The sequence below is a fragment of the Phlebotomus papatasi genome, chromosome 2 (genome assembly GCF_024763615.1).
Source record: "Phlebotomus papatasi isolate M1 chromosome 2, Ppap_2.1, whole genome shotgun sequence".
Lineage (NCBI taxonomy): Eukaryota > Metazoa > Arthropoda > Insecta > Diptera > Psychodidae > Phlebotomus > Phlebotomus papatasi.
This window is the reverse complement of record NC_077223.1, coordinates 17,358,169-17,819,542: the sequence shown is the minus strand read 5'-3', so window position 1 is coordinate 17,819,542 and position 461,374 is coordinate 17,358,169. Positions and strand designations below refer to the sequence as shown.

The following is a 461,374-nucleotide window of genomic DNA, read 5'->3' as shown; positions in this document are numbered from 1 at the left end:
ATGACAAGTACATTCCACAATACACACTTCTTTGCAAATTTTCTAGTTCGGAATTGTTTTTCGATTTTTGAATGAATTTATTCGTCAATAAACCGGTATAGGGGAAAGTGAGCTACCTTCGGACAACTCAAGCTGTGGACAATTCCATTTTTCTCTATGTTCCTTATGGATATCACCCATAGGTCTTCTCTGAAAATTTGAAGCATTGGACTAAGCTATTGCAATATAATATTATAATGGGCCAAATTCATTTATAACATATTGAAAAAAAGAAGATTTGTGTGAAACATAAATCGTTCGAAGGTAGCGCGCTTTCCCCTACACCCAAAAAGCTTTTAAAAGTTAATTTAAGGACAGCTCTATCTAGTGAGTTCAAGCATTTCACAAAGGTGGGATGCTTCGATATCTCTTTTTTACGTGAGGGAGTAATGTTTAAGAGTTGTTTATTTTTCATTTTAAAAAATTGTAAAATCAAATTTAGAATTTGAGTGCACTGGATTTTTTTGCCTAGTATTTATACAAATTTAATTTTTTTTAATTGAATAAAAAATATTATGTTGTGTATTTTTGTCAAAAGGTTTGATTTTGTAACTATTTCAGTTTTAATATTGGTGAATTGAAACAGTCATGAACAATATTCGCGAGATACTGTCAACTTGGAGGTTGTCAAATTTAGAGCAGGCGATTGAGCTTGTGGAAGGTACATAAAATATATTTCTATTAGAATTTAATTTACTAACGCGTGATATATATGTGTATATATACAGATTTTGTTAATTTAATAAAGTTCTTGTTCAATTTTGTTCCCGTAAATTTAAAAAAAAAATGAAAAAAAGTATTCTGAAATGAAATCTAATTGTCAGAAAAAAATACTATGTTAAGAATATTTCCATGTACACTACACAATTTTTGTTTCGTCAATATATTTTCTGGACTACCTGTACTTTCACTCACCTGAAATACCCCGTATGTTGTGTATAACATAGAAATACTTTTGTTTTACTAACATTTCTGTAATTAAAAAAAAAAACATTATTTGAAATATTAATTTTATAATAGAATTTACGCCATACATCATTGAAACAAAATGGGTCTCTCTGATTCTGAATCAATTTTTTAAATGTCTTTTAAAGTACATTTTGACCAAATTTGATATTTAACTATTAAAATACACTGCTTAAAACGTTAAATGGTTTTGAGGCCCAAAGTTTTTTTTCACTTGGTTAATTTTCTAACAGAGGACATGTTTTGGGAAAATGTTAAACGTAACACCAAAACATTTCCTTAACCCTTAAGAAATCAAGACTATCGATGACGGGTATAAACCTTTCTAAAAATCGTTTAACAGATTTTTTTTCATTATAACACAATATTCTGGAATGGTTGTTATAAAATATTTGTATCTGTAAAATAACACTTTTCAACTTTGTGATTTGACTGAATTTTATTTAAAATATATACACATAGGTCATGAATTAACAGTAGACGATCTGCGAGATATTGACGGTGCTGATTTGAATACTCTCCTTCAATACTTGCCGCTGAAGCAAAAAATTCAGTTCAAAAGGGAATTGAAAATTTGGCTTAATGAGGATAAGAACCAAAATGTTCAGCAAGACGACGTGCCTTCAGATTTTCAAGTAAGTGTACTGTGCTCCATTACTGTATATGAATGACATTTTTTATCTATAATTTTCAAGCAAGGTCATTTTTAAGATGAATGATGTAGATAATATTATTTTCATGCAATTGCTTAAAATAATTGGCGGGTATTTTCTTTAAATTAAAACTACTTGTTTGTAAGTAAAAACATTGGATTTAAATTATTTAATGCAGTGGACGAGGGGGTTAAATTATAGTAGCTCAACAGTTTGCAAATGCTGCCTCATAATTTACATCTCTTACATATACTAATAATAAATACATCAGCACTTTCTTTTTTAACATTTTTTCTTCATATCAAATCATAAAACAAATAAGTGAAAAAAATATTTGCGATTTATTTCTCTTGATAATGTTCACTGTTTTTAATTCAACATTCTCTAACTCTTCTAACCTAGTTTTGTAATAATTAAGCATATCATTTGTGGGTCCAAATACGTCATTAAAAAATCAAATAAAGGTTTTTTATTATTTTCTGTTATTTATATAGAATGCGCTTTGAATTAGTAAACGTCTCTTTAATAATATGACCAAAAATTCACTACATACAAAATAAACTATTTTTCTCAAGCAATTGCATTATATCAGTATTAAATGCTATTTTAATAGGAAAACCTTGAAAAAATTTTGATGACATCTGCAAAAGGGCGTAATCTGTTAAAAGTTGCGAAAGATTCCCCGCTTGACTCTACGCAACAAAAAGATCTTACGTGGAGCATTGTAACTTTTTTGGGTGATCGTGGCCATAAGCTGAGAACGTCGAATGGTCAATTTTATGCAGCAGAAATTGCCCGCGTTTTTCCTCACGAAAATCCAGTGAGTGTTAAATACTTACATACTTAATGTTCCTCACTAGAATATTTCGTATTCTAATGATTTTGCTCAAATCTCTTTATCAGAAATTTTATTATGAAATAATAAACGGTCGTCCAAAAGGCAAACTTTTCAATAGAGCCAAAAATAACAAGTTGAAGGATCCCAGCGAAGAAGAAATTGAACAAATTGCAAATGTGCAGGAGGTGATCATTCCAGTGATTGAGATTGAAGGTACTGTAAAATTTTAACTTTAAATTGAATTTAATTTAAAAACTTATGGTGCTGGCACACCTTTTCAATTGAGTGAATTTCAATCGATTGAAATTTTACATCTTAATCAGATATAGGTGTCTCTTTCTGTCAAATGAAATTTAAATTTGAAATTGGGATTTAAATTTCAATTTGAATTTTCATTTGACAGAAAGAGACACATATATCTTATTTTACTTTGAAAGAGTAAGAGGTAAAATTTCAATCGATTGCATTTCACTCACTCAGTTGAAAAGATGTGCCAACGCCATTAGAATATTTCTAATTTTAGAGAAAGGCACTCATGTCAATATACAATAAGAACTATGATTTTTAAATTCTTAATATTTACCGTTGAAACATTTTTACATCATAGTATTAAGGTTTTTGTAATCCTGGGAAAGATTCTAATGGTCTTGCAGATTGAAAATCAATGTGAATAATTTTTGTTTTGACTGAGTGATATTTTATTTCAAATTTTTTTCAATATCTTTCTCTATGAAATTATTTAATTTTTTTTTTAAAGAACAGGGGATTTGAAAAAAATCCTAAAATGTTTCTTACTTAAATGCTACTTTCTTAATGACCTTCTGATTGCGTTTATTTAGCAAGTTAGTCATAGTCTGACATTTTCCAACTATTTCTAGACGATATTAAAAGTAAAGAGTGTAAGCAGTGGTTGCGGCATCATCGCGAGCCCTGGTCGGAAATAATAGAAAACTGGCGGGTTACACACAGTCTGCGTCGCAGAGACCTAAAGTCGTGTAAAACCGCTGAGTTATTCTGTGAGTGGCCCCTCCTAAAGCATAGTCTTGCAAACCAGCTGGTAAGTTTGATTTCATTTTTCATATTTTTTGTAAGATATAGTTTCTCTTTATTATTATTTATTTTTATATCGGTGTTATTAAATGATTGTAATTGTCATTCTGAATATTTTCAGCTCGATATTGATTTCGATATTCTATTTCCTGGGAAGAAATATTTGCTGCTGGAGAACTGGGATCTGCGAGTGGAAAAGCTTCTTCCCATATTAGACAAGGAAATAAAGGATGTTATGTGTCGCACGTACCTGTAAAAAATCAAAGAGCATCCCACAAGGTAAAGACATCATTCGGGACTAAAAAAAAGCCGGATTCACTTCAGTGATATAAAAAGGAATTTCAGGTAAATACGTAAGAAATATCGATATAGGATATAATGGAAATATAGGGTATAATGTAAAGCATTCCATGTGCTTATATATAGTAGATCTAGTAGGCAAAACCTATAAAACTGATTAAATCTGTTGTCACTCAATGCGTAACTTTTGACCCCTAAGTCATTCGTAACTTTTGATTTTGACCAATTTAGTAATAAAATTATTAAAATTCAAGTTTTATTTAATCTACCCATTTTTGATTAAAAATTAAAATTTTCTAATATAAAGCGAATAACAGTGTTAATTATGTACAATTGTTGTTTCTGTAGTAGACTTTTCAGTCATCTAAATAATTTAGTTAATCACATAAAAATTGGTCATAAACAAGAAAGTAAGATTTACCAATGTAAGCAGGGACATTGTAGTCAAGTATTTACTATTCTCAAAAGATACAAAAAACATTTACAGTCAAATCATACCAGTGACATATCATATAATAATTCAACCGATAACCCAGTCCAGTATGACATTCCAATGCGTTCTGATTCTCCAATTTCATCGTTTTCTTCCCTTTCGCACAATCGTCCAGAAAATCTAATAAAATTTGATATTCAAGCTCTCAAAAAAGAATTAAATGACAATGTGACTAAGCTTATGCTTTCATTATACGACATTGATCATTTTAATCGCAAAGATGTACAAGTTGTAATAAAACTTTTAAAAGAGTATTGTTTTGAGCCTCTATGCTCTTCTCTGAAAACAATTACTTTTTGCGAGGATGATCAAAAAGAGTTTGAAAATATTGTTTCTTTTCTAGAACAACTTTTAGATTGCAAAACAGAATACAAATTTTTGAAAGAGATTAATAAGAAAGATATATTTTGCTACCCTTCATGTTACTCAGTTAACAACGAATTGGTTTTAAATACTACTGGAAATGGAGTCACTTCTTTGTCAGAGGAAGACACAAAGGGAGTTATCATGCCTATTAAGTTTCAGTTAAAAAAATATTTCGAAGCAAATGGAGTTTTTGATGCAACTCTTTCGAGATTGAGAGAATTAAACACCGGTGCATTCAACTCAAATTTCGTCTGTGGTGACATTTGGAAGCAAAAGGCATTTGATTTCGAAGATAAATTAGTCTTCCCATTATTCTTATATTTCGATGATGTTCAGGTGAACAACCCACTTGGACCACATAAATCTTCTCTGTGTGCAGTTTACTACTCAATCCCAATAATTCCTCAAGAAAATCTTTCCCACTTAAGTCACATTTTCATAGCAGCATTAATTAAGACCAATGATCTCAAAGAATTTGGAAATGATTCTTTTTTGTATCGCTTGATTGAAGTATTAGACGACATATACAACAATGGTATACAAATAAATGTCAATGGAAAGGAACTGAAAATACATTTTGTTCTTGGCCAAATACTTGGCGACAATTTGGCCCTTAATGCAATTCTTGGATTCAGCAAATCCTTTAATGCAACGTTTTACTGTCGCAATTGCTTATTGCCAAAGTCTTCCTGTCAAAAGAGTAATAGTGAGTGTTCTGATAGCATTCGTACAGAGACTAATTATAATATTAACGTTCAAGACCTATCTATGGGAATTGTCGAAAATTCAATTTTTAACACTTTGCCGTTCTACCACGTAACGCAAAATTTTGCGTTTGACATACTGCATGATTTTTATGAAGGCATATGTCATTATGATATGGCAGATATTATTTATTACTTCATCAATGACAAAAAATACTTCACGTTGCAACAACTAAATACAAATAAATTTCTTTTCAAATCGGACGGGAAAAGCCTTGGAGGTCCAATTTCATCAAAGCATATATCTGAGAAAAAGTTAGAATTAACTGCCTCTGAAATGAAAAATTTCGTTCATTTTTTCCCCTTTCTTGTTGCACATTATGTGCCAGAAAATGATCCGGTGTGGGGATTTTTCCTTACATTATTAAAAATGATCGACATCCTTCTCAAAACAGTTATCACAGATCGCGATTTATTGATACTAAAATCCCTTATCGCACAACATAATCAATTTTATCAAGATTTTTTTAAAACCCATCTGAAGCCGAAATATCATTTTCTAACGCATTACATTACAGCCATACAAAAAGTTGGTCCCCTGAGGCTTCTTTGGAACATGAGAAATGAAGCGAAGCACAAAGAAATTAAGTCGTATGCTAAGAATACTAATTCCCGACGTAATGTATGTTACTCAGTTGCTATGAAGTTTTCCCTCAAGTTTTCGAATTTCATTCACAAAAACAGTGATGTACTAATACCTGCATTGGAGTATACTACAAATGCAGATGCTTCTCAATTAAATGATAAACCCTATTGTGATTTAATAAAAAATCATCCTGATATTGACATTTCCGCAAGGATTTCCTCAATTCATGATTGCAAAATAAAAGGAATGAAGTATAAATTGAACGACGTGGTACAAGTTACATCTAACGACAATCTCTTAGAGATAAAAGATATAATCATAGTGACCGATACAATTTTTATTGTCACGGAGGACTTTGAAGTCGAAATGAACAATCATATACAAGCAATTCAATTGATCAGAACGACTGGGAATTTCACTATACACAATTACAACAAAATCGCTACACCACCCCTTTTGAGAATAAAATACAACGAAAAAGAATTTATTAGACTACAATACTTTTAGTAAGATAAAATAATAAATATATTAATATATAATAAATATAATGCATAATAATATAGTAATATATAATCTAATAATACATATAATAAATAAATAATATATAATAAAAAATAATTAATAATAATTATAAATAAATATCTATTGTATATTATGGTTATTCTGATAAAATTTAAAATATCTCATAAATCTATTTAATTATTCTTAAATTTACAATCATTTAATTCTAAAATAAGTATACTTAAGTTTAGTTTAAAATCACAATTTATTTTTTATAACTATACAAAAAAATACATCCAATATAAAGATCCGAAATACACCCGTTCTTATTATGCTCGCCAATTTATATATACAGAAATCATTTGAAACAGAAGCAGTATTTGGAGGAAACGCTTTACAATTGAATACCAGGTAAATACGTTCTACTTGATATTTTTTACTATTGAATGCTATTTGCTAATGAATAACAGAATACTTGAAATTCAATAAAACATAATTAATAACACTATAAGCTAAAATCAATACTACAATAGGATAAAAATAGTGCTAAAATGCAATAAAATCAATACCGAAATAGGATAAAAAACCAATAATAAAATAGGATAAAATCAATACCAATATGAATCAATACCAGAGTGGAATAGAATCAATACCAAAATGGGATAAAATCAATACCAGAGTGGGATAGAATCAATCCCAGAGTGGGATAGAATCAATATCAGACTGGGATAGAATCAATACCAGAATGGGATAGAATCAATCCCAGAGTGGGATAGAATCAATCCCAGAGTGGGATAGAATCAATCCCAGAATGGGATAGAATCAATACCAGAATGGGATAGAATCAATACCAGAATGGGATAGAATCAATACCAGAATGGGATAGAATAAATCCCAGAGTGGCATAGAATCAATACCAGAATGGGATAGAATCAATATCAGAGTGGGATACAATCAATCCCAGAATGGGATAGAATCAATTCCAGAATGGGATAGAATCAATCCCACAATGGGATAGAATCAATCCCAGAGTAGGATAGAATCAATCCCAGAATGGGATAGAATCAATCCCAGAGTGGAATAGAATCAATATCAGAGTGGGATACAATCAATCCCAGAATGGGATAGAATCAATTCCAGAATGGGATAGAATCAATCCCAGGGTGGGATAGAATCAATCCCAGAGTGGAATAGAATCAATACCAAAATGGGATAAAATCAATACCAGAGTGGGATAGAATCAATCCCAGAGTGGGATAGAATCAATATCAGACTGGGATAGAATCAATACCAGAATGGGATAGAATCAATCCCAGAGTGGGATAGAATCAATCCCAGAGTGGGATAGAATCAATCCCAGAATGGGATAGAATCAATCCCAGAATGGGATAGAATCAATCCCAGAATGGGATACAATCAATACCAGAAAGGGATAGAATCAATCCCAGAATGGGATAGAATCAATACCAGAATGGGATAGAATAAATCCCAGAGTGGCATAGAATCAATACCAGAATGGGATACAATCAATATCAGAGTGGGATACAATCAATCCCAGAATGGGATAGAATCAATCCCAGAGTGGGATAGAATCAATCCCAAAATGGGATAGAATCAATCCCAGAGTGGGATAGAATCAATCCCAAAATGGGATAGAATCAATCCCAGAATGGGATAGAATTAATCCCAGAATGGGATAGAATCAATCCCAGAATGGGATAGAATTAATCCCAGAGTGGGATAGAATCAATCCCAAAATGGGATAGAACCAATCCCAGAGTGGGATAGAATCAATCCCAAAATGGGATAGAATCAATCCCAGAGTGGGATAGAATCAATCCCAGAGTGGGATAGAATCAATCCCAGAGTGGGATAGAATCAATCCCAGAGTGGGATAGAATCAATCCCAGAATGGGATAGTATCAATCCCAAAATGGGATAGAATCAATCCCAGAATGGGATAGAATCAATCCCAGAGTGGGATAGAATCAATCCCAAAATGGGATAGAATCAATCCCAGAGTGGGATAGAATCAATCCCAGAATAGGATAGAATCAATCCCAGAGTGGGATAGAATCAATCCCAGAGTGGGATAGAATCAATCCCAGAATAGGATAGAATCAATCCCAGAGTGGGATAGAATCAATCCCAGAGTGGGATAGAATCAATCCCAGAATGGGATAGAATCAATCCCAGAATGGGATAGTATCAATCCCAAAATGGGGTAGAATCAATCCCAGAATGGGATAGAATCAATCCCAGAGTGGGATAGAATCAATCCAAGAGTGGGATAGAATCAATCCCAGAGTGGGATAGAATTAATCCCAGAGTGGGATAGAATCAATACCAGAGTGGGATAGAATCAATCCCAGAATGGGATAGAATAAATCCCAGAGTGGCATAGAATCAATCCCAGAATGGGATACAATCAATATCAGAGTGGGATACAATCAATATCAGAGTGGGATACAATCAATCCCAGAATGGGATAGAATCAATTCCAGAATGGGATAGAATCAAGCCCAGAATGGGATAGAATCAATCCCAGAGTGGGATAGAATCAATCCCAAAATGGGATAGAATCAATCCCAGAATGGGATAGAATCAATCCCAGAGTGGGACAGAATCAATCCAAGAGTGGGATAGAATCAATCCCAGAGTGGGATAGAATCAATCCCAGAATGGGATAGAATCAATACCAGAATGGGATAGAATAAATCCCAGAGTGGCATAGAATCAATACCAGAATGGGATACAATCAATATCAGAGTGGGATACAATCAATCCCAGAATGGGATAGAATCAATTCCAGAATGGGATAGAATCAATCCCAGAATGGGATAGAATCAATCCCAGAGTGGGATAGAATCAATCCCAGAATGGGATAGAATCAATCCCAGAATGGGATAGAATCAATCCCAGAATGGGATAGAATCAATCCCAGAGTGGGATAGAATCAATCCCAAAATGGGATAGAATCAATCCCAGAATGGGATAGAATCAATCCCAAAATGGGATAGAATCAATCCCAGAGTGGGATAGAATCAATCCCAGAATGGGATAGAATCAATCCCAGAATGGGATAGTATCAATCCCAAAATGGGATAGAATCAATCCCAGAATGGGATAGAATCAATCCCAGAGTGGGATAGAATCAATCCCAAAATGGGATAGAATCAATCCCAGAGTGGGATAGAATCAATCCCAGAATAGGATAGAATCAATCCCAGAGTGGGATAGAATCAATCCCAGAGTGGGATAGAATCAATCCCAGAATAGGATAGAATCAATCCCAGAGTGGGATAGAATCAATCCCAGAGTGGGATAGAATCAATCCCAGAGTGGGATAGAATCAATCCCAGAATGGGATAGAATCAATCCCAGAGTGGGATGGAATTAATCCCAGAGTGGGATAGAATCAATCCCTGAATGAGATAGAATCAATCCCAGAGTGGGATAGAATCAATCCCAAAATGGGATAGAATCAATCCCAGAATGGGATAGGATCAATCCCAGAGTGGGATAGAATCAATCCCAGAGTGGGATAGAATCAATACCAAAATGGGATAGAATCAATCCCAGAATGGGATAGAATCAATACCAGAATGGGATAGAATTAATACTGTTTCCTAATAAATAATGACTTTCAAAAATCAATGCTGCAATGGGATTAAATTAATCCCACGATTTCTAAAATTCAATCTCAAATTGAGATAGAAACAATACCATTTCCTCCTCAAAAAATTAATTTCATAAATTTAATACCAATATGTCCTAAAAGTAATCCCAATATTTCTTAACTTTGTTCTAGAAATTAAAATCAATCCCAATATGCACCTATTTTCAAGAAAATTTGGGATAATTTTGGTATTGAAATGGTGGGATTAAAATCAATACCATGGGTATTGAATCTGGATACTTGAAAAATTTTCTCTGTGAAGGAATAAAAAAAAAATCAATTTTTATTAAAGATATTACACTACAAACTTGAGACTTTTGCGCTTGCATGCAACTATGCCGAAATTTGGCACACTTACCCCATCGGTTTTATTTTATAATTACTGAAAAACTCCCTAAATATGTTTAATGCAAATCAACTAAGATTCCAATAACATTCCTTACCCACTAAAAAAAAAAAGAAATTCTTCGGACAAAACATCAGTATCAACATCAAAAGACAGAGTTTTGCGATTGCAACATGAAATATAATTAATTTATTTTTGCATCAAAATATTCCAATTTTTAAAGTTCAAGATAACCCTCCAGATAAAGTTCAAGATAGAGTAAGGGTAGGACATTAGCGAAAACAGCAAGATAGGCTTCTAAATCTGGTGTTGCCCTTGCTACAGGTCCAGGTTCTGGTCTTGCCTGAATTCCTTGGGTACAGAATGTGGACAAAATTGCCACAACAGCAAAGATAAGGAAGATATTTTTCATTGTAGGATAATTACTTTTTCACTTTACTTCAAAGTCTGATTCTTCATCAATTTTATCTTGGTTTTTATACAAAGGGCCCCAAGATCAATTGTGGATTAAAAAAAAACCCTGACCATTGTTGCTTTTCGTTTAGATATTTGTACAGCTTTTTCCTTTTAATATTGGGCCAAGGTGGGCTTTATTAAAAAAAAATATAAATTGTTTAATTTAATATTGAGCAAAACTATTGATGTCAAGAGTAATTTAATAATCAACATAATTACATTTCATAATATCATTTTACTTATTCCCGCTTTGAATAAAAACAAATATGATAACGTTTATGGCGCAAAGGCACAATATTTTGTTTGCATGAATATTTCTATACTTTTATTTTTAACTTTGAAACGAAAACTAAAAACTGTCCAAAGTTTTGTAAATTTCTTATAGAAACACTATAGTGTACGTCGTACATTTTAGATTTTATAAGTAATGAATTGTACAATTTTCACCCGTGTACAATATATCACTAATAACTGTAATATTAATAATAAAATATAATTTCTCATAGCCATATTAGGGTAATTTGGATATCGAAAAGCCATTACCAATTTGAGACTGAATAACTCTTGTCAAATTGGTGTGAGAAACATTCTTTTGATAAGCAAATTCAGGAATAAGAAATTTGAATATTTTATGTAGGGAAAGCTGTTCAAGCTTCGCACACACTTCGCCTTCGGACTCTTCACTGACTTATGGCAATATATTTTAATAGCTCGTATTACGTCACACATTTACCGAAAAAAGTTAAGCTATATTTATTAGAGGAAAATGGGAAAAAATGAAGTGTTCGAAGCCTGAGTATGTGTGAAGCCTGAAAGCCTTTCCCTATCCAAATATTTAATTATTTTAGTATACAAATACAAACTTGTACAATATATTAATTTGTATATATATTCATATTTATTATTGCTTTTTGTTCAAAAGAGTCAAAACCATAAAGGTGTCTACACATTGGGAGTAATTTTCGTCAAAAATTGTGTTTTTGACAGAAATTTGACGTTTCCCCCTACAACGCTGAAGGGAATTTCCTTCAAAAAAGCAATTTTTGACAAAAATTGCTCCCAATGTGTAGAGGCCATAAGGCTTCTACAGACTAGGAGAAATTTCTTTAAAAATGCCTTTTTTAAAGAAAATTTCCCATTATCCTTGTAGGCAGAAAAATTTCAATCGGACCTGAGAAAAATTTTCAATTGAGATTGAACAAGACTCAAATGAAACGCGTTGTAAAAAGGATTACAGACTCTTCAAAAATTATTCCTATATAGGGGAAAGCGAGCTACCTTCGGATGACTCAAGTCCGGATAACTCGATTATTTTTTCTATGATCTTAATGGATTTGACACATTTCTCTTTTCAGGAAATTTAAGACACTGGACTGACTATTAAAGTTATAATATTATAATACAGAAAATGAATTAAAAACATATTGAAAAAATAAGTTTTTGAAGCTTGAGTCGTCCAAAGGTAACGCACTTTCCCCTACCTCGGTATCTGAGAATTTACATTTAAGAAGGGCTTTTACTTCGAGAAGTTTGCATTTTAATTTTCATAAAACACTCTATACTAAGCACTCTGTAAGATTTCTTTTGTCAAAAAGCATTTTGACATAAATTTTGGGAGTAATTTTCATCAACAATTGCATTTTTAATATAATAGACTGCATCCATACGAAGAAAATTTTCAGAATTTCGTCAAAAAGACAATTTTTGATAATTTCTCGTAAACTGTAAAGGTCGCCTCCGAATAGGAGTATTGTAAGTGTAAAGGCCTCTATACATTGGGAACAGTTTTCATCAAAAAATGCTTTTTTGAAGAAAATCGTCTGCAATGTTGTATATGTGAAAATGTCAAAATTCTGATAAAATTGCAATTTTTGAAGAAAACTGCTCGCAATTTGTAAATGTTTTAATGAAACTTTTTAGGTAAACGCTATTTAAAGGTCGATTACGCAGGAGCGTATGAGTACAGTGCTTAGAATAAAATGCAATAGAGCCATCGACATATGAAAGTGATTTACTTCAAAATGCTCATTTTGACGAAAATTTCTCGTATGGCCGCTACAGACTAGGAAAATTTATGTACATATTAAAGCAAATTGTTTATGCTTGTATGGAAAAAGTGTCAAATATGGACAAAAATTTATCTAGTATATAGCGGAAAAGCTTCTAGTTCTTACTTTTTGCCTAGTTTTGATTAAAACACATAGCAAAACCTGTTAACTTTGTAATTACGCAAAATCGTGATTTATAGCCTCTGCACAATATGAGAAATTTATGCTTATATTTGACAGTGTTTCTTACACAAGCGTAGGGAATTTGCTTCATTATGGATATAAATTTCTCTAGTGTGTATAGGCCATTAGAAAGATTAGATAGTAATAAAGCAAAAAAAATAGTTTCGCAATATTTTTTCATATCGTCTTCAAGTTCTAAGATAATTATTAGGGAATACTGGGACAGATTAGCCAGCAAGTAAAGTGTTTCTTTGCCTATAATACGTCAGTTAAATCAGCATTTGTAATAATGTAAATCTTATTGTGTTTCTTCTGCGCTTAATCATTTTCTATATACTTTTTCGGGTTAACTTAAAGTTTATAGTGCCACTTTTTATTATTTTAATTCGAAAATGTCTTATTCAGGGCAAATTTTTAAGAAAACTAAATTTGAACTGAAAATTTCTCCTGAGAAGTTGTCGAATGGAAGTTACGACAAATGCGGATTAAAATGACGAAATTGTAAAAAAAAACATGTTTCAATCAGACTGATAAATATTTCAATGAATAGACAGGAAGTTAATTTTTCTGAATAAATAGTAGTTTGCTCATTACTCTTTCTATGGAAAACTATAATAGTCCACTATCTAATTCTACCCCTGACTAATTCTTCCCCAATCTCCCCTACACCAATTTGTGGAATAATAACTTTGAATTCTGGACAAACCAATTGCTAGTTCGAACTTTGTTAACATAGTAATTATGAAATTCTAGACTTACTTTGAAGATTATTAAATATATTTTTTTATTAAATCTTTAAGAGAAGTGTTTGAATTCTAAATTATGTTTTGTCTGAAATTCCGGGTTGGCAGCTCTTCTAAATGTTACTCCTTAAATTCTATTTATTTTATTAAAATTTATCTGTTCATTTTGAAATATTTTCATTAAAAATAGAGAATTTTTAATACGATTTCAGTGTGCATTATGGCGTCTACACACTAGAGAAATTTATGTTCATATTGAAGAGTTTTTCCTACTCAAGCATAGGGAATTTGCTGCAATATGGACATAAATTTCTCTAGTGTATAGAGGCCATTACATGCACAAAAGTTTTACTTCAAAATGCTCCATTTTGAAGAAAATTTCTCACAAAATCTGTGGAAAAATATATGTTTCAAATTCTGTCAAATTCCTTCATTTTGACAAAACTTTATTACAAATGTAGAGACCGTTAAGACTGATATCCACACCTACACATTTTGGGAGTAATTTTCGTCAAGACGTTTCCAACAGCTCAGCACGGAAGATTTCCTTCAAAAGAGCAATTTTTGACGAAAATTGTTCCAAAAGTGTAGACGCCTTTACAACATAAAAGAATATAATTTTTGTAGTTAAAAGATAAGGGACCTAGCTCTCTCTAATTCTATTCCCGGCATTTCCTCATTAATAACAAAGATATGGCACGTTATCAAACGCTTCGCCCAACTCTAAAGATTATCTCCCTGAATACCTTTGTTTCAAGAGTGAGTGATTCTGCATTGTCTGCAGCAATTGTTTCCAGGAGATTCTCCTCTGCTGCTTCATGTGTCGTCTCTTGCGGAGGCACAAAGTGCGTCCTTGTCACTTCCAGTGAATTCATCTGGCTGTGGGCGTCAATCTCCTCCAAATGTGAATCTCCCCACTTTTGCTGCGTCACTCCCAAATATCTCCCAGAATTTTAGAAAGGAGATATACCACATAAAACAACTCTCTAGTGTCTATCATAAGCACTACACTCAATATCAATTAACACTTAGACAATATTAAACCGTGTGACTTTTACAACTATGTTGCAATTGGGAAACACAATTGAGAACTGAAACATTGAGCAAAAGTGTGCGCAATGAAACGCGGGCACAAACAATAAGGCAAGATAAAAATGTTCCACCACAGTATTTGACTTTATCTTTGCTAAATTGAGAGATTTTATGTTCCCCACATCTTCTATATGTGACCAAAAAAATCACAAAACCACTGCGGACAAGTAAATAGAAGAAATGTGCTTTTGAGGAAGCAAAACAGCTGATTTTTGTAAATAAACCCCACTCCTCTGCATCCCAATATACGAGCTACTGAACTCTCCCAATAAATACTTTGTCTGCATATTTTCGGAAAATGAAAATAGGACATGCGCCACAGAATATTCTACTGAAAATCGTTACTTAGATTGGTTATATAATTTATTAAAAAATGCTCTTAAAATTTTAATCTAAGTGATACTTTAAGTTTAGAATTTTTAGTCTTTTTACATTCGATCTCGGCTTAGAACATTTATTTTTTCTTTAGTGTCTTAACTGTCCTAATAATATTCAACACGGAAACTATAATTAATTTCAATAATCCAGTGCTTTTACTGGTATTAATACACACACATTTTTTTCAATATTAAAAAAACTAAAATAGAGTTTTATTTTAAATCATAAATCTATAACCTCTTGATAAATCTATAAATTCTCATTGAAAATTCACAAATCAGAAAGAAGACACGGAAAACAAGCTCACGAATGGCACTGATAACATTAAACAATCTTAACGAGAATACGGAGCGGAGAATAAATCACAAAGCAAAATAGGAATAAACAATTGTTTAATATTTTATATCACTTTAAAATTTATTTCGGCAAATAGGGTACAATAAGCCCTTTTGGCCATGTAAGCACTTTTGGTCACCTAAAGTAAAATCACATTGTAAGGCAATTATGAGTTTATTTAGAACAGGAAAATGGGTCTTATTTCGTGACCTAATCTAACGAATCAGAAAACCATATTTGATTTTGTATCGACTTGATTAATTCTAAGTTATTGAAAGAAATTCCCGACAAGGTAAACAATCACTAAAAAAACATAGGATTCTTAAGAAACTTGTTAATGTTAAGAGAAATTGTTTTGCATTATTTCATTTTTTTTTTATGAAAATATTTGATGTTATTCAATGAAAGTCCATTTCTTAATTAACTAAATTTTATTGTGATATCATCCTTAATAAGGTTTTCTAACAAATTAAATGAAAATCGGATGTGGCTAAAAGAGGTTACTTTTTTCGGCTGTGTAAGTACTTTTGGCCATTCATTTTCCCATACATTTTACACGTGGCGCACCTCTCGGATTTCAGTAAAAACAATCATGACTTTTGACCGATTTTTACATAAAATAGAAAATGTGCAAAAAGTCGTTTAAAATACTCTAATAATCACATAAAATTGGTGTTGAATAAGAATAGGACTTGTGCTGTGTATTTGTGAAAGTTTTCGAAAGATATTTGTTCTGTTATTTTATTAAAATTCTATTGGAAACAAGTGGCCAAAAGTGCTTACACACAATGGCCAAAAGTACTGAAACATGCATAGTTGCATAAAATGCATTTTTCAGTAAAATATCTAAAAAATTTTGGGAATTCTCTTGGATTATTAGGAAGAAACGGATTTAAGGTATCTTTGTTCAAAATTTCATTTTATTTAAATAAAGATTATAAAAATTACAAGCACAAAAAACCTTAAAGTGGCCAAAAGTACTTACTCCACCCTAAATGCAATACTATTATCAACAATAATCCGATGATCGTCGGATGGGAAAGTTCAGTTCAGAATAAAAAACTTTTCTTTTTGGGAAGAAAAGTTTAACAACAATAATCCTGGCGATCGTCGGTTGTTGTTAATAAAATTTTAAGTCGGTTCCTTACCCAAAATACAATACTCATAGCCAATATTGAAAGAATAATACGGTACTGTTATTCGAATAAAAAATCTGTGCCACTTGTCATAAAAAGTAATTTTGGATCATAAAAAATAATGTCATGAAAAATAATGGGTTTCTCAAGCGATGCATTGGTGAAGTCATATTGTGTTTAAAATTCGACTTTATATCGTCGGTTAGATCAGAATCTGTGCTAAGTGCATATAGATTCTTGAACATTGGACTTCATCACTGAACCCTATTCACACAGTGAAGAACAATGAAAAACAGACACGTGAATAGAGTATAAGATCGACTTGAGATCAGTTTTCTAGGTCGCACAACTTGCTTTTTTTTTAAATTGCCAACTTGTCTGTTCCGTAGTCTTTCCGCTCAGTATCTTTGATAATGCATGATTATAAAAAAAATATTATATGTCATGGTTGACGAATCAAAACAAACAATTTTCTTTGTTCTTTTTTATTTTAGCTTAACGAATTCTGACTAAAAACATACATTATCTTAAAATGACTACAAATTTGCAATCAGTATCATTAATTGCTGCTGAAATGCCACCAAATCAGCGTGAGGAGATTAATCCTCATCACGTGTGGAATTGGCGTCTTGGAAAAAAGCGACCTGAATCTAAAAAGGTCAAGAAAAAGCCAAAAAAAGCAAAAATGTCATCAAAACACTTTATATGCCAACGCAAAGGTGTTAGTCTTGATGATGCAGAAATGCTTCATGATCTATGGTCACAATATGCTGAGGGTTTTTTGAAGCAACATAATATCAACGAGGACAACGTAAAGTCACGGTCAGATTTAAAGTGAGTCGACAAATTTAAAATGATTTGCAGAAAATTTAAATTCATGCGTATTTTCTAGGGATATTGTGCAAAAGATGGAGTTGATTGGTGCAAAAATTGAAATAAAAAAGGCGAAATGTTCTTCCATCGTGGGAACACGTGGCATAATAATTATGGACAGCAAGAATATGCTGACATTGGTGAATCTTGCCGGCAGAGTGATTCGTAAGATTTTTATAGCTGAAAAGTTTAGATAGTTGGGAATTAGATTTTAGAAAAAACTATTTTTCTTTTGTAGATTTGCCTAAAATTGACTGTGTCTTTGAGATGTCCATTGGAAATTTGACATTACTGGTTTTTGGAAAGTTCCTGACCATGAGAATTGCAGATAGATGTGTTAAGACATATAAAAATGTTCTAAGTCATGAATTATAGAACAATTTTTAATATAATTTTTATTTGATATCGCTCCTTGGAAATTAGAAAGGGCCTATACATTTTCAGCCATTTTTCAGGAAACAGCGTGAATGATATAACTTTGTAAATCATTATCTCAATTTAATGTCTATGCAAAGCAATTTATTTTCTATTTGATTAAATGTAAACATCGAAATATACATATTTTTCTTACAAAATATGTTTTTATGAGTTAACTCCTTGTCATTCTCAATGATGACCAAATTTTCCTGAAATTTGAATCACAAGTGATCAACTGCTAGAGTTGTGGACCCTACACCTCGCCCTAAACACTGGAGAAATTTATGTCCATATTGAAGAGTTTTTCCTACACAATCGTAGGGATTTTGCTTCAATATGGACATTAATTTGTCTAGTGCGCAGAGGCCATTAGTCTCTTGTTTCACAAAAATTTGAACGAAAATCTATTTTGTGCCTCTTAACTTCAAACAAAATTTCACAAGCAATCAAAAAAGAGTATAATTTTGATAAACTTCTAATGGATCTTGCACACCTTTTAGGTCGGGAAAAATTCATGCGATCGAAATTTCTATCTCTTTTTTTCTAAAACGTCTTGCATATTTGTATTCTGCTCTTTTGTAGTAAGATCCAAGTTTAATTTATTGTGAGAAATTAGGTACGTAAATTTCCGTCGTTCAATTTCACTAAAACCTACAGATTCACATGTGGCACCCCTAGCGCTGAATTTTCTTTTTACATGTTTGACAACACGTCCCATATGTATAAACAATACAGAACAAAGATGCTGTGAGCGTAGAAAAACGTGATTTCCTCATAAATTTGGTCCAAGAAGAGAAAGATATTTGTTGCAAAAGCACCAAAAACTACAGGAGAATGGATCTTGTCAAGGAAAAGTGGAGAAAAATAGATCTAGAACTCGAAACAACTGGTAAGTCTGAGAGACTTCTATTACTCCCTGAATTCGGATGCTCATGGGACTTTTATTTTGTAAGTGACGAAGCTGAGAAAGAATTGAAGAAATTGAAAAAATCGTATTACTATTGCAAAGGCTTTAAACTACCCAGTGGAATTGGTGGTTGCGGGAAATATAAGACTGCAAACTCACAATTCATGGAAAAATTGTCATTGCTCCAAGAAAACATGAAAGTTAGGAGATCAATTCATTAAAAAAATGTGAAAATTTTGTAAAAGTTCAAGTAAAATTTAATTTTTCAAGCAACTTGATGTTATCAACGAAAATTCGTCCAGCGATAGCGTTGATTTTCCAGACTTTCCCCACTCTTATCATCCGAGAAATTCTTCCGAGTTTATTGCCTGTACATTCATCAAACAATTCTACCTTGGAGCCAACGAATTCACACAATCAGATAACCTCGGAGGAGGACATTTTTGGTCCAAATACACCAGAAATTGATGATTTTTCAGCTCAGAATGACAACTCAGATCCTTCTCAAGCCAATAATTATGCTGAATTATCAATCAGGCGAGAAAGATCGCGATCACGTCCTTTAGAAAAGAGTCGTAGAGAACAATTATACGCTAACCTCAACAATTTCATACAAGGACCCGTTCAAGAAAACCATCGACTTCAAGCACTACATGTAAAATTCTCAATATTTCATTTAAATTATATATTCTATTTTGTATGCTTTTCCTTCTGAAACTTACCAAACTCATTTTTATTTCACTTAACTGAGATTATTAGAGGGTGCAAAAAGTATGTTTTTAACAGTCAGTGCGTATTCAGCGTCCTAATTTCATCTAGTGAAAAGTTGAATTTCACTAGATCTAAATTCTAAAAGGTGTGCCGGGGCCATAATAACGCAATTTAATGAATTAAATTTAATTAAAGAATTTATTTAATTTAGAAGCATCTGAATATCTATTAAATTCTTTTTCTACGTGTATTAAAATCCCAAAGAGAAAGTGACTCGGTCCCTTGTAATTTCGAAGGAGCGATAATGGTTCTTGTATTTGTCATAGGACATTTCCGCGGAAAAAAATCTCAGTATAATGCAGAAGCAATATTTAATGGGATTGTTTGAGTGAAAAATTCCGAAAATCACAGGGTGCTACAAATTTGCAAACAAAGTTTTTGGATTGTTTTTTAAGTGCACAAAAGGAGGATTTTTACCTCGAAAATGACCACGAAGGAACTACAGGACGAGGAGGCAGAGGCTCTTTTATCAATTTACGAAAGTGATCAAGCGTTTAAGCAAATAAATCCCACAACATATCAATACAAAGTAAGGTTAGAGACTCCATCAACTTTCCCAGGGTTTAATCTGGGCAATTTCTTTCAGTACGGTGAAGAGGATAACAATAAATCATTTCTGGTGGAGCTGGTGTGGACTCCAGAGTATCCCAATGAAGCTCCTCAAATCAACCTGGACACATTCTACAATAGGAATCTCGTGGTAAGCGTAAAGGAGAAAATTCAGGGAGTTCTTGAGGAGGAGGCACAGCAATGGCTGGGCTGTGGGATGACCTATACACTGTTTGAGTGTCTGAAGGAGCGTCTTGAGGAGCTGACGTCAGCTCAGCCAGAGCATACAAAGGTTGTGGCAGAAGTAACGGAGGAAGTGGAAAAATTGGAGGTGTCAGGAAAGGCGCCTAAGAAGGAGCATCTGACCAAGGCCCAGAAGAGGCGACAGTGGGAACGGACAGATCACAAGGGTGAGCGTCCACGTGGATGGAACTGGGTAGATATTATTCGACATCTGTCGCAGACTGGTGGGAAATCTCAGGATAATCCTCAGAGCTGAACATGCCTCAATCTCTAAGTTTAATTTTTGAGGTGTCTCCGCCACTTTCTAAAATACACAGAGTATATTTTACAATTATTTAAAATTTAAATAAAAAAGCCCGAGATTTTATCTCAGTTGTCAAAAAGTCCTTTGAATGTCTGCATGTGCTTTGTCTTTTGCTTCTTTCCAGGAGATTCATACTCTGCTTTCAGCTTCCTCCTGTTCCTCTTTGGCCATTTGCTCATCGATCGAGGGATTACTACTTGGTCGTCGGACAAAGGACACCAGATCCATCATTGAAAGCGCTGTAGCTTCCACACTCATCACAGGGTCCTCAAAGAGCATGAATAGGGCATGGCAGTAGGGTTGATGGAACAAATGGAAGACGAACTTAATGTCATTCACTGAGATTTCGCGATAGAAATCTCCGACAAGGGAACATGCTCCCTCGTATGCTCGAATACTGATCTTATACTCCTGTCCGGGTTCAATGAGGATGGGATCTCTTAAAAAGAGGTATAGAAACTCATGTTTGGTGTTATACAGACGCCGCATGCCACTCGAAATGCTCTTCTCCAGCAATCGGGAATGGTTTGAGATGAAGACCACAGTCATAGCGGCTTCCTCTTCCTTGACCACTGGCACAGCAAATCCGTGCGCAATGACTACCTTATTGCTCGTGAAAGTGATTGTTGTGCGATTGAGGCAGTCTCGTGTTTGGGGCATTTGTATTTCCCGGATATTTTGCAGAAATGGTACTTCGAAGATTCCCGACTTTGGACCTGATGGAGGGAGAAAGGAAGTTTGGGTAAGTCTTTTATTTTTATTTATTGACTATTTTTTGTAATACATTTTTTAACTACTTAAAAATTCGTTAACTCTCAAAAAAATATTTCTTTTCAAACTCATGGTAAGTTTTAGAAAAATATGCACTAAAGGTTTTTTTTTAATAATTTTATTATAAACATTTTAAGTTTAGTAAACAATTTTCCCTTTATGTCCTCCCTAGAAACTAAATTTATTCATTCAATTTTAAGACAAATAGGGCAAAGTGGTACAAGTTGGACAGGGTTTTTTTTCTCGATAAATTTAGTACTTCATTTTTATTTGTATATTTTTAATGCTTTCGTTTTACAATTTGGTTCCTTGTGCTTAAAAAAAAATTTAGTACTGTATTTATCAAGAAAAAAGCGAAAAAAGCCATGTCCAACTTGTACCGGCGAATTGTCCAACTTGTATCACTTTACGCTATTACAAAATTTTTATGGAAACTTAAGACACAAAAAGAGCAAATGGGAAGTAATGGGTCAGGCATAGAGGAAAGTGCTCTCCCTTCGAACGTTCATGCCTTCGAATAATGTAAATTTTGTTTTACTTATGAGACTTACACTAAATTATCACGGAATTATCAACAATTGATGATAAGCCAACTAAAATTTAGTAGAAATGTGTAAGTCTCTTAGGAAAACTAAAAGAAAATTCACATTATTCGAAGCCATGAACGTTCGAAGGCAGAGTACTTTCCCCTACCTTTTAAGCCAGTAAAATTTCATAAAGTCAAAATTCACGTCCCTTTCTTTCTTAAAAGAATTGCATATGTATATTCTGCTCTTTCGCAGTCTTTCTTCTTTTAAACATCACTCCAAATTAAATTTAGTTCAGCCAATTTTGAGTCCTTAATGGCTCCGGCACACCTTTTAGATCAGAAAAATTTCATGAAGTCGAATTTCGGATTCCTTCCTTTCTCACATGTTTTGCATATGTCTATCTCATTCTTTCGCGCTCTTCTTCTTTTAAACATCACTCTAAATTCAATTTAGCTCAATCGAATTTGGTATGCGAAAGAATGAGACAGTTATATGCAAAACACGTGAACAAGAGAGGGATTCGAATTTCGACTTTATGAAATTTTCCTGATCTATAAGGTGTGCCGGAGCCATTAAGGAACGCTAATTTTGATTTCATAGAATTTTATCGATCTAAAAGGTGTTCCGGATGCATAATTTTTCGCAAACCAAATTTGGAATTTTGCTGACCAAAAATTATTTTTCCAAAATTTTTTGGTCAGTAAAAAAATGTTTTTTTGTCAGTAAAATAATGACAGAATGGGACAGACTTTAGATAAATCTTTTGAGAAATACAGGGACGTGAATTTTGATTTCATGAAATTTTGCTGATTTAAAAGATGTACCGGAAACATAAAAACTTAAATTTGGTCTGGCTCTGGCATACTTTTTAGATCATAAAAATTTCATGAAATTAAAATTCACATCCCTTTCTTTCTCACACGTTTTGTATATGTCTATCTCATTCTTTCGCACTCCAAATTCGATTGAGCTAAATTGAATTTGGAGTGATGTTTAAAAGAAGAAGAGTGTGAAAGAATGAGCTATGTATATACAAAGCGTGTGAGAAAAAAAGGGATTTGAATTTCAACTTTATGAAATTTCCCTGATCTAAAAGGTGTACCTGAGCCATAATGAGCAAAAAGAAAAATTGGTCAGGTGTCAGATTAATCAATGTTTCTGGTACATCTTTCACATTAGGAAAATTTTATGAAATCCAAATTTAATAACTTTCTCTCTCAAATGCCGTATTACTTCTATCTATCCTTACGTTTTTGCACTCTTTGTTTTCTTCTTTAAGGGGGGAGTGTCAATTATAAGGCCAAAACTTAGCTCTTTTTCGCGATTTTGTTTTGAGGAGAAGGAAACGAGCAAGATTCTTGAAATTTTTGGTATAATGTTTATACATATTTAGAGTTCGACAAAAAATATTACAAAATGGTAGACTAATGCGTAGTCCAATGGAGCGCCTCGTCGCAGTACTCCCTTATTTGCGGGAAATCTGCAGCTCGTAATTTTTGTCTAAGAAACGAAATCTATAAAAATAATCAATTTTAATTAGTGTTTCATAGTCAAACTAAGAAAATCCGAAGAAAATTGTGAAATCGGAACTTTTTTTCAAGGTTTTATCATTGATTATATATTTAATAGATGCGCAGCCTTGTGGCGCCATCTAACCAGTAGTCCATTTTAGCCCGCGAAAATCGAGGCTGCGCATTTATTAAATATATAATCAATGGTTTTATAAAAGAGATGCATTTTTGGGTCAAAAATTTAACTTTCACATGCTGTAATAATCGAAAAATAGGCTTTCAACAATTCTTTTATTTCAACTAGAAGAGAACTCAATGGTGAAGAAAATAAGCCTTTATTCATTTTATTCGGTCCATAAGTTTTTTTATATAAAACTTATGGAAAATATAGACCGCTTTTGACTTTTTAATTGACATTCTTCCCTTACGGCATCAAAATAATTTAATTAAGAGAATTTCAGTTGAGATTTAATTAACTAAGAAGATAATCGAAGGAATACAAATTTAAAATGATGTCATTTTGAAACTTGTAGAGAGAATTATACTTTAGGAGAATTTTAGGAGAAGAAACGTTTTTGTAAAACAAAGAACAAAATTTGTAAAAGAGTTGGAAAGAAATTGGAGGAAAAAAAATAATTTTAATCCAATTTTAATAAATTTAAACATATTGAAAAATCAAAAATCACTAAAATCCTTTAGTACAACCTTAAATCTTTGGATAACCATTTATGAACTGTTCTTTGAGAGAATTCTTTGATTTATCTTGGCACTGATTTTTGATAATTTTGACAAACTTAGACTCATGAATCTGAATACCTTTTATTCGGGGAAATTGCGGTTTTAGATTAAAAATAATATACAAAAAGAAATTTTCATTAAAAATGCAACTTAAAAAATGCTCGAAAAAATGGCACAAATCCTATTTTAATCTCATTTAAATTATATGATATGTTTCGGATAGCTATTAAACTATTTCTTTAGTTATTCAAAAAGAGAATTATAGCATTTTTTTGGTTTAAGGAAAAGCAATCAAAATTAGCTTGATTTTTCCTTTCCAACCACTTTTAAAAGGAAATGTGCAAGTTCTTTCTAAATATTTTCTTAAAGAATTCTAGGAATTTTCTTCTACCTAAATTTGTCTAAACCATTTCTAAATTTCAATAAAGAAAAATATTTTTTTTAATGAGTTTTAAAAGTCAAATAAAACCTAGTCTTGATTAATCTTGTAGTTTTCGCAAGTTGAAAAGATTGTTAAAGACATCAAGATTTTTCTTGATGAAAAATCCCGGTAAATTATTCAAGAATTGAATGGAAAATACTCTTTAAAAAGTCCATTTTAAAAACCCCACTAAAAAAGTTAATATACCGCACCGATTTTGATTATTTTGGGATCAAATATGGAAAGCTTGAAAATTTTTTGTTTTAATTTTAAATTCGATTTTGTGGAACGTTTCTTTTAAAAAATTATACTATATACATAAGTCCATTTTAAATCTAAATTCAATAATTTGTGGCATTTTGAAAAGCTCATAAAACTCATCAAAAGACATTCCAAGCCACACAGAAAAAAATCTACTAGGGACTGACGAAATGTTCATCAGTCGTATAATCCACTAAAAAGTTCGTAAAAGTTTGTATTTTTTTCACAAACATTGTTCATAACATGATCATTTGACATAAAGCTCAATGTTGAATATATCATCGCTTAAATCAGCAAATATCGTAATTTCCTTATCATCTATATTAGAAATTCTCGTATAGTTGTGTATTTCCCTATTTTATACAGAAATTGGAGATATAAGAAGTGATGTGAAAGTCACCGCAATCGCTAATCCTACCGACGATATAGGGCAAGTGTGCCAAATTTCGGCATAGTTGCATGCAAGCGTCAAAGTCTCAAGATTGAAATGTAATATTTTAAATTCAAATTGATTTTTTTGATTCTTTCTTCTGAAAGAGTGTTGCTTGGAACCTTGTATGTAAAGTGTACCGTCTTTATTTACTCTAAAATCGTTCTTAATACATTTTAAAATGAATAAAAATATAGACATAGCTTTGGTGCCCTATTTCGGCCACCTTCATTCTCATAGTTCTTTGCCCTTCGGGAATTCTTTCAATATCTTTCACGCGTTTGTCGAAGCTATATTTTTTGTTATTCTTTTGCATTGTATAATCTCTAGAGTACGTAAAATATAAAAGTTCATGAAAATTCGAGGAACAAAAAAGGTGGCCGAAATTGCAAGCTGGCCGGAATTTAGCACACTTACCCTAGTTCAAATAGAAATAGAAATATAGAATCATAGGTCGCATAAAAGCAACGATGTAATTACTAGCTCTTTTCTGCAACTTACTTTGCGTAGAAATTCCGCTAAATTGTCCAGGATCAGGAAGCTTCCGTCTCTCCTCGATTGCTTTGCGACGCTTCTGTCTGGCATCTGCTTTAATCTTCTGAATTTCACTTTGAGACAAAAGTATCTCACTGCAGGCATTGACGCAGCTGAAGAATTGTCCTGGTGTCATGGCGGGAAAATTGAGTCGAGGGCAGCGATGGATGAGAAATTGATAAAGTGTATGGTATTCCCTTGGCATCTTGTGCAACTCGCATTCACTTCTGAACCACGCAATGACATTGTTGAACAAGTAAGAAGCTTCTAGGTTGCGCAAATGCGTCACCATTAAACGTCTCACCTCCTTGGAGCCTAATCCCTGAATGCTCAGCACAACGGGATTCCGCCACTGAATCGTGATTACGGAAGTGGAATCTGATGATCGTACATCGCGTCGTAATTCAATGGCTTCTGTTATGGTGACGCTATTGAGCATATTCAGCTGGATGTCATCGTTCAGGAGAAGGCGATTCGAACGGATGAAGTAGGCACATTTGTCCCTCAGAATCCTCAGTTTGTACCTTCGAGCACATTTCAGGCATCCCAGAACATTTTCAGGTGTAAGCATAGTATCAATGGGATGCCCATACATAAATTGAAGTACTTTGAGCCAGATTTCACCTGAAATGTCCGGAATGACAATTTCCGGATCAAAAGGATTCATGCTCTGCATCTGACTGTGGAGTACTGACGAGGAGACACCGACAATTAATTTGTGACCATGCATGATAACCCGTTGAGCTCCCACGACAAAACACATATCTGAGAGATTGGGATTGTTAACGAGATGCCTGTAGCGTCCAGGAATTTTTTCCTGAAATCCTATCCAGTGTTCATCGCGTGTATCTTCGATGCTAGGGATTTTTCGCCTGAAAGAGATTTTGATGAGTTCGATTTTTATTCCCAGGAATCCCTCAACTTATCCTACTTTGTGCCTCTTTTGAGTTTTGGCATTTTCTTGCTTTTGCACGAGACTAAACACAATTTTTTCTTGAGGATATCACAAAAACTTCACAACTGCCCTGACGATTGATGGACACTGCCAAAATTATAACGGAAATTCGAGTGATTGTCCCATCAATTAATGATTATCTCTAAAAGCAATTTAATTCAAAGTATTAACGAATTTATTTAATTATTTACTATGCTGATGGCTTCTTAAATTATTCAGATAAAAAATCCATAAATTTGCAGAGGTAATTGAAAAAATATGTTCTAGTCGTTCTAGTTATTAAATTTTTTTGTTTGTTGTATTGAAAATCTTTTTGTTGCATTTTCACTATGGAATAATTAGGAAGGCAAATCAATCACTTCCATCAGCAAATATCGTAACTTTATCTTTGGTAATCTTCTGATTTTTTGTGTATTTAAAATCAATTCTATATTTTCTTCTATCAAAATTTTCAGAGGATTTTTTTTACTGGAAAAGAGTTGATATTATATATTTTTCTATATATAAAAAAATCCAAAAAATTTTCTAACCTAGCGATCTCTACTTGAGATACCTTATCGCATTTCTTAGTTTTTCCACAAGTTTAGAGAAAATTCTATAAATTTTTGATTTTTAATTGAATTATTGCTTTTTAACCCTTTAACGACGATACAGTTTTCGCGGACCGAAAATCAGCAATAAAAATGAAACCGATAAACAAAATCAGTAAAAGGTCTTACATCTAACCTTAGAAAATCCAACAGAGTCTGATTCGGTGTATTTTTTTCCTCTATGAACGATAGGGACAAAAACAGCCCAAAAAATTAAGTAACTTTTCTGACAATACCAATGAATGATAATTTTCAATCTAATGAAAAATATTATGTTTGAATATTGTAGTTTATTTTCCCAAAAAGGTTTTGCTTAAAAAAAATTTTAATTATAAAAAATATTTAAAATTAATTTTCATTATGAGGATTTAAAAATTCCTCATTTTTGATCTTACAAATTTACTATATATAGCAAATAGCTGTACTAAATAGCAAAGAGACTTCCAAAAAATATCCTAGATTCCTTCAAACTTCTACTTTGCAATTACGTACAAACATAAAGAAAAAATAACTTTAGGTAGTCAGGAAAAATTATTTTCTTTATGGGACACCGGTGTTCCAATCGTCCTTAAAGGGTTAAGTGGAAGGAAAATTGTTTGAAATCGTCAAATTTTTTCTTGAAATGTTCTCAAAAGGATATTGTGATACTAATCTGACGAAAGTGATAAGTATCACTACCGACTCAACCGACAAGTTTTGATAATAAACGACAATGAAAATCTTAATATCTATAAGAGTAAAATGCACGAGATCTACAAGATGACGTAGTCGCCATCTTGATTTGACGTTTCTGTCCGCCATTTTGAATAACTGTCGGAACCTAAAACTTATCCGATTGGCTTGAAATTTTAGTATGTTGTATTGTAGCTGATCTCAAGACCTTTTCAGAACGTATCTATGTTCCAGTCTACGTCAAGTATTTACCTAGGATACAGTGCGATCTTTATTTTCTAATCTTGAATTTTAAAACCTAAACGAAATGCCTTAGCACCCAATACAATAAATAGTAAATAAGTATAAAATAGTAAATAATTATACAATTATTTACTCTTACATAATTTAAAACAATAAACGAAAATTGCATTTATTTATTTTTATTTTTTTCGTCTTTGCATGAACAGTTTTCCTGATACTCAAATAATATGCTGTTATAAACAAAAACATTACTTTTCTTTTTGTTTGTATATTTGATCTCATCGCTTAACGATAACGCTGTCTTTTTTTGTGAAAAGAAAATTCACATTATTCGAAAGCATGAACGTCCAAGGGAGAGTACTTTCCCCTACTGAACTTTTCCGAACCTCAGCATATGCTGCAACTACAAACCAATTTGACTATTTTTATCCAATAATGTCTTATGTAAGTTCAGAATTTAATCAACATCCTACAAAAAATTTGCATATTTAAAATTAAATTATACATTTAATTAAAATAATATGCAAAAATGTTATAAATGAATAATAAAGCTCTTAAGCAAAATAACTCATTAGTTATTTTTTTTATCATTCATGAAGTTTTATTATTATTAATAAACAAAAAAAATTAAAGTATAATGAATATTTTGCTTTTACATTATAATTTATATGTTTTCTGTTTGTAAGTATTTATTGCTAATTAGAATCCTAAAATATTCTGATTCTTTTGCACTTGAAAGTTATATAGTCACGTGTGACCCTTTTAAAAATGTTTACAATATGATAAGAAGTGATAATAATTTAATAAAGACTTTGGTGCGCAGTAATTTTAGCTCTGGGATTCTTTACTTACAATCCCAGCTTCTGTGATCGAAGGTGAAACCTTTTCTTGCTTGATTTACGGAAACGGTGCTATCACACTAGGATTTTTTAAATTTATAAATTCAAATTAATTTTCAGTTGAATTGTTCCAATGCGTTATTTTGCATTCATAATCAATTAAATTTATAGTTTTTCACTTATTTATTGATATAAACTAATACTTGGTCCGCTAAAATACGTTTAAATATGTTAAAATAGCATAAATATGGTTGCTCAAATTAATTTGAATTTAGCAAAAAATCCTCCAGTCATTCGTATGAAATTAATGTGCCAAGAAATCACCTGTGTATATGACTTCATACTTCATACAGATTTTCAACAAGACTGTATGAGAGTCGCTCCGGAAGCCCCTTTGCCTATAACCCTTCATTCTGGTTTTATTGGGGGTCCTTCTGCATAACAGATAAGTGACAAATTTTGAATACTATCAGACATTTTCCGGAGTCATTACAATCAAAAATATCGCTGCACTATTTAAAATTGAGCAAATTTCTTGCAAAATATGTTCTGGCTGTGATAATTTTAAAATAAATTCTAGAAATCTAATGGTGCTATCATACTAGGATTTTTCAGGTTTTTTAATTTTAAATTCAATTGAGCCAATTGAGCATTAAGATATCTAGGATTTACTTGAAAATTCTCAAAGCCAGGACAAATTTTGCAAGAAATTTGCGTAATTTTAAATAGTGCCGCGAGATTTTTGATTGTGATGGACTCCGGAAAACGTTTGATAGTACTTAAAATGTCTTATAAGTCACTTTTGTGTTACCGTCGTTGCGGGTGACTTTGCACGTTTTTTCGCTGTTTTTCAACTTTACTCTCTAAAAGTGGATAGTTAAAGTGAAAGGAGGGGGGTGAATGGGTAAAATTATTTGTATTCAGTTGCTAATGAATGGATTTTGTGCCACTAACATTAATTTTATAAAATTTTACTATGTTAAACAAAATCAAGAAAAAAGGCTTGCACTTGGGATAAGGTGCGGGTGACTTTGCACTTTTTAATAAATACTAAAAAAACAACAATTTCTGATAATAAACGACAATGAAGATCTTCATATCTAAGGGTAAGATGCACGAGATCTACAAGATGACGTGGTCGCCATCTTGATTTGACGTTTCTGTCCGCCATTTTGAATAACTGTCAAACCCTAAAACTGGTCCGATTGGGTTGAAATTTTAGTATGTTGTAGCTGATGTCAAGACCTTTTCAAAACATATTTATGTTCCAGTCTACGTCAAGTATTTACCTAGATACAGAGGCTCAAAGTTTAAAATTTTGTAATACTCACATTTTGGCGGTCTTTATTTTTTAATCTTCAATATTTGAAACCTAAACGAAATGCCTTAGTAACCATTAGATATGGTTGGGGCATTAATTTTATATATTTATTTACTCTAATATAATTAAAAAAAATAAACGAAAAGTGCATTTAATTAATTTTTTTTATTTTTCACCTTTGCGAAAACAGTTTTTAAGATTCTCAAATAATGCGCTGTTATAAACAAAAACATTACTTTTCTTTTTGTTTGTTTGTTAGATCTCATCGCCTAACGATCGCGCTGTCTTTTTTGTGATAGTTTTGATAAAAGAAGCTCCCTGTAGTTCTGTATTCATGAAAATGTCAAAATTTAGAACTTGGAGCCCCTATATCTAGGCAATCACTTGACCTAGGTCGGATTTTATATATGTTCTGAAAAGGCCTTGACATCAGCTACAACATACTAAAATTTCAGCTCAATCGGATAAGTTTTTTGTTTTGACAGTTATTCAAAATGGCGGACAGAAACGTCAAATGAAGATGGCGACCATACCATCTTGTAGATCTCGGTCATTTTATCTTAAGTTTGCACAAAATTGGATAATTTTTAGCCAAATACTTCTATAATAAAGCTTTAGAAAGACCAATATATGCAATTTTATAACATAAATCATGTGTTCTTAGGAAGATAGTAGGAAAAAAAATATATTTTAATAAAAATAATCAACAAAATCGAAGTGGATTATTCTAGCCAGATAAATTTAGATTGGATTTGGGCAATTTACTATTCTGAAATCGATTTTGGAATTGCACCTTCAGATAACTTTTTCACGGAGGCATTTTTTGACAAAATACCTATATTAGCATTTCATTGACTGTTACTGCAACTACAAGAATCCTTTTGGGGATCATTGTACCTTACTTGGTACATAACATATCCCTATATACTTTGACATGGTAGACCGGATCGGCGAAGACCATCAATAAGTGCTAGAATTTATGAAAGTCTTACGGACAGCAGAGTGCAAAGTCACCCCCCGAGTGCAAAGTCACCCGCAACGACGGTATGTAGAACGATCCCCAAAATCAGAAGAAAGAGTTGTAGGTAAATGGGGCTCCTGAAGCAACTCTCATATAGTCCTTTTGAAAATCTGTGTGAAGTCCACAGAGAAGATATAAACAAGAGCTTTTTTGGCACAATAATTTCTTTCGAATGGTTTTGGATGAACTTAGCAAATTAGGGGAAAGTGCCCATGCTTTGAACGATCCCAAGCTTTATAATGATTAATTTTTTCCTATGTTTCTGAATAAATGCGACTCCGCATTTTAAAAACGAGACAATTTCCCCTAGTTTTTAAAATATGGATGAGATAAGTCACATTTATTGAAAAACATACGAAAAATTTAGTCATTGTAAAGCTTGGGATCGTAAAAAGCATGTGCACTTTCCCCTACTCCCGATACTGAAGCTTCATTCCCGTACAACTTTATCACTAAATCACTGTACTTATCTTATTTTTTGGTCACAAATAATATTAAATTAGAGTAAATAAATACAATAATAATAATTTGGTTCAAAATACTACTTGTTTAACAGCAATAAAATAGAAATCAATAAGCAATTTTAACATTTTAATTTGCTAAATTCACATTAATTTGAGCAACCAAGTTTATCCTATTTCAACATATTTGAACAGGTTTTGATGGACCAAGCATTTGTTTATATTAATAAATATGTGAAGATCTATCAATTTAATTGGCCGTTAATGTAAAATAACGCATAGGAACAATTCATCTGAAAATTAAATTGAATTTACAAATTGAAAAAGTCCTAGTGTGATAGCACAGTAAGGGTTTTGACAGACCTGAGGATTAGCCGACAGATGGCTTAGCGTAATTATATTGGAACTAATGATTAACCCTTTAAAAGTTGTATTTTGCTCTAAAAACTTAGAAAAAAATGATTTTTTCTGACCTCAATTTTTGACCTTCTCGTCCTTAAAGGGTTAAAGTACATTTCTATCATTTTCCACTAAGTCATCTCTCGGCTTAAGTCGTAAGTGTGTCGAGGGCATAAGGGTTGTTAATTGACTTTTTTCCATTACTGACCTGTCTACCTATTTCTTCGTAATATCAGTGTTACTTATAAATGATCTTAAGAACTGTAGGCTGAGCGTGCCTTATCAATGATTATTCTATTTTAAGAATCTGTCTCGATTTTTTTGTAAAATTTTTTATAGCAGAATAACTCACTCTTTGATTGAGGATGTGGCTTAAGAAAACGACGAAAAGGTTTTTAATTAATAAAGACAAAGGTTTCATACTTTGAAAAAGTTAGTCCAAAAACATCATAAAAGCGGTTTTGAGATAGTCTTTTGGAAAATTATAGCTGTTATAGCAAACAATGATCCATTGACCTCTTTTTCTCTATAAATTTTATCAACGCTTTTCACTTTGATATTTGATTAGAAAAAGATCCACGTGTATGTCATACAATAACTTATTTATTTAATCCTTGTAGAAATATATCAAATACAGCTTAAAGTTTGCTTACTGACGTCTGTGACGGTTTTTATCGCTTGTAATCTTAAAAGCATTATCACACATTTATTATTCTCCCCCACAGTGACTAAACAAGATTGTCATCTAAGATGAATACCTAACGGAGAATTCGGTAGAGAATGGCGGGAATTGCGGCAAAATCTTGGAATTTCTCAAAATGAAATGTGATCTCTTCCTTCCTCACGGATTCCCGCACAATTTCATCCACGCAGCAAACATTGGCACAATTGAAGAAGGACAATTCGTAGGATGTCGATGGTTCCAAGGTGAGTGAATGTTTGAAGATAACATAGACTATTTCATAGTTTTCCCACAATTTTCTGCGTACATCTGGCTTGACATCGGGAAAATGGAAGCCATACTCTGGATCCCACATAGAACACTTGCCATAGATTGACTTTCCCTCCTTTACAACAATACCAAAGCCATATACATCGATTCTCCGTGAACTTGTCAGACGAATCCCATGACGATTGTGATCATCAAATACCCGATGAGCTGTAAAAGATTCATTTTAGAGAATTAGAGATCTAACTTCAGTTGAATTCCCCTGAATTGACAATTATTAAGTAGTAGGCTCTCCGACACAGCTTTTAGATTAGGAAAATTTTGTAAAGTCAAAATTCACATCCCTTTCTTTCTTAAAGATTCTGCATATGTCTATTCTACTCTGTCACACTCTTCTTCTTCTTCTTCTTCTTTTGAATATCACACCAAATTAAATTTAGTTCAGCCAATTTTGGGTCTTTATGTATGCAGCACACCTTTTAGATCGGTAAAATTTTATCAAATCAAAATTCGTGTCCCTTTCATTATCGAAAGATTTGCATAAGTCTATTCCACTCTATCGGTCTCGAAATTGGACTGCACGGACTGAACTATATTTAATTTGTAGTGATGTTTAAATGAAGAAGAAGAGCGTGAAAGACTAAGACAGACACATGTAAAACTTTTAAGAAGACTTAAGAAGAGGGTCCGAATTTCGACTTCATGAAATTTTCCCGATCTAAAAGGTGTGCGGGGGCCATTAAGGAACGCGAATTTTGATTTCATAGAATTTTATTGATCTAAAAGGTGTTCTGAATGCATTATGAACTATTTCAATTTTTCGTAAACAAAATTTGGTATTTTGCTGACCAAAAATTATTTTTCCAAAATTTTTTGGTCAGTAAAAAATTGATTTTTGTCAGTAAAATAACGTGAATTTGGTCAGAAAGATCAGGAATCGATTTTAATGGTATTTCTGAATGGTAAAAGGTCCTTAAATTTTCCTTAGTCATGAATATTTCACATTCATGCATTAAAAATTGATGTTTTTAAATTGCATTTTAGGGTAAGTGTGCCAAATTTCGGCATAGTTGCATGCAAGCGCCAAAGTCTCAAGTTTGAAATATAATAATTTTAATACAAATTGATTTTTTTGTTACTTTTTTATAAGGACTGTTGCTTGGAACTTTGTAAACAGTTTATCGTCTTTATTTTCTCTAAAATCATTCTTAAAACATTTTAAAATTAATAAAATGTAGACATAGCATATTGGGAAAAATCTTTTATTCCTCCCTTCTATTCCCTCCGTTCCTTCCTTCCTTCAGGTCCCACGTTCGGGGCAAGGACTATGTCCCACACTCCCCTGTGTTCTCCGGTGAGAACACTCCCACGGAGGTTGAGATGGGAATTTGGGAGAGGTGGATGTGGCAGAGGTTACTCCGGAAAGCTCAGCACTGGGCTTCGTGTTCTTGGGGGCTCCCGGTGGCTTCAGTGGCTTCAATGCTTGGTGGTGATGATGGTGTTGCTGCTGGGGATTGGGCTGGTGGATATGGGCGAGGTGATTGATGTTGCCTCCTCGGCGGTCAGTGGTGAAAGAGATCGATTGGCGCTCTTTTTCTTATCAGCTGCTACTGATTTTTCTACCTCCTCTCCTCGTCGCTAGCGCCCTCGTCGCCTCAGCAGGGCAACACACTCCACAGTTTTAAATTTAAATATGTTGCGCTCGCAACACACACCCCGGGGTCACCAAAAAAAAAGAGAAAAAAAAAAGATTTCGAACCCCCCAGGGGGCAATAAGCCACAATCTCAAAAAAAAAACAAAATATAACAAATCTCATTAATAACAATAACAATTAATAAGTAGTAGAGCAAAACAAAATGAGTAGTATTAGGCTGTCTACACACTATGAGCATTTTTTAAAAAAATTCTTTAAAAAATAACCCTAAAAAGGTTTTTAAAAAGAATCGGCTCTACACTAGTGAAAATTTTTGTAAAAAAATGGATTTTTTACAGAAATTTGCCTAGTATATAAGCAATTTTGTAAAAAAAACCGACCCATTTTTATTTTTTAAAAATTTTTTTAAAGAATTTTTTTAAAAAATGCTCATATGTGTAGACAGCTTTAGAGAGTAACAATTTCGAGAGAAAAAAGTAAAATTTAGAATTAATAGTTATAAGTCAAAAATGTTAAGGATTTCGCATCGATAGGCCGACCTAATTATTAGCGCCAGCGAAATAACTTAACTATAAGTTTAAAGTGTGTGTAAATACTTTCAAAAGAATAAGATATTATTACTAAGGACCACCCCATTTCGATCACCAAGGCGGATCATTAATATACATGATCTAATAGGGAATTACTCTACACGAATGGTCACGATTTTATCCCCCCAAATCTCCCGCCTCAGCACCATTATAATCCGATCAGGATTTCAGCTATTCCGCTGAAGAGCATTCCGCGTAAAAATGTAGAAGCGGGAAGGAGAGTCTCAGCCGAATTACAATGTTGGGGAAAGAGAAATCCTGAAGGGCAAAGAGAAAACCCCTTTTTCCACCGACACTGCCCTATTGCCTCGAATATTGAACATGATAAAATTTTACTCGAGAAACTACATCCCGATCAGAAAAATGTGGCTGCCTCTAACTGCAGAGAAATGGGAAACAAATCGCGACCGAATTCAGTGCATCCCAATCGAAAAAAAAGTAAAATAAAATAGATAATCGAATTAAGGTGTCCGAAATTATATGTGACGTCAAAACTGACGAAGGAGAAAAATAATTAAAGTATTGGCCAATAAAAATTGATTGGTTTTGTCGTCTTGACGAAATACCGAATCAAAATACTAGTGACAGCAAGAAGTGCTACTCACTTTAAATTCCCAAGGGACACTGCTAGCAATGTGTCTTAAAAGGGGATAACAGTTTGATGATTGAAATAGCCGAACATAGTTCGCTTCAGCATAAGGCTGGGCTATATCTGTATCAATCATCTCGATCAAAATGAACACCTAAAGGCGAACGACCATAATTTTAATTTAGGTCTATCCATAATGAACGATGGCCTACTTATGAATTTCTCCGTTCACAAGAAATAGAAATTAAATAAAATTAATAATATGGTCTCTCTACGTTACCCGCTCATACACCCGTACAAAAATCAAGTTACGTTAGATACAAAAGAAAGTTCCAGTGACGATGCCGATATTGTTGCCAAAAAAAATAATCCGTCCTGCTGGCAAAAATCCCTTAACCTGGCTTGATGTCCTTACGGTGGAATACTGCCTTGCGATGAGTGTTCAGGTCTTCCAACTCGTAAGTTTGTCCGTGAACGGACAACACCTTGCTCTTCACCCATGGACAAAATTTCGCCTGAATCTTTTTATTGGCATCAGACAACACAAAGGATCGCCTGTAGACCACGTCACCCACGGAAAATCTACCCGGCTTCTTACGTAAATCGTATCGCTTTTTAGACGACTCATGGCATTTCTTCGACCTATCCATGGCCTTCTGTCTGGCCAATTTTAACTCCTTTATCCTCTCTTCGATCGATGGAATCGTATTAGCATCGGAATGCGTATACTCATCCCCATGTGAAATCATATTTTGCCCAAAATTTAAATAATACGGAGAAAATTGTGTAGTGTCGTGTACCGAGGATCGCATAGCCATCCCTATTTCGGCTAAATATTTTGGCCAATTTGTGTGTTTAGACCCTATATACGACCTGATAGCAGTAACAATAGTCCTATTTGCTCTCTCAGTAGGATTGGCTTGTGGGGTATACCCTGAGGTAAACCATTGGGCAACACCGAGATTTCTCAAAAAGGACTGAAGTTGAGCGGATTTGAAACTACTACCATTATCGGTCAGAAGGACACGAGGGACTCCGAACTGTGGGAAGACATTTTGAGACAAAATTTTGATAACAGAGTTTGCAGTAGAATTTCTAAGAGGATATAAAAGGACATACTTGGTCAGCTTGTCGATCAAGACCAAGATAAAGCGATGGCCCATAGTACTAGGTACTAAAGGTCCGATAAAATCGGCTGATAGATGTTCCCAGGGACGTGATGCAACTACATGATTACCCATCGGAGGTGTTAAATCATAATTCGGGGCCTTAGATTTCTTACAAGTTTCGCATTTACGGATATAATTGCGCACGTCTGTGCGAAGGCAAGGCCAATAAAAATATTCCGTAATTCTGCGGAAGGTTTTAAAGAACCCGAAATGTGCCGAAGTGGGATCATCATGGTATTTCTGCAAAATGGCCTGACGTTCACCCTTAGGGACACAGCATCTCCACCTAAAACTATAAGTTCCTAAAGGAGTTTTATAGCGGATATACTTGTAAAGCCGGCCGTCTTCTAATTTATACTCCGGAAGGCTGCTCGGGGATTTCGAGACTTGGTCATATAGAGACGCATACCATTTATCTTCCCGGGTCGAAATGGTATTAACGTTCCGTGAAAGGAAATCAGCTATCACGTTACTTTTACCGGGACGGTGGACTATGTCAAAGTCAAATTGCTGAAATTCCAACAACCATCTACCTATACGACCACGGGCTTGCTTCTGGGATAAGATCCACTGGAGTGCAGAATGATCTGTCTCCAAAGTGAACTTGGTATGAAGCAAGAACTGCGAAAACCTTCGAAGACAAAATAGACAAGCCAAGGCTTCTTTTTCCGTAGTAGAGTACTTCTGCTCAGCCGCCGTGAACTTTCGCGAAATATAGCAAATAACTCCTTCCTCATTACCTACTCCCTGAACAAGGACTCCCCCCGCCCCAACATCACTAGCGTCAGCACGCACTATGAAGGGTTGAGAATAGTCGGGAAGTTTTAAAATAGGGGCAGATACAAGGAGCTGCTTCAATTCCGAAAAGCCACGGTCGGCCTCCGGAGACCATTCAATCCTTAAAGGATTACCTTTTAAAAGGTCGGTTAAAGGAGCCGAAATACTCGCAAAATTTGGGATGAAACGCCTGAACCATCCTGCCATACCGAGAAACTGACGTAATGCCTTGGGTGTTTTAGGGACAGGAATATTGCAGATGGCTTGGACTTTACCATCGTTTGTACTTAGACCCTGAGTGCTTAAAGTGTACCCCAGATAGTCTAACTCTGACATACAGAATTTAGACTTCTCCAGGTTGATGGAAAGATTGGCTTTTTTCAAACGACCAGCGACCTCATTTAAAATTTTCAAATGGGATTCAAAATCTTGAGTGAGAACAATGATATCGTCCAGAAAACAAAAGACATTGGGCTCTAAGTCGCATCCAATAACCATATCCATCAGTCTCGCCATCGTCATAGGACTATTTACTAAGCCAAAAGGCATTCTTCTGTAGCAGTACATCTTTCGTCCTGGGATAGCGAAACTAGTTTTGATCTGAGATTCTTCATCGAGCGGAATTTGCAAGAATGCGTCACTCAGATCAATGGATGATAGATATTTGGAGCTTTCTATACGATTAATAATGCTTTCAAGATTTGGAATAGCATAAGCATCTCTTATTGTTACTTTATTTAAACCTCGAGCATCAATGCAAATTCTAATTTTGCCCGATTTCTTCATTTGAATATTAGGAGGTGAGTTCCATGGAGAAAAAGAAACTTCCCGAAGTACCCCCATCCTAACCAGTCTCTGAATTTCAATATCCACTGCGGGAAGAAGATGATATGGGACAGGATAAGATGGTTTCCTTACGGGAGGGTTGTCACCAGTATCTATCGTGTGCTTTAAAATATCCGTGCAACCGAAAAAGTCCTCAGTAGTGATTAAAAAGTTTTTGATGGATTTTTCTAACTCCAGTCGTTCTGACTGGGAGAGCAGAATTTGATTATCCTGGGAATCAGGGACTGTTGAAAGTGCATTCAACAAAACTGGTTGTATGCCAAAGGCATGCCAAAAATCCATCCCCAAAGTAAAGGGTATGGAAATTTCAGGGACTAATAGGGTGGGAATCAATTCTGTTCTACCATTGAAAGTTATCATTAAATCGACTACTTTGGTGGATAAATAAGTTGAACCATCGGCTACACGCACAACGATATTCGAAGTTCTTGGGACTAATTTTAGAATTTTTACTAAGTTCATGCAACCACATCCTAATATACTCTGAGACGCTCCACTGTCCAATAAAGCCATAGCCTCCTCAATGTCAAAAATTTTAACTTTAATATAGGGACGATTTTCCCCGTTAGGGTATATAATAAAGGATTCTACCTCTGAGGGAGGGACAGAATCATCAGAAATTAAGGACTCATTGTCTGACTCAAATTGTATTAAATCTCCCACTGTATTTGAATTTACATTAATGGTATCAACAAAAGAAATGAGATCTTGGTCATTGGAATCATCCATAGAGAGGTTTTTTGGAGATTCCGCGACCTCAGACTCTCTGTCTACTACTGGGTCGCATTGGGTTCCCCCTGTTGAGGGTTACAAACTGGACAAAGTCCATAAATAGTGCCGATCTTACCACACTTGAAACAAAGGTATTTGGGTCTTGTTGGGCAACTTCTAACATTATGGGAATTGCTCTTACAATGTATACAAGAATTTTTTCTGAATTGTGAATTGGGGTTGGAATTGGAATTGAGATTGGAATTAGGATTGGAATTAGAAGATTGAGAAGTACCCTCAGCACCATTGGATGAGTTACTCCCCCCACCCTGTCTCTGAATTGAGGAAGAATTGGTGTTTCGCCCCCCATTCCGCCCATTATCACGTGAAGAGGAATTTCTCCCCCCACCCCTTCCAGATTGCCTGGAATTGCCCCAGGATGAGGAATTGTTCCCCCCACTTCGCCCCCTTTGATCAGAAGTCCTGGCCAGGGACTCTGAATTATTTGTGGATGATTCCTGAAAACTCCCTATCTCATTAAATCGCACATTTCTGGGACGATCGAGAAAAGCATAGGAGCGGTTCCTCTCAATAAGTTTTAATTTTTGGGATAGCTCCGCTAATATTGGGATTTCATATAGAAGAAGAGCATTAGACAGAGAGTAATGGAGATTTCTACGGATGAGACGAACTTTCTCGACTTCCGAAATTTCTTCATCCAGCTCCTCGAAGAGAGCTAACATGGATGCAAGAAAGACTTCTGCATTCTCCCCCACCCCCTGCTTTCGATCCTCAATTTTCTTCCTAATAGCGAAATCGCTCTCAAGATTGCAAAAAGCACTTAGAAATTTCTCGCGGAACTCCTCCCACGTACAACTTAAAAGATATTCCGAAAAGGAATCATACCACGTTTCAGCCCCATCGGAAAGTAAGAGTCTTATAGACCAAACCACCTCCTGCAGAGAAACGCCCTGGATCATGGCCATTCTCTCAACATCCCGCAAGAAGATTTTGGCCTTTTTCCCCTTGCGGTCACCAGAGAACCTAATTCCCCAGTCCTTTAACTGCAGGGGTTTTAATCTACGTGGAGCTGGTGTAGGAAACGGGTAGTGGCGTGACAAATTTTGGGGTTGAGAATCCCTAAATTCCCCAGAATGGACAGAACTGGATCTGCTGGAGGATCGAGATCTTCTACCAGCACATGAGAGTCTCAATTGCTCCATCGAATCCTGAATATTTTTCAGGATATTCTCAAGACCTTTTATTTGAGCATTCTGAACATTAAATTGCTCAACCGTAACAAATTGGGATTGGGGCCTATCTTGAGGCTGAGACACCGTGGATCCAATATTTGGGATGTCGAAAGTATCCCTACGGTCTTGCGAAAGGTTCAGATGTGGGTGCTTAAGAAATTCTGGGACAAAGGACTCACTGGAGGCAGAAAGTTTAGATGTGGGCTTCTCAAATGGTACCTTCTTCTTCTCCTGGACATAACAGTCCGAAAATAGGGACTTTTTTGGGCTTTTAAGACGTTTAGTCTTTTGGACAGGTGAAGCAGGACGAGGAATAGCACCCCCCACTTTTCCCGAGGCAGCATAATTCTTCAACTGTTCCCTGAACTGTTGCCTAAAATTTGCAAGTTCAGCAAGAGCAGGACCATAAAGGGCATTTTTGGGATCTCGAGGGTCTGATGTGAATTTTAATTTATTTTCGATGTGCTGAAACATTGTGAAAATCTCAACTTGCTTCGAAAAAAGGACCTCGATATTCCCTACTTGCTCTCTAAATTTTTTAATAACTTGTAAGGTGTCATCCCTAATTTTTTTAGCATCGCCTTCAACGGGAAATAAAGGGTTTCCGCCAGCAATAGCAACCTTTAAAAGATCGCGGGTTTCTTCTAATGAAGCTGGCCATTTAATTCCCCTGGCCTGTAATTCCCAATCCAGTTGTTCTTCTGAGAGAAATTTTGGATTGAAATCCTCCATTTCTAACAGAGAACTCCCCAAAAGAGGGTAAAAATAGCCGAAAAAAGAAAAAAAAAATCTCCCAAAAAGGGAAAAAAAGAAAGAAAAATATCCTAATACACTCCTATTCCAGAGAAAATGGATGAAAAATCCAGAAAACTACACCCAATGGAGATATAAATCACGAAAGAAAAAAAAATCTCCAACGGAAAATTACAAAGAATATTATACGGAATAAATTACACGACGACAAGTAACAAATTAACATTCTCTTCCACGCGCCAAATTTTTTATTACCCCACCGTTAGGTCAATCGCATTCACTCCTAATGAGTTGCAAAAATCACCAAAAATGCACTGATAAGAGGTCAATGAACTCTGGGGAACCGGCAAATTAACCATGGGATAAACTTGAAAATCTACTCACGATTTCCTTTTGCGTCGGGCGCCAAAATTATTGGGAAAAATCTTTTATTCCTCCCTTCTATTCCCTCCGTTCCTTCCTTCCTTCAGGTCCCACGTTCGGGGCAAGGACTATGTCCCACACTCCCCTGTGTTCTCCGGTGAGAACACTCCCACGGAGGTTGAGATGGGAATTTGGGAGAGGTGGATGTGGCAGAGGTTACTCCGGAAAGCTCAGCACTGGGCTTCGTGTTCTTGGGGGCTCCCGGTGGCTTCAGTGGCTTCAATGCTTGGTGGTGATGATGGTGTTGCTGCTGGGGATTGGGCTGGTGGATATGGGCGAGGTGATTGATGTTGCCTCCTCGGCGGTCAGTGGTGAAAGAGATCGATTGGCGCTCTTTTTCTTATCAGCTGCTACTGATTTTTCTACCTCCTCTCCTCGTCGCTAGCGCCCTCGTCGCCTCAGCAGGGCAACACACTCCACAGTTTTAAATTTAAATATGTTGCGCTCGCAACAAGCATTGGTGGCCTATTCCGGCCACCTTCATTCTCATAGTTCCTTGCCCTTCCGGAATTCTTTCAATGCCTTTTTCAGATCATCTTGCTCGTCAAAGCGATATTTTTTGTTATTTTTTTACATTGAATAATTTCTAGAGCAGAGGTGTGCAAAAACCCTTGAAACCGAATTCGTCAAAATAAGTTTGTTATAGTAGCGTTTTGATTATTGACGTACATGTTTCATTTGACGTTTATTCGGTTTCAACGGTTTTAGCACGCCTGTGTTCTAGATCAGAGGTGTGCAAGAAACCGTTGAAACCGAATTAACGTCAAATGAAACATGTACGTCAATGGTCAAAACGCTACTATAACAAACTTATTTTGACGTTAATTCGGTTTCAACGGTTTCTTGCACACCTCTGTTCTAGATCATGCAAAAACATAAACTTCATGGAAATTTGGGGAAAAATTAATGTGGCCGGAATTGCAAGCTGGCCGGAATTTGGTACACTTACCCTAATTGATCAGTTTTACGAAAATACGGCTTAGGATTTTTAGGGGATTTCTAGGGGTGCTTAGCCAAGGATTCTTATAAATTCGACTAAATGTATCGATCAATTTCTAAACTAAATTGTCTAAAAAAATACTTCAAGTTGAAAGAACTATGTTTTTTGTAAAAGTTTTAGCTCTTGTTCTCTGAAACCTGAAACGGTCTAGAATTAAAAATAAGAAAGTCATACTCACCTTTGGTGATACGTCGAATTGTAGCCACTTCCTGGACGCCATTGTCTGTGTAGAGAGATGTAAAGGTTGCCTCGAGCCGTGGATTAACATTGAAACGCACTTTGGCTGCTGGAACTGTGCTAAAAACCATTATCTTGGTCATTTCATCTGCCGACAGCAATTCCGGGTACATTTTGTTGCATTCAGCAAATTCCTGCGTAGTCATTGTGGGGAAGCGGATTTGGTAGATTATGTCACCCAGGACTGTTCGCATGTTCTGTGGTGTCATAGGAAGGTCGCAGCGACTGCATTCACGACGGGACCACATCATTACGGCATCAAAGAGGGACTTTTCATCACATTGCAGTGTTTCCAATTCCACAATCCACTTCACTGCTCCATGTGGAAGCTCTGGAAAGTCTATAGGGACACGTTTGTTGCTCAAAACTTCCCCAATGTTCTCTGCCAAGTGCTCCTGACACTTGTGAATGAGTCTCAAACAGTTTAAATCCCAGCTTTTTTTTAGGAACCTCAAACAATTGGTTGTCTTCATATGTCGCACCTGCAAAAGGAAAATATTGCTGATAAGGAAACGGTGTGATAGTTTAATGTATATAGGGTAAGTGTGCCAAATTTCGGCATAGTTGCATGTAAGCACCGAAGTCCTAAGTTTGAAATGCAATATTTTCAAATCATATTGATATTTTTTGTTACTTCCTTTTCGGGAGGGTTGCATGGAACATTGAAAACTAGTTTATCATCTTTGTTTTCTTTAAATCACTTTCTAAAATATTGAAAAATTTATAAAAATATGGACATTCCTTTGGGTAGTATTCCGGCCACTTTGAATGTAATTCCGGCCACCTTTTTTCTGGCCACCTTTTGTAACGCAACGGATAGAAAATTTCAAAACGTCAAACGGAACGACTTTAATATTTAGTTTAATACGTTTATATGACCCAGAAGCCCTGAAATCTTCCGTGTAATTTGTCTTGAAAACCTGAAGAGTAGCATCTCAAATTTACGCGCAGATTCCCGTAGCAATTTGTCCTTCCTGAACTCTTCCAAGACCTTTTCCACATCTTCTTTTTCATAGAAGCGATGGTTTTTTCTCTAAACATTGTAGAACTCATTAATTGAAAAAAAAAACAGAAGAAATTTAGGAAAGGAAAAGATGTTGCCGGAATAGGCAACACTACCTCACCGGAGAGACGCTCACAAAGTATATACTTTTTTACGCGAAATACAGGATCCAGCTGGAAAATTTCACCCGAAATTTAAAGATTGATTCATTATTAACATAAACAGAAACAATCTTTAATGAAAACTAATCAATTTTCATGAAAAACACCGAAGGAAAACCTCTTGCACTTCACCACAAATCGTAAGACTGTTAAGAAGATTTAACGGTCTTTGTGTTAATACATCCTCAAATGAATAAATATTTAAAAGCAAAATGAATTCATTGACTATTCGAAGATTACATACATTATTTTAAATAATTTATTTGCATGGCCGAAATTACACTCAAAGTGGCCGAAATTAGAAGCTGTCCGAAATTCGGCACACTTCCCCTACATACATTACTTTCGAGAATGCACATTTTTGGGATAATTATCTAAAAATCGTGCAGTTATATACATTTAAAATAACCAATATCCAATACAAAGTAATGATAGTTTGAGTAGGGTTCATAATGGTTTACGAAATATTTATATTCGTTTTGCAGCAAAACTGAAAGAAGAGTCGTTCTCTTATTACGGATTCACTGACATTAAATATCGCTTGTGCGGACTTTTGATAACTTGAGATTTTCGTGTTACCTACTTACGAATTCTGAATGTATTTTCCAATTTCAAATGCTAAAGGGACTCTGGGAAGCGTATTTATAAACCGATTAGAGCAAATTTGAATTCATTGGAAAGGTCTTGAAGTTCTGACCAACTAGAATCGGATTTACTCAAATATGGACTGGTTGTGAACCGATAATTAATTTTTATATTGCAAAGTGATCTAAATATGAATCGAGTTCAATCGTTTCAATTGATGCTAAAACTTATGAGCAGTTACGACACTTTTCTCATGAAATAAATTGCTAAACAGCTATATTTATCCAAGAATAAATAATTCAAAGCACGAGTTAGAAGTTCCAACGCAAATCTTATAACGCTATCTATTTATTTATTTATTTTTTTGTATTAATTGAAACAGTTTACAGTATTTCTAAATATCATTGTTTTGTGTTATCATGATTATTATAAAATTTCTTTTATTGCACAGGTTAATGTATGTCACATTATTATCTATATCGTCAATATCTATTAGCTCAGTATTATTCACGATAAGAAATATTTCACTGATAATGATATTTTTCAAAAATTAGGTTAAAAATCTTTAAACACGCAAAATAGGTATTTGTTGGATACGTTTTGAAGGTCAATTCGCCTACAATTTTACGCCTATCTTATTTAAATTTTTAGTTAATGTCTAATATTTTTAATCTTGAACTTTACTTGTCCTATGAAACATAATAATGTGCCCCTTATCGTTGTTTATTTCTAATCCAACTATATACCTTTATTACGATCATTTTATCTCTGTTTTGCTTATTATTTACGAAGTAAAAAGAGAATTAAATGTTCTCTACATTTTTTTTCACATTTCTCAGAACAATGATCGCAATTTAATTTATGTAAAAAACGGCTTTATTGCTTGAATTCAATAATAATTCACAAAGAAGCTTATGCTTCATATAAGTAAACGATCACTTTGCACTTTTATTCAATTTTAATTGACTGAAGCACTATTTGTTCAGATTATCTACTAGACACCAGGCACATTATTGTTATAATTATTGGGATTTAGAAGTTTTTAAATGAAATTAAACAAAGAGGCTCTGAACCCACCACAAAATTCACACAGGTACCCTCTAAGTGTCTCATTTCGTAGCGCATCGCCAGTTTTAGCACATCAAAGACCTTGTCCATTTCCAGGTGTACGTGACCTGTGTAGCAGTACTCGAGGAATTTTAAAAACACCCCTACGGATACGTCCTCAATTCGCAGCTCCATCCGATCTGGCCGCAGCCGATAGAGGACATTGTAGAAGTCGTGACTGTTAGCCGCAAGGATGAGCCTATGGCCTGGAATGCGAGTCTCATTGGAGCCCACCAGGAAGGTCATGTCGGCCATCAGTTCTTTGCCCAACAAGTGCCCAAAGCGCTCTTCCAGGGACTTTGTTGTCTTCTGCCAGTTTCCCAGGAAAGTCATTGTTCTCTCACTCGCTCTTCGCACAAATTGTCTGTGCGCGCGATCACATTGAACTGATGACTTGGACGGTTGAGGAGAGTCTCGGCAGCTAATAACACACACTGAGGGGCTGGCAAGTGGCAGATTTTAGGGGTAAGTCACGAGTATATTGAACTTTAAAAAATAGCTCTAGAAGATTTTTTAGTTTTATTAAAAATGGTCAACATAAATCAAAATTGGTGTGATGACAATTAAAGTGAAAATCATGAATTTTCATAGCAAAATCTTAGCAAAAACATGGTTTAAAAATTAAGCATAGTTTAAAGTCATTTCTTATTAATCTGGCGTGCTTAGAATCGAATGTCTTTCTGATCATTTAGAATTTTTACTGATAAAGGTAACTTTTTCACTTACCAAAAACCTAAAAAACAAGGTAAATCCAAAATATCAATTGAAAATAGGGAACTGACATCTAAAAGCTAAACTAAACTATCAACTAAGCATGTGCTATTTGACTTCAACCTTTTTACAGGTAATTGTCTCAAAGCACAAGTCACAAAAATAACTTTTACTGCAAAGATAAAATTTTTATTTATCTATTTAAAATTGCTTTAATCTCCTTTCACAGAAAAAGTTTTTCATAAAATTGTTTGTGAATTCCTTAGGAAGTTACGAAACGCTTTTGCATCATTATAAGACATTAAAAAATTCCTAAATGTTTTTACTTTTTTTCAAAAACATTGTTCGTAACCTCATTACCTCACGAGCATTTTTTGTTCTTTTACAACATTTGTTCGTAAATGTTCGTAAAATTTCTAAAAGAACAAAAAATGTTCGTCAATTGAACATTCCTAAATCATAATTTTACCAAAAATCTTCACCTATTATAAAATTAAAGGTATTAAGCCATACTGATAAATTATTAAGCCTCAAACAGACGAAATATCGTTGAATTAGTGTCTTTAAAATTGTCTATTTAGAAGAAGAATTAGAAATGTTAACTTATGAAAATGTGAGTTGTTCTATTCTTGTTTCTTCTTTTGATCTTTGGATATCCTGGATACCTGTAAAGTTTAGTTAGGAGATTCGCCCAGGGTTTGAGGGCTCAGAGTGTCCAAGTTTCAAGGTGGTTGTCTCTATCGATCGTTCTTTGTAAAGGGCATCACTTTATTTAATTAAAGTAATTAATGCGAGAAGTAGTAAGTAATGCGAGCTCTTTCAACAATGTAGATCTAGATCCTAGGTTTCTGATTTCAATTTTGCTTTTAGTCAATCTGTTCTTTTAATTATCTTAATTCCAAGAGCGATAACCTTACTTTTGTATAATATTAATAATAATTAGATAGATTCAATTGTTAATAGGTAAATAGATAATTCGATTTTATTACCAATCCCAGGTTAACCCAGGTTAACTGCAGAAACCCTGTTTTAATAGTTAAATAGTTCAGCAACCATGAGTTTCCTCAAAGGGAAAGAAAATGGAATTCAATTTCCTCTATAAAGATCATATGTGGTAATTGTAAAATTTGGACTTATTTTTGTAAATAGGGTAGAAAAGCCTAACTCAGAAACTGCTTCAAAAGAGAATACAGAAGTTTTTCTTAATAAACACAGTACTAAATCTTTATGTCATAATCTTATTAGATCAAGTAAAAAGTTTTGAAAATATTTCTTTAGTGAGTAATATTTCATGATATATAAATTGGATCGGGTCATACTAAATAGTGTTGAATTGGATCGGCAAAGGAGCACTTATTCTATTGCTCAAGAACTGAAGATTAGCTAGAAAACATTTTGGAACCATTTGCATAAGACTGGTTTTGCGAAAAAGCTAGATATTAAGTATGTGTGATACTCGAACTGAAATCTGCGATTCTTTGCTGAAACGCAACGAAATCGATCCATTTTTGAAACTAATGTGATAAAAATGTCGGTAAAAATCATGGTCCAAGCATGATAAGCCAGCTAGCCCAAACGATTCCATAATGATTGGAAGGGAATTATCCACTATAAACTGCTGACCAATGGCCAAACGCTCAATCCGGACCTCTATTGTCAACAACTCACCAGATTAAAGTATTCAATCGACCAGAAGCGCACAGAATTGGCCAATAGGAAGGGTATTGTATTCTATCAAAACAATGCCAGACCGCACACATTTTTAACGACGCTTCAGAAGGTCCGACACTTTGAATGAGGGGTTCTATCATACTCACTGTATAGTCCAAACATGGACCAAGCGATTATCACCTTTTCAACTACTAACTTACTTATCCGGTGCTACAACCAATTACTGGTCTTGGCCTGACTCAGGACAGGACCCGTCGCCACTCGAGCCTGTTACGCGCCACTGTTCTCCAATTCCGCACCCCTAATGAGCTGGCGTCCTGGTCCACGCCGTCGGTCCATCTGAGGCTGGATCGGCCTCGTCTCCTCGTACATTAAAAACTCAATTTCAATTGAATTCAATTCAATTCAATTCAATTTATTCAATCTTTAAGAACATACAGTTCAGAAAGAGTGTACTACATAGTCAGCCATTCAGGCTGTCTACAGTAATAAAGTATGGAAGAAAATATAGAGCAAATCATAAAATTAATTATATCTCGATTTGAGAAGACTCCTGATAGTATCTCTAGAAGTGACGGACAGAAATAGCTTGGTATTGCTCCATGTAAATTCTAGGACGTGGTCACGGAGATTATTGATCACTAATGGAGCCAGATAGAATAGCAACCTTGTAAATGCAAAAAAATTAATTAATTTGAAGCATTAGCCATCTGTAGGTAGCGTGCTTTCTCCTATGTACATTTTACGTTCAAAATTAAGCTTAAGAAGGCTCAAGACTCTTTACTTGACCAAATAGATCTATATCTGATTCTTTGTGCAGTAGATAAATCAGAAATCTATGAAATGCAATTTAATATATTTCTCCTAAATTTTTAATATTAATAAGTTTTAATAAAAATATTTCATTTAGAGCAGGTTCTGAATTAGGCTATTCCACTTCATTTATTTAGATCTTTTACTATCAGAAAATAAATAATATACAAAATCTTCTCATGCTACTTATTAAAATTATTCAATTACTAGAAAAATTTTATTATTTTTACATATTAATAAATTATTTATCTTACACTTAACGAAAAAAAATAATCCATCGGATCTATTACCCGGTTTTAATGAAGTTTAAAAGATCTAAAAAAACTGAAATTACTGAGATTTTAGTATATTTTTTTTTTAAATTCAATAATGTTGGACTTGACTTTAAAAATTTCAGAAAAAGAAAATCGGGTTTTCTTCTTATTGTGATTTTGATGAGAGTCTTTGAAGTGCTTTCTTAGAATTCTTAAACTATTTAGCGTTTATTTAAAATGCAAATAACAAACTCCCGCTATTGCTTAATTATTTTGTTGTTGCATGAACTGATTAGCACTTATTAAAGTGTCTTTTCCAGAAAGGTCAATGGATGTTGTCACAGAAATTGGGGAAATTATTAGCCCTTCGTGAAAAGGTGTATAATTGACGACGCAGATGAGAGAGAAAATAGACGAAAATTGCTATCTTATCTGGCTTTTTCCTCACTTGTTTCTATTAAAACACATAAAGTTTGAGTCATGTATGTGTCTCTTTCACAATTTCATCAATTTTTTTATATTGATTTTCTGTACGTCAAAATGTCTCAATTTTCACGTGAATTTTCACTGTTTATTTCGTCAATCTCCCTGCCACTTCTAAAGAATGGAAAATCACGCATCAATTACGAAAACTACATGACACACCTGTTGTTCTTATTTGCACGAGAGAGGACAGAAAAAAAAACACCAAAAAGTAATTTTACAACAAATTTATTGCAATATCTCTTCTTTTAAATATATATATATTACTTTTTTTCTTTCTTCATTTTATATAAGAGGTATTAAATTGTATTTTATTTCCCTTACACACTATTATTCGCTAATTAATAAAATTGAAAATAACCAGATAAAAAGAGGAAAATCCGTTAAAATTCACAAGTTCCTTTTTAAAAAAAAAATTAAAATTAAAATAACACAAAAAAAGTTATTCCACCTTCTGCTCTGTTGCACACCAAAACATAGATTGTTTTGTGTCTGATAAAAGTTTTCCTGCCTTTTTTTTTAAATAAAAGAAATAAAACATAAAAGTTTTGAGAATTCACTGAGAGAGATTAAAAGAGCAAGAATGAGAGAGATTGTTTGGGAAAAGAGAGAGAATAGAAAAGTTAGAATTTTACATGTACAACACAAGCTTACAATAGTTTGATTATATTCGTTTTCCCCGCGATCTCTTTGCTCAATTTTGCTTGTTTTTTTTCTTTTCTCTTTCTAATACCACATAAATAAACAACGTCATGTGATGTGAAGAGTGTGTGTGATTGAATTTTGTAGAATTATTAATTTTTTTTTACTCAGCTATTTGTCAGAGTTTCCGGATACTCCGATCAGCAGCGGCAGAATTCAGCTTTGACCTAGAAGAATCAGAAGAATTTCCATTTAGATTTTTTTTTTATCATTTTGACTTGGTAAATAAGAAATAGCTGAACAATTGGATTATCCTTGCATAATTCATATTTGTTAATACATGTTCGACAATTCCATTCCATACTATTCTATTCCAAAATAATTACAGTTTAGAATAAGATCGATTTACAGTAGGAGAATCTTGGTAAAAAAAAAGTAGAGTGAATTGACCACGTTTCGCCGTTTTAATGAAGACTGTAGTAACTTTTAGTTAAATAGAGCTTAAGATTTCTAAAAGGACGAGAAAAAAACCTACATACAGTTACATACAGTTTAAGAATTATTAAACGAAATTTGCATTATTTATGTATAAATATCGTTCGAGTTTGCCACAATCCGAATTTGCAATGAAGGAATCGCACCTTTATAAGCTGATCTAGGCTTATCACTGGTTTTTCAGTAAGAAAACAGAATTAGCCCTTTTGTGCCATTTTTGCCCACTTTCCTGCACCAAAACAGTTTATTCTCTCTACCAAATTTAATTTATCAAAGATGCACTTAAAAGATAATAAAGGCTGAACTTGCTTGATTAAAACATCTTAACTGGAGATTTCATATTTTATTCTCCTATTCCACTTAAAATGTGACGAGTTTTGGGCCAGATCAGAACCAGTACTAGATCATACACTGAGAGATATCCGAAAAAGTTAAAATAGCATTCCGGAAATGTTAATTTTACCCTGCATTATTGATCCGAAATCGGTGTAAATATTACCCTTTTTAGGTTATCAGGGGTTAAAGTTACCCTTTTCTATTTTAATTTTACCCTTAAAAAGGTGTAAAATTAACATTAAAAAATGTTGATATATTTTTACACCTAAAAAGTGTTAAAGTTACGGGGAAAAAAGTTAATCGCACCCCCTTTTTTTCTCAGTGTGGATCAATTGAGTAATTTAATAAGGATATAATTTCTTTTTTAAAGAAACATTGAGAAATCGAGTCACATTAAAAGTTGTCGGTCTAAAATCTTTGTATTTACTCATATTTTCTCCAGACTTAACTATCCTATTTTTAGACCATTAGAAAGTGGTAATTTCTTAGAATCCTCTTACTACTAACCCAAAAGACATTTAAAGCACTTGACTACCTCCATTAGCTCAAATAACGCGGAACTTTCATTAAATTTTCGTGTAGCTCACACTTTAATTAGATATGTTCAATCCCTTTTAATACTCAGATTTTAAGGACTTTCGTAAACTAAAAAACTGTAGGGGGGACTGGGGCAAAAAGTCACAAATCGAAAAATTCAAAATTCAATATCTTCCAAGGTAAAAAAGGTAGCGGCTCAAAATTTTTTTCTATAGATAGCTTCCATAAACCTTCTTCAATGTCGTAAGTTTCTTAGAATTCGAACAAGGAATTTAGAAAATAGAAAATATCGAAATTTTTAGCTCTATTTTTGAAATATTTTCCTTGCAGAAGATAACAATTATTACCTACTTATTTTCCAAAATTGATGCACTGGTGAATGTTTTCTAAATAATTTGGATTCTTTGAATACGAATCCGCTATCTATTTTAGAATTTCACGAAAGTTCTTTTCTCCAGAAATCCTTTTATTAAAAATGGCCACTTGGGGTAAAAAGTAACAAAAAGCGAAGCAAATTCTGATGTCTCACGGCAAAAAGAAACGTCATTATCATGTCTCGCCGCTTGTTGTTTGCATTGGTCAAACGATTTGCAGTCTTTTGTATTTTTTTTTCAAAATAGTTTGAAAAGCGCTTTTCTCGTTTTCTCACTTTTCTCGTAGAGAAAAAGGTGTTTTACAATGGTGTAGATGAATAAATTTTCTATGGAACACTGAGAGAAATCCGCAAAAGTTAAAATAACATTCCGGAAATGTTTATTTTACCCTATAGTATTGATCCGAAATCAGTGTAAATATTATGCTTTTTAGGTGTATTAGGGGTTAAAATTACCCTTTTTCATGTTAATTTTATCATTAAAAAGGTGTAAAATTAACATTAAAAAATGTTGATATATTTTTACACATAAAAAGTGTTAAAGTTATGAGGAAACAAAGTTAATCGTACCCCCGTTTTTTTCTCAGTAAAATATGTCCTCTGGGTATTTTTTCAAATTTACGGAAGCCCGTAATGAAGCGAATCAAAATGTGATAATACCCAATGTCTGGTACTATTTGCCCCAGCATTTTTGAGAATAGTCACAAAATTACCTTTTAGAAATTGGCTCGATAAACGTATTTCTTTACAAAATAGAGGAAAATTACTTTCACAAAGTTGTAGAGCGGTAAATTTCCTATAAAACTGCGCTAATTAGAAATTTTTGAAGCGCTCGAGCAGCTTGTAAAAAAATAAAATATCCGTTTTGTGACTTTTTGCCCCAGTCTCCCCTACAGAATATTCATAAGATCAACCAAGTTCTTAAATTTATTAAGGCATCTTAAGATGTGAGCCTTAACTCCCAGATACATCATAATGATTCTTTTCTTTGGGTATCTTCATTAGGCAGTTTTGTGATATACCAATAGATTCCACAATAATTACAAAATCTATTTTAAATCGATTAAGAATAGTATGGAATGGAGTTGCCGATAGAAATTTAGTTCTATCAACATTGAATTCTAAGCAGCGGAATCGCTTAGCAAATATATATTCGAAAGCAATATATTCTCAGTGGATGAAACATGATTTTCAGTAACAAGTTCTTGGATGAAATGTTGATCATTTTTATAGGAAACTAATTTTGTTATTGACACTGCTGATCTTTCAAATAATTCTTCTTATTTTTGTATTGTCATAAAATTTTGATAAGGCCGAAATTGTGTTCTCTTTGCCACTGAAATTATCCACGGAATAACTGGCAACTGGATGTTACTGTGAACTTGTTAGGAATGCACAAAAAGCTCTGATAAGCTTTCGCAGCTGATGAAGTAAAAGAGCTTGAAATCTTCCGTAAATTATGTATAGATTTTGAATTTTGATATTGTTATCAATTTAAGATTGAATAGTCAAATATATCTGCCGATTTAAACAAAATTTACGGAGTTTGAAACAAGGTTTTGTTTAATAGAAACTTGAGAACTATTCTCAGTTGCCCTTTGCATTAATATAACAATGAAGCACATGATTCATGTGAATATAAGATTATGCTTCTTATGGCCTCTACACACTAGAGAAACTTATGTCCATATTGAAGCAAATTCCCTACGCTTGTGTACACTAAGAAAAAACCTAAAAAGTTAAAACAATTCTATGGCAGAGTTGAATTAACTCTACGAATATCGATGTAATTGTTACTCTTTTTTGTTGTAAAATTTCATTTCGACTGAAGTATATGCTTAAGTGTTTTCGTTTTAAGAATATACTTCAGTCAAGAAGATTTTCGTGTGACAAAGTTCATATGGCACATCAACTAGAAATATGCCTAACAGTGTTTCATGAAGACATGTGCGAAAATGATAAAAATAAAAAAAAACACATAAAGTTACAAGATATATTCATTTTGGGATTTGAAAGAGTTATTTTAACTCCAAAAAAGATTTTTTTAACTCTTGGAACGAGTTATTTTAACTCTTAAAATGAGTTATTTTCAGTCTTAAAAATAGTTATTTACACTCTTTTGTCATGTAAATTTTAGGAAAAAAAAAGTTAAAACAACTCTTCCGAATATTACATCTAAATAGAAGTAAAATCAAATCTAAAATATAGTTAATCGAAAATCGCAACGAAAAAGAGTCAATTCAACATCGATTCGAGTAAGTTTTACTCGATTATTTTTCTGAATGTACACTGAGAGAAATCCGAAAAAGTTAAAATAACATTCCGGAAATGTTTATTATACCCTGCAGTATTGATCCGAAATCGGTGTAAATATTACCCTTTTTAGGTGTATTAGGGGTTAAAGTTACCCTTTTTCATGTTAATTTTACCCTTAAAAATGTGTAAAATTAACATTAAAAAATGTTGATATATTTTTACACCTAAAAAGTGTTGAAGTTATGAGGAAAAAATGTTAATCGAACCCTCATTTTTTTCTCAGTGTAGGAAAACCTCTTCAATATGGACATAAATTTCACTAGTGTGTAGAGGGCAATAGACTCATTATTAGCAGAGATTTGTATAAAGAAAAAAATTTAAGTATTTAAAGGTGTTAGAAAAATATTTTCTTTACAGTACTATAAAAGTCCTTAAAGGCTTAACGCGATTGTAGCGCCATTAGCACTTCTTACACGAACTTTTAATGGTCCAAAAAGTTCAAGATTAATCATTAAAATCGGTCAAGCAAAAATATAACGTATAGAATCCGACGAATTTTAGTTAAGGGCAATTGAGAATAGAAAAGTAAATGCTAGTGACTCTATAGAAACATTATAAGAAAATGCAGAACAAAAGTATTAGTAGCATAAACATAAAAATGTGAGAGAAAAATAAAAATAAATAGCCTAGATTGGTGAATTAGTGTACGAGAAGAATAAAACAGAGCAGATCTCACACTAAAAAACGCTTACATTATAAAGAATTTTTTAAATTAAATATTTTTTTTTTAGATGTGATTTTCTGTCAGTGTTGGTAGCGATGACCTTTGAAAGAAATAACAATAGACAGAGTGAGAAATAAATACCTCATACCAATGAGATTCATTTTTTTTTATCACAAAGCATAAAAATTGAAGATAAAAATGTCTTTCTCTAAACGAGTGGACACATTTTTGGAGCTGAAAGGGAATACGTTTATACGTACAGTTCCATGGAGAGCACCGTGGGATTGGTGCAGGCCTGAGGGGTTCTAACATGACACTGCTTATGACACTTTGTCTGGCAGTCGCGGCATTCGTAGCCCTGCTTTCCCGGGCGTCGTGGAATTGATCGGTTGCAGACATCACACAGAAGACCTCTACAAAAAAAACATATCACAAAAATTAGTTATTTACAGTAAGAAAATCCAAGACACCGATTTCCTCTCTTCACATTACTCACCCACTTAAATGCTTCGCCACAAAAGTGTGATCATTGTAAATGTGCAATTTCGTTCCTTTACGACGCCACCGTGGTCTCTGTGCTATCGAAAGTGGAACCAGGAAATGCCTGCAATACAATAAGTATCGCGCCTTAAAATAAAGCTTATCTTTATTTGGAACAATTTCAATGGTGAAAAAGTAAGAATGGATGAGTTTGACCATATTTTTAACCCTAAAGCTATCTTCAGATAAGAGGCTTATACAACCTTCAAGAATTTGAGAAAAGAGAGCTATTAGTTACTGCTCTAATCATTTATGTCCATCTGGTTAAGCCAGGTCTAAAACCCGTATAAAGCTTAACTACTTGCATCAACTTCTCTTATGGCTTATAAAGCAAGATTTTTGGGAAAAATTTGACTGATGATTAAATATTTCGAGGGTTATTTAGAATTTCACTACCTTCGGCAACTGGGCTATATCTCCAGCAAAACCTGTGTTAGTCCAGTTCCCAAGGTTTGGGTTTCCAAAAACAAGTAATTCCAGTGATTCTTGCAGATATATTAAGTGCATTGCAATAAATATGCATTACTAATTAATTTTTCTTTTTGAAAAATTATTAATTATTGAGAAATTACAACGGTTAAGCCCGTAAAGCTATAAGGATAAGCCTTATAGCCTAGACAGACTTACGGCTTTAGCCTAGAGACGACTGAATGGGAAACTGATGGGAATGTAAGTGACCTACGTGCATATGTACGGTCCCGAAATATACAACCAATGAAGGGATTTTCCATCGTTTTCACCTCGGAGGTTGGAATCAACGCGAAGACGGCGATGGCCGCATGGGGGGTGGGAAAAAAACAGAGATGACAATAAAATTCAATTCAATTCAATTCAAAATGTAGTTATCATCATCATCATATAAAACCGCTTATCCCTATTGGGATCGCGGGCCCATGTGATCCAATTTAGCAGACAAGCTTGTCGATCCTCCACCACTTCAGGAAGATATTTGGGTTCGATCTTAAAGCCCTCCAAGGCAAGATTAGCATATGTCTACAAAGCCAAAACTCTTGAGATTATTTTCAATGATTCTTCATTGAGAGAAATCCGAAAAAGTTAAAATAACATTCCGGAAATATTAATTTTACCCTGCATTATTGATCCGAAATCGGTGTAAATATTATGCTTTTTAGGTGCATTATGGGTTAAAGTTACCCTTTTTCATGTTAATTTTACACTTAAAAAGGTGTAAAATTAACATTAAAAAATATTGATATCTTTTTACACCTAAATAGTGTTTAAAGTTACGAGGAAGAAAAGTTAATCGCACCCCCTTTTTTCTTAGTGTTTGATTTGGGGTGACCATGTCTCCTATATAAGTAAAAGAATTAACTTTTCCTTTTACACCCTTTTAGAAAACATCAGTTCTTAACCCCTAAGAATATTCGAATCCTTGTTCGTGCCCTGCTCCTTCCACTTTTCTCCTATGGTGCTGACTTTTTTCTCTCATGCGATGCAGGCTCTATGCGTCGCCTTATTCTTACGTTCAATAATTGCATTCACTAATCTACGTCCCTATGATCATATTTCCCCTTACTATGTCCAAGTTATTGAGAGTACTTGCCACTCTTTCTACAGTCGCGAGCTGTTGATTTTATTTCACGCGTCTTGAGAAATCGTCAGCCCAAATATTTGGCAGAATTTCTTCTGCTAGGTTCATCCGTTAGGTTTTCGTGCTCGTTGTGCCTAGGTCAGGGAGCCACATTCTTTATAACTCTCTATTTGTGGAGGGAGTTATTCTTTGGAATGAACTTTCCAGAGAGAAGAAACGGTGGCTTATCCAAACCTCTCTGGCGTCTTAGTTTGCTTTTATATTCTTTTTTTTTTGCCTGAGTCGCAAAGCCCTTTTACAAATTATGTAGATGACATATACAACCTGTGAAGGAGTTTTCCACTGTTTTCATTCTTGAGGTTGGTCACCTACGCTAAGACGACGGTGGGCGCAAGTAAACGCTTACTAACTTTATGAGTGTACATGTTTATATTTAAGGTCTGTTTCAAGAACTCATGTTCAAAAGCAGTTGATTTTAATGATTTTAATAAATTGAAATTGAAATTGAAGATTCTGAATTTTATTCAGCCACATTGTCCTAGATCTGCCTTGAGATCGACGGCTCTTCACAATGGCAACTGGGAATGTAGTCTAATCATTATTTTGATTATAATTTCGTTAAACCATCTTTCGACTTAAGCCAGCGGTCTGTCCATCACATTAGATCTGAACTTCGCAAAATAAAGATTTTTAGCAAACTTGCTTTACTATTAAATTCTTAATTCTGCACGCATAAATATTAATTTCTTTTAAATATTAATTTTGGAAAGGCATTGATTCTGAAAAAAAATATCATTAAGCGACTACCAAAATCTTGTTAAAATTTTGTGAAAACGATATTATTTCCCTATATGACAAAAACTTTTGTCACATTGTTAATGGTAAAACATCCTTTTGACAAACTTTTAAGAAGATGCCATTAGACGTCGATTTGACAAAACTTTTCCATATTCTCTATGGAAAGTCATCTGTGTGACAAAAAGTTTTCTTGTTAATTCAATTGTAATTATGGTTACGGTTTCTTTTTAACGGTTAACTTTTTCTTGTTAATTTGTCAAGACTTTTTTCAGAGCATCTAACTTTTCAAAACATCCAAAGTTTATGAGATTTCCGCAATAAGTATTTTGAGACCACTTTTTTGGTAATTTTTTAATGTCAAAAAATTTTTATTTAGAAAAACTGGGCACAAAACTTTTAGGATATACTTTTTTCTTTTAGTTACAATTCTCTGAATTCCCTATAAAGGATAAAATTTGGAAATCCGGACAACATTAAACTCCGGACAAATCTGGGAAGACCAAACCTCGTACTAATCTACCAATAAATTCAGTAATTAATCAATTCCGGAGTATTTTGAAGAATATTTATTTATTTTACTTTCTATCGAGTTTTATGAGAATTGTTCAAAATCTAAATTATTTTGTCCGGAGTTCCAGGATGTCCGAAATTCCATATATTATCTTATGACAGTATTTTATACAAAATGCTTCTAATATACGTATTAATTAGAAGTACGTATTACTGAGGGCTTAGGAACATCGATTAGAGATCTTTTACATAAATTTCCTTTACCTTTACCCAATCCTATACTCAGGGGCTCATCAAGCCTAATAAAAACTGAAGCTATTTTTCACTCTTTCTTGTAAAAATTTCGCAGATATTGCACCGCGACTTAAACAAATTTGCTCGTAGTTCTAGTATTATTTTGGCGAACATTATGAAATATGTATTTTTAGATAGCTTTTAATGTTCGATTTCGAAATATATCAGACTGATAAGTTAATTCTCTTTAGGAAAAAACTTGCCAATAGTATTCAGTGCCTCTATGCAAAAACGTATGGAAAAATGAAATGTCGAGAGGACCCTGCCTATACTGCTAAATTTTTCAGACTAAGTATTTTTGAGGATCATTTCAAGTCTAAATGGGTCCTTAGGACACCTACGTTGACCTACCACGCCTCTCTATCCTCCACCGAAAATAAATATTTAATTATTAATAACGCTTTACGTTTTCAATGGATTTAATGAATTCAAAATTCAGCCAATCGAAAAAACGTGATTTAATTAAATATGAATAAAACTTTATAAGCATTTACCAAATTAATTTAACTGTAATTAATTGAATTAACTCACCGCTTCACGCCATTTTCGATGGTTTCCAAGACGAGTGTTGAGGCCTCGTGAACGTATGTTTTGGTACTGGTGCTCGAAATGCCACTAATTGCTGATGATTCTGAAAGAGACGATCGTCGTGACTGATCCAACGTCGGAACAATAAGTCTTTGCTGTGGTGCTAAACCTGCTGATGACAATGTGCTGTTGTTGTTGACAACGGATGCACCACGATCTGCTGATATTGATCGAATCTCCCCACGTGGATTTTCTGCGTCGATCGGGATCATGTCGCGATCAACGGATTTTGCACGACTCTTCGATCTGCCCAATCTTTGAAAGAAAAACAAAAACAGTCACCAAAAGTTCAATATTTAAAAGTTTCTGTAAAAAGATCATTGTAATTAGCTGAGATTTTCCTTTACCGTCTCTTAAGTGTTCCGAAGAAATCTCGCTTCTTCTTCGTCCTTCCACGATCATCTTCAAGTGGTAACAGAGGATCACTTGGAGTTGTTGGTGTTTGGATCCCATTGCCATCCCTCTGATTACCATTGAAGCCATTTGTGGCATTTGGCGATGAATGCGATATTGGCTCACCAGGCTGAAAAAAGCCAAAAGAAAACCCATTAGGACGTCAATTTGTCCAGGAAGAATGCGAAACTGTTAGTATCAGAAGATTGGCTTCGAAAACTGAGTGAAAATGGATGGCAAAACAATAAAAGTCAATTGAGGCAAAAGAAAGGCCACCAAGAAAATCAGCAAATAATTACCAAATCTTCTGGTGAATTGAGACCATTTGATTGTACTTCGGCTGTTGCGGCAGTTGCACAGGAATTTTCTAAATCACCATTCTCACTTACTGGAGTCACAATTTCCTCATCTACTTCATCCTTTGGCTCAGTCTGGGCCACAATCTCATCCACAGCCTGTACATCATCATTTAGGGCACTTTCATCCAATTCTATTTGGCCTTTATCGTTTAATCCCACCTTAAGAAAGTCATCTAGCGGTTAATGCAACACCTCAAAACACGCAATGCAATCACATTTTAATCACAGAGTGTATTAGAGATAAAACACATGGGACTGGCAATAAATTAAAGAAAATAATATGCGGTATTCTATAAATATGCTGATAATACTAACAAAATATATGCTAAAAAATAAAGCATAATTTTCGCAGCTGAAAACTGGGAAAATAATTTGTAAAGTTTAATCTTATTTTTGCCTGAAGAAATTGTTTTATATTATTATTTTTTTGGGCCACTGGAAGACAAAATAATAGAAATATCTTCTACATTTATTAAAGTATCTTAAAATGATTGACTTTTTGGAGAAGATTTTTAAACTCTTAACTTTCAAATAAATACACAAATTTAATTTTTTACTCAACATGATGATTTTTTTTTAATTAAAAAATAAAAGTATTAAGTGGGCAACAACTTGCTGATTAAGACAGCAACATTTTAAACTTTGAATTCTATCTTTTCAATTCATTATTAAACTTTAGGTATTATTATTTAGATAGTAATTAGTGAAAACATTTTAAAATATTATTGCGGATTCAAATTTATTAAGAAAACATAGAAAAAAACTGTCATTACGAAGCTTGGGATCGTACGAAGCATGGACACTTTCCCCATAAGATATTCATGACAATAAACAATAAAACGTGAATACAAACAATAAAACGCTATGGAGCACGACAAACTGCACAAAATAACAAACAGGTGATAAAAATGTAATAAATTGCATTTTTATATCATTTTCCGTTTTTCAATTATTATGTTATTAAGGTAAAGTGCTCTCGAGGAGTCGACCGGTTCCTCGACTTGACCGGGGGTCAATATTTGAATGTTTTAATGGTGAATTTCTATAAAATTGTCACTGATTCGTATTTGTTTATGATGGAATAATTGACCTATTAATGTTAGATCATACGCCAAATATTAGTGCAAATATAAATAAATTGAATAAATAACTCTACCGGTCGAATTGGGGAACCGGTCGAATTGAGGACACTTTACCTTATGATAATTCCAGAATGATCAAACATGAGATAAAACCCAAGTTCGAGATAAGAAACAATGAATATTTTGGTACTTTTGAAGTCAAAAAAGAATTATAATAAATATTTTTAGTCGATAAAAAATGTAATAGGGGAATGTAAGCATGGTTCGTACACAGTGAAGATTCACTTGACGAAGCAAATTTTCTTTAGCCATAAGATGGAAAATTATTAACCTCGTGAGATGAGATGAGAAATGGTAAACGAGCTCTTCGCAAGCAAAGAGAAAATTTGCATCGTTTGAAGGTTTACTCTGTGCGAACTTTGCCAACTTTCCCCTAAAGAATTCGAATGGATTACAAAAGTATTTCATCATGGTTCGTAAATTAAACAAAATCAATTAAATATGATTTGAAAGATGGTTTATATTTTATTTAGATTACACAGCCAATGAAGAAGCATTTCTGCCGTTTGGCTTCGGAGGCTGGTTAACAACGCTAAGACGGCGGCAGACGCATGGTAAGGGGGGAAATGTAGAGCTTGAATAAATTTATTATTATTATTATTTCTCCTATTTGCCCTTTCCTTAGAACATTATACGAGAATTTATGTGATTTCGTGAAGAAATCAGAGCGTTAAGAGTAGAATCACATTGACAGTAAAATGCTCACCGTATTTCGTTAATTTACGCATTTACATAGGAATTCTTACGCAAAGTCTCCGTTACCGTATTACCTTATCTCATACTCGGTGGCACTAAGTGAAAATTATATAAGAAAATTGAAGAAATAAAACGACTTACAAAGTGCTCGTAAATCATATAGGGGGAAGTGGAGCACCTTTGAAAGTGGGGAACCTTTGAAATTGGGATTTTTCACCTATTTTGAAATAAAATTCAGCCTTACCCTGATATAATTTAGCTACACAAATAGATTGAGAAGCTAAATTACATTATGATATGGCTCAGTTACACTTAAATATAGGAGAAAAATCCCAATTTCAAAGGTGTCCCACTTTCAAAGGTGTCTCACGTCCCCCTAACCCACTAAAAAGTTCGTATTTTTTCACAAACATTGTTCGTAACATGATCACTTAACAAACATTTTTTTTATTCCTTTACAAACAATTATTCGTACATTTTTATTTGTCTGACAAAACTTTACGAACAACTGACAAAGTTTTTCGAACATTTAGGAACAAATGTTTGTTAAAGAAAAAAATGCTCGTCAAGTGATAATGTCACGAACAATGTTTGTGAAAAATGTACAAACTTACAAACTTTTCAGTAGCTTGAAATATTTACGAGCATTTCGTAAGTCTCCAGTATAAATTCACAAACATTTTACAAACAATTCTACGAAATATTTTTTCTCTGTCGCTTTTGTATTAAAAGCTTTATATGCAAATAATATGGCTTTTACTCTACTTTATAAAATTCTTGCTTTTAAAATTCCCATTCTTAACTTTATTTAAATTAAGCAAAATGAAATCACTTCTAAAAAAACGGAAGGAGGAGTTACTGTTTCAAATAAACTGTACAATTATTCCGCGCATGGTTTTTTCGCTCATTTGTTTATCATAAACTCGTTTTATTACTTTTATACTATCTTATATATAATTATTTTCTTTTATTATTCACAACAGGTTATAGTCAAGCTTAACATTATGAATATCTTGAGAAACCTCTATTAAAACATGTAAATTTGTGAAAAAGAAAAAATAGAATAATAATAATAATTGTAGGGTTAATAAGGTGGCAGTAATAAAAGCAAGTTATCTCCTTTTCTTGGTCTAAAATAGATATGCTTTTCCCACAATTTCTTTCACAAAGACACTAAAATATAATAATTTTAATTTTTATGTCAATTTTCTTTGGAAATGTTACGTGATTAGTCCCTGATTAATACATTTCCATGTCCATGAAGAAAGATTAAACGTTATTAAAAATTGTGTTTATAAAGAAATTGAGGAATTTATTCTGAATTGCTTCCAGCGCTTGCAGAATTCCTCATTATACGCTTATGATACTTCTAATTTGCTGAATTAAAAAGTTAAAGTATTATCTGATTTTTTTTTATTTTCCCCAAAAAATAATACTCATACTTTTTATCTTGGAACAATTTCTTCAGAGCATAAAATACACAAACTTAAAGGACTCAAATGGATGAGTAATGGTAAAATTTTGTCGTATTTACCTTAAAGAGTGGCCGAATGGGTTGCCGCTATGAAGTGGGAAATTGCAAGAGAAACATACAAAGAAAATGAAAGTAATAATAAAAAAAGGAGAGCAAAAATTATTTAAAAAATATTATCATTCTCTGTGAGAAATCAATGTGGAAGGGCAGGAGAACAAAAAAACACTGAGGAAAATGAAAAGAAATTCTGCCCTGTTGGGAAATTCACTCACCCGCTGAACACTGTGGATGATGAGGGTGCTTTTGTTGGGATGACCATTATTGTGTAGTGCTCCACCTTCGAGGGCTTTGATGGCCGTATCCACGATGTCCCCATTATTCCCATTCTGGTTGCTGGTGTCTGATGAAGAGCAATTTTCGTGTGAATCGAAGATATTGGAGGGTGTTTTCTTTGACAAATTGTGTTTTTTTTTGGGGGTTGAAGTTGAGAAGTTGTGCAAGAGTAGAAGGAAGGTAGATATATAGCTGAGAAGATTTTTAATAATTACCATTGAATGATGGCGAGTGGGTGTCGATCTTAAGGGCATTCTTCAACTTGTACGGTCGGCGTCCTGCGGGAATTTCAGCTCCATCAATGAAAACAAACTGGAATGAGATAAAATTTGATAAGTCTAATGAATTTGCTCTTGGCGAGTCAAGACTTGACTAAACTTTAATTACTCTTGTACCTATGGTGTTTAACTCTTCCCAACCAATTTCATTTAACCTTTTTCAAAAGTTTAGGTGCTCAATAAAGGTATCTACATATACAATGGCAGTAATTTTTGTTAAAAAACGTTGAATTGCTTAGGGAAAATCACAAAAGAGTAATATCTAAGTTTGGATTACAAATATCTCGTATATCGCGTATATCCAATTTTTTTCTTAAAAAGTTATAAAATGAAAATATGATATACTTATCTTTTAAAGATCTAATGCAAAATATAGATAAAGAGAACTTGAAAATTCTGATAATTTAGGACTAACTTTGCAAGACTGATAAAATATTCTCTGCCGAAAAAAAAACACATTTAAAAAGTGTATTAAAGTCTAGGATGACTAACTAACGGATGGAGCATTTTAATTCACAAATGGTATATTTTTCCTAAATTCTTTATAATTTTTAAGCTTTAGATCCCACAAAAATAAATATAACACGAAATGGTAGCCGCATATACAGAGAATATATTTTTATTGAATTTAAAATTTTACAGGTGTTAGGGTAAATTAAGCTAATTCAAAACCTGCTTCAAATGGAAATTTTTCGCTACTCCAAATGGAAACGTCACTGTTTTCATGATAAATACAGTACTTAATTACTATATTTATATATTTTTTATACCTCAGTTTCATTATTTAGCTAATTTTGCTCCAAATAAAGCGAATATCCATTCATATTTACAAATTCTAATTTGTTTATTTCTCAGAAAAATTAAAAGTCTACCTTTTCTCCATAGAATTTTTCATCGATCGACCATGTTTTCCAATGAAAAACACAATGAGGTGACTGTTGTTTATTCGTTTTGCTTAATATTTATGTCATATTTCTGGCTAATTTTAGTTAAATTAAGTGCTAATCTTTATTGTTAACGGTACGTGAAGTTTTCAAATGAAATAATTACCAATTTCGTGAACAGAAAGGGTTTTTTCTGAAGTGTCTGCAAAAGCTTTAACAGGAGGAAACCCCGGAAATATGATTTTTTGGAGAGATTTTCTTATAGTTTTAGACCAGGAATAAGAACAAATCCTGCACTCAGGAGCAATTCAACAAGGTTTGGGAAGCCTTTCGTCGCGGTTTCACTTATACTGTTTGTCTCCAATTAGAAACTTTCCCTTGTCTCCATTTGGATTAATATGTTTCCAATAGAAGCATTTTACACTCGCGTATTTTTCTTGTATTTAAGAAGTTTTCAAATTATATCTAAAGAATTTTCACTAAACAGTAACATTCTAGAAGAGTCAAGGAGCAAATTTATGTAATTCTCTTCAGAAAAAAATATGAACTTAATGTGTTGAATCTTCTGTTAAAGTTAAAGCATCTGGAAATGGTTTTGAATTAGGACATTTATCCTATACAGATAGAAAATTTTTTTGAAAAATTTAAAAAATTGCGAATTTTATGAATTAGCGAATTGCAAATTTTACGTATTTTTCCTAAAGGTTTTAGGAACTATTATCCTCGTGGAATCATTATAAATTTTGTGCTAATAACATAACATTAGATACTCTTTCATTTGGTAAAAGTTTTATAATGATTGCATTTAGTTTTATACCAAAACTAAAAAAACCACTTAAGAAAAAATATACCGCATTTTTGTACGGAAAATGTATGAGAATGCTCTGCCCTGATTAAGGTTGATTTCAGTATTTACAAAAATTATCTTAAATTTGGAAATTCTTCCACTTTACATCCACAAAAATCAAAATATTTGTTAATTCTAAATAACTAAAAAAAAATCTGTTTTTTTTTTGAGTATCCAGAGGTCTAAATGATGTAAGAGTTAAATCTAAATTTAAGCAATATAATTTACTTCCAAATATTATTAAACATTTTAAACATTTGAGTCACAATTCTGTCGCTCACCGAAGCAGTGGTCTATTTTAATAAGAAAATGCATACATGATAGGCCCCTTATGCTCTAGCATCTCAATTGGTCATCGGAAACCCATAACAAAATTAGTTTTTCTCATTATTCCAGTCATTAAATTATTCCTTAAAGTAAAAACAAGTTAACATCACCATTATTCTTAAAAATAAAAAGATAATCATTGTAATTTTTGGTGGTAAAAAATCCTACTTGTAATTATCTTTTGTAATGGGCGTAATACGATTATCGTATACAGTAGACTCTCTCTCTCAATTGGGCATTTGGGGCAAAATGTCATCCGGTTTATCGATAGATTTAGGCGTCAAAGCCTTTGTAAATTCCACAAAAACCGCTCAATTATAAAGAATCACGATAAAATAGGAAGAACTACAGCGAATTTGAGAAAATTAGCTTCATAATTAAACGTGAAAATTGTCAACAAAATTTTTCGCCCGATTGAAAAAGAGCCGATTGAGTGAGAGTCTACTGTAGTAGTATTTCCAATTCATCTTTCAGTCGAAAAATGATTTTTACAATGATTATGGTTTAACAACTTTCGGTTAAACGTGAAATTCTTACTACAACCATAGTTAATAGTATTACTACACCAATCGTATTAATACCATTACACAAGATAATCATAGTATTTTTTTTTTAAATATTAACGATGAGAATCTCGATACGAACATACAACTAAATGATTAAGGGCAGAATCACATTGACCGTAAAATGCTCACCGTCACCGTCAAAGCCCTCACCGTATTTCATTGATTTACGCATTTTCATTGTAATTTTTACGCAAATTCTCAATTACCGTGTTACATTATCTCATACTCGGTGGCACTAGGTGAAAATAGTATAAGAAAATTGAATAAATAAAGCGAAAATGCGATAAACGGTGAGCAAAAAAACTGTACGAAAAACTGTAGCAAAAAAATCCTACAGTTCTTTTTTGCTCACCGTTTATCGCATTTTCGCTTTATTTCTTCAATTTTCTTAAATTATTTTCACCTAGTGCCACCGAGTATGAGACAAGGTAATATCGTAATGGAAAATTTGCGTAAGAATTGCAATGAAAATGCGTAAATCAACGAAATACGGTGAGGGCTTTGACGGTGACGGTGAGCATTTTACTGTCAATGTGATTCTGCCCTAACAATCCAAAAAAAACAGTTGATCATGAAAATTATGAAAAATTTGAGAAATAGTAGAAATCTCTTTTAAACTAAATGATACATAGATAGATACGGAACGTCCTGCATGTTTGAGACGCGAGCAGTTTGAGACGCAGTGGACTATTCCATACAATATAAATATTCTTTTTTTCAGAATATCTGTAACTTATTAAAACTGTTTTTCATTTGCCATTATTTTTTAGTACGTTTGAATTTTTAATCTCTTCAAATAGGTCCCTGAATTTTCTTTTTACTCTTCAAGATCTTCTCCCAATAAACCTTATAGAGCTCTCTAATGCTAAACCATCTGATAGTTTATTTTGTAAAATTTCTTGAAAATTATGGAGTAAATATTAACAGACATGGGGTAATTTGTGACAATTTGATTCGTGTTATTATGGGCGCTCGTATAGACTAAAAAAATACCTAGGTACCAGATAAGAAATGTATTCCCTTAGCTCAGAACTGGAAGATAATTCTTATCTGAATGAGAATTTTGTCTTTCAAAAAATTATTCAAAAGTTGCTTATTTGCAAGAAAAGTTACTATACTTATACTTTTGCACTCCTGATCGTAAGCTTTAGTTATATTGCATTTAAGGATGATTTTTAGACCATCGACAAGTGCCCTTATGGTCATTGAAGCATCCTTGAGTTCTAGAATTAAAGCAAAGCTTGCGAAAATCAGGAGGGCAAAGTCACCTTCCGAGTTCAAAGTTACCCGCATCTACGGTAATAGGAAGCGAGGGAAGCGATAAAAACTGAAATAGATTTAATTAACTCACCTCAACTGTTATTGCTCCACTGACAGCCTCAGATTCATAGGGACGCGGCTGAAGGGTAAGAATTTGCGACGAGGCCGGTCCCACAGACAATTCGTCAATTCCCACAAGACCCAATCCGAGAAACTTTGATTGTCCCTCTGCATTTGTTGTAGCTCGATCGTAGACTTCAAATAGGATTTCCGCAGATTGGGGTGACAAATCGCTAAAAAGTTTAAAAGCAATTTAATAAGTTTTTGCAATGAAAATCTCCGAAAGATTTACCAATATTGGAAAACTTACAAGAGAAAATGTTCATCCCAGAAGGGATTAGCACCCTGACGCACTCCCGTTTGATTCTTCTGCGGTGGTTCATCCATTTCTACCACACAGAAGGGATCCTTAGCCACAGATAGGCCATCACCTTTCAGAACTTTCACCAACAGACGCCTTCCCGTGGACACTACGCCATTTCCTGCACTCTGTTGGACCCGAGCATCATTGAGATGTTCCATATTTGTAGCCAGAGAGTCGTAGTGAATGGGATAGTTGAGGGGTAACTCAACAGGTTCGGGCTCTAGCGGTCGAGGGCATGTAGAGTAGATGGAGAAATCAACGGGATAGATCGTGGTGCGAATGGCATTGATGAGAATTTCCGTGACAACTTCCTGCAAGTGAGTCTCATCATCAGTGGCCCCTTTAATGGCCCCAATACTATTGAGACCGATGCGAATATCAGGATAGCCCTCAGTGCGCATCTCTCCATTCAATTTATAGTAATCCATCTTTGTGGTAAGACGTCCCCGGAAACGTGATACGGTCGCTTTGTAGTGGGACGTCTCCACTTTGCCTGACTTCTGTCGGAAGGCTTTCACCTGCAGCACAGGTGTGCATTCACAATCCATTGTAATTGTCTTCAAGAGAAAGAGAGAGATGGGAAGAAGCACAATAATAAGATGCTTTTCTGCATAAATCATTCAAGCATTAAACTATTATGAATGAAAATTGTTACGAAGAGATTTACATTGGTTACTTGAACTCTAAAAATTGATAGAATCTAACGGGTTCTTGCACTATATCATTTTTGTACAGTGTCCTGATTATTTATTTAAACTTGAATTTATTATGAGTTTTTTTTTAAACTCTGGAGGTCAATTCTGAACATCTTTTTGGTAAGATAAAAGATAATTTTCGTTAAAGATGTAAATGTATGTGTGAATATTCCGAAAGTGTAGCCGAGAAAATTCGATGGTAACCCGAACATAAAATTTGACGAACTCAACGATTTTCAAAAAAAAGTAAACAATGAACATTAACATTGCAAAAAATATAGATTTAATTATTTTCTGTTCCATTTTCTGCTACTGTGGAACCTGGGATAACCCATATTCACCTCTAAGGGCAGAATTCGGAGTCTCATATGCCAAATTCTCCCGTTTGCTGACACTTTCTCTCCTCTGTGAGAACACTCTGTTTCCCTTCCCCTTATACAGAGGGGAAGTGGCTCACGGTTTTCAAATTATAACCGTTAAATTCTAGGAGAGAAATTGGCTTCTATAATTTTTACTTGTTATTATTTCCGACAATTATATGGAATAAAATATGGATATTGTAGATATTGATATAAAATAGCATTTCTCGATCTGCCCATCCACTAAACGTGTTATTACTGAATGTGATATTTAATTAATTTAGTGGTTTATTAGATTTAGTTTTATAAAGTTTTATTAGATGATGAATAATGCGTTTAAAAATTCTTATAATGTTTTCCTAATTGTAACTACAATTAACAATTCATTTTTGAGCGGTGCCATAGAAAAAGATCTTTCTTTTTAAAATCTTGAAAATTCATTACAAAATAGACTTTGTAAAATAAAATTATATGAGCATGACATTGGAACAGCGCGGCACTTAAAAATATATTCCAAATATCGCGTGTAAAATAAGTAAATTATTTACCATAGTAATATTCGAGGAATACTTAATCGTCGTAAAGAACTCATTTTTCAATTGAAAGTTGAATTTTACAACGATTATCGTTTCAAATATGAACTTTTTAGTTTAATAAAAATCATCGTTTTACGTTTTATTTTTTCTAAGTTCAACACTGGAAATTGTTTATACTATGTATGGTTAGATTTATATACTTACTAAATTAAGTGTTATAATGCGTTTTTGAAGACAAATATAAACTTCAAAAAGTAGCATTTTAATAAGCTAATCATCGATTCATATCACTTCAAAAGTAGTTTAGCTTTTAAAATGTAGCTTTTTTTTTTTAAATATTTTGCACTTTACTGACAGTAAAGTTTAATTTAAATTTTCTTGCCAGTATTTGAAGGCAATTTTTTAAATATACAGCAATGATTAATGATATAAGTAAAATACGCTCATGGTAATTTTAATCCACATCATTTTTCATACTTAACTGTGAAACAAAAATGATTTAAAAAAGTATTTAAAATCTTTTAATAAATATACATATGACATTACAAAGATTTGTTTTTAAATAACTGAAACAAAATAAAGCAAATATAAAAACTTTATACTAAACCGAAGTCAAAGTTTTTTAGTTTCAAGGATTTAGAAGCAATCACTCTATTTTTAAATAAATATAGAAAAAAATGCAATGTTATGTTTTTTTTCGTAAGTAACTCATATTTAACAAAAAACATACTTTTCGTAACTTTATTTTTAAAATAAACAGTTTTTATTTGCAAAGAAAAAGTCTTCATACCTCCTCAAGAGTAAGTAAGATAGATTTTAAATTATCTTTTCCCGCTAATTTAAAATCAGTTTCTTTCGTTAAGAAATTTTGAGAGTGGCGCCACTGTCACTTCAAGGAAAATTTTGCGGGAAATAATATTGAATTTGGTAATTTCGGTAATTTTTGTAGTAGACCTCTAACACTCATCAATAAAATTTACGAAGATTCTGCTTTTCGTCATTTATAATGCGTCGCTATAAGAATGAATAATTAAAACAAAATTGCACGTATTTTTGTATTCAATTGAAAAGAAAATAACCTTACTGTCGTTTTTCGCGGGATTTCTTCGAGGATCATTTTTTTATCACAGACACAGAAAAAAGTACATTTCGTTTACTACGTGTGGTGCTGTTGCTATTCGCACACTTTCGCAACTTGAATTTTCACGCATACAGTCAAACAAATTCTGTGTACGTGTATAAAGATATATATTTTATCTTACCAAAAGATGTTCAGAATCGACCTACTGGTTTGAGTATTTTCTTACGATCCAATACATTTTAAATGGAAGAATAACCGCTGCCCGAATTAAAAAGTAGCCCGATCTTAAAAGAGCCGAATTAGCGAGAGTCTACTGTACTTCAGAATTAAACTGAAACAACCTCTTGTGGCAAATTTTGAAACTTAGGCTGTTTAGAAAAGTTACACATAATTTTAAAACCTTTCCAAAATTACAAAATCTCATCAAAACAGACAATTAGATCGACCACAATGCCAAATTTATTGAAAATAAAACTAGAAAAAATCATGTTTCAGAAACAGAGGCCCGTAAAACTTAAAAAAAAGCTTTAGTTATAGTTTAAATATAAAAAATATATATAAAAATATGTGTTTTACGACAAAATTTTCACATTTTGTGAATTAGTAGGCAGTTTGCTCTACGAGTTTTTCCTCATTTTTTTTCTGTAGATATTACTTACCACATCATTCTGACGATTTTCATCGGCAGCACAGAAGATGTTTGTCAACTGAGGTGGAGGACTTTCTGGAAGAACTCTAACAATTTCCACAGCGACTCCATGCTGAAAAATTACAGACAAAAAAATCTGAGGTAAGTCTCTCAGTAATAAGTTAGATAAGTACAGTGTTTACACATTAATTGCAAAAATTGCTACATTGGAAAACTCTTCTTGACGGACATTGCATTTTCTCACAATAATTCCAACTAATGAGGTGCTTGTTTCTCAAATTTTTTTTTTGTAAATTTTCTCTATGCACAATAGTTTTTTATTCGCACATTTTTTTATCACACATAAAACTTGCCTCTGGGCTGATGGTGTTGATATCATTCGACTGATTTGTCGAATTGTCTTGGAGATACATCTTTACACAAAACCCCAAAAAACACCCACGAGTTGATAGAGAGAAAAAGAAGAAATTCACATGAGAATATGAATGATATTTATAAAGATGATAAAGCGTCAAATCCAAATATTTCGTGCAGGTATTTTTCAATGCCTTCGGATGGTGATTTGCCGGGGAAGAAATTTCCTTGATTTCTTTTCTTGTTGTCTTTATTAGACTTGTCCTCCTAATGCAGGATTTAAAGCTAAAGCATTTGTGTTATAAGCAATAGTCGCAGATCAGAATTCTAGGGTGGCTAAACGGTTAGAGATTAACTGCTTGGGTTTTCAATGAAGCTTTCTCTTTATAAAAGAAAATGTCCTAGGGAATACGAGGCTTGATCCCTCATTCCCCTTCAAACCCATAATGCAAGGTTTTTCCTAAAGATATTTAAAAAAAAAAAAGAGATGGCAAAGCGTCCCAGCTTTGCGGAATGCTCGAACTCACTTTTGGTATTACTGATCTACTAGAGATCAAATTGATTCATAAATCACAAAAGCATTTGAAAATCAAAAAATCGGTACTTAACCGGTTCATTACCGATAGAGACCGATGCAGCCGGGTTTTAAATTTCAATACCTCTCCAAAAAATCCAAATTTAACCAAATCGGTTGAAAAATCAGCCTTCCAAAGTGCTTGACCTTTGACCTTCAATAATTCAAAATGGCGAATTTTCCGGTCATAGGTATGCTTGGGCGAAATGTTCGCTTGGACTGCCTCTAAAACATATCCGAAAATCATTGAAAAAGCTTGGGCCAATTTTGAGAAAACCGAAAAAACATGGTTTTGGAGTGGATAGAAGGGGGAGGGGTGGGGAGGGGAAAAAACGTCGAGAGATATTATTTTTTTATTGGGGGTCATCGAAAACTGGAAGTCGATATATCTTACCGTATAAGCTCCAGAACAGTAAAAAGTTGAAAAAACAGACGATTATATAACAGCTCTCTCTTTGAGTTCGAGCAGTAAAATGAGCTCATTAGATCTTATCAACATTTAGGTTTTGCATCGGAATGATCCCTATCAATCTAATAGACTTTCGAAAAAAACAAAGCCCATTCAAATTTGTTCGAAAATCCACTAGAAGTTTACCTTATTCGGTATAAGGTAAAGTACCCTTTATTCGACCGGTTCCTCTATTCGACCGGTAGATTTATTTATTCAATTTAATTATATTTGCTATAATATTTTGTGTATGATCTAACATTAATAGGTCAATTATTCTTTAAATAATACGAATCAGTGACAAATTCATAGAAATTGATGAAATTCACCATCAAATATTCAAAAATTGACCCACCGGTCGAATAGAGGAACCCCGTCGAGTAAGGGTACTTTACCTTATGTACTTTAAACATTTTTTCAATGTTATTGACAAGTCAAAATATTGTCACAGGTTGAATTGTCAATATTTTCAATAGTTTAATTTCAATAGTTTCAAATATTGTATCGTATTTGTATTGTATATTCGAGCATACAACGGTGTCAAAGTCCTCTCTGATCTTCGAAAATCAAAAAAAAAAAAAAATTCTAAAGACATTCCAAATCGGAAAGGAAATGATCAAAAAGTTATTGCTGAATGGATGATCTATTCTTCTGAAAAAAGGTTCAGCATCTTTGGAGGATATTTTTCTCAATTGATTTGGACAAAATTATTTTTTATGCCTCCCGGCATAAAAAAAGGAAGAAAGAGATGTGCGAATTTTGATTTAATGAATTTTTTCTGATATTCTGAGATATTCTGATATTCTGAGCCGTTACAAACAAATTGTTAGTCAGTCCCTTTTAAATCAGTAATGCTCAAGTTTGTTTCTTGTTTTTATATTCGGCATTACAGTGTATCCCATGGTTTAACCGACCGTTTTTATTTAATCCTTCGCATGCACTGAAAAGATTCCAGTGCCTTGTATCTATTTATTGCCAAAGTATCCTTCAAATAAGTCGATTTATCATTTGAAGGACATTTCCAAAATCAGGATCAAAAAGGTGTATTTGCAGCATTTAATGTTACACACAAAAAGTATTTTGTAAAATTGTTTGTAAATTTTTGTTAATTCTTGCTGGATTCTTACGATATCCTCGTAAAACATGTAATCCACTAAAGACTTTGTACTTTTTCACAAACATTGTTCGTAAATTGATCACTTGATATTTTTCTTCTTTTACAAAAATTTGTTCGTTAAAATGTTCGTAACAAATTTTGTCATTTGTTCGTTAAGTTTTGCCAGTTGGACGAAAATGTACCAACAAATGTTTGTAAAAGAAAAAAGTACCCATCAAGGGATCATGTTTCGAACAATGTTTGTAAAAAAAAAAGTACAAATTTTTACGGATCTTTTAGTTGGTTACATGATTGACGAGCATTTCACAAGTTCCTAGTACGATCAATTTACGAACAATTTTACAATATTTTCTGTGTACACAGAAAAAAATATTTTGTAAAAATTTTCGTAAATGTTTGTGAATTCCTATGGGGGAGTTACAAAATGCTCGTGAATCGTATAACCCACAAACATGTTCGTAAAAGTTTGTACTTTTTCACAAACATTTGTTCGTAAATGTTCGTAAACACACAAAAAATGTTTGTAAAATTTTGTCATTTGTTCGCAAATTTTTGTTTATCTTACGAATATTTTACGAAAATTTACGAACAAATGACAAAATTTTACGAACATTTTTTGTGTGTTTACGAACATTTACGAACAAATATTTGTAAAAGTACAAAAAATGTTCGTCAAATGAGCATTTTACGAACAATGTTTGTGAAAAAATACAAATTTTTACGAACTTGTTTGTGGGTTATATGATTCACAAGCATTTTGTTACTCCCCCGTAGGAATTCATAAACATTTACGAACATTTTTACAAAATATTTTTTTCTGTGTAGACGAATTGTGTAATTGAATTGAATGAATGCGTAAAATGCACCTGAAAGCATTAAAATTAACAATGTTGGCACTCAAAGAGGCTCCGTCGCCGTCTTAACAATACCACCCCCTACAAAATAGGGCTGAATTCCAACCTCAGGGACTTAATAAATTACGTAAGACTTTAAAGTGATTTATGAATCGGTCTTTGTGGTATGCTTTAACTTTTGACCGGAAAACTTTGTCAGATAAGGTAAGCCCTACTTTACATTCCTATTTCCTTTTTATTTAATTCAAAAACAATTAAAAAAATGTAGTATAAATTCTGATCTGCAACTGCGTGTAATTTAACTGGCAGGAACTGTTAGAATAAGTGCTTAAAAGGAAGTATTATCTTATATTCTTAACGCAAATTCTTTCCCATTTGATCTACATATTTAGGTACGAAAAACAATTATTTGTTGGACTTGTATTGGAAACTCTAAAAAAACAAAATTAATTATTTATTGGATAGAGACAGGCATTAGTGTGATACTTTGCTCAAGATTACTTCTAATTCCCCCTAATGACTAAATAATGCACCGTGTGGAGTGATTTTGCTGTGGTTAAATATTCTTTTAATAGCCGGGGAGATTTTCAGCAATATCATACAAAGTATCGTGTATTAATTAGTGCTGTGATTTTTTTAAGCATCACTGGAACAGTGTCTCGCAAAAAAAGCACATCTACATGCTCAGAATTTGCGTTTGTTCTTGAGAATTGACTTTCGACCTTTTGAATTTTATCTCTCTCTCATTCGAAAGTAAGATTTTTATATTTTATTGCTACTTTTGTCATCTTGCTCCGACTCCAATTTCCATTTTTAATCAATAATTTATGCCACTTTACACCAAGAGTTAACTATCTAAATACTCTTTTCTTTCAACTCATCGTGATATTTAAAAGTTTCTAGAGAGACTTTTGTTGCTTTGCATACAACTAAAAGAATAAAATGACACCATCGAAGGTGAAATGATGCACATGAAATGATGAAGTCATCGAGACTAAAGAAGTTTATATACAAAAAAAGAAAAGAAAAAAAATAAAACATGTTTTGCCCATGAGGAAATAATGACGAAGACGCTTTTAAAATAGTATTGCCTAATACAAAAATCATTCAATTGGAAAGTGAATTGTGACTCTATTCTAAAGAAAATGGATCTTAGAAAAAAAAACATTCATGACATTGTACTCAAAACAAAATATAGCTGACTTTACAGCTAATAAAATTTGGCAATTTTTGCCATTATTTCTTGCTCCTTTTATGGATTGTGTATCTTTTGAGAATGGATCAAAGTAGAATGTTTGATAAACGAGCCAATTACTCAAACTGCGCATTGATTTCTGCCTCATTTCATTGCCATTTTTTGCCATCATTAACTTTTCCACAGACATTCCCAATCGCAAAAGGTCAATTCTCATCGTGTGCCGAGGTTAAAAGCTCATTAAAAATAGAATAATTTCTCTGGCCTATTGATAGCAATATTATTGTATATTTTTCACATGCTCAAAGCAAAAATTCAAAGAAAAAAATATCTTAATTATAGGTTGACAGTGCTAAAAATCTTACCTCCTCGACGGATTTCTTCATAGATTCATTGAGAGTTTGCACCCAAGTGTGAAGGAGTTCGTTGACGATCACAAGATCGCTATATAGCCATCTGAACACTTGGCTTGTCCACGTTACAGAAATCTGCAAACCAGAGAAAAAGAAATGCTATTATTATGTCTATTGCTATTTTAATTATATTGCATTATAATTTTCACATCTATGGAGTGTAAGAAAATTAGACTTTATTGGAGTTTAATCTGACTATCATCATGCAGTTTTCTTCTATAGTAGCAATAATAAGTAATTATTTATTATTGAATGATGACTTCTCAGAAATATTACAAATTTTGTAATTATTCCGCGTTGATAAGTAGTTATTATTGCTTATAAAAGGTCGATAGAACACCTAAATATTGGGTATAAAATACTAGTTGATAGTTGCGTCAAAATATTGAAATTCGTTTAATGTATCTGATAAAATGCAAGTAATATGACGTGTTTTCTTTAAGGGGTTACTTGGGTAACGGACACTAAAAAACAAGCATATTCTCTTTTAAAGTTTTTACTGCTCGAACACAGCTTAACTGTTGTACTCTTATATGCTTAAGAGCTTAAATTATTTTTTTTTATTATGTTAAACAAAACTTAAAGAATATGTTGTTTTTAGTCTTCCTGGCACACGTAACCCCTTAAGTCATCTTTTCCTATAAAGAAAGGTGTTTAAATTTAATATCCCAAAATGGTACAGAAAGAGTGCCAAATAGGTCATGAGAGTTCTTATAGTGGCAAAAGGATGTTCCTTTCATACTGCATTTACATAAAACAAAACGAACATCAGGGGCCTCTCGACATTTCATTTTCCCGTACGTTTTTGCATAGAGGCACTGAAGACTATTAGCAAGTTTTTTCCTAAAGAGAATTGACTTATCAGTCTGATATATTTCGAAATCGTGCATTAAAAGGTATCTAAAAATACATATTAATTTATGCTTGCCGAAATAATACAAGAACTACGAGGAAATTTGTTTAAGTCGCGGTGCAACAACTACAAAATTTTTAAAGGAAAAGTGAAAAATAGCTTCACTTTTTATTAGGCTTGATGAGCCCCTGCGAACATACTAAATTTAAATAAAAGGATAATTTGTTCAAAGCACTTTCTCAATGTTTATTTTTTTATTAATTGAAACGAATGATGAATATTGTCATCCCTAGTAATAGCATTTTAGACGTAAGTTCACCGTCTAATATTCTTAATCTAAATCTAACAAGCAGTAGGAAAAAGTACCCATGCTTGATACCATGGGAAGCTTCGTAATGACTAAATTTTCTATGTTTCACAATACAAATGTGACTCATCGCAACCATATTTTAAAAACTATGGGAAAGTGGCCAGTTTTAATTTTAAAATATATTGCAGACTTACGTTTATTGAGAAACATAGGAAAAATTTAGTCATTACGAAGCTGCCAATGGTATCAAGCATGGGCACTTTCCCCTATTCTGACAGTCGTCAGGGTGTTACAATCTAAGTAAAGTCAGGATGACCCGTAAGAATATTTAACTTGTATAATTTGTCAGTAAAGGAATAGATAAAGGAAACTTAAACAAAGAAACTCTATTCGATGATCCATTAGTATAAGTCTATTTAGACCCTTCGATTACGGAAGATAAAGAATAATATCTACAATTATATATTATGTGAGTCATGTTAGGTAATAATTAATCTGAAATTTCCCGCCGACGACTCAAAAATAACTCGTCAAAGGAGCACTTTAGCTGATTTCGGCTTCTAGTGTAGTCAATTGGCAAACAAAATACTCACTCAGTGCAGTGAATTCACAAAGTGGTGGTTATTTTCGTGTGTTTTCTTAATTTTATTACAGTGGAAATTGTGAAGTAGAAAAGTTAATCGTAATCAAGAAAAAAAGACAGTCTCACCAGAGATTGTATGAACATTAAGTACGAAAATTACTTAATCACTGTTTTATGAAAATGAAATATAATATATATGATTAATGTCTGACTAAATTCCCATCAGTGTCCCACTAAGCCGTTTCTGGGCTTAAGCCGAGAGATAGATTAATCAGAAACTGATGGAAATGTAATCTCATCATTATTTTGATTATTATTACGTTAAGTCGTCTCTCGGCTTAATTCGTAAGTGTGTTTAGGGCATAAAAGATTAACTAAATTCTCTGTAGCATTGCTTGACCGTAATTTTATAGAAAAGACAGAAATATTAGGAGGTGAACGGGTTTTCCACTCACAGTTCACTTTGGCTATCCATCAGCTAATTATCGAGACTGATCGACGCCAATTAACCTTTTAAGGACGAGAGGATCAAAAATGTGAGCCGGAAAAAATATTTTTTCTGACTTTTTAGTGCAAGATACAACTTTAGACGGCCGTAGGAAAAATTTCATTTTTGGGTCACCAGTGACCCAATCGGCCTTAAAGGGTTAACCAATCAGCCATTCATGGTTCACTTATTAACCCTTTCAGAAGTAAAATAGCTATCTTATAGAACTAAGCCATTGACAAGACTTTTAATGCACCTTTAAAAAGCTCATCATGAGAATGTTATGATGAAATTCCTGTAGAAGCTCTTAACTCTTTCGCGTCCATAGGGTAATGTCATGACTCGGGGAAAAAAGTTTTTTTTGGGTATTTACATTAATTGAAATCTATCTGTTCGTGCACGACATCATAATAGAAGGATGTAAGATTCTTGGCTCATTTTCTCAAGACTCCAGTTAGATTTCAATTAATGTAAATAGCCAAAAAGAAACTGTTTTCCCCGGGTCATATATGACCCTATGGACGCGAAAGAGTTAAATCCCTTAAGGTGCGTCATTTTATTTTTAGTATTTTCAATGGTCGATTAAAATTGTTAAACGCAGATTATAAGGATTTTGGTTCTACAACGCTCTAAGTATACGTTTCCATAAGATTATAGAGAAAAAATGATCTTTGGGTTCTTTAAGCACTGCTAAATAGTGAAATATTGAAAGATAATTGTGCACGAATACCCTCCCCGTCAAAAAAATTGCAAATGTAAATTTTGAAATAAACGAAAATCGACAAATTAATTTAAGTATTAAAAAATCATAAAAAGGTAGAAAAATTATCCATAAAAGAGCATAAGGCAGTAGTGGGATAAAAATTATAAAGTGGAATTGACTATTTTATTGCGAGTACACGTACGACAATTTTGTGATAATACGACAAAGAAACACGTCAAATGCACCGTTCAAAACAATATTTTTGACGCGACTTTTTTCTTAAAGAAAAAGAGTATTATTTGAGTCTTTTTAATATACTGGTTAGGAGAGTAATTCTTTGAACCATATTATTAACAAATCTATAATAACGCACTCAATTTTTAGCAATTTTGTTGACTACACTCTGACGTCAAAAGGCCCAAAATTGTAAGAATCCAATTTAGAGTGCTTTTATGACGATTCTTTTTCCAGAAACGAGTCATAATTGAGTCAGAATTAAAGTTAGACACTTGATTAATATTAAACGCAAATTATCGTTAAATGTTTACAAAGATTTTGCAGAAAAAAATTATTTCGACTGAAGTAGCGCATTGAAAAATGTTAATATTTCTATCATTTGTTGTACCTACAATAAAGTGAGTAAGGGAAAACGCTTTTTCTTCAAACGACAAAAGCTTCAAACAATTCATTTTAATTAATTAATATTAATAGCTAGTCAAATGCCTCAAATTTTCTAAAAATAACCATGGATTACATCCATTAAGAACATAAAAAAATGAGTTGTCCGATGCTTGAATCGTCCGAAAGTAATGCGCTTTCCCCTAATTAAAAAGAACAAAACGAACTGTTCAAACTAGCTAAAATTCTTTCGATAAAATACTAGCGTAAAATTGTTTACGATTTATACTCTACTAATAAAGTATATACGTGAATATTAAGTAATTCACGGGTAAAAATGAATGAACTTCTTGAACCAAAAAGTAGAATAAAATTATTCCAGTTCGAGAAATTATTTTGTCAGCCATGGGTGTCTAAAATTAAGTCATGATGACTCATGGTCATTATAACAATTCTAAAGTGTTCCCCGGTTTATGCAAAATATCGGGAAATTAATCATTAATAACTCACCGTTTCTGGTCCGACGACGTTGCTGGGTGGCTGAACGACCCGACTCGATCGTCGCAATTCAGGGCCAGGACTCTTCCGGGAGAGTCTTTTTCGCATTGGAGGAGTTGGTGGGACATATCCAGACGCTCCACCTTTCGCTCCACCTCGTACGATTCCCCTACCCAGGGGTTTCGCCGAAGATTCCTGTGTCAAAAATATGGCCAAGAATGGCTCTCATGAAATGAACTTTGCCAAATTTGGGCCAAAATCACAAACTCACTCGAACATCGCGGCTTGAGAGGATCTCCTTGGGTTCAGATCGCCTTGTTTTATCCACAAGATCAGCCACTGGGGCACCAACAGATGCAGATGGGATGACCTTCTTGGTGGCATCTGTTGTCGTTGCGGATGCAGTGTCCGTTTTCACCTTCTTCACATATTTGTTGTATAAAAATTTGCACAGCCACAACACAAAGAGGGCAATAACTGCCCATGCAAATATTAACATAGCCAGTGTATCCATTGTCAGATCGCCAACACCTTCAAAGCTGCAGATATAATCATCGATCTGATCCGCAAGATCGGCCATTATTCACGCAAATCATTTTTATACACATTCACTGGATACTCCATTGATTCTCATCACAAATTGCACTCTTTGGCAGGAATCACTATTTTCGTTACACAAAAGTTTAGATGAGATAGAAGCGGAGATTCTAAGAAAGTAAAACACTTTTAGCAGGTCTTTCTTCAGATTTCACCATTTCAATATTTCCTAGTGCACAAAATTTCTATCATCGAAAGTATTTTGAAAATCAAACCAAAATGAATTTTCTATTATAAATATATTTTAACCCTTCAAAGCTGAATTAATCTGATGCAAAAAGACGGATAAGCAACATAAGTGCTCTGTTTTAGCTGAATATTGGCAATATTCGCAAAATATTCCCAAAATTTGTCGGGTATTTACATCACAATAAAATATTATTTGCCGTTTTATCATTATTTTCATTGCAAATCTACGAAATTACACTGAGAAAAATCCGAAAAAGTTAAATAACATTTCGGAAATGTTAATTATACCCTGCAGCATTGATCCTAAAACGGTGTAAATATTGATTTTACCCTTAAAAGGTGTAAAAATAACACTAAAAATGTTGATATATTTTTACACCCAAAAAGTGTTAAAGTTATGACGAAAAAAAGTTAATCGCAGCCTCTTTTTTTCTCAGTGTATGTAATTTTTGTGTACTGCTACACATTTACTTATGCAGAGTCTGTCTACAGATTTAATATTCAATTTCTGTGATTTTAAACGAAAAGGGTAATAATCGTCTACCAGAATATTAACGTAATTATGTATATATATTTTATGCAATATAAACACAATATACAAGATATACACAATTGTATGCATTTTCATCATAAATTGACATATTTGTATAATTTTTGTGTATTGCTACACATTTATGTAATATCTACACATTCAATCTTAAATTAATGTATTTTTTCCAAAATATGTGTAATAATTGTGTAAAAATATTACACAATTATGTACATTTATTTTCTACAATATATACACAATATAAAAAATTACACAATTGTATATATTTTGTACATAATTGTGTATATCGATTACGAAAGTTCCCCAGTTTCGCTAGGGATCTCCAAATTACTAAGGGTTGTTAACATTTCGATAAGTTTTCGAGTTTTCTTTAAGATATTCCGAATTTCCCGGAATTCCCGATAGTTCCGGAGGCTGTCCTTGATGATACGAGGCACGACGTACCCCTAATCACTTCTCTAATTCTTGAACATTTACCGGATTAGCAAAAGTTCGTGAGAGTTAGTTCTCAAAAATTCTCCAGACTCGCAATGACTCTCGAATATTTTTCGGGTTTATAAATGAATTGTTCGGCCTCCCTACGAGTTGGCTGGACTCGCAAGATGTTATCCGTATTCACTGCGAACGGTTATGACATTTATTCCAAATTACACATTTTAAGATTACACGTTTTTCTGAAACTTGTGTAAGTTTACAATAATAATCGTGATTAAAAATAAACCAATGATTATCCTTGTAATTTTATTTACTCTGTACCATATTTAAATTTAAATCTTATAATTGAAGTAAATATTAAAGAAATTTTCCTTCAATTTTCCATTTTGCCATTATTTCTAAGCTAATCCACAGGTCCTTATTTAGGACTTCATTTACAGGTCCTTACAAATTTATTCATTATTCAGCAGTCTATAAAATTTGTTATAATACTTCACTGAGAAAAAAAAGAGGGTGCGATTAACTTTTTTTCCTCATAACTTTAACACTTTTCGGGTGTAAAAATATATCAACATTTTCAATGTTAATTCTACACCTTTTGAGGGAAAAATCAACATGAAAAAAGTGTAACTTTAACCCGTAATATACCTAAAAAGGGTAATATTTACATCGATTTTCGATCAATATTGCAGGGTAAAATTAATATTTCCGGAATGTTATTTTAACTCTATCGGATTTCTCTCAGTGTTTTGAAGGGTTAAAACAATTATTTTTATTTATTTATTATTTTTTATTTAAAAAAAACCTTTAAATAAAATAGGAAAATTGTATAAGTGTAGCGTCTCCCATTGAAGAGTGCAATAGGGAAAATAAAGAAATTACAGCTGTTTTCCAGTTACATTTTCTTAATAACCTCTTAGTATTTCTGTTCTGAAACATTAAAATCCAATATTTCTAGCGCAATTAAAAATTGTCGTAATTGTTAGTTAACTCATGAAATCCCATGAATCACAGCCCATTTAATCTCATATCATTGATAGGAGAAGAATGTGTAAAATATCTAAGAATATATACTTTATGACTTGTGTCATTCTGTGAGACCAATAAAAATGTGTTTAATCAATTTGAGCGATACTATCGCTTTTAGAATATTGCTTGAGACCCTGATTAAATTGGATCCACAGATAGTGTTAATACCCATCTTAATCACATAATAATCGATTTTCCGGCTTCCCCAATTAATTACATCCAGCCATCACGTTATGAGACACTTCCCCATCGACTAGCATATCAAATAGTGATTTCACATTCAATTATTCTTATCACATCACCCACATTGTGCACGATAGCACAAGGAATGTTTATTGGTTAAAACAAAAAAAAATTGTGTCTATAAGAGATAGTGCAAGAAAATAAACGCAATTTTCCTCGATTTTCTATTACGGGCAATTTAATCCAATCCTCTATTTATTCACATTGACATAACTCGCGTGTTATTTTTGATATAGGTACTTAATTTGTCGTCTTTCCCACTAAGAAAAACATTCACCTTAAGCTTCTATCCACGATCCACCTCAATTTATTGTGACTTTTTTTCGCACATAAACTCTTCAACAGTGATAATTGTCGGTAATTCTTTCTTCGCCTGCAGTGCCCCAATTTCATTTTTTTTTTCACCCTAAAGACCATGCAAGTCTTTTCTTTTCAGCTCTATTTCTGTGACTTCTTCACACTTCAATGTCAATGAGGTGTGATAATTTAATACATGGTGAAGAGACAGGAAAAAGAAAAAAATCATAATAAACAAGGGGTATTCTCTGGTGTTTGCCAGTGAAAAAGGTGTTTACTATCTATTGGTCTTGATGAAAAAAAATAAGATCGAAAGCTCTGAGTACGATCAAGTGTTTTCCTTTTTCCTGGAAAATATTGGAGGATATATTTCCTATTCAGAAAATGACGTCAATTTTATTATTAACGATTTTATATGTTAGTCAGATATGGTACTAAACACCCTTCTTGACTGTTGACTAAGCTTTTTCCGTGTGAGCATAACATCCTTCCAGGAGGATGAGATCGATACTAAGACGGCAATGACCGCATGCAAACATGACAATAAATTTATAATTTACAATTTCATTAATCAGAATGAGAGAGATTTGTTTGTTTTATATTTTAAATATATCGCTTGATATTTTAATTTCATTAAATCCTGTCATTTTCATTTTATTATTACTTTTGAATTGAACATCTTCAGATAATGTTCTATTTAGTGAAATATCTGCGATTTTCTCTCCCGAAGTATTTGCTTAAATGTTAATCTCTTAAAATGATTAAATTGAAGAAACTTTTAAAGTATCTCTGCCTGAAACCTTTACTTTAGCTGTCCTTTTGGTCAATGATATTCAGTTGGAATTATCTCTTTGATATCGGCAAGTTCGCTTGCCATTGACATGGCCCGTTTTTGGGCAAGACATCCCTAATTTTTATGCCTCGACTAAGCTGAGTTTCTGATCAATTTGTGAGTTGTCTTCATACAGCTCCATATAGAAAAAAAACACTTCGCCGGGGGCTAGCTCGACACGATTAATAAATAATAATCTCTGCTGATCCTTATATTACCCATAACAGGCTCTATTTTTTCTTGGTTTTATTTTTTAAATTTAAATAATCCCTAGGCGAAGATTTCATTTGCATTGACCGGTTGCACATCATTTAAATGTTTTTGTTAAGGTCCGATGTCCGATGTTAAATTTATTGTAAGGATTTTAAAGGGATGAAAAGCTTGGCAGGAGCGCGATGAAGAAAATCAAGCTTGGTCGTTCGGCTTAATTAACGGTTTTCAGGGCCATATTCATTTTCCTTATTTGCGTCAAGGTTTATGAGTATTGAATAATGACCAAAAAAACGTAACCGTTCGTGAGTAGCTGAAAGTTAAGGAGCTACTTCTTCATGTTAAGAGGTCAGAATTTCGATGTTCAGAAAACCTATGTTAAATAATATTAAGGGAACTCTATCTTACGCCCTCGAAACACGACTTAAGCCGAGAGACGAGGTTCAAAGTAATGATTTGACAAAATTACCATCAGTTTCCCATTAATTAAATCTTTTCTCGGCTTAATCCAAGAGGCAGACTAGTCAGAAACTGATCATTATTTTGATTTCAGTTGCGTTAAGACGTCTCTTGGATTAAGTCGTAAGTGTGTCTTGGGCATTATACGGACTTCAAACCTAAGGTTTAGCTATATGGCTTAACTAATCTAATTTTTTATCAATCACGATTTTTTGGAAAAATATAACTTACGATTGGATTATTAAAGATAAATGACCTATTAGGATCTCAAAAAGCGTTAAAATAGCTCGCTATTGAATATGTTGCGACATTCGCGAACTGGGTTAAACTTATAGTCTGAAGACCGCTTTAGGGTGGACCTATATCAAGATGTCTGAATCAAATTCAGAATCTTCCCTGGGAAAGACTTAGAATCGAATACGAAAACCTTCCTGTAGAGGAATTCTGTACCAGCATGACAATGTCATATGACAAATTTAATTTTTTTATGTGATAAATTCGGAAGAACTAATTAAAAATCCGACTCATATCAGTTACTGAGAACTTCATAGACCTGCTTATAATGACCATTCGGTGCTCACTTTAATTATGTCTCACTCCAGAATTTAGCATGAAAATTTATCATATGACATTGTCATACAGTTACAGAATTCCTCTACTGGTCCAAGAAGATTTATTACCGTGGATTTCCGAAGGATCGACAACATGGATTACTAACCTAATGCCGGCTTCAGACAGGAGGTTTGGCCTAGCTCTCTAAGGTCTCAAACATCTAACAAGTAATTTTATTGATTTTTCAAAATCTAAAGAATCATTGCCCTTATAATCCAATTTTCTAAAAAAAATCGTGCATGATTAGGAATTAGAGGAGCTAAGGGCAGAATCACATTGACAGTAAAATGCTCACCGTCACCGTCAAATCCCTCACCGTATTTCGTTGATTTACGTATTTTCATTGTAATTTTTACGCAAATTCTCAATTAACGTGTTACATTATCTCATACTCGGTGGCAATAGGTGAAAATAATATAAGAAAATTGAAGAAATAAAACGAAAATGCGATAAACGGTGAGCAAAAAAAAACTGTCTGAAAAACTGTAGCAAAAAAATCCTACAGTTTTTTTTTGCTTACCGTTTATCGCATTTTCGCTTTATTTATTCAATTTTCTTATACTATTTTCACCTAGTGCCACCGAGTATGAGACAAGGTAATATCGTAATGGAAAATTTGCGTAAGAATTGCAATGAAAATGCGTAAATCAATGAAATACGGTGAGGGCTTTGACGGTGACGGTGAGCATTTTACTGTCAATGTGATTCTGCCCTAAATCAGATGGCTGTCTTAGGTCTGAAGCCGGTATAAGTGTTCTAAACTTTTGACCCCAGCCCGATGCGGATAAATGGCTAAAATTATTCAATTAAAGAATGCATAGAAGAGTCTTAAATGTTTATTGTTGATATATCGATAAGATCCGATTATGATTTTTAACGAGTCAGTTAGAAACAGTTGTGATTAGAAAAATTCAAAAAAGAATGCAGTATGAGAGAAACTGAGAATTTGAACAACTTGATTCATCCAAACAATTTAAGCAAATAATGTTCAACCAATATGAAGAACGGGAAGACTTTCAAGCTTTGTACATACTCTGGCTTAGAATACTTCATATTTTTCCCATATTCCTTTAATGAACCTGACCTATCCATGGTCACACATTTCATGAAAAATGGGTCAGATTCATTAAAGAAATATGGAAAAAAATATGAAGTGTTCGAAGCGTGAAAGGCTTCCCCTACATCCTGTGAAATTTAGACATGCTCACTTCAAATGAAGTTCAAGCACTTCGCGAAGTCACTTTATCATCCCTTTCAATGTACTTATAAGTACTAATGAATGTAGAATAGTTAATTCATAAACATAATACCATTGTAGGTTCAATACAATGTACAACATTGAAATCTACATCACAAGAAGGTGCACAATAATAAATTCTTCCTCTATCTCTTAATTGAATTTGAAATAGATCTTTGAGCGTTCAGAATGATTTGTAAGGGCTCCGAGTGAGTGTTGGAGACAGGACAATAAAATCATAAACTTGTTGCATGAATGCTGTCAATAATGAAAGTATTAATTGAAATCCTCTGGCAAGATGATAGGGAAAAAAGAAGCACTGAGGAATCTCATGTGTGTTGCACGAATGAATGGGCCAACTTGAAGAGATGAAGTGGCTAAAAATATCTTTGCAAAATCTATAGGCGGGAAAATGGGTGAAATTTACACAAATTGGTCGCTCAAGTGTTAAAAATAGCCAAAAAACCATCTGAAACACCAAATTTCCCCCATTTTCTCCTTCAGATTCGCCGTATGGTGTCTCCTATGGATGTCTCATTTTGCAATTTTCGCAGACAACATCAGAATTATCAACAGAATTGAAAATTTAAGATTGTGTGTGAGAGGAAAAATCTACATAGAGAATGAAAGTGCTTAGAATTTTTCAATCTCTCCTGGCAACTTGTTAAGAAGGGAAATTCTTCAAGCAATTTAAAATTTCTGTAGTTTTTAGTGTCGCACGAGTTGTATTGAGATTTTGGCAGACCAATATGACGCCTTTGATGGGGTTTCCTTGAGGTCAGTTGTGCATTTTCATATTTCATCTCTTAGTTTTTTTTCATTTTCAATTTAAAAAAAAAAGTCAAGAAAGAATAAGTTCTACTCTACGCTTTTTTTTGCACAATGATCAGTACTTTTCTGTGTCGGGAGATTTCCCGCAAAGATAGTATGTTGATTGGAAAATTGATGAGGAGATGGTGAAAATTAAGAAATCATGAATCTCATTGTGCACTCCTAAAATACTATTGTATTATTATGCAATAATTGTAATTTCTTTGTACAAAAGTTGCATAAATAACACTTCGCGTTAGCCATAAAGCAATGCAATATGTTTTTCACTAAAATTATATTTAGAATATACTTCCAAGTCTATCACATTTGATGTTGATTAATGACAAAATGCTAGATATGGAATAATTTCCCAAAATAATCAACTCTCTGATCTGAAATGCCAATGAGTGAATTTCCAAATAGAACATTTTCTCTATAGCAACAAAATTCTAATGTATCTCTCTGGCTCAGCATTATTCCATTGAGTAACTTTTAATGCGGGAATAGAGGGAAGTTAGAAGAATAAATAATATTTCCTTACGTAACTGCCTCATTTGTTATTTTGGGCCATAAATGAGCAAAAAACTGCTAGTTTGGACATTGAGATAGCATCAATGAACTTCCACTGAAATCATCGTTATACATAGTCATAACATTGAATGCTTCTTTTATTCCCTGTGGAGCTTCGTTTACTTTTTTTTGCTTCTCATGAAAAAAAATTTACTCTTCCATAAAGTGCTTTTACATCGGAATTACTCTTTATACAAAGAAAATTGTCTGGGACAATTGAAATGAAGTTGAAAAGAAAACGGGTCTTGAGTTAAAATAATTCCCTGGTCATTTGAACGTATGGAACGTATATAGAGGAAAAGACTTGTATTATGTTAGTCTTTTTTCTTCCCTCAATATCCAAATAGGAAAAACAAGAATCTCACACAACGAAACCTTTTTACCTAATTAAATAAAAGTCAATGTAATAGCAATTTACCCACACGCGAATTCATATAGAAGTTTGCCCTTTTGCTTTTATGTTTATATATTATCATCCTTTGTGCTTTCCGTTTTTGGTCACTATTAAGGATAAGGGGAAGTAAGGAAAAATCAATATTAAACACAACTTGCGAAGAAAAATTTTCCCACACTCTATGCAGTGTCAGGGAGAGAAAAAATCAGAATTTCGTAAATAACAATCAATAATCCAGACTGAATCTGATAGTTGATATTCACTTTTCAATAATGACCAGTGTACACTTGAGAAATTTACGTCTATATTTTTTCTTTATTGAAGAAATTTAACAATTAGGGGAGACCGGGGTAGAATTAGCCAGATGTATTAGCTAGTGGATTTTCTCGTTTCCCTTAAAATGTACATTGAGCAAAGCATTTTTTTAATAAAAATCAGAACACATCAATATATTCCTTGAAATATTTATATAAGTCCGGTAATTCTACAATTTCGAAGCATTTTTATGAAATTGGTATAAAATTGTAATTTTGATGTTATAGTTTTTGGCCCAGTATATTTGATTTTTTGAGGTTTTAGTCAAGATATTATAGTTTTAACTTATTTTTGGTTTAATAAAATTAATAAAATAATATTGTTCACTTGGATAATAATTATCTACTTTTTTATATAAGATGATAAACACTGAAACTGCCATCGGGGCAGATATAGACACTCTTCCGTGGCGGGCTAAAACTATCAATAATTTTTCACTAATACGTGGAAAATTGTTAGATGAAGGAGTAGGGGCAAGTGGAGCACCTTTGATATTGCGATTTTTCACCTATTTCTAAACAAAATTGAACCTTATCGTGATATAATTTAGCTTCTCAATCTGTTTGTCAAGCTAAAGTATACCACGATAAGGCTCAATTTTGTTTAGAAATAAGTGAAAAATTGTAATTTCAAAGGTACCCCACTTTCAAAGGTGCCCAACTTCCCCCTACTATTGATATTCCAGCAATAGGAGGAAGTAGGGCACCTTTGAAATTAAGATTTTCACCTATTTTTTTTAAATAAAATTGAGCTTTATCGTGATATAATTTAGCTGTACAAACAGATTGAGAAGCTACACTGATAAAAATGAAAGAGTCACCGATAATCCTTTGAAAGGGTCACTGTTTCGACACCTATTTAACTCAGACATAAACGAATAAAAAGAATGAAAAGTCATCTGTGGCGTTCGCTCAGATGAGAGAAATATGTTAGGAGTAATAAATTTACAATAGGGGAAATGCTTCTAATTTTGTCCAGTTTCTTATTTTGGACACTTTGAGGATAACATTGGACACTAAAAATAAATTGATTAAAATGATGGATTTTTATTCCAATATTTGATGAATAATGAATTCTATCTAAATATTTGTTCTTTTTGGAATATTTTAACACTAAATACGTTAAAATTTGAATATGATTTGAGTTGAAATTGCTTTGTTGAAAATTCAGTGTGAGCAATTGCTTACGAGAAATATGACAGAACTTCGTGGCTTACTTCAGTCTTATTTAGTTTTGGTGAAGTACTAACAAAGTTTGTTCGCTGTTTTTGAGTGATATTATTGAATATTCATTGAATATTGTGTTGATTCACGTTACTGATGATTTGTACATTTGACCTGAAGTGAGATTTGCCTCGTGAATTATATTTTTCGTGTGAAAAATGGGAAATTTTTTAAGACATTCACCAGTGAGGTGATGATTCTTATTTTGGACAGGTGTTTTTCTCACGAAATTTCGTGAAGTTTTAGCTTTTGTGATGACTAGGTTGGACAAATGCCTGGAGAAATGAAGGAGCATCATCTCTACGAAAGAGATGCAGTGAGAAATGCCTTGAAAGGCTCCCGGAAAGGGCAGGGAATGAGCGAATCCGCACGTACTTGGAGTACCGAAGTCAACTCACTTTAATGAATGATATGGAAAGTTTCTGGGCGTCTTGTGACATTCCACGTTTCCCTTACATGACCAGGAAGAGGACTTGGTAAGATTGGTTCATAAAATGGAGAACAATGGGCATCCTGTTGAGGCGGATTATCTGTCCAAATTTACAGACAAGTTGTAAAAATTAATAACCAAGTTGTCCAAAATAAGAGTCAAATTCACCTCTACATATCAATTCATTTTTAAACGTATTAAAACTAATTTTAGTAAAAATGAGATGATAAATAGCTTGCCAAGTTTCTAAACAATCCTTCTGAAAAGAGAGTAACAAGAAAAGTCAATTAGTATTGAAAATATGGCACTTCAAACTTAGGATATCGATGCTTATATGCAGACTGTCCAAAATTATAAGCACTTCCCCTAAAACATAATCTATCGTGATAAACGTGCATACAAAATTTCAAAAGATTCAACTAAACCTTTCAAAGGATCAAATATGATCCATTTTTGTTGAAAAGGGTCAATTTGACCCTTTTATTTTTTACCAGTGTAAATTACACTATGATATGGCTCAGTTCAAGTTTGTTTGCAAGTTCAGTTTGCATCAATTTAGCAAATACGAAAATTGTATAGAAAAGTCGGCTAAAGCCTTTTCCTTAAGGTTTTAGTGACATATTTAGTATCAGTGGGCTTCAGTGTATCAAGCGAAACAATATTGGGTATCCCCAGTTTAAAATTTCGTCTGGAAAACTGATGGCAATTAGTACCCCAAAAATAGCTATATCTACCCAGGCCGGGGCACGTGTAGCCAATGTGTCATATTTTTTTCATTATTCTCTCTAGAAAAAATCAAGGATTTGAGAGCTTTGAGCTACACGGTTTTATACAGCCAATGTCCCTAATATCTAGTGCTATGAAATATAAAAACATTAAACAAACCTTTTCATTTTTCACAAATTATGCGCGAAGAAAAAACTTTATTTTCTGGCTTTACCCCAGTCTCCCCTACTATGGGGGAAAGTATGGTACCTGCGGACGACTCAAGCTTCGGACAACTCACTTATGTTTTAAATACAAGGAGTCCCTGGATCATCTCCTCTATGCAGATGATTTGGTTCTTTTTGGATCTTCCGAAGAAGAGCTTCAGCGCACACTTGACCGATTTGTAAATGTTTGTGCCGAAACAGGTATGAAGGTGAACGTGGGTAAGTCGGAAGTAATGGTGATTTCCCGACAATCTGTGGAATGCACTCTACATGTTAGTGGAGACTCATTGACACAGGTGGAGAAGTTCAAGTATCTCGGGGTGTTATTCACGAGTGATGGTAGGATGGAGGCAGAACTCTCGTCGCGAATCGGTCAGGCTTCTGCAGTAATGAGGGAGCTTGGCAGAAGCGTGCTGAGGAAGGTCGAGCTTAGTCGATCGGCTAAATTATCGGTCTTTAAAGCTGTGTTCATTCCTATTCTCACCTATGGTCATGAGATTTAGGTAATGACCGAAAGGGTAAGATCGCGAGTACAAGCTGCCGAGATGAGGTACCTTCGAGCGGTTAAGGGAATCACTCGTAGAGATCGAGTGAGGAATGTGGCCGTTCGTGAGGAACTAAGAGTCGAGGAGCTGCTTCTTCGGGTTGAGAGATCACAACTTCGATGGTATGGACATGTTCAACGCATGAATGAAGAAAGATTCCCCAGAAAAGCTATGCAAGCCATTGTGAGGAGACCTCGGCCTCGAGGCAGACCTAGGACAAGGTGGCTGAATCAAATTCAGAATCTTGCCTTGGAACGCCTCGGGATCGAACCCGAACATCTTCCTGAAGTGGCGGAGGATCGACAAGCGTGGGCTGCTAATTTGGATGTCATGGGCCCGCGACCCCAATAGGGATAAGCGGTTGAAAATGAATGAATGAATGGAGTCCCTGGATTATGCATCAAATGAAATCACACAACGACAATTATGCAACTTTGCCTACCATTGGGAGATAGTGTCAAACCATTTTTGAAAATCCCCTGAATGTATGCATAAATTTTTCAGATGGTCAATTTGAAATGCATTTCTTATGATCAGTTGGCACATAAAATAACCCGAGAAATTGGTACTCAATATTTTGCAGAAATTACGGCTTTTTGTAACTTCAAGAAATCTCTTCCGAGTATGCAAATTCTCTGAATGCATAGTTTCATTTCGCACGGTTTTTTTCGGTTCCGAAAAAGTCATAATTCCAGAAACTCCTGTATGCCGGGACCTACTGTATGTTTATTAATGAATCTGACCCACAGCAATATGTGTTTTATTTTTTTGAATTTATTTATGTCTTATGAAACATATTTCCTAATTTTCGAAAATATGGAAAACGTAGAAAACAATTGAGTTCTCGAAGCATGAATCGTCCGAAGGCATCAGACTTCTTCACACATGCAAATCTACCCCAGTCTCCCTTACAAGAGTTTAAACGATTTGCAGATTTTTTTTCCACTTCTTCAATCTTTTTTTTCATTTTTACTGATTTCAAAAAATAAATCGATTAATAAATCAGCTCAACGTCTAAATTTCCGTAGAATACAATAAAATTTTGACAAAAATCAATAATCTATTTCTAACCGGTTAAAACTAGTTCAAATATATGGGAAACTGGGGCACCACCAAACACTGCGATTTTTTAATCGGATATTCGACTTCAGAGGATAAGACCTATAGGAATTTATAGGCACTATAGGGATGCTTGTCCACTGAAGGAATGGTCGAGATAGTCCAAGTAGTTTAGAAATAAAAATTACTGTTAGGTGGTGCCTCAGTTTCCCCTATTTGAGGATTCAAAAAACCTTTCAGATAAATCCAATCTTGCTTCAATTGCTTAAGAAATAAGCTCTCTAGAACAGTTTAACTTTTGACCTTGAGAAAGTACTAAGAGGAAGGATTAGAGGTCAAGTCAATTCAATTTTCCCTTAAGTAAGTTAAGAACTGATAAATTTATATTATTATAGTTTATCATAAATATGTTTAATATTATTATGTAGTTTTTTTCAGTGTACCAACAAAATAATGTTTTATTGAAATATGTAAGTAATTCATTATCACGAAATCATATATTGCCCTTTTCGTAGAACATGGGAAATAAAAAAATACCTGAGACAGGCCAAAACCATTGATCATAACCGAAAATCTTTTGATCAAAGGAATTGTTCGTGAGAACTTATGACCACAATTGCTTACAATTTAACCCAAAAATATTAAAGCAATGTTGAGTAGAGGGATAATTTAAGAATATTTCCAGAATTATCCACATTCATGTTTACACAAAAATAAACACAGCACTTTGGCAATGAGTCTTTCTAGACAGAATACAATGTGTAATGTGCCTTTGTGTAAAATTTATGCTATAAATACACAAAAAGAAGATGTTTGTGTTTTAAATAGAGAAGCACTTTGACCATTTGAATTTAAATTTGACAGGAAAATTTGAAGAAGATTCCTTTTTAACGAAGATTTAACGAAAATGATCATTCGTTCACTTTCAACGTTTTTGTATAAAACAACCACTGATATTTTTTGTGACACTGAAAACACTTTATGTTCTACGAATGTCGATTGTGTCAATTTTTATGAAGCACTAGCATCGAGTACTATTTGAGTTGAGATATAATGTGATTTAGATGATTGGACTGTATCGTTTTTGAACAAATTGCCATCAATATTGAATTAGGGTGACAAGTTTGTGTATTGATTCAGTGTGACATCTCTACTGGATTTTTTTCTTCTAGCACCCCTCATCCCCTTTTCTGTAGTCCTACATGACCCCTAACCCCAATCTCAGATCAATAACCTACAGCTCGACACACGCAAACACTTCCCTTTCCTTTTTGGATAATTTTTGTTCAACCCAGAAAAATTACCTAAACGTGGTATAAATATATCTGAGAACTGAGAAACACGAAAACCTCCGTATTTATCGCAAGTCACCGGTGAATTGTGTAAAAAATAATTTTTTTATGGTAATTATGTTGGGAAATGGTAGAAAAAAATAGTGAGAATACTTTCACTCTCTGTTAGCAAAATCGTGCTAAAGAGTGACAAAATTAATTCGCTGAGGCTTTCTTATCAATATTCTTAGTTTTTCAGACAATTTGTGCTTTATATAATTTAAAAAAAAAAGAAAAGAGAAAAAAAGAAAAAGGTCATATGAATTTTATAGGATTTTTTGTGGGGTTTCTGAGAAGGGAATTGTGTGAAAAAAACTAGCGAATACGAGACAGTAAAAAACGAATTAAAAATCTTCGTGAAGATTATTCAACGTAATATTTATTTTTAGATCTCTTCACGTTTTTTTTTCTTCAACAACTCTTCTAAACTTTTTTATGTATGTAAAATGTGCCAAATTAGTGGAATGAAGCAGCTGCTTATTCCCTAACTCTATAGAATTACCATGAGAAGTACACACAATTGATTTTTCCCTTTCCATTGGAATTGCAAATTGTAAAGAAAAAAAAGTATTAAGTAAATATTTATGTTTCGTGGCGCAAAAATAGTTTGCATTCCGCACAAAATATAAGATCGAAAAGATATTTTTGCACTTCAGTTAATCCACCTTTTCTCCCATTTTTGTCTGTCTTTGCTTAATTTTTCCTCGATTTTTCCTCTATTGCACTCTCTTGTTAATGGTTTCACCCCCGCAAACACATTAAATTGTGCACAAAAAAAATGTTTGAAAGCTGAGAAGAAAGACTTGCACCAATTACCCGAACGAATACAGAAGAGAATTATAAAGTTGGTAAGAGAAATGAGAGAAAGATTATTCCGAGTCGTAGCCGTATGTTAGCACAATGAAAATTCAATCGAAACTGCCACCGACGTCAGTTTCAGTTCGTTTCGTTCGACAAACTCTTTGGGGCTCTTGCGGCCATGGAGCGGGGATCACACGAAATGTCTTTTTGCACACACACATTCGCGCCCCAATTGCTCAAATATTGCTTTCTTGCGATTCTCCTCAATGAAAATTTCTATGTGTTGGGGATTTTGAGGATGAAAATGAGAGGAGAAATCGCAAAAATTACTTCCAGCAGATGGTTCAATTCGCTCAAGTGTGGAAAAATCGCGCGCGAAGGTTTCCCATCTCTGACTTTTTGGCGCCACACGACGCACGCGCCAAATTATAATTCAATACCACACAATCCACACACGCTTTCCACACGACACTGCCTTACCGTGGAACTGGTACACTTTAAAATTAAGATTTTACAAAAGACAATAGAACAGACAGGTTTTTGATCATAATTCATGCCAAATGATTACCCAACATCGAAAGTAAAACTTACATGTACATTTTTAAAGCTTACGTAGGTGACAAAAAAGTAGTTATAGAATGTTTAACGTCCATAAAAGTTAGTTTAACGTATGGCTTATAGAATGGTACTTTTTAAGGCTTACCTAGAGCCTTATTTGCCTTCTGGGATGCTTTACATGCATTTCTTACGGTTTACATGTTTTTATTACTAGTTTTATAGAATTTGCTTACAAATGCTTTACATGTGTATTTATGTAAGGCATCCTTAAAAGTCATAAAAATGCATCAACAGCTTTCCTATGCCTTACAAGTAAGGCTTACGTTAGTGACAAAAGTGTGGTTATACCGTGTTAAACCTCCATAAGCGATAGTGATTAGTAAGGCTTACTTGCACTAACATATAAAACTTATGTAAGGCATCTTTTCGCTGCTGGGTAATTTAATTCTGTCAACTTTCAATGTCAATTTCAAATTTTGGGCTGATCCCTGGAGTGGGCTATGTGGATGTCAAGAGACGTCCGGCCCCTACAAAAACTTTAAAGAAGAGAAGAAGAAGATCCCTGGAGTACATTGACACCAATCCTCATTTTTCGAGTTGATCTGTAAACCGATCCCTGTGTCTTAATGAACTTAATATTTTTGCTTGCAACTTTTCACTTATCTAAAACGTTTAATTTAATCAACAGTAGTGTTTAGTACCATACCATTTTCTTTTTATAAATTAACTTTGTATAAATTATTTTCTTTTTAAAAATTAACTTTATTTTGTGAGGTATACATATTATACAAAAATTCTGTCAAAAATATGCAGATCTTCTCTGACTGCACCGTTGTTATTCAAAAAACTTTTAATAAAAACGACATGTGGAGTAATGATTTTGAGTGAGGTAAATGGTCCAAAAAGCAAAATAAGGGAAGAGCACCAATGATCGTCTGTGTTCCTCTAACCTAAATATTGCGCTCCGTATTAGAACCTTAAAATTGGATTTTTTTGAAAATTATTCTATTCTAAAATTATTCTGGGGTAAGGGCTCATAATTTTGGACAGTCTTCTTATAAGCATCGATGTTCCAACTTTGAAGTGCGATATTTTCAATACTAATTTACTTTTTATGTTACTCTCTTTTCAGAAGGGTTGTTTAGAAACTTAGCAAGCTATTTATCGTCTTATTTTTACTAAAATTAGTTTTAATACGTTTAAAAATGAATTGATATGTAGAGGTGAATTTGACTCGATTTTTGGAGAATTTGGTTGTTAATTTGGACAACTTGCCTGTATATTTGGAGAGCCAATCCACCTCAATTGGATGCCTATTGTTCTCCATTTCAACAAGCTGTCTTACCAAGTGCTCTTCCTGTTCATGTAAGGGGACCGTAGAATGTCACAAGAATTCAGGCATTTATACAACCTAGATATTACAAAAGTTAAAACTGCACATTTCGAGAAAAAACACCTGTCCAAAATACAGTAGAGTCTCTCAAATCTGAATCTCTCAAATTCGAACGCCGTTTGGATTCAAAATGTCAATTGTGAGGTTATGTTAGAAAGTTCGTATTCTAGGTGAATGAAAATCATATTTATGTGCTTCTTCCTGAATGTTTACATACATTATGGTCGTGTAAAATGAAAAGGAAGTATGTTACCACCAAACCTTGCGAGAAAGTACGAGAATTTGATTCAAAGTACAATTTAATCTCACACAAATTTCGTTAGTTTTGAAAAAATCGTTCGAATTTGAGAGGTGAGAAATGTCAAAAATATCCCCCGAGTGTTCGAATTTAGGAGACTCTACTGTAAGAAATATCAGCTCACTGGTGAATCTCTTAAAAAATTTCCCATTTTTCACACGAAAAACGTAATTCACAAGGCAAATCTCACTTCGGGTCAAATGTACAAATCACCATTAATGTGAATCAACACAATATTCAATGAATATTCAATAATATCAGTCAAAAAAAGCGAAGAAACATTGTTAGTACTTCACCACAGCTAAATAAGACTAAAGTAAACACGAAGTTCTGTCATATTTCTCGTAAGCAATTGCTCACACTGAATTTTCAACAAAGCAATTTCAACTCAAACCATATTCAAAATTTAACGTATTTAGTGTTAAAATCTTCCAAAAAGAACAAATATTAAAATAGAACTCATTATTCATCAAATATTGGAATAAAAATCCATAATTTTAATCAATTTATTTTTAGTATCCAATTTTATCCTCAAAGTGTCCAAATTTAGAAAGTGTCCAAACTATGAGCCCTTACCATATAGGGAATTAGGATCATGTAAATAACTACGGTTGACTTATGGGTGGGTCCTCCACACATTACAAATCGCTATCTTTCACCGTTTAGCATCTAAATCTTCTTGGAAATACAACTCGAAAAATAAGACATTTTTTTGAGACTTGTTCTTCACCTTAACACTTTCCTCTTTTCTTCGGACTCTGAGTACCCTAAAGAAAATATGAATATTATAGGAAAAAGAAATTTGTGGATAATTACAAAAGGATGCCTAATTCTAGAATATTTTTTGCTAAATTTGTTTATGATCAAAAAATCGTGAAAATGTCTTGCTTCGTATTTTGCGGTTTTAGAATATTAAAGGTCGATTTATAGACTTTACGCTTAGTTCTATATCAGAATTTATTGAAGTATCACAAATGGTAAAAGGTATCTACATATTCACTATTGGAATTTATAGTCCTTCGGATATTAGAATCTATTTTCCTGCCTGTCTAATATATAATATCTAATATCCGCTTTGGTAAATTGACATACCCCTATACATATCATAGATTAGTAGAATGTGGCTGCACATAAAAGAGCTGTACTTCAATCTGAAAACTCTGGATAATTCTAAAACAAAAACTTTTCATGATGGTTCTACAGATATTTGAGCTTTTTGTAATACGTTTTCTGTCGATCTGTTGCATCATTGCAACATGGTATCAATTGGTTTATCCGGAATGCCAATTAAATCCTACTAACCGTATTTGTGGACCTTCAGGTCATTACATTTATTTCAATACCAAAGAAAAAGTCTTACCCGAATCTTATATCGTCAGTTGAATCAGCATTTGTCGTAACTTCATTTTTGCGATTTTGAGATACATACATATTTAGAATCGGCGTAATTTTGTTTATTAAACGCACTTCAGAAAAATAAACTTTTACAAGCCCAATAAAAATTATTTTAAACAAAAATTATCATAAGTGCCCTTAACACTTCGTAGAACCTTAACTAAAAGTGTCACGGAAGGACCAAGTGGCAGCCGCTGCCACTTATCGAATTTTACATAATATTTTGATATTTTTAATTACATTTAACATTCGCAGCTTTAGTCAGTTCTTTTCTGGTGTCTGAATCAGAAATTTCACCTCCTTGGGTACTGTATCTGAAGATTTTTAACCATTCGATGTTTTCATCTTTATCAGAATCATGGAGTAAGGGAAAGTGGTCTGTCTTTGAATGCGGCAGCCTTTGAATTTTTAATTTTTCTCTTATTTTTCAAAGGAAAAATTCTACTTTATGAACAATAGTTAATACTATTAACTATTTTCTATTAACTTCGCTTAACAAAATGGATTTTTAGCTTTGGGAAATAAGAGAAAAATTGAAGCATTCTGATTTTGACGCATTTAAAGGTATGTCACTTTTCCCTATATTTAATCTCAATAATTAGCAAAAACACTTTCAAACTGTTCTTTTAGGGCTTTTATACACTAACAATCAAGAAAATTACATCTGCAGAACGTCAAAGTCCCATATAAAATGCCAATGGCAGCAACTGCCACTTGGTCCTTCCGAGTGCAGTTTTTTGTTTTTGCAATATATTTACATTAATATTTAATTTTTATTAAAAATTTTATAACGAAAAAATAGCCAGATAAATTCTGCACGCATTCGATCGGGCCTCCAGACGAAATGATATATTCTTCACTATAAAAAATAACATTGAAAACTAAATTGGCAGCGGCTGCCACTAGGGTCCTTCCAAGTGTTAATTAATAAAAATGTATCAGAATTTGTCGTAAGTTCCATTTCTGGGGAAGTTACGACAAATTTTCATACAAAATTTCCTCTAATCAGCATTTGCCGTAGCTTCTTTTGCTCGTTTGCGTGGCTTGTAATTTTTGTCGCACAAAAATTTATGAAATAAAAGCTTTTATGGACAGGTATAAGAGTTTAATTGATTAATTTTGTCAAATAAAGGCGATTATTATCATTTAAAATAATTTTCTAAAGATTTACTTGTTTTATAAAGATTTTGTCAAGTTAAGTTACAGTTAAAAATAAAGCTGAACTGAAAATAGTCCTTAAAAGGAAGTTACGACAAATGCTGATTTAATTAACAATATAATAACTTTTTCTGTGTAATCTTGAAAAATTCTAATCTTAAAACTTTTAAACTAGTTTATTATGAGATTTATTTTTCGATCGTAAGATTTTTTTTAATGATTTTACTAAAAAGCTCTCTGGAACTTCTTCGAGAATTACTAACAAAGAAAATTACATAATCTGAGTATTGATTTATCCCAATTGATGTATCTTAAAGCATGAAATAAACTTCGAATAGAATTCAATTCAATTTGAAGTTCTTCATGTCTAAAGTTACATAAAGTTCCTGATAAGGGCTACACATAAATGATTAATTCTGTTTAGTTTTGTGTGAGTTGCTTCCTAAATTACTTCGATTATAGGGGAGGTGGGGGTATGTTAAAAAAGCTATTCTTTGCATAATTTTTGAAGAAACTGGTCTCATCCTGAATTTAATTTAGATTCACTTTTTTTTTTCAATGTAATCCCACGTACACTATTTATTTTTTAATATTTCCAGCGAACAATCTTTAAGATTGGTTGTCAATTACATATGGATATTAAAATTAGATATTGATGCAAGTACAAAAGATTTGTACCAATTCGCTGTCCTAGAACGGACATTTATGATGCATGCTTGTCTTTTTTATCACGTAAATTATTAGTTTTTGTGTGAATTTAATTAAAAAAGAAATGATCTTTGAGAGGATTTTCTTGATGCATTTTCTTTGAGACTTTGAGACTGGTATTTAGGGTAAAATGAAGTAATTTGGAACCATTTAAAATTTGGGACATTTGAGATTTTTTCACTGTTTTAGAGATTGAAAAAGAAGAAAATCTGTTCCTTTTCTTCTTAATCGTCTTTTTCTTCTATTTCGTGGTCTTTGTTTTCTCTTTTCTCATCCGAAACAATGAGAAAATATCAAATATCCCAAATTGTAAATGGTTCCAAATTACCCCATTTTACCCACCCTACACGAATTTTAATTATTCAAAATCATTCAAATGGTTGTTTTTGTATTATTTCATTCCAGAAATTTGGCATGAATCATTTTTCTGATTAGTTAATCAGAATTTAAATAATTTAGGGCTACATAAAACACAGAAATACAGCAAAAGCACTATAGAAATCAATAAAAATAAAAATTAGCTAAAAAAGATAAGTTTTTATAAAATTTTCCCATGTTGTCTAGTGACTAGGACACTTTACAATTTCCAGCTGTTACTCCTTGTTCGAGTAACATTACACTGGAAAGTATCTGTCCCAATAAAAGAACGGTGTTTTTACTTTAAATTGTCAAATTTATTCTCTCTATTCAATAGTAAGTTTAGTCATGTGTACACATATCCAAAAAGCAATAAATATTAATAATATGTTTTTTTTTTATTACTTCTTTTTCCATTTAGTGTGTTTAAATATCTCTATTTTTTCAATATTTCGTACGTTTCATTTTTCAATGTATTTTTTCTTTAATATATTTTTGTTTTCAATGCAAATTACACCACCTTGTCAGTTTCTTTTTTTTATATATGCTTTCATGTGAGTGAAATATTTAATAAGATATATCTTTGAAAAAAAAAATCATCGCATTTTTTAATAATAAAAATGTAAAAAAAATGAAGGCAAATTAACTCAAAAACATTGTGTGACAAATGGAAGATTTATGTTGATTTTACTGTGCAAAGTCTTATGTCTTTAACATTTTGTGTGTGAGTGTTATCTTTGCATAAAAAATGTCTATAAAAAAAAACTGAAATACAAAATTCAAAAATGTTCTCATTTAAACATTAAATACTGCAAAATTTCTTTCAATAATAATAAACTGTTGTATTTACAATGGAACTAATATTACATGTTATATTTCTTTTGCATTAAAAATAATTTTGATTAATGAATTCACTTCATTTTTTTTTTTAATTATTTTCTGCACATCGTATTTTTCCTTGTTTTTTTTACTAGTTATATTTTATTTATAGAAAATGCGCGAGACGAGGCCTTTTACATTATTTAGAGATAAGATTTAAATATATTAATTGTCAATTTTTTCAATCCTTTTTATCGGGATGTATTTTTTTTAAAGTGATAATTATTTTATCGGTAGACGGAAGTTAATTGCAAAAATTTTCTTTTCTGGGTGATTTTGTGACTTTTTTTCGGACTTTTGATAGATTTTCTTTTCTCTTTTTTTTTGTCATTTGCTTTTAATATTGCGAAACAGATGAACGATTAATGGTTTACACTACATATACATTTATAGGTTTTTTTTTAATCAAAAAATTCTTTCATAATTGTATAATAGTTTTTGTTTTGTATAAAAATTGTATTCATTTACTTGGGCTTTTTTCTCCATCAACTAATATTTTACACGTATTTTTTTATCTTTTACTTCTTTGTCTATATCAACTGGTTTTCTTTATTTCTTTTTTCTCATTTATCTTCCTTTTTCGTCATATTTTTTTTTCCATACTCCATAAGCAATTACAAATAATCGATATTTATTTATACATTTCGATCATAGGATTAGTTAGTAAATTTTATTTCTCACTTCTCTCTTTTTTTATCATTCTCTCTAGAGATTAAGTATGTAAAGGTAGATTTTTTATATAATAGCTTTTTTATTATTTATATAATTCATTATTATATATCAAATATTACGCACTTAATTTCATCCGTCGAAATATTTTTTTATGGCATATTCTTCATCTTCAGCGTTTTACTTTTCTTTAGTTTCTCCTTTTTCTTTAAATTTTTTTGACTAATAGAATCTGTCGTGAAATTATCTCATGCTAATTTCACTTTCTCACTAAAAACTTGTCATCTTATTTTCTTCCTCAAAATTTTATCAGTTGATATGCAATTAATATTTATACTCACCTCTATTACCATTTTTTTTGTTCTTTCAATCTTCTTTTCTCAACATATTTGTATAAAAATAATTTTACGCAATGCTTTCCTTTTCTTCCTCAAGTCAATATAAATTTATATCATTAAACTTTAAGCAGAGAATCAACTGAAATAGTTCTTATCATCATTTTTCTTCAATTCTTTTACTTTACAGCAATTTGGTGAAATACTCTTTTTTTATTTAATTCTCTCAAAAGAAATATATTTGAACTCTACAATTTCAATATTTGGAAGTATTTCTGACTTTGTTTCACTTCTAATTTTTTTATTTAAATCTCTTCTTTACAGGAAAATAGAATAAGGTTGTTTCACATAAAATGTTGCATATCCTCCAATAAGAAAATTTATTTCAAATGCTCTGTAGAGCAGAATTATATTAGGTAAAAACCATTACACAAATGTAACGAAAATGTGAAAAGATTACACAAACTTCCGATTTACAGGCAGCTCAAAACCTTTAAGTCATGGGAATTCATTAAATTTGAAATGATTATAAAATGGATCAAATACAACATTACTAAATCTGCCCATTCACAGCTGGAGTTTGATCCTCCAAAAAAGTCGTTGATGTTCGAAAATTTAAATTCAATTTCGAATTTTCAAATTAAATTTTCGCACAAAGTAGGGAAATTTATCAAATTATCACACTAAAAAGCTATTAAAATTATAATTCAGTGAATATAAGAGAAATTGTAATGAATTAAGCGATATCGACTTGATTTTCCCCACAATGAAGCAAAACCAGATACATTTTGACACTCAATGCGCTTCGAAATTCGAAAAGGAAATTCTTCGGTCACCATGAGGACGAAACGAGAAGTAAAAATGTCTTCTTTAACTTTCGAAACCGATCTTTGAGTTTTTGAAATGTCAGCAGTGAATGCAGCAAACCAATCTTGGGATTAATAAATTGATGGCGTTACTATACAGAGAAAAAAATATTTTGTAAAAATTTTCGTAAATGTTTGTGAACTCCTATGGGGGAATTACAAAATGCTCGTAACTCGTATAACCCACACACATGTTCGTAAAAGTTTGTACTTTTTTTTACAAATATTGTTCGTAACATGATCATTTGACGAACATTTTTTGTACTTTTACAAACATTTGTTCATAAATGTTCGTAAACACACAAAAAATGTTCGTAAAATTTTGTCATTTGTTCGTAAATGTTTGTTTTCCTGTCGAACATTTACGAACAAATGACAAAATTTCACGAACTTTTTTGTGTGTTTACGAACATTTACGAACAAATGTTTGTAAAAGTACAAAAAATGCTCGTCAAATGATCATGTTACGAACAAATGTTTGTGAAAAAAGTACAAACTTTTATGAACTTGTTTGTGGGTTATACGATTCACGAGCATTTCGTAAGTCCTCCATAGGATTTCACAAATATTTACGAACATTTTTACAAAATATTTTTTTCTGTGTAGACAAATCTATATGATTTTTAGAAAGCTTCTTTTACGATAGCTTTTTTTACGATTGATATGTGTCACAATCTAATTTAATTACCGGCGGTCCCGCGATTATGCATTTCTGGATTAAGCAACTGATCATAAGTTCAAACCGTTAACCGTTTCATTGCTGATAAAATAAAAATGACTGATTTGGAACACCCTAAATATAAGTATGCAAATATTTTTATTCCGTAAATTAGAAAAATATTTTTTATGAACTGTTACCGCCGAGAATTATCAAAAACAATTAACGCTAATAATTTATTCGAATAAATAGCGAAGCGAATAATTTATTCGAGAGAAAACTCCTGGGAGTATGCAACGTTTCTGGATGCATAAAGCTATTTTGCGTGTTTTTCTTCGATTCCGAAAATGTGCATAATCCCGGGACCCCTTGTATTTATTAGTTTATGGTTCAGAAAAATTTTAATAAAGTAACTTATAATATTTTGACTTATTAATCTGATATATTTCGTAATTGTATACACTGAGAAAAAAGGCTAAGATTAACTTTTTTTGTCATAACTTTAACACTTTTCGGGTGTAAAACTATATCAACATTTTTTAATGTTAGTTTTACACCTTTTTAAGGGTAAAATCAACATGAAAAAGGGTAACTTTAATCCGTAATATACCTAAAAAGGGTAATATTTACACCGAAATCGGGATCAATACTGCAGGGTAAAATTAACATTTTCGGAATGATATTTTGACTTTTTCGGATTTCTCTCAGTGTGGGAAAAATATTTTTTGAACTGGTTAGAATTGATAAAAATAAGATTTATTTTCAGGAGTCCGATCAACTCTTGAGCTAATTTTTTTATCAAAAAAACGAGAAATTGGGTTACTGGATAATATTACGGTGTAAATCTTTAACAAAACTTTTTCTCACATTTTAAACGAAAAATCATCCTTTTGACAAAACTTTTTGCGTTTCTGTATACACAGAAAAAAATATTTTGTAAAAATATTCGTAAATGTTTGTGAATTCCTATGGGGGACTTACAAAATGCTCGTAAATCGTATAACCCACAAACAAGTTCGCAAAAGTTTGTACTTTTTTCACAAACATTGTTCGTAAAATGATCATTTGACGAACATTTTTTGTACTTTTACAAACATTTGTTCGTAAATGTTCGTAAACACACAAAAAAATATTCTTAAAATTATATCATTTATTCGCAAATGTTTGTTTTCCTGTCGAACATTTTACGAACATTTACGAACGAACGAATTTTTTTCTGTGTAGAAGCGTTTTCAACAAACTTCTTTTGTCAAAATGACAGGTTTTTTTTTTCAGAGTAGTTGTTCCAAAAAGCAGAAGAGTGATGTCGATCGAAGAAATCGAGTATGAGCATTCATTTTGCAACATTTTTCTTCACCAACTTCATTGATGTTATCACACCAATTTTCTGTCTTTGTAAATAAAGTCCACGTTTGTACTGCACAGTTTTCATTTTAACGATATAATTCATGTGAGCAACACAATCCACTCTACGGAAGTTTGTGGTAGCACTAGCAGTCTTCAAAAAGCCATAAAATTCTTCCGCTTTTGCGTGACCTTATGTAATTTTCCATAGAATTTTCCAAAAATTCTGCTTTCTAATCAATTCTAAGTTATTATTTTGGAGAAAGATCAATTTTGTCCAGTAGAACTCTTTCTGTGAATTTTCTTATTACAGGACGAGACTTATTGTCATTTTAAGCGAAACAACCTAATAGAAAAAAACAGTTTTTTCGGAAGATATTTCCTTTTTTGGTTGTTGCAGTTTTCTTTCTGCTGGTTCAAAATTTTCACAGTGGAATGACTTGCAATGAGATTCCCCATAATAAAGAGGAGAAAAAATAGAGCAATTTTTTTTTCATCTAGCATTTTTCTTTTGTTACTTCTGAAACCGTCTAATTTCATCATCAGAATTCATCAAACTTTTTTGCGGCTTCCTAAAAAAACAAATACGCAAAATAAAATGCACAAAAGAATACTGAAAAGAAATTATTTTTTTTGGGAACGGATATTTACCTCAATCATTTTTCTTCTTCACTGACACTTTTTACTCGATATATGAAATCTGTTATTTATCCAAATAAAATTCTATATCGTGTTTTTTTAATTACTATTTCAATTCTACATATTATTTCCTAAATTGGTTAATTTTTTTTTCGAATGCTGTATGTCTTTGTCTTTACGTTTCTTTCATTTATACTTCATTTTTTAAATCATTGAATGCAAAAATTGTGAGATACTTTATGCTTTTTTTCTTCTTCATCTACACGTTCTATCCTAATTCATTTAGTCAGTTTTTTTTCTCATCTTGCAATTTTCACCAACTTCTTTATAAAATTGTTCTTATTTTTTTTTGTTTCATTTCACTTTCAATACCGATTCACATATTTTCACCATAGAATATTAAATTACATTCAATAGATAATACAGTAATAATGGAGAGGAATAGTTAATTATTGTGACATACCTTTTTTTTTGTTCAATATGTCCGAATTCAGCGCGTCAATAATCCATACTCTCCAAGTATTTCTTTTACCTTCGGTTGAATTCTGATTTAATTACTGCAATAAATAATAAAAATGAGAAATGTCAAACACAAAAATATTAATATAATCTTGCAAACAAACCAAACATTACCTTCTATAATCTCTTGTTTCGCCTTATTTATTTCAATTCTCATTTCGCGAAGAATTTCAGCCTTAATGTTATCGAGTTCCGCTGTGAGAGGAAGTGAGAGTCCGTCGCCATTTACTTGCTACAAATAATTAGATGAAAAATAAAGCAAGAAAATAGATTGAGGACAGTGTTAAATGTCATCACACTTTCATTTGTAAGGTTTAAAGTTAATTGCCATCTCACCTTTAGGATTGTCTCTTCAGAAGCGCTACCGAATCGCTTTCGTTGTGGTCGCGGTGATTCCGGTCCGCCACCCGATGCATTCCCACTCCCAATTCCACCTGATCCCGGTGATGAGGAATTTCCACCTCCGGCTGCATTTCCCAGTTTGTGCGGCAGCGTATTCGATTTCTCCCACGGTCTTCGCGACGAATTGAGATCGTCAGAGTCCGGCTGTGAAAGATCCAAATAGAGATTAAACATTCATTTCTGTCTTTGAATAGAGTATCAGGAGTATCATTTTGTTGGCAAATTGGGCGTGAAATGCTCAATTATTCGTGACACAGTGTCTTCTTTCTAGGACCCGTACCTCTAATAATTTAAAAGACGATTATGAATAATTAGCTATAGTTGATCGTATGATCTTCCTAAGTGAGGCATAAAGTTTTTGATAGTCAAACTACAGTAGACTCTCTCTCAATCGGGCATCTGAGGCAAAATGTCATCCAAATTATCGAGATAGATTTGGACGTTAAAGCCATTGTAAATTCCACAAAAAGCGCTCAATTATAAAGAATCACGATGAAATAGGAAGAACTACAGCAAATTTGAGCAAATTAGCTTCATAAAAGCGTGAAAATTGTCAACAAAATTTTTCGCCCGATTGAAAAAGAACCGATTGAGCGAGAGTCTACTGTACACAGTAAAAAATCGTGTAAAAAAAAATAACGTGTAATTTCCAAATTGCCACTAAAAAAATTGTAAATTTTGATTTTTACCACTATTAAAGTGGTAAATTTTGTGTAAAAAATAATTTGTGTAAAAATTTTCAGCGTGTAACTCAAACATGTAATTTTTACCACTATTCAAGTGGGGCAGTGTCACTTAACACTTGGAAGGACCCTAGTGGCAGCCGCTGCCAATTTAGTTTTCAATTTAATTTATATAGCGGGGCTCTACTGTATGCATTTTCGCTCCTATGATGCCACATAACATGTGGCGCACTTGGAGGAATTCTTCGCGAATCATCGCGGATCGCGGAATTTTTCGCGGATTCGAAATATTCGGCTTTAAAGCTTTTCAGATTTTTTGTGCATTTCTCTTACAATTTTCTACATTTTCAAGTGAAACTTGGCATATCTCAAGCCTAAAGAAAGCCTTAAATGTATGCCAAGTTTGAGGTCTCTATCTATCTATCTCGATTTGCGCGCATTTCGAAGTTGCCTGTAATAAATCTCTGCTACCATAAGCTTATCTGGACTTCAAGTTTGCCCCAATCTGAATCCGCAATGAAAGAATCACACCTACCATAAGGCCAATTAGGCTTATTTCTGGCTTTTTCTATTAGTGTAAATTTCAATCCAAATAGTTTTAAGAAAAACTCAACTTGTTACTTTTTGCCCCATACTCCCCCGCTTCTATTCACAAATTTTAGTATTTTATGTAAAGAGCGTAAAGCAAATCTAGAATTAAGTACCCCAACAATTAAGTAAAGTGTGGAATCGTTTGAATTTCCCCAACACTTGATATGATTTTGATAGTTTCAACTATTGTATACTTTTTGTTTGTCAGTTGTCATTTTTAGTGCACTTCATTAGTTTTATTTTGATACCACTCTCGTTAAAAAATATTGATTTTTGATTGAGATATCTCAAGAAGATGGAGAGAATCCGACAACAGATAGGGTAATTAAGCTAATTCAAAACCTGCTCCAAATGGAAATTTTTCTCTATTCCAAATGGAAACGTCATTGTTTTCATGATAAATACAGTACTTAATTATTATATTTATATATTTTTTATACCACAGTTTCATTATTTAGTTAATTTTGCTCGAAATAAAGCGAAAATCCATTCCTATTCACAATTTTTAATTTGTTAATTTCTCAGAAAAATTAAAAGTGTACCTTTTCACCATCGAATTTTTCATAGATCGACCATGTTTTCCAATGAAAAACACAATGAGGTGGCTGTTGTTTATTCGTTTTGTTTAACATTTATGTCATATTTCTGGGTATTTTTAGTTAAATTAAGTGCTAATCTTTATTGTTAACGGTACGTGAAGTTTTCAAATGAAATTATGACCTATTTCGTAAACGAAAAGGGTTTTTTCTGAAGTGTCTGCAAATGCTTCAATAGGAAACCCCAGAAATATTATTTTTTTTAAGAGATTTTTTTATTGTTTTAGATGGGAAAGGAGAAAAGACCAGGAATAAGAACAAATCCTGCACTCAAGAGCAACTCAACAAGGTTTTGGAAGCCTTTCGTCGCGATGCCACTTACACTGTTTGTCTCCAATTAGAAACTTTCCCTTGTCTCCATTTGGATTAATTTGTTTCCAATAGAAGAATTTTACGCTCGCGTATTTTTCTTGTAGGGGAAAGTACTCTAGGTTGGACCAGAAAAACGAAGTTCAAACATTAACATTTTCTTCTGGGAAAATTGACATTGTATGTTAATTTTCGATGCACCGACAAAGTCTCTAGTTCTTTAAGATTCCACGCCTACATCATTTAGGATTCAAAAGTTCTTAGTTTCTTCTTACAAGAATGTTAAAGATATTGTGTCGATTTGGTCCAACCCATGGTGCAGTTTTTACCTTCGAATGTGGCGGTACATGCCTGTGAATCTTGAATTTTCTCGGAAAATATTGCTGACGATACATTAAACGACCTATTATGAACTAGCTGGAGGTCTAATTCATTCACTGAAACTATCACTGCAGTGAAAAGCGCGAGTAAATAGAATCTTTTTAATTTTTTTGTCAATTACTGCTTTTCTCTTTCCAAAAATTGATAGAAACGCCATTTATCGATATGTCAACCCTAAAATACGACTTTAAAAAGAGAAGGGTGATGCTTCGAGAGTTAGAAGTTAATAAATTGAGGTTATGTAGATTCCGGAAATAAAAGAAAAATGTTGAAAATTGCGTCTCATTATGTGATATTTTACCAATGAAGTGTACTGTCTATTTGTTACTTGTGACAATTGAATATAAATGTAAAGTTTTAGAGCAAAATTTAGAATAAAAAGGCATACTTGTGCCTTCCCAAAAATCCTCTTGCACTTGTTGTCCTAGCGATTTCTGCCCACTAATTATCCGGAAGCATCCGGGTTTGGCTTCATTGTGTCTTTCAGTCTTCATCTTTGATGGCTTCGGTGAGTCCACGAACAGCAAATTTGGATCCGCAGTATGGCACAAGATTTTGCAGTCCAACAATTCCCGCCATGGATGAAAGTAAAACGATGTGACCATGACGTTTGGCGATCATGTCAGGGAGGAAGGCCTGCATCATCCAAAAGTGCGCCAAAATATTAATATCGAAGATTTTGCGGATTTCCGCATCGGTATGCTGCAGGAAAGGATGGCAGGGCATGATGCCGGCATTATTGACCAAGATCGTCACAGTTCCGACTTCCGCTTTAACCTTCTTGGCCACCTCAATGATCTCCTCACGCTTCGAGACGTCACACACAAATGCATGGGCTTTTCCTTTACGGGAGCAAATTTCTTTCACAGTTTCCTTATTTCCTTCCTCATTGATGTCCCAGCAGACAACTGTGGCTCCCAGTGCTGAATATTGGAGTGCCATTTCCCTGCCAATCCCATGATCAGTTCCTGTTATCAGGACAGTCTCCCCCACCACAGATTTTTCTTCCGGTGGCTTGAAGAGTAGGTAGATGCCCTCAAATACAAAATAGGTCCACTGCACAAAGATCATGATGAGGTCAAATATGAGCACAATTGCGGAATAGACTCGAGCACCGGCATTGTTGGGTTGTACTCCCACATGATTTTGCTCAGAATTTCTCTTTCATTTTTTCTCAGTCACTTTCATTAAATTTCAAAACAAAATATCTGAGAATACTTCAAAATTCTTTTACCACACATGAAGCAAAAGTAAACAAAACTGTGAGGTTATGTCGAGCAATCATATGACATCAAATGGCGGTAGAGTTGCCACATGAACATTCGAAGGCATGTAACTCTAAAATTCCAACCCTGCGTATGGGTGGCTTTCTAATTTTTCCACCATCCACACACATAGTTTCCTTCTTGAGGAAAACTATCTTAACAAATATCAACCCTAATTAACCCTTTATATACTACAATAGTAACTTTCTTCCAAAATAAATTTTAAATAGAAAAAAAAACAGATATTAAGTTGACCAGTAAAATTAAGTGTTGAGCCCATTTTTAATATTTCTTCAAAAAAACATAAAAACGAATCATTAGGCCCACAATTTTTGGAGGGGACTCGTGATTTATAATGATCTAACGAATATTTAATATAAATGTGCAAGTGTTTAAGAAAAGTCGAAGAAATTCACAGTATTCGAAGGCATGAACTTTCGAAGGGAGAGTACTTTCCCCTATTTAAGAAATTTTCAAATTATATCTAAAGAATTTTCACTAAACAGTAACATTCTAGAAGAGTCATGGAACAAATTTATATAATTCTCTTCAGAAAAAATATGAACTTAAAGTGTTGAATCTTCCTTCTGTCAAAGTTAAAGCGTCTGGAAATAGTTTTGAATTAGGACATTTACCCTAGTTGAAATTTACTTACAAAATCCAAATGCGACTTATGCGGAAATAGGAAAACTCACCGGAAAGTCGCGCTCAACAGTCCGAAAGGTAGTATTGCGATTCAAGGATACAAAGACGATTGACCGAAAGCAAGCTGGTGGTAGGAAACCTAGAATTCAAGACCGCGACATGGAGAAAAGGGTGCTGGGGTACTTTAAGAGGAACTCTTCTCTATCCCTTCGAGATGTGGCCAAAAAGACGGGTATTTCACACTACCTAGTTCATAAAATTGAGAAGAAAAATGATTTAGTGACTTATAAAGCCCAACCTGCACCTCATCGTATAGATAAGCAACGACAGTCCGCCAAAACAAGGTCCAGAAAGCTGAATGATCACCTTCTTAAAGGTTTCGAAAGATGTGTTTTAATGGACGACGAAACCATCGTGAAAGCCGACTTCCGCCAATTGCCTGGACAACAATACTATACGGCAAAGACTCGCACATGTGTACACAGCAAGTATCGATACAAGAATTACATCAAGTTTCCGAAAAAATACTTGGTTTGGATGGCAATTTGCTCGTGTGGTCTTCGAAGCCAAGAATTTTTCATGACCGGGATCATGAACAAAGAGATTTACATCGAAGAGTGTCTCAAGAAATGTCTTCTGCTGCTCTATCGAAGCCATGATGTTCCACCATTGTTTTGGCTAGATCTAGTATCAAGCCACTACCCTAAGGATACGATTGCATGGTTCAACGACAATAGAGTCATTTATGTGCAGAAAGAGTTTAATCCGCCCAACACACCGGAACTGCATCCTTTTGAAAAATATTGGGGAATTTTGAAGGAGGATCTCAGGAAAAAGGCTAAACCAGCCAAAAGTTTGCCTGATTTCAAGCAAAAATGGAAAAACGTCGTCAGAGCCCGTGGAGAAGAGCTTGTCAAGAACCTGATGAGGGGAATTAAGAAGAAGGTGCGGGAGTTTCCTAACCAGCCATTGGAATAAAGCAAAGAAATGGTTTAAAAGAATCACAATAAAATGATTTTTTCAAATCTGCATTAGGTTTTTTTTATGTACTGCGACTAAGATTTGAAAACCATTTTTCCATGGGAAAATTCCGGAAATTCATTCGATTCCACGCTTTAAATATTAAGAATAAGCTTGACTCACCTCTTTCCTTTCTGCCTGCGCTCGTCTTCGTGCCAGAGTCTTAGCCATCTCGTCCATCATTGATGCCATTCCCGTGGTGGTGCGTCCGATTGTTCCGTAATTGCCACTACTGCCGCTACTGGTGCTGCTGCCACTGTTCTCAGCTGGCGGTGGGGTGGTCTTTTGGTTCCGTCGCAGTCTCGCATTCTGCAGCTGAGCCGCCAGTGTGCTGAGATCCATGCCTCCAGCTGGTGCTCCTTCGCTCTTCCCCGCACCGCCCGCATGACCCGGCGGCGGTGGCGGTGGAGGAGGTCCTGGAGCCGGAGGAGCTGGAGCCGGTGGCTGTGGGACTCCACCACCAAATGATGGGGGCATTGGTGGGGCTTGCGGTGGCATTTGAGGTGGTATTGGCACTTGTCCTCCGCCCACGGGCGCTGCAGCTTGACCATTGCTCTGCCCATAGGCTCCCGGACCCAGAGACTGCTGCTGACCGTAGACATTGGTAGTGCTAGCGGATGTTGGCAGACCTGGTGGCGGTACTGGAACACCCTGGGATGACACATAGATTGGTCCATTTTGGCTATGCTGCTGCTGCATGTGATGTATCTGTGGCACCTGATTCCCGCTCGAGGACACATAGATGGGCTGCTGATTGAACTGTTGGCTCACACTCGATGACGCACCATACGAATTCTGCACCGGTTGCCCACCATAGCCCGCCAACTGCTGATAACCCGGACCACCTGGCGGCACCTGCTGCTGCTGCTGCTGTTGTTGCTGCTGCTGATGCACCACCGTCTGGTTGTAGCTCTGCGGCGCCAGCGCCATGGGAGGTGGTTGAGGGGCGGGTGGAGCGCTACAAGAAAAAAAATATCGTATTTCCAATCCATCCAGTTTGAGAGCTCAAAGCTAAACATCTTTACGGAGCTTCAGGCAAAAAAAAAAATAAAGGAAAATACATAACACACGTGCGGAAAAATAAACTAAATAAAAATGGAGAGCACAGTTGTTCATTAAAAGAAAGTATAACAGCAATTTTGCAATGTATATTCTCGGTAGAAAATCAATATTGAATTTCCTGAATATCCACCAAAAGGGAAATCATAATTAAAGGAATACAGGAAGTAAAAGTTTGCTTTCTTTCAATTTTACATTTAATTATGTGACCCAATAGTCCTAAAAATACATTTATATTCATGATTATTATTATGAAATTGTTTATCTTTGGGTTCTACTCACTAATACAATATTTAATCAAAAAGTTTTACTCGCTGTGTGTAAATCAACCCTTTCAAGACGATATCATTATATTTAATTCATAAGAAAATTATTTCATTTCGTATTTCTAATCAAATAAGTCAATTTAATTCAATTCAATCAAATATAATAATAATTAAATGCGTAATTCTAATATTGAGTAGATCAAAATTAAACAAAACCGACAAAGTTTCTATTCAAAACACAATCATTAATAACCTTTTCACAAATGAATGCAAAATTGTTTCTCTTTTCACGCCCTATATTCATTATTTTTCAATATTGTCCATCTCAAAAATGTTTTTACTTTGAAAAAAAAAAAAAACTGCAGAAATGTCACTGACAGTGACAATGTATTCCTCCGCAAGAGGGCACTGTTTTCCCCCACGAGTGGCGCTGGCAATTGTTATTAGTTATACAATTCTCAATCTGACTATTGAAAAGTTGAGTTACTTAATCTTTAAAGACGGGGCGCTATTCACTGAATCAGAAATCAGCAAATGGGAATCAGCAAAAAAAATTATACCAATAAACAAAATCAATAAAACGTTTAAAATCCTGGAAAACCCAAAGGCCGAAATAGGCTTGAGCTGATCCTCGAAAATATTTAGCCTATTAACTTGATATTTTTCCTGAAAAACTCACACATCTCAGAATTCATACCCTAGAAGCGCCTATGAAAAAATATAACGTTTAATTCCTAAAGCCACAGAATTGCTAAAATAAATTGGTTTTTTTTTTTCAGTGTATTAGGGTAAAATGAGGTAATTTGGAACCATTTACAATTTAGGACATTTGAGATTTTCTGACTGTTTTGGAGATTCAAGAGGAAGAAATCCGTTTCTTTTCTTCTTAGTCGTCTTTTTCTTCTATTTTGCGGTCTTTGTTTTCTCTTTGCTGATCGGAAACAGTGAGAAGATCTCAAGTGTCCCAAATTGTAAATGGTTCCAAATTACCTTATTATACCCTATATCCTAATTTTCTGTTTATTTTGAAAATCCTTAGACTAGGTTCAATCTTGTTACAATTTTTCCCCTTTTTTCAATTCAATTCATTTATTCAATCTTTAGGAATATAAAATTCAAAAAGAGTATACTTCACATGTTAAGCCTTTCGGGTTGTTCACATTGAACAAAAGTTACAAATGCACAAAAAACAGAGAAAGTTAAAATATGTATTACTGATATCTCGATTTGAGAAGACCCCTTACAAGATCTCCGGGTCTTAAGTTATCTACAATTCTTAAATTAAGTTTAGAAAAATCAAATCATGGAAAAAAATTAGTATTCGCAAAAAAATAAGAAAAAAAAGGAAATTGTCAACTTTCTTTGGTGGATATTTCGTCTTTAAACAAAAAATAGTGTTGGATCATGCCTGTAGGGGGATTCTGTAACACTATGACAATGTCATATGACAAATTTAAAAATTTTATTGTGGTAAAATCGGAAGAACTAGTTAGTTACTGAGAGCTTCACAGAGCTGCCTTAATTGGTCATTAAATGCTCACGGGGCTTTATTGTTGTCCCACTCCAGAATTTAGCGCTAAAATTTGTCATATGACATTGTCATTCTGTTACAGAATTCCCCTACTGATAACCGTTTTTCAAAAACCAAAGGTTTAAAAGGCTCTAGAGATCATATTTCTCAACCGAATGGTATCATATTTAGGCTCGTGGGAAAGATCTTAGATTTTTTGACAAATTTGAATCGCTTGCAACCGGTTATGAATCGGTAATGTTCCGGTTAATGGCCGATATGTAATTTTTGTCCGCAAATCTGTTTTATAGGATCTTTTGAAAGATTCATAAATCGGTTCAAAATGATAGAGAACGGGTAAACCGTAAATAGTGCAAAAGCACTTTCACGAGTTCAAGCACTTCGCAAAGCCTAGGATGCTTTGCAACCCCTTTTTATAGTTCAGTTACATGTAAATATATTTTGTGTGGTAGGGGCACTGGGCTAAGACAACCGCCCTGGACGCCAAAATTCCTTGCTATGCCACTGATTGTGATTTATATTTGAACAAACTCATCTGAAAGTTTTCTCTCGTTAAAAATTTAAAAGCTCTTCCTGACTAGTTTTTATATTGAAGACACAACTTACAAAAGTTCGACATTTTCATTTCAGATTAAAGGCTTATAGAAATTTTAGATATCTTTATCGGAAAATACAAATAAGCTTTTTACGAAAAGCTTAAATAAAAAAATAAGTGAAAAAAACCCAATGATATATTTTTGCCTAAAATATTCATGACTAAATTCTTCTTTTAACAAAATCCAGAGGTTAACTACCCTTATCCTCTCTGTTACTCCAAATAGCAATAAATCTTGAAATTCTTTTTTTTCTTGAAGAAGAAAAGTTTCCAAGTCGTAATCATCGAATTCACGAAACTATGTCTTCACGCAACTCCATATAAAAATAAAACTACAGTAACAGGGGGTTGGTGGATGGGAGTGTGGTGCCAAGAAAAATAGACAAAAGAAAAACAAACCACATCTATTACCATGAATCTAACCTGCTGGTACGGTGATGTCCCTGAGGTGTCGGTGGACTCTGTGGAATTTGTGTTGTGGGTGTCTGTGGTGAAGGCGCTACTCCTTGTTGCCCCACAATTTGCTGCTGTTGCTGTATTATGGCAGCATCTTCGCGTGTCATTGTCCTGTAGCCCATATCCTCCTCGTAAGCCGTACTACTATTAACCCCTGGCTGTGGAGGCGCCGTCGTGGGAATCACACGACCACTCAGCACCTGCATTGACAGATGAATCGAGATGATTATTGCTACATCTGGCTAAATTTCTGCTCCATGTGCACGTGGTATAGTACTTACCTCAAGGGCATGCATCATGGCCCTGGCAAATGCTTCAGCATCTTGTTGACTGGAAAAATTGAGACCGTAGACAAATTTGGAATCACGCCACTGATGAAATGTCGATGTGGCTTGATTGTATTTGAGCCCCTTGAGTATCGAACAATTGATCACCACCTCGTGATCCTGCAATTTGCGCCCAACCACACGAAATGTGTTGTTCTGCTGATGATGATATATCTGCACCTTGCTCAGTCCCGATGAACTTCCCGATGGTATCCATTTTTTGTTCATATCATCATACACCATCACCGAAGCTCTGGCCCCAATAATACTTTGTTCACTGCAATAACACATTTGAGAAAAGACAAAAATCATCATCAATTAATTGATCTTCTCTCAGCTACTAATGGAAGGATTTAGATAAATTAAAAAAAAGCCAAATAAAAGAAAAATAAATCAATAAAGACTGTATCGAAAATTAAAGTACTGTTGTTTTTACGTATATACGACAAACGGTTTGAGATATCTATCTTTTATTTTAGCCGACCCTTGCAAATGTCAAGATACTGTAAAAGCATCTGATACTAATTATTATTTTTTCATTCACAGAAAATGGGTGGCAAAGTGTCCTAGGCTTTGCGAAATGCTCGAAGTCATGCTTTAGATGCCATACCTCAAAAGTACTTTTGCATCATTTACCGTTTACAGGTACTCAACCGATTTGAATCAATTCATAAATCACTCAATAGATTCCATAAAATAATTTAAAGAGTAATAAAAATTATATTCAAACAAAAATTACTTATCGGTAAATAACCGGTTCATTATCGTTCCACAACCGATTTTAACCGACTTATAAATCACTCAAATATTTCCCACAATACACCTCAGGAGTAATTTAATTGAATTTCGTACAAAAATTATTTAACAGTTATTAACCGGTTCATTACCGATTCAAAACCGATTGGTACCTATTCAGTTTTGTCGGAAATTCCAAGACCTTTCCAACGACCCCAAACATGACCCCATTTGCTTGATAAATGCGCTCTCTAGTGTCTTTTTAATCCTTGACCTTGAAAAACCGTTATTAGGAATGATTCAACGCTATTTTCGTCTAAGGACGAAATTTCCGCCTGGGTAATCTCTAAAACATATCGTCGGCTCCGAAGAAGACTATTGTAAGTCTAAAATGTAAACTTTACAGGAGAGAGCTTTAAAGTTTGACAGCTATGATTTATTTTTATTAATTTCAATGCAATTAATATACTTTCAACTTTTGAAACTAGTGTATCATAGGGGAAAGTACTCTCCCTTCGAACGTTCATGCCTTCGAATAATGTGAATTTTCTTTTAGTTTTCCTAAGAGACTTACACATTGCTATTAAATATTAGTTGGCTTATCATCAGTTGTTGATAATTCCGTGATAATTTAGTGTAAATCTCTTACGAAAAACAAAAGAAATTCACATTATTCGAAGGCATGAACGTTCGAAGGGAGAGCACTTTCCCCTACTTACGCATTGAATATCTTCTGGTTAACGCTACTTTTAAGTTATTTACAGTAAAATTGTGGACAAAAAACTCGATAATTGGGCACGCCGATTTTCAGTTTTTTTTCTTGTAACTTTTCCAGGAATATCTTAATCAACATAAAATTTTGTGGGGATGTAGATCTAACGTTTCTGCATCCAATGACATCATCTTTTTATACTACTGTAAGTAGACTTACAACAGTCTTCTTTGGAGCCGACGATATCCAAAAATGAAAAAAATAACACGACGCGTTTTCGAGCAATCCCAAAGAAACATAGTTTTGTAGGGGAAGGGGAGGGGTGGGGGGGGAATGAGGGGCATGTTAACGATCCTTGGGTCGACTTATGGGGGGGTCCCCCTTAGGTCCCAAGTCGCTATCTCTAACCATTTTGCGTCTAGAGCTGGCGACAGTCGGACGAATAGACGGACAAACAGCGTGACGCCAAAAAAAACTCGAAACTTAAGATTACCAAAATTCTACCATAATACGACTCTTTGGGGGGTAAAAAGTCGAAATATATAAATATATATCTCTAAATCGAGGGATTATACTGCTCTCTCCGTGGAGTTCGAGCAGTAATAGAGATAAAATCGTGACCTGAAGTTTAGGTAAGTAATCGTACTAATACGATCGTTCAATTGTAACCTTGTATGAGTATAAAGTTAGGAGACAAATGGGGTACCACCAAACACTTTTGAAAGATAAGAGTTTGTCATGATGTTCCAGGACAATAGTGAATTTTACTGAACAACAAATTCGTTAATATTATTTTAACCTCCAAAACAGAACTGATGTAGAGCCAATTTGATTATTTATACTTTTATTTTCGTATAAAAATACAAATGACTACAATTACAAAAAATTGTGATTTTATGAAAATGGGGTGACAAAGCGTTCCATGCTTTGCGAAATGCTCGAATTCGTGACTTCAATGCTATACCTTAAAAGTACTTACGCATTTTTTATCGTTTACCGATTAACAACCGATTAGACAAAATTTATAAATTACTCAAAAGATCGCCCACAAATGGCTTAGGAGTATCACAGTTAATTTTCAGACAAAAATCAGTTGTCGGTTCGTAATCGGTTCAAAGCCGATTAAGACTGGTTTAGACTTGTCAGGAATTTCAATACCTATCCAACGAGCTTAAACATGAGAGAAATCCGAAAGAGTTAAAATATCATTCCGGAAATGTTAATTTTACCCTGCATTATTGATCCGAAATCGGTGTAAATATTATACTTTTTAGGTGTATTAGGGGTTAAAGTTACCCTTTTTCATGTTATTTTTACCCTTAAAAAGGTGTAAAATTAACATTAAAAAATGTTGATATATATTTACACCTAAAAAGTGTTACAGTTATGAGGAAAAAAAGTTAATCGCAACCCCGTTTTTTTTCTCAGTGTACAAAAGTTTCCATAATTTTCGATACAGCCTTTCACTCAGGGATTAACTAAACTCTTTCAAATTTTTTAGCTACTTTTCCAATTTTTTTTACAGCAAATTAAACTAACGAGTAAAAAGGGTGATACGTGAGAAAATTTACTCGAAGGCTTACATAATTACATGAATTGTACATGAAAAAAAAAACAAATGACAGCAACAATATTAACTCTTTTTTCTTTGTCGACGAAGAATCAACAACATTCTTGTCATAGTAGCAAATTGCAGCATTTTTTACCACTCTTCACCCTCACATACTCTTTCTCTCTGAATGAAAAGAACAAGACAATTGCAGAGAAAACAATTGAGATGTCTTTTGAGGCTTTTTTTTGTGTGTTCGTGAAAGATTGCTAATTACTCATTTATATATATATTTTTTATCAACTATATAGGCACAAAACAGCAACACTTCTTCCCACCACAAGCATACACACACGCGAGAAAGTGGGCAGATAAAATAGCATCACACAGGAAACAAAGAAAAATCCCAATTTGTCCAGAAACCCAATTTTTTTCCTACAAGAAAGACAAACACACACACACACACAGCACGACAAAGTAAATAAAAAAATAAATAAATAAAATTAAAACTACTCTGAAAGGAAAGGTTTGTAAAAATTGTTTGTCAAAGTTTGTCAAATTGAATTTCTTCCATATAAAATTTTGCAAAAAAGTTTGTTAAATTGGTAGCCAGCATAATCTCGGTGGACAGCAACTCAACAAAACTTTTTTATGGATTTAACATAATTTCACAAACTTTTGACAAACATCATTACAAACCTTTTCTTTAAAAGTAAAAGAAAAAAAAATCTTCAAACATTTGGTTGTTAGGGGAAAATGGCACAAAATACGCTTTTTTAGTGTGTGTAAATAGATCTCTGGCAAAGTGCTGTATAAGAGTCTTGATTTCTGAAGGGGATCTAAAAGTTCTTTGGTTTTTTTTTTTGAATTCTTGTTCTTTACCAACTCCAATATTCTTGCCATCGACGCTTCTCTTCCGCGTGATCATCGAATGTTGTCATGTCTGTTGATGCTTCCGCTTCAAGTGACATCGTCTTGTTCATCTTCTTCACTTCACTGGCCATACCATCCATCTGTTCCAGTTCTGGAATTGTGAAGTAATAATGTTCGGACATGAGACGTCCACTATAAGTTCGTGGCACTGACATCTTTTTCTTTTTCATCCCAACAACACAACAACAATAATAACAAAATATATCGTCTTTATTACACCACAATCATACGTCTCTTCCTCTTTAAACTATACACCATTTTCTCTTTTACCATGAAAAAAAAGCCTTTGCATGTGATGAAAATGATCGTAAAAATTAAGTTTAGAAAATGTATTTTTTCCATTATCAATTTTCACGCACAGTTTCCGTTCAATATCATTTCTTGGTTTAATTTTTTCCCTTTTAAATATTTTTATTTTATATTTCCAGCCACTTCTTGCACAAAAATAATATTTAGTTGATTAATCAGACAACTGAGAAAAAATATATATTTTAAGTCACACGCAGATACACTCTTTTTCTTTGCAGCCACAAACACTCAGAGAAATAATTACTGATCCACCTTGAATTTGTTTCGCACTTAAACTTGCTTTAATGTACCATGAAGTTATCATATTTCCTTCTAATGTACAAACGTATATCCTGAGTTACTTAATAAATTTACAATTTTTTCTCAATGCTAGTCATCAATACTAAAACAGCCTTCAGAGTAGAAGATTATCCCAGTTTCTGAATGTCTCAAAATCAATAACAACTAATTTTATTGGTTTAAAGAATAAAATTGATCATTGTCCTTAATCCAATACAAACTAACTATTTTTACAAAAAAAAAACTTGATTGATAAAAAATAAGAGAAGTTAAATCATAAGGCTGAGCCTTAAGTCTGAAGCCCCTATAAGACGGCGGTGAACTCTTGAGATTAAATGCTTTGTGCCCTTTGTGCCTATCTTCAGGTCATAGTCTAATTTTTTCATTAATTTTATAAATCAAACTTTAAATTAATTAAGGTAAAGTGCCCTCAAGTCGACCGGTTCCTAAATTCAACAGGTAGAGTTTTTTATTCAATTTATTTGTACAAATATTTGACGTATGATATAACATTAATAGGTCAATTATTCCATAAATAAATACGAATCAGTGACAATTTTATAGAAATTCACCATGAAACATTCAAAAATTGACCACCGGATGAGTCGAGGAACTTGTCGACTCGAGGGCACTTTACCTTAGTTTTAAAGTTTAAAATAGAGATAAAAAGAAGTTAAATTAACCAACGTATTCATACTAAATTGATCACTGTGGTTATTGTCTATTCATCTACAATTCATCGAATAAACTTAATTTTGAAAATGCTTAAGCTACTGTAAGTGCGGTGCGGGTGACTTTGGCCTCTCTTTAAGGACGGTTCTCACCGATCAGACATGGTAGATTAGATCGGTAAAGACCATCCTTAAGTTCTAGTACTATAAAAAAATTTGTCATTGATTTGTTAAAAGATTGTCAGAAGAATATTTTTCCATTTAGAATGCAACGTTTTTTTTTTTTGAAATTTCTAAATTACAACTTTTTAGCAAACTTTAAACTAAATCCAGTTACCGCATTATGAACCTTTTCTTTCCGAATACAAATAAATTATTTGTGAACTAAAAACGCTTCCTCCATTTACCTTAAAATTTGCAATTTTTGTGCATAGGGCAAGATCATCAGCTTTCGAAGATATCAGCCTTCGACTCAGGTTGACCTTCGAGAATAGGGAAATTGAGGCAGTATTCAACTATAGAGTCCTGCCTGACCCAATTAGGTACAGGAAGTCTGCTTTCTAAGAGCCCAAATAAATTGAGGTTAATCCTCTTGAATATTTAGCCTGAGGAATCTTACCAGTAAGGTTTATCCCAAACTCCCATAGGGCCCTAATGCCGAAAAGAGACACAAGCTGATCGTAGAAAACACTCAGCTCGTAAAATTTGACGGTAAAGGATCAGCCCAAACTAACATACACTGAGGATTTATGATTAAGGATTAGCGTTTTCAGCGTAAATTTCTATTAAATCTCCACACTTTGATTGCTGAAAGGTTTCTTAAGTGCAACATTAACGGATTTTTCGTACAGTAGGAGCACTCTGATCATCTCTTTACTCCAATCTTAATGCATTTTAAGATTTTGCGATATTGCGTACTATTACTCTTCATGTTTTTCCTCCCAATTGACATTTCGAAAAGCACCCAAAAACCCCCAAAGTGAAGCTTTTTATTTTCAGCACTGGCGCTGATGTTGCCTAATCCCCGTAATTTCACTAGACCTCATGAATTTAGAAGATCAGCCTGATCCTCCAAATTATGGGCTGATCTAGAAGATCAGACTGATCCTCCAAATTATGGGCTGATCCGTGAGTGTATCGACACCAATCCTCATTTTTCTGGTTGATCGCTAAGCCGATCCCTGTGTCTATTTTGCAAGAGACTCAGGCTGATCCTCGACAATTAGCCTGTAAAATTTGGCAGTGAAGATTAATCTCAAACTGTCATATACTAAGGGTTTTAGGATCATTGTTTAGAAAATCCATTGCCTAAATTTTCTTTACCTATTCTTTTACTGCCAAATTTTACAGGCTAAATATTCTAAAGGATCAGATTGAGTATATTTGAGCCCTAATAAGAAATACTGCTCAGTATTTAATTTTTTTACAATGAATAGAACATTAGAAAACTGATCATCTTTCCCTTATAACCAAGAGTACATTAAAATTTAATTTAAAAAAAAACATATTTTACTTCAAAACAATTTGCAATAAATATTTTGTGCCTACAGAAGTATCATTATATTTGTTAAACCTCGCAAGTAAATTGCTCATTATTCGAGGTAAATGACTGTTCTGTACAACTTTTTTTTTTAAATAACAATGCGGGTATATATTTCCCGTTGAACTTCACCAAAGATAAAACCATTGAACGATTTACATGTTTTAGTAAAAATTTAGCACGTGATTTTTTTGCAAATGAATAACTATGCAAAATCACAAAAAAAGAACAAACGCACTTAATACGGATGGAATGATAAATATTTCCCTGAGTGTCGAATAAGAAGAAAAAATGTAAAATGCACACAGTATTTTTATCGCTCCACAAGTTTTCTCAACATTTCCTCCTGCAACACAGAGTCCACACAGAAAATCATCATTTCACATTAAAAGCACAAACAAAATGTATTTTTTTGGAGAAAAAATTGGACGATTTTTAGTTGAATAATCCTTTTGCAATTTCTTGATTCTTCACATAAAACTCCTTAAATTCACTGAAAATCTTTATAGAAATGCCAGAGTTAATGCAAATGACATTTTAAGTGTTCTTTGTGTTGGTATCCACTCAATAAAGTTTCCCATATTTAAAAGAATGTCAAAGTCATCAAAATTCTCCTCGAAGCACTAAATGAAGTTCATTTTTCTTAATGCAACATGCAACACAATATCAATTCAAATTACACATTTTAATAAATATTATATCGGATATAATTCCAACAAAATTTATGAGATATTTTAACACTTCCTCGTTAACACAGAGATTATTTTAATCAACCAGTGAAATTTGATACTGCATTTTTAGTGTGGATTGTCTGATGGTAAAAGACGGGAACAACAACTTTCTCAGACTATAACACATTTTGAGACTTCCTGAAAAATTTCACTCTCAAAAACAAAAAAAGCAAAACCTTTTCACTGAATTATTTGGAGGAGATTCCATTTGGCCAATTAATAAACCTTTGAGTGACACACTCTAAAATAACTTCACTATTGACCGTTTTGTGTGTACGGAAGAAACTGTAGATGAGCAATATTGGATGAAACACTCAAGAGATTCACGGACAAGCACATTTTCATGCTTCAGGCACCGGCAATCACCACAGACTGTTCGTCAAATAGAAAATGGAAAAAAAGACTCGGGCCCTGATACGATTTTTGTGGTCTTTCTCTCACTTATTCTCGCCTCTTTGTCAGCGCTTTTAAGTCTGGCACGACATACAACAATTCTAAGGGGCATCCCATTGCCTAATATTTACGATTTTTTAGTGAATTCAAAATGTAATTCGTAAAATTTCTAGCCAGAGCATTAACCAGATTGTTACAGAAGACACCAACGTAATCCAGGACAATCAAATACGAAGAATTACGAGTAAAGAAGTGAAGAGAAAGCAGACTTTATGGTGCTATTCCAATGAACAATAAACAGGTTCTTGTCACGACTGTTTGGTGTTGTTAGACCACGGCGAGAACTAAGGAAAAGAGTCGAGACATGAACCAAAACACAAAGAAAATTAAATAAAGCAGAAGTATTTGGGAAAATGAACGCTATTCCAATGAAAAATGTTCATTTTTCATTGGAATAGCGTCAATAAGAAAGTCCGATTGTATGATAAATTAGTTTCGTTTTATCTACACAGAAAAAAAATATTTTGTAAAAATGTTCGTAAATGTTTGTGAATTCCTATGGGGGAGTTACAAAATGCTCATGAATCGTATAACCCACAAACAAGTTCGTAAAAGTTTGTACCTTTTTCACAAACATTGTTCGTAACAGGATCATTTGACAAGCATTTTTTGTACATTTACGAACAAATGACAAAATTTTACGAACATTTTTTGAGTGTTTACGAACATTCACGAACAAATGTTTGTAAAAGTACAAAAAATGCTCGTCAAGTGATCATGTCACGAACAATGTTTGTGAAAAAGTACAAAATTTTACGAACATGTTTGTGGGTTATACGATTCACGAACATTTCGTAACTCCCCTATAGGAATTCACAAACATTTACGAACATTTTTACAAAATATTTTTTTCTGTCTAGCTGAATAAGTATTTAAGTCGTTCTATAAAATCAACTCATATGGAATAGAATCAAATTTTACGATGTGCGAGCATATGATACAAATTGACGTCAATCAACTGTACTGCGTCTATCGTTGACTTCAGAACGAATCGATCTTCTCAGACAATCTGCAGGAAACCTGGTTTACAGAACGTACAGGCCGTATAGGCCGTAGAAAGTATATACGAATTCAGTACAATTTAAATGAGACATTAAGAACACTAGTAAGGTTTATGGAAACTGCTCTCTCGTGAAGTTCGACCAGTTAAAAATAATCGTCTGTTTTATATGATTTTGATTATAACATCAATGTGTAATATTTGTGTACTATTATGACCAGCGCACAATAACTTTTGTTTGTAAACATGTTTTCAAAATTTCCTATTAGAATGAGCGGGATGACTAGATCTAGATCTCATTCACTCTCATTGAAATGTCAAAAACATGTTTAATAAACAAAAGTTATTGTGCGTTGTGCATTACACATTTTTATATTGTCTACAGATTTTATTTAAAAATTATATAATTTTATTCAAAATGTGTAACAATTACGTGGTACAATATAATTGAGTTACCATGGGTTATCTAAGCATTCCAATGGTGTTTCAAAGTGTCTTCAAGATTTCTAGGATTTCTCGTTAATCCCTTAGACTGTCTCGGGTTATAGGGGTCATGCGAGCTTTTGAACATTTTTTTTTAAATCAAGAAATTTTCCTGAATTAATCAAAGCTTCCCGAGAGTAATTGCTAAAAGCTTTCCAGATTCCTGGCAGATCTTGAAAAAAATTCGGAGTTTTATAGAAATTTCCCAGGCATCCCAAAAATTTCATTCATTCCAATTTACACAATTTAACATTACACAAAAGTAATATTACTCATTTTTAGATTACACGTTTCTCTGAAGTAAATACTTGTGTAACTTTACAAGAATAACAATGGTAAAAAAACAAGCAAACAAATCCTTGTTATCAAAATTATCGATTATCCTCAGTGTTTCAGATACACCAAAGAAAAAAATAACACAAAAAAGTGCCCTTGAGTGTAATGCTTATACCTTTTCGTGATCATCTTTTTCACTTTTTCCATCTGCAACACTGCAAAAATCTTAAAATTCTAAAAAAGAATTTATTCCGAATTAGTCAATTTGGCCCTACATATAACACTTTTTCATTTACACGTTTTTTTTCTGTGTGTAGTTTAAAAAGAACCTAATGAAAAGCCCCCAACAACAAAGACTATCAAATTCAATTTTATATGGTGTTAAAAGAGGAAGATACAAGAACAGGAGCAGCAGTTGTTGTAGCCGGAAAGCCCCAAGTTGTTTCTTCACGATCTCGTCGACAAAAGAAAGAGAAAGATTGCCATGCGTGGGCTTTTGTGGTATAATTTGTGCATTTTAGCCACCAAACCACCCACTCACGCACAATCAGAGGTCATTGATTACTAGGCCTTTCCACCATAGAAAACCATATCAGTTAGACAATTTCAATCACAATCAATTTTACTTCCAATGTCAATTTTCACACATATAGCTACATCACTCAATAGATCAATTGAATATTCAATGAACAAATTGGCGAATTTGACCAATTGGTCTTCGTTGTCTTCCATATTAATTAATTTATTTTTTGTCTTCGTACCACTAATACAGGCTATTTTCGGGGAGTTAATGGTGATAAACTTCCTTAAATAGCCCAACACATTCCAACTCAATTTTCAAGCATTTAGGAGTCATGTGTTTCTCTTTGGAAATGTTTTTCTTTTCAACGGATAGCATCTCATCATCAAATTGCTTATGGACATTCTCTCTTCCGTCTCCTTTAAACATTTTTTTTACTAACAACCACTTAATCAACAGGGTGTTCAAAAAATAAACGTCTTTTACTATTTTAATTTATTGTATCATTTATGGCCTCTACACACTAGTAAAATTTATGTCCATATTGAAGAGTTTTTCATACAGAAGGGTAGGGAATCTGTTTCAATATGGACATAAATTTCTCTAGTGTGTAGAGGCCATGAGGGAAGTATTGCTTAAAACCTGTGGATACGATTGATTTTCTGTAAATTATAGTAAAAAAAAAGGAGATTCGATAGATAAATCGACAGAGAACTAGCTCTGTGTTAGAGCCCTTCGGTTAAATTCTCATATCAAGCCAAGTCCAGTGAAAAAAAAACTATGAATCATTTAAATTTGAAATTGCTTAGAAAACTAGAAATTCCTTTGATTTCTCAACGTAAAAATGAAAATATCTCACTATAAATGTGTTATCACACTTGCACATTAAAATTTTAATATGATTCACATTAATTGTTGCTGGTGAGAGTCCAAATGTGTAATTTGTGTATTTGAATCATTTTATATTCAAAATTTGATCTATTTGTTGATAAAAAGGTAGACTTGGCCCGCAAAATTTGATATAAATTGATTTATAGCAATTAATGCAAAAAATTAATGCGATTTTCTCTTTAATTTTTTAATGTGAAAAATATTTAGCCTTTAGGTAAATTTAAACTTATTTTCTGCAGGCCAAGTCCACTTCTTTATCAATAAATAGAAAAACCCCAAATATTAAGTGACTCAAAGACACAAATAACATATTTGGACGCTCACAAGCGACAATTAATGTGAATCACATTAAAATTTTAATGTGCAAGTGTGATAACGCCGTTAGGGTTTTATGAAACTTAAATTTAAAGGAAAAATATTGATTTGAAGTCAGTAGATTAGATATATATGATTGATTCTGCGTCACTGATAGACAGAAAAGAAGTAAATATTAAATTTGTATTTATTCTGAATCTTTGAACAACCCTCTTTGAGAGATACATCAAATAAAATCATGTATCATGTACTCCAAAAGATCTACTTCCAAGTGCAAGAGTGAAGTTATTAAATCAGTAAAAGCGGATGCAAGATGATGCAAGTTTATAGTATTACAGAATGTCTCACTTTATCTCACTACAGTGGGATTTCTTTCTCTTTTGTCCTCCCATTGACTATTTTCCACTGGTTTTAGAGAATCAATTTAAGATCACTAGAGCTGGGCGAAGGGCATTCAATTGCAATATTAGAAAGGAACACAAGTTATCAGGGCACTTTCTTTATATAACATCCATTGAGACACTTAAGAATCAGTTCTTTTTTTATTTATTTATTAATTCACCCCGAGATCACTTGAAATTTATGATCTTGATGGGTTATACTTCCATCTCTATTGGAAAGTGGACTATGTATTGAAAATGTTACTAAAAACTATTTTATATGTAGCAACAATATTGGAATGAATGATTTTAGTGTGGCAATATTGATGGTTTTAAATTGCAAAAGCATGTGTGAATGAATTTGCAAAGCCAATTAAATTCATCAATAAATCATAATTTAATTTGAATAATTTATCTGGAAACTGACTTTAATAACGTTCAAAACTAGTGAAAGTCAATTTTATCACTATAGAATTGTACGAAAACAAACAGATCGAAATAAATCGGTTTTTCTCATTCCTGTTTCTTTGTGCAATTTTTTTTTCAGTAATGAAAGAAAATGATATCCTCTGGCTCTCTTATGCCACATGTGTCCTCAGATTTGATGATGATTCTCTATGGAGGAGCATTGTACTGAAGAATAAAGAAAGGAATACGAAATCTATGTTTCTATTGAAAAATATAGGTCACTGACTCACTAAATTGTACACTTCATACAGAATGCTGTACAGAATCGTCAACAATGCGACTCTCTACTCATTGTATTCTTCCTCACCAGTGCGCCCATAGCAAACATAGTGTTGTATATGTACATGAGGAATTGTGATAAAAATGACAACCAAGTAGGATGAAGGATGGTAAAAAGAAAGATACTTCACAGCATGCTCAAATTCTTGAGAATCATGCTATACAAATTAGTCACATCGGCATAACATAGATTATTTGGAAACAGTTCAGTATTGTTCAAGAACCAAAGATCTTTAAAATTAATCCAAACTTGTCCCATTGCTTGATAAAAAATACTCTATAGAGAAATACAGCTTTTGACTAAATATCTTTCGAAGGATTGTTACAAGACTATTGGCATTCATTCGAACATTGGGCTAAAACATTTTGGTTAGTATTTTAGTAAATTTTATCAGTATAAGAATCCATCTTGTAGTTATCTTGTAATAAATAAAATTGTATTTCTTAAATAATTAAAAATAGTAAATATTTTGGCCAAATGTTTGGACCATCCCCGTGGCATGTGACCTGTGGAGTTGATATCATACAGATTTAGGGGAAACTGGGGCACCACCAAAGTTAAATGAAACTCTATTTATTATACAAAATTCCGTTAATATCCGAAAAGTTCAAACTGAATTTCGAATTTTCAAACTGACTGCAGGATTGGAAATTATTTATGAAATATCACAGAAAGTAGCTGTCAAAAAAAGTCACTCAGTGCATGATTATTAACAAATTTAACAATAGGACAGCAATATTATGAGCATCATTGCTTTGTTTTTCTTCGCAAAGTGAAGACTAAGGCATGTTGTCACTAGAGACGCTTAGAAACTCGCACAGGAAGTAGTTCAGTCACCACGCGGATAAAACGAGAAGTAAGCATGTCTTTTCTGTGGCTTTCGAAACTGAGTTTCGAATGTCTTTTCTCAATTGCTCAGAATCTTTCCATATACAGATGGAGTTTGAAAAATTTGATTATCGTTTTTAGAAGCCAAAAAACAGACGTTCTTAATTCTTGATAATCCCGCAAGAAGGCTGAGGTACTTCCTGTTCGAATTTCGAAGTGCTTAAATGTCACAATCTGTTGGTTTTCACCTTATTCTGAAGAATAACACAAAGCAACGATGCTTATTACTCCTGTCCCATTATTTTATCACTCCATAATCACTGCCAAATTTTTTTTTGAGCTTTTTAATATGATATTTTAAAAAAAACCATATTGTGCGAAAATTTAGTGTGAAAATTGTAAATTGAATTTGATTTCTTCGAACATCAACGATTTTTTATGCAAATAGAGTTCCATTTACCTTTTAGCCAAGACACTATTGGAGAATTTAACTCCACTTGTGTTTGCACCCAATATTGCCGCCTTGTTAAGAAGTAGGCAAAGTGTCTTGGATAAGAAGAAATGGTGTGTTGTATGAGATCTTTGATATTAATCATGGCTAAATTGCTGGTTAAACCCAGACAATCGTCGAATTAAGATAATAAATAATTAGCAATAAGTTTTATGTAGATTCGCGAAACTATGATAAAATAACACTCAAAAAGTTCTTTTTCGTTAATTCTTCCCCTGCATCTTTCCAGTTTTTAAATCTATTCTACCCAAAATAAAATTGTGCTTATAGTTGTGCCCCTGTTCCTTTGAATAAGCAATATATGTAATGGTCTCCTTATAGAGTTCGAGCAATAAAAGGGAGTGCAACAGAGATATATGAAAATAATAAATTGTCCTATTATATCGTGCTACAAGGATATAAAAATCGCATACAAATTCCGAAGTGTGTGTCGCTTCGAAACGGCACAATGACCGCGCAACTTAATCGATAATTACTCATTCACATCAACAACAAGAAGAAAAACCACTACGCGTATAAAACAATGTAATACAAAATCATATTTAAATTATTTCTCACATAGAAAGATGGGATGTGATGAAGATTTCTTACAAATCCACGCTATTAATCAAAGTAATTGTCATAATTGGTGTGTCTCAATCTCTCTTGTACACACCATCATTATTTTCTCGCAGAAGAGGTCACACAGTGAAACTTCAAATTAATTAATTGATGTCTCCGCATTAAAATTGACTGTATCGTCAAATCTTTAATTTGTTGCATAGCATGACAAGAGCATAAGGCAAGTCACTTAGCAATCAACAGAGACTCAATATATCGGTCATACACACCAAATTAAGTATGCCGAAAAGAAGCTAAAGAAAGTTATATTTATAGCAATAAAAAAAAGTCACTTTCATCGTATATTCAAGGTCGACAGAGTTTATTGACATGTTTTGATTACCTCACTGCAATTGTTTAATTCATAATATAAGGTAGACAATGAATTTATAATAAAGTATTTCCATGCACGTTTCAATAAAGTTACACAAGACTATTGCAAATTAAATTATATCTCACTGCCGCAGGGCTAATTTGTATGTAAGGGATAGTGGGGCAGTTCCGGGTGGTTAATCCTCCCTCAGCAAATTATTATGCAATATTACTGACAATTGTGGTTTGAAAAAGAAAGATTAGAATCAAGCTTAAAACACTTCTACAAAACTTGAATAAAATTTTTCTTTGTTTTTTTTTAATACCTATCAGTTCCACCTTCCCCTAAGTGACTCGTGCTGAATCTACCCTTATCGAATTTTCTGTAACATGTATTAACTCTTCTGCTACCATACTTTTAGAATGCGCGTAATACAATTTTGTAGAGAGTACACAATAATCCACAATAATGGAAAGGGGCCTCTTATCATAAAGGTATCATATTTGTCTTCTCTAAGTTTCTCGAATGTTAAAATGAATATTAAATATCAAGTTAAAATAGCAGAAACAAAGTATATCAAATGAAATAAATTGTGTACAATTTCATCATAGTAAACGTTCATGTGAATAAACAGAAAGTAGACTGACTACATCGAAACATTTAATATATTTTCCAGAGAAAACTAAAAATAATATTGTACAGAAGCATAATATGTATCTCCCAAGCAGACAAGTATGCTTTTTATTAGTCTTAAATCAATATTGCAAAATGCTGATATATATCAAAGTACTATGCCAATTCAAATTAACAGGCACTTGTATCATATGTTATAAAAATATGTTCAAAGATATATTTGGGAAATAAAATGTGATTATGAGTGTCGAACATGCTTGTGAAGAGTTCTGGTAGCTCATTATGTAGCTATGCAAACATTTTGGTGATTGTTAAAAATAAAAAATCTTACTGATTCGAAAAGAAATCTGCGTCACTTTGGAAAATGTTTAATAATAAAAAAAAACTTTCTTTCGCATGAAAAAAATGAATACAGTAGTCTTCAAAATAATAGGGACACCCTACTAGTGTTCTGATAAACGAGCGTAGACGTAGAAGTTCATTAATGTGCCATTCTCAAAAAGTGCCAAAAAGCAAATGCAATTTTTAAATTTTAACACTAAACCTACCAAGACCCCATCAAATTGACCGGTTTAAAATCAATACATATTTAAACGGTACAATGTCACTATCAAACTTTATGAATTTCTTAAAATATGCATGTAATATAATTTTCAGTGCTCAAATTCTAATTTTTTGCTCTTTTCCAAGACAAACTTTTTGAGTATCCTACCCTACCGCGGTTTGTCATTTGACCGAAAAACGACCAAAAACGGTCGGTAGGTTTAGTGTTAAAAACTGCTTGTAATCGCAACTGATGTGATGAATTTCCTTTATTTTTCGTTCTTCTATAATATTTCTTCATTTTATTAACTTGTTTAAAACACTCGAGAGTCTAGGGCAAACCTGATGATAAACTTGTATCTAAGCGAAAGATTTTTTACTGCAATCCAAAAGAAATCTTAATGTGATGTCCAGCTGAAGTGAATTAGAATCGTTCTTAACATCTCATAATGTCCATCAACCTTTGTCGTATCTGCATTTTGTCTACCTATCAGACGATGATACAGTTACGACTTTACGCCGAAAAACACACAAGAACCGAAAATTAAAAAAAAATCATATACGATAAAGGTAAGTATACGACTTACACTTACGACTAAAACCCCAAAATGAGGGGACAAAACTAACACTTCTTTAACTTACTGGGAGTTCCGGGGGCAACGATATCAAGATTAATGGTATAATGCAATTAGCGACACACAATCATAGGCTATACGTCTTAATGATTTGAATTTTTGAAATGGTAATATTGAAATATTAAGTATATTTTTTTCAAAAACCTTTATAATTTCGGCTATGTCGTTTATCGGGGTCTAAAATGGTGGGAAAGAGTGGGAATATGTGATACATAGTCACTTCCCCTCATTCTTTGTCCACTACCAAGCGGGCTAATTGCCTGGTAAGTTTCAGTACACTCAGGTGAGTGATAAAAGATCAGATAGCCAACCGCTAATAAGGGAGATCACGAACCTCGAAGGAACTTTACGGCAGCGACCTATTCAGGGAACTGACAGAGAATCACCAGAACTGGAGGAGGTTAGTGCGAGAAGTCCAGTTCGGTTTCTTAAAGGGACGTTACAGCCACCTAAGCAAGTATGAATGTCGTTAAACGCACAATTTCCTGTATTATAAAAGAAGAATTATCTAGTCCTTGACCTACCCAGTAGAGGGATTCTATAACAGTATGACAATGTCATATGATAAATTTTCTTCGTAAATTCAGGATCAAGACATCATTAAGAATCAGAGCTGTATTAAGCTCTCAGTAATTGATATGAATCTAATTTTCAAATATTTTTTTATCCGAATTTACGACATTAAATCTTAAATTTGTCATATGACATTATCATACTGTTATACGGCCTTCAGACCTAAGCCTCAGCCATATGGCTTAACGTTTTTAGTTTCTTAGCAGTAAAGAATTTTTGGAAAATTAGGAGTTAAGATTGGATTATTAATGGTAGGGTAGAGTCAATGCTTTTGGTCACCCTAAGGCTTTAATGATCTCGTAAAGTATGAAATTTTTGTCATATTAGAATGAATTGTTTTATAAAGATACTTTGTAATAATATCTATCTATATATGTAGGATTTGTCTCGAGGATTTTGGTGAATCTCAATAAACATATGAATTTTCCCTAATTGTGCTTGTTTCAGTACTTTTTGTCACTTGTTTTAAAACTAATTTTAAATAATTAAGAGACGTACTAACCCATTAGAATAGTAGAATAGAACATATTGTGAGTGTATAACTTATTCTTAAATTCCTTAAATTAGTTGTTTTATCTTGGGTGGCCAAAACGTGTTTACATGGCGAAAAGGGCTGACTCTACCCTCAATGATCTATGACATTCTAAAAAAACCAATAAAATCAATTGCTATTTTAGGATTTTGAGACAGAATTCCTCTAGAGGAACCCCAACTCTTAAGTTGCTTTGAGATTTCTTTTCGGTCACTTGACCAGAAATGTATTTTACTTTACTTATAATTTTATGAACTGCTAAATGTTTCCACAAAAAACATATTATTGTCTATTTAAAAGGAAATTATATTATCGTTAAATATTTTAATTCCTTTCATTAACCGAAAGTTTGTTTCAGGGTAAGCATCGAATCTAGAATCTCGCGTCACACAACCACTGCTTTGTCCACATAGCTTCTGAATTCCTTTTAGACTCAATGTATGTGATTTTTTAGGACAGTCCGGACAGTCTCTAATATTTTCGCGCTGACTGTACGGTAAAAAATATGACTCAATAGATACAACAAATAGTATTGGATAAACACAGACGTATTCAGAAAATCGACCTAATTTTGCCCATGCTGAAGTCATTGGGAAAACATGTTTTAAGATGAATGACGTCAGAATTACATTGTTTATATTATGAGAGTATAGAAAGACTGTAAAAAAAACATGAGGCAGAAGCATCGAGAAGAAAGTATTCAGCAATTTCCTTATAATTTTCATATATACTTTGTTATTACACATCATTCACAGAGTTTGGCATAGTAAGTAAATGGCATAATCAATCTAATCACTGTAATTTCCTAATTTTCCTCCACCGCCCACAAATCTATTTCCGTGTTAAATTTTCCAGTTCTCTATACTGAAGAGGAGTCGCTCTCATTTTGACAACATCGTTTACCACCACCATACAAACCATACATAACAGCAACTAACTCTGACTAAAGAGACAATGAATTGGTCTACTTTTCTATGCTATTTAACTTCTTTCAACCCCTTTGCCCTTTTCCTCGTCTGTCGTCTATCTGTGATGCCTAACATTTTCCAGAAGAAAAGTGACAGAAATGCATTTTGCGTGACAAAAGCACCACCATAGAGGAAAAGGCAGTTAATTTTTCCCTTCACCAATTTTCACTGAAACTTTCCATGATGTGTGGCATTGCATCTCAGACTTCTTTTATTCTTTATGTCTTCCATATAAAAGTAGGAAAAAAAAAACTTCTTGCGTTCACATGAAAAGGAATAAAAAGTAAGCTATTCTTTTTGCGCTTTCATTTAACCATCCATTGGGTAAAATTTTTGAATGTTTATTTTATGAACTTCTACACTTTATAATTTTTTTTGTTCTCCTTCAACTTCTACCATCAAATCACACAACACCCCGTGAGGTGATGCAAGAAAAAACCACATGAAAATTTGTTTAACTGAAAATCCTCAGTCGGAACATTTTCCAGATGCAAAATAGCTAGAAATCGTTTAACCGCAAAAATACCTTCGTCTAAACTTTCATTTTCCTCGTCTTTTATATATATATTTACATCAGAATCATGTGAGGAAAATAACAAAAAAATAACGGGCAAATACAATAATGCCCAATGTTTGTAAACATGTTTTCAAAATTTCCCATGAGAATGAGCGAGATGACTAGATCTAGATCTCACTCACTCTCATTGAAATGTCAAAAACGTGTTTATCAAACAAAAGTTATTGTGCGTTGGGCATTACTGGCAGTTCCGAAAACATGTTTACAAAACAAATGTTATTGTGCGTTGGGCATAAGACGTTAAAAAAATAATTTAATATGTTCATCATAATTAAACATTGCAAGATCGAAATGAATACGACATTTTCTTTAAAGAAAAAGTTAGCTAAATAAGTTTTGAAATTGTTCAATATTTTATTTTAATTTGCATTTCAAGTCAAAAGTCATCTTATTTCAATACAAAAGATCTTTTCAAAGTTTAATTTCGAAGTGTTAAGTCAAATACATGGCATTTGTTATGTTATAATAACCCAACATGAATAACAAGAAAGTCTTTGATCCACAAATTGCTATTATCGATTTTACATTATATTTGAATTTTAACTTGAATGACTTGAGTTAAATCATTCAAGTGGAAGGAATTATTAATTAAAGGAGAGTTTTTTTTTGCAAAATAATTTGATTTTACTCCGTCTTTTGTACCCTTCTCTACTCAATGTTTTTCTTCAATAAATAAAAAAAACACATTTTTTTGAGAGATTGAAAATACATAGAGAAAAAGTATTTCAATGAGTGGGGAAATAGCAGAACACTTGGCGCACTTTATTTTACAATTGGTGCAAAAAATCACTGCGATAGAAGCACGCAAGGTGTTATTTAGTTCCATAACTAAACACGTGAAATTTCATCAATTCCATCATTTTCAATTGAAATAAAGCCATAATGATGTGTGCAATGCAAATTATATTGAAAAGGCGAGCGTAGGTTTCCTTTTTATCAAATAATAGTAAAAATAATGTGGAATCTATAAATTTTCATTAAACAGTAATATCGTGATGACATGCGCATGGTTTTTGGCATCTCCTTCTAATAGTTTAATATCGCACTTTTGCAATGGAACCGACAAAATAATATTTTGAACTCACAATATACACTAATTCTATTCTAAATTTTCTACCTGATCACGTTATTTTATCGCAAATTATATTGAATGTTAGTATTTGTCTCCGGCACACTTTTTAGATCCGGAAAATTTCATGAAATCAAAATTCACATTCCCTTTCTTTCTCAAACGCTTTGAATATGTCTATCCCAATCTTTCGTATTCTTCTTCTTATTTTGAATATCACAAAATTTTAAATTCAATCAGAGTCTATTATTTATAATTCCTACGCGCATATACAAAACACGGTAAAAGTAAAAGGGTTAGGCCTTTTCGAGAAGTGTCGAGTATTTAACCTTTATTTCACTATCAGAACAAACGATTAAACGCAATGGAAAAATCATCTTTGGTTTCATTCAGATTGTAATAAATTTATAATCAAACATATTCTAAAGCGTGTAAAAAAAAATATTTCCCATTCATTTGACATGAAGTTAATCGTGGTAGACTTTAAATTTTTTTGGTGCTGTTTCAAGAGAATTTAATCGGCTTTCTTTTGGTGAATTTCGTGTTAAAAATATTGATTTTTGACTAAATAATTGCAAAAAGATGTAGAGCATTCTAAGATTAAAAGTTGACACTCATATTAGAATCCAAATGTGAGTTATGCTATAATCGCGAAATTACGGTGCCACTGCACCATCCGAAAGGTTATAATTCGATTCAAGGAACTCAATACACTCAGTCCTGGAATTATGTCCTTTGGGATTATGCACCTGACGGAATTATGCACATACAATAATGCAAATTTGTCTACCATTAGGAGTCAATTTATGAAATCATTTTTGAAATACGCCTGAATGTATACTATATTGCGACGCGGGAAATTTGAAAACATTTTGCTACTTTTTCAGAATAAAACTTTAATTTCTTTTATTAAGGTAATTTTTTTTTAAATACTCTAACCATTTATTGAAGAACTCTGCCCAAAAAGTACAGTTTGTTAATTCATTTTTTTTTAAACAGTTGATTCTTTTTGTTTGAACACTCCGCGCGAAATTCGTTCTACGGCCGATTTATTCAAAAGAAAGCCCCTGCGGGTATGCCAATTTTCTCGATGCGTAATGCCATTTCGCGCGTTTTTTCCCGGTCCTAAAAATGTGCATAATACCGGGATTGAGTGTACTCTGTTGTTCGTAAGACAGGAAGTGCTCGAAAGCCTGGGAGTCTCAGGACTAGAGGATGGAAAAGCAAGTGCTAGATCTGTTCGAAAAAAACAATCTTTTAGTGCGAGATGTTGGAAAATAAAATGGGAATACCTTGGAGCTTGATCCAGAAAATCAAGAAGGAGAATGATTTGATAACCTACAAAGTTGTTCCCCATCTGATCAACAAACAGCGTCAAAGTGCTAAAACAAGGTCAAGGAAGCTCAAAGATCACCTTCTCAGAAGACTACAAGACAGTATTGTCATGGATGACGAAATTAAGGGTGATTTCAATCAGCTTCCTGGTTAACAATTTTACTCAGAAAAGACGAGTACGGGTTTGGCTAGCAAGTTCCGGTGCAAGAATTTCCAAATTCCCGAAGAAGTACATGGTGTGTGGATGTCGATCTGATTTCGCGAACGTCGCAGCTCTAAATTTTTCAAAACAGGTAAAATGAACAAGGAAATCTACATTAAAGATTGTCTCCAGAAATGACTTCATCTGTTATCATGAAATTATCCGAAAGTCACCCTGGAATTCTTCAGCAAGAATAATATGCAATATGTGGGAAAGATGTTCAACCCGCCCCGGCCCCCGGGCCGGAAGTCTGCTCGATTAAGAAATACTGGGGAGCTTTGAAGAGCGATCTTAGAAAAAAGCCAGTTAATATTCGAATGTTACATCTTGATATTTTTCTCAAATTGACTTTGCCAGTTCTATTGCAAAGGCGCGATATGTGTTTATACAAATTGAATGAGCAATAAGAAAAAAACACCACTCATCTGAAACCTTTTAACCATTGCAAGAATTACCTAGTTTTATCTACGTCCAGTAATATTAGATAAACAATAAATTATTCTTCATTATTTTTCTATATATCCCTTTCTTGGTTCTTGATGCTTCTATTTAAATGCCACATGACGCCAGAGTCACGCTCTCCAGGGATTACACAAAAGTCAGAAAGGGACACAGACATTTGGATTATAGCGAACTGGCACAAGAACATTATGAATCACATACATAATTTATGGTATAGTGACCGTGAAAGTGCATTGTGAGGGTTGAAAAAATGCCTCTTTGACTCAATTTTCCTTCCCCACAATGTTGCCCTGCGTGCAGTTTTGTTCCAAAGGGATTTTGTTTGTGTGTGTTTGACCATTAAATTCTTCCCAGCAATTTATTCAATTCTCATTTGCACCCATTAAAGGTTTAACTCGGCGTGATATGTCTCTCTTTCAACTGCGAGAGAAAATCCACTTGTGTCATTAAAATTAGCACCATTGACCAAAGGGATACTTTGTGAAGAGATACAGAAACGAGTAAGACAATATTGACTCCACTAATTAAATTTCTCATATATTTTACTTTAGCCATCAAATATTTGTGCATTGGATAATAAAAACTGACATTGAGATATTTGGACGACGAAGAAGTATGCTGTTTACAAATTTCCTATTAAATGTTACAACTGAATACATTCTCACCTTTATTACTAATTTTCTTCATTACATACTAATTGAATATTGCGTGAGTAACTATGCGTTTTTATAATTTTCATTGTGACTTTAATTACTTTTGATTAATTAAATTCAAAGTTATAAATATATTTCGTATTTGCCATTTACAGCTTTAAATGTGACATTGTATACCAATGGATTTAAGATCTTAAACAATTCTAATTAGAGATGCAGTGGTCTGTAACTTTCAGTCAATAGCAGTCTCTATATCCACCTAAATTAATCATAAATTCAATTGAATGAATAGCTTAGGTGTGTATATGTATATATGGATGATATCTATTGGCTTAAACTTTGTTTTTGTTTAAATTAAATTTGTCTCCAATTCAACAGATATAATAGAAACTGTTTTAGGTCGGGTATGAGATGCTATATTAGAAAAATTATAAAATTATGGCAGTTGGAAACTAAAAATTTTTTACTCATCACTTTCTGTGATCTAAAATATAAAATCTGAAAGTCAAAGTTTCAGTTTGTCCTGGTTTTTTATTTGGTAAAATAAGCTAACTGGGGAGCGAGTAAAGAGGACAATCAGACAATTACAGAAATGTTAAAAACATTTTTATAAAGCAAATGTAATTGTGCACTGAGCACAGTTTCAAGAACATGTTCACAAAATAAGTTATGACCAGTGCACAATAACTTTTGTTTGTAAACATGTTTTCAAAATTTCCTATGAATGAGCGAGATAACTAGATCTAGATCTCACTCACTCACACTGAAATGTCAAAAACATGTTTACAAAAAAAATACTGTGCGTTGGGCATTATGCATAATGCCCAACGCACAATAACTTTTGTTTAGTAAACATATTTTTGACATTTAAATGAGAGTGAGTGAGATCTAGATCTAGTCATTTCGCATTTCTCTCATATGAATTTTGAAAACATATTTCCAAACGAAATTTATTGTGCGTTGCGCATAACGCATAATAACTTTTGTCTTGAAAACATGTTTTTGACTACATCTAGTTATTTCGCTCACTCTCATACGAAATTTTGAAACATGTTTACAAACAAAAGTTAATGTGGGCTGGGCATTAGGATATCATTATGATCGAGCTTAGTTAAATCTATAGCAGCTGTATAGTTTTAGGACTAATTGTAAATTAAAAGTTTCAGTCAATTATTTCTGAAAAAAGATATGGAAAATCGTTTGGTTACACATTTACGGTCAGAAAAAAATTAATATTTAAGAGAGTTAAGTCATTTACGGGTCCTACTCCGATTTATTACCAATTGTGACCGATGGAGTCGGATTGGAAATTTCAAGACCTTTCCAAAAAACCCAAATTTAACCAAATCGGTTGGAAAACATGCCCACTAAAGTAGTTAAATTTTGATTTTCAAATATCCAAGATGGCAATTTTTTAGGTCATAGGTATGTTTCGACGAAATGTACATCACGGCCACCTCTAAAACATATCCAAAAATAAAAGAAATCCTAGGAGCCGTTTTCGAAATAAACCAAAAAAAACTGGTTTTGGAGGAAAAAGAGAAAAACGTCTGGAGATAATGTTTTTTATTGGGGGTTACCGAAGATCGTAAACTGATACTTCTTACAGTTTACGCTCCAGGTTGATCAAAAGTTGTTAAAATAAATGCGGATTATATAACTGCTCACTCTCTGAGTTCGCAAAAAATAATTGTTTTCATTATAAATGATTTAGAAATATTGACCAAAAGATATTACTTATATATTTTTAAATTTACCTTTGAATGTGAAGTATGAACTAAGCCTTGAACAACACCCGTAAAATCATTTAAAGTCATTAAATTTTCACTTGAATTCTTAGAATAAAATTAGATTTTGCCCTATGCACTTTCTACTTTACCAATAATTACATTAAAAGCAATTTGTGCACACGGTACTCTTTCAAGGAACATTTCAGTTTGTTAGTCATGTAAATGAAAACCAAAAATAAATAACTAAGATATTCATGGAAAATTACTTTCTTGCAAACATAAGAAATCATAATAGGTTTTGAATTGCACAATTTAACACCTATCATTAATAACTCGATCAATTTTCCAAGTCATATTCTCTCATATTTATAAAAAAGGTGGAATCGATATGAATTGTATGAAAGAAATAGAGATTCCAAGAGGAAATTACAATGAGATTAATGTAAAAATGCTCTTCTTTATTCATTTCTCTTTTTTTCTGATATTATACCTCATGCCGTTCTTGTCCGTCAATCCTGTATATTCTTTTTCTCACCCACCGTGACATAAACCACGCGACTTGAAGGTTGAAGAATAAGAAATAAAGAACAAAAAAGAAAGGTTTAAAAAGGCTCACGCTTCATTCACCTTCTCCATCGATTTGCATTGATGGGAGGAAACCAGCTGAAGAGAAAGAAGTGCATTACAATGAAAAATCAAGGCACAAAAACTACCACTCTCTGAATTACCCAGACGTGTTTCTTGCATTTTAACATCATGAAGTATATACGGAAAGGAAAGAATAAAAGTCACAAGACCGGAATTTAAGCATCTGCCTCCTGCAAAGCTTTTTTTTCAGGTTCGTCTCTCAACAAATAAATAAAAAAAATTGAGTCCACCAATTTACCTCATTTTGCCAGGTGTTTTCACAACGCCACATATTCATGTTACCTACGGAGGCAACAACGTGATTTTTTTTGTATTGTAGGGGAGTTGTGGAGAACAAAATCATTATGAATTTCGTAAAGTTCTTTTCAGCGAAAAAAATGTCAATTAAATTGTCCATCGGATAAATTCAGAGGGAGATTTTCCAAAATAACACGTAGATATATTCTACGTCGTAAATTGGTGAAAAATGCGTTGGGTATAAAGTGAGCAGCATATTTATTTGAATAAAAACAAAATAATACACCAAGTCAAAACCGTAAATTAAAGCAGAATTATTCAGTTTTTTTTTCAATTTAGTACATTTTACAAATTCTACAAAAATGTGAGAATCGAAAATTTATTTGTCGTCCTTATTTTAAATATCAGAATTAGATATGTTATTAATTGAAAAATCTGCGAAAAGTGCAATTGTTTTAATAAATAAATAGAGTGGAGACATCACTTATGGACGTTATACACTTATGTATAGCGTGCAAAATCTTAAGTTCTCACCTTAAAAAAATCGAAAAATAATAAAATTATTACCTAATGATGCGATTAACGATTAAGAGATTTTCAAAAATCTGTTTTAGGTAAGAACTTAAGATTTTTGCACGCTATCCATAAGTGTATAACGTCCATAAGTGATGAATCCACCCTATAAGTTTTTTGGGTCCATCGCGTCTTAGCATTGTTGTAAGTTAATATTCAGAACACACGGATGAAGTAGCTGATCCATAGATCGCATAAGACAAGAGAATAAATAAGATTTTATTTAGAAGATTACAAAGGAGTACAAGTAGGGGAAAGCGCGCTACCTTCAGACGACTCAAGCTTCGGACAATGAAATTTTTAGTTTCTATGTTCTTAGTGGATTTGATTAACGGCTTTCTCTAGAAATTTGAGGCGTTGAACTAGATATTAAAATATAGTATTTTATAGTTGGTGAGATTCATTAAAAATATATTGAAAAAATTAAAGTTGTTCGAAGCTTGAGTCATCTGAACCCTGAACCTAAGATTTTCACTTAATTTTTACATTTCTAATTTTAACTTTCAAACAATTTTATGCTCCTCCCTCACTGTATGTTAAAAATCTCCCCCATTTTTTTTTCTTTACTTCCCGTTCTTCTTGAATTTACAGCCGACACACAATTTACCATTATACAAGAATGCATGCTGTTAAATTGGAATGACTCACTGAGTGAATATTCATTGAAGGGACTCCAGAAAGTGAAAATTGCATTCAAGGGGAAAATTCTTGCCATAAGACAATACCAAATCAAAAGAATTGTCTGGCGAAAAAATTCTTTGCAAATGGGATGAAATACAACATAAAAGACCTTGTGACACATTTATTTTTTAATTCAAACCATTTGTTACAAACAGTAGTTACTAATTGTTTATCATCTGACCATAAAGTTTGCCTTATCGATCGCAATATATTTCTTGCAAAATGCAATTAAGGTGTATACTTTAAATATGTGACACACAGGAGAGGAAATATAAGCTTTTAGTGAACTCACTTTTCCCAAGAGTGCAATTTATCATCATTTGTCAGAGTGACAAAAAAATCGATTAAGTCCATCATCAAACTAACCTTTCAGGTGATACCATTTTTATGGCAAAAAAAAACAGGGAGTGTTTGATAAAAAATTGGTCATTTGCAGAAGCTCTAGAAATAAAAGTTTTCAGACAATAAAAAAATAATAATTTCGGAGTCAGGACAGCAAGAGCGAAAATTTAACTAATTATTTAATTTTCACTAGACAGTATCTGTCGCCTTTTTGGATGTGTTTCATATGATATCGATTTTTCCTGGCAACACAACACATACCGGGAAATCCGCCCTCGTCAACAAACACCCTCGTATGCGACTTTCAACCAGCACTAACACATAACACCCCCACGGGCATAAACGAAGGGATTCAACTAACTATAATATCTTACAACAATTCCCACTGAATAGAATTTTCCTCCCCAATGAAGACAATCTTATGCCGTTTCTCTACGGAGATCATAAAACATTTTTTTGGGGAAAATAATTTCAATTTTCCCTCTGCATAAAATCATAATTTCTTCTTTCTTTGCTTCCTAAAAATCAAGCAAATTATATACATTTTATCGATTTACCCGATTTACCCATTGTAAATACAAAAACTACCCCTCACTTAGACTTTCCTTATTCTGATATCTTTTAATGTTCTCTGTGACAATACTGACAGGACAGAAAAATAACATATTTCCGTTTGCTATATCGTTTTGCTGTCTCTCTTTTATTGGTTTCTGTCCCTCATACCAAACTTAAGGTGTTGGATTTTATCGGTGTATATTGACGAAAACGAAAAAATAAATAAAAGACTCGTGATTGTCAGATCTTTCATCTTTTGATTGTTGTCATCCACGATAAAAACACTATAAGCTTGAAGCATTTAATTAAGTTTTCAAAAATGAATCCAACAGTGTATCACAAAACATTCAGCATTTTAAACATTTCATATTTTCATTCAAATGGGAAATGATAAATTCGTTACCAAGGTGATATCTTCCAGAAATCTCACATTTTGTGCTGTATTTGTAACTATTTGAGAAATCAAAAGAATCATCCATTTCAATATATTTCCAAATATATTTATTTTTGAAAAATCTTTCAAATAAGCTTGATAAATATTTGAAATGTTGCTATATATTCTTAGACATATTATTCTTCAGAAATTCCAAATAGGGTAAGTGTGCCAAATTCCGGCCAGCTTGCAATTCCGGCCATCTTTTTTGTTCCTCGAATTTCCATGAATTTTTAGTTTTTATATACTCTAGAGGTTATACAATGCAAAAGAATAACAAAAAAATTAACTTCGACAAACAAGATGACGTGAAAAAGACATTTGAAGAATTGCCGATGGGCTAAGAACTATGAGAATGAAGGTGGCCAAAATAGGGCACCACAGCAATGTCAAAATTTTTAATTATTTTAAAATGTATTAAGAATGATTTTAGAGTAAATAAAGATGATAAACTGTGTACAAGTTTCCAAGCAAGACTCCTTAAGAAGTAATAAAAATATTCAATTTGTATTAATAATATTGCATTTAAAACTTGAAACCTTGGCGCTTGCATGCAACTATGCCGAAATTTGGCACATTTACCCTAAGGAAGTTTAAATAATAAATTTAACAAATAAATAAATTTAGCAAATATTCATTTTCTGTTACTTGAGAAAAAATTGTAAAATCTATGTAGAATTAAAAACAGAAAAATTGTTTAAATTCTAAGAAAATATAATAAACTTTAATGATTTTTTGGTATTTATGAAAATCTGGACTCCAATATCCCCACCACCCTCTTGCTAACACAAGGTAAGTTGGTGTTAACAAGCACAATGCTATTTTTAAACGCATTGTCCATGCTCTAAAATCTAAAATAAGGGATTTGTCCACGTGCATAAAATAAGTCGTTAATAAGAACTTATTGAGTCCTTAATTAAGGATTTTTTGGGATGATAGAAGTGACATCTAGTGACAAAAAAATAGAAACTGAAACACAGAATGCGATCGACATGTAAGCTACTGATGGCATAGAGATGGAGAGACGAAAATTTATTAATAAACCTGTAGGGGAAAGTACTCTCCCTTCGAACGTTCATGCCTTCGAATAATGTGAATTTCTTTTACTTTTCCTAAGAGATTTCCACATGATTGTCACATAATTATCGATAATGAGCTAGCTAATATTTAATAGAAATGTTTAAGTCTGTTAGGAAAACTAAAAGAAAATTCACATTATTCGAAGGCATGAACGTTCGAAGGGAGAGTACCTTCCCCTATTGAGAATAAAAAATAAGAAAATATAACGAAGTCTATTCTAGGCTGATTCTGCAAGCTTGTGAAAATTATCATATAAATAAGATCTATAACTGCAAATTTCAATAATTGTCCAGTTAACCGGACCACTGAATATTTTGACTCCCAAATAAAAATTTTTCAATGCGTAAAATCGTTAAAATTTGGTATATTTCAGCTAGTATTGGATTCTGTACAATGCTGAGAATTGTCGTAATGGAAATTCTTATTAAAAGAAAGATCTCGAAAACAAACCACTAAAAATCAGAAACTGGTGTCAAATTCAAGTAAATTCATTCGAAATTTTCCGGTTATAGATTGACGGAAGAGGGGACGTCGTCTTGGCGATTTGAACTATATTTCTTAGATTTCAACGTTTTTTACTAACTTGACGTCAGGTGGAAACCGATAAAACAAAATTTTTTTACCCTGCTACAATATGATCTCAATAAAATATCCTGCAGTGCTGTGCAGATTTGGGCACTGAAAAAAATCGCGAAAAACAATGGATGTTCCAACAAGACAGAATAATCACAGAAATAGATGAGATTGTTAAGAATCTTACCTAATAGTGTAACAAACCAGATTGAGTTAAAAAACAACGTTTCATTGCACATTTTGAGAACAATAAGACCTTCTCGAACGCCGGATGCAAATCCGTTCGACCTCATGGAGCATTTTTTATCCAAGGTCAAAAGTAAAACAAATATTAAAGTGTAAATGAGGCTATTTACACCGCCGCATTAGATTGGGATTGAACTGTTCCAAAATCGGATTTCGAATAATTAAGTCTTAATCTAAGGTCGCAATCTAAACGATTTCATTGAGGTCATTTAGACTGTCGTATTAGATTTTGACTGAATTGTCCCAAAAACCGTTTTTGGGACAATTCAATCTCAATCCATTGCGGCGGTGTAAATGGCCTCAATGCCTTTGTCGTACATGGGATCACATTTGGAAGACTGAAGTTAGCGCTGCATATGAGGCATTCATTAATCGACGCGAGACTTTTGTATATATTCGTAATACGGGCTTCAGACCTAAGGTTTAGCCATGGCTTAACTTCTCTAATTCTTTATCAGTCCAATTTTTTTGGAAAATTTTGAATTGGAGTTGAATTATTTTAGGTAAATGGTCTATTAGATTTTGAAATCACCTAAAACCAATAAAATTGGTTGTTGTTTGGTATTTTCATGCGTTCGGGACCTGAGCTAAACCTCTCTAGTCTGAAAACCGCATAAGCTCTTTCTCATTTATATCAATAAATTTATTAATAAAAAGTTGCAGTTCAATTGGTTCACTTTGTAACTGAGAGATGCTGCAGAGATCCTGTTTATTCCTGTGACTTTGTCATATGACAAAACCTATTCGTTACAATTGATCTAATTTAACAATCACAAGGAGTTCGAGAAAGTCCTTACCCTGGTCATAATGCTTTCTGTTCATTTGACCATTGAGACTTGTGTCCCAAATTGCTTTTATGATACAGTATATCCAAAGCTTAGTCAACAGATTGCCTAATACAACAAAGTCTCACAATTAAATTCAAGATTGTTAGAATAATTAAAAATTCACGAAAGTATTTTAAAATCATCTTGCTTAATTCACCCCCGTACACTCCCCCAATTAACCCAAATATAATTCTTATTGAAAAAAGTGAGAACAGTGTTTTACTTGTAAAAAACGGCAGAATAAAAAAAAAACACCTTTTTCCAGGAAAGAATTTAGGTGATTAATTTCTTCAGCATTGATTTTTCTTGTATTCTATGAAACCATGTATCTTGTATTTTCCTCTGAATCATTGGGTATTCGTGAACGTGAAAGGCATTTGCATTATATTCTCTCTTGCTCTATCTCACATTTCAAATTGCTGTCTCTCGCGAGACTGCCCGGAAAAATTTACATTGCTTACAAATGAATAAATAGCTACTTCCGCCTGGTCATCTCTTCTTTGTGTTTTTACCAAAGACTTTTGCAATTTATGCGAAATTCAATTGGAAACATGACCAAAATGTCGAATGTTATCAGAAAGTATGACGAAGAGAGTATAAGTATTTTTATTGCTTCTTATTGATAAGATATAAATTTGCAATATCTGACCATGACTATTTCACTAGTAATATTGTTTGGGTTGCTTAACTTGCCAATCTTGTTCTTTTTCACAACTTCCAATTGCAAACTGTACTATGTCTATTACTTGGCTCGCAAAAAAAGAGACTCTTTCAATAGTGGGAGAAAAAAAATGCTAAATTTTTGCATCATACTGTAATTAATTAATCAACCTCAAATCAATGCGGTACATAATACTTGAGAGAATATGCAAAGCATAGAGAGACGGAAAAAAACAAGAGATTGCTGAAGAAAGTTTCACATTATAAAAAAATGTTACGTAAAAGAATTTTCTCCATCTTCTTCATTCCAAACCATATCTCTCGATGGCAAAGGAAAGAAAAGAAGAAAAAATGCTCATCACTCGCAATATCCAATGGAGTGTAGAGAGGTACATTTGCAGTTTTCTCTATTTTGCAATATGAAATCCTCAGTGGATTTTACTTGGTGATAAACTATATTTTAAGTCTATGGCTGTGATGAACGAGATAGAGAATGAACTTATATATTCATTGAATCTTGTGAAAAGTTTTCCGCTTTTGTTATTAGATTACACCTCGTCAAGACTTATATGCATTAGACCAGGGAAAGATCGAACCATGCATTCCTCCAGACTCTCTCCTGGGACTCTCCCTATAGGTTATCATCACAAAAAATATTCTATCAAAGACAACCAATAATAACCTTTCTTCAAAATATTGATTCTACCGGTCAACAGAACCTCCTTAATTGGTCATTATAAAAAGAGAAATAAAATCTCTATTTTCAAGAAAATCATCCCATATCAATAAGTATCAACGAGAAAATGCAATGGAAATTTTGCAACACTCATACCTTCAGATAATAATGAGCTATCATTTTCACAGAATTCACCATTAAAATTGATTATTAACCTTGTTCACAGATGGTTGACTAAGAGTGTAACGTCGCAATTTTGCACTAAGAAAACCTTCAGTTTTTTTTTCATGCGTGTTTGCACAATACCTAAATTTTGATAAACACTAAAATTAAAGGTGTTGTTATACAATTTCATATTAAAGAAGAATCAGAACTTGGCGTTAAAATGAAAACGAAAACATTGTTAAAGCATTTGAACATAAAATGTGTGATTGAACACGAAACAGCCCCTAATTTATTAGTAAAGTCTAAGTCCAAAATACCATTGGATAAATTTAAAATTATAGAGTAATTATACAATTGATTTTCTCTACTCACAAAAATAATAAAGTTTTCATGATTGTGTCTATACACGAATATATAATAATTTTTCTCAGAAATTTGTGAAGAATTTAATTTCTTCTTTTACAGGAAAACTACTTCAATTAATTGAGAAATTGAATCAATATCATTAGTTAAATCCACGAACGTAACAAGAAAAATTTTGTAGCTAAATTCTAAGTTGAATGTTATAGGGTCGGAGGAACGTCTGTTCGACAGGGAACCCCTATTGACAGTTTTGTCAAAATGTTGAAAATTATTTAATGTATCTAGTAAAATATAAGTAATATAACGTTTTTTCGGTAATATACCTTTTACTATAAACAGAAATGTTCAAATTTCATATCCCAAATGGTACAAAGTAGGGTGTCAATAGGTGCTGACACGAGTTCTTAAAGTGTCAATAGACGTTCCTTTCACCCTATATGGATAATTTCTCTCCTTTGTTTAGAAAAGTGAAAGGTGTCTCGGATTAAGAAGAATGGTTTGTTGTACGAGATATTTGGCATGGTGCATGTTTACATTTCTAGCCGTAACTAAAGCAAAACTGAATTTGAATTTGAGTATATAAGTGACAATTCATAAACTAACAGGGTTTTAAATAAACTAACTAAGTTGGCCTTCTTACAATCATGATTATTATAGTTATAGGGGACTTGTCTCAAATTTCGGACAGCCTGCATTATAAGCATATAAGTGTCATATTTCGATGCAAATTGAAACTTGTAGAGTAAGAAAGTATTTGCCTTTTTATTTTAATTCTTTAAAAAATTTATTAGAAAATGAATAAAAAATATAGATTTTACATTGTATGCAATATCGGACATAAAGTTAATAGAAGTTTCAATTGTACAATTTCTAGAAAATGAATAACTAAAAATTTGGAATTTTAAAAAACATAATACGTGCCTCATATTGCAAACTGTCAGAACTTCGGCACAGATCTTCTATTCAACGAAATTACTTATTTTTGAAAATTTAAGGGAAAAATAATAAAATAATAAACCTAGCTAAAAATAAAATATTAAACTTCCCAAAAAAAACTTCACGCAATGATATTAGATTGCAAGACTTAACTTTTAATGTCTCTTCCACACCACACAAATTTTTAAATAAAATCGACACATTTTTAAATAAAATTGAGCCTTATCATGATATAATTTAGCTGCACAGACTTAGAAGCTAAATTACATTATGATATGGCTGAGTTCCACTTTAAAATAGGAGAATAATCTCAATTTCAAAGGTACCCCACTTCCCATATCCATTAAAATATTTAACAGTCTAATTTAAGAAAGTTTAAGTCTAATTAAAATTGTGGCTTTTACGGACTCCAATAGCGTAAAAGAATCCAATAGTGTATAAATTGCTGATTTGAATTACTTTACAATATTGAAGCCGTATTCTAACTCAATTTTATGAACTTCCAAAGAAGCTACCTCGTTCTATGTTCAAATTCAAAACGATACACGCAAAATTATGGAAAATTCTTATACAGAAACGCCCAAGAATTTAATTTTAAATCCCATCCGATGAATGCCGATGCCCTAATTCTAAATTCTTGATTATTCAGTTTTAATTTAAATTTGCAAATCTCAAGTTCCTAAATTTTTAGCTTAAAAGAGGTAGGGATTCTAGATCTTGAGCATTTCATTCACTCACAGCTTCTAAACTCACTTTTAAAAAAATCCTGTAGGGAAAATTAAGCTAATTCAAAACCTGCTCCAAATGAAAATTTTTAGCTAGGTACTCCAAATGGAAACGTCATTGTTTTCATGACAAATACAGTACTTAATAATTATATTTATATATTTTCTAAAGCGAATATAAAGCGAATGTCCATTCATATTCACAAATTTTGATTTGTTAATTTCTCAGAAAAATTAAGTCTACCTTTTCACCATCGAATTTTTCATCGATCGACCATGTTTTCCAATGAAAAACCCAATGGGGTGACTGTTGTTTATTCGTTTTATTTAACATTCATGTCATATTTCTGGGTAATTTTAGTTAAATTAAGTGCTAATCTTTATTGTTAACTGTACGTGAAGTTTTCGAATGAAATAATTACCTATTTCGTGAACAAAAAGGGTTTTTCTGAAGTTTATGCAAATGTTTCAATAGGAAACCCCGGAAAAATGATGTTTTTGGAGAGATTTTCTTATTGTTTTAGATGGGAAATGAGAAAAGACCAGAAATAAGAACAAATCCTGCACTCAGGAGCAATTCAACAAGGTTTGGGAAGCCTTTCGTCGCGGTTTCACTTAGGCCGGCTTCAGACTGGAGGTTTAGCCCAGTTCCCGAACGTCTCAAAAATCTTAATAACGAGCAATTTTATTGATTTTTCAAAATCTAATGAAATATTTGCTTTTAATATTCAGTCCTCAACAACAATTTTCTAAAAAATCATGCTTGATGAGGAATTAGATAAGTTAATCCAGATGGCTAAGCCTTAGGTCTGAAGCCCGTATTACACTGTTTGTCTCCAATTAGAAACTTTCCCTTGTCTCCATTTGGATTAATATGTTTCCAATAGAAGTATTTTACGCTCGCGTATTTTTATTGTATTTAAGAAATTTTCAAATTATGTCCAAAGAATTTTCACTAAACAGTAACATTCTTAAAGATTCAAGGAGCAAATTTATGTAATTCTCTTCAGAAAAAAAATTGAATTTAATGTGTTGAATCTTCTGGCAAAGTTAAAGCGTCTGGAAATGGTTTTGAATTAGGACATTTACCCTATTCCCATTAGAAGAGACAAAAATTTCCCATTTGGAGCAGATTCCAAATTAAGCCACTCTACCCTAAGGGCCTCGACAGATCTGAGGATTAGCCGAGAGACGGCTTAGCGTACTTTTATTAGAAATAGGGTAAGTGTGCCAAATTTCGGCATAGTTGCATGCAAGCGCCAAGGTCTCAAGTTTTAAATGCAATATTATTAATACAAATTAAATATTTTTATAACTTCTTTTTAAGGAGTGTTGCTTGGCACCTTGTAGACAGTTTATCGTCTTTATTTACTCTAAAATCATTCTTAATACATTTTAAAATAAATAAAAATGTTGACATAGCTTTGGTGCCTTATTTCGGCCACCTTCATTCTCATACAGTAGAGTCTCCTAAATTCGAATGCTCGGGGGGTATTTCTGACATTTCTCACTTCCCAATTTCGAACGATTTTTTCAAAAATAACGAAATTTATGTGAGATTAAATTTTACTTTGAATCAAATTCCCGTACTTTCTCACAAAACTTAGTAGTAACATACTTCTTTTTCATTTTATACGATCATAATGTATGTAAACATTCAGGAAGAAGCACATAAGTATGATTTGCATTCATTCAGAATACGAACTTTTTAACATAACCTCACAATTGACATTTTGAATCCAAATGGCGTTCGAATTTGAGAGATTCAGATTTGAGAGACTTTACTGTAGTTCTTTGCCCATCGGGAATTCTTCAAATGTCTTTTTACATAATCTTGTTTGTGGAATCTGATTTTTTTTGTTATTCTTTTGCACTGTATAATCTCTAGAGTATGTAAAAACCAAAAATTCATGAAAATTCAGGGAACAAAAAATATGGCCGGAATTGCAAGCTGGCCGGAATTAGGCACACATACCCTAATCTTCAAATTACATTTCTATCATTTTCCACTAAGTCGTCTCTCGGCTTAAGCCGTAAGTGTGTCTAGGGCATAAGTTTAAATTTTTCAAATACAATATAACAATGACATTTCATTTGACAATAAATATCTGTCAATGTCAAATATGAATTCAAAACAATACATTTTGCAATGGACTCAAGGTGCATTGTTCTTCAGATTGAAATGCACCAAAATCTACTAAACAAATAGAAAATACCATAAATGTTTTCATTTCAAAGTAATGAAAGGGCCACTGGTGAATGCTAAAGCGCAGCAGCCTCCCTGACTATTGAGGGGGATGGTGGAAATGAGAACGAACACACCCTTCCAGCGTTTTACTTGTTTCTCCGGTCTCTGAGTGGATTGTCCCCATTTCTTTTCCTCAGCCGGGAGGGCTTTTTTCCTGAACTTTTTCCCCAGGGAAAAAAATGGACAAAATGTTGCCAGTTTTCGGAATAATACCCAAAGAGATAGAAGTTTGGATTTGTGTTGAGAATAGAAATGCTGTACATTAAATATTGAAGGGGATATATTCTATGAGGGATGGACCGATAGAGGGTGGGAATTTGATGGGCAAAGGGATGAGGGATATTTAGAAAATGCCACCATTTTGCGTGGAATTGACTTTTCTCCGTTTTGCAGAAGTTGCATCCACAGGAGGTGCATCAAAAACCTCACATTCACTCACGAGGAACAATGACTCCGGACACAAAATCTCGCAATCTCTCTCTCTGGAGTCCAAAAAGCCCAGAAGCACTCCACACTGAGAATGCTGCAAAATCTCATACATTCGCTTTTGTGTAATCCCCAAGGCATACAATACAAGTCCTCCGCCCTTCTGGGGCAACCAGATCAAGAGAAAATTGTGAAAATTTTCGCGAAAAGGAGCGCCAGTTTGGGCGCAGAGAGTGAAAGGAGAAAAAAAAACAACAAAAGAAATGCACAATGGGAGGCTACTTTTTCACACAACTCACCACATTGTTTGAGCTCCTTGTTTCACTGGAAAAATCCACCCAAAAAAGTAAACAGCTATTCCTTCTGGTTTCTGGCCAAATGTGCAATATCCAGATGAAAATAGTCTCCTCACCGAACAAAAGAGCACTTTTCTTTCTCCTTTTTTTTCCAGAGCACTGTGCTTCCAGAGAAGATTTCTTCGTACAAAAACTTAAACTTAAGGGTAATTCGGTGTTGGAGCCACACAACAGGGAAAAATTGGATGAGATATCGTGTAAAAATCACAATGTACAACTTAAAACTAAATAAAATCACATTAATTGATCAATTGGGGACCGAGCACAACACTTTTTATGCATTTATCGATGGAATTTTCGGCACAAAATTAATTTTTCATTTTATCCTCGCAGCTCTCGTTCATCAGACACACAGAACTCGCCAGACGCAAAACACACACTGACACACCGTAATGGCGGAATCGCCCATCTCCCTCTCCATCACGCACTTTTCCAGTGAGTGCGAGTGAAACAACTATAGATTGCATACCGGAAATTTCCGAAGCTGTAACGCTGTCAAAAGGGCTGCGACATCCTACTTACCGATGCCAGCGCCTCTAGTTGCAAATTTAAATTGTTAACGAATATTTTTCTATCCAAATCTTCGATTTCCTGGCACGGGTACCTACTTCAGCCAAAATCGCCAAAATAAACTAAATTGGAGCGAACCGCCTTTGCCAAAATTTCTCCACTTGCATTAAACTTAAGAAACGCATAATTTTCATGAAATAATTAAGGAATTAACACTAAATTGTTTTTAATCGTCTTAATCCGGATAATTTAAAATTAAGAAGGAGACAAGCCAAAAAATAATCATTTTTAATTTTTTAAAAATTATTTAAAACGCAAATAAAAATCACATAAAAACCTATATAATTATCATAAAGTAGTATTGCCGGTATTGCCAGATATTTCCAAGTAGAAATTTTCAATAAGTTCGCTGAAATTAGATCTTTATGGCTCCGGCACACCTTTTAGATCACGAAAATTTCATGAAGTCGAAATTTGAATTCCTATTCTTTCTCATGCTTATGTCTAACTTATTCTCTCGTACTCTTCTTATTCTTTTAAACATCACAAAAAATTCAATTTAGCTCAATCAAATTTAGTACTCGAAGGAATGAGATAGTCATAAATGCTAAAAATCTGAGAAAGAAAGGGAAATGAATTTCGACTTCATTTAATATTCCTGATCTAAAAGGTGCGCCGGAGTCATTAACTCTTTCCGGACCGCAGCATATGCTGCAAGCCAATTTCACCATTTTTTAATTAAAAATATCTAAGCTCAGGAATTAATTGAGGTTCTACAAAAAATATCTTACATTTGGACATACTTATAGTTTGTAATCATCCACAAAAATCGGATTTTTATAAATTCTGAATAATTAAAAAAAAACATTATTTTTCATAGAATATTCATATGCTTCTTTGGGTACTCAGAGTCCCAAAAGAGACGAAAGAGTTAACACTAAACCTATCGACCGTTTTTGGTCGTTTTTGGTCAAATGAGAAACTGCGGTAGGGGTAGAATCGGAAGGATACTCAACAAATTTGTCTTAGAAAAGTGCAAAAAATTAAAATTTAAACATTGAAAAACATATTACATGTTTATTTTAAGAAATTCATAAAGTTTTATAATAGTGACATTGTACCGTTCAGGTGTTAATTTTAAACCGGTCAATTTGACCGCGATCTTGGTAGGTTTCGTAGGTTTAGTTTTTTTTATTTGTCGTAATGATTTTCGTTCTAGGATCAAACGGTAGGTGATATCGAATTTCGGTCTTTGGTGACCTCTCCTTCGATCTCGATAGTACCTAACAGAGAATTGTTTCCTCTTTATTCCTTTACCATTCTCGCCATCCTCCTTCTCCTGCAAAACTATATTTTTAATTTATTCCCAAAAAAAGCAAATTAGACATCAAAATTTCCGAGATCGAAGTCCAATATTCCTGAGCTTCCCGTGGGCTTATTTATCATCCAATTTGGTTGAATTTGGATCTTTTGGAAAGGTCTTGAAATTTCCAACTCAATTCTAATCAATGGAAAATGATAATCTCCTTGAAAATGGTATCTTTGTTCGATTTTCTTTTATTTTATTGTTGTATGGGTAAATGGAACACCTTTAAATGTTGGGCAGCGCTTAAATTGGGTTTTTTTTCTCACATATTTCTTGGTACATACTTTTTATAACAATATTATTCCTAAATCTGTAACATATTTGTTCCAAAAATTTTCGGTGCCCGTGGACGGGGTAATTTTTGGAACGAAATTGTTACTCATATGGGGAAGCTTTTTGTTCCCATTGTCGGGAACAAATCCGTGTTAGTGATTTCGTTTAACAGTTAAGGCCTATATACTTCAGTCGAGATAGATTTCGGTGGCGAAATATTCATAAAGAACATCAAATAAGAATCAAGTTGAGAGTGTTTTATACAGATGCGATCATAACGAAATCATATGCGAGTGCTGACAGCAGGAGGAGAAGAGAATCTCGAATTAAAAAAGTTAAACCATGTAGCACGAAAATTGCCAGATTTGGCGTCCTCTTCGCTTCGGTGACTGAGTGTGAGAGGAGGAGGGATACGATTTTATACTAGACGAGCTATTGGAACAAATTCGTTACTAATATTGGGTATCTGTTTGTTCCTTCTAGAAGGTACAAATTTGTTCCAAAAATGTTGGGTGTCCGTGAACGAGCTACATTTTGGAACAAATTAATTACTAATATTGGGTATCTTTTTGAGTCTCGTAAAATGAACAAGATTATGCCAAAAATTATAATGTCCGTGGACGAGCTAATTTTCAGAACAAATATGTGCCAAAATTTTTTACCGTGTATGTTTTTTGATTTATTTAAAAAATGGTTAACAGATATTTCTCTTGTTTTCGAATATATTTTGGAAATTAGTACAAACGGTACAGGCGAACATTTCGAATAATGTTCGAATAAAAAACGACATTTTTAATTTAAAATATTTATAAGTCCTGTAAAATTATTTCACTGCCAATATGAATAAATATTAAGGTTACATCAAGTTCGTATGTCAAATAATTACAAATTTCCAATTTTTAAATAGATTTTTATGATAATTTGATAGTTCAAATAATTTTATTTTTTTTTGTTGAAAATTTGCTAATTTTGATTTTTAACGAAAAACGGTAACGGTAATGTTCGAAAATGTTTGTGAATTCCCACTAGAAATTTACGAAATGCTGGTAAAAACTGCTGCTCTTATTTCACAAAAATTATTCACAACATAGGGTAAGTGTGCCAAATTCCGGCCAGCTTGCAATTCCGGCCACCTTTTTTATTCTTCGAATTTCAATGAATTTTTCGGTTTTGCATTCTCTTGAGATTATACAATACAAAAGAATAACAAAAAATGTAGCTTCGACAAACGAGATGGCGTGAAAAAGGTATTGGAAGAATTCTTGAAGGGCAAGGAACTATGAGAATGAAGGTGGCCGAAATAGGAAACCAAAGCTATGTCTACATTTTTATTCATTTTAAAATGTATTAAGAATGATTTTAAAGTAAATAAAGACGATAAACTGTCTATAAGGTTCTAAGCAACACTGCTTAAGTAGAAGGAATGAAAAAAAATCAATTTCTATTAAAGATATTACATTTCAAACTTGAAACTTTGGTGCTTGCATGCAACTATGCCGAAATTTGGCACACTTACGCTATTCTCACTTGATGAGCTTTTTTTGTTTTTTTTTTATGTTCGTACATTTTTGTCTAATTGGCAAAACTTTACGAACAAACAACGAAATTTAAGAAACACTTCTGTGTGTTTACGAACATTTAGGAATAAATGTTTGTAAAAGTACAAAAAATGGTCGTCAAATGATAAAATTAAACAACAATGTTAGTGAAAAAGTACAAACTTTTTTGTGAGTTATAATACGATTTACGAACATTTCGTAATTTTCCAGTAGGATTTCACAAACAATTACGAAATATTTCTTTACGACTTACCAAATTCAGGTGCTCAAGTGATTTGAAGGACTTTTCGTTCATTGTGTCCATCGCCGTCTTAACAAATGCAATCTGATCTTACCTTTCCAGGTTTTCTAGGTTCTTTATACCTGTAGTACGCAATCTTAGTTTTAGTTTAGATATCTCAGCATCTGTTGTCCGTTTCACATTGCATTGTTCAACTGTAGAAATAAAAAGGAAATACTCGGAGAGTTGGTTCCCTAATCAGGTACCTACCTAATAATCTCCTCTAATAAAAGAATCCCTTTAACAATCACACTTTTATTACAATTATTATAACTTTATACAGACTGAGGAGGAGACTTCTGTTCTCTCTAGAACTTCTCATTGCGATAGGTATCAAAGAATTTTCTAACAATCTCCGGTAGATTTGGTGCTCTGCAGATGTACTTGTGCCCATAGTGACTGGACCCTTCGAATCGATGGAACTCCACCATTCCCCAGGCCTTCTTTCGCACATCCAGGGCTCGTCTGTACAGTTTGTAGCCCAGTTTAAAGGGCACTACGAGATCATCTTCAGCATGGAGAATGAGAACAGGTTGTGGGAACTCCCCAATGTGCACATCAGACTCAAAACGGAGGCTATTGCGGTACATAGGCTCTGAGATAGTGAAATCGAACCACGGCAGATGGCGATAGAACTTAGAGAAGGGATGTTCCCTAATCTCATCGCGGATATTATTGAAGGGGCTCTCGAGGACAACAGCCGGAGGAGCAGGAATGCCCATTTTATGCATCACCGAGACCATATGTGTCGATACTCCTGTGCCCAGGGAATGACCCCAGAGAAAGATAGGATTGGATGTCCTCTGACGGATAAACTTGAACACTGCCAGAGCATCTCTCACCACGCCCGCCTCTGTCGGTTGCACCCTCCCCGAATCTCCATATCCACGATAATCCAGCGCCACCACATGATACCCCATTCTCTGGAGCACCTTGAACAACTCCACACGATGCGGTGCTGCTCTGGAGGCCGTATTCCCATGCAAATAGAGCACTACACTTCCCGGCACTTTGGCCAACACATCCTCAAAGAAACCCTCGCGCTCTTCCTCCCCAAGGGGATCAACATAGCGCTCAGCCAGGGCATTGAGAGCATCCTCAACGGGCACTGGAAGAGCTTCAGATTCTGCATCCGTGACATTCTTCACTTCTTCTGCAGGAAGATTCAGTTGATGCGTAAATCGACGTGCCACGAAACCAGGCAAAAGATGCCATACGCCCAGATCGATGTCCACATTCTGCTCATCATCGCGGTGGGTCACGTAGAAATTCCGAACTCCAGCAAGGCCTGATTTTTCAGGACGACTGAAGTCAATATTAGGTGGGTAGGTTACTGCAAAAATAACATAAGATCTCATCAGGAATTATTGCAGGAAAATAGGATGGAGTAGCGTAATTTAGAACCTACTATGTTATTTTTTTTTTTATTAAAACTTAAATATGAATATATTTTGAATTATTTGAGGCGCGAAAAATTAGATTACTAAGATTATTTATTGAGGAAAAATTCTGTAATCCCATTTGGAGCAGTTTCTGATTTAGGCTGATCTACCCTACAGAGAAAAAAAACATTTCGTAAAATTGTTCGTAAATGTTTGTGAATTCCTACTGGGGACATAAGAAATGTTTCTAAATTTTATAACTCACTAAAATGTTCGTAAAAGTTTGTACGTTTTCACAAACATTGTACGTAGCATGATCACTTGACGAGCATTTTTTGTTCTCTTACAAACATTTGTTCGTACATTTTTGTTCGTCTGACAAAACTTTACGAACAAATAACAAAATTTTACGAATACATTTTTGGGTGTTTACAAACATTTACAAACAAATGTTCGCAAAAACAAAAAATGCTCGTCAAGTAAACGTGTTCCGAACAATGTTTGTGGAAAAGTACAAACATTTACGAACTAATTAGTGCATTAGACGATTTCTGGGCATTTCGTAAGTCCCCAGTGAGTGAAAATTTACAAACACTTACGAACAATTTTATAAAATATTTTTTGTTTCTGTGTACAGTCCTTTTCTTTTTACATAAAACGACCAAAAAAATTTCGCATCATTTACTTATATTATGAAAGTTTCTTATTGGTTCAATTCACGAAGAAAAAGGTAGTGTTCACAAGAAAGATTTCCCAATTTTCCTCATTGGGCAGTGTCTTCTTAAGTATACCGGTTCAAAAACGATTTGAACCGATTTACAAATCACTCAAAATATCACCCAAAATAACTTAGGAGTAATATAACTGAATTTCGGATAAAAATTAGTTATCGGTTATGAATGGATTCATTGCCGCTTCATAATTGATTGAAATCGGGTCAAACTTGTCAGGAATTCCATGACCTTTCCAATGAGCCTAAACATAACTCCATTCGGTTGAGAAAGACGTTCTCTAGAGCCTTTTAAACCTTTGACCTTGAAAAGCCATAATTGGGAACAAAATGTGCACCTGAGCAATCTCTAAAGCAGAGGTGTGCAATAACCGTTTGAAACCGAATAAACGTCAAAATAAGTATGTTCTGGTAACGTTTTGATCATTGACGTACATGTTTCATTTGACGTTTATTCGATTTCAACGGTTCTTGCACGCCTCTGCTCTAACGCATATCCAAAAATTAAAAAAAAAATCGCACAATGCGTTTTGGATCAATTCCAAAAAATTGTTTGGTTTTTCTTATGGGCGGCCCGCGGAGATTCCAAGTCTCTATCTCTAACCGTTTGGGCTCTATGCGTTTTAACGCCAGACAGACGGAGGAACAAAATGTGACATAGTTTCTCAGAAATCGTCTGAAACGTGGAGATGTATTGAGAAAAGTGATCCACGAGGAATAAATGTTGGAAATTTTTAAGAATGAAAAAAATCAAGAGATGAGACCGATGAGGCATACTACCTTCCCTACGGGGTCCGAACAGTAAAAGATTGATTGTAAACAAAATCAAAATTAGATACTATCTATGATCCAGCATATTGAAAGAACTCGCCGATTGCAGCCGCAGAAATACGGTCACCGCTTGGAATTAGAATTAAATAAAGTGACGCACTTTACAAAGAGCGATCAATAGTGACAATCACCTTAAACCGGAGGCATTATGAGTCCTCAAATCCTGGCCGAACCCCCCTAATCAGAAGGCAGGAAAAGAAATGATAACATTTTCACAAGAGATATCAGATCATAGTCTATAAAAACGTAAATAATTTCCATTTGTCCCAAATGGCTTATAGCTCAGTAAGAGCTAGCCATTTTTGACCTCTTACACTACTCCAAAAAGCAGTGCAATTTCAATAGAGAAGAATCTTCTGTTTTTGATTTTTATCGTTTGAGGCTAAATTTCGGCCAGTATTTCTTTACTAAATTTCGGACAGCTTGCAATTTCGCCCATTTCTTTTGTTCCTCAAATTTTCATGAATTTTTAGTTTTTGCATACTCTGGAGATTATGCAATGTAGAAAAAATAAAAAAATGTCACTTCGACGAACGAGATTTTGTGAAAAAGCCTCTGGAAGAATCCCGGAGTGGCAAGGAACCATGAAAATCAAGTTGGTCGAAATATTACTCAAAACTATGTCTATATTTTTATTCATTTTAAAATGTAATAAGAATGATTTTAGAGAAAACAAAGACGATACACAAGATTCCAAGTAACGCTCCTTAAAAAGAAATAACAAAAAACTCAATTTGTCTTAAAAAAAAATCTTACATTTCAAACTTAAGACTTTGGCGCTTGCATGCAACTATGACGGAATTTGGTATAGTTACCCTATTGGGATTTTGTGTAGTCGAAAAATTCGAATATGTTCTTACATGACTAGCATATGCAACCTGAGAAAGAGCTAATCTATCGATTTACTCCGGAGGTTGATTACCAATACTAAGACGGCGGTGGACGCTGAAAACTACACAGTCTCCTCTCATCGTAACGAATTGTACTTCGAAAAAATTTTTTGATTAATAAATTTATCTTTATGTTTTAGGTATTAGGTGAGATTCTTAACAATCTCACCTACTATAATCCTAACAAAATTTCATGTCGTCCGATCGACCTCAAATTTGGCCAAAATGTGTTTCGTCACTTCCTGATTCCGAATATATATGTGGCTAAGTTACGTTCCCGGCCGGCCGGCCGGCCGGCCGGCCGCTCTTTGGAGCTTAATAGCTCCTAAACTAAAAAAGATATCGACTTGCGGTTTTCGGCAAAGGTTATATATCGGGTGAAAATTGCAACTTGGTGCATAGACCCCCCACCCCCCACCCCTCCTTCCGCCATTTTGAAGACCCCCCTTTTTTTGTTTTCTCAATAGCTCCGTCCCTATGGCATCGAGCGGGCTCAAATTTTAGTATGTTATAGCTGGGCCTTAGAGCTTTCCATCAATACCAAACTTAAGGTCCCCCGACCCCCCTGACCCGAGCTATAAGGGTCCAAAAAAAAATTTCTTAAAATGGCCATAACTCCGGTTCTAATTGTCAGAATTTAAAAAGTGAGGGCTTTTTGGAAAGCTCTCGTGAAATGCCACTTCCCCTTCTAACATCGCAAGTTCATAAAACCACCGCTAAGGGCGCTTTTTTTTAAAAGAAAATTTTTAAATCTTAAAAGTTAAATAACTCAAAAATTCCATTGTGCATCGGGCTGAAAATTTAGTATGTTGTAGCCGTTGATTATACCTATCGAACAAAAAAAACCTTAAGTCGATCTAAAACCCCTGACCCGAGCTATAAGGGGTCAAAGTTCGAACATTGACCGGCCTCTATCTCCGGTTCTAATTAACATAGCGGCCTAAATTTTACCTTTTTGGTTTCATCTCGATGAGCACTTTTAGATGGAAGTTCAAAAAGTCACCACAGGTGGCGCTGTGATAGCGTCAAAATTCATCGAAATTCAAAGTCACTTTTCTCAAAAACGGCATTGTGCAAGTTAATGAAATTTTAGTATGTTGTAGTCCAGTCTAGGACTTTTCCAAAATGGTGCGTATGTGCGCTGTGGTTTCAATAGAACCGGAGATATGAGGGGTCAAAGTTCAGGAAATTCAAAAAATCATATCTCCGGTTCTATGTGACCGATTTTGATGAATGAGGGCTTAAACGAAAGATCTCACCAAATGCTATAACTTTCTAGAATATTTGAACTTCGTGGGACCAACACCAGGGGCGCCAAAGTCGAAAAACCAATTTCAATATCACATAACCTCAATTATCTCGACTGTCGCTGAACCGATTTTGATGATTACTTCAACATAATTGTAGAGCACATTTGTCTCTACATTTCGTCCATACATCATTTTCCGCTCAGACTACGCTATCACTCCGATTTTTCCGTTTAAGTGTGAAAAAATTGATTTTTCCAATAATAACGCTTTGAAATCACTCAGATGCCAATTTGACTGCCTCTACTCCACCGAGACACTTAAAATAGGGGTTTAAATGGAAAGTCCCGCAAAATACAACAATTCTTTGATTTAGTTGAAGTTCAATAAATGAACACTTGGGGCACTCTGGATGAAAAAACGAGTTAAGAAACAAAAAACCTCGCTTATCTTGGCTTCTGAGTAGTCGATGAGTTCAAGTTCTACGGCAAAATTATAGAGAACATTCTGGTCTACATTTCACCCATATAACACTTTTCTGTCAGTTCATCCAAATCCTTGACATTTTGGTTCAAATACAAAACTTGTATAATTTCACGAATTTGATTCAAGATAACTGAATGGCGTCTCCCTACTTCAGCATCAAATCGAATTTGCATGCACTCCGAGTTAGCTCACGTTAAGAATCTCACCTACATAAGCCGGTTAGGATTATCTGTCCCTTTAATATTCGTCTCTGAACTTTTCGCCTTTGATATTTTTGTGCTCATAGGTATAATTCGTCATCATAAATTTCATATTCGAACTGTTAATGTTTTTCAATTTTTTAAATTTGATATCTGACGGTTCGGCCGGGATTGTAAGCTCAAATATTTTTTAATCATCTTTTCTATTTTTAAACATGATTAGAAATTATTTAATTGAATTAAATAGTGTAAAAAAATTACTGAAAGCGATAAGTCTTTTTAAACATTGTGTAGAAGTTTGAAAAATTTATCGATTTCCTATTTAAGAACTATATGCCAAACGGTTAGGTCTCCGAAGAACCTCCCATAAATAGACAATAAACCATTACGCCCTTGAATCACTTCCATTCAAAGGTTTTCCAAATATTTAAAGAATTTGGAAGATTTAATGAATATACTGAAGAAACGAAAAAAACTGAGATTGTCAAAAGTTTTGATTGAAGAAAGTATTTAATAATAGCACGCATCGACACAACTTATAATAATAATATTAATAATAACAACACGCCCATTTGTAAGCCATAAAACTGAACCGGTTCCAATCGGTTTTGAATCGGTAATGAACCGATTCATAACCGATAAATAATTTTTATAGTAAATTTAAATAAATTTTCTGAGGTGTATTTTGGGAAATATTTTGAGTGATTTATAAATCTGTTCAAATCGGTTCTGAACCGGTAATGAACGGGTTATTTACCGATAAGTAATTTTTGTTCGAATATAATTTTTATTACTCTTTAATGTAGAATTTATTGAGTGATTTATGAATCGTATTTATTTACTTTATTTAATCGATTTATTTACTGAAGCACTAGTTTTTAACTAAAGGCGTCTACACATTGGGAGCAATTTTCGTAAAAAAATGCGTTTTTGACAGAAATTTGACGTTTCTACCTACAACACTGCAGGGAATTTCCTTCAAAAATGCAATTTTTGACAAAAATTGCTCCCAATGTGTAGAGGCCATAAGTTAGTCCATAAGAAAAAAATCACAAAATCAGTGATGCAAAGGGCATAACACTTTTTTAAACACTTAAAAACACTTTTTTTCATACACAATAAAAAGAAAGTAAACTTACTGAATGTCAGAAATAGAATTCCACGCTGAAGAGTAACGCAAAATCTGAAGATAAGCGGCAATATAATGAATAATACCACAAATCCTACCAGGCAAACTTTGAGTGTTACTAATGAAATGCTGAAAGAGACACAAAAAAGAAAAGACATTGATTTAAAATCCATTAACATAAACTGAAATTATATTTAACGACTTTTTAACTCTATCTCTAAATATCTTTTTCTCTCGAAATTTTCTAAATTTCATCTTTCTAACTGTCTTTTTTAAACAATATTCACTACAAAAAACAAATTGAGACGTGTTATTGAAGTCACACCAAAAGACAAATGATGTGTCCAGGAACATGATGATTTTTTTGGGGGTTATTCTTTCTTTTATTTTTACTTTAATCCAACCAATATCGGATAGTTCGTGCCACTTTTCAACAACTCACATCACAAAATAACTACGTGGGAAGTTAAGAACTTGTTACATGTAGGGAAATTAAAAGTATTCCAACCACCTGGAAATCTATAAATTATTGAGTACTTAAAGAAGAAGTGAAAAACACACAAAAAAGAACAGCAACTAGTGGGAAAATTTGATGAGAAACTAAAGGCAAAATTCACAATCAATCGATCTGGTTGTCATCCTTGGACGAAGAAGGGTAAACTTCTCACTGTTTATTCTCTTCCATGGAGTATATAATATTGATATTTTACGATGGACTTTTCTTGCTTATTTTCCCACCCTTTTTTTGGCGCCCCTTCGTGAAAATTAAGAACAAACTGGTAAAATCGGTAGAATGATTGTGATGGACTGGAGGGTGATCCAGCAACTGTTCTATAGTCGATATAATTCAAGTGAGATTTCGCGTAGTTCGGGAAGTTCTTTGTCATTGAACAAAAGAGCAAATGAAAAGGAATGAACTAAGCAGAAAAGAGAAGGAGATAAACAATTTATGTTGTGTATCAAAAGACCATTTGAAATGCTGTGATTCATTCACTAACTCTGATCAGGTTTCCTTTCTCATTCTTTCCTTCACATTCTTCCTCTCAACTTCTTGACATTGCCCTTATAGAGAACAGTCATCCCGCAAAACATTAAGGGAAATTATGTACATTTGATAGTCAGAGTGAATTAAATTCAATTAAAGCCCATAGATACATACAGAAGCACAAATACAATTAATATTTAATACATTTAACATTTCATATTACTTATCACACATCAATACTGCGTGATTATTGATTAAATAACTCGATTGAAAAATAGTGACACTGATATTACTGATGATCTGAATAAAAAAAAAAACCAACGACCTTTAGGGAAAGGCTTTCAGGCTTCGCACATACTCTAGATTCGAACACGTTATATTTTTTCTTAAATTCCTTTAGTGAATCTGAACCTAGTCTTAAGTCACACATTTCCTGATAAAAATTAGGTCAAATTCAAAGAATTTAGAAAAATACGAAATGTTCGAAGTCAGAGTGTGTGCGAAACCTGAAAAACTTCCCCTACTTTAATTACTTTTGACTATATTTTGGTTAATAAAATCCCATCTGAAAAGCTTCACATAAAATTATTAATTAGTCAATTAATTGAATGTATTGATTTATACAAGTAAATAAGGAGAAAAACGCCCTCCGAATGCGTCAGTGAGTGTGATCCTTTCAGTACAGGAAAACGCGAAATTATTTGCCGAAGAATTCAACGCTTCAACGCTTTGGCAAGAATTTGTATTTTCCTATCCCTAAAGGATTACCATTACATCCCCTGACACATTCACACAAGTAATCTTTAATCTTTATATCGACCACTCAGAATATAATACGACTAACTCGCGAATGGCCAACTTTACAGGAGAGTGATTTAAAGCTGAGATTTTACATGCTGATCATAGGATTTTTAAGTATCGGAACCGATATAACTTTGGGAATAATTAACTTTTCGGTATAATATTCACAGGGAAGGTAGAGGGTGTCACGGAGTACCCGAAAAGCGAAAAAAACGAATTTTGCAAAAAATCGAGTTAGTCGCATTATATTCTGAGTGGTCGATATAGAAGTTGCTCAGTTTTGCACTCTGGCTGCTGTCCAGTCAACTTTGTCGTGCATTATCGGCTATCGAATTCCGTAGGAGCCAGTACATTTCTCCTAGGTTATAAGCACATAATGCAATCGTATATTAGAGTATTGCAATAGTCCTCAGAGTGACCACATACCGCAGCAAGTGTCAAATTTAGAATAGAAATTTATATTTAGGAATGACAAAAATCTTTAATTTACAAGTTATATTAAAGAAAACCATTTCTCCAATTATATAGTCCAGCCATCTGGAATTATTTTCAGTCACAGAAGATCTCATAACTCTTTCGCGTCATTAGGGTCATATATGACCCGGGGAAAAAACATTTGTTTTTGACTATTTACATTAATTGAAATCTATCGGTTTGTGCACGACATCATAATAGAAAGACGTAAGATTCTTGGCTAATTTTCTCAAGACTCCAGATATTCAGGAAAAGAAAATATTTGAGATCAAAAATCACTAATTTCGAACTTTGTGAAATGACTTTCCTTTTTCAAAATTTTTCATATTAATTTATTTTTTTTCAGCCAAAAGTTCTTTAGAAACACAAAATAGAATATCCAAAGATTGTATATTGCATATTTTGATATAATAAACTACTCTCAATTTTCCAGAAAAGCGCGTAGAATTTTCCGGGTCATATATGACCCTATTGTCGGCAAGGGAAAAGTTTATGAAAGTGTTTTCATGCCAACAATGTAGTTGTGACAGTTGGGACATTGTTTTTCTTTGTGAAATCCAGAAGGAAAATATCTTGCTCCTGGACATTTCATCTTATATCTAATGAATTACAGTGCTGTCTCTCTATATGCACAGTTTGGGTACTTTTTTTTGACAGTTCTCTCTTTGAATATGCACAACTTTTTTTGAAATTCCCAACAGTTTTTTTCTATCTTTTAATAAATTATCATTTTTTTTATTGTTCTAGAATTTCCCATGTTATTTTAAATAAAATATGAGACAGAAAAAATGAAATTAAGAAAATTAAAAACAAACAAAAAAAAATTACCAAGAAAATAATTTTCTTTATTATTTTGTCAAAATGTAAACAAATTGATTTTGAATGCAACCGACACAAAAGCTGTGCATATAGAGAGACAGCACTGTATAACATATTTTGCAATATTTTAGAGTATTCTGCAAGCGTCCCATATTGTGCAATTGTATTGTATGTGAATAAATATGTAGATAAGTGTATTTTTGCCAAATACCACTCAAAATATTGTAATAGAGACTGTTCAAGGGATTACCAGGAAGATTCCTTGAACACCAAGAGTACAGTGTTCATCAAGACAATCCAGTTTGCCATGGTTTTGGCCAAATTAATAACTTCAAGCAAAAAAAAACTCTTAAAAAGCCCGTGATATAGATTTTGAAAATGGTATGTACGGTAGGTACACTTCCCTTGAGGACAATAGGGTCATATATGACCCGGAGTTTTTCCGAGTTTTCACGCAATGGAAAATTTTTTTCCTCTCTGAACTATTATATTTGATCATAAAGCATTAGGAAAAACTCAATTTTATATGAATTCATCTGCTGAATAAAAGTATGGCGCGAAAGAGTTAGAAATTCGGGCGACAAACATTCTGAAATGCAACGATTTTTTATTCATCTGCATACACATATTGAGTATACATACTTATATTTATTCTAATGTTCATGAAAATCCCTTAATAATGTAAAATTACACAAAAACTAAAGCAATCCATGGAAAATTTGAGCATATTTGCTTCATTTGATAATCATTATCAAACTTGAAAAATGTCAACAAACTTTTTTCAAATTTAACTGCTACCCGAATTAAAAAGTAGCTCGATCTCAAAGGAGCCGAATTAGCGAGATTCTACTGTAATTGACGTCGAATTCGAACCTAAGAAATACGTTATCTGCGTTATCTGCCATGAGTGCATAAAATGTGTCACTATAAAAGGCTCTTTTTCTCGCTTTTCACCAAAAAAAAAAAAATCAAAAATATCATATGTAGTGGCTGATAAACACACTAATTTGTAAATTTCATTGTCCTTAATGGCCTCTACACACTAGAGAAATTAATGTCCATATTGAAATGAATTCCCTACAGAGTAAAAAATAATTATCACGATTATCGTGTGTAATAGGAGAGCATCGAAATTTATAGTAAAATTACAACGATTATCGTAGTAAGCAAGTTGAATTTTCGTAGTTGAAAAGCAAGGTAAATCGAATTTTCCTCCAAAAATCCTATTGAAATTACACGAAATTACACAATTAAAAGAACAAGAAGATTGAATTCAACTGGTAGTCGTTGAAAGTTGAACTTTTTGCAGCGATAATCGGTTGAACAATTACTATGACAATCGTATTGATTCTATTACACGATAATCGTAGCAATAATCAATCAGTCAGTTTGAATTAAGTTTATGCCATTCTGTTGCTTTATTTATTAATATTATAGTAATGATTACTATTATTTATTGTATTTGGGTCATTACCGAGGGTTGAATTTTACTAATTCTGCAATTTAATACATTGCTTTTCAATTGAAACTTGATTTTTTCATTGATTGTTATTCGAAACTTCAACTACACAATTCTGTTCAAAATTTCAGGAACAAATACAGGGTTCATGGCCGGTGGTGGTTAGGGCCCTGGACTTTGTAAAGAATTCGCAAGAAAAAAGTGTGTTCGCATGTCAGACCTAGCCTATTTGACCAGAAAATTGTCACAATTGGAGACAACCTGTGAAGAAAACTACAAGCGCCCCCGGGAGGGAAAAGGAGCGCTTTCATTAACCCCTCGATAGATTCATAACAATTCATAACTGGGTACCTCGCACCGTTTTCAACAGTTAGATTTGTCACGCTAATACGATTTTTAGACTGGAGGCTTAGTCGGAGTTACCGAAGGTGTCAAATTCCAATTTTTAAAATTATTATGCCATTTTTCCAATAGATAAATCTTGGAATTTGAACAGGTCTGAACGAACCGGTTTTATATAAACCGATAATGAACCGGTTATAAACCGATAAGTAATTTTTGTCGGAAAATCAATTGATCTTACACGGTTACACCTAAACTATTTTAAGGGAACTTTTGAGTGATTCAAGCAGTTTAATTGGTTCAATTGATTGTAAACCGGTAAACGGTAAATGACCCAAAAGTTCTTTTTAGATATTGCAACTACGCTACGAGTTCGAGCATTTCGCAAAGCAAAGGACGCTCTGTCACCACTCTTTTCCTCATCATCTTCCTCGTAAGAAAGGGGTTGTAAGTCCGCCCAGGATGCTCAATTGCATGGATGGGAACTCCACTATCTGTTGCCGTAACAATAAGTGTTTTGTTATAAATTCTGCACGATGCATACAAATATAATTGAAGGGCAATTACATTTAATATAAAACTTCTCCAAAGAAATAAGGAATAAATATTACATAGATGGAACTTTTTTTGCTAGTCTTTAGTTGATCTATCTATCACAAAGTCGTCCCATAACATCATCATGTCCGTACAACAAAACATGGAAATATTCAACAAGATTAAGCCCAAAATTGGATTAGCAATCACGATGGCGACATTTTACGTTACAACTGAACCACTTTGGCAACGAGTGATCATTAAAGCTTCGTTCATCTCAACAGCATTATGTCCATTTTGTTCGATATTGCATATAGCAAAAACGTTTGAAGGACAATTTACCGGAAACCTAGCAATGGAACTTATGTTTTTCTTTGCATGTACACAAATTCTTTCTAAAAGTGTTTTAATGCGGTACCATCGAAAAAAATTATTGGAACTACTGAATAAGGTGCAATCACTACACGAAAATTTAGAGAATGAAAAATTAAATTCTATTGCAAAAAATAATCTAAAAACCTTCAGTAGCATTTGGGTAACTTGCTTCAAGTAGGTAGCACTAGTTATATCAATCTATCAATTCTACCTCTTTTTTAGATTCAGATTTAAAAGAGTATCTTCCTTCATTGACTGTCCTTTTTTATTTCAGGTTACTAAAAGCAATATTAAACACGATGGTGTTCACCTTTTCAATTACTAACGCTGTTAAAGGAAAATCTGGAATATTCGTTCCATTGCCATTGATTCCTACTGACTTTGCCTATTATACTCAAATAATGTTATTCGTGCAATTTATATTTAGTTCATTGGCAGTGATGCTAGCTTTCTATATAGACTTGTGTATAGCTTTCTTTGGTTTTGAAATTATGGCAGCGTCGGATATTCTCTACGATTACATTTCCACAGAAAAAGATCTAATTCAGAAAGATAAGGATTTCCTCAAAAACGTTACAATACGATTCTGTTTGGTCGTAAACGATATCAAAACTTTTAACGAAATTATCTCTATTTCGAACTTTGTTCAATTTGTTTCGAGTGCTTTTCTAATTTTTGCTATTTTCTTTTTCATTCGTTTATACCCAAGAGATCCAGTTGGATATATTCTGATTTTAGCTCTTCTCGTACAATTATTTCTACCTTGTGTATTCGGTGAGTTTATAAAAACCAAAATGGAAAAACTATCGACAATTTTTTACTTAACAAATTGGTATGATTTGAGTGTGAAAGATCAGAAATCCTTCCTAATTATCCAGGGGATATTTCAAAGAGTATATGGAATAAAGGCTGTAGGGATGTACGATGTTAATATCTACACATTCATTACGGTCGGTACCTCTTTCTTAAATACTCTGTAATTGTATTACACTATATTCTTTTATCATTGCAGATTGTAAAGATGGCTGCATCATGGTGTGCTTTTATGTTTACTTTAGAAACCACCATTGAAAAAGCTGTTTAAGATTTTTCTTACATTTTTCGCGCGCGCTATTATTGGTGAGTATTTGATAGGTTTACTATGGTTCAGTTGTAAAAAACATCCGTTTTGAATAAAATTGAAGCGAACCTCAGACGGGATCATGAACATGTATCTAGACTAAACGATGGCACTTCCGGGCAATCCACAACTAACCAGCTAACTGCATCAGTTAAATAAACTAGTGAAAAGCCCAGATCATCAGCTTATTGTAAGTGAGATTCTTAACGTGATTCAACTCGAAATAGATGCAAGATCAATGTAGAGCTCAAAAACGTTAATGTATAGTTATTTCGAGGCAAGTAAGTGAAATAAATGCAAATTATGTGTTTCAACCGTTTTAACCAAAATATCTATCAGGACCTGGGTACACTGATAAAAAAAATTATATATGGGTAAAATATAGATCAGAATGTCCTCTAATATTTTGCCACAGAACTCGATGTTATCGATTACTCAGCAGCTGTGATAATACACTGAGGGAAATCCGAAAAAGTTGAAATAACATTCCAGGAATGTTAATTTTACCCTGCAGTATTGATCCAAAATCGGTATAAATATTACCCTTTTTATGTGTTTTGGGGGTTAAAATTACACTTTTTCATGTTAATTTTACCCTTAAAAAGGTGTAAAATTAACATTAAAAATGTTGATATATTTTTACACCTAAGTGTAAAAATTATGAGGAAAAAAAGTTAATCACACCCTCTTTTTTTTCTCAGTGTAGCACGGATGTAACTTTGCTTCAAATATCTTTGTCCTCCAAGGTTGCTTTTGCTTCCGTGCTGTTCGTAAGTTTTTCTTTAATATTCACAAGTTATTTTAAACCACTCCAAAATAAATATATCAAGAATATGAGTGGTCGATCTTGTAGAGGACATCTGCAAGATTGACTATAACAAGTTTTCACTTCAAAAGTTCGAATATATATATATGGTTTTTTGTCTGTTAAAGTTGATCATTTCCTTAACTGATCGAAAATACCTCCGTCTACTCTATGTCATTCTACTTTGTATATTTTATTTAAAAAAATTGAAAAAACTAAAAATGTGAATTTTAGAAACAAAAAGTTTCAAAAAAATTTATATTATATTTTCTCATCTAGCGCCTAAACTAAAAGAGATAATGAAGAAAGGATGGCTTTTTCGACTTTATTGGATCATAATTATCCTAGAAAACATTGTTTTAGAACTTTTTTTTTGTATATTAAGGAAAATACTGTTAGAGGGTTAAGCGGGTGTCAAGATAAGTCAGGTTATGTGTTAATGGTTCTTCGACTGTGGTACCCCTAGCGTTAGTCCTGCGAAGTTAAAATGTTCTAGAAAGTTGTAGTATTTTGTAATATCTTTTATTTGCATTCTGACTTATGAAATTCAGTCAATTAAACCTCAGATACAATATTTTGAATTTTATGAAATTTGACGAACGGACAAACGGATAAATGGACAGTGTGACGTCATTTCTCAGAAATCGTCTGAAACGTGGAGATATGTTGAGAAAAATGGTCTCCGGGAGGGTGGAAGATGGAGATTTTGGGGGACGAAAATATCGAGGAATTATATATAATAATAATAAATCTGTTTAAACTCTACATTTCCAACCCTCTCATGCGTCTGCCGCCGTCTTTGCGTTGATGACTAACTTCCGAAGACAAACGGCAGAAATGATATTCTTCATTAGCTTTTGTAATCATTCAAACATTTGATGTTACAAATTTTCATTTTATGTTTATAAATGGCAAAAAACTAGCGCCAAGGCACAGGGGCCTAGACGTGTAGAGTGCGTTTTAAACATTTAGCGCATAGCTAAAAGGCTGTTCGCGCTCTCTGTGGAATTCGATTAGTAAAAAGTTGTAATATAAATAATAAAGGTCTTCAGTGGTTGAATTCATTCAGGGAAAAATCAATTATCGGTTCATAACCGATTCGATTTTTGACCAATCCTAAAAAACATAGTTTGGGAGGAGGGTTGGGGAAAAATTAAGGACATATAAATGCTGCGAAGACGACTTCTGAGGCTCCAAGTCGCTATGTCTAACCGTGCTATCACAATAGGATTTTTTCAATTTGTAAATTAAATTTAATTTTCAGATGGATTGTTCCTATGCGTTATTTTGCATTAAAAATCATTTGAAGTAATAGATTTTCGCTTATTTATTGATATAAACTAATACTTGGCCCACCAAAACATGTTTAAATATGCTAAAATAGCATGAATGTGGTTGCTCAAATTAATTTCAACTCAGCAAATTAAAATGTTAAAATTGCTCAACAATTCCAATTTTAGCCGACATAGGCACCCTCATTTTCGTTGTTTCTTTCTGCAAATGAGGTCCAACTATGTAAAGTAGTTCCTCAAATTCTTCAGTAGACATACGAAGAAAATTATTGAGTCCAAAAAAATCATCAGTTGCGATATCATCATACATTTTTTCAATGAATCCGTGGGCAGATCTCTCTTGGATCCATTTTCTGGCCCACAATCTCTTCGTTTTACCTTGAGACACATTTTTATTGAACATGTATACTACATAAAGTAGGAAAATTTCTTCCTCATCACTGGACTCACTCATTTTTCTAATAATGTAACAAAATCACAAATGACAAAATAAAACAACTGGTAATCTGCGCGGCTTTTTTGAATTTAGCAAATTTCTCGCAAAAATGTGTCCTGGCTATGAAAAATTTCAAGTGGTCTTCGCAATTTTAATGCTCAATTTGCTGAGTTCAATTTAAAATTAAATTGTGAAAAATCATAGTGTGATAGCACCGTAACCGTTTGGGCTCAGGGGTTGATAACAGATAAACAGCGTGCCGTCACACAAAATTTTCAGAATTACAACATTTTACCAAAATATGATCCCTTAGGACGTAAGAAGTTGAAATATTTAAGTCAAAATCGAGGAATCAAATTATTTGTACTCTACCTGAGGAGTTCAAACAGTAAAATTGAAAATTAATCTCTGTAGGTAATAGGGGAAAGTGGGGAACCTTTGAATTGGGAAACCTTTAAAATAGGAGTTTTCTTCTATTGAATTGAGCGATTAAAATTGCGCTTAAAAAAGCACTCTGCGTGATTTTGAGCGCAATAACCGTTTGGTGGTTGAGCTGTGCGTGATTTTAGGCGCATTAACCGTTTTATGATTGAGCTGTGCGTGACTTTAAGCGCATTAAACGTTTTATGATTGAGCTGTGCGTAATCTTAAGCGCATTACCCGTTTTGTGACTGATAATGTAATAATGTAATTTAGATTCACGATTGGTTTATGGAGCTTAATAGAGCTAGAAAGCTGTATTTTAAAGATACCCCTTCAAAGTTGCCCCACTTTCCCCTATCTAGAAAAAATTATTTACTAAATTATCCAGCAGTAAAACAATGTGACCGATATAATAGATAACTTTCATTCATTCCTTTGTCAACCAACAAATATCTCTCTTTATCAAACCCCATTGTAGATTACTCAAAAATTAGTAATTTTGTCTAGCGTCACAAATTGCCCGAATGACCTCAAAAATATTCAAGATAAAGATATTTACAGAGAAATGAGTGGTGCATTTAAAATATTTCAATAGCGTCTGTTTGTGTAAATAAATACAATATACATAAAATGGATTTGCAACATTTCCTTATCGCAATAGAAATGGAAAAAATACATTAAACATTTAAATAAATATGCTGATTGCGCAACATAAGTATGGTTTTTTTCTCATTATCTTTCCACAAACAAATAAATTCCGAAGAGTCGAAGAAGAAAAAAAATTACACGAGTGTACTTTGGAATGTGGAAAGAAAATTGCGTATGTAATGGACAATGTCAATAATTTTTATACTATAATAAAAAAAAGAAAAAGATTATCACCTGGAAAATGCACATGAAATGGACAGAACGACAAAGAAATTAGTAAGAAAACCTGATGGCATTTTCAGCACCTTCGTGTTTTCAAATTAATTAGCTTATTCTTTCTTTTTAAAATTAAATTTTGATTGGAAATCTACTTACAAACCGGCCAGCCAAGCAAAGACAAACAATCCGGGAAGCACCGTCGACGAAAAGAGATTATTAATGATTCGGTGAATTGTAAGACTGGTCATTTTTTCCAATTCTTTTTTTTTTGTCTCAACTAAACTCTTTAGCTATTGGAAAATCTTTCTTTTTTTTGTGTGTGTGGAATTGTCTATAGGAATCACTTATACTAAATCCTTAATTTTCTGTGTTCAGTGAATTCACCACACCAAGGAAGGATGTCTTTCACCTTCAGCCCAAGTTCACTTTTTTTCCCAGTTTCTCTGCTCTATTTTGAACAATTGGCAAATTTGTTTCATTCACCTCTTGATAAATTTCCGCTTTCGCAGTAGGAGCATAATTGGAAGACGCGCGCAAGTTCCTCAAATCTCACTCACTCTCTTCCGACGACAATTCCTCCACACTTTTTCCAACACAATCCTTCCTAGACACAATTATCACCCGTTAAAGCTCAAACCCAATGCACAGGAAGTGTCCAGAACTCACTGGCATTGCAATGATGACTGATCAAAGGCTAGGAAGGAAGATGTTTGTCTCTCACTCTCTCCCTCTCTCTCTCTGGAAAAGACCAAACAAACATTTTCTGATAAGAACTTCAGTCTATAAAAAATTGATTGCGTTGTAAAATTTTGGGCGGCGGACGGCTGATTTGCTAAAAGCCGAACAGCAAAGAAAAGCGGACCAATCAGTTCGGAAAGGCGGGCAACTAGATAGATATTTATTCATCGATCAATGCTTTAAAAGCGCAACAATTGACAGAAATGGTGTTTGCTTTTCATTCTATTGCGTCCACCGCCGTCTTACGGCGTTATCACACTTGCACATTAAAATTTTAATGTGATTCACATTAATTGTCGCTTGTGTGCGTCCAAATGTTATTTGTGTCTTTGAGTCACTTAATATTTGGGGTTTTTCAATTTATTGATAAAGAAGTGGACTTGGCCTGCAAAAATAAGTTTAAATTTACCTAAAGCATAAATATTTTTCACATTAAAAAATTAAAGAGAAAATCGCATTAATTTTTCGCATTAATGCTATAAATCAATTTATATCAAATTTTGCGGGCCAAGTCTACCTTTTTATCAACAAATAGATCAAATTTTGAATATAAAATGATTCAAACACACAAATTACACATTTGAACTCTCACCAGCGACAACTAATGCGAATCATAATAAAATTTTAATGTGCAAGTGTGATAACACAGTTAGACTTGGCGACCAACCTCCAGAGGCAAACGGAGAAAGTCCTCTTTTACAGGTTTGTATAGGCCATTGCAGAAAATTTGCTTTCTTATGTTTAAGTTTAAATCTTTCCTTACAAAAGCACATAAACAAGTTTTCAAAGAAAAAAACAAAACATATTATCCGTCGAGTTAGGGCAGAATCACATTGACAGTAAAATGCTCACCGTATTTCGTTAATTTACGCATTTTTATTACAATTCTTACGCAAATTCTCGATTACCGTATTACCTTATCTCATACTCGGTGGCACGAGGTGAAAATAATGTAAGAAAATTGATGAAATAAAACGAAAATGCGATAAATGGTGAGCAAAAACAAAACTAAGAGAAATTAATCGTACAGTTATTTTTGCTCACCGTTTATCCTATTTTCGTTTTATTTATTCAATTTTGTTATATTATTTTCACCTAGTGTCACCGAGTATAAGATAAGGTAATACGGTAATGGAAAATTTGCGTGAGAATTGCAATGAAAATGCGTAAATTAACGAAATACGGTGAGGCTGCGGCGAGCATTTTATTGTCAAGGTGATTCTGCTCTTATGCCCAACGCAGAATAAATTTTGTTTTTTATTAAAAAAAACAAACTTGATTTCTGGTATTTCTTTAAGGTGGACAAAGTCACCTGCACCTTATCCCAAGTACAAGCCTTTTTCTGTATTTTTTAACATTGTAAAATTTTATAAAATAAGTCCTATTGGCATAAAATCCATTCATAAACAACTGAACAAAAATGATTTTACCCATTCACAACCCTCCTTTAACTTTTAAGATTTTACATGGATTTTTGTATCTGATTATAAAGTGTTACAGTAATCTCACGGAGGAAGTCATTAAATGTGAAGTGTCACATACAAAAATCTCTAAAATAATGTTCTTTTTATCAAGACAAAATAAAACAATTTAATCGCATGCCGAACATAGGTTACCTAAATATCTCGGATCCGATTCGAATTGTGTCATTTTTATTGTTTTATTCATGTTTTACTTTTATTACGCGTTTTTGTGCAAACTACAAAAAACAAGATTTTAGAAGTGTTTCAGATTAAGGGAAAACCATGTGTTCTATGAGATAATTGATACTAAACCGAAGGGAAAATAAATAAATTGCGCATAGGGGAATGTAGACAGCCTTCGCACATTTTTTCATGCTTCATATTCAGGACTTTTTTCTGACTAAACTGTAAAATGGGCAGTGAATTGCACTACACCAAAAAGTTCTCTGATCTTTTAGGTTTCTCTGCATGCCTAGTTTATTATCACAGAATTGTTGGTTTTTCCTGGACAGAAAAATGAAAAAATATGACGATTTGTGCGATTCTTGCCCTCGGAGGCAGCGTTCACACGATGGGGTTTGGGTTCATCATTGCTTTTTTTCTCGAAATAAATTTTATCTACAATTAAAAAATATTTTCCGATTGTTATACTGTACCCCCGTGAACCCGCGGAAACTATCACTGCACTAAAAGAAGATCTTTAACTCATTCGCGTCATTAGGGTCATATATGACCCGGCGAAAAAAACAATTTTTTTTGACTATTTACATTAATTGAAATATATCGGTTTGTGCACGACATCATAATAGAAAGATGTAAGATTCTTGGCTAATTTTCTCAAGACTCCAGATATTCAGGAAAAGAAAATATTTGAGATCAAAAATCACTAATTTCGAACTTTGTGAAATGACTTTTCTTTTTCAAAATTTTTTATATTCATTTTTTTTTTTTCAACAAAAAGTTCTTTAGAAACACAAAATAGAATATCCAAAGATTGTATATTGCATATTTTGATATAATAAACTACTCTCAATTTTCCAGAAAAGCGTGTAGAATTTTCCGGGTCATATATGATCCTAGTGTCGGCAAGGGTAACAGTGTTTTCGTCCCAAACCTATAGCGAAATGTAGTTGGGACATTGTTTTTTTTTGTGAAATGCAGGTGGGACATCTTGCTCCTGGACATTTCATCTTATATCTGATGAATTATAACATATTTTGCAATATTTTAGAGTATTCTGCAAGCGTCTCATATTGGCAATTGTATTGTGTGTTAATAAATATGTGGATAAGTTTATTTTTGCCAAATACCATTCAAAATAGTGTGACAGAGACTGTTCAAGGGATTACCAGGAAGATTCCTTGAACACCAGGAGTACAGTGTTCATCAAAGCAATCCAGTTTGCCATGGTTTTGGCCAAATTAATAACTTCAAGCAAAAAAACTCTTAGAAAGTCCGTGATATCGTCAGATAAATCAGCATTTGTCGTAACTTCCTTTTGACAACTTTTCAGGAGAGGAAATTTTCAGTTCAATATTATTTTTCTTAAAAATGAGCCCCGAATGTGATACTTATGAGTAAAAATAATAAAAGTGGCACTAATAAACTGTAAGTTGACTCGAGAAAATATTTATAAAATTATTTAAAAGCTGCAATATTGAGAAATATCTTAGAAGAAACACAATAATATTTTATCGTAACTTCCATCGTTTATAAGGCCGTAACTTCTAATGTATGGAGATTTTGGAAGTTTCGACAATTTTCTAAAATGCATTATATCTATTTTAATTATTCTAGTGATAATAAGCGCCTTTATTTGACTAAATTAGTCAATAATACTGTTATCCCTGTCCCTAAGTTTTTATTTCATAAGTTTTATTAAATAAATTGTAATAAATTTTGTGCGCCACGTCGCTTGTTTTGTTTTGAATTAATGACAGATGGATAGAGATTTTTTCTCACTTTTTTCTCGCAAATATTGAATTAAAATGATTTCATGTTACACTATTCGCACTGTCTTTCGATATTTGGAAGAGTTTATAAACGTTCTATTGAGTAATATTGCAATTTTGCTGCAAATTACAAGCCACGCAAGTGAGCAAAAGAAGTTACGGCAAATGCTGATTATTGAAAATTTTGTATGGAAATTTGTCGTAACTTCCCCAAAAATGGAAGTTACGACAAATTCTGATAAATTTTTCTTAATTAAGGGCACTTACGATAATTTTTGTTTAAAATAATTTTTATTGGGCTTATAAAAGTTTCTTTTTCAAAAGTGCGTTTAATAAACAAAATTACGCTGATTCCAAATATGTATATATCTCAAAATCGCAAAAATGAAGTTACGATAAATGCTGATTTAACTGACGATATAGATTTTGAAAATGGTATGTGTATACTTCCCTTGAGGACAAGGGTCATATATAACTTGGAGTTTTTTCGAGTTTTCAAGCAATGGGAATTTTTTTTCCTCTCAGAACTATTATATTTGATCATAAAGCTTTAGGAAAAACTCAATTTTACATGAATTAACTTGCTGAATAAAAGTGTGACGCAAAAGAGTTAAGGGAAAATGGTGTGTTTTATGAGATAATTGATACTGAACCGAAGGCAAAATAAATAAATTGCGCATAATGGTGCTATTCCAATAAAAATGAACATGTTTGTTTTTAGCAGTTGACTGTTCCCAAGTGCAACTGCATTATCGACTTTTCTTTGTAATGGTTCCTCCTGTCTCGGCTGTTTTCCCCAGTCTTCATCGTGGTCTAAAACCACCAAACAATCGTCTGAGGAACCAACACAGAGAAAAGTCGATTATGCAGAAGCACTTGAGGACAGTTAAATGTTAAACATGTAAAATTTTCAATAGAAAAAAAAACAAATAAAATATAAATCGTTTTTAAATTACAACAACCGATATCTTTTGTAGTCTCTTAAAATAAAAGTTTTCTCAAAAAGACGGACAAAAGATAGCCGCGCGCCGGGTAATTATTTTCCACGCAGATGTCTGATTTGAGATTAGACCAGCAATATGCCCTCTTGATATTTTCAACAGTTTGCGTTATCAAAGAGCTTCTGGGGGAGGAGGAAGATGAGAAATTACGCAAAAACCTAATCGACACTTCATTCTGTCTTCTGTAACCTTGAACGTATTCAAATGAGACTTTTGCTGCGCTATTCGCAAACATTCCCATCTGAATCATTGATCACTTTGGCAAATTCTCATGCTCCCGGAAATGATCATATCAACACTTTAATAATGAAATAAAGGCATGAAATCTTAGCCATTGAGAAAATTTCTAAAATGATCAGTGATCTTGAGTAGGTCATTGCTGTGGGTTGGGTAAAATAGGAATTTCTTCGAATTTTCTTTGGGAGAAGTGCAATTTTTTGTTAGTATAAGATACTTAAGTAGTTAATTAATCAATTATTGATAATTTTTGTATTTACCTTTGAGTATTTTGAGGGAAAATGCAACAAAAACAAGCTGAAAATATTTTAGCAGCGTGCACGCGCACTAAAGTTTGACACAAAAATGCTCGAAGCGACCTCTGATGTTGAGTATTTGCGATAAAAGTGACAGAAGTATTCTAACCTCAAAAATTGTTTTGATTGCCGGGCGTCGTTTTCAAAGTGAAACAATCCTGATTTATCTTAAAAGCGCCCCAAAATGGATGAAGTAAGTGATGAAGAATTGTTCTACAATCCTTTTTCTAATATATTCACTTGCAGGTATTGCTGGATAAAATGGATCAGGCGTGCAGGACGTCAGAAGAATTTACAAAACTCTACTACGAAAGCCTGGACAAAAGACGTCATGTAAGTCCTTTCCGGATGTAAAATATACCACCTGATGGGGCCTAATTCTTCCTCTCCATTTGCAGCAAATGTTCCGCCTCTACCTGGACAATGGAGTCCTCGTCTGGAATGGCAATGGGGTGTCCGGAAAAGACGATATCCAGAAGTTTTATCAGGAATTGCCCGTATCTGATCACCAAATGAACACTTTGGACGCCCAGCCAGTTCTCGATGCTGCAGTATCGACACAGCTCACATTCCTCATCCAAGTCAGTGGGTCAGTAAAGTTCAGCAATGACGGTCTGGCACGTCCCTTCCAGCAGACCTTTATAATCACAGCCCAGGGAGACAAATGGAAGATCGTGAGCGATTGCTATCGCCTCCAAGATGCCATGTTCAAGGACAGGAAATAAATCTCTTTAACATTTATACTTATAACTTTATTCCGTCTTTTGTTTCTTGGCCTCTGGCCCATCTTCACTATCAAAAATGGGCTTGGGCTGTGTTCTTGCATAAGCTGGAGCTATCCAGTAGGGATTCTCTGCTGCTTCCTTGGCATACTTCAGAATAGCTTCTCGGGGATCTTGGTCGTCGTCCACGCGCTTACTCAGCCCCAAGTTCCGGATGACGTAGGAACTGAGAGTGCCTCCAGAAGAAGCAACACGGCCACCTTGGCCAGAAGTGATTGGCAGATCGGGCTTCCTCGACTTTACCGGATCTGCTCTATCCTTTTCCATCTTCTTCCGACTCGAGCGGCTCTTCTCTTGCCGGAACATCGGCAAGGCGTGAGGAGTAATTACCTGAGTTGTTCCTACGACTTCAACGTGCTTCTTCTTGCGATACGTCTTCACGACGCACAGTTTAGCCCCTCTGAGACTCCTCTTATCGTCATAGAAGCACTTTATTGTGCCATTGCCGCAGGCCACAAAGATCTAGCATTAAAAAAACCAAGAGATATTTTGATTGAAACATGAAGACCCAAAAATGCAGTTTGAGCTTAAAAAAAATAATAAAAATAGAAGGAATAATAATATTTAAATTCTGAAGTATATTTTCGAATTCTTATTATGCCCAACGCACAATAACTTTTGTTTAGTAAACATGTTTTTGACATTACAATGAGAGTGAGTGAAATCTAGATCTAGTCATCTCGCTCACTCTCACAAGAAATTTTGAAAACATATTTACTAACAAAAGTTATCGTGCGCTGGACATTAATCAAAGCTTAAAATGTTAAAATTATCAAATAGGAAAAATTTATGGTAGCTAACTATTTAATAAAGTATTTAATACATTTAAAAAAAAATGGAAAAATTTCACTGTTCCCAAAAATAATCAAAATTACTGTTCATGGAAACAGAAAAATTTTACTGTTCTCAAAAACAAGAATAGTTCTTTGTTCTCTGAACAAAATAATTTTATTATTCGAAGGAACATCAAAATTACTGCTCACATTAAAAGAGAAAATGTACTAATTCTCAAAAAAAAACAAAAAACAGTTTCCTATTCCACGAATAGATACAATTTACTGTGCATAGGAACAGAAAAATTTTTATAGTTTGCACAAATTGTAAAGTATTACTGTTCTTAGACACAAAAACAAATTTTTGTTCACCGAACAGGAAAATTTTACTGTTCTCAGAAACAAAAAAGATCTATTCTCAAGAATAGAACAATTTTACTGTTCATAGATTTTTTTGTTTCCAGAAACAAAACTACCTTTCCGTTCCCTGGCCACAAAAAAATTACTGTTCTTTAAAATAAAAAGATTTTCCTGTTCCTAAGAACAGAAAAAATAACTCCATACACAAAAAAAATCACTGTTCATAGGAACAGATTTCTTTGTTGTCCGAAACAAAAATACTTTTCTGTTCTCCGATCAGACTAAACTTACTGTCCGTAAAAACAAAAAAACAACGTCCAAACAAAAAAATACTATTCACAAAAGTAGCAAAATTTTACTGTTCCCAAAAACAATGTAGTTTTCTGTTCGCAAGAACAGAAATAAATTATTGTTCATAGGAACAGATATTTTCTGTGTCCAAAAACAAAAACACCTTTCTATTTCCCGATCACAAAAAAATTTACTATTCGCAAAAATAGTAAAATTCTACTGTTCTTAGATATAAAAACTGTTTTCATTTCTAAGATCACAAAACATTTACTCTTCACATTAACAGTACATTTCTACTGTTCGCAAAAATAGTGAAATTCCACTGTTCTTAGATATAAAAACAGTTTTCATTTCTCCGATCACAATACATTTACTTTTCACATTAACAGTAAATTTTTACTGTTCGCAAAAACAATGAGTTTTCTGTTCGCAAGAAAAGAAAAAGTTTATTGTTCACAGGAACAGAAAAATTAGTGCTCCTTAAGAACAGATATTTTCAGTTTCCAGAAACAAAAAAAAAACCTTTCTTTTCCCCGAACAGAAAAAATAACTGTTCACAAAAACAGTGAAATTTTAGTTCTTAGAGGCAAAACCAGTTTTCTGTTCGCAAGAACAGAAAAAGTCTACTGTTCACAGGAACAGAAAAATTACTGCTCCTTAGGAACAGATATTTTCAGTTTCCAGAAACAAAAAAGACCTTTCTCTTCCCCGAAAAGAAAAAAAAACTGTTCACAAAAACAATAAAATTTCACTGTTCTTAGAGGCAAAACCAGTTTTCTGTTCGCAAGAAAAGAAAAAGTTTATTGTTCATAGGAACAGAAAAATTAGTGCTCCTTAAGAACAGATATTTTCAGTTTCCAGAAACAAAAAAAAACACCTTTCTTTTCCCCGAACAGAAAAAATAACTGTTCACAAAAACAGTGAAATTTTAGTTCTTAGAGGCAAAACCAGTTTTCTGTTCGCAAGAACAGAAAAAATCTACTGTTCACAGGAACAGAAAAATTAGCGCTCATTAAGAATAGATATTTTTAGTTCCCAGAAACAAAAAATACCTTTCTTTTCACCGAACAGGAAAAATAACTGTTCACAAAAACAATAAAATTTCATTGTTCTTAGAGGCAAAACCAGTTTTCTGTTCGCAAGAACAGAAAAAGTCTACTGTTCACAGGAACAGAAAAATTACTGCCTCTTAATGAACAGATATTTTCAGTTTCCAGAAACAACAAAAAAAACACCTTTCTTTTCCCCGAACAGAAAAAACAACTGTTCACAAAAACAGTAAAATTTCACTGTTCTTAGAGGCAAAACCAGTTTTCTGTTCGCAAGAACAGAAAAAGTCTACTGTTCACAGGAATAGAAAAATTAGTGCTCTTTAAGAACAGATATTTTCAGTTTCCAAAAAAAAAACATCTTCTTTTCCCCGAACAGAAAAAATAACTGTTGACAAGAACAGTAAAATTTTACAGTTCTTAGAGGTAAAAACAGTTCCCTGTTCCCAAAAGAAAAAAAACTCCACAGAAGTAGAAAAATTTTGCTGTTCAAAAGAACAGAAAAAAATACTGTTCTTAGGAAAGGATTTTTTTGTTTTCAGAAACAAAAAAACACTTTTCTGTTCAAATCAGAAAACTTTACTGTTCTGAAAAACAGTAAAATTTTACTGTTCGTAAGAACAGTCAAAATACTATTTTGAGAACAGAAAATTGTTCTTATTGTTCTCATAATTTTAATGTCCGTAGAAACATTTTTTTCTGTTCTCAGAACAGACAAAATCTTTGTTCCTAGGACCAAGAACAGTTTTCTGTTCTCAGAACAGAAAAATTTTCTGTTCACCGAAATTTAATGATGAATAATGATTCTCACCTGATTGAGCTTCGGATGCCAGAGAACCTTAATGACGTGGGAATCTGTAACAGGGATCTCTTGCACTTTCTCGCTGGTCTTTGTGTCGAAGAATTGAATAGTGGCTGCTTCCTTGTCTCGTTCTAAAGATTCTCCTGTTACGAGGATGGCGTCATCGGGACTGAAGACGCAATCAGTTGTATCGTACCTCGCATAGAGATCTCCAAAGGAGAACACTGACTCACGAAGATTCCTCATGTCCCAGAGCTTCATTGTCCCATCGCAGGACCTGGAAGCCAGCTGAGTGCCCAGATGGGAGAAAGTGACGCAGGAGATTTCACTGCCTCGGGAATGAGCTTCCCGGACGCAATGCGTCGTGTTGACGAACATTTTCCTGGTATCCCACATCTGAATAGACCCGTCAGCACATCCGGCTGCAATGAGCGTGGCATCGCGATTGTATGTGCAGCTGTGTGGCAGGGTCTTGAGACCTCCCTGAGCTCGAGTTTTGATAACATTCTTCTGTTGCTTCCCACTGGCTGCCTCCCAGACGCGCAGAGTAGCATCCAGGGAACTGGTGAGGAATTCATCTCGTCTCCCAGGATGCCAACATCCAGCTGTGAGCTGAGCTGTGTGCCCCTTCGTCCTGGCCATATCCGTAATGTACTGATCTCCCTTGACACATTCCATCTTCTCAAATCCATCCCTGTCCAAGATCTTGGCTTGTGAATTCCCTGAGACGACTAAAATCCTATCTCCAGTCACTGAGTACTGAATTCCTCGGATGGGATAGTTCTCACAGGGCTGGAGCGTCCGGAAAGCCCTCATACTCGTATCCATTCCGGCAAAGTCCCAGAAGCATAAATCATAATTTACAGACCCGGAAGCCAGGCGGGCTCCTGAAGGATCTGCCGAGAGAGCAATTACTGCCCGGGATCCATGCTGCATTGCCACCTCGTGGCTGGCAGGAATACGCTTTACAAGGCTCTCGTCCTCGTCCTCTTCGTCTTCACTCTCCTCACTGTCACTTCCCTTTTTCTCTTCATGCTTACCCTTATCCACGGTGAAATCTGCTGGTGGCAGGGGTCCTATCACTTCATCATCATCCTCCTCCTCGTCTCCAGGGATCTCTGGAGCCTTTTCTGGGACTTTTGGTGCGGGAGCTGTATGCCTGGCTTTTGCAATCTGTTCGGCAATGTCAAAACTCTTTGCTTTCCTCCCAAATCCCGATATTCCCATCACCTCCTTCACATGTTGACTCTCCAGGTCATCTGTGATCTCCTCTATTGCCTCATTCAGCTTATTCACTGGAGCATTTTTGCCAAAAGTCCCAAATCCTGTCAAGCAGAACACCCCAAAATGTAAACAATCTTTGAGGTTAGAAACACTATTTTTGCATTTTTACCTTCATTCTGTGACCCTTCCACTGAATTTTCAATGCTACTAGATGCTTTGGTGAAACTGATCTTCCCAAATGTGATTTTCGGTCTGTTCATTACAAGTTTTTGCTTATTTTTTTTGCAAAAATTTTATGGGAATGAATTTCAAAACAAAACACTGAAACGGATAAAATGCCACTAGAGGCGCTGTGATCAGTATGCTGAAGTAATTGCCGCGCTTTAGCAGGAAATTGGGGGGAAAGGGGAAACTTATGAAACGAAAGTAATAAATTTTCTGGCAAAAATTAATTAAACCTTCTGATATTAACATATAATTTTTGGTCCGAGGGAGCTCTAAAAGGATTTTATTAAAGATTGCAACAATAGAAGTCTATTCATGAAATGTCCAAGTTGTGATGTTTCTTCATGTGAATCCGGAAGTCCCTCTTGATCCAGAAACTCCTCTGGCATATATTGCAATTCCATGGAGCATTTTCCTTTAAATGAATCCTGCGGATGTGAATCTGTAATCAAGGTAAAACAGGTATAAGGAATTTTAAGAGATGGGCAAAGGAGGAGCACTTCTTCACCTGAAGCTGGGATTTATCCTTGTACACCGTCTCACAGTTGTCGCATTTGTATCTTCGACTGCTGTGGCGATCGTTAATGTGCCTATTGAGGAATTTTTCAGAGGTGAAAGTCTTCCCGCATCCCTGAAAATGGCACTTGAATGCATGTTCAGTTCTCAGGTGGATTTTCAAGTGATCCTTTAAAGTAGTTTCACGAGAGACTTTCTTCCCACAAATCTGGCACATTGGACTAAGATCGTCAGAGATACCAAGATGCTTGAATAGGTGCCTTCGGACACCCTCCTTCCATGTGAATCCCTTACCACAGATGTCACAGGTGAAGGGAAAGCGTCCTGTGTGGATCACCATGTGCTTCTTCAGGCTGTCTCTGCTGGAGAAAAACCTCCCACATTCTGTGCACTGCAGATCACTCACAATCTTCGATATATTTGTATTGGTGTTGGAAAAAAAGACCCCTTGATTGTGATTCTTCCAATGAACCTGCAATTCTGCTTGAGAGAAGAATTCCTGGTTGCACCATTTGCAAGGATACTTCTCCTTTTTCCCATGGACATTCTTCTCATGGATCTGGAAGAGTTGGGAAGAGTGTAGATTCATGAAAGAAAAAGCTTCTGGTAAATTGCATTTGAAGTCTCACCTTGAGGTACCTCTCGAAACGATATGACTTCCCACAGATCTGGCATTTGAACGTCTTCGCTCCAGTGTCGAAGTGAATCTTCATGTGTCGGGAATAGGCAAAGGTCCACTTGAAAGTCTTCCCACACTGAGAGCACTCATGAGGCTTTCCATCTTTGTGGCAGACTTTGTGATTTTCAAGACGAGAATTATTGGCAAATCCTTTTCCGCAGATCTCACAGATGATCTTTTTGGTCTGATGCCTCTTGGATGGGGCTTTTTTCAGCTTCACCCGATTTTCTTCCTGTGAATCTGAAGAATGATTGTTTTCTGCAGTAGAAGAAAATTTTTCCGTTTGAATGCTCCTCAAGGATTCTTCTAATTCACGAATGGTCTCCTCGAGGGATGCTATTGGGGTGTCCAGGGAAGTCAGTGGTGATAGGGAAGCTTCGAGACTTTTGGTGGGATCTTCGAGATCCTCGAGACTTTTTTCAACAGCCTCTCGAATTGTATCTGAGATATCACTATTGTCCACAGAAGAACTATTCTGATGGTAATCGAAGAGAGTCATAAAGGATTGATGATCATACCCCGGAGAGTCTGCCATAGAATCATGACTAGATACAACAGAACTTGGGATATCAAACAAATTCTCATCAAATTCTATCTCTTCAACCTCATCCTGCGATCCATTCCCACTTTCCGCCAATTTAGGATTATCCGGATGAGCTTTGAAGTAAATCAGATCAATTTGCTGCTCATTGTCCTGCGAAAGAGACAAAGAGATCCCGATCGTATTTTTTTCCGGCATTGTGAATTTTCCACGATTTTTCCTCTACCAATCTACTCACTTCCAACTCCAAAAAATCCTCAGAAATATCAGAAATTTTCAGGACACTCCCCGTCTCCTCAAAGAGCCGTATAACCTCATTGACGATCTCATTAGTGGGAATCAGTGAATCATAAGCCGCTCCAAAGGCACTCAAAAAATTCCTCTTGACACAGTCGTAATCACCAAAACCCTGATAGAAGCACTTCACAATAAAAATTCTCTGCTTGAGATCAAAAATTCTGAGGGAATTCTTCATGATGATGTGGAATCTTGGAGAAATTTTGCAGGCAAAAGGACGCACTCAAAGGGCAAAATTATTACCGAGAACGAGAGAAATGTGATAAAAGTTCAAGGTCCATGAGTGTGTTGGTTGCAACTGATAACACTCAAAGTTGGAGGTCAATTTCAAATATTTGAATCCAACACCGTGTGTACCACAAAATCCCCACTCTCTCTCTCTCTGCTAAAAGCTTCCCGGGTGCTCCAGACTCTGGTGAATGCTTGAAAAAAACTGACCAGTTTTCACTCGATCGCCACTGGAGGATCCCTGCCTTGCTGGAGAGTGGTGATCATCTGTACTTTACAACTGATCGCATACCCAGAGTTGAAAGATCACGATAAAAAAATATTTTTAAGCCATTCAAGAATACATAAATGCAGGGAAAATGGACAATCACGATAGAAAAGAGGAGAATGATCGCAAAATGGTTGCACTGAAAAAAAATATCCGGAATTTGTTTTTGAAATGTTTCTGCGAAATTCCTAGAAATGAGTGTCTGACCAAAGATCGTGATTCTTATCTAAACAAAATTAATAATAAATTGAGTTTCAAGATCATCTTCCCAAAAGATCTTGTTGCATCTGCAGTTTCTCTGTGAAGAGTGTGTCAACTATAAGAGTGATAAAAGAATGTGATAAGCCTTAAATGACTTGTTGTGTATATGATCTCTATCGGATACATAAAATTCGTTGTCAATTTTTGACCGAAAAATCACTTAAAAATACAAACTTTGATGGATTTAAAAAGCTAGGATACTTACCTTTCAGCCCTTAGAACTGTTTAAAAATTTTTACAGAAAGATCTTAGTTTTTCAAATTCACCTCCTTTAAAACTCTGAAAAAAATTTAGCCCACGCCTCCTTACTGAATTAGACAACTAAAGTGATTTTTTTAATTTTTTATTCATTCATTTTATAAGAAAAATCTATAAAAACAAATAGGATCGAAGGAACCTCTTCGACAAGAAACCCCTATTGACAGTTTTGACAAACTTTTGAAATTTTTTTAAAGTATCTAATAAAAAGTAAATAATATGACGTTTTTTCCTTAATCTGCGTTTTCTGACAAGGATAGGTGTCCAAATTTCGTATTCCAAGTGGTAGAGAGTAGGGTGTCAATAAGTCCTGACACGACTTCTTAATGTGTCAATAGGCGTTCCTTTCACCCTACCACAAATCTAATTTTATTAAAGCAAAGAATATTATTGCTCATAAAAAATAGGCCATACACCTCTATAAAAGCCTCATACAAAAAATATAACCAGTGAAACATAATTGCAGGAATTTTAGTATTTATCAATCCCGTAATATGGAATGATACCATCAATATTATTGAACATCTAAGCTGTATAGGTAATTAACCTGGAAAATAATTTTAAGTCACGCTTTTTCAGGAATTGTAGCCAATTTAAAGTAAATTTAAGAATTATAAAATTTGAAATGAGCTCTATAATAAATATTTCAAATGATCCATCTCGAATATTTGAGCAGTAAGGTAAGATCGGAATGATTCACCAATGCGCAAATAAGCCACGCCCCTTTAATTCTTTAAGGACGATTGGAACACCGGTGTCCCATAAAGAAAATAATTTTTCCTGACTACCTAAAGTTATTTTTTTTTCTTATATTTGTACATAATTGTAAAGTAGAAGGTTGAAGGAATCTAGAATATTTTTTGCAAGTCTATAGCTCTAGCTATTTGCTATGTAGTAAATATTTAAGCTCAAAAATGGCGATTTTTTAAATTCTCAAATTCATAATTTATTTTATTTATTTTTTATACTTCTAATATTTTTTAAGCAAACCCCTTTTGGCAATAAAAAGTACAATACTCATACGTAATATTTTTCATTAAAGCGAAAAATATTATTCATTGGTATTGTCAAAAAAAAAATTACTTAAATTTTTGGGCTATTTTTGTCCCTATTGTTCATAGAAGCACAAAATACACCGAATCAGACTCTGTTGGACTTTCCAAGGTTAGATGTAAGACTTATCTTTGATTATGTTTCCCAGTTTAAGTTTTATTGTTGATTTTCAGTCCGTAAAAAGTGTCTCGTCGTTAAAGGGTTAAAAAAAATAACGACTGAAAATTGGGAATTAAAATAAAATTATTTTAGTCACTGATACCAACCTCTGAAAACATTAAGAAAATTTTCTGATGACATCAGTCGTGGAATGCAAGTGGTAGCCGCTAAATATCATTAGGGGAAAGTGGTCTGCCTTTGAATGCGGCAGCCTTTGAATATTGTAATTTTTTCATTTTTCTTTAAAGCATAAATTCTTTTCTATTAACTATTAGATAGCTATTCATAATCCTCACAAGTCATCAAAAAATGCAGACCCTAGCTCTTATTTTCTAGGTGCTAGGGCAAAAAACCGAATCTGAGCTCTAAACTGTAATTTTGATGTTCCACAATTCATGTGTTTTTTCATAATTAAAATAATTTTTCGAACAAATCTTCTATTGTGAGTCATAGATGGTTATTCTTGGATGGTATTTCTCCAAATACATTTTGATTCAGATGAGACAAATTTTGTGGGTGATAAAAGTTTTCAAATATTGCTCTGCGGCAGCCTTTGAATCTTAATGTTGTGTGCCTTTGAATCCTCTCTTTCCATACATTGAAACATCTGACAGCTTCCTGTCCGGGAGCAGAATAGAACTCCTACTTTGGTCTGACGAATTTCATACAATTACTTATAACATGCTATCTTGCTCCGGCTGGGATGTTTCAAACTGATAATTGTCAACTTCAATGGTGTTTTATTACAATTTTTCAAGTGAAAAACAGTGCTTCAGAAAAATGTAAAAAACGTTGTTGTATAATGACTTTTGACTACAGTATTGGTTTTATTGAGTGCATTAGGGTTCATTGCTAATCAATTATGGGCCGTTTAATGTTACAGCCCTAATATTCTCAGTGAAAAATTAAGATTCAAAGGCTGCCCAACCACATTCAAAGGCAGACCATGCAGGCTGCCTTTGAATATATCGACATCACATTTTCAAGTTCCTCACCAGGAAAAACTGAGGACTTGCGAGTCCTGAATGGGGTAAGCATAGAAGCTTAATGAACAAGAGAATTTTTTGGTGTAGTGAAAAGTAAAACTCATGTTGTAGTTTACTCTGAAAAAAATCTCAAATTTAGAACATCATTTTTCGTTCAAAGGCAGACCACTTTCCCCTAACTGAGCAGGAATAAATCGAATTGATTCGAATAATATTTAGAAATATCAGCCAGTGTCACAAGTTGATTAAAATTGTCACAAATTCACTCATTAAACAAACCTTATTGGAGGTACGCTTGAGTACTGTTCATTATTTTATCCCAAATACAAAAAATAAAAAAGTCCTCTCAATTCTGAGATAAAGAATGCTTAAAGTATTAAGTAATTAAGTACTCCTTCCGTATCAATAAAATCGAACGTTTGTGAATTTTTTGTGGATGAAGGAATAGTTTAAGGACTTTTTTGTTATTGACAAATATCTTACCCTCCATGTTTAGTGCTAATTTCCGTCACCGTAACATTCCGTCTTTATTGCAAAATGAAGTTTGTGGAAAGAAAAAATTGCTTTTCTCTTTACAAAATTCTAGTTATAGGCGTGGTCTATTTTTTAGTGGGCCGGGCTATCCACTTTCTCAATAGAAGGTGTCGTTTTTTTTGGGTACATTAATTTATTTCTCAAATGAAATATTACGGCTTATGGTATTGCAGTCTCACTTTCAAACCTGATCACAATATCAGTGACATTTTCCTAGTTAATCACACCTAAAATTCCAGATTGATTTAGCTGAAGAAAAGTGAATTATTTCCGCCACCATAAACCACTAAATTATTCATCAGTGATCTTATTCAGGGGCTATTTGTGAGGGGCAATTTTCATCTTTTCAACAATCCACTTGAAAATTGTGTGAATTGATTCACTTTACGAGGTCTGCATTGATCAATGAGCCGGCAAATGAAGACATTACGTTGTTTACAGAGGATCCAAAGGAAATTCCACACAGACAAAAAAAAAGAACACAGAAAAAATTTCTTGCAAAAGTATTTTTTATATTTTTCTGGTTTAGAAGAATAATTTACAAAAGTCTAGGGTTTTAGTAAATATAACTTGATCAGTAAATTCCTAATTTAGCCACATTAATCACAATTTTAAACAATAACTCTATTGCTCATTTTTACTTTTATTTATTTTTTTAATATTTCCACGAACAATCTTGTGGCTTGGGATTTCTTTATTTTGGACTAAATAAATTTTATCTCTTCTATCTACAATTTCTTTTTATCTTGCAACATTCAAAAAGCATGTTTTCAAAATTAATAAAAATATTTTCTCTCAACGAGTCACTTGTTTACTATAAAATACATTTTGTTAAAATATTATTGGACATTGTCTTTTCGGAGGCAATTATTAAAATTATTGATTTATCGACGAATATTTATAACAGAAGATGGGATTTTTTTTTTCATTGACTCACTTCAATCCTTTTTTGTGTTTGACACTGAATTGGTCTTCACCTCCAACAATTGAGGATAATTTTCCACGATATTCAACAGAATCGTATCGATGTAGTGCTTTAGTCGGACATTCTCTTCCTCTTTATCCTGATAAGCTGACTGAAGCTATAAAAAAAAATAGGAATCTCAGCTAAAATATCATAAAATATTTAGAGATTCGTTCAAGGTGGTTATCGATGGTGATAAAATGTGTGTTAGGGCGTGAATGAGTGGAGTTAAATGTGTATTAGAAGAAAAGAAGTCAGTGAAGTGAATCAGATGCGGCTCTGCTGTTGCGTGTCACCACACCTCAGAGTCTACTAAAAAATAGATTGCTCAACATTTCGAGGCAAAATGAAATGGCTAAGTGCTTGTACTTTTGGTCCTTCGACCCTTGGATTTCACTTATTTAAAGAGACATCTTCATTTTATGGACAATTTTCACTCCCAAAATTTTATTTTATACATTTTTATTGTTTATAAACTAATTTTGAATTTTATGGGACCTCTCGAAAACTTTTCAACACAATTAAAGTACATTTGATCATCACAAGTGGCTCTAACATCGCATTTACTACAGCTTTGCATTTGAGAATATAAAAAGCATATGAATCTGCTGCATTAAATCTGGAATATAATTCAAAAATCAAAAATCTACAAAGTGAATTAACCACTTTTTGCCTCCCTACATCACAATTTGTTACCATTTACAGAATAATCAACAGAATCAAGGGGTTACTCATTCCAATTTCTTCTTGACAAAAGCGTTAATTTCCCGGATTTTACGAAACCTTGCTTAGATTTCTCGTAAAATTTCTTGAATTTCTTAGGTTTCGTGAAATATTTCGAAGTTTATACAGTAGACTCTCGCTCAATCGGCTCTTTTTCAATCGGGCGAAGAATTTTGTTAGCAATTTTAACGTTGATTTTGAAGCAAATTTGCTAAAATTCACTGTAGTTCCTCTTATTTTATCATAATTCTTTATAATTGAACGCTTTTTGTCGAATTTACAATGACTTTGACGCCCAAATCTATCGATAATTTGGATGGCATTTTGCTCCATATGCCCGATTGAGAGAGAGTCTACTGTAGAGGTTTTTTTAATGCTATCTTGGGTTCTTGAAACTTTGTTAAACTTTTTTAACCATTTTATCTTTTTTTGGACTCAGTGAGCCCCCAAAAAATATGGATATTCTGGGAAAAACAATTTTCTGGACTATTTAGAATCGACAAAAATCCAATTTTTGCGAATGATTACAAACTATAAGCATGTCGAAATCTGGGATATTTTTGTAGGAGCTCGATTAATTTCTGAACTAAGATATTTTTGATAAAAAATCGTGAAATTGGGGTATGTGCAAATGCTGCAGTACCAGTCCCGAACGAGTTAAAGGAACTTCGGTTTGTTTTTTAGGTTTCTTGGTGATTTTTTGGTTCTTACTTTTAGAGTTTTTATGGGTTTCTTTGTTTTAGCAAAGATTGAGTTTTTAGAGTTTCGTGAAATTTCTTGAAGGTTTCTAGGACTAACTTTTGGACGGTTAAGGGGATCACTCGTCGAGATCGAGTAAGGAACGTAGCAGTTCGTGGGGAGGTAAAAGTCGAAGAGTTACTTCTTCGTATTTGGAGAACACAACTTTGATAGTATGATTACGTTCAGCGTCTGAATAGATAGATAGATAGGGGAATGTAGGCAGCCTTCGCACATTTTTCCATGCTTCATATTCAGGACTCTTTTCTGACTAAACGGTAAAATGGGCAGTGAATTGCACTACACCAAAAAGTTCTCTGATCTTTAAGGTTTCTATGCATGCCTAGTTCACTATCACAGAATTGTTGGTTTTTCCTGGACAGAAAAATGAAAAAAATATGACGATTTGTGCGATTCTTGCCCCCGGAGGCAGCGTTCACACGATGAGGTTTGGATTCGTCATTGCTTTTTTTCTCGAAATAAATTTTATCTACAATTAAAAATTATTTCCCGATTGTTATACTGTACCCCCGTGAACCCGCGGAAACTATCACTGCACTAAAAGAAGACCTTTAAAACACTTTTTTCACATTTTCTGGAGCTCTGTTTTTTTCTTCCAAATGAATATCGAAAAATAGACCATTGAACATGTTCACACGGTTCACACTGTCAATAACCGTCGTCTCATGGAGATGGGAAGGAGACCATAAGCCTGTCGAAGAGGAAATCACCACGAATGTCTCACTGTGGCTTATGAGGCTTTAGTGAGGTTATGATTTTCAAGCTGAAGTTGTCTGACGGATGTGCGAACGCTCACACATTCAGTGTTTGAAACCACACACAGTGTAGTACTTGCGAGTTTTCCGCCACCGTGAAAATAATTTCCCTCCGATGCAAAAAATTATTACGTAAATATCATCTCAAGTATACTCTTCATCCACTGTGTAAGTGATTTTTTTTAGAAATGAGTTTAACTATGAGAAATCAAATGAAATGTGCGTCATCAAAATTACCCATTTTGGGCCAATTTTCTATTTGTAATCCTAGCACCTAGGAAAGAAGGGCTTGGCTGCCTATTTTTACAATGAAGATAAGGTTCATAAATACTTAACTTATGGCTAAGAAATGTGGAACCAACTCTTGGGAAATAAAGAGAAAATTCGCATCGTTCGAAAGCTCACACGTGCGAAGCCTGTCTACATTCCCCTAGATAGATGGATAGATAAATTTATTCATCAACAATGCTTTCGAAGTACAGTTTCGTTTTACTGAGATCCCGTGTAGTTTTCAGCGTCCACCGCCGTCTTAGCGTGTTGGCGACCACCTTCCAGAGCAAAACGGTGAAAAAGCTCTTTCTCCCTAGTTTTTAGGGCTGCTTGTAAGCTTTCTTGTATTTATCAGGTCTCAGTAAACCTTTTTAAAGTAGCACGAAACTTCTGAACGCTTTTTGGGTGATGAATTTCTTAAGACTTTTCTTGCGTTTGGCTAACTTTAGTAAAACTTGGCTATATCTGGTTTCGTGAAATTTCTTGAAAGTTTTTGGGTTTCTAGTAGTCTTTCTTGAATTTCTCAGGTTTCACTAAACTTTTTCTTAAAGATGCCATAATTTTATGATGCAGTTTCTCAAATTTCCTGTAAATTTATTTGGTATTTATTAAAAGTTTTCTTAGGTTTCTTTGCAAAACTCGTCTTTTTTTAGGGTTTTGCATAATTCTTTGTGGTTTTTAGGGTTGCTTTTAAGCTCTTTCTTGGATTTTTGACGTTTCGTTAAACCTTTTCAAAGTTATTTGAATTTCATGAAATGCTTTTTGAGTTTTTTGATAAATAAGACTTTTCTTGGGTTTCTTAGCTTTAGCTAAACTTGGGTTTCGTGGAATTTCTTGAGGGTTTCTGGAGTTTCTTGCTAATTTTCTTGAATTGCTCAGGTTTCGTTATTTTTTTTAAAGTTATTAAGTTTTGCTACAGGTTTTTTGGGTTTATTGATGATTTACTTCGTTTTTTTTTTTTTTGTGGATCTAATTGGGTTTCTTTAAAAGTTCTTCTTGATTGATATTTTTTTTTTGATTTTTCAGCTTCTACAAAATGAATTTTCAAACCCTCTCTTGCATTTCTCGAGATTCGCGAAACCCTCAGTAAATTTAAAGATTTCCCGTGAAATTTCAAGAGTTAATTTTAATATTTCTTTACTAAAAATTTATTAAGCTTTGGTCATATATTTCCCCGTATGAGTAACCCCTTGAAAAAATTGCTATATTTTAATTTGATTGAATTTAAGCATATTTTTTATCATCATGACAAATTAATAAAAAAAATATTTTAGTGAAAGTTGGAGAAGAGGAATAAATCCACCTTAATATCCAAAAATACAAAGATGTACTTTCGTGAGAAAAGGCAATTCAAACACGCAAAAATTAATTAGAACAAAATGAAATTTGAATATTTAAAAGTTTATGAGTCACATGGAAGCGAAAGAAGCACAAATAGAGAAATAATTAGAAGAAAAAATAATGAAGAAGAGAATTATTCGCAGGAGGACAATAAAAGTGACCCCCTGCCGAAGCGACATGCAGGGTGATAGAGAGGCGTGGGAGTGTTACCTGCGTGAGTGACGTCAGCATAGCCGCATCTGTTGCGTCCTGCAAAGACAATCACTCGTGAGATAGAGTACTTTTTAGTTTTTCTTTCAGGGTCGTTTTTGTTTTTGAGGGATAAGTTTTTTGAAGTGTTTTATGGGAGCAGCTCCCTTTACCTGACTCTGGCTCATATCATGAAGCTCCTGCGCAAGACTATTCGATGTGCCATTGAGAAGGTTTCTGCCCTCTTCGACGCCTCGAGTCAGAACGAGAGCCTGAAGTTCCTCATTAGCTTCCTCAAGATCTGTTGAAGAAATTTTACAAATTTATTGAGTGTCAGCAAGATTAAACTTGGTGACTTCTAGGAATCGGCATGTTTTCCAATTAAAATTTTTAATTCAGAGTCATTCACTGATAACGCATTTTTTTTCTGTAATCCATGTTATCAGAAATCTCTCTGCTACTTTTAACCCTAATTCGCGGGGAAATCCCATTCTTACAGCCCGGTTTTATAGAACAATCCGTGTTTTCTTCTGATAAAGAATGAAGAGATTCCATTTTTGAACATTCCTAGCCCGAACTTTTAAGCTTACTTTTAGATTGTTATGACCAGCGCACAATAACTCTTGTTTGTAAACATGTTTTAAAAATTTTCCATGAGAATAAGCGAGATGACTAGATCTAGATCTCATTCACTCTCATTGAAATGTAAAAAACATGTTTACTAAACAAAAGTTATTGTGCGTTGGGCATTATATGAAATATTTTTTATCAACAAACCCTATTGCTCATACTACTGCATAATACCGGTTTAATCAAAAGCTTTTACAGAATTATAGTTTAATCTAAAGTTATTATAATACATTTTTAATATACTGAAAGTTGATATAAAAGCCGCTATTTACGCGTGAATTTCAGTTTCTCTTTGAAACCAGATAAATTGCATGAAATTTCCATCAAGAAACAGATGCTGCATATATTAAAAAAAAAATCTTAAATAATATAAAAAAAATAGCAAAATAAGAATCCTATTATATAAGAAATTATCAAAATTTCAAATAAATAAATACATTCTATTTGAAATGATTATTTGATATTCTTTACGGATTATTCATATTCACCCTGTATCTCTTAACTTGAGAGCTACATGAGCCAGTTCATTTTTAATCGTTAGAACGGTTAGAACTATGTTTAGCTTAAAGAATTTTAACAAAAGGGTTAGGAAACTGTAAACTTTTCAAGAACGATCAAGTAAGTAATGACTCATAGGAATAAAATTTCTCAAAAATTTTAAATTTTATACTAAGTATAAATTGCTTGCCTTGCTTGCCTTCTTTTGAACAACTTTGAAAAAAATTAAATAATTTTCTGCTATTTTTGGTCAGTTAAAAGGTAAATTAGAATTTCAGTAAACAAAATAAACATTTTCGTCAGTTATTGATCGCCAGCCTAAAATCTTAAAATTGCTTATAAACTAATATTTAACTAGAATATTTTTCTTAATCTTTATTTTAAAATATTGCAATAACATCATTTACACTTCCTTATTTCCGATTTATCATTAACTAATTTCAAATTAAATTTAAATGAGAAATTGAACTTTGAGTGGGCAAATTGAATTAATTATTTCTGACTCTGATACAACTTTTAAGCCAGGAAAATTTAATGAAATCAAAATTCACATCTCTTTCTTTCTCATACGGTTTAAAACTGTCAATTCCACTTTTTATGGCGCTGGCACACTTTTCAATTTAGTGAAATTCAATCGATTGAAATTTTACCTCTTACACTTTCAAACTGAGATCAGATACAGCTGTCTCTTTCTGTCAAATGAAATTTAAAATTGAAATTGATTATGAAATTGAAATTTCAATTTTCATTTGACAGAAAGAGACAAACATATCTTATTTTAGTTTGAAAGAGTAAGAGGTTAAACTTTCAATCGATTGAATTTCATTAAATTGGAAAGGTGTGCCAGCGCCATTAGAATTCAAAATTGAATAAATTAATTGAATTTATTCTGCTAGTTCAAAAGATAGAGTGAATTTTTCTTTCAAGGAATTTCTCCAAGTTGTGTTGGAGTTACTACTGACTAAATATTTTTTTTGCTGACCAAAATTGAATTTTGGCTGCACAAATCGAGTTATTTATGGTTCTGGTACACACCTTTTAAATAATGAAAATTTCATGAAATGAAATCAAAATTCATATTCCTGTTATTTCCCCAAGCTCTTGCATGTGTCTATGTAGTCACTTTAGGCTCAAAATTCAATTGAACTAAATTGAATTTATCGTGATGTCCAAAGAAAGAAGAAGGAGGAAAGTGCAAAAGAATGAGATATGCAAAACGTTTGAGACAGAAAGGGATGTAAATTTTGATTCCCTGAAATTTTACTGATCGAAAAGTTTTATCTGAAAAAAATTTTGCTAACCAAAATTGAATTTTGACTGACCAATTTGAATTATTTATGGATCAATCTCACATTTTAAATCAGAAACATTTAATGAAGTCGAAATTCAAATGCCTATTTTTCGCACATAATTTGCATATCTCATTCTTACGGGCTCTTCTTCCTCTTTTAAACATCATTTTAAACATGTGAAAAAAAGGGATGTAAATTTTGATTTCATAAAATTTCCATAATCTAAAAGTTGTGTTGGAGCCATTACTGGCTAAAATATTTTTTTTACTGACCAAACTTAAATTTTGCCTGTCCAAATGGAATTATTTATGGTTCTGACACATCTTTTAGATCAGGAAATTTACATCAAATCAAAATTCACACTTTTTCTCCAAACTTTTGCATGTGTTTATTTAACTCTTTCATACTCAAAATCGAATTGAACTAAATTGAATTTATCATGATTTCCAAAGGAAAAAGAGTCAATTAATTTTAATTTAATGAAATTTTACTGATCTAAAAGTTATGTCAAAGCCATAATTTTTTACATTTTAGTCTTTATATTTTTTTAATAATTTTTTTACTGCCCAAGATTGAATTTTAACTGACCAAATTGAATTATTTATGGCTGTGTCTGGCATAGCTTTCAGATCAGGTAAATTTCATGAAATCAAAATTCGCATCCTTTTCTTCACCAAAGTTTTGCATATGTCTATTTAACTCTTTCATACTCAAAATTGAATTGAATTAAATTGAATTTATCATGATGTCCAAATTTAAGTCAGTTCATTTTGATTTAATGAAATTTTACTGATCTAAAAATTACGTGAAAACCATAACTTTTAACATTATAATCTTTATATTTTTTTTAACCATTTTTACTCACCAAAATTGAATTTTAACTGACCAATTTGAATTATTTATGGCTCTGGCATAGCTTGAGAAAGCCAAAGGTGTGAATTTTGATTTTATGAAATTTTACCGATCAAAAAGTCAAATCGGAGCTCCTACTAACCAAAATGAATATCTTCATGACCAAAACTGAATTTTGATCTCTTAAATGAAATTATTTATGAATTTCAGATCAGGTAAATTTCATGAAATCAAAATTCGCATCCTTTTTCACACATTAAATTAATTGAACTTAATTGAATTTGTCGTGCTTCCAAAGGAAGAAGACGAGTGCGAAAGACTGGGATAGATTTATGTGCAAGAGGTTTGAGAAAGGTGTAAATTTTGATTTTATGAAATTTTCCCGATCTAAAAGTGAGATCGGTGCCCCCACTAACTAAAATGAATATTTTCATGACCAAAATTGAATTTTCAATACTAAATTATAGATTTGACTGAATGTGAATTGTATTTCTTCTGCTTTGAATTGATTTTATAAACCGATTCAAATTGGTTAGAGATTATAGCTCCAGCACACCTTTTCGTTCAAGAAAATTTCATGAAATCAAAATTCACGTTCTTTTCTTTCTTACACGTTTTGCATTATATCTATCTCATTTTTTCGCACTTCAAATTCGATCGAACGAAATTGAATTTGTTGTGATGTTTAAAAGAAGAAGAAGAGTGCGAAAGAATGAGATGAACATATGAAAAACGTGTGAGAAAGAAAGGGATTCCAATTTCGACTTCATGAAATTTTCCTGATCTAAAAGGTGTGCCAGAGCCATTAATACCCATCCAAAAAATTATTCATTTATCATTTCAAAGAAATTCAAAATAAATTCAGCATTACTGTAAAACCCTGTAAACAATTTACATAATCCCGATATTTGAGTTTTTCTTCTAGAAATGAATGTTAATGCCTTCGCACCTTTTAGATCAGAATAATTTCATAAAGTCGAAATTCGCATCCCTTTCTTTCTTGAAAGCTTTTCATATGTCTATCCTACTCTTTCGTACTCTTCTTCTTCTTCTTTTGAACATCACACCAAATTAAATTTAGTTCAGACAAATTTTAAGACCGAAAGAGTCGGAAAAAATTTATGCAAATCTTTTGAAAGAGAAGAGAATTTTGATTTCATGAAATTATATCGAGTTAAAAGGTGTGCCAGAGCCTTAAAATTAAAATAAGGTTACTCACTTTTGTTGATTTGGCGTAACTCATCGAGTTCCTGGTGTAGCTCCTCCAGTCTTATAGACTCTGGTGAGGTGGTGGGCATGGCTGGACCACGTTCGCTTCTCAATCGGTCCACTTCTCGACTCATCTCGAGCATCAGCTCCTCCGTGGCCACTTTTTCCGCCAGTAGTTTCTTCTCACGCGCCTGTACTTCCAGCAGATCCTGCTGCAGTGCAGTATAATTGTCGTTGGTAATCTCCAACTTCTCCTCTGTGGCATGCAGATCAGCTGCCTGTTTGTCGCACTGCAACCTCAGGCGCTGAACCTCTTCACGATGCGTGGCTGCTTCCTTCTCCACCGTGCGTACCTTCATCTGACAATTCTCCGATTGCAGTTGAGCCTCCCTCTCCATCCGTGCCAGCAATTCCCTGTTCCTCCGTTGTTCCTCTGCGATCCTCTCCTCAGCGCGCATCTCACATTCCCGCAACTGCTCTTCGAGCATGTGATAGCGCGCCTGGAGGACCGCATATTCCGTCTTGGTGCGCGTCGTGATGTCCTCCACGTTGTTCTGTGAATCCGCCAAGTTTGTCACCTGCCTCTGCAGTAATTCGAGCTGAAAGATTGACGCAGAAAAAAAAAGAGTCAAGATTAGGCATCTTGGCAAATTAACTCTTCCCACGGTTATTTCATTTGCGTGCCCTCAGAATTGGTGCGCTTCTTGAATTCCCATCAATTCACACTCAACATTTCAATTGTGAACTTCCTAGAATGCCAGTCTACGCAATCAGTTAAGAATTCTCAAGAATTATTCGGTAGTATACACTGTAAGTATTAGTATCCGAGAAGTCTGGTATTTTTTGGTAAATTTACCAAATTTATACTATTCTTAAGTTTTACGGTAATACGGTAATTACAGAAAAACTTACGAAAGCAGGGGCGCGAAGTTTACGACCTCTATACGGTACCCTATCAAGGGCGTACCCAGGATTTCAGTTAGGGGGGGGGGTACGGTACATAATTTTTATTTTGAAAAATAAAACATAAAAATAATATAAGATAAAAAGTATCTATATATACAAACTGGTCCTACTTTTCACGAGAGATTAGCCTATGCCCAATTTGTAGGTATTGGTTAAGGACCGATCATCAGTGTTCCTCGGACAGGTGTATTGTCTTCCATATTATTGGCCACAAATAAAATTAATTTTTAGATATTATTCGCTACTTTTTACTAAATAACTACAACAAGGATGCATTCCGTTAGTTCATATTTAGGGCAGAATCACATTGACAGTAAAATGCTCACCGTATTTCGTTGATTTACTCATTTTCATTACAATTCTTGCGCAAATTGTCAATTACCGCATTACCTTATCTCATAATCGGTGGCACTAGGTGAAAATAGTATAAGAAAATTGAATAAATAAAACGAAAATGCGATAAACGGTGGAAAAAACTGTAGAATTTTTTGCTACAGTTTTTCGTAAAGTTTTTTGTTCACCGTTTATCGCATTTTCGCTTTATTTCTTCAGTTTTCTCATATTATTTTCACCTAGTACCACCAAGTATGAGATAAAGTAATACGGTAATTGAGAATTTGCGTAAGAATTGCAATAAAAATGCGTAAATTAACGAAATACGGTTAGGCTTTGGCGGTGACGGTGAGCATTTTACTGTCAATGTGATTCTGCCCTTAATCTCTAGAACCAACTATCCGTGAAACATCTGAAATTGAATTCCTAATATACTATAATTGGTATAAAAAACATTAAATAGTGTTTTGGAGCTTATATTTTTTTAAACTTAATATAGAGCATTGGTCTTAACATTTCGTTTCGTGATACCCTTCAAGGCAAAAAGGACTATCAGTCTTTAGAGAATTAATGATATGCTTCTGGGAATTTTCCAGCTTTGATATTTTTATTTAACGTAAAATTACTTAAAGGGTTACGATTGTCAAGAAGACTAAAAAACAGAATATTTTTTCCAAATTTCTTTTCCAGTATAATAAAAAAATATTTAATTTAACTCCTTAAAAATAAAAAGAACAAGATTTAAACTATAGCCGTACTCACTATGGCGCTGTTATCTTGTAATATCGTTATCTCGTTATCTCGTTATGTTCTCGTAATGTATTTTATAAATGAAAAATTATAACAAGATAACAGATTACGGAGATTACGAGATAACAACGCCATAGTGAGTACGGCTTATATTTTCTGAATATTAATTTAAAAATTTTCAAAATTCAGCCATTGAGCTATGTTTTCTGATATTAAAAACATTAAATTTCCTGTTAGGGGATGAATTAAACTATAGTCTTTGAACGAAGGATTTCGTGTTTACTTAATCATAACTTATTCTATAAAATGAAACATGGTGTAAAATATTTCTAAAATCCTATTCGTTCAAGGATGCGACCCTAATAGGGATAAGCGGTTGTAAATGATAATGATGATGATGAAGGACTGGTTTAACTCATTAGCTAACACGAAATATTTGGTTTTTGGATTTCGGATGAACTTATTTCAAGAAATCTTGTCCATTGAAAAGAATTTTTTTTTCAAAAAGGTCTCCGAATTCCGAAAATCAGATCCCTACATCTGAATTTTTAAAAGAGAATTTCAGAAAATGTAATTTAAATATTGTTCTTTTATATGCCTAAGAGCTTGAATTAAATAAACTTTCTATTATGCTGTAAAAATATTAGAGAAAAATATGCTTTTTTTTAGTCAGTTTGACTTACGTAACCCCTTAAGGGGTTACATGGATCACGCAGCCTAATAACAGCATGTTTTCTTTCATTTTTGTTAACGTAATACAATTATTTAAATTAAAGCCCTTATGTATAAATACAACATTTGAACTGCATTTTTTTTTATTTAACCTTTACTCCTTGGAACTTAGCACCTATTTTTTCGAAACGTCTTTTTGAGAAAAACTTTTCGGAAGTCACGATAACTCAGTGTGAATTAATCTAACGTGAAAAAAAACAAATTATTTCCTATTAGACTATGAGTTAAACTAACTTGAACCATGGATTTTTTGTTGCTTTGATAACAATTTATTTTGCAAGACGAAACAAAAATACGACGAAAATCATATTTATGTATTAAATTTTCCCAAAAACCCAATTTAATCTTTCTTTCAATAGTCCTCAAGTTCAAGTACGGGTTTAACTCATCTGCTTATAAGATGTCTTAAGGCCTCTACACATTAGGAGTAATTTTCAAAAAAAAAAACAAATGCTTTTTAGAAGGAAATTTTCTGCACTTCTCTAGGTGGAAACGTCACAATTCTGTAAAAAGTGCAATTTTTGACGAAAACAGTTCCCAATATGTATAGGCTATTAAGAAGATTATTAAAAATAATCGGTAGAATCATTTTAAGAAACTTGCTTTCTTCTCATATAGTGAACCGTTAGTGCTAAAAAATACGATTTTTAGAAGACTCAAGGACGACTTTTCTAAAACATATTCTAACACTATATTTTTACTTTCTCTGTGGATTTTTAGGCTTTCGTTATAAATTCTTATAATATCCTTTAAATTTGTGAAAAAAATTAACTGACAACTTCCTTCTTTTCGAAAAATATATTACTGAATAAATTTATTAACTCAAATTACGTTAGAAAAAGAAAGCAAAAATAGTTACGAAATATTTGCCCATTTTTACACTTTTTTTTAATTTTTGAATGTAGTACAGCACGGACAAAAGCCTTGTCCTGCCCCCCCCTCAATGAGCTTTTAATAGTTTCTGAATTCTGATAAGTTCATTTTTGTATTGACCCTCTTACAAATGAGCAGTAAAACATCAAATTTGAAAAGTGACTAAATTTACAACTTTAAAAGCAATAGAATTTTCATGAAAGTTTTGATCTTTATGAATTGAAAAATTAGGCTCATTTTTGGAAAGATTTGGGTTTTTTTTTACTGGTCAAACTAAATTTTTTTGCTGAATAAATATATTTTTTTTACTTTTCGTTGTTTTTGAATTTTTTTGACGCTTCTAGGGGGGGGGGCTGATGCCCCTCCTGCCCCTAGCTGGTTACACCCATGTACCCTATTATAATTTTGTATAAAAGCAAGTAAATTAATTTCCTGAAAACGCTACAAATCTCTTAAAAATAAATCTTTCCCCAAATTTTAAACACTTACTAAAAATAACCAAAATGTCTATTAATCTCCCTGTTTGCCAAAAAATTCCTCACTCTGTGTAGAAAAATGACCAAAGTGACTAGTTTTGAAGATTTACGAACCCACTCAAAGATAATGGCTAAAAATAAGATGATGAAATATGAGAAAACAGCATTTTACGGCAATAAAATTTGGACACAATTGCCACGACATTCCTTAATTATTATCATGACGAAATTGGGAAATAATTTTTCAAGATCATAAACTGCAATTAATGATGCAGGATGAACTAAAATATTTTCACGGAAAACCTACTTGTTCGTTGAGGTTGTCACAAACTTCAGCTTTAATCCCATTCATCTTAGTCGTTCCATTTCGCAGGAACTTCTGATTGTCCGCAATGAGGCGTAAATTGCTGCTTTTGAGATTATTTTTGGCATTATTGATCTCCACAAGATCATTGATCAGTTTCTCCTGTTCCTGACTAGGTGATATGTCTTTTGTACCCTCGCGTTTTAGTATATTAAAATCCTCATCTTTGAGCGTATCCGGAGTTCCACGGCCACAATCATCGATGAAGAATCCAGAATGTGGTCCAGATTGTCTCATACGATCATCCTCATCACTGTCTGAGGGTGATTCTGTGGCATGGAGACTCAGAAAAGTCTCTTCATCGACAAGAATTGGCTTATTCTTATCGTAATTGTGATTTTGGCAACTCAAATCAAGATCCTCGAGACTGGAGCTTCTACCATTAATACCATTTATTGGACCAATAAATTCAAATTGTCCCTGCCAAAGATCATAATCCAAATCTAAACTCTCTGGCTGACTCCGGGATTCGGGTGTCGTCATGATTTTTCACACTTTCTCCCCTCAACACAATCACTCTTTAAGTTGGTTCCTCCAAATGATGTCTCATCATTTTTATCTCACTATTTTTTGATTAAAATCTTCTTCGTGCTACAATTTTATTTTGAGGTCTTTCACTAAAGACGTCTTTCAAAGAGAGAAAACAGATCACAATCACTACAATTTTGGAAGAACAAACATTTTGTTATATCACCCTGTTAAATCTATCAGAGTTTTAAAAAAGTACTTTTAATAAATCACAGACTGTATCGCATTCATGTTCAATCAATCGAGAAGATCATTTCTGTGTTTTGGTGAGTGTTTGTTTAACTATTTCCTTTGCAAAAAAAAAATGTCTGCCGGATAAATATCCCCCCTATTTGGTACTCTTTCTCTTTTTTGCTCATTGCCTCAATTTTCACGGTGGAATTTAATAAGTATGGTGTTTGAGCACCCAAAATCATTGTTGAATTGAAATCGAGAGTGATTTTCACAAGGGCAGATCAAAGTGAATTATTCACACAATTGAGAAAGTGCTAACAACATAATTTATATTTTTTTCTCACATTTTTCTTTTTATTTCAATTCCTCCTTGTAAATTTATGGTAAATCTTTCAACAAGCATTTTCAATTAGATGAACAAAGTAATAAAAAAGCTTTACAAAAAACCTTCTATGAAATGTTGTTTTTGTTTTTACTAGTTGAAATTTTTGAAAATAATTTCAGATTTCACTAAAATTTTTGTATATTTAAAAATTTGGTATTATCATTGAGGGTATCGCGGGTCTTGTCCTACTTTGAAGTTTGATAAACCATTCTTAAAAAAAATTAAAGCTTGCAGATCGGCGATTTTTAATGTTTTTGGTCTTTTTGTTCTCATTGGCCCTGTTCAGTAATAATATTTCGAAGAGACAAAGCCACTCCAAAGCTAAGCCAAACCAATTCGAAAATCGATCGCAAGGATCGCAAGTTCACGTATTCGCCGCTTTAGCTTTGATTTTTCTGCCATTTCGAAAATCAGTAATCTTGACACTTCAATCAACTGAAATGACACTGAATTTTTGTGTAGTTTTGTGGAATTTCGATTACAGTTTGAATTAAAATTTCATTAAAATTAATTTCTTTTCGTGAACTTGCTCACTTTTGTGTAATTCGTCGGTTTAAACTTTCGATCTTCCAACGGGTTTTTAGGTAAGTTTCTCTCTGATATACCTTATCGGTACAGAAAAAACCTCAACCGAAGAGAGATCTCAAATCGGGAAGGTTATCACTGGACGAGAGTATTTGTTCCGTTCAGTAATAATCTTTCGAAGACACAAAGTCCCTCCAAAGCCAAGCCAAACCAAACCTATTCGAAAATCTACCGGAAGACTAAAGTGCAAGTTCACGTACTCGCCACTTTAGCGCTGATTGTTCTGCCATTTAGAATTTTGGTATTCTTGACACTTCAATCATAAACAATGTACAGTAGACTCTCTCAAATTCGGGCATTTGAGACCGAAATGTCACCCGAATTAGAGAGAAATTCGGGCGACAAATTTTTTAAAATGCAACGATTTTTTATTCATCTGCATACATATATCGAGTTTACATACTCATATTTATGGTAAATTTCATGAAAACTCCTTAATAATGCAAAAATATAATACATCGGAACTAGGACCAAGCATTACAAATTTGAGCATATTTGCTTCATTTGATAATCATAATCAAAGTGGAAAAATGTCAACAAACTTTTTTTTTTAATTCAACTGCCGTCCGAATTAAAAAATAGTCCGATCTTAAAAGAGCCGAATTAGCGAGAGTCTATTGTAAAAATAGCGTGTGAACGTTAGCTGTAGAAAGTGATTTTCTGTGTAGTTTTGTGGAATTTCAGGATAACAGAACGTTTAAATCGCAACTTTATTAAAAACTAGGTCCTTTTCATGAACTGGCCCCACTTTTGTGTAACTCGTCGGTTTAAACGTTTGAACTTCCAACGTATTTTTAGATAATGTTCTCTCTAAAATACATTCGAATCGGTACAGAAAAACCTCGACCGGAGAGATATCTCAATTCAAGAAGGTTAAAACTGAACGATAGGAAAAGCTTCAGTAGACTGCGCAGTGATTGGTAAAAATGGTCAGTAAATAATAATTTTCAATTTTTAATTAATACATTTTAAGTGCATGAAAATAATGAGATATTGTTGGAAAGGGAAAATTAAGAAGTTATAATACAACTTGATATCTTATGATTTCTGATCAATTTTCCAATTTGTGGATAGGATGATGTTTCCACTTCTGAAATGTGGGACTTTATAAAATGTTTTAGAGTCATTGACACTTTAATTGTCATTGACTCAATATTTATGCTGTTAGATTGGTAAAAGTGACCAGTAAATCGTCAGTTAGACCAGCAACTATGCTAACTGCATTTGCTTCTTTGTCTGCATTTGTTGTAAGTGACAAATCGCTGCTTGGAGTTTTCAATGAATAGGCACAAAGGAAATGCAATTAGCACAGTTATTGACTAAACCGGCGAAATATCAATTTTGAGTGGTAATTAATGCACTGTTATTGCATAAAAATAGAGAATTTTTTTCGCAAAGGAAAAATTAAGAAGTTATGAAGTTTCTTATAATTTAATTATTTAAATATTTCAATTATTAATTATTTCAATAATTTCTGATCAATTTTACGTTTCGTATTACCTACAATGGAGTATTTAACTGACCAAAAAAATGTGTGTATCCATTTATTGAGAAATAGCAATGCTTTCTTGTACTCCCTTTACTAAATTCTATTCTATGTTCGTGGATAGTATATTGTTCCCACTTCTGAAATGTGGGACTTATAAAATGATTTGATTCGGCGCTAAAGCTATCGGTGTTCGCTGAACAGAAGTATTGTAAAATTAAATAAACATATTTTGCTATAAATTACAACTAGTTGAAAATATGGGAAACTGGGGCACCACCGAATATGGGGTAGCACCGAACACTGATTTTTATTTCTAAACTTGTTTTATTACGACCATTTCTTCAATGAACAAGCATCCCTATAGAACAGGTCAAAATGCTACCGCATGTTCGATGGTGCCTCAGTTTCCCCTATTTGTTTTGAACTATATTTTAATGCTGTTTTAATAAGTACCTATTTAAATCAATTGCAATAAATAATTATAGCGTCAAGTTTACGAGTTCATTAAAACTAGAAAATTTATAGCTCTTATGGTGATAGTTTTAATTTTACAAGACATACAAGTTACTCTACTTCAATTGCTTTGAGTTTACCATTCTCACAGCTAAAAGAAGGTGAAAATTGTGGGTAAAAAGTGAAGGAAAATTGCTTGCAATTTTCAAGATCAAGAAGTCGTGACTCTGCAAAGAGTGAGAGACTTTCTCACAACCTCTCAAGAAAGTTTACACAATTTCCATTTCTTCAAAAACGTAAATTTCAATAAAACATCTTTCAACAAACAAGATTCACTCTCATTCGGAAATGACTTTGCAAGAAAAAAAAACCCAACAAACTCTCAATTTCATTCTGTATTTTTGTGATCCATTTCCAAAGAGTCTGTCGCTCTTTTATTTCCACAAGCATCATCCATCTTACATCAGAGTTATGAAAACAAGTGGAGAAAATGTGCAAGAGACGCCAATGTGAAAAGGTAACATTTTTTTGTGGTTCATTTGTAACAGAAAAGTGTCTTGCAATTAATCGTATAGTGCTTTCCAACTTTAACCGCATTTAAAGGTACTTCAAAGAGATTGTAACAATCGGGCTACATTTGAGACAATATAAATGAATAAAGTTTCAATTAGTCATTTATCTCTTCCCTATTTTCCCTACGTTTTTGCGCGCAATTTCACCTCAACTCTGCGAATAAATGAGAAAACCACGGACTGTCGGTGAAAAGATCCCATCGTCATTCATCCAAAAAAGGAAGAAAAATGCCGTGAGTGCAAAGTGAAAGAAGTAGAGGTAAATTATGAGATTTTTGTTACTTTGAGACACTAGCTTCTCCACCTTCTTTTCTTTATATGTGAAGCTTGAAAAAAACATCTTATTCTCTTTCTCATAAACATTTTTATCAAAGATTAATGGTAAGAAAAATTTACACTTTTCACACGAGTACATCACACAAATCTTCTCACTTTTTTCAGCATTTTTCCTATGCCAACATTGTAAGATTGTAACATTGTAAATACATTGAAGATGATCTTTCTACGGGTTAATACTTATGATAGTTTCTCATTTAGAAAATAGCTGCAAAACTTGAATATTTTAGAAGTCCTTCAGGTGAATATTTCGTCCACGCAGGGTAAAATTTAACTTCCGGACACTTAAGTTAATAAGTCATCTTTTTATACACTTATGTGCTAAAACCGCCTTTCATAGGACAGTATCGCCTAATTTAGAACCAGCTCCAAATAGGGTGAATGCACCAAATTTCGGCCAGCTTGCAATTTCGGCCACTTTATCTGTTCCTAAGATTTTCATAAATTTTAAGTTTTTGCATACTCTTGAGATTATGCAATGCAAAAAAAACAAAAAATGTCACTTCGACGAATAAAATAATGTGAAAAAGACTTTGTAAAAATTCCTGAAGTGCAAGGCACTATGAGAATCAAGGTGGCCGAAAAATATTTCGGCCCAAAACTACGTCTATATTTTTAATCATTTTAAAATGTATTAAGAATGATTTTAAAGAAAACAAAGACTATAAACTATCTACAAAACTCCAAGCAACAGTCCTTGAAACAAAAAAAAATCAATTTGCATTAAAAATATCACATTTAAGTTAAAGTTTCAAATCAACTCAAAGGTTTCAGTGATATTTCACATTATCTTGACAGTTTTCAGAAGTATTACGGGCCTCCTAGATCCAGTTTCAACCATGAAGTATCACTCCACCCTTAAGACCACACTTAAGACCACCAAACTTAAGACTCTGACGCTTGCATGCGACTATGCCGAAATTTGGTATACAGTAGAGCCCCGCTATAGGCCATATTTGGTTCCAGATTTGACACTTAGGTCGCACTATAGTCCATGTCATTTTTTAAAATTATCAACGATTTTTAGTATCGAAATTGCTCGACGGCTTCCACGTTCTTTGCGACTGTGGTACTTGTTCTCGCTCTCTTCATTATGGATCACAATTATCACAACTACTCAATAAAGTTTGCAAAAAATATTAAAATAATTATGACAACATTGCATGTCGCGTACTAAAAACACTAGCGCCTGACAAGTTAGCCTTTTTATATGGAGCTATTTGAAGCCAATTCCTAAATTGATCTCGGACTCAGCTTACAGTGCTCCATGGAAAAAAATTATTAAAACAAAAATTTAGTATATTTATCCCTCCATACGGAAAGGTATCTTATAATACGGAAAAACTTCTCACTTTTTAAATATTTAGCATAACGATCACGAGTGCAGAAAAATTCCCATACGCATTTGTATGTGAAAGTAAGAAGTTGACTTCAACTTTGAAGGCCACTCGCCGGGGACTAGGTACAAACATAACCTCAGTGATTTGAAATCAATAAAAGTCGAGAAATTGTGGACTATAGAGCGATGGCCTATAGTGCGGCTTTACTGTACTACCCCTAAGTATTTTTTTTATCCAAATTTACTAACAACAAAATTTATTTAGAGCACAAAGGATCAAGTAACAAGATTGTGACGAAAAATTTAGTAAGGTGAAGTCATCACTTATAGACGTTATATTTGGATAGATCGCAAAAATCTTAAGTTCTTAATTAAAAAAGTTTTAGAAAAATTACAAAATTGGTCTGTTTTAATTTAAAATTTTTGCACGCTGCCCATAAGTGTATAACGTTCATAAGTGATGACTCCATCCTATTGTTGGTTTATAAATGTATTTTCTGTATTCTGTGAAAACTCCCATTTGGAGCAGATTCTGAATTAGGCTATTCTACCCTAGTCCAATTTTCAATGTGTTCGATTTGTAGCAAACAGCCCTGTACAAATAGCACAAAATAATCTACACTGAGAAAAAAAGAGGGTGCGATTATCATTTTTTCCTCATAAATTTAACACTTTTTAGATGTAAAAATATATCAACATTTTTTAATGTTAATTTTACACTTTTTTCAGGGTAAAATTAACATGAAAAGGGTAACTTTAACCCCGAATATACCTAAAAGGGTAATATTTACACCGATTTTGGATCAATACTGCAGGGTAAAATTAACATTTCCGGAATGTTATTTTAACTTTTTCAGATTTCTCTCAGTGAGTGTACAGATCATCGATAAATAAAATTTTAAAAATTTAAAAAGACGTCAGAGCACGAAAATAAGTGTTGAAAATAAATGAAAATTGTTGGGAGAAATTAAAACGAGAGGAAAATCCATTGAGAATCTTTCAATGAGCAAGAGATGTGCGGAAAGAAAAGAAAGTCATATTGAGGAAATTGTGTGTGATCGTGTTTTAGATCACGAGATAGTCATTTATTTCTCTCTATTCATTTTTTTTTTCAATAATAAATTTATTAGGACAATGCACCTGTTTAAGAATTCTTCATAGATGAGATGAAAAAAAATCACATGCAACTTTTTTTTGTAATTTACAACATTGCTGTTAACATGAAAACAGTGCAATCTGTAAGTAATCTTTCTTCTCAAAGCGAATGTGACTTCCGTGGTGAAAATTTTTCACAAGAGCAAAATGACCACAAGTTTTCTAATATTTATTGCATGACTCAGATATGAAGGTCAAGAGGACACACAGAGTTTTCCACGACAAAGGGAAAATAGCTATTTGGAATGAGATCAAACAATCTTCAATAAAGATCGATTGTTAAATCCTCAAAATGGAAAATTATTTCAAGGTTTCAAGCTCCACATTAATGGATATTTAACATAAAGCATTACAATAAAATGTTAACTTTAAGTAAAAAAAGCACAACAAAATGCAGATGTTAGAACTTTTTTTTGATGTTCAAGAGAATCAATTTGAGAGAAAATTGAATTGTGAATTATTAGAACGTGGAAGAATTTGAGGAAGCAGAACGAAGATAAAAACCATAAAACTTGCTTAATTTGTCTCTTTCTGTCTCTCAAATTAAAACTTTATGTTATAGCTTTGTTTTCTCAACTTCCACAGCATAAAGAAAATCTCAAGAGAAAAGAAGAAACAACCCCATGAGCATGACGGAGAATTTATCGCAAAATTAATCTATTCTTTTTGATGGTGCGAAGAAATGATAAACACACATCACTTGCAAATGATAAGACTTTTACAGATCCAGCCATGAAATACTACCGCAGTGTTTGTTTTAAAAGATAATTTCATAACAGAGCTCATGAAATGAATTATTACCAAACAGCAAAAAAAAGAAAATGCAATAATATTTTTTACTGTTATATCAAAGAACATTAAAATTTTAACGACTTCTTGTGTTTGATATTTAAACTCGTGCGAGAAAGTGTTTAATTAATACTTCGAGGACCACTGGGTCACCGATAGCCTATAGAAATTTTTTTTGACTATTGAAAATTATTTATTTCTCTAAATGGACAGAAATTTTCTGGGTCTACAAGTGATCCATTTATCCTCAAAGGATCAAAGAGTCGAATTTAGTAAAAAAAAATACATAAAATTGCAATTTTAATATAGGGAAAGACTTTCACGATTCGAACACACACTAGCTTCGAACACTTCAAATTTTTCCCATATTCCGCTAATGGCTTTAATGTGTTTGATCTGTTAGGAAATCTGTAAGGGCGGAGCCCTTAAGGCAATCACGTAGATGAGCACTTCGGCTGTCAGAGCTTTCTCCAGAACCGTCAGCGTTTCTCCTAACGATCTATTCCCTACGACCATCCAACATGAACTAACTTTCAATACTAATCCTCTCTAAGATACCCCTTCCGAAAGGGTAACTCACAAGCTGACACCAGGAATGCTCTTAGGAGAAATCGGCGCCGCTCCGAGCAACATCTATGATGTCAATTCAAATACCAACGGAAGATTTAACTGTTCTTTTTGCTAAAACAGCTTGTTGATAATTTACAAAAATTGTAATGTGTATTAATATAATAATAATAATAATAATAATAATTTATTGATTGATGCCCAGGTTACATAATATAACAAAATGGACTATACAATACAAACAGGACTATACAATTCCTTTTAAAACTTTATTTAGAATTTCAGAAAAAAAGAAAAATTACTCATGAGAATTACAGTGGCGTAATTCGAACAATAAATTTAGGGTCAAATGAACACCTTTTCGACAAGGAACCCCTATTGACACTTTTGTCAAAATTTTGAAATTTATTTAAAGTATCTAATAAAATATAAATAATATTACGTTTTACCCTTAGTCTACGTTTTCTGATAAGAATATGTGTTCAAGTTTCGTATTCCAAATGGTACAAAATTGGGTGTCAATAAGTCCTTGTACGACTTCTTAAAGTGTCAATAGGGGTTTCTTTCACCCTACTTAGCGTGGTTTCACTGACTGAGAGAAATCCAAAAAAGTTAAAATACCATTGTGGAAATGTTTATTTTACCCTGCAGTATTGATCCGAAATCGGTGTAAATATTATGCTTTTTAGGTGTATTAGGGGTTAAAGTTACCCTTTTTCTTGTTAATTTTACCCTTTAAAAAGGTGTAAAATTAACATTAAAAAATGTTGATATATTTTTACAACTAAAAAGTGTCGAAGTTATGAGGAAAAAAGTTAATCGCACCCCAGTTTTTTTCTCAGTGTTTAAAATAATTTTATCTTTCTTTTACTAAAGAAAAGTTTCCTCCATAAAATTATTTTACGTAAAAACACGTTAATTTTTTGCATCATGTGAATGAGGCTAAAGCATATTCAAAAATAGATCAAGAGTTGAAACACTGCAACACATTTTTTGTCAATGCTCTTTCTTTTCAGTTTATCAATAGTCTAAATGCACCAATATTTTCTGCATAGATCTGTATTTATGAGAAAAATCCTAATTTTTGCGGCGACACAAAAACATCACTGATTAAATAGCTTTGCTAAAAAAAATCGTACACAATGTCGAAAGATTAGACATTATCAGTTGAACTAGCTGATGGAAAACATTTGTATTTAAAAAAAAAGAACAAAACCACTAAAGAAAACACTGCGAGAAAATTTAATTAATTCACATTAGGTCAAGACTGATTAATTGATGAATCCCACTGTGAGAAGATCAGTCAATGTTGGAGGATCGCACTTGATTGGTTAAATTGACTACAATGAGTTGGTAAATTGGCAGAAAAACGGACCACTCCCAACTATTTTCTGTCCCCGATAGCACATCTTTTTTTTTGTCTATTTTCAATTGGCAAATACACTTTATTCCTTTGACAAATATTTTAAGTGATTTTTGTGTGAAAATTGAAGCCATGGATAAATTTAAAATTAAATATTCATTGAGCTTCTCTCCTTCCAAATTTACTGTGATTGTGAAATTTTTCTCTGGATTTATTGGAAAATCTCAAGAGGTCACATGTAAAATTATTCAAAGAATTTACATGAATAATTAGATGAATTTCTATCTCATTCACATTTAACTAAAAACACTCCCAAAAGTGAGATTTCTTCAGGTTGAAGAATGGACTTTCATGTCACAGAAATAATCACATTTCACTAATTCTTTAACTGCTTCACATTTGACCCAACAACTGGTAGAGAGAGATTTCAACCATATACAGAAAATCACCTCAATTGCTATTAAATTAGACAATTGATAAGTGAATGTATTTGAGATGGGAGCAAAATATGTGTAGGTAAAAAGAAGATATACTACACATTATAACTTTTAGTTGAGTGCACAAAATTCAATCCAAACAACGCGACGGTCGTGAAAAAACTGCTTTTCCCCCTTCAAACTCCAATTCAACTTGGCTTGAGATATATAAAATTGTAGCTGAAATATACTACCATACACACAATCACATTCAAATACTAAAATTAACGTTTCTCGGCACTCTCGCGAAGTCAGAGCCGATCAGAGAAAAACTGCCCGGAACGCAACTTGTTCATCGCCCAAGAAAATATATCGCTCTTCTCATATTATAGCGGCATATATCGATTTTCATTGATTTTGTGACTATGACCTGTTCCAAAACAAAATTTAATATTTAACCAACTTTGAGAAAAAATATTTTTCTAAGGAAACATTACCAAATTCTGGTCTGGTTGCGTGTAACTATTAATCTAAGTTTGAAGTATCATATTTTTAATACAAATTGATTTTTTAGTTACTTTTTCCAAGAATGTTATGTGAACCTTATAGAGTACTTTATCATTTTTCTTTTTTCTTAAAACATCCTTAATTTATTTAAATGAGAATGAAATAGACAAGTATTTGTAAACGATATGGCTTAAAGTGTTCCAAATTACAAAACTGTTCCGAATTTGGTACAGTTTTCCTAATTCATTTAGCTTTATGTCTGAGTAATAGCAATATTAACTTTCATTTTAATACCGATAGCTTGCAGATCTACTGCTCAAGTATTTTTTTTTTTGTCTATCTGATGCTGGGTTTACTAAGAAAGATCTTAGTTCAATACGAGTAAATCTGAAAGTTTGCTAATTTCAAGTCTTGTTCAAAGTCTTGCTTCACTTTCTCCTTACTTTAATGGTGAAGGGTTATAGCTTAAGTAAAATAAAGTTAAAAATTTTAGAATGATTTTCAATGATTTTTGATTTAATATGACTGAATCTCCTACGTATTTAAAAGGATTAACCTTTTCCTTTATACATTTAGAAAGCTCATTTCTTTTCTTTCAAGATTATCAGCTAGACCTTCGTGTTGCGTCATGCCCAGGTCGTAGAGCCACAATCTTCACAACTTACTCTCTTTTGTGATACTGCGTACTATTACTCTCCATGTTTTTCTCGTAAATTTCACTAGACCTTATGAATTTAGAAGTTCAGCCTGATCCCCTAAATTTTGGGCTTATTCCTGAGAGTATTGACATCAATCCTCATTTTTCGAGGTAATCCCTAAGGCTGGCTTCAGATCTGAGACTTAGCCATATGGCTTAACTGCTCTAATTTCCTATCAATCAAGATTTTTTGGAAAAATTCATTTTAGGATCGGATTATTAAAGATAAACAACCTATTATGTTCTCAAAAAGCAATAAAATTTCTCGCTATTTAGGATTTTGAGACCCTCGGGAACTAGGCTAAACCTCTAGTCTGAAGACAGCTTAAGCCGATCCCTGTGCCCAGTGGGGTGACATTAGCTCTAAAAAATGTAACCAGTTCTAGTGTAAATTTTTCCTGTTTTCGAACACATTTCACGAGATATGTCCAAAACTACGTAGGTGGCCTATTTGGGGTTTTCGGTTGCCTATTTAATATTAAGTAAGCTTTTATTTTGTATTTGATTTTTTTCCTATTTCATTCCACAATGACAGAAAACAGCTAATAAACTCCAACGTGTTTTCGGCATGCTAGAAACATATGGGAAACATAGGAAACGTCATGCACCTGCCTGTGCCTATTTTGGGTTTTAGGTTGCTTTTTCTTTTCTTTTGTCTTATTTGAAAAAAAAGGCTTTGACGCAAATGATTTCGATGGCTTATTTAATCATAAAAGAAGTATCTCCACATCGTTTGGGTCTGAAAGTCCTTTACTAACTGTGAGATAGCGGGGAACGTTAATATAGCATTCTGTGAAATGATTGTATAGTGTAAACTTTTGTTTTCAAGAACACCTGCTCGAAAGCATGTATTAATAATAATGGAGACCATTTTTAGCATGTTTTTAATAATTAAGAGAAGATGCAAGATATTTTTCTAGTATCTCAAGTAGTTTCACAATGAAAGTGTATAAGTTTAGGCCAAAAAAGGTATTGTAAATTTTGCATTCTAGCGATGTTTTTCTTACTTTTCTGCATGCCACTTAAAAAAATAAACAATATAAGTAATTGTAAGTACTTAAGTAAGAAAAAGACCTCAGTGTAAATTAAAATTCACAGTATTTTGCGCCTAAAATTATGTACGTTGGTAAATCATCAAAAAAAAGAACTAATAGAAAACAATATTCTAGCACTGCTACTTGCCAGCTGGGTGTACTCTTTAAGCATAACAATGAATATTGACATACGCCCCTATAATACTAAATGAGCGACATAAACATACTGTAAATATACTCTCAGTTACTCAGTATAAAATTTTCTGACTCAAAATTCTCTCTGATTCGACCAAATTTCAACGGAAAATTCATGTGTAGACGGGAAATTACTAATTTTTGAACATTCTTCATTAGATATTATGAAAAAGAAAATAAAAAGATCAATAAACTGTACAATGTTTCGTCTGAAAATGTTTTCTCAGAAGTAAATGAAATTTTCAGTCATTGCTAAAAACGAAAAACAAAAAGAAAAATATGGTGCAAAAATATGTCTCAGCCTCTCGTTGGTCTTTCACTTGGGAAATTTTCACATTTCACCCAATTAGGCCAGATCCAATCTCTCGATCTCTCTAATTAGATGCAAATGATGAGGGGGGAGAAATATTGAGATTTCATTGATGCAACATGATTTTAATTAATAAAATTGAATGGTACAAATGAGAGTTTTTTTTTTGCAAGCCGGTGGTTTACTTTTTCTGCAAAATTTTGCTTACAACCATGTTTTTAGGGTTTTATGGTTAGCATAGGTAACACACTTGCAATCGAGAGCCTGGTTTATTGTTGGGAAAATCAAAAAGTTTATTGTTGGGAAAAGTCATGTTTCAAATATTTTATCAGCTATTTTTTAAATGTCTTTTTTTGTAACTCCTCAAGAATTGATTTTTTTGTTTTGTTGATTTTGCCCTTTAACCGATTTCAGGGCATTAATATTTAAAATGTTGATCCATGAAGCATAATGCTTCATATTTATAATTAGATCAACAACAAGCCGCAAATTCGATTTAACCACCAGCGACGATCATTTAAACTTGGGACCTTCTAAAAAGTTGCAATGAACAAGTTTTACTTTTATTACATTTAAGATGAAATAGGTTAATAAGTATCATATGGGAAAAATATGAGCCACAATAAAGATTTACATTTTTCTACGCGTTTTGAAAGTATTTTAGCATATTCTACAATTAAAGTTTAGTTATAAATGTTATGTACTATATTAGTGTAGTAATTGACCTAATTAACTTAATATGGGCACTGCTTTTGGTAGTAAATTCAATTCAATTCAAATTGAATTGAAAAGCAGTGCATTTAAATTTAGGGAAAATTATGTAAAAGCAAAAAATTGGATGAACTATCTGGCCAAATTGTTTCGAAACCAGAATAATTCAAAAACCAAAGAATCTTGATACAATTAATTAATAAAAAATAACAAAACCTTTTAGACGAAATTTTGAAATAATATTATCGAATTTGACTTAGAATTGCAATAAAATGGATAATTATGATTAAAAAACGCATGGTTTTCAGAAGGATTTGACCAAAGGATAATTAAGTGGTTTATTTGAGTGAATCGTGAGTGACAAAGTTTCAAAATTGTAGGATTTCTTGCTCAAAGATCGCATGATCCTTTGTTTGAGTAAGCAGTAAGCGAACCACTGAATTATCCCTTAAATTAGTCTGTAAACGTAACGTAACGTGATTCAACCATTAAAGATAAACAATTAGCTAAACACTTAAATGCTTACACTTACAAGGATTTTATTGCCTTACACCACAATTCTGAGATAAGGGAAGTTTAAGAACTTAAATTTAAATATGTATTAAGTATCAAAAAGGATTTTCTATTCTAAATTAAAGACCAAAGTGTGTTACGTTCCAGTTTAAAAGCTAAAGAAATTTGATATTTTAAAATTAAAGATCTTCGAGAATACGAGTCAGTAAAAGACTAAAAATTGAAAAACATTCTTTTAAGAGGAAAATGAAAAAGGTTTCATAAGCTTGACATTTCCAGTTTGATTTAAAAGGGGATTTAAAATCAATTTTTAGTTTTTTTATTGAAAAAATTGCACATTTTACTGATCAAAATTGTTTTTTTTTACTGACCAATATTCTGACTTACTGACCAAAAATGTTTTCTCCTTTTGGATTACGATATAAAAAAATATTTTATAAAATTTTATAAAAAAATTAAAATACTTTATTGGGCAGATCCACGACCTAAACCTAAATATTAGACTACATTCCCATCGGTATCCCATAAAGCTGTCTCTCGGTTTAAGCCGTAAGTCTATCTATGGCATTACCTTTAACCTTTAAATCAGAGGTGTGCAAGAAACCGTTGAAACCGAATTAACATCAAATGAAACATGTATGTCAATGGTCAAAACGCTACTATAACAAACTTATTTTGACGTTAATTCGGTTTTAACGGTTTCTTGCACACCTCTGCTTTAAATGAATTGGATTTAGAAAATAAAATTATTAGATTTTTGACAATTTCATAAATTATTTTGAAACACATTACTTTATTAACACTTTTAGAAAATTATATTAAAAGGTTCATATAAAAAATCAAAGTTCTTAGGTTTTGGGCAGTTTCAGTGGTTTTTAGAACGGATCAGTAATAACGATGGGTACTTATTATTGAATAGCTAATCTTTTAAGATAATAAACTTGTTATTATTTAATTTATTATAATTAGAAAGAATTACAATCTTGTCGTCACCTATAATTTCAAAAACGTATAATCAAAAACAATTTTAAAAAATATTTTGTTGACCGAAAAACCTCAACGCAAAATTTTAAAATGTTATTTTGTCGGAAATTGGATCGCATAATAAATAGTCTGACATAATTTTGCTAAGTGATCCTCATTTTCAGTGGTGTCTATTCATGTGAATCCTCATAAGAAAATCTATTTTTATGTTGAGCCAGAAGAATCTTTCTCTTTCTTGTGAAAATGATGTCATCTGGTTAATTGCTTTCAATACAAGAATATAAATATTTTATTCATCTAAACTCCCATATATATCCTCCTCTTCACATGTGTAATTTTGTTTTTTTTTACCATCAACAAAGTATGATGCCTTGCAGATAGTTTTCAAGACAGAAAATTATCTCGAAGAGTTTATTTTAATTGTATAATTAATTCCATGTGTTTATGCTCAATGAAGGGGGGCGGCAACTTCCATCATTGAGACATGAAACTCTTTTCAAATTCACTTGATTTTGTTGTTGTTTCGTTTCTATATTACATTCTGTATGAAGCCATTCTTGCGCAGATTATAACTTGGACTAATGAGAAAAATTCTTAACTGTATGGATTTCTTTGGTTGAATCAATGTTTTCTACACTGCTAATTTATTATTGCTGTATCCTCCATAACAATGCATAAAATCATAGATAAATAAGTGTGATCATTATTCGACGATGATCACGCGAAAAGGTAGAAAACTGACCAAAGAGAGAGAAAGAGAGGAAAATGAATTTACAAAGGGAGTGAAATCATTTGAAAAATTATCCAAGAAATTTAACAGCATAAAAGTCGGCAAAATATGCTTCTGTGAAATTCAACCCCCTCCGGGGAGGAAATGAAAGAAAAAAGAACACCAGACCAAGCACGTTATGGTCTGATGAATTGAAAATTCCATCATCAATAAATATATACTTGTTTATTTGGAGAGAAAATAATCACGATCACAGACTTTGATCCATGATTTTTCCCCTTCAATCGTTTCGTGTCTAAAAATGCATTTTGCAATAATAAATTCTCCTATAGTCAAACTCACCCACAATTCACCAATGTGGGCTTCATTCAATTTTTGTTTTATATTTTCTTCCTTCTCACATTCAATTCTTCAACAGACATTATTTTAATATCAGCTACTTTGCAAATGCAACGCACTTCCACCACAATTCTTTTATAAAATATTATATTATTTATGCTCCAATTTTATATGCTTGAAAAATTAAAATGTCACATCCTCTCTCAGAAGAAAATAAGATACTTATCCAACCTACACAGACTCTTTAGAGAGAATGTTTCATAATTCACTTCCTGCGCCGTACGATTCGCATTGAGAAAATGTGTGATAAAAGCCAGATGGAGTTTCTTTTGTCCGAACATTATGCATTTTGAAAAGCGTCATTGCCCAAAATAATATCCAGAGCAATGAAATTCCATTGAAACGTAGACAAATATAACATTTTCTTATGAGTAATTTAACATCAAAAAACCCTTTCACTATTTTTCACATAATTTATCATCCCAAAATTATGCATTTTTTCACAAAACTACTTATTGTTGAGTGTGAAAATTATTATAAACACCGCAACAAAATGACTTGGTAAAGTTACATTAACAGGGAAATAAGAAAAAAAAAAGATTGTCAGGCATCTCATTTATTAACAATTGCAGTGCCCGCCTAAAAAGATGATACAGCATTTTTCAAAGACACAAATATTGAATAACTCTATATTAGAATATCATTACTTTTTTAAATATTACTCTTTCCAAAAAAATATGTATAAGTTCTGCTCTCTGCTCAAAAATAACTTTAGGCCACGCCCATGAGGTATATAAAATTATAAAATTTGAAATTAATAATAAATATTGAAATATTTATAAATAAGAGAGATATACTGTAGCAGTGAAAAAAAACAAGTCAAACATACAAATTATTCAAATATAAGAGATTTAGAGGTTCTTTGTATTTTACAATTTAGGCCACGCCCATCGGAAATGCTTTCACAAATCAGAAGATAATTGAAAAGACGGCTTAGTGGAAAAATTTTAACTCTTTCGTCTCTTTTGGGACTCTGAGTACCCAAAGAAGCATATGAATATTCTGTGAAAAACAATGTTTTTTAATTATTCAGAACTGATAAAAATCCTATTCTTGTGGATGATTACAAACTATAAGGATGTCCAAATGTAAGATATTTTTTATAAGACCTCAATTAATTCCAGAGCTTAGATATTTTTGATTAAAAAATGGTGAAAGTGGCTTGCAGCATAATGCTGCGGTCCGGAAAGAGTTAATAATAATTTGAATCATTATTTAGTTTAAAACAAACAATACTTTATTCAACCACAAACGCTTTAACCCTTTAAGGACGAAAGGGTCACAAATTGGGGCTTAGAAAAAATCACTTTGTGTAACTTAGAGAAAAACATAACTTTGGAAGGCCGTATGAATAAATTTTTTTTTGGGACACAGGATTTCCAATCATCCTTAGAAGGTTAAAAATATAAAATATTCTAAATGTGGGACTGTTTGTTTTTTAATGAATAATTTGGTGGAAAAGCTGGCTCAGAAGTTTAATTCCGAATTCAATAGTTTTGACATAGAACTCAAGAAACAAGCGAAATGAAAAATAATTTAATTTTAAATAGGTCCAATAGAAAATAATTGCACTGAGACGTTTATAGGCTATAGTCCTATAATCTGTACGTATTTGAAGTTTAACTACATGATTTAAGTCTACAGAGGCATAATTCTAAAAGAATTTCCGACTTGGAATAGTAGAATATGGGTCGTTTGATCCTTTAATTTCTTAAAGATCTTTGAGAACAATGCCAAAACTTGAAAGGCTATAATGGTGCTATTGCATTGAAAAATGAACTACTAAACATTTTTTAGCACTCTACTGTTCTCAAATTCTTCTGCATTATCGACTTTTCTTGGTGTTGGTTTCTGTCTCGACTGCTTCCTCAGTCCTCCTCGTTCAAAACCACCAAACAGGAACCAACACAAATAAAAGTCGATAATGCAGAAGCTTTTGAGAACAGTGAAGTGTTAAAAAATACTCAGGAGAACGATATCTCATTTTCATTGAAATAGCATCATAACCCATGTATGACGTTCTTCAATTCTGAAGTTTTGCTCAATAAGTCTTAAAATTTGATCAATTAAGTTTCGATCTGATGGAATGTAGCAGCCAGTGAACGAAAAAAAAACGTTTTAGCTGAGATTCTTTACAATCTCTTGGAATTTTTCTCTTTAATTTTTTAGTGCAGAATTAGAAAGAAAAATCAAGAGAAGTATATTTTTGTCCGTTCATTGTCTGTTAAAATTGCATAAGTGAGTTTTTTTCTGAAGAAAATTCGACTCAATACGAAACTTTAAGAAAAATTAATCCTTTACATAAACTCTTAAAATTCCGCGATCTTACTTTATTATGTTTAGAAATTAGAAACATCTGGGAAAGAGAATAAGACTACAATGTGAAACCGTTTATTGTCTTAAAAAATATTTGACCTGTAAAATTTTGTAGTTAAGATGTCACTCTCAGTATCACTATCAAACCTAATGAATTTCTTAAAATATGCAAGTATATAATATTTTTTCAGTGATTAGATTTTATTTTTTCCTCTTTTTTTTTGTTGAGTATCCTATCACCCATCTTACCCTATCGCGGTCTGTTATTTGAACGAGCGCGCTAGAAAAAACGACTAAAAAAGGTTGTAGGTAAGTTTAGTGTTAATATGACTTGTACTGTTGTGGCACAAATTTTAATGAGGCGTGACCTAAAGTTTATTTGCAAATATTAACATCCTGCAAAAAAACATATTTGGGGATTATTTTGCTGCAGCTTTCTATAACTGTTATTTTGTAGTTATTAATAAATTAACTCGTAAATAATATCTCAGATTTGGATTTTTTTGTTTTTTCCCCAATTTAATAAATATTAGAAAAGCTATCAACTATTTTTTTCTACTAAACGAAAGCTAATTAAATTATCTATACATTCGTGTTATCACTTTAGCATAATATTGAATAGAATTCCTACTATGAAGTTCGAAACTTAAAATTGGAGTAAAATGCCACTTTGGGATTTTAAGTGTTAAAAGGACTGTGAGAAGCGTAATTTTCTATCGATTAGGGCAAGTTTACATTCATTGGAAAGGTCTTGAAATTCCTATCACGTCTGAAACGATTCGAACCGGTTATTATGAACCGGCAATTAATCGTCCATAAACGGGTAATTAATTTTTAAAAGAAATGGAATTATATTACTCCTAAGCTATTGTTGCGAATTCTAAGTGATTTATAAATCAGTAAACTTATAAAATTACGATACTTTGAAAAATACTCGAACTCATTTTAAGTATTTACATTATTGAAGTCGCACTGTATAGTGTTCGATAAAAAAAATTGATTTGTTAATTTGAAGATTTCGCTTTTCAAATTATTCTAATTTAATAATAAAAATTTCTGGCTGATCATTCTATCTAGGAAGGCACTATGTTATGGTTTTATGCAAAATTTGCTCTCACTCACCTTGTGATTTAAATCTTGAACATCATCCAAACTAACATCACTGTACATGTCTTCCGTGGTATCACAGTTGGAACTCCTTCCTGACGAGTTGAAACTCGCTGAACGATACAAGTGGCTGCAAAAAGTAATGTTTTACTTTATATTTATTTTAATTTACAATAATATTATTATGTAAGACGTGTCAAGAGCTTTTGATGGAGGAAATGTTTCTCCAACGGTCTTTCTTTTTAGTTTAAAAAAAACAATCCATAAAGCAAGAATGAAACATGCGTGAAACATTGCAAGTGCTTTATCAACCATGAGACATTTCACTGAGCATATACGACTTAGCTGAGACACATTGAGCTCAGTGCTCAGTGTGTCTCATCTTAAATATCTTGTTAACATTTTGGCGCCAATTTTTCAGCCATGTGGCACATTTTTGACCTCAGAAAGGCATAAAAAGGGAAATTCTAGCAGAAATTGCACAATAGAGATGGTGTAAAAAGGTGTCTAACATCCGCTAGAAGCAAAATATGCTAATTTCCCCCACCTGGATTCATATACACGTTGACGAGAAATTCCTCCGGCTACCTGTTGTGTATTTATTTCAATGTTTCATTGCACAAACGGAAACACAATCCATTTTTCAGCCCATTATTTTTATGAAGTCTTTTGGAAAGTACAATGCGCATTGGAGAAGCCCTATATGCGTGAACTGTTGCTTCTTTTTTTTACTTTTTTCCCAACTATTTTTTTAATACATTTTTGAGGTCAACATGTGCGTATAGTTCTCAATAAGTCTGCCCTTTCGACATACCCCAAAGTGTTACATGAATCACTAATCAAACTCACCTAGCTAAGGCATTTGACCCCAATTGGCGTCGTCCAGAACTGTAAAGGAAAGAAGAAAGAAGAGAGTGAAGAATTTTACCATTATTGAAACATTAATAATTGCAATTTTGACCATAAAAATTCTCATTTTTATAATGAGGCATCATTAAGCAAAAGTCAGTCCATCACCAATAACATTTCCAAGCAATTTCTTCAAATGAAGAATGGATAGTTGTGGTTTAAGAGATCACACAGATGAAGTGTAATACCATTAAATGAAAGTGAATTTAAATTTTTCATAACACAGAGAAAGAAGAAAAAAACCATTCAGTGGTGATTAGTTAATTAATTTTCGAGTGAATATCATTTTGCCCTCTCTACTCAATTTGCCAAGTCGAAGAATGAATTTGAAACAGAGCAGTTTCAAGTTCACAGAGTCATTCATTTTTATGCCACGGCAGCTTTTACTTGGAAGCCCCACATTAAAGTACAAAGGCTCCCAATAGAGATGAAAGAATTGCAAAAGACCCCAAAAAAAGACGTAAAAAAAATATGATGAAATCAATTGAATATAAAAGAGTCTCTTTTCTTTTATGAAAAGATTTCAATATTTCAAGTGCCTATTGAATACTAGTATTTATTCTTGTAATTGTCCCCCTTGCGATAATTTGGGGTTTAAATTTATTTTTGAGTATCTTTTTATGGTTGTATGATGTCATGGAGATTGCTCATAAAATATGCAAAATTCTAAGAAAATTTGATGTTTCAATAGGAGTTGAAACATTTTAATAAATTAATAACTCTGGAAATAAATCATATTTAGGATTAAATAATGAATAATTGAAATTCATAAAACATTTCCAGGTTTAACATTGAACTCCTATAAAAAGAACTCATTTTATTTTGTAGAAAAAAAAATGAATTTATCATTTGAATCCAAAAAGGGACAATTCAGAATTATTCTATTTCGTGGATCATTGTGGCTTGTACTCATATTTCCATCATTTTAATATTTAAAAAAAATCTGAATTTTAAGTCTCCTTCCCATCTACTAAACCACGGACAATTTTAATTCAAAAGATAGATACAAACAGTCACAATTTCTCATAATGTGTAAAGGATTTCTTTCAATGGTGCTATTAAAATGAAATCATCGTATCTGCATTATCAACTTTCTTGTATTGGTTCCTATCACGACTATTTGGTCTTTTTAAAACACAATGAGGACTGGGGAAAATAGTCGAGATAGGAGCCAACACAAAGAAAAGTCGATTATTGGTGCTATTTCATTGAAGAAAAGAACAGTTTTTTAGCACTTTACTCTTCTCAAGAACTTTTACATAGGGGGAAGTGGGGTACCTTTGAAAGTGGGGCACCTTTGAAATTTAGATTTTTCACCTATTTTAAATAAAATAGAGCCATATTATAACGTAATTTAGCTTCTCAATCTGTTTGTGCAGCTAAATTATATCATGATAAGGCTCAATTTTATTTAGGTGAAAAATCCCAACTTCAAAGGTGCCCCACTTTCAAAGGTGCCCCATTTCCCCCTAATCAATTTTTTTCTTTATGTTGGTTCCTGTCACGACTGTTTGGTAGTTTTAGTACACGGCGAGGACTGAGGAAAACACTTGAGACAGAAACCAACACTAAGGAAAGCCGATAATACAGAAGCACTTGAGAATAGTAGAATGCTAAAAAACACATTCATTTTTCATTGGAATAGCACCATTATGCAGCAGCACATGAGAGCGGTCTTGTACTAGAAAAATGTTCAAGAGAAAGATTTCCCTTTTCATTTTTCATTAGAACATTACCATTATATAATCAATAATTAGAGCTTCTACCACTTCCAATGTAAGTGCTTTATGCGCATATACACGGTGTCTAAACATACAACCAATGAAAGGATTTTCCATCGTTTTCATCCCGGAGGTTGGAATCGACGATAAGACGGCGATGGCCACTCGGGAGTGGGGAAAGAACAGAGATGAAAATAAATCTAATCATTTTTTCAATGAAAGCAGTAATAGGTAAGTCGGTGGCAAATGCCACTAGAGATAAATAAATACAAATGCAATTTAGAAATTATTAATTTTTTAAAAATAAAACGTGATTGTCAGTTTTCGTTTATTACCGATCTAAAGGCAAAAAGCTAGTCCCCGGCGAGTCGCCTTCAAAGTTGAAGCCAATTTCTTACTTTCCCATACAAATGCGTATGGGAATTTTTCTGCACTCGTGCTCGTTATGCTAAATATTTAAAAAGTGAGAAGTTTTTTCGTATTATAAGATACCTTTCCGTATGGAGGGATAAATATACTAAATTTTTGTTTAAATAAATTTTTTCCTTGGAGCACTGTGAGCTGAGTCCGAGATCAATTTAGGAATTGGCTTCAAATAGCTCCATATAAAAAGGCCAACTTGCCAGGCGCTTGGCAAAAAGACTGCAGATATCGACTTTAAACTCTCGACGACCCCCTATATAAGTAACCCTTCCCAGCAAGCCTAACATAGAGGAGACTGTGGGAAAATTTGTCAAGATGTATATTTATTTTTATTTATGTGTGTAATTATTTTTATAAAATTAAATAAAAAACCAGGAAAAATTGTGAAAATAATGTGCAATTGGAAAACTCTTTATTTTTAAAAATGTATCGAAAGTTCAAAAAAAAAGTACAAAGTGTTCAAACGGCGAACATAAATATGGCGTAACAAGTACGTTAGTACAATATCTTTTGAAAATTGAAGTTCGAAGTAAACAGTTTGAATCAGAATTCTGAAATCGAATAGCTATATGATTTTATCTGTAGAACATAATAAGTTTCTAAATTGAATTTACGGTAAATTATAGTAAATTAAATAATTTTTATTGTACAAATTTAATCTCTGCTCATACCCTTAAATCCCTAAAATTTACTGGACGTAAAAGGATTTTGCGACAAAAATGGACAAAAACGTATGTTCTTATGTTTATGATTATTTTGACTAATATTCATTAATTGTTACTTTGAAACGAGCACATCTGTCATTAAACAAAAATCGAAAATTCGAACAAAAAGCATTAAGAGCACTCAAGCGGCGAATACTTTAAGTTTATCTACAGATTTACGAAAGATCTTCGAATAAGTTGATTTATTTTGCTAAGGTTTTGTCTGTCCGAAAATCCACTTCAAAGTTCTTTCTGAATAGAACTGTAGGTATCTTACTAGTTTTTTTGGAAAAGGATAGGGAAAGGGATAAAAATATCTGCATTATCCGTAAACATCAGTTTCATACTATTCCTTACAAAATTAAAGCCATTCGAAAGTCAACTTTCATAGCATGAATTCGAACATTCCGCAAAATCATAACCGCTTTGCACCGAATTTCAAATCACAATTGTTTGTTTCTATTTTAGCTTCAAGTCAAAAGCTAATAAATTTTAATCCCCTTGCCAAACAGTATCTTTTTTAACTCAGAATTTCGGCATAAAATTTCTTTTGCAAAATGAGATTTTTTTCCAGGTGCACATGAAAATAATCTAATCAGGCGACACTAATCTCAAACTGGGGTATTTACTTCTGAGCACTCGTCTCCTGCTCAGCATTTATTCAACTGATAAAAAATTACCCACAGTTCCAAGCAATTTATCTACAAACCAAAAATTTAGCAATCTTTTGCAATTGATCTCCACATTAGCACAATCGGATGACTCATCCAGAGTGATTTTTGTTGCGTTAAAGAAAAGAGAACAGACAAGGTGTGGGCGAAGAACGTGAAGTAAAAGAAATTCCATGGAGAAGAAATACCTCTATTTTACAGCTTAACGGTCACCGTTGTTGATGTTGTGTCGAAAATCACGGAGGAATTTCAATGGAAGTCAAATTAAAATTCCAAAGAGACAAATACAGGCATTGATAAGTTGCTTATGCCTGGAAAATCACTGAGGCTTAAGGTAAATTTTTCAAGTGTATTTAATACAAGACTTCGGATGGATTCATATCCGGAAAATCTTTTTACCAGACTTTCAACACGCGCATTGTCTTTTGGAAAAAAAATGAAGGAAGAAGTGTCGTTTATCCAGACAATTTAAACATTTCTAACCAGAAACTCAAACAATCGCACAATGTACAATTTGTGCTGATTCAATATGCCACAATTAAATTAATTGAACTACTTTTAACCTTGTGCTCCACTCAATAAATTCTTCATATAAGATTTTTTTTGTTGCTCGAATTCCACGGAGAGAGCAATTATCAGAATTCATTTTTCGAAATGTCTACCCTTACCCAAGTTTTATTTTGACATACTCATAACTTTGCGAAATTGTCGATTTCCGAAAAATTACATTCCACTCTTTGGTCGTTTTTCAATCTTGAAATATCACCAGAATAGACGGTTAGAGATAGCGTCTACGGTTCTCGAGATAACCCAATAAATTGATCCCAGTATCATTAGTACAATCATCGATTTGCCTCCACAAATTTAAAGCTATAAAATTTTGAATAAGTTTCATTTGTTCAGTTGAACATTTCTTCTATGATGGCAATGATCATCCCTGCCTTCTATCGGTTCTTTAAGGTCAAAAGTAAAAACAATATGGCAATATCATGTGACAAATATAAGAATTTGTAAGTGGTAAATTAGGAAACCTTAAACTACCAAAAAACATTTTTTTTGGTGTCAAAAAGATATCAAGGTATCAAGAAGTGTCAAGAATACCGAAATTCGAAATGATAGAACAATCAGCGCTAAAGCGGCGAATATGGGCACTTACACTTTAGGCTTCCGGTAGATTTTCGAATAGGTTTGACTTGGCTTTGGAGTGGCTTTTTCGAAAGGTTATTACTGAACGAAGCCATTAGGGATTACCCACAATTGAATGGCAAAATCCATTAGGACTATAGGGTAGTGGCCCTTCCACAGGATCTCATTTATGTATCTAAGATCTGAATCTAATAAACCAGTAGTAGTTCAATCTTATCATATATCTTGCCTTATTACTACTCGGATGCCACGAATTCTTAACCGGTTTCAACCCATTGCAAACTAATAAATACGGAATGAAAATGATTTTAAATCAAAAATGTAATAATTTAAATTCCACTTCATTATGAGCAGACTTAGATGTGATTTATGAACCTCTAGAAATGATCAAACTCTTTGGGACGATGATTTACCTGAATAAATGTTGAACTGATAAATCCAAACAATTAATCCGAAACCGATTTAGAGAGAATATCGTATAACTCATGAGTTCGAGCATTTTACAAAGTCTCCGTCACTTTGTCACCACTTTTTAATCTTTAGCAAACCAGTGCCAAATTTGAAATTTGAAAATTGAGAGTAATATTTATCAAAATATAAGGGAAAATATGTGAAATTTCACTTAAGAAAGTGAATCTCAACAAAAAAAAGTCTCAAACATATTAAATGCTGAAAGTAACAAGAAACTTTCCATGAGATGGTTTTGTGAGAAAAATTGCAGAATAACTTATCACTCATTTTTTGTTCGGAATTTTATTTGCTGGAATTTTTGCATGATTCATGTTCAATTGGCAAATTTAGCGCATTGGTGGATACCTATAGCGAATTGCAGTTTTTGTATTGCATAAAGTCACATTAATGTCCAATTTTCTCACCATCATCTACAAGTCCCCATATAGTGCAACATCCACAAGACTTGATTATAGGCTTCTTGCATCACTCAAGCACAATCCAACCTTTGCATACTTTACAACGATGAAAACAAACCGACAATCACTTCATGATAAATTAACACGTACCTTAAAGAAGTAATACAGAGGAGAAAACATGACAAGATACACACACCATATAAAATAGTTTTCATTTTATATTTTTTCCTCTACAACAGAAATAGTATTAGACCTTTTTTTTTAAAAAAAAAAAAGTGAGCGAATTTTTTTTCAAACAAAGCTCATTACTATTCGTTTTTTTTTGTGGCTTGAGATTATGATGCAATTTGCACAATGTCATCGAGTTTACTCCCTATCCACCGCTATAAATAACACATTTCTAATTAAATTAACTCTCTCTGTCGATGGAGTTGCCCTGAGAAATATTTCAAAGCATTTTCATAATGTTTTTTTTTATGAACGTTTATACGTCAAGGCGTTTGTCGTCTTAAGAAAGTTAATTTTCATTAAAATGCAAATGTTAATCATTTATATTTGACGAGGGAAAAACTTTACAGCTTCTATATTATGGGAAAATATTTATCAACGAATTATAGGAAGTCGCTAATGATGCTATAAATCATTTTAGAATTCTCAATTGATATCTTGGAGTGATAGGTTGAAACATCTTAGCAAACTTAAGGAACTCATCATTGGAAAAAAATGCTTTTCCAACTATTCCATTGCATCTTCTCAATGCGATGAGAAAACCGTGTGAGAAAATGGAAAAATACTACTAATTTGATAAAGTTTATTAATAGACTTCTAATCCGAAATCAAAGAATAATAGCAAAAAGTATAAGTAATTTGTTAAATACAATTAGGCAATTTGTGAAAAAGTAACTTCATTTACCCTTTCGGTAATTGGAATTCAAAAAGATAAATCAAAATGTATAAATTTCTCATTAAATGTAAAAAAAATAACAAAAAATTAAACCTTTTTATGTAAATCTCTAGAAGTTCCTTAATATCAAATAAAGATGGCGCAGAGTTCTGAATTTCGAATTTCGATACATGAGGAATTCTTGTATCAGGGGCCTCTCGGCATTTCATTTTTCCGTACGTTTTTCCATAGAGGTACTGAAGATTATTGGCAAATTTTTTCCTAAAGAGAATTGACTTATCAGTCTAATATATTTCGAAATCGTGCATTATAGGGGAATGTAGGCATGGTTCGTACAGAGTGAACCTTCAAACGATGCGAATTTTCTCTTTGTTTACAAAGAGCTGACCTACAATTTCTTATCTCGTTTCATGAGCTTAATAATGATCTATCTTATGGCTAAGAAATGACAAACTATCTCTTTGCAAACAAAGGGAAAATTTACGTTGTTTGAAGGTTCACTCTGTGCGAACCATGCCAACATTCCCCTACATATTTCATATTGCCCGCCGAAATAATACAAGAACTACGAGCAAATTTCTTAAGTCGCGGTGCAATATCTGCAAAATTTTTACATGAAAAGTGAAAAATAGGCCCCTGTTGTCTGTAATAAACGTACACGATTCGGAAATAAATTTGGAAATCATAAAAAAATAAAATTAGATTTGGACAGTTTAGAATTCTAAAGTCATAGCTGTATAATATTCTTTAAATTCTTGAGATGAGTATGTTTCGGTGATTAATTTAACACTAAAACGACTAAAACCTACCGACCGTTTTTGATGATTTTTCCTATAGCGCTCGGTCAAATGACCGACCACGGTATGTAGATTCGATACTCAACAATTTTTTCTTAGAAAAGACAAAAACTTAAAATTCAAATACTGAAAAATATATCACAGGCATTTTTTTTAAGAAATTCATAAAGTTTGATAGTGGACATTGTACCATTTAAATGTGTATTAATATTAAAAAGTTTATAAACCAGTCAATTTGACCGGTCTTGTCTTGGTAGGTTTAGTGTTAAAAGGATTCATCCTATTGCTAAAATTTCCCAAAAGCCAAGAATTCGAACCGTATAATTCGAATTCAAGTTGTTTCAGAAATCTAAAATCTGTTAGCTATCGCTTTCTTATCTGCGTGATGTGTAAGTTTAGAAAATGAAAATACAGTAAATCGTAATAAATAAAATTTCATCTGTAGTCAAAGTCTCCAAATCCAAAAGTCAAGATTTTGGCTATCACCGGTTTAATTCAAATCCGAATAAAATACTATAGAATTCAAGAAATCTGATGAGTTTCTAATTTGATCTGATGAAAAATCGGTTATTGTAAAAATGTTCGAAGAGTTCAGAATTGAATTAAAAATGTGGAAATCCGAAATTAACTTTTCGTAATTAAAATTTACTCTTTTTTTTATTTCGTTATTGATAAAAGCAATTTGTATAACCATTCAATTCTTAAGTTTACTCACTGTGTAAAAATATATCAACATTTTTTAATGTTAATTTTACACCTTTTTAAGGGTAAAATTAACATGATAAAGGGTAACTTTAACCCCTAATACACCTAAAAAGCATAATATTTACACCGATTTCGGATCAATACTGTAGGGTAAAATAAACATTTCCGGAACGTTATTTTAACTTTTTCGGATTTCCTTCAGTACTGTATATAAAATGACTTTACGAGAAAGACTTTATGATTTTTCAAATTTTGAAAGCAATTGTCAATTTCTTCGAAGAGTTTAGAATTAAGAATTCGAATTCAGTTGAGATTTTCGAAATCGTACACCAGACAATTTCGAACAAGAGAAAAGTTATACTGGAGATTTCAAATAAAACAGAATTAGGGGAAGGTTTTCAGGCTCTGCACGCATTCTGCCTTCAAACACTTAATATTTTCCCTATATTACTTTAATAAATCTGACATAGGGTAAAGTGATATAATTTGGAATTAGTGTTACAAGTTGGAAAATTCGCCGGTACAACTTGGACATGGCTTTTTTCTTGATAAATACAGTACAAAATTTGTTTTCAACAAATAAAAATTAAGTACTAAATGTATCAAGACAAAAAGCCCTGTCCAAATTGTACCATTGCATTGTCCAACTTGTACCACTTTACCCTATTTGTTTAGAAATGTGTAACTTAAGACGAGTTATTAAAATATATTGCCATTAGGTCAGATTCATAAAAGGAATATTGGAAAAATATGAAGGGGTCGAAACCAGAGTGTGTGCGAAGCCTGAAATCTCTCCCCTACTATATCTTATAGACACAATTAAATTTTCGCAGCAAATTTTAAAATTAAACAAAAAAAACTGTTTTTTTTTGTGCAATAATGAACATGTCTCTCAAATTATACAATTATTGTATAGCGTGTCCCTGTCTTTTTGTGTACTGTCAATCCCACTAAATTCATGGATTAACGACAATCAATTATCGTGTTGGTGAACTTTTTTTCCCCAACTAATCTAACAAAAAAAAAATGTTGAACAAAATCACCCACAAACACAAAAAGCAAACATGCATGAAATTAGCAAAAGAATAGATAAAAATAAAGTAGAATGCGATACAAACGTTTTATTCTTCTGATTGTAATATTTAATAAAGCTATAGTTGTCCATGATTTACTAGCTTTATAGACTCCTTTTGTAAAGCCTTTTTTGTTTATGTGAAAATGTATCAATTAATCCTTCTTGGACACGCAGAATTTTTTCTGCGTGAACCACTGATGAGAAAAATTATAATTGGAAATGCAGCCAGAGGAAAAAGATTATTAGCAAAGTCATGCAATTATTAGTCTCATTGCAATTTCAAAAACATCCACTTTTAAATGCATATCTTTCTTTTTTTTTAGTATGACACACAATATTTCTCAAGATGAGAATGTCTTTTAGCAAAAATTACTTTTTTTTTATTTTATTCCGGTGACAACACTATTGTGATGAATTATTTTGAGAATCGGAACATGGAAAATTGATGCAATTGGAATAAAGTTAAAGTCACAGAAAAATCCGCACAGCACAGTAAAAAAAAATGGAGGGAAAAATTTTTGTGTGATTTCAGCAAAATATTTAGTAATTCGCCATATTTATAATTCTCCTTAATTATTACCAAATGGTTAATTTTGCAAGTGGTAAAAAAAAAGAGAGGCACAATAGCAATCCAGGGAATTTGTTCAAATGCACGTTTTCACAAAAAAAAAAAGATACAATTTCCGGACACCTTCACTTAATCCAACATTAGATTTTAACACTATTTCGTGTGCCTTTTAACCAAAACACAACTTTTCAATAATTTTTCGATGCTCTTCTTCACTTTGTTGTTTTCGGTGTAAAAACATCAGAGAAGAAATTCACAATTTTCACTTGACTAGCTGCAGTAATTAGACTCAGAGGATTTTCACCATAAACACTGATTGTGATGGTAGTTTATTTTTTCGAGAAACTGTGGGATTTGTTTCAGTGAAAATTATTTGCTATTTTCCAACATACTGGGCTCTGTACAACTCCAGTATATCCGCATTTTGCCTTCTGCCACTAAAATTTTGTATCCGACGAAACACAACGCTTCCCAACAACTAACTTAGTAAAAGACCAATGAATAATTTTTGCCGCGAAACTCTCGCGGGATTTCTCATTCTCTCACACGAAAAATTCTCTCTCATACTCTCTCACAAACCAACACATAAATGCACAAAATACAGGTATTAAAAAGTGAGATAAAAAAAGAGACAGGTAAATTTACTGAAAACACCATCAAGCTATTAGATCGAAAGATGATCAACATTCACCTTCTTGTTCAGTTGGTCAATACAGTTGTGAGATGAAACTAATAATATCACCTTGTTTGTCTTTTCACATTAATTTTGCTGAATGAAATGGGTCAATTGCACAAAATACAAAACACTTTCGCTAGTTTAATGCTGCTTGAGGTGAAAAAAAAAACTGATGAATGAATAAAGAAGCGAAATGAATCTTTCTGTAGATGATTTTTCTTTAAGGGAATTGCATTTGAAAAAGTACGTTAGATTTGAATTTTGAAAATGACAATTGAACTGTTTGACAATTTATGAGAAATTTCAAATGAGAACGTTGCAAAATTACAGGCAGAACAACCCATATATACGGTTGAAAGGAAATGACAGATTTGCCAAAATTTTTTTTAACAAAATCGGCTCTGTATGGATCAATAGCATTGAATAAATGAGCAGTAAAAAGTTAAAATTGATCAGTAACAAAAAAATTTGAAACAGTGATATTATCGTCTAAATTTTCACAAAGGGAAAATAAAGGGCTTTTCACTCTATATGGAACAATTTTAAATGTTAAATATGTAAATTAGGCCCATTTTTGTAAAGATTTAAGTTTTTTACTGACCGTAATTAGATATTTTACTGCTCTTTTATAATTTTTTACTGCCCATTTAGAATTTTTTACTGATCGTTTGTTTTTTGCCTTTGAGTAATGGTCTCTTCTCTACACACTAGAACTAGATACTAGAGAAATCTATGTCCATATTGAAGAAAATTGCCTACGCTTGTGTGGGAAAAATGGTCAAATATGGATATAAATTTCTCAAGTGTAGAGACCATAAAGTCAAGCCTAAAAAACCATTAGGTTTTCGAAAAAGAAATAAGAGACAAAAATATTAATAAAAGATTTTGAAAAGTGTACTGACAGCCAGAGTTTCGTTATCTGAAAGTGTCTCGGCTAAGAGGTAAATAGCTTGCAGAAAATGTTGAAGTTCGAAAACTTCAAAACTGAAAACGTATCAAGGAAGTTACTTTGTAATTATGAAAGGATTTAATGAAATGTGATAAGCATATTATGAGGATGTCTAATAGGATGAAAAATGTCTTCTCTTTGACTTTCGAAACCGATCTTCGAATGTCGCTTCCCTTGGGAAAACATCGGTTGTGAGCGCTTGAAAGTCGATTTTTAATTTTTCCGTAAAAGTAATTTGAGATTTCTGCAACTTGTCTAAAATATTAAAAATTCGAAAGGAAAGGAATGGTTTAAGATCTTCGAAAATCATTTTATATAATCTTCTCTATCTGGCTTTGAGGTTCTAAAGCAAAAACGTATATTTACGGATTTTGGAATTTGTTTTTTTTTTTTTAATAAAATATCATTATCCCCAACGAACAATAATTTTTGTTTAGTAAACATGTTTTTGACATTTCAATGAGAGTGAGTGAAATCTAGATCTAGTCATCTCGCTCATTCTCATGGAAAATTTTGAAAACATGTTTACAAACAAAAGTTATTCTGCGCTGGTCATTAGAATAGTTAATAAGTATGCATTCACCCCATTCACCCTAATGTATTAAGAGTAACCGCCACAAAAACACTTAAAATAAACCTTCTTATAAATCCTAGTTTATTATTTTTTAAGTTTAAAAAAATCTCCAATGCTATAGATGCGGAAAATGAAAAAAAAAACTGAGAAGAAGAACTTAAATACTCAACATTGTCTGCAGATGAATAAACATTAATCACAAGTGGAATTCTGCGAGTTCTTTTCAGTGTTATTTTTTCTCCAACTCGGGAGAATTTTTCAACAATCTCTGAGTGGAATTTTCACGGAAATTCTCAGCACTCTTCTGACATTGTCTTACAAAAAAAAACTTTGAAATAAATTTACTTAGAGCACGTCCATCGACATAGAGAGTTGCGTGAAAACTAAAAGCACATTTTCCCTTTTGCCACCTCTAAAAAAGAAATATAACAAGAAGCACTCTTGTCTAAGAAAATTTAGTCGAAGGTGTGGTTAATAGTGTGAAAATGTGGAAATGGTGCAGTGAAACGCATTAAAATCACATATTAAACCGTTTTCGAAAGACTCTTCAAGGCAATTTCCTTACAAATTCATTCAATAAATCGTCTGGAAATCTTTGGTGTAAAAAAAAGAAAACACGGAATACTCTGGGCAGAGGCAATTGCAGAAAAAAATGTTGCAGTATTATAATCTTTTTTTTAAGAGACATTTTATAGCGAAAAAAAATTCCCAGCAGCGATATGAAGAAAAACAAAACGTTAAAAATGGCAATTTAGATAGGAGGCATATCATTAAAAAAAATATAGCAAATATTGTAGTGAAAGACCATTAATTAGGCACTCCAGTCAGTAAAACATGAGACAGCGGAAGTTTGGGTAAATATTCCAGTCATCGTATTGTTATTTTATGTCTAATACACCTTCCTTTTCTTTGCCAGATTCACCTTGATTTTGAGACTTTAATTGTCCGGGAAATGGATACTCAATACAAGACAGCAGTGACTTTGGAGAAAAAATTTCTTTAAAAAATCTACATTTCTCATCAAAGCCCAAATTAACATATTACATTTTATGATGAACCCAAAAAGAGTAAAAAACAAAAAAAGCAAAACAAACGGTGTGAAATTTTGATGTGAGCTTGAGAAGCAATTAAAATAATTTTGTGGAATTTCTTTTTCATGGTTAGATTCACTAAAGCACCAACAATTTGATAAATAATTGAGATATTCTCTCAAGAATCTACTTCTCAAGCTATGGAAGTTTTATTCAAGAGTGTCTCATTTGAGGAATTAATTGAGGCTTTTCTGTGATTGAAAGATGCGATAAAAGTGCAGTTAGAATTTAAAAAAGAAAAGAACTAAAATATAATTCTTACTGTCTCATTGATCCCCAGCGACGAATTGAATTGCTGGCTTCTTGATTGCTGGAATCAATAAATAAATTTATTAAATTCCAATTCAAACACTATTGAAATTCTCAATAACCTCCCATAAGTTGAATTTTGTTGAAAAGGGAAACCGATCCAACGAATTATTTGAAAAACATATTATGCTTAACATTATGCATACCTCTTAGGCGCTCTCCGTAGACTTGAACGAGCCCATGTATGTCGAGAGATGGCGTGTTCCTCTCCACTAAATTCAAAAAGACAAAATCATTTCATTTCTTTGCCATTGATTGCATTTCAATATATTACATTAAATTGAAGGACTTTTTCCACTCACCCAATCTGATTGGAAGACACGTGAGGTGTTAGCTCGAGATCAACTCCTCCACCATCGAGGATTTCATTCTCACCGTAGCACTCAAATGATTCACCGTCTCCTTCGGAAAGTGACGAACATTGGGACTTTGGAGCATCTAAAAAAAATGATAAGAAAATCATTGAAATTCATTTGCAATTTGCATTGGAAGTTCTGCAACAAATTCAAGAATTGTGCTTAATTTCCAACAAATTAAATAGACTGAAATAATTTGAAGTATTTTCAATGATTATTATGACTATTGGATTTATTTCACAAACTATTAATCTTTTAATTTCTTTTTTAAGATTATAGCAAAAATTTAAGAAAGCATAACGAACAAATGCTTCGTCATTTCTTTTGAAGCTAACACAAATTCTTAAAATATCAATATTATAAAAATATTTTAGCAAAATCAAAGATCCTTCCCAAATTGTATGTTTAGGTGTTTAGGCATTGTCTTTGGATCTAATTAATAATCTTAATTTGCATTCGGAAATATCCTTTAAGGGAAGGGGTAAAAAAATGTACCTGCAGAAAAAGCGATCGCAGCGCCATAAAGGATACAATAAAGAAAACTGAGTCTTTACGGGACTATTTAGATCCAAAGACAATGGTTTAGGGGAATCTGGAGCACAGTATGACTAAATGATTTTTTTAAAAGCTCTCAAAAGTCCTGACAAATTCCAATCAGTATGTTTTCATACGAAATTGATAGAACTACAACATCCATTAAAACAATTTTCCTTTAACTCCAAACACTCCAAAGGACATGTAGGGGAGACTGAGGCAAAACTTGTCAAAACGCATATTTCATTCTTTCACGAGCTCTAAGAAAACTTAAACGTTTTATAATGAGCATATTCTTATAGGAAATTTACAGCTCTACAACATTGCAGAAGACTATTTTTCTCTATCTCGAAAGAAATGTGATTTTCGAATCATTTTCTAAAAGTCGATTTTGTGGAGATTCTCAAAATTGCTGGGACAAATTTTGTCAATCTTCGGATAATTTGTGACGTTTTACTCTCGCAAACGTTAAAAAAATCAAATAGACATATTTTTATAGGAAATTTATTCCTCTACAACTTTGTGGAAGATAATTTTTCTCTATCTTAATGAGAAATGTGCTTAAATTGAGCTAATCAGTATTGATATTTTCTGTAAGTCAAATATTCCAAAAATAGGGCTCAAAATTTCATTATTTTTTTATTTTAGAGTGTCTACACATTGTAAGAAGTTTTCGTCAAAAAATTGCTCTTTTGAAGAAAATCGTCCGCACTGTTGTAGGTAGAAACGTCAAAATTCTGTCAAAAATGCGATTTTTGACGAAAATTGCTCCCAATGTGTAGAGCCCTTTACATACATAATCCTTCCTCGAATCCCTTGAAACTTTGTAAGTTTAAAAAGGTTCATGAAGGCTACCTATAATAAAAATTTCAAGCCTCAGTCTCTCTTTATTTTTTTTAGAAAATAGTGAATATTTAAATTTTCGTTTTGACAAATTTTGCCCCTCTCTCCCCTACTTTTCAAACCATTTTCTTAAAGTTAATTTTTTCAAAGGTCCTAAAAATGATAGATTAAACATTAACAGCAGAATTAAGGAAAGATGGGGTAAAATGATATATGATTTTTTCGCATAATTCTAAAGGAAATAAGGCTTCAAAGTAATCTAATTCAGTTCTAGAAAACAATTGTGAAACTTAAACAAAATAATTGTTTAGAAACATGCGAAAAAAAGGAAAAAAATCATAGATCAATGTAGCGCCACAGCTCAAAATAGCCCCATCTCCCCCTTCTAACAGGCATGGAGTAATTTGTGATATTCTTAATACGTTTTACTACAACTATCATAAATCCAACAAATTAGAAATTTTCAGTTAACAATTTCGATAGAATGTTAAATATTTCAAAATTCTTTTGAAGAGCATTTTTCGCTAACGAGAAATGAGCTTTCCCAGTCCTGTTTTTTGGTCAGAAAAATATTTCGCTGCCTGTTGATATCTCTAAACATTTTTTTATCTTCCCCTAAAAGCCCCTACAACCCCTCCAAAACCATGTTTTTTGGTTTTTCTCGTAAACGACACCTATGACTTCTTTCATTTTTGGATATGTTTTAGAGGTGGGCCAGGCGAACATTCCGTTCAAACATATCTATAACCTAAAAAATCGGCATATTGAATTTTTTAAGGAAAATTTTTTACTACTTTGAGGGTCTATTTTTCAACCGATTTGGTTAAATTTGATTTTTTTGGAAAGGTCTTGAAATTTCCAACCCAATTGCATTGGTCGCAATCAATAATCAAACCATTAAGTACCCGTAAATGACAAATATTTTTTAAATATTCTTTTTTTCTGTCCGTAAACTTGTTACCCATCTAGACGCGAAACGGTAAGAGATACAAACTTCCGCTCTTCGGAGGACCTCCCATAAGTCGACCCAAGGAACATTATTATGATTTTTATTTACCCCAAACCGCCCCTCCAAACCATGTTCTTTTTTGGTTTTTCTCGAAAACGGTTCGTATATTTCTTTTCATTTTTGGATATGTTTTGGAGATGGTCCAGGCGAACATTTCGGCCAAACATACCTATGACCTAAAAAAAAGGCCATCTTGAATTTTCGAAAGTCAAAATTTAACTGTTCTTGAAATTAATATAGTGAATCGATTAAATATCCATGTATGACTTAACAGTTAGATCAGTGTAGATCAGGTAGATCAGGTTGATCAGGTAGATCAGTAAGCACCAAAAGATCATGCGAAAAACTAATTCACGGACAGCTCTATCTCATGAATTCGGTCATTCCACAAAGCTTTGCCATCTCTTTTGTCATATCACATGAGTTCGAAAATGGAGTTCATTGATAAAATCTCTATTTTGCAAATACAGTTCATATTTGTCGAATTGTTTTATAAAATTCACTGTCATTTGAATTGCCAGAAATCTCATGACTTCTGACAATTCTAAAGACAAAATTAAAGAAAGGTAAAGCTAAGTGGGACACTTTCGTTCCGAAATAGAGATTTCGAATCAGAATCTTTCAGTAAAGAACAATTGTCTTCGACAAAGTTGTGTCTCATTAAAATTACCTATATCAATAAAAATTATATTACTTTGGTTTACAATTAAGTCAATTGGCTTAGTGCTTTCAGTTTAAAGATTTTTGTATAAAAGATTTTGAAAATTTCTTAATTTTTCGCTCAAATACTTATTTAGGCTTATTTAAGAAATATCTGGAGATTTGCAAAAAAAAAAATATCCTACAATTTTCTCTTTTTGTAATTTGGTACAACTTTAGCAAAAAAATAACTTTAGATAGAAAAAAAATCTCGATAGGAGACCAGTGAATCAATCGTCTTTTGGGGGTTAAATATCTTCAAAAACCAACATTTTAAGATGATTTTGAATTTTGAATATGGTAACATTCTATCAAATAACAATTTAGAATTTAGAAAAAAATCACCTTAATAACAATCGCTGACTAAATTATCTGCAAAATAGTTTAAGAATGAAAGGAATTTTTTAACAAGCTTTCTGAATTGTTTCATAATTTTAACAAAGCCTTTATGTTATTTTTATTACTGTGCTGCCCTTTGACCAATACTTTTGAAGTATTTCAAGTATTTATCGATAATTTCTTAGCTGACTGATAATTTTTTCTTATATAATATTAATCATTACAAATAAGTTTTTATGATTTAAGCAATTTTTACTTCAAAGCATAGAAAATTCTCTCTGAAATGTTTTATCCGACAACAATGTTATTCCTATAAAAAATATATTAATATTTTCCAATTTCTTGCCTATTTGAACGTACTAATTTCTCCCCGATTATTGCATGCCCAAATCAAAATTTTCATCGTAATTACTGTAAGCCCAAGTTTAGAGTCTATTGTTAGTCTTTCACGGACTCACAATGTGTTTATTTTATTTATTTATGTGGAATTTTAAAAATATTTTTGAGAATATATATTTTCATTCCTCTATCACTTTGGCTTTGCACGCACTTTACTGCCTTTCATAGAAAAACACGTACTTATCACAATTTTATGTATAAACTTGTGTGAGTAACTAATTTGCAAACTGAAACACTTGGTCACACAAGAACAACAACAACAAAAAAAAAACAAATCTAAGACTAACTGTTCTGAAATTCCTCTGGCAAATTCTATCCCAGTTTCTCAAATAAATCTATGCAGAATTCTTTAGAATTTTATGGAAATTACAACATTTTTGTTGTGAAAGCTAAAAAAAAAAGCAGGTTAAAAAATATCACCTGTGCTTGGGGAGCTCGATGATACGGGACTGGAGTCAACCTCATCTCCAGTGACTGAGATTAGAAACGTTGGTCTCGGATGCTTCGTTGATTTTACGACACTTGGCGATGGAGACATCATCACAGAGATTTTATCTGTAAAAGTACATAAAAGAGGTGAATAAACAAACATGGAAATAAACTGTGACAATTCTTTACGCCATTCAAATAAAAAAAAGAAGAATCTTCCAACTGCAATATGATCTTACAGTTAAAATGCAAGAAAATGTACAAAACTCCCACTAATATTAGCTTATTTATCACAATTTCCACGAGAATATTCACATTTTTGTCCACCTCTTCCACCCACCACAACACCGTAAAATTTGGACCACATATCAAGTGCAACAGGTAGTTCTTTAGACGAAACCAAATATACTGTAAGCTTTCTGCATTTTCCCCAACGCTTTCAGACACATCCTGAACACTTTCTTCCATGTGCGAAGGCTATTTTGGCGCTAAATGGCACTTATCTCTTCTCTTTCCACCCTTCAACCCAGAGAAAATCACCTTCCTCGGAGCACACATGAAAATCAACTGGTGCTTTTCACCATTAGACTTGTCTTTCTCCTTTTGCAAGTGGATAAAAAATAGCACTCGAAGAAATAACACTCAATATATCGCAATTTTGCCTATTGAAGTCAATGCGAAAGAAAAAATTCCTCGTGATCAAAAAGGGGGAAAAATCACATATATTTTTCATTAGTTATTAAATAGAGGAAAGCGGGGATCTCTCAGGTACTGGAATCTTTTTAATAAATATTTTGATAAATCTTATTCAAGATAAACTGTATCCAATTGTCTACCCTTATTTATTTAGTTTCACTTTCTTTAAAATGTTATTTATCTATCTTTCAGTGAGAAGTATATAGTAGAGGAAGGTGGGGCAATTCAATCAGCTTTACTACAGAAGTTTTACTACACTTTGTTAAGTAATTGCCAAAAGTTTTTAGTCAAAATTTTTGACATAATAATAGGGGAACTGTGCCAAATTTCGGCATCTTCTAATTTCGGCCACTTTGAGTTTAATTTCGGCCATGCAAATAAATTAATTAAAATTATGTATGTAATCTTCGAATAGTCAATGAATTCATTTTGCTTTTAAATATTTATTCATTTTAGGATGTATTAACACAAAGATCTTTAATTTTTATGACTCCGGCACACCTTTTAGATCAGGAAAATTTCATGAAGTCGAAATTCGGATCCCCTTCTTTCTCACGTGTTTTTGCATATGACTATCTCATTCTTTCGCATACTAAATTCAATTGAGCTAAATTGAATTTGGAATGATGTTTAAGAGAAGAAGAAGAGTGCGAGAGAATGAGATAGACATATGCAAAACATGTGAGAAAGAAGGGGATCCGAATTTCGACTTTATGAAATTTTCCTGGTCTAAAAGGTGTGCCGGAGCCAGGTATAATTTGAATTTAAATTGCGTTGTAAAAGCTCAGTGGGAAAAGAGTCTTACAAAAAATGTGACAGATCGATTGTGTTTCTAGCAGTCTTACGATTTGTGGTGAAGTGCAAAAGCTTTTCCTTCGGTGTTTTTCATGAAAATTGAATAGTTTTCATTAAAGATTGTTTCTGTTTATGTTAATAGTGAATCAATATTTAAATTTCGGGTGAAATTTCCCAGCTGGATCCTGTATTTCGCGTAAAAAAGTATATACTTTGTGAGCGTCTCTCCGGTGAGGTAGTGTTGCCTATTCCGGCAACATCTTTTGCTTTACTAAATTTCTTATTCATTTTGTGTTTTTTTTTTCAATTTTTGAGTTCTATAATGTCCAGAGAAAAAAACCATCGCTTCTATGAAAACGATGATGTGAAAAAGTCATTGGAAGAGTTCAGGAAATGCAAATTGCTACGGGAATCTGCGCGTAAATTTGAGATGCTACTCTTCAGGTCTTCAGGACAAATTACGCGGAAGATCTCAGGGCTTGTGGGTTATATAAACGTATAAACTAAATATTAAACTCGTTGCACAGTTGTAACGCATATCTTTTATTTTTTGTTTTTCTATAATATTTTTTCTCATTTTTATTCCCTTTTAAAGTCAAGATTTATCATTAACACACATTGCAAATTAAAGCAGATTTTATTAATTTAAGTTGTACTGTTTTATTGAACAGTGCTATGCACTTGCATAAGCTTAAGTATAAAGTTCAAATGTACAAAACCATAATTAAACTTTATCTTTATCATTTCTTCTTTTTTTTAACACGACGTCCTTTAAAACATCAGAACAATATCTACATATGGTGAATAGGCTTATTAATTAAAGTTACACTGTTTTACCATCTACCTTTCATCGAAATATAAGTATATAGAGTATAGAATATTCATCTGAACAGACGAGTGTACTGGAAAGAATAAAGGAAAAAAGGAAAAATGGTTTGCTGTTATGAAAAAATTACCAAGTTTTTGTTTTCTTTCACAGATCATCTGATCCAACTTAATCCGACTTAATCACAATATCTGATCCGACTTAACCCATTGAAACCAGCCCTACTCTAGTATGTTCACATTAAGAGAGCCTAGTGCTATAAGAACAATTTAGAAATTGATCAGTGATTTGATTACCCTGAACCTAAACACACTCAAAAACGTCTTTACTAAGCTACCACGAATGAATTACAAACAACATTTATGTCTTTCTTAAGCAATTAACGATTTTTTGCATCAAAATTTACCCAAAAAATAAAAGTTGTAAAAAATTACTATGCTGCCATTTAAAAGAAATTAAAGAATTTCCTGTTTAGATCGACAGTCTACAGCAGCCGTATTATCAAGCATTTTTGATGTGAAATAACATTAACGAACCAAAACGGACATTATTATAATTTATTCGCTTTAAAGTTGATCAGAAAAAATATATACCGTCGGTACAACAGAGAAACTTTATTTAATATGCACGGATTTTATTTACTTATTTATTTATTTACTTATACTTAATGTTTTATGTGTTTTATCAACTTTGCAATATGGTTTTAAATTTGAATTGTAATTGACCGTTTGAACAATATAGCCACGCATACCGTAGCTGTCTCACTTTTCCCTATATCGACACCATGCATGTCTAAACCATCCCCGCTCTTCCCTACATAGTTATGAATTGGGCCAAAAGTGGGGATTCATCGTAGTTTATTGTAACTTTTTTTTAACCATAATGTTGGCGATGAAAGTGAAAATAAAAAAAAAGCTTTCAAAAGCTCAGAGAATTACATAAATTGGGATAGATATTAAAATCAAGATAAGATACTTGAAGAATTTAGAAGATGCCACATCATGAAAAATTCTTACAATTTCTCAGAGAATAAACGATGAAGGTGAACAAAAAATATTAAGAAAATTTCTCACGGGACGAAAGTTTCGTGCAAGATGTTTGTATGCAAATTAGGCGGTTTCTCACACTGCTACAAGAATAGTGCGTCTTTTTTCTAAGGTCATTGGTATAAAAGATAATTGCATAATTTTCCATAAATAATAACCTGACATTCTCAATAGTATATTTATCAAGTAAGAAAAAGAAACAAACATAGGGATGGAATACCTTAAACAACATTGCAGAGGAAAGGAGAAAAGTTCAATCGACATTTTCATGTATATTTTCGTGGGAACTTCAATAATCTGTCCCCGCACCAATAAACTCCCTTTTAAAGGAATTGAGCAAGGTTAAGAGAGTTCATTTTGTTGACAAAGTCACGCTACTATCCTTCAAAACAACCCACGTGAAAAAAATTCCGAGACAGAAAGTGTTGGAGGGACTGAGGACACAAGAACTTAGAATCAACCACTCATAAAAAATACAGAAACATATTTCAGAAAAACAATAAAATATTAATTTCATTGACTCTTCAGCTGCTTTTTACATTTCTTCGTTATTGCTTTTATTTGGTAAAATGTCTATAAACATTTATGCTAGACAAATGAAGAAACACGACATTTCTTATCTTTTTGATGCTCCTCAAATGGAAATTTTCACTTCGTAAAGACAAATTGTGAACATCTTACACTCCTCCAATTCTAGTTTAAAGCATAAGGATAACATTTAATATAGGTATTAGGCGCCAATTTAACTTGCCTATCAATATCAACCGATTATGTTGATGTGACTATAATGGTGACGAAACGGATTAAACTTTTTAAAACATTTAAAGTTCGCCCAATTCGCTCGATCATCGCTAATGTAACTGTAGTAATATTTGACGAAAAGTAAACTGGGGCACCCGGGGCACCACTAAACACGGGGTAGCTCCGAACACTGCGACTTTTTAATTAGATACTAACTAGACTTTAAATGACGAGACTTGTATGATTTCATAGTTACTATAAAGATGCTTATCTATTGAAAAAATGATTGTCATAGCCCAAGTAGTTTAGAAATAAGAATCAGTGTTCAGTGATAACCCATGTTCGGTGGTACCCCAGTGTCCTCTTTATAGTATTATTACTATTATCAATTTAAATTTTATATTAGTATATGCATGTTATATTGAGCTAATGTCTTTTAAATAATTTATTTTAGAACTTAATGAACAGATAATATCTGTGGCACAATTTTTAGATCAGGAAAATTTCATCAAATCAAAATTCACATTCCTTTTGTTCTTAAACTTTTTACGTAAATATTATCCTACTCTTTCGCACTCAAAATAGGATTGAACTAAATTGAATTTGTAGTGATGCTCATAATAAGAAGAGGAATGCTGACAAAATTTAATTAGTCAAATTTAAATTATTATGCCTCCGCGGCACACATTTTAGATCAGGAAAATGTCATAAAGTCGAAATTGAAATCCTTTGCTTTCTCACAGATTTTGCATATGTTCATCTCATTCTTTCGCATTCTTCTTCTTCTTTTGAACATCACAACAAATTAAATTTAGCTCAATCGAATTTTTAGTACGAAAGAATGTGATAGGGATATACAAAACGTGTGAGAAAGAAAGGGATGTGAATTTTAATATCACGAAATTTTTCTGATCTAAAAGGTGTGATGCCTGACACATTACCGACCGAATTTAAATTTTTTACTGACCAAAATTAAATCTGAGTTGTAGCATTTGGTTTATGGATTATATTTATTTTGTGATTTTATCTTCAAAATTTTCTGGAAGAAAATTTAAAGAAAAACACAAAAGTAAAGATCTTAAACCGTTTTATTCTAGAGTAGGTTGGTCACTTTAGACGCCGGTGGGCGCAAAAGAATGCTTCCTGACCACATTTATTTGTTTATTATTTATAAGTATCTCTGTAATTAATTTTTTTTTGTGTATTAGACTTTCAAGAGTGCAAGCTCAAAAGCAATTTGTTGAATAAATTGAAATTGAAATAAATTAAAAATTGCATTTAATTACGATATAAGACATACAGCCTGAGAAGAAGTATTTCCGCCATTTGGCTTTGGAGGCTGGTCATCAACTCTAAGTCGGCGGCGGACGCATGATATTGAGGGTCTAATGTAAATATTGGTAAACTAAATTCAAAAAAGAATATATTTTATCATCTGTATAAAAACATAAACATACATAACATACCCGCAAAATTTTTAGAATGTATCCACCTTCAAATCATTAATGCCATAATTTTATAATAATTCAATAACTTGATAAAAATAATGAAAAAATACAAGAAACATTATTTTCGAAAATCTATATAAACTTTTCGCAAAAGAAAATTATACAACGAGGAATTTGTTAATGTAAAAATAACATAATACAAATCCAGAGGCTAAATTCAATGCAAAATTCAGAATTTTGTATTGAATTTAGCCTTGCGACTTGTTGATTAACGTAAATATGAACATCAACAGCTTTGAATAATTTCCACGAATGATTTTTCAATGTTAAAGATTAAAAACCAATTAAGGCAAGTTTAGAGTTATTTAAAAGGTCTTAGAATCCCCGACCTGTCCGACCCGATTTTAACCAATCATTTATGATTATCCTATAACAATAATACAGTGTACAAAATTGAATATTATTCAAACTTTTCATCATTAGTACCTATTTAATGCGAAACCGATTTTTGGGACATAATAGGACGGCATTCTGCAAAGTATTTTTCATCTGATCAAATCTTTTTCAGCTGGGTTTGGTCATAATAGAGTTCAGTAAACCTTTTAAAATCTTCTTCCCAAGCTATTAAATTCACAGCAATTAAACATCCGCTAAGAATACTCTATAAAAAAAATCAAAAAATCCCAAAATATGATATATAGTCACTAAACATTTTATGAGTGACTTTAAACTATCTTTTTGTGTATTGAGTAAGATTTTTGACTTTCCTTTTTTTCAGTTCTGCAACATAATTTCAATCTATGTTTACTTAATTGATGCAACATCGTTTTTACACAGTTAAGCTATGTTTTTGCAATTTATTGCTGCTAATTTACTTTTCCCCAGTATATGATTTTAACAGCGAAATTGCACTAGCACTTACATAAACTATCTAAGAAATGTTCAGTTGTTGAGTGGCCATCGAAGGGACCATGTGGTGGGGAATATTTAGATAAAAATGGAGGCTTTTTAGTGGTTTTGTGATAACAAAAGTGGGTGTTATTCGTGCACAGAACAAAATGATAATCAGCAGAATTCCGCCTTCTTTTTTTTCTTTAGGATCAAAGTAATTGATTTCTGTGGTGAAGAATTATAGAAGGAGAAACTTTTCTCTTCCAATTTGCCACATAAAAAGTTCTTGTGGTTTTTTTCGTTGAATCAAAGTAATTTTTCTTAATAAAGAATCAAGTTCATTGAAGCGCAATTCCCTTGAATATCTTTCTTATTTTCTATCAAACACTTCATCGTCTTTTCACCAGACACTGAAAATATTGCTCAGCATTCGCAAAGACAACCTTAAATATCTTTTCAAACAAAATTTTCTGAAGGAGGAAATTGAGAAACAAACAGAAAAGTATGAATATATAGACTTTTACAATGAGTCATCATATTCAATTGCGCAAATCTCTCGTGACATATTCGAAGAATCCACAGGTCAATCAGTAAAGCAATTGTCCAAATGATATTATTAAGACATTCATAGATTAACAAAACTTGTTTGAGAATTTTGAAAATTTTCTATGATGCAAAAATACGGCTTGACATTTTATTGCTCGGACTCATCAGAGACAGTTAGGGTAAGTGTGCCAAATTCCGGCCAGCTTGCAATTTCGGCCACCTTTTTTGTTCCTCGAATTTCCACGAACTTTTAGATTCTACGTACTCTAGAGATTATACAATGCAAAAGAATAACAAAAAATGTAGCTTCGACAAACGAGATAACGTGAAAAAGATATTGGAAGAATTTCCGAAGGGCAAGGAACTATGGGAATGAAGGTGGCCGAAATAGGGCACCAAAGCTATGTATGTATTTTTATTCATTTTAAAATGTATTAAGAATGATTTTACAGTAAATCAAGACGGTAAACTCTTTACAAGGTTCCAAGCAACACTTTTTCAGAAGAAAAAATAAAAAAAAATCAATTTGGATTTAAAATATTACATTTCAAACTTGAGATTTCGACGCTTGCATGCAACTATGCCGAAATTTGGCACACTTACCCTATTTATATAATACTTCATTTTTAACTAAACCTGATATATTTCGTTTAGAGATTTTACGATAATAATGCCATTGAATTATTCCTGTTAACCCTTTTAAAAGTATTTCAAGGTCAAACATTAAAAACGGTCTGGAGGAAGAGAATACTTTTCAAGGGCTAACTCAAATCGTCTCTTCAAGATGAAAGTGATCTAATCGCATTTTCTTAGTATTTGGAATCATAGCAAGATGCATCATGATGCGTCGTAACAAATGCTGATACAAAGGAAATACATTTAGAACAGTTTCATTCTGAAAAGACGAAATAGGGGACTGGGGCAAAAAGTCACAAATCGAAAATTTAAAAATTCAATATCTTCCAAGATAAATAAGATAGCGGCTTAAATTTTTTTCCATAAATAGCATCCATAGACCTTCTTCAATGTTGTATATTTCTAGAATCCGTACAAGGAATTTAGAAAATAAAAAATATCAAAATTTTTAGCCTTATTTTTGAAATATTCTCCTTGAAGAATATATCAATCATTATTTACTTATTATTCAAAATTTATGCACTGATGATTATTTCCTAAATGATTTGGATTCTTTGAATACGAAGCCGCTATCTATTTTAGAATTTTACAAAGATTCTTCTCTCAAGAAATCTTTTTATTAAGAACGATCACTTGGGGTAAAAAGTAACAAAAGGTATGGAACAAAAAGTAAAAAAAAAACCGAAACAATTTATGATATCTCACGGCAAAAAAAACGTCAATGCTTGTAGTTTGCATTGGTCAAACGATTTGCAGTCTTTTGTGTGTCTTTTTTTCCAAAATAGCTTGAAAAGCGTTTTTATAATTTATAATAAATTTCCTATGAAAATATGTTATCTAGGTTTTTTTTTTAATTTACGGAATCCCGTAACAAAACGAATCAAAATGTAATAATATCACATGCCTGATACTATTTGCCCCAGCATTTTTGAGAATGGTCACAAAATTGTAGAGCGGTAAATTTCCTATAAAACTGCGCTAATTAGAAATTTCTGGGGCGTTCGAGTAGTTTATAAAAAAAATAAAATATCCGTTTTGTTACTTTTTGCCCCAGTCTCTCCTATACAGTCAAATTCGTTCAAGGAGTTTAAGGAACAACATCTTAAAATGTGATTCTCGAATTCCCCGTGGTTTCTTCGTTATTTTCTTAAGTTCCTTGTCAATTTCTTTGATTCCCCGTGAATTCTATAGATTCCCTGTGTAATTCATACGTTTTCCGTGAGTTTCCTAAACATTTCTCGTGGATTTATCGAATTCAAATCGTTCTTAATAAGTTTACCGGGTTCGCAAGCATTCCTAGGCTGATCTATTTGCTTTCGTAATGATCGAACCCTTATCTAACCGATTTTGACAAGTCCAAAAGATAAATTAGAATTCGATTCAAACGATGAACCGCAGAAAGTTATTTATACGTAATTTGATCGTATTGTTTGTGGACAGTTTTGATAAAGTTTTAGTGTCATTTAGAAAACGGTTTTAATCAATTGAGATGTGAATCAATAAACATAAAGAATATAAAGAATTTTACGAAATTCAAAAAATTATTGCAGAATGAATTTTAGCGACAGCATCTAATTCCCGAATTCGAGCATTCAGCGACTTTACCACCCTTTTTCCTCATCCATTCTCTTCATTTTATTTCCCACTCTAAATAGTTTTGTACATACCACTCTCTTTTACAAAAGTAACCCAATTTTCCTGCGCAATTGTATAGAAAACTAAAGAAATAATGAAAAAAATCCATTTCTCCAATCACAATATCAATTTCCACGGCAAGAGAGAATAAAACAAGAGATTTAAAAAATATAATATCTGTGGACAATTTAATTTCACATCTCATTCTGAAATTATTTCCATTGTAACATTTTTCTTGATGCGATTTTCTTTCACATTTTTGCACTCAATTCCCTCGAAAACACGGAAGATTTTTAGCTTTCAATTTTCACGTATGGAAAAATATTCTTTTTGTTTATGAATAAGTACTGTATTTAAAATAGAAATGCATTTTGAATTTTTAGAGAAACATTTTTTTTATTATTCAATTTTTAATATTGCTCAAAACTTTAACAATATTTTGCAATATATCCACTAAAGTTTGATCCAAATTCTCAAATTTATTTAGTGTATTGCTATTTTTGACACAGGTCTGTATTTCTTTTGAAGTATGAAAAAATTAATTTCCTCAATTGTTCTCGCTTTAAAACAAATAAGAAAATAATAAAAAAAAACAATACAACCTGGAAATTTTCAAATTAATAATGTGGAAGTAAATAAAACTGACTGTATTATTGCAAAAACAAAGTTTGTGTTAAACTTTTTTGAATTCCTCATTGTTTACAATCACCCTCTTTTCCAAAACGATCAATATTTTCCCATCAAACATGTCACATTCTTTGTGTTATTTCATTCAGAAATATTACCCTCTATATTGATTGGTGTAGTTAGGAAAAAAAAGCTTCATGTAGAGAATTGGAGCACTACCCTGTTCCGTATATTAGGAAAACAATTCCACTGAAAGCTTTAAATTGCGAATTCATTGAACTTTCAGTGTGACAATCAATTGATTTTTTTCACTCAATTTCTTTTGTCTGGCTAGAGCTCGAGTGAAAGTGAAAAATGCGCGATTTCTTCATTTTCTCCTAATACAAATATATATCTTAAATCGGAAAACGTGCAGATTGGAGATATTGCTGAGAATTAGTTCATAAATAATTCTTAGAAAAAGACACGCGTCAGATTTGGTCTCATCCTAAGAATGTCCTCTCGAAAGCTCCTACAAGAAACTATTCTTATGAATAAATTAGTCAAGAGATGCGGACAATCGATAACGTTAGATGTTTTATTCATGGGGCGCCGGTCGCATTCATCGAATTGGGTTACCGCCCTCAAAAAGCTCGCTACTATTCTCAACTTGTTTTCCATTTCAAACGAGGATTTTTAATTCAGCCTATGTATACTTCTCATATTTCCCTGACCCAGGACAAGACATCTATTGTAGGGTGAAGCAATGTGGGAAGTATAATTGCGACTTTGATAATGAAGTTGATGAGATAAAACTCCTACGAAATATTAATTGAAGTTTCTATAAATATGAAGGCGTTTAATTAACCCTTTCAGGACACATTTCGTGTATTTTTTCACAAGAATGAACACCGACTCACACGATTTGAGTTACAAATTGAGGATTTAGGGATTAATATTTCAAATCGGATTTTTTACTAATAATAATGTTACAGGTAAATATGGAATTTTCTAAACACGTTTTCTGACTTACTTTACGTTGTTTTCACCGGTTCCGGCCAAAATTCCTAAAGCCGAAATCAGTCCTGGAAGAATGTGAAGAAAAAAACAAATGAAATCCAAGAGAGAAAGATTTCAAAGATAGTCATCTTTTCGGGGTTCTTCGGATTTTGGTTTTTCAGGATTTTAGCTATTCGGTTTTTTGGCATTTCGAGAATTTGGCTTTCCGGATTTTAGATTTTAATTATTTTAGCTTTCAGGATTTAGGGCTTCGGGATTTTGGCTTTTTTTGGGAAATTCGACTTCCAAATTTTTAATTTTTTTGACTTTCGGAATTTTAGCTTTTAGAGACTTTAGCGTTTCGAGATTTTGGCTGTTCGGAATTTCGGCCCATTTGGGATTTTGACTGTTTTCACACTTATGGTGTCTAAAAACTAGGCGAAATTTACGTCAAAAATGGCGTTTAAAAAAATGACGTTTCTGCCTACAATTGATAGGGAAAATTTCTTTAAAAAAAAAACAATTTAAAAAAATGATTCTAATGTGTAGAGACCTTTAAATAAAATACTTTTTTTTCAAAAACAAAACGTAAAAGAATTTGTAAAGTATTAAGAATTGAAAACTTTAGTAAAGAACATGTTCTCTTAGCACAAAGTGCTACTTTTAGTCTTAACAAAAATCGAAAGTCACTAAAGTAACTTATAATTTATCGGAACATAAATTTATTTTTTAAAAAAGGGAAAAACGGGATCGGGAATCTTCGCTTTTTCCATTTTGTTTTTTACACTTTTCTTTTTCTCATTTTGTCTTTGGAATCTTTGTCTTTGGTAATTTTTGTTTTTTGGAAACTTTGTTTTTGGAAATCTTGTCTTTCATAAATTTTTCACAATTTTCGTAAATTTTAACTGTAACACATTTTGCACAAGTATATTTTATAACTTTCCAAAAATTTCCATTTTCTCAGAAAATTTCCATTTGCCCCAAAGGAAGAAACTAAAAACATCCCAAAAATACAGAACATTTCTATTTGACCCGACAGACGATACTGATAACTTCCCAAAACACAGAAAATTTCCCTTTGTACCAAAGGACGAGTCTAAAAATTTACCGAAACACAGAAAATTTCCCTTTGCCTTGAAGGGCGAAAGTAAAAACTTCAAAAAACACCATTGTAATACCATTATTTTATTTAATAAAATATATAAAAGACAAGATTTCCAAAGAACAAAAAATACCGAAGACAAAGATTGCAAAGACAAACTGGGAAAAACAAAAGTGTAGAAAACAAAATGAAAAAAAAACAAAGATTCCGCAAACCGCGAAAAACATATCAGCTTTGGGAAATGCTCGAACTCGTTTGAAACCGAATAAACGTCAAAACAAAATTGTTCAGGTAGCGTTTTGACCATTGACGTACAAGTCATATTTGACGTTTGTTCGGTTTCTAACGGTTCTTGCACAACTTTGATTTACATATTTCACATATACATTCTCAATTTTTTAAAGTTTTTTTTTAAGTATTTACAACGACTTTGAACCGATTTATAAATCATTGAAGAGCTCGCCCAAAATCACTTAGAACTAACACAATCTTAGTTATGGATTCATAACCAATTGTAACCAGTTTATACTTGTCAAAAATTCGAATACATTTCCAATGAACTCAAATGTAATGCCATTTGTTTTGAAACACGTTCTCTAGTGCCTTTTTAAACTTTAATCTTGAAAAATTGTTATTAGGAATCGTCTAATTTGCGAAAATTTATTATAAGAAGTGTTATCCATGAAGAAGTGACAGTCTAGTTTATCATAAAAAACTTGTATTTGAACTCTAAAAAATTTTACCTTTTGGAAATTAATTACATAACTAAAATTTTCCATATATATCTATGCTTCAGTCTTCGTACGTCAACACAATTAAATTATGTCCAGTTTTTAGTATGTTTAAAAAAGTAGCAGAATGTGTTAAAGTTTGAGAATCTGTGGACTTTTCGGAAAATCCTTCACTAAATGGCATGAAGGAAATAAAGACGCTTTTTCAGCTTGTTGGAATAAAGCCCATCAAAAGAACAAGCGCCAGTTTTATATGGAATTTCCAGCGGAAGTTTAATTTTTGCCTCTTTCCCCAAAATATTTCCAGCACTTATAAAATGTAAACGAATTTGGGAACCCATAAGTATTCTTATAATATTATTCCATATAAGAAGTAACTCCCTTCAGGTCAAAAGACACATGATCTCTTTTGTACCTCAAAAGATAGATAGAATTTCTTTCTGTCCCATCCCACACAACGTGACACAAACATCTGCCGGATTTTCCTGTTTACACTCGAGTGACTAATAAATTTTTTTTTCTTACTCTTTGCTTCAGGATATTTTTCTTAGAAGATAGACTTAAATTTCAAGGAAGAAACCCCCAAATATCCTCGGTATGCACAATTAATTTATTTGTACCTTCAAGGTTTTCTTTGAGTCGCACTTTTCAATATCACTAACACGTGTATAAGAGTCAATAAGTTTGCGAATGCCGAAAAAACTTAGCTTATGTGTTAAGTAAACGCAAGAAAGAAAAACCAATTGTAATTATTATTAGTCGTAAGAAGAAATTATTTGCACATAAGGAAGAAGGAAAGAAATACCTCTTTTCTGTTATAAATTTTTCTTTTAATTACTTTACAAATAGCTATAAATAAACAGAAAAAATTCCAATCCAATTTTATGTGAATACCAAGATGAATAAATAATTTTTTTATAGTTATATTATTGGTAATTAAAACAAATATCTGCTTCTTATATTAGATTAATTTAAGAAGATTGATAGATAAGAACTATAAAGTAAAATATGGAAAAAATCTTCGTGAAAGAAAAATCTGTAATTGGAGTAATTTAAGAAATTTAACCCTCGGGTGGTCGGACAAAAAGGACAGCACAAAAGGTTAACTTAGAGCCTCTAGAACGTGTTGTTTAATCTATTATTAAACAAACATTTTTTGACACCTTCAAAGTTCACATCACATTTTGAGTCATTTTGAAAGGTCAAAAATTTTATTATTTTGTAAATGAATTTTCTTGCTTTTATGTTTTCTTATTTCGTATTTATAATTTTTCGAACTCTAATGCCCAGTGCACAATAACTTTTGATTTGATTCAAAATTTCCTATGAGAGTGAGCGAGATGACTAGATGTAGATCTCACTCACTCTCACTGAAATGTCAAAAACATGTTTACAAAACAAAGATTATTGTGCGTTGGACATAATGCTCAGCGAACAATAAGTTTTGTTTGTAAACATGTTCACAAAATTTTCTATGAGAGAGAGCGAAACAACTAGATCTGCATTTCATTCACTCTCATAGGAAATTTTGAAAACATGTTTACAAACAAAAGTTATTGTGCGTTGGTCAAAATGCCCAACGCACAATAGCTTTTGTTTTGCAAACATGTTTTTGAGGCTTACTATATGAGAGAGAACGAGATGACTAGATGTAGATTTCATTCACTCTCATTGAAATGGAAAAACATGTTTACAGGACAAATGTTATTGTGCGCTGAGCATAATAGTTTAGCTTGAATGAATCCCATTTTTCATTGTTTGTTAATTTTGAATTTAAAAATGATTTTCAATAATGGTGTATTTTACTTAAACGGTGATTCATATGAAGAACAATTTATAATTGGTTGACCAATAAATTCGCATATCAAAGAATACTTAAATCAAAAAATAATAAACGGAAAATCCGAAATATCTTGTCATTGAAATATTTTTAAACAGTCATCCCTAGTATTTTCTAACAAAAATTATATTTTGCAATTTTGTAGTAAAATAGACAATATCTAAAGAATTAGATATTTTCTTATAATTATACTGCCGTTGATATTTCGTCGGTTGCGGCTACCTCTGTCGTATCTGCATTTGTTTTGTATTTGCATTCGGAGCAACTACAATACCAGACGTCCCCTCTTGCGTAAAATGCTGACGCAAAAGAAATGCAGATACGACAGAGGTAGCCGCAACTGACGATTTCTAAAAATTACTAAACGAAATTTCTGTTTTTTTTTTGGAGAATATAATGTGAATAAAAACCGACTGTGTCATAGTTAATTCATTTTATCAACATGATTTTGAAAACGATGTAAATGCGATTTTTGTTTTTTAGATCAATCTAAAAAACAATGCAGTTTTCAAGGTTTGGTAGCTTTTGATGTGTTTCAATTTAATTCAATTCAATTTATTCATCTTATTTTCATCTTTTTGCCCCCTTCCCATGCTGCCATCGCTGACTTATCGTCGATTCCAACCTCCGGAATAAAACAATAAAAATACCTTCACTGGTTGTACAGTAGAGTCTCTCAAATTCGAACGATTGGGGGGTATTTTTGACATTTCTCACCTCCCAAATTCGAACGACATTTTTAAAACTAACTGAATTTATGTGAGATTAAATTGCACTTTGAATCCAATTCCCGTAATTTCTCACAAGTTTTAGTGGTAACATACTTCCTTTTCATTTTATTCGCACATAATGTGTGTAAATGTTCAGGGAACAGCACGGACATATGATTTTTAATCATCCACAACACGAATTTTTTTAACATAACCCTACAATTGACATTTTAAATCCAACCGGCGTTCGAATTTGAAAGATTCAGATTTGAGAGACTCTACTGTATGTTTTATGTTACAATATCAATTGGTACAATTTCATTAGAAAGTGGGTAGTTCATACTGAATTTAAAAGAACATAAAACCACTTCCGAGCCTAGGTCTATTTGGAACGTGGGTGACTTTGAATAGAATAATAATAAAAAAATAAATAAAAATTTATATTTAAAAGTTATTATGTCGCTCAGTCGTATCAAAGTGGCGCAACTCTAGCCATAATTATTATATAATATTTTGAATGGAAAATTTTCAAAATTTATCGATCCGTTTTTACAAAAAGGCAAGTATAAGAGCCAGATAAAATCAAAGCTGTTGAAGTATACTTTTGACTGAAGTTAAGTCCCTGTACTCTCGAACGATCGATATATTTTTTAGGTTTTAAAGCTTAAAAGGATGCATATTGTTTTTTTGTCTTGTGCAAAATCTAGAAAAAGCAACAGGCTGAATTTTAGGACTCCAAAGCCCTTGCTATCCATTCAAGTAGTCGAAGAAACACTTATTGCAACTTTAAGAAATCTTATCGTGACCTATTGGCACCCTATTTTCTACCATTTGCCAATAGGTGTTCTCTATAAAACTAGTGTTCCCCTACCATTTTCCGTAGTAACAAAAGTAATCTATAAAAAAAAAAAGGTAAAACTGTTCAAAGCCCGAAGGTACGCAGAGTGTGGAGCCTATAAGACTTTGCATGACCACCCGAGGGTTAACTATTTGATGATTGTCAATAAATTGTCTTTGAGTAGTATAATTTTTGATACATTTTGCTACAAAGATTTTCTTGTTTACCTGGTCAATGCCTCTTGAAAATTTAATGCTCAGGAAAAAGTACTTTATAATAAAGAAGCAACGAAGAGCCACAAAATCATGCTCTGAGTTTCTTGTGTATGAAACTGTGACGATTTTGTCACGTGTTAGAGAAATAAAATTAATTTCACTCTTGAGATTTTATGTGACTAAAAATAGATAAAGTTCGACAGATGAAGACAATCTCTAACTTGAGAGAAAAGAGTCAACGAGATAAAAAAAAGTATTGCTAAATTCGAAATTTCCAACATAAAATTTTATGCATTTGAGAACGAAGGAGAACAGCAGAGTTTAATTCTTTGGAAATAGAATGTGGGTCATTTTGGCAATTCAAGAAGAAACTTTCTTAGGAGTGTTATTGAGTGAAAATTATGCACATTTTCTCCATCCCATTTTTCCTGCACATTGAGTGAGACTTTTGCACAATACAGTGATTTTTTTTCAACGTGATAAAAATCTCAGATCTTATGTGTATAGAGTGTAGAAAGTTTACGACGAAACACCTCAAGACTCACCTTAACTCCACCTTAAGTACAATATGTTTTCTTAAGATTTTTTCCAGATGGAAATACTGGGTATTTTCTGCCTTGATTTTTAATCCAAAAAATTCTCTATTGAGGACTTTAAACTTTTTCTTGCACACTTTTTTGGCCACTCAAAAGCATTCAATCGAAAAAACTTATTCACTTAACTAAAAAAAACTCTCAAGTCTACAAAAATTTAACTCTACTTATTATGTCTCTGTTTTCTTCTCTCTCTCTCTCTCGCTTTTTGTGCACTCCACAGAAAACAACACGTAACAATTCGTTTTTATTCTCGCTGGTTATTTCACGATCATGCAAAAAAACAGCACACAAAACCTTCCTCAGAATCCCGCGAGAATGCAAAACTACCTTCCAAAAAACACAATCGTGATCTTGTAACTAGAAAATTTCCAAAAATTTACTCAAAAGATTTTTCTAACGCACGCACACCTGCAGGAACATGCAATTTGTCTTAAGGTGTACCAAAATAATGAGGAAAATATCAAGAAAAGGTAGTCAAAATGTGGGGAGCGAGACTGAGATACAACGTGACCCACCGAAGTAGACTCAATAAACTGACTTGGGTTGGGATCTCCTAAAGAGAAGTCTTGCCCAAGAGACTCCCCGAAAGACTTGGCGAGACTGTGTGGGAAAATATTGAGGCAGCAAATACACAAGAAAAGGTATGTTTCGATTGAAAAGCGCCAAACACATTCTCAGGCTCATATAGAAACGGAACTCTCTCGACAAAGTGGCAGAGAGAGAGAAAGAGAGGGAGAATTGGATGAGAATTTGATCGGAATCTCTCGTCTGTGACTCCAGTGCATTTTAGGAAGGTTCTTCCACTCGAAAAGTCTCAAGAAATATTTCAAACATTTAACCAAGGGTCAAGAAAGTTGTCCTAACTTCACCTTACTATCTCAAATGAACTACGATTTATGCAAATGCACTCATGACATTTCAAAGATTTAGCTTCGAAAAATTAAGGTGTTTTTTACCATTTAGATTTAGAGGTTTAAATTCTTAAAGTAAAGTGTTTCATTTATTTTAAGAAAAATCTTTAATGAAGCTCACAATCCTCACAATTGATTTAGATTTAGGAATGTACATAGGGGAAAGGCTCATAATTTTGTCCAGTTTCTTATTTTGGACACTTTGAGGATAAAATTGGACACTAAAAATAAATTGATTAAAATGATGGATTTTCATTCCAATATTTGATGAATAATTAATTCTATCTAAATATTTGTTCTTTTTGGAAGATCTTAACACTAAACACGTTAAATTTTGAATATGATTTGAGTTAAAATTGCTTTGTTGAAAATTCAGTGTGAACAATTGCTTACGAAAAATATGACAGAACTTCGTGTTTACTTCAGTCTTATTTAGCTGTGGTGAAGTGCTAACAATGTTTCTTCGCTTTTCTTGAGTGATATTATTGAATATTCATTGAATATTGTGTTGATTCACGTTAGTGGTGATTTGTAAATTTGACCTGAAGTGAGATTTGCCTTGTGAATTAGATTTTTCGTGTGAAAAATTGGAATTTTTTTTAAGACATTTACCAGTGAAGTGATACTCCTTATTTTGGACAGGTGTTTTTCTCACGAAATTTCGTGAATTTTTAGCTTTTGTGATGACTAGGTTAGACAAATTCCTGGAGAAACAAAGAAGCATCATCTCTACGAAAGAGATGTAGTGAGAAATTCTTTGAAAGGCTCCCGGAAAGGCCAGGGAATGAGCGAATCCGCACGTACTTGGAGTACCGAAGTTAACTCACTTTAATGAATGATATGGAAAGTTTCCGGGCTTCTTGTGACATTCTACGTTTCCCTTACATGAACAGGAAGACGACTTGGTAAGATTTGATTCATGAAATAAAGAACAATGGGCATCCTGTTGAGGCAGATTAGCTGTCCAAATTTACAGCCAAGTTGTCCAAATTAATTACCAAATTGTCCAAAAGAAGAGCCAAATTCACCTCTACATATCAATTCATTTTTAAACGTATTAAAACTAATTTTAGTAAAAATAAGACGATAAATAGCTTCCTAAGTTTCTAAATAACCCTTCTGAAAAGAGAGTAAAAAAATGTCAATTAGTATCGAAAATATCGTACTTCAAACTTGGAACATCGATGCTTATAAGCAGACTGGGCAAAATTATGAGCCCTTACCCTACGTGAATTTAACCTCAGTCCGAGAGCTTTGAAAGCAATTCAAAATTTCGATAATTCCTCATAAAATAAATTAGAATCATTGTTTCACAGCCGTCGTAATATAATATATATAATAACTGGCACATTATTCAGTACTATCCGTAATATGACGCTCTGACGACGTCCAAGCGACTTTGTTTTGGAATCCAGAGTAAATTACAGGAATTTCATAGATAAAAGACTTAAGAAATTTCTCTGAAAAGTCGGATAGCAATGTCGGACAAAGCAATTTGAAAATTCGGATTTTGATAATCTAGTAATAATTTAGTAATTAATTTTAGAGTACTTTTCATTGATTTTTTTGAGTTGATTGAGTTGACTAACTCAAAAATTAGTAATGTCCGACATTCCGCACTGGCCAACTTTCCAAAATTTACTTTAAGCCATATGTTCATATCGTTGAGTGTACCATTATTTTTTTTATTTTTGACATGTAAAAGAACTTTACGATATTCAAAATTTCAGCGGGAAAAATTAAATAAAAACCTTATCCTTATAAATAAAAACCATTTTTAATACATTTTAAAATTAATGAAAATATAGATATAGCCGCCGAGATGAGGTACCTTCGAGCGGTTAAGGGAATCACTCGTAGAGATCGAGTGAGGAATGTGGCCGTTCGTGAGGAACTAAGAGTCGAGGAGCTGCTTCTTCGGGTTGAGAGATCACAACTTCGATGGTATGGACATGTTCAACGCATGAATGAAGAAAGATTCCCCAGAAAAGCTATGCAAGCCATTGTGAGGAGACCTCGGCCTCGAGGCAGACCTAGGACAAGGTGGCTGAATCAAATTCAGAATCTTGCCTTGGAACGCCTCGGGATCGAACCCGAACATCTTCCTGAAGTGGCGGAGGATCGACAAGCGTGGGCTGCTAATTTGGATGTCATGGGCCCGCGACCCCACTAGGGATAAGCGGTTGAAAATGAATGAATGAAAAATGAATGAATAGATATAGCCTAGACTAGAGTAATATTTTGGCCACCTTGATTCTCATAGTTCCTTGCCCATCCTAGAGTATAAAAAACTAAAAAATCATGGAAATTTGAGGAAGAAAATAAGTGTCCGAAATTACAAGCTGGCCGAAATTTGGTACAGTTCTCCTAGTAATTGGAAAAAACGAAAAGAGATTAAGCTCGTATGTGAATAAAAGTGAGCGAAGTGGCTATATGGACCTGATACCTGATCGAGTTTAACTGCAGAAACATAAAAAAGAACAAGTAGAAAAAAAGTAATTCACTGATCGTCTGTTGTACAATTTATTCCTTTCTTCGAAGAAGAAAACGATTAACCCTTTAACGACGAGACACTTCTTACGAACTGAAAATCAACAATAAAAATTAAACTGGGAAACATAATCAATGATAAGTCTTACATCTAACTTTGAAAAGTCCAACAGAGTCTGATTCGGTATATTTTGTGCTTCTATGAACGATAGAGACAAAAATATCCCAAAAAATTAAATAATTTTTCTGACAATACCAATGAATAATATTTTTCGCTTTAATGAAAAATATTACGTATGAGTATTGTAGTTTTTATTGTCAAAAGGGTTTTGCTTAAAAAATATTAGGAGCATAAAAAATAAATAAAATCAATTATGAATTTGAGAATTTAAAAATTCGCTATTTTTGAGCTTAAATATTTACTACATAGCAAATAGCTACAGACTTGCAAAAAAATATTCTAGATTCCTTCAACCTTCTACTTTACAATTATGTACAGACATAAGAAAAAAATAACTTTAGGTGGTCAGGAAAAATTATTTTCTTTATGGGACACCGGTGTTCCAATCGTCCTTAAAGAGTTAAAGATCTTATTCGGTTATTTAATTTCCCAAAATTAAGCTTTTTAAATGTGCGGTATCAATTACTTTTTTCGATTTTAGATCGAATAAAAGATCAGTAAAATCTCGATTATTTCATTTAACTGAAAATTCTAAGAGAAGACCATACGATTTTTGTATCCGTGAAGGAATTAAAAATTTATAATTTTGTAAAAACACTTTGTAAATTTTCCAAAATTTCGTCTTCCGATTGAAACTTAATTTGCCTGGCTCCCTCAGAAAGAGGTTTCGTTAGTAAGAACTTGAATTTCTATATGAATTCCTTTGCTGTAGAACTGGTTTTTTTAATATATCTTTCTCTCTTGATACATCTTCTTCTTGTTTCGTGACCCTCTGGCCAGAATTATTCTTTTCTGATCTTCCTTTTGAGCAATAAAATGGGGAAGATTACTTTTTGCCAAAATGTTCCAACTGAATGGAAGATTCTTGGAAGAAAATTGTTGCATTTTGTATCTCATCCGAGAACGCAAATCAGAAAAAAAAATCCCCTGGTTTCGCTTCTGGCCACCTTTTCATCATGCTCTTCGTGCTTTTCGAGATGTATTTGTGTTGGAATCGAGGTAATTACCGACATTTCTTCTCTCATGTTTGCACTGTACACAGTCAAAGCGGACAGGTAGTGAGTCAGGCGACGGGATGGTGAGTGGGTAAATGTCAGGGAAGAACATCCAAGAAACATATTGGAATGCAGAGTGCACAGAGGGAAGAAAAAAGACTCAAGTGTCTGTTGCACGAGAAGTGGAGGTCTTTTATATACTTTTATGGCCATCTCTGGTGGTATAAGAAGCTTAAAATGTATGATTCATCGCTTTAGTCAAAAAAATCTTTTAAAAAATCAGTAATTTGGAAGTATTACGCAATGAATTGATATGTTTTGCATGAAAAGTTGCATATTTAAAAATTCTACATAGTAATTTATGCAATCAATGTAATATACCACCCAGTGGTTAGTTTTACATACTTTATTGAATGCTTCAATGATGGTTTTGCGTGTTAACGCGGAAAAGAGCATTATATTATTAATTACCTGTCCGGAATAATGCACATGGCCCAGGTAAGAAAAAGCGCGCGAATTTCGCCGCAATTCGCCGGAGACCATGCACACCATAAAAGTGAGGTTAGGGAGCTTTGTTTTGAAACTCATAGTCGGAAAAATTCAAGAAATTCTCCAAGGAAGAGGGGCTTTAGATGTTTTAGAACCATGAACATCTCTAGGACATTGAGACTCTTCAGCAAGCACCTAAAATCCCCAAAGTCTCACAGTTCCTACAGCACAGAGAAGGTTTGTGAAGGAAATTTTCTTAAAGGGAAAGACCATTAAAAAGAAATTATTTCCAGCCTTCCTGGCCACGGAAAATCTTCTCAGGGATTCAACCAACTGGAAGCCTTCACATTGGCAACTATTTGGGTGCAATTTCCCGCTGGGTTGAGCTACAGAATTCCGGAGAAGATGTCACATATTGCATTGTGGATCTTCACTCAATCACCTTGCCACAAGATCCCATCCGATTGAGGGATAATATTCTAAATATGACAGCAGCCCTCCTGGCTTGTGGGATTGACCCGAAAAAGTCCACACTCTTCCTCCAGTCGGATGTGAAGCAGCATGCAGAATTAGGATGGATTCTCGGATGTCACACGACAATGGCCCGCCTTGGCCACTTGCCCCAATTCAAGGAAAAGTCTTCAAAGATCAAAGAAATCCCCCTGGGACTATTTGTCTACCCAGTCCTTCAAGCAGCAGACATCCTTCTCTACAAGTTAGTATGACATTTTAAAAAGAAATCCCTTCTGCAATCCTAACGATACCTTTCTAAAGAGCATCCCATGTTCCCGTGGGTGAGGATCAAGTGCAGCACCTTCAACTGGCTCAGCACCTTGCAAAGACCTTCAACACGAAATTTGGCGCAACCTTTCCTCACTGCCATGCCCTTGTGGCCAATGATTTGAGCAACAGGATAAAGAGTTTACGAGATCCTAGCAAGAAAATGTCAAAATCCGACTCAGATCCCAAATCAACTATCTACCTGACCGATTCCCCTGACACCGTGGCAGATAAAGTCAAGAAAGCCATCACTGACTTCACTTCCGAGGTGACTTTTGATCCAGAAGTTCGTCCGGGAGTATCAAATCTCGTAACAATCCACTCTCTGATGAGTGGAAAATCCCCTGAAGAGATTTGTGCAATGAACAAGGATGTGGATACGGGAAAATACAAAGCAAGGGTGGCAGAGGCTGTAGTGGAGCACCTAAATCCCATCCGGATGCGAATTGAGGCCTTTTCCCGGCATCCGGAATACTTATCTCAAGTACTGGAAGAAGGGGCTCAGAGAGCAAGCGAAATCGCCGAAACGACAATACAAGAAGTGAAGGAAAAACTAGGATTGGGGAGACTAAGAGCCCCCAAGTCAAGAAAAAGTTTAGAAAATTAAAAAGCGGAGGAAGAAATAGCTTTTGTTTCAAGAAATTATAGATTAAATTTATAATTTGTTTTATTCCACTTACCAAATATCAAGCCAAATATGAGGAAATAGTTGATTGGTAATCCAATAAAAAGAAAAAGCTTTTGGAAAATATGGAAAATCACAATAACTCCTGCGAGTATCAAGATGAAAACTCCCATTAAAATCCTTCATATCACTAGAAAACAAAATCTCCAGGCAGTTTGAACATTTTCTCTGGCTTACTTTTTTATTTACATACATTCTACGATTTCACTCTTACATTTTCCTAAGGATTTTTTACCGGTTTTTCATTTTCACTCAACTCTAGCAGTCCTTAACCTCAAAGAAATTTTCCCTCTCAAACCAAACCAAACCGCGGCGGATTGAATACTCGGCGCGGCCACTCTGGGTCTGATCTCGGCTAAAAAACCACAGAAAATTCTAAATTCTAAACATTTTAAACAACTCCCAAAAAACACTGAGAATTAATTTTTATTTTGGTAGCATGAAAATATGAAAAAAATTTCACTAATTTTCGTTTGTATTAAAAATATTATGCATTGTTATTGTAGTTTCTAGTGCCAAGAGATTTGTGCTTAAAACATTTGAGAATATAAAAAATAATAATAATAATCATTCATCAATGCGTTTTTTTTTGTAAACTCGTCACTTTTTGAGCTTAAATATTTATTACTTAGCAAATAGTTGAAGATTTGCAAAAAAAAAATCCTAGATTCCCACAACCTTCTACATTGCGATTCCGTACAAACATTAGAAAGAAATTATTTTAGGTGGTCAGGAAAAATTATTTTTTCTATGGGTCACGAATCACCTAATCGTCCTTAAAAGGTTAACCCATTCGCATCTTCGCTCTGGGCGGTTTTGAATCATTTATTTCTGCGCAATTAATATCCAAATTACGGTTGGTATATGGATTTTTAGTTACTTTATTAGGCCTTCAAATACTTGGGAAAAATAGCCTGGCAAAGATAGAAATACATTTTGTTGTTTTTTTTCGTTTCGCGGAAAGTGATGCAATTTGTTAAAATTAGCCTGTCCTCTTTCCTGATTTGAATTCTGGTTTCCACTTTGTTATCTTGGATAGTTATTCTGTTTATTCTATTTAAATTCTATCTAATTCTAATTCTATCAAAGGAATTTAAATTCAGTGATCATTAAAGCGTATGCTTGACAGCCGCTCCCCGCACCCCCATAATAATTTTTTTTTTTTTATAATAATCTAACGGTTTCGCCACACAGTTTAGGAAAATTTCATGAAGTCAACATTAATATCCCTTTCTTTCTCAAAAGTTTTGCATAGGTGTATCTCACTCTCTCGCACTCTTCTTCTTCTTTTGAACATCACTAAATTAAATTTAATTACAGTAGACTCTCTCAAATTCGGGATTCGGGCATGGGGCCGAAATGTCAACCGAATTAGACAGAAATTCGGGCTACAAACTTTTTGAAATGCAACGATTTTCTATTCATGTGCATATACAGTAGACTCTCTCTCAATCGTGAATATGGGGCAAAATGTCATCCGGTTTAGCGATAGAATTTAGCGTCAAAGCCTCTGTAAATTCCACAAAAAGTGCTCAATTATAAAGAATCACGATAAAATAGGAAGAACTACGGCGAATTTGAGCAAATTAGCTTCATAATTAAGCGTGAAAACTGTCAACAAAATTTGACACCCGAATGAAAAAGAGCCGATTGAGTGAGAGTCTACTGTAGATATTGAGTTTACACACTGATTATATCGTAAATTGCATGAAAATCCCTCAATAATGCAAAATCACATCAAAACTAAGACAAACCATACCAAATTTGAGCATATTTGATTCATTTGATAATCATAATCGAACTCGAAAAATGTCAACAAACTTTTTTCAAATTTAACTGCTACCCGAATTAAGAAGTAGCCCGATCTTAAAAGATCCGAATTAGCGAGAGTCTACTGTACAGTAGACTCTTACTCAATCGGCTCATTTTCAATCGGGCGACAAATTTTGTTGATAATTTTCACGTTTAATTATGAAGCTAATTCGCTCAAATTCGCCGTAGTTCTTCCTATTTTATCGTGATTCTTTATAATTGAGCGCTTTTTGTGGAATTTACAAAGGCTTTGACGCTAAATTCTATCGCTAAACCGGATAACATTTTGCCCCATATTCCCGATTGAGAGAGAGTCTACTGTAGTCCTATTTTGAGTCCGAAAAAATATTTCTTCATAGAGTTTAAAAACGTCGAGTGACGGGCAGAAAAAGGCTCATTTGCGGGAACTTCTGTTGTTCTGCTTTCGTAGAGACAGTGCCACTAAATCGTGGCAAACATTTTATCAAAGTTCGAATTTTTCGCGTTCTTCACATATTGTTGCTGGGTCATAGGGCTGTTTCATCCAGACGAGTCCTGAGCAAGAAGAGCAAAATGATATTGCTTTGATCAAAGAAGTCCTATAAAGATGAATTTTGGAGTAGGAATTGCTTAATATGACAGATGTCCGCTTCATCCGGATGGAATTTTTGAATTTGTTCAACGTCTAGAAAATATAATACATACAATGTTTTTTTTTGTAGAATTATAATAAAAGTTTTAAAGAAGCTTAAAAAGACATAATTAGAGAATTATGCTATTATACTTCATTTATTAAACAAAAATATCACAGTAATTCTTTTTTATTGCTGAACACACATGCATACATGACCTCAAAATTATTTTAAATGTAACCGTCGATAACTCGTCCGGATTACGCCGATCCGGATTAGAGAGCGAGCACTGTATTTCGCGATACAATTCTTGGGTTTCTCCGTTTCTCGGGTTTCGCGATGCAAAAAGTGGATTTCTCTGGTTTCCCAAAGCATTTCTCGGACAATTGACGAGGGTTTCTCAGTATGAGTTACCCCTTGATTTTTTTTTCAAAATTTGGAAAATCTTTTTCAATGATTTTCGGATAAGATTTGTAGTTTTGTGGTAATTTATGGAGTAGTATAAATCGGTAATTAAGCTGATAACCCAAAAATTCTAAGGAAACGAATCATCACGTAGAACTCTATATATCGTATCGTGAGTTCGAGCACTCCGCGAAGCTTAAAACGCTTTGTCTCCATTTTATTTTTTAAATCTTAAACGTTTTTTTGTGAAAAAGTTAGTTTTTTTTTGAGTTTCCGGTGACTCACAGTCGTCAAAGGGTTAATTGGACTTCGTTTATGACTATTTTTTTATCATTGTATGATTCTTTTATCTTTTTTGTCACTTTTTCTCGTGCGATTTCCGTTGAAATCTTTATGTTTAGAACGTTAGAATTGGTGAATTTTATCACTAGTTTAGAAATGGTGAATTTGTCATAACCGCACCGCATCAATATTCACCTCACGGTAAGTTTCGTTTCCCTTCCATCTGTTTTTTCATGTTTTGTCGTTGGGAAGTTGCCGGAAAGTGAATTTATTTCAACAATCATAGTGACTGATATTCCAAAAAATCCCCTTAAAAAGATGGCTAAGCGTCTGAAACTCGAAATTATCGAAGAAGCGCATTATGAGAAAAAGGATCCTGTATTTTCTACGACGCTCTTTGACCTTCCTGTGCAGGATATCGCATGTACCCATATTGCAAAATATTTGAGTGTGGAGGATATCTTCAACTTCAGAGAATGCTCCCCGGATTGCCTGAATCTAGGAAATGAGATACTTGCAAATCTTCGGGTTATTTTATTAGAGGACTATGATTTGTGTATTCCTCATAGTTCTAAAGGCCGTGTGATCAACAATGAATATTATGCGTTGATTAAATATTGCAGAAATCTGCAAAAACTTACGCTGAAACGCCTCAGGTATGTTACAAGCGCAATACTTTGTGGTCTTCTACGGAACAATCCACATCTCAGAGATATAACAATCGAATCATGCAAGACAATCTACTACCGACCTCTCTATACGATTGCCGTAAGATGCAAGAACTTGACCAGGTTGTCACTAAGTGGCATGTACTGCAATGAACGCTTCCTGTATATTCTTGCCAAGCACAATACCAATCTCGTGGCACTGGAAATTATTTGTAACAAAAGAACAATTTCGCAAAAATGCCTTGAGGAATTCTTTGCGAAGCAACCAAATTTGGAATGGATCAATCTTGAAAAACTCACACCATGCTTCATGAGGGACATATCACCAGTTTTGGCAGTAATTGCAGGAGTCTGTCGCAACTTGAGATACTTGAACATTTCCCGTTGTCCAGGTGTGGAAAATGAGTCTTTGATGTAAGTAGTATCATCTTTGAAAAAGTCCAAAAAGAAAAAAAATGTTTAAGACCTAGAATTGTTTTCCAGAAATATTGCAAAGAGCTGCCCTAAAATGGAAAAAATAGTACTGTATTTGGTTGATGAATATGACTATTCTGATGATGAATCCATTGACACATATTATTCCGACGATTCGCATAACTACGCCAAGGTATCCAAAGGTACCTACAGATTTCTAAAAAGCAAGAATATACATGTTCAAATAAATTATTGAAGAGTTTATGAAGTCCTAATCCAGAACTACAAGTTTAAAAATAGCTTGGCGCCTCCTTGCTTATTCTAATTCCATTTTTTCCGCTAAAAAATACTAATACATATCTATTTTTATTATTAATGTAATATGAATATCATTCGATTTTGAAATAAAAAAGAGAACTGAATATTAATAAAATTATTATTATCGACAAAAAAAATCCAATGAAAGATGAACATTTTTTTTTAGTATTTTACTGTTCTCAAGTGCTTCTACATGATCGACTTTTCTTTGTGTTAGTTCCTGTCACGATTGTTTGGTGGTTTTAGTTTAGATAAAATACCGGCGAGGACTAAGGAAAATAGTCGAGACAAAAACCAGAAATTCGATAATGCAGAAACACTTGAGAACAGCAAAGTGCTAAAAAAAAGAGAAAATTTTCTCCTGAACGTTATTTTCAGGAGGGGAATTCTGTAACGCTCTGGCAATGCCATATGACAAATTGGGTTTGAATCTCAGGAGAGCTTTTTCGAAAATGCGATTCTGTAGCCGTAGCCATTTCAGCTCAACTGGCATTGTCAGAAGTCACAAATTTGTGATTTCTGACAATTCAAATGACAATGAATGTTGTTAAACAAATCAACCAAGACGTACTGTATTTTCATAAAATCATCAAGTAAAGAAATTTCATTAAAAATTCAATGAATTGCATTTTCGAACTCATATGATATGACAGAAAAAGCTCAAATGGCATTATCAGATTTCGAACACACGCGTGACAATGCCACGAAAATTACAGAATTCTCCTACAGGTATTAAATAATAACACCACTCATTTTCAGTATCAGGGATACTGATACTCCATACATAAAACCTTGTTAATATCAGACCGATCGGAAGTCGCGGAGAAAGCAACAATCTCAGACGAGCTTAATGGTGCTATTTCAACAAAAAACGAACATGTTTTTTTTTAATAGGGGATAGTGATAGTACAGTAGAGCCTCGCTATAGGCCATACAGTAGACTCTCTCAAATTCGGGCAGTTGGGACTGAAATGTCAACCGAATTAGAGAGAAATTCGGGCAGCAAATTGTTTGAAATGCAAAGATTTTTTGTTCATTTGCATATACAGTAGACTCTCTCAAATTCGGGCATATAGGACCGAAATGTCAGCCGAATTAGACAGAAATTCGGGCGACATGTGCATTATAGATATTGAGTTTACACACTGATATATATCGTAAATTGCATGAAAATCCCTCAATAATGCAAAATCACATCAAAACTAAGACAAATCATGGCAAATTTGAGCATATTTGCTTCATTTGATAAACATAATCGAACTTGAAAAATGTCAACAAACTTTTTCGAATTTAACTGCCGCCCGAATTGAAAAGCAGCCCGATCTTAAAAGAGCCGAATAAGCGAGAGTCTACTGTATTTGGTTCTAGATTTGACACTTGGGTCGCACTATGTAAATTTTCTTTTATTTTTTCCTAATTACACATTTTGACCCATATAAAATTCAAACGACTTCCGACGAGATATCGACTTCCGGTCTTCGATGACCCCTCCTCAAATGACATTATTTCGAAAGTATAATCTCTTTATCTTTTCTGCCTCCCCTTTTTTATTAAATATTATACTTAGTTAGCTTATTATCAATTATTGATATTTTTGTGATAATTACGTGGAAGTCGCTTAGGCAAAATAAAAGAAATTCACATTATTCGAAGGCATGAACGTTCGAATGGAGAGCACAGTAGAACCCCGCTATTGGCCACTCACCCGGGAAATTCTGCAGAAATTCGTCAGATTTGAAAATGTAACTGCCGAAAATTCTGCAGAATTTCTACAGAAAATTTTATGAATTTTCGGCACTTTTCTGTCAAAATGGACTTGGAATATTTTCTCTGAAATTATTTATCAACTTGGTAGAATTTACTTTAATTTAAAGGAAGAAGAAGAAAAATTGCGGAATTGCAGAACGAAGTTTTGCTGGGCAGCGGTCTATAGTCCACAATTTATCAACCGTTGATTTCAAAACACTGATTTTAAGTTAGGTTATGTTTTTTAGTACGCGACATGCAATGTTGTCATAATTTTATTTTAATATTTTTAGCAATCTTTATTGAGTAGTTGTGATAATTGTGATCCATAATGAAGAGAGCGCGGGCAAGTACCACAATCGCAAAGAAAGTATGTAGAAGTACTTGAGAACAGAAGTTCTAAAAAAAATCATTTTTCATTGGAATCGCACCCACTTTCCGGATCGGTGTCCCCAAATTTTATTTTTTTCTATATCGAGCTTTTAGTATTAGCCGTAAGAACTAAATTTTTAATATTAAAATTTAGCTCAAAAATTAAGTTAAATTAAATCGTTTTCTTAAGTACCTCGATCGAGTCCTACAAGGCGAAAAACATTCTTATTAGGAAACCTTGCAGTGTTTTTACTTGGAATAATCTAACGGATTTCAGTCCGAGTAGCAGCAGGTAAAGCGCATTATATAATTTATCATATAAAAATTTAGCAGTTCATTATTTTTTAATCTACAAGTCGAACATTTTATTTATAATTTATTCCTTCTCGAATTTATAGCGTCACTGGAATTTTGCACTGTTTCTCCTTCCTAAATACCCTTAATATATATTTTTCTATATATATATATATATATATATTCAAAGGTTTCAAACGAGCATTCTGCAAGTATAAACACTTTTTCTTCCTTATCACTAGGCGTTAATATAACCAAGCCTTCCCAAGAATATAGCAAAGATTTTAATTAAAACTCTCAATGTAATTGAATTGTGGCCCTAAAAAGGGCCGTTTTTTGAGTAAAAGAATTTTAAGCTGTTTAAGCACGTTCTCCACGAATACGACGAGCCAGCTGAATGTCCTTGGGCATGATCGTGACGCGCTTGGCATGGATGGCGCACAGATTGGTGTCCTCAAACAAGCCCACGAGGTAAGCCTCACTGGACTCCTGGAGAGCCATCACGGCGGAGCTCTGGAACCTCAGATCGGTCTTGAAATCCTGAGCAATCTCACGCACTAGACGCTGGAATGGCAGCTTACGGATGAGCAATTCTGTGCTCTTTTGGTACCGACGGATCTCACGGAGAGCCACTGTTCCTGGGCGGTAACGATGGGGCTTCTTGACTCCACCAGTTGCTGGAGCACTCTTGCGAGCAGCCTTGGTAGCCAGCTGCTTGCGAGGAGCCTTTCCTCCGGTTGATTTACGGGCAGTCTGCTTGGTACGGGCCATTGTTCTGCGAATCCACTGACGATGTGCACTCTTCGAGAAGTCGAGAGAAACTATGCCGATCGGGGCCTTTTCGGGCCTTTTATGCAATCGCTTTTCTGCGGTGGAAGGAAAAATATCGTAATTATTACTATTTTTAATTTGGTATTATAATTCTTTTTAATATATTTTATTCTGAAACTATGAAAAAAAAGGAAATTGAATTTATAAAACAAGTTATTGGAATTATTAAATTGCTTTAGTCAATTCCCAAAGAAAAAAAGTATTTTGCTTAAAATTACACTTAAAGTTAATAAATTTAAATTTGAATAAGGATAAATATTGAGAAATTGAGATTTTCTATTGTTTAAAAAATAAAACTAGTTGGAAATTTGTGGAATATGAGAAATATTTTGAGAAGGGGCGTGGCATTGTTAACAAAAGGCCGGTTCAAGGCCCAAATCTCCGTAGTTTGTTCGTGACTGTCTTTGGAGTAAGATCTCAGATTAAACAAGCAGCAAGCAAAAATGACTGGTCGTGGTAAAGGAGGCAAGGGACTCGGCAAAGGAGGCGCCAAGAGGCACAGGAAGGTGTTGCGTGACAACATCCAGGGCATCACGAAGCCAGCCATCCGTCGTCTGGCTCGTCGTGGCGGCGTGAAACGTATCTCTGGACTGATCTACGAGGAAACCCGCGGTGTCCTCAAAGTCTTCCTGGAGAACGTGATCCGTGACGCCGTGACTTACACCGAACACGCCAAGAGGAAGACAGTCACTGCCATGGACGTTGTCTATGCCCTCAAGCGCCAAGGTCGCACTTTGTACGGTTTTGGTGGCTAAATCCTTCATCATCTTCATCTACCCGACAAAAAAAACGGTCCTTTTGAGGACCACTAAACAATATTTAAAGAGTTTACCGCAAAGTCTTTAAAAACCGTATTTTCGCTTTTGTTTCTTAATTGCTTTTATCCAACAAGAAACCCTTTTGAACCCAAATTCAAGTCAATTTTTTAATAAATTGTTTCTGTATTTGCTGAAAACAAATACAATAAAATATTACTTGAATTGCTTAAAAAATTAAGTTTCTTATTCGACACAAATAAGAGACAATTTGATTTATTCTTGTTATTGGAGGAACAAATTTTCTGATTAATTTCCAACACGAATGAGTATAAAAATGTGCCGTATTTCTGAGTTTAATTTTATTTACATCTAAGTAAAAAAAATTAATGGAAAGCCGAAAGTATTCTATATAAATTGATCCCCTAATAAAAGCGTTCATCGCCATTATTATCAATTTATGTTTTTTTTTACAATTAACTTTAAAAGATCATAACTCTTATAGTCGCACAAATTCACAAATTTTATGCAACAGACAGCACAATATATGATCTTTACAAATGCAAATCTGGAAGAACTGTCTAAAAAAACATTTGAAAAAGAGAGAATAGCTTTTTAACCTAAATTTGCCAATATCCAGCCTAAATATTCATCAAAAAATTAAAAATATTGGAGACTTCCTTATTATACTTTAATAAGGATACTAATAAATATACTTTTACTCCTTTTATTATAGAAGTAAAAGAAAGCATGAAAAAGCGAAACAACTTTTCTTGTGATAAAATTATGAACGCTCAAGTGAATCGCCATTTTGTTGTGCTGCTTCTCGATTCTTAAATATTTTTTCAGAGAATTGCGAGACAATGAGATTATTTCCCAGAAATTGAAGAATGATCAAAAACTCTTTATGAAATGTATTTGTGGCCCTCAAAAGGGCCGTTTTTTGTTGCAAATCAGAAGATTTGGAAGAATTTACTTGGAGCTGGTGTATTTAGTGACGGCTTTAGTTCCTTCACTCACGGCGTGCTTGGCCAATTCTCCGGGCAGCAGGAGACGCACAGCAGTCTGGATCTCGCGACTCGTGATGGTCGAGCGTTTGTTGTAATGGGCCAGACGAGAAGCCTCTGCAGCAATGCGCTCAAAAATATCATTCACGAAGCTGTTCATGATACTCATGGCTTTGCTGCTGATGCCAGTGTCAGGATGGACCTGCTTCAGCACTTTGTAGATGTAAATGGCATAGCTCTCCTTCCTCTTGCGCTTCTTCTTTTTGTCCGTCTTCGAGATGTTCTTCTGGGCCTTTCCAGCCTTCTTGGCAGCCTTTCCACTAGTCTTCGGAGCCATCCTAGTTGAAGTATTCTCAGTGAAGTAACTTTCGATACTAAAAAGTCGTACAGGGAACACCAGTATTTATGGACTTCGTAACCCGAAATGTTTCAGATTGGCTCTCACACATTCTAACTCACACAATTGAACATCTGTTCATTCCAATAGGAAAGGCCTTGAGTGGAGGGGGAAGTGAGATAGTGTGCAACAGCTCTGACTTGACTTTTTCGGGCAACTAAACGCATAAATACAGGAAGTTAGTGATGATTTTTTAATAGTCAGTCAACTGCTCTTGCTGAGTGTACTTCGTGTGACTTCAAACAAAGGAAAACCATCTGAAATGTCTGGACGCGGAAAGGGAGGAAAAGTGAAGGGAAAGGCAAAGACTCGCTCCAATCGTGCTGGGCTTCAATTCCCCGTGGGACGTATCCATCGTCTCCTCCGGAAGGGAAATTACGCTGAAAGAGTCGGTGCTGGAGCTCCAGTTTATTTGGCTGCCGTTATGGAATATCTGGCTGCTGAAGTTCTTGAGTTGGCCGGCAATGCTGCCCGTGACAACAAAAAGACCAGAATCATTCCTCGTCATCTTCAATTGGCCATCCGCAATGACGAAGAATTGAACAAATTGCTGTCCGGAGTCACAATTGCCCAAGGCGGTGTTCTGCCCAATATCCAGGCAGTTCTCCTGCCCAAGAAGACCGAAAAGAAGACATAAATTCTGCAAATCAACTGCTCTACAAGAAAAAAAACGCCCTTTTTAGGGCGACCAAATCGTTTGATAAAGAGTTTATTGAAATCTGGAATTGTTATTCCGGTTATACCATTTTATTGGAAAAGGACACTTGCTGTTTCATTTTTTTCGATTCATCGTATACACGCAATCATAAAACCACTTCAAAACAACATTTTGAAACAATTGAAATTGAGAATTATCTTTTTAGCAAAATTTGGAGATTAAAGAATTATAATTACATAATATTTATTTCATTTGGAGTTTAGACAGGCTTGAACAGTCTTAAAAAAAAACTAATAACTGTTGCAAAGGAGTTTAATAAAGCCTCAATTAATAAAAATTAGATAAAATAAGTTTTTAAAGTAAGTAAAAAAAACCTATAACTTAAAGATCACTAAGTATTTATAATTAAATTTTTTATTGATATTCTGAGTAATAAGAAACCAATGGAAGTAGGGGAGACCGGGGTAGAATTAGCCAGCAAATGAAGCTTTTTTTCGCGCGTGGTTTGTGAAAAATGATGTTTGTCTAATATTTTTGTGTTTCATAAGTAGCATTAGGATAGTGGTTGTATGAAACAGTGTAGTCCAAAGCTCTAAAATCCTTGAGTTTTTCTAAAGAGGATAATGAAAAAAAAGTATGAGACATTGGCTACACTTGCCCCGGATCGGGTAGATCGGTAGATAATAGCCACTTTTGGGGTACGAATTGCCACTAGTTTTCCAGACGAAATTTTAAACTGGAGATTACCGAATATTGTTTCGCTGGTTTCGCTTGAGACACTGAAGCCCACTGATGCTAAATATGCCACTTAAGTTTAATGAAAAAGGCATTAGCCGACTTTTTATGACATTTTTGAAATTGCGGTAAAATTGATGAAAATATCCTGAAAAAATCTATTTCGCAAATTTTTCATCCGAATGGAAATATTGCTTGGAATATCAATAGTACTTTTTCATCTAACAATTATCCATGTATTAGTGAAAAATCAATGATAGTTTTAGCCCGCCCGGAGGAGTGGCTACAATTGCCCCGAGGGCTGTTTTAGTGTTTATCATCTTATAGAAAAAATTGGATAATTATTATCCAAGTGAAAAATATTTTTAATTAGGTTCATTAAACTAAAAACGAGGTAAAACTAGGAAAACTTGACTAGAAACTCAGAAAACCAAATGCTGGTCCAAAAACTGTAACATCAAAATTACAATTTTATACCCATTTTATAAAAAATGCTTCTAAATTGTAGGATAACTGGATCAGACTTATAAATATTTCTGTACATTTCAAGAAAAACGAGAAAAATCCACTGACTAATTCTACCCCTGGCTATAGGTACCCCGGTCTCCCCTATAATGGAAATTAGCCTTTTTTGTTTCGTGTGAAAATTCCTTTACATTTTATCTCAAATTAAAAAAAAATGCAAAAACCACAAGAAAACGGAAAAATCTTTATTGGAAAATGAAGTTATAGGTCCTAAAGTTATATCAAACTGGCTATCCCCCTGGTTATAGAAGTCTTGCAAAATAAAAATTTATAGAAAACTTGCTGTTAATTCTTTCGTCTCTTTTGGGATTCTGAGTACCCAAAGCAGCATATGAATGTTCTGTGAAAAACAATGTTTTTTAATTATTCAGAACTGATAAAAATCCTATTCTTGTGGATGATTAGAAATATAAGAATGTCCAAATGTAAGATATTTTTTGTAGGACCTCAATTAATTCCTGAGCTTAGATATTTTTGATTAAAAAATGGTGAAATTGGCTTGAAGTATGTTGCGGTCTGGAAAGTTAACCTGAGAATGTCTCTTTACTGGTCCTTTATACTAATTGGTATTCTAATACGATTTTTTGCAACGGGTTTTTAACTAATCCACCTATATCTTCCTAAAAGAATTGTGTGAATGTATCCTAATAGGGGACTAATAAGGCGCCAATGAGAAAGGTTCTGACACGAGTTCTTAAAGTTCCAATAGGTGTTCCTTCGACCCTACTAAAACACAATTTTAGAGATATTAATTTAATTGTGTTTTTAAGAATCAAGATTTGTTAAAACTCTTTATAAAAAAATTTGATAGCCCTAAAAAGGGCTGTTTTTGTGAGGTTTTTTTTCCCAATGTGGGAAGAGAAGTTGAAAGGAGATTTGAAGAAAGTTACTTCTTCTTGGCTGCTGTCTTCTTTGGTGCAGCTTTCTTCGGTGATCCAGCCTTCTTCGGCTTGGGAACTTTTGGCTTTGTTCCTGTGGATTTCGTAGATGCCTTTGTGGACTTTTGTTTGGGAGCAGACTTCTTTGCTGCAGCTTTCTTTGGTGCAGCTGCCTTCTTCTTCTCACCACTTGGCTTCTTTGCTGCTACTGCCTTCTTGGCTGTAGTAGTTGCCTTCTTCTTGGGTGATGCAGCCTTCTTCACTTTCTTCTCTCCAGAAGCTTTCTTCACACGGGGCTTCTTTGCTACTGCCTTATCGCCTTTTGCTCCAGCCAACTTGAATGAGCCCGAGGCTCCCTTTCCTTTTGTCTGAACCAGAGCTCCACTTGTCACGGCGGATTTCAGGTAGCGTCTGATGAATGGGGCCAACTTCTCTGCATCAACCTTGTAGTTGGCTGCCACGAACTTCTTGATGGCCTGCAGGGATGATCCACCACGTTCCTTCAGATCCTTAATGGCATTGTTAACCATTTCAGAAGTCTTTGGGTGCGTTGGTTTCACTCGAGGCTTCTTGGCGGTTTTTGGGGCCTTGGTCTTCTTCCCCGCTGGGGACACTGCTGGGGCTACTTCCACGGATGTCTCTTCTGCCATTCTTTGCGATTTCTGGGTAGATATCTCAAGAAAATTACTAGAAAATACCTCATTTTACCTTACTCACAAAGGTAACCCATTTATTGGAACCGGAATTTTGCTTTAATCTGCACTCAAATTTTCAGTCCATTTGCAAGACTTTCAAAAAAACTTAATTAATTAATAATTTTAGGTGTTCCTACTTAGTGAATTCGAAAGACTGGATGTCTATTAAATATATTTAAAAGATGCAACCTTCTTATTCTTCTATATTCTAAAATAATCGCAAATTTGCTACAACAAAGTTGATCATAAATATTGGCGAAAAGTGATAGCATTTGAATTTTATGTTAATTTTATGCAATTAAAATTATCACTCTTCTAATTAACATTCTTAAAATATATTTAAATATATTTTCAATGTTCTTCTGATGTTAAAAGCTAAATTTATAAAGCGGAATATGTCGATTTTTAAAGCTAAATATCGCATTTGTTGCAAATTCAAAGTAATGGTGTAATTCTAATGATATTTTGAAGCAGTTTTGGATGAAAAATTAATTTTATTTTTACATTACTTGTTAATAAGACATAAGAAGAGGTGATTTATGTTGAAATATTATCAAATTAATGACATATCGAAAGGCATTTGGATATTTTCACAGGGATTGCATATTGGAAGTTGCTGCGTAGATCTCTTTTTTGTAATCTGGGAAGAACATTTTGAATTATTTTATGTTATACTTTTGTAGAAAATTAGCTTTTTAATAATTTAATAATTACTACTGTATTCAAATTAAAAACAAAATATTACCTGAAGACTGTTCATTTTTAAAATATTCTGATAAGAATATTTTCCACACCTATTGTAATTCATATTGAATGTGAAAATTTATATAAAGATGAAATTAATCATTGTATATCTCTTCTATTTGCAAATACTTTATGTTATTACTTAAAATCATGAATCAATGCAAATGAATTTTACATTTGAATATTTTTATTCAAACGATTTCTGAACAAATTCTTATTAATATTGTTTAACATTTAGGAAAAAAAACTTTAAAACGTCTAAACTGGAGCATGGTTTTAGTCGTTTATATAATGTAAAATCTTCTAAAATTTTATTTTGATTTAATTTGAAGTACAAAAAAAATATAATTACTAATCTTAAATGATTTTAAAATTGAAAAAAAGGTTTTTTTTTAATTTTTTTCTCATTCACATTTTTTTGTATCAGATAATTTAAATTAATTTATGTTTTTGTTCGCCCCATTTTTGCAATTTCTATTATTTTTGTTTTAAATGATTTTATCTTAAATTTACGACGGTTCAAAAGTAAAAAACCTTTTTTTTATATACTTGTTCGATTTTAATCAATGGGCTCATTGCATTGAAATTAAATTATTTTGGCTACTATTCTGCAATTCTTAGAATATTCATTTTTTGTCTATCTACGTAATTTCTACTAGACTAGAAATTGATCCATTTAATTCTTTTACAAATTAGTATTGGTCTTCATGTATATAATATCCTCGGATTTAAACTATCTCAAAACTAATAAGTCTGGTTAATGTCTCTAAATGGTACCTAATTGCGTAGGATTAACCAGAATTCAAATTCGTTTTTATCTGAAACATAAATGTCCTTTTCTAATCAAACGGAATAACAAAATGAAAAGGTAATTTAAGTTTTCAATAAACTCTTTATCAAATGATTTGGTCGCCCTAAAAAGGGCGTTTTTTTTCTTGTAGAGCAGTTGATTTGCAGAATTTATGTCTTCTTTTCGGTCTTCTTGGGCAGGAGAACTGCCTGGATATTGGGCAGAACACCGCCTTGGGCAATTGTGACTCCGGACAGCAATTTGTTCAATTCTTCGTCATTGCGGATGGCCAATTGAAGATGACGAGGAATGATTCTGGTCTTTTTGTTGTCACGGGCAGCATTGCCGGCCAACTCAAGAACTTCAGCAGCCAGATATTCCATAACGGCAGCCAAATAAACTGGAGCTCCAGCACCGACTCTTTCAGCGTAATTTCCCTTCCGGAGGAGACGATGGATACGTCCCACGGGGAATTGAAGCCCAGCACGATTGGAGCGAGTCTTTGCCTTTCCCTTCACTTTTCCTCCCTTTCCGCGTCCAGACATTTCAGATGGTTTTCCTTTGTTTGAAGTCACACGAAGTACACTCAGCAAGAGCAGTTGACTGACTATTAAAAAATCACCACTAACTTCCTGTATTTATGCGTTTAGTTGCCCGAAAAAGTCAAGTCAGAGCTGTTGCACACTATCTCACTTCCCCCTCCACTCAAGGCCTTTCCTATTGGAATGAACAGATGTTCAATTGTGTGAGTTAGAATGTGTGAGAGCCAATCTGAAACATTTCGGGTTACGAAGTCCATAAATACTGGTGTTCCCTGTACGACTTTTTAGTATCGAAAGTTACTTCACTGAGAATACTTCAACTAGGATGGCTCCGAAGACTAGTGGAAAGGCTGCCAAGAAGGCTGGAAAGGCCCAGAAGAACATCTCGAAGACGGACAAAAAGAAGAAGCGCAAGAGGAAGGAGAGCTATGCCATTTACATCTACAAAGTGCTGAAGCAGGTCCATCCTGACACTGGCATCAGCAGCAAAGCCATGAGTATCATGAACAGCTTCGTGAATGATATTTTTGAGCGCATTGCTGCAGAGGCTTCTCGTCTGGCCCATTACAACAAACGCTCGACCATCACGAGTCGCGAGATCCAGACTGCTGTGCGTCTCCTGCTGCCCGGAGAATTGGCCAAGCACGCCGTGAGTGAAGGAACTAAAGCCGTCACTAAATACACCAGCTCCAAGTAAATTCTTCCAAATCTTCTGATTTGCAACAAAAAACGGCCCTTTTGAGGGCCACAAATACATTTCATAAAGAGTTTGTGATCATTCTTCAATTTCTGGGAAATAATCTTATTGTCTCGCAATTCTCTGAAAAATATTTAAGAATCGAGAAGCAGCACAACAAAATGGCGATTCACTTGAGCGTTCATAATTTTATCACAAGAAAAGTTGTTTCGCTTTTTCATGCTTTCTTTTACTTCTATAATAAAAGGAGTAAAAGTATATTAGTATCCTTATTAAAATATAATAAGAAAGTCTCCAATATTTTTAATTTTTTGATGAATATTTAGGGTGGATATTGGCAAATTTAGGTTAAAAAGCTATTCTCTCTTTTTCAAATGTTTTTTTAGACAGTTCTTCCAGACTTGCATAAAATTTGTGCGACTATAAGAGTTATGATCTTTTAAAGTTAATTGTAAAAAAAACATAAAATGATAATAATGGCGATGAACGCTTTTATTAGGGGATCAATTTATATAGAATACTTTTGGCGTTCCATTAGATTATTTTTTACTTAGATGTAAATAAAATTGAACTCAGAAATACGATTTAAAATACTTTATAAACATTTTCATACTCATTCGTGTTAGAAATTAATCAGAAAATTTGTTCCTCCAATCACAAGAATAAATCAAATTGTCTCTTATTTGTGTCGAATAAGAAACTTAATTTTTTAAGCAATTCAAGTAATATTTTATTATATTTGTTTTGAGCAAATACAGAAACAATTAAAAAATTGACCTGAATTTGGGTTCAAAAGGGTTTCTTTTGTTGGACAAATTAAGGAACAAAAGCGAATGTACGGTTTTTAAAGAATTTGCGGTAAACTCTTTAAATATTGTTTAGTGGTCCTCAAAAGGACCGTTTTTTTTTGTTGAATTGATGAAGATGATGAAGGATTTAGCCACCAAAACCGTACAATGTGCGACCTTGGCGCTTGAGGGCATAGACAACGTCCATGGCAGTGACTGTCTTCCTCTTGGCATGTTCGGTGTAAGTCACGGCGTCACGGATCACGTTCTCCAGGAAGACCTTGAGGACACCGCGGGTCTCCTCGTAGATCAGTCCAGAGATACGTTTCACGCCGCCACGACGAGCCAGACGACGGATGGCTGGCTTTGTGATGCCCTGGATGTTGTCACGCAACACCTTCCTGTGCCTCTTGGCGCCTCCTTTGCCGAGTCCCTTGCCTCCTTTACCACGACCAGTCATTTTTGCTTGCTGCTTGTTTAATCTGAGATCTTACTCCAAAGACAGTCACGAACAAACTACGGAGATTTGGGCCTTGAACCGGCCTTTTGTTAACAATGCCACGCCCCTTCTCAAAATATTTCTCAAATATTCCACAAATTTCCAACAATTTTTATTTTTTAAACAATAGAAAATCCCAATTTTTCAATATTTATCCTTATTCTAATTTTAATTAATTAACTTTAAGTGTAATTTTTAGCAAAATAACTTTTTCCTTTGGGAATTGACTAAAGAAATTCAATAATTGCAATCAACCTTTATAAATTCAATTTCCTATAGTTTTTGTAGTTCCAGAAGAATATTATATTAAAAAAAACAAGAATTACCAAATAAAAATAGTAATAATTACGATATTTTTCCTTCCACCGCAGAAAGGCGATTGCATAAAAGGCCCGAAAAGGCCCCGATCGGCATAGTTTCTCTCGACTTCTCGAAGAGTGCACATCGTCAGTGGATTCGCAGAACAATGGCCCGTACCAAGCAGACTGCCCGTAAATCAACCGGAGGAAAGGCTCCTCGCAAGCAGCTGGCTACCAAGGCTGCTCGCAAGAGTGCTCCAGCAACTGGTGGAGTCAAGAAGCCCCATCGTTACCGCCCAGGAACAGTGGCTCTCCGTGAGATCCGTCGGTACCAAAAGAGCACAGAATTGCTCATCCGTAAGCTGCCCTTCCAGCGTCTAGTGCGTGAGATCGCTCAGGATTTTAAGACCGATTTGAGGTTCCAGAGCTCCGCCGTGATGGCTCTCCAGGAGTCCAGTGAGGCTTACCTCGTGGGCTTGTTTGAGGACACCAATCTGTGCGCCATCCATGCCAAGCGCGTCACAATCATGCCCAAGGACATTCAGCTGGCTCGTCGTATTCGTGGAGAACGTGCTTAAACAGCTTAAATTTCTTTTACCCCAAAAAACGGCCCTTTTTAGGGCCACAATTCAATTACATTGAGAGTTTTAATTAAAATCTTTGCTATATTCTTGGGAAGGCTTGGAAATATTAACGCCTAGTGATAAGACTAGTAGATGGAATAGGAATAAAAGATAAACAGCATATTAGCAGAATGCTCGATTCATCTTCTTCTCTTCTTTAAAGTTTTTGTAGGAGCCGGCTCGATTCATCATCATCATTCGATATGCTTTTGTCACCCTATAAAAGATTAGATTTAGAAGAGTCTGGCGGCAGAGTGAAAACATCCACTGATCCACGGACAATTCCTATTTGTCTATGGAAGTTTAGAATTTGAATTGTTTAGAAAATGGTGAATATCAAAATTCACCACAGTGAGACTCATAAAAATCATACATGTTCGATCGTGTTAAGGTTGCGGATGAAAAAATAGAAAAAGTGAAAATTTCAACTAAAAGAAACATCGTTAAAGTGAGAAAATCGTCTTAAAAAGATGTCAAAGCGTGCAAAGCGTTTAAAGCTGAACAAAATCAAAGATAAAGATCAAGAAAACAGGGATAATTTGTTTTCCACGTTGATTAATCTTGGGGAGGATATCATACGTACTGTCTGCACCAATATTGCGAAATACTTGAGACTGGAGGATATTCTTGAGTTCAAAAAATGCTCCTGGGATTGCCTAAGCATAGGAAACGAGATGCTTGCAAATCTTCATGCTATTGAATTGGATGGTAATATCAATTATATGCTCTTCTTTCTCTGATTGAAGAGTTTGATATATTTGCTCAACCGGCTAAACATTGTCGAAGTCTTCGACGACTTGACTTGAAAAACTTAGTCTTTCGCAAGAGCAAGACGATTTCTGATCTTATACGAAATAATCCACATCTCAAAAGTATAAAAATCTATTCTTGCCAGACAATCGATTACAAAAATCCACTATATACGATTGCCGTAACATGCAAGAATTTGACCATGTTATCCCTAAAAGATATGCCCTGCGATGAAGTATTCCTAGATTATCTTGCCAAACACAATACCAATCTTGTGAAACTGATGATTATGAATAACCAAATGTCAATTTCACAACAATGCCTTCAACACTTCTTTTCGAAGCAACCACATTTGCAATTTATCGACATTAGAAAAATGCGTTTGACCGATATGAAACCGATATCACCAGTCTTGGCGATACTTTTAAAAGTTTGTCGTAACTTGCAGTATTTGAACATCTACAAATGCTTTGGTGTGGACAATAAGATCTTGGCGTAAGTATGAGCACCGAAAACCTCAAGGAATATTTTAAAATTATCGTATTTTTCAGGGAAATCGCAGAAAGATGCCCTAAAATTGTGTACTCGGTATACTCATAGCGGAGGGGCATTTATAACGAAGATATGAGTAAAAACATGATTGAAGTTCTTGGAAAGCAAGAATATTAAGATAAATTAAAGGACTTTGAATTCTTAACCAAAAACATCAAGAAAAGAATTGCCTGAAGTTTTTGTCTTTTCTGATGGTTTTGATCGTTTTGATTCATTTTTTTTCTTGAAAGGAAAACCGAGTGAAAAACTGCTTTCATCAAATGAAGTAAAAAAAAAATGTCTTCATTTTATTTTATTTATTTTTTAATCTTGTGAAAGTGAATTTCTGTATCACTTTACCCTGGAGTAATAAAAGAAACTTGTTTTTCTATAGTCAAGAATAATAAAATCTGGGAATTGGACCCCAAAATCATTTTTCTTACACGGGCTTCAGATTTTAAGATTTAGCCAAATGGAGCTCTAGGGGCTTCTGATGCGTCGCTAAAGTTGTGTTCGGCTTGGCGTTGTCTTGATGGAACACAATGCCCTTCCTATTGACAAATTCTGGGCGCCTCTGGTTGATCGCCTCCTTCAATCTGATTAGTTAGATAATTCTCTTCCAATCCCACCATACACATAGCAAAACCCTTTTGGCCATTAATCCGGGCCTGGCTATTGTTGGAGCCGGCTTATCACGCTTGTATACTACGATTTTTTCCGACTGATGTTCTTGTATGTGGCTCTGTTTTATTGTGAGTCGCCATTCCTTTCAAAAATGGGTCTAGGCCTAGTTTAAAGTCTAAAGGTTCTTCTGCGATTCGTTGTTCGTTCTTCCTGAGATTAGATTACGTAAATTCAGTTCTTGGTCAATAGAATAATTGCTCATGTGCTGGTCCAACCGGTCCAACTCAACAATTTTCATAATTTTATCTACAGGGGGTCTTTGGATTATGCATATGATGGAATTATGCATCTTTGCCTACCATTAGGAGCTCATGTGTGAAATCATTTTTGAAATTCCCCTAAATGTATGTATTTTTTTCGAGGCCATAAGTTTGAAATGCGTAACTTATGAACAGTTATCACAGAAATAGCCCCAAAAATTGGCGCCAATAATATTTTGAATATTTAACGACGTCTCCTGAGAATATGAAAAATTTCTGTAAGCATACCTAAAACTATTTCGCGCGCTTTTCTCGATCTCAAAAATATTTCATATATTTCATTTTACCAGAATGGAATCATTTGAACCACCACTTTACTTTTGCATCACAAATCAGATACTGTGTTAAGTCCATAAACAGTACAATTTGTTATGGGTGCTTTCTTCGCTTTTTACTGGCTATCATATCGGTTTTTTCTTGTTTTGGCTTCATTTTGAAGAGCTGTAAACAGGTTTTACTACCACACACAAAAATTGTTAAAGTACTTTTTCAGAAGTGTCGTCACCTTGAAAACACCGTTTAGTATGGTACACGGTAAAAACTTTTGGACACTGACGAAAATATTGGAACAAGTTTTCCTTGGAACAAATTTTTTTGGAATCAATTTATACCTAGAGAAGATATTTGTTTGTTCCAAAAAGTTTTCTTTACAATTTCGTTACAAAATACAGTTGCAATTTTGTTAGAGTTTTCTTTTGGAACCGTTTTGATACAGTGGAATGTCTACAAATTTAAGTTGATTTCGTTTCATACAAATTTGTTCCCGAAATTTGGAACAGAATTTGTTGCACTCGGTTGTTTTGTTCCCACTGTCAGTAACAAATTGGTACATATTTTTTATAACAATATTATTCCTACATCTGTAACATATTTGTTCCAAAAATTTTCGATGTCCGTGGACGAGGTAATTTTTGGAACCAAATTGTTACTCATATGGGGAGTCTTTTTGTTCCCATACTCGGGAACAAATTCGTGTAAGTGATTTCGTCTTACAGTTAAGGCCTATACTTCAGTCGAGATGGATTTCGGTGGCGAAAGTTCATAAGGTTCATCAAATAAGAATTAACTTAAGAGTGTTTTATACAGACGCATGCATGACGAAATCATATGCGAGTGCTGGCAGCAGGAGGGGAATCTCGAATTAAAAAAGTTAAATCATGTAGCACGAAAATTGAGACAGATTTGGCGTCCTCTTCACTTCGGTGACGGGTGACTGAGTGTGAGAGGAGGGATACGCTTTTATACTAGACGAGCTATTTATTGGAACAAATTCGTTACTAATATTGGGTATCTTTTTGTTCCTCCTAGAAGTTACAAATTTGTTCCAAAAATTATGGTGCCCGTGGACGAGCTAACTTTTGGAACAAATACGTGCCGAAATTTTTTACCGTGTATGACGCGATGCGATTTATTTATAAATGTATAAATTTATTTATAAATTTATAAATTATTTATAAATGTAAAGTGCCCTCTAGTCGACTAGTTCCTCGACTCGACCGGTGGTCAATATTTGAATGTTTGATGGTGAATTTCTACAAAATTGTCACTGATTCGTATATATTTATGGAATAATTGATCTATTAATGTTAGATCAAACGCTAAATATTACTGCAAATATAAATAAATTGAATAAATAACTTTACCGGTCGAATTGAGGAACCGGTCGACTTGAGGGCACTTTACCTTATAATTGTTTTATCATTTTTTCACAAGATCTATCCTTAAGTGGTCGACATAGGGTACTTTACCTTATATTAGATAAATTTATTATTATTATAAAAGACTCATATGACTTTTAGAAATAGTTTTACCTTTTCAAATATATTTTTAATACAAAAAATAAAGTTCTACCATACAATTTTGCTATATTTGTTTATTTTAAATAAATTTAGCTTATTTAAATGATAAACCCACGCAAAAAGTTTTTTTTAAACAATTTTACTAAATTTTAATAAAATTGCACTAAATAAATGACTAAATTTTAATTTCCTAAAATGTTATGAAATTTTCATAAAATATAAAATCTAATTAACGGTTGAAGTTTAGAATTTCTAAACATCGGGTATATTTTTTCTCACCATAACCGAGGGCGAGGCATCTGGATCAGTCCACTTTGTAGTGTTTTGACGTACACAAGTTGAGATTTTGCGTCGCGTCTTGAAATTCTAGTATTTTCTGGGTTATCGTGTGTTTTTCATTGCATACCATGTTTGCGGCTTCCCCGCTGAATGTCACCAATTCCTTTGGAGGAGCTCCACAGACAACTAATGTGAATCCCATGAAGGATTTCGAGGTAACATCTCCGCCCGAAGACACTGTCTCCTGCATGGAGTTCAGCCCGGCAAGCGTGGCTCAGAATTTCTTGATAGCCGGCAGCTGGGATAGCTGTGTGAGGTGCTGGGAGGTGGAGATGACCGGAAAGACCGTACCCAAGCAGATGAAGACAATGGGGGGCCCTGTACTGGATGTCTGTTGGTCAGATGATGGTGGAAAGGTGTTTATTGCATCTTGCGACAAGCAAGTCAAATGCTGGGATCTTGCTTCTGATCAGATGGTTCAAGTGGCAGCCCATGATGCTCCTGTAAAGACTTGTCACTGGGTCAAGGGATCCAACTACACGTGCCTCATGACAGGATCTTGGGATAAAACCCTCAAGTTCTGGGACACACGATCCCCCAATCCCATGATGGCCATCACTCTTCCCGAGAGATGCTACTGTGCCGATGTGGACTACCCAATGGCAGTGGTGGGAATGGCTCAGCGTGGTCTTATCATCTATTCGTTGGAAAATAAACCCACGGAGTACAAGAGGCAGGACAGCCCTCTCAAGTATCAACACAGGGCAGTTAGCATCTTCCGGGACAAGAAAAAGACTCCCGTGGGATATGCCTTGGGATCTATTGAAGGACGTGTGGCCATTCAGTATGTAAATCCGACCAATGCCAAGGACAACTTCACATTCAAATGCCATCGTTCCAATGGGAATTCCGGATATCAGGACATTTACGCTGTCAATGACATTGCTTTCCATCCGGTTCATGGGACTCTGGCCACTGTTGGGAGCGATGGGACCTTCAGTTTCTGGGACAAGGATGCCCGAACCAAGCTCAAGTCATCGGAGACCATGGATCAGTCCATCACAAAGTGCTGCTTCAATTCCAACGGGCAAATATTTGCCTACGCCATTGGCTACGACTGGTCCAAGGGGCATGAGTACAATCTCAATCACAAGACCTACATCTGCCTCCGACCCTGCTACGACGAGCTCAAGCCCCGAGCCAGCTCCTAAAAACCTCCATTTCAATGAGAGATCAAATAAAAAATACCAGAAATTTTCTCATCTACAATCAATTTATTGAATTATCTTTGCCTAATGATGCCCCTCCTCGCCATGTCCATGTCCATGCGCATGGCGTCCTCCTGTGTAGTCAATGTTGAATGCTTTCTCAATCCCAATGGTGGCCAGGAAGGCGGCAAATCCAATCCCGAAGCCACGGAAGAGCACAGACATCAAACGCTGACGATGTGTTCCGAATTGCTTGACATCGTACCGCCAGACTTCATTTCGCAGCCAAGGATCCCTCAATCCCTGACGCGACAGAGATTTCTGAACTTCCAGCAGTTCTGGAACATCCTCAACTTTGTAGATGGATGCATCTGGGACCTTTGGTAAGTGGTGACCTCCCATGTTTTGATTTTTCTCCCGGAACCTGCAACATAACCTCACTTTTATATTATGTAATTGATAATGCAGAAAATCGCCAGAAAACCCACTGAAATCACTTCCAAATCCCCAAATATCCCTTTAATTCCTATCCTAAACCTTCAAAAGGCCAAAAAATCAACAATATTCACCAATTATCTCAGAAAAGCAAGAAAAAAACATTCTAGTTTATTTTACGTAGTTGCACTTTTTGGTTCCTTTAACACTTTATTGGGTATTTGCACACTATTTATTATTACCTTGTGTACTCCTATGGGTATCACTTAATTATCTACAGTTGCAGTGTGCAAGGATTTTGAGGAAAAATCCCCAAAAATTAACAATTTGCACACAGGAAAATTTTCTCACAGGCAGTTTCTAATTTTGTTGGTAGGAGGCGCTGGAAGAGCTGAGAAGAATTTTAACACGTTCAAAAGAGATAGCAATTGTGTGAGAGAGAGTGGTAAAATGTTTACATTTTGCGAAGGGGGTTGAGAGTTGAGATTGAGAATTTTAAGAAATACTGGATTTACCCAGGATTTTACAGAAAATTTTATTGGAAATCGCAGTTATCTTACTTAAAATAGGTTAATTGTTTGCTTATTTAATTTATTCAAGTGATGCTTCTTGCAATTATTTTGTACTTTTTGAGGAGAATGCAATTTTTCATTTGTAAACAATGATCATCCAACTGCGGCTCGTATCCTCAACTTTGTGAGAGAAGACTTTACGCGAGCTTCTCTCCGTGACATTTTCTCCTATTTTTCCCACCTGACCGCTCTCCGTATCCACGAATAGGAGAGAAGCAGGTGAGATTTTCGTGTGGAACTTTTTGTGGAAATCGTTTTTTGACATTCCGCGCGCTGGTTTTTGGTCGCGAAAAACACTGAGTACTGAAGTACAGTAGAGTCTCTCAAATTCGAACGCTCGGGGGGTATTTTTGACATTTCTCACCTCCCAAATTCGAACGATTTTTTCAAAACTAACGAAATTTATGTGAGATTAAATTGTACTTTGAATCAAATTGCCGTATTTTCTCGCAAGTCTTAGTGGTAACATACTTCCTTTTCATTTTACACGACCATAATGTATGTAAACATTCAGGAAGAAGCACACAAATATGATTTTCATTCACCAAGAATACGAACTTTCTAACATAACCTCACAATTGACAATTTGAATCCAAACGGCGTTCGAATTTGAGAGATTCAGATTTGAGAGACTACTGTAATTATAAATTCAATGAATGAATAAACAATTAAATAACATTGTTATAAGCTTTGATTTATTTATCGCGACTCCTCTTATGTACTTAAATTACTGCAACGGCATTTCATGCCAAATTTCTCTTTTTAATATTTTACTACAGTAAAAAAACTTAAAAAAAAACCCTTTACATTTGTATTAATTCAATTATAAATACGAATTTATACGTATAAAGATTTTCTCATTTTCTTGTGGTTTTGTATAAATTTTCTGAAAATTGTCAAATAATGCTAAAGTGAATTTTCAGATATTTTTATAACAAAAAAATAATTTCCATTGTATTTTTCTTTTTTTAAGCAATTTGACAAAGATTATTGGATTCATATCAATATATTTTTCTGTAAAATTTAAAAAATCTCATTTATAATTTGCGTTTAAAAAAAATAGTAAGTAAAATTCCAACAGGAATTCTGAAAAGAAAAAAGTTATAAAGCTAATTTTCATCTTATTTTTCTCTGCAATATTATTCGGTAGTAATTCTTATTATTTATTTTTTTCAATATTTTCACATTTTCTTATATTTTTTGTGATTTTTCAAACCAATTTTCAAGCGACGAGGCATATATAAATGTTAAGAGGTTATGAGTTTTCGCCAAGAAAATTTTTCTTAGTCGATAATTTGGTAATTTTTTTCAGATTTGACGAGTATTTTTGTAACATTTTTGCAATACTTGAGAACCTCGTCAAATATTCATGATATTTTCGCAATGTTTGATAAACAATTCACACTTCCGCTATTTTAATGGCAGTTTCAGGATTTTTTGATTATTAGAGAATTAGATAGAGAATTTTATTCCCTTTCAGAATCCGGTTTTATCCCTATAAAAACACATATACACGAACTATATCAATTTAAGAAAAATACAAAGATCATTGAAAATTTTAAATTTTGTAGATACAGATATGCGGAAAATTCTAGACATTATCCGTTTTCTTTTCTATTTTACGTGGAGTAATTTGAAGGAATTTTCTCAAATAAAGACTATATCAACCTAAAGAAAAGCGTTTAAAACATTGTAAATAGTTTTTCAATGGAGAAGTTATAATTTTTTTAGATTGTATGTCGAATAAAAAAGGATAATATAGATGTGAATATCAAGAATCTCACTCAATAAATTTTTTCTAATTTAGAACAAGATGTAACTATACGATTTTTAAATATTTGTTCAATTTTATTAATTTTATAATATGTGGTATTGTTTCACTACTAATATTTGTTTTGTTGGTTCTTGAGATCTAACAATTTCAACTTTACTAAAAAGAACCTTTTCCCGATAAACTCCTATAAATTATGCGATCTTTTTTCATCGGTTTTAGTTAAAACAAAAATTAACTGCTAAAATCTGTTCAATTTCGTATTTACTAAGAGTATAAATAAGTTTATCAAAGATCTAATCATTAAGTGCCCACAACCGTTTTCTTTTTTACGAGAGCTGAAACAAAATAACATTAAAATAATAAACAATTTGGAAAATGATTAGTATCAAAATCAAACAATTAGAAAAATAATAAGAGATAATAAGAAAAAAGTTCGAAATGCCTGCACAGTTATTAAAAAAAAACTTCATTGAAATTTATTATAAATATACGGAAATTGTATTTATTAAGTGAAATAATCATTTAGAAAACATTTAAAACTTAAAAAAAACGCGATATTTTAATTTATTTGCTTATTTTCTATTGTATATTAATCAAACTCTCACCGGGAATACCACTCGAGAATTCTCCCCGGTTTTTTATGAGAAAATTTCCAATCGAAAATTTCGTGGATACCAAATAGGCGAGTTCCACACGGAGAGTTGGCTTTTCCCACAAAATCAAACTCTCACATATCTGGAGGATACGGCCCCGAGGATACGGCCCTGGGAAAAGAGGGGTGAAATGGCGGGAGAATTTCTTCACAATTTTATGATAATTTTCATTGCAAAAGTTGAAAAGTCGAGAAAAATACTAACTGGAAAGCAGTACAAGAATTTGAAAAAGATCTACATACATACATTGTAAGAAAAACTTCAATAATGTGTATTGATATTGATGGAAGTGCAAGATTGCGTATTTCTCTGGTTTTCCTCTCTAGAAGTCGACTGACCGAAGTAAAGGTGAGTTTTTATGTTTTTTTTAATCTTTTTAATGTTATAATCTCTTTCACGATTATGTACACAATTTCTAGTAACTCTTTTTATAAAAATGATTTCAAAATGCAAAAAATACCTTATACGAATTTTACAGTGTAAAAAATTAAAAACAAAAAAACATAGAATTTGGCGATGTTTTATCTCGAGTTGTCAATTTGAAAACGTTTTTTTGTTGTCCGGAAACTACCGTTGCTGTTTTTCTCGATTTCCATGTGTCTTCCTAGTGTTTCCAATCCTGCGGGATTGCCAATTTCTTCAGTGGTTGACAGGGATCTCATGACTGTGAGTATGGCCTTTCTGGTTGCCTGTGGAAAGACAGAATTGCAGGACGCCAAGCAGCAGTATTCAGAGAAGATCGATCGAGCATTCAGGAAGCTGGTCAGAGCACAGGAGAATCTCGTGCTGCTAGACAAAAATGTAAAGAAGGTTCTCGATATGGCTGATATTCTGCAGTCTATAGATCTTCTCACAGAATTCCTGGAAGGCTTCATTGGTCAGATTGCTGAATTTGCGGAAAATCTCCAAGAATTGTCCCGGAAGATGGATGCTGTCAAGAATGAGAATCTCAATTGGGAGGAAAATGATCAGACCGAGGATGCAGAGGCTGTGACGGAGGTGAAAGATGAATTTAGCGAGAAGTTGAAGAAGGATTTCAGAGATCTGACAGAGGCTGTAAATTTCTTCGTGAGATCAACAAATACCTACGTTAAGAACTACAACAGGAAGATTGAAGAGATTCTGGAGATGTCATCAGCATGAGGAAATCATAATTGAAAACTACTTTGGATTTTTATTGGATCTCTGAATAAAAAAATAATGCTTTTGTAACAGTTTCTTCTATTTTTCCTCACTACATTTTTTTGTAAGGGAAATGAGTTCCTGCAAAGAACATTTTCGGGATCCAGGCCAGGATTTCGTCTCCTGTTCATAAAAATTCCATTCACAGAGACATATCACTTAATGTTTGTACAAAAATTATTAAAAACCCTTCAGCTTAATCGTAAATTTAGGACTCAAGGGGCTATGTAATATAATTTCCAATTCCCTTCTTTTTAATTTGTAATTTTTGTAAATAATTCTAAAAAATCTGAAATATCCTTTTTATAATATAATATATTATAAAATATAATATATATCTTTTTATATATGCATTCGCTTCAGATTCGAATTCAATTGTGCAACATAAGATTTCACATGAGTAGCAAAGCTTAATAATTACATTTTATAATTATTACACCTTGTAAAAAATGAAAAAAGTTGCATTAAAAAATTCAGGTGCTGCTTTACACATATTATTTTGATTTTGGTAGCAATTGCCAACAATGGGGGTATGCATAGTAACAAGTTGATTTATTAATTCGTTAATAAATAAGAAAACCTATGCACAGTAACCAGTTTACTTTATTTATAAATAAGATACTTATTACAATGGCCGTTAAAAGCTTAATTTCAAATTAATAAGTGTTCCTAGCACAGAACCTGACATTTTATTAATTAATAATTTTTTTTATTTATAAACATGGTCCTTGAGAGGAGATTGTTACACTTATTATCGTCAAATTAAGTATACAAAAAACATTAATAATTGATAAATTTCATGCAGTAAATTACGATTGGTGCGATCTTAGGCTGTTTTACAGGTGATTGCCTTAAAATCATGCAAAATATTCTTGATGAAACTCTTTAAGAAATTTTCATTTTTTTTGTAATCATAACCTCCGACTGTCAGGCAAAAGTAATTAATTTTATATTTTTCAAAGAAGTTTGAATCTTAACGATTTTTATTAAAGATTTAGTTAAAACTTAAACCTCATTTGACAATAGTCAGATTACCTTTTCTATATTTATATTTATACTGTAAATTTTATAATTTTTCGCTTCAAATTTTTTTTCAATCTTTCTTTTTGGAGCATTAATCAGTGATTTTTATCTACCCAAAAATTGAGCCCTTCTTTCAATTAATTTATGAATATTTTCAAATTCGTCGTGTATTCTGAGTTTGCTCTAATAATATTTTCTGATTATTTTTTAGTTTTTTCATCAAATATTTGTGTAAAAAATTGCTAAGGGTTCATGCGTTATAAAAACGAATGCACATTTTCTTCCACAAATTAGTAACATTTTCTTTACGAAATCCACAAAGAAAATAAATGCTCATACATTACAAAAAAGATTTTCAACATCTCACAGTGAAAAAACCTAAAATAAACCCAAAAAATAATTTCTTGAATGTCTCAAAATGTACAAAATTTTTTGAACTTAGAAACCTCTCAAGTTTTTCTCAGCGCTAGTTCTGCCCTCGGCCGGTGGATAGAGGAAATCCTCTGATTTATTAACAGAGCTTTCGGGACGTCATTTTCTGTGTCTGTGCATAGGTTTTCTGATTAATTAATAAATAAGCCTAATAAATAAGTGTTACTGTGCATACATACCACGCAATATTTGCTTTAATTTCAGCATTTATTCTCGATTTTGCTTTAATGTCAGAATGGTAATATAAATGAAAATTGATCTAACTGTGAAAAGTTTCTGTAATTGACTTGTTTAGAAATTTGATACCTTCTGGAAACTAAATTAAACTTCTAAGGCGGTATGGGATATAGTATGACCAGAAGAAACTTGATAGAGAATTTTCTTTGCTCTGGTTTGCTCAAGGGATTAAATGTTACTTTTCTTCCTTTCCGTTCAAAAAAATTATAGGAGAGGTCGGAGTCAAATTACTCAGCAAAGTTGTTTTGCTTATTAATTTGTGAAAAAATATTTAAATCAAATTGAAAATATCTCAATGAATATATATAATATCTCACAGTCTCATTTTAATAATAATACAATAATAAATAATCCTGGCACAACACTCCATGAAGGAACAAGGCATTCTCGCAAGGGGATTTCTAGACAAGCATTATTATTTTTTCATATACGGGATGAGGTTGTCAGTACCATGCCCGTGGAATCAAGTGCAGTGTAGCTACTGGATGCAATTCGAACACCTTTAACGCCATAAAATTCCTGGTGATCTAAATGGGGTTGGAACTTGGAACCAGGGGACACTTGTAACATAGAGGGAGTGCTCTACTATTTGACGCGCTTGACCCATTGAGTTCCCTACTGTCTCATTCTACCTCTGGCTAATTCTGCCCTGGTTCTCCCTAGTTTGAAAAATAAAAATACAGTAAGGATTTTTTATTTATGACTTAATGACTTTGTTAATAGTGTTCTTAGTTGAGCTATTGAAATAACAGATAATCAATAATGCAATAATGATTACCATTAAAAAATATGTTTTTATAATTATTCATTTTTAAATTGCTTATCAGGCAGTCTCTAGAAGATTGAATTATACATTAAAAAAACTTTTTCATTTTAATTTTTTCAAGCTCATTGCTATTTATAATAATAAGAGTTTCTGATTTCTCGTTGTGATGTAAATCTTGAGTTTGTCGGGTTTCGCGCAGCATTTCTTGGATAATTCACAAGGATAAGGGTTTCTCAATGAGTTACCCCTTGTTTTATAGATTTCGATTTAAATTTGGGATTGTACTTCATTTTAAGAGGCTTGTGTTTCAATGAACATGTGGGTATACAATAAAAAAAATCAGAGTAATTCTTATAATATTAAGATATTTATTAAATTATTGTATATTAAAAAAATGAAAACTGAAGAAAACTTAAAAATAGTTATGAAAAATTTTCAAAGATTTGAATTGAAGTAAGACTGTGAAGTTGGTAACAAATGCGTAAGAAACGAAGTGAGCCGAAATGTGTAAATGTTTTGCAGTTTGTTCTGAAAGATTTCAGTGTTGTGTGTGTTTTTCCGGCATTAAAACACATTTCACGGCTGGTGTCGGTTGTTTGAGGAGCGAAAAATGGTGAAAAACTGCTGTCTTAATAGCAGAAAGTTATTTGATGCTGTTATCTTGTAGGTGAAGTGTGGGAAAATGAGTGAAAATTGAAGAAAAAGTTGAGCGTTGGGGTCAAAAAGTTCCTTGTTTTTTTTTCTTATTGTGCGGAGCGTGCTTTTGTGTGCGTTGCATTTTTCTCTTTGTCGTGTTTGTGTGTGTGTGTGTTGTTTATAAAATGATGAAAATAATCGGTGCCACTTGACTTAAAAAAAAAAAGAAAAACAAGAGTATGTGAGAAAAAAGATAATACATTAGGTGAATTAGAAATTACATAAAGTGTGTGACAAGTGGAGGCTTTCCAAGAAAAATCTATCTGAGATTTTCCGATAGAGACGGAGAGGCTGAAAAAATTTGTCAAATATTAGTGAAAAAGAATCATTTCGAGAAAGAAAATGCATTGCAAAAGTTTTTTATTCACTTTTTTCCTCTTCGCTGTGTTGTCTTGCACACGAGACACTGCGGAGGCACTAGATGCCGGGACCACAGCTGATACTCATCCGGAAGTCACAACAAAAACATCCACATTTCGACCAATAGACACATCAATTACTTCATCAAATCCTCCAAGTAAGTTATATATTCTTATTTCATCTCGCAATTTTAGTATTTTATTTCTCCAAAAGGAACATACCAATTTATTCACATTGCACCAACTCTACACAGAAGCTTATTTTCATTTTTTTTTACACTCACAAACACATTTAAATTCTGTAATTCGATAGCTATAGCACTAGGTCAAAAGTTCACGTCTCAATTACAACCCAGCTATGTGATTAGCAACAAAAGTAATATTCCGTCATTCACAAGAAATGATGAAAAACGCAATGCGAAGGAAAAATCGCAAAATGCTCGAATTCAAAAGGCTTCTCAGAATTTTAATTCTTAATGGTTTCAAAGAAATTGATAAATTATAAAAAAAATGCGCGGTGGAATTAAGATTGATTAAATATGTTTAAGATTTGTTGATGAAGTCTAAGGTATTTCAAAGGAATTAAATTAAAATTATTAGAAAAATAACTACTTGTGTTGTGATTTGAGATATCTAATTTTGAAAATTCTTGCAAGGTCTGTGAAACTTTTAAAATATAGGAGAACAAATTAAAATTGAATTCATATTCTTATTGTTAAATGTATAAAATCATTATATTGTACAGTCAGTGGTACACATACTTTATATTTTTTCTAAATTAAATACTATTGTACAGGGTGAGTAAATTAAACTGTAACTCTCTATAAGACCCAGTATTTTTCCAAAGTATTTTTTATGTGAGCGGTGAAACTATATAAAATTTTCAATGTAACTACCTTTGGCACCCATAGGCGTACCGTCGATCGTCCTGGGCGCTGTAAAAATTAGGGGCGCCGTAAAGCAACCAAAACTTAGAGACACAAGAAAATTAAAGTATTATAAAGTAAATGCGCTTTAAAAATAAGCACTTATAAAATTAGAGTTCCTAGGCGCTAAACAATTAGTAAGAAAAAATAGTGGCGCAAGAAATCGGGAATATTTAAAAATTAGGACATTTAAATTAGAAAGCCCAAAAAATAGAGGCGCCGAAAAATGAGAAATCTTAACTCTTTCCGAACCACAACATATCCAGCGAACGAATTCCAGTAAAACTCACTTTATTGTAAGTCTTAGTGGTCAAATATGATACTTTTGTAGAGAAAGAATTTTTTTCGCCTCTGGGTAATTGGAAAACTCATGGGTACTCTCGTCCCCAAAAGAACGAAAAGGAGACAAACTTCAATTTTCCAAAAGCCAATAAATATCTATTTTGTAAATTATTTTTGCGTGTCAAGTGACTCCTTTACAATGTTTATCACTAAAACAAGAAGAATTCTAGACCAGTATCTTGTGGAATATCCAGGAAGTGGTCAAGAAAACACCAAATTCCTGCTTGCCAACAGATTCCTCAAAATATTTCACACAAAAACACTTTAAAACACATTTTTTTCAACACGATGTTATTGTAGACACATTAAGCTTTCTCAAAAGCATAAAAGACACTTCCTGGACTATCAGAATTCACCAAAATCAGTAAAAGTAGGAAAAACTTCCCTGAAAGCAATCTCATTCGCTGCCAAATGTGAAAATTATCGGCCATATTGGGAAAAATTTCGCTCCTGCTTGAAATTTTCTTACAAGGTTGGTGTCAAAAAGCAAATGGCGGGCATTGGCGGGATAACCTTACATTTGACCTCTAGATTTTTGGGGACGAGAGTACCCATAATGTTTGAGCAAGTTTTTTGAAAATTTAAGAAAAAATTGTTTTCGAATTTATGTAATCTGTAATTGTTAGTTATCATACTTATTGGCCCCGAGAGGTTTTTCCTTATTCTGGTCTAGAAATATGAAAAAGTCATAATATCTGCAAGAAAGCAGAAAATCGAAAATTCACGATTTTTGACCAAAAATATCTGAGCTCAGGAGTTAATTAGGATCATGCAAAAAATATCCTAGATTTGGACATCCTTATAGTTTGTAATTATCCAGAAGAATCGGATTTTTATCGATTCTAGATAGTCTAAAAAAAATTGTTGTTTCCATGGGTACCCAGAGTCCCAAAGGAGACGAAAGAGTTAACCGATTTTGATCGTTAGTAATCAGTGGCGGATATAAGGGGTAGCAAAGTGGCAATGCTGACGGGGCCTTAGCCTACAACAAAGGAACCCCCTGAACAGTTGAAAAAAATATATAGGGGAAACTGGGGCACCACCAAACACGGGGTAGCACCAAACACTAATTTTTATTTCTAAACTATTTGGACTATCTCGACCATTTCTTCAGTGGACAAGCATTCTTATAATGCCTAAAAATTTCTATAAGTCTTGTCCTCTGAAGTCGAATAACCGATTAAAAAATTGCACTGTTTGGTGGTACCCCGTGTTTGGTGGTGCCCCAGTTTCCCCTATTTTGTACGTTTTTTAACTCATAAGACAATTAATTCCATCCATTTGGCCCGTTTAATCCCTTTAATATTGCAAGTTTTAAAGTTTAAATTTATTATTCGATTCTAATTAAACACTAAACAAGTATAGAAAACACCTGCTACAGTCACTTCCTGGAGGTTTACAATTAGAGGGAGGGGGCTGTTTTCGCTCCCGCACGATATGCAAAAACAAAAACATTAAAATTTCATGAGCTATGAGCTATGAGCTTTCCAAAAATTTCTAAATCCTTACCAAAATTATTTAAGTAAGACTGAAAATCGTTAAAAAAAAATCGATGAAATATATTAAAAGAATTGTGTATAAATATATAATGTAATATTTTAATTTTAAAATGTTCAAAAGTGGGTTTTTCTCATAAGAAGGGACAATGTCGTCTTGAAGAGGTTTTTGGAGATCGTAAAATGCAGTTTATATAGTATTTTTGATCAATTTTGCAGTATTCTCTTCAAGGAGACGTCTTGTTGGTGGCTTTAGCAAGATTTCAGCTTACGAAATCCGTCGAATTATTGAATTTAAATTAAATGATTATAAACACATCAAGAAGAACATTTCTTTTCTTTATGAGAATTTACACCCAAAAAAAGCTAAATTTGGAAATATTTAAAACGTTTTATTTGTGAAAGATGTTATAGTAAATTTAGATTTTTTTTGTGTATCTGTTCTTGAAAATTTTTTTGAGTGGATTTCGTTTTCCTAGGGTCTTTATTGAGGATTTTATTGATTTTTAAATAAGTTCAAATATGTAAAAATTGGACTTATTTTCGCAAAGTTTCGGGAAAGCTCTTTTTTCGTTAAAAAAAAGGGTTTTTTTTGGAGATAATTCTCTAATTTGATCACTTTTCTTCTAAAATCTTGGCTACATATCTGTGATATCTAGTTAATGCGATATCTAGTTGACTATCTTAGATATGCGATATCTAGTTAACTGTGATTGTTGATAAAAAAAATACCTATAAAATAAATGCAACTTCGGATATGATTGACGATTAATATGTGTTCTTAGCATCACGATGTCTATAATGAATTAGTTGAAAACCTAGTAAGTTTTTTTTTGTTTGATAGATATAAAGTGCAGCTATTACATATTAAAATTTGAGTTCGATCAATGTCATAGAAACCGAGTTGTTAAGAAAATGAAAAAGGGGAGTCTTCCAAATGCAGAAAGTAAGAGTTAGGGTATGTGTGCCAAAATTCCGGCCAGCTTGCAATTCCGGACACCATTTTTGTTCCTTCAATTTCCATAAATTTTTAGTTTTTACATACTCTAGAAGAGATTATACAATGTAAAATAATAACAAAAAATGTAGCTTTGACAAACGAGAAGATGTGAAAAAGACATTGGAAGAATTCCCGAAGGGCAAGGAATTATGAGAATGAAGGTGGCCGAAATAAGGCACCAAAGTTATGTTTACATTTTCATTCATTTTAAAATGTATTAAGAATGATTTTAGAGTAAATAAAGACGATAAACTATTTAAAAGGTTCCAAACAACGCTCCTTATGAAGAAGAAATAAAAAAAATTAATTTGCATTAAAAATATTATATTTCAAACTTGAGACATTGGCGCTTGCATGCAACTATGCCGAAATTTGGCACACTTACCCTATACAGCCATTACCAAAAAACCGCAAGTCGATATCTATCTTACTTCGGGAGTCATTAAGATTCAAAGAGCAGCCGGACGGACGAATGGCCGGAAACTCTTCTTAGCCATTCATGATCGAGGACAGGCAAAACATATTTTGGTAAAGCTTGGGCCCGATTGAAGAATGTGAGATTTGGTTAGGATTATAGTAGACGCGATTGCTAGGAATCTGACCTAATAAAGTGTTTTTGAGTTAAACTAAACACATGGCCAAATTCGTAACAATACTTTGTTTTTAGATCCATCCATGTAATCTATTGAATAATGGTTAATCGCAGTGTTCCAATTTAGTTTTTGCTTAACTTTTAATAAATGTTACACTTTAAATTTAAAAAATCTTGATGACATTTCAAATGTCTATATAGAGACTTAAAGATTTACTTGACAATTGAGGTTTGATCTTACAGATAAAAATAAAATATAATTTTTGATTATATTTTGTGAAAGCGATTAGGAGCTAAAAAGGAAAGTTACTTACAGAACTACAAGAGTTGTAATAAAAAGACTTGCTCTTCATTTTATATGTTTAAAAAAAAAAGTTTGTTCTGCATTTTAATTAAATGATGTTTCATTCGAAAAGTTTAAGAAAATTGCACTTTCAATAGGGAATGATTTTTTTCGTGACTTTTTTAGTCCGGATATGTAAATCTTGTTATACTGTTAAAATAGAATAAACTTTTTTTCCTTACCAAATATTGATTTATTTATTTTTTACCATTCAGAGTACGGTTAATAAATTGGATATTCAAACGTGTTGAGACATTTTTGGCAAATGTAGTGCAATTATGAATATAAAATTATATACAGCAGTCCTCAATATTGATTTGATGAAATATAAACACGCATAGCGTAAGAGCAATAAAAAAGAAATGAAAAACTTATGATTGTAACCAAGGAATTCCAAATACACTTGTCTTCTGTGAGAGAGACTTCTAGTACGCTTTAATATAGCTACTGGAAATCTCAATTTTACGCTCGTCATACAATTTATCATGTAATTTATTCAAATATAACAAATTGGAATGTTGTTGACGTTCGTGGTAATATTAGTTTGAATATACATGAAATGAATGGGATGATGTGTTTTACATTCACAACAGAAATTGGATTATTCTTCTTGTACTTTTCTTATTTATGTGATTTTTGCTAAAAGAGAGAAAAATTTCCAGAAATTATCTTATAAATTACCTTTTTTTCTTTTAGTACTTTTGTATTCATTTTAATTTGTTATATAGCTTGAGTTGGAGTTATGTTGTTTTGTACTTAAACTATGATGGGATAAAATTTACTGGGTCAGAGAACGTGAATGCGGAAAATGCCCTTAATGCAGTGGATGATAAATTCATGGAAATTGAGGAATTCAGTTGGAACAAAAGAGATACAAGAAGAAAGAATGTTACAATTATTTTCTTTTTTGCATTGAGAGAATAATATGCAAAATTTCGGAGAATTTGCAATTTATAGTGCTTCTGTATGTGAGATTTTCTTGTAAGAATATTATTCTATAAATATAGATTTTGAAATTGGTGTTTTGGCTCTAAAGTACTTCTATCGAATCAGTTAAAATGTAAATATTTACATTATTTCTAATTGTTTCGACAAGCACAACTTGATTTTGTTTAAATTCTTGCGGTCTTAAGGCGAATATTTCCTATCCTTAAGAATTTTCTTGGCAGTAGATTGTCCTAAATACGTAAATTATTGGTCTATTTTCAGCATGTCCCCCATCACACTTTGCGTGTCGCGATGGAACATGCATTCCATTGTTTTGGAAGTGTGATTCAAATACAGACTGTGATGATGGTTCTGATGAACCACCTGAATGTGCCCATTCTTTGGGATGTCTTGAGGGTCAATTTCGATGCACAGGCACACAAAAGTGCATTCCCAGTGGGTGGCTGTGTGATGGGGACTTTGACTGCGGGGTTCACAAGAAGACACTCATCGCTGATCAATCTGATGAGAACAACGAAAAATGTAAGTTCAACCTTATTATGGCATTCGCACAATTGTTTTTGTTATGCAAACATTTCGTTCAAAATCTAGTTAAAATGTAAAAAAACATATTTAGAAAACAAAATTAATTGTGTAGTACTCTTTATAATATTTGAAATTGTCTTATGGTGTTTTTTTCACAATTAAATTTGTTGATATAACTGCATCTGGCAATACTTATTTTGTTTTTCATTTCTAGTATGGGAATGAAGAATAATGCTTAACGCACAATAAATTTTGTTTTCTAAACATGTTTTTGATATGTCAATGAGTGTGAGTGAGATCTAGATCTAGTCATCTCGCTCACTCTTATAGAAATTTTTGAAAACATGTTTACAAACAAAAGTTATTGTGCCCTGGTCATAATTCGTTTTGTAAAAATGAATTCGTTCACTGAAAGTTGTCATAATTTACAACTTACTTTACTTTCATTTAATCTGTGTTTCAAAAAAAAATGTTTACAAAACAAATGTTATTGTGCACACACTATTACATCTACAGTAGTCTGTATAGCATGTCGACTAAAGCCAAGCAATTTACTGAATATCCTATCCCGCTCTATTCAGAAGATGACTAATTGGAATTTGCAGTTTATGCCTTTCTGAAAATATAAAATACTTTTTAATAATCCTTATTTAATTATCTAGGTTGAAAAACCGTATTTTACATATTTATTAATCTAATAATTTTTTTTTGAAAAAGTAAATGCACTAGACTGAATTGAAATACTCAGACGGTAATTGCTAAATATTCGCAATAATCGGTAATATTCATTGTGGGATCGGGACAAGGATTTCCAAAGGTAAAGTTTCCAAAAAACAAGGATTACCGAAGACAAAGATTCCAAAGACAAACTAGGAAAACAAAAGTGTAAAAAACAAAAATTCCGCAAATCATTCATTGTATTCCCAAATATTCACCACAATTGCCAAGTATTCGCAATAATTGCTATATTTACTTACTATATTCGCCAAATACTCGCGATATAAGCATTTTTTTACTTTAGGCTATAATTCTTGCGAGAAACGCATATGGTGTCTGAAAAATGGAACAAACTAAAACGCTGTGCATTATTCTAAGTTTTTCTTTAACTTTGTTTGACCAAAGCGTTTTAAAATGCTACTATTATCCTAGTACGAAGTTAAGTTTCCAAAACCGTAAAGCTGATGGGGCTCACTTAAATAAAATACAGAATTATAGAAGGAAATTGAAGAACGAAGGTGCCACCCATTTTTCACTTTATGAGAGTGAACCATCCCTCGGTGACTGATGCTCACCCATTGCAGGCTGAGAGCAGTTATCTAACAGTAAGGGCCCCAAAGCAGTGGCGTACCTAGGTACTTATGCGGGGGGTGCGGTTGTACCTCGAAGGCGCCCTTACCATGGAAAAAATGTTCGATCGAGGGGAAGGGGGTAGGAGGTCATATCTCAAAAGCAGAAGTATCACAACAAACACATATTCAACCTATGGATGATTGCACAAGTGTGTGGGACTTTTTCACGCAGGTCGTTAAGGGGTATCCCGTAGTTTACCGTAGTTTTTTATTTGTACTGAAAAGATTATAGTGTCTTACATCCCTCTAATGCCAAGTATCCTTCAAACAAGTCGAGATGTCTTTTGAAGAACTTTTCCAAAAGGCGGAACAAAAAGTTGCATTTGCAGGATTTAATGTTAGGCCAATTTTGGAAAGGTTCAAGTGGTTCAAGTAATGGACTTTCACGGAAAAACATTTTAGCCATTTATTTAGATCATGTTCTTGCTCTCAGCAGAATGATTAAAAGGTGTCTTGGAAAATGTTGAACTAGGGATATATCCTTCGAAACATCGACTGCATTTTAAACGACCTCTAACATTGATGGCAGTATTGTTAGTGTCCTAGTGAAAGAAAAGTTGTGGGTCACAATTTAACAGATTGTTAAGATGTTGAATGACAATAATTCGATCGTATTTCCCTATTAGAAAAGCTTTGATATGTTTAAAAGCCCGATACATGGGTGCCACATCTTTTGACTGAAAGGAATAAGGGGAACCATATTGAGCGTTTTATATTTAGTTATCGTTTATATTTAGTTATATTATTAAATTTAAGAATTTAATAACTGTATACCGATTTTTTAGCACCACCCTATATATTTTGTAATTGAACTGTGCGTATCTTCGGCATAATGTAAATCGTTTTATACTTGAACTGTGCAGATTTTATGCACAATATGAGAAGTGCGAGTTTTATGCACAATCTGAACCATCTTATGCTTGAGCTCTGTGTCTTTTCACAATAATCTTGATTTAAAATTTTAAAGTATTTTTTTTTTATTTCAACTCGAAATCTTGAAAGACTATAAGGACGAAATGCATTTTAAAAGCCAGAGGGGCGCCAAGAAAGCTCTGCAAAAAAAAAACTTGAAGCCCCCAGAAATCTTGCAAAAATATAAGGACAAAGTGCTTTTTGAGAACCAGAGGGGCGCCCCAGAAAGTCTGAGAGAATAAAGTTTTTTTTTTTTTTTTAAAATTTAAACGCGAAGTTTTGATAGATTAAACCACATAAAGCATTTCAAGAATTAGATTTACATTTTACAATTACAATTGCATTTCAAGAATTGTCTCTGAGTCTTTTTTATTATAATATTTTTTAGTTCAACATGTCAAAAATAAAGGATCTCGTGAGCTACGAGGCAACTCATGACAGTTCATTTGATTAAAAAAAAATAGCTAAACCGGCGCCCTTGAAGAAGTTTTAAATTTAATGAACAGAATAAAAGTTATAATTGTTTATATGCGAAAAAAGGCAAAAAGAGTTTTGTCTACATTAAGGGGTACAAGGGTAAATTGTTGGCAAAAAAATCACAAGAAATATTGCTTGATAAACCAAAAACAAAATTATATTTGTATTATTGAAATTATTTGAAAAAATAATAGTATTTTGTAATTAATTTTTCCTGAAGGTGTTAACGTAACGAAATGTCCACCTAATAAGGTGGCATGTGAGCCGGGAGTTTGTTTGGAAATTGAAAAATTTTGCGATGGAAAGTGGGATTGTGTCAATGATGAATTGAATTGCTCGAAGAATCTCTCAAGATGTGGATCTCTCAAATGTTCTTTTGATTGTCGAGACACCCCTGAGGGGCCTAAGTGCTTTTGTCCACCTGGACAGGAGCCAAATGGTACAGCGTGTCAAGATCTCGATGAATGTAAAATTGAGGGCACATGTGATCAACTTTGTACAAATCTCCCAGGCAGTTTTCGCTGTTCTTGCGTAGCTGGATACACCAATGTTAGTAACATGTGATTAATGCTTAAACTGCGAAGGGAAAATTGAGGGTATTTTTTCTACGCCATTGCAGATCAATTCAAGATGCCAGGCTATAAATGTGCCAAAGGAGGAACCTCCGTCTCTAGTGTTTATTACACAGAAAGATCTTCGTCGAGTGGGAATGAATGGGGATCTCTGGTCATTTAATCCTGTCTATCCTGTACAGAATCCAATAGCACTTGAATTCTGGCATCGGAACCGAAGTGTTTGTCTTCTCAGTCCGTCCGTGGACGGTGTTGTGGAATTTTACTGTCACAACATTGATAATTTCAGCAAGCGATGGCAGCTACCACTTCCCGATGCCTATCTCAATCTCGATACAGTTGAGCAGGTGATGCTCGATTGGATTTCAGGCAATTGGTATTACTTGGATGCTGGAAAAGAGATTGTCTTTGTCTGCAATAGTCAAATGCAACATTGCACGGTGATACTGGAGAAAGACATGAGAACGGTATGTGAATTTTTGCAATTTATTATGGGTGTCACATTTTCCAAATTTTCGAGCGACAATTAAATGAAGGTTTTTAGTGAACTACACAGTAAAAAAAAATTAACACTATTATAGTGTGTAATTTTTCACACCACTATTATAGTGTTAAATTTGGAAAAAGTGTTTAATATAAAATTGTTTAATTTAAAGTTGTTGAATTCCAAGATGTCGAATTTGGAATTGTTGAATTTAAAAATTGTTGAATTTTTATGTGTAAACTCAAAAATTGTTGAATTCTGTTTATGTTGAATTTTCATTTCATTTCGAAGATTTTGATTTTTTGTCTTTTTAGACATTTCTAATGTTTTTTTTTGTACTTGGGATACCCCCCCCCCTAATGCGAAATGATTACATCTGATGCTCGAATCTTCACGATATACTTATTATGCTTATATATATTTGATGTTCTATATGACTGTCGCCCAATGCAAAGCATCTCGACTGAAGTATAAGTCTCAAAAGGAAATTCAACAATTTTTACACTACTTTTGTTTAAAAATTCAACAACTTTTGTCTGAAAATTCAACAATTTTGGTTGAAATACACAAGGCTTCACACTATAATAGTGTGAAAAATTATGATCATACTATAATAGTGTCACGCGACAAAATATACCATAAAGTTGTGTATTTTTTACACTATAATAATGTGAAAAACTATTATCATACTATAATGGGGGTAATTTTTAGATTTTTTCAACAGTTTTAAGTCACGAAACATTGTTAAAAAAAGTTATGACAAGAAATTTTACACAGATCGCAATTAAATAATTAATTTATCCGATTTCACACTATTATAGTGTTAAAATTTTACACATTTTCAAATTAAACAATATTGTTGAAAATTTTTCTAACTATAATAGTGGTAATTCTCAATCACGTGACAATAAATTACCAAAATGTTGTGCATTTTTAAACATTTTTAAATTAAACAACTGAAATGGTCAATTTTGCACTACTATAGTAGTAAAATTTTGCACATTTTTTACTGTGTTCCAACGTTCCAAGATGACATTCTAACAGCAGAATGATAATTTTAATATCCAGCTAGTAAATTTTACTATCTGCATATTAGAATGTAATACAGTGGGACCTCGATGCAGTCAACTAATTATTTCCAGTCCTGTTGACTCCATTGGATTCGGTGACTCTATCGGAGTCCGAAAAAAGTCAATTAAAATGTGAAATTTTGATATAAAGGGGTATTATTTTATGTTTGTGAAAGATAATTGATAAATTTAACACGATAGTAGAATATTTTATTTAATTAACCCATAAATTCTGCACCCTCTGGTCCAAAAAGTCGTATATGTTTGGGCAAAAGTTGGAGATTGAGGAATGATTTTACACAATGTTTTCATTATAGTGAAAATTACTATCCGTGTGATAATATTGAGGTCCATTCACGATGTTAAGATTAGGAAATGGCGTCTTAAACATTTCTTTTTTCACTTTTTTTAGAAGAGCTCCAGTAAATATTTAATTGTTGAAAATTCTGATGCAATTAACGTTATTAAAATAACATTCCGGAAATGTTTATTTTACCCTGCAGTATTGATCCGAAATCGGTGTAACTATTATGCTTTTTAGGTGTATTAGGGGTTAAAGTTACCCTTTTTCATGTTAATTTTACCCTTAAAAAGGTGTAAAATTAACATTAAAAAATGTTGATATATTTTTACACCTAAAAAGTGTTAAAGTTATGAGGAAAAAAGTTAATCACACCCGTTTTTTCTCAGTGTAGAAATTGTCTAAAACGCGATGACATGATGAGAAAAGTGGTCCCGGAGGGTGAAAGGTGGAAATAATGCGGGATGAAAAAGTCAAGGGATTATTTATATTGCTCTTGCTCTCTTTGTGAAGTTCGAAAAAAGACTTTTGGGAAAGTATGAAACTTTCTTAGAGGTTTCTGTTCACTAAGAAAAAAACGGGGTTGCGATTAACTTTTTTTCCTCATAACTGTAACACTTTTTAGGTGTAAAAATATATCAACTTTTTTTTAATATTAATTTTACATGTTTTTAAGGGTAAAATTAACATGAAAAAGGGTAACTTTAACCCCTAATACACCTAAAAAGCATAATAGTTACACCGATTTCGGATCAATACTGCAGGGTAAAATAAACATTTCCGGAATGTTATTTTAACTTTTTCGGATTTCTCTCAGTGTTAATCTATTCGTCTCTAAAGGATTCAGAATTGAAGTTTAACACATTTTTTGCAGTTCTTCAATTTATGAACAAAAGGAAATTGCAGTCATTTTTCAAAGTTAGAAAGATTGTAGTAAATCCCCTTATACAATTCTAAGTGGAAAAAAATCACCGAAAAATTATTTTAGCCAGTTAAGAAATTAAAGCAGAAAAATAGTCAGTAGCGCAATTCTGTAACAGTATGTCAATGTCATATGATAAATTAAAAAAAAATATGTGGTTAACTCTGAAAAATTAATCGTCAATCAGTTTTATATCAGTGACTAAGAGCTTCATAGAGCTAATTGTAATGACCATGTTCTTTAATACAGTAGACTCTCTCTCAAATGGGCATTTGGGGCGAAATGTCGGACGGTTATCTATAGATTTGGGCGTTAAAGCTTTTGTAAATTCCACAAAAAGCGCTCAATTATAAAGAATCACGATAAAATAGGAAGAACTGCAGCGAATTTGAGCAAATTAGCTTTATAATTAAACGTGAAAATTGTCAACAACATTTTACGCCCGATTGAAAAAGAGCCGATTGAGAGTCTACTGTATTGCCCTACTTTCGAATTTATTACGAAAATTTGTCATATGACTTTGTCATAGCCTTACAGAATCGCCTTATAAGTTTTATGACAATTTAATTGAATGAAAAGGGAATCCATAAAATATCTCTGATTTGGTTTAAATGGGACACCCTGTTTATATTATTTGCCTGTGCTTCAATTAAATAAGGGTTGGTAAATGAATGCTTTAGGTGAGAGGAATGGCTATTGATCCAACGGCAGGATTTATCTTTTTCACAAAATGGGGCAATAATCCGGCAGCTCTGGAACGATGTCTCCTTGATGGAAGCAATCGCACAAAACTCGTAACGCACAAAATAGTTTATCCAAATGGCGTGACTCTGGATCTGGCCAATAAGCACGTGTACTGGGTGGATACGTACATGGATTTTATCGAAAGGGTGAATTACAATGGGCAAAATCGCTGGAGCATTAAGAAACAATCCACTGATATGACACTCATTCAGTCTCTGCATGGCATTACGATTTTCGAAAATGTTATTTATGTGACTTCTTGGAAGAATCACACGGTAATTGCATTGGACAAATTTACCACAGAGGCTCGTGTACTTGTGGCAAATTCTTCAGTTCCGGTGAGTATTCATGTATTCCATCGCCAAAGGCAACCGGAAGTATCTCATCCGTGTCGCGAGAGAAATGGCGAATGTCAGCATCTGTGTATTCCGCTTTGGAAGAAGAATGTGGCCACAGCTCAGTGTCTCTGTGCTCCGGGATATCGCCTGAAGGGCCGAACTCAGTGTGTTCTGGTCAAATTCTCATCTTTCTTGGTCTATGCCCGTGAACAACCTACAATGATAAAGGGCATTCCCATGAAGAAACAATCTACAATACAGGATGCTATTGTGCCCATTGCCAATATTGAATGGCCAGTTAATCTGGATATTGGAGTAAAGGATCAGGTGATTTTCTTTGCGCACAAAGATAGAAAAACGCACACATTCACGATTGAAAGCCAGAAAATTGATGGAACTCAGAGGAAAATTATCATGGGAAATATAACATCATGCAATGGAATAGCTTATGACTGGATGGGTGGGAATCTCTTTTATACTGATTCCACCTTCAATTTGATATCAGTGGTGAAGGTGGCAGATCCTCCAATTGCCAAAACTCTCATCATAGATGGAATCGTTCATCCAGAGTGAGTACAATTTTTATTACTTTGAAATTTAACAATTTGTGCTCTCCCAAATTGTGTCAGATTCCAGAAACAGAAGCTTTAATTTTGAAAAATATTTCTTTTTCTTAATGCGGTATTCTTTATCTATTGTTCCTTTTACTAATTGAGGAGGGAGTAGTATGCAAGGGGATTGAATACAGGGGTTCCAGTCAAAATCCTGAAGAGCCGAAATTCAGAAAAGTAACAATACCGAATGGGAAAAAAACAGAGAAGCCAAAATTCCGAAAGGTCTCAAGTCCTAAAAAACCAAAATCCCAAAAAGCCAAAATTCCGAAAGGACAAAAATCCTGAATGGGCCAAAACCCCGAATGGGCCAAAATCCCGAAAGGCCAAAATTCGAAAACCCAATATTCCGAAAGGACCAAAATCCTCAATGGGCCAAAACCCCGAATGGGCCAAAATCCCTAAAGGCCAAAATCCCGAAAAACCAAAATTCTGAGAGGACCAAAATCCTGAATGGGCCAAAACCCCGAATGGGCAAAAATGCCGAAAAGACAAGATCCCGAAATGACCAAAATCCCGAAATGTCCAAAACCTTGAAAGGCCAAAATCCCGAATAGGACAAAATACCAAAAAGCCAAAATCACGGAAGGTCCAAAATCCCGAAAGACCAAAATCCTGAAAGGTCCCAAAATCCTGAATGGGCCAAAATCCCGAAAGGCCAAAACCCAGACAAACCAAAATTCCGAAAGGTCCAAAACCTCGAATGGGCCAAAATACTGAAAAGACAAAATCCGGAAATGTCCACAATCCCGAAAAGCCAAAATCCCGAAAGGCCAAAATCCTAAAAGACCCAAAATCCCGAATGGGCCAAAATCTCGAACGGGCCAAAAAGGCGAAAATCCAAAATCCCGAAAGGCCAAAACCCAGAAAAACCAAAATCACGGAAGGTCCAAAACCTCGAATGGGCCAAAATACCGTAAAGCCTACATCCCGGAAGGCCAAAACCCTGAAAAACCAAAATCTCGAAAGATCCAAAACCTCGAATGGGCCAAAATACCGAAAAGCCTAAATCCCGAAAGGTCAAAAATTCCGAAAAGCTAAAAATCCTGAATAGGCTAAAATCTAAAAAAGCCAAAATCTTGAAAGCTAAAATTCCGAATGGACCAAAATCCAGAATAGGTCAAAATCCCGTAAACCAAAAATTCGTTATCTTTACAATTTTACCCGGGCTTGCTAGAAACACAGGCAAATTTTCTGTGTTTCCTGAAATTATTCCTCACATTATCCTCAATATAATTTTGTGTTTTTCAGGATTTTGACCTTTTGGGATTTTGTCTCTTTGGGATTTTGGCGCTTGTGATTTTTGGTTTTCGGGATTTTGGCCTTCTTTAAATTATAGTGTTTGGGATTTTGGGTTTTCAATGTTTTGGCCCGTTCCTTATTTCGACCCATTCGGGATTCTGTCTCTTCAGGATTTTGGCATTTCTGGATTTTGGCTTTTCGGAATTGTGGTCCATTTGGTATTTTGGCTTTCCGTGTTTTAACTTTCAGGATTTTGGCTTTTAGGAATTTGTCTTTTCGGGATTTTGGCTTTCAGGAATTTGTTTTTTCGGAATTTTGGCATTCGGAATTTTTGGCTTTTAGATTTTTGGTTTTCAAAATTTTTGCGTTCGGAATTTGGCCTATTTCGGGATTTTGATATTTGAGATTTTAGCTTTTGAGATTTTGCTCCTTTCCGGATTTTAGTGATTGGGATTTTTGTCTATTCGGTATTTTGGCTTTCGGGGTTTTTACTTTCAGGATTTTGGCCTTTTCGGGATTTTAGCCTTTTTGGGATTTTGGCTTTCGGGAATTTGTCTTTTCGGAATTTTGGCATTCGGAATTTTTGGCTTTTGGATTTTTGGTTTTCAAAATTTTTGCGTTCGGAATTTGGCCTATTTCGGGATTTTGATTTTCAAGATTTCAGGCTTTCGAAATTTCACTCCTTTCCGGATTTTAGTGTTTGGAATTTTTGCCCATTCGGTATTTTGGCTTTCGGGGTTTTTATTTTCAGGATTTTGGCCCTTTCGGGATTTTGTCTTTTCGGAATTTTGCCCATTTCGGGATTGCAATTTTCAAGATATTAGCTTTCGGAATTTGGTCCTTTCGAAATTTTAGTGTTCGGGATTTTGTGTCTTCGGAATTTTGGCTGTCGGGATTTCGGTCCTAAAAAACATTTCCTAAAAAAGACCAAGGATCAAATTCATTGAATAACAATCAAGTTTAATAGAACTTCTGTCATCAAATCATTACTTCTGATTTCTTCATGTGAAGAATAAATAAGTTTTTTGAGTTCAATGGGATGTTCAATTCCAGTGCAATTGTTGTGGATCCCCAGCGTGGAATGATGTACTGGACAACGTGGGTTGTTAATGGGTATATTGGGTCAATTCAGAGCGCCTGGATGGATGGGACACATCGTGAAGTGTTGGTACAATCCAATTTGCACTGGCCTACGGGATTAACAATTGACTACCGAGGTAAAAAGTTGTACTGGTGTGATCCCATAATGCCACTGATTGAGCGAGTGGACTTGGATGGGAAGAATCGTCAATTGCTGTACAATGGCATGGCTGAACATTTTTATCCCCATTCAATGGCCTTTAATGGGGAAATGATCTTCTGGACGGACAATGTTCAGGGCAATATTCGGAGTCTTGTGCTCAATGGTGGCGATGTGCAAGATTCTGGAGAACCTTTGTTGTTTGAGAAGAGTTTGTTAGGAAGTATGAAGATTTTTGACAATTCCAGTCAAACTGGTACAAATGCCTGCACAGATAATAAGAATTGTCCAGGAGTTTGTTTGATGACACCTCAGGGATCTGTTTGTAAATGTGGGGATGGTTTTTCTCTGAATGCCAGTGGAACAACGTGTATTCCGAGAGAAAATTATGTTCCACCGACAGATTGTTCCCCTGGCTTCTTCCGGTGTCGCTATCCGCAGCATCTCTGCATTGAGGAGAGATTTCTGTGCGATGGGGACAATGATTGTGCTGATGGCAGTGATGAAGCTGTTGGACTTGATGGGCCATGTTCAGCTAAAGAGCATTGCAATGTAACAGCAGGATATTTTCAGTGCGATGGCAATCGCTGCATTCACAATTCCACAGTTTGCGATGGTATTGCCCATTGCATCGATGCGAGCGATGAAGATACTAAACTCTGCCCGAGTATCAAGTGCACTGACAGTCAGTTTCAGTGCAAGAAAAGTTTGAGGTGCATCCCAAATATTTGGTACTGCGATCAACATGCAGATTGCGGTCCTGGGGATACGTCAGATGAGCCCGAGGACTGTGCAGAATGTGTGGAGTATGAGTGCCACAATAAGGTTTGCGTGTCCTATGAGATGCTCTGCGATGGCTTCGACAATTGCGGAGACAATTCCGATGAGAAGGGTTGCATGAAGGAATGTCAATTGGGAGAGATTTATTGCATGCCCAAAGGATGTCTCAACGAAAGTCTTATCTGTGATGGCATTGTCGATTGCTTTGATGCCAGGGATGAACAACATTGCGACAATGTGACTTTGGTGAGTGTTTTAAATTTTTTTGTTACAGTAAACTCTCGCTCAATCGACTCTTTTTCAATCGGGCAAAAAATTTTGTGGACAATTTTCACGTTTAATTATGAAGCTAATTCGCTCAAATTCGCTTTAGTTCTTTATATTTTATCGTGATTCTTTATAATTGAGCGCTTTATGTGAAATTTACAATGGCTTTGACGCCCAAATCTATCGATAAACCGGATGGCATTTTGCCCCAAATGCCCCATTGAGAGAGAGTCTACTGTATTTAATTTAATTAAATTAATTTTATATTTAATTTATTTTTATTATTATATTTATATATAATTATAATTAATTTAATTAATAATTCCAATAATTTGCTTTTAATTAAATTATTTTAAACTTTATATACAACATTTTAATATCTTTCGCGATAAAAAAGGGGGGTAGCAAAGCGTCCAAGGCTTTGTAAAGTTCTTGAACTCATGACGTAGATGCTATACCTCAAAACTACTTTCGCATCATTTACTATTTTACCGATTGTCAACCGATTTAAACTGACTCTTATATCGAATTTCGAAGAAAAATACTTATTGGTTCATGACCTGTACATTACCGGGTTGAAACCGATTTGAATCGATTTACAAATCACTCAAAACATTGATCAAAATAAACTTCAGGAGCAATATAATTAAAATTCGAATAAAATTTAGATATCGGTTATGAATCGGGTCATTACCGATTTAGAATCTATTGGAACGGGTTCAGTTTTATCGGGAATTCCAAGACCTTTCCAACGAGCCCAAACGTGATACCATTCGGTTGAGAAATACGCTTTCTAGAGCCTTTTTTTAACATTTGACCTTGAAAACCCGTTGTTAGGAATGATTCAACGATACTTTCGTATCAGGACGAAATGTCGGCCTGGGTAATCCCTAAAACATATCTGAAAATGAAAAAAATTACACCACCCATTTTCGATTACTCCCAAAAAACATGGTTTTGTTAGGATAGGGATTAGGTTTGACGTGGGAGATGAGGGGCATTTTAAGGATTTTAGAGGAATATCTCCGGTGATTGCCAGTTAAAAGGTTAGTCACCCTAAGATGAAAACAGTTTTTTGGTTTTGCCCAGAGCTTTCGATCCTGATACCGTCAAATCGTACAACTTTGTGCAAGGGGGTGCAACTTTGTGCCACCCTATTTTTAGACATGAAAAGCTTTCTAGCGGAATTGGTAGTTGCGGGGAAGCTCTCCAAAAATTCTGTAAGGTAGCTCTAACATACGTAAAGTAATTATGGGTATTTCCGTTTATATGCTTTTGTTACCAAAGGTTGGTAAAAATTCCATCATTATCTGTGTTGGTTCTTCATTTTTCCAAATCTGCAGAAAAGTGTCCTCCAGAACACACCTTTTAAAAATTTTCTGATTTATTTCGTGGGTCTTGTCGTATTCCTTGACTACTGAGGATAATATAGCTGAACCGGCGATTTCATAGGTTGTTCCATCTTCTTGTGGTGACGTGTTAATCTCAAAAACGGGGAAAATGCAGTACAACTTTGTGCCACTAGTTTTACAGATAATTTGACCCTTATATTATCGATATCGTTCAAATTTCAACTACTCAGATCTTTCAAACAAGATAAATTTGACCCCCTCCAACCACCCTGACCAGTAATATTGGTCAAAAAACAATAAATTTTGTGACTTTTTATAATCATTTAAAAGACTTTATTTATTTTGAGCCGTTCTAGTTGTCAGAATTTGATTATTGATGGTGTAAATTTAAGGTCTCATGAAAATATACAATTCTTGGGAGCATTACAACTTTGAGCGACCACCGCCAGGGGCGCTTAATCGAAAAATTGATTTTCGTAATTTCGAAATCGAATATTTCGAAATCACGTTTCCAATTTCAACGAAAATTTGGTATGTTGTAGCCGTTGTAGCTAATGCTGAGACCTTAATGATGGGTCTCACTAGCCTCTCGATCTTAGTAGAATCAACTTATAAAAAAAATCTATGAACAATAATTAATTAAATTAAATTCAAGGAAACTGAAAATAAAACTTTATGTACTGTTTAATTGTGATGATTTGAAGCCAAAATTGTGAGATTGGACAAGTTCAACATCAAGTTTATTGATAAAAAGAGGGTGGCACAAAATTGCACAAATTTCGTTTACAACTCTGTGCCACATACAAGAAATTTTTCTCCTTGTCCAAAGATACCTGGATTTTTTTTCAACTAATTTGGAAAATATTCAAGAAAAACTTGAAAAAGTGGCACAAAGTTGTATGATATGACGGTATGCGTACATCTGTTCTTTCTGTATTGGGTAAGACTAAGACATGTGTAAAATTTAGATAAAGCAAGGCACGTTTTATTTAGATTTAGACAATTTGCCATAGTTATATTTTCATATGACTATGGGAAAGCGCTCCTGGGTGGTCTATAATGGACTTAACTTATTCTTCCACTGCAGGATATTACATTGTAAAAATGATTTACCTTGTTATATAAGTATCTCGATACGATTAATAATAATACGGGATAATATCGAATTAGAAGCCCTTCAAACTTATCAGGGATTCAAAGACCTTTCCAATGAACCCAAATTTATGCAAAAAGTTTGAGGAATTTATTCTCTATGGCCTTTTAAATCTGTGACCTTGAAAAGAAAACTTAATAGTGTTAATTTTTGATTATGTGAGAAAAAATACCATAATGTTGTATATTTTTTCACACTATAAATAATGTGAAAACTGTAATCATACTATAATAGTGGTAATTTTTAGAATTTGTCAAACAATTTTAAATCACGAATCATTGTTGAAAATTTTTTATGATTATAACAGTGAGAAATTTTACACAGATTGCAATTAAATAATTATTTTAACCGATTTCACACTATTATAGTGTTAAATTTTTACACATTTTCAAATTAAACAACGTTGTTGAAAATTTTTAACTATTATAGTGGTAATTTTCAATCACGTGACAATAAATTATCAAAATGTTGTGCTTTTTTTTTAAACATTTTTAAATTAAACAACTAAAATGGTCGATTTTGCACTATTATAGTAGTAAAGTTTTACACATTTTTTTTTACTGTGTATGTTAGATCCGTCAGGAAATCTGTAAAGGCAGAGCCTTTAAGGCAATCGCGTGGATGAGCGCCTAGGCCGTTAGAGATTTCTCCAGAACCCTCAGCATTCTTCCTACGACAATCCAACATCAACTAACTTTCTCAATACTAATTCTCTCCACTATACCCCTCCCGAAGGGGTAACTCACAGCTAACACAAGGAACGGTCTTAGGAGAAATCGGTGCCGCCCCAAGAGACATCTATGATGTCAATTCAAACCAACGGCGGGGGGAGGGGGTTAACCGTTGGGGAGAAGCTGGCGCTCACAGTTAGGAATGATTAAACGGCGTTTTCGTATATCTTGGAAATGGGTTATTTCTTAACCGGTTTCAGGAAATTTGGCGTCGTTGTAAATGACGTGGTATCTGAAATGGTAACCAGCTATAAACCGATAGTTTAAATCGGTTATGAATCGGTAAATGATAAATGAAACATTTTCGGCATTGTCTATCTGAATAAACAGTTGAAATAAGATTTCAGGAAGGGAAGCTCGATAAAATGAGATTGTGAAGAATCTCAGAGAATCTCAGCTCGTTGATTGTAAACTGATAGAATTTCATTTGCAATACAATGCACTTTCAGAGTGACAACAAGACAATTCGACCAGAAGTAACGTGCGGTCGCGATGAATTAAAATGCCTGAATGGGATTGAATGCTATGCAAAACACTTGCGTTGTGATTCGGTATATGATTGCTTGGACAAATCAGATGAGCTGAATTGCACAACAATCAATCGCCGTCCGAGTTTCAATGAAACAATCAAGTGTGAAGATCCAGACAGATATTGCCATCGGGACAATACATGCATAAGAGTTGAACAACTCTGCAATGGTGCTGTGGATTGTTCTGATGGGTCCGATGAGGGATTCCGCTGCAGTGAGAAACTCTGTGACTATGAGAATGAATGTTCGCACTTTTGTCACAATGCTCCAGAGGGTATTGTGTGTTCATGTCCACCTCATATGTTCCTCTCTAGCAATGGCCATCGGTGTACGATGGAACATGCATGTGAGCATTGGGGAACGTGTTCGCAGATTTGCGTGCAGAAGGACAAGAAGTACATGTGCCAGTGCCATGAGGGCTTTATGCTGCAATTTGATAAATTTTCCTGTCGCAGCACAAACAAAGATTCTCCCTATGTGATCTTTAGCAATCGCCAGGAGATCCGTGGAGTGGATCTCAAGACACTCGCAGTGAAAAATTTCTATTCAGCCTTGAGGAATACCATTGCTCTTGACTTTTACTATGGCAATGATTCCGTACAGATTTACTGGACGGATGTGATTGACGATAAAATCTACAGGGCATCCCTGGTTGGGGATTCCTTGACTAATGTCGAGGCTGTTGTTCAGTCGGGACTGTCAACGGCTGAGGGTTTAGCAGTGGATTGGATTGGAATGAATCTCTACTGGGTGGACTCGAATTTGGACCAGATTGAAGTGTCAAAGGTTAATGGGCGCTTCCGCAGGACTCTAGTAGCCGGAGATATGGAGAGTCCTCGGGCTATAGCTCTTGATCCACGAGATGGACTTCTGTTCTGGACGGACTGGGATGAAGTATCACCGAGAGTGGAAAGATGCTCAATGGCAGGAGAGTACAGGAAGACAATTATGCAGGTTAGTACCTTATCTGAGATTCCTTACTAAACTTATGATACGGAATTCCTGTTATAATATTTCGATGATCAACTTTTAGAAAATAAGACTTTATTAATACTTTTGCATATTTTGAGAGTCTTGAGTACCCAAAGAAAAATATGGTTGTTCTGGGAAGCGACATCTTTTCAATATTTAGTTAATTTATTAAAAATCAGATTCTTCTGGATAATTACAAACTAAAAGGATGTCCAAATTTAGCTTTTATGCAGGAGCCTGATTTATAGTGCTATTCAAATCATATCCTTCTGCATTATCAACTTTTCTTATACAGGTTCCTGTCTTGACTGTTTTCCCCACAGTAAAAAATATTAACACTATTATAGTGTGTAATCTTTCACATCACTATAATAGTGTTAAATTTGGAAAAAAATGTTTAATTTAAAATTGTTTAATTTAAAGTTGTTGAATTTCAAGTTTTTGAATTTGGAGTTGTAGAATCTAAAAATTATTGAATTTTTGTGTGTAAACTCAAAAATCGTTAAATTTTCATTTAATTTCGTTTATTTCAGTTTTTTTTTTGTCTTTTTGGACATTTGTAATGTTTTTTCCTGTACTTGGGATCCTCCCTAATGCGAGATAATTACATCTGATGCTCAGATCTTCGCGATATACTTATTATACATATAAATATTTGATGTTCTATATGACTTTTGCCCAATGAAAAGCATCTCGACTGAAGTATAAGTCTTAATTGGAAATTCAGCAATTTTTACACAACTTTTGTTTAAAAATTCAACAAATTTGGTTGAAATACACAAGGCTTCACACTATAATAGTGTTAATTTTTGATCATGCGACAAAAAATACCATAAAGCTGTGTATTTTTTCACACTATAATAATATGAAAAACTATAATAATACTATAATAGTGGTAATTTTTAGAAGTTTTCAACAGTTTTAAATTACAAAACATTGTTGAAAATTTTTTATGACTATAATAGTGAGAAATTTTACATAGATCGCAATTAAATAATTAATTTATCCGATTTCACACTATTATAGTGTTAAAATTTTACACATTTTCAAATTAAACAACATTGTTGAAAATTTTTAACTATAATAGTGGTAATTTTCAATCACGTGAAAATAAATTACCAAATTATTGTGCATTTTTTAAACATTTTTAAATTAAACAACTAAAATGGTCGATTTTGCACTATTATATTAGTAAAATTTGACACATTTTTTACTGTGTATATAAGGTAAATTACCTTCACTCGACCGGGTTTCTCGATTCGACCGGTGGGTCAATTTTTGAATGTTTGATAGCCAATTTCGTCAATTGCTACACTAAGAAAAACCTAAAAAGTCAGAACAACTCTATGGCAGACAGAGTTGAATTAACTCTGCAAATATCGATGTAATTGCAACTCTTTTTGTTGTAAATTTTAGTAAATAGAGTTGAAACAACTCTTTGTACGAGTTGAATTAATTCGTGGAATATCTATGTAATTATTTACTCTTTTTCGATGTAAAATTTCATCTCGACTGAAGTATATGCTTAAGTGTTTTCGTTTTAAGAATATACTTCAGTCAAGAAGATTTTCGCGTGACAAAGTTCATATGCAACATTAACTAGAAAATGCCTAACAGTGTTTCATAAAGACATGTGCGTGCATCATACGTGATATTTTGCTCGCAACATAGGGAACTTGAGGTCAAGAAAATATTAATAAAGAAAATGATAAAATAAAAAAAAAACATAAAATTGCAAAACATATTAATTTTGGGATTTGGAAGGGTTACTTTAACTCTAAAAAAGATTTTTTTTAACTCTTCAAACGAGTTATTTTAACTCTTTAAACGAGTTACTTTCAGTCTTAAAAAGAGTTACTTACACTCTTTTGTCATATAAATTTTAGGAAAAAAAGTTAAAACAACTCTTCCGAATATTACACCAAAATAGAAGTAAAATCAACTCTAAAATATAGTTAATCGAAAATCAAAAACGAAAAAGAGTTAATTCAACATCGTTTCGAGTAAGTTTTACTCGATTATTTTTCTGAGTGTATGAATTTGCCACTGGATCGTATTATTCATGGAATAATTGACCTATTAATGTTAGATCATACGCAAAATATTATAGCAAATATAAATAAATTGAATAAATAAATCTACCGGTCGAGACAACGAACTGGTGGAGCGAGGGCGCTTTACCTTACTGTTTTACTACCGATCAGGGGCCTCTCGACATTTCATTTTCCCATACGTTATTACATAGAGGCACTGAAGACTATTGGCAAGTTTTTTTCTAAAGAGAATCATATCAGAAATATATCAGACTTATCAGTCTGATATATTTCGAAATCGTGCATTAAAAACTATCTAAAAATACATATTTGATAATGTTCGCCAAAATAATACAAAAACTACGAGCAAATTTGTTTAAGTCGCGGTGCAATATCTGCAAAATTTTTACAAGAAAATATGAAAAATAGTTTCACTTTTTATTAGGATTGATGGGCCCCTGCTACCGATTAAATTGATTCATAAATTTGAAAAGCTATTCCGAAATAAGAAACTACTTAATAAAATCAGATCTTAGAATATTTTAGCTGACGTTTTGCAAAGTCGCAGTTCAATTGGATTACCCTGTTTGAATATTTAATTTTACTGTTTATGGATATTTCCCTATACAGTTCAAGAAGAATTCCCGCAATTATTCAGATAACTTCCATATAAAAAGTAAAATTTACTTTTCGGAAAAACCTTTATAAATTATAAAATTGGCTTATTCAGTTTTATTTTTCCAAAAGCAGTAAATTTTCTATAAATTAGAATACTTTTCCACATAAAGTAAGTATGAAAATTGGTTTTAGGTGCAACAAATTCAGGGAGCCTGGCCCAATGGCCTTACTCTGGACTACCATCAGAGACGAATCTACTGGATTGATGCTCGATCGGATTCCATTCACACGACAAATTACGATGGTGAGGATCATCATCTGGTGATACGAGATCAGGAAATTCTTTCGCATCCATTTGGTATTTCACTGTTTGAGAATCATGTCTACTGGACAGATTGGAGAACGAATTCTGTGATTCGTGCCAATAAGTGGAATGGTTCGGATGTTGCTGTGATTCAGAGGAAGCTAACCCAACCATTTGGCATTCAGGTGCTCCATTCGAGTAGGCAGCCTGTCGACGGGAAGAATCCCTGTGGAGAGAATAATGGGGGATGTTCGCATTTGTGCTTACTGAGCACAAATGGAACTTTCAGGTGTCAGTGTCCGCATGTGATGCGTCTGGATAAGAATAATCGAACGTGCATTCCCAATGAGCAAGTTTTGCTCTTTGTTACGGGATCTGAGATTCGTGGGGTAGATCTGTATCAGCCAAATCACCATACAATTCCCACAATTAGTCACACCACTCAGGTGTTGGCTCCAGCAAAAATTGACTTCTTGGTTAATGACAGTAGGCTGTACTGGTCAGATGTTCAGCTCAATGAGATTAAAACTTCGGGGCTGTCCAATGGACCCATTGAAACAATTCTCGATACTGATATTCCACTGCCAGTTGGATTTGCCATTGACTGGATTGCCAAGATAATGTTCGTGTCGTCCGGAAGGACGGAATGTCGAATTGTGGCATGCAATCTTCAGGGTGAATATGTCACGGAGATTCACACAAAACTGCCTACTGTGACGAGTATTGCTGTTGATCCTACGCATGGGAAACTCTACTGGTCACAGGGAAGTGTCAACAATACTCACAGAATCATGAGGAGTGCCATGGATGGAAGTAAAGTGGAGATTGCTACTTCCACGGATAAGAGTATTGACAGTCTGACGATTGACTATGAAAGTAGGAGGCTCTACTACGTTTTTCCACTTGTGGGAGCCATTTATTACTTCGACATCTTGAGGAAAACAACTCATGAAGTAAGTTAATGCAATTTTGAAAATATTTTAGCTTAACAGAAAATGTTCCACATGCAAGCTCCACCCAAAAAAATCTTAGCCACGCCCAAAAAATAACCATTGAGATGCTTTTATTTATTAGGTGTGATTCCTTCATAATCACACCGATTTTTGTTTTAATATGAAGTTTTTTGATCGTCCTTATTAAAATTTATTTTACATTATCATAAGTGGGAGGAGTCTAAAAAGTTCTTATCACACAGAATTTTGGACACGCCCCCTTTAAGTAGTAATAGTTCGGATCAAGGAGATCCAAGGAGGTCAAGGCTTTTTTATAAAGAGGATTATGATTAAAGGACAAGATTTTAGCGAAGGAGTGCAGGCAGTGATCATTACCTTCCTCTCCTTTATGTCATAGGCACACTTACGACTTAAGTCGAGAGACTGCTTAACGTAGGGTAGAGTCAGTACTTTTTCGCCAGTAAGCACTTTTTTGCCACCTACGAATAAAATCACTTTTTAAGGGAATTATGAGCTCATGGAACTACGAAATGAGTATTATTTCGTGACCTCTAGTCCAACGAATCAGAAAACCATATCAGGCTCTTTACCGACTAGATTATTTGCAAGTTATTAAAAGAAATTCTCGACAAGGTGAACAATCATTAAAAAAATATGGAGTTCTTAAGAAACTTGTCAACGCTAAGAGAAACTATCTTGCATTATTTTATGTTTTTGCTGTACAGTATGTGATATTTTTCACTGAAACTCAATCCTTTATAAACTAAACTTTGTTGTAATATAATTTTTAATAATGTTTTTTAAAAAAAATTAATGAAATTCGGATGTGGTGAAAAGGTCTTACTTTTTCCGGCCGCAAAGTTTCATAGTAACAGAAAATTCCCTGGAATTTGTCTTCTATTTTTCCGCGAGAGTTTCCGTGGAAATGAACGCTAATATTCCGCTTGGAATTCTGCGGAGTTATCAGCTTTTTTTCGCGTGGATTTCCTGAAAAAAAAAAGTCCGAAGAATTTTCTTGCAACATATCTGAGAGCATTCCCTGGAAATTTATTCAAAATTTCCTTTGAATATTCTGAGTATATTTTCTGGTATCTTTCCGGCCAAGACTTCACGGAAGTAAACGCGAAAATTCTGCAATTATTTTTCGCCCTAACGCTATAATTCTTGCGAGCTAGACATACTCAAATGAACGATATGGTAGCAATATTCAAAAGTAGAACAATTGAGTGTTCGTCTGATAGATGAACACTCTCCAATTTCTAAGCTGCCAATTGGCACTGTTCGTCCATATTTGTGGATGTTTTTTTTCTGGAAATTCTCTATGAAAGTTCCATGAAATTTTTAATCAATTTTTGGAATTATTTTGAAGAAAAATATTTTTAAAAAAATCCACTGGAAAAGTCGTGGAATTCCGTAATATTAAACCACGGAATCCTCTAAGGCCGTTGCATGGAAATTTCCACGGAGAATTTCGTGGAAATAAAGAGGATTTTTCCAAATTTTTAAAGGGCTGACTGCCGATTATACGCTAATAATCCATAGGAAAGCCGTGGAAATATTCGTCGAAGAAAAGTCCATGGAAACTCGTGGACATTTCTTATTAGACGGTCCTATACAGAGTTCCGCAAACGTTCATGGAACGCTAGGAAGAAATTTAGCGTCAAATTCCATCTCGGAAGCTTACGCGGATTTTGAGCTGTAAAATCCAGGGAATTCCACGCGGATTTTTAGCGGTAAAATCAGCGGACATGACAGAAAAGGCTGCCGGAAATCCAGGGGAATATCTGCGGCCGTTGGCTATAGGGCACGCACAAATAATTTTACACGATGCAGAATATTTATCACTTTTTAAGTGACACTGTTGCATTTGAATAGTGGTAAAAATTACATGTTTGAATTACACCCTGAAAATTTTTACACAAATTATTTTTTACACAAAATTAACCATTTTAATAGTGGTAAAAATCAATTTTTTTCAATTTTTCTAGTGGTAATTTGTTAATTACACGTTATTTTTTTTACACTATTTTTTACTGTGTAGAATTAATTGATATTACAAACAATAAAATCCTGTTTCCCAAGGTTTTTGAAGAGGGCGTGGCCAGATAACATTTGTAGGTGGAGCCAATATATTAATTAAGGAAAAAATTAGTTTAGCTCGTAATAATGAATTTTGCTTAGGTCCTTGCGATGCAGAATCCCCAAGTTTACGTTGGAAGTGTAACAGTTTATCGTGATAACATTTACTATGCCGAAAATTCCGACAATACCATCCGGAAATGTGACAAAAATCAATGTGTCGAGAGTGAGATAATAAGAAACAATACAGCTGGAGTTCATTCTCTGCGAATGTTCTTCCCAGCTGCTCAAACTGGCACGAGTTCGTGTGCTAAAAAGGTTGCTGCATGTCAGCATTTGTGCCTGGCCACTGGGCAGTTTTCTAGTGAATGCAAATGTGCCATTGGATACCGGGAAGATCCGAAAAATCCCTCAAGATGTGTGGGAACTGAAGAGTTTCTGCTGTACTCACTGAGCTATGAGCTCAAAGGGTTACCGATCTTTGAGAATATCGAGGCATATGAGTCAAGTGGGGAAAAAAGTGTCTTAGCACCAATTTCGAGAATTTCTCTGGCCGCTAGCATTGATTACCATGCCATGAGTGATTTAATTTTCTGGGCAGATAGTGAACGTGGTACAATTACCAAGATTCGACGTGATGGTACGGGAAGGGAAGTGATTCTGCATCAATTTGATCTACTTGATAGCAACAATAGTGATTCTCCTTCGGGAATTGCTGTAGATTGGGTGGCTCAGAATATTTACTGGAGTGATGAGAAGAGGGATTTGATTGAAGTGGCGAGGTTTGATGGATCATATAGATATGTTGTGGCAGCAAATTTGAACAAACCAACAGCTCTGGCTGTTGATCCAAAGGCTGGACTCATTTTCTACACGGGTGACCATCAAATTGGCATGATTGGAATGGATGGAAGTTCATCATTTGTCTTGTACAATCAGTCAGTGGCCGATTGCAATATCTTCCTGGATATTGACAATCAAGTGGTCTACTGGGTGGAGATGCAGACGGGAAAAGTGAAGAGGATGGATTACGATGGACATCAGGTTACCACTCTCATTTCAGAAGGACTTACAAATCCCGTAGCTGTTGCAATTGCAGACGGAAAACTCTTCATAGCTGAAAGTATTCATCAGAGGAGCACTATCAAAGTAGCTCCGCTGTCCAATCTCACGGATATCACCATTATTCGAACGGAAGCTAGCAGTTTGAGAGATTTAAAGGTACGTCTGATTTATTTAATTTCTTATAGAAATTTTTACACTACGGTAAGTGTGCCAAATTCCGGCCAGCTTACAATTTCGGCCGCCTTTTTTGTTCCTCGAATTTCCATGAATTTTTAGATTCTACGTACTCTAGAGATTATAGAATGCAAAAGAATAACAAAAAATATATCTTCAACAAACGAGATGACGTGAAAAACATATTGGAAGAATTCCCGAAGGGCAAGGAACTATGAGAATAAAGGTGGCCGAAATAGGGCACCAAAGCTATGTCTATATTTTTATTCATTTTAAAAATGTATTAATAAATGATTTTAGAGTAAATAAAGACGGTAAACTCTTTACAAGGTTCCAAGCAACACTCTTTATAAAGAAAGAATAAAAAAAATTTGAATTTAAAATATTACATTTCAAACTTGAGACTTTGACGCTTGCATGCAACTATGCCGAAATTTGGCACACTTACCCTATGTAAAATATCTATTGGCTTCCAGTATTCTTAAATTAAAAATAATACCACTCTGAAAGAATGTTTTGTTAAAAGTTTGTGAAAAAGAGATCAATTTTAAATTAAAACAGCAAAATATTGTTAAACAGGCCCACTTATTGTTTTGCCAAAAGGAGGTAAAATATAATAAACAAGTTTATTAATCTTCCACTGCTTCCAATTGTCATGCTTTTGACAAAGAAATTTGGAAAAAATTGTCAAAGGTTTGATATTTTCTCTAACTTGACGATTTTTCAAGATATAAGGGAAAGTCGGAAAAAAATAAATTAATCTTGAAAAAAAAAATGCAAAAACAATTAAAAAGTGAAAATTAAAAAAATGCAGTTACGAGAAGGATATATAGATGAAAATTACTGCAGAGGAAAGTGATCAACTTCCGTACAAATCAGTTTTCGAATGTTTCCCTTCGTAGAGGTCAAACGGATCAAACTTTTTACACAGAAAAAAGAAATGGAAAAGCTTCCCAGCTTTGCAGAGTGCTCGAAAGCACGAGAAAGTGCTATCCGTGTATTAACTTTTCGTACGCCTTTTGAGGATTAAATTCATTGATAAATTTAAAAAAATCATTCTAAAATATCAAACGTAGATTTCAGAATATTTTAGCATAAGCAAGAAGCTTTCGAACAAATAAAAAAGTAAATCTGAGGAAGATATATCATTTAAGGGTACTATACCGACTCATGATCGATTAAGTCCGATGCAGTCGAGTTGGACATTACAAGGTCTTTCAAAAAATCCAAATTTGAGCAAATTGGTTGAAAAATAATCCCTCCAAAGTGGTTAAACTTTGATCTCCGAAAATTCGATATCGAACTGGTTTTCGAACAGAGATGCCAAGGACGAAACATTTCCTTTGACTGCCTCGAAAATATGTTCAAAAATTAAAGAAACCGATAAAGAAAGAGATATTTTCTAAATAACTCAAAAAACATGGCTGTGGAGACAAAGGAGAGGGTGGGAGGAAAAGGAAAGAAAGACATTTCTAGATAATGTTGACTTGCGGGGGGGGGGTCATTGAAGACAGGTAGTCGATATCTCTTACCGTTTGGCCTCTAGTCGTGTCACAAGCTTTCGACCAAATAAAAAATATTTCAGAACAAATTTTGAGAAAGGTAAACCATTTACGATTACTATACCGATTCATGACCGATTAAGTCCGATGCAGTGTGTTGGAAATTTCTATATCTTTCAAAAAATCCAAATTTAAGCAAATCGGTTGAAAAGAGGAAGCTCAAACACAAGTAGATTTTGATTCTGTAATAGTTTGCACAAAAAGTCGTTGAAGTTCGAAGAATTCAAATTCAATTTCGAATTTTCATACTAAATTTTCGAACAAGGTGGGGAAAATTTAGCAAATATTACACTAAAAAGTTGGCAAATGAGTTACTCAGTGATTATGGAGTGATTAAATACTGGTGCAAGAACAGTAAATCTTGTTGTTTTGTTTTTTTCCTCACAACAATGTGAAGACCATCACATTTTGATACTTGAGCACTTTGAAATTCGAACAGGGCGTAACTTCCACCATCTTGCGCAAGTGTTTTTTTTTTGGATCTTCAAATAGATTTTCGAATTTTTCAAGATCTGGAAAGACTCCAACTTTGATCTTCGAAATTCGATGTCGAAATGATTTTCGAAAGTAGGTGTCCAAAGGACGAAATATTCGCTTAAACTACCTCTAAAACAGATTCGAAAATAAAAGAAATCGTAGGAGCCATTGTCGAAATAAATTAAAAAAACATGGCTTTGGTGGATAGGAGGGGGTGGGGGAAAAGAGAAACGACTGTCTTCGATAATGTTGTCTGGCGGGGGGGGGGGGGGTCATGCAAGACTGGTAGTCGATATCTCTTACCGTTTGGCCTCTAGCCATGTCACAAGTTGAAAAAAGAGTGGATTATAGAACTGCTCTCTCTTTGAGTTCGAGCAGGAAAATATGTCGTAAAATTGTAAATATTTGTCAATTCCCACTGGGAACTTCCGAAATGCTTGTAAATCGCATAACCCACAAACAAGTTCGTAAAAGTTTTTACTTTTTCACAATAACACTGATCATAACATGATCATTTAGCTACCATTTTTCGTTCTTTTACAATAATTTGTTTGCAAATGTTTGTAAAGACACTGAAAGATGTTCGTAAAAAATTGTCATTTGTTTGTAAAATTCTGTTAGACAAATTTATGAACAAATGTTTCTAAAGGGACAAAAAATGCTCGTCAAGTGATTATGTTACGAAAAATGTTTGCAGCAAGAATTGACGGAAACACTGGACCTTTCTTGATTTTCGCAATTTTATTCTTTACGACATTTCGAGGATGAATGTCCTCTTCATCAGGTATCGAATTTTGTTGGGAAATTCACGTACAGGCAGGAAATGGTTACGCTTTTTTGGACTTGGATCACAGATTGCACTTCGTAGTTCACCATTCGACTAATCGACACAGAATGACAGAATGAGATTCATTCTTCATTCAAGAAAGGTCTAGTGTTTCCGTCAATTCTTGCTACACCCCATCGGATCGAAATTCTTCACAGAAAAATTTTTGTAAAAAAAAGTACAAACCTTTACGAACTTTTTTGTGGGACTGGAACACACCCCAGTCAATTAGAAAGCAGTTCCATTTCCCAATAAATAACGATAACTATAAATTTGGATAAGAGAAAGTGTCAATTTCCGGACGATTGATGAAGAATTGATAAATGAACAATTGATCTCTTTTTGACAATTTTTTGCAAATTTTTACAAATTTTTCAGGTTTTATTTATTAATGTGAAAAAATATTAAATGGACTTTTTAAAATCTTATTGTGCATTAGGTATTTAGTAGTTTTCGTAGTCAAAAATTGTGAAATTTTCAGGTTTTCAGTCGACACGTGCAGAAAGGTACAAATCCGTGTGAATTGGATAATGGCGGTTGTCAGGAATTGTGTTTGTACAATGGTTCTCATCCAGTTTGTGCATGCTCCCATGGGAGAATCTCAGCTAAAGATGGGAAGTCGTGCGAAGATTATGAGAATTTCTTGATTTACTCCCGCATGACTTCCATCGAGAGTATTCATCTCACTGATCACACGAATCTCAATGGGCCAGTTGCAAAGATTCAAAATTCCACAATGATGAAGAATACAATCGGATTGACGTATGATTATCGCCGTGGACGAATTATTTATTCAGATATCCACTCTAGCACAATAAATTGGGTAATGTTCAATGGCACAGATCATCGAATGATTGTTAATAAGCAGATTTCCGTGGAAGGATTGGTATTTGATGATCTGAGTGATCAACTGTTCTGGACGAGTAATATTGATGCTTCAATTCGATCCATCTCAATGAGAAATATTTCCTGGGATCATCCAGCAAATAATACAAATCTCGTTAGGATTGTGATGAAGCTGAAGACTGGAGATAAACCCCGTGGAATTTCGGTTGAGAGTTGCATGTCAATGGTGTATTGGACGAATTGGAATCAAGTTACACCGTCCATTCAGAGAGCCTACATTTCCGGATATGGCCTAGAAAGTGTCATTACCACGGATATTCGAATGCCAAATGCCATAACACTTGACTACGAAGCTCATAAGTTGTATTGGGCTGATGCTAGATTGGACAAAATTGAAAGGGCTGACTATGATGGGTCTCATAGGATTGTCTTGGCCCATTCAACACCAAAGCATCCCTTCTCAATGGCTGTCTATGGAGATCTTTTGTTCTGGACAGATTGGGTACTGCATGCTGTTATCCGAGCTAACAAATACTCAGGCAGCGACGTTGTGTATCTGCGGAAGGATATTGGACGACCCATGGGCATTGTGGTAAGAATATTTGAATTATAAATTACTCTTTACAGGAAACAATTAACCCTCTAACAATTAAGAGTCACTGCAGGGTAGTATTACAAAAATCGCATTTACAGCGACAATAAAGGTTTTATTTATTCAGAATTGCTATAGTATCCTCGGTAATACTATTTCTACCATCCATTCAAGGTTTGAACTCATTTTGACTCTTCGTTTAATTGCTACTCAAAGTTTTGTGTGACAGGTCAGAGAAAAAGTAGGATTTTTTTTGTGGAAAAAAAATCTCATTTCCAAAATCAAGAAAAATACCGGTTTAAAGTAATCTCACTAAAATATATTTATGTTTTACTGAAAGATATATCATTCTACTTTGTGTATTTTATTTAAAACATTTGAAAAAAAGTAAAAATGTGAATTTTAGAAGCAAAAAGAGTTTAAATTTTTTTTATATTTTTGCATTTTTCCCCTAAACCAAAAGAGAAAATGAAGAACTGATGGTATTTTTGAGTTTATTGAAAGGTAATTAGTCTAGAAAAAATTATCACACTACATTTTTTTGCATATTTTAAAATTGGACGTTAGAGGGTTAAAGAATGTGCAGAAATTCTAGTGAATATATGGCGGTTCGCGAATTCTCTTACGAATTTTCTTTCTTTGATTGTATCTAATTGGGAAGTTATTCAAACTCCGATTTCAACAATACACTGAGAGAAATCCGAAAAAGTTAAAATAACATTCCGGAAATGTTTATTTTACCCTGCAGTATTAATCCGAAATCGCTGTAAATATTATGCTTTTTAGGTTATTAGTGGTTAAAGTTACCCTTTTTAATGTTAATTTTACACTTAAAAATGTGTAAAATTAACATTAAAAATGTTGATATATTTTTATACCTAAAAAGTGTTAAAGTTATGAGGAAAAAAAGTAAATCGCACCCCCATTTTTTTTTATCAGTGTATTTACAAATTCGTTTAAATTCGTTTTTAAAACCCGAGTTGACAATCTGAATTATACAGGTTCAAACCCAATCAATTTGATTTATTACAGACTTAAGTCTGAATCAAATGTGTTCGTGATGAATAAAATCCATTCAACTCGGGTTAAACCCGTTTTTAATTTAGTTCAAATAGGTTAAATCTGATTAAAATCGATATAACGATACAATTGAGCGATTTTGATATATTAATTCAAATTTTGAAATTACCTCACTGCTTTAGACGGGCAAAGACAAAGAGAAGAGCACTCCTTCGTAGTCTTTTTCTTTGCTGAGACAGTGAAGAAATATCAAATTTCCAGATTACTAAACCGAATTTCACTTCGATTGAAATTAATTTTATTTGGTTTACGGCTCCGGCCAGGGAGGGTGATATTATCTCTGAATAATGCGACCAGTTTTAGTGTAAATTGTTTCCTGTTTTCGTGCATATTTCACGAGATATCTCCGAAACTACATAGGCTGCCAATTAGGGGTTTTCGGTTGCCTATTTTATATTAAATTGGCTTTTATTTTATATTACAATTATTTGCTAATTCATTCTAAAATGACAGAAAATAGCTAATAAACTCAAAAGTTTTTTAAGCACGCTAGAAACATGGGAAACATAGGAAACGTCACGACCCTGGCTCCGGCATACCTTTTCTTTTAAGTGAGGAAAATTTCATGAAATGAAAAATCACATCGCTTAGATTTTACGCGCTTTGCATACGTTTATCTCATTCTTTCGCACTAGAAATTCGATTGAGCTAAATTGACTTTGGAGTGATCTTTAAAAGAAGAAGAAGAAGAGTGCGAAAGAATGAGATAGACATACACAAAGCATATGGGAAAGAAAGAGATTTGAATTTCGACTTCATGAAATTTTCCTGGTTTAAAATATGTGCCGGATCCATTAAAATCAAATTTAGAGCGGTTCTAATTTGTTTGAACCGATTGAATCGGATTCAAATCATTCTAAATCCAAATTGAATTCGTTTCAAATGGATTCAAAATTATTTAAAACTGCTCCAGTCCAAATTTGTATCTTAGAAAATCGATTAGAACCGATTGAAACAAATTAAAATACAGTAGACTCTCTAAAATTCGGGCATTTGGGACCGAAAATTTTTGTTCATTTGCATAGTCACATTAAGTTTACGTACTTATATTTATTATAATTCTTATAAAAACCTCTTAATAATGCAAAATCATATCACAACTAAGAAAAACCGTGGCAAATTTAAGCACATTTGCTTCATTCGATAATCAGAATCATACCTGGAAAATGTCAACAAACTTTTTTCAAATTTTACTGCTGTCCGAATTAAAAAGTAGCCCGATCTTCAAAGAGCCGAATTAGCGAGAGTCTACTGTAGGTTTGTTTAAGTCCAAATTTAATCAGGTATGCATAAAGAGGTTTAATGCCATTTAAATTGATTCAGACCGGAATTGCGTCTGATTTAAATCTGATTGAAGTGAATACATCCGCCCAACTTTTAGATCAGTAAAATTTGACAAAATCAAAATTTGCATCTCTTTCTTTCTCAAAAGATTTGCATTAGCCTATGCCACTTTTTCAGACTCAAAATTGGATTGAACTAAATTTAATTTAGTGTGATATTCAAAAGAAGAAGAGTGGGAAAGAGTAGGATAGGCATATGCTAAATTTTTAAAAAAGAAAAGGATGTGAATTTCGACTTTATGAAATTTTCCTGATCTAAAAGATATGTTGAAGACAGAATAAAACATTTTTAAATTGGGTTAAATCCAGAATTCATTTCAAATAGGTTAAAGTCGAACAAAATCTAAAGATCTCAAATTTGGTTTCGATTTAAATCTGTTCATGATTCGCAACCTAAATTGAATCCTATTCAAATCTTGTGAGTTAATTTAAAACCGAATTGAAACCGATTCAAATCGGTTCTTAGATATTGAACGAAATTTAAAATGAGTTAATTTAACATCCTGATTTAACACGGACTTCACGTGATTTTCCTGATTTAAATATGGTCAGTTCAATTGAAAAAAGTTAAGTCTAAATTCACTCGTAATGGCTCCGGTACATCTTTTAGATCAGGAAAATTTCGCGAAATAAAAATTCGCATCCTTTTCTCTCTCATGTGCTCTGAACATGTCTATCTTATTCTTTCACATTGCAAATTCGACTGAGCTAAATTGAATTTGAAGTGATGTTTAAAAGAAGAAGAAGAGTGCGAAATAATAAGATAGACATATACAAAGCGTGTGAGAAAGAAAAGGATTCGAATTTCGACTTCATGAAATTTTTCTGATCTAAAAGGTATGCCGGATCCATAAGGAAATCGGTTCGGGGCGATTAATACACATTCAAATAGGTTTAAATAAGATTGTAGGAAACCTAAACAGTCAAGTTTCTGAATTTCTAAGAAAAAACCTAGCATAAATTTAGGGAGGGGGCCACTGAAGATCCTACCTCGAAATCTAAATTTTTCTAACAATTTTTTATTTGAAAAAAAAAAAAAACATTAAGTTCTTTTGCACTCCGTCTTCAACAGCAAAAGTGTTTTAGGACTTTTCCAATTAAGTAATTTGCTATCTTCAGGTTGTCCAAAATACCACTCAAGACTGCTCAGCAGACCCGTGTAAAGTTCTCAATGGTGGCTGTGAAGACCACTGCAGTGTCGATAAGAATCTCAAAGTGAAGTGTGAGTGCACAAGAGGTCGCTTAGCACCAGATGGAAAACGCTGTTTACCAGTAAAGTCTTCTTCTTGTCCACCGGACAATTTTGTGTGTTCTTCTGGAGGTTGTATTCCGTTCCATTTGACTTGTGACTCAGTTCATCACTGTCCGGATGGTTCGGACGAACAGACGGCCTACTGTGCCTTCCGCATGTGCCCCACGAACTTCTTCCAGTGCGACAATCACAGGTGTATTCCACAAAATCAAACTTGCAATGGTGTTCAGAACTGCGGAGATGGCAGTGATGAAGCTCACTGCAATTGCACCGATGAACACTTTAGATGCAACACAGGACAGTGCATTCCAGCTAAATACAGGTTAGTCAATTTTTTTTGTGATTATTTTTTTATCGTTTACCAATTCACGATCGACTTGAACAGATTTACAAATAACTCAAAAGACCGTTCAAAACAGCTTAGGAGTAATACAATTGAATTTAGGATAAATATAAGTTATCGGTTAGGAATCGGTTCAGTACCGGTTCATAACCGATAGAATCGGTTCGGAATTGTCAGGAATTCCAAGACCGTTCCAACGAGCCTAAATGTGATACCATGCAGTTGAGAAATACGCTCTCTAGAGACTTTCAAACCTTTAATCTTGAAGGACGAAATGTCCGCCTAGGTAATCTCTAAAACATATCCAACAATGAAAAAAAATCCTAAGAAGAGTTTTCGAGCAATCTCAAAAAATGGTTTAGATTTGAAAAGGGAGGGCTTGGGAAAATGAGAGGCATGTAAACGATCCTTATGAGGGCCAATTTATGAGAAGGGTTGCGCGAAGGTCTTCTAGCTCTTTCGAAAAATCCCCAAGAAGTATTGACACTTCCTTACTGAAAATTCTTCAACTAGTGCTTAGGGAAAAATAGGGGGAGGCCATATAAGTAACAAAGCTGGCAAGTAACGTAATTTCCTAGGGAATTTTCCCCACCTCGGGGAGCATAAACAGTGTAAAGTAAAGAGTCCGGTTCTCCTTGAGAAATCCCTGGTAATATGGCACAGGAAAATGGGGATTTCTTCTTAGGAAAAATCCCGGGAATGGTGAGGAAAATTGAGAGATTTTACCCAGGGATATAACCGTGAACTCCCCTGAAAAAGTCAGAGAAGGTCGCAGGAAAAGTTGAGTATAATTCTCAAGAAAATCCTTGGAAAAAACCATAAAAATCCCCATGTTTTTTCTATCCTTTTTGATCGTTTTTTTTTATTTTTTCTTTGTAATTTTTTTCCTTTTAATCTCTTCAAATTTTTCCTTTTTGTCACCTATTCCTTTTTGTTACTCGGTTGAAGATTCGTATGAATGGTGCTTCCTTACACGGCTACTTGAATTCCCTAATTCATTTATAAAATAGCCGATGTTCTGTATGAACTTTGTAACCAGAAAATCGTCTCGCCCGAAGTATAAGCTTAACTTTTACAGAATTTCCCCTGAACTCGCTAAGAGTTTTCATGTATCTCCGGAAGGAATTTTTCTCTTCCGGGGAGAATTTTCCCTTCGATTTCCCTGGAAAATCTTCGAGAATGGTCTGAAAAATTCGAAGACTTTTCCTCGGGAAATTTATAGGAATCCTCTATAGATATTTTTCCAATTGCCAGGAGAAAATATCCCCTTTAAATTTGATTTTGAATTGAATTTATTTCATCTCATTTTTGACCTTTCCCACCCCCCGCCCCATGCGTTCACCGCCGTCTTAGCGTTGATTCCAACCTCTAGGACTAAACGGTGGAAATGTTCTTTCTCTGGTTGTATGTTTCGGTTTTACAATAGGGGAGACTGGGGCAAAAAGTAACAAAACGGATATTTTATTTTTTTACAAGCTACCCTAGCGCTTAAAAAATTTCTAATTAGTGCAGTTTTATAGGAAATTTACTGCTCTACAACTTTGTGAAAGTCATTTTCCTCTATTTTGTAAGGAAATACATTTATCGAGCTGTTTTCTAAAAGGTAATTTTGTGACCATTCTCAAAAATGCTGGGGCAAATAGTAACAGCCGTGGGATATTATTACATTTTGTTATGCTTTATTACGAGCTTTCGTAAATTTAAAAAAATAGCTAGGTGACATATTTTCATAGAAAATTTATTCCTCTACACCTTTTTAAAACACAGTTTTCTCTATCTGAACGAGAAAAGTGCTTTTCAAGCTATTTTAGAAAAAACACACAAGAGACTGCTAATCGGTTGACCAATGAAAACAAAAAGCGGCGAGAAGCGCAAATAATGTTTCTTCTCGCCGTGAGACGTCAGAAATTGCTTCGGTCTTTGTTACTTTTTGCTCCATACATTTTGTTACTTTTTACCCCAAGTGGTCATTTTTAATAATAGGATTTCTGGAGAAAAGAATCTTTGTAAAATTCTAAAATAGATAGTGGTTTCGTATTCCAAGAATCCAAATCATTTATGAAATATTGACCAGTGCATTAATTTTAGAAAATAAATAGGTAAAAATTGATATCTGTTGCAAGGAAAACATTTCAAAAATAGGGCTAAAAATTTCAATATTTTTTTTATTTTCTGAATTCCTTATTCAAATTCTAAGAAACTTACGACTTTGAAGAAGGTCTATGGAGGTCATCTATGGAAAAAATTTCAAGCCGCTATCTCTTTCATCTTGGAAGATATTGAATTTTCAAATTTTCAATTTGTGACTTTTTACCCCAGTCTCCCCTATGTTTTACATTTCATTGGGGATAGGTCAGTCAAAAAGAGAGAGCAAGGTTGCCAAGCTAATCTAGTCAGCTGTATGGCAATTTAATTTCAGCCTAATTTTATAACTTCTCATAATCACCACTAAATCACCAAGAATGCCGGTAGAAACTTTCACATAAAATTTCCGCTTGAATCTTCATCGGGAATTCACTTGGTTGGAACCATCCAAATTTTCCGAGCGAATTTTTAAGGCAAATTTTGCAAAGGAATTCAAAGGGATCTCTTTGGGATCTCCTCGCAGATTCAAATCCTTTTGTAACGATTCCTTTATAATATAAAGTAATCGTTCCACGTACTTAAGAATCTGCTGGATGTGTGAGTAGATTTCTCTCAACTGGGAGGCTTGAGATTGCAACAAGAAGGGTTGTCAACGGCGAGGAGAGTGAAGATACGATCGCTACTTTACATGGCGGAAAGTCTTCTATACAGTCTCAACTTTCTATCTTTAATCGTAGAGTCGGCGACAGCCGGTTAGACAGACGGACAAACAGCGCGACGACATTTTTCATAACTCGTCTCTCTCTCTTTTTGTTGAGTTTGAGCAGTCAAATCATAAAAAAATAAGATTTAATAAACTGCCGAAGAAAAAGAAACCGGATTGATCTTGACTTTGACCTTGAAAAATCGTTACAAAGCATACTTCAAACGAAATGTTCGAACAAACAATCTTTAAATCATATACGGAAAACCTGGTATGATTGAGAGTCATGGGTAGAATTGAAGATCATCTTATAAGGGGTGGGGAAGGCAGTAGCGTACCTAAGGGGATGCGGGAGGGGCGGCCCGGCCAGGGCGCGAGCCTCCAGGGGCGCCGATGTTCCTTTTTTTTTAGACAACTGAACCCTGACCCTTTTTTTTTGCCATGTTGAAGTAAAAAATAGTAAAATAAACTCCGAGTCTTTCTGGAGAGCCCCTCTAGTTCTTACAATGTCTTTTGTCCTTATAATCCATTGCTTTAACACTTTTAATTTCCTCGGAGACTTTCTGGAGCGCCTCTTTAGTTCTTAAAATGCATTTTGTCCTTATCTATCAAAATTTCGCGTTGAAGTAAAGAAAAAGTTTTTTTTTTTAATTTCCTCACTTTCTAGGGAGTCCAACTGTTCTAAAGACTTTCTTGGTGCCCATAAAGGTCTCAAAATACATTTTGCCCTTATATTTTTGCATGATTTCATGTTTAAGTAAAATAAGACAGTTTAAATTCCTTGAGGTGCTTTTTGGGGTCACTTAATTTCTTGCAGAGCTTTCTTGGCGCTCCTCTTGCTCCTAAAATGCATTTTGCCCTTACTATTCTTTCATAATTTCGAGTTGAAATAAAAAAAATACTTTAAAATATTAAATTAAAATTGTGCTGAAAATACGCACAGCTTAAGCATAAGATGGTTCAGATTGTGCATAAAACTCGTACTTCTCAGATATTGTGCATTAAATCTGCATAGCTGAAGCATAAAACGGTTTATATTGTGTTAAAAACGCGCACAGTTGTTAAACATAAAACGATTAGGATTAAGAAAACTATTTAGATTCAATTTTGTTTGAGCTATGTAGGACTTATGTTCAATTTTAACCATTTTATTCTTGAGCTGTGCGCGGCTGTACCGGTTTTGACGATTACCATCTGTTTTAAGAAGTCTAACCACTGTGCATGTTTTTAGCACAATCTTAATCATTTCATGGTTAAGCTGTGCATGTTCTAAAAACAATATTAATCAAAATACCATTCTTCAAAATTTTGATTTTGTACTGTTGATCAACATTGAGTACTACATTCCTTGAAAAGGAGAGCTTCTACTTTTATTAAAAACGATTAAATTTCACTGAATTTTCAAAATTAAATGAAATTTGTTAAACTCAAAATTAAAAGTTAAACTTTTCAAAGAATATAGTACTCAATGATACTGATAAACAGTAAAAAAAATCAAACATTTTAAGAAACTTTTTCAGAAAAACTATTTTCACATTTTTTTATACTATATCGACCGTTTAGAATAAGAAGGGAACAACTCGCAGTAGGCAAATTTTACAGGAGACCGATTCAAATATGACTTTCCTTCTCGGTCGATTTTCCTTAGATGCGATGGTGATCCTGACTGCCCTGATCTTTCGGATGAAATCAACTGTGAACGTCGGAGTTGTCATCTGAGTTCTCTGACCAATTCCGAAGATGTTCTTCAGTGCGAGCACACGACGGCCTGCTACATGCGTTCCTGGAAATGTGATGGTGAAAATGATTGCTGGGATGGAAGCGATGAGATGGATTGTCCAGTGACGGAGAAGCCAACGTGCCCATCGGACAAATTTACATGTCCCAATGGTCAGTGTATTGCTCTGGAGTGGCGATGCGATGGCGAAGATGATTGCATGGAAGGGATTGGAATGGCAGCTGATGAGATGAATTGCACTCATCGCTGTCTGCACAATCAGTTCACGTGCCAGAAGGACAATTCGTGCATTCCGGCATCGTGGCAGTGCGATGGGCAGCCCGATTGCACGGATGGAAGTGATGAGGGGGAACACTGTCGGCAAACGTCATGCCCGGAACATGGTTTTCTCTGCAACAGCACAGGGAGGTGCATTTCGCAGATGTGGGTATGCGATGGAGATCGAGATTGTGCTGGGGGGGAAGATGAGGCACCAATTAGGGATTGTGGTGCTCCGAATTCTTGCTCAATCTTTTCATTTTATTGCAAAACTGGGGTATGCATTGATATGCAGTATGTCTGCGATGGTGACATTGACTGCGAAGATGGGAGTGATGAGTTGCCAGGATGTACGCCAGGAGCATTTGCCCATCCTGAGTGTGGACCTGGGATGTTCAGGTGTGCCAATAGGAAGTGTATTCCGAAGAATTTTACATGCGACTACCGGACAGATTGCGAAGATGCCAGTGACGAAGATCCGGAAATGTGTGAGAATTCGGAATTCAAATGTGTTGGATCTAAGCATTTCCGATGCGAAACTGGGGCTTGCATTTCTGAAGCTGATCTCTGCAATGGACGCGATGACTGTGGAGATTTCAGTGATGAACTTCCGTGTGGCGTGAATGAGTGTGAAAATATTGAAATGCCAAAATGTGCTCATAATTGCGTTGATAAGAAAGTTGGATACGAGTGTACGTGCAATGAAGGCTTCCGGGTGAGTACAATTGACAGGACACTCTGTGAAGATGCCAATGAATGCTACGATCGACCATGCAGTCAAATCTGCACAAATACGTACGGATCTTACCATTGTTCCTGCATCGAAGGCTTCTCGATGCGCGATCGGAACAATTGCAAGGCAGACACTGATGAGGAACTTCGTCTCATCTTTTCCAATCGCTACTACATTCGCGAAGTGGATTTGTCCGGGAAGATGACTCTCCTGGTGCACAATCTGTCGAATGCTGTGGCTCTGGACTTTGACTGGAAGACTCAGTGCTACTTTTGGTCCGATGTGACAGTCACTGTGGGGTCAATAAGACGATGGTGTCCAAAGGAAAACCGTACAGATGTCCTGCATCAGTCACTGCTGCAGAATCCTGATGGATTGGCGGTGGATTGGGTGGGCAGGAATTTGTATTGGTGTGACAAGGGACTGGATACAGTTGAAGTGTCCACGCTCGATGGGAAGTTCCGTAGGGTGTTGATAGGGGAGAACTTCAAGGATTTGCAGGAACCACGGGCAGTTGTGCTGGATCCCTTCAATCGGTATCTCTACTGGACAGACTGGGGTGATAGGCCGCACATTGGGAAAGCCGGAATGGACGGAAGCAATCCTAAAATCCTCATCAAAGATGATTTAGGGTGAGTTCAATTTTACTCTATCTAATTTGTTGATTTTCAGGCTGGTAATTTGCTAAAAGTCCGACGTACTGACGTAGGGGAAGGTTTTGCACCTTCGTAATTTTGCAGCTTCGTAAAAGTTGATTTTTTTCCAAGTTACTAAATGAATTTCATCCATGGACATATAATCTAAAAGCTAGTCTTGCATCTCGCATTTCCTGACAAACTTGGAAGCCTAGGCCTTTTTTCCTGGATCCAAAAGTCAAAAAAAATGGGCCTAAGATTGTAATTCTGAGGTGTAATATTTTATGCATTTTTTCACACTTCAAGTGCCTTTTCAAAAAAGCAACTATTCCAAGTTATAGGGTGAATGGTGGAAAGCGAGACACTTAAGAAAAAATTCAATTTCAAATGCATTTCTAAACTGAATAAATAATTATTTTTTACCATTTTTTTGTATCATGGGATTCTTTGACAAATATTTTAACAGAATCTTAACAGTTTTTATTAGAAGTTTCTATCAATTAATTAGATAATTCAATCAAATTAGAAAACAACACATTTTGAAAAGATGGACAAAATTTTGGAAAGTTGCACAAAAACTTTTGGAAAGTTGGACATAGTGATATTAATGTCAAAATATTATTCGAAATATGTAGAAAATCAAATGTTGAGCGTTTTCTCTGTATACTTGCACATTTGATGGTTATGCTAATCCCTCCTTTATGTCCGGGTAACAGTTGAGGAACGCTAATTACCAAGAAATTCCTGGACGTCCAACCAAAAAGAGGTTCTGTAAATTTCACAGACACCTCGCGCTGTCCAGCAGTTATAGCTTTAAAGCGGATGCAACTTCTTAGCAGATTTGGATACCTCATCCGGCCCGGATCTTTTCCACTTGCTTTGAGAGTTCTGCAGAGGCTCCTATTTGTCTTTCTCCAGAAGTTTTAGCGATATTTACTATCCATTCTGTCAGAAAAGTGGTCTTAGGAATCTGGAAATCCTTGCAGCCTTTTCCAGGAGATTTTCTCCTTATCAGCTGCTAATTGCTGTTGCAACTATTTCTCCGGATACTTAAGGATCTTTCTCGTCCTTGTTAACATGTTTTCACGGCACAAAACCACAAAATTCATTCACGAAATCAACTTGTCCAAGATTTCATAAAACTTATTTTGAAAGCAAGACGAAATTAAATCACTTTTCTATCCTTTTTAAATGTAATATTTCACAAATATTTTTTATTCACCTTTTAAATGGGTATATGTCCTTCGATTTTCACTACAGACTTAATAATATTTCACAAATTATGCTAAAAAATCAAACAAAACACTTTGATATTTTTCTAGCAACTTTCATAAGAAACAGAGAAAATGATAACTACTGTGTCAAGGTTATGAATATCACGCATGAAATACATTTTTTAAATTCTTCTTGCAAGTCACCCTTTGATTGTTTAATAACGATTTTTGCAATTTTAACTTCTGAAATAATCATAAAATTAGGTTTAGTAATCTTTTTATCGAAAATTGAAATATTTAATTGATTTATTATCAAGTTTTTAGGGAGGTGTCTCACATTCCACACTGCTTTGTCCAACATTCCAAACTGTCTTGCTTTAGGCAAATGACCCTATATGAAGTTAGACTGTTTCTTAAATGTCCGCCTTTCCAAATTTTACCCTAATTAAAATGAATTTGGAAAAGGTTTATTACAGGGTTTGTCAAAAAGGTTACAAAAAAAATTTGTCAAATTGCTGGCCTATACGATTTTATTAAGGTTTTTAATTTGATTTGTCTACAATTCTACATCTACAATAACATTTTATTCCTTAATTCAGATTTTATATTTTTACAATTAGAATTTCAAGAGATTTTCAGATTACTTTTCGTCTTAAAATGTCTTAAAACTGCCTTGAAAAATTCGTAAAGTTTTGCAATAGTTTGTCAAAAGGAGTTATAATTTGAGAGGTAAAAATTGAAAAAAACCTAATTTTCTTGTAAAAAGAGAAAGAGAGCAAAAAGAGAATAAATGTTACTACACAGAAAAAAATATTTTGTAAAATTGTTTGTAAATGTTTGTGAAATCCTATGGAGGACTTATGAAATGCTCGTGAATCATATAACCCACAAACAAGTTCGTAAAATTTTGCACTTTTTTTCACAAACATTGTTCGTAAAATGATTACTTGACGAACATTTTTTGTACTTTTACAAACGTTCGTAAATGTTCCTAAACACACAAAAAAATTTTGTAAAATTTTGTCATTTGTTCGTATTTTTTGTTTGTCTGGAAAAATTTTTCGAACAAATGACAAACTTTTACAAACATTTTGTGTGTGTTTACGATCATTTACGAACAAATGTTTGTAAAAGAAAAAAACTGTTCGTCAAAAGATCATTTTACGAACAATGTTTGTGAACAAAGCACAAAATTTTACAAACTTGTTTGTGGGTTATATGATTCACGAGCATTTCGTAAGTCTGCCATAGGATTTCACAAACATTTACGAACAATTTTACAAAATATTTTTTCCTGTGTAGTAACATTTATTCTCTTTTTGCTTAATTTTCGCTATTTTCCTATGGTTTTTTTTCTCTTGCTCATTCTTTATTTCATGTAATTCTTTTTCTTTTGTTCTTATCGATTTTTTTTCAATTTCTTTCTATATCAAACAATGTAAGATCTATCTGTTTGAGATAAAAAATATTAATGTCAATATCAATATCACCAGGGGCATGACATTTCCTATGTTTCCCATATATCTAGCGAGCCGAAAAAACTTTTGAGTTTATTAGCTGTTTTCTGTCATTGTAGAATGAATTAGCAAAAAATACTAATACAAAATAAAAGCCAATTTAATAATGAAGAGGCAACCGAAAATCCTAAATTGGCAACCTACGTAGTTTTGGAGATATCTCGTGAAATGTGTACGAAAACAGGAAAAAAAAAATTACACTAAAACCGGTCGCATTTTTTAGAACTAATGTCACCTCCCTGTGAATATCACAAGTATAAGATTTTTATTGATTCTAAGTAATTAATAAATATGTTTTTCCCAAAATATATATATATATATATATATATATATATATATATATATATATATATATTTTTTCCTTTGGATAGTTAGAGTCCCAAAAGATTCTAAACAGTTCATACCTGAACATCTTTTTCACAATCTTTTCTTAGTACTACAATTTTTTTTTCATTGACTTAGCACTATGGGATGCTCCTATTTCAAGATTTGCACGCAAATCTTGTTAAATATTAGTCGAATGGAAATAAAAATGAAGAATAATATGCTTTTTTTTGTTATTTCTTCGTAATAAGTTTGTTAAATTAGCAAACAAATAGCCTCAAACAAATATCCTCAAACAAACTCTGAAAAAAATTGTCAATTCAACAGGCAAAGTTTGTTAAAACTATATTCTTTTATACAAAATATGAAAAAAATGTTAAATCGGCTGTCAATGAGATCTTGTTAAAAGTTTGTCAAAAGGATATGTTTTTTGACAAATTTTTAACAAAATCCAGTTGACCACCGATTTGACAATACTTTTCATAGTCTGTCATACTTTTGACAAACTTTTCTTGTGAAATTAACAAACTTTTTGCAGAGATGTCAAATGAATTTATTTGCTTATTAATTCATAAAATTAATTACAAAAAAAATAAATAAAAATATATCGTTTTACAAGTTTTCTTTCAGGGAAGTCTGTTATTTTAAATTTTACAATGGAATTAGAACTCCTTTTGACAAAATTTTGCAAATATTTACAAACCTTCATTGTATGTGATACTTTTAAAAATATTCAAACGTTTCCAATGGATTGCATTTATTCTTTTTGTCCTGAATGGGTTGATATTGCTCATAAGCTAAGTACAATTTATTGGTGAATTTTCAGATGGCCCAATGCACTAACAATCAGTTTTGAGACCAATGAAATCTTCTGGGGCGACGCTCGTGAAGATTTCATTGCTGTCAGTGATTTGGATGGTAAAAATCGCAAAGTAATTCTGTCTCGGACAATCAATCCGCACGTTAATTTGCATCATGTATTTGCAATTGCTGTTTGGGAAGATAGAATTTACTGGACAGATTGGGATACAAAATCCGTGGAATACTGTCATAAGTACTCAGGAACGAATTGTTCAACTCTTGTTCACACAATTCATCGTCCCATGGATATTCGTGTGATTCATCCTTATAGGCAGCGTGAGGTGAAAGACAATCCTTGCCTCACGGCAAATTGCTCAACACTGTGTCTCTTGGCACCAAATGATGCTGGCTATCAGTGTGCTTGCCCGGATAATTTCTATTTGGGATCCGATGGAAAGTCTTGTATAGCAAATTGCACAGCTTCTCAGTTTAACTGCAAGAATACCCACAAATGTATTCCGTTTTATTGGAAATGTGACGGAATGGATGATTGTGGGGATGGAAGTGATGAACCTGGAAATTGTCCGGCATTTGCCTGTGTACCTGGGCAGTATCAGTGCACAAATAACAAATGTATTCATCCGAGTTACATTTGCGATGGCACGGATCAGTGTGGAGATGGATCCGATGAAACAAATTGTGACAATTACGTTTGCTTCAACACACAATTCAAGTGTCCAAGATTTGAAAATATTACGTCACATTGCATCGAAGGGACAAAGCGCTGTGACGAGAAAGTTGATTGTTCGGGTGGAGAAGATGAGAAAGATTGCCCGGCAAAGTCGTGCTCAACTAATCACTTTCAGTGCGCCAATGGGAGATGTATACCCAAAGTGTGGGTTTGTGATGGTGATATTGACTGTGTCGATGGCAGTGATGAACGAGAGTGCAGACGCCGAGAATGTCCTTCCAGTGAATTTAGATGCAAATCCGGAAGGTAAGTTTTACCCTACTTTATAACCCTAAAAATTTAGAGTTCTCTAATTTACATAATTTTGCAAAAATCTAATTAATTTTTTGAAAATTTATTGATTTTACAATTTTACGAAGAATTTATAATGTGTGTTGTTTTAAAAACGAACAGTTCTCCTAAAGATTTCCTGGTTAAGATTTTATGCCAATATTTTATTCAATATCGTTAGGAACACATGAAATTTTATCAGCAAAACTTCAAATTATTTGTATTGTATAAAGATTTGTAAATTTTACAAATTTTTAGAGAGTGTACTAAATGTTTGTAAAGTGTGTTGTTTCTGAAGTTTACAATTTAGTGACATTTTTTTTATTGTCAGAAGAAGAACATAAATTTATTTATGTAAATTAAATAAAAAAACATTGAGCACTTTGGACTGTCTTTGCCAAGAACAAAAATCTTTGGTTTTGATACTTTTCCAAAAAACAAAATTTAAGCGAAACACATCAATTATTGCTACTTTATAAATTTATAATCGATTAGAACCTATGTATATATACAGGTTAGAAATTTCAAGACCTTTCCAAAAAATCAAAATTTGACCATATCGGTTGAGAAATAGACACTCCAGAGTGATTAAACTTTCACATTGTATGATTCAAGATGGCGATTTTGTAAGTCATGGGTGTCTATGGACGGAATGTCCGCTAGGACACATTAAAACATATAAAAAATGAAGGTGCTTTATATCTTGAAATATTCCAAAAATAGTAGTTTCTGAAGGGGAAGGAGAGACGTTTGTAGGGATGGAATTGCAGTAACATTTAATAATAGTTAATTCGTCTAAGTAATCTTTATCAGGAGCTGAGATACACCAGGATAAAAAGTCGAAGAAACGCAAATAAAGATTTCAATATCCAAATTGTCACTTATGCCTTATCATTTTGGCACTTTAGTTAATTTTCACAAGGAGTGGAAATTTTCTTTTAAAATTGTGGTGGCCGAGGAAAATCTTTCGGGTGGTATGAAAAAGCTTACAAAATTGACAACTTTAAGTGCAAAAGTCCTGGAAATAATTTCACTTTTCATACACTTCTCATGTACTTTGAGAAAAAAATATTTCCGGAACAAAAAGAGCATGAAATTGATTGAACACCAAGAAATCAGAGAGAATGTTTTATAAATTTTAGACGATTGGATTAAGGTACAGAAACCTCGAATTTTATGTTCAATTGTTCTTAATGTAGATTTATGAGTGCACTTTTCACAAAATTTCTTAGATGGATTTACCGGTTTAAGAATTAGTTAGAGTTAGTTAGTCAAAAATTAAAATTTTGACTAACTACATACTGAGATGCAAGGGATTCCTTCAACTTCAAGTCAGTCATAGAGAACCCAGATAACTCTCAGCTACCGGTTCATCACTGTCATTGTCATTAAATCGAAAAATAACGATCACTGTTTATAAAACGTATGAGGTTCTAGTCGGGGAAATTCCTCTATCTAGATCCTAAACCTGAAGTTTCGGCATAAAAAAGCAAACTGGACGTTCTTATGAAAAGTCTAGCCGCACTCATTCAAATAAAAAGGGAACGCCAGGCATAGAGAAGAGAAAGTGAGATGATTGAATGGGAAAAGCTGGGAACTCCTTTTTTTCGAAGTATGACTGAATATAAGTATTTTCTGTTGAAATAAAAAAAAAGTTGTATTTATTGTGTTCCTAATGTATTAGCGTATATTACCCTCATTATACTGCCTCTGCATCCTTAAATTTTCTAATAAATTAAAAGATCTTCCATGGATTTAATGCTTTTCAAACGAGTTTCAAAACGCAAATAAAGATTTCAAAGCACCTCGAGACTACCTTTGAAATCTTTATGAAAAATAAAGAATATTGAGGTTAGAATCACCTTGAAATCTTGGGCGCAGAATAGCAAATATTGAAATATTTTTATCCAAGCTAAAAATAAAGATATTTGACAACTTTATTTTGAAATCTTGATTGTAGAATACCAAATCTTTATATTTCTTTTTATTTCTTTATATTTATCTTTATCTTATTCGCAGAATAGAGCCCAATATTTAATGAATATTTCATAATATCATTAAAAAAAAAGCCAGGAAAAATTGTTAGTACTTCACCACAGCTAAGTAAGACTGAAATAAACACGAAGTTCTGTCATATTTCTCGGAAGCAATTGCTCATACTGAGGTTTCAACGCAATTTTTTAACTCAAATCATATTCAAAATTTAACGAATTTAGTGTTAAAATCTTTCAAAGAGAACAAATATTTAGATAGAATTCATTATTCATTAAATATTGGAATAAAAATCCATAATTTTCATCAATTTATTTTTAGTGTCCAATTTTACCCTCATAGTGTCCAAATTTTGAAACTGTCCAAAATTATAAGCTCTTCCCCTAATGACAGAAGACTACAGTTCTATATATTTTTTTCAATAACACTTTTTTATTTTATAATATGACAGTCTTTTGTAATTCTCGTCAATATTTCGTAAAAATTATGCACTGGCCAAAAATGAGGAAAAGTGGCCAAGAAGTGGAAAATTTGCCATGGGTACAAAAAATACATTTGTAATTCTTGTTTTGGGACAAATTTTGGGTAAAATGACTGTTTTTTTGGGTACAAAAAGTCCTAATGGGTATTTATGTTAACTTTGAGAAAAGCAAGGCAGACCCCAACAATCAAAAAAGTTCAGACGTATTTAGTAAAAAAAATTGTAAGATTTGCTAAACGTTGTAAAAACAACAAAACTTTGCAAACATTTAGAGAAAACCACTGATTATCTTTGTCTATAATCATAATTTTAATTGAATTTTTAAATGAAATTCTATAGGTAATTGGACGTTCTTGTAATTATTTTGTGTTAAAAAGATAGTTTCGAGTTTTTATTATTTCATTTTGTTGAATTAACAAATTTTCTCAAAATTTGACAAAAGATTTGACAAACAATTTTGTTTAGATGCATTCCACATTCTTGGCGCTGCGACGGTGAGCGTGACTGTCCGCAGGGTGATGATGAACCGAGTGAATGTGGCCTTTCTCAGCCAACTTGTGAGCCTCTTCACTTCCGCTGCAATAATTCCAAGTGCATTCCAGCACGCTGGAAGTGCGACTATGAGAATGATTGTGGGGACAATAGTGATGAAGTGAATTGTCAGAGTAGAAATTGTTCAGAATCGGAATTCCGATGCGGTGATGGAAGATGCATTCGGGGCAATCATAGATGCGATGGTGAATTTAATTGTGAAGATCGCAGTGATGAAAAAAATTGTTCAGTGACTTGTGCTAAGGATCAGTTTCAGTGCCTTGGAGCAGCTCTCTGTATTCATTCCAGTCACAGGTGCGATGGAGACGATGACTGTATCGATGGCAGTGACGAAATGAATTGTGATTGCTTACGTACGGAATTTCGGTGTCGCAATGGACGGTGCATTTCCAATCGCTTCCGCTGCGATGGCTGGAATGACTGTCTCGATGAGAGTGACGAAGAGTTAGCTGCATGTGCTGTATGTCACCAAACTGCCTTCCGGTGTCGCAATCACAAGTGCGTGAGTCGTTCGGTGCTCTGTGATGGTCACGATGACTGTGGCGATGAGAGCGATGAACAGAAATATGTATGTCAGGAGTTGCACAAATGTCTCCCACATGAATTCCGCTGCTCCAGCGATGGGGCATGCATTGAGCGGACTTTTGTGTGCGATGGTCAACCAAATTGTCCCGATGCAAGTGATGAGATGAATTGCCGAGAGGCAGCTTGCAGTTTTGGGGCTTGTTCGCAGGTGTGCCTGGAGAAGAAGGCTGGCAATTACAGTTGCAAATGTCTGCCGGGATATGTCAAGGGACAACTCAAAAATGATACTTGTCGTGCCACGGGCAGGGAGAAATTCCTCCTGATTGCAGCAGAGAGTGAATTCCGCTTTTTGGCACCTGAAAAACCCGATGGGAGTCTCGTGATGGGATTTGCCCTCCCACCAACATCCAGGATTACAGCTTTTGATATTCTAACCACCGAAACGGATCTCATCATTTTCTGGATTGATTCCTACAATAATCACATCATGAAGCTCAATGCCAAGGAATTTGTGGTGGACAAGAAGAGATCTTCCAAGCCCTGTGAGTATCTTATAAATGCTTTTTCCTCCGTTTCTTTACTTTTTTTAGTAAGTATAGTAAGGTGCGGTAACCGGATCGTTTTCCGTAAAATGCTACTTAAACGCTTGTTTTTGGACTAATGAAATTCTTTTTTACTTCTTTTAAATCCATAGAATTATTCACTGTTTCATTAAGAAACAAAATATAAAAAAAAATATCAGAAATATTAAAGAAAATTTATAAAATAATGATAATAATGAAATGAGTTAGCGTTCACTAAGTGGATCGCCTCTTTGCTAATTGGATCATATGATCTTTTAATTGGATCACTCAATTTACAAGAATATTCTCGACAATTCTGAAACTATTCCATAAGATTTTCAGCAGTAACCACAGTCCTTTGCAATGAGAAGGACTTTGGATTGCGCATCCTGAGCTCTGGATGACGCTTGAGAAAATTCCTGAACCAAACATCTCGAGGCCTTCCATCCGTAAAATAGTTTGGAATTTTGAAGGTCTCGTAGATGATTTTGACGCTGTTCAGAATTTGTTCCTTGCCAATGGGACAAGTTCTTCTTCTTGTTCTTTTGTAAGCGTCGTTGGCCTGGCATTGGGGCACTCTTCTGGGTATCTGCCAGATAATTTGTTGTAGGGGAATCTGGGACAAAATTTGTCAAAACGAAAATTTCAATAATCACTATTTTCTAAAATAAAAGAGACTGAGGCTTGAAATTTTTATTATAGATAGCCTTCATGAACCTTCTTCAACTTACAAAGTTTCAAGGGATTCGAGGAAGGATTATGTAAAATAAAAAATAATGAAATTTTGAGCCCTATTTTTGGAATATTTGGCTTATAGAAAATATTAATACCGATTAGCTCAATTTAAGCACATTTCTCGTTAAGATAGAGAAAAATTATCTTCGACAAAGTTGTAGAGGAATAAATTTCCCATAAAAATATGTCTATTTGATATTTTTAATGTTTGCGAGAGTAAAACTACACAAATTATCCGAAGACTGACAAAATTTGCCCCAGCAATTTTGAGAATCTCCACAAAATCGACTTTTAGAAAATGACTCGAAAATCACATTTCTTTCGAGATAGAGGAAAATAGTCTTCTGCAATGTTGTAGAGCAGTAAATTTCCTATAAGAATATGCTCATTATAAAACGTTTAGATTTTCTCAGAGCTCGTAAAAGAATTAAAGGGACAGATAATCCTAACCGGCTTATGTAGGTGAGATTCTTAACGTGAGCTAACTCGGAGTGCATGCAAATTCGATTTAGAGCTGAAGTTGGGAGACGCCATTCAGTTATCTTGAATCAAATTCGTGAAATTATACAAATTTTGTATTTAAACCAAAATATCAAGGATTTGGATGAACTGACAGAAAAGTGATATATGGGTGAAATGTAGACCAGAATGTTCTCTATAATTTTCCCATAGAACATGATCTCATCGATTACTCAGAAGCCAAGATAAGCGAGGTTTTTTGTTTCTTAACTCGTTTTTTTCATCCAGAGTGCCCCAAGTAGTCATTTGTTGAACTTCAACTATATCAAAGAATTGTTGTCTTTTGTGGGACTTTCCATTTAAAACCCTATTTTAAGTGTCTTTGTGGAGTAGAGGCAGTTAAATTGGCATCTGAGGGATTTAAAAGCGTTATTATGGGAAAAATCAATTTTTTCACACTTAAATGACAAAATCGGAGTGATAGCGTAATCTGAGCGGAAAATGATGTATGGACGAAATGTAGAGACAAATGTGTTCTACAATTATGTCGAAGTAATCATCAAAATTGGTTCAGCGACAGTCGAGATAATTGAGGTTATGTGATATTGAAATTGGTTTTTCGACTGTGGCGCCCCTGGTGTTGGTCCCACGAAGTTCAAACATTCTAGAAAGTTGTAGAATTTGGTGAGATCTTTCGTTTAGGCCCTCATTCATCAAAATCGGTCACATAGAACCGGAGATATGATTTTTTGAATTTTGTGAACTTTGCCCCTCATATCTCCGGTTCTGTTTTAACCACAGCGCACATACGCACCATTTTGGAAACGTCCTAGACTGGACTACAACATACTAAAATTTCATTAACTTGCACAATGCCGTTTTTGAGAAAAGTGACTTTGAATTCCGATGAATTTTGACGCTATCACAGCGCCACCTGTGGTAAATTTTTGAACTTCCATCTGAAAGTGCTCATCGAGACGAAACCAAAAAGGTAAAATTTATGTCGCTATGTTAATTAGAACCCGAGATAGAGGCCGGTCAATGTTCGAACTTTGACCCCTTATAGCTCGGGTCAGGGGTTATGGATCGACTTAAGGTTTTTTTTGTTTGATAGGTATAATCAACGGCTACAACATACTAAAATTTCAGCCCGATTGCATAAGGAATTTTTGAGTTATTTAACTTTTAAGATTTAAAAATTTTCTTTTTAATAATAGCGCCCCTAGCGGTGGTTTTATGAACTTGCGATGTTAGAAGAGGAAGTGGCATTTCATGAGAGCTTTCCAAAAAGCCCTCATTTTTTAAATTCTGACAATTAGAACCGGAATTATGGCCATTTTAAGAAATTTTTTTTGGACCCTTATAGCTCGGGTCAAGGGGGTCGGGGGACCTTAAGTTTGGTATTGATGGAAAGCTCTAAGGCCCAGCTATAACATACTAAAATTTGAGCCCGCTCGATGCCATAGGGGCGGAGCTATTGAGAAAACAAAAAAAGGGGGGTCTTCAAAATGGCGGAAGGAGGGGTGGGGGGTGGGGGGTCAATGCACCATGTTGCAATTTTCATACGATATTTAACCTTTGCCGAAAACCGCAAGTCGATATCTTTTTTAGTTTAGGAGCTATTAAGCTCCAAAGAGCGGCCGGACGGCCGGCCGGCCGGGAACGTAACTTAGCCCCCCATATATTTGTGATCAGGAAGTGGCGAAACACATTTTGGCCAAGTTTGAGCGCGATCGGAGGACATGAAATTTTGTTAGGATTATAGTAGGTGAGATTGTTAAGAATCTCACCTAATATGCGTTTTGACAAGTTTTGCCCCAGTCTTCCCTACAGTGTCGCCCTTGGTACATCAAATGTTTTGGATGCATAGATTAAGGTAGAACCCTCTCGTACATACCTCAAGGCATTCTTTACATCTTCCTTGGAATAAGGTTTGTTCTTAGGAATCTTTTCCTTTGTTCTCTTCGGCATCTGAAATAGTAAAACAGTGCTGAACCATGCGATTCCCGGAAAGAAATATTGATTTGCGTGGCGCCCGTCTTAGAGCAAAATGTAAACAGCCACAAATTCACTAATTTATTTATAAAATATTATTATTTCATAGAAATCCATTTACTCACCTTGTACGGGAATGATTGCACTTCACTTTTAATTAAACCTTTGGATTTAATATACTTTTTTAACAGAAAAAGCAATAAATGTTTTCAATCAATTAGCTGTTATTAGCAAAAATTATCTCTGAAAGAAAATTTTGAGTACAGAACCCAACTGGCGCAAATTTGAAATGAGTCGATTATACTCATTTATTTAATGGATAAAAATATTATTTTTGCTTTTTCTCAGACTTGAATAGTTATATTATGTTACTGCAGTGAGTATATTACGGAAATAAAAATAAAAATATTATTTTAAGTGGATTTTATCTAGTTAGCGTAGTCATAACGATCCACATAGCGAAGCGTCAGGATTAGCGCACTTGACAGTAATCATCAAAAATCGGTTAATCAGGAATCGAGATAATTGAGTTTATGTAATATGAAAATTTGTAAATAGACCCGGAGATATAGGCCGGTAAATTTTTGAACTTTGACCCCTTAGATTAGAGCTTGGGTCTGGGTTTTTTTGTTTGATAAAAATAAAGTGCAGCTATAAGTTAAGCCCAATCTTAAAGATGGTCTTTACCGTTCTTTACTTTAAGGATGGTCTAGCATCGCTAAAGACCATCCTTAAGTTCTAGAAATAAAGAAAAGCTTGCGAACAGGGGAGTGTCTGTCTTAATGCCCAAGCAGTCCTCCAGCTCCATATCTCGGCTTCTGTATTCCTGAGGTACACACACAGTGCTATTTCTATATTGCGGCAGACCGGCCTTGGTTGGACCAGTTGCAGTGAATGTGTATTTGTATCGACAGATCTCTTTACGCTGAATTCGTTTCTGTACCAGCCTCTCTTATTTAGGCCGTTCATTGTCAATGCATTAGGCATTACTCTTTCATCCATTCACTGGACTAATTCGATACGGCTGCTGAAAAATCTGCAGCTGCCGAGTTTCGAACCCGAGACCTTACAGTCATAGAGACATTACTCTACCAACTGATCCACTGAGGCTCCCGCAGGGGTCAAAGTCACCCAGGGGGGTGACATTTTCTCTGAAAAATGCGACCAGTTTTAGTGTAATTTTTTTACTGTTATCGTATACATTTCACGAGATATCTCCGAAACTACGTAGGCTGCCTATTTGGGGTTTTCGGTTGCGCATTCTATATTAAATTGGCTTTTATTTTGTATTTATATTTTTTGCTAATTCATTCCACAATGACGGAAAACACCGAATGAACTCCAAAGTTTTCTCGGCACACTAGAGATACATGGGAATGGGAAATATAGGAAACGTCATGCCCCTGAAGTTACCTGTACTTACGGTAACTTAGAAAATTGAAAAAAAAAAAACATTTTTTATAATAGCGCCCCTAGTAGTGGTTTTACGAACTTCCGATGTTAGAAAGAGATGTGGAATTTCATGAGAACTTCCCAAAATGTTCTCATTGATCAAATTTTGACAATTAGAATCAGGCTAGGGCTAGAGTCATTTTGGAAAAAAATGATCTCTTCTAACTCGGGTCAAAGGCGTCGGGAAGCCTTGAGTTTTCTTTAATCGAAACCTTTAAAGCCCAGCTCTCATATTAAAATTTGGGCCAGATTGATGCCATAAAGGCCGAGTTATTGAGAAAACAAAAAATTGAGGTGTCAAAAGGGCGGAAGGGCAATATTTACGCCATATGTGACCTAGTCTAATTTTTGTTCCATCGTTTTCAAAAAATGGAAAAATCAGGAAAATTAGTTAAAATTTAAAATCAATGTTTACACGACTCAAAATCCTATGAATTATTAAAGCAAAAACATTGCTATGTTGCAGATGATTCCAATGCAGAAAAAAGCAATTCGAGAGTCAAAAGGGATTCAGGAGATGGATTGGTGATTGTAAATGGATTGGGAAAGCCTGTGGCATTGGCAGTTGAATGGATAACTCGTCGTCTTTATGTGATTGACGCTAAAATTAATACGATCATAACGACAGATCTTGATGGAAATGGATTAGTATCACTTGTGTCTACTGGACATGATCCTATTGACTTAGTTCTCGATCCAGCCATGCGACAAATGTTCTGGACAACAAGTTCAGTCAATGGAATCCTCACGGCAGGTCTCGATGGAACAGGCAAGAGGATTATTGTGCCATTGGAGTATCAGTGGGCAACGAGTTTGGCCCTTGATTATGCTACCAATCGCCTCTACTGGACAACTCACATTGGCGGAGTTGAGATGGTCAAGCTCAAGGGAATGGACAAACCAGTTGAACATCATATTATTTGGGGACTGATGCCAGAAAAGAGTCGCGCCAAGAAGATTGATGTCTTTGAGGATTCAGTCTACTTGACACTTCACAATCAGACAATTGTGAAAATTAGTAAATTTGGCCGTGGAAATGCAACAGTTCTCTTGAGAGCTAATCACAGAAGTGCCACTATTCGAATGGAACATCCACTGAAGCAGAATTCAAATACTTCCAATCCATGTCTTCAGCATCCTTGTCGCATCAACGTCACTTGCCTCCTTTCGCCAACAAATTCAGCCGAAAGGAATTGTGTCTGTTCGGACGATATGTTGAAAAATGACGAAAATCCTGAGGTAAGTACACTTAAAAAAATTATTTATTGATTTTACAGGCTTTGTTGTGAAATATGCATTCCTATAAATCTTCTAACGAAAGAAAATCCATTTGATCATTCTCTAAAAAAATATTTTTCAAAGTAATTAAGTATTTTGACTTGGTTTTAACTAAATCAGTTACAATTTTTTAATTAAAATTTTGACTGTAAATTTTGGGACTTAAAAATTTGGAAGTCAAATATTTGTCCATTAATACTGACTCAAAATTTTGACATTCAAATATTTGGGATTATCAAAATTTTGAGACAAATATGTCGTCCCTAAAATTTTTACTCAAAATTTTTGGATTAAAAAATTTTATAGTGAAATATTTGGGACTCCAAATTTTGATTCAAATTTTGGTCCACAAAAATTGGGTTGTAAAATAATTGATCATCAAAACTTTGACTCAAAAATTTGGGACTCAAATATTTGATCATCAAAGTTTTCTCTAAAAATTTTGGAATTTAATTGTCATCAAAAATTTGGGTCTCAAAAATTTGTGGTCAAATATTAGGTCATCAAAATTTTCATTCAAAATTTTGGCACTAAATGGTTATCAAAAATTTGGGAACCAAAACATTTGAGGTCAAATATTGGGTCATCAAAATTTTCAATAAACATTTTGGGACTCAAATATTTGGTCATCAAAATTTTGTGTCAAAATTTGACTTGAAACTGAGGAGCTCAGAATGAAAAAACGAACATCAAAAGTGCTAGAAAGAGAATTGGAAGTAAATTTTGTCAGCGAGAAAATTGAACATTTTTGTGTGTGTTAGTGAGTCTGTACATTCCCTTCTCTCCGCTGAGCTGGACGATTAGTTGCCTCGCTAAGGCGATCCGGCACGATCAAAGACATGAATCAACGTTTTAAGATTGAGCGAAAGTGTTTAAAGTGTTTTAAACTGTGAATTAATGAAATTGTGAACTCTCACACTATATTGCCCCTCTCCCTCTTACAATTTATTTTTCTTTTTACACTTTGTTGTTAATACATAAGGTGCTCCTAACACGCGCAGCTTTATTATAAAACGATTAATATAGTACTCAAAACACGCACCGCTTCAGCAAAAACATTAAAATTAGGCTTAAAACATGCTCATCTCAAGTATAAAACGGTTTGGATTGTGCTTGAAATTCACAATAATGCTCGAGCGTGAATCATTCTAATACAGATTTTTGTGTGTTTTAAGCAATTGCTGAACCTTTTCATGCTTAAACTATTTCTGTAATGTTGTTGCGCTTTTAAAGCATTGTCGATAAATAAAATATCTATGTATCTATTTTAAGAATAACGAGAATATTCATTTTATGCTTAAGCTGTGCTTCTTTTGAGCACAATATTATGCCCTAGACAGACTTGCGGCTTAAGCCGGAGACGGCTTATTGGAAAACTGATGGGAATGCAGTGTAAACATTATTCTGATTATAATTACGTTAAGCAGTCTTTCGACTTGAGCTGTGAAACTGTCCAGCACATTAATCATTTTATGATGAAGTTCTGCGTGTTTTAAGTACAATAGTAAACCGTTTAATGATGAAGCTGCGCGTCTTTGGACTTTGGAGCACTATCTAAGCCATTATATCCTCGACCTGAGCGGGTTTTGTACATAATTTTAACCATTTATTGCAGTCCTTAATTCAATTCAAAGTTAGTTACGATAATTTTAGATTGAGTAGCTTTCATTTCTTCAAGAATTTATTACAACAAAAATTTCAACTTAATGCCGGGAATGTTAGGATACGATTGATTGGGATTTCCTTCCGAATAATTTTCAGTCAATCACTTGCACGGCACTGGAGGATCTTCCTTCAGTTTGTAATCTACCTTGCAATTCTGGAACGTGCAAATTCGAGAATGGAGAGTCCAAATGTTCCTGTCCACCTCAATATACTGGAGAATTTTGCGAACATTATCGCTGTTCTGGTTACTGCAAGAACAAGGGCATGTGCTACATCGATCTAATTGCTGCCATTCAGAGTAGAGACAATGAACCGCCACCGTTACGATGCAACTGCCCCAGTGCCTGGACGGGCGAGAGGTGCGAAATCAGTGCGAGTATGTGCAGGAAACACTGCCACAATGGGGCAGCGTGTATCGATGGCGGAAAGAATGGACCACAGTGCATCTGTGCTCCGGGTTTTCAAGGAAGTCGCTGTGAATACTGCTCTGATCTAATGTGCGACAATGGCGGTGTTTGCCGAAAGACGGTGAATGGGGTCAGCGCCTGTGACTGTCCAGATCGTTTCTCTGGTAGAATGTGCGAGATAGACTCATGTGCCAACTATTGTTCGAAGAATGGCAAATGTCAGAACTCCATGGCTGGCCCAGTCTGCAGCTGCAATCCGGGTGAGTTGGGGATATTTTACGATTAAGTTTATTCGACAGGCTAAAGAATCTTTTTTTCCCGTGAAGGTTACACAGGGGCTAAGTGTGAATTCCCAATCTGCGAAAAGTGCCAGAATGGCGGAGTTTGCAGTGGGAATGAGCAAACAGGAATTCACTGCAGTTGTCCTAAGAAATTCACTGGAGAATTTTGTGAAGTGGACATTTGTGCAGAGAATCCGGAGCATGAGGTCTGTAGTCCATTGAGTTGTGGTGCCATCTACTGTCAGAATGGAGGGACATGTCTTTCGGAGAATGGGACAGTTGTGTGTAAATGCACTAGCGATTGGACAGGAGATTCTTGTCAGGTGAGTTCAATCTTTCCTTCTTGATAAACAATTTCTTAAACCGTTTATTCAAAATCGTTGGATTGGATTAGATTAGATTAGATTGGATTATATTATATTATATTATATTATATTATATTGGATCGGATTGGATTGGATTGGATTGGATTAGATTAGATTTGGATTGGATTGGATTAGATTAGATTAGATTAATTAGATTGGATTGGATTGGATTGGATTGGATTGGATTAGATTAGATTAGATTAGATTAGATTAGATTGGATTAGATTAGATTAGATTGGATTGGATTAGATTGGATTGGATTGGATTGGATTAGATTAGATTAGATTAGATTAGATTAGATTAGGATTGGATTAGATTAGATTAGATTAGATTTGGATTGGATTAGATTAGATTAATTAGATTAGATTAGATTAGATTAGATTGGATTAGATTAGATTAGATTGGATTGGATTAGATTAGATTAGATTGGATTAGATTACATTGGATTGGATTAGATTAGATTGGATTGGATTAGATTGGATTAGATTAGATGAGATTAGATTTGGATTGGATTAGATTAGATTAGATTGGATTAGATTAGATTAGATTAGATTAGATTAGATTAGATTAGATTTATCATCATCATTATAGGCTTCACGAGCGCGCGGCGGCCAGAGCCATATGCAGCCTGAACCTATTCCAATCGGTTATTAACCGGTAAAAATCGGTTTATAACCGATAACTAATTATTATTTGAAATTCAATTATATTATTTCTCATGTGTATTTTGGTCGATGTTTTGAGTGATTTATCAATCGGTTCAAATTGGTTTAAAACCGGTAATGAACCGGTTATGAACCGATAAGTAAGTTTTGCACAAAAATCAATTTTATTACCCGTCAAATATTTTCGTCAGATATCTTTAGGATTTCTGCAGAAAATATCTACATCTCTGTCAAAAATCTGCTGATATATCTGTAGATATTCCTAGGAATTTTATTTGGGCTTGGGACAAAATTCGTCAGAAAATTTTGCAGATTTTCTGACGAATACTATTTCATACTCTGACGCATTTCTGTTGATATTTTGCCGATTTTCTGTAGATTTTTTCTACATTCCAGTCTTTCCAGACAGCTGTGTCTGAAAAGATGAAATATTTTTCATTGAATTTTGTTTGCAGAATTTAATAGTGTTTTTTAGTGATACAGTGCTGTCTCTCTATATGCACACATATGCACAGCTTTTGTGTCGGTTGCATTCAAAATCAATTTGTTTACATTTTGACAAAGTAATAAAGAAAATTATTTTCTTGGTAATTAATTTTTCTTGTTTTTAATTTTCTTAATTTAATTTTTTCTGTCTCATATTATATTTAAAATAACACGGGAAATTCTAGAACAATAAAAAAATGATAATTTATTAAAAGAAAGAAAAAAACCGTTGGGAATTTCAAAAAAAGTTGTGCATCTTCAGAGAGAGAACTGTCAAAAAAAGTACCCAAACTGTGCATATAGAGAGGCAGCACTGTATCACAGTGTTTATATAAAATGAAGAATTCTGCGACGCCGTGTTATAAGTAGAGAATAGTGAAGTAAAAACTAAGCAGAGTGACGACCTAAATTTCGCGTTTTTGTATCATTCTATTGGGGATTATTAAGAAATTAGTATTTTTGCTCGCATTTCTTTATTTATCTAAAATGTTTAATCATCATTTGACAACTGAGAATCTATGAAGTGAAGTTAGCGTCGCCTATTGAAAAGCTATGGCGACAGGTGGTGAATCAATTTTAGAATATTACCACTTTCCGTCATGGCTCATTTTTACATCAAAATAATACAAAATGAAATATTAACTAACTAAATACAAATTTTATGTATTCGCCGAATGTAATTAAATGTTCAATAGACAAATTATTGATTCAAAATCGTAAATTTTGTTCGATAAAAGTTTCATGACACTTACTATATTTGGTAAGAAATATTGGATTCGATTGCACTTGCTTACAATATTCCCTCTAAAAAATGCTTAAACATTTAAATTCAAAACAATAAATTAGTGTTTTTCGATTCTATGCGTAGCAGCAATAAAAATACAAGTAACTTTGCGGCTAATTTCTTTCATAAATCGCGAAAAATAGCGATTTCAATATACGAGGCGAGAAGTGGTGCACTGGCGAGAAGTGGTGATTCCACTCTAATGGACACTATGCAGATTTTCTAGGAAGAAATTCTGCCGAAAATCTACAATTTTTTTCTGAATATACTGGAATATACCGTTACAATTCAAAAAACCTTCGAGTAAAATCGTCAGGTAGAGCAATGATTGTACGAGAAATTAATAGTATACAGTTTTTTGTTTGCTCACCGTTTATCGAATTTTCGTTTTATTTCTTTAATTTTCTTATATTATTTTCACCTAGTGCCACAGAGCCCACCGAGTATGAGATAAGGTAATATGATAATGGAAAATTTGCGTAAGAATTGCAATGAAAATGCGTAAATTAAGGAAATACGGTGAGGCTACGACGAGCATTTTATTGTCAATGTGATTCTGCCCTTACTCTTAAAACTATTTTGGGGGATTTTTTGAGTGATTTATGCAAAAGTACTTTAGAGGCATAGTATTTAAGTCACGAGTTCGAGCACTTTACAAAGCCTGGGACGCTTCGCCACTCCTTTTTTTTAAGGAACAAGGAATAATGTAGCTCTATTTTCATGCTTATTGTGTTACTTGGGATTGGGATCATTTAAGAACAATTTTAAATAAAAAGTTCTGCACTTTCTCTTTTGTTTTGTTTAGAAATTTGTCGGTGGAGCGGAATGCGACAATTACTGCGGGAACAATGGTCTTTGTCAGATGGATGCGCAAAATCAACCTGTATGTATGTGCATTGGTGACTGGACGGGAGAGCGATGTATGACACCGCCGGATTGTCGAGGAGCGTGCGGAGAGTGTGAACCGGGAAATTCGATAAATGAATGCAGATGTGCCAGTGGATTGATTCAGCCGTGCCGTGAGATTTTTACAGTGGCAGAAAAGTCCACGAGCGGTACTGTTACGGCTCTTGTAACAATACTCAGTATCCTATTTGCCCTCTTTGCCATCTTCCTGGTTATCACTTTGGTCCTCCGACGTCGACGCATTGGGCAACCTTTTTCCCATGCTCGACTCACGGAAAATGTTGAGATTACCAATCCAATGTATTTGGGTGATGCTGATGATGGGCCAGTGTTTATTCAGGAGGAAGATAAGGGGCATTTTGCCAATCCGGTGTATGAATCAATGTATGCCGGATCGGCAGGTGGGAATGCTTCGGGGGGTGCTTCAAGTGGGGTTGGAGGGGGCTCAGAGGTGTCACATGTGGCGCCAGAAGAGAAGAAGGGACTTCTTCAGCATACTCAAGATGAAACATCCAATCAGGATATTCTATGATCCGTGCTCAGTGGATCTCCTCCTACGGAGATCCCCAAAAGTTCACCCAAAAAATGTATATAGAGCTCAATGGCTGTTTTTTAAAAAAAAAAGTTTTTTTTTTAAATGTTTCGTGTAATTAACACGAAGGTAAATGATACAAAGGGGGGACACTTAAGGAAATTCCCCGTTGAAATTTCATCCAGAAATTTCCCGAGATGAATGTGAGACTTCCAGAAATCATGAAGATCGAATCGCCATTTCCGTAAGTTCAATCCTTTTACAAAATATATATTTTTGAGATTTTTTTTTAAATACTGAGCAATTGTGCCATGTCCATGACGTTTTTTTCTCAATATAGCAAGGTAGATTTTTTATTAGTAATTGTGGAAATTCTGGAGAAAATGGAGGAAAATCCAACACAGAGAAAAATTATTTGTAAAAAAAATTGTCAGTTTAACAAAAGTTTTGTTAAAATATTATGTGCAAATTTTTCCAATGCATAGAGAATCTCAGTTATCAAAGCTTATTTTGACTAAAATAAAAACAAAAAATGAGCTTTTTTCAGATAAAAAATTAATTAATTTTACAAATAATTTTTCTCAGTGTATAAGGTCCCAATATGTTAAGTGATCAAAATACTTCTATTTAGAATGTGAGATTATTTTTTTCCAATTATATATACTTTATGGAATCGTTTGTGAATTTTTTGTAGTGTTAACATGGTAATGATAAATTCTTATCATTGCACATTTACATTTTTGAACGAATTAAGAATCTCTTGTGCAGCTAAATATCCAAATGTATTTAGGGCAGATTAAAAAAAAAGAACACAAAACTAACAATGGTGCAGCTATAAAAAAAATTTTCCATCCTTTTCATGTTTCTCATAAAAAAAAGAATCTATTTAGACGAAATATTAGTAAAAATAATGATCTATCTGCGTAATTTTTAAAAGAAGATTAAAAAAAAGATATTTCTTGGAAATATTGAAGTGCCATTTTGATTTATTTGTGTTAGGAATCCTCACAGTGAAATTACCATAAAGATGATGTATGTAATGTTTAAGACAATATAGGGCAAAGTTTTCAATAAGTCTAAGACTGTAATTTTTAAATAAAAACAAAATAAAGAAAGCAGATTAGTGAAGAAGTTCGTTTTTGAATTTATAGCACTAAAGCCTTAGGGTAAGTGTGCTAAATTCCGGCCAGCTTGCAATTCCGGCCACCTTTTGTGTTCCTCAAATTTCCATGAATTTTTAGTTTTTACATACTCTAGAGCAAAGGCGTGCAAGAACCGTTGAAACCGAATAAACGTAAAATGAAACATGTACGGCAATGGTCAAAACGCTACCAGAACGAACTTATTTTGACGTTTATTCGGTTTTTAACGGTTCTTGCAAACCTCTGCTCTAAAGATTATACAATGCAAAAGAATAACAAAAATGTAGCTTTGACAAACGAGATGACGTAAAAAAGGCTTTGGGAAAATTCCCGAAAGGCAAAAATCTATGAGAATGAAGGTGGCCGAAATAGGCCACTAAAGCTATGTCTACATTTTTATTCATTTTAAAATGTATTAAAAATGATTTTAGAGCAAATAAAGACGGTAAACTGTCTACAAGGTTCCAAACAACACTTCTTAAGAAGAAGGAATAAAACAATCAATTTGTAATAAAAATATTGCATTTCAAACTTGAGACTTTGGCGCTTGCATGCAACTATGTCGAAATTTGGCACACTTACCCTATTCATATGCAATTGTAAATTCAATTCCATAAAAAATATAAAACCATTACGTTCTTTGATTCAACGGGCAAGAGTCGGCCCGGCAAGGCATATAGAGATTCCAAAGTGCCCGTAAATTTTCTCCTTTCCATCCGTCTTGCAATCCATGGAGTACGAGGCCACTGTACTGTGGAACACCTCAAGAATACACAGATGGATTAACTTCCGGCAATTTCTGGAGGAAAATCACAGGAAATGTTCCTTCAAAGGCTGGGTTGGATTCCATCAGGAACGACTTCTCCAGAAAAACACTACTCCCTTGCATATTTAGAAGATTTTCTTCAGAAATTCACTAAATACTATCCCAAGGAACTTCACCAAACGCTTTTCTCACCTTTTCCAGCAGTGAAACAACAAATTTTCGTGAAAAACAGTCAGAAGAGCAAGATACTTGGAAATGATGGCAATCTGTCAAAAAAATTTTTGATGGAAAATAAAAAACCCAGTGTGGAGGCATTTTTCTTCAAAAATTCCTTCAAAAATATAAATTTTTCTTTAAAAAATTCTTGAAATAATTCTTGATGAAATCAGCTCCAATGTGTAGACACCTTTAAGCCGGAACTCCTTGTATTCCACCTTTTGACCTAAAATTATTTTGGATTGAAATTGCTCAAGAAGTCCAATATCAAGAGCGCTCACCGCCGGAATTCACCCAAAAAAAAAGAGATATTCGAAGATCGTTTTCGAAGGTAAAAAAAAAACACAGTTTTACTTCTCGTTTCGTCCGCTTGATGGCTGAAGTCCACGGTTCTGTTACATACAATTCTATCTCAAAAAACAATTTATCAGGAGAGCCATTTGAAGTAGGCAACTTTCTATGTTGCCAGTGAAATTTTATCCAAAAAATTGATTTTTTTGTCACTCGAATGTAGGATTACTTGATTCCAGGAATAATAAATCTCAGGGAGTAATAATAATTCTAAGTCGACGTGAAATAGTATGGAGTAGGGTAAATTAAGCTAATTCAAAACCTGCTCCAAATGGAAATTTTTCGCTACTCCAAATGGAAACGTCATTATTTTCATGATAAATACAGTACTAAATTATTATATTAATATATTTTCTATATGTCAGTTTCATTATTTAGTTAATTTTGCTCTCCAAATAAAGCGAAAATCCATTCATATTCACAAATTTTAATTTGTTAATTTCTCAGAAAAATTAAAAGTGTACCTTCCTACCATTGAATTTTTCATAGATCGACCATGTTTTCCAATGAAAAACACAATGAGGTGACTGTTGTTTATTCGTTTTGTTTAACATTTATGTCATATTTCTGGCTAATTTTAGTTAAATTAAGTGCCAATATTTATTGTTAACGGTACGTGAAGCTTTCAAATGAAATAATTAACTATTTCGTGAACAAAAACGATTTTTCTGAAGTGTCTGCAAATGCTTCAATAGGAAACCCCGGAAATATGATTTTTTGGTGAGATTTTTAGAGAAAAGATCAAGAATAAGAACAAATCCTGCACTCAAGAGAAACTCAACAAGGTTTTGGAAGTCTTTCGTCGCGGTTTCACTTACACTGTTTGTCTCCAATTAGAAACTTTCCCTTGTCTCCATTTGGATTAATATGTTTTCAATAGAAGCATTTTACACTCGCGTATTTTTCTTGTATTTAAGAAGCTTTCAAACTATATCTAAAGGATTTTCACTAAACAGTAACATTCTAGAAGAGTCAAGGAGCAAAATTTATGTAATTCTCTTTAGAAAAAATATGAACTTAATGTGTTGAATCTTCTGTCAAAGTTAAAGCGACTGGAAATGGTTTTGAATTAAGGACATTTACCCTAGTTACATTTACCCTTTTTGATAATCGCAGCATCCTGTTTGGTTTCTCCTGTGTTATTTTTGTGACGTTAAACTGAATATTTCCAGGTTACTTTCGAATATTGGTCCATGGCCGGAATATCGTGTTTCCAGTAATCTTCTAGGAACTTGTTTCAATGGAGGAAAAACTAAAAAAAGAACGAGCTGGACACACAAATTGAACAACTGCTGGAATTTCTTCAGGTAAGTGCTGACAAATACTTAAGCAATTTATTTTATTTACCTACATAAGCTTAGGATTTAAGTTATTTTAAATATGTTCATTTGTGTTTTTACTAATATCCCGCAGAGGTATACTCTCTGCGATATTCGTCTCTGTAACCACATGAGATCCGCGGTCTTTCCACCAGCTTTTGATGATTTTTATTGTGTGTGGAAAACAGACGAATATTGTTAAGATTAGAAGTCCTTGGAGAGCATTGATGGTGTCAAACATTAGAATAATGTTATTGCCATTGGCATAGAAAGATATTATTTCGAAAATGAAACAAATTGCTTGGATGCAGTACATGTAGAAAGTTGATTTTGCTCTGGAAAGATGGATAGAAAAGTCGTTTTGAAGGAAGTTGGCAGAAGAGGGATTATTTTTTGTGAACTTACGAATGCTTGACGTATTCCATTTCTTTGGTGCATAATTTGGTTGTGTGTACTTCGTTGTCGTGCTTCTTGATGGGGTTCATCTTCATGAGCCATGCCATAATGTTGAGTTCATTGAGTTGCTGAAATCCGTAGTAAGCACCAATGAAGCAGCAGAAACAGAGGCACAGGAGTACGATGACGGGAAGAATGTAGAAATTTTGATTGGAATATGCATCCCAGTGGACTCCTTTGAGGAAATAGGGTGTTTCGCGTTCGTGACGTGAAATGGCCGCGAATATAAAAACGATCGGTAGGATCATTGAGAGGGTCGAGTAGATGGAGAAGTGTATCCAACCACGGAGGGTTCCTTTTGGTGAGATATTCTTCGGCAAATAGTACCAGACATTAATGACAATGTCCACTGACATGACAAATTGCCAGAAGAAGGCGGCCAGAATAAAGTATTGAATCATATAGATGAAGTAATTGGAGAAATTCGATAGATTTTGCACAGCAATGTGAAGCTGAATAATTGTGATGAGGATGAAGCGAAGTGCTAAGCAAAGACAGTGGCATGCAAGGGATTTTCCATGTAGTGTTCTTAGATCATCCACAGCCAGGTAGAAGAAAGATGTGACTAGAAGGCATGGAATGGATATAAGCATACATATGGCTAAGAATATAAGCTGTGCATAAGTGACTTCAGCATCGGGAGTAGAACTTCCCAGTTCATCTGGACAAACAATTGCTGACAGTACGCCATTGTCATCAGTGTCCAAGCAGTATTCGTCACGAATCTCAATCCACTCAAATTTCTCATTTACAATCAATAGCGATCCATTTAGCAGAACATACAGCAAATCACCATCGTGTTTGCTGTAAATGAATGATTCACGATTCATGCACGGATTTTCATATTTTTCCGGCAAATTCAGTGATTCTGTCTCTTCATCCTCAATACATCCCTCGTAGAATGTCGCATTGACGATAGTTGGTTGAAATTTGTGTTTTGTACGTTGGCATTGTTTGTTATTCCTATCGGTGTGAATGAGATTTTCATCCTTTGGACAGCATTTCTTGATTGCTGATGATTCTGTGAGGATTGGTTGCGTAGGAAGGCGCTAGAAAATGTAGGAGAGGTTGTTTTCCTTAATTACTTTTCTATTTTTGGTAAGGGAAGGGTAAGTTGACTAAATGCTACATGTGTCGTGTAGAAAGGCAAATAATGCGTGGGATGATGGTGTTCTTATTTACCTTACTGTGTCCTATTCTATTCTGAAGGAAAATGGTTTGTAAGGCTGCTTGTTTGAAAATTCAACAAAAGAATGTGTCAAAGGAATGAGGAACATCCTTTGGCAAACTTTTAACAAACAGCTGCGCAAACGTTTCCTTTTACTAAAATTTTTCTCTGTGTATCAAATTACTGTTCTGGAAGAATGATTTGTTACAATGTTTGTTCAAAGTTTGTCAAAAGGATGTTCTTTCTTCAATTATAGTGTTGAAGGAACACCTCCTCGACAGGGAACCCCTATTGACACTTTTGTCAAAATCTTGAAATTTATTTAATGTTTCTAATAAAATTTAAATAACATGACGTTTTTTCCTTAGTCTACGTCTTCTGATAAGAATAGACGTTCAAATTTCGTATTCCAAATGGTACAGAGTAAAACCCTTGACAGACTCGAGGATTAGCCGAGAGACGGATTAGCGTAATTATATTAGAAATAATGATCAAACTACATTTCCATCATTTTCCACTAAGTCGTCTCTCGGCTTAAGTCGTAAGTGTAACTAGGGCATAAGGTGTCAATAGGTCCTGACACGAGTGCTTAAACAAAGTGTCAATATGTGTTCCTCTCACCCTAAATTTTTTTCATATTATTTATGGAAGAAGAGCCCTTTGACAAACTTTTAACAAAACAGATCTACAAATATTTTTATTGAAATTTTTCTTCTATGGAGTCTAAACTATAAGCAGTTTTCGTCAAAAATTGTTTTTTTTTTTTTAAATCTGACGTTTCTTCTTACAAGGATAGCGGATATTTTCTTTAAAAAGGCATTTTTAAAGAAATTTTTCCTACTGTGTAGAGGCCCTTAAATTAATGAACTACTCTGGAAGAACGATTTGCTACAATGTTTGTTAAAAGTTTATCAAAAGCATGTTTTTCCGCCAATGAAGCCATTTACATTGTCGCTTTGGATTGAAATCGAATTGTCCCAAAATCGGGTTTTGGGACAATTTAGACTCAATCTGAGACAGAAATATTAACGGTTTTATTGAGGTCATTTACTTCCCAGCATTAGATTGAGACTGAATTGTCCTAAAATCCGATTTTAGGATAGTTTAATCTCAATCTAATGCAGTGTGTAAATAGCCTCAATGATAGATTTTTATATAATTTATTGAAGGACTTTTTCCTTTTGACAATTTTTTAACAAATAGAGCTGGTAAAATTTCAGAAATTTCACAGTAGTCGCCATCTACTTTAGGCGGAAATTCATAAAATTTCTTGAAATTTACCAACTCTATTAACAAACAATCGTTTAAACGATCTAAATTTTAATCAGAACTCTGTTTTAAATTCGTATCTTCATTTCTTTTTTTGATTAAATACAGAACTTTTTTTTTGTTCTGAAGAACTACTCAACTAAATATTCTCGAAGATCAGCCTGGGTTTATTTGGGAACTAAGTTTTCTGACACGATTATAGTTATCACTTAAAGTTTGTGTCATTTTAGAGAGATGAAACATAAAAAGAAGAAAATATAAAGTTTGAAATTTGGTTATACTGCTGAAGTTACGAAATTGAAAATGACTTTTATTAAATCGACCGCTCAGAATAAGAAACGAATAACTTGCAGTAGGCAAATTTTACAGGAAGAGCGATTTGAAGCTGAGATTTTACATGCAGAGTAGGGAATACCGGGGTAGAATTAGCCGCGCATGGTATTAGACAGTGGGATGTTATAGTCTGATTTGGAAGGAATATTGAGCAAACCACAACTTATTCGAAGTAAACACATCTCTTCCTATTCATTGAAACATTTTTCAGCCTGATACAAACATTTTTTGTACAAATTATACGCGATGAAAATTTTCATTTGCTGGCTAATTCTACCCCAGTCTCCCCTATAGGATTTTTGAGATTTAAATCTACAGGGTGGCTGAAAAAAATGCAACAACTTTCAGAGCGCATAGCTGTCAAACTACTGGTGACAGCGATTTCATATTTTGCATAGTGGTAGTTAATTTTATTGGTTAAAAGCCTGCAAAAGCATTTTCGATAATATTTTGTAAAACTTTTTTACACCGTAATGAAACTTAAACGCGGCAATTTAATGTCGCTATGTTTTGCAAGAAATGCGGAAGCAGCTACCGTTAGGGCTCTTCAAAACCCTGAATGTAATTAAACTTTCCGTTTTTCGAAACATAACTTGATACAGGGATACTAGTAGCATTTTAAAATGCTTTGGTGGAGGTCTAAAAAAATGCTTCATTGCTATTTAGTAAGCGTTCTTAAAGTGAAGAAGCAAATTGTACAAAATCTGCGTCACTTCTGCAAACAAACGATCTCTGAGACGCATAGATCGCAAATAACCATGAAGTAAATTTTGTTAAAGGACCTCTATATGAAGCCTTAAAAATCCTGAAAAGGAAGAGACATCGTCGATCGTCATAAAGGAGTTATGCTCGATCGACGAAGGAGTAAATTAGCTTGCACGTTCCTGGTCAGTTCGCAGAATGTCATTTTTTCTGATAAGAAAAATTTACGACTTAAGAGCATATTTAAGTCAAAATAAGATCGTATTGAACAAGACCGATAATATTCTAAAATATTGATGTATTTACTACCATTTTTTCTTTATTTCAAAAAAGTTGAACAAAAAAATGAGGATAATATAGCGCTTTAGTTTGTTGCATTTTTTCGGCCACCCTGTATATAACTTTAAAAATAATTATTTTTCAATTATAATATTTACAGGGAATAAAAGGTTTTCTGTAAAAAATCGAGTTGTTCGACTCATATCCTAAGTGGTGGAAATGTAAAAAAACGCATCCCCTTCAGATAAGCTTAATTTTTTTTGTATTTTCATATATCTCTTTAAAGAGTTCAACATTTTCCTTTTATTTTTCTGTAAAAATTATTATCAATAGTAAAAAAAATGGAAACGCTTGGTTGATAAATAAATAAAGCAATTTAGCTTTTAATGAGGTGCTAATTTTTGTACCTGACCGCCAAACGGTAATTCTCATAAATATTACCTCTACACTACACTAACAAATATAGTGCAATTTTTTTTAAAGCCTATACGACATTAAGATTTTTTTTTTTAAATTGTCTGAAAATATGCATGAAGAATAAATCCTATAAAATGCGAAAAGCGAAATACTATATTCCATCTTGTATCAGCAACTGGAAAATGAGGAAATGCAGTTTAACTCTTTCGCGTCCATAGGGTAATGTCATGACTCGGGGAAAAAAGTTTTTTTTGGGTATTTACATTAATTGAAATCTATCTGTTCGTGCATGACATCATAATAGAAGGATGTAAGATTCTTGGCTCATTTTCTCAAAACTCCAGTTAGATTTCAATTAATGTAAATAGCCAAAAAGAAACTTTTTTCCCCGGGTCATATATGACCCTATGGACGCGAAAGAGTTAAAGAAGCTGTTTAGGTAACGAGTAACTTATGCTATTTGCTAAACTTACTTTTTTGCTACTTCTCCGAAGCTTGGAAAAAATATATTAATTTTTAAATTTCATTTATTAATGCAATTATTTGATACCGCATATTCCCTGGACCTATAACACTACATGAATTGAAATTCATTGGTTTTGCAACAAAGCAATTAAATTAACTATATAATTATGATGCACATACGCAAAAGACCAACTTTTTTTGTTAAATTGAAATTGTGATATTATATATACTTTTCATGAGTAACCCAAGTTCATTGTTAATCCAATTAAATTGATGTTTTATCATATGTTTAATTTTAGTTTATCTATTTACCCAGGGGAATCACAATTGATTGGGATGCTTTTACCGCATTTCCTTTTTAATTCACGGTGAATTGTTATTCCTCTAATGCTACATGTAATATTAAGCCTTTCAGTGGAGATTTCATGGCTTATTTTTTTTTCTTTAAACTTATCTAAATATGTCTGTTTAATGTCTAAATTAATGATATTGACTGTTAGGTTTAAAATGCGAAAAAGTACAGCATAGGGTTTATGAGCGTTTGAAATAATAATAAGTGATAATATAAACTCATTTCAAATTTTTAATTGCAAAAATGTTATAAAAACTTTCAACATTATACCAAAGGACACTAATAAGCAAATGGTATAAATTTTTAATTCAAGTGGATTATCATTAGCTGATATTCTAAAAATTTGCACAATTTATGATGGATTTATTTAAATTCCCTTGAAATGTAATCTTGGTTAACGCTATACATTTATAAAGCGATTTTATATTCTGTATCCCATTAATGGTCGGTTTAAATCCAATGCAAAAGTAGTGAATTATGCTAAATATATTAACAGGTAAGCTGCAACAAATATTTACTACATTAAAGCGATGTGTTAGCTTTGTTTATTTTAAAATTATTGTAACCAGTGTGAAACGAGCTTCAGACCTAAGGCTTAGCCAAATGGTTTACCTTCTGTAATTCCTTATCAATTAAGATTCTTGGGAAAATTTTGATTTAGGGTTGGTTTGATGAAGGAAAATGATCTATTAGATTCTGAAAAACCAATTAAATTGGTTCTTGTTTGGCGTTTTGAAACCTTCTGGAACTCGGATAAACCTTTGCAGTTTTTCAGGGAGCTATATGCTAAACGTTTATGAATTTATAATCAATCTAACTTAGTCCCGTTCATTGGATATTGGCTCAAGATTAAAATCTAAAGTCATTCATGTCTGAACTGTCCTATGTCTGAACACAATTTTTCAAACGATTTTTAGAATTTTTGTTTTTAGAAAACAGCTCGATAAATGTATTTCCTTACAAAATAGAGGAAAATGACTTTCCTATAAATAAATTTCCTATAAAATTGCGCTAATTAGAAATTTCTGGGGCGCTCGGGTAGCCTGTAAAAAATAAAATATTCGTTTTGTGACTTTGCCCCAGTGAGTATCCCATATTAAATTATATTTTTATTTTGTTTATTTTATTTATTTTTTAGATCTAACGTGTCTTCAAAATTAAACTGTTCTAATTTGTAAAAAATATATTTTACAGTTTGTGTTCTTAGGGGGAAGTGGGGCGCCTTTGAATTGGGGTAGCTTTGAAATTATTTTTTCTCCTATTTTTGAAAGGAATTGAGCTTTATCATGATGTGATTTTGTTTCGCAATTGGTTTGTTTAGCTAAATTGTATCGTAATAAGATCCAGTTTCATTTAAAAATAAGAGAAAATAGCCCAAATTCAAAGCTTCCGCAATTCAAACGAGCACCATTTCCCCTATACCTATACCTTTTTTGGATAACTTTAAATTATTATTTTAAGCTTTAGGTCTTCTGAGTAATCGTTATGATCAGAAAGTATTCCGCAAAGAAGGAATATCCTATAGGGGAATGTTGGCATGATTCGCACAGAGTGAACATTCAAACAACGTGAATTTTCTCTTTGTTTACAAAGAGCGAGTTCGTCATTTCTTAGCCAAAAGATAAATAATAATTAAGCTCATGAGACGAGATGAGAAATGGTAAGTCAGCTCTTAGCAAACAAAGAGAAAATTCACATCGTTTGAAAGTTCACTCTGTGCGAACCATGCCTACATTCCCCTATATTGTTCTATAGGATATGAATAGCCTGGTCATATAGTTCAACCGAATTTATTTTAAGTATTTTTGTATCGAAAAAACTAGTGATCGTTTTTACTTAAAATATAAAAAAAAATCTTTTTCTTTTTTTTTTTAATGGTATTTATTATTATTAATTGAAAAATAATTAGCTTTCGGAGAATATTCTACGGATTTTCTGATTAGTAAAGTATGCACATGGTAACTCTGAATCTACTAAAGTGTGAGTGAGATCTCTTAAGAGATCTATGTATACATTTTGAAAAAAAGATAAGAAAAACACGCAGTAGGGTAAACTATTGGAATTTATTTTAATGAGCTAGAAATTGTGGAGATAGATTGACATTTTGAAAATTACGCCTTACAAATTAATAGATGTGTCGCTATCTAATATCGGTCTTATTGGTCACTTAATTCACATTAAACCATTATAAACATCATTCATTTATAGTGCAACTAATTTAGAAAAGAATTCTCCATCCAGGATTCAAATTATGAGAGATAATGAAGGAAAATATCATCAAAACCGACGCGATATCAAACTTTTTGTGCATAATTTCGGGCATGACTTTTCGCGAAGAGACAAAAGAGACACAAATAATGTATTTTACCCAGGGCGGAGCATTCTCATACAATTTCCGTACAAAAGTATGGTATATTTTTTCTTAGGTGATTTTTTAGTTTTGTTATGTTATTGTCACAAAATTTATAATGATTGCATGAGGATAACAGTTTCTAAAACCCATATGAAAAAGTCGTAAAATTCGAAATTTTTTGAATTTTTCTGACAAATTTTCTATTTGTAACAGCAGTAAAATTTTAAATTCAATTTAAAATTTATGCTCTGTATATGTGGATATTATTTCGTGTTATATTTATTTTTGTGGAATCTAAGGCTTAAAAATTATAAAAAAAATAAGAATTTATGAATTAAAATGCTCCATCCGTTAGTCTATCATCCTAGATTTCTACCCCTGTCGAGCTATTTTTTCCATATAATTGAAGGACTAAAGTAAATAAGAGACATCAAAATATTTGCAGATGATGTATCGTATCATATCATGGCCGTTAATGAGTTCGAATATACTTTAAGTCACAAGAAATCCTGTGAGCTTGAGAATTAATTTCACAAGATATGATAGAGAGAGAGACAATCCCATCCCTGTCTAAGAAAACGTAATAGGGGAAACTGGGGCACCACCAAACACGGGGTAGCACCAAACACTAATTTTTATTTCTAAACTACTTGGACTATCTGAACCATTTCTACAGTGGACAAGCATCCCTACACTGAGAAAAAAAGGGGGTGCGATTAACATTTTTTCCTCATAACTTTAACGCTGTTTAGGTGTAAAAATATATCAACATTTTTAATGTTAATTTTACACCTTTTTAATGGTAACGGTAACATGAAAAAGGGTAACCTTAACCCCTAATACTCCTAAAAAATTTACACCGATTTCGGGTCAATACTGCAGGGTAAAATTAACATTTCCGGAACGTTATTTTAACTTTTTCTGTAGAATTTTAGTCTTGGTCTCTGAACTCTGAAGTCAAATATTCTATTAAAAAATTGCAGTGTTTGGTGTTACCCCGTGTTTGGTGGTGCCCCAATTTCCCTTACTGCACGTGCACACCTAGAAATCTTGTGAGAAGGACTAATTCATAGTAAACAGTGTGAAGCTTACGTAAAATTGCCCTACCCTTTCCTAATTCTGTTTGTGCTATAAAAATTTTAATAACTTTAAATAAGCCAAAATGAAGTGAAATGAGTCCGAAAAATTTGCAACATACGCAATGCACAAATTCTTGGGTGCGCTGCGGCAATTTTGCAAAAACTCCAGTTAATTGAACGATAAGTTTTTTATCTGAAAGACTCAAGTGTACATAAGATACGTATGATAAGACTAAAAAGTTGATCCCTTGGAATTCATGTGAATCGATGTTATATTTAGTTGATTCTGACGACAAATTTTCTGAGAACTTTCGTCTGATTAATCATGAAGTTTAATGTTTAACTCATTCCTCATAACCGGAAAGTAATATCGGGCATGTTTAGTCATAAATTTTTGTCAATGAGAAAAAGTCCATAGTTGAGACAAAATAAATATATATATCATTCACCACGTGCGAAGTACTATCTGATTGTTAGGTATTTTGAGTGACATGAATTGATTGAAAAATTCTTTATCAATCCTTACCTTTAGGTTATGGCAGGTTGGTGGTATATTCTCAGCAATTTTCTCCTCATAGTCATTGGATGCTTTTTCTGGGGAAATTGTTGAATTATCTAGACTTTCCTCGGTAACATTTAGGTGATATATTGAAGTGGTGGTTTGTATATCATTTTGTGTTGTTGTGATATTATTAAGAGATGTTTCTGTTTGATTTTGAGCAGATACAACACTCAACAGTAGTTGATGAAGTAGTAGTATTAGCATAGGTAATTTTGTCATGCTGATTTATTTTATTTATCACTCTCTGTTACACTATTTGAATTTCTCAATGAAAATCACCATATTCCTACTCAATGTTCAATGATGAGTCAAATAAAAGCCTCATTCGGTCGACAACCGGATTAATGTTGGCTTTATATAGATTTGCTTTTCTTCTTTTTTTTTGTCGCCCGGGAATTTTTTCAATCACAAATTATTCACAGTTTTTTGCTATTCTCTTCTTTTGCACAAAAAATGTTCCTATGAAACTTTGCGTTCAAGAACTCCTACACATTTTTTTGTTAATTTCAAATATAGCTTCTATTTCAACGTTTTAGAACAATCACGGAAGTTAATTGGGGTTCTTCCAAATTAGCCGCACTTTTAAGACAATTTTTGAACTTCACTTCATGACTCTTCCAGCAGAAATGGTAAGGTGTCTTATTATAGTATTCCTGTAGTCAGTGCTTTTAAGGTGGATACGCTTTGTCTTATCTAATCAGTCAAGATAAAAAATAAACTTATTGATTAGATGCAATATTTGCTCTACACCTTGAAAACGTTTTTTTTTCCCACACAATCTTTTTTTTTCACTACACAAATATTAATCAAACTCCCCTCCCATCTTGATTATGCAATAAAATTCTGCACAACTTTTAATAATTTTCGTTTGTACAATTGTTTTTAAGAATTCTATGAATGTAAAGAAAAATCAACCGTGCTTTAATCTTTCCGGTGGCTAAGTGACGACTGAAAGAGCTTGGAGATTTGTAAAGTAAGTCTGGCTCGTTGATTAGTCTACTCAAAACTGCGAGAGAGACGAACCTTGAGTGACAAAAAACGCAGAATATATATTGGTGGTTCATGCTTTTTTTTCCCAAATATTTGTACGAAAAATTCGAGACAACACAATTGAATGAACACATACAAACATGTAACATAAATGTTTGACATGATTGATGTTTCAATCTCAATAGTTTCGGCTATTGTATTTTTTTTTCGTGATGAAGATGATCTTCTTTTTAGAATACAATAATAAAGAGGTACAGGAACATCAAAAGGTTTTTGTCCAGTAAAAAAATTAATTTTAGTTAGCAAATCCCAAATTTTTAATGTAATGAATTAGTTTTTATTTTATTTTCTTATGACAAAATTTAATTTTTAACTATCTAAAATGACATAAGAATTATAATAAGAAATAAGTATATTCTTGGTATTTTTAGTCTTAAATTTTCTTCCACTATAATTTCAAGGAAATAGTATGTTCCATTTTCTTAAGAAAAAACCGCACATTTAGTGCAATTAAGACAAAGTGGGAAAGCATCGATTTTTATATAAAATCACGCAACGGAAATATTTTTATGTCGCCCTTAAGAAAAGTGTGCATAATATGGTGTAAATTATTTCTAAGAGCCTTTTGTAAAAACACATACGGTTTTCTTTGCTTTCTTACTGTGTTATCACACTTGCACATTAAAATTTTAATATGATTCACATTAATTGTCGCTGGTGAGAGTCCAAATGTGTAATTTGTGTGTTTGAATCATTTTATATTCAAAATTTGATCTATTTGTTAATAAAAAGGTAGACTTGGCCCGTAAAATTTGATATAAATTGATTTATGGCAGTAATGCGAAAAATTAATGCGATTTTCTCTTTAATTTTTTAATGTGAAAAATATTTATGCTTTAGGTAAATTTAAACATATTTTTGCAGGCCAAGTCCACTTCTTTATCAATAAATAGAAAAACCCCAAATATTAAGTGACTCAAAGACACAAATAACATATTTGGACGCTCACAAGCGACAATTAATGTGAATCACATTAAAATTTTAATGTGCAAGTGTGATAACGCCGTTAGACAAAAATCTCTCCTTGGCATCTTCTGTTTTTCTGTTGTAAAAACAGAAAGTAAAATAACTTATTAATTCTTTTATAAATTTTTAGCGTTTGTATCTTTAAATGTAGGTTTAAAAGTCACGGTGATGTAATGAACTTTAAATATTACTAAAAATTCGAGGAAAGGATGGGTTAGTTTCACAAATGAAGTTTTTTCAATAGCACACATTTTTGGAACGATAAAAAAATTACCTAAAATAAACAAATCAATAGTGGTATTCTGTAACCATATGACAATGTCATATGACAATTTTTTGTGGTAAATTTACACTGAGAAAAAAATGAGGGTGCGATTAACTTTTTTTCCTCGTAACTTTAACACTCTTTAGGTGTAAAAATATATTAACATTTTTCAATGTTAATTTTATACCTTTTTAAGTGTAAAAATAACATGAAAAGGGTAACTTTAACCCCTAATACATCTAAAAAGATAATATTTACACCGATTTCGGATCAATATTGCAGGATAAAATAAACATTTCCGGAATGTTATTTTAAATTTTTCGGATTTCTCACTCAGTGCAGGAGCAAATTAACATTAAAGTCCAGTGAGCATCGAATGGGTATTTTAAAGAGCTCTAACTAATCTAACTGATATGAATCAAATTCTCGATTAATTATTCCGAATTTACCACTTAAAAAATCTTAAATTTGCCATATGACATTGTCATAGTGTTACAGAATTCCCCATCATGTTTAGTTTGATTACGGTTCGTGTTTGTTTAGCAATCTGCGTGAAACTGCACCACGCTCCCTTAATTTTTAGATCTTCCACAATATATCAGTCTGTGTCCAGTCCAAATTTAATAAAAAGGTTTATATAATTATATTTGCCTTAAGTCTGATTCATATTCTCAGTTAAAGATCTTTAACTGTAAGACGTCAAGTTTCTCTATAGGCTCTCTAACGTCTAACGTATCAAATTTTCTAATAACTGACCTAATATAAAAATATTAAAGTTCTATAATGTTGCCTGTAAATTATGAAGTAAAACAGCAACAAAAAGAAAAAGCTAAAATATTGGGAATCTCATTTAATAAAAGAGGAATTTTTTCGCTCTTTTATCCGTAAATTAATAAAACCAGATTTAATCGATTAAATAAAAGTGCGTTATTTAATTCGCTCTAAAATGGGGATGGAAAATTGCTTAAAATCAATTAAAAGAGCTTATTTGCGGATACCCGGAAGCCCCAAATCAAATTAGAGAAAATATAAATAGCATTGCAGAGTTCATATTAATAACATAATTAAGTGACTGGAATCTCATCCCACGCATATTTGCTTGGCTCAAAATCACACCTTTTTTTTGCAAAACTCTTTCCCTGATATCCCTGAGCACTAGTATGCAGGGGGAAAATAAAATTTATTTACCTTTTCCTGATTAATATAAATTTAAACAAATTCTATTATTAAAAATAAAACACAATATTGGTGCTATAAGGGGTAGCGGTACACAAAATGATAAGGCTCAATTTTATTTAAAAATAGAAGTAAAAAGCTCAATTTCAAAGCTCCCCCAATTCAAAGGTGTCCGACATCTCCCTACATTTGAGTTAAATAACCCGTCTGACACAGGGTAAGGGGACGCAGCCTTGAGTAATTAATTAACACCAAGCTTTAGGCACCTTTTTAGCCCTCATCAGTAAGATCTGAGTGGTAGGCCCGAATTAAGGACTTGATTTTGCCACGTATCAATGGCGGGCGAACGAAACTGTCAATCACACATCCTAATTTCACTTCTGAATATTATACAAACGGCAGAAGCTACAAGGAAAATGATATGTTTTATTTAACTTGTATTAACGATTTAAAACTTTATAAAAGGAAAAATCATTGCGGAAATTTCAATGTGAAAATTGTCATTTTGAATTCAAATTCGTTTCGCTAGAACGGTTCTATACGCAAATTGAAAAAAAGAAACGTTTGTATAAAAGCTTGTAATAAACTAAACAGCAAAATATCTAAAAAATTTAATACCTATTGCGAATAGGATTATAGAAGGTTTGTTGAATGAAAATTAAAATATAGTATAATAAAATGTACTATTGTGGTGCTTTTCCGGGCACTCGACACATTGACCACACGCGATATACTAAAAATAAATATAAATTGAATTCCCTTCATTAAAAAGTACCTGTCAAAAACACTTCGTTATAACATTAGTAAAATAAAATTCCCCAAGGATGTAACGGATGTAACCCATTTTTTAATTGCTATAAATTTTGTTACAAATGTTACATAAATTATAAATTGATAAATGAGGTGTTTGCAATTAAATTTGGTTAGAGAAAAGCAAATTTAAGGATTAGGGGAGACCGGGCTAGAATTAGCCACCAAATGAAATTTTTGATTGCGTATAATTTGTACAAAAAATGTTTCTATGAGACTGATAAATATTTTAATGAATAGTAAGGGAAGTAATCCTTCGAAGGCAAACTATAAGGTACCATTATCTAATACGTGGCTAATTCTACTCCGGTCTCCCCTACTCAATTTAAAATTTAAATTGAAGTTGTGGGCAATAAAAAAATATAGAGTTTTTCATTTTCGATGTATATAAATTATAAAAGGTTCTTTTTTTATTAAAAAAAAAAGATGTTTTTTCTGTTCAAAATTTGATATTTTAATGGTCAAATTTAAATTTTTTATTCCATTTTTATGGTTGGTTAGTAAAATAATTATTTGGTGAGTAGATATTTAATTGATAAGGATATTTTACGTTGTTATGTTAATAATAACGTTATTACGTTATTCTTGATAAACGGAAAATTAAAACTTATTAACCAACTTGGCATATCAAGCATGTTTTTTTCTTTATTTACTTTTAGTTATTTAAATTTTATTTATTTACTAAAATTAAATATTTTATTTACCAAAAAACTGCATATGCTAATAAAAATAAAGGCGATTTATAGACAAAAAAGCAATTAATTGAAGTGATATTTTTAATTTTATCAGCTTTTCCACGACGAGCTATTTTGTTAAAATTTTCCTGATTAAAAGATAAGATTAGGTAAATGTTTATTTCATGTCACAAGAATAATTACATGCTTTAATTGATTTAATTCTATTTGCTTAATTCTATATTAAGTATAGCGACCGATTCTTGTGAAAATTCTCGGATCTTATGTGCAATGTGCATTCATTAATTTTTTAATAGTTCGAACTCCAAGAGAGAGCAGTTTTCATAATCCATTTTGAATTGACTTTATTTCTTAGTGTTTGCTTTTAATTGTGGATATTAGTTATTCAATGTCTGTGTAAATGAAGTGACTGATCTTAATAATATTTTGTGATTTTAATTTAAATATTTACAGTAATTTCAATAATTTCAATATTTTACGTGTTGTCTGTAACTTATTATTCTTATTTTGATATAGGGGAGGCCTTCCAGGTTTTATATACATACTTTAGTTTCGAACACTTAATTTTTTTCCCATGTTTCTTTGATTGAATTTGACCTATTTTTTTAGGAAATGTGTGACCTAAGATTAGCTATTAAAATATATTTCTACTTGGTCAAATTTATTAAAGGAATAATGGAAATATTTGAAGTGTTTGAAGCCATGGAGCGTGTGCGAAACCTGAAAGCCTTCTCCTAGCGAATCAGGGGAGCATGTTCTGAATTAAGCTATTCTACCCTGTAATTTCATTTTCAAACCTATGACTAATTATACAAAGTTTAAAACATCATGGCTCTTAGAACAGTCCTGAAACTATTATATTTTTACTTTATCATTTTATAAAAGACTAATAGTCATCAGGATCAAACGATTGACATATTGCGGAGATGAAGAATATGAACATAGCATCAATTTTTCATGTTGAAAAATGAGATTGAACTGATTTCTACCCACTTTATTCACATATTTGAACAATGATATGTATACTTTATCGTGGGATCAAAAATGGTAATATGTACTTGCAATCTCTAAAAGTAAATTTACTTTGAAGAGTGAATCACATTGTAGTAACATAAAATGGTAGGTTAAGTTTAGCAAATATGTAGGAGATGAACACATTGCGGAGAAAATAATTCTTATTTTCTAATCTTGTTGGACATGTTGTTTACATTAAACAAGCGGTTTTGGGCGTATTTATCTAAATCATTTAGGTTGTTCTCTCACCTTGTGAAATCAGTTGTATTTCTGGTTACAAGAACTGCGAAATTATTTTTCAGGCACCACACAACAAGAAAACCACTATTTAAAATGCCAATTATTGTTTGCTGTAGGTGTAGTGGTCGGATAATTCAAATTGGATGAAAATTACCAAGTAAATTGACATAGAACTCACAAACTGAAATTGATTAGAGTAGGATTAGTGCATTCATTATTAGAGATTCAGTGATTTATGGAGGACTCATTATTGACCGTCAAATCCTTACCGCTGCCGTCAATTAATATGTTTCTTATTTTTTGTCAATCATTATGCATTTTTATCATACTGATTCGTAAAAATAAAATGATAAGAAAAGATCCTAAGACCTATTCATTTAGTTTATTTATTTAATATGTGGATGTTTGTTGGTAAAATGTTGTAAAACATTTATTAAATTTGTAAATTACCTAGTAAATAACCTTCTTTAGAGACGAGTTTTGTTTATTGTCTATTTTATATTGAAATACGCTTATTTTTAAAAACTTTTCTTGAAAAAATAATGTTTTGAATTATTTTTCTAAGTTTTCATTGGTTGAACTTTATCATAAGAGCAGTATATCGTCGGTTGTCTCAGCAACTGTACTAACTGCATTTTAACAACTTTTCAGGAGACATCTTTTTCTTTTTAATAACGTTTCAATGAAAAACAAACCCTGAATGAATTATTTTATTATAACAAATATTAAAAGAGTAATAAATAATCTGTCAGTTACTGCAAAAAAAATTCGTGAAAAGTAGATTTGTTATACTAAAATTTAAACATTTTGTGAAAGAATGCACAATATGCAATTGTACTAACTGACATCGTTGATAAAAAGTCTATCTGCAATGTATGAAATTTTTGCAAATAGCATAATTTGTTTATTATATTCAAAACATAACAAGAAAAGCAATTTATTATTTTTTTTTGCTTTATTAACTATGAAGATACCAGAAAAAAATTATTTAAATTAATATAGCCCAGAATTTATCTTTCATGTGTGGTTTTTTTATTATCGCTGTTTTATTTATAGGATCTCTGCAAACGATTCCTCCTGAAAGTGTGTTAAATTAATTAGAAAATAAATAATTTAGGAAACGAACGATCTGTGATTATGAAGAGGTACTTCCACAAAGATTTACAATTCTTAGAGGAGTTAATAAAATTGTCCGAATTAAAAAATATGAAAATAAAAATTTTCTAAATGATTGTATTTAAGTGATGTATATGTTACTCAATGATATCAATTCGTCAGTTAAATCAGCATTTGTCGTAACTTCTTTTTGACAACTTTTCAGGAGACGAAATTTTCAGTTCAGCTTTATTTTTCTTAAAAATTAGCCCCGAATGCGATACTTTTGAGTTAAAATAATAAAAGTGGCACTAAGTAACTGTAAGTTAACTAGAGAATATTCTTATAAAATTTTTTAAAAGCAGAGATATTGAGATATATGTCTGATAACACACAATAAGATTTTATCGTAACTTCCATCGTTTATAAAGCCGTAACTTCCAATGTATGGAGGTCTTGGAAGTTACGATAATTTTCAAAAACGCATTATATCAATTTTAATTATTCTAGTGATAATAAGCGCCTTTATTTTACTAAATTAATTAATTGAACTCTTATCCCTGTCCCTAAAGGCTTTTATTTCATAAATTTTATTAAGTAAATTTTATGCACTGCGTCGCTTGCTTTGTTTTGAATTAATGACAGATGGGCAATGATTTTTTCTCACTACTTTCTCGCAAATATTGAATTAAAAGGATTTAATGTTGCATTATTCGCACTGTCTTTGGATATTTGGAAGAGTTTGTGAACGTTTTAATGAGAAATATTACATTTTTGCTGCAAATTACAAGCCACGCAAACGAGCAAAATAAGTTACGGAAAATGCTGATTACTGAAAATGTTGTATGGAAATTTGTCGTAACATCTTCAAAAATGGAAGTTACGACAAATTCTGATAATTTTTTATTAATTAAGGGCACATACGATAATTTTTGTTTAAAATAATTTTTATTGGGCCTATAAAAGTTTCTTTTTCTCAAGTACGTTTAATAAACAAAATTACGCCGGTTCTAAATATGTATATATCTCAAAATTGCAAAAATGAAGTTGCGACAAATGCTGATTTAACAGACGACATGTATATATCGTCGATTGCGTCTGCCTCTGTCGTATCTGCATTTCTTTTGTGTCAGCATTTCACGCAAGAGGGGACGTCTGTATCGTAGCTTGCACCGAATGCAGATACAAAACAAATACAGATACGACAGAGGTAGACGCAACCGACGATATCTCAAAATCGTAAAAATAAAGTTACGACAAATGCTAATTCAACTGACGAATTTTGTATTTCTGACTTTTTACAATTTTTAGAGTTTCATCAATTTTCAATTTTTGCACATAGTATTTTGTATCTTCGTCTGACAAAAAATGTAGAATGCTTGAGATGCCATCCTTTTTTTCTTTTGATACTTCGTATGAGAATTTCATTTTTTTTTTAATTTGTTGGGTGAACTTTATCACAAATTGCAAGCGTCTGCTTTGTTTTGATGGACTCGCGATGAATAGAAATGTGAAACTGCAAATAGTACAATTGCTGACAAAAAAATAAGCGCCATTTTTCTGTGTATCTTTGTGCTAACCGCAGGAAATTTGGTAGATAGCGCAATTGCTGATGAAATTTTGATATTATCGTACAGTTTGACGGAAAAATATCTAATTATTAGAGAAAATCCCAAACTTTTTATATAACGTATTTTAATAGGGAAAATTCAATAATATCAGAATATGCAAAGAGCTGAAAATTGCAAAAATGCAGTTAGCACAGTTGCTGAGATATTGATTTATCTTGATTTATTGATACCCCAAAACATCTTCTATTCAACACATCTTTTGTGTTTGAGATGATTTCTGAGAAATAATGTCACACTGTTTGTCGGTTATTATTGTATTGTATTTATTTTTCATTCATTGACAATATTTTGCTCATGTTCAACCCATTATACCTTCCGGCTATCGCCGTCTTAGCGTTGGTGACCAACCTCAAGGGTGAAAACGATGGAAAACCCCTTCACAGGTTGTATGTTGTCAGGTTTACACTTACACACTTACACATTTTTAATATTAATTCTTGAGTTTTTCCATGAGTGCCTAAGTCAATCAAGATGTTAGAACAGAAATAAAGAAACCAAGACCGTAAATAAACTACTCCAACGAGTCCAATAAAGTAAATTATCTAGATTATCTGACCTAGAGGCCAAACGATTAGAGATAGCGACTTAGAATTTTCGAGGGAACCCCCCTAAGTCGACACAAGCACCACAAGGACCGTTAATATGATTTTCATTTTCTAAAAGATTTTATATTTTAAATAAATTAATCGCGGAATACATTTTGATAAAGAGAAATTGACAGTGACGGCAAGGATTTGACGGTCTGTGTGATTTTACCCTTAAAATAATTAACACTTACCGCTTGAAGTAATTCAAAATTGATGGAAAAGAATCCAGAAGCATCCAACTGAATGCTATATTGAAGCATTTGGAGGGATAATTGTTTAATAAATCGATTAAATTGTCTATTATCTGATTGAAGTTGAATTTTCCCAATAAGATGTTTAATTTGTCTGAAGGGGCGGATTGATGCATCGCAGGATTGGATGAATGGCAGTAGCACTGCCACGAGTGGTATAGAACAGAGTAGAGATGCTGTTGGATTGGATGATGTATTCAAGAACAATGCTTTAAAATTCCAATAATAGTGCACAATTAGAATTATAAAGTTCATTGTGATGTTGACGAAGATACTATATCCAAAGGATTTGTTTATGTATTTAATGATGAGCCATAAGGTGTTTATGCTACTTTTGAGACATTTGCATTTTCGATAGAGGATAAATTGCTTCACAGGCTTCTGTAGGGTATCTCGTGATAAAGATACTGCACTATTTGTTTCTTCAATAACTATTTCAAAAAATTCTCGATAGAGTTCAATATAGAACATGAGCATAAGTTGGCACAAGCGATGACCCAAGAATGGTACAAGTGCAAGAACACGTTGCCTTCTCCAACCTTCACTTGATTCACTAATTATTCCAATTATTACCAATTCCACGCCACATCCAATGCTTACAAGGATGATGAATTTTAGAATATATCTCACAAGGAATTGTCGTAACTTCTGTTCCATCTCTATGTCATGTGTTCTAAAAATATTTTCCAAATTTACATACAATTGCCAAATTTTCCTATGCAATTCACGTGAAGTGATTGATTGCAGTAAAATCACAAAATTGGTTCCAATTGGTATTGCAAGTTGAATAACATCCATGAACAATCCAAGTGGATTCCTGGCATCAAAGAGATAGTCAAAGTAGTAGAGAGAAATGGTTAAACTCACAAATAGAAACAGTAAGTGAAATATCCCAAGGCACTTTAAAAACTTCTCAATCTGTGATTTACGTGGGAATGTTATCAATAACATTCCGCATAGTTGGTAAAATGCGAGAATATTTCTCGCAATTCTGAATTTTATAATACTTTCACTCTCCATTATATTGTTTAGTGTGAATACTAACAAGAAATACGTCAGAATGTTGGGAAAACATTCCAATAAATACGTGCTGGTAGATTAATATGTAAATAACGAAAAAAAAATCTGTTTACTTATCCTGGGACATTTACCAAGTGACACTAATGATTCTTATAAATTGATCATTATCTGTGGTCAGCAGGAGGAAAGACCCAGTTCACGTCACTTTTTTTTGCGTTGGTGAGGACTATAAAAATCGTCATCCAGATGTTTGTAAGTTTAAATCCTGTTAAAAATATGATTCACTCTAGATGAATCACCCACAGAGAAAATTGAACGATTGAAGATTAAACTAAAAATCGTAATCCTATTTGTACACTAGCCCCGCAACTAAACAAAGTCAATATACTATCCGGTTCTAAGTAAATTCATTTGAAGTGTCTCATATTTTAAAAATTATTTGCAATATTGTTTGGAATTAATTCTTATCGGTTATGAATTATAAATTGAAGAATTATATAAATAGAAATATGAATTTATGACACTTAATATAAAGTGTAAACTTTCGTAATTCATGTGATTTTTATAATAGTAAAGATATAACAACATATATAGTGTGAGAAGCTAATGCGAAATGTGTTGATTGATAAAATAGGGATGACAGAGCTTCATACCTTTGCTGAATGATCGAAGTCGCGATAGTTATTAAATGATAAATATTATATTATAATAAATAGGGAAGCGAATCATTCTCACGATTTCGATCTTTATACGGGTTTCAGATCTAAGGATTAGCCATATGACTGCTGTAACTTCTTATTCAGTCAAGATTTTTCAAAAAAAATAATAACTTACACTTTCCACTTTTTTCAATTAATATCATATAGTAAATGAAAAGAATTCGTTGAGCAATTATGTTGCGAATTTTATTGGGTTGATTGAAAATCGATGCTAAGACGATGATAGACGCATGTGCGTAAAAAAATTAAAGATGAAAATAAATCAATTCAATTCAAATTCTCAGTGAAATTGCTTAACCCTTTAACGACGAGACACTTTTTACGGACTGAAAATCAACAATAAAAATTAAACTGGTAAACATAATCATTGATAAGTCCTACATCTAACCTTGGAAAGTCCAACAGAGTCTGATTCGGTGTATTTTGTGCTTCTATGGACGATAGGGACAAAAATAGCCTAAAAATTTAAGTAATTTTTCTGACAATACTAATGAATGATAATTTTCACTCTAATGAAAAAGATTACGTTTGAGTATTGTAGTTTTTATTACCAAAGGGGATTTGATTAAAAAAAAATTGGAAGTAATAAAAAATAAATAAAATCAATTATAAATGTGAGAATTTAAAAATTCACCATTTTTTAACTTAAATATTTACTATATAGCAAATAGCTGGAGATTTGAAAAAAATATCCTAGTTTCCTCCAACCTTCTACTTTGCAATTACGTGCCAACATAAAAAAAAATAACTTTAGGTAGTCAGGAAAAATTATTTTCTTTATGGGACACCGGTGTTCCAATCGTCCTTAAAGGGTTAAAACGTGGGCAGTCAAAACGTACTTGTCCTTAACCTAAAATTTACTACAATTAAAATTTCAATTGTATCTCTTAAATCTGGAAATGCAAGAGAGATGCAACGTATCTCAAAGATAGTTTTGAAGATTTACAGAAATAGAGAGCAAGTATTTTATTCCTTAAGTTAGGTAATCTACATATTATTTTTTATTATTATTAATAAATAAGAGATATAATTGCAGTCATGTACTGAGAAGATTGTATTACCAGTATTAAATCATATGAGATGAATAAGTCATAATTTACTTAAAAATCAATCAAAAAATTGGTTCCTATTAAATCGGTAAAAATAGAGAATAATTACAAAAAAGATTATTTCCTCACAGACACAAACCTTTCTGGAAACTTGGCGATACGAGCTACACTGTTGATCATGCTTTACTTATCTTGTATCTCTTTAGTTAAGATTGGATTTATTTGAAAACTTTGTAGTATTAAGTTTCTTTATAACTTTATCATTCTTCAACTGAATATAATCCAATTTTAATGGAACATACTTTGATTTTCAAAGTTTGAAACCTTGCTATAATGTAAAGGTAATTCTTTTCAATAAATTCTTGTTCAAGCTATCTTCTGACTTAAAGTATATCTATATGGCTAAACCTATCTAATTTCTAAACAAAAAAATGTGTCCTGAATCTTAAACGGTAAGAGATATCAACTTTCGATCTTCGATGACCCCCAATAAAAAAAGCAATATCTTCATATCCTCCAAAACCGTGTTTTCTTGGTTTATTTCGAAAACGCCTCTTATGATTTCTTTAATTTTTGGATTTGTAGGTAGCCCAGGTAAACATTTCATCCAAGACCTAAAAAATCGCCATCTTGATTTTTAAGGGTCAAAATTTAACTAGTCTAGAAGGTCTACTTTTAACAGATTTGATTAAATTTGGATTTTTTGAAAAGGTTTTGAAATCGGTTGAATATCTGTAAACGACTTATCTTTATTATTATTTACTATTTTTTTTTCATTTTGAAATCATTTTGTGATTCATGAATCAATCAAGCAACAAAAGACTGCTAAAAATTAATTAATGGAGAGCTATCTTGTGAGTTCGAGCATTTCGCATAACTGGGATGCTTTGCCACCTTTTTTTTACAAATAGCTTTACAGGTTATAGGTTCTACTGTTTAATCTTTCGTTTTAAATATAATTTTTTTTACAAGAAATTGACCAAAAGTGAAAATTCTCCATTTTTGTTGCGTGCGAACGGTGCGAACCTTTCTTATCCAAACAAGTGGAACAAAGTTTATACATTCAGAAAATCCACAATAATTGACACTTTTGGCTATATGGATCTAATTTGAATCCGACAGCCGTCAAAAATTAAATGAAAAAGAAGAAGACACTTTAAAAATTTATTAAAATTTTACCTATATCGAAATAACACACACTGACATTAATGAGAAAAGAATAAATAGTAATAAGTAGATATTTGAAGAAAAACAATAAAGTTTCCCAAACGGATAATATAATTACAATCAGCATTTTAAGAATATTTATAGAATTATCAAGTCTCTCCATTTTGCACTTATCATAAAATTAAAGTCATAATTCATAATAAGTCATTCATTATCATAAAGTCAACTGCAATAGCTATGTTATTATTTGCGAGACAATACATGAATTGGAAATTCCTGTAAAAATTAAGGAAAATTATTATTCAACTGAATATTTTCTCGGAAAAATTACAAACACAAGTTAAGCTATCATAAATTTGAGCGTATTTGCTCACTTTTATTGTCATAAAAAAACTTCAAAATTTCAACAAACATTTTCAAATTATACTGCTTCTTGAATTAAAAACCTCAACTAAAAGTAACACGATCTGAAAAATACGGAATCAGACGGAAAAGACTTCATATTCGAGCACTCCCACTTCCAAAGACTTCCAAGCACTTCATTTTCAGCTGTACACCACTTCCGACCCTAATATCTCCCCCTTGGCATTATCATAAGGTTTAGTTCCAGGTTCCATTTAAAAATATGACAAGAAGCAATTTTAAATGTGTTCTAATTCAAAAGTGCCCCACTTCATCCTATTTAAAATCCTTGGAAAATCGTCACAGAAGATCAATAGTCAATATCTCTTACCGTTTAGTCTTTAGCCTTAAAACTAAACTAAACTTAGAAGGGTTTTGGCTAATGTATTACTATGATGTCAAAACCCTTCTAAGTTTAGTTTAGTTTTAAGGCTAAAGACCAAACAGTAAGAAATATCGACTATTGATCTTCTGTGACGATTTTCCATGGTTAAATCTTAAGTAGGGTGAAGTGGGGCACTTTTGAATTAGGACACCTTTAAAATTGTTTTTGTATTATTTTTAAATGGAACTAAACCTTATGATAATGCAATTTAGTTTCACGGTTGATGGGTTGATGTGTGGATCGCAATTACATCAGTAGGTATCAGTAGGTTTTACTGGCTGCGACTTTTTGGTCAATAAAAAAATAAAATTTGGTCAGTAAAAAATAAAATTTGGTCAGTTAAAAATAAAATATGGTCAGTAAAATATTAAATATGGTCAGTAAAAAACTTTTAAAAAAATCGGTAAAAAATTAAATTTTGGTCGGTAAAAAGTCTAATTTGGTCAGTAAAAAATCAAATACGGCCAGTAAAAATAACATTTGGTCAGTAAAACATAAAGAATCTAAAGTAAAAATTTCATTTTTTACTGATCAATTTTGATTTTTCACTGACCAAATTTGATTTTTTACTGACCAAATTTGACTTTTTACCGACCAAGTTTGATTTTTCTTCGAACGAATTTGATTTTTTTGCTGACCAAATTTTATTTTTTACTGATTTTTTTTTTAAATTTTTTACTGACCATATTTAATTTTTTACTGACCATATTTTATTTTTTATTGACCGAATTTGATTTTCTATTGACCAATTTGAATTTTTTACTGATCAAAAAGATTTTTGCCTGGTTTTACGTAGTAGGAGCAAAATGCTTAATTTTAAAAGTGCCCCAATTCAAAGGTGTCCTTACTTCCCCTACCTCTAAAACTCGTATTAATTAAATAACTATTACATTTAATGGTCTTATAAAGCTTTGTAAAAGTGTAACTCATGAGTTCAAACACTCACAATGAATTTTTCTTGGCTGTTCGCTTTATTGGTTTGTGCATTACAATTTGTCGCGTTAGACCCCTCGTACTCGAGAATTTATATAGTAAGATGCCTTTAGTGTGTGTTATGTAGTGTGCGTTCTATTTTGTAAATATGCTTCATGAGGGAGAGAGTTTGTCATCCAACTTTCAGTTCAATCAAACTCGATTTGTCTCTCTTCAACCAATGACGATATCTACAATGAACAGTGCTTTGGAGTAGTTTAGGAACACCTTGCAAAAAATTTACTTTTAGCTTATTTTTTTGTATTTTTTCTGCAAATTTTAATAGAATTGCGAGAAATAGGTGGTTGTTGATGAAAATTGTGGAATTTTTTTTGGGATTTAGTGGGATTTTTCTCATCCCATTTGTTTCTTATTATCAAGAGAGCTAATAGTTAGGTATGTATAGTATTTGTCTCTTTCAGTTTAAGATGACCATAGGGGTGTATATAGTGCGTTTATTCTCTTTCATATTTGTATGGCGTCACAAATTCTCATTGAATCTTTTTGGTGTAGTATATTGATTGTTTCACCTTCTTCAGAGGGTCTCATATTTGTCTCACTCTGATATCAAAAAAGCAACCATGTAGTGTCATCGCAATCCTGAAGGCGCACTTTTGTGAGAATTTTGCTCTGAGAAGTGGTTTTCTCCCCTTCAGTTCATTATAATCTCTCGTACGGTGAACTTTACGTAATTTTGGAATTGTGTTTATAACTACACAATATATTTCCTTCTCGCTCTCATTGCCACAACATAGATCCGTATGTTTGACAGTGAAAATGGAAAATTCTTTTGCGGTAGTTTTTCCATTGAAATGAACCACCCATGGACCAAAAATTCTTGGTAGTCTTGTAGTATTTACAAATCTATCAAAAAGACGATGATATTATGAATGACGATGGTGTATGGTGTTTCTCTGTTTTTATTTTTTATTTTTTTGGGTGAAGAAAATATCAAGTGAAGAAGGGATTGGGAATACTTTCATTGCGGGAAGAGATATATAGCTGCTGTGTGACTTCAATATTTAGATTTTAATATATCTTGAACGCCATTTTGGACTGAAATATACCTCCTATATAATCTTTCGGACCAGGGAGAGTTTTATATGGTGTGTTGCAAAGAGGAATATAAAAAGCGTGAAACTTCAATATATTGGCTCTTTTAGTGGACTTAAGGAGAGCCCAAAAGTAGGCATTTTTTGTACATTGATGAAAATACTATATTAAATTATTCGTTGAGCTGCACAAAGTAGTAGATAAATTTAGGTTGAAGTGTCAAAAGTTTAAGTTAATATTGTGTAAGAGAGAATTGATGAAGAAAAATTCTAAAAGATCCAAATTTTTTCACTGCATAAAAAAGAGGTAAGTAAAAAATAGATAAATAATAAGATAGAATTAATATAAAAAAAAATTAATGACAATTTTCTTTCTTTAATAAATTGCAGCAATATTTTGTAATTGAGAGGAGTGGCCTAATAAGACATATATAGGGATCTTATTGGGATTCAAGTGAGAGTCTCATCCTGAAATGATGACGATATGAGCGCCGAGAAAATCGGCGTACGATGGAATTTGTATGAAAATTCACGAAATAGATTGGTAGAGAAGGATAATTGCGTGGGGATTGGCAAATGTTTGGACAAGAGCAGCAAATCCCCACGTCCACCACTGCCAGACCTAATCCCAATACGGAAGAGTTCACTGGTGAAGAATACATCAAAAGTGAATCCTGATGGCAATGGATATCACGATGTCAAGGCAGATAGTTCACAGTCTTGGACACACAATCCCATGGAAATTTGCCAGAGGACCACACAAATGTTCGACGAGGAAAAAGACTCCTTGTATGATGGATCTTTGAGAGATGAGGTGCAGGAAGAAGAGGCTGTTGAGGTGAAGAAGGTTGATCATCAAAATGGATGTGTTGATGGGAAAACATCTGTGAGAAATGGTGGAAAGTGTAGTGAGAAGAGCTCAAGCAATGTGACAGGAAAGGATACTGAGGCATACAATGGACATGATATGCCCAGTGTCAATCCTGTCTTCCTCTGGGTCATTCAGAATGACACGGAAATTGTTAGTGTGAGATGTGAGGATTATGACAAAAGAAATCGTATACGATTGACCAAGACGGCCAATGGTACGTGGAAGGCCACACCGAGGACACAGTGCAATGGTTCCCAGGATGGAACGAAGAAGCACAAGAAGAAAAAGAAGAAATCCGATGAGGGTAGACGAGACAGGAGGAAGAAGCACAGGAAGGAGAAGAAGCAGAAGAAGAGGAAACAGGAGAAAGTGTATGATGAGGAGGCAGAAATAATAGCGTCATTTCTGGAGGATGAGGCTGCTGAGTATATGGATGGGAAGAAGAAGGATGATGGTGCGCATGTGCTGGAGAGTGGAGAAAAGTTGGAGACATTGGCATCTATTGGGAGATTTGAGGAGACAAGTGAGATGAATGATAGGGCACCCGTTTGCACAAGTGAGACTAAGGCGAGATGCGAGGATGTATCGACAATGCAACAGAATGATGTAGTCGAAATGCAGCAGATGCAAGAGCAAGAACACTACATTAATGCAATTCACGACATATCACATGAGAATGAACAGCAAACACATATTCTCAGTGAGTCAGTTTATGAGACATTTGAGGTGGATACAGTCGTGAATTGTGTGCAAAATTCCTGCAAGGACAATCAAGAGGAACCATCTTTATTTCAAGACACACACATTCTTCTCGATACAGTGGACAGCATTGGGAGCACTAGTGGCAATCAATGCAATCAGGATAGTGTAGAGATTGAGGGTGCTAAGAAGGTGGAAGAGAGTGAGGAAAAGTACCTACCGTTTATGTGTAAGGGTATCACTGGCGAAGACGACGCCCAGCAGAATTTCAAGCAAGAATCCTTCACTGACAATCTCAACGTAACCACGGAGTTGATTGAGACAATAAGGGAGATTGCTGTGACCAATTCGGAGGATCTCGATCTAACGGATCAGTGTGGAGAAAATACGATGACTGGTGCTGAACTTCTGGATTCACTCATTGAACACAGCTGTGAAGTCAACAATATTTCTGGTGAGTCTCCCATATATATAAATTCTTCCTCCCAGCTATCTTTCTTTTTCTCATCCTCGCCACCTTTTACACCCTACCCTAGTCACACTTCCTGAAAATGCAATCCAGTTAAATGCGCAATTTGGCTGTTTTCCTTGCAAATACATCCATTCTAATGTTACAATATTGCAAATATTTTCCAACATCCTGCATCTTGTGCGTCACAATATTTCTCAAAATCTACAATGTCTTTTGCTTTATCGATTTTCTAAGGGTAACTTTACACAATTTATATTTTCCCATCGATGAAAGAACATATGTGCTATTTATTGAAATATCATTGGTAACACCATTGATAATTTATTTTTATTGGATGTTTTTTTGATACAGAGATTCATTTTAATTATTTTTATTCTTGTGTGGTATAATTCGCGAATAAACCGATATTTTTAGAGAAAACTTTCGCAACATTTTACAATTTCGTCGCTTGTATCAGCAATTGTACTGCCAATTTTTCTGGAGACAATTTCTTTCACTTTCTTGCTTTCTTCACCTTTTTAGTGATAATTATTAAGCTCTAAATATGATGTTTTAAATTATAAACATTTAAAGAATAATTCAGTTTTTAAAATAGTATCAATAAATCCTTTTTTTTAGTGAAATATTCAATATCCGATTAGTACATTTGCTAATAAAAATCGGCATTGAATAAATGAGCAGTAAAAAGTTAAAATTGATCAGTAACAAAAAAATTTGAAACAGTGATATTTTCGTCCAAATCTTGGCAAAGGGAAAATAAAGGGCTTTATACTTTATATGGAACTATATTAAATGTTAAATATATAAATTAGGTCCATTTTTGTAAAGATTTTAAGGTTTTTACTGATCATAATTAGATATTTTACTGCTCATTTTTAATTTTTTACTGCCCATTTAGAACTTTTTACTGATCGTTAGTTTTTTGCCATAAAAATCACGATATGTGCGACTTTTATGTTTTTAACACTAAACTAAACCTACCAAGACCCGGTCAAATTGACCTGTTTAAAATTAACACATATTTTAACTCTTTCGCGTCACACTTTTATTCAGCAAGTGAATTCATGTAAAATTGAGTTTTTCCTAATGCTTTATGATCAAATATAATAGTTCTGAGAGGAAAAAAATTTTCCATTGCGTGAAAACTCGGAAAAACTCCGGGTCATATATGTATGACCCTATTATCCTCAACGGAAGTGTACGTACCATTTTCAAAATCTATTATATATCACGGGCTTTCTAAGAGTTTTTTTTTTGCTTGAAGTTATTATTTTGGCTAAAACCATGGCAAACTGGATTGTTTTGATGAACAATGTACCCTTTGGTATTCAAGGAATCTTCCTGGTAATCCCTTGAACAGTCACTGTCACAATATTTTGAGTGGTATTTGGCAAAAATAAACTTATCTACATATTTATCACACACAATACAATTGCACAATATGAGACGCTTGCAGAATACTTTAAAATATTGCAAAATATGTAATAATTCATCAGATATAAGATGAAATGTCCAGGAGCAAGATATTTTTCTTCTGGATTTCACAAAGAAAAACAATGTCCCAACTGTCCCAACTACATTGTTGGCACGAAAACACTTTCATAAACTTTTACCCTTGCCGACAATAGGGTCATATATGACCCGGAAAATTCTACGCACTTTTCTGGAAAATTGAGAGTAGTTTATTATATCAAAATATGCAATATACAATCTTTGGATATTCTATTTTGTGTTTGCTGAAAAAAATAAATGAATATAAAAAATTTTGAAAAAGAAAAGTCATTTCACAAAGTTCGAAATTCGTGATTTTTGATCTCAAATATTTTCTTTTCTTGAATATCTGGAGTCTTGAGAAAATTAGCCAAGAATCTTACATCCTTCTATTATGATGTCGTGCACAAACCGATAGATTTAAATTAATGTAAATAGTCAAAAAAAAATTTTCCCCGGGTCATATATGATCCTAATGATGTGGAAGAGTTAAACGGTACAATGTCCCTATCAAACTTTATGAATTTTTTAAAATATGCGTGTAGCATATTTTTCAGTGTTCAAATTTTAATTTTTTGCTCTTTTCCAAGACAAATTTGTTGAGTATCCTACCTTACCGCAGTTTGTCATTTGACCGAAAAACGACCAAAAAAAGTCGGTTGGTTTAGTGTTAAATCGTTTGTTAATGATCCATTGATGTCCTTATTTGTTCTGTTTACTAAATTAGTAGTTAAAAAGTTGTTTTGGGGTCCTAGTTAGGGTAAAATTAGGTCATTTGGAATTTTGAGATATACTTGCAGTTTTAGATGTACAAAAATAAATACTAAGAAAACTGTTCCTTTTTTTCTATTTCATGATCTTCTTTGTCTCTTTCCTCAACTGAAAGAGTGAGGAAATTTCATTATCATCATCATTATTGTTTTCAACTCCCTATCCCTATTGGGGTCGCGGGGCCAGAATATCAAGGTTGAAGTAGATGTTCGCAGATCCCAAGGTGCCCCAAGACAAGATCCTGAATTTAATTCAGACAGCTTGTCCTAGATCGTGAGGAAATCTTAAATGTTACAGATTACCTCATTTTACCGTATTTGAAGTAATTTGTGAATCTTAGCACAACACTGTCTTGAAATTTTACATTTTATAATACAATTCGAAAAAATGTTGGAATGTAAACTATTATAGGAATCCCACAATAGGGGAGACCGGGGTACTTTTAGCCAGCAAATGAGGCTTTTTTTCGCGCATTATTTGTGAAAAAATGATAACGTTTGTCTAATATTTTTATGTTTCATAAGTAGCATTAGGATATTGGCTGTATGAAACAGTGTAGTTCAAAGCTCTAAAATCCTTGACTTTTTCTAGAGAGGATAATGAAAAAAGTATGACACATTGGCTACACTTGCCCCGGCCTGGGTAGATATAGCCACTTTTGGGATGTTAATTGCCACCAGTTTTCCAGACGAAACTTTAAACTGGAGATACCAAATATTGTTTCGCTTGATACATTGAAGCCCTCTGAAGCTAAATATGTCACTTAAAGCTAAAGAAAAAGGCTTTAGTCGACTTTTTTATGACATTTTCGTAATTGCGGCAAAATTAATGGAAACATCCTGAAAAAATCTATTTCACAAATTATTCATCCGAATGGCAAAATTGCTTGGAATATCAATAGTATTTTTTCATCTAACAATTATCCATGTATTAGTGAAAAATCATCAATAGTTTTATCCCGCCACGGAAAAGTCTGTTTCAGTGCTTATCATCTTATATAAAAAAGGAGATAATTATATTATCCAAGTGAAAAATATCTCTTAATTGACTTTATTAAACCAGAAACAAAGTAAAACTATGAGATTTTGACTAATCTCTACTAGAAGTTTAGGGGCTTCTTCTTGCGGCTGAATGTTGATTGGGAATGTAAATGAAAATTATGTTGATAGTCTCCCAATCGATTTAAAGAAGAATCTTAACATTTATGCATGTTTCATGTAAGTTTTAAAAGATATTTTCTTAGTTATCTTTAGGGAATTTGTTCTAAAATAGGTATTTCATATTTTTGGAAAATGACAGGAACTACCAAATAAGTTGATTTAATTTCTAGTTTTTAATTAATTGCACTATAAGTTGAGCGAAATAACTTTGCATGAGATTGTTGCGAAAAATAGGTTCAATATTTAAAACTATATATTATCGATGCTGTTGACAAATTTTGTATAAAATTCAATTATAAAATTATTAAATTAGCGGGGGTAACCAGAAGTGGGATGCGTTTGTCCCTCTTTTAACTTTTTTTAGTCAGTTGACATTAAAACCCGGTGCTCCCTTTAATAATGGTTAATTATAGCTCCTATTAGATTTAATAATGTAATTATCAGAAAAAATAATCATAGTAGAACGTTTTATTTAAGAACGATATTAAAGGTAGATTTAATTAAAACACATCAATTAATTAATTAATTCAAATTACATAAATGAAAGCTTGTGATGTTGGCAATTTCATTTCCTTTTGATAAAAGAATTAAAAATAAAATATTTGCAAAATAAAACAATATTTAGTGAAATATAGATTTAATATAAAATTCAAAATATAAGGGATCATCTTAATAGTTCTTTTTATGTGATGGAATAATAATAACTTTAAAGTCTAACTTTAAGAGTGCTATTTATCAAACATATTCAAATGAGTATTTTTCCCTAAAGAACTTTTTGATGAGTTTTCTATTATAAGTTCTTACTTTCCCTTATAATGAAAAGAAGGATTAAAATTTAAAAATAATCATTAGAGTTGTTCTATGCTCATGCGCACATTGAAGACTGAAATTACCTTGAATACTTTTCATAGAATAAATGTAATTCTATATGGTGTGTTTACCTGTGATGGTAACAAAAGGTGTGATGAGGATATATATGGTGAAATGATTGACCCTTTGGTGGGAATGAATGTACCTGTTTGGAGGAATGAAGAGAAGATGATTAGAATCTGGCGAGAAATGACCAGATTCGCGATTCCTTCCAGTTCCTGCAACGGCTTGACGATAAACGCGTTCTTGTCTACTTTAACAACTGATTTTATTCACAAGATACGACAAAATAACTCAAGAAATTAGATAATTCACGGACTGAGAAAAATTTCACTGACGCCTCGATGACAGACCGCTCAAAAGGGTGACGACAAAAAAAAATGAATGGCGTGAAGTCAGTCGCTTCCGAAATTCGCCGCTTCGGAATCCGCCATTTCGGATGAACCATTCAAATGGCAACCGTCAGTACGGTACCATCCTGCCCCTTCTGGACTGTGTTCAGACTCCAGACCTTCTTGTCCTGTAGGTAGAACCGCAAGACGGGTGATGGCCCTCTTGTAAATTCCATCCTGTGTCTGGACTGTAGCAACGCGAACTCTGTTGTCCGCTCCCGGGTGGACGTCGACAACTCTTCCTAGAGGCCACTTCAAAGGTGGAATGTTGTCCTCTTGAATGATGACGAGGTCCCCTTTCTCGATGTTTGGACGTTCCTGTTGCCACTTCTTACGCTGTTGCATAGAAGTGAGGATTTCTCGATGCCAGCGCTTCCAAAAGTGTTGAAGGATTTGCTCGTTCACACGCCATTTGGAGAGCCGGTTTTGTTGAATGTGAGTCAAGTCCTGGCTAGGTAAGGTATTGAGTGCTGTCCCAACTATAAAGTGCCCTGGTGTGAGCGCTGTAAAGTCCTGGGGATCGTTGGACATTGGACACAACGGACGTGAATTGAGACAGGCTTCTATCTCCACAATGATTGTCTCCAGAGACTCCAAGGTAAAAACTACGTTTCCAGCAACTCTTTTCAGGTGTGACTTGAAACTCTTCACAGCAGTTTCCCAAATCCCTCCAAAATGCGGACTGCGTGGAGGTATGAAGTGAAATCGGATTCCTTGCTGTGCAGAATCTGTTGAGATTGAAGTCTGGATCTTCTCGTCTCGGAGAAGTTGGTGAATGTCTGAGATTTGTTTTGCCGCTCCAACGAAGTTTTTTGCGTTGTCACAAAAGATGTCACTTGGTTTACCCCTGCGTGCGCAAAAACGACGAAGTGAGGCGATGAATGCTTCGGATGTGAGATCGTGAACCAGTTCGAGATGAACGGCTCTGGTCACGAAACACACATAAACTGCCACGTAGACCTTGACCACAGCAGACCGTCGAAGTGGTGGTTTGATGAAGAACGGGCCACAGAAGTCAATTCCAACACGGCTGAATGGTCGAGTGTATTGAATCCTTTCTGCTGGAAGGTTACCCATCAGCTGATGACTGAGTTGAGGTTTGCACTTGAAACAAGTGATGCATTTTCTGGCTGCCCTTTTGACGACGTCGAGACCTCTGAGTGGCCAAAACTGCTGTCTGATTGAAGCCAACACGAGCTGGTGACCACCATGGAGATTCTCTGCATGATGTTTTTCAGCAATCAAGTCCGTCAAGTGATGTTTGTCATGAAGAAGGATTTGATGCTTCTGCTCGTAGTTGAGATTCGCCTTGTGGATCCTGCCGCCTACTCTGAGAATTCCTTCTTCGTCAAGGAATGGGGCGAGACTCTTGATGCGTGATGCTTTTGAGAGCTCTTTGCCTTGTTTCAAGTGATGAATGTCTTCTGGGAAGGATCGTTGCTGGGAAGCCTTGATGATTTGTAACTTCGTATTGTGTAATTCGTCAACTGTCAGTGGCCCAGTGATTCTTTCAGAATTGTCCCGCTTGCAGAGAAACTTGTTATGAATGAACCTTTTGCAGTAAGCCAAAACCCTGACAAGTTTCGTGAATCGTGAGTATTGATTGATGATTTCCCAGAATCTGTTGTTCTTCTTCGTGGTGAGGAAGACCCGTTGTTCGAGTTCCACTTCGTCCTCTGGAAAGCGCTCTTGAAACTCCTGAATACCACACACACTGAGATCGGGTCCATTCCACCAAAGTGAATGATTTGCAAGTTCGCTGGCTGTAGTACCTCTGGACGCAATGTCCGCAGGATTGTGTTCTGAAGGAACATAATCCCAATGTTCTCTTGATAGCGTTCCCTGAATGTCTGACACTCTATTTGCTACGAATGTCTTCCATTTTCGTGGATTTTCGGCAGCTAACCAGTGAAGAACAATCATGGAATCCGTGTATGCATGGATGGAATCAATTTTGCAAGTCAGAGATTGTTGTACGACACGAATTAGTTTCACTGCGAGCACTGCTCCACACAACTCTAAGCGAGGGATAGTGACTTGTTTGATTGGAGCTACCCTGCTCTTTGCGCACAGAAGTCTGCAACTCTCTTCGCCATCTGGTGTCACTGTGCGTATGTATATGCATGCCGCGTAACCCTTGATTGAGGCATCAGAAAAAGCAATCAACTGCGTTGTGTGTGTTGCTGAGTGTGGTGTGATGCATCGTGGTATGGATATTTGAGAAATATCACGAATGCTCTGTTGATATTCTGTCCATCGTTGAAGAATATCTGGATCTTCGATATCATTATCCCAGTCTATTTTGGTTTGCCAGAGAGTCTGCATTAACATCTTGGCAGTGATGACCACTGGTGTGAGCAGACCCAATGGATCGTAGACCTTGGATATCTCAGATAGAATGATCCGTTTTGTGACCTTGGAATTGCTTGGGATGGTATCGAATGAAAATGTATCTTCACTTGGGTTCCACTTCAAGCCCAAAGCCTTGACTGTATCGTCTGGACTCAAACCAAGTGATGTTTCAATCTCGTGATCCTGATGAGGGAACTGTTGAATGACTTCCTGATGACTTGACATCCACTTTGTGAGCTCAAAACCTCCTTGTTTCATGAGACTATGAACTTGTGCACAGAGTTCCATAGCATTGTCGACGCTGTCTTGGCCAGACATGAAGTCATCAACGTAGAAATCTCTGGCTGCTGCTTCCTTAGCGAGTGGAAAGTCATCACCATCTTCTTGAATGAGTTGTTGCATGCATCTGGTACTCAAATAGCTAGCTGAGGCAGTGCCATAGGTGACCGTTTGTAGGAGATATGAAATGATTGGTTTGTCAGGTGACTCCCTCCAGAGGATTCTTTGCATGTTTTGGTCGTCTTCATGGACTCTGACCTGACGAAACATTTTCCTGATATCTGCCTTGACAGCCACGGTATGCTGGCGAAACCTGAGCAGTATTTGAAACAGATCTTCTTGAGTTTTGGGACCAACCATGAGTGTGCTGTTCAGTGAAATATTTGTTGACGACCTCGCAGAAGCGTCAAAAACAACTCGAACGGGTGTTGTCTTTGAAGATGTTTTGACAACGGCGTGATGTGGAAGGTAGATCTCAGGTTGGTTGGATGTGTATGATGTTGGAGCGGGGCGCATGTGTCCCAATGACTCGTACTCCCTCATGAATTCTACGTATTTCTCCTTGAGTGCGGGATTGCGCTGTAGCCTTCTTTCCACGCAGAGAAATCGCTTGAAAGCTGTTTGCTTGGAGTCCCCGATCGAATGAAGGTTGTCCCTTGTTGGAAGACGCACAATGAAACGTCCATGTTCGTCTCGTGTCGTGTTCTCCAAAAAGTGCTTCTCACAAAGCTGCTCTTCTGATGACAGAACAGTTTGTGGCTCTTCTGCCTCCTCAATCGTCCAGAACTTCTCAAGCTGTTGCTGAAGAGGATCAGCTTGCTTGGTGAGAAAACATACGTTGTAACAGGCCTCACTATTTGTACTCACTGGGACAGTCCCTGAGACAATGTAGCCGAAGGCTGTCTCCCTGAACTCTGGAGACTCCCCAAAATTGCCTTGTCGAAGAGTTTTCCAGAATAGCTGAGCACCGAGTAGCATGTCCACTCTTCCCGGAATATTGAAGTCGGGATCGGCGAGCTGAATGTTTGATGGGATCAGTGTGCTGACATCTATGAGTGCTGTGGGTTGCACATCTGCGATCTCATCGACGACCACAAAGTCCACTGATGCAATGAACTTCTTTTCCTTTGTGTAGATGGCGGCCGTGACTGTGTGCTGAACCTCCATTGGATGCGGTGTCACACCTCTGAGTGGATGGAGTGATGTTGTTTGAAGTTGGAGGAATGCCCTTTCTGCAAATCTCTTTGTGATGAGATTGGGCTGACTACATGAATCGTAAAATGTGCGACATTTGTAGAATCTTCTGTCTGCCCCCATGACCAGCAGACTGATTGTGGGTAGAAGAATCTCCTTTTGAGTGTGATCTGAATTGTCTGATGTTTGCATTGTACTGGCCAACACCATGCTTGTTTTGGTGGCCTGTTTGTCCACAGCCTGACTTGGAGGCACTGTTGATTGTTGTTGCTTTTCCACTGCCTTGGGCACCTCCTCTGCTGGTACTGTTTGCTTGTGAACAGCTGGTACGTTTGTGGAAAAGGCGTCATGCAGAAGGGTGTTGTGAAGCAAATGGCATTGCCTACAACTTGATGACTTGCAAGACTCTACTGTATGTGAAGCTCTGAAGCAGTTTGTACACAGGCGTGCCCCCTGGACGAGTTGCAGCCGCTGTTGAGGGTCGACTCCAATGAATTTTGGGCAATTGAAGACGCTGTGTCTAACTTGAGCACAAATCTTGCAAGTTGGTGAGTCACGGATGGCAAATGATTTCTGGCTATGAGGCTTCTCATTTGCTGCTTTGATTTGTTGTTTAGGTTTTGCACCCTTTGAATCAGCTGTTTTCTGTTGATTCAGCTGGCTACTGTCACCAGGCTTCAGCTGAATAGACTCTAGACTGTTGCAATGCTCATCGAGAAATTCCAGGAATTTGTCAAATGTCGGAATTTCAGACCTCTTGTTCTCACGTGCCCAGAGAAGCTTGGTTTCATCGTCCATCTTGTTGAGGTAGATGTAGATAAGCCAGACATCTCGTTCCTCACAGTTGAGAGCATTGAGCCCATTGATGACCTCAAGTGCAACGTCATACATCTGTCTGAGAGACTTGTAGTCTTGCCTTTTCAACGTTGGCTGACTAATGAAGAGGTGAATGAACTCTTCAACGGTGTTTTGTTTCTTGCTGAATCGTCTCTCGAGGACTTGCCAAGCTTGTTTGTAATTGTCATTAGTCACTTTGAGGTGTTTAATGGCGGACTTGGCTTTGCCCACGAGCAGCCCTTTGAGATACTGAAACTTCTGGACATCACTCAGGGATGAATTGTTATGTATGTTGCATAGGAAGACGTCTCTGAACGATTCCCAATCTGCGTATTCGCCTGAGAATGTCTGCGTGGTGAGTTCAGGAAGTTTCATTCTTGATTTTGGTTCTGATTCCTTGTTTGCTAGGACTTCCAAAACCTGAAGTAGGCGCTCATCTGCTTGCGATGATTCACCAGTTGATTGTGTTGTGTGTTTTGTGATGTGCTTGAGCATCTGCCTGATTTTTGCGGTAGCAGATATCATTCTGTCATCAAATGCGTCTTCCTCAGCTTCCTCAGTGTCCAATTCTTCATCTGGAATGGTATTGTAAATTTGTTTTTGGACAGCCTTGAAGTCATCTCGAATGTGGTGTAGATTCTCCTCATGAACTGAGAGAACTTCTTGAGTGAAAAGCTCTCTGTTTGAGTTGAGGTACGTCTCTATCCTTGTCAATCGACCCTTGACACGACCTCTCTCACGGTGAAGCTGTTTGAGATTAGGCTGACGTTGTGCTGCACCTTTCTCTGCCATCGTGAGAACGTGTAGGTGACTTCCGGAAGCTTAGAGGCTTGGAGATTGCGTCAATGTGAGAATCTTCTGAGTAGCGAAGTGGCAATGGAGCACAGGGTTGGCTCAAAGGAGCCTCGGAGGACCAGTTTTATGTCCTCACAGAAACGCCGAAGGACCAGTTTTATGGTGTGTTTACCTGTGATGGTAACAAAAGGTGTGATGAGGATATATATGGTGAAATGATTGACCCTTTGGTGGGAATGAATGTACCTGTTTGGAGGAATGAAGAGAAGATGATTAGAATCCGGCTCGAAGGACCAGTTTTATGGTGTGTTTACCTGTGATGGTAACAAAAGGTGTGATGAGGATATATATGGTGAAATGATTGACCCTTTGGTGGGAATGAATGTACCTGTTTGGAGGAATGAAGAGAAGATGATTAGAATCTGGCGAGAAATGACCAGATTCGCGATTCCTTCCAGTTCCTGCAACGGCTTGACGATAAACGCGTTCTTGTCTACTTTAACAACTGATTTTATTCACAAGATACGACAAAATAACTCAAGAAATTAGATAATTCACGGACTGAGAAAAATTTCACTGACGCCTCGATGACAGACCGCTCAAAAGGGTGACGACAAAAAAAAATGAATGGCGTGAAGTCAGTCGCTTCCGAAATTCGCCGCTTCGGAATCCGCCATTTCGGATGAACCATTCAAATGGCAACCGTCAGTACGGTACCACTATATAAGTTTTCAAAATTTATGAATTCATTAGTTTCAATGTTTCAAACAATTCTATATAATGGCTGAATGTAGATAGTTTCCTTGATTGCTAATTAGCCTAAATTGAGTGATGAATATTGGGAAGCTCAAATTAGTTCTCTATTAATTGAATGAATGAATGAATGCAATCAAAATACGAATTTCGAGGCATAATAAAATAAATCGAAGTAAAAAATATTATTTGCGGATACTTTAGTAAATTTCCCAAAATTGTAAAAACTGAAAAATATATTTTTCTCTAAGAATTCTTCACATTTTATTATAAATTTAATATCATAAAATATTTTAGTCCTATAGTCTTTTTCAGTTGGCTAAAGCAGCTAAAGCTTTTAAAGTATTTAGAGCTTATAAGCTCTAGCCAATTAGAATGTGTGAAAAGATCAAAATATTTTATGAGAACGAATATTTAATGACATATGGATAATGCTATAAAAGAGAAAAGGCTTTAAATGGAATAGCTTTTATTGAATAAAAAATTTATTTGAAGGAAAATAATTCAAAGACCATCGCGCGAAAGAGAACGCTTTCAAGTAAAATATAAAATTTTGCGCATAATCAAAGATTATATTTCCTTTTATTAAAATTGAAAACAACTTAAATCCTAAAAATAAACTAACAATATACAAATTATTTATACGACCAATTCTACCATACGCTGGTTCTATATAATTTAATTCAAGAAAAAATCTGATCAAGATAAAATGCTAAAAATGTGAAAACTAAAACATAAAACTTCTCATAAAAATAATATTAACAGATTTCTAAGTAATCTGAATGTATTGAGAAAGAGACAAAACTAAGCAATTACCAAAAATATCTAATTCCAGAACACAGAAAATAAATGGCATTTTAAATTTAAAAAAATAATGCGCAAAATCTAGGAATACTTAATATGTTACAAAAAAGTATTTGTTATTTATTTATATTGATGGAGTTACCGGAATTAGTCGTAAATGGAATCTCTCAAGAAAAACGCATTATTGTTTCAAAAGCTTTTGGATCAAGCTTCGAGCTTTTATCAGTAGATGAAGCAAAAAAAAGAGCTCTAAGTTTAAATCTCTTTCATAACTTACTCATGCTAAAGATTTCTTTCCTGAGGTTTTGTTCATAGGATCAACAAATTTGATACTCAGAAAAAATATTTTGTAAATGTTTGTGTATTCATACTGGGGACTTACAAAATGCCTGTAAATCGTATAATGACCAGCGTACAATAACTTTTGTTTGTAAACATGTTTTTAAAATTTCGCATGAGAATGAGCGAGATGACTAGATGTAGATCTCATTCACTCTCATTGAAATGTCAAAAACATGCTTACTAAACAAAAGTTATTGTGCGTTGGCCATAAGCCTCAAAAAAGTTATTAAAAGAATATGGGCAAAATATGAAGCGTTAGAAGCCAGAGTGTGTTCGACGCCCAAAAGCTTTCCCCTACTTTTCCTAATAAGCCGGTATCTTAAATTTTATAGACTTACAATTAGAATTGCTCTACAAATCCTCTTTTTCTCCATTAAAATCTACCTTTAGCTTTTCCAATTTAATTAAATATTTTAGGACTAAAGCTTTTAATGATTGGTTATATCTTTGAATAGGTACTTTCAAGCATTTCAAGCTCCAGCAAATTACAGAACGTGATAGAACTAAGACTTTTTATGTGGAGTTTTAAATATTATGGACAACACTTTAGTTGAATGTTTTCTGTGTTTATTTTTCTTGTCTTAATGATCAATTATTCTGTTTAATTTCTTTTATAATTTCACTAATTTAATGAATATTACCTTAATACACATTAAATCGATTAAATGGATTAAATATCCAAAGAATTTCTTAAATTTTCTTTAAAGTCTTTAAGATTTTTAAAAGTCGCAATGTAGAAAAAAAATACTAGTTTAGTAATGCTTTATTAATAAATGGTGAAATCAAATGGGATAGTGTAGCGGTATAAACTTGTGTACAATCACCCTTAACACTTTAAGGACGATTGGAACACCGGTGTCCCATAGAGAAAATAATTTTCCCTGACTACCTGAAGTTATTTTTTTCTTACGTTTTTACGTAATTGCAAAGTAGAAGGTTGAAGGAATCTAGGATAATTTTTGCAAGTTTACAGCTATTTGCTATGAAGTATTTTTTTAAGCACAAAAATGACGAATTCTTAACCCTCTAACGGGTAAGACCGCCTCCAAGAGGTCATTCTATAAATCGCATTTACTGCACTGAGAGAAATCCGAAAAAGTTAAAATAACATTCCGGAAATGTTAATTTTACCCTGCATTATTGATCCGAAATCGGTGTAAATATTGCCCTTTTTAGGTGTACTGGGGGTAAAAGTTACCCTTTTTCATGTTAATTTTACCCTTAAAAAGGTGTAAAATTAACATTAAAAAATGTTGATATATTTTTACACCTTAAAATGTTAAAGTTACTAGGAAAAAAAGTTAATCGCACCCTCTTTTTTTTCTCAGAGTGGGGTAATATTACTTATTTGAAGTTGAAATATCTACAGTGTCCTCAGTTATAGTCTTACTAACTTATTTTCTGAAGCTGAACTCATTTTGACCTTTCATTTGCTTACCATCTTCAGTTTTGTGTGACAGGTCAGCAACAAAATGTCGTTCGCAACATTTTTCGTTTCCAATGTGCAAAAGAATATGTTTTAAAGTAATCTAACTCTAGTAAGAATCTTATTTTCTGAAAGATATGCTATTCTAGTTTGTATATTTCAATTAAAAAGTGTGAAAAAAAATAAAAGCATGAGTTTTAGAAGAAAAAAGGAAGACCGCCTGTGGGCGGTCTTATTCGTTTAAGGGTAAAATTTTCAAAAATTACCGATTTTTTTATTTAATTGTTTCGGTTGTTCTAGTATAATATATTATTATTTTGCAATATATTAATCATGGAACACAATTGAGATTACACGAAGACTGTCCAGAATGAGTAAAATGGTCGATTTCTGTGAATTAAGCGAAATTGAAAAAGAAGCAGACTTCAACAGTCATGATTAATTCCCTAATTCGTCCTTTAATGCCCCAGATCGTGAAATAAAAGCAGAAGATGAGCAATGTATTTCAAAGGACCTTCAAATTATACAAGAAGGTGACTTTTTCATAGCTGATCTGTGACCTATTCGGTAAAAATCAGTCTTATTGAAACACCTTGAGCTTCATTAACGTCAAATTATAAAAATTATAAACGTTTTTTTCCTAAAAATGATCATTTCTTAGATAATCATAGAACATTCATCCATAAAAAACGTTTAAAATTAATTTATTTTACTATTTGTTCACTATTTTTCAATAAAAATATTTCAGTCTTTTTATGTCTTAACTCTTTCGTCTCTTTTGGGACGAGAGTACCCAAAGCAGCATATGAATGTTCTGTGAAAAACAATGTTTTTTAAGTATTCAGAATTGATAAAAATCCGATTCTTGTAGATGATTACAAACTATAAGGATGTCCAAATGTGAGATATTTTTTGTAGGACCTCAATTAATTCCTGAGCTTAAATATTTTTGATTAAAAATTGTGAAATTGGCTTGCAGCATATGCTGCGGTCCGGAAAGAGTTAAACCGATATGACCGCCTCCAGGCGGTCTTTACCTTTTCTCACCTGGCGCCCAAACGGAAAGAGATAATGAAGAATGGATGGTATTTTTCAGTTCAGTGGACCATTAATTACCCTAGACAAAATTATTTAACTACTTTTTTTTGCATATTAAAGAAAACACCGTTAGAGGGTTAAATTTTTCTATTGAAAATTGATTTTATTTATTTTTTATACTTCCAATTTTTTTAAGCTAAACCGTTTTGGTAAAAGAAACTACAATGATCAAACATAATATTTTTTATTAGAGTGAAAATTATCTGTCATTGGTATCGTTAGAAAAATTACTTAAATTTTTGAGCTATTTTTGTCCCAATCGTACATAGAGACAAAAAAATACACCGAATCAGACTTTGTGTTGGCTTTCCGAATGTTAGATGTAAGGCGTTTCACAAGTTTTGTTTTATCAGTTTCATTTTTATTGCTGATTTTCGGTCATCGAAATCTGTCTCGTCGTTAAAGGGTTAAACCTGAAACTGCTATCTTCAAAATTTGTACAGAGCTTCAAACCTCTTATCAAATTTAAGTAAAACGAGTAAAACCCAAGAAAAAGACAGGTGTGAATATTTTTTATATGATTTTACCATGAAAGACAAACATTGTGAATTCAATAAAAGCTATTAAAAGAGACACTTTGAAACTTTTTATGTTTATCTTTCAACACTACCGTTTATTTTTAGCTCAGATCCACCCACTATTAAATAAGTAATATTTGCTATGGATTTTTTTCTTCAGTTTTTTTTCCTCCAAGTTTATTTCATCAAAAGTTTATTGTTGTGACTTAAATGTTCAAGAGCAACATTGAGATATATTTTTTTTTGTAGATGCCAAAAAATTGTCCTTGATATTGCTTAGTGTTTCATTTGCACCACAATTTGCAGATCGATTTATTTGAATAATATATTTATCTGGAATTTCTGAACTTTCTAATTGAATTATGAGCATAAGATATAGATGAATTTCCCAGTCATGTGACCATGGTAGATGAATAATATTGAAAAAAGAATATTTTATTCTATTTTTCTTCAGGTCATATTGATGATGTGAAGCAACAAACGGCGTGTGATGTTGAGGATGACTACAATGAGGAAGATGAATTACTTTTAGATTCAGAACCAGTGGCAAATATTATTTCACGCCTCAGTGATTCGCCCAAGTGTCTCTCATTCACTGAATCCGGAGAGATTGAGACAATCCTAGAGTCTAGTAATATCTTTAAGACAGGCACTGAGCAGAGTCTCGATGATTTATCGCTCACAATTAAGGAATTAACAGAGACAAAATTCATGACATCAGCTGAATCAACGCAGAAGAATATGGCTGAATTGACAGCACTCCTATCGCCAGATTCATGCGTTGAGGAAATGCCCAAGGATTTGAGTTGTAAGCCAGTTAATCAACAGCGAAGTCCATCGCCAGCACGGTCAACTTCGAGGGGTTCTGATACAATTCAATCCCCACAGCCAAGTGGATTGCCTCCAATTCCACCATCTCCTGACATTTATTCCCAACACAATCGACTACTCCAGAATCTAACCACAACGTCCCCGAAGGCAGTTGATGGGAACAGGAGGAATGCACAGGAGAATCAATCTCAGCAACCAGAACCTCTGAATTTGGGTGTCTACAGGAAATCAGCGAGTCCTACTGTTAGTTGTTCCGAAGAGGCCAAAAATCTTCTCAATGATCTCACAACATCCGATGACAGTATCCTCAGTGAGCCTGCCAAGAAGCGTCTCAAGACAGACACCTTCAAGTCCGACGATCCAAAAGTCTCGCACACTGAAAAGGTGGGAATGGGAAAGGATCCTGATCCACTGACACAATTACGACTACTGATGTCCAATAGTGAATGGAAGGTTCCTAGTACACTTCTTGTGCCAAAAGATCGTCTCAATGCTGTTCTTGCATCACCAGCCAGAGAAATTCCCCTTTTACTAACCACGCGTCCAGAATTGCGTCTCCCTGAGGCTTTTGCATTTCCCACCATTCTTCAGGATCCAGACATCTTAGTGGTGTCCCTCAGTCAATTGGAAACGATTCTGGAGAAGCAAGATGAACTGTTCAAATTGAAGGATGCCGAATCGACGCATCAGAAAAAACTCCCATCGGCAAAATTCCCCTCAATGCATCACAATACCGAGATGCCAGAAAGGCAGAGGCATCCTCCAGCACCGACAATGAATCAAATTCCCACAGGTGGAAAATTCGATGTTGATCCTGGAACACTAAACATTTTCAACCAAATGCTGTGGTTGCCGTATTTCAATCATTTACGCAATCAGAACATGGGAGATTTCATGAAGACACCGAATCTCAGAAATGTACCAGGAAGCTTTCCCGATCTTCTGATGCTGTTGGCTGCACAGAACAATCTCACCGGAGCCATGTCACCCAATTTCATGGGCTGCAATAGTCCATTGGAATTGGCTCTGTGGCAGGAGGCAATGCTGCAGGAGAGTAATCTCAATATTCAGCAACTTCAGCGACTCAATGCCGAACGACAGTCAAGCAAGAAGTACCCATCGAAGCAGAATCTCACAAAACTCCCACAGTATCAGCAAAAGACGCATCCAATGCATTGTATGACGAATTCTCTGGGAAATTATCGATTTGCTGGACAACATCTGCCACCACAGAAGGCAACCAATGCAGCTTTTCCCACGTCGCCGACCTACCTGCCGCGGGGGTGCAGTAATTTGTCGCCACATGTGAAGAATTCCCTGCCATTTGTTCATCCGCAGCATGCTCAAGGTGGCAGCAAGAAGAGTCAACCTCAATCAACTACTCAACTCAACAACTTTCCAGCCCATTTTCCAGCAGCTTCATTCAGCAAGAATGAATTCAGTGAGATGAATCAGCACAATCTGCAGAAGGTCAAGGAGGACGAGAGAGCGTCGAAGCATAAGTATCAGAGCTATCAAGAGGCTAGGACAAAGGCAGCATCGTGTCAGTCTCTGTTGAATCTCCTAAATCCATCCGGTGGTGGTTTTGGGCAGGAGGACAAACCCAAACAGATGCACACCACAAACACTGTGACTAACTCCTCAACTGTGAGTAGTCAGGCTCAGCCAGTGTCGCAGCCCAAGCTCAAGGTGAAGTCTGGGCAGCATCTTCTCGATCCAGCGGCCATGCAGAGGCGTCTTCTGGCCACTGATGATCTCTCAGAGGTTGGCAGCACAACTAGCACGTCAGATGATGGACAGGATGCCAATTCATCTCTCTGGCATCCACTTTTTGGCAGGTAAATGGTTCTTTTATAATTTATTTTCTCTTTTGGGGTACAATGCTAAAAGAAATTGCTTAGAATGAGACCTTAGGGCAGAATTACATTGACAATAAAATGCTCGCCGTAGCTTCACCGTATTTCGTTAATTTACGCATTTTCATTGGGATTCTTACGCAAATTCTCGATTACCATATTACCTTATCTTATACTCGGTAGCACTAGGTGAAAATAATATAAGAAAATTGAAGAAAAAAAACGAAAATTCGATAAACGGTGAGCAAAAAAAAAAAACTGTAAGAGAAATTATTCGTACAGTTTTTTTGCTCACCGTTTATCGAATTTTCGTTTTTTTTCTTCAAATTCCTTATATTATTTTCACCTAGTGCCACCGAGTATGAGATAAGGTAATACGGTAATCGAGAATTTGCGTAAGAATTGCAATGGAAATGCGTAAATTAACGAAATACGGTGAGCATTTTTGTGATGCAACAATGTAATTCTGCCCTTAATTGGAATATTATTATCCCTTCACTATTCTATTAGGACAAAGAAATCTACGAAAAATATTAAGAGTATCCCTTCGTGATCTTTTTTCTCTTCGTTCATCTGAAACCGTGAAGAAATCTCAAAGGATTTCTTCACGGTTCCATCTCAAGGATCTCAAGGATGGTTGTGAGACTTGATTGAAAATTCTCGAACTATAATAAAAACGATTAGAACATCAAGAATAAATGATGAACTTAGGGAAAGGTGACCAGTATCTGAAAGTTCAATCTTTCGAATATTTCAATTTTTTCTTTGTTTTATTTGATATTAGAAAAAAATGTTCAATTATTTAAGATGGAAAAGAACAAAAGAAAATTACAAGAATTTAAAGAAATGCAGGAGTTAATCTTCATGATTTAGCTGTATTCATTCGTTTTTGTTTTTTTTTTTTATTATTTCTAATTTTTCATTTCTCTCTCCAATTAATCTTTCCTGACTCAGCCGTACAATATTGTTGAGATTTTCTATGTATCAAGCATACATTGACAACCTTTTTAGCATACTTTACCTTAAAGTAGAATTATTTTATTTTTTTATCTCAATAACGGATATATTGTATACTGTTGGTGTCTATATACGTAGAGAAGGACTCTAGGAAGATTTCTTAAAATAAACCATATCCTCATCACATTTAGCTCTCCCAACAATTTTCAATATTTTCCGATTTAAATCCTTCAATGGGAAGAGAAGAGACTAATCCGAATCCTGTCAGACCACTTCCTTGTTCTGATAAGAATATTCCTGAGAATTTCAAGGAATTTGGATGGACTCTCAGCTGTTTTCACGGCTTCTTATAGTAACAGTTCTTTCGAGCCAGCAGGCTTAAGGCTGTAAACCCCAAGGGGAACCTCGAGAGAGTTTTAAACCAAAACAGAAATAAAATTCCTGATCTTGCAGTCCGGCGAATAAATGCTTCTAGAATAAATTCTTACTTGCTTACTTACTTATCCGCCGTTATGTCCCCTTATTGGCACTGAGTGAGAGAAATCCGAAAAAGTTTAAATAACATTCCGGAAATGTTAATTTTACCCTGCAGTATTGATCTAAAATTGGTGTAAATATTACCCTTTTTAGGTGTATTAGGGGTTAAAGTTACCCTTTTTTATGTTAATTTTACCTTTAAAAAGGAGTAAAATTAACATTAAAAAATGTTGATTCATTTTTTCACCTGAAAAGTGTTAGAGGAAAAAAAATTCTCATTGGGGGATCAGCCCTCTTACTTCGAAGGCGCCAAGTGGCGCGCTCCTGCGTCTCAGCCCTCACGAGGTGACTTTGCCTCATGTCCACGTAAATCGTGGATTTCGACAAAATTGGTGGTCTTCCCGGACCCCTCTTCACCTCTTCAATGTCCATGGTGCACCGGATAACGTGGTCTTCGTCACTACGCATAATGTGGCCGTACCACCTCAGCCGCCTTTTCCTTGATTTTTCCGTAATGTGTTGAACCCCAAGACTTTCTCTGATGCGATCATTCTTGACCTTATCCTTCAAAGTCAGTCCCATGGACCACTTTAACATACACATTTCTGCTACATGCAGGCGGTTGCCGTGAAGCTTTTGGAATCCCCGTCATTCAGCACCATAGAGCAAAGACGGTAGCACCACATAGTTTTGTAGACCAAAACTTGTGCCTCTGGAAGAAATTTCTCTACAGAATTTTACCCAAGAATTATTCCTAAATAATCTGCCCTCGATCGTAAAGCTTCGTGACGGCATTACTTGTGGCCTGTCTCTACTTATGGCCACGTCGCATTTTTTGCCAGAAAACGATTCCGAAAACCAAAAAAAAAACATGCAATATACTGTTAAAACCGTTAAAACACATAAAATATTTTTAATTTTGAGGTTTTTCAAAATCATTTTGTGACATTGTAAAGTTTTTTGCGGGGCGGCCATAAGTAAAGACAGAGACCACAAATAATGTCGCCATCCTATACGTTTTTTCTGCCGGAACCTTGCAAAATTTTTGATTGATCTTTTGGGTTGAGAAAAAATCTTTCGTATACCATAATTTTTTTAATGAGGCCTTTAACTTTGAAAAAATCAGGATGAATAAAATTGTCTTGCTGACTATTTTATACAGATTTCAAACTCGAAGTTTAACCGAGTTTCCGAATGTCTCAAAATCCTAAATTTAATTTTAATTGTTTTTCGAAGTTTAACGGACTACTTGTTTTTAGTATTCGTTCTAGATAAGAAATGGCAAAATCTTTATTAATCAGTAAAAAATTCAAATTGGTCAGTAAAAAATAAAATATTGGTCAGTAAAAAATCAAATTCGGTCGGACGAAAGTCAAATTTGGTCAGTAAAAAGTCAAATTTGGTCAGTCATTTTTTTTAAATCAGTAAAATGTTAAATTTAATCAGTGTGGAAAATTAAATATGATCAGTGAATAATAATTTAGTCAACAAAAAACTAAAAGGAAATCAATAAAAGTTAAAACTTTGCATATCTGAATAAAAAGTATTGCACATTTCGTATTGCGGAAACTTCGTATTTTAGTACATTTCGTATTTTACCATTTCGTATTTCATATTTTGTCTTTCCTAAATTTTGTACAAAAACTAAACAGATGCTACTGATAACTTTCCAAAGCATAGAAAATTTCCCTTTGCCTCAACAGGCGATACAAATAACTTACCGCAGCACAGAAAATTTGATTTTTTACTGACCAGGTTCTTTATTTTTTACTGACCATTTTTTTAAATTTTACCGATCAAATTTCAATTTTTACTGATCAATTTTGATTTTTCTCCGACCGAATTTGATTTTTTACTGACCAAATTTGACGTTTTACCGACCAAATTTGACTTTTTACTTACAAAAATATACTCTGATAAAATATGATTTTTTACTGACCAGATTTTTTTTACTGACTATATTTTATTTTTTTCTGACCGTATTTTATTTTTTACTGACCGTATTTGATTTTTTACTGACCATATTTAATTTTTTACCGATTTTTTAAAGTTTTTTACCGACTATATTTAATATTTCACTGACTATATTTTATTTTTAACTGACCACATTTGATTTTTTACTGACGAAATTTAATTTTTTACTGACCAAATTTTATTTTTTACTGACCAAAAAGTCGCAGCCAATAAGAAATTGGAGAGTTAAACCAAATGGCTGAACCTTAGGTCCGAAAACAGTATTACGGTCAGGAAATAGTTAACAAAACTGCTTTTTGACCCATATTTTGTACTGTTTTAAATTTGAATAAAATATTATTTGTCTTATGGCCTCTACACATTGGGAGCAATTTTTGTCAAAAATTGCTTTTTTGAAGGAAATTCCCTGCAGCGTTGTAGGGGGAAACGTCAAATTTCTGTCAAAAACGCAATTTTTGACGAAAATCGCTCCCAATGTGTAGACGCCTTTAAGGCCTCTACACATTGGAAGCAATTTTCTTCAAAAATTCTCATTTGAAAGAAATTGCTTGCAGTGCTGTATCTGGAAACGTTAAAATTCTGTCAAAATGCCATTTTTGACAAAAATTACTGTCAATCTGTAGAGGCCTTTAAACTGCTCCATGACTTTGCTTAAAACTGTTCTTCACCTGCAAGCAGAATTTTCACAACCATCCTAGCATTCATCCAATGATAATATGTCTCATTATTAACAAAAAACTACAAGAAAACTATTGCAATTATGTTATTTAAACATACTCATATTAAATGCATATTTTAGAATAATGATTATTCTCTTAATTTGTTGATATTTGAATGTGATTTTAAACCATTTCAGTCCGCCGAAGAGTGGAGGATACATCAGTCCGTGGCAGTGGACAACAGTTACGATAGCAGGAGAGTGACAATCGAGGGCTCCGACTGAGCCCGCTACAAATAAAGGTCACAGTGTTCCTCCCTATCTCTACGATAGTCTCTACCAAGGTGGTGAGGGTTTGGGAATGAATCCACCCTTCGGTAATCCTTCCCACACAAATAAATAAAAAAAGAAAATGATAAGTAAGAGAAGTGCATGAAATATGGAAGAAATGATGAATTTATGAATGGCAAATGATTGAGAAATCTTCACAAAATCATTTCTTTCAGTGCGAAGTAAACTTATAACAATTGATATAATCTCTAATGAAATATCTTCTCAATATTTATTCATATGTTTTAGTTTTATTAGAAGCAAAAGGAAAACAAAAAAAAAAGGAAAAGGAAAATGGAAAAGAGATAGATAACACACGTGAAGGAAGAAAGAGAAAAATTGTTAAAAAAAAAACCCAAAGACAGTTGAATTATATTATGAAGTCTACATCTATATTGATATTTTGTGATAATTTTGAGGGCAATTTTATTATTCATTGATGAAATGTTGACGTCACCGTGAGTGTGGTGTTTTTTCTTGCCGCTGGGGCAGGTCAAAAAGTGTAGAATGGGAAAAGAGGTCACACGACGAATTTGCGGGAGTTCTTTTGGGGTGACACGGTGTGTGAAATGTTTTATTTCATTTGTTATTGATTGAAAAAGAGAATTGAGGAAATGGAATCTTTTTTTCAAAATATTACTGAATTTCGATCCCGACACTAGACAAATATTTGTATTATTATTAAAAAAAAAAACAGAAAAACAAAAGGAAAAACTGGAGAAAAGCATAAGTGTATGAAATATTGAAATAATGATGAAAATTGATGTTAGATTGCGTATAAAATTAAGACAAAAAAATAGATTACCAAAAAAAAGCATGATTTAAAACGTATGTGTGGAAAAAAATCACGGAGTTTAAAGAGAAGAAAACACCCAAATTTTATCGTCTATTGAGTGATATTTCAGTTACAATTTTAGCGGAAATTTCTCTTAACTGGAATAGAGTTAATGTAAAAGATATTTAAATGGAATTAGTCATCAATTCTTAATAACTCTTTCTTATTAAAAAAAAACACAAAAATCATAATTAAGGAAATGAAAGGTGTAATTATTGAATGAAATGTCGTATGAACAATAATCAAATTTTTAAGACTTTCCTTTGGCATTGCCTGACTTTTTTTTTCAAAGATCAGTAGAAGCTTTTAATTTTATATTTTTTTTATGCTTTTCGTAGATCTTTTTTTATCTCCATATTGGGTCACTACTCAGCAAGAATCTTTGATATAATTTAACATATGTTTCATCCTGAAAATTCATGATCTGTAAAAGCCGGAAGAAGATAGCAAAACACTTGGAAAAACGATTAAAAAAAAATTGAAGGAAAAACATTCTGCAGGATAGCTATTCAACATCAATCATTTTATTCGCAGTTCAATGAACGTTTTACATAAATTATGCAATATTTGCTTCAGAATGGTGAAATGGAATTAGCTTTAGTAAAGCTAAGTGCCGTGTAATGCATTTTTCTTTGGCGAATAATACCTTATAATGCGGGATATCGTGAATATTTTGCACAAGCTTGTATTTTGGGATGGTTATCTCAGTTTCTGTTAAAGATATTTGGGCGAGTAAGCTCTTGTGAGAAAGCTTGGTTCATTAGCTTTCAAAAACCGGCAAGTCTGTTCCTTTTGGGTGAAATCATGATCATCCATTACCATTTTTGTGGAAAGTGATAATGCTATTTTTGTTTGTTTAATTTTGGAATGGTAGGACGATCTTTAATCTCTCGACGAGTATTAGTCAGGCTTCTACAGTAATAAGGAAGCTTGACAGATGCGTGGTGAGAAAATCTGATGAGCTTAGTCGTTCGAGTGAATTATCATTTTCAAAGCTGTATCACTCCTAACTTACCCGCCCGGTGATTATGAGATTCACTGGTAAAAATAAAAGGGTCACCCCGATGATCCTTTGAAAGGGTCACGGTTTTAACACCTATTTAACTCTGGAATAAACGAACAAAAACAATGAAAAAGTCATCTTTGGTGTTCGCTCAGATGAGAGAAATATGATAGGGCACACAGAAAAATTTTGATTCTACATTTAAGAATATATAAGATTCTGGGAACTTAAATTGAACGTGAATTCCCGAGGCGTTTAACTTTAGAAGCTCTGAGCGAAAGAAATGGGCTAGAATCCCTAGCTCTTTCAAGTTAAGAGATCGGGAACTTAAGTTCAGCATTAGCTGGAAAATGAAAAATGTCTACGGAGTTCCAAATTGCAACTAAAACTAAATGTTCAAGCATTTAGAATTAGGACATTGGCATTCATTGGATGGAATTTGAAATTAAATTCCTGGGTGTTTCTGTTTAAGAATTTTCCATTTTTCTGTGTGGAGTAATAAATTTACGATAAAATGTAATATATCGTGATAAATGTGCACACAAAATTTCAAAAGATTCAAGTGAACCTTTCAAAAGGTCAAATATGATCCACTTTTGTTGAAAATGGCCAATTTTACCCTTTTATTTTTACCAGTGTTTGGGTAATGATCGAAACAATATGATAACGAGCAGAAGCGTAATGGACGGGCAGTGCATTTTCGCCTAAGAAAAGCGCTTTTATTGGCTTTTAAAAGGCCTTCTGTTGAATCTTATGAGCTTTCCAAGAAGTCTGAAATCAGTCAATTTCGTTAAAAAAAAATATGATAATTTTTTTAAAGACTCGGCTCATAAAATCGAATATTGAAGAATTCAAATGGATTTTTAAAGAGGTATTTGGGAAGGTTTCTAATCATATTTTCTATGCAGCTACAAAAAAAGCTTTTAAGAGCTTTCTAGTCCCTCCTGAAATAATCAAAATCGGTTTAACATTGATTTTTTGTGAATTTCTGAAAGAAACTTTGCAAAAAATGTAATTTAAAGTATTTCAAATTGATTTTTGGGAAGACTGGGAAAAACTTTTGATCAACTTTTGTCAAAAAAGCTGCAATGTCGTCTTAAAAAGAGCTTTGAGGGTATTTTTCAAGCTTTATACTCTTTCCCAAAATAATCAAAATGATCAAAATAAGTTTAGTATTTAATTTTTGGTGAATTTTTCAAAGAATCGTCCCATAAAATCTAATATATAAAATATTTCAAATTGATTTTTGAGAAGACATTCGGCAAGCTTTAGATCAAATTTCTTCAAAGAAAGCTTTTAGTTATCTTAAAGGAGTTTTTAGGGTATTTCTAAAGCTTTCTACTCCTGCCCATTATAATCAAAATCGGTGGCTTGATGGGCTCATTGTTTCACATCGAATTTTTTGGTGAATTTCTGAAAGAAAGTTAGCAGAAAATCTAATTTAAAGTACCTCAAATTGATTTTTTGAATGACTTTGAGAACACTTTTGATCAAATTTTTTTAAAAGAGCTTTTAGGGTCCTTCTCAAGCTTCCTAGTCCTACCGAAAATAATCAAAATCTGTTTAACATTGATTTTTTGGTGAAGTTTTCAAAGAATTGATGCATAAAATCTAATATAAAATACTTAAAATTTCTCTTCGGGAAAACTTTGAGGTAGCTTTTGGTCAAAAACTTTCTCAAAAAGAAAGCTACAATGTCGTCTTAAAAAAGCTTTTAGGGTCCTTTTCAAGCTTTGTAGTCCTCCCCGAAATAATCAAAATCGATTTAATATCGATTTTCGGTGAATTTATGAAAGAAACTGCAAAAAATTCATTATAAAAAACTTCAAATTGATTTCTGGGAGAACGTTCGGCAAACTTTAGATCAAATTTTCTCAAAAAAAAGTTTTTGGTTACTTTAAGGAGTTTTTAGGGTATTTCGGGTATTTCTCAAATTTTCTACTCTTGTCCATAATATTCAAAACCGGTTTGACATTGAATTGTTTGAATTTTTGAAAGAAATTTTACAGAAAATCTAATCTAAAAAACTTTTAATTGATTTTTGGGAAGACTTTGAGGAAGCTTTTGGTCAAGTTTTCTAAAAAAAAAATCTACAATTTCGTCTTAAAAGAGCTTTTAGGGTCCTTATCAAGCTTTATAATCTTCCCCGAAACAATTTAAATCGGTTTAACATCGTTTTTTTGTGAATTTATGAAAGAAACTGCAAAAAAAAAATATTATAAAAAACTTCAAATTGATTTTTGGGAGAACATTCGGCAAACTTTAGATCAAATTTTTTCAAAAAGAAGTTTTTGGTTACTTTAAGGAGTTTTTAGGGTATTTCGGATATTTCTTAAACTTTCTACTCTTGTCCATAATATTCAAAACCGGTTTGGCATTCAATTGTTTGAATTTCTGAAAGAAATTTTGCAGAAAATCTAATATGAAAAACTTAAAATTGATTTTTGGGAAGACTTTGAGGAAGCTTTTGGTCAAATTTTCTCAAAAAAAGCTACAATATCTTTTAGAAAGAGCTTTTAAGATATCCCTAAAGTTGTCTAGTCCTGCCTGAAATAATCAAAATTGGTTTAAGATCGATTTTTTGGTGAATTTCCGGAAGAAACTTTGCAGAAAATCTCATATTAAAAAACTTAAAATTGATTTTTAAGACTGAACAAGCTTTTGATTATTTTTTTAAAAGAAAGTTGCAGTGTCGACTTAAAAAGAGCTTTTACGGTATCCCTGTAGCTTTCTACTCCTGCCCATTATAATTAAAATCGGTTTAGCACTGATTTTTTTGGTGAATTTCTGTAAGAAGCTTTGCAGAAAACCTAATATAAAAAACTTTTGATTGATTTCTGGGAAGACTGGAGAAGTTTTTGACCAAATTGACTTAGAAAAAGTTACAATGTCGTCTTAAAAAAGCTTTTAGGACATCTCTAAAGTTTTCTACTCTTGCCTGAAGTAATTAAAATCGGTTTAGCATTGATTTTTTGATGAATTTTTGAAAAAGGCTTTGCATAAAAAGCTTATGAGATTCTAGAACAGAACCCTTAGATTATGGTCAGTAACTATCAATTTTCAAATGTAAAGTTTTATTTTAAGTTAAATGTTGCAAGTTTAAAGTAATTTCTGATTAATTTTGCGCTTTTTTTACTGATCGAAGTAGAATATTTTAGTAGAAATTTAAGTAGAAGTTTAAGTTTAAGTAGAAATTCTTTGAAGACTCGATTAAGCTCATGCAAAAATATCCGATTGAAGCTCTACTTGCGTAATTTTTGGCAACCTATATCATATTCGAAGAATATGTGCAGTTCATGAAACTCGAATAAAATTAAATAAAAAACAACATGAGAATTAATGATTGGTTGGTGGAGAATGTTGATTAGAAATTCTGCACAATATTTTTCTGTGTTAATTTCAATCATTCTCTACTTGTTATTAATTTATTTAATTTCATAACTTTTTTCAGTTTAACCGTGTTTATACTCGTAGAATGATATGGAACTAGATTATTTTTTTGCAATTAAATTTTTAATGATATCTGGATAATTCCTCATATTTAAGTGCTTAAACATTGAACAATTCAGGATGAAACCGCAATTCTAAGATCAAGTAGCTGAGTAGAGGCACTAAAACGATGCTAAATTACTGGAAATGGAATAAAAAATCACAATAAGGGAACAGTGCAAGAAAAAATTCTCTATTAATATTGTTTAATTTTTTTTGGTAAGACTGTGATGAACGGATTGCATAATTTCTCTATAATATATTTTTTTTAATTTCATTCTGGAGCAATTTCTGTTGACAATACCTATTTTATGCCTTTTTTTTTTAAATGAACGTGCAAGAAAGAAATAATCCTATTGAACTTATGTTATTTTGAGTCATATTTTTATTATGTATTTTAAATATATATATAATGTACCTCCAAAATGTAACATGTGTAGTGAGAATAATCACCCTTCCTCTTTATGTCATGTATAAATTACATCTCCTAATAGGAAAATGAAGAAAAAAATATCTCTAAGACATAAATTAATTAAATAAATAAATTATACTCATACTGGGCATCAATGTTGCTTTCTTTACTTACCTCTTCCTCGATATGTGTCAAAAGTTTCTGTCCAATGGTGTTCAATGGGGTGAATTATGAATTGCAGCGAATTAATTCAACTTCCTCCATGCCCTATCTCTATACAATTCTTTTTGATTTATTGCAAGCCAAATGAAAACACAATATTCCTTCTTTTTTAATTATTATTTATTTATACAATTGAGACGTAAAAAAAAGTGTAACTTTCTTAGAAAAAAAATACAAACACATTCTTTTTTGAAGTGTGTGGCTTCTGGAACTTAATTGTAAAGAAAAAAAGATTACTAATTACAGTGTCTATTCGTTTGTAGGCAACAAAATGAACAGTTTCAGTCATGATACAATTGCTATCATATCGAAGGTTTTTTTTTTACACAAAAAAAATAGGTCTTGACTTAAGAATAGGAGAAAATTTCTTCAGTACATCATTCCAGGATGGACTCCGCCACTTCTTTGAAAATATACATTTGGATTGCTACTCAGTGTTTGCTCCAATGTGGTGTAAACATTTGCATCATCGGGTCGCATAAACAGCCCTATAAGTTTTATGGAAATACAAAAAAATAATGAAATGAATATCACTTTACAGTGCAATTTAAAAATGCTTTAAAATACATTTAGTGCTCATGCAGGAATGAATATTTTTTGTTCAAGTGTCATTACCATTTTAAAAATAATTTTTTTTTGTGAGATAAAACTGAGGATTAACTACTGGAGATGTTTGTCAAATTATGCAATTTTTAAGTTAATGTCTCTGTTGAGTTCATTAGAAACGCGACGTACAATGCTAGCATCATAAAAACCACCTAAGTCTTCATATTAAAATTCATAGCATTTCAGTACTTTGCAAAATTTATGCAAATTGAGAAGATATTGTTTAACACAAGCGGTAATTGAAAAGATACTTTAATAAACCACGAATGGGAAAATTGCTAAATCGTATTTTTTTTTTAGTTATTTAGAAAAAAGATCAGTAAATTTCTGAGTACCACTCTCGATATCATCTTGATTTAATCCTAAATTGTTCAAATAATTTTAAATCCACATGAATATGAGATATTTTAATGAGATTGCACCTTGGCGCCACTAATGTAAATTTACATTAGGGGAAAGTACTCTCCCTTCGAATGTCCATGCCTTCGAATAATGTGAATTTTCTTGTATTTTTCCTAGAGACTTATACACAATTATCACATAATTCTCAATAATTCATGATAAGCTATAACTAATATTTAATAAAAATTTGTAAATCTCTTAGGAAAAATAAAAGAAAATTCACATTATTCGAAGGCATGAACGTTCGAAGGGAGAGTACTTTCCCCTAACCTTTTATGTACTAATGTTGCCTATAAGTATTAAGAGATATTACTCTCAATTCTAAAATAAACCATAAAGATTTAAGTTAGGGGCTCAATTTTTTTTTCAACATAATAAATTTTAAATTTTAATTCACGCAATAATAATCCTTTCCTAAAATCTATGCTTCCCACTTATCAGCGTACTTGAGTGCAAAAAAATACCTCACCATTAATAATATTAGTTCGTCTGACTGTGTTATCACAATTGCACATTAAAATTTTAATATGATTCACATTAATTGTCGCTGGTGAGAGTCCAAATGTGTAATTTGTGTGTTTGAATCATTTTATATTCAAAATTTGATCTATTTGTTGATAAAAAGGTAGACTTGGCCCGCAAAATTTGATATAAATTGATTTATAGCATTAATGCGAAAAATTAATGCAATTTTCTCTTTAATTTTTTAATGTGAAAAATATTTATGCTTTAGGTAAATTTAAACTTATTTTTGCAGGTCAAGTCCACTTCTTTATCAATAAATAGAAAAACCCTAAATATTAAGTGACTTAAAGACACAAATAACATATTTAGACGCTCACACGCGACAATTAATGTAAATCACATTAAAATTTTAATGTGCAAGTGTGATAACGCCGTGACCTAAATTAGTCAACCAAACATTTTTGCAGTAGCCTTCCATATATTCGCTAAAATCATAAGTAACATATACTTTATGATTTGAATAATGGTTAAAAAGCAGTACATTTTATTATTACCATGTAGTTAATATTTTAAAAGTGTTTAACAAAATGTTTTGATATAAAATTGGTAGCTTGAGGTATAAAGAACAATTGACTCTTATTTTAAGAGGAATTTTTAAAAATCATGCCATCATAAAATTGAATGTTTTTTTTTAACCCTTTAACGACGAGACACTTTTTACGGACCGAAAATCAACCATAAAAATTAAACTGAGAAACATACTCAGACAAAAATAGCCCAAAAATTTAAGTAATTTTTCTGACAATACTAATGAATAATAATTTTCGCTTTAATAATAAATAGGGTAGAGTAAGCCCTTTTCGCCACCTTAAGGTTTTATACCCTTGTAATTCTTACAATTTTTGTCGAAATAAAATGAAATTTTCTGTACAGATGCTTTGAAGCATTGTCTCTCTATTGAACCAGGAGACTTCCCGGGAAGTTTTGGGTATCTAGTTGAAAAAATGCATTTCCTGCAACAATGCATGTTTCAGTAATTTTCGCCACCTTGTAAACACTTTTTCGTCACTGTGTAAGCACTTTTTCGTCACTTGTTTTTAATTGATTTTTAAGAAACAGCAGCTTTCGGAAACCCCCAAAAGTACATGGCACAATACTTTTCTTATTTATCACCGATAGACGGAAGTGGGGCACCTTTGAATTGGGGCAGCTTTGAAATTGAGCTTTTTTCTCCTATTTTTAAATGAAACTGGATCTTATTAAGATATAATTTAGCTCAAAAAACCAATTGCGAAGCTAAATTACATCATGATAAGCCTCAATTCCATTTGAAAATAGGAGAAAAAAGCCCAATTTCAAAGGTGCCCCACTTCCCCCTACCAGACAATTAATAGAGTATTTCGAATAATTTTTTGCACATTTTTTTATTTCCGACAAAAAACAATTGAAAATTACGCATGTTTCAACTAAGTTCCGCGAGGTGCGCCACTTGTAAAATGCTTGGAAAAATGAGTGGCGAAAAGTACTTACACAGCCGAAAAAAGTAAGCCCTTTTCACCACATCCGAATTTCATTAACTTTTTAGATAACATTATTATAAATAATATTATAATAAAGTTTAGTTAATAAGAGATTGAGTTTCAGTGAAAAATATCAAATACTCTACAACAAAAACACAAAATAATGCAAGATAATTTCTCTTAGCGTTGACAAGTTTCTTAAGAACTCCATATTTTTTTGGTAATTGTTCACCATGTCAAGAATTTCTCTTAATAATTTGCAAATAATCTATTCGGCAAAGAACCTGATATGGTTTTCTGATCCGTTGGACTAGAGGTCACGAAATAATACTCATTTCGTAGTTCCATAAGCTTATAATTCCCTTAAAAAGTGATTTTATTTGTAGGTGGCGAAAAAGTGCTTACTGGCGAAAAAGTACTGACTCTACCCTATCACGTATGAGTATTGCAGTTTTTATTTCCAAAAGGGTTTTGCTTAAAAACATGGGAAGTTTAAAAAATAAATAAAATTAATTATGAATTTGAGAATTTAAAAATTCGCCATTTTTTAACTTAAATATTTACTACATAGCAAATAGCTAGAGACTTGCAAAAAATATTCTAGATTCCTTCAACCTTCTACTTTACAATTATGTACAAACATAAGAAAAAATAACTTTAGGTAGCCAGGAAAAATTATTTTCCTTATGGGACACCGGTGTTCCAATCGTCCTTAAAGGGTTAAAAGAAGTAACAAAAAAATCAATTTGTATTAAAATGATTACATTTGAAAATTAAACCTTTGGTGCTTGCATTCTGCTATGCCGAAATTTGGTACAGTTACCCTAATTTTGTGTCTTTTGTAATGTACTTTTGAATAGAGTTTTAGGAAATATAGTTTTTGAAATTTCGAACTTAATCAACTACAATGGTTGGGAAAAACTTTTATTGCATATTTGAAGTTGTTTTTAATTAATATAGTCAATTATTTGCTAAAGAAAATCTCCCTATGAGCCTATAAGAAACTGTCCCTCTCATACTTTCAGAACTTAAAGTAAAATTGTCAGGACCATCTTAAAATTTTCCCAATGACAAATATCTTATTATAATCATGCTTGCATGATTATAATAAGATATTTATTGCTGGGAAATTATATTAGAATTATGTTAAATCGTTGGTTCAGAAATTCATGAAAATAAGAAATCCTAAAAACGTTTATTTTGATATAATTTTGTAAAATCAAAGAAAAGCGTTGCGAAATTAATAATTTTTTGTGAACATAGGGCATAGGCACTGCTTTATTAACTTTAAGATATTTATCGCATATAACATTCTTTTTAAAAGAATAGAAAAATATACAAAAAATTGAATGGAGTCTTGATCATAATAAGCCAATGGGCTTCAGACCTATATCAAGGGTAAGGAGGAATAAGAAAAACAAATATTGAAAATGCCCCTTCCTTGAACTGCCCCATTCTTCCCAATAGATTTAAATTTCATTGCAAATTAAGAGCACATTTATTTTTTTATGCTTTAAGCTTTAAGACAAAGACAGAACCACTTAAATATGTAAAATTATTTACATAATGTAAAACAATAATATAGGGATGCTGCATTTTAACGATTAAACCAGACAGTGATAAACATTAAAAATAAGATTTTTACAATCTCTGCATTTTCCGCTGTGCTAGAGAGTGTCATAAAATGTGGTAAGTGTAACATCTCCAAGATAATTGTCTCCCCATTTGTATAAAATATAATACAAAATGTTTATTCTTTGTACCCACCTGCACCTGGATACCAATTGTGGTTATATTGGTGAAGTGGTAGAATTTGTGGTGGAATTTGTGTTGCGATGGGGAGATAGTAACAAAAGGGATAAGTCAAATGTGCTCGAAAGTAATCATACATGCGATAATTCATATCGGCGCCTGGAACCAGAGTTAGATGATAATCAGAGATGAATATTTTATTAATAAAAATACATGCATCACCATCGTAAATCTATCCTTTGCTTTACCAGCAATTTGCAAAGCCAAGCGCTCATTGTTATTTAATTTTTCTAACGTGAATTTTTTCGCAACTTAATTACTTCTATTTATTTAATGATAGGAAAAGAGGCAGATTTTTCTCTTTTTTTTCAGCAGCCATTTCTAACTATGAAAGACTTTCATTTCCCATATGGTTTACGAATAAAAAAAAAAAGAAAAGATAGGCATAGAGAAAAAAAGAAAGAAACCATAAATGCAATCGTGTGGAATTTTGCTGTTTTTAATGGAAAATAATAACATAATCTCTCTCCCATACAAAATAATATTTATATCGAGCTACATAGCAAAAAAAACTTCCACTCAATTTAAAATACAATTTATTGTAGACATCAGTAAGAAATATGCAGATGGAAATGACAAACAAACTACGAGACTTAGAGCCATCAAAGCTTCTTATAGATCAATCAACACTTTGTTAAGAAAAAATCCCAAAATCATCTCATTATGAGAGTTTGAAACTGTTTGATTACATTTTCATCTTGAAAACCGTTTTGGAGGCTTTGAATGAAAGTTTTGCCGTCAATTTTTATTTGATAATCAGAAAAAAAGTGATGAGTGCCTTTAATTGGCCCATCATTTTCATTTAGATCATTTTCAAGCAACACTTTAGATAAGATGCAAGGTAACGGTCTCTTTAGAAAGCCTTCAAACTTTCATTATGCTGGAGGATTTACATTTAAGGTTATAAATTTTTGAATTTTGAAATTAATATTATTAGAGACTGTTGTAAAGGTTGGAAAGAAACGACAAGTGCGAAAAGATATGCATCAAGCCAAGGGAAAGAAAACTTTGCAATATGCTTGATATCTCTAAAGATATTAATAGCGAAACCTGTCGTAGATGTGACAACCCAAGAAGCAAAACAGCTGCCTTATAGAACCAAGTATTAGACAAGTCTTTTAGTAGAATTAAAGTAAGAATTTTCGGTTGAAATTCTTACAGAAGCTCTTAAGATTCTTAAGAGTGCGCCACTTCACTTATAGTTATCTCAGCGATGGAACCAAGAGCGTTATAAGCAAATTAAAAGATTTTTGGTTCTATAGTGCCTTACTGAGGGAATTCTACAAGACTATATTAAGAAAAATTGTTTCTTGGGAAAGTCTTTAAAATTGGTTCATAAATTATCATTTAACTTGCTCAAAACATCACTGAATTGAATGCTCAAAGAATTCTGCTCTTGTTTTCTAAAGAAGAATTTTACATCGAGCCAAAATATATCTGATTTTAAATAAAGGTAACTGAGCTTCAGCCTAAAGAGTAAGGGAGACTGGGGCAAAAAGTCACAAATTGAAAAATTCAAAATTCAATATCTTCCAATTTTCTCCATAAACCTTCTTCAATGTCGTAAGTTTCTTAGAATTCTAACAAGGAATTTAGAAAATAAAAAAATATCGAAATTTTTAGCCCTATTTTTGAAATATTTTCCTTGCAGAAGATAACAATTATTACTTATTTATTTTCCAAAATTGATACACTGGTGCATATTTTCTAAATAATTTGGATTTTTTGAATACGAATCCGCTATCTATTTTTTAATTTCACAAAGGTTCTTTTCTCCAGAAATCCCCTTATTAAAAATGGCCACTTGGGGTAAAAAGTAACAAAAAGTATAAAGCAAAAAGTAACAAAAAAGCGAAGCAATTTCTGATGTCTCACGGCGAAAAAAAACGTCATTATCATGTCTCGCCGCTTATTGTTTGCATTGGTCAAACGATTTGCAGTCTTTTGTGTGTTTTTTTTTCTAAAATAGCTTGAAAAGCGCTTTTCTCGTTTTCTCACTTTTCTCACAGAGAAAACGGTGTTTTACAAAGGTGTAGATGAATAAATTTTCTATGAAAATATGTCCTCTAAGTATTTTTTCAAATCTACGGAAGCCTGTAATGAAGCGAATCAAAATATGATAATACCCAATGTCTGGTACTAATTTGCCCCAGAATTTTTGAGAATAGTCACAAAATTACCTTTTAGAAATTGGCTCGATAAGCGTATTTCCTTACAAAATAGAGGAAAATTACTTTCACAAAGTTATAGAGCGACGAATTTCCTATAAAACTGCGCTAATTAGAAATTTTTGAAGCGTTTGAGTAGCTTGTAAAAAAATAAAATATCCGTTTTGTGACTTTTTGCCCTAGTCTCCCCTACTCTTCTAATAAGTTAGCACAAAAAGATAAAGGCTTAAAAAAATGAATCTTCCTCTGAGGATCAAAGAGGAGCACCTATATTGTCATAACTTATTGGCACTTTTTCAGTATCATTTGGGATATGAAATTTAAAACACCTATCCTTATAATAAAAAAGACATATTAAAGAAAAATAATCATATTATGGAATGGCATTCAGACTTCGCACACACTCTTCCTTCGAACAATTCATATTTTTCCCCATATTTTCCTTTAATAAATTCGGCCTCCAAAAAAATATTTCGTAATATTGTTCGTAAATGTTTGTGAAAGCTTACTGGGGACTAACAAAATGCTCGTAAATCGTATAACCTACAAAAAAAGTTCGTAAAAGTATGTACTTTTTCCACAAACATTGTTTGTAACTTGAACGTTGAACACTTTACGAGCACTTTTCTTCTTTTACAAACATTTGATCGTACATTTTTGTTTATCTGACACAACTTTACGAACAAATGACAAAATAAAAGAACAAAAAATGCTTCTGAAACCCAGAATTTCGAAAAAAAAAGATATTTTGAAATTCGATCATAGATTATTTCAGCCACCAGGCAGACGAAAAGTAAAGCAAAAATGGCTTTCGAAAATGATCTTCGAATGTAATATCTTTTTGGAAAATATTAGGCATGAATGCTTAAAATAAAATACCTCAGATTATTTTTATTTTTTGCGTTACTTTTTTTTTAATTTTTTAATGAAAGAGCGTTATTTAAACTTGCAAAGTGAAAGCCCTGATTTTCTGATTTCAAATAATAAAAGCGGAATTAATATTTTTGGTTTATAAATACTAATAATTCAATTTTTATAAACAAACTTCATCAATCATCAGTAAATAAGCAAGAACAGCTTTAAGACCTGAATTTTCTTAAAGTTTCATGTTATTCGGAAAACTATAAGCTAAAGCCTTTAGAAGTTTTTGTTGATATTGTTGGTCAAGAGAAGGTCACTCAACGCCGACTATATATCTTTAATTTTTTAAACTTATTTTTAAATATTGTTCACACGATTAACAATAAATTCAGAAAATATTGTTCAAATATTGTACAATGTGCATAAAATTTTTGATTTAATAATTATTTTATTATGTTTAAAAAATTAGAAAAACACATTTTATGTTTCCATGCATTAAAATTTGAAGTTAGATTTTAACTGACAAGTTTGACCAAAATACTGCCGAATCTGCTGGAGTATTTTAGAATTACAGAATTTAGAAAGTGAGATTTTTTAATCATAATTAATTAATTTAACTATTTTGAACAGCAAAAGCTAATTTATTAAAAGCAAATAATCATTTGTCAGTGAATCTTTATACAGAATATTTGTTAATATTGGGAATAATACTGAATTTCTAAAGATTGAGAACTTTCTCTCACTTTACATGAGAATTCTAAATATTCGGCTATTAACCTAAAAAGAGGCTTCATTGAAAGAGACAAAATTATGTTTTCTCATCCTTTGCCCATGAGCAAAGTGAATTTCTACATTCAGAAATGTGCCCATTAATTTACACAAATTCTCGTTTAGGAGAAATGTGTCGAGTTATTAGTTTACAAGTTACACCAATCTTATCCACTGTATATCTCTTGGTTTACGATCTACTTAAACTCATCAAATTTAAGATAGTTTAGAAGTAATTCAAACATTTCTTTGCTGGCTTCGGAGAATTATTTTATCTATCTTCATTGATTTTGTTTAATAGTATCTAATTTATTGGTTGATTTCAAAAGTAAATAAAATACATTTAAAACTGTCTTATTCGTTGGGCTTCTACATTCCTATTAAAATAATGTATTCCCATTAAATGTCGAGTCAATTTAATAGTTGTAATTATAAATTATTTACCGTTACTATTAGAAGTAGGGGAAAGTGCCCAGCCCATGCTTTGCACGGTTCCAAACTTTATAATGACTAATTTTTTGACTGTTTCTCAATAAATATAACTGTAACAATATATTTTAAAAACAGAATATTTTCCCCTAGTTTTTAAAATTTGAGTCCGATGAGTCATATTTATTGAAAAACATGGGATAATTTAGTCATTATAAAGCTTGGGACCGTGCAAATCATGGGCACTTTCCCCTACAGGGTCATGAATTAGAAATAAGTATTATCTATATGTAATTAAATATTTAACTGTATCAAATATTTAAGCCCTATTGCTCTATCTGATTGGTTAGACCTTTAAAGCATCCATTTTAAGCTTTAAATTTTCTTCAAATTTTTTTTTTACCAAATTAAATGTGAACTGGAATAAAATCTTCTGACCAGAGGTTTAACCACAATGTTTCACACTCAATAATTGGAAGTCTAGCCATTGATTGGGACTTCTAGCCGTTTTTCAAGTAATACTAAAATTGATTAATTTAAGGAATGACTATCGAGAATTTCTCCAGGTTTTAGCCAATAATAAGGCAACGAAGTACATGGTGGCCTCGTCAGCAGCGACTCCGGCAACATCTACGGAGAGCATCGGTCAAACAGGGCTCCCGATGGGGGACTACAACTTTGAAGTTGTCAACTCCTTCGTGTACCTTGGGTCAACAATCACAGCCGACAACAACATCTCAACAGAAGTCCGCGCACGGCTGCTGAAAGCCAACAAAGCCTATTTCAGTCTATCAAGAGTGTTTCGGTCCAGAAACTTAAGCATAAAGACTAAGCTACTGCTGTATAGGACTATGATCCTGCCAGTCCTCACGTATTCGTCCGAGACGTGGGTCCTCAGCAAACAGAATTGCGAACTCTTAGCCGCGTTTGAGAGAAGGATCCTGCGACGGATTTTTGGCCCCATATGTGAGGAGGGACGATTCCGGAGCCTATACAACTATGAGGTGTATGAGCGATACCGAGAGGTAACTGTCGTCAAGCAAATACGCCTCAATAGGCTCCGGTGGGCTGGTCATCTGGTTCGCAAGGATGAGGACGACCCAGCCTGGAAAGTCTTTAGGGGCGGACTTTATGCTACGAGGAGACGAGGCCGACCCAGCCTCAGATGAACCGACGGCGTGGACCAGGACGCCAACTCATTAGGGGTGCGGAATTGGAGAACAGTGGCGCGTAACAGGCTCGAGTGGCGACGGGTCCTGAGTCAGGCCAAGACCAGTAATTGGTTGTAGCGCCGGATAAGTAAGTAAGTAAGTTAGTCCAATATAATTTATTGGATTTTTAATCAGATGTGCATAATGCTTAAGGGTAAATACTTCTTAGGACTCATAGAATTCTGTTAGAAAGTTATATACTGTTAAAGATATATTTTCAACTACATCTTTGGATATAAGATGCTACACTTTATTAATCTTCTTCTAAAAATTGGAAACCTCCGGGAATAAGGTTAAGTTTTTAATTTCAAAACCCGTGTGATAAAGCTAACTTATAAACTCGGATATTAATTACGAAATTTCATAGCACGACTCCTAGATATTAATTGATTATAGAAAAGTGGGAAATTTTCACCAAGTTAAACCAAATTTTGAAACTCTTTTGCCAAACGGGTCTGAATTATATTCAAACAAAATCATGTTAGTTTTTCTTTAAAAATGCATTTCATACTTCTCAATAATTAATTTATTATCAATATTACTGAATTATTATTAAATTGGCCTATGCTCCCTGTTTTGATTTAAAGCTCCCATTCAAAATTTCAGAAGTGCATGATTATTTCTAAAGCGTGTAAACGATTGAAACAAATCCTTTCTGAATCACGTTTAATGCCTCAGATTGCTACATCTTCATGCAATAAAGCTTCCAGATAGGCGTTATTAGTTGTTTTTGGTCCTTATGACCTTTGCGTTTAAAACGCCATTTCGGAAGCGTGTAAAATTTAAATTAATTTTCAGAAGTGGTTCTTGATAGTTTATGTACGTTAAAGGTTTCTTTAATCAAACGATGTGCTTAAGTTGATTTTTTCTTAAGTTAAAGTGGTAAGGCAGCACTCTCCGCAAATACTTTTATTTTTTGACACAAAATTCAGCATCTTCTTTGTTATTTTTTTTCTTGAGTTCTAGTGTCTGTCGGCATTGTAATTGTTCAGAAATGACTAACCTTTAATATAAATGTAACTTGATACACGAATGCCGACTACTAAAAACTTGGTTGAGGACTTAGGATAGTATGGGGTAATTTGGAATCATGTCTAGGGGAAACTGGGGCTGTAGTAAACATGGAGTAGTTGTGAACACTGCTATGTTTTACTGCTTGAACTCAAAGAGAGAGCAGTTATATAATCGACTTTTTTCAACTTCTCACTGTTCTAGAGCTTAAACGGTAAGAGATATCGACTTCCGGTCTTCGATGACCCCTCCTCAAATGAAATTATCTCGTACCCAACCTCTTTACTTTTCCCCCTCCCCTTTCGTACGTTCCCCATCCCTTAAAAAATAGGTCAAAAATGAGGCTTTTCCAATTTTTCTCAAAATTGGCCCAAGCTTTTTCAATGATTTTTGGATATGTTTTAGACCTGGTCCTGGCGAACATTTCGCCCAAACATACCTATGGCCGGAAAGTTCGCCATTTTGAATTATTGAAGGTCAAAATTCAACCACTTTGAAAGGCTCATTTTTCAACCGATTTGGTTAAATTTGGATTTTTTTGGAAAGGTACTGCAATTTCGAACCCGGCTGCATCGGTCTTTTTCGGTAGTGAACCGGTTAAGTACCGATTTTTTAATTTTCAAATGCTTTTGTGATTTATGAATCAATTTGATCTCTAGTAGATCAGTGATTCCAAATGATTATGCAAAAAGCTAATTCACGGTGAGCTCTATCTTGTGAGTTCGAGCATTCCGCAAAGCTGGGACGCTTTGCCATCTCTTTTTGATTTAGATATTGAATTTGAGAAGACGCGAGACCTATATGAATTTATAGATAGAATAGCTATTCTTGCTTTCTGAACAAATAGTCGACTATAAGTCTTAGTAGTGTAAACATAAATTTTAGTGTTTACAACTTCCCCGTGTTTACTACTGCCCCAGTTTCCTCTAATTTGGAACTTTGAGATATATTAGCAGTTTTAGGCGTTTTAGGTGACAAAAGAAAAAAAAACAACGAAGAAGTACTCACGACTTGTACTTCTTCGTGGTTTCTTTGTTCTCTTTGGTCATCTGAAACAGTGAAAAAATCATATGACAAATGAATTAGTGTTGTCCAAAGGTGCCGCACTTTCCCCTATATCTTTTTGTTTATCATTACAATTAATTTCTTTTTATGAAAATTATATATGTATAAAAAACACATTGTTGAAAAATTCTTATGTCTGCAACTTTTACTAAAGTATGAGCCGTAGTTTTTTTTTGTAAAATAAAGATAATGATAGGAACCGTTTGTCGAAATTTCTTACAAACAGTGATTTTGAATTCATTGTTGAAATAATCAATTTATTAAACAAATGAAGATTCATAATGAGATTAATAATACAAATTGCGCCCCAGTAATCTCTAACGACTGACAAATTTTGCATAAATACCATTTGTTTTCTGCTAATCAGCAAATAGAACAAATCAGTGTTTGCATAATTTATGAATTTCCCTTTTTAAAGTTTAGAGACTGCAAGTAAGGCAAATATAATGGAAAGTCATTATATTCAATGTAATTTCAGTTTTTTTTCTTCTTCTTTCTAAGAAATTCTACGGTACATTTTGAAGCATAAGTACGCGGTTATTTGTCTGCGGGGTATTTACTAAGAGTGAAGAAAAAATATCAACAATTGTTGTCTGCATGAGACACCGTAATAATTTCATTTAAAAGACGTACTTTTTTTGCCACCTAACGGCAAAGAAAAAAATTTACGAGGTGAAGAACAGAGTTTTTAAAATAACACAATATATCAGTTGAGTGTTGGATGAAAAATACCAATTAATGTTTCATGCAAGGATGATGAGGTATTTTTCACAAAAAAAAAACAAAACTGAATTCACCATTTCTACCTGTTGAATCATACAATCAGTCTTGCATCATACTGCCAATTTTTTCCTTATAATTTCCTCTTTGCGAATTTTATAGTTTCAAGATATTTGTTACAAATTAATCAGGAACAAGATAAATAAATGATCAAATTAGAATTTTATGGTGGTAAATAAAAATAAATATTGTTTTCAATTCATTTTTCAATTCTTTTTCTGAATGTGAAAAATTATATGTATACATTTGGAAAATTTCTCGCAATTAGTCCATGAAACGGAGCGTAGAAAAGTGAAATTGTGACTAAATGATGTGAAAAATAAAATTCATGGTATATACAAATATAATTTTACATGCATATTTTTCATTGTAGAAGAGAATGTACATAGTACAGGAGGAAAATAGCAATGTTATACAATTCTCACGTTACTTTTATATACAAATTAAGTTATTTTTAAAAGGTGTTTTTATGTAAAACTATAACCCTCTTAAGCAACAGAAAATTTATATATATTTTGCTTTTCTATATTGTTCTTGAATCCATGTACAACTTTAGGAAAATATTATTATTGTGGACAAAGAGCATTATTCACGGTCTAAACTACATAATACCGGAACTACATGCAATATTTTCCCATATTAGATACACAGTAAAAAAATGTGTAAAATTTTACTACTATAATAGTGCAAAATCGACGATTTTAGTTGTTTAAATTAAAAATGTTTAAAAAATACACAACATTTTGGTAATTTTTTTGTCACGTGATTGAAAATTACCACTATTATAGTTCCAAATTTTCAACAATATTGTTTAATTCGAAAATGTTGAAAATTTGACACCATTATAGTGGTAATTTTTGACATTTTACTACTATAATAGTGGTAAAAAAAATTTCAACAATGTTTTTTGTGCAGTAAAAGTGTTGAAAAATTCTAAAAATTACCACTATTATAGTGTGAAAAAATACACAACTTTATGGTATTTTTTGTCACATGATCAAAAATTAACACTATTATAGTATAATTTTTCACACTATTATAGTGTGAAGCCGTGTGTATTTCAATCAAAGTTGTTGAATATTTAAACAAAAATTGTTGAATTTTTAAACAAAAGTTATGTAAAAATTGTTGAATTTCCATTTAAGACTTATACTTCAGTCGAGATGCATTTCGATGGGCAAAGGTCATATAGAACATCAAATATTTATAAGTATAATAAATATATCGTAAAGATTCGAGCATCAGATGTAAGCATCTCACATTAGGGGGGATCCTGAGACAGCAAAAAACATTCCATATGTCTAAAAAAGCAAAAATTCAACATATATGTAGAATTCAACAATTTTTGAGTTTACACACAAAAATTCAACAATTTTTAAATTCACCAACTCCAAATTCAACAACTTGAAATTCAACAACTTTAAATTAAACAATTTTTAATTAAACATTTTTTCCAAATTTAACACTATAATAGTGGTGTGAAAGATTACACACTATAATAGTGGTAATTTTTTTTACTGTGTATATAATTGTTGACAACTATTTTATTTAATTGGTGAACATTTAAATTCTTACTGGACTTTTAAAAACAATAACAACGCTTGCACCATTTAATAAAAAAAGTCATGGTTGGGCAATAATTTATCGCAGCGTTTCTGCAAGAAGCTGTTCTTATTTCATCTAATTTCTTCGCGAGATCAATGCATAAATGCCGTTTAATTTCATTATGTATGCTAAGTCATTATAATTTTCTCCCAGTTAAATGGATATTTTCGTGATATATTGATATGATTTCACGTGCTTAAGAAAATTACGTAAAATGGCAAGAATAACACGATTTTCGAGACTCAATCACAGCAAATTATCAACAAAATAATGATTAAAAAAAATGAATACACATTAATTGTTTTCATAAGGCATTATAAAAATGTTCATTCATAATTAATCACAGAAAGTATGTTTAATTAAATCGATAAACCATATTATTTTTAATTAGTCGTAGATATTTATTGTAATTCCGATTTGTTGCAAATTAGCCTTTCTTCGAATGTTTATCGGGAAATTTTTGCATGTTACACAACATTGTAACATGTAATACCACTTTTGTTTTGCACTGAAAACAGTTTTAATAATATGTTAAAGACCCAAAAAAAAAGATTTTGAGCAGATAAGCGTAATTGCGCAAACACCAATTCTGAACCTTGTGTCTCTTAATTTAAAAGAGCGTAATATACTTATACTTATCTCAATCCTTAATGCCTACACCTTTCAGATCAGGAAAATTTCATAAGGACGAAATTCAGATCCCTTTCTCTCTTAAAAGATTTGTATATGTCTGTCCTTCTCTTTCGCACTCTTCTTCTTCTTTTGAACATCACACCAAATTAAATTTAGTTAAGTCGAATTTGAGGGGTATCGGTAGCTCAATAGGCAAAGTATTGGCTTTGTGACGCAGAGGCCCTCGGTTCGATCCTTGATCGAAGCGCGTCCGGTGAATAATTGGAAAACAGTTTTTCACCGTCCTTGAAAGCTACAAAACTGAACGCAAAAATATCAAGAAGGAAGTATGATAAAAGATAAGGGAGCAAAAAAAAAAGGATTTGTGATGGAGAAAAAAGAAAAATGATAAGGAGAGACGAGAGGAACAAACATATGGAAAAAAAAGAAAAACAGATGGAACTCGTATGTAAATAAGAGTGAGCGAAATGGCTATATGGACCTGATTGAGTCTGACAGCCAAAACATAAAAAGAAGAGAGAGAGAGAGAAGTCGAATTTGGCGCGTAATAGGCTCGAGCGGCTCGAGTGTCGACGAGTCCTGAGTCAGACCAAAACCAGCAATTGGTTGTAGCGCCGGTTAAGTAAGTCAGTCCAATTTCGAGTCAGAAAGGGGGTAAGAAACAGTTAGGGTAAAGTGATATAATTTGGAATTAGTGTTACAAGTTGGACAATTTGCCGGTACAAGTTGGACATGGCTTTTTTCTTCATAAATACAGTCCAAAATTTGTTTTTATGCAAAAGGAACCAAACTGTAAAACTAAAGCATTAAAAATATGCAAATAAAAATGAAGTACTAGATTTATCAAAACAAAAGGCCCTGTCCAAATTGTACCATTGTCCAACTTGTACCACTGTCCAACTTGTACCATTTTACCCTATGCAAATATTTTTATAAATTATTGGAAACGAATTTTGATTTAAAATCTCTTTTCGGAATCTGATTAGTTTTTTCCAATTAATGAATACTAAATTCTGTCAGTAAAAGTAAAATTCTAACGAGATACGGCAGTAAGTTTGATCAGTTAAATGAAGGTCAAGGATATACTTTTAGCTTAAGTTTAGACTGGATTGTAAAATCAAGAACATCGTAATAGTTTTGAAGACTCATTGAAAAATAAGATTTTTTTAAGAGTCCAATGGTTAAGATTCCATGAAATTAGAAAAAAAACATAAATCATGATCAAAATTCTTATAATACTATCTTAGGGATTTTCTATAATACGCATAGTCTAATAATTATTGTAAATTTGATCAGTAAATAACTTAAAGGACTATACCAAATTTCGGACATGTTACACATAAACTCTAAAATCCTAAGTTTGAAAAGTAGTATTTTAATACAAATTGAAATATTTTGTTACTGCATTTTTGGTAAAATTGTTTGGAGATTTAAAAAATAACTAAGCGAAATACTTCTCTGTTCTTCTTAAAATATAAATATTGCCTTGTGCGCAATTTTGGACGCTACGTTTCTCGAAATCTATTGCCTTTCTAGAACTTTATTAAAGTCTACACTCTACAGTACTGCGTCTCTTTCGGAGAGGCAACGCTATCATGATTCTTTGGCAATGTACGTGCTTTAGAAAATGATTATTATATAGAGATTAGAAAACTAAAAAAAAACATATGAAATTTTGAGAAATAAGCGAAGTGTCCGATATTGCAAACAGTCCAAAGTTTAGCACAGTTTTCCAGTAATCGTTCAGTAAAGTAATAAACTTTAGCCGTAGAAATCTTAGATGCTAATTAAATAAATTAGACTCCTTTTAGAAAGGATACAGGTAACTTTCTGGCCATTTTTTACAAATTAAAGTTTTTCCCAATTTATATACTTATTAATTTATACAAAAAAAGAATCAATACTATGAAATTTTAGTAACCCTTGTTTATTTTTTAAAAAGATAGTTTTAGGAAAAGTTTAATGAATTTCTAAGACCTCTTTTAATCTTAATCGCAGTTGAACAAATTGATGAGTAAATCTCACCTAATAATAGTGGCTTGAAATATCAAATACTATTTTAAACGTTTTAAAGATCTCCTTATATGTAAAAAAACGGTTTCAAGCGAAATATTGTCAATGGTATAATGTGGCGGCATAGAAAGCAATTGTCGTATTTAACAATTGCATATATCATATATGATTTTTATATAATAATAATTCATTCGAGCTTTACATAATAAAATAATAATATCCCACTAGAAACTTTAAATTTTATAAAAAATAATGCAGTTGTAGGGGGAAGTGGGGCACCTTTGAAATTGGGATTTTTCTCCTATTCTTAAGTGGAAATGAGCCATATTATAACGTAATTTAGCTTCTCAATCTGTTTGTGTAGTTAAATTATATCACAATAAGGCTCAATTTTAATTAAAAATAAGTGAAAATACCAATTTCAAAGGTGCCCTACTTCCCCCTAGATCGTTTAATAAAGCTAATATAATTTATTTATTGCTTTTAAATTTTTTGAATTAATGCACAAATAAAAAGATATCTTTTTCTTATAATCTTCTTGAAATATCTTTTTTTTTTAATTTTTTTCTTATCGAAAATAACAGTTTTGAGGAACTAATTTTCAAAATTTGTAACATTGTTTACAATTTCTGGAATAATTTAAATCTATTGCCCATTTCAGAAAAATGTATCTAGTGCTAGTCATAAGACATGTCATAAAAAAATCTCACTGAGTAAGTGCAATTTGATCAACCTGTGCGCATTTTCTAAACCACTGGTTTTATTTTTCTTGTCAAATATTGCTTTTTAAATTTATTTCAAAAGTGCAGTTCTCGCTGAGATAAAGCAAATAATCTTTATAAGGATTCTGATTTTTCAGGATTTGGCTTTCGGGATTTTGGTTTTTGGGATTTTCGCCGATACTGATCTGTGACACTTTTAGAGAAATTTTAATAAATATTTGTGAAATAATAAGAAAACTTTGGCAAAAAGGATACTTTTCTAAAGCTTTCAAATGACTTGAGAAATATTTAATCAGTATATTCTTAAAGAAGAGTTGGAAAATTTACGGCACCTGGAAATTTTGTCAAAAACCATTTTTCCCACCCGAAGGGAAATGCTTTTTTGAGTTTTTCGCTAAAATTTTGTAAAAGTTCTCAAATAATTCTTGGAAAAAATTCACTTTAACCCTTTATGGACGATTGGAACATCAGTGTCCCATAAAGAAAACATTTTTTCCTGTCTAACCTAAAGTTAATTTTATCTTATATTTGCACGTAATTGCAAAGTAGAAAGTTGAAGGAATCTAGGATATTTTTTGCAAGTCTATATCTGTTTACTATATAGTAAATTTTTAAGCTCAAAAATTACGAATTTTGAAATTCTCATATAGAAAATTTATTTTAATTATTTTTTATACTTACAATTTTTTTTTAAGTGAAACCGTTTTAGAATAAGAAATTACAATACTCAAACATTATATTTTTCATTAAAGTAAAAATTATCAGTCATTGGTATCGTTAGAAAAATTATTTAAATTTTTGAGCTATTTTTGTCCCTATCGTTCATAGGGACAAAAAATACACCAAATTAGACTCTGTTGGCTTTGCGAAATTTAGATGTAATAACCCAACGCTCCACAAGTTTTGGTTTCATTTTTATTGCTAATTTTCGGTCAGCGAAAACTGTCTCGTCGTTAAAGGGTTAAACGCTGTTGTAAATGAAAGAAATATTCAATTTAGAAATCATGATAGGAAATTTGTTCCTTTACAACTTTATCGTAGAACATTTTCCTCTATTTCAACGAGAAATGTGCTTCACGAATAATTTTCAAAAGCAGTTTTGGTCAAGAAAAATATATCTCCACTGGCTTAGAAAAGGCAAACTGAAGACAAATCAACCAAGTGCATAGCGTGCATAGCATTCATTCATTCAGTGGATTTTGGCTATTTCGGGATTTTGATTTTCCGGGATTTTGACTGGGACCAGTCACAGATACCTCAATATACTCTGAAAAAAAGTTTTGTTAAACGAACAAATGGATTTTGTACAAATTTTGTCAAAAGGATGTTATTTACCAATTTGACAAAACTTTTTCTCGCATTTTATAGAGGAAAACATCCTTTTGACAAACTTTTAACAAGATCCAGTTGGCCGCCGATTTGAAAAAACTTTTTACTATTCTGTATGGAAGAACATCCTTTTGACAAACTTGTCTTGCTAATTTAGCAAAACTTTTTTTTTCAGAGTAGACAAAGTGATAAATTGTACAAATTTATTTTCACTAAAATTCAGTACTTCCTACACTGATCAAAGAATATTTTTCCAGCTAAACTTACTTTTGATCTGACCGAGAAAATGCACCTATTTTACTCAACAGGTTTTCACTCTCTTGAAATTGCTCCAAGCATTGCAAGTAAATCTCTTCAGAATGAGAAGCTTTCGTGAAATGTCCTTGATAGGGTAAATTTAGTAATTATAGTCTTTACTAGACGACACTGAAGGCGACAATAAAACTGGTAATATAGTTCATCATACAAGAAACAAATAATTAGCAAATTCTCAACAACACAGCCTCCAATCTTCACATTTGCTTTTAGCATGGAATTCTAGAGCCAAAGAGGTACAAAGTTTTGTAAGTAGGCATTAAATCTTGTGCAGCACAAAGTGGGGAAAAAATTCTGTCTTCCCAATAATGAGAACATACCATTACCATCCAACCCATAGCTCTTTTACAGTGATTAACAGTAAATATGTTTAAAAGCAGAATTGCAAAGCGCCCAAATATCTAACAGGAATGCTAGAAATAGAAGTTGCCTACCTCCTCCCAAAGTAGCGATGACCTGATGCTTGGCATTCTGGTTACTTCCACCAGCTGATCTTCCTCCCTCGCCCGTTGCTGTATTATTCCCTGAATTGTTTCCCATCACCCCATATTTGATGGGCTTAAAGTGGAAGAATGACGGTGAGTATCCAGATGCTGTACGACTCAGTGAACTGCATCGTTCCTCTCGATCCTCCATATACAGTCCTTCCTTGCCCATGGCAGCCAATTGGCGTCCTTTGGGCATGAACATCACCAGGAAGACTGTAGCTGAAGTGGCAATGAGTCCAAAAGCCAGACAAGCGTCACGATGTCTCTCAGCCACAGCCAATCCACAGAGAGTCCATCCCAGCCAGATTGGGATACTTCCCCCAATGGCCAGACCAATGTATGTGGCTTCACGGTAATTGTCGCGAATGCCACGGGATTTAATGGCCAGCACAGCCACGAAGAGGATCAGAAAGACCACGTAGATGAGAGACAGAAGATGCTCAGAGAAAGGAGTGCGACAGAGGTGAACAGATTGTTGGATGGGCGTATTGGAGTTGGCCAGGATGATAGTGTAGCGATTGATAGGGGATGAAATGACTTCTGGTGGTGATGTTAGAAGCCATTGGGAACTCACAGCCACTTGAATGAGAACAGCAAAGAGCAACAGAAGCCCCTGGTATGGTGCAGGAAGATATACTCCCCCATTCAAGCTGATCAGGAATACACATTTAACCAGGAGGGAGGCAAATACCAGGGCAAAGGCTACTCCAGAACCAAAGCGAACAATTGCACAGGACACCACTGTAGGTGTAGATGTGACAATGGCTGCGAGTCCAGCACAGGCAAAGAGTCCCAGGAGGAGCATCTGACCGAGGAACAGATGCCTCCGACTCGGTGATGTTCGCCATACTTTGCACAGCACAAACACCTCAAATGCCACCATCATGATCATGGCCAGGGATGAGAGGATCAATACTGGCACCACCCATGGTTCCTTCCTCAGGCCCATTGAGTGGGTGGGTACAATTGTGGGTGGTGTAATATTGCCACTAGCGGCTTCAGACGTGGTCTTGGCCGTGAGGATCATGCCGCCAAAAGAGGCTGATGATCGCACAGATGGGTAACGACTGGTTGAGGGCACAGTTGGTGGTACCACGAAAAATTCCGTGGACATCTCAAGACGATGCGCCTGGGCTGATGACACATTGCTCTCAATTTGATTGTCCGCAAAGATAGGATCAATCTCATTGGAGTACTCATCACTTTTACGCCCAATGTCATTTGAACTCAACCGATGGAGGTGAGTTATATTCTTAGGATGATCCCTAACACTACCACTTGATGCACTACTATTAACACTTGTCCGATCTTCAGCACTGTATCGATGCCGTGGTGAGATACGATCACCGAATTTTGGATAATTGCTATTCACCGTGTTGATATCACTTGTATCCACAGACACAGAATAGTAGTCGGATGGTGTGACGAAGTTGAGGAGTGTGGCCAACGTCGCCAGCAATAGGGGGGCCGACTTAGCTGGCTGACGAGCCATACTAAACTAGAAATATAGCGATCGCGATCACGAGCGTGAACTCCACTTTTGTGTATTATCTCTTCTTTTTTTTTCTTCTTTTCCTTCTGTCTCTCTTTTGTGGCTCTTTTTTTGTTCCCTTCCTTCCTCTTATGTGCTTTTGGTTCTCCTCCACTTCGCCTTTGCCCTGGTGGATTTGTCTTGTGGAAGATGTGTCTCTTGGCTCAAGAAACCGGTTGAAGGTAGAGTTGTTAAATCTGTATGAGATATTTGGTATTCTTACGAGGGGTCCATCATTCCTTAGACGCACTTCCCTTTAGATCTTTAGAATTTCTATTGTAAAAGCTCAATAGTGAGCTAACTACTTTTCACTATCTATCACCTCTTTTTGTTGCTACTTTCAAAAAAGAAAATCCGAAAAATCCCATGCCATATTCATTCTTAAGAATATTCGGATTTTAATTAAAAGATTGTCATGACCAAAAATTCAGCCATGAACCATAGCAATTATCTCGTGCAACACACCGTCTATTCTTAACCCAAGACACTTCTCCTTTTAAAGGGCCAAATATTATTTTACAGAAAGAGGTGAAAAATGGGCTACTGGCGGAAAGAGGTCAAACCATACTAACGGTGTTATCACACTAGGATTTTTCACGTTTTAATTTTAAATTGAATTGAGCATTGCGATTTCTAGAATTGCTTGAAATTTCTCACAGCCAGGACACATTGTGCAATAAATTTACTCAATTTTAAATAATGCCGCGAGATTTTTACTATGAATGACTCTGTAAAATGTGTGACAGTACTAAAAATGTATTATAGTCACTTAACTGTTATGCCAGAAGAAAGGGTTGTATGTAGGCAAGGGAGGCAAGGGCGCTCATGAAGAGACTTTCATATAGTCTTGTTTTGAAAATCTGTATGAAGTTATACAAACTGGAGATTTCGTGGAATCAAAATTTCCTTCAAATGGCTTTGTAACTTAGCAAATTACTCCTGATACTAAAGTTTCATTCCCGTACAAGTTTAACACTATATTACTGTACTTATCTTATTTTTGTGGCCACAACTAATATTAATTACGAGTAAATAAATTTAATAAGAACAATGTTCTTCAAAAGATGCTTGTTTAACTGCAATAAAATTGAAATTAATGAGCAATTTTAACATTTTAATTTGTTAAATTCAAATTATTTTAAGCAACCACATTTTATGCTATTTTACCATGTTTAACCGTGTTTCCGTGAACCAAGGCTAAGTTTATAATTAGTAATTAAATGAAAATCTATCAATTCAAATGATTTTTAATGCAAAATAACGCAAAGCAACAATTCATCTGAAAATTAATTTGAATTTACAAATTGAGAAAATCCTACTGTGATAGCACGGTAAGACAAGGTTTTTAGACTTCGTACACACTTTAGCTTCGAACACTTCAAGTTCTTCGCATATTTCTTTAATGAATGTGATACATCTAAGGCAGGGGCCTCTTGACATTAATTTTTTCATACGTTTTTGCATAGCGGCACTGAAGACTAATAGCAAGTGTTTTCCTAAAGAAAATTGACTTATGAGTCTGATATATTTCGAAATTGTGCGTTAAAACCTATCTAAAAATACCTATTTCATAATGTTCGCCGAAATCATACATGAACTACGAGCAAATTTGTTTAAGTCACGATGCAAATACGAATCAGTGACAATTTTATAGAAATTGACTATCAAACCGATCAAACATTCAAAAATTGACCCACCGGTTGAGTCGAGGAACCGATCGACTCGAGGGCACTTTACTTTATTGCGGAGTACTCTAAAAAACAGTTTAGTTAATTAATCAAGACAATTTTGTCAAAAGGATATTTTTCATACAAAATATGAGAAAGTTTTGTTTAAAAAAAAATAAACAAATGCGGAGAACCACGAAGTAGTAGTCTTGATTGTACGGTTTGTAGTTGTACGTAGTCACGTAAGGGGAGGATCCTGAATTACAAGGCCAAAAACTCGATATTTTTGTTACTCCTTTAATCGATGAACAATTGCAGAAACCCATTCGAAGTACTTCCGAAGATACAGAAACAAAAACAAAGTACCGCAGAGCAGATTTATAAGCGCTCCGATGGACATCCAAAACTTTGATGAGCGTTTTCTTTCTATTAAAATTTTTACAATTTTGTCGAATTGATGGGAAAGATATAAAAAAAGAAAAACTTATTGGCTGATTAAAATAAATTAAAAGGTTATTCTCTTTAGAATACAATTCACTTCTATTTGATAAATTGTCTTTGCAAAACTATTTTTTTAAAAATATTTTTGCAGCATGTTAGGGGGAGGTGGGGCTACATTGAAAACACTATTTTTTCACATATCTCTAAAGGAAGCTGGTCATAGCCATAATTTAATCTTCGTCGACGCGACGGCTACGACGAAAAGTGAACTACTCTTCAGTCCATCATTTTACAATTTTTTCGAAAAAAAAAAACTTTAAACACTTTAAATTTAAATGTGTTGAAACATACAACAAAATTTTCATCAATATTGGCAGATTCAAAAAAAGAAGCCAAGAAAATCAGCTAATCTTTGGCCTTCTAATTCAGACTGCCCCCTTAAGAGTACGTCTTCAAAGTTTTCTGCTTTTGTCCACCTGATAGAGTAGAGTAAGTACTTTTGGCCACTTTAAGGTTTCACGTGCTTGTAATTTTTATAATCTTTAATTAAATAAAATGAAATTTTGAACAAAGATACCTTAAAGCCGTTTCTTCCTAATTAACCAAGAGAATTCCCAAATTTTTGGATATTTTAGTGAAAAATGCATTTTATGCAACTATGCATGTTTCAGTACTTTTGGCCACTTTGTAAGCAGTTTTAGCCATTGTGTGTAAGAACTTTTGGCCACTTGTTTACAATAGAATTTTAATAAAATAACAGAAGAAATAGCTTTCGAAAACTTTCACATATACACAGCACAAGTCCTATTCTTATTTTACACCAATTTTATGTGATTATTAGAGTACATTAAACGACTTTTTGCACATTTTTCTATTTGATGTAAAAATCAGTCAAGTCACGATTGTTTTTACTGAAATCCGCGAGGTGCGCCAAGTGTAAAATGTATGGGAAAATGAATAGCCATAAGTACTTACACAGCCGAAAAAAGTAAGCTCTTTTAGCCACATCCGATTTTCATTTAATTTGTTAGAAAATCTTATTAAGGATGATATCACAATAGAATTTAGTTAATTAAGAAATGGACTTTCATTGAATAACATCAAATATTTTCATCAAAAATATGAAATAATACAAAACAATTTCTCTTAACATTAACAAGTTTCTTAAGAATCCCATGTTTTTTTTTAGTGATTGTTTACCTTGACGAGAATTTATTTCAATAACTTAGAATTAATCAAGTCGATACAAAATCAAATATGATTTTCTGATTCGTTTAGAGGTCAGGAAATAAGACCCATTTTCCTGTTTTAAATAAACTCATAATTGCCTTACAATGTGATTTTACTTTAGGTGGCCAAAAGTACTTACATGGCCAAAAGGGCTGACTCTATCCTACAGTAAGGAAATCTCAAAATTGCAATTGAGGTGCGATTCCAAATGTACCCCATAATGGCCTAGTTGTTATACAAAAGTTTTTCTCTAAATTTTAAGTCCCACGTAAGCCTTAACCCTTTAAGGACGAATGTCACACCGGTGTCCCAAAAATAAAAACTGATTTTTTGGACTGTTTGTAGGGCAAAATAACTTTGTATAGCCAAAAAATTGTGCTTATTTTTGGGATATCAGTGTCCCACTCATCCTTAAAGGGTAAATGGTTTCAAATCCGAAAAACGATCACAAAATCGTTAAATTTTTTTTTTGAAGTCTGGGAATTAGACGATAATAAACCAAGAGTAAGTCAACTTTGGCGGTATTCTATCTTAAAATTTCAATCTAAAAATTTTACAAGGTTATCTTCGAATTAACTTAATGCAAGATTCTTCTAAAAGTCTACCCCTTTTCTTTTCAAATAAAAGGAGTTATGGTGAAAAAAGAATAGTATGGTTCTCTCCTTGAATGAAGGCAATAAAACGCGAAATCCACAAGTTTTATTATAGGTTCTGAATAAATCTTAATTTGCGTGAAATGAGCAACCCCTCTGAATATTCTTATTCTTATACCACATTTGTGCTGTCTCAAATTATTTTTTCACACAACACACATACACAACGCACAAGGAATGTATTCTCTTCGTCTCTTAAAGTCTGTTGTTTTTTTCCTTCTTCTCGTTCTCATCTATACTAAAGGTGCAACATTGATTTAGAACGATGATGGATTGTGTACAGTACGGGAGAGTAGATGCAAAAATATTTATTTTTTAGGCATTTTTATGTTATTCCAATGATCGTTTCTGCCAAAAGCACTCTCATTCACTTTTTTCTCTGTTCAATCAATTCACAATTAACACTTGATATCCACTCAATGATCAAGCTGGATAACATGTCTTTATTTAGCTCAAATGTGTGATATTAAGGACACAATTTATCAAAATTGTACACACAAAGTAACAATTTAAGTAACGCCTCTTGTTCTCCCTCGAAAAAAAAATAATATTAACTTGATTGTTAGCTCCGTATGACCAGCGAGTGGTCTCTAATTTCGTCTTTCAACAAGGAAAGCTCAAAATGAACTGAAAAATTGTGTAGACACCCAGCACGATGCAAAAATTTCTCATTTGTTGTGTTGAATCAATGGACGAGAAGAAAAAAAAAGGCCCTCAAGTGTGTGCAGATGAGAGAAAAGAAAAAAAATACACGAAGATGATGCCTAAGAATGGATGGATATTGAATGTGGAACAAATTATAGTGAGATGCAATATTGAAATGAATTGGAGCTTAAAAATGCAATAATTGCAGTTTTCTTTAAACTCACAATTTTTCACACACAAACATACATGTTCGGCTCTTTTTGTGTTAATATGTTCCACCTTCGTGAAATTTGCATTGCGCCTCATCAAGTGTGGATAAATACCTATCTCCCCATTTGATGCACTTTCTTTACAACAAACAAATATTTCCCGCGGGGTAATTTTTTCCATAAAAAAACTGGCATCATATGATTTTGTTCAATTGATGAGTTGATTCGTCTCAATTTCTTGTCTTCCTTTCACATTTCAGGAATTTTATTAAACGAATTAACTTAGGCAAGTTTTTTTTACAACGATCAAGTGATTTAGTATAGGGCGCACCTTTGAAGCAATGAAATCAATTCAGAGACAGATTTAACGGAAAACAAGAATCTCAGCTAATTCTGAAGTTAACATCATGATCAGGAAGCACAATACAGTAGGTAAGCTATAGCTAATTCGGTTCTTTTAAGATCGGGCTACTTTTTAATACAGTCGGCACTTAAATTTGTGGTGCGCTTTTTCATCATTAAGAGATTTTAGGAAATTTACAAAAAAGTGTGTAAGAGCTTACTAGTAATAACTAATTAATATGAGTACCGTAGATGCTACTAATACTTTGCCCTCCGAGGCTCTTGTTCATAAGTTTCTCTTTAATTCTAGCACTTAGGGGAAGTGTGCCAAATTTCGGCCAGCTTATAATTTCGGCCACTTTGAGTGTAATTTCGGCCATACAAATAAATGAATTGAAATTATGTATGTTATCTTCCAATAGTCAATGAATTCATTTTGCTTTTAAATATTTATTAATTTTAGTGTTTTTCAGTGTGGAGAGAGTCTTACAAAAAATGTGACAGATCGATTGTGTTTCTAGCAGTCTTGTGATTTATGGTGAAGTGCAAAAGGTTTTCTTTCGGTGTTTTTCATGAAAATTGAGTAGTTTTCATTAAAGATTGTTTCTGTTTATGTTAATAGTGAATCAATCTTTAAATTTCGGGTGAAATTTCCCAGCTGGATCCTGTATTTCGCGTAAAAAAGTATATACTTTGAGAGCGTGTCTCCGGTGAGGTAGTGTTGCCTATTCCGGCAACATCTTTTGCTTTCCTAAATTTCTTATTCATTTAGTGTTTTTTTTTCTTCAATTTCTGAGTTCTACAATTTCCAGAGAAAAAAGCCATCGCTTCTGTGAAAAAGATGATGTGGAAAAGGCCTTGGAAGAGTTCAGGAAGGGAAAATTGCTATGGGAATCTGTGCGTAAAATTGAGATGCTACTCTTCAGGTCTTCAGGACAAATTACACGGAAGATTTGAGGGCTTGTTGTTCATATAAACGTATTAAACTAAATATCAAACTCGTTCCGTTTGACGTTTTGAAATTTTCTATCCGTTGCGTCACAAAAGGTGGTCAGAAAAAATGTGGCCGGTATTTCAATCAAAGTGGCCGGAATACTACCCAAAGCAATGTCCATATTTTTATTAATTTTTCAATATTTTAGGAAGTGATTTAAAGAAAACAGAGATGATAAACTAGTTTTCAAAGTTCCACACAACCTTCCCGAAAAGGAAGTAACAAAAAATATCAATATGAATTAAAATTATTGCATTTCAAACTTATGACTTCGGTGCTTATATGCAACTATGCCGAAATTTTGCACACTTACCCTATACGGGCTTCAGACCTAAGGCTTACCCTTTATAATAGCTCTGACTTTTGCTATTATATGGCGAAGAAATTAGACTTTAATTAAAAGACTTATTTCACTATTTACAATAACTTTATTAGACGCGATGTGACTTCAATGCGTGCTTTTATTATACTGAATTCAATATTTTAAAACCCTGACCTGAACAATATCATCCTATCTCTTTTATTTACATCATCTGTCTCAATACACTACATTCTCCCAGCAATATTTTAAATTCCCTATTTACAATTTTAAACTAATATTTACAATTTATTTTTACAAGGCTAGGAGAATCCTAACTCTGCCTAAAGGTCCTGTTAATGAAACTATGACTTATACATTTGACATTCTAGTTGTTTCCTTTTTAACATTTCCTTAATTCTTTCTGATCTTCTGACATTTTCTGAATCATAAATTTTTCTCTTCTTTCTTAAAGGTTTTCCATCATAAGTAAAAGGTTCAACTACTGACTGTTTTCTGACTCTTTTCTTCGAATTAAGTTGTGACTCTTTTGACTTATAGACAATTAAATCTGTATTATACTGACTGAAATATTTCTTTAATTGATTTACGTGGACCATTTTAATCTTGCTATCTAAGCTAATCAGATATCGCAACTTAGATAGTTTTTGCTTGATAATGCATGGTAACCAACGAACAATTGACTTTTTATGATTTTTGTATAATGCTTTCTCATTTACTATAAATTCAGGACTTTGACTTTGACTGTGATTATTATTCTGTGATACCTCATTATTCTGATTTTGACTGTGATATTTATTCTTTGACAAATCAAAACTGACTTTCTTTTTAGGATTTAAGTTATCAATTTGTGTACGAGGTTTATATGAATATATTAATTCATTTGGAGACTGACTGGCGGTGGAATTTGGACTGTTTCTGTAGTGCAATAAAAATTTTTGAATTTTCTGCTCAATCGTCGTATCCTTGCTGGTAAGGAGAAATTTTCGGAATACAGTTTTTACAATTCTTACTCCGCGCTCAGCGCGACCGTTCGACGCTGGATGGTAAATAGGTGAATGACTCAACCTGATACTTCTCTCCCGACAATATTTTTCGAATTCCCAACTGTTAAAAGGTGGTCCATTGTCGGTAACGATCTCATGAAATAGTCCATAAATCGCGAACTTGTCTTCAAGGACTTTGATGAGAGAACGAGCAGTTGTATTGTTCATTAACACAATATCAATGTAGTTACTGAACGAATCGACAATTATTAGGAACATTTTGCCCCCGAAATAGAATAGATCGAGATGTACTCTCTCGAAAGGAACTGAGCATTCTGGCCATTTACTATTTAGCTTTTCCTTCTTAACGGTGCCTGTCTGTTGGCAAATCTCACATGACCTAACATAATCCTCGATACTTTTATCAATGGATGGCCACCAGACGTAAGATCTAGCTAATTTCTTCATGAGCACCATTCCTGAGTGATTTTCATGTAGCAATTCTAAGATTGCTAATCTCAGATTCTTAGGAATAAATAGCCTTTCCCCATAAAATATGCACTGATCTTCCAACGACAGTTGGTTTTGGACTCTTTTAAATTCTGAAGGTATCCCCCCACCCGAACCATTTGCTAAATACGACGACACTTGTTTAGCTTCCGGGTCGTTTTTCGTCTCAGATTTGACTTTCTCAAAATCAATTTGAATTGAATCATCCCACCTAATGTTATTGACCGGAATCGACTCGACTTCATGACTTTCCTGTATAGGTAGGCGCGATAGCGCATCCACATTTCCCATTTTCTTCCCTGGGCGATACACTATCTTATAATTAAACATTGACAGCTGAACAGCCCATCGCTGTAACCTTGCTGCTGCGACTGCAGGAGTATTTTTCTTTGGATTGAAAATCTCTCGAATTGCCTGATTATCAGTGACTAACGTGAAACATTTTCCATATAAATATTTCTGGAACTTTTTTACCCCAAAAATAATTGCCAATGCCTCACGGTGAAGTTGAGAATAATTTTTCTCACTCGGACTCAAGCTTGCTGACGCGAATGAGACTGGACGTTCTTCCCCATTAACCATCTGGGATAAGCATGCTCCTAACCCATACGGAGATGCATCGCACGACAAAATAGTTTCCTTATTAGGATCAAATAAGGTTAACGCAAGACTATTTATCAGCAATTCTTTCGATTTTTGGAACGCTGTTTGACATTGTTCATCCCACTGATATCTTACATTCGACTTGAGTAGATTATACAATGGGTGCAATTCCGTGGATAAATTTGGTAGGAATTTCCTATAGTAATTTATAAGCCCTAAATAGGAACTCAATTTAGCGACATCGGATGGTGCTGGCGCATCTACAATCGCTTTTATCTTATCTGGATTGGGACTTACATGTCCATCTTCTAAGACATGTCCAAGATATTTGACTGACTTGACCAGAAATTGACATTTTTCGAGATTTATCAAGATCTTATGATCATTGAGTTTCGATAGGACTTGGAAAAGAATCCTTTTGCATCCCTCTTGGGTACTACTCCCTATGACAATATCGTCAAGGTATGCAACACATCCGTCGATATCCTTTAAGACTTGATCAATGACCGACTGGAAAATTGCAGGCGCAGATGCCACCCCGAAAGGAAGCCTCTTATACCTGAAAAGACCACGAAGGGTGTTAATGGTAAGACACTCTCTTGATTCTTCTTCTACCTCCAATTGAAGATAGGCATTTTTTAAATCAATGACGCAGAAAAATCGACTATTGGCCAAGGAAACGAAAATATCGTCTACCAAAGGAAGAGGATAATGTTCAGTTTTGATAAATTTATTTATCGTGACCTTTGCATCCATGCAAAGTCTTACTGACTCTTTGCCTTTTGGCACCACGACAATGGGTGAAGCCCACTTACTATTCTTCACTGGTTCTAAGATGTTCTCATTGCAAAGACGCTCAAGCTCTTGCTCGACTTTTTCACGAGATCGATATGGAACACTATAAGCCTTGTGAAAAATAGGCTGGCACGGTTCAAGCAATATTTGTGCCTTAAACCCGACAATTGTTTGATTTGTATCTTGAGAGACCGTGTATGGGAATTTTTCACGAATATTTTTAATCAAAGTATCAGACTGAGTATCATTCCCTTGAGCATAAGACATTTTAGAAATATTTGGAATATTCTTACGTGGCGACAGCAATTCTCTCCAGCTTGGATTAACGACATCAAGCCATGAGCGACCCAATAAGGCAGTAAATCGCTTCCCTGTGTCTACTACAAGCACCTCAAGATGTCCATATTCCACACCGTCAATCACCACAGTTGCGATAAATGATCCTAACGGCCTAACAGTTTCTTCTGTAAAAGTAGAAAGAGATAGGGACCCTATACTGATCAAATTTTTATGATGATTCTGGAACTTATCTTGGTACTCCTGTAGACTCATGAGCGTTTCTCCGCATCCGCCATCAACCTCAAACTTCATGGTGACTCCATTGACTACTACTTGCCAGTAGAGAGGCTGTGACATTTTCCTGGGCGCTGTCCCACTTCCTACTGAGTTGCACTGAATCCTTCCCAGTCGTCCGCGATCACCTGAAGAACTCCGTTGTCGACAAACCGTAGAAATGTGTCCCGTTTTGTCACAGACAAAGCATTTCCAATTTAGTGCTGGACAATTCTGTGGCTTATGATTTGGAGCTTGTCGGCCACACCGATAGCATGTGGTAGAATCACTGGACTCGTCTTTGTTGCGATGGTGCTTTCCATCACCCCTGTGACGTGAAAAACTCCTCTTGGCTGGTGATTTATTCCGGTTTGCAGCTTTTTTTGCTTTCCTCTCGGACACTTTATTCACTCCACTGGTACTGGGTTTCAGCAACAATTGCTCTCTTTCACTCATTTCCATATTGAGTGCAATCTCACAGCAAGCATCAAATGATTTGGAATCATCCGATAAGAGTTTTTGCTGAATTTTTTCATTCGATAATCCCACAATCAATTGATCCGTTAGAGCATCTTCCAATGCCAATGCTCTGAGTGAACCCTTTTGTTGATTGGTGTCTGGAATAAACCCGCCAAATTCACATGTTGCCGCCAATTCCTTGAGGGTTAAGATGTATTCCTTGATTGTTTGACCCTCCTGCTGCTTTTCTTTGAAGAACTTGAATCTCTGAGCCCTTTTATTCACTTTTTTATCATAGTGATGCTCTAAAAGAGCCATGAGTTCCTCAAATTTTTTCTCACTGGGCAGCACTGGCGCACAAAGTGTGGTGCACGTGTTGTAAATTTCTTCGCCGACGCACGCTAAAAATGTTGGTACTTTCATCTCCTCAGATACGTAGTTTGCGATGAAAAACTGCTTAATGCGATCGTGGTAGTACTTGAAGTTGGTTCCTGGAGTATATTCTGAGATACTACCCACAAAACCACCTTGCCTCGTGGCTGATGAAGATTCCATTTTGGCTTCACGTTGATCTGACTGAATCCACAATTTGTCCAAATCCAAGTCTTCTACACTCATCACACTTTATTTTCACGCGAGTACTTTTTACACTCGTCGCCAATTATAATAGCTCTGACTTTTGCTATTATATGGCGAAGAAATTAGACTTTAATTAAAAGACTATTATTTGTCTATTTACAATACTTTATTGGACGCGAGGTGACTTCAATGCGTGCGTTTATTAGACTGACTTCAATATCACAAAACCTTGACCTGAACAATATCATCCTATCTCTTTTATTTACATCATCTGTCTCAATACACTACACCCTTATAGCTTAGCTTCTCCAATTTGTTATCGGTCAAGATTTTTTGGGAAATTTTGATTTAGACTTGTATTTGTTAAGGGCAAATTGTGTATTATATTGTGAAGAATCAATTTAATTGATTGCTATTTAGGATTTGGGAACTGGACTTACCCTCTAGTCTGAAGACGACTTTACGGGTGTTCTTCACCGATCTGATCTATACCACGCCCGATCTATGAAGATCATCTTTAAGTGCTGGAATTAAAGAAAAGCTTACGAACAGCAAGTGGGCAAAGTCAACCGTATCTACGGTATGGTATCTATCGGTATGAAAATGAACAAAATATCTTTGGATTTCAAAGCAAACAGTTACACGCTTGAATTCGGATGATACTTCAGTCCCAAATGTCAGTATTTAAGAAAGTTCTCTGTGAGGTCAGATGTGCTATAGTAGAGGATCTGAGTTAGATTTCGGACATGTTGCATATAAAACCCCAGTCCTAAGTTTAAAAAGTAATATTTTTAATACAAATTGAAATATTTTGTTACTTCTTTCCATAATGGTCCCCGTCTTTAGAAGTCAGTACTGAGAAAGGAATTGACTGGATTGCCGATTTTGATGAGATAGTAGATACTGAATTAATGCTCTTATTGATGATATAAAAATTGAGAAATCCCCTTTTTTATTTTTGGTTGTTGCGATATATATTGGTTCGAAATTAAAATTGCGAAAGAGTTGTTGAAGGGCTAGATTGGTCGATATCCAACTGCGAAAAACTTTATGCTAATCTGAGGGCCAATTTTTGAAATTCTCACTCGCACCCGCGAGCTCTTTAGTGGCCGAGAGAAGTTGACTCGCACACCCCGCAGATTCTTGAGTACGTGCAACGAGTAGTTTATGTTATAAAGATGTAGTTACAGAAGAATTTGAATCTGCGGGGTGTGCGAGTCAATTTCTCTCGGCCACTAAAGAGCTCGCGGGTGCGAGTGAGAGTTTCAAAAATTAGCCCTCTGGTGGATCGGTTAAGTGTTGCGATATTAAGGTTAGAACGTTTAGCTGGAGCATTGTATCGAAAGACAGGTGTTTGATCTTTGATTGATGAACGATAGGCAAATTAGTATTGGTATAGTCCCATGCAACTAGAATTAGACCAACAATTTCTTCCAAGAAGTAAATTTAATTCGGCGCACAAGAAAGAATAAAATCTAAACTACAAGATACTATGCAGTGGTAGCGATTTCCCTCCTGATAGATATGTTTACGATAAAGAACTTTTCTGGATCAATTTATGACAGATGTTGTTGAG

At 33.6% G+C, this 461,374-nt stretch overlaps 30 protein-coding genes across 103 annotated transcripts in view; 12 read left to right on the top strand and 18 right to left on the bottom strand.

Moving 5' to 3' along the window:
* LOC129802854 (facilitated trehalose transporter Tret1-like) overlaps positions 1-15,379 on the bottom strand; it is a 35,010-nt gene extending 19,631 nt beyond the window's left edge. The window contains exon 1 of the mRNA XM_055849014.1: positions 14,758-15,379. Coding sequence (XP_055704989.1) covers positions 14,758-14,886 — 129 coding nt within the window. The 5' untranslated portion in view covers positions 14,887-15,379. The remainder of the gene's footprint in view (positions 1-14,757) is intronic.
* Positions 15,380-17,485: 2,106 nt separating this feature from the next.
* LOC129800268 (ribonuclease P protein subunit p29) lies at positions 17,486-18,201 on the top strand. The gene is made up of 3 exons (XM_055844542.1): positions 17,486-17,787; positions 17,846-17,991; positions 18,065-18,201. The coding sequence occupies exons 1-3, from the start codon at positions 17,486-17,488 to the stop codon at positions 18,199-18,201; spliced, it is 585 nt and encodes a 194-aa protein (XP_055700517.1).
* A 2,042-nt stretch (positions 18,202-20,243) lies between these two features.
* LOC129802868 (RWD domain-containing protein 4) lies at positions 20,244-21,114 on the top strand. Its single transcript, XM_055849058.1, has 2 exons — positions 20,244-20,450; positions 20,508-21,114. The coding sequence occupies exons 1-2, from the start codon at positions 20,346-20,348 to the stop codon at positions 20,967-20,969; spliced, it is 567 nt and encodes a 188-aa protein (XP_055705033.1). The 5' UTR covers positions 20,244-20,345; the 3' UTR covers positions 20,970-21,114.
* Positions 20,967-27,271, bottom strand: LOC129802857 (uncharacterized). Its single transcript, XM_055849043.1, has 3 exons — positions 27,145-27,271; positions 26,181-27,085; positions 20,967-21,733 (listed from the first exon to the last, which is right to left on the bottom strand). Exons 1-3 carry the CDS (start codon positions 27,168-27,170, stop codon positions 21,147-21,149), a joined length of 1,518 nt encoding a protein of 505 aa, XP_055705018.1. The 5' UTR covers positions 27,171-27,271; the 3' UTR covers positions 20,967-21,146.
* Positions 27,272-33,297: 6,026 nt separating this feature from the next.
* On the bottom strand, positions 33,298-46,953 carry LOC129802858 (BTB/POZ domain-containing protein 6-like). Its single transcript, XM_055849045.1, has 3 exons — positions 46,493-46,953; positions 43,608-44,148; positions 33,298-33,873 (listed from the first exon to the last, which is right to left on the bottom strand). The coding sequence occupies exons 1-3, from the start codon at positions 46,853-46,855 to the stop codon at positions 33,473-33,475; spliced, it is 1,305 nt and encodes a 434-aa protein (XP_055705020.1). The 5' UTR covers positions 46,856-46,953; the 3' UTR covers positions 33,298-33,472.
* Positions 46,954-50,666: 3,713 nt separating this feature from the next.
* Positions 50,667-96,932, bottom strand: LOC129802840 (uncharacterized). 27 transcript variants are annotated; one of them, XM_055848959.1, is made up of 18 exons: positions 96,525-96,854; positions 81,681-82,116; positions 81,422-81,604; positions 77,310-77,432; positions 72,756-72,815; positions 72,413-72,514; positions 69,029-69,639; positions 68,750-68,951; positions 64,712-64,808; positions 64,436-64,563; positions 64,224-64,250; positions 60,792-61,010; positions 60,447-60,622; positions 60,209-60,354; positions 60,043-60,142; positions 56,314-56,421; positions 56,078-56,230; positions 50,667-51,323 (listed from the first exon to the last, which is right to left on the bottom strand). In XM_055848959.1, exons 2-18 carry the CDS (start codon positions 81,987-81,989, stop codon positions 51,275-51,277), a joined length of 2,793 nt encoding a protein of 930 aa, XP_055704934.1. In that variant the 5' UTR covers positions 81,990-82,116; positions 96,525-96,854; the 3' UTR covers positions 50,667-51,274. The 27 variants fall into 27 exon arrangements, with proteins under 27 accessions (XP_055704934.1, XP_055704936.1, XP_055704937.1 ...); XM_055848955.1 differs by adding an exon at positions 55,846-55,917 and having other exon boundaries at positions 51,159-51,323; positions 60,043-60,354; positions 96,525-96,752; XM_055848971.1 differs by lacking the exon at positions 60,792-61,010 and adding an exon at positions 55,846-55,917 and having other exon boundaries at positions 51,159-51,323; positions 96,525-96,751.
* Positions 96,933-102,671: 5,739 nt separating this feature from the next.
* Positions 102,672-156,234, bottom strand: LOC129802847 (protein enabled). Of its 18 annotated transcripts, XM_055849000.1 has the most exons (9): positions 125,445-126,054; positions 122,610-122,811; positions 122,289-122,430; positions 118,366-118,687; positions 118,052-118,284; positions 114,301-115,135; positions 108,622-108,831; positions 108,400-108,517; positions 102,672-108,323 (listed from the first exon to the last, which is right to left on the bottom strand). In XM_055849000.1, the coding sequence occupies exons 2-9, from the start codon at positions 122,629-122,631 to the stop codon at positions 108,295-108,297; spliced, it is 1,911 nt and encodes a 636-aa protein (XP_055704975.1). In that variant the 5' UTR covers positions 122,632-122,811; positions 125,445-126,054; the 3' UTR covers positions 102,672-108,294. The 18 variants fall into 18 exon arrangements, 17 of the variants coding, with proteins under 17 accessions (XP_055704975.1, XP_055704981.1, XP_055704969.1 ...); XR_008751827.1 differs by lacking the exon at positions 125,445-126,054 and having other exon boundaries at positions 102,672-107,699; positions 107,779-108,517; positions 118,040-118,284; positions 122,610-122,770; XM_055849006.1 differs by lacking the exons at positions 122,610-122,811; positions 125,445-126,054 and adding an exon at positions 155,793-155,811 and having other exon boundaries at positions 118,040-118,284.
* Positions 110,768-113,270, bottom strand: LOC129802867 (short-chain dehydrogenase/reductase family 16C member 6-like). The gene has a single exon (XM_055849057.1). The coding sequence runs from the start codon at positions 112,316-112,318 to the stop codon at positions 111,731-111,733; it is 588 nt and encodes a 195-aa protein (XP_055705032.1). The 5' UTR covers positions 112,319-113,270; the 3' UTR covers positions 110,768-111,730.
* On the top strand, positions 136,795-368,265 carry LOC129802838 (low-density lipoprotein receptor-related protein 1). Of its 2 annotated transcripts, XM_055848949.1 has the most exons (19): positions 136,795-136,799; positions 302,200-302,377; positions 308,128-308,388; positions 311,350-311,678; positions 311,749-312,168; positions 315,159-316,129; positions 318,467-319,679; positions 323,386-324,420; positions 327,282-328,346; positions 330,528-331,646; positions 335,011-335,967; positions 339,510-339,964; positions 344,422-346,134; positions 350,019-350,990; positions 353,953-355,106; positions 360,235-361,007; positions 362,808-363,378; positions 363,445-363,722; positions 366,505-368,265. In XM_055848949.1, the coding sequence occupies exons 2-19, from the start codon at positions 302,203-302,205 to the stop codon at positions 367,135-367,137; spliced, it is 14,094 nt and encodes a 4,697-aa protein (XP_055704924.1). In that variant the 5' UTR covers positions 136,795-136,799; positions 302,200-302,202; the 3' UTR covers positions 367,138-368,265. The 2 variants fall into 2 exon arrangements, with proteins under 2 accessions (XP_055704924.1, XP_055704923.1); XM_055848948.1 differs by lacking the exon at positions 136,795-136,799 and having other exon boundaries at positions 301,670-302,377.
* LOC129802860 (lysophosphatidylserine lipase ABHD12) lies at positions 160,077-183,182 on the bottom strand. 4 transcript variants are annotated; one of them, XM_055849047.1, is made up of 4 exons: positions 183,116-183,182; positions 177,621-178,202; positions 166,743-166,861; positions 160,077-161,170 (listed from the first exon to the last, which is right to left on the bottom strand). In XM_055849047.1, exons 2-4 carry the CDS (start codon positions 177,710-177,712, stop codon positions 160,146-160,148), a joined length of 1,236 nt encoding a protein of 411 aa, XP_055705022.1. In that variant the 5' UTR covers positions 177,713-178,202; positions 183,116-183,182; the 3' UTR covers positions 160,077-160,145. The 4 variants fall into 4 exon arrangements, with proteins under 4 accessions (XP_055705022.1, XP_055705024.1, XP_055705023.1 ...); XM_055849049.1 differs by having other exon boundaries at positions 177,948-178,202; XM_055849048.1 differs by lacking the exons at positions 177,621-178,202; positions 183,116-183,182 and adding an exon at positions 177,480-177,556.
* On the top strand, positions 183,219-183,906 carry LOC129802870 (NTF2-related export protein). Its single transcript, XM_055849060.1, has 3 exons — positions 183,219-183,344; positions 183,398-183,484; positions 183,550-183,906. The coding sequence occupies exons 1-3, from the start codon at positions 183,336-183,338 to the stop codon at positions 183,874-183,876; spliced, it is 423 nt and encodes a 140-aa protein (XP_055705035.1). The 5' UTR covers positions 183,219-183,335; the 3' UTR covers positions 183,877-183,906.
* Positions 183,882-188,779, bottom strand: LOC129802851 (gastrulation defective protein 1 homolog). The gene is made up of 3 exons (XM_055849011.1): positions 188,602-188,779; positions 187,218-188,533; positions 183,882-184,395 (listed from the first exon to the last, which is right to left on the bottom strand). The coding sequence occupies exons 1-3, from the start codon at positions 188,690-188,692 to the stop codon at positions 183,904-183,906; spliced, it is 1,899 nt and encodes a 632-aa protein (XP_055704986.1). The 5' UTR covers positions 188,693-188,779; the 3' UTR covers positions 183,882-183,903.
* Positions 188,911-191,417, bottom strand: LOC129802852 (gastrula zinc finger protein XlCGF26.1-like). The gene is made up of 4 exons (XM_055849012.1): positions 190,632-191,417; positions 189,803-190,546; positions 189,166-189,732; positions 188,911-189,099 (listed from the first exon to the last, which is right to left on the bottom strand). Exons 1-4 carry the CDS (start codon positions 190,866-190,868, stop codon positions 188,971-188,973), a joined length of 1,677 nt encoding a protein of 558 aa, XP_055704987.1. The 5' UTR covers positions 190,869-191,417; the 3' UTR covers positions 188,911-188,970.
* Positions 194,929-270,498, bottom strand: LOC129802855 (rab11 family-interacting protein 3). Of its 25 annotated transcripts, XM_055849015.1 has the most exons (11): positions 270,190-270,430; positions 246,758-246,892; positions 242,461-242,596; positions 242,305-242,370; positions 242,112-242,159; positions 228,917-228,955; positions 228,083-228,197; positions 203,930-204,518; positions 199,612-199,739; positions 199,460-199,498; positions 194,929-195,519 (listed from the first exon to the last, which is right to left on the bottom strand). In XM_055849015.1, the coding sequence occupies exons 1-11, from the start codon at positions 270,305-270,307 to the stop codon at positions 195,376-195,378; spliced, it is 1,557 nt and encodes a 518-aa protein (XP_055704990.1). In that variant the 5' UTR covers positions 270,308-270,430; the 3' UTR covers positions 194,929-195,375. The 25 variants fall into 25 exon arrangements, with proteins under 25 accessions (XP_055704990.1, XP_055704992.1, XP_055704993.1 ...); XM_055849017.1 differs by lacking the exon at positions 199,460-199,498 and having other exon boundaries at positions 270,190-270,431; XM_055849018.1 differs by lacking the exon at positions 242,112-242,159 and having other exon boundaries at positions 270,190-270,429.
* LOC129802859 (tryptophan--tRNA ligase, mitochondrial) lies at positions 268,780-270,258 on the top strand. The gene is made up of 3 exons (XM_055849046.1): positions 268,780-268,966; positions 269,023-269,444; positions 269,504-270,258. The coding sequence occupies exons 1-3, from the start codon at positions 268,886-268,888 to the stop codon at positions 270,114-270,116; spliced, it is 1,116 nt and encodes a 371-aa protein (XP_055705021.1). The 5' UTR covers positions 268,780-268,885; the 3' UTR covers positions 270,117-270,258.
* Positions 273,057-274,827, top strand: LOC129802865 (uncharacterized). Its single transcript, XM_055849054.1, has 2 exons — positions 273,057-274,386; positions 274,456-274,827. Exons 1-2 carry the CDS (start codon positions 273,623-273,625, stop codon positions 274,640-274,642), a joined length of 951 nt encoding a protein of 316 aa, XP_055705029.1. The 5' UTR covers positions 273,057-273,622; the 3' UTR covers positions 274,643-274,827.
* On the bottom strand, positions 277,428-277,957 carry LOC129802879 (histone H3-like). The gene has a single exon (XM_055849071.1). The coding sequence runs from the start codon at positions 277,885-277,887 to the stop codon at positions 277,477-277,479; it is 411 nt and encodes a 136-aa protein (XP_055705046.1). The 5' UTR covers positions 277,888-277,957; the 3' UTR covers positions 277,428-277,476.
* On the top strand, positions 278,326-278,750 carry LOC129802877 (histone H4). The gene has a single exon (XM_055849069.1). The coding sequence runs from the start codon at positions 278,391-278,393 to the stop codon at positions 278,700-278,702; it is 312 nt and encodes a 103-aa protein (XP_055705044.1). The 5' UTR covers positions 278,326-278,390; the 3' UTR covers positions 278,703-278,750.
* LOC129802874 (histone H2B) lies at positions 279,628-280,098 on the bottom strand. Its single transcript, XM_055849065.1, has one exon. It carries the CDS (start codon positions 280,044-280,046, stop codon positions 279,675-279,677), a length of 372 nt encoding a protein of 123 aa, XP_055705040.1. The 5' UTR covers positions 280,047-280,098; the 3' UTR covers positions 279,628-279,674.
* LOC129802873 (histone H2A) lies at positions 280,307-280,799 on the top strand. Its single transcript, XM_055849064.1, has one exon. The coding sequence runs from the start codon at positions 280,369-280,371 to the stop codon at positions 280,741-280,743; it is 375 nt and encodes a 124-aa protein (XP_055705039.1). The 5' UTR covers positions 280,307-280,368; the 3' UTR covers positions 280,744-280,799.
* LOC129802866 (histone H1B-like) lies at positions 282,762-283,582 on the bottom strand. The gene has a single exon (XM_055849055.1). The coding sequence runs from the start codon at positions 283,550-283,552 to the stop codon at positions 282,911-282,913; it is 642 nt and encodes a 213-aa protein (XP_055705030.1). The 5' UTR covers positions 283,553-283,582; the 3' UTR covers positions 282,762-282,910.
* On the bottom strand, positions 285,246-285,768 carry LOC129802872 (histone H2A). Its single transcript, XM_055849062.1, has one exon. The coding sequence runs from the start codon at positions 285,674-285,676 to the stop codon at positions 285,302-285,304; it is 375 nt and encodes a 124-aa protein (XP_055705037.1). The 5' UTR covers positions 285,677-285,768; the 3' UTR covers positions 285,246-285,301.
* On the top strand, positions 285,952-286,417 carry LOC129802875 (histone H2B). Its single transcript, XM_055849066.1, has one exon. It carries the CDS (start codon positions 285,999-286,001, stop codon positions 286,368-286,370), a length of 372 nt encoding a protein of 123 aa, XP_055705041.1. The 5' UTR covers positions 285,952-285,998; the 3' UTR covers positions 286,371-286,417.
* On the bottom strand, positions 287,258-287,690 carry LOC129802878 (histone H4). Its single transcript, XM_055849070.1, has one exon. It carries the CDS (start codon positions 287,616-287,618, stop codon positions 287,307-287,309), a length of 312 nt encoding a protein of 103 aa, XP_055705045.1. The 5' UTR covers positions 287,619-287,690; the 3' UTR covers positions 287,258-287,306.
* LOC129802871 (histone H3-like) lies at positions 288,061-288,584 on the top strand. Its single transcript, XM_055849061.1, has one exon. It carries the CDS (start codon positions 288,124-288,126, stop codon positions 288,532-288,534), a length of 411 nt encoding a protein of 136 aa, XP_055705036.1. The 5' UTR covers positions 288,061-288,123; the 3' UTR covers positions 288,535-288,584.
* On the top strand, positions 292,896-294,155 carry LOC129802861 (protein Rae1). Its single transcript, XM_055849051.1, has one exon. The coding sequence runs from the start codon at positions 293,011-293,013 to the stop codon at positions 294,091-294,093; it is 1,083 nt and encodes a 360-aa protein (XP_055705026.1). The 5' UTR covers positions 292,896-293,010; the 3' UTR covers positions 294,094-294,155.
* On the bottom strand, positions 294,137-294,934 carry LOC129802876 (NADH dehydrogenase [ubiquinone] 1 beta subcomplex subunit 3). 2 transcript variants are annotated; one of them, XM_055849067.1, is made up of 2 exons: positions 294,768-294,934; positions 294,137-294,514 (listed from the first exon to the last, which is right to left on the bottom strand). In XM_055849067.1, the coding sequence occupies exon 2, from the start codon at positions 294,490-294,492 to the stop codon at positions 294,175-294,177; it is 318 nt and encodes a 105-aa protein (XP_055705042.1). In that variant the 5' UTR covers positions 294,493-294,514; positions 294,768-294,934; the 3' UTR covers positions 294,137-294,174. The 2 variants fall into 2 exon arrangements, with proteins under 2 accessions (XP_055705042.1, XP_055705043.1); XM_055849068.1 differs by lacking the exon at positions 294,768-294,934 and adding an exon at positions 294,579-294,598.
* A 2,645-nt stretch (positions 368,266-370,910) lies between the features above and the next one.
* On the bottom strand, positions 370,911-381,374 carry LOC129802853 (probable G-protein coupled receptor Mth-like 14). The gene is made up of 3 exons (XM_055849013.1): positions 380,331-381,374; positions 371,337-372,436; positions 370,911-371,266 (listed from the first exon to the last, which is right to left on the bottom strand). Exons 1-3 carry the CDS (start codon positions 380,583-380,585, stop codon positions 370,987-370,989), a joined length of 1,635 nt encoding a protein of 544 aa, XP_055704988.1. The 5' UTR covers positions 380,586-381,374; the 3' UTR covers positions 370,911-370,986.
* A 15,070-nt stretch (positions 381,375-396,444) lies between these two features.
* On the top strand, positions 396,445-427,007 carry LOC129802825 (uncharacterized). The gene is made up of 4 exons (XM_055848933.1): positions 396,445-397,219; positions 397,303-398,936; positions 414,491-416,705; positions 420,988-427,007. Exons 2-4 carry the CDS (start codon positions 397,397-397,399, stop codon positions 421,052-421,054), a joined length of 3,822 nt encoding a protein of 1,273 aa, XP_055704908.1. The 5' UTR covers positions 396,445-397,219; positions 397,303-397,396; the 3' UTR covers positions 421,055-427,007.
* Positions 427,008-427,181: 174 nt separating this feature from the next.
* LOC129802830 (uncharacterized) lies at positions 427,182-453,829 on the bottom strand. Of its 2 annotated transcripts, XM_055848937.1 has the most exons (4): positions 452,924-453,829; positions 447,230-449,011; positions 431,841-431,984; positions 427,186-427,568 (listed from the first exon to the last, which is right to left on the bottom strand). In XM_055848937.1, the coding sequence occupies exons 2-4, from the start codon at positions 448,773-448,775 to the stop codon at positions 427,450-427,452; spliced, it is 1,809 nt and encodes a 602-aa protein (XP_055704912.1). In that variant the 5' UTR covers positions 448,776-449,011; positions 452,924-453,829; the 3' UTR covers positions 427,186-427,449. The 2 variants fall into 2 exon arrangements, with proteins under 2 accessions (XP_055704914.1, XP_055704912.1); XM_055848939.1 differs by lacking the exon at positions 431,841-431,984 and having other exon boundaries at positions 427,182-427,568.
* Positions 453,830-461,374: the final 7,545 nt, after the last annotated feature.

What these genes read in the sequence shown, in the direction of transcription:
- LOC129802840 (XM_055848952.1), bottom strand. Translation starts at nt 81,989, where the DNA reads ATGGCCGATCTTGCGGATCAGATCGATGATTATATCTGCAGCTTTGAA. An exon ending in ACGTCGTCGGACCAGAAACG is followed by an intron (nt 77,433 to 81,421) that starts GTGAGTTATTAA and finishes TCTGGTTTGCAG; the next exon opens with ATTTCTGTAACGTGGACAAG. An exon ending in GTGGCGAAGCATTTAAGTGG is followed by an intron (nt 56,231 to 56,313) that starts GTGAGTAATGTG and finishes TTTTTTTTGTAG; the next exon opens with AGGTCTTCTGTGTGATGTCT.
- LOC129802875 (XM_055849066.1), top strand. Translation starts at nt 285,999, where the DNA reads ATGGCTCCGAAGACTAGTGGAAAGGCTGCCAAGAAGGCTGGAAAGGCC.
- LOC129802872 (XM_055849062.1), bottom strand. Translation starts at nt 285,676, where the DNA reads ATGTCTGGACGCGGAAAGGGAGGAAAAGTGAAGGGAAAGGCAAAGACT.
- LOC129802871 (XM_055849061.1), top strand. Translation starts at nt 288,124, where the DNA reads ATGGCCCGTACCAAGCAGACTGCCCGTAAATCAACCGGAGGAAAGGCT.
- LOC129802860 (XM_055849047.1), bottom strand. Translation starts at nt 177,712, where the DNA reads ATGACCAGTCTTACAATTCACCGAATCATTAATAATCTCTTTTCGTCG. An exon ending in TTTGCTTGGCTGGCCGGTTT is followed by an intron (nt 166,862 to 177,620) that starts GTAAGTAGATTT and finishes TGTCTCTTTCAG; the next exon opens with CATTTCATTAGTAACACTCA. An exon ending in AATTCTATTTCTGACATTCA is followed by an intron (nt 161,171 to 166,742) that starts GTAAGTTTACTT and finishes TTATTTTTGCAG; the next exon opens with TAACCTACCCACCTAATATT.
- LOC129802830 (XM_055848937.1), bottom strand. Translation starts at nt 448,775, where the DNA reads ATGGCTCGTCAGCCAGCTAAGTCGGCCCCCCTATTGCTGGCGACGTTG. An exon ending in CATCGCTACTTTGGGAGGAG is followed by an intron (nt 431,985 to 447,229) that starts GTAGGCAACTTC and finishes CTCTGGTTCCAG; the next exon opens with GCGCCGATATGAATTATCGC. An exon ending in CAATTGGTATCCAGGTGCAG is followed by an intron (nt 427,569 to 431,840) that starts GTGGGTACAAAG and finishes TAAAACTTATAG; the next exon opens with GGCTGTTTATGCGACCCGAT.
- LOC129802873 (XM_055849064.1), top strand. Translation starts at nt 280,369, where the DNA reads ATGTCTGGACGCGGAAAGGGAGGAAAAGTGAAGGGAAAGGCAAAGACT.
- LOC129802857 (XM_055849043.1), bottom strand. Translation starts at nt 27,170, where the DNA reads ATGCCAAAACTCAAAAGAGGCACAAA. An exon ending in AAACTCAAAAGAGGCACAAA is followed by an intron (nt 27,086 to 27,144) that starts GTAGGATAAGTT and finishes AATCTCTTTCAG; the next exon opens with GCGAAAAATCCCTAGCATCG. An exon ending in TAGCGGAATTTCTACGCAAA is followed by an intron (nt 21,734 to 26,180) that starts GTAAGTTGCAGA and finishes TCCCTCCATCAG; the next exon opens with GTCCAAAGTCGGGAATCTTC.
- LOC129802852 (XM_055849012.1), bottom strand. Translation starts at nt 190,868, where the DNA reads ATGAAGAATTCCCTCAGAATTTTTGATCTCAAGCAGAGAATTTTTATT. An exon ending in AGGATTTTTTGGAGTTGGAA is followed by an intron (nt 190,547 to 190,631) that starts GTGAGTAGATTG and finishes TCTCTTTCGCAG; the next exon opens with GACAATGAGCAGCAAATTGA. An exon ending in GTTTCGAGAGGTACCTCAAG is followed by an intron (nt 189,733 to 189,802) that starts GTGAGACTTCAA and finishes CAACTCTTCCAG; the next exon opens with ATCCATGAGAAGAATGTCCA.
- LOC129800268 (XM_055844542.1), top strand. Translation starts at nt 17,486, where the DNA reads ATGACTACAAATTTGCAATCAGTATCATTAATTGCTGCTGAAATGCCA. An exon ending in AAGTCACGGTCAGATTTAAA is followed by an intron (nt 17,788 to 17,845) that starts GTGAGTCGACAA and finishes CGTATTTTCTAG; the next exon opens with GGATATTGTGCAAAAGATGG. An exon ending in TCTTGCCGGCAGAGTGATTC is followed by an intron (nt 17,992 to 18,064) that starts GTAAGATTTTTA and finishes TTTCTTTTGTAG; the next exon opens with ATTTGCCTAAAATTGACTGT.
- LOC129802861 (XM_055849051.1), top strand. Translation starts at nt 293,011, where the DNA reads ATGTTTGCGGCTTCCCCGCTGAATGTCACCAATTCCTTTGGAGGAGCT.
- LOC129802838 (XM_055848949.1), top strand. Translation starts at nt 302,203, where the DNA reads ATGCATTGCAAAAGTTTTTTATTCACTTTTTTCCTCTTCGCTGTGTTG. An exon ending in TACTTCATCAAATCCTCCAA is followed by an intron (nt 302,378 to 308,127) that starts GTAAGTTATATA and finishes GTCTATTTTCAG; the next exon opens with CATGTCCCCCATCACACTTT. An exon ending in TTTAGATGCAAATCCGGAAG is followed by an intron (nt 350,991 to 353,952) that starts GTAAGTTTTACC and finishes AATTTTGTTTAG; the next exon opens with ATGCATTCCACATTCTTGGC.
- LOC129802859 (XM_055849046.1), top strand. Translation starts at nt 268,886, where the DNA reads ATGAACATCTCTAGGACATTGAGACTCTTCAGCAAGCACCTAAAATCC. An exon ending in GTTCCTACAGCACAGAGAAG is followed by an intron (nt 268,967 to 269,022) that starts GTTTGTGAAGGA and finishes AATTATTTCCAG; the next exon opens with CCTTCCTGGCCACGGAAAAT. An exon ending in GCAGACATCCTTCTCTACAA is followed by an intron (nt 269,445 to 269,503) that starts GTTAGTATGACA and finishes ACCTTTCTAAAG; the next exon opens with AGCATCCCATGTTCCCGTGG.
- LOC129802858 (XM_055849045.1), bottom strand. Translation starts at nt 46,855, where the DNA reads ATGACTTTCCTGGGAAACTGGCAGAAGACAACAAAGTCCCTGGAAGAG. An exon ending in GTACCTGTGTGAATTTTGTG is followed by an intron (nt 44,149 to 46,492) that starts GTGGGTTCAGAG and finishes TTCCTTTTGCAG; the next exon opens with GTGCGACATATGAAGACAAC. An exon ending in AATTCGACGTATCACCAAAG is followed by an intron (nt 33,874 to 43,607) that starts GTGAGTATGACT and finishes AATCTTTTACAG; the next exon opens with CTCATCGGGTATTTGATGAT.
- LOC129802851 (XM_055849011.1), bottom strand. Translation starts at nt 188,692, where the DNA reads ATGAACAGACCGAAAATCACATTTGGGAAGATCAGTTTCACCAAAGCA. An exon ending in GGAAGGGTCACAGAATGAAG is followed by an intron (nt 188,534 to 188,601) that starts GTAAAAATGCAA and finishes TCTGCTTGACAG; the next exon opens with GATTTGGGACTTTTGGCAAA. An exon ending in GGCATCCGAAGCTCAATCAG is followed by an intron (nt 184,396 to 187,217) that starts GTGAGAATCATT and finishes TTTTAATGCTAG; the next exon opens with ATCTTTGTGGCCTGCGGCAA.
- LOC129802825 (XM_055848933.1), top strand. Translation starts at nt 397,397, where the DNA reads ATGAGCGCCGAGAAAATCGGCGTACGATGGAATTTGTATGAAAATTCA. An exon ending in TGAAGTCAACAATATTTCTG is followed by an intron (nt 398,937 to 414,490) that starts GTGAGTCTCCCA and finishes ATTTTTCTTCAG; the next exon opens with GTCATATTGATGATGTGAAG. An exon ending in TGGCATCCACTTTTTGGCAG is followed by an intron (nt 416,706 to 420,987) that starts GTAAATGGTTCT and finishes AAACCATTTCAG; the next exon opens with TCCGCCGAAGAGTGGAGGAT.
- LOC129802874 (XM_055849065.1), bottom strand. Translation starts at nt 280,046, where the DNA reads ATGGCTCCGAAGACTAGTGGAAAGGCTGCCAAGAAGGCTGGAAAGGCC.
- LOC129802855 (XM_055849015.1), bottom strand. Translation starts at nt 270,307, where the DNA reads ATGGGAGTTTTCATCTTGATACTCGCAGGAGTTATTGTGATTTTCCAT. An exon ending in CGCTGGGGATCAATGAGACA is followed by an intron (nt 228,956 to 242,111) that starts GTAAGAATTATA and finishes TTTCCTTTACAG; the next exon opens with TTCTGGACGACGCCAATTGG. An exon ending in GGGTCAAATGCCTTAGCTAG is followed by an intron (nt 228,198 to 228,916) that starts GTGAGTTTGATT and finishes TACTTTTTGCAG; the next exon opens with CCACTTGTATCGTTCAGCGA.
- LOC129802865 (XM_055849054.1), top strand. Translation starts at nt 273,623, where the DNA reads ATGGCTAAGCGTCTGAAACTCGAAATTATCGAAGAAGCGCATTATGAG. An exon ending in GTGGAAAATGAGTCTTTGAT is followed by an intron (nt 274,387 to 274,455) that starts GTAAGTAGTATC and finishes ATTGTTTTCCAG; the next exon opens with AAATATTGCAAAGAGCTGCC.
- LOC129802868 (XM_055849058.1), top strand. Translation starts at nt 20,346, where the DNA reads ATGACCACGAAGGAACTACAGGACGAGGAGGCAGAGGCTCTTTTATCA. An exon ending in CCACAACATATCAATACAAA is followed by an intron (nt 20,451 to 20,507) that starts GTAAGGTTAGAG and finishes AATTTCTTTCAG; the next exon opens with TACGGTGAAGAGGATAACAA.
- LOC129802879 (XM_055849071.1), bottom strand. Translation starts at nt 277,887, where the DNA reads ATGGCCCGTACCAAGCAGACTGCCCGTAAATCAACCGGAGGAAAGGCT.
- LOC129802876 (XM_055849067.1), bottom strand. Translation starts at nt 294,492, where the DNA reads ATGGGAGGTCACCACTTACCAAAGGTCCCAGATGCATCCATCTACAAA.
- LOC129802878 (XM_055849070.1), bottom strand. Translation starts at nt 287,618, where the DNA reads ATGACTGGTCGTGGTAAAGGAGGCAAGGGACTCGGCAAAGGAGGCGCC.
- LOC129802847 (XM_055848990.1), bottom strand. Translation starts at nt 126,214, where the DNA reads ATGAAAATGTGCTTGTCCGTGAATCTCTTGAGTGTTTCATCCAATATT. An exon ending in TCTTCCGTACACACAAAACG is followed by an intron (nt 122,431 to 126,132) that starts GTCAATAGTGAA and finishes TCACAATTCCAG; the next exon opens with AACTGGAACAGATGGATGGT. An exon ending in CCATGATGCATGCCCTTGAG is followed by an intron (nt 118,285 to 118,365) that starts GTAAGTACTATA and finishes CTGTCAATGCAG; the next exon opens with GTGCTGAGTGGTCGTGTGAT.
- LOC129802853 (XM_055849013.1), bottom strand. Translation starts at nt 380,585, where the DNA reads ATGACAAAATTACCTATGCTAATACTACTACTTCATCAACTACTGTTG. An exon ending in CAACCTGCCATAACCTAAAG is followed by an intron (nt 372,437 to 380,330) that starts GTAAGGATTGAT and finishes TACATTTTCTAG; the next exon opens with CGCCTTCCTACGCAACCAAT. An exon ending in ATGGAATACGTCAAGCATTC is followed by an intron (nt 371,267 to 371,336) that starts GTAAGTTCACAA and finishes CCATCTTTCCAG; the next exon opens with AGCAAAATCAACTTTCTACA.
- LOC129802870 (XM_055849060.1), top strand. An exon ending in GCCTGGACAAAAGACGTCAT is followed by an intron (nt 183,485 to 183,549) that starts GTAAGTCCTTTC and finishes CTCCATTTGCAG; the next exon opens with CAAATGTTCCGCCTCTACCT.
- LOC129802867 (XM_055849057.1), bottom strand. Translation starts at nt 112,318, where the DNA reads ATGATCTTTGTGCAGTGGACCTATTTTGTATTTGAGGGCATCTACCTA.
- LOC129802866 (XM_055849055.1), bottom strand. Translation starts at nt 283,552, where the DNA reads ATGGCAGAAGAGACATCCGTGGAAGTAGCCCCAGCAGTGTCCCCAGCG.
- LOC129802877 (XM_055849069.1), top strand. Translation starts at nt 278,391, where the DNA reads ATGACTGGTCGTGGTAAAGGAGGCAAGGGACTCGGCAAAGGAGGCGCC.